The sequence below is a fragment of the Erpetoichthys calabaricus genome, chromosome 11, assembly GCF_900747795.2.
Source record: "Erpetoichthys calabaricus chromosome 11, fErpCal1.3, whole genome shotgun sequence".
Classification (NCBI taxonomy): Eukaryota; Metazoa; Chordata; class Cladistia; order Polypteriformes; family Polypteridae; genus Erpetoichthys; species Erpetoichthys calabaricus.
In genome coordinates, this window is record NC_041404.2 from 148889158 (window position 1) to 149294157 (window position 405000).

General features: G+C 42.0%; 3 protein-coding genes, 1 long non-coding RNA gene and 1 other non-coding gene across 12 annotated transcripts in view; 3 read left to right on the forward strand and 2 right to left on the reverse strand.

Annotated features, from left to right (window-relative positions):
- Positions 1 to 43856, forward strand: part of fbxl16 (F-box and leucine-rich repeat protein 16) — a 104104-nt gene extending 60248 nt beyond the window's left edge. For both annotated transcript variants that reach the window (XM_051933435.1, XM_051933436.1), the window contains exons 3-6: positions 14345 to 14853; positions 30798 to 30882; positions 36376 to 36439; positions 42546 to 43856. In XM_051933435.1, coding sequence (XP_051789395.1) covers positions 14345 to 14853; positions 30798 to 30882; positions 36376 to 36439; positions 42546 to 42694 — 807 coding nt within the window. In that variant the 3' untranslated portion in view covers positions 42695 to 43856. The remainder of the gene's footprint in view (positions 1 to 14344; positions 14854 to 30797; positions 30883 to 36375; positions 36440 to 42545) is intronic.
- Positions 43857 to 50877: 7021 nt separating this feature from the next.
- Positions 50878 to 299590, reverse strand: septin12 (septin 12). 7 transcript variants are annotated; one of them, XM_028814309.2, is made up of 11 exons: positions 299057 to 299590; positions 218411 to 219697; positions 90246 to 90467; positions 71025 to 71153; positions 62113 to 62194; positions 61615 to 61752; positions 59809 to 59926; positions 59507 to 59602; positions 58762 to 58858; positions 57297 to 57348; positions 50878 to 52412 (listed from the first exon to the last, which is right to left on the reverse strand). In XM_028814309.2, exons 1-11 carry the CDS (start codon positions 299109 to 299111, stop codon positions 52259 to 52261), a joined length of 2430 nt encoding a protein of 809 aa, XP_028670142.1. In that variant the 5' UTR covers positions 299112 to 299590; the 3' UTR covers positions 50878 to 52258. The 7 variants fall into 7 exon arrangements, with proteins under 7 accessions (XP_028670142.1, XP_051789359.1, XP_028670145.1 ...); XM_051933399.1 differs by lacking the exons at positions 218411 to 219697; positions 299057 to 299590 and adding an exon at positions 216834 to 216854; XM_028814312.2 differs by lacking the exons at positions 218411 to 219697; positions 299057 to 299590 and adding an exon at positions 159510 to 161353.
- Positions 198015 to 198846, forward strand: LOC127529559 (uncharacterized). Its single transcript, XR_007936184.1, has 3 exons — positions 198015 to 198079; positions 198337 to 198371; positions 198741 to 198846. It is a non-coding gene; the product is annotated as an uncharacterized LOC127529559 (long non-coding RNA).
- Positions 299591 to 326347: 26757 nt separating the features above from the next.
- Positions 326348 to 326420, reverse strand: trnar-ccu (transfer RNA arginine (anticodon CCU)). The gene has a single exon. It is a non-coding gene; the product is annotated as a tRNA-Arg (tRNA).
- Positions 326421 to 392394: 65974 nt separating this feature from the next.
- The window catches only part of LOC114661149 (cytoplasmic phosphatidylinositol transfer protein 1-like), a 149108-nt gene continuing 136502 nt past the window's right edge, over positions 392395 to 405000 (forward strand). The window contains exons 1-2 of the mRNA XM_028814318.2: positions 392395 to 392901; positions 395883 to 396065. Coding sequence (XP_028670151.1) covers positions 396018 to 396065 — 48 coding nt within the window. The 5' untranslated portion in view covers positions 392395 to 392901; positions 395883 to 396017. The remainder of the gene's footprint in view (positions 392902 to 395882; positions 396066 to 405000) is intronic.

Sequence of the window (405000 nt, forward strand, 5' to 3'; positions counted from 1 at the left end):
ATAGTGTCCAGTAAAATAAAAATATAAATGAAAAGCACACGACAGATGTGTGAGAGTAATGTGTAGCCTAGGATAAGTATCACTGGTCGTATTTGCTTTTGGAGATGTATCTAATTAGTTTGCGTTGTTTGGTTAGTTCTGCTGTGGGTTTACTTAATCTTTTCTATGTTGATTCTTTTATTAACTCGTAATAATTTATATGTGCAGCGGGTGACATGTCAGCACCACACTGGAACATTGTGAGGTTTTTTAAGGTGGCTGGAGTGCCAGTCCTGCCACCAACACCTATGTTTTCCCTGTAAGTTGGAGGACCTGCTTGCATTGCTGGCTCTACCCTTAAATGAATAGTAGTGTTTTTTTTTTTTTTGTTTGTTTTTGTTTCTGTCACCAGAAAATGGGATGGGGAAAAATGAAATGAAGTAAAATCTGAGCTCAATTAAAAAACATCTATAGTTTGAGACATGAAAGCAAATTTACAAAAGTGGAAAACTTGAAATTGTCAATTATCAATTAAATAAGTTCTCTTCAATGACGTCACATTCTATGACCTGTAACGTATGTATCCAGCAGGGGGAGCTAGCTCCCTGGGAATGAGTTCTTTTGTAATTGCGGCATGTTACATAACCGAGTCTATATAGATATAATATAAAAAGGCGAAACCCCTCCCTTAGTGATACAGCGGTAAGAAATCACATAGGAGAAATAACTTCGCTTTCTTTAGTGACGGATTACAGTGCATAATAATAATTCTTTACATTTATATAGTGCTTTTCTTACTACGCATAACAGACGAAGGAAGCCATGGCAAGAACCCAGTTTGGCAGTGGGGGCCCGATGTGTAGAGTCTGCCATTTTCGTCACTACGTTGGAAGGATTTTCAGGATCGGATGACGTTATCTCCCATCTGTCTGTCGGCTTCAAAGGTGTGCCAGGCAATGTTCCAAGGCTTTATACTCTTTTTTTCATGTACAGGCCCCCACTTTGATCAATCATGCCATTCCAAACAAGGCAGAAGAGGATACTGTTTCATGCTGACTTTGACACACAAAAATAGTATACAATGGCCCTCAGTCTGACTGCCCGTTTCACAGTTGTCCCTAACTTGTCTTGTCTTATAATGCTTGCCTAGCAGTTCTTATATGGTGAACCCCTGTGCTAAATCTGGCTCTGTGTCAAGTTTGCATGTAAGTAGAAAAAGGCAGATTTATAAAATATACTTGCACAGAACACAGTGACATATTAAACTTATACACTTATTACAACATAAAAATAATAATAATAATAATAACACATTTTATTTATATAGCGCCTTTTCCATGCTCAAGGCGCTTAATTTTCGAGCTGTAACATAAGCGCAGCCAGGACTTCTCTGAAAATGTGTTCTTCCTCCAGAAACTTCCGTAACAAAATGTTAACAACCACTGAGGATAAAAAGAACGGTCAGCCTCACCATTATATTAAGTCTTTGTCATTTAGAAACAACAAGGCCTGTTGAAGACTTGGATGTTCCTTGCATCATAATCGGGTAACTCCTCGAGTTCACACTCATGCAGTCATTGTGGTTTGTTCACCAGAGTGTATTTTTTAGAAAACTGGGATCTCTTGTTTTATCTGCTGTATTCAAACCAGTTATATTTCACATACAAGTGCAAAAAATAAATGGCATGATATTTCAGCTTTGATAATTATTTGAAATTTTATCAAGTTCAGGTAGGTAATTCAGGTCCAGTGTCAGGGCTAATTCTTTGCAACCTGCAACTTCCGAGGCCCATGTCTGAGTCTGCAATGTTTCAGTAGCTGGTGAGGATCCATGATTATCTAGCGACTTAAGAATTTTTTTTGTTTATTTGTATTACAATTTCATTTTGAAATATTTTAGCTTTAAACATCGCTTCACCATAGTGTACAAACATCAGCCATACAAGTACCGAAGTTAAATTAAATCCAAACAATGAGGCGGCATTCTGTCTATTACTAACATTAGAAAGTGGCAGGGTATAAAGCTGTAAACTCAACTGGTTAACTCTAATGGCAGTATTGATTTTTTTTTAATCTATGGGCTCTCAAGATACCATCAACAGAAATGGGAATGTCTAATAATGTATACAGATAGAAAATAATCCTTCCTAATTGAGGTGAGTGTGGCTTCTGATTGGGTGAGTTAGCTTTGCTCCAGAGCAGCACTGTCGGTGGGAACACGCAACACAAGTCAACTGTGAAGGTGGAGAGGTATTAGCAATTAATTCCAGAATTTGATCAACTTTTGTATGTGGAGCCCAAAGGAAATAATATGTTTAGTACTCTTCCGCATATTTGTATCACAACAAGTGGAAAAAAAAACAAGAAAAGAAGAATAAAGAAGAAAACAACAACAACGACAACATAGATATTAGCTTAAAAGCAAACTAGATACTCTTCTGATTTTTAAACTCCCTAACTTAATTTGAAATTCAACCCAATACTCAATTCATTCAAATAATATTTAGACCTGAATATTTCCTCAGCTTATGAATTTGAAATTAATCACTTTGGGATTTTTCATTTAAGATCTCAAATGTTTTGTATTCCATATGCTAAAAGAAAGAGGACATGTCAAAAAACATTTTAACTTTTTAATTATTACATAAAACAAAAAGCATTACATTATAAAGGATTTTCTTTTGTAACTGCTAACTTAAATTTTCTCATATACAAAATATCACTTAAAAATTGAGACTCCCAGTTTGTGTTTAGGTTCCACCTGTGTGGCATATTATGGAATTTTTAAAGTAAAATCTGAAGATTAAAACTTTCTTCTTTTTAATATCCCACAGAGTAGTATAGAATTTGTTCAAAAGTGAAGAAAAATAAGACAAAAGACAATTCTTAACAGCAAAGAGATCTAACTCTAGAAACCACAAAACCATTTTAATCCGGTGTTACCACAAAATGGGTATTAATGGATGGGGATTTATGGATTCAGTGGCACTTCCTGATAGGTTGGGGAAAATTGTAGTCCATTTGGGCTTAAGCCAAGTGTTTTGCCAAAATGTGTGGCTTAGGGGAAGCAGGTTTTTAAAGATATCTCCGACAAGAAGAGTCTAGTCCAGGATGTGTTTTTGGCAAAAAAGTTAGCAATGTATATATTGTGTGCAATTAAAAATTGAAATAATTAGTCCAAATTGTTTGCAGACTGGAAGAATATATTCTGTCTATTCATGGTCTTAAACTCAAATTGTAAGTCATGACTCCCAATGTTTTAGATTATCTGGAAATATATTATTACACATATATTAGTATGTCCTGGGGACAAATAAAGATCTACCTTTCTGTCTCTCTTATCTATTCATTCTTGAAATGTTCCATTTAACAGTAATGTTACTGCAAAACTGAGACACTGCAATGGCTAAATAAAAGAGGCATATGTTGAGATAATTAGTTGAGGAGTCACCCATGGAGATACCAAAGTGTTAAACTCAAGTTATTTTTACTGGTTTTATGTACATTTGTAGTCCTTAACCCATTGACTGCTCGGCCAATTAATACTAGGACGCTGCAGTATTGGTATATGCGTATACAGTATGATAAATAATGAACTCTATCAAAATTTGTAAAGAAATGTATTAGAAAGCAACAGTTTTATTATCATTAATAATTCTGTTGAAAATGTAATGTTAATTACTTTATATTGACTAGAAACATGACTAAAAGTCTCCACTTGAATGAAAGTCCCAAAAGCATGGCACCTCACACAGCGCAGGCTTAGAAGCACATGTCCCATCAATATAACGCGTCTCTTTGTGCTGTCCATGTTGTTACACACGACACATTTGGTGGTCGGTGACGGTTTGGATTTGGTGTGCAGCAGAATCTCCATGTAGTGCTGTCCTTAGAGTCTGGACCAGTCGGGCACTTTGTGTTGAAGAAACGCTTTTAGGGCAGCGATCTGCATCAGTGCCAGAGCCTACAGATTCCTTATCATCCAATTGATTATGATTTCGATTACTGTCATTATTCTCCAAATATTTATCTTGGCAAAAATCGAGATGTTTCAAAACATCAGCAGCTTTATACCTTCCTCGCAATGACAGGGCCAGATTCAGACCTAAAGAGGCCCTAAACACTTAAAAGATTTTGGTGCACTCACTCTAAGTGGACAACTTGAACGGGACAGTCGACATGACCAAGGCAAGAATGATCACGATGAGCCTCGGTGGACTGGCAGTTACCACATTCTAATTGTGTTGTATTTGCAAGATTAATACAGAATATATCATTAACCTTTATTATTACTATATACTTATTATTTTTATTGTTGTGTGTGTATACAGTATGTGTATATACAGTGCATCCGGAAAGTATTCACAGCGCATCACTTTTCCCACATTTTGTTATGTTACAGCCTTATTCCAAAATGGATTAAATTCATTTTTTTCCTCAGAATTCTACACACAACACCCCATAATGACAACGTGAAAAAAGTTTACTTGAGATTTTTGCAAATTTATTAAAAATAAAAAAATTGAGAAAGCACATGTACATAAGTATTCACAGCCTTTGCCATGAAGCTCAAAATTGAGCTCAGGTGCATCCTGTTTCTCCTGATCATCCTTGAGATGTTTCTGCAGCTTCATTGGAGTCCACCTGTGGTAAATTCAGTTGGTTGGACAGGATTTGGAAAAGCACACACCTGTCTATATAAGGTCCCACAGTTGACAGTTCATGTCAGAGCACAAACCAAGCATGAAGTCAAAGGACTTGTCTGTAGACCTCCGAGACAGGATTGTCACGAGGCACAAATCTGGGGAAGGTTACAGAAAAATTTCTGCTGCTTTGAAGGTCCCAATGAGCACAGTGGCTTCCATCATCCGTAAATGGAAGAAGTTCGAAACCACCAGGACTCTTCCTAGAGCTGGCCAGCCATCTAAACTGAGCGATCGGGTTGAGAAGGGCCTTAGTCAGGGAGGTGACCAAGAACCCGATGGTCACTCTGTCAGAGCTCCAGAGGTCCTCTGTGGAGAGAGGAGAACCTTCCAGAAGGACAACCATCTCTGCAGCGATCCACCAATCAGGCCTGTATGGTAGAGTGGCCAGACGGAAGCCACTCCTTAGTAAAAGGCACATGGCAGCCCGCCTGGAGTTTGCCAAAAGGCACCTGAAGGACTCTCAGACCATGAGAAAGAAAATTCTCTGGTCTGATGAGACAAAGATTGAACTCTTTGGTGTGAATGCCAGGCGTCACGTTTGGAGGAAACCAGGCACCGCTCATCACCAGGCTAATACCATCCCTACAGTAAAGCATGGTGGTGGCAGCATCATGCTGTGGGGATGTTTTTCAGCGGCAGGGACTGGGAGACTAGTCAGGATAAAAGGAAAGATGACTGCAGCAATGTACAGAGACATCCTGGATGAAAACCTGCTCCAGAGCACTCTTGACCTCAGACTGGGGCGACGGTTCATCTTTCAGCAGGACAACGACCCTAAGCACACAGCCAAGATATCAAAGTAGTGGCTTCAGGACAACTCTGTGAATGTCCTTGAGTGGCCCAGCCAGAGCCCAGACTTGAATCTGATTGAACATCTCTGGAGAGATCTTAAAATGGCTGTGCACCGACGCTTCCCGTCCAACCTGATGGAGCTTGAGAGGTGCTGCAAAGAGGAATGGGCGAAATTGGCCAAGGATAGGTGTGGCAAGCTTGTGGCATCATATTCAACAAGACTTGAGGCTGGAATTGCTGCCAAAGGTACATCGACAAAGTATTGAGCAAAGGCTGTGAATACTTATGTACATGGGATTTCTCAGTTTTTTTATTTTTAATAAATTTGCAAAAACCTCAAGTAAACTTTTTTCACGTTGTCATTATGGGGTGTTGTGTGCAGAATTCTGAGGAAAAAAATGAATGTAATCCATTTTGGAATAAGGCTGTAACATAAGAAAATGTGGAAAAAGTGATGCGCTGTGAATACTTTCCGGATGAACTGTATATGTATATGTATATACATATTCATACAGTATATATACATATAACCACATATTATATTATTTATGTATATATATATTTATATATATATATATATATATATATATATATATATATATACTGTATATGTATATATATGTAAAAAAAGGCTGGTTCTGTCCTAGGCGTCAAATTAGAGGATCTGAAAGAGGTGTTCAAGAGGAGAATGCTGAAGAAGCTCCTCAGTATCATGGACAACCCCTCTCGCCCCATGCACATCTTCCTGATGAACCATCAGAGCACACACAGCAAAAGACTCATTGCCCCCAAATGCAGAACCGAACGTCACAGGAGATCTTTTGTACCTGTGGCAATAAGTCTCTATAACTCCTCTTCATTTTGTAGGTGATCTTTTTCTGCCTTTATGGCGATATGTTAGTCCTATCCTGTCATAACAAGCAGCTAGCTCATTTTACTCAGGCACAAGTACTAAGTCATTCATAACCTACACTAATAATCTGTATTTAATAATAATATGTTATATTTTTGTATATTTGCACAATTGTCATATGCTTGTCATATGCCGTCGTATTTTTGTACATTTGCACAACTGTCATATTTTTGTATATTTGCACAATTACTATTTTTCTGTTTTTAAATCTTCATTATACTACAGTATCTTTATTTTTCTTGTTGCACTGAACATTCCAATGACATAAGAATTTCCCTCAGGATGAATAAAGTTCTTATCTTATCTACTGTATATATATTTATTGTGAGATAAGCCCGAACACCACCAGACTGAGACCACATCTTTATAAAAATGCACATGTTTATTAATGTCCAAACACAGTCCCTCACAGTACCAATCACCCCTACCCCAGGCTTCTCTCTCACTGTCTGTGGGACGCCTTTCCTCTCTCCACGGGAGCCTCGTCCTGCTCCCACTCCCGACTCTAGCTCCCTGATTGTTATAGTGACCCGGATGGGTTCCAGGTGCTCCATCTGACAACACTTCCTGGTGTGGCGGAAGTCTCAGGAGAGCACCCAGAAGCACTCCGGGTATCCCTGGAAGGATCATCCTCCATGTTCCTGGGTCTGGCAGAAGTAATTGTTTCCCGCGCTTTCTGAGACTCAGGGTGCCCCCTGGCAGTGGCCACAGGCCCCAATGGGCTTGAGCCTCCTTGCTCCTCTCCCATGGTCCTCTCCGGATCCAGGGCGGTTCCCCCCTTGTGGCACGGAGGACGAATATGCCACCTCCCAGTCCTTCCAGGCATCCTGGCCTGGTATGTCCCCCAGCCGCTTGTAACAATATATATATATATGTGTGTATGTAATTTTGTAATTTTTATATTTAATGTGGGAGCCCCATTTTGTGCAACCAAGTTCATATGCACCATTTGCAGTATGGGGATTTTTTATGGTGCCCCCCCCCCCCACTTCCATTGATACCCTATGCACATGCTTATTTTGCTTAATGGTTAATCCAGCCCTGCTCAAAATAACTAGACTGTCTGTTTTTATAGCACTATTTTCTGCAAGCTGAAAAAAAAATTCTCTGGCTATCCACTAGATGGCTTCACAATAGTAAATAACTGAGATGCAGCAGCAAAGCTCAGAAGCAAGCTGGCTGTGTCTATGGTGGCTGTACAATGACATACGAGTTACATCATACGTCGCAGATTGACAGGCTCAATGAGATACAATTTAACTCGCACCTCAAAGTGTGAATGACTTTGTGTAGAGTGTATCAAGAAGACATAGTGCGGGATCATCTTTGCAAACACAGTCATGTAGCTGTGAGTTCATGTGATGAAAGAGAGGTCCGTGGCAGTGCAAGAGTTTAGAAAAACGGTGCGTTTAAACTTGGAGGAGGAGCTTATGGGTGCAGCAGCATGTGATGAAAACTGCACTGCACTTTAATTTTTGGCACGCTGTTAATTCAAACACTATTGTACTTGGCACCTTCCTCTTGTTTGTTATGTGTGTTTGTGGCCTGGCACATCTCAGACATGACTATGGATGTTTCTGCTGTTCAAGGGAGTGTGTGCAGCGGCAGCCAACCTGGATTATCTCTCCAAAGTCACAATGTATGAGATCTATTGAAGCTTAGGTTGAGCCATGCCTCCCTCCCTCCCTCATCTCTGGAGGAACAATTATGTTTTAGCTGGAGTCTTTTTGTAATTTATATAAATGAAGATTTAGCTGTGTCCAATTTTTATTTAACAATTGTTCTGGAAAATCTATCCCAAGTTTACTAAAATATCAATTGTTATGTCATTACTTCACCTGGCTATTGTTAAGTGAAAGTGAGAGCAGAAATTAACGTCTTGCTTGACATGTTCCAAGTTTTTATATTAATTTTAACTGCCTGCCAATAATACAGGAAAGTTTAATATGTCATGTTTTGAATACCTCAATTTCCATGTTTAATTTGGCAATGCTGCTCTCATTATAACATGGCTGAAACCTTTTTTTTTTTTTTTTTTAGTTAAGCAGTTAGGCAAACTATCTTCTGCTTCGTTTAGCCTAATATTTGAACTATTTAGTTTCTCAAGTACTGGTGTTTCCCTTGCTTCTTGACTTCTCATGTTAAGTTAGAATTCACCTTAGATATATGTTAATGCTTTTTTTTGTACCGTTGTCTGGTTTGTTTCTACAGCTGCATCTCTCCTGTAAACTACGATAAACTTAGTTAGCAATCTTTCTTACTCACTACACATACAGTAAATCTCTTCATCCATACAGATGCCTAAGACTAAACTGGCAGTATGTTGTGGGCATTATTTGTGAAGATCTTGTATGTTTGTTGATTGGCAATGTTTAGTCTTGCTGTAATCCAATGCTAGTGAATGAAGCTGCCCATCTCTACCAGCATGAGCCTCTTATGAATGTGCGTTTAAACATTTTTCAACAACCTTGTCTTAATTAACATCATTTAGTCAGGGTTGGCTCAGCTCTGCATCATTTTTAATTTTGGTCATTTTTCAGCTAACAATAGCTTTGTATAGGGCATCAATAGAGTGAGTAGTGACAAAGTGACATTGGAGCTAGTAGTCTTTAGGTGAGCAAACTGACGGTGAATCACACACTGTTAAATGTAACTTTCACACGTTCACATTTGGAAATAAAGAAACATGAGGTTTGCAAACTCACTGTTCACGGTTTTTGACCTAATTTAAAACGCATGACTGCTGTCGTTAGAGATTCAGCAGCATGAGGAGCTGAGTGAGGTGTTGTTATGTTTCTGCAGACAACGAGGGCTAGCGAGTGGGCAATCAGGAAGTGTCTAGCTGTTTCATAAATGTAAAGTTCAGACATTCTTACAGTATATGGTAAGGATGCAAAAAGAAAAAAAATAGCTTCATCATCTGTACCTCAAAAGTTTTTCTTTCTAAACTCAAGTGACTAGTATTTGGAAAGATTCATCATCTATCCGCTTCAACCAGACGGGCACCAGGTACAATGCTAGGCTGAGTTCTCTCCAATTGTTCTCTCAAGTCAAACTGCATTGTGAAGGCAGTGGAAACTTAAAGATCGCTTACATACCAGTGAGGGTCAGTGTGGCACAAAACCAGAAGAAGCCTCCTGGTGTTTTGGTTTTATGCTGAAAGATGTGGTGTCACTAATTTTGTGAACATGATAAATCATTTGATAACAAAAGAGACTCATTCTAAAAGATTTAAAAACTCTTTTTCCTTTTTTGCTGCTTAACTTGAAGCTTTCATTATGTGCAGTATGAATGTAACATATTTGTGATTACACATTTTAAACGTGAATTGCATATAGGGCAGAGTATTATGTTGAAATTACTATTAGTTATAATCAGCAAAAATATATAAAACATCAAAACAAAAGCCGGTTTGTCCTTTTCAGTCCAAGCATTTCTGCATCACTTCAGCTTAACTCTGTTTATTGTTGGGAGAGTTCTTGCACTTTGTCAAAAGGAAACACAGCATCTCCTAGGCATCACTATGATGGTTTAGTTTCAGACATTAACTTGATGCTTATTTAATATTTATCACATGTATGTCATCAGTTATCCCTAATAAATACTATCATTACCTGGCATCTCATCTGCGCTGGTTCTTGAGCTGTGCTGTACCATGCTGTGTTGTCAGCCTTGGTGCCAGACTTATTCAGCAGTAAACCCTTCTGTGTGTATATAGGGGAACACTAGTTTATATATTAATTAAATGCCTGGCAGGGTCTTAACTTTAATATCCGTTGTCTTCAGTGAACTTTATTAGACCTTCTGTTTTTATTTTGAAAATGCACTAGGAGTAATAGCAACACATGGTCAAAGGGGCTATTATCAGAAAAACTTGTGTATCTTGAGTTAAAAAGGAAAAGTATTTATACAAGGTAAGTGACTATATAGTTGTGAATGAAATACCAAATTAAAATTGTGCATGGATCCATACTGTAGTTAAAATCTAAGTCAGAGGTTTTCTTTCTTTTTAGTCATCTCTTATACAGTGCCTTTCATATTTAACTATCTATTATTTAGTGACATATCTACCCATCTCTGCAGTGCCTTTCAGATCTATCTTATCTGTTGTGGCCAGTAGGAGGCCCCACTGAGCCCCAAACCCCAGAGGTCAGTCCCAGGTCAACCAAAGGTTATTTTTATTTTCAAACAATACCTCTGACAGGCTTATTTTCCTCAGTAGTACACAATTCAATTCAATCTAATCCCATCCAATTCCTTTCTTTTCTCCTCCTCTCTAGGTGAGTGTTGTCCATGTCCTCTCCCGACTCTTTCTCCCTGGGCCAAGTGGAGGGATTTCTTTTAACACCTGACACGGGACTACTTCGTGGTCGCCTACAAGAAGTACTTCTGGACCAAGGCAGAACCACAGTGGTCCTTGTGCAGTCACGACCTGACAGCTCCCCCTGGTGGTCTTCACAAAAGCTTGACAGGGCACAACTCCAATGCTGCCCTGCGGGTATCCATACTGGGGCTTGCCAGATGGGGTGCTGCCACTCAGTGTACAGGGGGATGCTCTACTCACAACAGGCAGTCACCCACTGTCCTGTCCATCCCGCCTCCCAGGCCCAACCAGGGTGTCCCTACCAGACTGCTGGAACAGCAGCCCTGGGTTAACTGCTGCTACAGCATCCTTTTTCCTTGTTCACATCCTGGAGCGGGAGGGGAATATCTGTGACCTGTGACCCATTGTAATATGCTCCTGGCCAGATAAGGAAGCAGGGTCCATCCTGACTGGGATGCCGAGTGCCTTTCCTATCTATCTATCTATCTATCTATCTATCTATCTATCTATCTATCTATCTATCTATCTGTCTATCTGTCTGTCTGTCTGTCTGTCTGTCTGTCTGTCTGTCTGTCTGTCTGTCTGTCTGTCTGTCTGTCTGTCTGTCTGTCTGTCTGTCTGTCTACTGTAAATGCTGAGTCATTTTGAAAGACCTGTGACTATACATTTTGTTTGTTTGTTATCTCTTTTTGCAAATGAACAGTGACTGATTTGCATGTTTCACTGAGCCTGAACTTTCTGGTTCTTCTATGGGATGTTTTCATAATGTTCTTACCTTTAACAACACATGGGCCAAAACTGCTTGCTTCATTTGTATACGTAAAATGATTGCCTCACAATATTTGGAAATCTCAGGTAGTACTTTTTCCCCGTATTTATTGTTTGTCAAGAACATATGTTAAAATATTGCTGATCTAGGGCCCAACATTGAGTGTTATGTGTACATTTTAATAGAAGCAGTTTTGAAAAGAATAAAAAGGCAAGAAAAAAGGTTTGGGGTTCCACCCCGTATATTCTCAACTAGACATCCCCTGTGGCTCTGTCCACGTAGTAGTGAAACAGGTCAAACTTTAAAAATCAATAAACAAAGTGTGTCGCTAGCTAAGCGAAGGCAAGGTACACTTAAAACCCAGAGGTAGACCAACTCCCCACTCCTGACATCACTCTTCTCCCTCCCTTTGGCCCATGGCCTCTGTCTCGGATTAGTGCAAATATATTGCTTCTGCAAACGAACTGTGATTCTTAGAGCAATGAGAAAAGTTGCAAAATCAACTGGAATGTTCAAGCAAATTCTAGAAAAAAAAATCTAAATCCGTTAAGTAGTTCTCTCGTGAAAAGCAGGCGGACAGACAGACAGATGTTGGAATATATATTTTATATATATATATATATATATATATATATATATATATATATATATATATATATATATATACTAGCCATGTGCACCCAACTACGTTGGCCGTGTTAAAGTTGTCTGTGAAGGGCTCCCTGTTTAAATGCGGCAGCCAGTCGTGAACTGCACAGCATTATGATTTTTTATAAGGGAAACAAAATTACAAAACAAAACCCTTGGACATTGATTCGATAGGAACGGCCTACTCGGAATCACTGTCCGAATAGTAATTATGTGGTGGTGGAGGAGCATTTCTGCTTCTCTCCGTTCACAGTCCGTCTCGTTTTCATGACGCTGTCGTTTCCTCTCACGATCTCTTCTCAACCTTTCTCCAATCTCGCAGGTTGCTTTGTGGCAATCCAAAGAGTAAGGAAGAACCAATGCTTCTTTCTTGAACACCAAACGCCGACTGATGGAAAATCACAGAAGTGTGTCCGACTTATATACTCTGACTGCCGACTCCAAGAAGTGGGTGAACATTCGATTTGGACGAAGTACTGCCAACGACGGTCGATAGAAACACAAAAAAACACAGTCTCGACAACGAAGCAGGTGTCGACGCCAGATCTAAACACAAAGCACGGTGTCGACGCCAGATCTAAACACAAAGAGTGCTATCGACAGTGTTTGTAAACAAAAGTAACAACCAAGGTGTTGTGTATTCAGCCAGTACAAACAGCACGTAGTCTCCTTTAGTTCAATCCTCTTTAATCACCACACTCCAACCTCATCCAACGATCCTCCCCCTCACTTCCTCTCCTCCTCCATCACTACTGCCCTCTACTGAACACAGCAGGAACACCACACAAGGCAGTGAATTCGCGGACAAACAAAGATCAAGATCCAAATGAAGATTATATATAAAGATATATATATATATATATATATATATATACATACAGTAATCCCTCCTCCATCGCGGGGGTTGCGTTCCAGAGCCACCCGCGAAATGAAGAAAATCCGTGAAGTAGAAACCATATGTTTATATGGTTATTTTTATATTGTCATGCTTGGGTCACAGATTTGCGCAGAAACACAGGAGGTTGTAGAGAGACAGGAACGTTATTCAAACACTGCAAACAAACATTTGTCTCTTTTTCAAAAGTTTAAACTGTGCTCCATGACAAGACAGAGATGACAGTTCCGTCTCACAATTAAAAGAATGCAAACATATCTTCCTCTTCAAAGGAGCAAACAAATCAATAGTGCTGTTTGGCTTTTAAGTATGCGAAGCACCACGGCACAAAGCTGTTGAAGGCGGCAGCTCACACCCCCTCCGTCAGGAGCAGAGAGAGATAGAGAGAGACAGATAAAAAAATCAATACGTGCCCTTCGTGCTTTTAAGTATGCGAAGCACCGTTCAGCATGTCATTTCAGGAAGCAGCTGCAGCTGCACAAAAGATAGCAACGTGAAGATAATCTTTCAGCATTTTTAGACGAGCGTTCGTATCGTCTAGGTGTGCGAACAGCCCCCCTGCTCACACCCCCCTACGTCAGCGCAAGAGAGAGAGAGAGAGAGAGAAAGTAAGTTGGGTAGCTTCTCAGCCATCTGCCAATAGCGTCCCTTGTATGAAATCAACTGGGCAAACCAACTGAGGAAGCATGTACCAGAAATTAAAAGACCCATTGTCCGCAGAAACCCGCAAAGCAGCGAAAAATCCGCGATATATATTTAAATATGCTTACATATAAAATCCGCGATGGAGTGAAGCCGCGAAAGGCGAAGCGCGATATAGCGAGGGATTACTGTATATTATTATATATTATATATTAACTGGTAGGAGTAACTAACAGAGTAGTCTCAGAGCACTGAGTCCAAGACGGGACTGCCTGATAAAGGGTAAGTAGTCTGGCTTTATGGGTGCAGAGGAGGAAGAGGTGTGTCCAGCAGGTCATAGGTGGAAGTGACGTCAGGAGTAGGGTGGGGACTGGCACTGGAAGCCGAGTCTGTATTAGTGCTGGTTTTAGACAGTCTGCAGTTTTCCACATTTTCCTTTTCTTTTTGTGCTTTCCTCAGTGAAACAGATTTTCCTGTCCAATGTTTTAATTGACAATGTTGGCATTGATAATTTAAACTGTGATTCTGTGACCTTGTTTTGAGTTATGTGGGTCACAGAATAGCAAACCTACAAAGTAAGAAAGTATTGTGAGAAGCTAAAGATTGGGGGGCATTTCAGTTGAATCATGTATGGCAGCTTTCCCATTGATTCTAACCATGCAATTTTCCCTTTCAGGTTATGCTGGAACAAATGCAAGGCCTAATTCACTTGGAGCTGTCGGGGTGTAACGACTTCACAGAGGCAGGGCTATGGTCAAGCCTTAACGCACGACTCACCTCCCTCAGTGTCAGTGACTGCATCAATGTGGCTGACGATGCCATTGCTGCCATTTCTCAGCTGTTGCCCAATCTCTCTGAGCTTAGTCTACAGGCATACCATGTGACGGACACAGCTATGGCCTACTTCACTGCCAAGCAGGGCTATACCACCCACACCCTGCGCCTGAACTCCTGTTGGGAAATCACAAACCACGGTGTGGTGAACATGGTGCACAGTTTGCCAAACCTCACCTCCCTGAGCTTGTCAGGTTGTTCCAAGATCACAGATGACGGCGTGGAGCTGGTGGCTGAAAACTTGCGGAAGCTGCGCAGTCTAGACTTATCCTGGTGCCCTCGTATCACTGACATGGCGCTGGAATACATTGCCTGTGACCTGCACAAGCTGGAAGAGCTGGTCCTTGACAGGTACATACCAAAAGGAAAAATAAACAAATGTTATGTCATATCATGCATAATGACACTGGCAGCCATATGGTTATAGCTTGAGCTTTGTTAGCACTAGAATATTCTTTGTACTAGTATATACCGGGTCAGTCAAAATTATGTTAACAGTAGGGGGCTCTGCCCTCTGCTTGCTTCCCTCGCCAACTGCCGTGCGGGCACTACGCGCTAGTCACTTCGCATATGGGGAAGTGGATGTACAATTTAAACAGATTTGTTATTTTCATGGGAATTGTTACATATGCATAATACACCTAACTATTTTACATTACAGTGAGTAATGAACCATAGTAAAAAATAGGAAAACTTAATAAATTGAATGAAAATTATGTTTCATGTTGCGTTAGAGGTATTCGTTGCGTTATACATTTTCATTCTGTTTGGCTTTGAAATTAACACGCAAATACTTTTTAAACTTACACTTTTACTATAAAACTTCAGTAAAAACAATATTTGGAATTAACTTTTTGTCAATACTGCTTTGAATTTTGATTCCGTGTTTGGAGTTACATTGTGACAACGCAAAGTGTAACTGCCCGTGAGTGAATATCGTTTCTTTCTCTCTAATAAATAAACCGACTTTTTGGAATGTTTGTCCCTGTGATTTGTTAATTGTCATAGCAAAAGCTATTCTAACGGGAAACTGTAAACGTTTTAATACGAATGTCATATCAAGATCTCCTTTGGTGTCGGTTTTTCACAGAAGATGTACTACATTACCTTTCTTGTCCTCTGTTAAAATTTTACATGTCAGAATTGTTTGACCAATTTTGAATACAACTAATCTTGTCCTATTGCATAGCCTATCAATCATACATAAATTGCACAATAACATTACGATACATCCTTCTTTCAACAGTAATTCGACCGGCGGTAGACCGGACAGTGTTAACGGTTGTAGATATTCCATGGGATATTGTAAGTTGATGTCTCCATCTTCTGCACAATCACCACCAGCTGTTTCAGCATAGTCTATTGATACGCATTTAACCAATTTATGTAACTGATTGATAATTTTCACGTTAATTTGTTTGACTTCATCGTTAATTGGTGCTAGGATTGCCTGTGTACTCATTTCTTCTGTTGATAACCCTTCGGGATGAAAGTCTTCATTTGGACATAATACATCTTCTTTTATTGGGAACTTAAAGTGAGGAAAACGTAAAAATTTATAAGAGCTGAGAGCGCCGGAACTGTGTCTGACAAAAGCATTCACACGAATGAGAGGTGAGAGGACCGTAGGCGTGGACAATTAACCGTAAATGGTTGAGAGGAGGGCGGGAATTGAAAAAATCTCTTGGCAATAGTCTCGTCTTGTCTCAAGATTTTCTTTTATAATAGAGAGACTAATGGTACTGCTATGTACATACTTATATACAATTTATGTGCCACATAATGGTACATGTTGAACGTGATGGCGAACAGGTTGAGACATTCCTGTAAATCATCTTGCACATATGAAGTATGTTTTGTGAATAAATTGTTTCCGCCATTCAAATGTTAACATAATTTTGAATCACCCTGTATTAAAGTCTTTTAGATGCACTTTTAGACGTAAGCACTTCTTAGAGTATATTTACAGTAAGTATACAGTAACTAGCATGTCCTCAGCAGTGTAAAGCAGACTGCATCAGCCAAAATTATTCCCAAATCTGTGCTTTTCTTTGGAATGTAAATATTACTGATGAGTGACATTAGAGTTTAAGGAGCATGTAGAGCTGGTGAATGGGTATGGTAGTGGACATCAAGTAAGGGAGTAATAATAAAAACTAGTACTTCAGTCATCATCTGGGGGAAAATGGCACATGCCTAATGAAGGATATCATCCAGGTCACACTTTGGGACATATTATGTGAGCATATTGTATGAATATAAGCAAAAGAACATGACTTGTTTTCTAGGAACCGCTTATCCCCTTTATTTATGTGATTGATTCTGATATCTGTAGAGAAGATGTGTTTATAGCCTTGGAAGAATTTTGCCAAATGCAGAACATAATGATGTAATCTTGTTTTAGGTTATACAGTGGAACCTCGGTACATGAACTTGCTCAGTTCCAGAAGGCTGGTAGAGTTTCAAATCAAATTTCCCCATAAGAAATAATGTAAATAGGATCGATTCATTCCAGACCCCCAAATGATTACTTATTTATATCTATATACTGTATATACATAAGTAATGATAAAAATCATTTTTACAACTATTGAAATCAATGCACAGAAGAGATAAACACATAAAACAAACAGAAATGACAATTTAACTGCACCTTTAATTGCATCTTTATTTTTCAAAAATGTGCTTATTGTTGACTTGGCCATCCCATACTCTTCTGAACCACTTTCATGTTTTGTTATTATTTCCTTTTGTAACATGTAGAAGGTTCCTCTTAGGAGACTTGGTAATTACTTTCAACGGGGAAAAAAAAAGAACAAAAAAATCACACGTTCATAGAGAACACAGTTGCAGCACGTCTTTACAACAGGAGATCTGTGGCGATACTGAGGCTGAGTCATAGGCATATACAGCGTATGTAGGCCTGTTTGGCTTTCTCTTGGCTACTCACGGCCACATCTTGACCCGTACAAGTTTTAGCAGGATGTTCGTGTTCTGAGTTTTTACTTGAGGTTGTGGACCAAAAAAGAAAAAAAAAATTTGAACAACCCGTTCGTGTTCTGGATTGTCTGGAGACATTCATATTTGGAGGTTCAACTGTAATTTTTTTTACAAATGTGGTAAAAGACGAACAAAAAAACACTAGTGAGGCTCCCTGAAATGCTCTTGTATATTTACTGTATTTACTTTAGTACCGGGATCATCAATTAACAGCACATGGGCAAATTTTCTGTGGCCTACTGCTGTGCCCATTGCCATATGGGAGAATTAGGGATAAAGGGGGCATCACCTTTTTAACTGAACTGTGCCAGCCCCTAATTTTTTGATGAAAGTATTTCTGAACACTTTCACTTACTTGGTGTGTGTATTCAGTATAGAGCATGAGAACTTATCCAAATATGTCACCCTGACTCCTTTGCATATGTAATTGCTCCAGGAAGGAATAAAAACAGCAGATTTCTCAGTTTTGGAACAGTTGTATGCAGTAATTGTTCATTCTGTGTGTATCAGTGCTTACTGATGGCATTTTCTAATCCACTTAAACCAGACTGGGGTCACGTCATGAGGGCTGGAGGCTATCCCAGCTAGCACTGGGCACAAATCAGGGACAAGCGTTGGACAGGTTGCCAGTCAATCGCAAAGTGAACACACATAGCCACACACCAAACACAGACTAGGGCCAATTTAGCATCGTCAATGCACCTAACCTGCATGTTCTCTAGACTGTAGGAGGAAACCCATACAGATATGGGGAGAACATATAAACTCCATGCAAGGAGAACCCATTACGCAAACCCTGATCTCCCTACAGTGAGGCAGCACAATGCCACTGCACTACCCTAATTTCATAGTAGTTTTAGATAGTCCATGTATAATGCATCTATTTGGCATTGACATTTATAAATACTGTTCTGACTGTGAGATGTGAGGAAATATGCAGGTGAGAATCATCAGGATGTCAGTGGTATATACTGTATGGGCTGGAGAAACATAAAAGGAGCTGCACTCAACAGTATGCCGGACTAGAAAGGTGACAAGTTGGACAACACGGTGAGGAGAACTCATGAAGACAGCGATTACCCTGGAATAATGTAAGAACGTCAATGGGTGTCTCCCAAGATCGACATTGGGAATTAATCCTGATCCCCATCAGAAAAAAACTAATAAATGGTCTTTCCAAAGACCATTTACCGTTGATTATGTCTGTATCTTTGTCAGGTTATTCCAATACATTGAATCTGTTGAGGAAGGCAAATTTTGGTAAAAAAAAAAAAAAGGCACAATCAAGTTACATTTTGTTTGAGCAGAGGTTATTAATAGGATAATGAAATGTCATTTAACTGAGCAAAGATTTGGACTGATTTTATAATACCAATTTTGTGGAGAGGGTTTGTTCTTACTGCACTGTTTTTTGGGACTGAAAGTGAAAGTAATAGTTAAAATGGCCCTGTTTCAACTGAAATATCAATCTCGCTCTCAAAATTTCAGATATTCCTGCCACCAAACTCTGGCTGTTTTCCCCTGTTGCTTATCCTGCCACAAGCCATTAAATACATTTTCTCAAATATATTATGTATAATCTATTACCATTGGGTAGCTATGTTCGACTCATGTTGATATGGCATACAAAGTGCGGGAGAGAGAGAGAATTCGTATCAGAATTGAATCATTCGTAGCACTTTCGGCTGTTTTGACTTCAGACTCTGCGGCCTACAATTCACAATGAGATAATTAAATAATAAATAATTCACTCCATGTTTGCCTCAAACGCACAAATGACTTGTAAGTGTCACATAGAGCAAAATGGGCTGGTGCCGAGGCCTGCGCAAGTCCTCACTGTTCCTCACTGAATTCTCCACTGTCAAAATATTGCACATAAACTCATAATTACACCAATTTTCCCTTTAAGGCATTTAGATAGAGGCATATTTTTTGCTAGCTCATTTTCATAGCTAGGTTGCAATGTCTATTTTGAATGTTAACTCCTGACTAAATTTCACACAATTGTGTACCACCACTGTGGATTTTCATGAGACAAAAATGAATTTAAATGAATTGATCTTACTCAATTAGAATAGTAATAGACCCAGAAAGAATTCAAGTCATTATTTAATATCCTTGACGATTCCTTATCTCCATGAGATGTCAGTTTGACAGGTTTGAAATGATAATGTTAATGTGTGCCGTGAATGAGTAGATAATTGAATGAGAGGTTCCAGGAGTGAATGAGGGAACTGGGTCTGTTAAATTGTGTCAGGTGGTTGGGTGTCTTTTGGATTTTTTGAGGCTTGGTCCAGCAAGAAGAGTATTTGCTTTACAAGAATTTGGCCCCAGATAGTGTTGGATCAGTACTAAAATATTGACTTTGTTATCGATAACAGCTTTGGGACCTCAGTACTTGTAGCAAAACAATTCCAAAGCAAAGAACAGATAACTCCAAAACTCTCCGTCTTATTCCTGTGTCACTTAAATGCTGCAAAATGGCTCGTCCCGCCATTGGGTACCACGCCACACTACTTACCATTTCGACATTGAAGCCATTTAGTCCCAGTGGCACAGAGGCAATATCCCCTGTAAAGTCACGACCGTATAAGAGCAGTGAGGGTGGTCCTTTGTAAAGTCCTAAATGCATCAAAGCAAAAGGGGGGGTGTTGGTCAGTACCCACCATGCAGTCCCAATTGTGTCCATCAGCTAATTGTATCACCTACAATAGAGAGTGGCAAGAAGAGGGACAAAGGATTGAGAGGAAAGCTGACATTTATTTTCGGCGTTGTACCATTTTAATATTTTGGGCCTACCATGCAGCCCCAGGTCAAATCTATTTGATGGTCTAGTGGTGAACTTCTAATGATGTTCTGCTCATGTGTGTTAAGTCTGCCTCTATACAATTTGGTCATTGTAATTGAATTAGTTACATGGGTTTGTGTTTTTTTCTTTCAGCATTTTCAAGTCACCGTATCACCTTAAGGAAAAAGCTTTAGGTCAGTTAGCATCCCTGCTCGATTTCCATGGTAACAAAATAATGAGTGTTTCCATTCTTTTTGTATTTTGTTGAGCATACCCTAGAACAGTGTTTCTTAAACTGTGAGTTGCGACCGAAATGTCTATAATTGTGTCATGAATTACAATTGTGCTGAATGAGAGAGGGTCGTGAACAGTTTGTGGAAAGCCTTGCAAAGGGTTGCCGATTCCATGGCGTGAAATAAACCCCCCAGCCAATGATCAATGTCGATTCTACAAGGGGGACATAAGCCCCAGAACTGGTATGTTTAAGTGCGATTCTTCAAGGAAGAACAGGATGATTATTGGCTGCTGTTTAAGGGTGAGTATGGGTTGTGAAGACACACAATAGGTAAAATTGGGTCGTGAGAAAACAACGTTTCAGAACCACTACCGTAGAATATGAAACTTGTGTAGTTTTCCCACTGTCTCAGGTGATGAGGTTGGCACTCTCTAACCTGTGAGTTTTCTTAATTGTGTTATAATAGGCAAAATGTAGGTTTGGAAACAGTTAAGGAGATTCCTTGCTGCATGCTGACGTAACATCACAAGCACCTCAATGCAAAGACATGGCTGGGAGTGACGTGCAGTGCTTAAGCACATGCTGTACTTTGAGACTCTGTGCATTAATTACAGGAGGGAATAATGGTAAACTTTTTAGGCGATCCTGTAGCAATGATTTGTGATGCATTATAAATGTTAAAGCTTCATGAACTGTATTCATTACAGGTTCATATCCTCGTGAGTAACTGCAGCATTTTTAAAGATTCTGATCATTTTCAGAATACATTTTTTTTTCTTGCTCACAACAATAATAATTGTAATTTCTTCCCGTTACTCCTAAGTCAGTTTAGTTTCTTCTTTTTTTTTTATTTTATTGATTATGTTAAAATCAAATAAGATTCCATACAAATAAGTCAAGTTTTACAAGACTTTGTTTGAAACAAATCAGCCCCCCCCCCCCCCCCCCCATGAGAAAGAGAGCTAGGTTAGATAAAGATAAGAGATAAAGTAGTAAATTAATAAAAATAAACAGAGTAAATAAATAAATTGAGTTTCTTCTGAATATGTAGATATTTGGTGGTTGCTTTCTATTTCTTTTTCCACTTCCCTCAGCTATGGCTGCATGATGCCATCAGCTTTGGTTGAAAATGTGAAAGTGGAGAGTTCTGTCAGCTTGAAGATGTATTGATATTTTAGACATAAACCATGTTCAAGCCTGGACATCCCATAATCTGATGATGATCCAGATTTTGCACTGTATGTGTAAAATGTTTTGCAGTATTGATTAAAGTGGAAGACCCTATGTAAAAATAAAGGCTTGCTGTATTTTAGTAAAATCATTTGATATTTACAGTCGTCCTGCTGTTGTAAAAGACTCTTTTTGGACATAACTAATTTTATCAATATCAGATTTATTTATATAGCACATTTAAAAACAACAATAGCTGACCAAAGTGAAGTACAATAAAGAATAATACAGTACAAAAGACAATAAGCAATAAGACAATAAAACAGACAAACCCAGCTCTTAGAATTATAATGCATTAAAAGCCAAGGAATAGAAATGTGCCTTAAGAAGTGATTTAAAAATAGGCAAAGTAGGGGCCAGCCTAACATGAAGTGGTAAGCTGGGCAGAGGTGGTGGCTCTGAGGTTAGGGATCTGCACTGGCAATCGGAAGGTTGCCGGTTCAAATCCCGTAAATGCCAGTAGGGACTCTGTTCTGTTGGGCCCTTGAGCAAGGCCTTTAACCTGCAATTGCTGAGCGCTTTGAGTAGTGAGAAAAACACTATATAAATGCAAATTATTAAATTATTATTAAGCCGTTCAGGAGTTACAACTGTAATGGTACAATCTCCCCTACACTTTAGTTTTGATATAGGGACCACCTGAAGTAACTCATCAATAGACCTTAGTGATCTTCATGCAATATACTGTAGTCAGTCATTATCCAACCCGCTATATCCTAACACAGGGTCACAGGGGTCTGCTGGAGCCAATCCCAGCCAGCACAGGGCGCAAGGCAGGAACAAATCCCCAGGCAGGGCGCCAGCCTACTGCAGGGCACACACACCCACACAGCAGGGACAATTTAGGATCACCAGTGCACCTAACCTGCATGTCTTTGCACTGTGAGAGGAAACCCACACAGACACGGGGAGAACATGCAAACTCCACGCAGGGAGGACCCGGGAAGCGAACCCAGGTCTCCTTACTGTGAGGCAGCAGTGCTACCACTGTGCCACCGTGCCATTCCTCATGCAATTTAATCGTAGTAAAAGGTCAGAGAGCTAAGAGGGAGCTAGGCCATTTAGTACTTTATAAGCAAACTATAAAATCTTAAAATAATTCCTAAAATGAACTGGGAGCCAATACAAGGAGGCCAGCACAGGGAAAATGTGTTCTTATTTGCGTGTTTCTGTCAAAAGATGAGCTGCAGCATTTTGGACCAAATGTGAGTGTGAGATAGAAGCCTGGCAGACGCCAACATGAAGTGCATTACAGTAGTCAAGTTGGGAGGAAATAAATGTATGTATAACCCTTTACAAACCATGAAACAATAAGAAGGGCTTAACTTTAGGTAAAAGCCTCAGTTGAAAGAAATTACCTTTAATTATTTTTTCTGTTTATTTAATTTAAAATCACTGTCCATTATTACAAGCAGGTTTTTTACCATGGATCTTACATAAGGTTTCAGGGAGCTCAAGTCCATATGATACCACTTGAACCAAAGTTCAGGACCTGTTTTGTTCTCATATGAAATTTTAAAAGTTTAAGGCCATCTAAGCATTAACATCCTCAAGGCCGTCTGACAAAGGTTTATTGACAATTCATTTTAGAAAAACTAATATTAAATACAGTATATAAAACACACTAATGTATTTAAACCGACTCCTATAAAAAAGTGAAAATTGTAGCTGTGCATTTTTGTTTATATTAGATTAGATAAACTTTATAAATTCCATGGGGAAATTCAGATGCAAACAGCAGCAGAAACATAAAAACAAGGATACAGACTCACAGGACAGACAATCCAGCCAATCAATCAATTGATAAATAAACAAAAAATAAAAAAAATGAATATTATTTAGATATTTAAAAATGAACTCAAAAGAGTACATTGGGAGGAAGCATTGAATTACCTGACAGCAGTGGGCAGAAAAGACCCCCAGAGGTGCTTCTTAGCACAACCTAATGGAATGAGTCTGCAGCTAAAGGCGCTCCTATAGAGCGCCTCCTGGGGGCGATTTTTCATGGTGGCATCCAATTTTGCCACCATCCCCTTTTCCACAACAACTTCCAATAGGGAGAAACGTCAAATCTGGCATTTGCTGTTAATTACGCTTTTCTTTTTTAAGCTCAAAGCCCGTGGTTGAATGAATTTGAAGAATTGCAGCTTCCATCATCCTGCCACTCTGCTCTGTTCTTTTTTTTTTTTACTTCCTAGGTACCATTAGAGCCCATGAAAATGGCTGTGGTGCATTTCCTTGTGCCTTTGCTTCGCATTTTACAGGACTCATTAACCATTTCTCTTTATGTGGAAAAATATTATTTTGTCAGTTTGAGATGTTTGGCAGCAGCATAATCAAAGCTGAAAGCCTGTCAAGAGCCTTGCAGCAAAGAAGGAGTAATCAGCCTTGAATTTACAGAATACCCCGTCCTCCTATAGAATGTAAAGATTTACACAAAGTTATTGCATAAAAGCCTGTCATTTTTGAATTGGTTCCATTCTTTTAGTTTGTTCAAGCTTTGGCCTTCAGACCCTGAGGTTGTGGGTTCAAATCCCACTACTGACACCTGTGTGACCACAAGTGAGTCATTTGACCTGCCTGTGCTGTAATTGGAAAACCAAAAGAAATGTAATCAATTGTATCATAAATGTTGTAAGTCGCTTCGGATAAAGGCATCAGCCAAATACATCAATGTTAATGGAATGTACACCTACTCTGTTATAGAGGAGAAATTTATCTTTAAACTTTAAAGTCTTCAAGAAACTTTAAGACATGTAAAAATGATGACAGCTGCCAACTTAAGGTGTCTTCATGCCTGGACCAATTGTTTCAAACTCTGGTACAATTTCCCCTGAAAGTCCAGTTTGTTTATGTAGACTAGGAGGCTCTGCCCCCTGCTCACTTCACTCATCATCCCCCGGGCGGGCGTTACGTGCTAGCCACTTCATGGATATGCCGCTCGCGTATGGGGAAGAGGATGTACAATTTAAACAGATTGTTATTTTCATGGGAATTGTTACATCTGCATAATAGAACTATTTTACATTACGGCGAGTAATTAACCATAGTAAAAAAAAATAGTAAAACGAAATAAATTGAAAGAAAATGTATGTTTCATGTTGCGTTAGAGGTATTCGTTGCGTTATACATTTTTGTTCTGTTTGGCTTTGAAATTATCCATCCATCCATCCATTATCCAACCCGCTATATCCTATCTACAGGGTCACGGGGGTCTGCTGGAGCCAATCCCAGCCATCACAGGACGCAAGGCAGGAAACAAACCCCGGGCAGGGAGCCAGCCCACCACAGGACACACACACACACCAGGTACACACTAGGGACAATTTACAATCGCCAATCCACCTAACCTGCATGTCTTTGGACTGTGGGAGGAAACCGGAGTACCCGAAGGAAACCCACGCAGACATGGGGAGAACATGTAAACTCCACGCAGTAAGTGAACGCGGGTCTCCTAACTGCGAGGCAGCAGTGCTACCCACTGTGCCACCGTGCTGCCCCTGGCTTTGAAATTAACACGCAAATACTTTTTAAACTTAGTTTAACTGTAAAACTTCAGTAAAAACAATTTTTTGAATTACCTTTTTGTCAGTATTGCATTGAATTTTGATTCCGTGTTTGGACTTTCATCGTAACAATGTAACGTATAACTGCCCGTGAGTGAATATCATTTCTTTCTCGCTAATAAATGAACCGACTTTTTTGATTGTTTGTCCCTGGGATTTGTAAATTGTTATAGCAAAAGCTCTTCTAACGGGAAACTATAAACATTTTAATACGAATGGCATATCAAGATCTCCTTTGGTGTCTAATGTTATCCCCTGAAGATGGACTACATTACCTATCTTTCCGCCTGTTAAAATTTTACATGTCAGAATTGTTCGACAGCAGAGTCTATTGATATGCATTTAACCAATTTGCCGTGTAACCGATCAACAATTTTCGCGTTAATTTGTTTGACTTCATCGTTTCTCAGTCCTAGGATTGCCCGTGTACTCATTTCTTCCATTGATAACCCATCGGGCTGAAATTCTTCAATAAGATTTGGACATAATAAGTCTTCTTTTATTGGGAACTTAAAGTGAGGAAAACGTAAAAATTTATATAAGAGCTGAGAGCGCAGGAACTGCGTCTGACAAAAGCATTCACACAAATGAGAGGTGAGAGGACCGTTGGTGTGGTTGAAAATGGTTGAGAGGAGGGTGGGACTTGAAAAAATCTCTTGGCAATAGTCTCGTCTCAAGATTTTCTTTCATAATAGAGAGATGTAAACATACCACTCGCATTCTGGTGTGTATCAAGACAACTGTACTGAGACCCTTTAGAAAGGGAGGTGTCGATGCAAACCAAGTGAACCCTGGGGCAGTTCACATGAGGCCTGAATGTGATCTGGCACAGAACCGATTTAACTACGTGAAATGCTGTGCGTTATGTGTGACATTCTGCATGCTGTGGTTAGTCACTCTGAGCGTTGGTAAACTTTAAAGACTATCAAGAAACTTTAAGACATGTAAAAATGATGACAGCTGCCAACTTTAGGTGTCTTCATGCCTGGACCAATTGTTTCAAACTCTGGTACAATTTCCCCTGAAAGTCCAGTTTGTTTATGTAGACTGTTGGTAATTGTGGGAGTCTCATTCATAGCATAATAAGGATTGACATGGAGTATTAAAAACAATAAAAAGGTATGATACATAAATACGCATACAGGTACAAATATAACACAATTCACATAAAACAACTCACACAATCAGAGCAGCACCTGATTCAGCCTCAGAGCCTCTCACACACACGCAATCGGACAGCAGTTGACCGTGTTTTTTTTTTTCTTTATTCTTTAATTGGTGTAAATTTACTTGTGATTGGGTCAATCAGAACACACACACAGGTGGAAAAGACGAACAGCAGTGTACCTGTGAGACCGCTGATCAAACATCCTAATCTAACACCATGAATACACCAAGTGTGCAGATGGGGTGTCCTATCAAAGCACACACTAACATTGGCATGGCAGTCATTACAAACTAATGTACAAGAGTTAAGATAGTCAACATGTGTTTTGAGGTCAACTACGTCAAGTTATCGTGGCTACTGGAGAGTAAATACACAACATCATACGGTGAAATGAAAATGACATCTACTGTGATAAAACTGAAGCACATCAGCACAGGCAATCAGCAGAGTTTGTCTTCTGTTGTACACTCGGCTATTTGAAACGTGTCCATCAGCGATGAACTTAGCAGCACATCATTTTCAAGCGGTCTTCCAGTTAATAATTATGAAAACTGCAGCTGTGCTTCAATATCCACCATGATATTTTTTTCTGGGTTAATCATGTTTTAGCCCAATTAAAGAAGTCTATGATACACAAACGAGACGTTCACTGATATGTTTAGTTCGCTCGGAAGCTTACACAACCAAACTAACTGGGAATTGAAACAAAGTAACGAAACATGCCCTGAGTAGGAACACAGAAAAAATGCCTTTAGACTGGTGTATACTTAGAACCCCCTGTGTTGGGGTGTACAGTATGCGGTCAGGGAGATACTAAAAGATCAAAGGGAATATTACTGTGTTAATCCTATCTCCAATTTATTGGCCTCAATTTTTTCATCCATCCATCCATTGTCTCCCGCTTATCCGAGGTCGGGTCGCGGGGCAGCAGCTTGAGCAGAGATGCCCAGACTTCCCTCTCCCCAGCCACTTCTTCTAGCTCTTCCGGGAGAATCCCGAGGCGTTCCCAGGCCAGCCAGGAGACATAGTCCCTCCAGCGTGTCCTGGGTCTTCCCCGGGGCCTCCTCCCGGTTAGACATGCCCAGAACACCTCACCAGGGAGGCGTCCAGGAGGCATCCTGATCAGATGCCCGAGCCACCTCATCTGACTCCTCTCGATGCGGAGGAGCATTGGCTCTACTCTGAGCCCCTCCCGGATGACTGAGCTTCTCACCTTATCTTTAAGGGAGAGCCCAGACACCCTGCGGAGGAAACTCATTTCAGCCGCTTGTATTCGCGATCTCGTTCTTTCGGTCACTACCCATAGCTCATGACCATAGGTGAGGGTAGGAACATAGATCGACTGGTAAATTGAGAGCTTTGCCTTATGGCTCAGCTCCTTTTTCACCACGACAGATCGATGCAGAGCCCGCATCACTGAGGACGCCGCACCGATCCGCCTGTCGATCTCACGCTCCATTCTTCCCTCACTCGTGAACAAGACCCCGAGATACTTGAACTCCTCCACTTGAGGCAGGATCTCGCTCCCAACCCTGAGAGGGCACTCCACCCTTTTCCGGCTGAGGACCATGGTCTCGGATTTGGAGGTGCTGATTCCCATCCCAGCCGCTTCACACTCAGCTGCGAACCGATCCAGAGAGAGCTGAAGATCACGGCCTGATGAAGCAAACAGTTTTTTTTTTTCAATTTTTTTTTTTTTATAAAAAAGCATTTGTTGTATTCTGGTTATTTCTTTATCTTTGTTGTTCAGGTATTTGCTTTGTTTTCAATACTTCAGTGTATTTGTAAAACACAAACATCATTATCATCAGGCTCTAAAGTAGAAAACTAAAAAAACTTTTCTGTCTGACCTAATTGTAATAAAAAAGTGGTGGCTGATACCAAATATGTTATATTAGCTTTAGACAGGTGATAGCAAATATTTTTAAATGATTCTCTCTCTTGCACTACATGTACCTTCAGTCCCATTTGTGTGTGTGTGTGTGAACCTCTCTTCACCGGTGTTCCTGTAAAGTCTGATCTTAGACCGAGGCACCTTTCTCACCTCCTGTCTGCTTTTACACTTGCCGTCTTTGAAGATGACTCTCAGTGTTCCTTCTATGCATTTTCTCCTCTTCCTTTGTCAACCAATCCTACTTCCTCTTTACATGGCATCACCATAGCCAAATTGACCAATCATATTGCTTTGAGGGACAGGATACACACACACACACACACACACACACTTTAGGGTTTTAATATATACAGTATTAACCATGGTATCTGTCAAAGACAGGTAAGAGAATAAATAAAAACATATTTGCTCTTACCCAGCGTGTAACTTTAGCACCATTCCTCTGTATTTGCTTGTGTGTGGACATCTCTTCATCTGTGCTCCCTGTCTCGAGCACATTCCCCTAAAACCTGCTTCACAAAACCTGCCTTTACTCGTCCTTGTGCGTCTCACGCTCACACATCCTCTTTTGTCAGGTCACCAAAGCCAAACTGACCAATCAGATTGCTCTGTGGGGCTGGACACACACACACAGACACAGACCTTACTTTTTTTATTATATAATAGATAGCATTCTTCATAAAGATTACACACACATGGTGTTTAAAAAAATATATTTTCAAGAGTATATGAATATTAATACATATTCGCACAATTGAAGATGTGAGTTCCAAAATCTGCTAATTACACCTTTTGGTAAAATTTAGTGAACACGTGATGGTGACTTTTCATGCAGTTGGTCATGCGCCAAAAATATGTTTGAGCTTCAAACCCTGCTAATTGCAACAGTGTAGCGCTATAGTTTTAGGGATTTAGTTTCAAAATCTGCTTACGGACCTAGATTTTCCTATTTATCTCCAAAATTTATCTTTTGTACTTAATTGAAGAGCTCAGTTCCAAAATCAGCTATGAGCATCACATTTAAAAAGGATAGACAGTGAAGATTACAACAGATAGTACAATAAAAAATGTACATGGCATGGCCAAAAGGGCAAGTGTAAAATGGCAAAGATGAAATGTCTTTTATTTAGAGTAAAAGTAGGCTGATGTTAGAAGATTTATAGTGTGTCACATGTTTATACAAGATACGCAGATGAAGTTGGGGCCGTTGGAGGGTGGCACAGTGGCACAATGACTGCAATGATTTGTTCTGTTGCTGCAGCTGATGCTCCACAGCTCCAGGAGACATTTGATTTCAGTTTCAGCCCGGTCACAATCTGTGCAGGCTTTTATTGTAGCAGTTCCAGTAAGAGAGTTTTCAGTCTGGTTATCGTCATATTTTTTAAATTAGGCCTTCATGACTAGCGGCAGTCAGTGCTTTACTTTAAGAAGCTGTAAACAGAGTGGTAACATATCCATAGAGCGCCTTTGAAACCAACTCTTTCAGCAACACAAACACATGTGAAGAAGTGTACACCTACATGATAAGTGTGAATGGGATTGTATGCCTTATAATAATGATGGCTGAATGTATAGATGTTAAAGGTTATGTGTACAGATTTTAATATTTTATTAACTGTGGTCTGTAATGGGGATTGTGGAAGAGAGGTGAAAAAGAGAGTGCAGGCAGGGTGGAGAAGAGTGTCAGGAGTGATTTGTGACAGACGGATATCAGCAAGAGTGAAAGGGAAGGTCTACAGGACGGTAGTGAGACCAGCTATGTTATACAGTATGGGCTGGAGAAGGTGGCACTAAACAGAAAGCAGAAGACAGAGCTGGAGGTAGCAGAGTTAAAGATGTTAAGATTTGCATTGGGTGTGACAAGGATGGACAGGATTAGAAATGAGGACATTAGAGGGTCAACTGAAGTTGGATGGTTGGGAGACAAAGTCAGAGAGGCGAGATTGCGTTGGTTTGGACATGTGCAGAGGAGAGATGCAGAGTATACTGAGAGAAGGGTGCTAAGGATAGAGCTGCCAGGGAAGAGGAAAAGATGAAGGCCTAAGAGAAGGTTTATGGATGTGGTGAGAGAGGACATGCAGGTGATGGGTGTAACAGAACAAGATGGAGAGGACAGAAAGATATGGAAGAAGATGATCCGCTGTGGCAACCCCTAACGGGAGCAGCCGAAAGAAGAATTAACTGCAGTCTGTTATAATATTCTGGCAAATGGTCAAAAAAAAAAAATCTTGTGTTAACTTTTTCTTTATTAGTGGTTATGGTCTCCTTAGCAGCATAACTGTCTTGTCTGAGATTTCTTTGATATTTAATGTTGTGCACTGAACATTAGCACTCTGGGCCTACACTTGGTGAAGAGGACCATAAGCTGAACTCAACTAAATTGAATTGAATTACTTATTTGTTTCCTATTGCAGGTGTGTCCGCATTTCAGATACAGGACTTGGGTATCTCTCTACCATGTCATCCCTCCGCAACCTGTACTTGAGGTGGTGCTGTCAGGTATGTTTAACAGCCTCCAGAATGATGAGTAGTTAGTATTTCTTAAGAAGCATCTTAATAAACGCATGGTATAACAGAGCCTACATTGGCAGCATTTGGTGCCAAGCGGGCACAACCCTGAAGGGGTTGCTGGCTATTAAGAAAGTTATTAATGTTGGTTAGATTGAAGATTGAAACAATAGTCATTGTATATTTATTTGATCTAATGCAGGGTTTTCAAACTCGGTCCTGGGGACCCACTGTGGCTGCAGGATTTTGTTTTAACCAGCTCCTGTTTTTAATTGGATTCCTGGGCTAATTAAGTCAACTGTTATTTCCCAAATTCTTTGTTTTGGAAACAACATAGAAAGTAAAAAACAAAGTTTTGAAAAAAAAAAAAAATTATTAAAATGTACTAAGTAGTTACATGGGAATAATGTATTTTTATTCTTTTTAACAATATCCATCCATCCATCCATTTTCCAACCCGCTGAATCCAAACACAGGGTCACGGGGGTCTGCTGGAGCCAATCCCAGCCAACACAGGGCACAAGGCAGGAACCAATCCCAGGCAGGGTGCCAACCCACCGCAGGCTTTTTAACAATATCTTGATTTTCATTCTACTTTTCCAGATGTTCTAATTGATTAATTAATCCATTATTTACTAATTAGTGGGTCTGATGCTAAAGTGGTTGCAGCCTTTCATGATTCAGTGTTGTTTGTGTCTGCTCTGCTCATTTTTTAATTGTCATTATTAAGGTACAACAAAGGGAGCAAACTGGGCAGAGAAAGGGCACAATATAACCAAAACAACAAAAGAGAGTTAAATCTATAGCAAAAGCAGAAATATTTCTAAATGTCTTATAAATGTAAAAATCATGCTGCGGAGCTTTTCTGAATATAGAATAAGAGAAGAGGGAAAAAAAATCCCAGCTAATTAAAAGAGATGAGTGTTATCAATTGTTGGCATTGATTATGAATCTGGCTGTAGCCAAAACCTGCAGCCACAGGGGGTCCCCAGGACCGAGTTTGAAAACCCCTGATCTAATGTAATGCTTCCATACATTTTTTTTTGGCTTCTCCTACATTCTCTTTGGTATTTCTCATGTACACTCCAACAGTGTGGCAGTATATCCGCTGTTACTGTGTACACTCTGTGTACCTTATAGGAAGTATTCAATGTTATATTTATGAAGGAACTGTTAAAGCGTTAGAGTAACATGAGGCGTTATCTGAAGATTTATACGACTAACACAATCGTGGGTTTATGTGTGTTTGAACACAAGTAGGCACCTGACATTGCCAATGATGAACATCTACAAACAACATTACTGTACAATATGGCTGAAAATTGTATATTAAGATGGAACAAGTTCAGATGGGCCTCTCTGAAAAGTTGTATATATGATTTATTCATCTAGCAAACTGAAGTTGTTTTTAAATCTGTCTAAATCTAAATCTTACACCCATATTCTGCATTAATGCTGTGTAACAAGGCGCTATATAGGCGCCTGACCCGACACAGATAGACACGGGAGGCACGGCTAAAGTAAATAAACTTTTTTTTTCTTTGCCTGTGGGCGCACATCTTCCCCGTGTTTTGCAGGCACAACACAGTCCCAAAAATACCACCACACAACGTAAAGCACTCTCCTTCGGCAACCTCGTCCTCCTCCACCCGACTCTGGCCAATGAGTGGTGGTCGCTGGCTCCTTTTATAGTCCACCCGGAAGTGCTTCAGGTGCTTGATCGTCGAGTTCCGGCTGCACTTCTGGGTGTGACGAATACGCTGCCCATACGGGCTCAGGAGTCCTAGTTACAGCACCCCCTGGTGGTGCCTATGAGACCCAACAGGGCTGCACCCAACTCCAATTCCCCTGGAACCCTGCGGGAAACCGAGGCACCGCTCCAACCCAGGAGGGCGGCCATCTAGCGTCCAGGGGGAGGTATTGCACCCTCCCGGGCTTTTCCCCCTGAATATACAGTGAAGGGGCATCCCGACCGGACATGGACCCCAGCCGTCCGCCACAGTGCCCCTCTATCAGCTGAACCCCGTGGGACACAGCGGCTCGTCCCGCGAAGACTGGTCTTATCCAGGATGGGGAGTCTGTGTCCTCCGTTCTACAGCTCTGCCCTGTAGAAACACAAGTAGCAGGTCTGGGGGTGTTGCTCCGATGTCCCTGTACTTAGGACGCCCTCTCTGGACAACACCGCTGGCCGTGACTACAGCGGCCACAGTTATAGCAACGCCACTCCCCTCTGATTCAAATTCTGCGGGATCGGAAGCAGGACGGGAATTCCTGCCCCGATGTTCGACATGAGGCAGAGCTTAAGTGGCCGAGGGCAGACGTGATTAGGAATGAAGATATTAGAGGAACAACACAATCTGGTGACCAAGTGAGAGATGCTCGATGGAGATAGTCTGGGCATGTGCCAGGCAAGCAGAAAAGAGAAATGCCAAAGAGCAGGTTTAGGGATGTGGGAAGGGAGGACATGAAGGCAATCGGTTGTGGCAGAAGAAGATGTGAAAGACATGGATAGATAAAGACGAATGATCCACTGATGGGAGCAGCCGAAAGAAGAAGAAAGAATAAGTTCCTTATTTTTCAAGTCAAAGTTATTTCTTCATGAATATGATATATGCACATTTACCATGAGAAATTGTGTTTTAAAGTTAATTGTTTTCTATAAATGAAAAAATCTCATGCCCACACTAGCACTTTACAATGGAAGCTATGGGAGATGGAGGAAAAGCTTAAATCCCTACCAGATATGTCCATTTCTCAAGCCAAGGCAGCTGTGTTTTGTTCTGCGTCTTGCGAGTACACCAATATTATGAGATTCAGCAATTTAAAAGAAGACCAGCCGCGAGCCGTAGCTTAGCACTCAGTCTTCACACTGAATCACAGTAAACTGTTTGTGCCACGTGGCAGCTCTTGTTTTGATTTGCTTCCGAATTTACGTGAGAATTTGCTCACGTGAATAGAAAACGTATCCTTAACATGAAAAAAATAGAATCAGGAGTATGAGAGAAAATGAGTTTTACTCCATCCCTTTTATTGTCTCAAACAGCATCGGAAAACAGAAGCAGGCACCCGACATTATAAACGTCTACAAACAGAGCATTGCAATACGTTTGAAAGTTGTTTATTAGGGTGTAACAAGTAGGCACGGATCAATACTCGATAACTGTTTTGGCTTGAAAAATGGACATAATTGGTACATTTTTAAGCTTTTCCTCCTTGCCCTGTGCCATCTAATGTAAAGCACCACAGCCGACAAGGTATTTTTTTTTATATACAGTACTTTCTAGAAAGCACTTAACTATGGAACAGAATTCCGTGTGGCGAATTCATGTACACCATGTTTGTGTGGAAATGACTTCAAACTTGAAAAACGCCAAACTTATCCTTCAATAAACATAAATAGTGAACACATGAAACACTTGCTTCATTCATGATTAGTTGTCAATCTTATAAAAACAATTTTTAATATATACAAATGAAAATAATTTTTTTTTCATCTGAGAAATAACGCCAAACTGTTTGATCTCATGTTTTTTTTACATTTATATTGTTGCAATCTGTTATGCTTACTGTGATATTAATCAATATAAAGGAGAAGAAGCATTAATGCAGAGCATCAGTGTAACCCGATCTTCAAAACATTCCCAGGGTTTGAAAAGTGCTATAAATGTATTGATCTTGAAATAGATGGCACTAGGCTGCTCACTGTCGTACAGAAATGTTTAACTCTGTGGAAGTTACAGGCTTCATACACATACGATTATTTTATGTCTTCAAAATTTAAATTCTCTACTACTTTTTATTAGTGTATGATGGGTAATTAGAATCTCCGTAATGACTAACAAATGGAAAAGCTGCTGGATAAAATGTATTGTATCATGCTATGCTATTTTTGAGCCCACTTAATCCAGGCCAGGGTCACTTGCAAGGCTGTCTTAACTGCATCATAGGCCCCCAGGCAAAATTGTGCACTGGGGGCTCCTGTTTTGATAGCAAAACAGAAACATACATAGGCATCAAAAACATCTTTGGCCCCTATGATCTTGTGGCCCCCAGACGTTCAGAAAGCCCATTTTGGGGGGTTTGTGGGTGCTGGAGCCCATCTCAGCCAGCATAGGGCGTAAGGTAGGGACAGACCCTGCAGAGGGTGCCAGTCCATCACAGGTATTGAATCATCAGAATTTCCATTCAGTTTTTTAAAGACCATAACTCCCAGTTCAATGAAGCATTTGAGGTGAGCATAAATAAAGATCAGGGCTAAACTACAGGTGCAGTGGGAACAAGCTTGAGGAACTTGTGCGTTTCTTATGTGGGAAATAAAAAATGACATTTGCTAGTATGAATAAACAACATGAAACTGACAAATGGCTTTTATAGATTTTGTATTTTCATTTGATACATATGCTTGTTCTTAAGTATAAAATATTGATACAATGCTCACATGTCATTTTCAAATGCATCCTAAACAATGCTGTTTCTACTATGGGGCCCTTTATTTAAATGTATACAAAGCTGCTTAATCTTTTTATATAAATAAGCCACTTTCCTTATAATATTTGTGTTAGTGGGTTTTTATTGTGCATATCTCAATAAGGAGACCAAGGTTTGTGTCCCGGGTCCTCCCTGCTTGGAGTTTGCATGTTCTCCCCATGTCTGTGTGGGTTTCCTTTGGGTGTTCCTGTTTCCTCCCACAGTCTAAAGACATGCAGGTCAGTGGAACTGGTGATCCCTAGTGTGTGTCTGATATGTGTGTGTGTGTGTGTGTGTGTGTGTGTGTCTGTTGCCCTTCGATGCACTGGCATCATATCCAGGGTTTGTTCCTGCCTTGCACCTTGTGATCTGGATTAAGCAGGTTAGAAAATGATATGACATTCACCTTAATGAAAGGACAAGTGTCTGTGTATCTGTGTGTCCATTCAGCTGCAAAGTCTCTGTTAACCAACAAATGGCGCATCACAAACATTAGGACTGCTTTTGTGAATCCCATACCAAGTGGCATATAATAATAGATGTGCCATCTGATTTCATAACAAATTCAATCTATTTTATTACTAGAAATGTTTGTGATGTGCCATCTGTTGGAAAGGCAAATGCAATGCATTTTATTACCACAAATTTTTGTGATGTGCCATCTGTTGGAATGACAAATGCAATGCATTTTATTACCGATGCGTCATCTGTTAGGATGGCAAATGCAATGTATTTTTTTTACTTTTACTTTTTAAAATTTTTTTTTACTATATGCATTACAGACTACATTCCAGTAGATGGTGCACTGTGAGGTCTACATTGATTACTTAGGTGGGTGACACACAGTCTGTCCACTGATCTAGTTAGCTATGGACAGCTAGTCTCTCAAAACAGCCGAATCAGTGTCATGTGAAACATAATATATAATGCTAATGTCAAAAGGTAATATGAGTAGAAAATCAGAAAATGCCATTTTAATTATTGCTAAGTAACACCTATGCTTGTCTTTCTTTAAAGATACAAGACTTTGGTTTACAACATCTGTTTGGGATGAGAAGTCTGCACCTTTTGTCCTTGGCTGGTAATTTTTTTTTTTAATTTTATTTTATCTATTTTATTATTTTGGGGGTTGCAATACGATAAACTGAGAAATGTTTCATTAGGAGATGCATTTCTTGAGATTACTAATCCACGTGATCCTCAGTGTATTAGTTGGCAGCCAATAGGCATCCCAGTTCCTCCTTTCTATGACTTTTTATTATCCTGGTTAGCCGAAGACGGTGCCTGAGCCTTATTGCTCACTCATATTTCTGGAATTGCACTGCTGTGCCTTCCATTAAACGGCAGTGCCATTCTTTATAGGGTGCACATTTTAAGGTATTTTTGCCCTTGGATATCTTTTGGATATTTTAAAGGTATCTGCATACTTATACAAAGAGGAAAAATGTGTCGCTCGTCCAACCATTCTGAATGCGATATATGGGATGATCTTCCAGGTATCCGGGGATTAGTGGCCTCCTCGCTGGCAGTTCGTTTGTTCTTTTATTTCGCCTTATACAATTTCTTGTATTAGGAATTTGTTTATTTTCGCATATCCCTTGGGGTCAGAGCGCAGGGTCAGCCATTGTACAGTGCCCCTGGAGGAATTAAGGGTTAAGGGTCTTGCACAAGGACCCAGCAGAGTAGGATCTCTTATTGGCAGTGATGGGGATTCAAACCAGCAACCTTCTGGATACCAGCACAGATCCTTAGCCTCTGAGCCACCACTCCATCAGTGTTAACGTTCTGCAGCCAGATCATTTTCAAGGAGAGTGTTTAGGTACACACAGGCCTCCGCTTCACATAAACCTCAAAATTGGTTCATTTCACCACAGAGCCACTTGTTACGTTTCTATGCGTCTACTTGTATTTCCTGAATCTGCTAAGCATCATTGAGGTTCTCTGCCTACCACATCTGAAATATTGTATTCAAGATCGAGCGCACAATGTTCAAGCCCATTCCAGTTTGTTTGTTTGTTTATTTATTTATCAGTCACCTTTATCTAAGACAGCATACAAACCAAGTTAAATACATACAAGAATGAAGGTGGAGTTTTCGTGTACATGCCTGTCAATACATGCACCAAATTTAAAGCTGCCAATCATCCTACTAGGGCTGCACGATAACAGAAAAAATGATCATCACGATTATTTTGCTCAAAATTTTTATCACGATTAATAATGACGATTATTCCTAATCTGTGTCCAAAGCAGTGTAGCCTCGGCCAGTTATTCACAGATGCTGCCCTAATCATATTAACTGCGTTGTCCGTTGTGATGCACACAAGTCTTTCTTCCACCAAGCCCCAAGCGGACATCGCTTCTTTGAGGCCCACTGCAATAAACTCCGCTGTATGGTCTTGTGGGAAAAATGAAGTTTGCAAAAGCTTGATTTTCATCTCAAACTCGCTGTCAATAAAATGAACTGTCAAGCTCAATTACGGTTCCGCAGTTCTGCTTGACCATAAGTTGGTCGTGGCAGCAAAATATTCAAGGCTGAGCCTGAGAATTTCTCTTTCTATTTCTTTTCGGCATTTCGCATACAGCGAGGGCAGCGCAACATTGGAAAAATGGTTGCGTGAGGGAATGCTATATCTTTTATCAAGTGTTGCGATCATTTTGTTAAACCCCTCACTGCTCACGGTGGTTATTGGACACACATCCTTGGCTATATGGTACGCGATCGCCTCTGTTATTTCCCGGTGTCTTTGCGAGCTAGGCAGATATGGTATTGCATTGAACAATGTCCCAGATATTGTTGTCTGTGTTGTGGATGGCTGGTAATTTTTTGTTGTTGCTGTTTGTGCCTTCAGTCGTTGAAATTCTTGATAGAGTACTTTGTGGTTTGTGTTACCTTGGGATGTTTGGACGGAACAGAAGCAAAGTTTGCACAAGACTTGTACCTGATCAACATCACATTCCTTGAAATCGAAATAGTTCCAGACAACTGAGTATGACCCCTTTTTTGGAACTAACGATCGCACTTCTGCACGTTGCTCAGCCATCATATGTTTATTCTGACTGACTGTTATTGCTGCTATTGACTTCTACTGCTTCAGAAAGCGCTTGCAATCAAGACGCAGTAACGTCATAGTGACGCAGTCCAATCCGTAAACTCGGCCCATAAAAAACAGTTTGGTCTTTATACTGTAAAATCGCGACGATATTTATTAACTGATCGTGGGTCATAAATATCGTTATCATGAGAAAAAAAAGATGAATCGTGCAGCCCTACATCCTACTATGCAAAACTCACACAGGGTGCCACCTGACGCAGAAAGGCAGCACTCCCGACAACCGCGCTGCTGTCCAGCCCCCCCAGGTATAACTAAATTGGGGCCAGACGTGATTCTCTTTTACAGATCTGGGTGTCTACTCACTAAAAAAGATCCCAGTGAAATCTGATGCTGAAGAGGCTCCGCCCACAGGGTGCCTTCCTTAAAACCCGCCCCCAGTTTCCTCCTCCTCTCCGTGCCCTTTAAATGTTTGGGATTGCACTGTTCTGTTTCTCCCTCGTGTGTTAGAAGAAGACATAAAATAACTATGGAAGGATGGAGAGAAAAAAGAAATTGAACACAAGACTTGAAATGAGAGAAAATATAAAGGTAGGATTGCGGTTATCAATTCCAGAGCTCATTGAAACTTGTTGATTAATTTCTATGTTGCTTTGTATTCATTTCTACCACTGTAGCTACTTGGCCCCATGCATTTGAGAAGTGCCTCGGTCTGCTCCGATATCTTTCTGTCATTTTAACATTTCGATCACTCTATGGCACGGGTGTTGAACTCCGGTCCTGGAGGGTCATAGTGGTGGCAGATTTTCATTCTAACCATTGTGGGGAACAGCCCGGACACAGACAGACAGACAGACATCGTTTTGTCACCTAACACACGTTTATTTACACTATTTACAAAGTTTTTGGGCCACACAACCCACAGACTCCCCCAAAGTCCAGGCCAATACCACAACGCCTTTCCTTCAGACCGCCTCCTTCTCTCTCCTTCCAGACCTCATCCTCTTCCACCCGACTCCAGCCTCAAATGAAGGGAGGTGGCCCCTTTTATCCCTACCCGGATGTGCTCCAGGTATGCACCGGCAATCTTCCACCCGACACGCCCCAGTGTAGCGGAAGTGCCGGCTGTCTCCCCGGAAGCACTCCGGGTGTTCCCTCTCTTCTTCCCCCCAGCAATTCCTGGTGTGGCGGAAGTGCTGGGGTCCAGGGTCCATCAGGCACGGGGACGCCCCCTGGCGGTGACCACGGGCCCCTACAGGATTGAGCTTCTAAGCCCTGTACCCATGGCCCCCAAAGTAACCAGGGCAGTCGCCCCCTCGTGGTCTGGAGGAGGCACAAGCCCTCCTCCGGTCCTCCTGGGCATCCCGGCCGGGCATGAGCCCCGTCCGGGTGCCACACCATCTTCTTAATTAGTCACCAGTTTTGGCTGCCAATTAACTTCTTTTGCCTTAATTTTAATTAACTTGACACAGGCCCTTAGTTAGCCTTAACTAGCAGCCAAACAATTAATGAGACACGAAATGAGCCACCACATGCCCATCACACAATATCTGAAAATAAAGAAAGGTGAAGGTCAGTAAGGTTGATCTCTCAGGTCACCAAACATCTTGACATTGATGTTCTTAGAAAAAAACAGAAAAATCAACAGTTTTTGGAAATGTCTGCTGTGGCAGAATGAGAGCAGCAACAAGCCATGGAATTAAATAACGGAATTAATTAGCAGCAAGAATCGGCTTCTCATTAAGAGATTAGTTGGAGTGAAATTGGTTGGAGTTTGAAGACCCAATTTAGCTGGTCATCTGTTGGCTTGTTTCACGTCTCATTTCTGTTTGGCTTTCATTTAATGAAGAAAGGAATCAATTCAGAGCACTGAATCCTTAAAAACAGGGCTAATAAAATGACGGAAACAAAACTTAATTAGCAGTGAAAACTGGTCACTGATTAGGAAAAGGATCAGAATGAAAACCTGCAGCCACTGTGGCCCTCCAGGTCCGGAGTTCGACACCCCTGCTCTATGGCATAACAGCAGCAAGTCGAGTTTAGATACGCAAGAACTGTGGTCTCCGCATACACAACGTGTTAAAACGCTGCGGCTACATTCTGGCGAGGCGTGTTTCGAATGTCCGCTCAGACAGTGATGTTAACTTCCTTTAGTTATTCGTTTAGGTGTGCAGTCAGATGGTCGGCCCGATCTGTGGTTCCAGTGTCATTGGGCACATTTACTGCTTTGGGTGTTTTGAGCACTGAAATCTGCATCTCATGTGACTCTTTGTCCTTTTCACCTCCTTTCAGTGGGGTGTGACACACCGTTTGCTTCAAATGTATATTTTGCATTTCCCCCAACATAGCTGCCAATTCTTTCAACCGTACGTTGACTCCGACACTGTCATCGTAATTGCAGACAGCAGAGAGCACACACATCACCTGCCACAACGTATCATTCACTTTTGCCACATGTTTATTGATGTCTTTGAAAATAGGATTTGATGTCACACGTGCAATTGTGCTCTCTGCACACGTGACACACGTTTATGTTTAGGAGGGGTCTTTTTAGGAGCCTCTTCGCCTGTAGGTCGTTCATCATAATCAAAAGCTTGCTGTCTGTCGGATGACACCTTCTGTTCTTGGCAGTTCAAAGTCACCGCCCCTACTTTTAGCTCCACCTTCATGAAGCGTTTGATTGGCTTAGAAATGAGCGGTCTAATTGTTCCCTCCCACTTTTATGCAAAGTTCCCTCATGGTTGCATTTATTATCAAACGTCTGGCTCTGCGAGATTGAAATTGGTCCAGAGTGACCGAGTCCAGAGGTGGGCATGGGCACAGAAGATGTTACCGACATTTGGGGTTAGAATTTACACAGAAAACCATCGACACTTGGAATAAGTTAGCAAGTGCGAGGAGCGATCAAAAAGTTTCCACACTTAATTTATTAAGAATTTCAAAAACAAGTCGCGTCACTTGTCTACATTGTCACCTTCGTTTGCAATGCCATTTTCCCAGCGTCATACCAGCTTTTTAATGCCCAATTACTACTCCTCCCGCCTTCACCATTTCCAACGAAAATATAAAAGTGTGGAAACCTTTTGAACATCCCTCGGTAGTGTGGTGGACAGTAGGACTTTAGGGACTTTTAAAACTTGAGAGAAATAAGCCGAGTGGAAGTGCGGTAACGTGAGGTCTGCAGCTGATTGGCATCAACTAAATAAATAACTTTGTGTGGGGGAGCGTGGTAGCGTGGCGAGAGCGGTTTCTGTGCGTGATGTGGGAGCGGACGACTGTGGACTTAGTGCACAGGTGCAGGATCGCCCGCGACCCTGATTGGCACCGGGAGCTGCCGATTGCCACTGCAGTGCCACGTCCCTGTTCTAAAAAGGGAAGAGCAAGGGAGAGAATGAAAAGGGAAGTGGAAGGAGGCTAAAAGATGGAGGGAGAGATCAGGTGCAAGTGAGGGGATGAAAGGCAGGGTAGGCGGACGGCAACCCGGGGGGGCCGACGAGCGGCCTGGGAGGAGTGACAGCAATGAGAGAGAGGCGTTCTGCGGGTGGGTGCCATGGAGCAGAGGGTACACAAGCCTGGCAGTGGGAGTCGGAGGCTCGGTGGGGTGCCTTTTTGGGAGCCAGAGGCGGCTACAGGGGTCCAAGCCTAGGGGCAGCGATGAAGGGGTTTGAACTGCCATTCAGGACCCTCTCTGGGTTAAGCCAAGGAGACACCTATTTTGGTAGACTGTGCCAGGGCTTGTGCTTTTAAAGTTGGTTTCCTGCCCGAGTTTTAACCTCATTCTAATTTATTTGCATTTTATCCTCTACTCGCACTTTGCTTTTATGGATTTATTTATTTATTTATGGGACATTCTGAACACTGCACTTTGTGGACACCATTTTATTTGTTTGTTTTTTAATAAAAGCACTGAAGATTGTTTGACCATCCGCCTTGCTTGGTATGGTTTGCCCCAAACCCCCCCTGCTCAGCTCAGCTCATCCCAGTCACGGGTTCAAGCGGGAGCGTGGAGCCGACCCGCTCCGTTGGGTTGCGTGAGGCCCGTTTCTCCTCCCTGATTGTCCCAGCGTTCTAATGAAGAGTAAAGTTCTGTGATCGAAACGCGTAACCCTTCTCCCCTTTGTGTCTTTGCGCCAGGTTGTCCCCTGCTGACCACCACAGGCCTGTCGGGCCTCATTCAGCTGCAAGACCTCGAAGAGCTCGAATTGACCAACTGCCCCGGGGCCACCCCAGAACTTTTCAAGTACTTTTCGCAGCACCTTCCCATGTGCATGGTCATCGAGTAACAAGAGGAAGTTGTGGAGCAGTTGGCCACAAACAGCCAAACCTTCCTCCTCTTCTTTAAACCCGAGGGCTGAACAGTCATCTTCATTCAGAACTTGGAGAGATGGGGGATAATTTAAAAAAAAAAAAAAGGGAGAGAGCAAAGAGAGCACCTGCATTTAAAATTAGGACGGAGAGACGGTGGCAGAGTGGGATATCTACAAAAATCTAAACGTGTAATAATAATAATAATAATAATTAATAATGATAAGGATAATAATCGAACTCCAGAACTCCAGCTTTGATGTGACATCGTTCTGTGTTTTGACAAAGGGTGCGTGTACAGGTTTCTCCAGTCATCTTGCGTCCATTGTACCACAAAGTGTCTCGACGGGGAAGAGGAGTCAAGGTGGGACGAGGCGTAGCGAGGCCTCAGCCCCTGTGGTGGGAGCAGCACTTTGTAAATGCCATCCACCATCTGTCCATCCAGTGACTTGAAGCTTCCATACCATCCTGAGATTGGATTTTGGTGTCTCGTCTTAAAAAACGAAGAAAAACAAACAACACAGGAGGGTGAAAAAAAAAAAAAAAAAGACTACTGACTTGGTGGGAGCTGCACGCTTTCTTGCTTTTTTTTTTTTGTTTGTTTTTTAAATTTTATTACTATTATTTATTTATTTATTTAATTGCATAATTTTTTAAAATTCTGTTCTCAAATTTGAAATCTCGCGATGAGCATCGGAGCGTTTCCAGCTTCTCAAAAGAAACCGCGTATACATCCATGGAAGTGAGGCAGGAGTGGACATCCTCTGCTTTTTTTTTGGGGGGGGGGGGGGGTGTTATGGGTTCATCATCTCAACCGAAGTGTCAGACTAGGACTGGACCAAGGAGGACATTGAGCTTTAGTGTGCCCCCCCCCACCACCATGGGAGCCTTTTCAGTAGAGAGTTTATCCGGCATGGAGGGTTCAGTTAGGAGACCCTCTCACTTCTTTTTTTTTTTTTTTTTTTAGGGGGGGAGTGGAAAAGACTCTCTGACCTTGTTGACTTGGGCCTTTTTTGTTTTCTATTCCTCTCCATTTCTTTGAGCTTAGCCAGGTTGTGTTATTGTGGGTCTGGACTTGTCACAACACCAGTTGCTGTACTTCACTTTCATGACTGATAAAAAAAAAAAAACACTGCTGAACATGTCCTGAGTCCTTGTGGAGTGGCTCTTTTATAACAAAGAAACACAAAACAAAGAAAAACAAAACAAAGAAAAACAAAACAAACAAACCTCCTCCCACTCTTCCTGACCTGTCAATGGAGCTTTAAACCGATTGAAGAGTGCGTCCTGGTGGCACTGCTTATTGTTTTGTCCAAAGAGGTCAGAATTAATTGACGCTTCACGGTGCCATTTCTGCTTACGTTAGGTGGGCTACCTTAGTCGCTGCACTGCTCAAGCAATTCATGCTATTTATTTATTTATTTATTTATTTATTTGCGTATTTATTTTTCTTTCTATGATGGTGGGTTTGAGTCCGCTCAGGTGACAGTGTTCTGCTGATACTGTTAACAGTGTAGGACTTAGGGAGTACCAGTGTATTGGGGAGCCATTATTTACTGGTGTATTGGGGGGCCCGATATTTACCGGTGGTATTGGGGGGGGCCCGATATTTACCGGTGGTATTGGGGGGGGCCCCGATATTTACCAGTGTATTGGGGGGGCCAATATTTACTGGTGTTCGGGGCGGCCCAATATTTACTGGTGTATTGGGGGAGGGCCCGATATTTATCAGTGTGTTGGGTGGGGGGGGAGCCTGATATTAATTGGTGTGTTGAGGGGGGCCCAATATTTACCAGTGTGTTGAGGGGGGCCCCCAATATTTACCAGTGTATTGGGGGTCCCGATATTTACAAGTGAATTATGGGGGGGGGGCAATATTTACTGGTGTATTGGGGGAGGGCCCGATATTTATCAGTGTGTTGGATGGGGGGGGCCTGATATTAATTGGTGTGTTGAGGGGGGCCCAATATTTACCAGTGTGTTGAGGGGGGGGCCCCCAATATTTACCAGTGTGTTGAGGGGGGGCCCGATATTCACCAGTGAATTGGGGGGGGGCAATATTTACTGGTGTTCAGGGCGGCCCAATATTTACTGGTGTATTGGGGGGCCCGATATTTATCAGTGTGTTGAATGGGGGGGGGCCCAATATTTACTGGTGTGTTGAGGGGGGGGGCCCGATATTTACCAGTGTATTGGGGTCCTGATATTTACTGGTGAATTGGGGGGGCCAGTATTTACTGGTGTTCGGGGCTTTACCGATATTTACCAATGTGCTGGCAGGGGCGATATTTACCATTGTGTTCCGCCAAGTGCACAGTTGTGGCCCGTCTGTGGAGGCCATCTTCTGTTGTTTGCAGCCATGAGCCGATCTCAGCCGCCTGAAATGGCTTCACAGAACTTGTGAGGTGGGTGGGGTTTAAAAAAAAAAAAGAAAAAAAAATCATCCAATCATGCAGTAGATTTCTAACGAGCCAGACTGGGTCCTCTCGCCATGCTGTGTGCCTCAGCAAACGTGCCTGTGGATCTTCTGCTGCCAAAGTGGACCTTTGTGAACACGAGCTTCTCAGCCAATCACGACCAAGCATAGGAGTGAACTTCTTCACGCCGCCTTCAGTTCTCTTCTTCATTTCTCCTCTCAAAAAAAAAAAAATTGCGGCGGCCATCTTGGTGCTAAACACGAGGTGACGGCGGGTGCGTCTTCATTTTAAAAATGGGGGGCAGTACCCTCGACTATGGAGACTTTTGAAAAACGCCCTCCTGAGTCACCTACTTCTGAAAACGTAGCCTCGGTGCTGGGGTTGTTGTGAATTACGTAGTTTTAAATATTATATGTGAATTTTGAGGGTGTACTCTTACAGGCATTTGGGGGGTTTGAAGGTGACAAATCTTAATTCTGAAGGTAGTCCGTCGAATCACTGCTTATTGTTTTTTTGTCAGTCATTTGGTAACCTGCCTAGTCCTGAACAGGGGGGTCTGCTGGAGCCCATCCCAGCCAGCATAGGGCGTAAGGCAGGGTAAGACCCTGCAGAGGGTGCCAGTCAGCCACAGGTCTTTTGTCAGCAGAATTTCCATTCAGTTTTAAAAGAACAATCCCTGGACGGGGCACCAGTCCATCACAGGGCACTCACTCACTCACGGGCCAATTTAGGGTCACCAACCCACCTCACCTGCATGTCTTTAGACTGTGGGGGGGCTTCAGACATCCGGTGAGAACACGCAGACTCCACACAGGCAGGTCGGACCCGGGATGTGAACCTCTGAGCTGTGAAATACTTTGTACCGTTGCCACCGGCGTGAACATCAATTGATTTCTTGTATGGCCCAACCATCAAAGCAGGACTGCCTCAGGGGGCTTGAACAGGCCTCCCCCAGGGACGAGAAAGTAAAAAAAACAAATAGAAGATATCTTGGGGTGGGCAATTCAGAGAACAGACCCCCTTTCCAGGGAGGTTGGGCATGCAGATGGGTTTCAAAAAAATGGGGGTAAGCACAACACCGATGGCCAGAGACCCTCGTCACGGAGCTGCATGGCCACCAGTCCAGCAGTAACAAACCGCTGTGTCCTCACCCGCCGTCAGGACAAAATGGCACTCGCTAAATGATCATTCTTTACGTTTTTATAGCGCCTTTCTCTCTACTCAAAGCACTTCAACCACCCCGTAATGTGCAGCACCCACCTAGATGAGGTGACGGTAGCCGTTTTTGTGCCACACATGAGCTCTTTAGGTGGTGAAGTGAAGTGAGAGAGATGGCTAGTATGAGAGGCCGTGGTGGGCAGTTTAGCCAGGACATCAGGATACCCCCCTGCTCATTACGAAGGGGTGCCCTGGAATCTTTTGTGACCACCTAAAGTCAGGATGTCGGGTTTATGTCTCGTCTGACTCTGATGCCCCCTGCTGGCCTCACCAATGCCTCTTCTTTCAGCTTTTCCTAGGGGTCTCCCCATCCAAGTCCTGGCCGGCCCCCCACATGCCTAGTTTCAGGTAGGTGAGCTGTTCTTTAGCGCAGGTGGTGCGGCTGCTGGATATCTCAGGACTGGCAGCCAATGCCTTCTGACTTATGAGCCCTGTCAAGTCCTGGAAGTGCCAAGGCTAGCAGATTCACGTGATGGGTGCCAGCCGCAGTAGAGGATGTCTTGGCACTGGACTGCCCTATTGATTTGTGGCAATGGCAGATGGTGTCTTGTAACTGGTCACCTGCCTAGTGTCACATCACATGACTTTTCCAGTGAGTTGGCAGTCGCAGACCTCTTAGCGATTTGGGGGGGCACTCGCTGTGTGTTTCCATGATGTCCGTTCAGGTAGTGTGGCATAAATAGAGATGCCAGTGTTGAGAAATGTGACTGTTTCTTTACTCATTGATTACAAAAGTAACTTAAAATGTTACACAGTCGCTTATCATAAAAAGTAACGAATTATAAAGAGGGCGTCGCTAAGAACAACATCCGACTCTTGTTTATTTGACCAAATATGTCACAAATCTTCAACATGAGGTGCAGTACTGTGGTGGCATTCTGGAAAGAAAACTAAAACAAGACCCTAGAGAGGACATCAGCATGGCACAGGATTGGTCCTCCTGCCATCCTCTCTAATCATTCGTTGGGCAACACTGGAAGGCAACTAACGCTTGGAATCTGATAGGAAAATCAGCAACACGACAAATCAAACCATTTCTCAGCCTACTGACTCCATTAGGTGGTCACAGGGGGACCCCGTGTCTGTCACCAGCAGGAGCCAACCCTGGATGGGACTTCAGTTCACCGCGTGGCCATAGTTGGCTCTACTTTAGGAGGAAGGTGGAGGACCTGAAGAAAACCAATGCAGAGAGATGGTGATGGAGCCACCACTGGTCCATGCCATCTGTGAGGTGGCACTGCTGCCCACTATGTCGCCCACATCTGATGATATTCTAATGAGTCTGCTCCACAAATACAGGCGCCGTCATTGGGGGGGGGCTGTCTAAACCCGTGGCTCTCAAAATGCCTGGGACTGACGAGCGACACCAAGACATGGCGGGTCACCTAGAGCTAGTGGTCACCGTCAGCTCAGTGCTGTCATTTATCCAGTTGTTGTTTTTACTGTCTTAGTGAAAAACGCTGTGGTGACAACCGAAGGTGCCGAGAAGAGGAGATGGCAAATGGATTCAGGTAGTGGGAGTTAGGCGGCCTGTTCATCTCCATTAGGTGCCTGTGGTATTTCTGCTCATACATCTTTCGGGGGGTTGAGTGGTCTACAAAAGACCCCAGCACATCCACACAAACTGCACATTGTCAAACTCGTCCTGTTCCCCCCGGACTGCTGCTCTATGATTGGCCATGTTGGCTCTTTTCTGTTAGTTTTACCCACAGGTCTCCGAGGCTCCTCTGGTGTCTTCCGTCACATTTGGGTGGGACATGCTGTCCCTATTTGACCCAGCGGGTGTTCAGCCTACCTAAGGAGAGTCTGCATTACAAGTCTACCATTCAGACCTTGCTGGGTTTTACCTTTCAAAGTCCCAAAAGGTCCACGCTAGGGCACCGAGGATGGCATCAGAAGGATCGCGCACAAGCATCCACTTGGAATTATGGGTTTGCGGTTGATGGGTGGTCAGCTCTTAAGGTGGGCTTAAAAATAAAGGTTCCACACGGTGAAGGAGACGGCAAGTCTGAAGAAACGTTCGAAAAGAGAAGAAGCAACCGCTACAGCCATGCAGGATTGGAGGGGGAAAGAGTGGCATGGAAGTAAAAGAGGTTTCTGTCTGGGGTCTCAGGGTTCTTCTAAGACTGATGATGAGGTCCGCTCATAGACCACCAGGCGCATGCTTACAGCCCACTAGTGGTCTTGAAGATCAGCTCTGAACATGGCATGTGCTCACTTCCTGTACTGCATTTCCGATTCTGTCCTCTTTAAGCTGAGCCCAGTTGAGTGCTCTTGATGCCCACGCTTGGCATTTGCCTTGTGCAGCAGATTCCTTAGCATTTGGCTGCTGGGTACATGTGGGACCACTGGAGCTGAAGGGAGTGCAGCATCAAGTAAATCAATTTGAAAAAGTAACGGTATGACCTCGGACAAGCTCCCGTCTGTGCCAACTACCAACAGATTTGTTTGGGGGTAAGAAAACACGGGTAACAATGGAGTTGTCTGTGTTGTCTACTGTTTTGATTGGACTCCTTCATACATCTTAAACCCAGGAGTGAGACCACATCAAGTTTGGCCAATGAAGAGTCACAGCTCTCAGATGTTATGTTTTCACACACACACACACAAAACTGGGATGAGGTGGGTAACTGATGCCGCCATCGCCCACCGTGAATCCAACAAGCATGGAGCAGCTGGTGTCTCCCGAGCGGAGTATGAACAGAGCCTCCTTTTCTTTGTAGTATTTGTGGCCCCGCGTCCTTTCTCTGCCCACCGGTCTATTCAGTTAGCCATCTTGTGGTGTGAGGACAAGCAGATCTGAAGGGTCCTCCAATCTTCCCAACCTTTTAACAAAAAACGCCACATTTTAAGGCAACACCTGTCCAGTTTCTTGTCTCGAGACTAAGCTGTGCTCAGGTGGTAATCGGCTTAACAGTCCCATGCCCATGGCGTGTTCAATCAGGATGCAACAATGATGCCAGCAGGGTCCAGTGCTCTTTCGGATTAGATTTTACAGTAATTTTAGTGATAGTTCTTTTTTTCAGGATATTTTATTATTCTCAAACAAGCATTCCAGTCAAAATTGTGTAATTGTGTTTTATTACTCCGCTAGCCCACCCCTTTACTCCAAACGGCATGTGATGGCCTAAACTGTTAGTGGCAGGATGAGACTGGCCTGAGACGTTCACCACTGCTGTCTGACTCCTCTGTTAATACTGGTGACGATTAGCCGCTGGTTCTCAGGGTCAGTCCTCTGGGTCTCCTGTGGTTGCAGACGTCGGAAGCAAGTTCAATACGTGGCCGAAAAGATGGTCTAAAGAGAATTCGGCAATATTGCAAGAGCATCAAAAATGGCTTACACCAAGAAGAAATTGTGAAGCAGGTTTGCAAGTCTGTGGACCCGATGATGAAGCACATATTGATTTGTCAAAAGTCCATACGCAGGTCAGTCTTCCAGCAGACAGAGAAAATATTCCATGACAGGAAGACATCGAAACGGGATGTGATTCTTTTAGTTAAAAGGGTGGGGGGATTGGAGGACCCTAAAAATCAAGGAGGTACGTCTACCATTTATAATTCTGAAGTTGATCTTTTAACCAGTATGAACGACCCTGAAGTCTTCGTGCTGTGGCAGTCAGTCCTTGTTACTTTTAATGGATCTCCTTGTTTAATTAGATGAGCCCTTTTTTCTCCTTTTATTTTGCGATTACAATAGTGGCGTAATGTCAGATTTACACTTACAGGAACTTAAGACATATTTGTATGTTTTCTGAATCTTTAAATGCTTATCTTTTTTGGTTTGTTTTAATTCACTCTCAGGGTGGCGTTTGCTTTCTTAATTGTTTCTGAAAACCGACAACTGCTGTTGAGCAGAGCAGCCGGCAGCACAAATGGCTCTGAAAGGAGCGGCCACTTCAGTGTTACCCACTTGTGTGCTTATTAATAAATTTTAAATAAGCAGAGCATTAAAGAAAACGTAAGTAAAAAGAACAAATTCTTCCCCATCGGACACATATAAAGGTCTGCTTCTTTCAGTAAAAATGTAGCATAAGCAGTTTGTAATTTCCAGATGGTTGACAAAAACTGGGAAATAACGGCTTACTTAATTTGGTTTAAGAGGAGAAGTGAGTTGGGACAAAAACCTGCGGCCGCGGGGGGGGGGGCACTGAGGGCTGAACATTGAGAACCTAAACAAGGCTTTTACCTTTTGACCGTCCTACTGCTTGAGACAAAGGGTGCATTTGGTTCTGTAAACCGTCAGAAGCAATAAAAACAGAATTTACAATTAACATTAACATTTCAAATGAACATTCAGGAAATGCATTAACAACAATGTGGTCAGGCGCAGCTCTGTAAGTTGTGTTTGAAAACACAGCAAAAGACGAATAAACTAAATCCGTGTTTCGTTCCTTCTGGAGTTCAGCTGATGGACGGACGCGCACTTTTCGCTTTCTTTACCTTCCATGTGAACTCCAACGCTTGGTAACCTGCATTGCTGCGATTATTCAAATATGTGCCAAAGAAGTTAAACTAATAATACAATGTATAGAATGGTACTTTTAATCACACTTTCCATTTCATATGAATATTAAAAAACACAAACAAATAAGAAATAGTCACATTTAAGCTGTTAGTTCAGTACAAAAGAAACAAAGAGAAGAAAACATTCTGTACAATAATTAAAGACCTTGGGCTCTCCTGAAATCCACTGCCATCCAGTCAGCTTCAGAACGTTTAACGCGTTTTTGTCGCTCGGAGCTGAAAAGATGCCAAGTGATGTGGATGAACACTAACTAACCTAACAATGAGGCAGAGGAGTGACGTGCACACATGCAGGCCGGGCCAGTGGCAACTCCCATTACAGCCCTCACGTGCGGCCCAGTGGCCCTGGAGTCTCTCGCACCCTTCTCGTCACTGGCAGGAGTGCCTCCATATGTGCTCTGCAATCGAATGGGAATACGGCGTCAAGAAGGTACTGAGAGCAACGACAACAACTGACAACTGATACATTCAGTTAGCAATTAGCGATACTTGGAAAAACTGGCAGACAAAAAAAAAAAAAATCAAATGTGTTTTTTAATGTTCCCTCAGACCAGGGCATTTGGCAAATGGGTAGCATCTAAAATTATTGCTTTGTTACATCCTTATTGCTATGGCACATTTCTAAAATACTGTTTCAGTCCCTGGAGAAGAGTCGGCCCTGAGCATCGTTCAGTCAGAGGGGCCTTCCTTCCCCCTTCTTCCAGCCCCTCAGGCAGCCTCATCCACAGCTGACACCTTCTGCACCCTCGTAGAAAGCCTCCTAAAATCCTGTAATCCCCCCCCCCATTTAGAAAGTCGCTTATTTGCAGCTATTCTACTTGATCAGTGGTGAGGTCTCCCTAATTCTGTCATGGCTTTTAGTAGCGGGCAGAGTGTGGTTTTGTAAGGGCGGTCTTTACGCCACATATATACACAACACAAAGGAGAAGGGCTGGCAGGGCCTTACTTGACAACTGTGTTTAGCAGGCAGTCTGCTGTGAACCTTTACAAGCTGATGCTCAGCCATGCAGAAGCAAGCCCCCCCCCCCCCCCCCATTTTGTTTTATTTTTACCTCACCATCCCCCATCCATATAAGCCTCCAAATTGGGCCCAAAACAAAAAAAAAAAAAAAAGAGAATCCCTTTCAGTTTACTCATGGCAAAAAAAAAAGGGCTAGACGAAAACGCTTCAGATCACGCAAAGGAAAAAAGGAACAAGTAACGGCTGCGGACAATTCCTCAGAGGGTTCCTTTTGCTTAACATGTCCTTGTATTTTGTATATTTTCTTGTTATAAAGCCCCGCTGAGGTGTACAACAGACTATATGGCTGGGGAGTGGGGTAAGCTTTTCGAAGGCAGAATTGTTATCTGATGTCAAGACCACTGGTTGGCTTTTCTTCTCTTTTACAGGTTGCTTTCACTATCATTTTTACCCATCACACCATTCACAGATGAAAGTCCAGTTTGCAGGTTCATATTGCTTTCGTTTAACCTCCTCACCCTGTAACACTCATAATGAATGTTGTGTGTGACATCTTTTAAATCCTGTAGGTGAGACCTAGTGAAAAAGAGACGACAGAGGGTTAGGATATCTGGGGACCATAATGCCAAGTCATTCAGGCTAATGCCAAGTGCTGTTTAGTATTTGTTGTAGACATCCCTGTGTGAGTCTCCTGAATGATGACCCACTGAAAAGTACCTGAAAATTCACAGCAAGGTAAGAAGCAGTGGTGTAACATCAGACAATTTTCTAATACTTTAAATGTCCAAAGTTTAACATCAAAAACTCTTTTAGTAAAACAACCTAAAGTAACTTTTTTAGGGCTTAAAACTCCAGGACTCATTTTTTTCTCCTTTGCTTTCATGGTTGTAAATTAAACGTTGCTACATGCGGATACACCAGGATGCCAAACTCACACTCCGGAGCACTGCAGTCTTGCAGCTTTTCATTTCAACCACTTTTTAAAATTATTAACTGATTTCTGCTGGCAACAGATGACTAGAGACAGTAACTTGATCACACTTGTGCCTATGTGTCCATCATACATTTCAATGAAATATTTCAATAGAAAAAAGTGAGCGTCTGTGAATATTGATCTGCTCTGTTCTATCAAACATTTTGATACTACTCTCTATCAGAGAAAAAAAAACATGGAAATATCTAGTATAGCATAACGAAAGCAGAAAGATCCCATAGAATTAAATAAAACATTTCATTAAGAGTAAGAATTAGATTCTAATCAAGAAATTGTTTGGCGTGAAAAAAGTGGCCCTTCAGGAACCCAAGTTTGACGCCTGTCAGTTAACTTCTGCTGCCTCACAAAAAAAAGACAGAAAAACAAAGAAGTGTTCTGAATCTTAAAAATGAAGTCAATTAAAAGTAAGGTAAAATAGCAACTAATTAGGAAATTGCCGGAATGAAAACCTACAGCCACTGTGGCTCTTCAAGATCTGACTTTGATACCCCTATTGTACACTCAACAATAATACATAATAATTGACATGACAGATGACATGACATGACAGGCCAAAGAGAAATGGATGAGCAGCTCAGCATATTACAGGCTAGCAATACTGGAAGAAGGAATTAACTTCTGGAAAACTTTCCTATCATTTATGCTTCCTACAGCAACCTGAATTATTTTGTTCAAGCTGCCATGAAGATAGCAGTCCTGCTGCAGCCACACAAATAATACCATTCCTTTAAACTGAGGGTGCTTCATAAATATTCTTAATTGACTGATAACGTCCTCCTTGAATTCAATACAAAGTCAGAAGGTTTTGCTGCATGTGTAATCTTTCAAAATGCATCATCAGTCAGGTAATGTGGTGTGAAGGGTCCTGGGTATGAACTCGCTATCTGCCACAAGTCTTTTTAATGCAATGTTTTAACAAGTACCCCCAACTCCTAATCAGCCACATGTGAATTTTACAGTAAGAGCCGGCTCTTCATTTGTCTGTGTAGTGCCTACAGCCAATATCAAGAAATGAATTTTTAAAAGCTAGCACAGAACTCACTCCTATTTCCTACCAGCACATATATTCTCAGTATTAAACATCCATCCATCCATTATCCAACCCGCTATATCCTAACTACAGGGTCATGGGGGTCCGCTGGAGCCAATCCCAGCCAACACAGGGTGCAAGGCAGGAAACAAGCCCCAGGCAGGGCGCCAACCCACCGCAGCAGTATTAAACATTTTCTCACAAAACTTCACAAACTTAAGCAGCTAAAAGAGAAGAAGAACTCAAAGCCAAATGCAGAGAAAGGGTGTGATTTGGTCCTGTCTAACTAATTGACAGTTTGCCTGCATACCTTGCTCCCTCCCAATTCCCGAAATTGTCCCAAATAATCATCCAATTCCTCTGTACCTTAAGTATCTGTCCACCCACCAACCAACCCTACCTGCCTGCCTACCTGCCAGTGAGCCGAGAAGGGTCTTCTTCCTAACTCTGAGCTCAAACAGAACTATTTTAAAGAACACAGACTCCCTGCCCTTGTCTAAAGACTTTCCTCAAAAGCCTTGCCATGACATGCCATCTCCAAATCGTGCAACCCATTGTGAAGTGCATGTCCACCTAAAGAAGGGAACCAGCACACCCTGGTTGCAGCCATTCAGACCAGTTGACACAGCGTTGCCTTCCCTACCCTAATACTTTTCTTTTTTTCTCTCTCTCTCTCTGTCTCTCACTCCACTATTTAGGGATGTTTTTCTGTTCCCAACCAATACCCCCAACTGAGTCAACTTGATCACCAGTGGATGCTGTTGCTGAGTTCCAACAACATTTCACCTATCAGGCTTTTAATATCGAGGCCAATGGCCACTGACCACCCAGTTCACACATGGAAGTAAAACAGACAGCAGTACAAGTGGCACATCACAAAAACAGAATGTATCTTAGTGTGAGGATTCTGCTCCCTCCAACAGCCTGTGTCCTCTGCATCTCTCTAGGTAGTTTGTCTGTTCATGAAATGATACGTAAAGAACATCCATTCAGTCATCTTATGACATTAAAAAGCAAGCCAATCTGTGGCCATTTTCCAACAGAATAACACCTGACTGCATGCAGTTTCCCTCTCCTGTTAGTGCCAGGGTAACGTCATTAACTTCTCCTGACCAGCTATTTCTCCTTGGACCTGTCCTGGGGCACCAACTACAGTCCTCTGCATGGTTTTTGCAAACAACTGCTTCTTTAATGAATCAGTTGCACAGGATAGGCCACTGGACACTACATACCTGAGCCTGTATAACTCCATGCCAGAAAGCACTGCTGTGTGTATTTTCAGCCATGGTGGCTTCACCCAATGCTAATTAATGATTCCCCACATGTAAGAAAACTCTAGACTAATAAATGATTATTTTCTACATATATTGGAATGATTTCTTATTTACATGTCTTGTGATGTGCAAGACAGTTTTCATGCAGGCTGGACCACAGCTTCTCGGGTTTACCATATCACAAATTTTTTCTGGAAGGATATCTGAAAATGCTGTAACATGTTATATATCTTATTGTTAGTTAAGTCCCATCTGAATTTAAACATGTGATTTCTACAATTTCTACAATTTTCTAGTGTACAATGAATCCTTTCTTATCAATGATTTCTTTCATAAAACAAGTAATAGCGTACATTACTCTGAACGTTTACATGGGAAATGTACTACACAAAAATTAGCTTTCATGATTTAAACTACATCACTAAAGCCTTCATAGAGTGTGCTTTTTGACAATATGGTTTGTTATCCCAATAAAAAAACATGTACAGTGCATCCGGAAAGTATTCACAGCACATCACTTTCTCCACATTTTGTTATGTTACAGCCTTATTCCAAAATGGATTAAACTCATTTTTTTCCTCAGAATTCTACACACAACACCTCATAATGACAACGTGAAAAAAGTTTACATGAGGTTTTTGCAAATTTATTAAAAATAAAAAAATTGAGAAAGCACATGTACATAAGTATTCACAGCCTTTGCCATGAAGCTCAAAATTGAGCTCAGGTGAATCCTGTTTCCCCTGATCATCCTTGAGATGTTTCTGCAGCTTCATTGGAGTCCACCTGTGGTAAATTCAGTTGGTTGGACATGATTTGGAAAGTCACACACCTGTCTATATGAGGTCCCACAGTTGACAGTTCAGGTCAGAGCACAAACCAAGCATGAAGTCAAAGGAATTGTCTGTAGACCTCCGAGACAGGATTGTCTCAAGGCACAAATCTGGGGAAGGTTACAGAAAAATTTCTGCTGCTTTGAAGGTCCCAATGAGCACAGTGGCCTCCATCATCCGTAAGTGGAAGAAGTTCGAAACCACCAGGACTCTTCCTAGAGCTGGCCGGCCATCTAAACTGAGCGATCGGGGGAGAAGAGCCTTAGTCAGGGAGGTGACCAAGAACCCGATGGTCACTCTGTCAGAGCTCCAGAGGTCCTCTGTGGAGAGAGGAAAACCTTCCAGAAGGACAACCATCTCTGCAGCAATCCACCAATCAGGCCTGTATGGTAGAGTGGCCAGACGGAAGCCACTCCTTAGTAAAAGGCACATGGCAGCCCGCCTGGAGTTTGCCAAAAGGCACCTGAAGGACTCTCAGACCATGAGAAAGAAAATTCTCTGGTCTGATGAGACAAAGATTGAACTCTTTGGTGTGAATGCCAGGCGTCACGTTTGGAGGAAACCAGGCACCGCTCATCACCAGGCCAATACCATCCCTACAGTGAAGCATGGTGGTGGCAGCACCATGCTGTGGGGATGTTTTTCAGCAGCAGGGACTGGGAAACTAGTCAGGATAAAGTGAAAGATGACTGCAGCAATGTACAGAGCCATCCCGGATGAAAACCTGCTCCAGAGCGCTCTTGACCTCAGACTGGGGCGACGGTTCATCTTTCAGCAGGACAATGACCCTAAGCACACAGCCAAGATATCAAAGGAGTGGCTTCAGGACAACTCTGTGAATGTCCTTGAGTGGCCCAGCCAGAGCCCAGACTTGAATCTGATTGAACATCTCTGGAGAGATCTTAAAATGGCTGTGCACCGACGCTTCCCATCCAACCTGATGGAGCTTGAGAGGTGCTGCAAAGAGGAATGGGCGAAACTGGCCAAGGATAGGTGTGCCAAGCTTGTGGCATCATATTCAACAAGACTTGAGGCTGTAATTGCTGCCAAAGGTGCATCGACAAAGTATTGAGCAAAGGCTGTGAATACTTATGTACATGGGATTTCTCAGTTTTTTAATTTTTAATAAATCTGCAAAAGCCTCAAGTAAACTTTTTTCATGTTGTCATTATGGGGTGTTGTGTGTAGAATTCTGAGGAAAAAAATTAATTTAATCCATTTTGGAATAAGGCTGTGACATAACAAAATGTGGAAAAAGTGGTGCGCTGGGAATACTTTCCAGATGCACTGTAACTCTCAGTAACATTATGAAGCCAAATAAGTCCTTACCTTATCAGCAAATCCCGTAGGTTGGCAAATTCACAGTGGGCCACATTCTCAACTGAAAAATTAAAGAAATGACAGGGATAAGAGTAGTTCTGTTTAATGATTTAGAATAAAGTATATAAGGGATTCTATTAATAAAAATGACAACGGGGTTATATTGTAGCTTTGGCAGTCTCAGTAAGTTCTAACCATTCTTCTCACTGGTGTTCTTACATAGCAACATAATACTGTAGTGACATTACAAAACTCTAGATGGCAGTGTTGAATAGCCGTTCACTGTTCACAAGTGATCACCTTTTAAGAGAATACTGTATATAAAGCTGTAACCCGTTCATCCCAACAAGTTACTTTTTTCACATTTCTTAACTTTCCAAACTACTAACTCATAAATTAATTTCATTAATTAACTGCTCCATGGGTTCCATGACCCAAACTGAGATTATCTGCATGAGGTATGTCACCAATTTCTGGAATATTTAATATGCAAGAACTAAGTTAATAGGGTTTATCAAAGTTATCTTATGCTAGGCAACTTATACATTTATTTTCTAAATGCCACTGAACTTATATTTCATGCTTGGATATAGGAGAAAACGGTATAAGCCATCAAATAAGTATGTCAGTGACATTCAGAGTCTTTTTAAATTTTGGGTTTAGTTTGGTCCTACCTACTAAATTATGAGCATTTATGTTTTCTGGTCGACTTAATCCAGTTTTTAGCAAGGGGCTAGGCTGAAGCCTATCATAGCAGCACTAGGTAAAAGGCAGGAAATGGTCCTGGACAAGGTCAACTTACACAGGGCCAGTTTTGAATTGGTAATTAATCAAAAAATGTACATATTTTGTAATGTGGGAGGAAAACCCACAATGACAATAGTCAGATTCAAGACTTGAACTAGGGACACTGAATCCACAGGGCAGCAGCATCAACCACTGTACCAGCCCTGGACATTTTTTAAGAAAAGTGAATTCAATTAAATAAACTGAAACCAATCCATAAGTTAAGACAGTAATCACTTGAGCACATAAGAAGTAAAGAAATTGCTCTGGCACAATTGGCATTAGACGGCCACTACAGAATATAATTAATTTTCACGTGCATAATTAAGTATTTACTTACTTTCTTTAGCGAATCAGTAATGACACCTTTATACTGATACTAAAGTAATAGACACTCTGCTAAATAATAATGAAATATTTCAAGTCAGAAGTTCTAATAAGCTGATTTTATTACTCTCTTTTTGCAATAACTATATATTTTGGTGTTTAGTTATTAAGTTGTATTTCAACTACAAAATTGCCATTTCATTTGATAAGATTACACAATCCTTAAAACAAATAAAAGGGTATATCAGAATTTGAATACAGTACAATATGTTTTACTTTCGGCAAAGCTACAACAAACGTATTGCCCTATAGATAATGAAAAATACTGCAGTTAAATATCAATGTTGTCTTTAGCACTCACCTTCAATTATACCCCACTTTGTTTTTCTGCCAAGAACTTTATTTCCGTTCACTTGGTGCTCTCTGTCTGTTCCTACCACTGCAAATGGAATCTTTTCCTGTGGGGAAAACAAAAAGTCACTCCAACAGCAAAAACCTATGAACAATACCTCAAGTTGTTCACAATGCCATTTATGTGTAAGGTGAATAAATATGGGGGTATACACCAAGGATCTGTGCATGTGCATCATATTAGAGTTAAAATGTGATCTTGATTTTCAGTTATTCTGGCTGAGGATATACTGCAGGATTACCTGATGCAATAAAGACTTAGCCATCATTATCAAGGAATATTCGTAAAATGTTAACTTGCAGCTAGATGTGCGCCTACTGCATACATATACTGTGCACAGATTATATGGTTAATTGATGAAAAATGTAATAGTTTTCAAAATTTTCTTTTACCATATTGATAGTTCACTCAAATATACATTACTGATCTGTCAATTCAACTAAATTAAAATTCTGCAAGGGTGCTGTGACCAGACACAAACAGTTTTATTTGTTTCCAGTCTATGAAACACACAGTAGGTTCAGGATTACATTTTCATTATACAGTTTGGTTAGTAAACATAAGTATTGAACAGACTACAGTCTGAAGCAGATGACCTATAATGGAAGATATTTTGGGATCTAAAACTATGATATTAATGTTGGTAAATAAATTATGTATACAGAATAGCACACATTCAATGGTAGAGTAATACCCTGATTTTGTCATTCAATATTCTGTCTTCTGCATCTTCATCAAACTCTTTATGAGGGTATACTCTAATACCATGAGCCTGCAGATCTTGCCGAATCTGAGGGAAGAAAACAAGGGTCTTTAACAAAAAACTGATATGGCCTTTGGTAACATGTGCATACACCATACACAAATAAGTTTTGTCAAATACATTTTAAAAAGTTGCTTTTTTACACACTTTTTGTATTTTAGGGCTACAGTATATTTTCACCAAGCTCCAAAAAAAGCTGAGCAAAAGGGCATATTACTTTTCAAAATATTTACCTGATATTTGAACTCCTGCCTCTCCTCCAAGGTCAATGTGTCAGCTTTGGCTATCACTGGGACAATGCTTACAATCTTCCCCAATCTTTTCATGAATTCCACATCCAGGGGACGCAACCTAGCAAAACAGATTCAGTTAATCCAGTCATCTTTGGCCCCTTTCTTCCTACACACATGTAAAACTTTTAAAAAAATGTGCACATGATGAAGCCCCCAACTGTAATGTTCTGAAGTTTCACACGTGCAAAGCCTCCAGCACTTTGCTTCCCCTTGTTTCTTGCTGCTTGATTGAAATATAACAGCTCTTGGGTAAGACAGGGTGAGGGCCAAAAGCAATTCTACTAAATCTGTCATCTTACCGTAAAACAAATTGTTTCAGACAGTAAGTTTCCCTACATTCTTTTTCCAATCTTAAGTCTAACAGGAATGAACAGAATTTTAACATCCTGACAATGAAAGAGATTGGAATGTTGCATTGCTTCTTTTACTTTTCTTTCACAAAATTGTTTGCAGCGAGTCAGAATGTTGAATACCCTAAACTGTCACACTCCGGAGACTGCATCATCTGAAAGGCAGAAGGAATTTACAAGCTACTAAAAACTGAAACCGTATTACACATGATAACTTGTATCTGTTAAGCTATCTTTTCTAGTCCATGTAGCTTCATCAATTCATTAAAAAAACACGACGCTTTTTTGATGCTGAGTGGGTTTACAGTACCCATATCAAGCCACATGCATAAATTCTTCTCATTTGAGGTTCCCAGGAATATGCACAGGCATACAAAAAAAACAAATCCTCTTAATACATAGATCTTTTTTCCTTAAGAAAACTGCCTTGTGGGGATGACAAGTCCTCCCACTTCCCAGAGAGGTGAAACAGGTTGATATGTAACTCTAAATTGGTCCCATATGAGTACATGAGTGTAAGTGCGTCCTCTTCAGGTTTGGTTCCTGCTTTGTACCTCATCCTAACAGAAGTGATCTGGCTAGAACAATTCCAAACACTGGATTAAGCAGATTGGACAATAAATTGATGACTGAAGAAAAAAAACAATTACCAGGATATGGTAAACCCAGGAACTGTTTATTTGGCCATGCTTCTATAGTAAGCTATTCCAATACAATCTAAAAAAGACTGGCACAGCCCACATACAATTAACCCATAGAAAGCAAGCAATACATAAGGCAATGTGAAAAGCATGCACTTGGATATGCTAGGTGCTGCTAGGCTGTACAAACACAGTGGACCGGCAGGCCATATTAGAAGGTATATATTCTATGCCCCCCTAGCCTATGTGGAACCCACATTAAAAAGAGTAATTAAGTTGTGCTCAAATGTCATAAATGTTGAAACTATAATTACTTCATCAGGCATAAAAGGGGGACCCAGTCTGTATTATTTTAAACTCAAAAATATCAAAGGATCACACTATCCACAATTACTTGGGTCACATTGGGGAAAAACATGAGACTGTGAAGTAGTCATAATATGCAAAGTTCCATTTTTCTACATAGGGCAAACATTTTGCACAAAACCAGTCACCTGTAGAAAGGAATATCATTACATCTCCTTGTGGTGGTTGCCTTAGGAGACAAACAATAGCAAAACACATCTTTATCACTGTGATTTACTGAGGTATAATAAGAAACTAACCCCCTGAGCTTCCATTTATTAAATAACAAAGGTTACGAAAAACAAACTAGTAAATGTACTTTGAAAGACATAGTGATTAGAATATCTCAAAAACTAAAGCATCAAGCCAATCCTTCTGCTAATAAATCCAAAAGATTTATCAATACTTACCAATGACCTGTAGGGGGCACAAAATAAATGCAGCAATGGATTCTAGAGTCTGGAATTTTCTTTTTTCTGTTAATGTTGAGCTCCTCCTTCAGATACTTTTCATACTGTTCATTAATGTATTTAATGATTGGATCCCAGCTGAAACATATATCAAAATAAATATTTTTTCTGACAACAGATGATATGCCACATCCTGCGAAGTTCTGGAGCACAAGTAACCTTTAGACAACAGCTGTTTCTATAGCGACTACAAGGTTTTTTTTTTATGCAAAAGTATTTTGGTTTTCAGAATAAGCAAGTCTCTCTCTCTCTCTCTCTCTCTCTACCGCATGCTTTGGCCATTAGACTACATGGATAGCTGTTTAAAATGCCAGGCCTTCACTTATATATTAAAACAAATTAAACTCTCATATGATAGCAGCATGCTGCTCATCTGATTGGCATTGATAATGACTGGCTTAAGTTCCAATGAGACCACAGGTTGCCTCAGACTCTTACCAGTTTTCATTGTTGATCTGATCCCCAAATCCTGGAGTGTCAATGACCGTTAACTTCATTTTAACACCTTTCTCTTCAATTACTGTAAAGAAGAAAAATGTTGCAGAAATTGAGAACCAATAATCGTTAATTGGGATAATTACACTTAAATTACATCATAGCATTTAATGAAATGTTCATCATTACTTGTAGATTAAATGAAGCAACCTATAAAGCAATTTGTGAATTTTATTTTCATTCTGACAGTTTCTGTGATTGGTATGATTGTCCTTTGTGTAGTATTGCCTAAATTAACAAACAATCTATCATTAAGTGTAATTAATGCAGTGAAAGATAACTGTTTGCCAGAATTCGCTCAACAGCTTTAAACAAACTACACCAGGTTAGTCATCCTAGAAAAATTGAAGAACAGGATAATAAACTCATCAGAAGCAGGTAAGTCTACTCAGTGTTAAGAACAAAACAACATGGGCCAGTTGAGGCCCTTGTAGAACGTTTTCACTTGAAAGGATAAAGAACGTTTTTAGTTGTGTTCAGTATACATAGATATGCTTTCTAATTGGGTATTGCATTACATATGTGACTGCCACACAGGCTGTTTAAAGGATAACAGATAGAGATACTGAGCATTCGTTTGTGCACATTCTGTGGAGTTCTTACTTAGCTCTTTTCTTTAGTTTCCAGTTTTTAGGTAAGACTGCATGCTTTATATATAATAAACCACTAAACTGATCTTTTATTTAAGACAGGGCTCATTTATAATCTAGTTACTCATTCGGTTTTAGAAAAAGAATAAACAAGTCTAAGTAGAGAAAAATTTAAACCAGAAAATGGCCTGGAGGTAATACATTAGAAACCATGAGGGGGATTTTAACAGAAGCAGACTTGTAACTGCAGCCTCCAAGAGACTCAAAGTACTACCTTGCCTAGCCAGCATGAAAAACTGGCAATCGCATGTCATTGGTAAAAATAAGCTTTACCCAGCCTACATTTTCTCTTTCAGTGCACACCAAAGATTGGGTCTGAAGAAAGCATCCATAGCTGCCGAAGTACAACATATAAGGAACTCAAAGAAGACCTAAAACAACTAATTGCAAATGTACACTAAAGTCTGGAAGTGATATAATAAATAGACTACAACAGGGAAATCAAGAGGCAGTTTTCATTTAGGAAAACAATTTAAAAAGATTCAGGCCAAGTAATGCTTAGTAAATTACTCTGTTAATCTCAAAAAAGGATCTATAAAGAAATCAATAAAATGACACAGTTTCTGATTTCAAGAGTATTGTTGATGGATGCAGTTTGCTAATGATTTTGTTGGCATAACTCTTTAATTCAATCTGCTGAATGTTAGATGTTCTAGTTCTGGTTTTAGAACTCTTTTTTCTATGGAGTTAAAATACAAATATAAACTTAAATGAAATGGTCTTGATAAGGTTATATACAATCATATATATGCCTCTGGACAAGAAATTTAGAGTCATTCTTCTTCAGACCTGAGACACTACCTTCATGTCCATCAAGTAACTAATCTCAAAAGCTTTAGAAGTGTGTTACCATATCGCTCTCATCAACGAAAGTGGGTGCATTCTAAAGGGATATATTACTAAAAAACCCAACATAAAATCTTGAGGTGGAGGACTAATTTCACTGCTTTGAACAGTCGGAGTTAAGATGCAGGAAATTTAGGGGACTCAAATTCATTTTGGTTATTTTCAATATATACCAATACTAGCTGTGTTACCCAGCTTCACCCTGGAAATTTCCTAAGGCAACAGTGATACACCTATACTTGTACAGTACTTTAAAATCTGGCATGAAATTGCAATCCATTAATCTTTTTACACCAAATGGTTTCCTTTGAAAAACTATTATATTTTCTTATAGCACTACACTTTCAGTCTTCAAAAGGTTATAATTTGATTTTTCTAGTTTTGCAACATATTACAGGTAGTTGGAATAAATATGGACATTAACATTCATGGCCCCTATAAGAATTTCTTTATTAGATTCATAATCAATGTGTGAATTACAATTAAACCCATCACTGCAATTTTTCAGCCAAAGAAAATACAGTATCTTTTTTATTTGTATATTAAACAGAAAACAAAGTGTTTCTGTTCATATCAACATGTACATCACAGTACCTCATACTGTATATTTACATTACATTTATATGTTCACTTGGGGATTTTTATATGTATATTTAGTAACCGGAAGTCTGTTCACTTCTGGAATTTTTGTGTATGGGTAGCAACTGCTGGGCTATTCACTATTTTTTGTGTGTAAGTAGCAACCTCAACTCTTGCTCTCTGGATTTTTGTGCATATTTATCTGCAGACTATTTAAATTGATTCGGTGTGATATGTTCAGTATATCTAGTACTAGTTGTCCCCCGCAACTCTGCCCATATAGTAGTGAAACAGGACAAACTTTAACAATCAATTAAAAAAAATGTAATTCTGGCCAAGTGAATGGTAGGTTTGCTCCAACGTCAAACGCTGGCACTGTATCTGATAGTGTTCAGCTCTGACGGGAGAGCGTCCCCTGCATAAGGAGAAAAGCCGTGATATCTCTGCCAATGAGCAACTACCCTCTAAAACACATGTAGCTCTGATCTCTCTCTCTTAAAAACGTCAAATGTTACTCTTTAACAATTTCTAGATGATAATATCTGCTGAACAAACAGGTATCGCTAGCTAAGCAGAGGCAAGGTATGCTCCAACATGTGGCGAGAGGTAGAGCGACTCAAACAGAGGCTGGCTCACAAGTAAGGATGGCCCCGCCCGACTCCCTACTCCTGAGGTCCCACCTCCCCCTCCCCTCGGCCCACAGCCTGTCTCTTGGATTCACGTGAATAAATTGGTGCCACAATCGAACTATACGATGAGAGAAGTCGCAAAATCAACCGGAATGTTCAAGCAAATTGTAGAAAAAAACCCAATCTAAATCCTTTAAGTAGTTCTCTCGTGAAAAGCGGACAGACATACAGACGTTGGATTTTATATGTAGAGAGATGATATAGATGATATTTTCATTTTCCTGTTTTATTTGTATAACTTTGAAAAAATTTGGTCACACCTCTTCAGCAAGAGAATGTGCTTAAGAGGTTTTGAGGTAACCAGTTTTTAGCAAGACCAATAGTAGTAATAGGTTTGTACAGTTAGGTCCATAAATATTTGGACAGAGACGTTTTTCTAATTTTGGTTCTGTACATTACCACAATGAATTTTAAATGAAACAACTCAGATGCAGTTGAACTGCAGACTTTCAGCTTTAATTCAGTGGGATGAACAAAACGATTGCATAAAAATGTGAGACAACTAAAGCATTTTTTTAACACAATCCCTTCATTTCAGGGGCTCAAAAGTAACTGGACAAATTAAATAACTGGAAATAACATGTTCATTTCTAATACTTGGTTGAAAACCCTTTGCTGGCAATGACAGCCTGAAGTCTTGAACTCCTGGACATCACCAGATGCTGGGTTTCCTCCTTTTTAATGCTCTGCCAGGCCTTTACTGCAGTGGCTTTCAGTTGCTGTTTGTTTGTGGGCCTTTCTGTCTGAAGTTTAGTCTTCAACATCAAAATGACCATCGTATCTTTTAACTGGCTGACCATATACCGCAAATTTACCAAATAATACACCATTTCTATAAACTTCAAATACACTTGTAAAAATTTCTGAGGCCATTAACAATTTTGCAAGAGGTACCATAGGTTAAGGGATTTTGCATAACATCCTTACAGATTACAACATCACCCTTTGTGTTATATAAGGAAATTTTGTATTGTGCCCATTGTCTCACTACAATTTGGGCGTTTTGATGCTGAATTTACAAAAATGATACACATCCATACCGTATTTACACAATGATGGGCAATAAAATAAATAATTTCCATCTGTCTTTACACATACTGTATTATATGGTGTGGAATTGGTACTTTATTACTCAAAAGGGATTTCATTGCAATTCATCAAAATTAATATATAACCTGAAAACAGCACTGTTTATGGAAACTACAATTTTTTAGCAAAACTTTCCTTCTTCCTTTCACTTCACAGCTGCATCTGCATGGCACATGTCAATTCCAGCTTTTTCCTGTGTTAAGACATCTATCTCCCCTTCTTCACTTGTCAGTCCAGGTTATTGCTCAGTGGTGCTGTTCGTCTACAATGCTCACCTGCTTGAGACATTCATTTGCATACAATAGCAGGCCTCAAACAGGCTACAAAGCAGCTGCTACTCTTAATCTTCAGGTTTCTGTCAGAGCAGTGCAGCAAGTTAGTATAATGTACTTGGTACAGCATTTTATGGACAGATATGGACAAAAAGGTCAGTTAATTTTCTTTTTTCTATAAAATCACCAAACTTCAATCAAATCCATCAGAGCATTTTTAAGATTTATGGGTATTTAGTTTTTCTATTGTGAGGGGTCACCTCTAGATATAATTGAAATATCCTTTCTTAGCCGATATCTACTGGCATGGATGTACCATCCTGCCAAAGCTCACCTTTATAATTAAAGGGGAAATAGTGTTTAGGTTGATGAGTCACTGATTGAGTTGTGCATTATAAATAAATAAATATATATATATATATTATTTTGCATCTATCATTTATTAGTATTAGCCTAATAAACCACTAAGTGAATAAATAGAATTAACATTATTTCCTGAAAAAATAATACTGTGAAAGCAGTCATGAATGTGATGACCACAGTGCTATCAAAATTGCATCCTACTTTCTAATTGAATTTCCCATTGGGATTAATAAAGTATCTATCTATCTATCTATCTATCTATCTATCTATCTATCTATCTCTAATTCACTCTGTACTTGAAACCATTTGTTCATCCTAATAAATGTCCCTTTCTTTACCTTTCAGCTGCATCTGAATGCTTCTAGTTTGAGGCATTACTCATGTCTTAAATTAAAAGAACAAATAAAGATGCCCCTTGCAGAAACCAATAGTGGCTAATGACTTCAGCTAAGATACCACTGAAACTGTCTTTAATAAATAAACTGGTGAGAACAGGAAGGGACATGATCTAAATTATGTACTCTTATTTAATTGTCTATTCTGCACCCCAAGTCTACAATTAAGGACTTTTGTATGAACAAAACTACATAGTATTTCAAAGAAATATCTTGCTTTCTGTTTTGCATATTAGGCCATGTACTAAAACTCTTTAATCCAATTTAAGTTCTGGATAAGACAGAGTATAATCAAAACCATACAGAAGGCAGGACCAATCCTTGGATAAAGCACTAGCAATCAATCCATTCATCTGTTTCTTAAAGTTGCTTGTTTCAATTGACAACCACAATGAGCTGGACTCCAATGATCCATTAGAGAGCACTCTTGTATACATACCCTTACTCATGCACAATTGGTAAATTTACAGTTGCTAATTAGCCTAACACGCACATTTATGGAAGCAAAATGTATGCAGACACACACTCAAAACTGCTAACTCAATACTGCCAGTAACCTGGCCAGGATTCAAACCAGGACTCCTGTAGTCAAAAAGCAGCACTTATCCACCATGTCACCAAGTTATTTAATCTTTTTTAAAATATTTTTATACATATATCTTTATTTCTTCAGTTTACGTGAAGTGGATTTAAAGTGAACAAACATCTATTCTCAAAATGGCCAATACATATTTTGTTTTGGTAATGACGAGTGTTAAAATCAAAGAGTCTTTCAGGATATGTGCAGAATAATTAGCCGTTATTCTAATGTCTTTGACATTTCACCTTCTTCAGACCCTCATACGGTAGTCATCAATTCACAAAGTGACACTGCTGCCATCTTGTTCTCATGGGACAGAGGGAATTTTGGCATAGCTTTGTGATTTAATGCAACAAAAGAGCCTAAAGATTTATATGTGCTTCAAACCTGGCCAACCCTAAATATAGACTGTTGACACTTTTTATAATGGCGTTAAAATTGCAGCTGAAGAGTAAACAGCTAAAAAAGGTAATTTCAATGGTAAGCACAGAAGAGACAGTGAGATCTAGTACCTGCTTCATAGACTATTAGCTGAACATGGCATTCTTAGAAGGGCAACCAAGAGCTGGATCAATGAATATGTGTCAACACTAGTAGAATTTGTCTTCTCTTCTTTACGAAAATCAAACATTTAAGGAAAAAAAGAAATGATGCCTTAAGTAAAGTCTGATATCTGCTTCCAAATTCCCATCCTCCAAATCTATAAATCCACTCATTACACAAGTCCAAAGGGTTGGGGTGGGGGGGGGAGGTTGCCAAATAAGCTTAAACATTCTTACGTGAGACATCATTACACAGGGAACCTCCAATAGGAAGCTTGCCATAAAAACACTTGAGAAATATTTCCCTATCTAACAGTGCAACACCACAATTAAATAGAAAAAAGACAGATAATGAGGATAATTAGGTATAAAAATGATGAAAAAATAGCCAAAAGCCAAATAGCAAGTTTTTAAAGTGCTTATTTTACCATAAATTTCATCTACAATCCAAAAATTAAAGACTTTGTTGCAACATGTTCCCTCTTATATAAATGAATACTTCAGATTATAAAGAGGAACTGAAAATTGTATAATGTTTGCTCTTAATCCTCAAGAAGTACAGAGGCAATAAGGTGAGCTGCAAGTAAAAACGTGTGGAAAAAGAGCAGAGAAGCATAAGCCTGGAGATAGCATGTGGAGTGTTGGACACACCTTGTTAAGAACAAAATATAAAAATGTTCTGAGCCAGTTCCTCCAAACCCTTTAAGCCCACAACATACTTAGAAATGTCTTCAAAAAAAAGCAACTTTTTTTATTGTTAAGAAGAAACCAACAAAGTGGGTGGTAAGGTGTATGGAAGTACCTAAGACAAAGAAATATCTAAAATCAAAAGATGTTAAAACTTTTTCATAAATAAGGGGTATTAATAGATGGTGTGTGAAAAGAATTTCTTTAATGTTTATTTTTTAATGTTGTGAGCATAAAGAGATTAAATAAAACAAAAAAAAGATTTTTTTTCAGCATTTCACTGCACAACTATCAAAAAAAGTCTTGAATTCTAGTACTTGTGAAACTTCATTCAACACAACTCAACGCAGAAGTATATTTTCTATAAAGAGAATCTCACAAAAAATTGACTGCAACCCTCTCACCGCATCAACAAATATTCAGTTTGTTAGGTTTGCATGCACAAGTTAAAAAACGCAAGAGAATGTGACTAGCCCAAGCTAGGTTTCCTGATTGTTTTCAATGAAGTTCTACCATGTTCTAATAAGCCAACCTAACACCAACAAGTGCAAATGAGGTATTCAGAAAGTAACCTGACATCATAAACTCACAATATGTGCTCTGGAAAGTACAATGTCCTGCACAGCTGTGGTTTCAGTAAATATGTACAGTCAGAGGATGTCCTATAAGGGCATTTATATGGGGCAATCAAACACAGATAATAACTGAATGAATCCAAAACCACTTAAAACTGCACAGCAACAATTCAGGCTTATTTCTTCAATTGTATGACAAGATGGTGCACTATACAGGCCTTGTAGGCTATGATAGATACAATATTTTCTGCATGAAGATCTACAATAGATTGGATAAGTATGGCCTGGAGTGTACCGTTCAGTGTTGACACTTTCAACATGACTACATAAGAACTTTTAAAACAAAAAAGAGACATTAACATGTATATAAATCCTAATCAACTGACAATTCACCATAGGTTTCCTTTTAATGATCATTTTAGACAAGCAGTGTGGTATATGACTAAAGCAATGGACGTTAAACTACAACGCTGTGAACTCAAATCTCTGACTCACTGTGTGTCCCTGAGCAAGTCAATTACATTACCCTTGTTCCAGCTGTTATGAAAAAATACCAACAACTATAATGTGGATTGCTACATATTAGGCATTTTAAGCATGAGAAAGACTTTAAAATATATATATTTTACATCACTGAAGATACAAATATATGTAGCAAACCAGTATGAAGAATTTTATGGTTTCATATTACTACTCAAGGTTATAAGTTATCATTTTCCAGCTTTATAATTTTTTTATGCCAGCCCATTTCAAGGATACAGAAGATATCAGTTCAAAAAAAGCAAATAAAGCTGATGTATCAAATCTGGATACTGCAATTAGTCTTTAAAAAACTTTAATTCAAGTAACTCTGATGAAATGAAATTTTCACATCTACATGATTTGGAGTTTTTTTTTTAAACTTGTACTTATGTAAGCAAGAAATTGTTTATCACTTTAATAGGGAGAAATATATGTGCTACCAAAATTGGCATAATTTCCGTCTGAAAAGCTTCAGTGATGTCAGAATCAATGTTTTGCTTTCTTAACAGAAGAGGGCCAAGTTTGTGAAATTGAATTAACACTGGTAGTGCTCTCATCCCTTCTAAGTTTCAAGGTGAGGAGTGCTGGCTGACAGAAGGCTGACAAAGTTGCTCAGCCATGGGAATTTCTCAGGCCATGTACAGTCTATTCTTCCATTTTAAGAGATTTTTTTTCTTCAGCATTTGAAAAAGCTTTATATAGGTATTAATATATAAAACATAATAAAGAGGAGCAAAGATATATACACATACTGTATATATTTAGTCAACAGGTTTATTCCAAAAGATTTACGAATCATACTTGCTTATATATTTCTAGAACTGGAGCACCTGAATGACACTATTTGATCACTGTTACATGGTCAATCAGTGCTGTTGATATCCTTGTGAATAGTCAACTTTCTTAGTCATTATACTATAGCTTTCTGTGTAGATATAACATTTGTAAGACAACTGCAGCCTAGTGGTTATGAGTTTATAAAACAACATATTAAGGAACTATTTGTATCATGTACAGCATCCATTCATTGGCCTTTATATACATCCAGCCTCCCTGTATCACTTACTGTGACTGACAGACATAAGGTTGACCGTCTTTGAGATTTTTTCTTCATAGTTGGATTGGCAGGACTTGCGGCTTACTCTTGATTTAAATAATGTATTGACCAGTGTTGATTTTCCAAGACCACTCTGACCTGCATATAAAGGAATGAGAGAAGAGGATTTCAGAAACAGCTTTAACAAATTATAGCAATATGAAAAATTACTGTAACAAAATTCGGATTACACACTATTCACAAACACAGTGCTCTCTACCTCAGGAACTCGTACTTATAGGAGACTAACACATAAAAGGATCACTTAAATAACCCACTGGTTAATGTGTAGATCTAATGATAAAACAAAAAAAACTATAATAGGCATAATACATTTAAATCACTTTGGGTCCTCACACAAAACAACTGAAATATAGGAGGCTTTAAAATTTACATGTGGAGACAGATTTTCTGTGGGTGATTTATGCTGTACTTTGCACTCACTCTTTGAGGACTTTCTCAACAGCAACAATGGCAGGTTTAAAATAGCAAAACTCTTATTAGATCACTTGTACATTACCCATTAGGAACACATGTTGTGTTGCAAATTTAGATTTGCAAATCTATCCAAATGCGTTTTACAGTTGTTAAGAATTACCTGATATTTATTTTACACATCTTGTTCCACCTCACCTGCAAAATGTTTGATTACTGTAGAGTGAAATCTAGTGACTAAGGAGACGAAAACTCCAAGCAGAACTCATGGTCCTATTTGTATAACCATTCCACAATTTTTCTAATTGTGTGGAGTAGTGTAGATCAGGCCATATCAGACATTCTCAGGCACAGGCAATAAACATGCGACAGCAGTCATCAGAGATGTCCAAGGCCTGACATCTATTTTATTATTTTGAGGCAATTCATATAATAATTTTACTAAACAACTGATCGTGAGCAGAAAGACTGACAGTTAGGTTGATGCTATACCAGTACAGAAAAACCCAAATTTTAAAACAGTACAGTACCAGTATTTCAGGAATTTCAGTACCGGAAGTAAATGTCAGCTTTCTAGTCAATCCCTCCCCCACTTCCCTCAACACTCGCTATTGTAGTGGTGGAAAACCGGATATTCCATAGACTTCACAAAACAAAACTACATGCTTCGACATGATTGGAACTTTACTGGGGTAATTGTTTCAATGCCCTCTGGACTTTATGGGAGACTTATGGCTTTGATGTGATTGGGACTTCACAGCTGTCAAGAGGGAAGTGGTATATAGAGCCGCATGATGGCACAGCGCACAAGGGAGGCCAGAGTAAATCAGGGTTTTGGAGTTATCCATTTGCTTCACAACCATTTTGGTACTAGTACTGAGATACAAAAGTTGGTATCGATACTAAAGTCGATCTAACACTACTTTCAGTCCACCATCTCATATAACCACTCCCAACATACTTTATAAGTAAGCTGTAAATCTGCTAGATATCTATGAAATTCTCCCTTTTCCTAGTTTCCTCTTTCCCTGTTATTTAACATCATTATAGTTTTATTCTAAAAGCATCCAGCTTTTATGAACATTTTATTTACACAGCAATCATAGACCACCGTTTGCTATCATTACTAATTTTTACTTACTCTTTACTCAGGCTTCAAAATGTTGCTCTACTCAACCTCTGTCACAAAAAACATCCCCTACACACTAACACACCATAAGCAGCTGTCCTGATAAACAGCAAGATGTATCTATTGCTTCTTTGGCTTTACACCACAACTTGATCCTTTCATCAACATGAATTAGCAGGTTCAGGTATTCATTAGAGCAAGCCATGTTTTTAACTCCTCCTGAGTCCAGTGGCTGTGTTCCTTAGCTTACTACAGCTACAACTTTTTTTTTTTAGCTGACCAAGCTGAAAATCAGCAGTGTTGTCAAATGCTATTCCAAGGTATGACAAGTTGGTGTACACTCACAGGCGGTTGTAATGAGGTGATGGCTCACTAACTGTACTGTGTTGAATAAACACCTTGTCACATTACACGACTTCTCCAGCAATTTTCAGTCACAGACATCATTTACATAATTTTAGTGAGTCGAAGGCTGTCATGGCATACTTCTGTGAATAACAGTCATGTAGTTTGACATACCCAGTGACTCAGTCCAAGCAATATGCAACTCAACCACACAAAATTAAACAAATGTGAATTTACCTTAAGCTGAAGGGGCAAACTTGTGTTTGTGTAATGAGCGCTTCACATAAGTACAATACATATAATATAGCTAAGAGGAAGAAGGAATGTGGGTGTTTTGGACCTCATAAATGGAAGAGAGGCAAGTCTTTCTAAAAAAAGAAAAACAAAGGGCCAGACTACAGCTGAACTGATTGTACCTGTTAATCCTTTACACGGGCCTCAGCTCCTTCAGGCAGCACGTGTATTGCCTGTCAGAAAAATGGGTAAGTTTGGGATACTTTGGAAATTTAAAACTCTGCAGTTGTCTAATTTGATAGACCCTATGATTTCTAGTTGTGTAATAATAAGTACAATAATATTCACTTTTACATGTTTGCAATTATAATGCCGCAATTCATAAAACATTTTTTAAGAATATCAGTATGAAAATTATTAACAGAAATTATGTAAACAAAAGAGTAAGCCCGGGCACTTAATAAAAAAGCCTTGGCTTACAAAGCCACAAAAATCACAGATCATGTTTCATGTTTAACTATCCCCCAATAAAACTGTGATAACTGTAGTAACTCAAAAGTCTTAAAGGTTCCATTGAAATTAATATGTCCTAGACAGAAAGGGTTAATTTGCAAACTGTGTGCAACTCAGCCTCCTGAAGTGTTATCTTGGCAGCAGCAATGAACAGGAAGACTTACTCATGGCTACATATTGGGGGGATTGGGGCGGAAGAGACACTTGATAATTACACTTTAATACACTGCTGTTACAGTAATTTCCAAAAAGGCTTGCCGTGTTATCTGAAGGGGAGGCAGACCCCCCAGTGTGTGTATGCAGCCGTTTATGGGCCATTTATGTCGGTCTCCAGGCACTTCCTATCTGACCAATGACGGAGTTAACCACGTTGCTTTAGCCCACATGGTGGCCCCTGGACTTTCCTGTTGCTGGATGTGCCCCACCCCTTCTGTTCAACCTGGCAAAATAAATTGACTGCCTTCAGTTCCAACATTTTCCAGCAAATATAGTCTTATTTTGTAATTAATCTAATCAGGTTTCCTTTAAAGAACTGTACTATTTCCCACTTTTCTCAGGTATGTAATGGTTGTTTTTCTGGTTAGTGCCCTTTTTTAAAGAAGGATTTCAGCATTTGAGCAGTGTGGTATTGTTACTCCTTCAAGTTAAGATCTTAGATACTAAAAACTTCACTAAACTGGGCAGGGGAGATTTAAGTATTAAAGTGACCTACACCATATACCTCACTTGAAATGTTCCACTTCAGCTTATCTTTTTCGATCCTTGGCCATCTAACTATCTAATATAATAGCCAGTTGATGCTCTTCAGAACGCACCAATCATACTACTCACCATCATAAGAGTTACTACAGATTTACTACATGATCTGCTAGAGTTCAGAACTGATGTTAATATACACAACAGTTTATACCTGGCCAATGTTTTTAAAATGTAAGCTAAGGGCATGTTTTTATTAATTAACATAATTACTATATTAAGCAACAACAAGCCAATAACACCATGGTTACTGATTAAAATGCCTTTTTAAGTTAAGCTGGTTAAGAATTCAGCAGCTCTATCTCTAAACTTTGACACACCACATCACATTTCTTGAACATGCTGCTTAGGTTAAACTTGCTGAAAAGACAAACACTTTTACCAGTATCTCAGTAATCGGGAGACGCATTGTTTAGAAAAAAAGTATGACAAACAGTGATATTCCTTTGAACATGAGGGGCGACTTAACAGTCACAAGCACCACAAATGCATGCACTTTGAACCCACATCCATGTGAGGTATCCAAAGTAAACATCTTCTTACATGTTAGGATAATTTGTAGGGTAATTCAACAAATTAGATTTCTAAGTTACAAGCACAAATTGACACTAAGGGTTGAGGTAATTGGTTTGAAAAGCAACACAATTGCACTAACAGTATACAGAAGAAAAGTTACTTTAACCAAAGAGTACTAATGAACACACTGAAGGGGACAGAGGCTGAGCTGAGATTCCTGCTTTTAAAACAAAACCCATCATTTCCTGCTGCTCTTGTCTAAGGAAGCTTACAGCAGACATTCAAACCATAAACCTAATCACAATACCTCCCAAAAATGTACTGTATTTTGTTCTGCTTTACAAGATAACACCATCACCATTTTACCCTTATCCTATCATCACTGGACAACAGATAAGGAGTTTCCATTTAGAGTGAAGAAGCAGGAAATGTGACGTTTTCACTGACTTGTTTGACATAATACAGCAGCAGCAGCGCCCTGACCTGAATCCTGTTAAAACAAACAATGACTTCCAAATCACAATTTCATCAATAATAATAATATCAGTCAAAATACAACAGCAATGTTAATATATTTGCAAATAATTAGAAAATAAAGAGACAAACAACCATATAATCATTATCATAAGCCAAATTTGGGAGCCTGATTACTTTTTATTTGCTAAAATGTCATTTTGTTTAGTTAATTTCATAATTTTCAAGAGACTAAAACTTAGAGTAATGATGTGCAATAATCAGAGCCTGGACATTTTTACCAGTAATTCATTCCACTGCACAACAGAAAGTAAAGCTATTAATCAGTCAATCAGCCAAACAACCTGTGAAACACTTTAACAAAAAGGCCTCCACTCAGAGTTCTCAGTCCATCATGATTTTTGTGTAATCTGGTTTGAAGCCCTCTGGGCTGCAATAAGCAGCTTTTGAAAAAAGCGCATTCTAAACTTCATATGCAAGTTTCAAAGTACTTTTAAGTCTCAAGAAAAGAAATCGGTGGCCTCAAATTCCACAACATACACCATACATTAATTACTGGGATACCACACGTTAAATTTTATTACAAAATATAGTCACAGTAAAAAACTAAAAGTGACACTACCTAGAACAATTTCTATAAAACTAAGTATTTATGAAATTCCATTTTCAGTATTAGATGAGTTGTTATGCCTAATGTGAATAAAAGCAAAGCCATTTATAGGAAAGGTCCAACTTAACAGACACAGAACCTTTTCTCCCGAGTTCATTTACAAAAAAATCATGTTCTTCAACTGCATACTTAAAAAATATAGAGCATAACATTCTCAAACTACTAAATACAATTCAAAAATTCAGCAAGGCATTTGGCAGTACTGGCCACAAGGCAGAAAAAAGCTCTGGACAGGGGTGCCAGGCCAATGAAAGGTCCACTGAGAATTACACAGGGCTAATTAGGAATTACCAGTTAACCTAACCATGACATTTTTGAGAAAAAAAGATGGAGTATACATGAGAAAACCCACATAGATTTATTGAGAATGTTCAAATTCTCATGGACGGTGAAAAGGCTTTGGGACTTGAACCCAGGAGGCTGGATCTGTGCAGTTGCAGCACTCCACTGTGTCACCATGACACTTCATTATTCAAACTAGATGACTAACCTACAGTTAGTTACCATACAGAATTTTCTTTCCACTTTTAAAATGAAAGTTACTGATGCTTGCAGGGTAGAAGTGGCTGCATGACCTCCAAACAAAGTATAGTACAGGCATTGGAAAGTAGATGTAAAAATGGTCCTTATACAATGCTCATGCTCTATGACTAAACAAGGATTCAGCGCACTAATGCTGAAGAGTGATAAATTTCAGCTTTCCTCACCCTATTTTTATACTATACAAATTAAAAATAATTATATACAGCATATTAAGTTAACATAGTGTAAGACTTCCCCAAGCCAACCTTGCAGCTGTTATGAAACTTTTATTATAGCTTTCTCCCTTCTCTTTAAATATCCATGAAATAACAGAACTCATACCAAACAAAAATAATTTTGCTTGCTAAAACAAAATGTAATCTTCTTTGGTTCCATTCACTGCAAATTTATAAACTGGTATAACTTGTGCAGTGAAATGTTAGCAAGTACTGATCACAAAGCAAATCAATATTATGCACAGTGACATCCAATATAACACAAAGACTGTACTAGAAGTTTCATCTGTATATTCATTTACTACAGTAACTTCCAACCCTCACTTAGAAAAGACAAGATGGACAATGGTATGAACACCTGCCGAGATACTCATGAGTAAGTATTCTTTGGGGCAGACTACAAATTATGAAATACAAACATCAATGCACACTTCCATAATAGAACTTTGGATACACTGCAAGAGAAACAGTGTTAACTAACACCATACAGTGAGTACTCGCCAATTAACCCCAACCACATTTCAAAGACCAAAAAAACCATTTTACCATTAAACATCTGTTAGGACTTTTTTTACGCTGATAAAGAGTCTAGCACATTAAATACTCTAAATACAGCATTAAGAACATGCACCATTTCACTTCAATAAACTGCAAAACAGGACTGTATTTTAAAAGCATGTTTTTCTGTATTAATATTAACTCCTGCTGCTAATCCCAAAAAAAGCATTTGATGTGTCCAGTAAGGAATCCATTCCCGGGCTGGATTCCCGGACGTTTCCCATTCCCGGGAATGAAACTGCTGGAATTCCCGGCTGAACGGGAACGGCCAAGCTCGCATATATAGCGTGTAAAGGTGTAAAAATCGATCAAGAAATAACAGAGTTATAGTTGAAAATAATTAAGGTGGCGCCATTGCTGCAGCTTGCACTTCATCAGACAACAGTTTTGAACAGCAACTTGAAATTGCAATGCGTCAGTCTGTTGCATCTGCATTATCTGTGCCAAGAAACTTGCCATCACAGAATGATGACAAAAAACTGGATGCATCAGTAAAAGCTGAAATGGCGGAGTTTCAGAGCAATGGCAAATGCAGGCACTGTTTAGAAAAAGTGTATCAGTATCTGATGACTGTGCCGCCTACTTCATGGAGGCAGAGCGTGCTTTCTCAGCAGCTGGTGTACTCTGCACGAAGGTGCTCTCTCGCCTGGACGACCGCCCGCGCAACACGTTGTGCTTTCTACGCTCTTATTACCGCAACTAACTAGATACATGTACTTATATGACAGCATGAACTGCTTGTAGCTAAGGTTAGTCTTTTATTGGTGTCAACATATTGCAGTAGTTTTATTAAAAACAAGTGTCGCTCACTCTAAAACCGTTCACATGTGAGATGACTGTGCACTGTGTCATTCCCGGGAATGACATGCAGGATTCCCAAATTCCTGGGAATGGATTCCCTAGTGACCAGCATATGACATTCCCTAATGTGATTTTGGAGGTAAAATATTGCAAGTCTTTGGTTTTCTATGTGGAGATTTAAATAAATCTACTGGATTAATTTTGCTCAAAATCAACAGACTTCTAACATTTCATTTTACAATGCTAATAACTATGTCATGTTTCATATAGGTGAATTGATTAATTTTACATACACAGGAACAGACACAAACACATTACACCAAAAAGTAGTCAGACTGTGTTCAGGGATGACTAAATTGTGTAAATCAATTGGAAATTCAAAGAAATGTTTTTTCCTCCATCACATTATTTTCCTCATGTACAGAATACTGTATATGTGGAGGTACAGATGCCTCTTTTGTACTGCACAAAGTTCCAGCACTCTGTCACTATATTATAGGGTGAACCCTAGCATATATGGGAGCTTCTTGCCACATTTTGGCCTTGGAATAAACTATACACAACACTGAATTTTGTAAAAGTGGTCAAACTTTAAGCACATGGCAATTTATGAAAAATATTAACCCATGATACATAATTCATGGAACATTATTGAGTATTAGGAATATTACTTTTCAGAAACACACCCTTCCACTCTTGAAGGCACCTGTTTTTTCATCTAAGAGGAACTCAGCAGCAGTCAGTCTCAAGCGACAAAGAGGTGGTGAGGTTGATGGCTTGATGCTGTTCATTTACTTATTTATTTATTTATAAAAATACTCCATTAATGCACAGATTTTAAAAATAGAAAAAATGAATGCTGAATATAAAATTCCATGCTGACTGTTAAAAGATCAAATGAGTATGGCACAAATGTTACATGATGGGATAGATGTTGTATCAAGGTTGATAATAAAAAACGAAGGTTCATAAGTAACAAGCAATGAAGTTATTTGTGTTTAATTAAGCTGCCCAACCCTCATTTATATCTGCATGGAATTCTCTAGGGACACAGTGTACAGTACCTTAAATTTGAACAAAAGGAAATTTACATAACTAAGATTGATTCTTTTAAGAATACATTTCCTTCATACATATTTATAACTTTATACAATAAAACAGACTAACTAGAATTACAGATATTAACAATTTGCAACTTTTGTTTGTATATATAGTAGTGTATAAGTTATTTTAAAATACAATAAGAAAGCTTGGTGCTTTTAACAATTTCTGTAGCTTTTTTCCAGTGTTGACTGATGCTGCCACTAGAGAGCAATGCTGTGTCACTGCAGATTTTTAGGGGCATGTCAGAGTATTCTTGAATACTCACAACTAATATCACGTTTTATCATCTAGAAAATGAAGCTAATGCTCATTTTTGTAATACACAGCACTATTTTAATCTCAGGGTCATAACCTTTGCCCTTGGTGGACATACACTAAACAAGCCTAAAACTAATTCATTCTTCTTCTTACTTTTGCCCATTGGCCTTAGGATACAAATCATGATGCCACATGTTAAAGCTACTCTGGGGGTTCACCATCCCATGTCCATGGAATTCCATTGCCTTCCATGCCACTACCTCTAAACTTGGAGGTCAGGTTAATTTTGTGACCCTAGAGGATCTGCATAAGCCTCGCCTCCAGGCAGTAGCCTGCAACATCTCAAAATAGGCTCTGGCTAAGATATGATTATTTACAATACAAAAAAAATCTCCAGTTCCAAAGAACTTTCTCTCTTTGCAAAGTGCTTTTGGGCTTTGCTGCATAAAAAAGGCTACTTTAGTCCCCATTTTGTAAGATGGACAGCGGTCAGTGTTTAATTCCTGTAGAAACATCTACTGATGCAAGTGAGCTCCACAAAGTGTAGACAACCTTAACATGATACAAAAAATTGGGCTATTACATTTTTTCTTTAGATGTTAGAATTGCTTTGCACAACACAAATTATTATCAGACAATAATGTAAAAACAAAAAGGAAATAATAGCAATATACTGCATTCTGTTATCAGGATGTTCAATCAAAACATTAAAGCAGAAGTGACAAATCTGCAAATTACAAAAGAGGAAGTGTGTTAATAGTAAAAACTAAAAAAAATTGTGAAGTTTGCATTTCATACTATCTTCAAGCTCCATTTTGATACATGTATCATATTAAATAAATTGGAAAGTTAGTTTTAACTTCACAAACTGAGATCACCAAATAGCTCAAGAACATTTCCAATTTTAAGAGATATACTGTAGAATAGAGGTTATATTTTGTCTTCTATGAAATATTCCAAGTAACATGCTGTATAGCCTGGAATCCAGTGGAAATATAGGGAGCGTCCTACTACATGTACTGTATTTTATTTAGAAACATCAATACTTGTAGAGTTTAAACATGTTTGAAATCTTAAGGGGATGCACTGAAAGCTAAAATGAAGCCCCTTTGTATAAAGCTGCAGAGCATCTCAGTACCATTGGTGTGTTTCTTTTTTTATTTTAGAAAATTCATTTTACATGTCACAGTTAACTGCTCCCAACTGAAGTAAACAAAATTCTGCAAATAGATACAGAGGTACTCAAGTACTAGTAAAAAAACAGTTTTGTATTAAAAACATCTGATCTCCTTGTTGACGGGTAATAAATCAGTTCTTGCTTCCCTGTATTGGCTGTTGTCTAGTTGTGCCAGCCTCTTCAATGAATTCAGTATAAAAGGACAATTGTGAAAAACTGCTGCCAACAATTAATACTGATATGAAATTGTGTATGTCTGGAGTAATGCTTCCCAAAATGCACCTGTGAGAACTTCAGGGTATGTATTACTAATCTACCAGAGTTACTGGAAGGTATTCCTATTATTTTTACCTTGCTATACTATACCTAAGGAGGTCTGATTAGGCAAAGCCCCAACTTAATACCCTACACAGCTAAATCCTCAATATTAATTTATTATCCTCAGTATTATCTATTTGATATTTCATTAAAAAGAATATGAAAGTTAAAAGCAGAAAAAGATGTAAGCCACATTTTGTTAGTGAACACAGATGTTTTCCTTTGGAAAAATATTTTTCAGAATTTATTATGGAAACTGCAGCTTTGCTTACATTTTTTATTTCAAGTTTACTTAAAAGAAAAGAACAAAACCCACTCTGAATCTCTCAGGATGTGTTTTCCTCTGCTATGTTATTTTCAAAACTTTATTTATAGTGTGTGCATTGTATTTATGATATATATTCTCAATTTTAACAACATCGAGCCCCTTGATGGATTTAGTTTTTGCCTAGTGTTTTGTTTTTGGTTACATTAACCAAAACTTTGAAAAGACCAAATATGTAGGTTAGTCATCTACTGTAGTTCATTTGGTTAATCTATTTAAAGGTCTTGCATAGGTATGGAGTTTTGAACTTACTTACACTGAGAAAGTGTGGTGTCTATATTCTTGGTTTGGAAAGGTGTTGGGCTTTACAAGGGTATTCTGGTCTCCCTTTCTTGGCACAATTTGAATGGATAAAATTTGAAGTGCTACCACTTTACAGATCCAACATTGTGAGTTCAAATCCAGTACTGGAATGCTGTCTGTCTGGTGTCTGAATGTTGTTCCCCATGCCTATGTGGATGTTCTACTGTATTTCCTTCTCACATTCCCACAGAAGTGCAGGTTGGGATAACTGATAATTCCAAATTTGCCACTATGCGAGTTTGTGCATAAATGGACTCTGAGATGGATTCTCCAGGATTGTTTCATGCCTTGTGCCAATTGTAGCTAGTATAGGCTCCAGCACTTCCGTGACCGAGAAATTAATTAAATGGGTTTAAGAATGTTATATCAATAGGCATTCTCATTTTAAGATTATGTAGTTTCAGACTGTAAGGTTTGCATTTTTGCAATGTATGGATGATGTTGCTGTTCTGTTGAATCCAACTGTAATATTAGGAACACTGGAGCATTTTAAAGCCCTACTAGAACATAAAGCCAAATATCTTATCATTGAGAGTGATTGAGACAAAACTCTCACTACCAAATTAATCTGTATACACTGTGATTCAAGTCTTTTTTTAATGACAAAAATGAAAATGGCACTGGTGACCAAAATCACACTTCTTCTGCAGCATTGTGATGCTTACTCTAAAATATAGCAGTCTGGCTATCTTTGTGAACTTTAAAATGGAAGGAACCCTGAACAGCAATATTCCTCTTGGTACTTAAAAGAATTATAGTTTGGCTAATTTGCCAAGTATTACTTGGGCCCATTAAAGCATCTTGATCCACAAAAAGGGTCAGTGAGCAGCAACAAGTTTCTCCAGACGACAGGATGCTGCTCTGAGAAATGGGTGCCTGACTATGTAAAATCTTGTTGTCATTTTTGATTCCTCCCTCTCTTATTCCGCCCACATAAAATCACATTAAGAAACTTTCTTACTTTCACCTCCGTAACATATCCTGTGTTCGCTCCTTCCTCTCCTTCTCTAATGCTGAGAAACTTGTCCCTGCTTTTATCACATCCTGCATCGATTACTATAATTCCCTTCTGGCAGGTGCCCCTTCCAATCTTCTATCACAGCTCCAGCTTATTCAAAACTCAGCTGCAAGAGTCCTTACTCGAACCAGCAGCAGCGAGCACATCACACCCATCCTGTTCCATCTTCACTGGCTCCCTGTGTCTTACAGAATCAAATATAAAATCCTACTAATAACCTAAAAAGCCTTAAATAACCTCATGCGAAACTACATCAGTAACCTTCTCCATCACTATGTGCCTGCCCGCCCACTAAGGTCCTCTGATTCTGGCAATCTTGTTGTACCCCACACTAATCTACCCTCCATGGGTGACAGGGCCTTCAGCTGTATAGCGCCCAGACTATGGAATGACCTACCGAAATTAATCAGGTCAGCTGCCTCCATGAATTCTTTTAAAAAACAACTCAAAACTCATCTGTTCAGGAAGGCTTTTAGCTCTACTTGACTTTATTACCCTTCTCTCAGTTTACTTCTCTGTCAAGATGCTCATGTAACCTGTATGTGTGTGTGTGTGTTAGACCACCAATGATGATGTCTGTTTTTTTTCTGAATTCACTGTTGTAATCTTCTTTACTTATTTATCTGGTTTGTACAATGCTATATACTGCATACCCTGCCGTTGTTTATTATATTCTGTAAGTGCCTTGAGCATTGGAAAGGCGCTATATAAATAAAATGTTTTTTTTTATTATTATTATTATTATTATTATGTGTAGTTAGTCTCATGATATGGATACACTGGTTTAATTATACTAGGCACTCTGCACAGAATTAACCCAAGATAATTCTAAACACTCCCATCTTAAATGAACTTACACACTGGCTGTGATTTAATGCTTGTGTAGCACACATTTCGAGGTGACACATAACCTCTAGAAGGTACTAAAGCTATATATTATCTTAAATTGTTCATGCTTTAAACAACACATTCACCTTTTTATTATTCGTAAAAAGAAACAAACACAAACACATGATATAAAATACATATGTGCAGTCCTTTTGCCATCATGCATTTTTTTAAGCTGCAACAAAATAATGCACAATGAAATTTAGGCAATCAGAAACTCAAACTGTTAAGTCATTAAAGGCATGTATATTCCCCACTACATCTACCAGCAATACCTTCTATACTTAATTTTGACCAGCATCATAGTGTCTATCATGCAACTATTAGATGAAATTTTCACTAAGACATAGTAATGGTTTTCATGATTGAAAACAGACGTGAAGCTTTCCCGGGCAGCATCCTATAGAAGGTGATTTTACAGACAGATCAAAAAATTTTTATGGTGTCAGCCAAAGAGACCTTTTGCAGTCTGACTCCGTTATTAAAATAATAATTCCAGCTGGTATGATACTGTTCATCTATACCTTTAACACCAGGTAAACTTGTCTTAAATAATATGTAAATAAACAAAAACTGCACTAAGATACAACTTTATATATAATGAGAAACTCTCCACTTCATTTTCTGAATCTGATTTTTTCGCTTAAAGGCCAGCTGTTAAAGTCTATCCTGACAGTAATAAGACTAATGTGGGGTCAAGTCAGGACAGGACACCAGCATGTTTTGCAGGAGTGAACCCTGCAAAGGACATCCATAATGAATAATTTTTACTTTATTTACACTAATTTTATGTTGCTTTCCCTTTTGAATTGTAGCTTGCAATATACTACGTTCAACTGTAATACTATACAGTATTGTACTTTTATCTACCATGAATGAGATGGCATTATTTTGGGTTTTTAAATCGCAAGGTAATGAAGGGAAACTTTTTTGTCCTGTAATAATTGTCAATAGCATAGCCAGTCACACTAAAAATGCACAAACATTTCTGGAATTTAAAAGAAAGATAAGATACACATTTCCTATTATACAATATACAGGCTTTATTTGATCAGACAGAATAGTAACTGGAAAGGGTGTGGTCATCTTCAAACTTTTGTTCCAAAAACTAGTGTGGTACTGTGGTGGGTGGAAAATGCATGGGCAGCACTTTTCAAAACGCACTGAATACTAGCCAGCAAGTGAAAATGTAGCATGTTCAATTTTAACACTTGTACAATTAAGAATTTTTAATGAATGAATACCAATACATTTCAAAACTTTAATCACATATTGATAGGTCATAATTTTGGCATGTTTCAATTTTATCAAGATGATAAAGTACATTATTAGCAAGAATATGCATACAATATTGCAAGTAAGTCCATCCACCAGAAAAGTGTTGCCTGTTATCTCAAGTGAATATACAGAAATCTAACACTTGCATCATTATTATTAATAGATTGAAGAGGCATAATCTAACAAATAATAGTGAAATATAGCACTGTAATTATTTAACAACCATTCAAAGAAATGAACATTTCCAACAATAATAAAGTGCAACCCTGGTGTTAATGCCTCAAAATGTTTCCTATGGCAGAAAAAACATAATTTACATTTGTTGTTATTATTTATCTGTTGCTGCATCAAACGGAATGGAATTTTTAGTTCACTCCTCCATAGAGAACTGCTTTAGCATTGTAACATACATGGATATTTTTCATGTACAACCTACAGTATTATACTTCAACTCCAACAATTCATTTCAACGGGATTAAAATCTAGAATCTCAATAGGCCATTACAATACTAATTCTTGCTTATTTTTAAGCCATTCTGTTTTGGATTTGCTCAAGTGTTCTGGATCATTGTCAAAGCTCCCAATGTCTTCTTTTTGAGATGATACTGTTGAGAACAAGCTAAACTGTTTAGATCTTTCTTTTGTTTAGTTAAGATTAATCTTTTTATTGTTTAGCCTTTAACCCTGATCAAATGTTCTCCAGTACATTATGAAATTCACAGATTACTCAAAGAAACCAAGCTGCATAAGGCCTCAAAGCCCCACATTACAAATGCGTTTACGGCTAGAATGAGGTTCCTCTATTTGACCGTACTTTTAGTTTGCAACACAAATAAAGTCTGATATTAAGCTACTATAATTGTATAAGTCTTATGCTATACCAAGATCATCTGTAGCATATACTGTATGCTTTTATAGACAGAAGGATTATATCTTCTTGACCTCTGTGTATAATCTCTTTCAAGATGATGATGCACACTTTAAAGTTAACTGTTGTAAAACATTGCTTTAGTTCCATTCATGTTAACCTAGTGTTTTTATTTTCTGTGCAGCACTTTGGTTAGTGTGTGGGCTGACTTCAGTGACATAGCCCGATCTTAGTCAGTTGCCAGCGATCTTTTCTCCCTTTGCAGATAAATGACCGGACAGTGGAGTGATTTACTTTAAATTCCTTAGAAACTGGTTTTAATCCTATTTCAGACACATTTGCATTTACTGTACAAAGTTTATTCCTTCTGGAGGTTCTATTAACCATACCAAGAAGTATAATTCAGACTAGAACAAACCAAATTTCTCATCTTCGTATATAGTTAGGCTCATCAAGCTAATCTGATTTTTTGAAAATGTTAACTAAGTTTAAATTATACTGAATTTTGGTGATAATTTAAAAAGCTCCACACTAAATTATTAATACACAGAAAAATAGGATTTCTGCTAATTTTGCTCACTGTCAGTGTTAATTTCTCAAACTATATCATTTTAAATTATAAATCACAGTTAAATACATTATATTTCCATATATTCTTTTATGTAAAAAATATAACACCATTAGGTGTAGTTAGTTTCTCATTGTACTGTATGTTACCTTTTAGTACTTTCACTTCTATGTCACTTTAAATCTGACAGCAAAAGCACATCCCCATTTTATTTATTATTATTTTTTAACTATCACACAACAACTTAATATACAGTATTACAAACATGAAAATACAACAAACTAAATGTGTCTTAGTTAAGCTTCTTGGTTCACTCACTGCAGTGAGACTATCGTTTCCTCGTAGCATAAACACATTTTTGTCAGTTTATTGGACTTAGGTTTCAAGCTCTGTGTAAATGTTTCATTCTTTTCTTTTGAGAATACAAACGTGAACCAACAGAATGGACCATTGACATCCCTTATAAAACAGCCATTACTAAAAAATTAGATGACAAAGCTAAATAATCTGACTCGTAATCTGATTGGTAACACGCACTGGCCAAAGTGTTTCTTTAAAATTTCCACTAAAATTGTTTATAATATAGTAGTACTTTGTAAAGCATTAATTTATAATTTGATCTCAACATTTAACTAACATATAAAGTATATGTGATTTTTTTTGTCTACTGTTCCAGCTCAACATTAACACAATAACAGGGTTTCTCCTGTTCAGAATTTCTAGCTGCTAAACCTTTACAGCACTGCACATTTTACAAACCACTATCAATGACCCATCAGTATTTCCACATTATCTCTTTATATTTTTCAGGTTGCCAGGTCTTGCTACATTCTGCACCCTTATTCAAATAATCGCTAAATGTGTGAAATTCTGCATTAGAGCCCACACATTAGTGCCTTCCCTGACGTCTGCATGACAAGAGCAAAATAAATACAACAGAAGTCTCCCAAAGATGACACTCATATTGCTTGAATGCTAACGAGTGATTTTTGTTATAATATATTATATATATTATATATAGTGTAATATATTTGTCTGAACATACTTATAATTAATTTAGTCTAAATAAAATAAAGAAAGTTGTTCACTTAAACAGCAATGCATCTAGAGTGGAACTTTCTTTGTATACATTTTTTTTTTTTTTTTAGACCGGGGCTAGTATTATTAGTTCACCAGAGCTCCTTACTCTTGGATGGATGGATGGATGGATGGATGGATGGATGGATGGATGGATGGATAGATAGATAGATACTTTATTAATCCCAATGGGAATATGCTACAGTACATGACTAAAAAAATCCTGCTGTTGATTCATTCTTGCTTTTCCTAGTGATTGGCCTTGGCTTTTGTTAACAGTCATTGCAAAATACATTTTAAATGAAACTGTATTCTTTTGAACTGAAGCAGGTAATTAGCAATAATAACAGTAATTTTGAAAGTTTTATTATTAAATGTTCATGATTGTTTACATTGTTCACTCAAGCATTACTTTTCATATTTTTGTCAGTTGTATGTTTAAGCTTTAGGTAGTTGGGGTGCGTACTCACTTCAACCACTGGTTTTCTCGCCACAAATGTATTGTAGTGACATCTTTGTGGAAACAGAAGAGAAGACATAGGAGGCAGACATGTAAACAATGAATGGAAGAATGTTTTATGAAGGAGTGAGACTCAAAACAGGAGACAAGTAAGGACTATATAGTATAAAGAAATGAACCTAAGAAATACAGTATATGTACAGTTATCCATCACTCTACATTTTGGTTGTGCGGGGATGCCTTAACTGAGCTGCACTAGTATTTAAACTGACGCAGTCGCTACTTAATTGTGTTGGATGTGAGTAAACCAGTTCTCCTGTATTTCTGCTTCCCTTCCTGGTAACCAGACTTGAGTTTTATTGCTAGTCACATCTTACTTTCCTCTTTCCACTTCACAGCACAAGCCATATACGTATAATCCCATCCAATTGTTGAATGAAACACCAAATTACAGGAGGTACTGCTTGTTGTTGGCATCTTCATCCCCAATGGGATGCGTTATAAATTTTACATGACATTTTAGCCTAGTGGTGCACTCTGGAGATCAGAGCATGTTTACTTTAGGATATGATATCTAGGATTGTATATTATATCTAGGACAGAATACTTTGCCTTCTTCACTCCTTCCACCCTATTGCTAGTGCAGCTGTTTTGTTGGCAACCTTAATTTGTATACACAACAAGCCCCATAACTCTGTGTGATCACTTCTCTGCACTGTGCCAAGAAAAGGACATGGTGTATTTGAATAGCCCACTCACTAAAACATTGTTATTGACAAGTATTAAAAAAAAACATATGTTGAATAATTTTCCTACTTTTAAAACATCACGAAATTTCAATGAAATTCGTCGAGTCATTTTTGATGTTTTGGGGTATGTAGTATTTCTGTTGTGTGCAGTTACCCCTATTTCCAGCTTTTAATCTAAATATTAGTGTTTTTGTCGATGAATGAGTCAGTAAGTCAGTCAATTTTTCATTATATATATATATATATATATATATATATATATATATATATATATATATATATATATATATATATATATATATATATATATATAGAGAGAGAGAGAGAGAGAGAGAGAGAGAACTAGTATATTTCAGATGGTGATGCCAAAGCAGCAATGGAATCAAAGTTATCACTTGCCAGCTGGACTAACTGCACAAATGCTGCATCATTTCCAACAATTACTTCATAAAGAACAATCTATAATTCTTTATGAGTTTTCAAAAGACCTAAATTTATATTCTGTAATAATTAACATAGCTAATTTAAAATGAAAAGAACACTCATTAGTTGCACAAAGAATTTTGGAAAGGCTTTTTTTTTCCACTTTTAAAGAAAAATATATAAAATTCCCATTTGTCCCAAATGTTCATACACATTAGCGTCTCTGTAAAGTACAGTATTTTCGTAATACCAGCTTCTTACTAAAGTAATGTATGCAACCTTGCAAAAACATGTGAAAGAAGGGCAATGTAATTACCATGTGTGACAAAATTTAAAATAAGGAGTCATCATCACATCTACGCATTTACTTGGAAAAATATATACAGTAACGAGATCTTTCAGTTGCGTTCTCCTTGCTCCTCCCAATAAATATAAAACAAAACAGTTTCAAGCTGCTGATTTTCTTAATATTAACCTTTAAACAGGTCAATGAAACAGAACCAAAACCTAATTAGCTGATATAAGTAATTTCCAACAGACAATGTCAACACCTAGATAATTCTAAGGTACCGTTAAAGCAGTAACCACCACAAAAAAAAACATCTACATGATAATACCAATAATAACTGCTTACAACATACCATAAGATAAACAGAGTTGAGCTAGTTCAGACTTTCAACATGAAGCATGCAATACACACCTCACAGAAGTGAGAATTGAATAACCTGAAAAAGATCATATTATTCTTTTATGGAGGTTGTGTTCATTTGGATTCTAATATCATAACAACAAAACAATAAAATGGTAAGACACACAATTTGATCAAAGTCAGAGCAAATGTCTAATGAGCCAAACAAACAAGTTAAATCTGCTTTTTCCACTATCGCGATACAGAATATCTTTTATAGTGACACATTTTTTTTTTCATATGAACCAACACCACCTACAGCCACATCTTGTGGCCCACCTGTGGAACTTATCCCCTCTACCTTGATCTAGGTCTTCATCTAGTAATTCTCTGCCATTCGCTCCACATGCTCAAACCACATTAGTCTGTTTCTCCTCTGCACACCTGTTGCCTCAACACCAGCATTCATTCTCCTTTCACTTTGTGACACTTTAGACATCCACCTGATCATTTTCATATCTGTACTCAGAAGAAGGAAAAGAAAATTTGATATGACTTACCAACAACCATGATATTAAATTCAAAGCCCGTCTTCATTGCTTTGCGCCGCATCTGGTCCAGTACTGATTCAATACCAACATAGCCAAATGGCTCTTGGTTCCTCGAGATAAGGGTTTCTGGTGAGTTGTTAGACTCGGGTTTGGTTTCCATTTCTGGATATGGATCCGGCCTCTGTGTTTGGTGTGTCATGAGGTCTGTGGCCTCCAGAGCCAATGGCTTGTCTGCAACAGAAAAACACATCACTAGTAATCAACACTAAAAATCACTACAGATTTCTTAACCTACAAATAGTGTTTTCTGAATCTATATGACCATACATATTTCACTTAAATTATATTAGATATCATATTAAGGGAAATACGAATTAGAGAAACTTCTGGTCCTATTATAGGGTTTCCAATGCTAACTGATCATTTAGAGTTTGTTGTTAATCTGACTGTCTAGTCAGGTCTTGGCAGAAGAAAGCTAACTCACCAAAAGAAAAAATAATAGCAAGCTGATTTGCCAAAAATGAACATCCCATACTATATGGTAAGTACATACTATTGACAAATACATTAGATGCAGTCACAACTACAGAGATCATGAGGCTATAATGCTATTCACATCATTCCTTTCAAATTGCAGATAAGCATTGACAACGTTCATAAGGAGTTCAGGAGTTGTGTGTGTAGACACCGTACTTATAGAATGCCTCCAACTCAACCAAAATAATAATGCAAACTTTGGGAAGCTGGCTTCACCAAGGCAAGAGAGGTTAGCACCCCTACACTCTAACGATTCTCTTAAACCAATTTCAGTTTTTGATTACAGTGAAATTTTAGTGGAATTCGGCAGAAGTGCTAATAGCTTTCATGCTTGACAGCAACCTTGGTTGAGATGCCAGTAAAAAAATGCATTGCCTCTCACTCCTAGAGCAATATTATTTATTCAGTACACTGTTGGTGAAAGTGTTTAGTTCTCTTGAATACAAAGTGAAACCTCGTTGTCATTCTCATGAAGTTTTTATTTCAATACACCCATGTCTTTTATATCCTATTTTGTTCAGCTTTTGTCACTTTAAAGACAACTACAGCTTTATGCTGAAGACCGCTTTGTAACAGCATAATAAACCAGCAAATGTTGGAATGTTCTGATGCTTGCAATCTGTAGCTACAGAAAGACTGCAAAACCTACTAGAAGGAATCTTGACAAACATGTGTTTTATACAAAAATCTGTTCATTTAAGTACAAAGCTTTACTGACTGCAGCACAGTTTGCCAATGACCCTAAGGCTGAGCTTTGTGCCTGTTAGCTCTGTACTCGGACATCATCACGTGCGTAATCTGAAAGTCCGTGCCTGCTTAATCCTGTTCTTTCTGACACATTATCCAGTTCCACAACTAGAATAAAGCAAATTAACTGAGTCAGAGGGTACAAAGTATGAGTCACACTCTTAGGCCAAGGAATAACATGCTTCTGAGAGCCAGTAATTTTTGCCAAACTGAGAATGAATCATTCAAGTAACCAAGAAAATTAACTATGATGGTCCAATACAAATGACAGCACATACAAAGAGTTATATATGATGCTGAAGTAAAATACAATGGAAGAATAATTTAATGTTATCTATTATTTATAATTACTATTTAATATTCTAAAAATATGCTGCACAGTGGCTGTAAACACAGTTTTAGGTTTCCAATTGAAGACTTTACTTATAAAATATTTATGCTGCTTATCCTTATCAAATATAATACTAGGGTGTTATACCGTGTTAGCCATCATGGACGTGATGAGAAGTTAAGCAAAATGACACCTTTTATTGGCAAGCATTCAAGGCAGCTCAGGCCAATTGATCTTGCCTAAAGAAGGGGCCTGAGTTGCCTCAAAAGCTTGCCTACTGTAATCTTTCTAGGTAGCCAAGTTTATTGTCCCTTAAAATATACAGTGCTTGATTCATTTTAACTTAAAATGTGATATGGATTCATGGTATAATCAACCAAGATGTTAAATAAAGAGAAAAGCAGAAAATTGTAATAAATAAGAAGGATGTGAAAAGTCCTTGAGAAACATTCAACTAATTCAGAAAGAAACTGACAACAGCACAACTGGTCTTCTGAGCACTGCAGTTAAAAATGGGAAAAGTTACAAGACAAAATTCAACTATGTAGCCATGCCAACTTTATACACTTAACTACAAAAATATATCTGTACACCTGATGGGCCCACCTGAAACAACCTTAATTGCTTGTTTCGGCCTTTCAAAAACAAGATAAAGTACTGTATGAGTTAATTATCAATGCTTTATACTAGCTTAGCACAGTTAGACTCGTATTTACACATGTATCAAGTAGAGCCTTTAATTTAACACATGTGGCAATCCAATCTGTCAGAAAGTCCAAGTATCCAAGTAGGCCACTTCTAATATCCCAATCATGTACTGGCCTAAGGGAAGCAGTGTCAAATTAGGGTCTCTCTCTCCTTTCCCGGAATGCTCACACACATCTCCCATGAGTCCAGTGTTCCCACACCAGTGCTAGACAAGCAGCCCTTGGGATCTAAAGTTACTTAATACCATAACATATGGGATTAGTTACCCACACAAGATCATTAAAGGCAAAGGTTATAAAGATAAAATGGGGGATGGTGGGTCAGAAGCAGGAAGAGGAAGTTGAAGTAAACCACAAACAGCCACTCTCATTGTTTGAGGCATTCCGGGGAGTCCTTACAGTCATAGACATAATGTACTCCAAATGGTTTTATGCAAGCAATCAGTAAATAATAAAGGCCAGAAAGAAGAACTGCCTGTTTCATTCGCATGTCACACATATAAAGAATCGTTATGACATAGGCCATGAAATACAGTGTCACTGCCATGTTTGCTTTTGCAGCTATGTCAGTCTGAGGCGAAGTCAAGGTGAACATAATTACAATGTTCTATTAGGTCACTCTTACCCTCAACCTTGCTTTCCAACCTAAAGCCTTTCTAGTCATCCATCCATTTTCCTAACTCATTTATTCGGGGCATTCATTAGCCACATATCCATTTCAGTGTTTTGGAAACAAGTCCCAGCACAAAAATATGTAAGATATGAACCACCCCTGTATATGATGCTTGTTCACAAAAAGGACTGCGGACATGAAACAAATACATGAGAATATATCAACTCAAGCGCATTCAAATAGGGTGCAAATTATTGTGAGAAAGGAATACATTGTACCGAAGTATGCACATAAATGGTTGAAATGAAACATTTCAAACCAAAGACCAATTTACTCCATATTCTTACAAGTCAATTTATTAAGAATATGGAAGAATAATTTATCTGACTACATAACGTGGGCTATACAAATACTAAGAACTCTTGTAAATATACAGTCCTCAGGAAATTGCAGATTTATCTTTTCTTTCATTAAAAAATGAAGGGTCCAATAAGTAAAAAATCATATTGATCATTAAGAACTATGGATTTTACAACCCTTTTGGTCAATCTTTATGAAGGATGCCAATACATTTTCAATCTACAATATACATTCACTTTTCAGTTATCTATTTGTTACAATCCTTTCATAAATCCATGGCCAAAATGTTAATTAACAGGAATAATGAGCAGTTTATGCACTCCATCCAAACCAAGGCATGCTTAAGAGTTCTCCACAGATTAGTTTCATTTAAACCTGCTAAAATGGTTGAAGGAATAACACATAAGTTATTTATAACTTGTGTGTGTTGCTTGCCTACATGATATTAAAAAACTCTATCTAACCATCAAGGAATACTTCATAGAGTATTTTTATGTGTTGCTACTCTTTCTCAATCTTTTCCGAAAATATTTCCAAAAATGGAATGATATATTTGCTGTTCAAGGGGAAACCACTACATGATAAGGTTCCAAATTTGATAACTATCTAGGATTACAGTGGCTCACAAAATAACAGACAAAAGAATCTGCAACACATGCTGTATGTCACGCACTGTCATGGCAGGCCTAAACAAATATAATAATAAATAATAATACTGTGCACAAAAGGCATTAAAATGTACAATGTGCAAACAGCAATACTGCACATCAGAGTATATGTTAATGCCTGCATTTATTTTTTGATAGTTGTTTTACTTCATGAAAAATATAAAAAGTACCTTTACATAAAAATATCCTTACATTCTTAGTTAGGAACTTCATTTTAACTAGGGATGCACCGATACCGAAACGGGTATCTGGTATCGGCCTCGATACCACATTTTCTAAAGTACTCGTACTCGTTAAAAGTCCCCCGATACCCGGGACCGATACCACGGTTTGAGAAATGTCTATGTTTGAGCGGCGTGTAAGGGGTTAATCACAGGCGCCGAGTGCCCGCCCCCAGGCCCCGGCTGCAGCTCAGAGTGGGGAGAAGGCGAGGCGAGACATGTCAGCCGTGTGGAACTATTTCAAAGTGAATGAAGACGACAAAACAAAGGCGGACTGCAAATTGTGCTCGGCGAAATTGTCCAGAGGAGGCTCAAAAGGTAGCGCATTTAACACAAGTAATTTAATCAAGCACCTAAAATCCCAACACGACAACGAGTACAAAGAGTTTACCCACGCTTCTAAACCAACACAACCCACGCTGCAGCAAACTCTTGCAAGACGAGAGAAAATGTCCAGAGACAATCCACGTGCTGTGAAAATAACACAGGCAATTATCGAGTACATTGCATTGAGTGACCAGCCACTCTCGGAGGTAGAAAATGTGGGATTCCTGCGTCTCCTCCATGTTCTGGAGCCCAGATATGATGTCCCAAGCCGCCGCTACATGACTGACACGGAGCTGCCTAAACTACACGACTCCGTGAAAAAACATATCCACAGCCTACTGCAACCCTCCTCTGCGTTTAGTTTCACCACGGATATTTGGACAAGCAGTGTTAGCCCCGTGTCGCTAATTAGCCTAACCTCCCAGTGGATAGACGAGAGTTTCTTGTTTTTTTTGTAGTACTAGGGTGTTGTACCGTGTTAGCCATTATGAATGCAGAGAAAAGCCAAGCAAAATGACACCTTTTATTGGCTAACTAGACTAGTTAGCCAATAAAAGGTGTCATTTTGCTTGTTTTTTTTGTTAAATTATATGACTAAAGCTGTTACCTGTAAATTTAAATCATGTTTTTATTAAGTACTCGGTATCGGCAAGTACTCGGTATCGGCAAGTACTGAAATGCAAGTACTCGTACTCGTTTTCCAAAAAAGTGGTATCGGTGCATCCCTAATTTTAACATCTAATCAGGGATCATAGCTGATAACATTAATAATTAGTGTGTTAAATTGTTATTGGGAGCTTGGTTAGCACCTGTTTCTAGTAGTTGGAACATTTATCTAAATTATTCTAATTATTAATTTCCTCTGCAAGGAGATGCTTGACTTACTGTAACATAAACTGCACTTCATTTGTTATCAAAGATTACTTATTGCAGAACTAGCATAGCTACATGTACCATGTTAATGTAAGCCTTTCTGTATCAGCTAATGTTCCTCCAATTAGGGGTGTCCAGCAAGGTCAACATCTACAACCCAGTGCATAGGCTGTGGTTTAATCCAACTGTTAAAATCAAAATTTAATGCGGGAAGATTGATAATCTATTCATAATTAGTTCTGTGCGAATGAGGAACTACACCCTGTGACTGAATGCCACCCCAGCTCTGTTGAGTTCTTGTTCCAACAAGATGTGCTCTTTTCATTTTGAAAAGAGAAGTGAATGAGCATGTTTACTGAAATAAATTGAAGTACATAAAGTGTAAATGATGACGAGGTTTAAATACAGACTTTAAACACTCTGTAAAATGTACTGTCTTGGAGGAAGGCTTAAAAGTGTCAACAAGTGTTAGGAAGTACATGATGAGGAGTTAGGTCTACTAAAAGTAAAAAAAAACTGTGCATCACTGGAAGTGTACATACACCAGATTGACCAAAATTAATCATTTCAAATAGCATCTGTTTTAATAACCAGAAAAATGTAGGGGTTAATCTCTTGATTTTTTGCACTCTGCACATTTATAGAGAAAGCTTCATATCTAGTTTGTCTCAAATCATTGCATAAATTTTCACATTGCAACATAACACCATATTGTTTACTTAAAGACATGTTCAAATTGTTCACCACAAAGTGTCCGACACAACACTAGTAATAAAGATATATAATAAGAGCAAAGGTATAAAATAAAGAAGTGTCTTTGCCTCCCTGCATCATGTGCTGTCCCACCTACTGACGACTGCTTCAGAATGTACACAAGATCCATTTCTATTAAATATATCATAAATATAAAATAAAAATGAACAACTTTTTTAAAAAGCAGGTTGGTTTTGAGAAGCATTGTCTAATTTTGTGCTGAAGAGAAGCCAAAGCCCCTATCACCTATCAACGCTGCCCCAGAAAATTTGCCAGTGTGCTGCTCTGTCCAAGGCATGTGTGATTATAGCCAAGTCAAGAACTCACAAAGCTGACTTTCTCTAAGTGACGATGAGGTATCATTAGTAAGAACTAGTAAATTTAACATACAAGTATGTGTGAACAAAGTCAATTAAGTTCAAGGCAAAGCACACAGCATCACAGCATGTACTGACAATTGTACGAGTTCAGGAAATTTATGTTCTAAAGTTATGACTGTGTGAATGGTGACCTGAAATGGGACAAATTATGATATAATGGAACTCCTCTTCATCCAATCAAAGAAGTAAATTATTGAGCCCAGGGTTTTGTGTGTTTATTGGAAAATTAGGTCAGGAAATTTTTACAAAGATTAAAAATGCATAATGCACTTTTGAATGCTACTACTCTATGTTTGGCTGTCTGATTTTCTCATCCATCATATTTTTAAGTACTGTATAAAATGCTAAATAAATACATGGTATGAATGCATTACCTTAGAAAAAAGATATATATGTAATGGTAGTGCATAGGCCTTTTGTGCACTTTTCAGATATCCGATCCATGTATGAATGTTACCAACTTAGGTCACCCACATAAGTATACACAAGGGAATTCCAGATATTTCAATTGTCTTATGTAAAACAGAAGCTTAAATCTTCAACACTACAATCCATATTACTAACCGAGAATGGTAAACCGGATGGCATGGACGCAGGTTTACTAACTAAACCGGATGGCATGGACGCAGGTACACGGCGATGGGACCATGAGACGTACTGCGCAGGCGCGTACAGCGCACGTCTCATAAACCGCAATCGAAGTCGTATCCACCGCGAACAAAGGACTCACGGCCCAAAAACGAAACAGCTCAACGGACGTTAATGAGAAATGAAGCAACAAGGCGCCCATAGCTAACGACTACCGACACAGCCACGCCAAAAAGAGGATTCTGCGCTGCAGCCCGGATTCAAACGGAAGAGGCTACGGCGGCCCCACAGGTCCACAAAGATGGTACGAAAGGCGCAGGCGTCACCGCCATATTGTGCATGGCACTACTGCGGAGTGAAGTGAGGAGTAATGTGCTGCTTGGGATTGTACAAACCGCTGAACGCTTTACACCGAATTCAAACACAATACAGCTCAATGATACAAACACGAGCTCACCTGGATAAGATCAATGAACGCAGGCGCCTACAACGCACGTCTGAAACTGCGGAAGCACAGCAGACACGGGTTCAAAACGAACAAGCTCGACTGACGGATATACAAACACGAGCCCGGCTGGATAAAATCAATTTACGCAGGCGCCTACAACGCGCGTCTGAAATGCCACAAGCAAAGCGGGCACGGCTCCAAGATGAACGAGCTCATCCATCAAAAAAACACTCAGTCATGTGGTACACACAGATCATGTGCTCTCAGCACATATACAGCGTATAAGAACAATACGGAGAATAGAGACCCAAAGGCGTTGCAGAGAAAAAAAGGCAGATAAGATATTATGAAAGCAGTGGAATTCGAAAGGCTCCAACAAACGATGGTGCGATACACATGCAGAGAAAGGTACAGAATATGAAAGCAGTTAAATCCACAAGTATTGTAGCGTCCCAGCCAGGTTGAGGGCTTTTTGGTTTTAAGTGACTGTTAGGTCCGATTGAGGGAGGACGGAGTTCAGCACAGAAGACTGATAGCGGGGTATTGATTGATGCGGTAAGGGGGGGGGCGTTGGAGAGGGTGCTAGAAAGTTGTGTTTGGAGTTAGGAAATCGGCGATTGTTCAAGTAAAACTTTTGTGACATTTTATCATATCAGTCGCTGCAGTATCAAAGAACAGATAGAAAAGATCGCATTACCGCAAACAAAAGGTGATTAATCATCAGAGACAGGGGTAATTGAAAAAATAGCAGGACAAATCGAGGTCCGAAATAAAACGCAAAGAGTAAACAACAAAGTCTTTTCGCATTTGCATCATTCAAAGCACAAAACGTAGATTTACACAATAATGGACCATACGCTATGAGAATCTGTTGTCCCGGAACAGTTAAAACAACAAGTTAAATTTCAAAGAATACACAATTCGGTCAGGTGTATATTGATGACCACGGAGAAACGATGCAAATTTTACCCAACGCCGGGGGTAGGCGAGCAAAGCGAGCAGGGGGCAGAGCCCCCTTGTAAATAACTATTGTGGGAATTCCTTCCTTAATGAATGCATACTGTAAATATACAAAAATGGGTTACAGATAAGTACAAGTACTTCTTTTTGAGCAGATCTACTTTTCAATAAAACACTTTAATTGCACTGATATCCAATTTAAAGTGTTTAGAGTTTTTAATTTGACAATGACTTTGCCGACACATGATAATTAAGTATGAAAAGGAAGAAATACGAAGCTTTAAAAACAATGGGACTACAGATGCCAAAACTGTATACAGAGATAATGCTGGAGACATAATACAAAGTAATTCTTGTGGCAATTCTTGGTAAGTGATGTATGCTATTTTTGGGTGCTCCAGTGGGATTAAATCCATTCAACCCTGCCAAGTTTTCCCTTCTGCTTGATTAACACCTCTGAATCTGATCACTGTGATAACTTAGGACAGATTAAAAGAAAAAAGGAAATGTATGGTTAAATGGATAAGTAAGAATATATTTGGATTCAAAGAGGAATCATCCAATGTTACAACTAAACTGGAACAGAATCAAACAGAAACCTAACCTTTACCTTTGCATTAGAATAAAAGCAAATAATCATTTGAAGCGAAATAATCTTACTCTTAACTTTTACTTTCAAAACACTAATTGACATAAGAATACTTCATATGTTCTAATTCAAAGGAGGAATTGTAGTGTAGCATTTCATCATGATGGGATTAAAAGCTTGGCCTCACTAACAGCCTTGGCCCATCTCTTATTAAGAGTTGGTAAAGGATTTTTTTGTTTTGTTTTTAGCTCTTTTTCCTCCACTGAAAACTGGCCCCAGCTAAGCCACAGGGGGCAAAATGTAGGGCTTGCTGTCAGTAAATAGGAAGAGAATAAGCAGAAATCAGATGCAGCAGAAACCATCACGACAAAAAAATGATCTTAAAGTGGAATACACATTACTATTTTAACTCTATTGTTGTCTAAAAGGCAAGAAAAAAACGAGGAAAAATGAAAAGAAGAAATAATCAGAAAACAACTAAACAAAACAGTGCAGATCAATGCCAAAGTCACAGGACATTCGTTTACTCTGGTAGAAACACTACTTGTAAATAAGCTGGCACCCAATTGGTTTCACCTTATTAACTACTTACAATATTGAGTTACCTTCCGTTTGAGAAATTAACTACACTTAATAGCTGTTCATTATTTAAAGTTTGTTTACAGATTGACTGACTGAAATTAGAGTAAAGTGTTCAGACCATATTCTTTATCATGTCCAGAAATAACTCAAGTACTGTTTAATGAGAAACCAAAAAAGACGCTGATGCCAGCAACAATATCTTCAACATTTGTTACATATTTAAGTATGGTTGTTTTGCACACTGTAAAGATTATTATTGAATGATTCTGTAGAATAACTGTGCATCAATCATGTTAAAAATTAAAAAATTTAAAACTGTGAATTGAACACATGCAATACCTCAATCCAAAGGCTGAGAATTCTATATTTACTTTGTCAAATAACTTCATATGCATATTACAGAGCTTGATTCCTGTCATGTTTATTTTCAATGCACAGTTATTACCTACTAATGTCAGATTCTTTTGTTGCCTGTAAAGGGTTAGAACAGAAATGAAGCATGTGACTTATGAATGACAGAACAGTATATATTGATAGTTAAGAAACAAAATTTAGAATGTTCAATCTATTTCAGAAGAGAAGAGACTGGTGAAGTGCACGCTCTGTCAAAGCCTCTCTCAAATTTCTGCCTACAAACTACAACCATAGAACAATTCTTTGTTTTTTTCAATTTCTAACACAAAGCAGACTATATAGCTTGACAACTGTAAAGCAAAAAAATATACATCACTAACTAAGCAATTTCAGATGCATTTGTAAATGAAAATGAAATACTCTAAATAACTCAAAATAACCTGTATCACATAACAAATGGTGCCAATACATGCACTTAGTCATGTTGGGTTTCCCACATGTGTATGCAAGCCGAGAGGAATGCCTGATGAAACAATTTTAGTTAAGCATAATATATGTTCATAATAGCTAAAACAGCAATGGACTCTCCAATACAACATCACTTTAATTTACTGACCAGTGACCTGTACATCTTTAAGGTATAACAGTCCAAACAAATAATGCAGCAAGTGAAAAATGTAAAAAAAAAAAAAAAAAAGAAGGAAAAAAAATACAATTGTACTATAACACCTGAACGATGTTCTCTTGGAAGAAAATACAAAGAAGTCCCACAAACCCGCACAAGACTGACCATAAAAAGTCAGATTTTTTTCCCCAAGGATTGACACTTGCTAGAGAATCGCTGACACTGAGCTCAACCAGGCTAAACACTACAGAGCCACTACGCACTGCTAAAGAGAGAAACAAGAAATGTTTTTGAGGAAGATTTTGTCACATTTAAGATATAATAAATATTTATTATTATTGTTATTTTGAAAAACAAGTGCCTTTTCAGTTGGGATTGGCACTGGGAAAAGAAACAGTAAGATTTTACTTTTGTTTTAAATTATTTATTTATACAGTAAACTCAGCTAAGACAGATGCCCTGTACACATATTTTTTAAAGCTGAAGTTCCAATAGCTTAACAAAATAGGTAAACTGCTGAAAAAAGAAGTTATTTAAATCATTTGGATTTTTGTGGGATCATTTAGATTCTGTTTTTAGCATTACACTTAAGTCTCTTTACTATAATGCCTGATTTTAAACATGTTACATAGAACTTCGTAATTTGCAAAGACATAGATATGTTAATTCTACGGACTTCTTCTATCTAACTAGTAAAGCATATGCTCAAAGACACCAATGGAAAGTAGGGGAAAGAGCATCCAAGATGGAAACTAGGAAGTAACACCCACCATCCCTAAAATGCAAAGACACAGTCCACTGACCTACAACTTGAACAACCTCCAATGAAATGGAGTCCAAACCAAGGATGGCTCAAACCTTACATGACTCCATAAAAATGGAAGGATGACAAGACACCACATAATATATACATGACATTCAGGTAAGACGGAATATAAGCCACAAGGTTGCTGATTGATCCTGCACCTTCAATAATTTATCAGTGTTTCTATTGTAGAATTATGTAATTGTATCATGTGCCTTGTATTTTAAAGCTTTTTTGGATTAAATAATCATCTTAAATGCTCCATTTGTTTTAGTCTCCTTTATAGTCATCATTTTCTCTCGAAGATACTGGGATGGCCATACCCTCTGCTGAACAAATTTGCAGTTTCATGTTTGATGACTCAGGAGATGACAAAATCCCTTTTTTTTAGGCATCAGTGACATGTGGCGACCACTAACAACAGCTGTCCTGTGAATACACTGCTAAAAGAATTTTATCTGTATTGGTGGCTTTTTTTTCTGAAAAACACACTGTAAAAATATCATATTTCAGTACAGCTACAGTATGTGTGAATAATTAGACTTTCTCCGTCAATGAAGTATTTGTACATGCATCTAACACATTTAAAGAGAAATATGCAAAATGCAGACAAAGTAGACTAAAATATTCCAAGTGCTTTAAAATACAAAAGGTACCCACTAGTGCATGACGACTAGGAATGAGGAGCCTGTTGCTCTGTCACACAAAATTAATTTGATAGCCTCAGCCTATTAAGTTAAAATCCTAAACTAACATTATATATAGACACTGACTGATGATAAATTATTTTTGTATGATTTACAATTATTTTACTAGACCACAAAAATGTACACAATGGAGAATAAGTGACTTCAGTGCCACTGACCTGAAAAGGGGACCTTAATAGTATACACATGCTTGGCTATAAAATCTCATTTGTTCTGCTTTTAAGCTTGACCACTGAGACCATCTGGTTAATTCTGTGCAGAACATTTTGCTGAGAAGCACTGTTTCTTTACATTTTTTTTTTTTTTGATAATAATCTGAAACCACTGATTCACCTTTATAACACACGTTCGGCAGCAATAACCACTTGTTGTCACACTGACACCCATCGTGCTTTTACCCTACCTTCAAATTGTCTTTAACACTGATGCATTATTATCAGTTAATTTTACAGAAAAATGCTGGCACATAAAACTATCCAAAGTATGGAAAATCATAACAGGTGGATCAGGAGTAAGCAGCTCTACAGAAAAAAATATAGCCAGACTAGAGACACAGCATTAGTATAAAACAAAGGAAAGTACTGTTATGTCATAGCTTCTTGACTAGGGGGCTCAGCCCCCTGCTTGCTTCGCTCGCCAACCCCTGGTGTTGGGTAACCCAAAATACATTGATGTATGTATGAGATATATTGGAGTGTAAAGGTGTAGATGATGAACACAGGAAGTAAAGAACCCATAGCATGGCACTTTAGAAAGATTTACTGGAATATTTCTTTATACACAACATTTGTAGTAAAGATGGTGTGTTGTCCTTGAATGAGTTTTCCTTGGTATGGAGTATCTATAACTTTAACTTTAATGTCAGATGAACGCCGAACTCTTGAGAAGGCTACATAAAGTTGTCCATGTCCAAATACAGACTCAGAGAGGTATATGCCAACTCTGTCCATGGTTTGTCCTTGGGATTTGTTGATTGTCATGGCAAATGCAGGTTTAATGGGAAATTGGCGTCGTTTAAGTGTAAAAGGTAATTCCAGGTCAGAACTTGTAAGGTCAACTCTAGGAATCAAAACAGTATTGTTAGAATGTGATCCTGTAAGTACTTTTACTTCAATAACATTGTCTGTCATGGTGTTGATGACTAAACGTGTACCGTTGCATAAACCTTGTTTAGTATTAAGGTTTCTTAATAGCATGACTATTGTCCCGATTCTAAGGTTAAGATTGTGTTGTGGTAATCCGGCTGGGTTAATAGTGTTTAAATATTCTAAGGGGAAATTAAGATGCTCACTCTCGTCTTCAGAATCAACATTGTCAGAACTTAGAAAGAGGCGGCTTTCTCCAGGAAGTAACGCAATGACGTGGTTATTTATGCGATCAACGTCAATATTCTTTGGACATAATATAGCCCGTTGTGTTAATAGTGGTATCTGGTCTAATGTGATTGCTGTTCCAAACACCTCCGTCCGTTGCAGATAAAGGCTTGAGGGATCTGAATAATATCTGGGTGAAGTCCATATGTATTGGTAAGGTTTCCATCTCCTAGTTGCAATAACCAATTGGTATATTCTGGATCTGGACATCGCATGTTTTGTACCAAATGTATTGTCTCAAAGTAATGCCAATTGTCTGCGTATTTCAAACTGGACTGAACAATAGCTGAACGCATGGCATGTGGAACAATAGCTAAGCATTGTTGAAAATCTCCTCCTAATAACAGTACTTTTCCTCCAAATGGAATATTATTATTCATTAACGTTTGGAGAAGTTTATCAATGGTGTTGAGTAAATGACTGGATGCCATTGTACATTCGTCTAAAATCAACAGTTTTGCAAGACGGATTTCTTGTGCATTGTTACTGTTCATTTTCATAGTTGATACCGATGTTTCCGTGATTGGGACTGGAAGTTTGAATAAGGAGTGACATCCAGCAGAACCCCGTGACCCTGTGTTCGGATTCAGCAGGTTGGAAAATGGATGGATGGATGTGCAACCATTTATCAACAAATTAGCTGCTACTCCGGTTGTAGCTGATGCGATAATTAACTGTTTTGCTTCTGTGGTTTCAGACGCGCGTTGTAGGCGTCCACGTTTATTTTTTTTATCCATGCGGGCTCGTTTTTGTAGCTCCGTTAGTTGAGCTGGATCGTTTTGGAGCCGTGACCGTGACTCCATTAGTTATCTGTTGTCTACCGTTAGTAATATGGATAATTGCACTTACTGTTAATACGGAGCGTTTTCTGTGGTTGTACTGTTAATAATGCATCACTGTAATGTGATTCACATATGCTAATGGTTTGGACGTGTGAGGATGCCGTACTTTTAATATGGAGAGTTCGTTTATTCTTATTACCCGGACCATGCTGTGTAGTGTGGACGTTTAGTTCAGAAGCACGTTGTAGGCGCCTGCGCCTTTCGTACTATCTTTGTGGACCTTTGCGGACTCCGTAGTGTCTTCCATTTGACTCTGGGGTGCAGTGCAGAATCCTCTTTTCTGTGTGGCTGTGTCGTTAGTCGTTAGCTATGGGCGCGTTGTTGCTTCATGTCTTATTTACATTAGTTGAGCTCTTTCGTTTTTGAGTCGTGACTCCTTCGTTCGCGGTGGATCAGACTTCGCTTGCAGTTTATGAGATGCGCGCTGTAGGCGCCTGCGCGCTGTGTCTCCTGGGTCCATCGCCGTGTACCTGCGTCCATGCCTTCCGGTTTACCATTCTCGGTTAGTAATATGGATGAGCTTATTTCCTTGCTCTATGCCATGTGACTTCTAGCTTTTGATAGACACTAGTATAAAAGGAAGAACACTTGCACGAAGGGGCAGTGTTTTCAGAGAAACATATTCTGTGCAAATTTACACTTTCTAGTGCTCAGATTTCTCAGTTGTTTTTTTTATCAACTCAGTTTTTATTTAGTTCGTTTAAATAGACTAAAAATACACTGGCGGAGGGAATGGACAACAATACTGCCAATACACTTTGTAATTTCACATGGCTTCCAATATCATCATAAAGAATTCACAAACCTAAATAATATAATGGTTTGATGATCAGGTTACATGTGCAGCATCTGACTAAATTAAAATCTTTGTTGACTGAAGCCAAAAATATCAATACTGAGATAGGAAAGTTTCCACTTGCAAATTCAGCGTCAATCAGAGTCTGACTGACATTAAACTCAAAATCCCTTTAGCCATTTTCAGGGGACCTCAGAAGCATTTTTTCATGTCATCTATCATCATTTCCACCAATATCATTTTCACAGTACACCTAGTCACTTGGTTATTCCACAAGTTTCTCTTCACATGGCCAAACCAAAATCAGCCCTTTTCTCTTCACCTCACTGTATGCATTTTCACCACCTCACAAACACAGTATGTTCTCAGAGCTCTTTCTTTATCTCCCTGATAAAATTTCTGTACCACTGCATGATCATTCCAACACCATCTTTCTAACATTTCTTCTTTGTTTTGTCTCACTCCATACAAAACAAAACTACTTGCACATTATTCTCCTCCTGTTCTCTATCGTCTATAGGGTTTTCCAGCTAATACCTGGGTATTTAAAATACTACACTAATCCACAATACATTCTCCAGCCTCAGTGTCTACTGTCTAAACCACTGTTTCCTCTATCAGTTTTCATCACTGCCCATTCATCCTAGAAAACTTTCTGAACTTCCACCATCTTACCTCCAATAGTAACCTTTCAAATCTTCCCCAAATCTAAAAATATGATTGACACCACAGACAAAAATAAAATGAAACATCCTGGGCCAGACAGTGCATATGTGTAAAGCATATGCACAAAAAATATCAGAATATATTTAGCATCCATCAATCATATTAATGAAATTTTTGCACTCCACATGTTGCACTGTTAGGTGGTAACGGTTTTGCAAAGTATGGTACACTAGTTTATCATAAACCTGAAGTCCACTGCTAACCACATTTAATATTCAAGTTATCAAGTTCCACTTGAACCATTTCTGAACTTCGGATGTTGCTACCATCCTGAATGGACCACATGGGAGTGTAGGGGTTAGAATTTTTGCCTCAGATATGAAGTACAGTGATCCCTCGCTATATCGCACTTCGCCTTTCGCGGCTTCACTCCATCGCGGATTTTATATGTAAGCAAATATTAAATATATATCGCGGATTTTTTGCTGGTTCGCGGATTTCTGCGGACAATGGGTCTTTTAATTTCTGGTACATGCTTCCTCAGTTGGTTTGCCCAGTTGATTTCATACAAGGGACGCTATTGGCAGATGGCTGAGAAGCTAGATTGCTTACTTTTCTCTGTCTCTCTTGCGCTGACTTTCTCTGATCCTGACGTATGGGGATTGAGCAGGGGGGCTGTTCGCACACCTAGACGATACGGACGCTCGTCTAAAAATGCTGAAAGATTATCTTCACGTTGCTATCTTTTGTGCAGCTGCTTCCTGAAACGACATGCTGCACGGTGCTTCGCATACTTAAAAGCTCGAAGGGCACGTATTGATTTTTGACTGAAAAACAAACTCTGTCTCTCTCTATCTCTCTCTCTCTCTCCCCCTGCTCCTGACGGAGGGGGTGTGAGCTGCCGCCTTCAACAGCTTTGTGCCGCGTGCTTCGCATACTTAAAAGCCAAACAGCCCTATTGATTTGTTTGCTAGAGATTGTTTTCTCTATCTATGTGACATTCTGTGCTCCTGACACGCACTCCTTTGAAGAGGAAGATATGTTTGCATTCTTTTAATTGTGAGACAGAACTGTCATCTCTGTCTTGTCATGGAGCACAGTTTAAACTTTTGAAAAAGAGACAAATGTTTGTTTGCAGTGTTTGAATAACGTTCCTGTCTCTCTACAACCTCCTGTGTTTCTGCACAAATCTGTGACCCAAGCATGACAATATAAAAATAACCATATAAACATATGGTTTCTACTTCGCGGATTTTCTTATTTCGCGGGTGGCCCTGGAACGCAACCCCCACGATGGAGGAGGGATTACTGTATTCTAAGTTTAAATCCTACAAACAGTTGCTGTGAGTAGCTTGAACATTCACACCAAATCTGTGAGGGATTTTCCTTCTGTTCTCACCCCAAAGACATGAATTTAGGTTAATAACTGATTCTAAATTGGCCACTTTGATGTTTAGGCCCAGCAAAGAACTAATGCCCTGACTAGAATTTAATCCTTCCTTATGCTTGATGCTGTTGGGATTAGCTGTGACCCCTAAACACTTTGCTTTACAGTACTGGATTAAAAAGGCTTGAGAATGATATATTAGCGTTACTCTTCTCAATTCAAAGTTTGTCAAGGTATTTCTTGTGGCTTAAGGATTTTTGAAATTATATCTGCTTTTCCATCATTGTATTACCTCACTACAAATTATTTTTATTTTTGCTCCATGTATAGATGTTCAGCTGTATGAATAAGTTTGATTTTCTCCAGCTGTCTCCCTGCAATCAAAAGTCAAGCTATGAAATCATACTGCACTTGGCCTTTGTTGGCTGCCAACTTAACAATGTTTCACAGCTAGGAATGCACTTTAATTATCAATAAATCAGTGTCATCCACTTTGCCTTCAAAATACTATCTACCCATTCATACACTCTCAAGACAACTTAATCCAATTAGTGTGGCATGGTATGATTAAAAATAAACTGCAAAAAAATTTGCTACATACATACAGCATCTTTTTAAATGCACCACCTCTTTGCTCACTGTTATGCAGTTAGTGTCTTTTAAAAGGTGGCACCTTTTTGCTGTCAAGATGTTAACAGAAAATCCCCCATTTAAGTTAATGATTCATTGCATGTGGACTGCATACACAAATTGATTACAGTAGTGCTGTATATATCCCTAGCTCTATCTGTCATGCTGTGCCTCAGATATCCCTTGATCGGGCCTGAAAATCTAGAATTTGGCATGACTTTTTAAATTATGCAACCGATGAAACATAGTAGGATTTATACATTATAGTTTTGCTTATACTAATGGTATTACAAGAATATCTTAACAATCAATACAATAAATGTACTGCAACAGTGCTGAAAGTTGCATCAGCCAGTGATAAGTCACCCACAGTATGAGATGACTTTTCATCACCAGTGGCAGGGGCACCTATAAAAATGAAAAGCCTGCAATGTTACAAACAGAATTCCATCTAGTGTGAAAATGGTGAAATATCCTTTTATGGATAGAAAGCCACCTAAAAGAGACATGTAAAGAGCAAACATCCATTCTGGAACTTTGTTCTGACACTACACTGGTTTCTGAAGTGGGACTAAGGTAAGACCTACTGTCTTATTTAGCAAGTGGTAATGGACTTGCTTGGCTCTTCTGAGTAGCTGCTGGAGAATCTCGAGGCTGAGATCCAAGATCTGGAAAGCCATTCGCAACAGTACGGGGGGAAGACAGCTGAGAGACTGCTACCTCTATAGTTCCAACACTGCTTCTCCATTTACTAAGGTCCATTAATCTGAGTACGTCTAGCTTCAGCCTAATGGAGTTGGGTAAAAAGTACGGCAGATCGAGTTGCCACTGACTCCAGGTGTGCTTTTGTCACCAGCTGCATGTAGCTGAAATGAAGACCAGCCCACCATTTTGGAGAGTCAGATGTCATTTCAAGTTGAAAGTGGGACTGCAACTTTAAAGGGGACGCTATGAAACAGCAGTGACAAGCTGCTTCACCAAGGGATGAGTTAACCACAGTGTGAGTTAGCATTCCATTACCAGGGAGCCTTTAAAACTGGCAAGTCTGCAATGTCACAAACAGAATTCCATCTAGTGCAGCAACAGCAAGCAGTCCTTTTAAGAAAAGCGAACCATCTAAATGAGCCATGTAAAGAGCAAAGGATCCATTGTGGCACCCTGCGCCAACACTACAATACTGTGATATAACTCATTGTGAAATATGTACTTTTCTCAGAGTCAACAGATAGAATTTGAACTTCAGCCTAGGCATCTCAGCAGCAAGGTTACCTTTTAAAATGCACAATTGTTTCCCATTAACTGAACCTTGCTAAGAGTTTTTTCTCAGCTGCACAAAAGCCGAAATACTTACTATGGAACTGTTACTATACTACATCTATTAACTGTTACGTTAATATACTGGGTACCAGAGACACATAAAAGGTAGCAAAACCACATAATACAACTTGGAACCATAATATGATTCCTGTTTGGGGTGTCTTCATTATGTAATTTCAGTATAATCACTGTCAGTATGCAAAGTTTTCAATCTACAGATGACAGATATCTGGTTGGGTGTTTCCAAGTACTCATATTACAAAACATACTGGGCACCAGATTGATATAGACTGAAGCAAAGTCACAGTGCACAGCTTGAACCATGATTACATTCCTGCTTTGGTTGTCTTTCATGTATAGTTTAAATGTTCTTTCCAAGTGTGCATGGTTTTCTTTGCATAGCTGACAGATAAGTGGCTAGTTATTTTAAATATACGTATACCCAGTTGAGCAGCAGAGTGATTAAATGGATAACAAAACCACTATTCAGTTCCTGTTTAGAATGTTTCATAGATATAGTTTACATATTCTCTGCATGTTCGCATGGTTTTTCTTCCACAGTGATAAAACATGTGGTGACATCAACTGGTTAATCATAGGAGCCTTGCACCAAAGATAAGCTTTGCCAGCTGCACTTGCAGGCCATACCAGATATTTTCTATTATGTGTGTAGAATTCTTTAACATAAACATTAACTTATCTAAGTAATTATATCTGTCTCTCTTTTGCTAATGACTAGCAAAACATTCAGGTGTATGTACCTTTCATGACAAAAAGTCAATCAAACAATGGGATGCTGATGACTGGTATGTCTTGATTGGCATCAAATCATTGTGATACCTTCTGTCATTATCAGACAAAATACAGACATATTGATTTAAACTCTTAAGTAAACTGACAGCCTCACAACCACTTGCTGCTGAGGGAAATCTATTGACACCTTAAGTTTCTAGCTGAATATCTTTGAAGTGAAAAAGTACAAGCCACAGTAACATGAAAGGAACACCAAACTACATACACTGCACAACTCAAACTACACACTGAACTTTCGGTAGGAATACTAATTTACTGTGTAGCAAGGTGTCTGCTGGTCGGCAGGAAGCCAGAAAGGAAAGGGAAAAAAATGACTTTCTTTGAAACAGGCGCATCACAATACTAGTTTCTTTTCCACAAAGTGAGAGGAGCACATATTGGCTTCCTTGTTAGCTTTTTAAAATTGATCATAGTCTTCACCAGTGATGGGTGAAAATAAACATGCACTGTAATGTCTTACGAATGATGCATCGTTGATATTGATCTTGTTTCTTTTTTTAATTACTGTACCTTTAAGGGAGCAAATAGTACTGGACTTTTGGTACCAATTGTGCTGCATGTCCCCAACTAGGTAAAATCAAACTGGTAGTGTAAACATGTGCTTTAAAAAAAAAATGGGAAAGCCAACTTGTGACAAAAAAAAAATGCAATGGGCTGAGAGCAATTGTACTGAACTTTCGGTACCATTTTGCTGTTAGATAGATAGATAGATAGATACTTTATTAATCCCAATGGGAAATTCACATTCTCCAGCAGCAGCATACTGATACAATAAATAATATTAAATTAAAGAATGATAATAATGCAGGTGAAAAACAGACAATAACTTTGTATAATGTTAAATGTTAACGTTTACCCCCCCCCCCCCCCCCCCCCGGGGTGGAATTGAAGAGTCGCATAGTTTGGGGGAGGAACGATCTCCTCAGTCTGTCAGTGGAGCAGGACAGTGACAGCAGTCTGTCGCTGAAGCTGCTCTTCTGTCTGGAGATGACACTGTTTAGTGGATGCAGTGGATTCTCCATAATTGATAGGAGCCTGCTGAGCGCCCTTCGCTCTGCCATAGATATTAAACTGTCCAGCTCCATGCCAACAATAGAGCCTGCCTTCCTCACCAGTTTGTCCAGGCGTGAGGCGTCTTTCCTCTTAATGCTGCCTCCCCAGCACACCATCGCGTAGAAGAGGGCGCTCGCCACAACTGTCTGATAGAACATCTGCAGCATCTTAATGCAGATGTTGAAGGACGCCAGCCTTCTAAGGAAGTATAGCCAGCTCTGTCCTTTCTGTCCTTTGTTGTATGCTACACTGGGAAAATAACAAACTGGAAGTGCAAAAATGTGACTTAAGAAAATTCAACGGATAGTCCTCACAGATGATCTTCAAGCTCCATCCCTCACTTTAGAAGTTCACGTTGAACATGCCACCTACACTTAAGGGTATAGGGATCACTACAGGGACAATTGGTCCTCCCTCTCTGATGGAAACACGTTTGTAGCACCTGGCACAAAGACAATTTCACATACTACATTAAGCAATATTTTTCTCTATAATTACACTGGGCATGTGATAGAAACCTGGAAAAAAACACTTTAGAAGATGAAGCTGGGGAAATGTAATAAACATTTTAATATGTTAAATTACTGAGATAAGTTTATTACTCGTTTTGGACGGCATCTGGTAGGTCTGTGTCCCACTAGCCCTTAATGTAGAAACACCATTGGGCTTTGCCTTGCACTTCCTCTGTGCTGGGAAAAAAAAGTGTTGTTTATAAAAAAAAAAAATGGATGAATAAATACCCTGCATTCAAAAATACAATATATGTGAAGGCAGCATAAGCAGTGTCACAATTACGAGGAAAATGTATTCGTCACTGCTCAGACATGCAGCCATGCGACAATACATTTGAGGCTTTCACATCAATTGTGCAAACCTAAATGCTTAAAAAACCTGAAAAAAAGCAAAGGCCACAAATGCTGATAATTAATGCCCGAGGAAGTGAGGTTATTAAAATAGCTGTTTCCTTTAACTAGCAATTATCACAAGCCATACTAAAGGCAGACTACAGCCTGCTGAGTGAATTACGCAGAAATTCACCTCCTACTCTTTCATTCAGCTGGAAACTACAACATCCCAAATCTGTTCCGGGCCTAGATCTTTACAACTTCTAAGATGCCCGTAGAACTGTACCTTAACAGATTCTTTTAATAATCTGTTGAAAATGTTCCACTGTGCCCCTATAAAGTACACACTGTTGTTTTAAAAGCCACTTAATCAGTCGAACCACAGGCTTGCACGTGACATGAAACAACAGAGCAAAAAAGCAGATGGTTTGGTGGGGAGGTGGGGAGGGGGCTGTGTGACACAAGGGCTTTCAAGGCCCTCAATGAAGGACTGTATTGAAGAAAAAAAAAAAAGGAGGGAAGAAACTTCTTCCATTCAAGATTAACAAAGCTGCAACCCATACAGAGGATTCTGCACTGTCGCCTATCCGTAAATGATGATGACGTGCTGAGAATAACACAGATGGCAAGAGTGGGGCGAAAGCTAATGCACCAACTCGTACAAATATGCACCAATTTGGCACTGAATATTCCAGAATAAGTACAGTAAGAAGTAAAAAAAAAAAAATGGGGGATCAAACTTTAATCAGGGGTATTGGCAGCAATACCCAGGTAAGACATTTTAAGGCAGAAGTACCTTGTTTTTAGAAATGGTGTTTCTTAACAAATACTCTCACAGAGCCAAATTAATTGAATTTAATCCAGGGCTCAAAATCAGGGAAGTGGCACTCTAGTAAAAAAAAAAAAAAAAAAAAAAAAAAGGCATGGGTACCCCGGGGGTTAACGTAGTTTCTTCCTGACAAAGTGGGATTATGTGAGCAAAATTTTGTTAAGATTGCACCATGGGGGTGGAATTATATGAAGAACAAACACACACACACTGACATTGAGCTTTTTACATATTAGTTCATAAAATGTCATTCTGGTATACAAACACACACATACCAAATGCACATCTTGATAAATTATAATCAGAAAAGGAAATCTGGTACATTTAACACAAACACCTACACTGAACTTCTTCTTCTCCTCCTACACTTGACAAACTCTTTAAAAACCAACTCTTCGGATGTGGTGATGACTCGTCTTAAGTTATTCAAAGTGGCTGTTTTTTGCTCTTTTTATTGAACAGTGTTTAAATGTATGAATCTGCACTCGACTTTCCACGGGTATAATAAACCTCTTAAAAACAGTAAATAAATAAAAAGTGACATAAATGAAGCTCTCACCGCGATGTTGCGAGAAATGAGCACGTCCGGACACGCAAAACGGGACGCCCTTGTTCGGATAGTGAGGCTCTGCCGGCTCCACCCGTGCACGCCGAATTAAAAAGGCTGAAGTGTCAAGTCTGACATCCTACCCATCTATGTAACTGTAGCGCTCTTCATACTTTTGCGTTGTACATCCAGTGTTTTGTTTTTTTTTGTTCCCGTTTCCGATTGCTTTCTTGAAAGGACGTCTCCACGCGCAGACGAGAAGCTGTGGAACCTTCGCGATACCCGAAGGTTGCAATACTAACGGGCTGCAACCCAAGTTACCTTCAAAGACAGGAAGTAATTGCAAGAATACAAACGCACGTTCGCGCGTGACCGCGGCGTTACCGTCCCGCCTCGCGCTCGATAAACACGCGAACTTTGGCGCGCATTTATCAGAGCGGTGAAGCCACCCGCTTTAGCGTACCTTCTCTCATTCACGGGCCGCGCGTCTCGCCTCGCCTCTCTGCGGTCTCTTTTCTCTCACTCCTCTCTTCTGCTTAAACTTGAGGAGGCTGTGTAGTCGTAAAGTCCTATGGCTGCACTGGAGGAGTGAGCAAGTCAGCTCGCGTGTGTAAGTATATGTGAATGAGTGAGTGAGTGAATGCGTGAAACAACGGGGGGAGGTAGGAGTCATTCACATGCAGATCGACAAGCAGCTCACAGCGTCGGGAACCCAACCCCCTCATCTCCTGATCTCCTCACGCTGTCTCGACTCCACATGCATGGAAATACAATCAGCTCCGTTTAGCAGTTCTCGCTATATTTCTTTGTCATCTGACGAGTTTCCTTGCTGCCAAAAAAAATACCCCACGCAGAGCTTATAAAAGCGAGCTGAGAATCTGCGCTGGTGCGCATTGATTGATACTGGCCACAGTGCCGCGAGACAGTGAATGAATCTTGGCAGAGGAGATAACTCCTTTTCTTAAATTCATATCAGAACATCGATAAATATTACATAGTCGAATTATTTGCATTAATAACGTGATCAATCGTTATTGTTCGTTCATTCATTTTCGGCAGCCACTTATACCTGGGCAGTGCCATCGGGGTTGGAGGTGACTTGCCCACATTGACGCGAGACACTGAATGAATCTTGGCGGAGGAGACAACTCCTTTTCTTAAATGCATTTCAGAACATCGATAAATATTATACTTAGTCGAAGTCGAATTATTTGCGTTAATTACGTGATCAATCGTTACTGTTCGCACATTTATTTTCGGCAGCCACTTATGCCTAGGCAGTGCCGTCGGGGTTGGGGGAAACTTGCCTAACTTGTGCTCAGGACACTCTTGAACTGGGCAACAACAAGTCGCAGGACAACCTGACACAAACCAATGCCATGTGTCCTGAAGGAAGTCCACGTGCACACTGCCAGAAGCTGCACAATTAATAATGCACAGTAAGCCAGGACTGGGATCTGAGATGAAAAATTATGCTATATTGAAACCACTATGCCAAAATGCCCCCTCTTGGATTGATTAATCAAACTTGCTTATTTCGTTGTAATTTGTAATGCCATTACACTAATACATTACATTACATTATATACATTACACTGCATCCACTAAACAGTGTCACCTCCAGACAGATTCTTCAATTCCACCCCGGGGGGGTAAACGTTAACATTATTCAAAGTTATTGTCTGTTTTTACCTACATTTTTGTTACTCTTTAATTTAATATTGTTTTTTTTGTATCAGTCTGCTGCTGCTGGAGTATGTGAATTTCCCCTTGGGATTAATAAAGTATCTATCTATTAACAACATGAGCTTGATTGGTGGTGGTGACTACTGCTGCAGCCTTCACTGCTTCAGAATTCTGGGTTCAAATCTCAGAGCTTCAGTGTACTTTGCATGTCTCTGTGGATCTTTCACAGGGTACAGGGCAGATCTACCAACAGAGCCTTCTGGGTGCATTTGATGGCAAGGGGACTTTCTCCAAGACCCAAGGTCAAAGTGATGAAGTAGCATCAGCACACCAAAATGATCAAGGAGGAAAATAACCCCTTGATGAACCGATCTCAAGTGTTGCACCAAAGTCAAAAGTGAGAAAAACCACACTATATTAAATGACCTGGTGTCTGCATGCTGCTTTGTTGTTGTATGATAAACTCCCTTTTAAGGAACTAAGTCAGAAGGGTTCTTAATCTGGCCTTGCACAGAGTATTCTAGTTTTCCTCTCTCATCCCAAACATGTAAATTTAGGTTAATTGCAGAATCCATAATGTGGAATCTGTATATTGATGGGCCCTGTGATGGCCTGGCAACCGTTTCCAGTTTGGTACCTGTCCTTCTTCTTTTGGTTGCTCCCATTAGGGGTTGCCACAGCGGATCGTCTTCTTCCATATCATGCGGTCTTCTGCATCTTGCTCTGTTACACCCACCACCTGCATGTCCTCTCTCACCACATCCATAAACCTTCTCTTAGGCCTTCCTTTTTCATGGCAGCTCTATCCTAAGCATCCTTCTCCCAATATACCTAGCATCTCTCCTCTGCACATGTCCAAACCAACGCAATCTCACCTCTCTGACTTTGTCTCCCAGCCTTTCAACCTGATTGGATCCTAGCAATCATCAAGCCTTACTTCTTTACCATGAAAGATTATGGATGCTATAATCTATCCGCTGTATAATAAACGATATTGTCTGTCAGTGTGTGTGTCCTGTTCCTATGAAAAATCTGGTCAGTTTGGCTTTAGTGGATCAGTAGGGGGGATCATGACACGATGGGTTAGGGGTACACAGTTAAATTCCTGATTGAGACAGGTTTTTTTATTTACAGAAAATTAGTTAGGAATGGAGTATTTCAATGACAACAAAGCAAATAACGTACCAAGTGGCCTTGGGTCGCTAAATACTAACGGGTTGCAACCCAAGTTACCATCAAAGACAGAAAGTAATTGCAAGAATACAAACGATATTTTTTACAGTGGGTAATGATTGTAGTCAAAAATTAGACAGGAGAAGAGCAAGGCACCACAGAATGATAAGAGTGACAAGAAGGACGAATGACGAAGGTATGCATAAAGCAAGATATATCAAATATTTTAAAATTTATTCAGTAATTACCTGCCCATTTGTGATCATTTTCTTTGCTGTTCAGCTATCCCTGTGCACTTGTGGACACCTGGTGCATCTGTGGTCAAAGTGGTAACATCTCAAACATGATCATAAGTTTCTCTTTTTTAATTTCCTTGAAAAACAAGGCCGCTCCACTCTCCATTTTTATCAAAGGTTTCTTATATCAAAACTTTTTTGCTGACGGTTCAGGCCCATGACCCATGTCTTTCATTATAAAATACTGGGACAGGCTATGCATTGTTTTTATAATTTAAAGAAAATGCTAAACTTTAGCACATAATTTTTGCATGGCAAATGCATGTCTACCATATTTGTGAAGAAATAACTTTGACTTCAAAATACCAAACTTATCCTTTAAGGACACAAGTGAAACTTTAAGGGAAGTTTATTTAAGACTGAAATCAGGTTACTTTCACTTCTTTACACAAAGATTTGTGACAATTTATAATAGACTACCAAGTTATTTAGTTCAAGCAGAAATGTTGACAACATTTAAACATTTTTTGGATTAAATTGGGACAAGTTTGCTGTACAGTAGCTAACAAAAGGAGTTTGATGGACTTCATGGTCTCCTTTCATTTTTTAAACCTTTTATGTTCTTGAACCTGATGCTGTCCAATTAGGTTCCAGGCCCCCATGGTCCTGAACTGGATTAGGTGGTTTTAACAATGTTATGTTAAATTGACCCTGTAGAAGTGAAAACATGTGTGTGCTTAAATGTGCATTGTAATGGTCTGGTCCTTTGCATCTGATGCAGCCAAGATATGTTGCAGCACCACCAAGGCTCTAAATTGGATTAAAAAAACTTAATGATGGATGGATGGACTATCACAAGATTTCTCTGAAAAATACTGCAAAGGCTGTCATAAAGATAGGTACAGTAAAAAAGAACGGTATTTTAACTTTGAACTGGCATCCTATCCATGGTTTTTTCTCGTCTTGCACTTGAGGCTATTGAAATAGGCTATGGCCCTTGTGATCTAAACAGGCTTGATAGTGGAAGGATACAGTGAATATTTTTCACTTTTGCAATGTTGTCTTACTGTTGTGTTGAGGAAACACATACTAATAGATAGGATAGGTGGTATACCCTTCAAATTCTAACAACATGTAGCATCAGCTGGAGCCTGGCTGATCAAATATTGTTGGAATATTAAATGTTCAAGATGGAAAATAGGGAAATGTGACACACAAGTGATAGAGTGATGTGTTCAAGTAGTGCTTTCAGAGTTAGCAGTATTGTATGGCAGTGTCATTACTGTCTCATTGAAACGGAGAGACTGATGACATGGCAGTTAAAACGAGAAATATAGTAGATAGGTCTTCTTTCTAGAATTGAGCATCAAGACAGATAGGCTCACAAGAGAGTAGGAGCCACTAAGCTGAATGACTTAAGCTGCATTAACTCAAGCCGGGGTGGATATAGAAGGGCAGGGAACAGGCAGCCAAGCTTGGCACACATGCTAACTCTGTACACAAATTCAGCCCATGTGAAGGCGATTTAACCCTGTTAATATCTATAGAACAGGCTGCTATTGTTAGGCTGGTCTAATCATTTCACCTCACAATCCTGAACCAGCAGATAAAGTTAAAAATGATTCTATTGAACAAGAAGAATTTTTCCTGTAGGTTTTTAATATACTTTTGTTGTTTAACCCTTTAAACCCAGTCATATTGTTTTGGACCCGTTGGTGGGATAGAATAATAATCCAGAATTTTAAAAAACTGCATAAATCATTAATTTTCTCATTACTATAATTAAAATAGTGTTTTGCCATTAAAATGCCGTGTTGTATCCTCTAATAGTACATTGCAATTTTTTTCTTCCCTCAACGATGGTCCAATTGCTGTATCTTAGCAACAGCTAGCTTTCTTGAACATCTTGACTGAATTGTGCATAATTTGATGAACAGAATATTATGTACACTATAATATCTACTAAATGAGAGAGATATTTCAGCTTTCAAATGACACCACCTTAAACTTTATGTATTTAAGACTTTTTTTTTCCCCAACTGTTTGTGCAGTAATTTGGATACAGAGTATAATTTCTTTACTAACTATATACCTACTGCATGAAAACTGCACACAGGATGCACTGCAAAGCCCAAGCAAGGTGAGCGACCAAAACACATTTATATTTGTTGCAGCCCGTTCAGTGCATTGATATTCCCCTAATCAATAAGTGACAGTGTTAGTTTACTGTATAGCTAATAATGTCACAGCAGAGGATGTGAAACTCTGAAGATGGACGAATGATTGTGCCTGCTATACTGACTTTAAGAGGAAGAAAAAGAGAAGGTGGGGTTTCAGACCTATTGACCAAAAGTGGTAAAACGCCAAGTATAATATTCTCATGAGTAGGAGACCTACATGATTAGCAGGTGCATTTCAAATGTTTTTGCATGTCTTCTTTGCATTCTGATGACCTGTTGCATCATATTCAGCCCTTTGTTCATCATTCTGTCACCCACGTAGCTAGCCTCTCCTTTAAATTCTCCATTTTGAATACACATCCACTATGGTGCGAACTTAGAAAAAGTTCAGTGAGAGGTGTGCACTGAAAACATGTGCCTCCAAATCTACCATCATTTTCACCACACACCCCTCCCATCCAGCATGGTCACATCAAGTGTAGACAAGGCTTAAGATCTGCCCTTTAAAATGATACATGGGCCATGGGTCTTCAATAATTAATATGTATGTATGCTATGGAAATTGATTTGAAAACAGTAAAAGTGTTGAAAAAGAATTCTGTTTTTGTACGCTTCAAAATAATTAAACTACACATATTACCTTGTAGCTACATTTCATATCAATTTTTCTTTTTTCTAGGTGTTCCTGACACATTCACTAACAGTTTTATAGTGTTTGAAAGCGTATTCCAACACCTCTGGAAATAAGAATAACATATAAAGAGCATTTTTGGTAAATGTATTACTAAATTTTATAGCTTATTCTGCTGTAACATATTTCTACATGGATGGATGGAAAGATAGAAAGAGGAGAAGATTAAAAGGCAAACTATTCTAATGGTGTTTGCAGTAAGACTGACAGAAGCAACTGCCCAGACTACTTAAGATCATCATAAGTATCCTATCTGTCAAGTTTGCAGCCAGCCTGCAAGTGCTATGATGAAATTTAGTAAAAAATACAATGAGCTATATCGGACAGTATACAGAATTATTAAATCTTTCTTACAAGGTAAATATTTAAACATGGAGGAGCCTAGTGAATTCATATGCAGACCATTGCAAGTCTGCTTATAGTCAGTCGTCTTAAAGAGGAAGCATGAATCTGCAAGGCCAGTCAGGGCTGACATTTTACAGAGTGAATCCAAGTTCTCTTTAATGATTCATGTGGGCTCTTCCTCTGTCTAACAATGGTATCCTAATATTAAATATACAGAACTGTGATTTTATTCTTTACAGAACACATGGAATCTTTCTTTCCCTTCCTATGCAGTTTAATACTGTTAGATTATATGTGCCATCCCTTAATCATAGCCACGCTGATCTCTCTGTTTTTGTTCTTTCACAGGACTTCAAAGACACTTTTCAAAGAAAAAAGAAGCTTAGCTCATTGTCACTGTGGAATCACACATTTCTGCAGTGTTTATTTTTGACCAAGTACCTTTTTAATCTCTCTGTTCATGTTCTGTAATGGAAGCTCTTTTTCACCTCCTCCCACCTTTTCACCTTTTATCTGTCCTAGCTTTGTTCCCTCCTTCCTCTTCTATATACAGTATGTCACCTGCTTTTACCTTCCTGATGAAGGCTGTGCAGTCAAAACATAGTGTCTTTAACCTTCTTTCCTTTTCAGTGTAGAAATATTTTTTAACCTTTTCTTTTCCTAGAAATATCAATATGTCAAGTAAATTCCATGCTGGGTTCACTTCTTGACTCTAAACAAATCTTGTATTCTGTCTTGCACCTGAAATGTAAGAAAGCTGTCTTTGTAGATTCAAGCAAAATTAAAGCTTTAGAACAGTTTCCAGCATGAAAATTACTGCACACAAACAAAGATTAACTACTCCACCTAGTATTTTACTTTACTCTATTGCCAAAACAATTTCATGGAATATGATTTGGTGAATAATAAGATAAATAAAATTGTTTGAATTGTACAACACAGAAACAGCAGCGCTTAAAATAATTTTTTTATGTCAGGTCCTACAAAAAGAACGTTGTCCTCTATCAAATTGGGAAGACTTTCCTTCATCATACATTTGCTAGAATTGAAATCAGCACCTCCCGTTTTCAGTTGAACATAAATGGGAAAGCTTTATGACAATATTCCTCCTTAAACATAATGACACCCCGTCAGTTGCCTGATGATTCAGAGCTGATGAAAGCCTTCAAAATCTACTTTAAAAAAAGGATAAATGTTTGTGTGTCTGTGTATCCGTCTGGTTGATATGTCTGTCATTGCAAAAGATGGCACATCACAAACGTGCAGTAACAAAATGCATTGCATCTGTCATTATCGCTGCTTTTACAAGTCCCTTACCAAATGACACATACTGTAACATTTGTCATTCCAACAGGTGGCACATCACAAACATTTGTAGTAATGCATTTTATTAATGCACCATCTGTTGGAACGACAAATGTGTTACATTACAAAATACATTCCAGTAGGTGGTGCACAGCAAATGTTAACACTGTAGTCTGTAATGATTACTTAGATTTCAACCTGTCTTAGACTGGTAGCACAGCTAGTTTGTGATATAAAGCACTATCATTCTCAATATTGCCTCAGCACTATATTAAGTTTGTTACTTTGGAAGATGACAATTACTCCTCAACGTACATCCGCCCATCCATCCAAGCAAGTTCTAACCATCCATCCATTATCCAACCCACTACAGGGTCATGGGGGTCTGCTGGAGCCAATCCCAGCCAACACAGGGTGCAAGGTAGGAAACAAACCCCGGGCAGGGCGCCAGCCTACCACAGGGCGTGCACACACACACACCAAGCACACACTAGGGACAATTTAGAATCGCCAGTGCACCTAACCTGCATGTCTTTGGAACCTGGAAAAAACTTGCAAAGACATAGGGAAAATGTAGTGTCACACATGCATGAGTATGGAGTATCTTCAGGGCTTCTATAATAGTGGCAATTCCACCTCAAGTCACAGTTTGGCACTGCCATTTACACCTTTACCTCTTTCACTCTCAGAACCAAAGACTGAAGATTTGAAGAGTTGTGACATCAGTTCCACCCCTACTGGTCCCAGGTATGTAAGTGGGAGCTTCACTGGAATTGACAGACATACTAGAACTGTTATGTTCATAAGATGCTTCGGGACTAGTGTGCTGGCTGAAATCTTTTTTGTTTTTCTCATTTTCTTACTTTTGTGGCTTAACAATTAGTCAAATTAAATGAGGTTCACCAGGTGGTGCCCCAACCCTTTATCTTTATTTCTCATCTTTATTACAGTAGAAACTCCACACAGATAATAATTGCATTTATGATTTTTACCCTATTCTGTGGAACTATGAGGTAAGATTAAAGTTATGTTGTGAAATAATATTCATGTAACATAACATGAGATTTTCAAATTCATTTAATCCAGTTCCGACATGGTGCTGCAGTGTTAGTACTGCTGCCCCTCCGTAAAGAAACGAGGATTCACGTCCTGGTTCCTCCCTTCATGGAGCTTGCATGTTCTCCCCATGTTCATTTGGTTTCCTCTGGTTTTCCCCGAGAATCCAAAGACATGTCACTTAGGTGGAGTGACAATGCTAAATTGGCCCTTGATGTTTGTCTGATTATTGACCCTGTGATGAGCTGTCCAGGGGTTGTTCCAGTCTTTCGTCTGATACTTGTTAGGATAAATTCCAGTTCCCTCATAACCCTGCTCAGGATAAAGTGAGTTTAGAAAAAGGATGGATGGTTAAAAATATAATTCAGGATTTGAAGCAGAAATCATATGCTTAAAATGTAAAATGCATCTATTTTCTGCTTTATTCTATATAGGGCTTTGGAATCCCACAAACTATCCCAGAAGCACAGGGTGCATAGTAGGAAATAACCCAGGATTAGCTGTCAGTATTAAAGCAGAATTCTCCATCAATCTATCCTTTATTAGATCAGCTTTATACAGTCCAAGGTCTAGGGGGCAGTAGCCTGTCCTGGTAGCATTAGGCATAAGGAGTGAACCAACTCTGGACAACATGATACTACAAACAGAAAATCCTATACCTTTTTTTACTTTACTTAGGCAAGATGATACTACAAACACAAAATCCTGTACCTTTTTTTTACTTTACTTATCTTCTCATGGTAGAATTTAGTCTATTGTTTAGAATTCCTTGAAGCATCCATCTGTCAATAACCACTCTAAGCAGTTTGCCATAGTGGATAAGTAGCTGGCCTCTAAACCACAACACTGCCATTTCAGTTCCTGCCTCTGGCCTACTTTGTGACCCTGAGCAACTCACTTAACCTGTCTGCACTCCTTCTGTCAAATGTACATTAAAACGAAGGAACTGTAGAGCTGTACTTGTGGTTTGAAATGATACTCACTATCGAAAGGTGCCCCGTTTATTTGTCCCTCACAGCCATCCTGGGCTTTGATCGAATGTTATTACATACTAACATGCTCTCACACTCCACAGATATTAATGCACATTAAATATTACAAAACCTGGTACAAAAGTGTATTAGTAGATTTGTACGAGTGTTACCCACAACTCCCTCCAGTTATGGGCTTTATATGAAAGGTTATTTAAAACTGCAGAAAGGAAGAACATAGTTATTACTTTTTAAGGAGTTCCTTGCACACCCATCAAAGAAATTTCCCCTTTTTCACTCATTTGCAATACACGTCTTTCGTATTAAAGTTCAGTACCCCACGACAACCTTCAGAAATGACTTAACTATGTACCTTAATTTTTTTTTTACATGGTGCGTTAATTTTCCTGCCCACAGCTAATGTGCCTCATGCAGCCTTTCAGGGGAATGATGCTGAGCAAAAGCTGGAAGGAACACCCTGACATGCACAGGCACACACACGTTTGTATGCATGTAAGCCTGACTAGCGTGCCAGCAAAGATTTCCAAGGTTCACATTTACTGTTAATGCACCAGCCCCTCCAAATACAGAACCAGATGGAAATGCAACAAGAAAGGTAAAGGACACAAGGAAGGTTTACCTTGGAGTTGTGAAGTCAAGTTGAGGCGAGGGGTAGAATACGAGTTGCACCAGGGTGTCTGCCTGTGTGTTGATCTGATAGGCGTCTGAGGATGTTCACATACACACACCCCAGGGGTGTGTCTTTTAGAACCATGGAGATGAAGGGCAGGAGTGATGCATTTCCTGATTGTATACTTCTCGACTCGAGTCACAGTAGTTCCAAGTGCTGAAGCCTTTTGATTTCTGTGACCATCATGAGACCGCACAGATCAGTTCTGACAAGAATAGCAACAGTGCTATGAAACACAGAACTGCATGCTGTGCACTTCTCACTTCCTCAGACTTCCTCTTACTAACGAAAGTGCTGAAATGAGCCCACAGAGGTTTTGAAAAGTGCCATGTGTCATTTTTGTATCCCACCCACAGTTCTGTTTCAAACCCATGCAAACTACATATGAGGACGAAAATACGTCAGGATTTGAGTAAACTCTTCTGCTGGCAGTGAAGCTGGTTTGTAATATCCTTCCTGGGCTAAGCAAAAACAAATCTGAAATGTGAACTGCTAAGCCATTCTATTTACACCTACAGGGCATGGCTCATTTACCTGCGCTTATATGGGCATTGACTATCCAAAGACTGTCAAATGCCACCTTCTGGATTTGAGTTGCCTTACATTGCAGAAGGAAAGTGCTCCCTAAAGTTTGTGCCAACTAGACAACCATCCACAATACAAAGCATTGATATGCATATGTCTTGTCCAACACACCACAGAAATTTACTTATCATCCTTGTCATTTCCTCCTATTCTAAAATAAATTCTACTGGGTATGTTTTGAGGGATATACTTCGGAAGCTGGAAAAAAAATGAACAACTTCACTGTTTTCCAGCCAAATGTAATGTGCTGTATTACAAGAATCCCCTAATTAAAGATCCTGGCCTGCATAATTCTCTATGCAACTGGATTATGGATTGTCTAACAGGCAGACCACAGGTGGCAAAGAAAAACTCATGCAGTCTGCAATGTAATCACCACAACTTCTTCAGAGCAGTGGTCTCAACCCCAGATTGAACTCACTTTTCACTCATGACTATTCAGCCAAATACAGTAACAATCACATCTTTAAACTTGAGTAACTGAGCTGGTCAACAACAGCTATGAGTAGGCATATTAGAATGAAGTGACAGATCTGACAAAGTGGCATCACAGCAAGAACCTGGCCCTAAATGTCACAAAGACAAAATAACCCATTGTGTTCTTCAAGAGAAAAACAACACATGTGGCATTACCCAGGAATTTAGCAGTAGATGATATGGTTGAGGTCATTTGTGAATGGTCGATACTTCAGGAAGGTTGACTGGGGAAATTCCCATAGACAGGCTGAGTATAATGCACCACCATTGTGGTGGAGTGTAAAATGAGTCATGTCTAGCATATAAGTTGATAAATATTTTTATTTCTTTATTTGTAATGTTAAAAGTGCCAGGAAGCTATACCAATCAGTTTTCTACCCCCAGAGTTTCATTGATGAGGAAAGTACCAACATGGTCCCTTTTATGATTTAAATTATTTCCTTCCTTTCTTGTTTTTTACATCCACACTGTCGGGCTGTGCATGAGCTATTTCATTGGTGAATGGCCCAAGAAGGAGCAAGTAGACTTATTCCATTGGTCCAGTCAGGCTAAAAGGATTGGATTAATTAAGGGAGTTGCCCGCACCCATTGCTCCAGGATTTGTTATTAGAATGGTAAAAGTTGGTTAGTCCACCTTTCTCTCTCTTACATGTTGCCATGAGAAGAGGACTACCGTATATACTCATGTATAAGTTGGGTCTTGAAACCTGTAAAATCATTCATAAAATCAGACCCTAAGTTATACCCCTGTTCAAAAATGCGACACATAATTTGTTTTGTTTTTTTTACATCCTCTTACCTCCTCCAACCAGTTTCTCAGACACATCGAACTTTGTTGCAGCAATGTAGTTACCAATTTCTTTCGCCACTTCAGCAACGTTTAATTTAAAACCAGCTTCATATTTTCTTCTGATCGAACGCTTCATCGTAGATAAGGGATGCTCTTACGATAAAGGTGTATGAGGGTGTGAGATACAAAAAGCACAAATCAGTGCAAACGTTGTTTCATAGTTTAGGTATTACTGTGTGGTCACGTACGCATAATAGAGAGAGAGAGATGTTAGGGACACGCACTGATACAGCGCATTTTCACATAGAAAAAAAAAGCCACGTGCTCGGTGGTTACTCGCTCAGGTGGGCATTAGCATATCATAATCTCTTGTACCAATAGCGTGATGTTTCAGCTTTTGACTTATACAACCGACATTATAAAATACCAGAAATTATACAGTAAAATCAAGTCCCGACTTTTCCTCAAGTATATACGGTACCACTCTCCCTTGCCATTTCTCCATAATGAAAACAACTCTTAACTTGACATCCATATTAAGGCAGGCATGTTTCAATATTTAATTCAAAGGCCATTTGGTAGCAAGGACCAAACTGGACTGAATATAAACCGAGAGCCACCCATGGATGCAAGATACACTTCTTCTTAGACTATAATGATATTTTTGACACACTCATTTTCTTTTGCTTATAATTTGGGCATATTATCTGTAATGCAGAATTCATTTAAAGTGTAATTTGTTCTATTGCTCCATCTTGTTCCCTGAGGACACAGGTATAAAAATAGTATAAAATATGAAGGTTAAAAGTATTTAAGACATTTTGTTCAGGTCTACACAATAATGAGTATAAAGGAAAAAAAGGGGTACTATGGGACCCTTTATGACAAAACAGCTATTTATTGTGTACACTTATTTGTAAGCAAAGAGTCTGGTTGAGCATACAAAACACCATAACAGACAAAGTAATGTGTGCTAATGTTATTGTGAGTAGACTTAAAGCCTTGGGACATTAGATGACTTTTCCAGTGATTTCCAGGCGTAGCTTTCATTTATGAGGCAGACAGCATACTCCTGTGATATTCAGTCGTCTGGTCTGACATACCCAGCAACTCACTCATACTAGTCTGTGACTCATCCTGATAAAATCAAACAGATTTGATGTTGTCTTTAGTCACAGAGTGGTCTGTGTGTGAATGAGAGCTGACAAACAATTAGGGTTAGGTTAGGGTTACAGAGAGTCCAATGCATAGAATACAATCACAGGGTATAAGGAATATGGCTGTTTTGGACTTCACAAACAGAAGAGAAGCTTGTCTGTCTGAAGTCTCATCTTTTATGTACCACATTAGAATGGAAAAAAGGAACAAGATTTCGTCTGAACTTCCCATACCTGTTAACCCTTTATACAGCTCTGGCTGCATCAGGCAGCCCACTATTTTTGTCAAATAAAGGGGCAAGCATGACGTCTTTGGAAAGTCGGCACAAAGCCTCATAATTTGACATGTCCAGTGACTTCCTATCATTTAAAGTAATATGGTTCGGTGGCGATCAGCAAATGCAGTTGGCAAGTCTTAACAAACCATATAACTAGAATTTGCAATTGGTTTTAGAGGGTGATATCTAAGGCAAGTTGTCAAAGCCAACAGCAAAGTTTTTACATTTATTCATTTGTTCTGTAAGGTAGCCATTTTAAAAATGCAAGTTAAGCTAAAATAAGTGAGCTACTGTCTAATTGAGAAGCTCTAATTAATGTAGGTGGACCAACTGTGAGAGATTCACATGATGATGGTCTGTAGCTAGTTGATGCTATTTGTGAGTTGACAGAGTATGATAACTGCAGTTAGCTCGATCGTCTTCACAACCAAACTCAAAGATTTAACTTTGTTTATTCATTTTGTAATGTAGGTATTGAAAAAAGGTACCAGGAAATAGAAAGGACTCTAAATACTTTATTAAAAGTGCTGACACTAACAAAAGTGAAGATTCACAGGAGACTCAAAATAACTAAGTGCAAAAGTATAGGTTTGTTCATTTGTTAGGTAGGCTAAGATAGCATAACAAACATCCATCATCCATCTGACCCCCAAAGGTCGTGCGAAAAGATAATTTCCTTATGGGTATTAATAAACTATCAAATCAAATCAAAATCTTCCTAACCTGCTTATCAAGGGCATAATTGCAGGGCAGCTAGAGCCTGTCCTAGCAATCACAGGGTGCCAGGCAGGAACAAAACCTGGACAGGGTGCCAGCCTATCACAGGGTGAATGCTCACAGAAACCAGGAGCCAATTTAGCAACACCAATTCACCAAACCGCATGTCTTTGGACTGTGGAAGGAAACCATAGCCTCTAGATAGAATCTGCATGTACATGGAGAAAATATGCCAAGTCCACACAGGGAGCACGCAGAATGTGAACCTTCTTCCAACTGCATCATTGTGCCACCCCATTAAAGCTTTAACATTCCCAAACCTTCCTGATCCAGTTTAGAGGTATGTCAACCACAACCTATCCCAGGAACACTGGGTTAGTTGGTGTTTTGGGCACCAGTCTCCTGCAAGTCCCACTCACGCAAACACCCAAAGCCAACTGAAAACTGCCAGTTAACCAAACTTATACGTCTTTTAGAACATGGAAGGAAAATTGGAGTGCCAGGGTAAAACCAGACCATCACATGCTGGACTCGTGTCAATAGCATTGCACATTTTGCTGCCATGTTTTGTAAATTACCTATTTAAAAAAGTATCAAAATGGGAAGGACTCTGAAATAAGGTAGGAACTCTCCATCGACAGTGCTGACATTAATAAGCATGGAGTACACAGAAGGCTCATTCAGGGATGTCCATAGCTGGCTCAAGCAGTTTCACTGCCAAGAGAAAAGTTTTCAGTTTTGTTATTTAGTTTCTTAATGTCACAAATTTAAAACTGGAGGGCCTTTAAAATAAGAGAGCTACTCCCCACTCAAAGCAGTGCCATTCATACAAAGGGGGCCAATCAAAAGAGAATCAAGGAATGATACATGTGATGAGCTGCAGAGTTTTAGCAACCTAAACCAAAGTTTTATGTTTTGCATTTGTTTTGAAAGATAACGTTAAAAAAAAAAAGTATCAGAAAGGGACCTATTTTCTATTCAAAGTGCTGACATGAATGCAAACAATTAGATCATAAGAATCTTGACAATGATATCTGTGACTAGCCTGAGAGATTTCACAGCCAAGCATGAATTTTTAAGCTTGGTCTTATTTGTTTTGTAAGGTAGCTATTTATGTAAATAAGCAATGAAGGGAACTCTGAAGCTACGCTTCATTTAAGCTAAACAGTTAATCACATTGTTTTTCAGAATTGTAAAAAATTAGTAATTGACCATATTGAAAAGGACCTACATTCATGCTCCTGATGACTCAATGTAGAATAATCAGTTTTGGAAAATTTTTTGGAAACAAAAGGCCATTATTTACAACTTTCAGGAACCTCTTCTATTGTAGCTGTTTGATTCCGTTTTCAGTTTATTTTTGTACAGCACTCTTCACTTTGTACAGGCTCAGAGAACATATGCAAATTTACAGCTACCATGTATTTGTTTCTACCTGCCACTGTCATACCATATGTGAATTCTGTGGAACTAGTAAATGAATGGCTTATACTTAAACACATGAATGATCTAAGCCCATCTTTTCACTGCATGTTATATCGGAATCTATCTATCTATCTATCTATCTATCTATCTATCTATCTATCTATCTATCTATCTATCTATCTATCTATCTATCTATCTATCTATCTATATAGTGCCTTTTATCTGTCTATCTTTTATATAGTGCCTTTCACATCTATTTCTTTATCTGCCTGTCTATTTATCTATCATTACAGGGTGAGTCAAAATTATGTTAACACTAGACAAAGAGCCCGTTTCGACAACGTAAGATGAAACGGGCACGAGTGGAATAGTAATAAGTATAAGCACCACAAACCTGATATAGGTGTATTAAATGAATGCATAATTAGGCCTGGAGCTGTAATCGAAATCGCCTTTCAGGCCTCTAGAGCTTTAATCGAAGTCGCCTTTCTCTTTGAATTTTTGCGGCCATAAATCCGCCACCTGCCACGATGTTGGTCGAAGTCGCCTGTCTCTTTGAATTTTCGCTGCCGTAAATCCGCCACCTGCCGCGATGTTGGTCGAAGTCACCTTTCTCTTTGAATTTTTGCGGCCGTAAATCTGCCGCCTGCCGCGATGTTGGTCGAAGTCACCTTTCTCTTTGAATTTTCGCGGCCGTAAATCCGCCGCCTGCCACGATGTTGGTCTTGTAAGGTTTTTCAGGTAGTTGCGCAGAAGGCGACTGCGCATTCGGCTTCGGACGTGCGCAGAAGGCAACTGCGCATTCAGCTTCGGACAGACGTGAGTGAGTGAGTGAGTGAGTGAGTGAGTGAGTGAGTGAGTGAGTGAGTGAGTGAGTGAGTGAGTGAGTGAGGAGACTGGCAAATTATATATAAGTTTTGAATGGCGGAAACAATTTATTCACAAAACATACTTCATATGTGCAAGATGATTTACAGGAATGTCCCAACCTGTTCACCATCATGTTCAACATGTTCCATATGTGGCACATAAACTGTCCACAAAAATTGTATATAAGTATGTTCTGTACATAGCAGTACCATTACAGTGAAGTGTTAACATAATTTTGACTCACCCTGTATATAGTGCCTTCATGACTATCATTTATATAGAGCCTTTCCCATCTGTCTATCTATTGTCACACACGTACATTGGAAAGACAACCTCCTGGCTTATCGACCTGTAACACCACTCCATGCTGAGGGTTGGCGCTATCACCTAATGCTGAGGGTTGGCGCTATCACCTAATGCCTCTCCTCTCATTCTGCGTACCTGCAAATCCAGTGATCAGCGGTGGGCTGCTAAGTGACATCACTTCCAGCCCCCATGCACCTGGATCCACCTCTTCCACCTTGCATACGTTATAACTGGGGCTGCTGTCATCATTAAGTCTAGCTCGGGACTTGCATCTGGAAAGATGCTTTCGTGTTTTGCTGTCAATCATTTTGGTTTTTTTTTCCAGTTATATCTATCTATCTAACCTATAGTGACTTTCATGCCTATCCATTTTCCATCTAGCATCTGTTTATCTAGTATTTAGGGCCTTTTCTATCTATTTAGGTAGTATATAGTGCCTTTTCTATCTGTCTGTATATCAGTCTATCTTATATAGTGCCTTTCTTTATCTATCTATCTATTGTCATAAATGGATTGGCATCCTGGATGAGATTGACCCCATTCCCTTGGCTGGCCTAGAGGCTGATATAATACATGGTTGGGAAAAGAGGCACATCATTCCAGGTCTCAGCCAGGAGATTGGCATGGAATGCCAGCATGGTGGGAGAGACGGATGGACTGGTGTCCCGGCAGGGGTGAACAGATATGTCTTACCCAGCTGGGAGGCCAGAATATAGGAAGGACTGTTAAATGGGTGGTACAGATGGGCGGAACACATGGTTGATGTTGCTATTCCCTGTCGGGAAACCAAAAGAAGTGAACGGTAGTAGGAGACTGCCTACGATCTGCATATCATTCTTCAGTACACTGGTGGGCAGCATTAGCCTTATCCAGCCCTTATTTGGACACCCACAGGGCAGAATGAGAGTTATGGTTCCAGGAGACTATGATTCAGCACTGGAACTACTCCTCAGTCAGGTTTAAATGGGAGCCCTTCACATTACCTGTGGAGTCAGAGTCGAGTGTGAAGGAAACATAAAGTTTGCCAGGGAGGAGAAGAAATAAAGAAAGAATGTACAGAAGAAGCCTGCAACAAAACATATTTTCTGTTAAATAAAGGGGGTGATTTTCAAGTGGGACTTGTTGCCTTTGTTGTTATGTGAAAGAATTGGAGCCCAGCTATGCCCCCCCATTGGCCACTCTATCTATCTATCTATCTATCTATCTATCTATCTATCTATCTATCTATCTATCTATCTATCTATCTATCTATCTAGTGCCTTTCACATTTATCTATCTATCTATCTATCTATCTATCTATCTATCTATCTATCTATCTATCTATCTATCTATCTATCTATCTATCTGTGGCAGCAGGTTTGAAGCCTGGACTACTGAGATTTGAGATCCGGGTATACGAAGCTCATTTAGGGCATCAGTATACAGAAATAAGAATTACACCATGAATGAGACAAGGCAGCAGTCAGTCATTTGGGGTACACTTTACTTTGTACATTTGAACATTTTTGTACCACAAGCAATTCAGATTTGACTTTGCTAAATAGTTTTCACAGTCGGTACTAAAATTGTGTATAAAAACAAATTATAAAATATGGTTTTCCTATTGCTTCAGCACCTAATTAGAATTCAGAGTTGTGCGTGTTTCAGTGTCTTCCTGTGGGTTTTCTATTTCAGACCACAGACATGCTGTCAGCTTAACTGTCAGCATTAACATCTTGAAGTTGTATTTGTGTCTGTTACTTACAGCTTAGGACTGGACACCCCTTACACCTGATTGAATGAGCACTTTCTGCATCAATTCTATTCTTTAAAATTCTAATCGATCAAATGTACTTGGAATCCACTCACTTTTTAAACACACATCAAAATTAGCTTCCCAGAAAAGTTGAAAAATGAAAACATAACTTAATATTTTGCCATAATCCATCTCCCCTTTTCTCTGCCCATTTACCTAATTCAATGTCAGGTGCCCATTGTTAATGTGAAGAACAATAAGGTGAGATTAATTAATGGTAACTTTTTACAATGTGAAATGATTGGAAAGAATAATCAGACACTTGGAGCAAAGCATTTCGTGGAAAAGAGGTCTGTGTCTGTGTGTAAAGTTCATTCTCATAGAGTAAGACAGAGAAAGGGAAATATCCCTTAGGGTACCATTTGTCCAAATGCAGTTCAAGTCTTGATTTTTGGAATAAATCGCAGGAAACAGGAAAACCCATCAAGGCATCAGATCAAAAACTAATATGGAGAGCTGAAATTTTAAGAACCTTTACAGATGAGAGTATCAGTCTAATCTACAGTGACCGCTTCTGGTTAGACCTAAGAAAAAAATATTACATCTTGAAGGAGTTTATTGTTCATCCATTAAATTTCAAAGGCTTCTAAGGATAGGTCTACGAATGCCCCATGCCTCTTTCATAACCTTATCCATTTATTTTCTACTAGCTTGGCTACCTGTCTAATATGGGGTGAGATCTAAATAATCAATGTAGATCTCAATATTAATGTTTAGAGTGCACCATCTATTGGAGTATGTTTTATAATGCACATAGCAATAATGTGCATTGCAGTTTTCATTCCAACAAATGGCGCATCAGAAACGTTTGTAGCAATAAAATGCATTACTCTTTAATAGCTTCATGACATAATGTAATGTAACATCTTTATTCCTGCTTAATCCATTTCAGTGCCTTGGGACGAAAGTATGTTGCAGGGCAAACACACATGCATTTCCTAGGGGCAAATTGGCAGTGTTTATCCACCTAACCTGCATGTCTTTAGACTGTGAGGAAACCGGAGCACCCAGAAGAAACCTATGCGAACATGGGAGGAACATACACACTTCATGCAGGAGAAAACCTGGGACAAGAACCCTGGTATCCATACTGTGTGGCAGCAGTGCCACCACTGCACCACCGTGCCACCCAGAATATCATGGGAGAATGTTACATTTAATCACAAGAAGGGGGAAAGTCAGAAGGAGTGCACAAAGTGTTAAACGAACAGCCAAGCAAATCCCACTGCCCCACTGGTTGTTCCAACAAAGAAATCACAAAATTTACAAGCATTGAATTGGCATGGAGCTCTGCTGCACATCCCCCACTCCGCTTTACTCCCCTTTCCCCACTGACAGTCACTCAACATTCAAAACGCACATTAAGTCTGCATAAAGTTGATGTAGACCTTATAGCTTCCTGTCCACCCGCTTGCTCTCTATCTCCGGAACTGCACAACATCTCCAGGGAGCCTGAGCTGTGGGTGAGAAGTCTACATAATACACTGTCTGTGGGACTGAATTAACATGCTCACAACTTCTAACAAAGATAATTCAGTTTTTTGTCCATTATTTGTGATGGCCCTCTATGTATGTATCTACACAAATGCAAATATACACCAGCATGATTCTGTAGACCCCTCTTAGGTTTTTCATATCCTTATTCCATTGTCTAATGACCTCTGTACTGCATATGCTTCTTTCACTCTGCCTTTGCTTATTCTGGAAACTTGACTTATTCTGCATATAACAGAGGGATCTGGGGGTTCGATTAAAAGGTTCTTCATGACCATAGATAGATAGATAGATAGATAGATAGATAGATAGATAGATAGATAGATAGATTGCATCCAGAAAGTATTCACAGCGCATCACTTTTTCCACATTTTGTTATGTTACAGCCTTATTCCAAAATGGATTAAATTAATTTTTTTCCTCAGAATTCTACACACAACACCCCATAATGACAACGTGAAAAAAGTTTACTTGAGATTTTTGCAAATTTATTAAAAATAAAAAAATTTAGAAAGCACATGTACATAAGTATTCACAGCCTTTGCCATGAAGCTCAAAATTGAGCTGAGGTGCATCCTGTTTCCCCTGATCATCCTTGAGATGTTTATGCAGCTTCATTGGAGTCCACCTGTGGTAAATTCAGTTGACTGGACATGATTTGGAAAGGCACACACCTGTCTATATAAGGTCCCACAGTTGACAGTTCATGTCAGAGCACAAACCAAGCATGAAGTCAAAGGAATTGTCTGTAGACCTCTGAGACAGGATTGTCTCGAGGCACAAATCTGGGGAAGGTTACAGAAAAATTTCTGCTGCTTTGAAGGTCCCAATGAGCACAGTGGCCTCCATCATCCGTAAGTGGAAGAAGTTCAAAACCACCAGGACTCTTCCTAGAGCTGGCCAGCCATCTAAACTGAGCGATCGGGGAAGAAGGGCCTTAGTCAGGGACGTGACCAAGAACCCGATGGTCACTCTGTCAGAGCTCTAGAGGTCCCCTGTGGAGAGAGGAGAACCTTCCAGAAGGACAACCATCTCTGCAGCAATCCACCAATCAGGCCTGTATGGTAGAGTGGCCAGACGGAAGCCACTCCTTAGTAAAAGGCACATGGCAGCCCACCTGGAGTTTGCCAAAAGGCACCTGAAGGACTCTTAGACCATGAGAAAGAAAATTCTCTGGTCTGATGAGACAAAGATTGAACTCTTTGGTGTGAATGCCAGGTGTCACGTTTGGAGGAAACCAGGCACCGCTCATCACCAGGCCAATACCATCCCTACAGTGACGCATGGTGGTGGCAGCATCATGCTGTGAGGATGTTTTTCAGCGACAGGGACTGGGAAACTAGTCAGGGTAAAGGGAAAGATGACTGCAGCAATGTACAGAGACATCCTGGATGAAAACCTGCTCCAGAGCGCTCTTGACCTCAGACTGGGGCGACGGTTCATCTTTCAGCAGGACAACGACCCTAAGCACACAGCCAAGATATCAAAGGAGTGGCTTCAGGACAACTCCGAGAATGTCCTTGAGTGGCCCAGCCAGAGCCCAGACTTGAATCCGATTGAACATCTCTGGAGAGATCTTAAAATGGCTGTGCACCGATGCTTCCCATCCAACCTGATGGAGCTTGAGAGGTGCTGCAAAGAGGAATGGGCGAAACTGGCCAAGGATAGGTGTGCCAAGCTTGTGGCATCATATTCAAAAAGACTTGAGGCTGTAATTGCTGCCAAAGGTGCATCGACAAAGTACTGAGCAAAGGCTGTGAATACTTATGTACATGGGATTTCTCAGTTTTTTATTTTTAAGAAATTTGAAAAAAGTTATCTTTTTTCACGTTGTCATTATGGGGTGTTGTGTGTAGAATTCTGAGGAAAAAAATGAATTTAATCCATTTTGGAATAAGGCTGTAACATAACAAAATGTGGAAAAAGTGATGCGCTGTGAATACTTTCCGGCTGCACTGTAGATAGATAGATAGATAGATAGATAGATAGATAGATAGATAGATAGATAGATAGATAGATAGATAGATAGATAGATAGATAGATAGATAGATAGATAGATAGATAGATATGAAAGGCACTATATACTAGATAGACACGTTCAGTAGATGTATATAAAAAGATAGATAAATAAATTTGACAGATTAATGTTATATTGAAGCCTTCTGTTAAATCTTTTAAATTAATTTTTCCCCTCATCAAGCAACACCCAGGACCCCAGAATGATAAAGCAAAAACAGTTCTGTAGAAATCTTTACAAATTAAAAAAAAACATTGACACCAGTATTCAGACCCTTTGTTGTGACACTTGATATCCGATTCTCTTGATGATTGTTGCAATGTTTCTACATCTTGTTAGGGTTCCACCTGTGGTCGATTGAACGTGATTAGTAATAACACACACCTATCTATAGAATGTCTCACAGCTGAGTAAAAACCAAGCCCTGAACTCAAAGGAATTACCCACAGATAGATCTAGAAAATTCTACAAAAGAAATATCTGCAGCACTGAATGTTCCCAAGAGCATAGTGGCCTCCATAAGTTTTTACACAGAAGAAATCTAGAGCAGCCACAATGCTTCCTAGAGCTGGTCAATTGACCAAACTGAGTAATATTGGAATTAGGGTCTTGGTAAAAGACATAACCAAGAACCTTATGGTCACTCTGGCTGAGCTCCAGAGACTTTTTAGAAGGACAACCATCAATGCAACACTCCCACCAATATAGGCAAGAGCCTCTCTTCAGTAAAAGACACTTGAAAGCCTGTTTGGACTTTGCACAAAGACACCTAAAGGACTCTGAAACTGTGTGAAACAATATTTTCTGGTCTGATGAAACCAAGATTTAACTTTTTGGTCTCAATTCTAAGTGTCATGTCTGGAGGAATCCAGGTATTCTAAAAGTGAAGCATGGTGGTGACAGCATCATTCTGTAGGATGTTTTTCAGTGACAAGGACTGATAGACAAGTCAGGTTTTTAGGGAAAGCCGAGTTGAGCTGTGTATGGAGATATCCATCCATTATCCAACCCGCTACATCCTAACTACAGTGTCACAGGGATCTGCTCGAGCCAATCCCTGCCAACACAGGGCGCAAGGCAGGAAACAAACCCTGGGCAGGGCGCCAGCCCAATGCAGGGCACGCACACACACACACACACACACCCACACACCAAGCACACACCAGGGACAATTTAGGATCGCCAATGCGGAAAATACCTAAATCTAAATGTGCAAAGCTTGTTGTGTCCTCAAGAAGACAGCAGGCTATGATCGCTGCCAAATAGGCTTCAGTTAAACACTAAAGGTTCTGAATACTTGTGTCCATTTTGCTTTTAATAAATCTGCAAAAAAGTATGCCTTCACTTTGTAATTGTAAAACATTGAGTGATGCCTGATGTAGGGAAAAATGCATTTAAACAATTTTAGCATAAGAGTGCAACATAACAAAATGAGAGGAAAGTGAAGGGGTCTGAATACTTTCTGAAGACATTGTAGATTGTCCTTTACTTTCCACAAGGAGGATATCTAGCATTTTACAAAGGCTCAACAAGTAATGTAACAAATAATAAGAACCCTTCTCAAACATACACAATAATTACAAAGACAGAAGATGAAATTTCTGGTTTTGGTAAAGATAAGAGAGCAGTCCTAGTACGGCATTATTAAAGGTGTAATGCTGTAGGTATGAAGGAGCCCCAGTAGTCATTCTCGACACACTTCTACCTTATAATTTATAGGCTAAAAGTCCTCAGTGCTCCTTTGTGTAAGAGAACATGTTCATCATTGTTCATGATGGGGTTGGAATTTGAAACTTTGAACATCTTTACTCCACATCGATGGTTTAGATCAGGGGTCGCCAAGTCTGGTCCTGGAGGACCACCGTGGCTGCAGGTTTTTATTCTAACCCTTTTTGTAATGAGTGGCCTGTTTGTGCTGCTAATTAACTTCTTGAGAATTCATTTTAATTCAATTGCTTTTTTAAGATTTGTTCCCCTGAATTTCTTCATCGTTCCTCTGAATTGCTTCATTTCTTTCCTTAAATGGCACCCAAACAGAAATGAAATGTGAAGTGAGTGAGCCAACAGAAGACCAACTAAGTTAGGACCTCAAACTCCAACCAATTTCACTCCAACCAGCTGCTTAATGAGGTGTCGATTCTTGTCGTTCATTAAACCCGTTCTTTAATTTCATGGCTTGTTGCTGCTCTTGTGGTGCATTAGCAGACATTTCTGAAACTGTTGATTTTCTCATTCTAAGAGCTCTGGTCAAATGTTTTGGGGTCCTGAGCAGATCAGCATTCCTGAGACCTTCATCTTTCTTTATTTTCAGATATTGTATGATGGACGCCAGTTGTTTCGGCTCATTTTGTATCTCCTTATTGTTTGGCTGCTAATTAAGGAAAAAGAAACAATGAAGGAGTCTGAGTCTTCAAGAGCAAGTCCATTAAAATTAGTTCAAAAGAAGTTAATTAGCAGCAAAAACAGGTCACTCATTAAGAAAAGGGTTAGAATGAAAACCTGCAGCCATGGTGGTCCACCAAGACTGGAGTTGGAGACCCCTTGTTTAGATGGAGAATCTGGTGCCCTGCAAGTGTTCAATCACTCCTTTCGGTCATAGACCAGATAGGGTTAGAGCTGGTAGAAAAGGAAAGTGGCATTGGAAGCTGTGAAAGTAGTTAAACAAGACAAGCCATACTTGGAGGATGTCCAATAGGACACTATTCCCTTTACTTAAACTCTAATAAATATGTTGCCCATGCTTGGACCTTTAATTGTCATCCCAATTCCATGTCTGATCATCTCATCCACTATTGTTTGATATGGGCTTCTAGACCTACAAGTGTCTGGTGGCCACACTCATAGCAATGCAAAGTAAAAAAAAAAAAGAGAGATCTCCCTAATATCTTTTTGGCTTCTTCTAGACAATGAGATCAGAAAACAATAAAGTGGAAACATTTTCTTTTGTCCCATGTGGTTGTCTCTTGTGGTGCTCCATTTAGATCATACTCATTCTTGAAGAAAATTCAGGCAAGTGTGGCTTAGTGGTTAAGATGTCAAAACCTGAGGCTGTGGGTTAAAATCCCACTACTGACACCACTGGGTGACCCGACTGGGTTCCCATTTGAAAAACAAAAGAAATGTAAGCCAACAGTGTCTTAAATCTTGTAAGTCACCTTAGGTAAAAGTCCAATAATAAGTAAAAAATATAGAAATCTTGAAAGTGATCTCACAAAATATCACATGGTATTTCAAACCAAATTCTCAAATTTGTTTCCTTTGTATGACTTTAGATATGGTTTGCATTCTGATTTTGGAATACAGTTCTAGGCTTTCCCAGTTTTGCCAGATCCTTTTTTGCGAGTTCGTTTTGTAGTACAGAAGTCTAGAGTTTCCTACTCTAAGCTTCAGCTGAACTTCTAGCGTTTTTATTTTGTTTACTTCCAAGTTAACACTCCGGCAGAACGAGGACGACGACTGGCCTGAGATGCAGAATTAAATAACATTGTGATAGTGATGCCAAAAATCACAATTTCCAGGAAGCATCTTGGCAATAAAATCACAAAATAGCAATGCCCATTAAAACAAAACAAAAAAACATGGGTGTTGCAACAGAACAAAAATATAACCCAACTTAATAAATGGACAAGTGTGTCTCCATCTGGTTGCTATGTCTCACATTTCAAGAGATGGCACATCACAAACATCTGCAGTAATAAAATGTATTGCACATCATAAACATTAAAACTGCTTTTATGAATCCCATACCAAAACGGCATATAACAGAGACATATGCATTGCATGGTGCACTGCAAACATTAATGCTAAAAGGTCTATATTGATTATTTGTGGTTCAACCTGTCTTAGATGGGTAGCACAACCGTTAATAAAATGAAAGGATAAGTGTCTGTGTATCTGTATGTCTATTTGGTTACTATGTCTCTGTCATTCCAACAGATGGTGCATTACAAACATCAACACTGCTTTTATGAATCCCCTTTCAAATGGTATTTAACAGAGACATATGCATTGCATGGTGCACTGCAAATATTAACGCTGAGTTCAAAGCCTAAGGAAAAAAAACAAACACCAAGTCCCCAAGAGAATTTTGTTTAACAAAGGAGAAAAAAACAGCAAAGTTACCATAATGCACAGCAAATTTATGAGGTACCCAGAATGCCCCCTAGTGGCCCAAATGGACATCAGTATATGCCTCATTTCAAATACAGATGTTCCAGTTCTATCTCCTACCATAACATTTTCTAATGCCACTCCTATCCGTGGCACCTTTTTCTCAAACCAGCAACTCATCACAAAAAGGTGTCTCTTTGATCGCGGATTTAAACTTATATTAAGTATTTCAATATTGCAGACAGTGAATTTCCTAAAGGGTTTTAAGTGGTTCACGTCGTTGTTCCAGTTTTTCTTGTTAGACTGGGGTAACTGAAAAAAAATGGTTTCCAGGTGAAGCTAAGGCACTAACATAGGACACCAACTTGGGCCTTATGCAAAGAAGCCTAACCTTTCCACTCATACATTCATCACAATAGACAGCCTTTATGAAAATGGCACATGTGCCTGGGAGTTGAAACCGCCTTTTGCTGCCTAGGAGGTGTTTGCACAGAATTCCAGACTTTTCTTTCTCCCACGGTTCAGTGCAAACAAGACTGTGAGCCTGTGGGTGAAAAAGGGGGTTGGGAGATTCTCTTCAAATTTGCTCAAAATTAATTACTTTCCAAAATGCCTAAATGTATTACATTGCTAATAGTTTACCCAATGGTGGCACAATAGGGCATTACTCACCTTAAAAACTGGCACATTGTTCTAATGGAAAAAGTAAAAACAACTTCTATGCATAAAAGGTTTCTGACCTCGAAGTCAAGTAATCCAAGATGGTGCGATTTAGCCAAAAATGAACTTCCTGACAGATCAGATTGGTCAGTTGGGGTCGAACATTGCAACTCTGTTATAAAATGGATTTGCCTGGACAAGATGAAAGAGATCAGCCCATGCTATCCACACTCCAGTGCCACCACATTCCTTGGTGTGGACCTGGCAGCTGACCAATTAACACCACGTCCATATCCAAGAAGGTGCGGCAACATCTCCGTTTCCTTTGGCAGCTGAGGAAGACAAGCCTACCTTCCTCCATTCTCACCACATCCTACAGGGTATCATCGACAGCATTCCAGCCAGCTGCTTTGGGACCTGCAGTGTCCTCTGATCACAATGGCGATAACACACAGCAGAAATGATCATGGTGACTGCTCCGTCCTTCATTTAAGAAAGTATTATTAAGCGGTGCATTCGAAAAGCCTCCAGGATTGTGGACGATCACTCCCACCCTTCCTACCTGGCAGAAGGAACCATAAGATCTGAACCATTTCTGCCAGGTTCTGCAACAGCTTGTACCCCTTGGTTGTCCGGATTCTGATTTCTGTGCTTTCTGCGCTCCCTCAGATCTGTCCCTAGTAGTTTATTTATATGCAGTACATTTGTTACTACTGATGTTTTTATTATTAGTTGTTATTATTTATGTGTTTTATTACCTATCAATTTACATTTTGTACCTATTATTTATCTATTGTCTATGTTATAGTACCATATACGTATTTCTTTTCTTTGTTTTTATTAAATGTTACACTGCGGTCCAGAGGAACATTAATTTGTACCACTGTATGTTGCGCTACAGTGTTTGGATGGTATGAAGATGAAGCCACTTGGCTTGTCTTAACCGTATTCTTTGCTATCATCATGCATTTCATAGTCTCTAAAGTTTAAAAAGGAGGGATGCAACCTCGATATGGGTGACAAATCTTTGGAACTGAAATGTTGCTCTCACAGCAGATCCCCCACGGCAGCCTGTTTCTCAGTCCTTGTGGGGCGGCAGATTTCCACTTCTTCTTCTTCTTCTTCTTCCGAGCACAATGCCTGCCACTCATTTGAAGGCTCCCAGCGTGTGGTTTTAATTCTGTAGCCAGCCAAATAAGTTGCATATTTGAAGGATGTCCTGCTCTAAACTCGAAAAAGAAGTGACGCGCTGTGACTCAGGGCAGTCTCCCAGATTCTCATAAGAAAACAGCCGTTGTTTCCAAAGGCCAAATTTGCTCTTCAGCTGTTCTGGTAGGACTGCATATCACAATGAATCCATTATAAGTACAAAGCCTGAGGGAACAAAAATGTGTCTTCTAAATGTTGTTGATGTCTTCTGTTTTTGATATTGAAACATTTGAACACTGCAAAAACTTTTGATGAGAATGGGCCATTCTGCCCAAAAAAGCTCACCAATCCTATCCACCTAATTGTTTCAAAACAACATCATCTTGAGTTTTGAAGGTCTGTAGAGTCCTAGGGATGATCGAGCTGCACTGTGGGACGTTCTGAAACTTCGCGGGGTCCCCTGAAATTGATTAGTATCTTGGCCAGCCTGTATACTGGAACTATGGGTGCTGTGCAGAGTGGAGATAGAACCTCTGCATTCTTCCCAGTTGATTCAGAGGTGTGTTCTGCTTCTACTCTGCTCAATGCTTGCATGGACTGGGTGTTGCGTGGGGTCCAATAGGTGTGGGGCTTCTGTTGGTGAAGAGAGATTCACTGATCTTGACTTTGCCGACCATGCTGTGATCCATGAAGGCTCTGATCGGGGCTCTCGAGAGACTGATTGATGAGTCTGAGTGTCTGGGCTTGTGAGTGTCTTCATAAAAACCAAGGTCTTTAATGATCTCTTGGGCACAGCCATCAGCGGTGTGTCAGTCTGCGGAGAGAGTGTCGACCTCCTCAAGGGGTTTACTTACCTCAGGATTGGCATTCATGTCTCTGATGACTCCTCCTATGAAGTCAGTAGACGGATTGGGAGAGCATGGGGGGTCATGAGGTCGCCGATAAAGGGTTGCGTGGCGTTTCTGATATCTCTGCAAAAGGACAAAAGTCCAAGTCTTTAGAGTCCTGGTGCTTCCTGTTTTGCTTTGTTATATGGTTGAGAAACATGGACGCCATCCAGTGACCTGAGACTGGACTCCTTTGGTAATGTGTCTCTTCTGCGAATCCTTGGGTACCGCTGGTTTAACTTTGTGTCAAATGAGCGGTTGCTCACGGAGTCCCAAATGAGGCACATTGCCTGCATTGTGAGGGATTGTCAGTTACAGCACTACGGCCATGTGGCGCGATTCCCCAAGGACGGTCCAATTTGTAGGATCCTCATTGCTGAGCTCCCGAGAGGCTGGACCTGGCCAAGTGGACACCCACTTAATGCCTGCCTGTGCCAGATAGATGGTCATTTCTGGAGAGTGGGACTGGACCGCGTGTCTGCCTAGGGGGTTGCCAACCAGATCTCAAGTTGTTTCATCGTGTGGTGGGTGCAGCAACATGCTGCACCAGTGCATGCTCCCTGACCTGACCTGACCTGACCTAGAGTCCTACTGTCTACCACACTACTTGGTCACTTATTCCTAGTGTCTATGATTCTCTATGAAGAAAAACTTCCTGACGTTGTTTAATTTACCCCTAACAAGTTTCCAACTGTACCATTGTGTTCTGGTTGAACTCATTTTAAATTCAACAGGCTGGACCTACTGGACTCATTCTCTTCACAATTTTAAACACTTCAGTCACGTCACCTCTTCATCACCATTTGCTTAAACTGAAACGGTTCAAAGGTGATGTCTTTCCTCCTAACTCATTCCCTGTAGCCCTGAATCAGCCTCATCGCTCTTCTCTGGACTTTTTCTAGCATTGCCACGTCCTTTTTGTAGCCTGGAAATCAAAACTATACCCAGTACTCCAGTAGAGACCACACCAGTGTATTATAAAACTTGAGAAGAACCTCCCTGGACTTGGACTGCATACATCAGGGCCCTACATAAATCTGACATTCTGTTAGCCTTCTTAATGGCTTCTGAACACTGCCTGGCAGTTGATAGCGTTGAGTCCACTACGACTCCTAAATCCTTCTCATCAGGTGTATTTTCAAGTTTCAGACCTCCCATTGTGTATCAAACCTAATACTTCTATTTCCAATGTGTAATTCTTTTCATTTACTTATATTAAATTTCCTCTGTCACCAATCTGCCCAAGCCCGTACGCTGTCCAAGTCCCTCTGTGATGATTCAGTGGATTCGAGATTATCTGCCAATCCACCGAGCTTGGTATCATCTGCAAATGTAACCAGCTTGTTCTTTATATTCCTATCCAAATCATTTACAGTGGAACCTTGGATTGCAACTAACTTGGTCTGCGAGTGTTTTGCAAGATGAGCAAGAAATTTTAATATATTTTGACCTGATGAACGAGCGAGGTCTTGCAATATGAGTAGTACTGTGTGCATACGCTTTGTCTGCCGAGCCTCATGTGATCACAACTTCTCTCACTCACTCACTCACTGCGGGATTGTGGCTCACTTGTATAGTCAACATCCGTGCTAGCATATACTGTTAGTGTGTGTGTGAAAATGGCCACCATGAAGAAAAAGACTAAAAAGGCTCCGGTTTCCTCCCACAGTCCAAAGACATGCAGGTTAGGTGGATTGGTGATTCTAAATTGGCCCTAGTGTGTGCTTGGTGTGTTTGTGTGTGTCCTGCAGTGGGTTGGCACCCTGCCCAGGATTGGTTCCCTGCCTCGTGCCCTGTGTTGGCTGGGATTGGCTCCAGCAGACCCCCCGTGACCCTGTGTTCAGATTCAGTGGGTTGGAAAATGGATGGATGGATGGATGGAAGGTGGTAAGAAGAAGGAGATGATTACGGTGGAAGTTAAGGAAATCATTGAGAAGCACGAACAAGGTATGCGAGTGGCCGACATTGCAAGATTTTATAAGTCTACGTTTATTAAAGAAGAGAGAAGAAATAAGGGGGTTAGATGCAGCAAAAGGAGTCACAAAAGTATCAAAGCAACGGCCGCGTGTTCTGGAAATTGTAGAAAAGTTGCTTCTCATGTGATTCCGTGAGTTGTAGTGAAAGTCATTCTATACAATAATCCTCCTCCTCTCTTGTCTCCCTCACACCAGCCACTATTCTTTTCAAAGATAAAGTTCGGGTTATTTTGTTTTAGATAGATAGATAGATAGATAGTATTTTTACTTTAGATTTTTTATTAATTATTTTTATATAAATAATTGTGGGTTGTGAAACGAGTTATGTGAGTTTCCATTATTTCTTATGGGGAAATTCGCTTTGATATATATGAGTGCTTTAGGATTACAAGCACGTTTCCGGAATGAATTATACTTGCAATCCAAGGTTTCACTGGTATATTCCTTAAAACAGCAGCAGTCCTAATACTGACCCCTGCTGGACACTACTCTTAACGTCATCTGATTCTGATGGGGCTCCTCACACCGTAATCTTTTGCTTCCTTTGTCTGAGCCAATTCTGCACCCATCTACACACCACACCCTGAATTCCCACTTCTTTTAGTTTAATGCCCAACTTCTTGTGTGGCATCTTATCAAATGCTTTCTGAAAGTCGAGATATCGCATCTGATCAAATTCTTCTGTCACTTCCTTATAGTATTCCAACATGTTAGTTAAACACGACTTTCTCCATTTGAACCTATTCTTAATGTTCCCTAAAACTCATGTTCTTGCCAAGTGCGGCTCAATCTTCTCCTTAATAATTCCATCCATTAATTTTCCTGTAATGTATGTTAAGCTTACTGGCCTATAGTTGCAATCGATTCTTGTTACACCCGTGGGTGTTAGGTTCTTGAAAAATCCAGTGAAAACTGAGAATACTGAAGCATTGATCTTATAGGAAAAAACAGAATTAGGTTCTGGCAGGAAGTGAAACTTGCAAAACACGTAGGTTCCGACAGGAGGACGACTTTGAGGGAGGACCAGTGGGTCCATCCAACCCTGTCTCCACTTTTGCCCATCAAGCTTAGTAATGATCGTTACACAGGTTCACCTACACAAGCCTTGTTACGACTTTTCCTTCCTCTAAATAATCAAGGTCAATCAAATTCTTGGTGCTCTGCCAGGGGCTGCGATTGACCACAGCAGGGCCCATCCGAGGACTTCATTAACTCAGCAAATCAGCAATAACAATGGGAGGTGTGTAAAGAGCAGGGACTTAGTCATTGCAGTCTTACTGGGAATTCCTCACACATGCAGAACAATTGTCAGCCTTGGTCTCTATTACGAATGGGGTTCAATGGCCTACCAGTGTAGACACACATTGATCCATTCAGCGTAGCACGCATAGGGTTGCCAAATGTCCCATATTTGATCATTTTGTCCCCAATCCCGTACTGACCTTTCAGGGACACCCAAATGTCCCGTATTTAGTTCATTTTCAAATTTCATAATAAAAATATATTTTTACTACCTTCTTACAGTACTTAGTTATAACTTTATAAGTAATTACACTTTCTTTTCTCAGATTCTCTTGATGAAAATAACCCAAATGTAATGAGGAAACTCGTGTTTGCTGCCTGTTTGCAACTTGCTCAGTCACTATGGTTGGCTGAGGACAGCGACACTCTTACCGTTTTGCTCTCCCGGCCAGTTCTCTATCAGTATTGCAACATACAGGGTCAACAAAGTGTGTTGTTACTACTTGCCATAGACCACTTTTTTTGTAACTTAAAAACTAATCCATCCATCCATCCCAAGATGCCAAAGTATAAATTTTGTGATGAATATTCCAGCGAATGGACATTTATCAAACAAGGCAGAAGCTGTTTTGAAGCAAACTGTGGTGTAGGTAATTGCACTTTCAGTAAATAATTTTCAAATGATTTTACTTTTGTTTTCCTCATAACCCATTAAAATCCTTGCTTTATGTTTTTAACTTGTGTCTTTACTTTTATATAATATATTGATCTGGGTGTGTAGGGGGCATGTATACATTTATATATTTATAATGTAATATAGAGAGAGATTTTAAGAGTGTCCCATATTTCTAATTTTCTAATCTGGCAACCCTAAGCACACAATCTCACGTTTCACTGCTATGCGATAGACCTCCTAGAATTTTTCTCTGCTGTATACGGCCACAAATAGGCGCGAGAAAAGGGTGTTGCGGAATTAGTTGCACTTTTAAAATAGCGGATAAGCGAATCTGCAGAGAGCGAGGATTTACTGTACCTAGATCTGCTCAATCACCCTTTTTATATTTTCTGGTCTTTAGGAATTTGCCCATATTGCTCCCCAGGGTCTCAATATTGCTTGAAGATGGGTGGCAGGGTGGGCACTGCCTTTCTGAATGCATCAGAGAGGTCACATTTAAAGACTTATCATCTATTCCATGCTGCATAGCTGGCATCACAGGTGATAATTAAAAAGCTCAGGATCACACGGCAGGTATACAATTCTTCAGTGTTAACCACAAATGAGGTATCAGCTCATCTAAAGGAAACTGTGGCTCGTATGGCACGAGAGGAATCAAGGTCTGCTCCCCCCCCAGAATGAAAAGTCAATAATCAATCAATCACATCCATTCCCATTTCTACCACCTCCCAGCCAAACCAATGCGGCTGTAACAATAAGTGCTGTCAGGCAGGTCTTGGAATCCTTTCATTAAAACCAGAAAGCACGGATCATAAAGGGGGTGGGATAGACGGAACAGGGCAGCAGCACTTAAAGGGTTATTGACATTGCTAAAGCGGAGCACGAGGAGTCAGCTGACAGCCTGCTCCTCAACAGCCTCCCGAGTCCCTTTCATGGATTCCATTTATGTTGCCTCTAAGCAAATTTATTTGACTATCTGAGAGGCACATGGAAACAAAGTAGAGGGAGTTAAGGGGGGGGGGGGGGGGAGGGGGGGTTGGAGGGTTAGGTTGCCAGGAGTCAGTGACCAGGAAACATAGTGGAGAGGAACAGCTGTTACCAGCCATTTAATGAGGCCAGCTAAGTCTACCCAGAACAAGGGAAGTGAGGAGGGGGAGGTTTGGCCGGAGTGGGAGGGGGCCGTGGGTACTACCAGTTATTTTCCAAGAGTGATTTCTGCTTTCAGATAGATAGATAGATAGATAGATAGATAGATAGAGTGAAAGGCACTATATAATAGATAGATAGATAGAGTGAAAGGCACTATATAATAGATAGATAGATAGATAGATAGATAGATAGATAGATAGATAGATAGATAGATAGATAGATAGATAGATAGATAGATAGATAGATAGATAGATAGATAGATAGATACTTTATTAATCCCAGGGGGAAATTCACATATTCAGAAGCACTTTGAGATAATGCGTAATTATAAAGGTCCTCATTTGATGAAAACAATGTTTATTATGCAAGTCTATCAACCTCCCTCACCAGTAGCAACGATGCTAGCCGCCTCGGCGAGCGAAGTTCTTTATGACAGTCTGGCATCTTGACTGTCTGTCTAATCCAAGAGACTGAGGTTATGTCCACACTACTATGTTTTCATTTAAAAATGTATAAATTGGTTTTCGTCTTTTGTCTTTTGTCCACACTACCTTGGGATTTTTAGCCCCCCCCCCCCCCAAACTGAGACTTTTGAAAATGCTCTCCAGAGTCGCATACTTCTGAAAATGCCAACTCAGCACTGCAGTTGGGATGGGTGACAATTAAGAGTTTTAAAAAAAACAGTTTTGGTTTGTGCTTAATTATTTAGCCGTTTCCTGACTGGATCTGGCTCATTAGCAACATCTTACTCTCTGATTGGTCACCCTTCATGGAAGAAAACAATATTCTAAATCATATTATGTGATATCATCTACTGTTAAATTCTTGTAATATTTTTATTTTATACTGCATTGAAGATTACTTGTGTTCTGTTCTGTGTATTGTATTGTATTGACCCCCTTTTTTTTTTTGCACGCTAACCTACCTGGAAAGGAGTCTGTTTTTGAACTGCCTTTCCCAAGGTTGCTTCCATTTTTTTCCCTACAAGGGTTTTTTTGGGAGTTTTTCCTTGTCTTCTTAGAGAGTCAGGGCTGGGGGGCTGTCAACAGGCAGGGCCTGTTAAAGCCCATTGCGGCACTTCTTGTGTGATTTTGGGCTATGCAAAAAATAAATTGTATTGTATTGTATTCCAACAAAGTGGATATAGAGGAGCTGCTTTCCAGGTCACTGTTGTGTTGCTTACCTGTATGCATCTCAAGCTGATGTCACATTACGTGACATCTAATTGTGGGATTTGCCCGATTTGTCGACCGCTGTGGTTGATGACATCGCCATGTCCATGTGACCATGTCATTGTACTTCCATTGGTTGTCAGCTCTCATGCACACAGGGGCTGCCCAATGTGACAAAAAACAAAATCAAACCAGTCTGATTTTAATTGGAGCAGGTCGAAGGCTAATTTGACGGAGTCACCGGTTAGGTCAGACTATGTGATCGGCTTCATGAGAGCGCGCTGCTGAATCCCTCCATCTCACTAAGATTATGTGCAACTGTCCAATGTGACATGGCCTTAAATTATGTTTTGTCCAGTTTGAATGCCACATACATGTACGAAAAGCAAATAATCTAGCGTTCATTACAGTTTTGTGATAAATCCTGTAGTTGCTGGTGTTGCTTTCCCTTCAAGGACACAGAGCAACTACCCCATATGAGTTTTTGTTCGTTTTAATATGCGGTGGAGATACATTGTTAAAAATAAGCGTTCTAGCCTGGCACTATACTTGGTTGTGTGGTTCCTCATGGAACTATTGCTAAACAAATAACTACTTCTTTCTTTGCCAATGAAATAGTTTTTTGGGAATTGAAAAGGTTCCTACTATGGACAAAACAGAAATATTTAGGGTATGGTGGTCTACCTAACCAAATACTGGTAGATCAAGAAAACCTGAACTTGGCCTGTGTTATTGTAGGCAGTCCTTTTAAAAACATTATTATTTCACAAATCTGTTAACATCTGTTCATGGTTATTTATGGAACTGGTTATGGATCCAAATAAATAAAGGTTTCTTTCTTCAGCCTACCATGTGGATAGTTCTTTTTGGAAACCAAAAATGGTTGCCCTAAGGCTTTGCTATGAGAAATCACTTTGGCACCATTATTTTTAAGAGGGTACTTTTGTAAGCGGGGTGGCACGGTGGCGCAGTGCTAGCGCTGCTGCCTTGCAGTTAGGAGACCCGGGTTCTCTTCCCGGGGTCCTCCCTGCGTGGAGATTGCATGTTCTCCCCGTGTCTGCATGGGTTTTCTCCAGGTGCTCCGGTTTCTTCCCACAGTCCAAAGACATGCAGGTTAGGTGCATTGGCGATCCTAAATTGTCCCTAGTGTGTGCTTGGTGTGCGGGTGTGTGTGTTTGTGTGTGTGGTGGGCTGGCACCCTGCCCAGGATTTGTTCCTGCCTTGCGCCCTGTGTTGGCTGGGTTTTGGCTCCAGCGGACCCCCGTGACCCTGTGTTAGGATATAGCGGGTTGGATGATGGATGGATGGATGACTGACGGACTGACTTTTGTAAGCAATGTGAAAACACTAGTGTAGATGGAGATTGCTTTGTTTTAAATAATGCATTTTTAAAAATAAAAGTCTAGTAGTGTGGATGTAGCCAAAGAGCCACAGAAGGGTTTGAGTCAAAATGGAGCGAAAGACCAATCCAGTCTTGAGTTTACATGCATCAGAGAGTAGAAATGCTGAGGACAACATATTTAAGGACAAGCTAATGTAACATTTGATTGGCCATTCGAAAGAAGATTGTGTGTTTGAGTGAAGGCCAGATTTAGACCCCCACAGGCCCCTGGGTGACTTAGCTCCTTAAAATAGAGTTGACTTTTAACACCTGGTTATTTAATGCCGTGTGATTTTTCTCACTCTGGAGAGACTCGACCTCTTCATTGGGCATTTAGATAGAACTTTATTCATCTGTGGGGTGTAGGGGGATTTGGCTCATGGATACTTGATTGTTTTATTGAGTGGATCCTGCCCCTGATCTTTTAGATGTGTGGATACTCAATAGTTTCATCAAGGGCGGCACGATGGCGCAGTGGGTAGCGCTGCTGCCTTGCAGTTGGGTGACCTGGGGACCCGGGTTCGCTTCCCGGGTCCTCCCTGCGTGGAGTTTGCATGTTCTCCCCGTGTCTGCGTGGGTTTCCTCCGGGCGCTCCGGTTTCCTCCCACAGTCCAAAGACATGCAGGTTTGGTGGATTGGCGATTCTAAATTGGCCCTAGTGTGTGTTTGGTGTGTGGGTGTGTTTGTGTGTGTCCTGCGGTGGGTTGGCACCCTGCCCGGGATTGGTTCCTGCCTTGTGCCCTGTGTTGGCTGGGATTGGCTCCAGCAGACCCCCGTGACCCTGTGTTCGGATTCAGCGGGTTGGAAAATGGATGGATGGATGGATGAGTATGGTGGATAGGGGAGATTTCCATCACATGGCGCTAGTGGTAGATATGTGTTTGTGTGTGAGTGGTCTTTATAGCAAACTGATGCCCTTTATAGCAGTGCCAAGTATTCCTAAGACAGGCTGTGGTCCTATGAACTTGAAAAGGGTTGCGTGGGTCTGACGATGTTCTTCTGTTATGTAGTGTAACATTAATGGAGGTGTGAGTATCTTACAGAGAATCAATGCTGCTTCCAAAGCAAATAACAGAGATGCTAGCTGCCATGGCTATAGAAGTTATTTATTAACTCAGATGCTTACATCGGGATGAGTTCAGATCTTCCATGGAGCTACGGGTGTTAGACTCAGGATTCAATGTCAAAATTTGAGGACCCATAATGTAAGCTAAGGGTAAACCTGATCTGGCATCCATCGATGACAGAAGTGAGGATACCTATGGTTCAGAGCAGAATATTTAAACAGCACCCAATATAACAACTGATTGATGATTCCAAATAAAAAGTCCAAGAAGGTTACACTTCATAGCTTTAGAACATTCTGGTGAGGCCTCGTCTGTTGTACTATGTTCAGTTTCGGTTTCTAAGCTGTAAAATAGGCATAGCAGCCCTAGGGAAAGTCCAAAAAAGAGAGACAGAGCTGATTCAGGACTGAGAGGTATCAGTTATGAGGAGGGATTGAAGGCGTTGGACCTTTTCGTTGGGTATTTATGTACCGTATATACTCGCAGATAAGTTCTCCTGTGGATAAGTCGGGACTTGATTTTATTGTATAATTTCTGGTATTTTATAATGTTGGTCGTATAAGTCAAATATGGAAAACTCAAGCTATTGGTCCAAGAGATTATGAAATGCTAACGCCCGCCTGAGAGAGTAACCACCGAGCACACAGCCTTTTTCTTCTATGTGGGTGCGGCAGTGCGCTGTATCACCGTGAGCTCCTAACCTCTCGCTCTCTATTGTGCCTACGTGACCACACGGTGATACCCGAACTATTCCGAAGCGACGTTTGCACTGATTTGTGCTTTTTGTATCTCACACCCTCATACACCTTTATCGTAAGAGCACCCCTTATCTACAATCAGAAGAAAAGATGAAGCTGGTTTTAAATTAAACATCGTTGAAGTAAGGAAAGAAATTGGTAACTGCGCTGCTGCAACAAAATTCGATGCATCTGAGAAACTGATGTGAGATTGGAGAAGGTAAGAAGATTAAAAAAAATGAAGTGTCGCATTTTTGAACGGGCATACAAGTTGGGTCTGATTTTATGATCAATTTTTCAGGTTTCAAGACCCGACTTATGAGTATATACGGTATATATTTTTGGGTTTTTTAATAATTAGGAATTATTATGTGTCTTACGTACTCTCTCTTTACTTTTGTTTGTATTCCTCATGCTTTGTGGGTGGTACCCCAAGAGACAGGACAACCCTGATGTCACAGCTGCTGGGTCCTTCTGGTGATATATCAGAGCAGTGGCAGGATTTTCCAGGATCTTTGTGAGTATTTCTGCCTTTTTGATTATTATTGCTTTGTTGAAGGATTCTGATTTCTGGATTGCGTCTTTTTTGGGGACTTTGCTTATTTAGTATTGCTTTTTAGGCAGCTAATTTGCCTCTTTTTGCTATTTAGAGCCTGTCCGTGTATTTTTTCCATTTTCATTAATAAATTCTTCTTTTTATGAAGATTTTTGTTTACCGTTTGTTCACAAGCTGAGGTTAACAGTTATCCTCCTACTTTTTGGTACATTTTGGGACAATTAAATTCATTTTGAATTTGAAATCCCTTTTGGGCCTACAGAGCCTGAAGCAGGCCACTGGAGTTGGGATTTAGCCCCCATTGGGCTATTGGGCATGAGGCATTTCCCAGGAAGGTGAGGAGGTCTGGCCTGGCCATTTTTGGAGGCCCAACACTTCCTATTTGCCATGTTTGTGTCTCTATATCTCAGCACTTTCCAGTTTAGGCAAGCAGATATTACAGGGTGACATGACTGTTATTTTTGAAATTATTAAAGGAATTAGTAGAGTGAATTCCAGTTTTATTCTAAAATAAATCCTGGATCAAGAATATGGTGACCTGATTGGGGACTTGTTACAGGCAGATTTTACACAGATGTTCTCCTTCACACATAAACACCTAGAATATTTGACCAACTAGTTTGTTGGAGAGCAGAACAATCTAGGATGGACAAGCTTGTTGGGCTGAATGGCCTGTTCTTGTCACAGATTTTCTAATATTCTAACAAGCCTACTACAATATGGTATATTATATGTGGGAAATATGATCGAATAAATGAGTCCATGACTTCCCTGGCAGGATTCATAATATTCCCATGTCATGATGGCTTACAAAAGTGCTACCAGCTTACAGTTTAGGAGCCAGCAGGGCTGAACAGAGAATCTTCTCGTGTGATTATCTGGAAGCACCACTGGCATTAGAAAAGAAGAACCATCCAGAAGGATAAACACAGGAAATGCCATTTTACCTAAGTCTCAAAGGAAAAAAGCCTGTTCAGCTTAACTGTTATTGAATGAAAAGCTTAATCAATAAGAACCCCGGATCATTGTGTAATGGCAAAATTTGGCAGTTACAAAGGACACTTAAATTCACAAACAACTCTCTACCCAACAGACTGGCACGGCAGCATGATTACAGTCTCATAAACATAGTCTAAAAGTATGGAGTGAAGGAAAAAAAACAAAGGAAGAAAACAAGTCTTATTCAAAGCATGGGCTTGGCCCTTCCTCCTAAGTTTACAAAAACTATTTGTCTAAACTTGTTCGCTGCAAATTTGTGGTAGCATTCATCAAACAACAGCAACAGCACAGTAGGCAACCACGAAAATGCAGCCATCTTCATACTGGGTGACAGATTCTTGCCCGGGCCCCCAGCCCCACCCTATTAGTGCTTGCCCAGACAGAGACATGTCACCAAGGTATCACAAACTGAATCAGATAAAGCAATATTCTGTTTTTTTTAACATACATACACTGGCCATATTATTAGGAACACCTGTACACAGAGTTTGGTGTGAAAATGGAGTGAAAATTAAAAAAAAAATATTCAGAGAGTGAAATTCTGCAGACAGAAACATCATATTGAGATTGGGCAAAGGTGAATGGCCAGACTGGTCTAAGCTGACAGAAAGGTGTCAAAAACTCAGATGACCATTCTGTACAACTGTGGTGAGCAGAATAGCATCTCAGAATGCACAACACGTCAAACCTTGGGCCAGATAGGTGATGGCAGCAGGAGACCTTGTCAGGATCCACTCCTGTCACTGACACTTGAAAACTGGAAAAATGTAGCCTGGCCTTTTGAAACTGCTGAGGTACACAGATGGCAGGGTCAAAAGTTGTCACCAACAGCATGAATCCATGCAGCCAAGCAGGCTGATGGAGATGGTGTAATGGTGTGGGGAAGGTTTTCTTTGCACACTTTGGGCCCATTAATACCAATCAAGCATCACTTGAATGTCACAGCCTGTTGTTGCTGACATTTGTATCCCTTCATTACCACAATTTACCCATCTTTTAATGGCTTTTTCCAGCATGATAATAATACACCATGTCACACAGCAAAAGTCATCTCAAACTGGTTTCATGAACATTGAGTTCGATGTGCTTCAGTGGTCTTCCTACTCTCTAGTTGGGAGTCCAATAGATTACCTTTGGGATGTGGCAGAATGAATCTGCAGAAGATTCAATCACATCAACATGGACCAGATACAATTCACATCTCTCTATTATATAGAAAAATCCTGGGACGAGACAAGACTTTTGTCAAGAGATTTTTTCGAGTCCCATGAGACGATACTTTGGCCATGAGATTTTTTCAAGCCCCCGCCCTCCTCACAACCATATTCAGCCACGCACACGGTAATCTCACCTCTCATTCGTGTGAATGCTTTTGTCAGACACAGTTTCTGCGCTGTCAGCTCTTATAAATTTTAACGTTTTTCCTCACTTTAAGTTCCCAATTAAAGAAGACATATTATGTCCAAATCTTATTGAAGAATTTCATCACAAAGGGTTATCAACAGAAAAAAATGAGTATACGGGCAATCCTAGCACCAAAAAATGATGAAGTCAAACAAATTAACGCGAAAATTGTCGATCATTGACAAGGCAAATTGGTTAAATGCGTATCAATAGACTCTGCTGAAGCACCTGGTGGTGATGGTGTGGAAGATGAAAACATCAACTTACAATATTACGAGGAATAACTACAAACGTTAACACCGTCTGGTCTTCCACCACACGAATTACTGTAGAAAGAGGGATGTATCCAAAAAGGTAATGTAGTACACCTTCAGGGGATAACAGAAGAAATGAGTACACAGGCAATCTTAGCACCAAGAAACGATGAAGTCAAACGAATTAACACCAAAAATGTCGATCGGTTACAAATTGGTTAAATGTGTATCAATAGACTCTGCTGAAACAGTTAGTGGTGATGGTGCGGAAGATGAAAACATCAACTTACAATATCACGTAGAATATCTACAACCGTTAAAACCGTCCGGTCTTCCACCGGCTGAATTACTGTAGAAAGAAGGATGTATCCAAGAAAGGTAATGTAGTACACCTTCAGGGGATAACATTAGACACCAAAGGAGATCTTGATATGCCATTCTTATTAAAACGTTTACAGTTTCCTGTTAGAATAGCTTTTGCTATGACAATTAACAAATCACAGGGACAAACATTCCAAAAAGTCGGTTTATTTATTAGAAAGAAAGAAACGATATTCACTCACGGGCAGTTATACGTTGCGTTATCGCGATGTAAGTCCAAACACGGAATTAAAATTCAATGAGATTCACAAAAATGTTTTTCCTGAAGTTTTACAGTAAAAGTGTAAGTTTAAAAAGTATTTGCGTGTTAATTTCAGAGCCAAACAGAACAAAATCGTATTATGCAACTGATAACTCTAACACAACATGAAACGTAATTTTCTTTCAATTTATTAAGTTTCCCTATTTTTAATATGGTTAATTACTCACTGTAATGTAAAATACAGAGTTCCATCCATCCATCCATCCATCCATCCATTTTCCAACCCGCTGAATCCGAACACAGGGTCACGGGGGTCTGCTGGAGCCAATCCCAGCCAACACAGGGCACAAGGCAGGAACCAATCCTGGGCAGGGTGCCAACCCACCACAGGACACACACAAACACACACACCCACACACCAAGCACACACTAGGGCCAATTTAGAAATGCCAATCCACCTAACCTGCATGTCTTTGGACTGTGGGAGGAAACCCACACAGACACGGGGAGAACATGCAAACTCCACGCAGGGAGGACCCGGGAAGCAAACCCAGGTCTCCTAACTGCGAGGCAGCAGCGCTACCACTGTGCCACCATGCTGCCCATAGATAGTTCTATTATACATATATAACAATTCTGTTTAAATTGTATACACAAAGAGGTTAGCACGTAGCGCAGGCCTGGGGGTTGGCAAGCGAAATGAGCAGGGGGCAAAGCCCCCTCGTATCTCTAAATTAGCTTTGGCCTATAAGCAGATGCTATACGAGATGATCTAGGAGCTATGGCAGGAGAAGGGGGAGTTGAATTGCAGTCGAAGAGGCTATGTACTTCATGCTCACAACCTGACACACTCTGAGTGCTGAACACATTTAAAATCAGCCACCATTTTTCTGAATCTGTTTAATCCATCTGAAGGATCAAAGAGAGCCTAGCCTGTGCCTATCTCAGCAACATAGGGCACAAGACAGAGAACCTGCCCTGGGCAGTGCACTAATCTTTAACAGAGCCCACTCACATACACACCCAGACTTTGAAGAGTGGAGTATTTGGAGCAAATCCACATAGTTATAGAGAGATGTATAAAGTACATGCAGACAGTAACTTGGCCAAGACTGGAGTGCTAACCATGGACCCGCCATGCAAAATATGTAAAACAGCATTAGTGTTAAATATATACTAAAAACTAACAAAACACAAAGCTCTATACAAGGAGTGTATAGAAGCACGTATACACATACTGTATATGCAAATGTAATGAATGTTCATTTCTACCAGTACATAAATATGTAGGTGTTTGTGCACATCTTCTGATATAATAAATCAGAAGATGTGCACAATAATAGTAATATCTGTGTGTCCACTCTCTCTGAGCAGTCTGATTGGTCAGTTTGGTTTTGGTGGCCCTGGCTCACACTCCTACAAGTATTCGGAGGGTCCACATTCAGTGACAGGTTGGAGTGGCCTCAGAGCACATAAAAGAAAGAGCAGAGCAGGCTCTTCTTCCTTAGGAGACTGCATTCTTTTAATGTACGTAATGATATACCTTCACATCTTCCACAACTCTGCAATGGCCAGTGTGATTTTCTATGCTGTGTTGTTTTGGGCTGGTAACATCATTTTAAAAGATGCCCACCAAATCATTAACCTAATTAAAAGAGCAGGCTCAGTTATGGGACACACTGTGGACGACCTGGAGGTAGTAGAGGAGGACAGAATTAAAAAAAATAAAACAAAACTGAGTGCCATTATGAACAATGCTGCACATCCTCTCTGTGACACACAAACACTGAGGACTTTCAGCCAATGGATTATTCAGCAGACGTGTGCCCAAAACAACAATGAAGGCTCCTGCATACCAGTAGCAATGTACTTACATAATGCCTCACTGGGACTGGGACTGCCAAGTCAGCAGTTTTCTTTCATTGTACATTTTCTTTTAGTTATTCTAGTGTAGGGCGGCACGGTGGTGCAGTGGTAGCACTGCTGCCTCGCAGTAAGGAGACCTGGGTTCGCTTCCGTGGAGTTTGCATGTTCTCCCTGTGTCTGCGTGGGTTTCCTCCAGGTGCTCCCATTTCCTCCCACAGTCCAAAGACATGCAGGTTAGGTGCATTGGCGATCCTAAATTGTCCCTAGTGTGTGCTTGGTGTGTAGGTGTGTGTGGGTGTGCCCTGCGGTGGGCTGGTGCCCTGCCTGGGTTTGTTCCTGCCTTGCGCCCTGTGCTGGCTGGGATTGGCTCCAGCAGACCCCCATGACCCTGTGTTAGGATGTAGCAGGTTGGACAATGACTGACTGACTGATTCTAGTGTATGGTCAAGCCATAGTATGCGTGTATTTAAATCTTCTTAGCAGTCCTACCACCTGCACTTTAAAAAAGGTCATCCAACTGAAACTAAGCCTGTTCAGGCCTGGCCAGTACTTGCATGGAAGACCCACTAGGAAAAGCTTGGGTTGCTGCTGGAAGGGGTGTTGGTGAGGCCACCAGGGCTGTGAAAATGGAGCAAGTCCTTCAGATGAGATGTACTGTAAATGCAAGGTCCAGACTCTCTGTGGTCATAAATACAATTTATTTTTTATATAGCCCAAAATCACACAAGAAGTGCCGCAATGGGCTTTAACAGGTCCTGCCTTTTGACATGAGTGAATGATCCTTGAGCATCCTTCAAAAATAGTAGGGTGTACCCCAATGTCCATTCTGGCCCCCTAATCACCATATGTCCCTTGTTGGTTAGCTATATCTGTCATCCTTTCCACACCTAATAGCTAATGTGTGGTGAGCATACTGCTGTCATCAACAAAATACTATATACAGTAAGGGTCCAATCGTGTGATGCACTTGTTATATTAATCATATTGTTAGGACACCTAATTAGTGAAGACATTAGTTCTACAGTATGGCCAGAAATGAAAATTAAGCAGCAAATCAAACTCCTGAGGATCCCTGTCATACCAGGCCATGGCTCACAGACAGAGGGCACTTGCTCTCCCCTCCCTTCCCTAACCCTCACCAAGCACTAAATAACAAAATGTGTGCTATTAAATGACAACATTAATGCAAAAAATGTCCCAGGCTGAGACCTGTCCTAATATACAGATTGTAGTCCAGTATGGAACAGACGATGAGAGACAGAGGTAAACACAAGAGAAACTAATATGTTAGTAGTGAGGGCAATCACCTCGCCTTTGGGCGAGAGGGTGGATTGGGTACAAACCCAGAGAGCTGTATGTTCCTTTTCCCAAAGTTAAATAATCCTAACTCTAACCCTGGCTCTGTCATTCCAGCTCTACACAACTCTAAGTTGGATGACCACCTATCCCATTACAGACATTCTAATAACCTTAATTTAGCACATCAAGTTGGCAATTGTTCTGGAGTGCTGGTGTCATCCTGAAAGCACTTTGGAAGAGCTGCCAGCCACTAATGACCAAAAGGGAGAACTTGCCATTTGGGAAGCAGGGTGGCAAGGCCCCCAACACCCCCATTCCTTCATAACATAAATGATCAGTGGAAGCAACAAGACACCCCTTCTGAAGTTCTGTGACAATTGATGCCCATCAGAGGTGAGCATCTAGAGATTCATTCATTGAATATCACCCCAATATTTAATTAGTACAGCCATTAAAGAAGAAAAAAATAAAAGCAAACAGAGCAGCACAGAGCGGCAGCCTTTCTCAGATCACATCCCGAAACAGCGCAACTGGCACGTCTAAGATCTGAAGTCAAAAACAGGAACGCCAGCAGTACGCACTCCTCACCCATCTCACTCATCCGACAAGGCAGGCTTGTCTGTCGCCGCACCTCCACGCTTATTCCAAAATCCTGGGAATTCTGGTCTGTCAAACTGAGAAGAGCAGAAAGTCGTGCAAAGGTCCGTGAAGAGAGTTGCTCCTTAGATGTGCGCTCAGATCGGAAAGGCAGAGGGAGGGGGAGAGAGAGAGAGAGAGAGAAAGAAAGAGCATGAGAGGAAGGGAGGGAGGGAGGTGGCAGGAAGAGCACGGCCGCCTGCAATGCCGTTTGTCCTGGAGAGGAAGCCTGGGGGGCAGCGTAACGGACACAGCAGCAATACGCAGTCATTCACAAACTACATACACTCGGGGACAGAAGACGGCGCGTGTGCACAGAGAAATGCACAAAAGGCAACCAGTCCCACAGGGAGCAGAGCATGCAGAGGACACAGTGACGTAATATGGAAATGACAAAACAGTGACAAGGCTGTGGCCTCACAAGGTGGACTTAGTCTCACACCCGCAGGCGTCAGAGGAACGCTAAACCTCAGAGTCTTCGTAAGTGTGCACAAACACATACTGTATTTAGAGGTGCACACACTGGATCACACAAAATAAAAGTCACATCCAAAGGTGCCACACACACACACACACACACACAGAGTGATAGAGCTACACAAATGAAAGAGCAGAGACACACGTGCATAGGCACATGCAGACACACAGACACAATGCGTGACTCAAAGGAACTCACACACACACACAGAGTCCTGGGAGGGCTTCCTGGAATTAACATAAAGGCTTTTTTTTTCATCCAGTTGCTGGGCTTTCCTGGTTTTTAAATAAGAAAATCGAGAACAGAGCTCTTCTTGCACCACATGTGAATCCACGTGCCTCTGAAGTTACCCAACGTCTTTAGGTACCAATGGCAGAATGTGCAGCCATTTACAGCTGGCGGTGTGTGGGTGTGCATGTGTGTGTGTGTGTGTGTGTGTGTGTGTTTAGAACAGAAGTGAACTCCAGAGCTAAACAACACCCTTCCCTTGTGGGGGCCCTGAAACTTCATGTTTCATTGGCAAGTGACATGCAAGTCGGATCAGATGGATTTCTTGTGTAAACTTGTTGTTTATAGGAGACGTACTCGTTTTTTTTGTTTTTTTTTCTTTCTTTTCTAGTGCATTTTCCACATTTCTCTAACGGACTGATTTAGAACATTAGAAAATCTGTGACAAGAACAGGCCATTCAGCCCAACAATTTTAAAAGCTTTAGGGGCACAGCACAGGATGCAATGACTGTCGAGGTAGCTTAACCCCCCGCCAGCCCAAAAGTTCACCACCGACCTGATCCCCATCCAGCCACAGTGCAACCAAACCTTACCATACACTCACAACCGGGGCTGCTTCTCTTCATATCTTAGTAATGGGAGTAATGGTATTGTCATGTGTTCAGAGTACCAGGAAATTCTTAACTTGCATGTCCAACTAACATACAACACATTGCCATGATTGTTACGTTTTACCCAAGGTTCCCTGTGTCTGCATTCCTTTTTGGTGCATCTTTGTTCTCTGTTTATTCTGTAACTACTATCATTTACACCAACCAGCCACAACGTTCAAACCGCTGACAGGTGAAGTGCATCATATCGATGATCTCATTATGGCACCTGCCCAAGGGTGGGATATTTTAGACAGCAAGTGAACAGCCAGGTGATGTGTTGGAAGCAGGAAAACTGGGTAAGCGTTAAGGATCTGAGCGACTTTCACAAGGGCCAAATTGTGATGGCTAGACTATTGGGTCAGAACATCTCCAAAATGACAGGTCTTGTGGGGTATTCCTGGTATACGGTGGTTAGTACCTACCAAAAGTGGTCCAAGGACAGACAACCAGTGTCATGGGCACCCAAGGCTTGTAGATGTCCATGGGGAGAGAAGGCAAGCCCATCATGTGAACAACCGGGTGCAAGTGTGTAGTTAATGATCTCATTATGGCACCTGTCAAGAGGTGGGATATGTTAAGACAGCAAGTGAACAGTCAGTTCTTGAAGGTGATGTGTTGGAAAGAGGAAAACTTGGCAAGCGTTAAGGATCTGAGCGACTTTCACAAGGGCCAAATTGTGATGGCTAGACTATTGGGTCAGAACATCTACAAAATGACAGGTCTTGTGGGGTATTCCTGATATACGGTGGTTAGTACCTACCAAAAGTGGTCCAAGGACAGACAACCAGTGAACTCACAACAGGGTCATGGGCACCCAAGGCTTGTAGATGTCCATGGGGAGAGAAGGCAAGCCCATCATGTGAACAGCCGGGTGCATGTGTGTAGTTAATGATCTCACTATGGCACCTGTCACGAGGTGGGATATGTTAAGACAGCAAGTGAACAGTCAGTTTCTGAAGGTGATGTGTTGGAAAGAGGAAAACTGGGCAAGCGTTAAGGATCTGAGCGACTTTCACAAGGGCCAAATGGTGATGGCTAGACTATTGGGTCAGAGCATCTCCAAAATGGCAGGTCTTGTGGGGTATTCCTGGTATACGGTGGTTAGTACCTACCAAAAGTGGTCATAGGAAGGACAACTGGTGAACTTACAACAGGGTCATGGGCACCCAAGGCTTGTAGATGTCCATGGGGAGAGAAGGCAAGCCCATCATGTGAACAGCCGGGTGCGTGTGTGTAGTTAATGATCTCACTATGGAACCTGTCAAGAGGTGGCAGGTCTTGTGGGGCATTCCTGGTATGCAGTGGTTAGTGCCTACCAAAAGTGGTCCAAGGATGGACAACCGGTGAACCCACAACAGGGTCATGGGCACCCAAGGCTAGTAGATGTGCATGGGGAGAGAATGCTAGACCATATGGTCTGATACCAGAGAAGAGCTACTGTAGGATAAATTGCTGAAAATCTTAATGCTGGCCATGAGAGAAAGGTGTCAAAACACACAGAGGATCACAGCTTGCTGAGTTGCCACAGACTGGTGAGAGCGCCCATGCTGACCCCCTGTCCATCACCTGCAATGGGCACGTGAGTGTCAGAACTGGAAGAAGGTGACTTAGTCTGATGAATCAATTGTGTGTTCTTTTGGAGCATGGGGATGGCCAGATGCATGTGCGTCATTTAGCTGGGGAAATGATGCCAGTGGGATGTAGTATGGGAGGCAGTGTGATGTTGTGGGCAATGTTCTATTGGGGTACCTTGGGTCCTGGTCCTGGATGTTACTTTGGCATGTACCACCTACCTACAGATTATAGCAGACCATGGCATTGGTATTTTCTTGTTGCAGTGGCCTCTTTCAGCAGGATAAAGCACCCTGCCACCCAGCAAAAATTGTTCAGGAATGGTTTGAGGAACATAAGAAAGAGTTCAAGGTGTTGACTTGGCCTTCAGATTCCCCAGATCTCAGTTCGTTTGGGCATCTTAACAGCATCATAAGCCCCCTAGGCAAAGTAGGGCACTGGGGCCCTTGTTTTGATAGCAAAACAGAAACATATATAGGCATCAATAAAAAACGTGGGCCCCTATACTCGTGGAGCCGCTGGGTAACTGCCCAATGTGCCCATGCGTTAAGATGGCCCTGATCTGTGGGACATGCTAGAAAAACAAGTCCAACCCATGGAAGCCCCACCTCACAACTTATAGGACTTAAAGGGTCTGCTGGTAACATTCTGGTGTCAGACACCACAGGAGACCCTCAGAGGTCTTGTGGAGTCCATGCCTCAATGGCACAGAGTTGTTTTGGTGGCACAAGTGGGACCTACACAATATTAGGCAGGCGGTTTTAAACTTGTGGCTGACTGGTTTATATTAATTCATACATAAAATTCTAAGTGATGTCAGTGAATCACATAAAAACTCGGTCACCCCTGGCTTCTGAAGTTTGATTTTGGTCTCAGTCGACGGCTTATGCTGTCCATGATTTGCATTTCTGGCTCATGGTGGCCCCAAAATCTGCCTTTGATTCCTTCCCATGACCACTAATGACGTTGCCATGAGGAAATGAAAGGCTGCACACAAACAGAATGGAGGCTTGGGCTTGTGGTATTCCTGACGCGTTCTGTACCCCAGCGACATCGACAGGAAAGTCACATATATATACATCCGCAAACAAACTGACACACACTGTCACAGCTAACCTCACAGCAGGAGCTTCTTCACTGACGACGAAAAACAAATAATAAATGATATGGCAGCAACACAGTGCCACTCATACCAAAGCAAACGGTCAGCCTGAACTTGCACATGAAGAGCAAGAACAATTTAAAACACAAGTGGAGTATCCTTTACATCCAGGTGAGGATCTCCTGGTATTTATAGTTGATGATTCTCTCCATCCCACCTGACAGACGCATACGTCTTCAGATGAGTTGAGGACAAAACAAAAAGAAAAGCAAACATCACACAACCCCTGACAGCTTCAATAACTTCTCACACACCTAGCTGCTCAAATGAAATCAGTCAGTCAGTCAGTCGTTGTCCAACCCGCTATATCCTAACTACAGGGTCACGGGGGTCTGCTGGAGCCAATCCCAGCAAGCACAGGGGGCAAGGCAGGAAACAAACCCTGGGCAGGGCACCAGCCCACCACAGGGCACACACACACACACAAGGGACAATTTATGATCACCAATGCACCTAACCTGCATGTCTTTGGACTGTGGGAGGAAACCAACACAGACACGGGGAGAACATGCAAACTCCACGCTGAGAGGACCAGGGAAGCAAACCCAGGTCTCCTTACTACGAGGCAGCAGCACTACCACTGCGCCACTGTGCCGCCCCGCTCAAATGAAATGCTTAAGCAAATACTTTTAATACCCACAAATACAGATAAGACTTGTAAAACTACAGGATTTATTTAATACACACAGCCCTTACGCCCAACCACAGACTGTAAAACTGAGTTTGGGACATCCGGACCCGGCCCTGGCCCTGGCCCAGGCCTAGTTTTAGCCTGTACTGGCATGCCAGCGATACCAGTGAAAGATTACAGTTCGGCTTCACAAATACAATCTGTAAAACGATGCCGTTTCTCGACCAGTCAGATTCATGTAATTGATCCAGCACCAAACATATTTAATCCTTATAACCCCCAGATATTCATCTCTTCACCAACCTTGTGGCAATGCTGACATGAAGACTACAATTTCTATTGCACTCAACAGCGACTGGGGCAGAGTTGTGGCTCTGAGGCTAGGTATCTGCATTGGTAATTGGAAGGTTGCCGGTTCGAATCCCATAACAAACAAAAGTGACTCCACTTTGTTGGGCCCTTAACCTGCAATTGCTCCATCCTGCAATCTGTAGGCCCTCCTACCTGCAGGGAAAAACTTGGGAGCCACCTTAAAAAGCCTCACACTGTTCAACTCCATCTGAACTAGTGTGGTGCTGAGGTGTTACCTGTTGCATGGCTGGCACTCCGGTCCTAATCTGCAATTCTGATTTGTCATGTAGTGGGTGCGGCAATGTGCTGTAACCTCTCTCTCTGTAAGGAGGATGGCTTCATCTACATCAACACTGTTTCAACAGAACATCATGTCCTCAAAGATAGTAGCTCTTACGGTTTTTCTTTCCTCAGCCACTCTGTGATAACAATTTCAGTGCCTCACTGGATTACATTTTTTATCTTATACCAGCAATAACATGCAGTGAATACCCTTGACTTGAGCATTCCTAGTTCTCCTCCTCTTTCTCTGAACGTTTAACATTTGTTTGCTCCGAGGTTGATGCACTTGCTGCTTCCTGAGCAGCTCTTCATTTCTCCACCCTAGCTGCCCGCTTCTTCTCTTCTTCCATCGGCATCTTCTCGTGTTAAAACTGATTAAGTCGATGTTTGTGTTGCAATTACTTAGTACGTTTACTTTAATTTTTTCACTTCAGCTGGCACTTAAGTCTTCAATCTGCCTCAAGAATGATTTAAGATATGAAGAGGTAGGGGGAGTGACAGCGAAGGTGGTAAGGAGGAGAATGGCGCCCGGACACATGTGCCGCATGGCCGCCCTGCTGCCGAGAACTGATTCTACAATTCCTTGCAGTGATTGGCAGGTAGCCCCGCCTATTTAGGGACCCACCCACAAAACACATGGAGCATAGCACAGGCATAGAAAACAACGCAGACAGTCAACAAAAGTAACATGATCATGCCTCAATGATTCAAAATTGACATAAAACAAAGACTTGAACCCCAGCCAGGGAGGAACCCTGGGCTGACATATAACTGTTACATTTTTGAGGACTTGGGAGGAATAATCGGAATGCCACAAATGAAGACCAGCACAGACAACTATCAGGTGCAGGACTTGAACCAGGAGTGGTATGATACTGCAGCACTAATCACTACACCACAATGCAGCCTATGGGCACAAAATTATTTTCTTTGATAAAATGCAAAGAAAATGAAAAATCTGTGGGCTTTTAGGTCCAAAAACTATTTGTGTGTGTGTGTGTTTTTTTTTTTTAATCATTTGTGTAGGTGAAAACTTTGGCTGGTGATTTGACCTGCCAGGAATGCAGAGATGTTTTTGCAGCTCCCTTCTTAACACACAAATAGCAAATCCATTCTGTTTAGTTTACTCGTACACTTAAAGCACACAACATTCAGGCTGACTACATGAAGCTCACATTTTCTGTCACACCTCACATGGTTTGAGTTTCATAACTTCAGATAGTTAAACATGTGGCCATCTAAGACAATTACTGGGCTGTGCAGCTCTCAGAGTAGTCTGCCCTCTAGTGGGTCAAAGATGAACTGCTTCTTTTAAAAAGCAATATTTTTTATTCTAAGAGGTTGTTTGGGGTGCAAAGACACCGTACTCTCAAATGATAGTTTGAACTCATAGACAAGACTAGGAGATGGCACAACGTTTGACAGAGTGCTGACAAAAAAAAGAATAGAAGGAAGCCGAGACTGAAATTTCTCAAAAAAGGGAAAAATCAAAGAAATAATATTTAAGTATAAAAAATGCAGAATAGTAAAAAAAAAAAAAAAAAAGATGACATTTTTAAAAAAAGGATAACCACAGCAAGAGGTACGTTTCACTATTCTAAGAGTAGTTGTGGTGCTGGTGCACTGCTACAAGTTTGGGGGTCCTCATCAGTTACAAGCAGAGCTATAGAGGAAAGCACAACGCAGACTCTTTAAGTTAGAAGGCTGCAACCCTAATCTTGATGGGATAGGGTCCATCATCCCCCATGACCCTACTCAAGATAAAGCAGGTTTTGAAGATGGAAGGATGGATGGATAGATGGACAGATGGTGTTCTTTAATGTAGCAGTGACATCCTTTACATAAGAACTTAAGACATTTGACAAACAAGAGGAGTCCATTAAATCCATCAAGCCCTTTTGCTTAGTTCAGAGCTAAGCTGACCCAATATGATGCTCTTGTTAACTCTATGATAGCCAAAGTTGTGCTGGACCAGTAACTTCACTTCAAGTGAGGCCTGCCAAATCAACGAGCTGATTCAGAAGGCAGTTAGCAGCAGAGGAGAGACTTCACTTAGAATTAAATGTAGAACTTCCTGCTCCATTTGGTGCATTGGGCAGGAATCTTTTAGCAAAAAGTTCAATCGGTTTGCGATGATTGCCGCTTCATTCCATTTGATATCGATGGCTTTGAAATCTTCATGGCTGGTTGCTCACCAGGTTTTAAGTGGCCATCCAAGAGAATGAAGACAAAACTGATGGCCAATGCTGCACATCCTTCCCAATGACACACCAGCATTGAGGACTTTAAGCCAACAGATTTCTGGGTCATGTTGGGCGTTGACACCATGACTGTATACAGTATAAGATGACAGGTAATGTTAAGTCTCAACTGAGGGTGATAATTGAGAATGAGTCCCACGGAAACCTGTAACAAAGCAGGGGAACTGAGTGGAATGTACTAGGATAAAAGAAGAAGGAAACAGTGAATCCAAAACAAGAAAATCAGCATGGACAATAGAACATTAGAACAATCGAGATGAGAACAGGCCAATAGAGCTCACCTGTCCTGTCCGATTAATCGCTCTGTTATAAAAGGAAATCCCAAGACGAGAAATTTTCAAAGAGATAATTTCAAATCCCGCGAGATGAGACTTTGGCCATGAGATTTTTTTCAAGTCCTGCCCTCCTCTCAATCATATTCAACCACGCACACGGCCCTCTCACCTCTCATTTGTGTGAATGCTTTTGTCAGACACACTTCCTGCGCTCTCTGCTCTTATAAATTTTAACGTTTATCCTCACTTCAAGTTCCCAATTAAAGAAGTTGTATTATGTCCAAATCTTATTGAAGAATTTCATCACAAAGGGTTATCAACAGAAAAAATGAGTATACGGGCAATCCTAGCACCGAAAAACGATGAAGTCAAACAAATTAACGCGAAAACTGTCGATCATTGACACGACAAATTGGTTAAATGTGTATCAATAGACTCTGCTGAAGCAGTTGGTGGTGATGGTGTGGAAGATGAAAACATCAACTTACAATATCCCGAGGAATAACTACAACCGTTAACACCGTCCGGTCTTCCACCACACGAATTACTGTAGAAAGAAGGATGTATCCAAGAAAGGTAATGTAGTACATCTTCAGGGGATAACATTAGACAGAAAAGGAGATCTTGATATGCCATTCGTATTAAAACGTTTACAGTTTCCCGTTAGAATAGCTTTTGCTATGACAACAAATCACAGAGACAAACATTCGAAAAAGTCGGTTCATTTATTAGAGGGAAAGAAACGATATTCACTCACGGGCAGTTATATGTTGCGTTGTCACGATGTAACTCTAAACACAGAATCAAAATTTAATACGATACTGATGAAAATTTAATTCAAAAAATTGTTTTTAATGAAGTTTGACAGTAAGAGTGTAAGTTTAAAAAGTATTTGCGTGTTCATTTCAAATCCAAACAGAACGAAAACATATCTTGTTCTTCTTTTATTTCGCCTTATACAATTTTTCTTGTATTAGGAATTTGTTAGTTTTCGCATACCCCTTAGGGTCAGAGCACAGGGTCAGCCATTGAACAGCACCCCTGGAGCAATTAAAGGTTAAGGGTCTTGCTCAAGGGCCCAGCAGAGTAGGATCTCATTTGGATACCAGCACAGATCCTTAGCCTCAGAGCCACCACTCTGCCCCATAATGCAATGAATAACTCTAGCGCAACATGAAACATAATTTACTATCAAATTATTACATTTTACTCTTTTTTACTATAGTTAATTACTTACTGTAATGTAAAATAGTTCTATTATGCATATGTAACAATTCCCATGAAAATAAAAATCTGTTTAAATTGTACATCCACGTCCCCATACGCGAGTGGCAGAACTGCAAAGAGGTTAGCACGTAGTGCCGGCTCAAGGGCTGGCAGAGCCCCCTAGTTCTTCTAAAATAACATCAAGCTCCCTAAAGTCCTACTGACTACCACACTACTTGGTCACTCATTCCAGATGTCTGTGGTTCTCTGTGTGAAGAAAACCTCCTAATATTTGTGTGAAATTTACCCTTAACAAGTGTTCAACTGTGTCCCCATGCTCCACATCCCCATACGCGAGTGGCAGAGCTGCAAAGAGGTTAGCACGTAGTGCTGGCTCAGGGGCTGGCAGAGCACCCTAGTTCTTCTAAAATAACATTAAGCTCCCTAAAGTCCTACTGACTACCACACTACTTGGTCACTCATTCCAGATGTCTTTGGTTCTCTGTGTGAAGAAAACCTCCTAATATTTGTGTGAAATTTACCCTTAACAAGTGTTCAACTGTGTCCCCATGCTCTTGATGAACTCGTTTTAAAGTCGCAGTCTCGATCCACTGGACTCATTCCCTGTGCCCACTGGCAAGTCACACTATGAAACATCTGCACCATAGTCTTTTGAAAAGTGTGTGGCGGCTTTATGTGTACACCTTCTAACTATCTCTTATATACAGAAGTGCTTCTTCTTCTATCTGTCTGAAAATTATACATACATGTAACATATTTAACATACCAACGTGTCACATGCATATTTTTTCATTGATTAACAGACTTCAATGAGCAACCTAGATACAGTTAATCCCAAGCTCATGTCAGATTTAATCATTTTGACAACTTCACGCCCCACCAGACTGACCAAAGATGGTGAAACTAAAAGCAACGCTTTCCACCCACCATTAAAAACAAAGACGAGTCCAAGGCATAAACGGGCCCGCATGAACCATAAATGGATTCTTCTGTCCTTTCCATTTCCTGCTGAAGGAAGGGTGCCTTTGAGATGTTCACCAGGTTCACCGCAGGTTCACCGCAGTCGCCTGCCGTTGTTTTTTCAGCGCCCATATAAATTAATGGGTTTGTTCACACGGATGGTTGGCTTTTTGTGACAGGCGGTACACACATTTATTATCATGGGTGCAGGAAAACAATGATTTAGGAGGAGATGGCGAAAAAAAAAAACCAGGAAAGGAGTGGATGCAGTGAACCAGAGATAGAGAGTCAGCGCCTTTTGTTCCGACTCCAAGAGTTCACTCGTAACCCCTGGTGGAAGGCTGCTGGTGAGAAGGGGCACTCATGTCAGCGGCCGTGAGCCTTTACTTTTGAGAAAAGCCCACCCGGAAGGCTGAAAATCTGGAAAGGTTTTAATAAGAAGAACAACAATTCTTTACATTTACATAGCATTCTCATAATTCAAAGTGCTTTATTATAGAGAGTGGGGAGCCAACGCTGTCCACCAATGGCTTGAGAGGATCTGCTGAGAAGAAAGGCAAAAAAAAATCCCCAAATCCAGGTGTGTAAAGCTTGTCACGTCATATAATAATAATAATAATTCTTTACATTTATATGCAGCACATAGGAAGCAATAATCCCCATACCACTCTTTCCCCCATCCGCAACCATCCCGTGAAGTCATGATCACTTCGAAACGATAAGATGGGGGGATCTCCCGTGAACTCTCAAATGCCCATCCCAGCAGTTCTTGTTGTGCATGTTTCATGGTTTAGATGTGTCCAGTTGGGGAGGCTAGGGGTAAGTAACATCATTTATTTTTGGAGACGATGATGTCCTCTTTGCCTCATCTGACTGTGACCTTTGACACACACCCTCAAGTGATTTGCTGTCAAGGGATGAGGATCAGCACCTCCATGTCTAAGGTCATCAGAAAAAACTAGACCACCACTGCTCTCAGTGGAGGAGATGAAGTATCTCGAGATCTTGATGGAAAAAGGGAACGTGACTTCAAAAAGCATTATGCACTCATATTGCTGTTGGTACTGTGAGAACCAGCCTCAATGGGGACAGACACCAAGACAGCGTATGTCCAAAATACACGTTTTATTTCCTCTACAATTACAGTGCACCGATCACTCACAGTCCTTCCTTTTCTCTTCTTATTTTCTTGCCGCCTCCACTCCTCTCTCATAAGCTTCGTCTCACTCTCTCCCAACTCCGGCTCCTCGACTGGAGTGAGGTGGCACCTTTTATGCAGTACCCGGATGTGCTTCTTCACGGTCTTCCTGCAGAACTTCCGGGTGAGGCGGAAGTGCTGCCTGAGCACCCAGAAGCACACCGGGTGTATTTGCCTCCTGGCCTAGCAGCACTCCCTGTTGTGGCGGAAGTGCTGCCATCCATGACTCTGGGAACGTCTGGGCGGACCCTGGTGGTGACCACGTGCCTCAACCGGGTGGAGCTATCCAGCTCCGAACATGTGGCCCACCTGCGAACCAGGGCGGTTGCCCTCTCGTGTCCCAGGGGAGGTATTGGTCCTCTCCCGGTCCTTCCAGCTTCCAGGCATCCCAGCTGCGCAGACACCCCAGCCGTCTGTCACCCCAGGAGTCCCAGTAATGTTTCTTGACACACTTCTGCTGAATAATTCATGGGTTGAAAGTCCTCACCTAATATATCGTAGACAACAGAATTGTTCACAGCACTCTGGTGGCAGCTTATTTAGTGGGGACGCAGTGGTAAGGCGGGTGCCGCAGTCCAAAGACAGAACTTTTGATTTACATCCCTATCTTCACCATTGTGGTAAAACGCATTTAGGGTCTGTGGCAGTGTGCTAGTTAGTTTTTAGTTAAAAACAGTGTGCTCAGGCTGCGGGTGGATGTAGGTGAATGTGGTATCATGAACTAGCAGCTCTAGGGTGTTGATGGGTAGATTGGCTGGTTCTGCATTCACATGCAGACATGCGCAGTTCTTCGTTAGCCCACCGAGGTGTTTGATTTAGGCACCTGTGCCCACCAGAGGACAAAAAATAAGCCTGAGTACCTAGAAGGGGATCATGGTGAAAAACCGAGGAACGAGAAAGAGCAAAGGCAGAATTTTGGAGCGTGAGCCAACGAGGGCGACACGAGGGAGCGGGAGAAATGGCGCTCTGAGGTTGGATGGTCTCCTGCTGAATAGTCTGGAGGAGCTGGGGGTTTGGTTTCAAGGACTCCCAGGCATACTTTAGATGGCAAGGTGGACATAGTGGAAGACCGGCTTATGAATGGTGATCAGAAGGAGAACAACACGGCTGTCTGTTGGTATCTCCACCCAGCTGCAAAACCTCCAGCGTGAACTGAACGGGAAAGGAAGATGTGCCAGGCTAAATTTAAATGGATTTTATTTATTTATTTGATATTTTTGCCCCCGCACAAGTACATCGGTGTTACAGGCATAATGTTTAAGAAGTCTTATTCATTGGGTGACCTGGTTTCTTCTGCACTGTTGCACTTGAATGCTTTGTTTTTGACAATCTTCTGCACACACTTTTGAGCAGAATGTACCTGTTCCATCCCGGTCATGACTATTAGATATCCTGGAAGGGGTTGGTGCCAATTGGAGTGGGCACTGGAAATCAGACTCTCTTTAGCAAAAAAAAAAAAATGTACCTTACAAGTGTCATTACCCAGAGTGCACCACGTCCCCCATTTGGTTTCCCATACACTCTTCTCTGCCATTACGTCTGCTGGTGCTACTTTGCCCATCTCTTACTCTGTTAGAATGTGTTGGCTACAAAAAAGGCTGACAAAGCTGCAGCTACTTCAGAGCTCCTCATTGCTCTGATGGGTTATCTTGATGGCATCACATACCAAAGCTACAGACAAGATTGTAATTTGACAAACTGGAATTTGTGCACCTTCACTTAAGAAACATGCAGGACATGGTGAACATCAGCATCAAAATTTAGGATGATTTGCTAATAGTGGCTGACGCCAATACCAACAAGTCCAGAAGGTGAATGCTGGCACTTATTTTTTCCCCACCTCAAGCAGCGTTTAAGACCAATAATATTGTATTTAATGCTGATTTCTGACTATTATCCCACAAAGAGATGGCAACTTGAAAACAATCCACACCTTGGGTCCAACACACAAACTTTACAATCCCCCAGCATTTCCCTCTCGGCTCCGCACTCTCGCTCTGCCAAGCCCTTCGCTTCCCACTTTGTTTACTTAGAAGAGAGCACATCTGCTATCTGACCTGCATTTCCTCAGGGTCCCCAGCAACAACTGGAAAGGACCCAGCATATACATCATCTTTCCACTGGGTGTTTGTATGAGTGTGCACGTGTGTGGGGGAGGGCGGACAGGGGCGTGGGGGGGGGGTGGGCCGGGGGTTCTAACTGCTGTTTGGCCTGCGGGACAAATTTGCGAGAATGCCCTCCGCATTGATAGGAAAAATGGAGACAACGACACTGTGGGGACCCATGCATGTGGTAAAATACTTTAATGAGGAGACTTTGTTAGACATTTTTTAGAAAGAAAGAAAGAAAGAAAGAAAGAAAGAAAGAAAGAAAGAAAGAAAGCATTTGTTTCCCATGTGCCTTTGAGCAACAAACAAATCTAAAAGTTAATGAGAATGGCAAGACCTATGTGAGCAAGCGACTGCAGTACTTCTATTGTCACACATGCAGAGTACAGTAAAATTCTTACTTTCACATCTGACCAACATGCTACAAGTCACTACTCTCATGTTCCAGGATTACTAACAATGCATTTAAGTAGAATTTCATTTAATGTAACTGTATAAGAGTCTGCAGTTGAACATTGTGAATTTCCCCTAGGGATTAATAAAGTATCTATCTATCTATCTATCTATCTATCTATCTATCTATCTATCTATCTATCTATCTATCTATCTATCTATCTATCTATCATATAGTGCCTTTCACATCTATCTATCTATCTATCTATTATATAGTGCCTTTCATATCTATCTATCTATCATATAGAGCCTTTCACATCCATCTATCTATCTATCTATCTATCTATCTATCTATCTATCTATCTATCTATCGTGCCTTTCACATCTATCTATCTATCTATCTATCATATAGTGCCTTTCATATCTATCTATCTATCTATCTATCTATTATATAGTGCCTTTCATATCTATCTATCTATCTATCTATCTATCTATCTATCTATCATATAGTGCCTTTCATATCTATCTATCTATCTATCTATCTATCTATCTATCTATCTATCTATCGTGCCTTTCACATCTATCTATCTATCATATAGTGCCTTTCATATCTATCTATCTATCTATCTATCTATCTATCTATCATATAGTGCCTTTCATATCTATCTATCTATCATATAGTGCCTTTCACATCTATCTATCTATCTATCTATCTATCTATCTATCTATCTATCTATCTATCTATCTATCTATCTATCTATCATATAGTGCCTTTCATATCTATCTATCTATCTATCTATCTATCTATCTATCTATCTATCTATCGTGCCTTTCACATCTATCTATCTATCATATAGTGCCTTTCATATCTATCTATCTATCTATCGTGCCTTTCACATCTATCTATCTATCATATAGTGCCTTTCATATCTATCTATCTATCTATCGTGCCGTTCACATCTATCTATCTATCTATCGTGCCGTTCACATCTATCTATCTATCTATCTATCTATCTATCTATCTATCTATCTATCTATCTATCTATCTATCTGAGCTCCATCTTCCCCATGAATGATTTGTCACATATCACCACTTGGTGGAGACAAAGTCACCTTATGTCACTTGATGACTTCTCTGCTTGAGCTAAGGCACTCAGCTCCTTTACGACACTAAAGGCCCTCATGGTAGAATTATTCCTGTACCTTTGGGAGATGGTCTTATGCAAGGTGACTTACATGAATAGAATGGATACAGTATAAATATATATATACAGTATATACACCCTTCCCTTACTTGGATAGGAGGTCAGTATAATGGATGGTGACAAAGAGCAGCATGGCATTCCCTGCCTCTGCCCCTGATTTGGCTGTGGAAATACTTCTGGCTCGGATTTAAAAGGGAGCCCTGAACATAGCCCAGGGAGTCAAGGGAGGAGTGGAAGAGAAAGAGTACACATTGGTAAAGAAGGAGGACTGTTGAAAGGAAAGCCTGTACTACGGTATTCTCTGTCAGATAAAAGATGGGATTTTTTTACCCAGGACTTGTGCATTGTAGATGTGTCAAGAGTTTGGGGGCTCAGCTACGTCCCTTCAGGCCACAATATATACTGTAATAATCCAAAGGGAGAAGACAGATAGATAGATAGATAGATAGATAGATAGATAGATAGATAGATAGATAGATAGATAGATAGATAGATAGATAGTGCCTTTCACATCTATCTATCTATCTATCTATGTAATAGATAGATAGATAGATAGATAGATAGATAGATAGATAGATAGATAGATAGATAGATAGATAGATAGATAGATAGATAGATAGATAGATGTGAAAGGCACTATATAATAGATAGATAGATAGATAGATAGATAGATAGATAGATAGATAGATAGATAGATAGATAGATGTGAAAGGCACTAGATAGATAGATAGATAGATAGATAGATAGATAGATAGATAGATAGATAGATAGATAGATAGATAGATAGATAGATGTGAAAGGCACTAGATAGATAGATAGATAGATAGATAGATAGATAGATAGATAGATAGATAGATAGATAGATAGATAGATAGATAGATAGATAGATGTGAAAGGCACTAGATAGATAGATAGATAGATAGATAGATAGATAGATAGATAGATAGATAGATAGATAGATAGATAGATAGATAGATAGATAGATAGATAGATAGATAGATAGATAGATGTGAAAGGCACTAGATAGATAGATAGATAGATAGATAGATAGATAGATAGATAGATAGATAGATAGATAGATAGATAGATAGATAGATAGATAGATAGATAGATAGAAATGGTCCAAATGTAACCAGCCACAATCAATGGTTTTCATGTCATGTGGATTATGGTCCCAGATACATTCGCTCACATGTCGACGATGTCTGATATTTCAGTTATGGGCCAGTTATGGTCTACCTGTAAACAGTCACATTTAGGAGCGTTCATGCCATCTGCATACCGATTCTTCCAGGACCCTGGTCTCCACTAGCGTCCTAATAATTTATACATTAGATTGACTGTCAATCCTGAGCAGACCCCAAGTGTGTGTGTGAATGAGTGTGCTCTACAATGGATATGCGTCCCATGTGTGCTGGAATAGACTCAAGCTTAGAGTAACTGTTACAGTAAAGCTGGATCAGAAAATGGATGATTTGTAGTTATCAGCCAGTTATTTGGATGAATGGCGGGATGCCTAATGCACCCAGAGCCTGCTGGGTTGGGTGTGCAGAAAGCATGACAGCATGGTGGTGGCACAAATACCTGTGCATTCTCAAGGGGGACCAACACACCCAAATAAAGCCAAATACCAGCCCAATTAGCCAGGATTTTGCAGACCTCCTCCTGGCGTCTTATTACACCTTCTGCGTCTCCTCAACTTCACTCCAGGCGCTTGCTGCTATTTGTATACATTTTTCAGATTTATGTAGCAGATGCGTTAAATCAAAGCCGTTGATATAAACACACATGTTGTGCATTAGCACAGAGCTCTCCAAGATAAACACTAGATAGCCACACGGAGCTCTGCGGGCTGCGTTCTGACAGAGCCCTGCACGTCCTCCATCTACACCTGCTTATTCGGGGTATCTTGACAGCCTCAACTTGATTTTTGGACATTCTTCAGCTCTCTTCTGAAAAGAATTTTTTTTAGATTGACTTGCCAGGTTGTGGAGGCTTTAATCTTTGAGTGATGTATTATATGCAGAACTTTTTTGCGATGGTACACCCTAGACAGGCTATCTTTCTCATCTGAGAATATAAACTGACATGGTATGTGAATATGCACTGTAATGGACTGGCATACCTATATATATATACATATAGCTGCACGCAAGTGATAGGAAGCGTTTAAACAGCCCGACCAAGGTAAGAATACCAACAGCAGGTCTCCTGTCTTCCCCACAGAACAGAAGACGAGTCTAAGGATGGGCCAAAACGCCACTTCCAGTTCACTTCTACAGGATCCATCCCTTCTGCCCCAGGAGTTAGTTAAACAACCATAGCAGCCTGCAAGGTATCTTACTATTCTGATTCCCAATAATATTATTTCCAGTTCCATAATTAAACGGGGCACCCAGCCAGTCCCCAACCTTTTATGGTATTCCGTCTATTTTCTATTTTATGTTTACTAGCTGTGCTACCCGTGTAAGACAGGTTGAAGCCTAAATAATCAACGTAGACCTCAGTGTTAATGTTTGCAGTGCACTACGCCAATGCCTATGTCTCTGTTATATGCCATTTAGTATGGGTTTTGTAAAAGCAGTGTTAATGTGTGTGATGCGCCATCTGTTGGATATAGCAACCAGATGGACACACAGATACGTATCCTTTCATTAAGGAGGATATATTGTGAAGTGTGAGTGTCCCTGTCTTGCACCACAAAACACGTGGCTGAGTCTCAGTACGTTAGCAAAACCAGCTTTTATTCATCTTGAAACAGGAACAGCATGGTTATTTATTGTAGCGCGATCTACCACTCTCCTATACACAGACACAGCAATTAGGCAGGGCCATGGCCAAGGAATAGTGTTCCCTGCATTTATAATGTTCCTTGCATCACCCATCGATGACAGGCGCTCATAATGCGACCGCGGTTGGGTCAGATTTGCTTTCGTGGCGAGCCACTGCAGCGCTAGAAGCGTGTAGTTGCCCTGCAAACAGAGAAACAAAGAAGCTGTCTTCCACAGACACAGCAATCACTGTTCAGGACACACTTCGGTGTGTCGTCCGGTTGGGGGGAGTCCAAAAAGAGTTTAGAAACCTTCTCTCCTCTATGCCTCCCAGCAAGCCCTGTCCTCTACCTCCCAACTCCGGCTCGCTTGCTGGGTCTTCAGTAGTCCTTTATATAGTCCTTAACCCAGAAGTGCTTCCATTCTTCCATCCCCATGACTTGCCAGCACTTCCGGCTCAGATGGAGGACTTGAGGTTTTCTTCAGCCCGGAAGTACTTTGGGGCTTCCCACCCCATGACTTGGGAGTACTTCCGGGCTATATGGAAAATAAATATCCCCAGAACTTCCTGTAGCATCTCCTGGCGGCACCCACGATACCCAACAGGGCTGTGATGCTGAACTGCAGATCCAATGATGCCCTGCAGAAATCCGGGGCACTGCTATGCTGCAGGGAACCCGCCATCTGGCGTGTTGGGGGAGGCAGTGTCCCTCAGTAGCTGCCTTCTCCCACCCTTCTCTTCTTTGGGTGTCCCAGCCGGGTTGAGCAGCCGGCCATCCGCCACAATATATATATATATATATATATATATATATATATATATATATATAAGGTGGGAAAAAGTAGGTTTACAGTTGTGAACATACGAAACACATAATTTATTCTTGTATAAAACTATTTACTTTATTAATTATTGTATTGTACATTTATTAATTATTGTACTATTTGTCTTCTTATTTCTCCACTTCTTATTATTATTTTTATCATTTTGTATCCTTACTTGTGATTCCTCTTTTAGGTAATCTGAGCACTTATAAGATTGAACCTAAATGCACTTGCCATTGTGACAGTCTTTTGAGTTAATAAAGTTAATAAAGCTATTGAGCTAATAAAACTATTGTAATAATCATAACCTGCAGGTCTTTTCCCATACAAACAAATGTAAGCCTGCACTGCCCACACCTGTATATTTATGGTCATGCATGCGTATCAGAGATCCACCTTCCAGGCTCATTGAAGGCATGTGATATCACATCAAGGCAGGAGGGGGCGCTGTCACTAACAGCATCATCACTTTTGTCACTCATAGCACCGAGAAGGCACACAGTGAGAACAATTGACTCCACCCCTTCCAGATGGCACCCTGTCTAACCTGCACATCCACAAAATGAGGTGTCTCATTTGGACCCGACGTGATAAGGCTGGAGCTGCCAAAAAACAACCCGCTCTACCGAGCCATTGATTTACGGATGCCAAGAAGGCTGCATTCTTTAAATTCTGCTTTATTAGTTGAGCCCCTGGATTAAAAGAGATGACCTGATTGGTACCCCAACATTTCTTTGTACTCCTCTTGCACTCATCCAGAATAAATATATACTGTATATATATGATACAGCTCCTGCCAAATAATACAAGGAGTACATGACACGTGTTTCACCTTATTTGGGGCACATCATATATATATATATATATATATATTGTGGAGGACTGGTCCGAGGGAAGAGGCATAGACTGATCAGTACCTCCCCCGGGACACTAGATGGGTGGCAGTGGTGCCTCAGATTCCCGCAGGGCTCCATGGGAAATGGAGTTCTCTACGACCCTGTTGGGATCCGGGAGTGCCACCAGGGAGCGCTGCAGTGGTTCCTGAGCCCATGTGGGTGGTTCTTACACCACACCCGGAGGTGCAGCCAGAAATGGGTCATCAAACACCTGGAGCACTTCAGGGTGGGCTATAAAAGGAGTGTGCAGTCAGGAGGGAGGAAGACAAAACTTGCTGGAGAGGAGTGGAGGAGAAAAGAAGAAGAAAAAGTATTGTGGTGATTGTGTGTGGTGCTTATTGGGACTGTGGGAACGGGGAAGGTGTTGCCCACAGGCGAAGAAAAATAAAACATTTATTTGTTTTATAAGTGTGCCTCCCGTGTCTGTCTGTGTCAGATAAGGCAATGATATAGCGCCTTTGTCACTATATATAATTACCCTGATCTACATGCTGTCAAATGAACGAACCACACGCCGTGGCGCAACGTTAGGGGCTTTGCCTCTAGCGCTGACGTCCGAGGTTCGATTCCCGTGAGGGAGTGCAGTAAGTGTGTATGCCTGATGAGCCCAGAATTAGGGCAAAACACGTGTCGCGTACTCTTTGCATTATTTGACAGTAAAACTATTTTCAATATATATATAGATAGATAGATAGATAGATAGATAGATAGATAGATAGATAGATAGATAGATAGATAGATAGATAGATAGATAGATAGATAGTATAAGACCGTGCCAAAAAAGAACTTGGAGCTCAGCTCAGTACAATTCCCATGTAGGATGCTTGCACTGCGGAGTCTGCATATTCCTTCTGTGTCTGAAAGGGCTTGCTGCCCAACACTCAGACCTTTCATTACCTTGTCAAGAATTGGCTTGCCCTGCAATGGACTGGCATCCTGGCATCTACTGTACTGGGTCCCTGACAGGTTTGAACGTCGTGTGACCCTTTCCAGCAAGGAGTACACACCTAGAAGATAAATTTGAATACGTTTGATTTTTCTTGATGATTTATGTTTTATCTCCCCTCACCTGATCCCCGTGGGTGGCATTCTGCCAGGTTGTGCATATCTTTGCTGTAAAACTTAAAGGGATGTTCATCGCACCACATTAGTCATCCACTAACTGCCTTCACCCTGAGGGGCTTCTGCCATCAATCCGAAAAGACAAAGTAATAAACTACAGAAAACAGCGTTTAATCATAAAGCTCCAAGAACGTCTGGTCAGCCATTAAAACAGAACAAATAAAAGAAGGCTTGACAAAGGTGGGGTGCAGCCGGCTGGATGAGTCCTTTTGAAGTATCTTTTAGGAGCGGCGCCCTCTGATGCATCACAGCTATCTACACTTTTTCTTTACATAAATGACTCACTGTGCCACGGTGCCTGAATCAAAGGAAGGATGAATGCAGCCAAATGCAGAGAGGTCCTGGAAGAAAACCTACTCCAGAACAGGGCAGCGGTTTATGTCTCAGCACGATAATGACGTGAAGCAAACAGCCAAGACAACACCGGGCAAGTCTCTCAGTGTCCCTGAGTGGCCCAGACTTAAACCCCATCTGTGGAGAGGCCTAAAGATGGCAGTTTACAGGCGCTTTCTATCCATCTAACGAGGCTTGTGAGGATCTGCCATGAAGAACTCAATAAGCTGCCTACATTCAGGTGTGCTAAGCTTGTAAAGGCTTACCCAAGAAGATTCAAAGCTGGAAGTGCTGCCAACGGGGCTTCTACAAAGTTCTAAATTAAAAATCTGAATACTTCTACGAATGACAGATTTCAATTTTGGATTTTCAGTAAATTTGCAAACATTTCTGAAAATATGTTTTCTCTTTGTCATTATGGGTTATTGAGAGTAGATGGGTGGGCAAATCATCCTTTTAAAATTAAATCTACAACACTAGAAACTCAAAGGTGTGGTACAAAGCAGGGCATCAGTGAGCCCCAAACCTCAACACAAATGCACTAAGAGTCTCAGCTTCAAATAACAGTGCATTTATCGAACACTCCCCACGATAATCTCTTCTCCTTCCAACTCCTCTCTCACCACCGCACTGCCCTCCTTCCAGTTGAGTGTTGCCTTCCTTCCTCCCCGCTCCGACTCACCCTTATATTAAGGACCCGGAAGTACTTCCGGTGCCAGGGCCACTGCCCAATGGAAGTACTTCTGGGTCATACAAAAGTTTTATTTTAGGGGGCACCTCTGCCTGCAGCACCCCCTTGTGGCACCCAGGGGCTCCAGCAGAGCTGTATTGCTGGACTACATTTCCCACCATGTCCTACTGGTTCCATACTGGGCACCGCTATCCAGGGCCACTGTCATCTAACGTGCTTATGGGGCGGAAAGTCCCCAGTGACCTCTTCCAGTTCCGGTGGGCTGTTTGTCCATCCTATCTGGTCCTCTTTTCCGGGTCTGATTCCCTTCTCCTCCTCATATGCCTATCTGCCTGTTAGGAGCCTCCCGTCCAGGTAAGGAACCATCTCCTCTTCTGGCCGGGATGACCATCCAGCCCATGTGGCATCTACAAAGCGTTCTGAATATTTTCCGAATCCTTCGTATGCATGAAGTTGTCGAGATTCCAGACTATATGCTTTCTTTAAGGAACTTGCAAGTTCCCCACTGTACTCTTGAAGGTGTTTTCCCCTCCAGGCCCACTAATTTCCTCCCTCATCTCAAAGACTTGCGACCAGTGACTCTAAATTGTCCCTACATCTGGGATGTCTTAACAGACTGGCATGTGCCTTCTATTTGAAATTGCTGGAACAGACTAAGGCAGAGGTTCTGTAAGCAAAATGGACTGCGGTGCCCCTCTAGATTTCTTGTTGAATAAGGATTATCTAGCTTCCAGGTGAGGCTCCTTCAGAACAAGTAGCAAAGGAATGAGAAGATATTGACAACAACGACTTTTCTTCCATTAATTGTGAAATGCTCACCAGTCTCCAAACTGGGAAACGTATCAAGTATACACAGCACATCCGCAGCTATTCAAAATTTGATGCCTCATTGTGTGGAAGGACATCAGCATTCCACGAGGAACAACTGCTCATTAAACGGTATGTCTGCGCATACTTAGAACGTATGATGCAGTGTCTGATATAGCAGCAAAGCTGTCAGTATACAGAGTGCACCGATATCATCAGAGAACATGCGAGGTGGAGAGACCCACAACTAAACTCTGCTCACTTGCAATGTTTCACTGCTACGGCAGAAACGACAATGTATACAAATACAAGAATAACCGTCTTGTCTTCTTTCTGTCTGTGCAATGGAATCATGTATGAGATTCAATATCTGCGGTGGGTTGGCGTCCTGCCCGGGGTTTGTTTCCTGCCTTGTGCCCTGTGTTGGCTGGGATTGGCTCCAGCAGACCCTGTAGTTAGGATATAGCAGGTTGGATAATGGATGGATGGATAGATTCAATACATGCGATTTCACTCTATGCTGGCTGAATACTTTTTCCATCAAACAGTTTCCTGAATAGCACCCGAAGCAACGGTTTCACATGGAAATCAACATAAAAGGTCTCTTGCTGCACGACGTGGCTGTCAATTTACCAGGAATGTGCAGCAGGCTGACTGGCTGCCAGGATGTCTTTGCATGGCGGGAGCGGCGGTCGCAGTGCATCGCCAGCTGCTTTGTACCTCTGGTCAATGTAAGTGGAGGATCCACGGAGTATTTTGCTTCACGCATTCACTTCGATCTCTCGCCAGATGTCGATGCCATTTTTGACGTTGTCTGCTCCTCCTAACTCACGCAAGCGGAGGGAATCTCGGTCAAACCCATAAAGCTAACTTTCCTTCTAGCAAAGGGAGTTCAACTAAAATGTAAAGGCAGGTTTTGTCACTGCTTACAGTTGATTACCACCCTCCTGTTGACAAAAGTCGACATCCACCCTGAAAGAGGAATTCAATACATGTGTACGCATTTCAATGGAGCTGTACTCGCGTCGTGTTTTCTCTCCTACAAAGTGCCACATTTCCAGTCTCCTATCATGTTGTATCACTCCTTCCATTTTCACAAAGAAAGCCCTGCATTTGCATTCATCGCCGAGTCTACCATGTCTGTGAAAACTCTGTGAGTTAGCCACCGTTCACCACTGCACTCTTCACTCACAGCTCGATGGCTCCGTCCACTTTGTGCCACTTCGCATGTTCTCCTTCTCGCACATCAAGCTTATGCTGGCTGGCTGTGTACCTCTTATTGCACGGTGTATGAAAAACATTCTGATGCCATTTCTAGTGAGCTTCTTCTTATTGTTTACTTAACTGAAATAACTGGAATGCCCAGATTTTTCAGATTTTTCTTTTCTGTATCACTTCTTTGGTTTTTTTTTCTTTATTTATTACTAGGGGGCTTTGCCCCCTGCTCGCTTCACTCGCCAACCCCCGTGCGGGCGCTTTGTCTCTGCCGTTCGTGTATGTGGATTTCACTTTCACCAAACAACAAATCTTTTAATTCTCGTGAATATGCCTCTTCATTGAGAAGAAACACTACTTTTCCCTGATGCCAACACGAATTAGACGATCTACAAGTCTCAAACTTAAACTTTAAAGCCAAACAATATCTACATACTTCTGTCATATCACCTATGTCCATATATTCGATCTTTTTTCGCTGTTCCGTTATTTCACCGAGTAATAATTTCCATTTGTTAGCACTAATGCAATCTTTACTACCAGTTTTTTGAGACTTTGGAATGTTAGTACTTCCATTATCTCTAACCTGCTCTGCATGAGTATTGCGCCAACGTTTTTGAACCTCTTTATGACGTTCTACTTTGTCATCTACTCTTTGTCTTTTATTTCCGCCCCCGGCGTGGTTAAATCTCTTGGCACAAAGTCTCGTCTCGCAGGACATGAAAAAGTCACGTCTCGTCCCAGGCTGAAAAGTCTCGTCTCGTCCCAGGATTTTTCTATTATAATAAAGAGACATAATAATAATAATAATAATTATTTACATTTATATAGCGCTTTTTCTCACTACTCAAAGTACTTTACATAGTGAGTGGGGAGCCTCTTCAACCACCGCCAATGTGTAGCACCCACCTGGATGATGTGACGACAGCCATTTGTGTGCCACGAGACTCACCACACATTAGCTGTTAGGTGGTGAAGTGGTGAGAGACAGTTAGTCAGTTAGAGACAGGGGTGATTAAGGGGGGCAGAATGGATGAGGATGTGGTGGGCAAATTAGTCTGGACTTCAGTACTTGGACTTGCCGGCAACCATCCTCAAAGGTGAATGGCTTCCCTCCAACACTGGCCATTTACTGTAAGGATTAGTGTGACCAAGTCCTACAATGATGTTCCTCTCTTTAGGTAACCTCAGGCGATTTCCATCCATCCATTACCCAACCCGCTGAATCCGAACACAAGGTCACGGGGGTCTGCTGGAGCCAATCCCAGCCAACACAGGGCACAAGGCAGGAACCAATCCCAGGCAGGGTGCCAACCCACTGCAGGACACACACAAACACACCCACACACCAAGCACACACTAGGGCCAGTTTAGAATTGCCAATCCACCTAACCTGCATGTCTTTGGACTGTGGGAGGAAACCGGAGCGCCCGGAGGAAACCCACGCAGACACGGGGAGAACTTGCAAACTCCACGCAGGGCGGACCCGGGAAGCGAACCCAGGTCCCCAGGTCTCCCAACTGCGAGGCAGCAGCACTACCCACTGCGCCACCGTGCCGCCCCACCTCAGGCGATTTGGTTTCTTTAATATCAACATAATGATAATACCTCTTTACATTTATATAACGCTTTTTCTCACTACTGAAAGCACTTTTGATAGCAAATGGGGAGCCACTTCAACCATCACCGATGCGTAACATCCATGATGATGCAATGGCAGCCATTTTTGTGCCAATATAACTCAACACACATTAGCTGTTAGGTGGTGAAGTGGTGAGAGACAGTTAGCCAGTTAGAGACAGGGGATGATTAGGGGGCCAGAGTGACTAGGCTGAGGTGGGACATCGGGGTACACCCGGCTCTTTATTAAGGATGCCTAGGTATGACCACAGAGAGTCAGGACCTCAGCTTTACGACTCATCTGAAGGACGGCACCATTTTTACAGCACAGTGTCACTTTCACTGCACTACAGACCATTGGTTACCTCTTTACGACGCTCTACTTTGTCTTCTACTCTTTATCTTTTATTTTCCGACCCTGCTGGGAGCTGAGAGCACAGGAACCGGGTCTGACAATAGCATTCACACGAATGAGAAGTGAGTGGACTGTGGGCGTGGTTGTAAATGTTTGAGAGGAGGGCGGGACTTGTCAAAATCTCTTGGCAAAAAGTCTCATCTCGCGAGACTTGAAATGATCTCTGAGAAAGTCTTGTCCTAAGATTTCCTTTAATAATAGAGGGATGTAGTAAAACAATGTGAGTGATTTTAAGTGTGACATTTTTTTGTTGATTATTTTAAAGGTGCTGAGAACAGACAGCAATTCACATCTGGGAAAACAAAGTTACAGTAATAGCAGCAGTAAGATAGGATGTGTTGAGATGAAAACGATATCCAAATGCTGTTAAGTGTGAGCTGGGGGGACAGAAGCAGTCATTCACATTTGGGCACCAACTAAATAAAACCAAAATTTAAAAAATTTTCAGAATTTTAATAATAATAATAATAATACATTTTATTTATATAGCGCCTTTCCAATGATCAAGGTGCTTTTTTCAGTACCAGAAGTAAACATCAGCTATCCTTTCAATCCACCGGCCATTTTCCTGAACCCTTGCTATTGCAGTTGTAGAAAAGCATCCAAGTGGCGTTAGCTACTTCTCGGATCTGCCGCTCGCGTATGGGAAAGCGGATGTACAATTTAAACAGTTTGTTATTTTCATGGGAATTGTTACATATGCATAATAGAACTATTTTACATTACAGCGAGTAATTAACCATATTAAAAAATAGTAAAACGTAATAAATTGAAAGAAAATTACGTTTCATGTTGTGTTAGAGGTATTCGTTGCGTTATACGTTTTCGTTCTGTTTGGATTTGAAATTAATATTTTTTAAACTAACACTTTCACTGTAAAACCTCAGTAAAAACATTTTTCTAATTAACTTTTCATCAAGATCGCATTGAATTTTGAATTCATGTTTGAACTTATATCGTGACAACGTAACAATATAACTGCCCGTGAGTGAATATCGTTTCTTTCTCTCTCATAAATAAACCGACTTTTTCGAATGTTTGCCCCTGTGATTTGTTGTCATAGGAAAAGCTATTTGAACGGGAAACTGTAAACGTTTTAATATGAATGGCATATCAAGATCTCCTTATCTGTGGGACATATACCACATTACCTTTCTTGTCACCTGTTAAAATTTTACATGTCATTGCTATGTAACCAATCGACAATTTTCACATTTATTCGGTTGACTGTGTGTTTTCTCGGTACTAGGATTGCCCATGTACTAATTTCTTCTGTTGATAACCCTTTGGGATGAAATTTTTCTATAAGATTTGGACATAATAAGTCTTCTTTAATTGGGAACTTAAAGTGAGGAAAACGTAAAAATTTATAAGAGCTGAGAGCCCAGAAACTGTGTCTGTCAAAAGCATTCACACGAATGAGAGGTGAGAGGACCGTGGACGTGGTTCAATATGGCTGAGAGGAGGGCGGGACTTGACAAAATATCATGGCCAAAGTCTCATCTCGCAGGACTTGAAAAAATCTTCCAAAAAATCTCATCTTGTCAATTAGCCCTCAAAGAGTTGCTACTGAACATAAGACTGTTTATGCTGCTCCCTGATAAAAGAAAATGTTTCTGCTGGTATCTGTTCAGATGAAAAAGAAAACAGATTTTGAAATGTGAACTTGCTGTCGCTCGGAAGGTGCCTGTTATAATGTTGTGATCGTGACTCTGGACTCTGAGGGTAACTTGTTGTTCAATAACAAACTTGATATAAACATTAACACCCTGGCAGTGGCAAAAAAAACTTTGGTTTTATATTTAATTTGTTTACATTAATGTTTGAGTTGAGATTTACAAGAAAGGTTTTAACTGCTACTAGGTAAAGGGAATACTGCTGTTAAAAAGCACCTTATTTGTTTAAAGTGTTTGCAAACCAAATACACGCAGTACACTACTTTTGAGTTCGATAGTGAATTTTGAGCACAGCAATGTGATTGTTGTGATTGTCTGCGATTATTTGCAAACAATCATGTGATTAATTGCGATTAAAAACTTTAATTGTTGCCCAGCACCAATTTTTATTGATTTTAATTAGAAACAGATAATGTTCCATACAGTGAAGACAAATTTAACAATTCAAATTCGACCCCCCACCATAGAGAAAAAGAGAGAGCAGCCAACAACTGCAGGAGCAGTATTTAAAAAAAAAAAGTTTTGAACAGATCCTCTAAGTGAGTATTTAATTTTTTTCGAGACTTCCATTTTCTACACTTCATGAAATTAAACAACACACGGGCTTCTTCAACGTGATGGGACTTGACGAGGAACCCTGCCCCTTATTGCTTCAGTGCTACCAGAACTTCACAGGAACCCCTCCTTATTGGTTTGGCATGATTGGGACTTCATGGGTGACCACTCCCCCTCCCCCCTTCCCCCCACTTATTGCTTTGACACAATAGGAAGTTCACGTGACACCCCCCCCCCCACCCCACAATGAGGACTTGGCAGCTATGCATAGAGCAGTGGCGTGTACAGAGCACCAGATAGATAGATAGATAGATAGATAGATAGATAGATAGATAGATAGATAGATAGATAGATAGATAGATAGATAGATAGATAGATAGATAGATAATTAATTTTAGCATAGTAGGTAGGATAGATAGATAGATAGATAGATAGATAGATAGATAGATAGATAGATAGATAGATAGATAGATAGATAGATAATTAATTTTAGCATAGTAGGTAGGATAGATAGATAGATAGATAGATAGATAGATAGATAGATAGATAGATAGATAGATAGATAGATAGATAGATAGATAGATAGATAGATAGATAGATAGATAGATAATTAATTTTAGCATAGTAGGTAGGATAGATAGATAGATAGATAGATAGATAGATAGATAGATAGATAGATAGATAGATAGATAGATAGATAGATAGATAGATAGATAGATAATTAATTTTAGCATAGTAGGTAGGATAGATAGATAGATAGATAGATAGATAGATAGATAGATAATTAATTTTAGCATAGTAGGTAGGATAGATAGATAGATAGATAGATAGATAGATAGATAGATAGATAGATAGATAGATAGATAGATAGATAGATAGATAGATAGATAGATAGATAGATAGATAGATAGATAGATACTTTATTAATCCCAAGAGGAAATTCACATACTCCAGCAGCAGCAGCATACTGATAATAAACTATATTAAAGAGTAATAAAAATGCAGGTAAAAACAGACAATAACTTTGTATAATGTTAACGTTTACCCCCCCGGTGGAACTGAAGAGTCGCATAGTGTGGGGGAGGAACGATCTCCTCAGTCTGTCAGTGGAGCAGGACGGTGACAGCAGTCTGTCGCTGAAACTGCTCCTCTGTCTGGAGATGATACTGTTTAGTGGATGCAGTGGATTCTCCATGATTGACAGAAGTCTGCTCAGCGCCCGTCGCTCTGCCACGGATGTCAAACTGTCTAGCTCCGTGCCTACATTTGAGCCTGCCTTCCTCACCAGTTTGTCCAGGCGTGAAGCGTCCTTCTTCTTTATGCTGCCTCCTCAGCACACCACCGCGTAGAAGAGGGCGCTCGCCTCAACCGTCTGATAGAACATCTGCAGCATCTTATTGCAGATGTTGAAGGACGCCAGCCTTCTAAGGAAGTATAGTCGGCTCTGTCCTCTCTTGCACAGAGCATCAGTATTGGCAGTCCAGTCCAATTTATCATCCAACTGCACTCCCAGATATTTATAGGTCTGCACCCTCTGCACACAGTCACCTCTGATGATCACGGGGTCCATGAGGGGCCTGATCCTCCTAAAATCCACCACCAGCTCCTTGGTTTTGCTGGTGTTCAGGTGTAGGTGGTTTGAGTCGCACCATTTAACAAAGTCCTTGATGAGGTCCCTATACTCTTCCTCCTGTCTACTCCTGATGCAGCCCATGATAGCAGTGTTTTCAGCAAACTTTTGCACGTGGCAGGACTCCAAGTTGTATTGGAAGTCCGATGTATATAGACTGAACAGGACTGGAGAAAGTACAGTCCCCTGCGGCGCTCCTGTGTTGCTGACCACAATGTCAGACCTGCAGTTCCCGAGACGCACATACTGAGGTCTGTCTGTAAGATAGTCCATGATCCATGCCACCAAGTATGAGTCTACTCCCATCTCTGTCAGCTTGTCCCTAAGGAGCAGGAAGGTGAGCAACTTTGCTGCACATCAGGGAGGCTGCAGTAAGATGAGGTTTTGTCGTTATTTGCTTTGGAGCCGCCATGGTACATGGTCCAAAAGCTGACATCAGAACTGTAATCAAAATTTTAGCACTGATCCACCATGCTTTCTGAATAGAATTTCACAGTTGCAACAAAATTGGCAATTTGAACAATGATCAAATGATTAAAGATTTAAAGACATATGACACCAATTGGCATTGGCCGTGGCACTTCTAGTTTTAGTTATGTCGTTTTATGTCTCTCTCTCTGGTTCTCGGGGTGCCCGTTCCCATTCTGAGAGCTGCTGGGATCTCCTGGGACTGTTGACTTTAATCAATGGCTTCATAAAACTGACAGACGTGTTGTAACTTCATTCATTCCTAAAATGCAGGTCCATCCAAACTCTGTCCTGGCAGCTTTGGGTGCAAAGCAGGAAGCAATGGCTGATGGGAGGTTTCTTCCTCGTAGAACGCTCTCACTCGTCTTTATTCTAACATGCAGGTCTTAGAGATGTGAACACAGGGAGGGCAAGGGAGAACCAAATACACACACACACCCACATACGCACACCCACCCACACACACACACACACACACACACACACACACACACAATGAATGGGCAGCCATCTCTGAAGCTGTCAGATGGCAGTGCAGTGTCAACCAGGTCATCAGAAATTTGTTTCAGTGGTGTGAACACAAGCTGGCCAGGAAACCCTAACAAAAGGACAGAGGAAACAGCTTGTTTAACACGTCGTTTTTTTTTTTTTTCCCATTCCGAGTTTGTTTTCTACGCTTTGCTTTTCCATTCTGCAGTTTTAAAATGTCTGTTTGAATCCGATCATCCAAACATCAAGCTGTTACCAATAGACGCTTGCTGTCTTCAGAGAGCTGGACCTGGGCATGGATACACCCTGACCTTTCACCCTGGACGCCATGGCACGGCCTGACACTAATTCCAGCTCGGATCACAGAGGCCGGTCTTTGATGTGCGGAAGTGCAAGTGGCATCAGCGTGTGGAGAAGAAGCCGCATATTCACTGGGTTAAGAGTCTCTTAGCGCCCACCTCTATGCAACTGCACTTTAACTTGTCAATATTTGGGGGATTAAACGCTGAACGCTCCCCTGACCATAACAAACAGGAGATTAGTGCTGACAGAAATGTGCCGAGAAAGGTACGGCTCACTGCTCTGGAATGAGGGCCTAACAAATTTCGACTAACAACATGAGTGGGTGTGCGGGGAGTGAGGTATGAGAGACTTTGGGGGGGGGGGGGGGGGGGGGCAGTCTGCTTGTACCAGTGGGTTCCTCTTATGCACGTCTGGGGGATTCTTGTGTTAAATGTTGTGAAGACTTGGGCACGTATAGCCGCCCTATCTCTGACACAAACGGGCAGGACACGACTTTGCCACACAGCACACGGTTTATTTATTTAAACACAGTCCGGCACCAGCCCATGCCACAGTCCTTTTTGCTGCCAGTCCTTCCGTTTTTACTCCTCCTCCAGAGCCTAGTCTTCCTCATCCCGACTCAGGCCATTGAGTGGTGATGACTGGCTCCTTTTATTGGGCACCCGGAAGGACTCCAGGTTCCCAATGAGCTTCTTCCGGCAGCACTTCCACCACACCTGGATAGGACCCATGTAAAAGTCCAGGCACCCCCTGAGCTTCCATGCTCACAATCCGTGGCCCTGCTGCAAACCAAGGGGTGCTGTCCACTGTCTTGTAAATACTCTCTCCCCCCTCTTCCATACTCTGGGTGTCCCGGCCGAGTTAGGGCTCCGGCCGTCTGCCATAATATCCATTGAGATTTTCTTTGACGCCAATCTAAAGTAGTAATTCTGTGCTTTTGGTTGCATGACTGGCAAGAGATTACCAGGGACAAGGGCACAGAGCCAAGATAGGTCCAGCTGACAGCCTCCAAGGAAATTAGAGAGCAAGAGAAAATGCCAATGTGGGTATGCAGGGGCAAACTAAACTCAGTCTATGTGCCAAATACCCTTGAAAAGTAATAGGCAGGAGAAGTAGCCCAACCACCCTGGCATAAGGAAGACCTCTTTTCCTCAGGGCCATTTTAACAGCATTATATGCCCTGGGGCAAAATAGTATGCTGGCATACATAGACATCAGAAACATAATGGGCCCCTATGCTCCTGGGGCCACCGAGCCGCCCCCATTGTGCCCATATGTTAAGATGGCCCTGCTAAGTCTTCCTACTAATTTGACCCCTGGAAGCTGCCCGCTGGACCTAACTCTGCTCTGTACCAATCTACAGTGGCAATAAAAAGTATGTGAACCCCGTGGAAGGACCCGGCTTTCTACATTAATTGGTCAGATGTTCATCTTAAGTCTCAACTATGGACAAACACAATGGACTAACGCTAAGGTCACACCAACATTTATAATCTTTGATGTTTTTATTGAACAAACTGATGAACCATTCACAGTGTGCTGTGGAAAAAGTAAGAGAACCCTTGGGTGTAATATCTGGATAGACCACCTTTGGCAACAATGACCTCTAAGAAGAGCTTCTGGTAGCTGCAGATCAGACCTGCACAACATTCAGGTGGAATTCTGGGCCATCCTTCCTTACTGGACTACTTGAGCTCAGCCATTTTCTTAAGAGGCCTGGTGTGAACGGCTCTCTGAGGGTCAGTCTGCAGCATCTCCATTAGGTTAAGGTCTGGACTCTGACTGGGACCCTGAAAAGTAAGTGAACCCATGGATTTAAGATCTGATTGGACCACCTTTGGCAGCAATGACCTCTAAGAAGAGCTTCTGGTAGCTACAGATTAGACCTGCACAACATTCAGAAGACATTTTGGACCATTCTTCCTTAAGAGAATTGCTTCAGGTCAGCCATATTCTTAGGATGCCTGGTCTGAAAGGCTCGCTGGAGGTCCTTCCACAGCATCTCCATTGGTTTTAAGTCTGCGCTCTGACTGGGCCACTGCAAAGTGAGTGACCCCTTGGATTTAATATCTGGTTAGACCACCTTTGGCAGCAGTGACCGCTAAGAAGAGGTTCTGGTAGCTACAGATCAGACCTGCACAAAGTTCAGGAGGAATTTTGGACCATTCTTCCTCAGAGAACTGCTTGAGCTCAGCCATATTCTTAGAATGTCTGCTGTGAACGACTCTCTTAGGGTCATTCTGTAGCATCTCCATTGTTTTAAGGTTTGGACTCTGACTGGGCCACTGCAAAAGGTGGATATTCCCTGTAGTAGATTATTATTATCCAGTAGGATACCTCGATCAACTTGGAATGGCAAGCTACTCCCTCCACCATACTTCACCATTGGCATGATGTCTTCATGTTGGTATGTGGTGAACATTTTATGCCATATTCTTCCTGAACAATTCGATAGCCCACAAAACATTCCCAATTCCATTGTGGACTGTCATGGTCATCTGTCATCTTCAGACATGTGTTTTTTTTTTTTTTTGGTGAGCAGCAGCTTTATCCCTGGTGTTCTGCCATGGACACCACGCCTGTTCAACATTTTACGTATGGTAGACTGATGAACAGAGATGTTAACCTGCACCAGTGATTCCTTCAAGTCTCTAGCAGGTCCTCTGGGGTCATTTTTCACCTCATTGAGCATTCAGCATTGGTGCCCACTTCTAGGGGGAGCAGCCAGAGTACTAATGTATGCACAGTGTGTCTAATTGTGGACTAATGGACATCTAAACATGGCAATCATTTGTAAGCCTTTCGGACTTCTAGGAAGCCAACAATTCTTCTCTTCTGAGATCTCTTATTAGCGCTATTCGCTTCATATCAGCAGATGCTTCATTTAAACAGCAATTTTTTTTTATTATTGTAGAGAAGTGGCTTCCCCCTTGCTGTTCTACCATGGACACCTCATCTGTTTTGTGTATGGTGGACTCAATAACAGAGATGTCCCAGTGACTCCTTCAAGCTCTTTTAGCTGTTACTTTTTAATCTCACTGAGTATTCTGAGTTGTGCCTGTTGAGTCATTTTGACTTGGCACCCACTTCCATGGAGAGCACAGTTTGTCTAACGATGGACTGATGAATATCTAAAGCTCTTTGAAATGTCTTTGTAACCCAATCCAGCTTTAGGCAAATCAGTAATTCTTCCATCAGCAGATGTGCCTTGTGATAAGCAAACTCAAAATGTTTGATCTTTTTTTGATTGGTCAAAGAATCTCTAAGCCACACCTCCAGTTTCATTTCATTGGTTGGACTTCAAGTTTTGCCAACTCCCACCTCTGTTGTCAGCCTTGGGGTTCACAGACTTTTTCCAGCCTACACTGTGGATGCTTGGAAGATGTATCCATGCAAGAATAATACGACCATTTGTGCATTATTCGTTAAAACAAGATGGTGTTTGTTCACAATTATAAATGAGATGATGATCAGACCATACTTGAAGATAAAATGTACACATAAATGTGGTCATTTCCAAAGAGTTCACGTACTTTTCCTTGCCACCGTCACTGAACCTCTACCCTTGGTCACCTCTTTTGCTCGCCAGGGACCCCTCCACAAAAATGACTAAATCACAACAACCCTTCAGTTAGGGGGAGAGTGGTGGCTCTGAGGTAGGGATTTGCACTGGCAAGTGGAAGGCTGTCGGTTCGAATCCCATAAACATTGGGCTTTAACCTGCAATTGCTCCGTCCTGCAATCTGCATCCAGCTCGAAATAACCTGGGGGTTGGTGGCAGAATTGTCACTCCAGCCACCATTAAAGACCTCACACTGTTAAACTCCATCTGAACTAGTGTGGTGCTGAGGTGTCACCCGTTGTTTGGCTGGCACTCAGGTCCTAATCTGCGATCCTGAGTTGGTCTGTCATGTGGTGGGTGCAGCAATGCGCTGTATCAGTGTGTGCTCCTAACCTCTCTCTCCAGTTAGGACGCTGCGTTCATCAATCACTTCTTTTGTCCCAAAGTCACCATGCTAGCAGTTTTATAAAATTCTGTGCACGTCATCATTTAAATTTGATTTTTTTCTTTTTACCGGGCAGCGAAATTGGGGTGGGTGTCCATACATTTCTAAAAAGAATTTTTAAACCCCCAAAATCTGCTAAACAATTTTACTTTTCACTTGTGAGAAGTCAAGCAAAATGTTACCTGTTATTGGCTACCTAAAAAGATTACAATATGCAAGCTGTTGAGGCAACTCGGGCCCCTTCTTCAGACAAGATGTATTGCAAGATGATTTTGATATGAACGTGAACTGAAGCTCCTGACCTGTATCTGCATGATTTTATGCATTGAGCTGCTGCCATGTGATTGGCTGGTCAGATAACTATATGGATGTAGCTGTTCCTAATAATCTGCCCAGTGACTGTAAAGCAGAGACAGCGACCTTCTTCCACGATGCTCAACATCCATCCATCCATTACCCAGCCCGCCATATCCCAACTACAGAGTCATGGGGGTCTGCTGGAGCCAATCCCCGGGAAACAAACCCCAGGCAGGGCGCCAGCCCACCGCAGTGCTAAACATCTACCTGTATAATAACACGAGCTTCAAAAATCGACATCTGAGTGGTGACTCTCTGGCTGAAGGGTCTAGCCTCGTAACTCGAAGGTTGCTGGTTCAAATTCTGGCTACTCCACTGGGCTCTTGAGCAAGGCCTTTAACCTGTAATTGCTCTGGGGGTGCTGTACAAATAGCGGACCCTGCGCTCCGTCCCCCAAAACTCCCTGGAGAGTAAGTTAGGGTATGCAAAAAATGACAAAGTCCTAATGCAAGAAATTGTCAGTCAGTCATTCTCCAACCCACTATATCCTAACACTGGGTCACGGGGGTCTGCTGGAGCTAATCCCAGCCAGCACAGGGTGCAAGGCAGGAACAAACCCCAGGCAGGGCATCAGCCCACCACCGACAAGAAATTGCATTTGGCAAATAAAATTAAAACTCTATTGGAGCCCTGTATGCTACCCCCTGCTGGTGAGTGAGTAAACTGCAAACTCTGTGAAAACCCTCCAAAAGGGCGCTGCATAAAAGACACATTGGAGCTTCTCTCATATATGGCATCTCTCATTCTGCTGTGGGAAAAACAAGATTAAAACCGATCCACGTGTCCTTCCAATCACCCATCCTAGGAACAAATCCAGTGCCTTTAGCCAGTATGCTGCCATGGTAAAATGCACGATTCTGGCTATTGACGGCAGTCAAATAGGCTTTTTTGGAAGTGGCCGCTCCGGTTTCCTCCCACAGTCCAAAGACATGCAGGTTAGGTGGATTGGCGATTCTAAATTGGCCCTAGTGTGTGCTTGGTGTGTGGGTGTGTTTGTGTGTGTCCTGCGGTGGGTTGGCACCCTGCCCGGGATTGGTTCCTGCCTTGTGCCCTGTGTTGGCTGGGATTGGCTCCAGCAGACCCCCGTGACCCTGTGTTCGGATTCAGCGGGTTGGAAAATGGATGGATGGATGGATGCTCCAGTTTTAAAGCATCATTGGCTTCCAAGAAGTGCTGGTCTCCTGTCACGGCGGGGACTTTTCGTGGTGAGGCTTCTTGGCACTTTACCCTAAACCCTTCAGGATGGCACAAAGAGACACCTTTGACTTCAGATGTGCAAGAGGAATGGCAGGTCACGTCACACAAGTTCTTGGGATGTAAAATTGGGTCCCCCCCCCTTCCTTGGTAACACCAATTATTATGGCCAATCGAGCCAAAGGGAAACTGTTACCTCAAGCGTCTCATTGATTTTTAGGCCACAAGGGTGTGTCAGCAGCCCCCCCCACCTCATTCCACTGTAGTCAAAGTGCTCAACTGCAGCGCATATAAAGCAAAGAGAGACAACGACCCTCTGCCATGATGCCCAGCATTCAACTGTCTAATAAAAGTGAACTACTGAAGCCCAGTGTGCTGCCCCCTGCTGGTAAGTGAGTAAACTGTAACGGCAAAAATCCTCTGCATAAAAGCAATAGAGCCTAGCTGTGGACCTCCAGAGCTCCACTCCACTGTCACTTTATATTACACGTCAGTGATGACGCCTGGTTAGCATCTTGAGCATGGGAAAGGCGCTATATGAATAAAATGTATTATTATCATTATTACGAGGGTTATCTGACTCAAGTCAAGTACACCAAGTGACAAAAGCCTGCAATCCAATTGGCTGTCCAGCGGAGCAGAGGTTTGCAGCTGGACCCTTGTCCATTTAAAGACATACTGGAACTTAATAGCAACTCTCATTCTGCTGTGGGAAAACACAATTGAAAATGATCGGCGTGTCCACCCAGTCATTCAAACGGATAACAAACCCTTTAAGCAATACCCTGCCATGGCAAAGTTCAATTCTACGCTGTTGAATTTGGTCAAATAGGCTTTTGGAGGTGGATGTTCCAGCTAGTCATTGTGCTAATTTTTGAAGTTTGGGACTTTTCATATTGGAGTTTCATGTTGGGGGTGCTTGGCACTTCAGGACACCAGAAAAAGATATCTGTGATTGGGGTCTCGTCACACAAGTTAGCCCGCCAGGACTATGGGATGTGAACTCATTCTGTAGTCAATCAAGCCAAAGGAAAATTGTTACCTCAAACGTCTCGGTGTCAAACGCACACACACACACACACACAAGTCAGTAGGCTAATTGCACTGGAGGTCTGCTGCACTTTAGTCAAAGCAAAGAGAGACAAGGACCCTCTTCCATGATGCACAGCATCCACCTGTCTGATAAAAAGGCAACATCTCTATTGGAGCGCAGTGTGCTGCCCCCTGCTGGTAAGTCAGTAATCTGCAATGACCACAAAAATAAAAACCACTCTGAGCACACTGCATAAAAGACATTCTGGAACTTAACTGCATCTCTCATTCTGCTGAAAATGATCCATGTGTTCAACCAATTATTACAATGGATAACAAATCCAGTGCCTTTAAGCAATACACCACCCCATGGCAATGTTTACGTCTTCAATTCCGCCGTCAAATTTGGCTTTTGGAGGTGGATGTGGTCATTTTTGAAGCTTGTAATCTTAGACATGGCAGGGTTTTTTCCATACTGAGGCTCCTTGGTACTTCAGGACCCAACAAAAAGACAACTTTGACTTTAGATGTGCAACTGGGGTCTCGTCACACACGTCAGCCTCAATGGGGCTCTTGGGATGGGAACCTAAGGTTCCACCTTCTGAGCTTAGACAACTGATTTGGTCAATCAAAACAACTGTTTACATTTACTTATTTGGCTGATGCCTTTATCCAAGGCGAGTTTCTTTTGGTTTTCCAATTGGAGCTCAAGTGACCTGCTCAGGTATCGTTAGCGGGACCTGAACCCACAGCCTTTCAGGTTTTGAAGAACACCAAAGCCTTAGCCACTTAGCATGACGCATTATTATTACGTTTTGGCAGATGCCTTTATCCAAGGTGACTTACAACATGGTGGCACAGTGGGTAGCGCTGCTGCCTCGCAGTTAGGAGACCCGGGTTCGCTTCCCGGGTCTTCCCTGTGTGAAGTTTGTCTGTGTGGGTTTCCTCCAGTTTGGATAATGGATGGACTTACAACACCTGAGACATAACAGGTTGCCATTTCTTTTGTTCTTCCAAGCCTTAGACACCACACTGCATGGCCTATTATTATGACTTTTTAGCTGACGCCATTTCTTTTGTTTTTCCAATTGGACCAGAGGCAGATGAATTGACTTGCTCAGCGTCACACAGGTGTCAGTGGTGGGATGTGAACCCATAGCCTCAGGGTTTTGAAGGAGGCCAAAGTCTTAACCACTACACCCTACTGCCTAGTATTCCTTACAGTTCTTCATCCTCTTCTTCTTTATCTTTTACTTCTTATTATTTTTATTTGGCTGCCTCCTTTATCCAAGATGACGTATAACATTTGAGATACAATCGGGTTGCATTTCTTTACTGTTTCCAATTGGAGCACAGGCAGGTCAGGTGACTTGCTCAGGGTCACACAGGTGTCAGTAGTGGGATCTGAACCCACAGCCTCGGGGTTTTGAAGAAATCCACAGCCGTAACCACTACACTCCACTGCCTATTATTATTACTTTTTGGCTGACGCTTCTATCCAAGGTGACTTACAACATCTGAGAGACAATCGGTTTCCATTTCTTTTGTTTTTCCAATTGGACCAGCGGCAGATGAATGGTCTTGCTCAGGGTCACACAGGTGTCAGTGGTGGGATTTGAACCCAGAACCTCTGGGTTTTGAAGCAGTGCAAAGCCTTAGCCACTACACCGCACAGCCTATTATTATTATTTTTTAGCTGACGCCATTTCTTTTGTTTTTCCAATTGGCAGATGAATTGACTTGCTCAGCGTCACACAGGTGTCAGTGGTGGGATGTGAACTCATAGCCTCAGGGTTTTGAAGGAGGCCAAAGTCTTAACCACTACACCCTACTGCCTAGTATTCCTTACAGTTCTTCATCCTCTTCTTCTTTATCTTTTACTTCTTCTTATTTTTATTTGGCTGCCTCCTTTATCCAAGATGACATATAACATTTGAGATACAATCGGGTTGCATTTCTTTACTGTTTCCAGTTGGAGCACAGGCAGGTCAGGTGACTTGCTCAGGGTCACACAGTGGCATTAGTGGGACCTGAACCCACAGCCAAAGCCACAACACCACGCTACCTATTATTATTACTCTTTAGCTGACGCCATTTCTTTTGTTTTTCCAATTGGTAGATGAATGGTCTTGCTCAGGGTCACACAGGTGTCAGTGGTGGGATTTGAACCCACAGCCTCTGGGTTTTGAAGAAATCCACAGTCGTAACCACTACACTCCACTGCCTATTATTATTACTTTTTGGCTGACGCTTCTATCCAAGGTGACTTACAACATCTGAGAGACAATCGGTTTCCATTTCTTTTGTTTTTCCAATTGGACCAGCGGCAGATGAATGGTCTTGCTCAGGGTCACACAGGTGTCAGTCGTGGGATTTGAACCCAGAACCTCTGGGTTTTGAAGCAGTGCAAAGCCTTAGCCACTACACCGCACAGCCTATTATTATTATTTTTTAGCTGACGCCGTTTCTTTTGTTTTTCCAATTGGCAGATGAAGCGACTTGCTCAGGGTCACACAGGTGTCAGTAGTGGGATTTTTGAAGTCCAAAGCCTTAGCCACAACACCACATTGTTACCTCAAGTGTCTCATTGGGCTTTAGTGTGTGCACTTGGGTTCCCCCATAATTTCAATCCGCAATGATGGTTTGCTGCTCGAGCCATGCAAGACACAAGTCCGGCATTATCGTCGATTGAGAAATAAAGAGGGCGGTTGGATCACAGTCCACCCACACGAGCAAAGATATCAATCAGTGCGAAAACAGCACAGGCAGACTTTGAAGTGAAAAAGAAGGCCAACAAAGAAATGAAGCCTTCCCTGAAAGAATGCCTAATGGGGGAGTGGGTGGGTTTGTGTGTGTGATGGTGGGGGGGGGGGGGGGGGGGGGGGTTAAAAAAAACACATCTGCTGGTGAAGAATGTATTGCTTAAATCACTATAATTAAATCCAGAATAAATCGCGCTCTATAAAGGAGCGAGGGGACATCCTGCCAGTTCCCTGCAAGAGTCAACATGACATGGAGAGAAGGTTTCAGGGCTCGCTAGGCAAAACAAAAAAACACACACACACAATGGGATTTAAATCAGGAGGCAGCGAGCAAACAGGCTTTAAGATACCCCCCCCCCCCCCCCCAATGAGGTAAAAAGGGGGCTTTTGTTGCAAACGAAATGTGCGTTTTAATAGCAATCGGTTTCCAGCTCCTGACTTAGGAGCTTTAGATGTTTGTAAATACGGTGAGTAAATGAATGAGCAATTACATGCTGGTGGGATGGGACTTGGGTTAAGGGGGAGGTGGGGGGCGCTAAGGCATGGAAGGTCAACAATTCGTCTCCTCATATTACAAATGCAAAAGTTCATCGACTGCCTAGAACTTCCTCCCGTCTTTATGTCGCTGCTAGTGGGCTACCTGAGACCCTCGACGTGAATCCAGTGTGTCTGTCAGCTGGAAACCTCCAGCCTGGTGAGAAGGGCAGAGGAAGCTGCATGTGTATGTATGTAGGTGCATGGCTGCTGCCTCAAAGTTAAAAATGTGAGGCCGAGGAGTCACCGGGGTCTGCCTGCACTCAGACAGGAGTGACTTGTCTGCCCTTCATGGCATACGCCATCACTTCGGTAGTCATTGAGGGCCGTCGTAACGTATGGGCACACTGGGCACTGGCTGGGGGCCCCAGGAGTATAAGGGTCCACAAGGTTTCTGATGCCTATGTAAGTTTTTATTTTGCTATCAAAACAGGGGTCCCAGCGCACTACTATGATGCTGTTAAGATGGCCCTGAGATTTTCTACCAAAGCGCCCCCCCATGTTATTCATAACCACCTCGCATATCATCCATCCATCCATTTTCCAACCTGCTGAATCCGAACATAGGGTCACGGGGGTCTGCTGGAGCCAATCCCAGTCAACACAGGGCACAAGGCAGGAACCAATCCCGGGCAGGGTGCCAACCCACCGCAGGACACCCACACACCAAGCACACACTAGGGCCAATTTAGAATCGCCAATCCACCTAACCAGCATGTCTTTGGACTGTGGGAGGAAACCGGAGCGCCCGGAGGAAACCCACGCAGACACGGGGAGAACATGCAAACTCCACCCTCGCATATCAATTTTATAAAATACTAGCTGTCCCTCGTGGCTTCACCCATGTTGAAGTGAAACAGGACAGTGAGGAGGGCCCTGCCCGGCTCCCAACTCCTGACGTCACGCTTCCCCCTCCCCTGGCCCCGCAGCCTCTGCCTCGGGTGTTAGCAAGCGAACTATGATACTTAGTGTGATGAGAGAAGTTGCAAAATCAACCGGAATGTTCAAGCAAATTCTAGAAACAAAAAACGATCTAAATCCGTTGAGTAGTTCTCTCATTCGCTAGCTGAACGGATGTAAGATACGCCCCCAGGCTGGCGCGTGAGTGAGGATGGCCCCGCCCAGCTCCCTACTCCTGAGGCCCCGACCCCCTCCCCTCAGCCCACCCCCTCTCTCTCAGATCCTTGGAATAAATCGGAAACCGCAAGAAAACTCTGATACTTAGCACGATGAGAGAAGTCGCAAAATCAACCGGAATGTTCAAGCAAATTCTAGAAAAAAAAAAGATCTAAATCCGTTAAGTAGTTCTCTCGTGAAAAGCGGACAGACAGACAGACGCTGGATTTTATATCTAGCGTGATACTTTAGGCGTGTGCCCGTCACATGATGTGACTTTTTCTGTCTTTTGCATGATGTTAGCACGTCAGAGGGAGTGGTGGCACTGCCAGTCATTTCATCGGACTCACTCCACCCAGTCTGTGAGAGTCTTCCCCCAACAAGATCTGGATGTTAAGTCGTAAGGGTTAGGGCTCTGTGTGTGCGTGAGAGAGCTGACAACCAAGGAGCGCTCAGCCAGAAGTACCACGCATGTTGATGAAGCGACAAGGAACGAGGAACACGGGGCCTCCAAAAGAGAGGAGCGATTCATTTGCCCCAACGTCTCTAGTTTGACCTACCACAACAAGGCCGAGACGGCGGTTGAACTTGCCGTCTTTGCACAACTCTGCTCTGTCCAATCAAAGCGGGGGTTCTCACAATACTTTAGAAATGTGAAACTCATGTCATCTGACATACCCTGTGACTTCTAGGGGTGTCACCTGACATCTTCAGGCAGCAAGATCAGCACAGTCGTCCAGCTTGACATCCCCTCTGACTATGCGATGTCGGCTTCAGAGACTCTCATGTCCAGGGTTGGTGGTCCCTGCCTTCCATTCCAGTGCTATTAACTCGAATGAGCAGTTTTCCAAATTTGAATGACCGAAGAAATTTCCTAGGTATCAATATAGAAGACCTAACTGTTAGCTCTGAGGCTAGGGATCTGCACTGGCAATCGGAAGGTTGCCGGTTCGAATCCCGTAAATGCCAATAAGGACTCTGCTCTGTTGGGCCCTTGAGAAAGGCCCTTAACCTGCAATTGATGAGCGCTTTGAGTAGTGAGAAAAGCGCTATATAAATGCAAAGAATTATTATTAACTCCATGAACCCTGAATGAGGGGGATGGCAGTTGGTGGGATCACCAAAGAACCGAAACAGAACTAGCGATCGATGCCATATTGTGGATTTTAATGAGAGGGTGTGATTTAACCTCCATCCGGCCAAGCCGTGAAGCCTGCAATCACCCTGTGCTATTTAGGTGTAGGGGGAGCAGTTTCGGAGACATTTGCGGGTGGGAAATCCTGGCATGGAGGTTCTTCGTCGAGATAGCTGGCACTCGTATTTGAACGCAGCAAGCTTTCCAATGAGGTGACCAAACCACTAATGGCTCCCACGGACTTCCATGAGAAATGTTATATCTTAGCTGGCAAAGGGGAGAGATCAAATATTTATGGCACTGAACTGATCCAGTTCAACCAGATAAAAGCTCCTGGCAGCTTCTCTCCAGTTTGGTTTCTGCAGCTGGATAACACCGCTGCCAGCTCCTTAATAAGGACGAGAACAGATCTGCTTTACCACCAGGATCTCAAAAAGAACAATGTTAACGGTTTAGCAATGAAAATATCGGTAAAACGTTGCCACCTCCAGTTTCTAAGACCCTCAAAGAGTCATGGCATGGAATCGTGACTCACGCTTAGGTTCAATTCACGTTCTTGTCCCTTTCTGTGTGGAGCTTGCCCATACTTCCTGCATCTCTTTGGGTTTTCTCCATCCTCACCACATTCCTCTTGTATCCCAAAGGCTTGAGCGTTGGGTGAATTAGTTGATAACGCTAAGGTGGCCCCCATGTGTGAGTGTGTGACTGTGCCCTACATTGAACTTGCACCCCATTCATGCTGGGCTCTGATGCTACTGCAATTCCTACTGGTCCCGGAATAGATAAAATTAGTCATAAAATGAATAGATGGACAATTGTTATGATGTGGAGGTAGAAAATATAAATTGGTTATCACTGAGCCAGGACAGAAACAATCACTGTGCCACCCTGAGTGCTCCAAATATCAAAACAAATTTAGGGTGGCGCAGTGGTTAGCAGTGCTTGCCTCATATGTACTGTGATCCAGGCTCAATTTTCAACTGAGTCACACCTAGCAGCAAAAGCACATGGACTTTCTATGGCGACCAATTCTAAGGGTGTACCCCTACAGCAGAGAGAAGGGTCTAGCTGCAACCCCTCTGATTCAGGAGGTCCGCTGGCCTGCCAATCAGTTTGGATGTCTATGTCACATGATCTACTCAGCCCACAGTTCTACACAACACGCCCACTCGATATCCGTCATTGCTCCTGAGATAATTAACACTTCCACAACCCCAACCATAACCATCATGTAAGATTTGTTTATGAGAACAAGAAATGGGCGCAATGAGAAAGACGCAAATGACTTGGCATGTCTCATGAGATCACCGATTATTGAATGTGTCCAATTTGATTGGCTCATCAACGAAGCAGAGCTGTCACAATGCATTTTATTACTACATGCATTAAAAATACATTCCAACAGATGGTGCACCGCAAATATTAACACTAAGATCTACAGCAATGTCTTAGGCACCCACAAGAGCATCAAATTTAAAAAAGATACTTGCAGCGTTTGAATTCTAAAGTGTTAGAGGCTGTACTTGGCAGTGACGAAATGCCTTGTATCTTGTATGTTGTGTGCTTTCAATCAACATAGTAAATATTATTAGTTGAATTAAAATTAGAGGAGTCAGAGCTGGTGGTACCATAAACTGAGGAACAGAAGATTTGGAGTCGGAGTTGATGGTTCCATAAATTTAGGAATTAGAATCAGAGTCTGAGTCATTGGTACCATAAATTCAGGAACTGGAGTCAGAGTTAGTGGTATTATAAATTTAGAAGTTGTAGTTGGAGTAGTTGGTGCTATAAGTTTAGAAGTTGGAGTCGGTAGTATTACAAATTTAGGAGTTGGAATCAAAGTGGAGTTGTAAATTTAGAACTGGAGTCAGAGTTAGTGTTATTAGAAATGTAGAAGTTGTAGTCAGAGTTGTTGGTGCTATACTGTAAGTTTAGAAGATGGAGTCGAAGTCAGAGTCGATGGTATTATAAAGTTAGGAGTTGGAATCAAAGTTGGAGCTGTTGGTACCATAAATTTAGGAATTGGAGTTGGAGTCAATGGTATTACAAATTTAGGAGTTGGAGATGGAGTCAGAGTTCATGGTTCCATAAATTTAGGAATTGGAGTCGGAGTTAGTGGTATTATAAATTTACAAGTTGGAGTTGGTACTATAAGTTTAGGAGTTGGAGTTGTAGTCAGAGTCAGAGTCGGTGGTATTACAAATTTAGGAGTTGGAGTTGGAGTCAGAGTTCATGGTTCCATAAATTTAGGAATTGGAGTCGTTGGTACCATAAATTTAGGAACTGGAGTCGGAGTTAGTGGTATTATGAATTTAGAAGTTGGAGTTGGTACTATAAGTTTAGGAGTTGGAGTTGGAGTCAGAGTCAGAGTTGGTGGTATTACAAATTTAGGAATTGGAATCAAAGTTGGCACCGTTGCTACCATAAATTTGGGAATTGGAGTCGGAGTTGGTGGTACTAGAAGTTTAGGAGTTGGAAGTGGAATCGGAGTCAGCGTTACCATAAATTTAGGAATTGGAGTCAAGAGTTGATGGTATTACAAATTTAGGAATTGGAATCAAAGTTGGCGCTGTTGCTACTATAAATTTGGGAATTGGAGTCGGAGTTGGTGGTACTAGAAGTTTAGGAGTTGGAAGTGGAATCGGAGTCAGCGTTACCATAAATTTAGGAATTGGAGTCAGAGTTGATGGTAGTATAAGTTTAGGAGTTGGAGCCGGAGTCAGAGTCAGAGTTGGTGGTTCCATAAACTTAGGAACTGGAATCAGAGTTGGAGTTATTGGTATCATAAATTTAGGAATTGGAGTCAGAGTCGGTGGTAGTATAGGTTTAGGAATTGGAGTCGGAGTTGGTGGTACTAGAAGTTTAGGAGTTGGAATTGGAGTCAGTGTTACCATAAATTTAGGTATAAGTTTAGGAGTTGGAGTCGGAGTCAAAGTCAGAGTTGGTGGTTCCATAATCGTAGGAACTGGAATCAGAGTTGGAGTGGTTGGTATGATAAATTTAGTAATTGGAGTCAGAGTCGGTGGTAGTATAAGTTTAGGAGTTGGAGTTGAGGTCAGTGGTACCATAAAATGAGGAGCGGGAGTCAGAGTTAGTGGTATTACAAATTTAGGAATTGGAATCAAAGTTGGCGCTGTTGCTACTATAAATTTGGGAATTGGAGTCGGAGTTGGTGGTACTAGAAGTTTAGGAGTTGGAAGTGGAATCGGAGTCAGCGTTACCATAATTTAGGAATTGGAGTCAGAGTTGATGGTAGTATAAGTTTAGGAGTTGGAGCCGGAGTCAGAGTCAGAGTTGGTGGTTCCATAAACTTAGGAACTGGAATCAGAGTTGGAGTTATTGGTATCATAAATTTAGGAATTGGAATCAGAGTCGGTGGTAGTATAGGTTTAGGAATTGGAGTCGGAGTTGGTGGTACTAGAAGTTTAGGAGTTGGAATTGGAGTCAGTGTTACCATAAATTTAGGTATAAGTTTAGGAGTTGGAGTCGGAGTCAAAGTCAGAGTTGGTGGTTCCATAATCGTAGGAACTGAAATCAGAGTTGGAGTGGTTGGTATGATAAATTTAGTAATTGGAGTCAGAGTCGGTGGTAGTATAAGTTTAGGAGTTGGAGTTGAGGTCAGTGGTACCATAAAATGAGGAGCGGGAGTCAGAGTTAGTGATATTACAAATTTAGGAGTTGGAGTTGGAGTCAGAGTCAGAGTTGGTGGTTCCATAAACCTAGGACTTGGAACCAGAGTTGGAGTCATTGGTATCATAAATTTAGGAATTGGAGTCAGAGTCGGTGGTAGTATAAGTTTAGGAGTTGTAGCTGGAGTTAGTGATATCTTAAACTGAGGAGTCAAGGGTTGGAGTTGAAGGATTTGAGTACCAACTCCACATCCCTGACTATAACGACTGGTAGTTAATGTATTTGTAGTGGTACATAGTTCAGTCAGTTCAGACCACATTATTTATTACAACAACATATCCATTTGTACCTCAAAGGGGGACCCCACTCCTTTACCTTCACTACTATTAGGCATAAATTGTGTGTATCCTACAGATCTTTAGGGATACCCGACCCCACCCCTGTTATTCCAAATGAGAAGGTCACCATGACAGCACAAAGTATCAAAACGTGCCACTGCTTGGTGAGTCCAGTCTCATCCTTAATGGATGGACCACCCGCCACCACAGGACACACAGACCGGGTAAACTGAGGCACTTGACAGCAATAAAAACAAAAATAAAGCAAAGCATGACAAAGGAATAAATGGCTAAGTGGACATCAGCAGTACGAAACCAGGGTGTCCCCCCTCCCTCCCCAGGTCGTGACCCCGCCACAAGTCAGCTCGCCAGACACACACGGGCCCCAATCTGCAGAACGGCTGTTTTGATGTCAACAAGATGGCTTTGCGCTGCCACTTTCCAGCGTCTCCCAGAGGCTTAACCTTTGGCTGCATATTTTTTTTTTCCTGCAGAATTACAAAAGAGTGGACATTTTTAACCGAGGGGACGACATTAATCAGGGAATGCTGGGCATTTTGTAAAAAAAACAAAAAGAGAAACAGCAAAGGGCATTCTGCTTTGGGTTGAAGCTGGGCTGGCACTCCCAAGTATGTGCAGATTTTATTCCCCGGTGCACCTAAGGCTCCGGCATTCAGGTGCCCCCCAGGGGTTCTCTGTGGTGAAGAATTTCGGATTTGGCTTCTTTTTTTCTTTTTCTTTTTTTTTTTAAACAGGAAACTGCAGCTTCAAAGCAGATAAGGGATAAACACTCCTAATCCGAAGATTGAGTCTAATGCTATGTTTTGTCAGCTCTGGTTAATGGAGGTAGGGGACGCTGGGTGGGTTTTATGATACAAATGAAAGAGACATTTGGGGGTAAAGAGAGGGAAACACTCCACTAGCATGAAAAGAAAGTCAGCCAGGGCTTCAAACGCTAAACGAAAAGCCCAATCGGCCTGCAGACATTGCCAGAAAAGTTTAATCCCCCGAGTAGATGCAGGGGGCCAAGCGCCCCCCCCCCCCCCCCCCAAAGGGTGTTAAGGTGCCGGAGCCGTCGCTCCCCTTTTTAATCCGTGTCCACATGGCATTCCAAATGGCTGAAAAGCAAGCCGCTCGGGCTCAAGCTCTCAAACACAAAGAGCTCTTTTTCACCGGTGTGGAACGCCCCCCCACCCCCCCAATCCCGTCCCATTCTTACTGCAATTTCACTGATGGCCCGAAACACACTGGATGGCAAAAATCCGATTTCAGCAGCCATGGATGGTGACTGTAACTCGATTTAAAGAAAATTAAAAATGGTAAACAATGCCCAGCCAGACCAGGAACTTAAAAAGTGGTCCGAAACACATTGTTTTTAAACCCTCCATCTCCACCAAACCGACTCTGACGATCATGCTCACTTCACGTGCTTACTGTACATGAGAAAAAGTGGGTCACGGTGCCACAAAGGTCGAGATACACCATTTTAAACCCAATCATCCAGAGCAGGGCCATGGGGAGGCTGGAGCCCACCCAGTAAGCATCAGGTGGACAGCAGGATCAATGCCTGGGCACAGGGTGACATGACAGGGTGAGGTGAACGCACACACATTTAATGTCTATTCAGATTATGTGAGGAAGAAACTCCATGCAGGGGGGCACCCAGGACAGGAGGTCCAGTCTCCTTGTTACAAAGCAGCAGCACCACAACTATACCACCCCAGGTTTTAAAACCCTTTCTTAATTATGTACACAAGTGACAAGTCATGTCTTTGGAATTTGGGAGGAAACGCCACACGAACACGGGGAGAACATGCCAACTCCACGCAGTTAGCTCCCAGGACATGAACTCCAGTCTGCTTGATGCCACCACTGCACCAACCTAACTTTTGAAACCTCTTGCCGATTATGGACACAAGATTGGGTTTGCAGACTGCTCTGATGGGACATTTACTTCTTAAAATGGCGGGCACAGGGCAAATTCCAAAAATCAACGATGGCAGCTTCCATTAGTTTATTCAGCCATCCATCCGTCCATCCATTTTCCTAACTTGTGTATCCAGGGCAGGGTTTAGCTGGAGCTTTTCCCAGCAAACACTGGGGGGCAAAACTGGCACAGCACCTGGACAGGGTGCCAGTCCGTCACATGGTGAGGCCATTTTAACAGTGTCCATCCACCAAACCTTCATGTCTTTGACTGTGCAATTAAACCCACATGGACACCGGGAGAACGTGCAAACTCCTACCAAGAATACAGTGGGGCCATGGGGAGGCTGGAGCCCACCCAGTAAGCATCAGGTGTACGGCAGGATCAACATAAGCTGACAGATAAGTCTATAAGGTGGATACAGAAAATGGATGAATGGATGGGTGGGACATTTACTTCATCAAGTGGCCAGCACAGGACTAAAGCAAGATGTCATTGATGATAGCTTCCATTAACCTATCCATCCATCCATTCTTTTTCCTAACCAGCTTATCCAGGGCAGGGTCACGGGGCAGCTGGAGCCAAGATTCAGGCACAAGGCAGGAGCAACACCTGGGCAGGGCGCCAGTCCTTCACATGGTGAACTCACAAATGGGCCAATTAAACAGTGCCGATCCACCAAACCTTCATGTCTTTGCAATGTGGGGTTAAACCCACACGGAGATGGGAAGAACCTGCAAACTCCTCCTTCTGGCAGCTATGGGCACAAGGATATTGGAGTTTACAGATTAGGGGATAAGGTGGGTATAAGAAAATGAATGGATGGGTTGGGTGGGACATTTACTTCATAAAATGGCCCAAAGCAAAACGTCATCAATGATAGCTTCCATTAATTTATTCAGCCAGCCAGCCATGCATCCTTTTTAATATCCTGCTTCTCCAGTGCAGGGTCACTGAGCTCCTTTAGCCCATCCTAGCAAGATTCGGGCATAATGCAGGAACAACACCTGGACCGTGGTGGGCACACACAATGGGCCAGTTTAACAACGTCAATCCACCTGACCTTCACGTCTTTGCAATCTGGGGTTAAACCCACATGGGGAGAACATGCAAACTCCTCCTTTTGACAGCTGTGGGCCCAAGGATACTGGAGTTTACAGATTAGCCTGATGGGACATTTACTGTACTTCTTTAAATGGCCAGCACAGGGCAAAACTGAAAAGTCAATGATGGTAGTTTCCATGAGCTTACTCAGTCATCCATCCATCCATCCATCCACCCATTCTCCTAACCTGCTTATCCAGGGCAGGGTTTGGTAGTTGTCAGCTGAAGTCTACCCCAGCAAATGTCAGGCACAAGGCAGGCATATGGTGGCAGTCCTCACACAGATGGGCCAACCTAACAAGACCAATCCACCTAACCTTCATGTCTTTGCAATGTGGGATCAAACCCTCATGGACACTCAGAGGACCTGCCGACTCTTACTTCTGCCAGTTATGGACACAAGAATATTTGAGTTTACAGATTAGTCGATAAGGAGGGTAAAGAAAATGGATGGATGGATGGATGGGAGATTTACTTCATAAAATGGCCAGCGTAGAGCAAATGCAAGAAGTTATTGATGGCAGCTTCCATTAACTTATTCAGTCATTCATTTTCCTAACCTGCTTATCCAGGGCAGGGTCACAGGGCAGCTGGCAAGTATCAGGCATAAGGCAGGAACAACACCTGGGCAGGATGCCAGCCCACCACTAAAAAAGAGCACACAGGGGCCAATTTAACAACGTCAGTCCACTTAACCTTCATGTCTTTGCACTTTGGGAGGAAACTGTCATGGACACGGCGAGAACATACAAACTCCTCTTCTGTTATGGACACAAGAATATTGAAGTTTAGAGCTTAGTGGATAAGGCACGGAAAGAAAACGGATGGATGGATGGATGGATGGATGGATGGATGGATGGGACATTTACTTCATAAAATTGCCAGTAGAGGGCAGCACAAAAAGTCATTGATGGTAGCTTCCATTAATTATTCAGCCATTCATTTCCCTAACCTGCTTATCCAAGGTAGGTTATCCTAGCAAGATACTTGCACAAGGCAGGAACACCACCTGGACTGGATGCCTGACCACCACAGGATGAAAACACACACACACACACACACACATACACAGAGGCCAGTCGTGTCTTTGGACTTTAGGAGGAAACGCCACACGAACACGGGGAGAACAATGGTCTGATGGGACATTTGCTTCCTTAAATGGCCAGCAGAGGGTAAAAGCAGAAAGTCAGCGATGGTAGCTTCCATTAATGTGTTCATTCATATGTCACATTAGGCCATTGGCCTTATGGGGGCGGGCCACCAACTGCCTCTGTCTGGCTACGATTATGTAAATGAAGGCTACGACTGGATAAGTTGTCTAATGTGACGTACCCTTAAAATATGCAGACCCCAGATTCAAGTTCAAACCCCTAATTTGGAGGTAGCAGTCCTGATTGTTGTGCCCCTGTAAACTAGAATACGGTCACGCTAGAATGAGAGTGGCATGGTGGTGCAGTTGGTAGAACTGCTGTCTCACATCTGGGGCTCCAATCCTGTGCAGGGACTATCTGTGTGGGGTCTGCATGTTCTCCCAATGTGTCTGTGTGGGTTTTCTGACATTCCTTTACACATCTCAAAGATAGGTGTGGGTGCATTAGGTTAATTGGTGACTCAGATTTGACCAAGTGAGGACCTTGTGTTAGTTCCTGCCTTGTGGTTAAGCAGGTCCAAAAATGGATGGCTGGGATGGATAAAATAAATGAATACTAAGTATTAAGGTGCACATCGTTTACATGAGGGCCTCTTTCTAAAGCCCTCTGTGTGAACCTAAATTGCCAATTATAGAAGGCTCATAAAACTTTGTGAAGATATCCAAGAATGCATTCGGCCCAATAAAAAACTGCATGCTTTAGGATCCCAGTCGGAAAAGCCTTAGTGGTTATGGTTACAGTCTAAGTAAAGGGGACAGTTTTCTGTGTCCCCGACTCCCATGCTTGGTTCCCAAAAATGCTGCATTTGCAAGTTTGGTTTTCATTCCAAAAGCTTCTAGAAGAAAACGTGAAGACTCCCTCTGACACGTAAGCCTTCCGATTTCAGTTATAGCTCCCCCTGGTGTTCACCATTAAAAGCAAAGCTTGTGTATCCTCAGTAGTTTCTGCTCGGTGCCCCTTCTCATTCTGGCATCGGTCTACAGGGCAACTAGGTCATCTGAAGAAAGCATTCCATTTAAGCCGAAAAAAAATCAAACGATGGAGACAACCAGGGTTACCGGTGAGAATACCTGGAGCAAGAGCTCAGCTGTTGGCACGCAGAAAGGAATTTTAATGCAATCAATAAAAACTTCAGTCGGTGAGCTGGGATTTACTCAAGAAGCACTCAATTAATAAAGTGCAGGCGTCTCTCCCAAGGTGCACCTGCAGCGCCGGCGGTAAGGCAGGTACCCATAATGGAGCACACGGGACAGCGGGAGAGCACACTTAGCCGAGGCGCCCCTCATCTTCATTTTTAACAGCAGTCACCACACTCCTGGCAGCAGACATGACTCGGGTTCAACCTCCCCTGAGAGTGACAGCGACTGCCATTGGGAGATTTTAAAGTGTTCCAGAGAGCTGGAGGTGACCATCAGTCTGAACAGCACGGCCTGTCAGCCACCTTTTCTTTGCCTTCTCTCTCAAATTCAGACTCTGTCACTCTCTTCCCTTTCACATTTTACTTTGTCTTTGGCTCTGACTGACTTCTTGCTTGTCACCTTTGCTTTCACTTCTTCCTCAGTTTTTCTCCTCATCCTTCACTTCAGAAGCTCTTGAGTGGCACTCAAAGTAAAACAATTTATACAGAAAAACAGAATAGCAAATTCAGCCTTCAACTCTAAACTTTTAGAACCTGCTTTCTGCAGTGTGCAGTTGTGAAGAACGCTAGGGGGGGCGCTAGAGGGGAACTCATCCTGGGCAGGACATCAATCCAAAACAGCGAGGAGTATAAGATATGCAGTGCATATGTCTGTTGTATGTCATTTGGTATGGGATTTGTAAGGGCAGTGTTAGTGGTTGTGATGCACCATCTGTTGGAATGACTAACGCAATGCATATTTGATTGTTATATGCTATTTGGTATGGCATTCATAAAAGCACTGTTAATGTTCGTGATGCGCCATCTGTTGGACTGGAGACTGCAATGCATATTTTATTGTTATATGCCATTTGGTATGGAATTTGTAAGGGCAGGGTTAATGTCTGTGATGTGCCATCTGTTGGAATGACAATTTCAATGCACATGTCTGTTATATGCCATTTGGTATGGCATTCATAAAAGCACTGTTAATGTTTGTTATGCACCATCTGTTGGACTGGAAAATGCAATGCATATTTTATTGTTATATGCCATTTGGTATGGAATTTGTAATGTCTGTGATGTACCACCTGTTGGAATAGTAAATGCAATGCGTATGTCTCTCTTATATGCCATTTAGTATGGGATTTGCAAAAGCACTGTTAATGTTTGTGGTGCGCCATCTGTTGGACTGGAAAATGCAATGAATATGTCATTGTTCTGTGCCGTTTGGTATAGAGGTTTATAAGGGCAGTGTTAGTGTTTGTGATGCACCATCTGTTGGAATGACAATTGCAATGCCTATGTCTGTTATATGCCATTTGGTAGGGGATTCATAAAAGCAGTGTTAATGTTTGTGATGTGCCATCTGTTGGAATGGTAAATGATATGAATATGTCTCTGTTATATGTCATTTGGAATGGAATTTATAGAAGAAGTGTTAATGTTTGTGATACACCATCTGATGGATTGGAAAGTGCAATGCACATGTCATTGTTCTATGCCGTTTGGTATGGGATTCATAAAAGCAGTGTTAATATTTGTGATGCACCATCTGTTGGACTGGCAAGTGCCAGGCATATAAAGTGCAATTACGTTATTATATGTAATTTAGCCTGAGAATCGTAAAAGAAATTTTAATGTTTGCGTTGTGCCCTCTGGTTCACTACAAGAATGTCAGTAAAACAGACAATTAAAATATGAAAGCAGATACACCAAACAATTACCCAAAGTCCAAAATGTCCATCCTTATTACAGGATGCAGCAACACATGCATGGCCTGACTTACCCTGGGCAGGATATCATTCCAACATCATCAAAAAGTTCATAAGTGAGACCCAACCTTTCACAGGCTGGCAGATCAACAAGAGGAACAAATGCATGATATGCACCAACTTCACATGGGACACTTGGCCAACAATAGTAATAATGGAAATATAAGAACCAAAGTTGGAGGGGAATAGCAGTCTAACAAGAGCCAAAAGAGTGCAGTAGTTACAGTAGGTGCCATTCCAATAAAAGCGACTAGAAGAGGAATGATCCTCGTTAAAGTGGGTAAGAACCTTGGACAGGGACCAGTCAATGACTGCAGTAGGTGCCAGGCAAGAATGTGCCTTGAGGGGGTGCCATCCCATAGTACAGAAGTAAGTACAGTGTAGAATTCAACTTAGCATAGTATGATATGAACGAATCCTAGATGGCACGCCTGTCCAACAATAGCAACTGTGGAAATATAAGACCCAACTTCTGAGGGGATGCTTGTCCCACAATAAGTGAAAGGTAGGATCCGACTTAGTATGGGCTACCAGCACAAAACAGGAACCAAAACCTGGGTGGGATGCCAGCCCCACTGACAGCAACAGCTGCCAGATCGAATTGGCCATGGCCAGGATGCCAATTCCATAATAGCAAAAAATGGAAAATACAAACCAAGCCACCATCAGCTGTTAGATTTGGAATATAAGAACCAGCACTGGGTGGGATGCCAGTCCAACAGCAGTAACAAACATAAAATAAGAGCTAAAACTTGGGCAGGATATCAGAGCAGCAACAGCCAAAAGTGGAATTCAGGAACCCACCTTGGATAAGATACCAGTCTGGAGACAACGGCTGCTGAGACACAGGATCCAAGCACAGGTAAGGATGACAGCAAAATGAAGCAAACTAAATGGGATGCCATTCAATAATAGCAATAAAAAATATGCAAGACTACCACCAGCCCCTAGACGGGATGCCAGCATACCAACTGCAACACTACAATTAAAGCAACAAGTAGGAAACAGCTGTGAAGGGGGGGGGGTGGAACCAAAGGGTGCAGCAGTGGGTGTTAGGCATGTTTTGTCGTGGAAGGGTCCTAGGGTGACCATCTTAATACTCTTTATTACGCAGTCCTTAACAGGACACCCCAGATCCCATCCTAGTCACCAAGTGAATTGCCACGGACTCATACCAAGAAGCATCTCAGTTTGAAGAATCGCACTGTGGACGGGTGGAGTGTAGTGGAGACACCGTCCATCAGAGACCGTGATCAGGTGGGCTCAACAGGAAGCGCTCCTCTGCCTAAGGGAGTTCTCCTATTAGCTGATGCTGCAGGGAGATCACTTCTGAACCTGACATCGCGAGTTTCACCACAGCGCACGTCTTTAAAGTGAGAAACAGCGTGGTGTGAGTCCAAAAAAAAAAACCGCTTGGTGGTGAGGATGGGATGTGCATTGTGATGGGGTGGAGTGAACAGAAAAGGTGCCGGCTGACCCATGGAGAGATCAGCTGACGTCTCCACTCATAGAACATTAAAGCCTGACATCCCTACCCACTTAATTCTTCCAGAATAACATCAAGTCAAGTTTCAAAGGTCTCTAAAGTCCTAATGAAAGCAATCAGTCCGGCTGACTAAAGGAGTTCTCCTATTAGCTCAAACTGCAAGAAGACCACCGCTGAGCCAGACATGGCGGGGTCTGTGGCTGGTTACCATAGTGCAGAACGTAGTGAGTGCCCAGAAAATCACTTGGCGATGAGGATGGGATTCTCACAGTGAATAAGTGGAGCATAGATGTGACAGAAGAGGGGGAATCTGACACAAAAAGAGATCAGGGGATGTCACCAGCAAGTGACCTCTGCACGGCTGAATAAATTAGTCCTGCGTTTATCTCACGGTGCAAGGACATCACTTCTGAGCCAGACGTGGCAGGTCTGTGGCTGGGCACCGGCAGTTCACCACGGCTCCCATCTTTAAACTGAGATACTTTGTGGTGTGAGTTCACGGAATCCCAGTCCCAGAGCAACAGCGACATGGATACGGGATGAGATGACAGTCCAATGACAAGAAAAACTGCTGGACTGAACCCACCCTAGATGGGGTGCCAGACAATAATAACAAAAAAAAACAATGGAAACTGTGCAAGATAGAAACCAAACCAGAACAGGATGCTATGAGAGCAACAAGTGCACGATAGAAGCAACAATTCCACTAATCTATATATATATAAAATCCAACGTCTGTCTGCTTTTCACGAGAGAACTACTTAACAGAGTTAGATTGGGTTTTTTTCTAGAATTTACTTGAACATTCCGGTTGATTTTGCGACTTCTCTCATCACACTAAGTATCAGAGTTCGCTTGTGGTACCAATTTATAAGTGCAAATCCGAGAAAAACACTGTGGGCAGAGGGGAGGTGGGCGGTGCCCTCCACACTCATGCGCCAGCCTCGGGGCGTATCTTACATCTGCTTAGCTAGCGAACGAGAGAACTACTTAACGGATTTAGATCGGGCGTTTTTTTTCTATAATTTGCTTGAAGATTCCGGTTGATTTTGCGACTTCTCTAATTTCGCTAAGTATCAGAGTTCACTTGCAGCACCGATTTATTTGTGCGAATCCAAGAGACAGGGCGCAGGCCAAGGGGAGGTGGGCTGGGTCCTCACTCACTCACATGCCAGCCTCGGGGCATATTTTACATCTGCTTAGCTAGCGAACGAGAGAACTACTTAATGGATTTAGATTGGGCTTTTTTCTAGAATTTGCTAGAACATTCCGGTTGATTTTGCAACGTTTGCAGGAGCGATTTATTTGTGCTAATCTGAGACAGAGGATGCGGGCCGAGGGGAAGAGGAAGCGCAACGTCAGGAGTGGGGAGCCAGGCAGGGCCCTCCTTGCTTTCCTGTTTCACCTTTAGGCAGGTGAACCTGCGGGCAGGCGGCCAGTTAATAATATAATAATAATAATTTATAATATAATTTCATTAATGGCAGTCAAAGCTAACCCTAAGTAGGATGCCAGTTCAAAAGATGCCACAAGAACTAAAAATTAACCAATTATGATGCCATCAGGCCCACTCACACATGCACCCACCTTAAAGTCACCTATTGACCCCACAGTTTGCAAATCAGGTAGAAGACACAAACCCCACACCGTGGGCACCCCAGCTGGGATGTGCACTCTGATCCAAATGCCCAACAGCAGCAACTTCACCCACTGTGCCATCTGGTAGGCAGTGATATGGACTGAAATAGCAGGAGATTTAAAGTATAACAGCAAAATAAAACAAATTGAGAAGAACAAGATTTCCACTCACACATATGTCCTGTCTTTTCGTATTTGCTTCATTCAAGATCCAAATATCAAATTGTATAAAAAAAGCTGAGAAGCAGAAAACAAAAAAAAAAAAACAAAATAACGGCCCATAGGACCAATGAAGGGTCCTGATGCCACCACAATCAGAAACGCATCCCCCAAAAAATGAACATGACAACCCGTCAGCGGTGGAACACGGTCGAATGGAAGAGAATAGTGTTCGGTTACGGCTCTCCTGAACTGTGCACAGATGGTGTTTGTGTTTTCTGCACTGCCATGTTTGCCAATGCGTCATATCAGATAAGCGACATTCCACACAAATGATGTCTGGCCGTCCCACTGTGGCTCCAGCTTAAATCAAGAAAAACAAGCCAGGAGAACAATACGGCACTGTACGGCACCCAGTCACCTCCGCAAGGTAATCGACCAAAATGCCAGTGGGCTTATCGCCTCATTGAATTTCTTATGTCTACATGGCATCCCCAGATGTTCACCTGCTGCTCTTATGGGACAGTCAAAGATTCAGAGCTGGTCCGACTGAACTTCAGTGCCAGGTGGTGCAGGTCTTCTAACTGGCCAGCCTGGTACACCAGCTTTTCCTTTTAACCTGTACTACTAGGACTAGACAATAAAAATAATAATAATAATGATACTTTCTGTTTATATAGCGCCTTTTTCACTTATCAAAGCACTTAATGTAGTGAGTGGGGAGCCACTTGAACCACCACCTGGTAGCACCCACCTGGATGATGCGATGACAGCCATTTGTGCTCCAGTACACTCACCACACATTAACTGTTAAGTGTCAAGAAAGATAGCCAATTAGAGACAGGGAATGATTAGGGGAACCAGAATGACCAGGCTGAGGTGGGCGATTTAGTCAGGACATCATGGATACACCCTACTCTTTCCGAATGATGCCCATTAACCTTTAATGACCACAGAAAGTCAGGTCCTCGTTTTACGGTGCCATTTTTACAGCACGGTGTCCCATTCGTTGGGATCCACCCTCTGGCCACTGGGTAAGCACCCCCCGTTAGCTTTTGCCAACACCTCTTCCATCAGCAACCCAGGGTTTTCCTGGTTGGTCTGCCATCCAAGTAACTGGCTTCAGGAGGACGACCCGTTCTACAGTGCGAATGGGTAGGGCTGCTGGATGTCTTGTAACTGGTGTTGACATAAATGACTTCTCCACAATACAACCCCCGAATGAAACAACAGTCCTAGCAAACAACAGAAGGAGAGGGCAAAATCAAATGAAGATGAAACGTAATCGTGGTGTAAGAACCCCTATGAGGATGGACACATTAATGCCACCCAGCGTCTCCTAGAAATGCCGTCCAATTAATGCCACCCAGCATCTCCTTCCAGTTTCTCTCCATTCACTTGCTAATTTGAAAACTGCTCTTTTCTCCTAAAAGCTTTGCCCTCACTATATCACAAAAAACAAAAACAAACAATGAATAAAATCGAGAACATCCATCATCTCCATAATTCCCAAGTGTTTATTAAAAGTTCAACGTGAGCCAGATGTTGCTCGATCAGGGCTTATTCAGATATGAACCGTTTCATTCCTACCTTCTACTGGGTTGATTCTTGGCTCCTCCTTCTTCTGAATAGGCCCCGCCTCCTGTTCCCGCTTGTTTCCATGGTAACTGTTCTCCCTAGGCTTCAAGCTTCCGGTGCTATCGGCACGCGAGAAGGAAGCAATTCTCTGCAGTATGGAGCCAACGGTCTCCTTCTCCTGACTGGATTCCCATGTTGGCTGGCCGGTGACCGTAGCACTTCGAGTGATTCTGGCCTGAGTGACTGCAGGCTGGGCAACTGGGGCAAGCTGAACGACTTGAGGCTGCGTGACCAGCTTAAACTGGGGCGTCTGTGGAGGAGATAAGGGGACGGGGAAATCACTGATATTGGGAACCGGAAAATGCCCAGCAGGGGCCACGGCTTCCACATTGATGGAAGAACTCAAGGGGTCCGGTATGCTGTTGACTCTTGGCTGAGGCCTTGGCTGGGCCTTGGAGATACTTTCTACAGGAGGTTCCTCCAATTTGCCGACCAGGTTGTCGAGATCCAGAGGAAACTTTTTCAGTCGAACTGGCTCCTTCGGTTTCGGTGGTTGGACCGTGGAGGTGAAGGAGTTTTCCCGTCCGACAGGTCTCGAGTTCTGCTTTTGGGAGTTTGTGATCCAAGACGCTCTGGCGGTCTGCTGGCCTAAGTTTGACAACCTCATGTTTTCAGTTGCCCGGTTTTCACTGATGTGCAGATCTAGTGAGGGCATAGAAACATGGTTCATGCCGGAGGGGTCTGAGACCAAAACCAGCGTGGGTTCAACATCTGAATGGAACATATTGCCGTGAGAGGAGAATTTTTTGAGCGCGGGGCTACAGAGGCGCTGGCCTTTTAGGTCATTCATCCCCACAGGGCTTTGTGGTGGGCTGGTGTAGGAGCTCATCTTAGATGAAGCTTGGTACTCCAGGCTGGAGGTGGAGCTGTGGAGGCTGTCATTGTCGCTGCCAGGGCCGGACAAAGACGAGAATCCATTGGGGTTAAACTTGGTTTGGAAAGAAGAAACTCGAGTGATGCTGGTGCCTGTGTTGCCGTTAGTTTTGGCCAAAGAACCCCGGTTAAAGGACAGGCTGGACACCATCTTGTTCTTCATGACTGGGCTGGGCGAGGGGCTGGAATTGATAGTGATCCTGGACTGGTAGGTTGGGGGTATGTGGGATGGTGGACCTCGACCCTCATTACCTTTGGTCAAAATCAGACCGCCACTGGGTGGACTGAAAGGAGAGCTCAAGGGTGAGGTGGGAGAAAAGGTGGGGATTTCATCCACATCTTCAATGTCAAATGATCTTTTCAGGGCTGTAAAGAGAGAAAAGAAATTGGAAAAGAATTAATTTTTCAGCCATTTCTGATACATATACACTTCCATTCTAAACTCCCGTTTCCAATACTGGATCATGGAGACCCAGAACTTACCAAAGCAACATCAACTACAAGTCAGGAACCAAACCTAGGTGGGAAGTCAATCCGTCAAAAGACGGACTTGTCAAAAAATTTAGCTCTGCATGGAAAAAATTAAACAAGACTTGCATAGATGGTCTACCCCTGGCATGCCAAACTCACTACCATTGGTGGGCCGCTTCGACTGACATACATGCGTCAGCAGGCCGCACTGTAACAAATACTATTATACTATTATACAAAGTTATTGTAGCTTTCTTTCCATACTGAAAACTTTAAAAAATGTAACACTTACAGTTTAAAGAAAAGCAATTTATTTCCATACAATCTCCGTACAACAGCGGAAAAATTAGAGTCTTAGCCTTATATAGGAGTCTTACAGTCTGAGATCTATTTCTTTTGTCCCGACACTTGGCATCTCTTGTTAGTACCCAGTTTGTCAATATCAGGCTTGAAATCTTGTGTAGCTGCAACTTTTATGAGGGATGAAAGGCGCTTGACAGTAAGTCTTGAGCGACGTGGGATTTTGGTAGCTTTCATTAATGAAAACAATTGCTCACAAAGGTAAGTGTTCCAGAACATAGACAGTACTCTCGATGCCAACTTACAGATCTGCACATACGAGGATGGCAGGTAAGCATACAAGCCTGGCACACCAACTTCGTTGTATTTTGCCTTCAGAATAGAATCTGACTGAAGTTCAATCAATTCCATTTGGATAGTCTCAGGTGACGTAAATAGCAGTATGGTGACATAAACAGCGCAAAATCCTGTTCGTGTGAATTGAAATCACGAAAGCGCTCACTGAATTCATTGCTCAGGAATTCAAGTTGGAAAACAAATCCTCCAAAAATCAAATTGTACCCTTCATACTGCAATGCAAATATTTCATTTTAAATTAAAAGACAAAGACATAGGCCTATCAATTTACACATGTTTGGCATTGTGCAGCTCAAAATTTTACTTTACTAAGTTTACTTCAAAGTTTATATTGTAAAATAAGCCGATATGCAAAAAGCCCCCTGACCTACACTAATTTTACAAACTCAAGATCACACAAATCTTAATACATAATTCGCCTGCCTCCTCACTCACTCACTCACTCACTCACGTCTGTCCAAAGCTGAATGCGCAGTTGCCTTCTGTGCAGCTGCCCGAAAAACCTTACGAGACCGACATCCAACCCCAACATCGCGGCAGGCGGCGGATTTACGGCCGCAAAAATTCCAAGAGAAAGGCGACTTTGATTAAAGCTCTAGAGGCCTGAAAGGCGATTTCGACTAAACAGCTCCAGGCCTAATTACGCATTCTGATTCAATTACGCATTCATTCAATACACCTATATCAGGTTTGTGGTGCTTATACTTATTACTATTCCATATTGTACTGGAACATTCATCATTCAATATTATACTATAGGCCTGGAAAATTCATCAACTAACAGTACAAGCCTGTACAGTAACGAGTAAAGCAGACTACAATCATTACAAAACAACTTCTTCGTTACTTATCATTTGTTCTTCATACACTGCTGACACAAACTCATGGCCGTTTCATCTTACGTTGTCGAAACGGGCTCTTTGTCTAGTTTGTTAATAAACAACTCACCAACTTCTTGCGTCCACTTCAGATTTTCAGCTGTAGTCTGCACTAACTGTTAGTTACAATACTAGCACAAAATGACATAAAAGTAGAGCAAAAACACGTGAAAATATGCGAGCTATTACTACTTGTGATGGTCAGTTCTGCCCAGTGGCCAGTCTCAGCAGCCCAGCCAGTAGTGTAGCCTGCCAGGCTGCTGCAGCCTAGCACTTAAGTTGATTGACTTTGGTCAAGGTTTATGGGTCCGGGTGTTAGTGTCATGCCTAGGGTATCAAGGAGCTGACGCCAGGGCTGCAACTATACTAGCAGATGACGTTTCCGGTACCGTAATGCCATGGGAAAACGCGCTTTTGTCAGAAGGCGGAAATAAGAAAAGTCAATTACATAACGCTGAAGATGCAGAATGATTCAATCACAAACGATAGTAATCATCTTGTACAACTTTAGTGCTAACTAGGATCTGTCATGCAGGACGCACAGATTTTAGACATGCCTGGTCTACCCTTTATCGCACTTTAGCAGGAAGAATTAACATTGTTAAGATGAATATCCTTCCTAAACTTCTTTTCTTATTTCAAAACATTCCAATATATATCAATACATCATTTTTTAAGAAGTTAGGTTCAATCGTAACCTCATTCATTTGGAATTCAAAACATCCACGTATCCAAAGAGCGACCCTACAAAGACTTAAGGCAGAAGGTGGCATGGCTCTACCTAATTTTCAGTTTTATTACTGGGCAGCAAACATACAAACTCTAAAAACCTGGACGTGGACACAAATAGATGAATACACACAGGCCTGGTCCACAATAGAAATAAAATCCTGCAGTACTTCTTTATATTCCTTGCTTTGCACCCCAATAAGTACAAGTTATTGTCGATATACTAATAACCCTATTGTGCTTCGCTCACTCAGAATATGGAACCAATGTAGGAAGTATTTTAAGATGGAGAAGTTTTTATCAGTGGCACCTCTGCACGAGGACCACCTTTTTCCAGCCTCTCAAACGTATGCAGTTTTTAATGTCTGGAAAACATTCGGGACTAAATCACTTAGAGATCTGTACACAGGCAACGTCTTTGCATCCTACGAACAGTTACACTCCAAGTTTAACTTTCCAGCAACACATTTCTTCCACTACCTTCAAATTAGAAACTTTGTTAAACAGAACCTGCCCAATTTTCCTCACCTCCCACCTACCTCTATGCCGGAAAAAATATTGCTCAGTCTCGAGGACTCAGACAGCATTTCTGTAATATATTAAAACATTTTACAGTCCCTCCCTTTCAAAGATCCCAGAGTACAGTGGGAAAAGGATCTCTCACTCAACATCTCAGAAAAGGAGTGGAAGGTAGCAATGCACAGAATTCACTCGAGCTCCATATGCGCAAAGCATACAATCATTTAACTTAAAATTATATATCGCGCACATCTCCAAATCATTGTCCAAAATGTTTCCAGGGCGAGAGCCAACCTGCAAACGCTGCAATCGAGCTCCAGCCTCACTGGGCCACATGCACCAAATTAACATCATTCTGGACCCAAATCTTTAAATGCCTATCAGACAGACTTCATGTCACAATCCCTCCTAGCCCACTAACAGCTGTGTTTGGTGGACCCCCAGAGGGGCTTACACTGGAGAAGGACAAACAAACTGGAATGGCCTTTACTACACTATCGACATGTAGACTTATCTTGCTCATCTGGAAGAATCCTAACTGGGTCACTGATGTTATACCGTAAATACTCACGTATAAGTTGGGTCTTGAAACCCAAAAAATTGATCATAAAATCAGACCCCGACTTATACGCCCCTTCAAAAATGTGACACATTTTTTTTTTTACATTTTCTTGCCTCCTTCAATCTCTCATCAGTTTCTCAGACACTTTGAATTTTGTTGCAGCAGCGCTACCACTTTGCCACCATGTGTAATTATTAACAGTGTTCAATATTTAAATGAAGTTAACAATCTATCTGTAATATTCATAGTTTGATGCATTTCATCATGCAAGTGATATCAAGTATACTGTAAATCCAAGACAGCTGGGATATCATACATTTAATGTGTTCAGTGTGGCGATTGCTGCCGACTGTGCTGTCAGGTCAGTAGGAAGCCCCAGAAGCACATAGCGATTAACAACTGGCTCGGTCTCGAGCCAGATGTCACATGTCGATATTAAACAGAGACTCTGTTGTCACGTTTCGACTTTTTTTTTTTTTTTTTGCTGGCACTGCAACTCACTCACGTGTCACGTTCATTTCTGTGAATGTGCACGAAATGAACGTGTGGCAGCCATGATGCGTATGCGTCCTGAGCGTGAAGTATAACCCGGCCCTTAGTGTTCTTCTACTCTGCAAAGTCTAGCTGTGGAATCACTCTGAAATGATTCTCCCGAAACATTTGGAAAGAAAACTAACATGGAATTGAGTTGTTCTACTTGTACCCCTCTGGGATTCCAATGATACTTAATGCTTTGGAAGCTGGCTTGGGGTTTTCCAAGAGTTTTATACTGGGGAGTTAGGTGTGGACAAAGAGGTCCAATTTTGAGACAAAAGGTAGAAGCCATTTCTACTTGTCACTCACCCTGCCTTGTTTCAGATTCTCAAACTCAGTCTCCATTTTGTTCTTAACCATCCCACCATCATTTTTGGATGTCACAATCCCAACTCTCAGCTTTTGGGTAGATAAGCTACAGTACTTGTCTGAATTATAATTATTGTCTGAGATAAAGAAACTGGGGTTCAAGTCCCCGGTGAATAACAGACTAACTTAATAAATTTGGAGGCCTTCCTGAAAACACTCCTCTGCTTTGTCATGATGGAATATTGAGTATCTATTGCTGGGCCAAAAAATTCAAAAGTGTCCTTTAAAAATTAAATCTACAACACGGTAAAGTGTGCCGAAAGTGACAGGGCCTGAAGGCGTTCTGAATCCACTGTAAAAATATGACTGATTATCACCATGGAAACCCAACCATACCGTACGTTTTTGACGTGTGCCAGGGGAAAGATCAGCTGGACACTACAGAGTATGGATGCTTCACAATCTGAACCCGAGTCCCTGGAGCTGTGAAGACGCAGCACCGACCATTGCACCACCTTCCATTTAGACAGTACACGTGAAATATCTCAACCAGAAAGTTTGTCATCATGTCCAAGATTTCTACACAAGCAGACTTCCAGACAGCTGCCAGTTGGTGTTTTCTCCCTGCAGAAGCACCAATGACTCCAGCAGCTGTGCCACCTGCACCTCAGATGAGGTCACCCGCCTGACGCTAAGCATTTCAGGCCCGGCTGGTACTTATATGGGAGGCCATCTTGGAAAAGCTTGGGTTGCTGCTGGAAGAGGTGTTGGTGATGCCAGCAGGGGGCGCCAATGCCCCAGTGCAGTGACGGGTACACCATGCCTTAAAAATGGTGCTGTCCTTCAGATGAGAAATAAATACAAGGTTCTGACTCTCTGTGGTCATTAAAGATTTCTGGGCATCTTCTGTAAAGTGCAGGGGGTATCCCGATGTCCTGGCTAAATTGCCCACCACAGCTTAGCTATTCTGGCCCCCTAATCATCCCCTATTAATAACTGATATGTCATCCACCTGATGCTAAGCATGTTTTGGGCCTGCCAGTATTTGGATGGGAGATCAACCAGGTGAAGCTTGGGTTGTTGCTGGAAGTGGTGTCAGTAGGGACACTGTGCTGTGAAAATGGCACTAATGAGATGTAAAACGGAGGTCCTGACTCTCTGTGCTCATAAAAAAATCCCTGGGCATCCTTTGTAAAGAGTGGGGTGTATCCGGGTGTCCTGGCTAAATTGCCCACCATGGCCTAGTCATTCTGGCCCCCTAATCATCCCCTGTCTCTAAATGACTACCACCTTCACCACCTAACAGCTAATGTGTGGTGAGTGTGCTGGCACATAAATGGCTGCCGTCACCTCATCCAGGTGAGTGCTACCCATTAGTGGTGATTGAATTGGCTCCCCACTCACTAAAGCACTTTGAGTAGTGAGAAAAGGCGCTATATAAGTGTAAAGAATTATTATTATTCCTGTACAGTTGTAGGTTCTGGGCCACTTGTGGTCCCTTGGACATTTGCGTGTTGTGTTCTAACTGCACAACAGGAACTGCGATCTTTAGGCAAAATATGTGACATGCAAAGAAGAGGGATGTAGTGTGAAATGAGGGGGGGTTTGAGAGTTCACGGGGGATCCACCCATCTTATTGCTTTGAAGTGATCGTGACTTGAACGAGGGGGATTATTGGTTCAATGTGGTGCACTGGCCAGCTATTTCTTTGCCCATATGCACAACATCTGGGTGTGACTGAGAACGTATTTGACATTGAATTCTTTCTACACGGCCTTTAACTGAGATGTCCATGTTTAAGGCACTTAAAGCATAAGCCCTTAGAATTCAGAATGTCAATCCTATTTTCATTTTTTAGCCTCTGGGACTTACTACCAGAAGAAGTTGCATTGCGTCTTTGTGGACCTAGAGAAAGCATATGACAGGGTGACTGAGAGGAGCTGTGGTATTGTATGAGGAAGTCAGGAGTGGCAGAGAAGTACGTAAGAGTTGTACAGGATATGTACGAGGGAAGTGTGACTGTGGTGAGGTCTGCGATAGGAGTGACGGAGGTGGGATTACATCAGGGATCGGCACTGAGCCCTTTCTTATTTGCAATGGTGATGGACAGGATGGCAGACAAGATTAGACAGGAGTCGCCATGGACTATGATGTTTGCTGATGACATTGTGATCTGTAGCGAGAGTAGGGAGCAGGTTGAGGAGACCCTGGAGAGGTGGAGATCTGCTCTAGGGAGGAGAGGCATGAAGGTCAGTAGGAACAAGACAGAATACATGTGTGTGTAAATAAGAGGGAGGTCAGTGGAATGGTGAGGATGAGGGAGTAGAGTTGGAGAAGGTGGATGAGTTTAAATACTTGGGATCAACGGTACAGAGTAATGGGGATTGTGGAAGAGAAGTGAAGAAGAGAGTGCAGGCAGGGTGGAATGGGTGGAGAAGAGCATCAGGAGTGATTTGTGACAGACGGATATCAGCAAGAGTGAAAGGGAAGGTATACAGGACGGTAGTGAGACCAGCTATGTTATATGGGCTGGAGACAGTGGCACAGGAGACAAAGCTGGAGGTGGCAGAGTTAAAGATGCTAAGATTGGCATTGGGTGTGACGAGGATGGACAGGATTAGAAACGAGGACATTAGAAGGTCAGCTCAAGTTGGACGGTTGAGAGACAAAGTCAGAGAGACGAGATTGTGTTGGTTTGGACATGTGCAGAGGAGAGATGACGGGTATATTGGGAGAAGGGTGCTAAGGATGGAGCTGATAGGTAAGAGAAAAAGAGGAAGACCTAAGAGAAGGTTTATGGATGTAGTGAGAGAGGACATGTAGGTGATGGGTGTGACAGAGCAAGATGACAAGGACAGGATGATATGGAACAAGATGATCTGCTGTGGCAACCCCTAATGGGAGCAGCCGAAAGAAGAAGAAGAAGTTGAAGGGACTTACTGCATTCAACAAGAGCGTGACTTTTATTACAGACTAGACAGGGCGTACCCACAATGCACAAACAGCCATCTCGTGGTGCCTAGAGTCCCCTTGTCAGTGGCAACTATAAAGTTTGTAGAAAAACTGCACTTCTCAGGGGAGACTTCTCTTCGAAAGCGGGTGGTAGACGTCATGTAGTATATGTGTACCAAATCTCAAGTCAATAGGTCAAACGGTTTGTGAGCTACAGGTGATTTAAAATCCCAGACAGCCACGATAGCGTATTCTATAAGAAGATGGCCCAAGTTCCTCTTGTGTTACAAAAGTTCCTGAGTTTTTAAAAGGTCCCCAGTTCCTGAAAAGTGTTCCAGGAACCAATCAGGGAAGAGCCACATGATAAACGCAAACAAATCAGAGTTTCCATTTTCGGATAAATATCGTCTTTCGCCCGTCCACACCACAACGCCGAGGGTGGGTGTTCAGAAGGATAGTCTTTTGGGGGGGGGGGGCGTTTTCAGAGGGTTAATAATGTGGATGAAAGGCGAATATGGAGACTGATGTACGCGTTTTTAAACGATGGATGGGGCCTGCAACTCGAGCTGACCGTCAAGATTCCTAAAGTGTCTACTGTTAGTTATGACAACCTACTGAGCCTTTCTGTTACAACTTGAGAGGAAAACCTGGCGGAAGTTATTAAAAAGCGCAAATGGGAGAAACCAACAAAGAGATAAAAGTCTGTAAAACCTTAAAGACTAGAAGTCAGCAGAAGAACGAGACAGAGAGGGAGAGTGAGAGCGGGCCTCAGGTAAACAGACAAGACTTGTGAAGTCGGGCCACCTGTAGCCACAGTCTCCTACTTGAAGAGCATGTGAGCCTTTCCTTAGATTACAAAAGGGGGAGTATAGTTTGTGTTGGGGGCTCAGAGAGACACAGGACGTAAGCACAGTCCCCTCCTTTGGGATGTGCTCTGAAGTGAAGCAATAATTACATATCGGCTCTGCAGATCTCCGTTTGAAGTGTGAATGACATCACAGGGTTAAACGGGCTTCACGTCCATCCAGCAGCTTATTAGGACGCAAAGTCTACCCTGACCGGCCTTTCTCCCCTGCCACAGTAGGCTCGATTCCCACATCCACCTGTGCCTATCACACCCCCAGCAAAGGTGGCACTCATCCATACTACTTGTCAGGTGGTCACTTCCTCTAACTTTCCAGGTACAAGAAGCCACTGGCAGTTTCAGCAGCCTCCAGCATGAACCATCCCTATGCCAGTATGTCGCAAACCACCCAGTCTTACCAGAGTAATCAAACTAACAGACAAAAAGAGAGAAAACCATTTGCTTTACTGCCTTGCCATTCTGCATTGAAGGGCGAGTTAGCAGTACCCAGAGAAATGCCACAGGAGTATAAGGTGCATGTGCTGGCTTTGCACACACAATTACCAGACCACGAATCGAACCCAATTACAATACAATCCAATACAATTTATTTTTGTATCGCCCAAAATCAAGTGCCACAATGGGCTTTAACAGACCTTGCCTTTTGACAACCCCCCAGCCTCGACTCTCTAAGAAGACAAGGAAGAACTCCCAAAATAAAAATTGGAAGAACCCTTGGGCAAGGCAGTTCAAAGAGAGACCCCTTTTCAGGTAGGTTTGGGCGTGCAGTGGGTGTCAAGAACAAGGAGGGTAAATACAACATAAAACACAGAAGAGAACACAAGTAATCCTCAAACCCAAACCTGGAAGCCCCCCATACCCCCACAACCCATAGTTTAGCTTCTTCTGCTCCTCATCTCTACTTTACCAAAACCAAGATGGTGCTCCCCTACAATCCCTATAGTGGGTCCCAGGCAGTCGTGGTGAACATCACACCCATATCTACTTAAATAAAATCGTAGGCTGTTTGTATCTCTCTTTGTTTGTTCACCAATCACGTAAACCGATTTTTGTGATAATTTGCATGTGTGTTCCTATTGGTCCAACTTAACATAACAACTAAATGGCCTATCAGGGAGAGGTGTTGTAGTGCGGGGCCAAAACTTGGTGTCAATACTGGGACTACAATTCCCATCAGGCCGCAGGCATGCACTGGGGGCTGATGGGAGAAAACTGTTATCAGGGCAGCCCAAAGTGGGGTCTCATCTAAAATCTTTTCAGCTAATTTTGATAACAATTATCACCACTTATGTCAAAGAGTAAGTTGTTTTGACTTATTGTGGTTTGTGTTTAGCCTTGTTGAATTTAAAAGACTGTTAAAATAAAAGACTGTTTTTTCCCCATTTATCTATCCCCGTGCAGCGCCGGGTACTTCAGCTAGTTGGCGATAAAATTCATCCCACTCTCTCCTCAGACGTCTTTCAGGCCCGTGTGTGTGCACAAGTTCAAATCAAAATGCAAAAGCCAGCAGTGTTAGATGTCTTGCTTGGGAAGTGGGGCTTTCTGATGCCTCTTCAGCATGTATTCAATGGTGGGCACTGCGGTTTGGTCTGTTTGCACCCAGGACAAGCCCCCGTAGCTACAAGAGTGAAGTCCTCAGCAGTGCCTCACAGTGCAGAACTTTTCACAGGCAGTGCACCCCCTAGTGGTTAAGGCACTGCAATGGACACAGCAGGGTTCGTCTCACACTTTTCCTGTTGTTGCCCTGAGAGATCCAGCATCCCACATGCCAGCAGCCATGCCACCTGCACCTCAGAACAGGTCATCCACCTGAAGTGAAGCATGTCTGAGCCCAGCCAGCATTTGAATGGGAGACCAACGTGGGGAAGCTCGGGTTTCTGCTGGAAAAGGTGATGGTGAGGTCATCAACAGGGTGCATACCCCATGGTCTGTGTGTGGATCCTAATGTCCCAGTACAGTGACAGGGACCTTGTACTGAAAAAAATGTCCTTTGCATGAGACATAAAACTGAGGCCCTAACCCTCTGGGGTCATTAAAGATCCCTGGGCACACTTAGAAAAGAGAACTGTGTACCCCAATGTCCATGACATTTTCCAATTATGGCCCCTAAATCATATTCTGTCCCTTATTGGCTAACTAGCTCTCTCGCCACTTCACCACCTAATAACTAATGTGAGGTCAGCGTACTGGTGCAAAAATCCTGCTGTCCTGCTGTCCATGTGGCTGAAGAGGCTCCCCACTGTCCACATGAACAGCTCTGAGTATCTAGAAAAGTGCCATTTAAATCTTCCTGTCTATCTATTTATAGCGTCCTTCTATCTATCTAATCTATCTATCTATTATATAGTTCACTTCATGTCTTTCAGTCTGTCTGTCTATCTATTACATAGTCCTCTTAATGTCTATCTAATGTCTAATGTCTATTATATAGTCCCATTAATGACTGCCTAACTCTTGTGTAGTTCCCATAATGTCCGTCTGTTTATCTGTTATATAGTTCCCTTAATATCTGTCTATCTATTATGTAGTTCCTTTAATTTCTGTCTTTCCATCCATTATATAGTCCCCTTGATGTCTGTCTATCTGTTATATAGTCCTGTAAATGTCTGTCTGTCTGTCTTTTTATCGATCATATAGTCCATTAAGGGGATTAAGAGGACTGTCTGTCTATGAATCTGTTATATGGTCACCTTAACTTCTGTCTACCTATTACAGTATGTAGTTCCTTTAATGTCTGTCTGTCTGTCTGTTTATGTGTTATATGATTCCCTTAATGTCCGTCTGTCTTTCTGTTATATGGTCACTAAATGTCTGTCAGTCTGTCATATAGTCCCGTAAATGTCTGCCGGTCTTTCTGTCTATCGATCATTTAGTCCATTAAGGGGACTAAGAGGACTGTCTGTCTGTGTATCTGTTATATGGTCACCTTAATGTCCGTCTGTCTATCAGTTATATACTTCCCTTAACATCTGTCTACCTATTACAGTATGTAGTTCCTTTAATGTCTGTCTGTCCATCTATTATATGGTCCCCTTAATATCTGTCTACCTATTATGTAGTCCCCTTAATGTCCGTCTGTCTATTATATAGTCCCTTTAATGTCTGTCTATGTTATTTAGTTCCCTTAATGTTTGTCTGTCAATCTATTTGTTATATGGTTCCCTTAATATCTGTCTATCTGTTATATAGTTCCCTTAATGTCTGTCTATCTGTAATATATTTCCCTTTGTCTGTTATATAGCGCCCTTACTGCATATCTAAACACTACAGTGTTTCTTAAAGTACTGACGTCATGCTGAGTCATGAATCACAATATTACTGAATGGTCAAAGGGTCACAAACGGCTCTTGGATTGCCTTGCAAAGGGTCACCATGGGCAGGAGGAACTGACACACACCCCCGCCACATGATGACGATCGGCGGAGATTCTACAAAGGGGCGATTGTGGGCCATGAAGACACGCAAAATGCAACATCGGATTGCATGAAAAAAAGTTAAAGAGCCACTGATCTGTTATATTCAGTAGTTTCCTTACGATCTGCCTTTCTATCTGTCTGTCTCTGACATGTCCCCCTTAATGTCTGTCTGTCTGCCCATTTATCTATTACAGGGTTCTTAAATTAATCAATCCTGTGTGTTCCAAGAGCACAAACTACACATTAATAATTAAACTACAGCTCTGGTAATGAGAAGGACTACAGAAAGGCACCATAATCATACACAGCTTTCTGGTGTCTTTCTCTTGTTTGTAAATCTGTGTATCCTGTCCAGTGTCTGGCGCTATATAATCATTTGAATTTCTCTGTTCATTTGCTGGCAGCTTATTGATGCAGGAATGTTTTCCCTTCAGATGAATTCTTCCGTTCCTGTTGCATTCACCTTTGACCTGCATGGCCCTTTCTGGTTTAGCACTCTAAACGAAGGTCATTTTCTATTAGTCCCCACTTAAGGGCAATAAGCTGGCTGGTGGCCGTGTGGACGGCTGTTAATTTGGTATCCATTGAGTCCAACAGTCTGACTTTGAATTACTTTGCAGGATGATCTCGAGGTCGAGAGCCAGTGAAATGCAAGCCTCACGTACTCAAGGCAGAGAGTGAATAACCCAAATGGCCGCGTCCAGCTGTTTGCAAAGCTCAGAGCATTGAATGGGGGGTCTGCAGAAGGGCTGAGAGAGAGGAAAAGACAATCAGGGGATGACTGCCTGCCCAAGGCAATTAGAAAAGAGAGGAGGCCATTGTTACTAGTTAAGCAACTGCTGCAGAACAAAGTGGATGGGCGGGTGGAATGAAAAGACGCACAAATGTCAGAAAAATAAATAAATAAAATCCACAAATAATGAATCAGACTCACACACACAGGCCTTTCCTGTCCAAGTTTCGATCTGCCACCCTAAGGCCAGCGCAGACGTTTATGAGGACTTGATTTGGAAATGACGGACATGTCTACAATGTGACAGAACAACCAAATGTCAATAAAGGACAGGGGTAGATAGATAGATAGATAGATAGATAGATAGATAGATAGATAGATAGATAGATAGATAGATAGATAGATAGATAGATAGATAGATAGATAGATAGATAGAAAAGGCACTATATAATAGATAGATAGATAGATAGATAGATAGATAGATAGATAGATAGATAGATAGATAGATAGATAGATAGATAGATAGATAGATAGATAGATATGAAAGGCACTATATAATAGATAGATAGATAGATAGATAGATAGATAGATAGATAGATAGATAGATAGATAGATAGATAGATAGATAGATAGATAGATATGAAAGGCACTATATGATAGATAGATAGATAGATAGATAGATAGATAGATAGATAGATAGATAGATAGATAGATAGATAGATAGATAGATAGATAGATAGATAGATAGATAGATAGATAATGAAAGGCACTATATGACAGATAGATCACTTTGGTATCAAGATTAGTGTGAAAGTCGCCATGTTATCAAGAGAAGCCCGGTCATATTTTTGTCCAAGACTGGCATGAAGGTCACTTTGGTCATCTGTTGGTCAAGACTGGAATGAAAGCCACTTAGAACATTTTGTTATAAAGACTGGCATTGGTCATTTTGTGGCATGAGGTTCAATTTCGTCAAGGCTGGCATGGTTATTTTCCTCATTTTATTGTTAAAATAATTTAAAATTACATGACACACAGAAGATAAACAGCAGTTGTAGACGAACGTTGGGTTTTATGTTCATTCATTTGGAGAAGACTTAAGGCACTAGATAAAGGGCCTACTCTTGTGGGCTAGAAGAACTCCAAGACATGTCAGACGTCTTGATCAGCATGGCTGCCAGCCGCACCTTTGAACCAACATCCAATAAATGGATGTTCTTTCATTAAAAGGAGGACTCCATGAGGCTGCACCTTGGGCCACCTCATCTTCAAATGTGATCCATCACAGAGTGACACTCTAGACACCTCCCAAAGCCATTACGTGTCAGTCTTATCACACCTGGCCCTCAGAAAGGTGATGCGGACTTTGTCAAGCCCCCAAGCCAGAGGTTCACGTTATCTTCGTGCCATCTTTATAACAGGCAGGTGTCCTCTGACTGATGAATTACCTGTGAAGTCACACCACTTGATCACAGCACAGTCAACCCTCAGCGTTATCACCCTGCAGATCTGCTTGGATTGTCACTGTCCTTATGTACTCACTTTGACCAAATCTTAACATTTGGTCACTGTAGCTCTAGGGTGTTGTACTGTGTTAGCCATTATGAATGTAGTGAGACGTCAAGCAAAATGACATTTTTTATTGGCTAACTAAAAAAATGACATCTTGCCTGAAGAAGGGGCCTGAGTTGCCTCGAAAGCTTGCATATTGTAATCTTTTTAGTTAGCCAATAAAAAGTATCATTTTGCTTGACTTGTCACTTTAGCTAAAAACACAAATTCTACTCCAGTGGAGACCTTTCCATTTTTTGCCTGCATTTTTATTTATATTGCTTCCTACTGTAATTCTTATACACTTTTTTAAAAGTTCCCAGAAATGAATCCACCTTAATAAAGGATAAGCATCTGTGTGCTTGTGTATCTGTGTGATGGACGGAGCATCTCAAATACAGTATGTGTAGTAATGAAGTGCATTGCATTTGTCATTCCAACAGATTGTGTGTCACAAACATTAACACCGATTTTATAAAATCCATAGCAAATGGCATGCAACAGAGGCATATGCATTGCATTTGTCATTCCATCAGATGGAGCATCACAAATATTAACACTGCTTTTACAAAGCCCATAGCAAATGTCATATGGCAGGCGATGCATTGCATTTGTCATTCCAACAGATGGCGCGTCACAAACATCAATGCTGCTTTTACAAAGCCCATAGCAAATGGCGTGCAACAGAAACATATACATTGCATTTGTCATTACTACAAATGTTTATGATGTGTCATCTGATGGAATGAAAAATGCAATGCATTTTATTGCTACATGCATTACAAAATACATTTCAATAGATGGTGCATGAACACGTTAATGCTGAGGTGTATGTTGATTATGTAGATTTCAACGTGTCTTAGACAGGCAGCATAGCTGGTTAATCATAATTGTCCCATCACACTTTCGGTCAACCTGTGGCAAACATTTGACCTCGAGTGCAACCTAACTGGTGGCCAACCCCCTACACTGAATGGTGGGGCTCATCCATTGTCAACCTTGCCCCATGCTAACATGCTGTCACACTGCTGTTTGCAGAGCTGGCACTGATTAAGCACACAAATAAACCCCCTCCAACAGCCCCCAACACCACCCCAATCCCATGCACCGTAAACTGTACTGCAATAAAATTCAACTGAGAGGCTTTCATGTGTTACACAATCCATCATGGTTTCTGTTGCATTGTTTATGCCTGGAAGGATTTATATCACCGCCAGGACAAATGTCTGTGCTGGGGGTTTCCCTGGTGGTGGTCTTCCTGACTTGACATGGCACCAGGGTCTTCACAGCCGTCTGCCTATCGTCTTCATTAAATAGAGTAGCCTTGTCATTTCATGCAATATGAAGCCGGCAGAACACTCGACTACAATGGTGGGAGTGTCATTCCAATACTATCGAAGACAACCGGAAGTTCAGAGTATGGAGAAGAGATGGACTTTTTGTTCTAAATCTCGAGTGTCAAAAGGTGACTTCTGGGTGCCAAAAGTCAGGAAAGACCATCAATAGGCGACATGTTAACACAACTCCCAAAGCTTCAAATCCGGGACACAGGAAACCGACTGTGACAAGCAAAACATCTGGACTGAGGTACGATGACCGTTCAGGTACCCGCGGGACCCTGAAAGTGAGGGAGGTGTGGACTCTTAAGCACACGTTTCTCAAAAGATCAGGAAAACCTCAGCCAGGGTGGCTGTGCAGCTCTGGGCCAAGTGCTGCCCATGAAGGCAAGAAACCCATCCATTTGCTGAACCCACTAAGTGCCAGTCCGGGGTCAAAGAAAGATTCAGTTTGGCCCCAGCATCATTAGCAAGACTGGAAGAAACACAAGATGGGATGCCAGCTTATCACAGAGCATACTCACTCATGCAGCCATCCATCCACTGAATGAACCCGCTTAATCCACAGTATGTATAAGGGCACAGGGAGCTGGACATGCTTTACATAGAGCTTAAATAAAATTTATAACTATAAATGTTTGTGATGCACCATCTGTTGGATTAGAAATTGCAATGCATATGTCTCAGTTATATGCCATTTGGTATGGCATTCATAAAAACACTGTTAATGTTTGTGATGCACCATCTCTTAGAATGGCAAATGCAATGCATATATCTCTGTTATATGCCATATATTTGGGATTTGTGAAAGGAGTGTTGATGTTTGAGCTGTGCCATCAGTTGGAATGGAAATTGCAATGCATGTGTCTCAGTTATATGCCATTTGGTATAGCATTCATAAAAACACTGCTAATGTTTGTGATGCGCCATCTTTTAGAATGGCAAATGCAATGCATATATCTCTGTTATATGCCATATATTTGGGATTTGTGAAAGGAGTGTTGATGTTTGAGTTGTGCCATCAGTTGGAATGGAAATTGCAATGCATGTGTCTCAGTTATATGCCATTTGGTATGGCATTCGTAAAAACACTGTTAATGTTTGTGATGTGCCATCTCTTAGAATGGCAAATGCAATGCATATATCTCTGCTATATGTCATTTGGTTTGGGATTCATACAAGCAGTGTTCATGTCTGAGTTGCGCCACCTGTTGGAATGGAAAGTGCAATACATGTGTCTCTGTTATATGTAAATTGGCATGGGATTTGTAAAAGCAGTGTTGAAGTTTGTGCTGCACCATCTGTTGGAATGACAGAGACATAGAAACCAGACAGACACACAGACACTTGTCCTTTTATTAAGGTAGATGGAATAGCATATGCTATGAAATTTGCTACATTAAACCACAACTTTTAGGTTTACATTTACATTTTACTACAATGTAAAGTAATGTGAAACTTTGTACTGTTATTCCTACAGTATGTCTTTAAATATTTGTGAAGTGCTTTGAGCATGAGAAAGATGCTATGAAATTCAAATGTTTTATTATTATTATGAGGGGAGGGTGAAAGGGTCAGAAAGGTGAGCACCACTTAAGTTGCACAAATGGCGGCCCTCTGTATCTTTAGTGTGCTTTCAGTATGAATGGACTTTGAAGATCAGGGGAGGGGATTCCCCCTTGGTGTCCGTAGCGCACTGCTTGACGTACCAAAATGGCGCCCCTCTCTGTCTATGATGTGCTTTTGAGGACGCGAATGATCCCTCTCAGTGCGTCCTTAGCACGTGCCCCTTCACTTATCAAAAATGGCACCCCTCACTGTCCCAAGCAAGGACACCAGAAAAAGGTACACAGTGTGCGCCACCTCAATTATATAAATGGTATATTCTATTACCGGGCCTGTATCATTCTTGGTTCATCAACCATCTCCATCTGAAACAAATAAGTGCATAAGTGTGACCCCAAAAGAGTTCTTAAAATTCAACTCAATCTAAAACAATGGAGAGACACACAAAAATAAAGCGCAGTGGGGATCCCCCTTAACATCCAGCACAGCCTGCACCATTCACCGGTAGGGGGCTTGCACCCAGACCTTCCCACCCATGTAAGACTAAAGACAAGCCGGACCAGTATACCATTCACACCTCTCGGAATGCCCCGCATTACCTATCCTTTCTTTTATTTACCTCATTTTATTTGTTTCAGAGGTACCCATGCATGACCACTTGTCCCAGCATGCCTTGATCAATACAGGCAGCAAAAAAAAAAAAAGGCACAACTGGCCCTAAGCACTTGTCAGCAATCTTATTTGACTTCCCATCTTTCTCCATGGTGGAGCAAACATTATAAACGGCCTCTTTCATCCTTCTCTCTGCGGAAGTAGAGTTTCTATGCCCTGACACAAAGGGTTGATTCACAAATGGGGGGTGGCGGTGGCTAAGAGTCGAGTTACTTCACATCTCAAGTTAACCCTGAATTCCTGCAGGCAGCAATGACGCCATCTCGCAGTCAGGGGGACCACACGTCGCTGGACACGCCGCCGTCACATTCTCAGAAGCTTTTCTATCCTGCAAGCCAAAGTGAAGATCCAAGATTAGCCAGGCCAGGCCTGCTGCCCCTTAATCCGTCCCGAGTGCCCTGTGACTTCACATCCATTAATCATGGTGGGCAGTGGGTCTCCACCCTTCATGTATCATCATTAGAGTGTATCAGCAGATCATCCCTGTTGTATACTAATGTGCTGAGAACATGTCTGCTTTACATGGGTATAGCATCTTCTGCCCACTTTCACTTTTACTTCACTACATTTTCAAATTTTTGCCAGATATATTTATTACTGCAATAAAAAACTAGAAAATAAATGAGCTACACAAAAACACACAATGCTCTATGGGCTCCCTCCACTATTGGAAAATGGGCATATATGAAGCATCAGGTGACAGTTTTATAATATGTGCCACTGCTTCTAACACCCAGTTATCAACACAGTCATTCCAATCACACCTTGCTGCTACCCACAGAATGGGGCAGGGCTGGATGTTGGTGGCATGCAATCCCAGTCTTGGTCATTCTCCGAGTTGATGTGGACTTCAGACATTTCCTCACATCAGCCTGCAGAACAGGGCAGGGCTGGATGTTTGGGATGGGGCTTGACATTAAAGATGTGCAACCCCAGTCTCAGCCATTCTCAGAGCTGATGCTGATTTCGGACACACCTCATATCAGTCTGAAGAACAGGGTGGGGCTGGATGTCTGGGGTGGGACTAGTCATTGAAGACACACAACTCCCAGTCTCAGCCATTCGTAGAGCTGATGCTGACTTCAGACACCCCTCATATCAGTCTGCAGAACAGGGCGAGGCTGAATGTTTGGGGTGTGGCTTGACATTAAAGATGTGCAACTCCAGTCTCAGCCATTCTCAGAGCTGATGCTGATTTCGGACACACCTCATATCAGCCTGCAGAACAGGGTAGGACTGAATGTTCAGTCCAAGTCTCAGTCATTCTTAGAGCTGATGCTGACTTCAGGCATACCTCATATCAGTCTGCAGAGCAGGACAAGGCTCGATGTTTGGGGTGGGGCTAGACATTGAAGACATGCAACTCCCAGTCTCAGCCATTCTTAGACCTGATGCAGAGTTCAGACACACCACCGATCAGCCTGCAGAGCAGGGTGGGGCTGGATATTTGGGGTGGGGCTAGACATTGGAGATGAGCAACAACCAGTCTCAGTCATTCTTAGGCCTGATGCAGAGTTCAGACACACCTAAGATTAGCCTGCAGAGCAGGGAGGGACTGGATGTTTGGAGTGTGCTAGGCCTTTAAGATGTGCAACAACCAGTCTCAGCCATTCTCAAAGCTGATGCAGAGTTCAGACACACCTCCCATCAGCTTGCAGAGAGAATTGGGATGAATGTTCAATCCCAGTCTCAATCATTCTTACAGTTGATGCAGAGCAGGGCAGGGCTGGATATTTGGGGTGGGGCTAGACATTGGAGATGAGCAACAACCAGATTCAGTCATTCTTAGACCTGATGTGGAGTTCAGACAGGGTGGGGCTGGATGTTTGGGGTGGGGCTAGACATTGGAGATGAGCAACAACCAGTCTCAATCATTCTTAGACCTGATGCAGAGTTCAGACACACCACCGATCAGCCTGCAGAGCAGGGTGGGGCTGGATATTTGGGGTGGGGCTAGACATTGGAGATGAGCAACAACCAGTCTCAGTCATTCTTAGACCTGATGTGGAGTTCAGAGAGGGTGGGGCTGGATGTTTGGGTGGGGCTAGAAATTGGAGATGCGCAACACCAGTCTCGGTCATTCTTAGACCTGATGTGGAGATCAGACAGGGCAGGGCTGGATGTTTGGGTGGGGCTGGACATTGGAGATGAGCAACAACCAGTCTCAATCATTCTTAGACCTGATGCAGAGTTCAGACACACCACCGATCAGCCTGCAGAGCAGGGTGGGGCTGGATATTTGGGGTGGGGCTAGACATTGGAGATGAGCAACAACCAGTCTCAGTCATTCTTAGACCTGATGTGGAGTTCAGAGAGGGTGGGGCTGGATGTTTGGGTGGGGCTAGAAATTGGAGATGCGCAGCACCAGTCTCGGTCATTCTTAGACCTGATGTGGAGATCAGACAGGGCAGGGCTGGATGTTTGGGTGGGGCTGGACATTGGAGATGAGCAACAACCAGTCTCAATCATTCTTAGACCTGATGCAGAGTTCAGACACACCACCGATCAGCCTGCAGAGCAGGGTGGGGCTGGACATTGGAAATGTGCAACCCCGGTTTCAGTTATTTCCACAGCTGATGCTACACTGTATTCCTGTGGTGTGGCTCGATCCGCAGTGAGCTCCACTTCTGTATTGACGTGCTGCGATGCGCTCACCTTGACACACGTGTTGCTGACATGTCTCGTCACGTTATCCTGAGCACAGCTACCCCAAGACAGATTGTAAATTAGTTAGATAAGCCTTAAGAAAAACTGAAACAAGTAGTGATAGAGTCTCACTATTGAACTTTATTTAATAAAGAGTGATGTCTATTTGGTTTTTTTTTTTTTAATTGGTATTAGTACGAAACTAACTGTTGTAGTCGAGTGAGACATGACACAAGATCCAAAATAAATGTTGGGGTGCCAGCTATAATTAAGTCAGATGATTCACTCCAGTTACCGACACCTCGGACACCAACTGTTAACACCCCCTTGCCCCACCCTTTGATGCCTATTGGTCACTGGCAGGACTAATGTGTGGCCCCGAACTGAAATGCAATACGTTTGGAGGAGCCGCCAAGTGAAAGGCAACACGCTTGCTTTGCTTTCAGCTATGACACGCCAGCTAAGGACATGAATTGAAGTGTAATACGCTTTTGTATTGAATATGAACGCTGGCACGAAAATGGGGGGCCGCAAGTGAAAAGCAAACAATCCTTTGGTTGATTTGTTTTACATTATGACACAATAAAACTGTACCAGGAGTCTATGCATTGCATTGCAATTTAGTTGTCAGATTGGGTTGAATTTGATTTTGGCTCGGATAATCTTCCACACGCGCGTTTGCTGGTCACGATTCGTTTTTTACAGCACCTCGTCGTCTTTGCGCGATGCTTACAAAGCAATAAAAATATTTCACAGTAAAAAAATAATGCAAGGGTTAAAATAATAAAGTGCGACACATCAGTAACACACAATCGGGCCTCCTCAATGGCACCAGCGGCCCGAGTTCCTGTGTGTGTGCGTTGCATGAAACTTCAGCCTAATGAAACAGAGCCGAGTGCGACTTTGTCTTCTGAATTCTTCTACCTGGACACAAACACAGGGGGCCTTTCATTTTCCGATCCATAGATTTATTAATCCCCCTCATCTGCTATGCAGCTGCGAAAGCTTTGCAGCTTATAAAACTTCTGACAGCAGCCGTTTTATTCACGTCGGAGTCAGTCCGCGGCAGAAGGAAAAAAAAAAAATAAAAAAAATAATAACAATAAAAATCCGCACATGCTGATAGCATTCCGCTGAATAGCACAGGGCAGAGCTTCCCACAAAAATATCCCAAGCATCGGCCGTAAGAATGCAAAGAGGGTTTTAACTGCTCCGACCCTCAGCAGCGAGGCCAAGTCCACGGGTCTAAACGAAGCAACAAAGAGAAAAACACCTCGAGACTCCAGAATGGCCTTTGAAACTCTCAGCAGACCGTCAACGGTGGTCACTTCCATTTGTAACAGCAGCTGCGCTCGCCCGGCCCCAGCTGTGCCCCTCTCTTTAATGCTAGAAAAGGGGGGAGCCTGCCCTTCTGAATCCCACCGAAAGAAATACATTGAACAAATGTAAGGACAATTCAGTCATCCCGGCTCAAAGGGGTACATTGAGCCCCTCGGTTAGAAAGAGACTGCACGGCCTAAAAGGAGGAGGGGGAGTCCTTGCGATCGCGTATGAAATCGACAAGCGTGAGCCCACTTGGAGATTGGTGCCCTCCCGATAGTATATGAAGTGACTTGTTGGCATGTTGGGGGGAAGCCGGGGCCTACTCAGCCTAAGCAAAGACCCCAACTATGCCCACGACTTACTACATGAGCTCAAGTTACCAAAACATATTGTGAGAGACAGCCGACAGTTCATCCCGGCCAATACCCCCAGGCCACTAGATGGAGTCCTCCCTGCAACATGGAGGTGCCCCGAATTCCCGCCGGGCATCATGGACAATGGAGTTCGGCTTCACAGCCCTGCTTGATACCGTGGGGGCCGCCAGGGGATGCTGCAGGGAGGCATGAGTGTTTCTATTATAGCCCGTCACGAAGATGGAAGAAATGACGTACTTCCTGGCTGAAGAAAAAAAAGAGTTTTCATTTGACCCGGAAGTGCTATGGAATCACATGGACTGAGGGACAGAAGCACTTCCGGGTTGAGGAATATAAAAAGGACTGAGCCGGAGTTGGGAGGGAGTGTGACAGAGCTGCTGGGTGGAGAGGAGGATTGTATTGGTGTTTCTTGTGTTATTGATTATTGATTATTGTTTACGGTAGTGGAGGTGCTTTTGGGCGCTTTAAACACTTTATTGAAGAACATTAACATAATTCTGGCTGCTTTTAAACCAGTGTTTTTATCTGTCTATTGGGTTTCACGGGACAATAGCGCCACCAAGCGTCCACATATTTACAATATACACACAGGGCTATTCAAAATGAAAGAACAGATTTCAAAAATGTATTTCAGACAAACCGTATAAGACAGAAACACATTCCGCACATCACTGGATAGAGGAAAGTTCAAAGTTTGGTCCTATGGTCCTTGAGGTTGCATGCACTCAACATGAGCACCATGTGTGGCGCGACAAACATCAAAACGGTAGCCCATTTCTTGCCACACACGAGTCCACTGGTCCCTAGTTACTGAATTCACTTCCTCAATTCGATTAAGGGGGCATAGGTGGGAAAAACACTCTTTCTTTAATGGACCCCCGATAGATAACATGTATTCACTTTGCCATCAATGGGTTATTGAGGGTAGGCTGATGGGCAAAGATGGCAAGAGTTTCCATTTCAAAATCAAAAAATAAAGTGAAGGGGTCTGAATACTTTCTAAATCCGCTGTATACTGTGGCCATCTTGGTGGCCCAGGAGTTCAGGTTACTGCCTCATAGCTCCAAAGATAAGGTGGGGTGTGTGCACTGTGTGATGTCCCTGTAGCTCCGATTTAAAACTGTCTAATATGAGAATATCTCTCTATTATAATAAAAAAAATCTTGGGAGATGAGACTTTTTATCCTGCGACGAGATGTGATCTTTCTCAGAGAGACACTTTCACATCCCGCGAGATGAGACTTTGTGCCAAGAAATTTAACCACGGCTGAGGTCGGAAATAAAAGACAAAGAGTAGATGACAAAGTAGAACATCGTGAAGAATTCAAAAACGTTGGCATGATACACATGCAGAGCAGGTTAGAGATAATGGAAGTACGAAAATTCAAAAGTCTCAAGAAAATGATAGTAAAGATGGCATTAGCACAAACAAACAGAAATTATTACTCGGTGAAATAATAGAACAGCGAAAAGAGATCGAATATATTGTTTGGATTTAAAGTTTAAGTCGGAGACTTGTAGATCGTCTAATTCGTGTTGCCATCTGGGAAATGTAGTGTTTCTTCACAGTGAAGAGGCTTATCCACAAGAATTAAAAGATTGGTCGTTTGGTGAAAGTGAAATCCACATACGCGAGAGAAAATTTCAAGCCCAGCGAGACAAGACTTTATGCAAAGTGATTTGAAAAAGTGCTGCCCACATAAGCAGGCACACGGTTCAATCACTTTATCAGTTGGGTGAATGCTATTGTCAGACACAGTTCGTGTAGAGAGAAAGAAACGATATTCACTCACCGGCAGTTATACGTTGTGTTGTCAACATGTAATTCCAAACACGGAATCAAAATTCAATGCGATATTGACAAAAAGGTAAAAACGAAAAGAGATCGAATATATGGACATAATTGATATGACAGAAGTATATAGATATTGTTCGGCTTTAAACTTTAAGTTGGAGACTTACAGATCATCTAATTCGTGTTGCCATCCGGGAAAAGTAGTAGTAGTAGTAGTAGAGCTTTATTGTCATCCTAACAATATACTTACAGTACACAGTGGGACGAAATATCGTCCTCCAGAGTCAAAAGGTGCAGTACACAAGATATATATATATATATAAAACTAAAAAACATATACAGTATTAAGTAGTATTTTGTAATCCAGAGAGTGTGTGGAGTAAAGAGTCCAGTGTGGAGGAGGGCAGCATGGTGTTCAGGAGCCGGACTGCTTGGGGAAAGAAACTATTGCACAATCTCGCAGACCTGCTCCTGATGCTGCAGAGTCCTCTTCCAGATGGAAGAGGAGTAAACAGTTGGTGGGAGGGGTGGTGGGGGTCAGTCATGATGCTAGTGGCTTTATGAAGGCAGCGTGAGGTGTAGATGTCCTGCAGACTGGGTAGAGAGCTGCCAATGATGCACTCAGCAGTCCGCACAATCCTCTGAAGGGCTTTGCGGTCGGAGGCATGGCAGTTTCCATACCAGACTATAATACAGCTGATCAGGACGCTCTCTGTGGTGTCTCTGTAGAAGGTGATAAGTATGGGTTTAGGGAGGTGCACCTTCTTCAGTCGTCGCAGGAAGTAAAGACGCTGCTGGGCTCTTTTTGTAAGATAGTTGGTGTTTTTGGTCCAGGACAGGTCCTCTGTGATATGAACACCGAGGAACTTGGTGCTCTTCACTCTCTCTACTGTGACGCCATCAATGTTGAGTGGGAGATGGACAGCCTTTGTCTTCCTGAAGTCAACAATCAACTCTTTTGTCTTTTCAACATTAAGAGACAGATTATTGTCTTTACACCAAAGTGCCAACCGTTCCACCTCTTCTCTGTACGCCGCATCATCGTCGTTCTCAATGAGTCCCACTACTGTAGTGTCATCGGTGAACTTGATAATGTGGTTTGTGTCAGAGTTGGAAGTGCAATCATGGGTCAACAGCGTGAAGAGTAGCGGGCTCAGCACACAACCCTGGGGGGCACCTGTGCTCAGTGTGATGGTGTTAGATCTTATATTCCCAATCTGTACTATTTGAGGTCTTTCAGTGAGAAAGTCCAGAATCCAGTTGCAGGTGGAGGTGTTGAGTCCGAGCAGATCCAGCTTACTGATCAGCTGCCTGGGAATGATAGTATTGAATGCTGAGCTGAAATCAATGAACAGCATTCTTACATGTGCATTGCGGTGATCCAGATGTGACAGGATCAGGTGGAATACCATTGAAATTGCATCGTCAGTTGATCGATTTGATTGATATGCAAACTGTAGAGGGTCCAGTTTGGGGGGCAGCTGATTCTTTATGTGACTCAAAACTAACCACTCAAAGCACTTCATAATGATTGGAGTGAGTGCCACTGGGCGGTAGTCATTGAGTTCTGAGGCTGTAGCTGTCTTTGGGACAGGTCTGATGGTGGTGTTTTTAAAACATTGTGGCACAACAGCTTGGCTCAGGGAGATGTTGAAGATGTCCACTAGGACATCAGTCAGCTGGTCAGCACAAGCTCTGAGCACACGTCCAGGTATGTTATCTGGTCCAGCAGCTTTGTGTGGGTTGACCCTGGTGAGAGTCCTTCTCACACTAGCTGCAGACAGGGACAAAACTTGATTGTCTGACAAGGGGATGGTCTTCCATGCTGGTTTATTGTTCTGTGTCTCAAACCTGGCATAGAAGGTGTTAAGAGCGTCTGGAAGAGAGGTGTCGCTAACACACATATGCGGTGGGGCCTTATAATCCATGATGGTTTGGATGCCCTGCCACATTCGACGAGAATCTCTTGAGCAGGCGAAGTGATCACTAATTTTCTTTGAGTACTCCCGCTTTGCTAACTTAATGCCTCGGGACAGGTTGGTTCTAGCTGCTCTGAGTGCCACTTCGTCGTTGGCTTTGTAGGCAGCATCCCTTGTTTTCAGCAGCTCGTGAACTTCTGCTGTGAACCATGGCTTCTGGTTAGCGCGTGTTGAGACAGATTTGATGACGGTGACATCTCCAATGCATTTGTCAATATATCCTGTCACTGCTTCGGCATACTCATTTATGTCAATGTGATGATCAATGGTCGCCGCTTCTCTAAAGACACTCCATTCTGTGCTCTCAAAACAGTCCTGCAGGGCTTCAGTAGCTCCATCTGGCCATGTTCTGATCTGCTTTATTACCGGCTTTGTTCTCTTCAGCAATGGCATATATGCCGGAGTAAGCATTACTGTAATGTGATCAGACAGTCCAATGTGAGGGTGGGGAGTTGCTCTATATGCAGACTTGATGTTAGTATATACCAAGTCCAATATATTGTCTCCTCTTGTCGGAAATTTAACATGAGGCATATCTGCTAGAATTAAAAGTTTTGTTGTTTGCGAGTGGCATAGACACTAAAAAAGAATACTTTTTATTACTATTATTATTATTAACTTCACCTGTTTGTTGTCTGGTACAAATCTTGTAATCGATATATTTAACCCACTTCCTATTGTCCAAATGACTTGAAATTTTGCACACTTACTCACTTCCGATGACAATACATGAATCAATAATCAGTTTCACTAATTGATCAATTAATCCATGTTAATTAAGAAATTACATTTTCATATGAAGAATAGTTCAAGATTTCACCAATAGATGGCGTTAGTAACAGATAGAAATATTAAAGGAAGTGTAAAATATTCCATCCATCCATCCATCCATCCATCAACCAACCCGCTATATCCTAACTACAGGGTCACGGGGGTCTGCTGGAGCCAATCCCAGACAACACAGGGCGCAAGGCAGGAAACAAACCCCGGGCAGGGTGCCAGCCCACCGCAGTGTTAAAATATTGATTACAAAATTATACTAAAACAAACCCAAGACTAAACAGTTTAAAATAATATATATATATATAATATATATTATGTGACGGCAATCCCAAAAGTAAGGTCTCCTATTTTTTTAGAAATACAAGCAACCGTTTATTTTCTATAATGTTTACATCATTTTAAAGGTTAAAGACTTATTTGTTTTTCTACATAATCGTCATTTCGGTCGATGCATTTTTGTAGACGCTGTGGTAGTTTTAGAATGCCCATGTCATACCAGCTCGCCGCCACGTCCTTCAGGAAGCGTTGAACCTCATCTTTCACATCTTCGTCGGAGCAGAATCGCCTTCCGGACAAATGTTCTTTCAACTTAGGGAACAGGTGGTAGTCACTGGGTGCCAAGTCCGGACTATAGGGTGGGAGGGTGATGAAGTTCCAACCGCCGATCTTTACGCATGTTTTCCTCAACCTACGTGACTGTCTCGTCGGAAATTGACGGTCTCCTACGTGAACTTTGCACTTGGCGGTAGCGTTCAACGGGAGCTCCATTTTCAAGGGCTGCCAAGCCAAGACTGAACATTGCAGCGAAGCCGCACATGCTTGTTTGGGAGTGGAGGAAGCACCAATCACAACAGTGTGGCCAACAGCCGGACGAACAGTTTCTCTACTGTTGAGTTGAGTTTGCATGTTCTCCCTGTGTCTGCGTGGGTTTTCTCCCACAGTCCAAAGACATGCAGGTTAGGTGGATTGGTGATTCTAAATTGTCCCTGGTGTGTGTTTGTGTGTATCCTGCGGTGGGTTGGCACCCTGCCCAGGATTGGTTCCTGCCTTGTGCCCTGTGTTGGCTGGGATTGGCTCCAGCAGACCCCCCGTGACCCTGTGTTAAGATTCAGCGGGTTGGAAAATGGATGGATGGATGGATATATATAAAAATACTTTTTAAAAACCACACTTACATTAAGTTAAAAAGTGCACTAAAAAGTAAAAAATAAGTCTGTCATACATCACTCGTAAATTAAAAGGTGGGCGTTTTTGCTAAGATTTTAAGAAGTGTTTTTTGAATGTTAGCCCACGTTTTTATTTTACGAGTGATGTATGAGAGACTTATTTTTAACTTTTTAGTAAATTTTTTAACTTCATATAAGCGTGGTTTTTAAAAAGTAATTTTTTAGATATATATTAAGAACTAGCCCGTCCTCCAGTGTTGGATCTTGCCTTTTGCCTGATGGTGCTGGAAACCAGCAGGATTGAAAAAAAAACTCTGTGGATTATTTACGGTATGTACATATTGTGATACGTTGCCCGATTGGCAAGTATCTGCTTTGTTGGCAGGAGGATTAAAAGATGTGAGAAGTGCCTGCGTGTGCCAAAACAAAAAGGAAAGACAAACCAGAACACACCTGAAGGCCAAGGCTGGGCATGCAGGGGCGAAGAGAGTCAAATAAAAACCTCCATGAAGGATAAGTGGAAGAGGTCACGTGTGATGGGAATGGAGCTGTGCCACCACCCGTCCCTATACCCCCACCACCCCAGGTTAACAGAACACAGCCGAGAAAGCCCACTAAGCTTAGTCACCACAAGGGACGTCCAAGGACTGATAAACATTATAAGGGAGGTGCTAGAGAGGCTTAGAAATGAGGGCCACAGAAGTGACGGAGAGGACTAGCAGGTAGATGGCTGCATACCTCTAAACCAGAAGTTACCGGGAGGTCAGTCCTGCATGTAATATTGGGGTCCTGCTGCATAACGTATGGTCCCCTGCCCCTTGAATAAAAAAGTAAACCTAGCCTGATTGCATCATACTTCGCCACATGTGTGCTAGTAGTAATAAAATGGCGTAGTCGGCAGGATTTGGGAATTTTAATCAGCAACCACAAGAGACCAGATGATTAAAAACTGAAAAGATCCCCTGAAATTGTTCTTTATTTAATCTTTAAAACTTTTGGATTTATCAAATGTGTGCTTTCAGCCTACTTGATCCCATCCACACGCGTGAAGGTCATTCTTCATGACTCCGGGGCCTCTAGGGCCTTGGGTCAGGATCACGTCATTAATTGACTTTTGCTTTATGATTTGGAATAATATCATTTTGGGCTTTTTTTGTGCTTTTGTTTCTATTGGTTATTAATTTTTATTCTTTTTTTTTGGCTACATCATGACGTCACTGGTTTGTGTATGTGCTTTCTTATCATGTCGTGTGTGTGATTTGAGAAAATTCCATCACTGTGCTGCTTCATGGTGACTACGCACGTGATTGTTTGTCACGTGACCCGTGCTATCATGGTAGTCATAATATAAAAGATGATGGCATCTCACATCATGCAAACCTGAGTTTATATGCAGGAGAGACCCTTGCCAAGCAAATGCTGTCATTCAGCTTCTGAGCGGAGTTTTGTCCTAAGAAGTCTGGTGAAACATTTAACGACTTCCCTGTTTGAACCCCTTGCTAATAGCAACAACAATTTTCCTGTTCTGCCCTTTCAAGAAAGGCATCGTGTAAAATCTGTCACTGACCTAATGTTTGTCTGATAGGACACTCCATTGTTGTGCCTGGGATAAAAAAAATATGGATATGTCCTGAAAAGGACAACTGAAGAAAGGAGCAGAAGACAAAACGATCAAGTGAAAGACGAGTAAAAATCTGGTCCAGAAGTCAATGATCGTAGTCAGATTAAGCACCAAAACCACAGCACAGGAAAATATGTGCACCACAGCCATGACAGAAGACACAACTCGAGTCGAAAACAATGTTAGCAAGAGTTCAAAAATGAACAAAATCCAAAAGCTGAGAGCTGTGTGCGTGCCGCCATTTACAATAGCATGGCTGCCATAGCAACTGTCAACTATTTGGTGGCCTTGTTTGAAATCAAAATACTAAATAAAATAATTATTTCAATATGGGAGAAAAAATAACATAATACAACATATCTCAGAGAGTTATGAAATCCATCGACTCTACTGGTTGCAGCCCCTGGATCCACTGCAGTACCGATATCATTTTTATAATTTATAAGGAAAGCCAACTATTATAACATTTAACTGCTTGTAATGTGTTATATACACTGTAGCATGTCAACGTTCCTTTAGGGGGCTCATATGCTGCCAGACTCAGAATACCCAGGTTAGTACCCACTGGCTTGTAACACCTGCCCCGTCTCTGGACCTCCTGTCCCTTTGAGGCCCATATATCAGTAGCATCATCTGGAAAGACTCACCAGAAAGAACATTATGGGGATAGATAGATAGATAGATAGATAGATAGATAGATAGATAGATAGATAGATAGATAGATAGATAGATAGATAGATAGATAGATAGATAGATAGATAGATAGATAGATAGATAGATAGATAGATAAGCACTATATAGTAATAAATGTACATTAATTCATAATGGGCACTGTGAGAGGAACTTTAAAGTCACAGTGCTTATGGGCAACTTCAAAACACAGCAAGAGAGAAAAGAACGGGAAGTTAAACTCATGCTAAAATTTAATACTTTACAATATGGATTAAATAAAGACAAGAGTTTTATGGCCAGATATGAGGATTGTTTACATCTCTCAGAATGACAGACAACCTGACTACAGACCCACATTGTTTTGAAAAAACTCATTACAAACTTCAAAAAGACTTTGTTGGACAGTTATCTTATCCAGAGATCTTGACAATGCATTGTTCTTTTCTCTCTTTTTAAATTAACCCTAGCCTGAATGAATCTATTAATTTTTTACATTTAAAATTTCTCATTTAAACATTTACCAATATTGTTTGTTGTCCTAGAGTGTGTATATAAACATAGGAAACTCCAATCTCTGAATTACATCTTTGCCTGAAGAAGGGGCCTGAGTTGCCTCGAAAGCTTGCATAATGTAATCTTTTTAGTTAGCCAATAAAAGGGGTCATTTTGCTTGGCTTTTCTCTACATTAATTCATAAGAAATGCATGATAGATAGATAGATAGATAGATAGATAGATAGATAGATAGATAGATAGATAGATAGATAGATAGATAGATAGATAGATAGATAGCTAACCACATCTTATTAAAATTGTACTCCTGCTCACTCTCCGTGCCACATATCATGCCAGGTCTTTTTCCTTCTTCACTCACCCCTCCACCCTATTGGTTAGTGCCGCTCATTCTGTGCCCCACCTATCCCTTCTGCTGGCAGTTCTCATTTGCATAAACTGGAAACCTAAACAACTGAGTGGCACTTCACTGAACCGAAGAAAGGACGCAACTCACTAGTATAGCTTACTTGATACCGTATTATTATCGATAAAAAAAAAAAAAAAAAAGTCAGATAATTTTCTTCTTCCTATAACATCATAAAATTCAAATCAAAACAGTTTTAATATTTTTAGAGTTTGGGATATTTAGTTTTTATATTGTGAGGGGTGTTTCCCCTTTAACCTTGACGTATTAAAATGCCCCCTCTTATTGGATACCTACTGATTTAGATGTGCAGTCCTGCAAAATCTCAGCATTTTAATTAAACAGGAAACTGTGCTTATACTTGATGAGTGGACGATCAAGTGAATGGGTCATCCCGTCAACTTTGCATTTTATGGATAAAGGTATACATACTAGAAGTGCTACCTGTCTGAGGCAGATTGAAATCTAAGTAATCAACATAGACTTCCCGTTAATGTTTATAGTGAACCATATATTGGAATGTATTTTGCAAAGCCTGTAGTAATAAAGTGCATCGTATTTGTCACTCCAACAGATGGTGCATCACAAACATTTAAAATGCATTAGTACAAAGGCTACAATGCTAATCTTAACCATAGTATAACCAGACAGAGAGCTTGAGGTTTCAGCTACACTCTATTGGTGCCCATTGGTTCCACCTACTTGGAGCTCCAGGGTAAAGGTTCCAGGCTGCAGAGATATACACTCAATTTGGTCTGGGATTTATAAAAACAGTGTTAATGTTTGTGATACAACATCTGTTGAAATGACAGAAACATAGCAACCTGATTGACACACAGTGTAGACTTCAGGAGTAATCTTTACAGTGTTCCATGTAAAGCATGTAGAAATACAGTAAATACATTGCATTTGTCATTTCAACAGAAGGTGCATCATAAACATGTGTAGTAATAAAAGGCATTGCTATACATGTTTGTGATGCACCATCTGTTGGAATGAGAAATGCAATCATTATGTCTCTGTTACTTGTCATTTGGTATGGGGTATGTAAAGGCAGCGTTAATGTTTGTGATGTGCCATCTGTTGAAATGACAAAGGCAATGAATTTTGTTACTGCAAATGTTTGTGATTTGCCATCTATTGCAATGATAAATGCAATCATTATGTCTCTGTTACATGCCATTTGGTAAGGGGTATGTAAAGGCAATATTAATTTTTCTGATGTGCCATCTGTTGGAATGAAAAAAGCATTCCATATGTCTCTGTTATACTGCATTTGGTATAGGAGACATAGAAGCAGTGTTAATGTTTGTGATGTGCCATCTATTGCAATGATAAATGCAATCATTAGGTCTCTGTTACATGCCATTTGGTAAGGGGGAATGTAAAGGCAGTATTCATTTTTGCGATGTGCCATATGTTGGAATGACAAATGCCATACATTTTGCTGCTGGAAATGTTCCTGACGTGCCCTCTGTTGGAATGACAAAAGCACTCCATGTGTCTCTGTTATACTGCATTTGATATTGGAGACCTAGAAGCAGTGTTAACATTTGTGATGTGCCATCCGTTGGAATGACAAATGCAATCCAAATGTCTCTGTTACATGCCATTTGGTAAAGGTGAATATAAAGGCAGTGTTAATGTTTGTGATGTGGCATCTGTTGGAATGTCAAAGTCAATGCGTTTTATTACTGCAAATGTTTGTGATGTGCCATCTTTTGAAATGACGGAGACACAGAAGCCGGACGGACACACAGATGCACAGACATACAGACATTTCTCCTTTTAAGGTGAATCCACAGTACCAAATGTGCAGTTCTCTCCCAGCACTTTCAAGGAATTTCTGGCATTTTACCCAAAGAGCGAGCAATGGAATGGCAGAGGCCGTTAAAGGACAAACGCTTTCTGAAGGAAATACATGGCATTGTGCTGTTCTTCTTAGCTGTCTTGAAGAGCTCATCCTTTAAGGTGCAAAAGGACACTCACAAGGGGTCCATGAGAGGGAGTGCCAGCATGGTGGCCCTGGCAATAACATTCACCCGCAGAGGGGTGGCACCATACATCACCACAGCTCCCTCCAGCAGTGTCACGGTGGTAGTTAAGGGTGGGGTTAGTGACATAAGCTTGTAGTACAGACATGGGGTGACGTCACTTCTACTGTGAAACTGCTGGTGTAGACCTGTGGTGCGGCCCTGCAGTGCTTCTCATCCCAAACTGCATCTCCACCAACCCAGGACGAGATTGCAGGGCTTGACTGAAAAGTGGCTTTGTGGTCAGAGATTTGTTGATCCTGGGGTTGGCAGCAGAATATGTGGAGGAAGAGGAAGAAGAAGAAGAAGAGAGAGACAGAGCGGGAGGCAGTAAGGTGAGTGCTTTGTGAAGTACATTGAGGGTGGCAACCTACCAAGCAGACAGGAACTTATAGACTGGCATTAAGGTTTATAACGTCTGTTGTTCATCTCCTTCTTTGTTTTCTCCCTGTTCATGTGAAGAAGAGCGTTTCTGCGAGGAGACCCTCCTATCATTGCTGACCCGCTTCTTTGAATAATGTAACATTCTCAAACCTGCCTAACTCAGCTCAGGATCTCAGGGAGTCACAGCCTCTCCCCGAGTGCTCGGCCATCCAAAATCTTGGACAAAGCCCTAGTGCCTCATGTGCACCACCACAAGGGACCAATCTAGTAAGACCTATGAAAAACTCACAGTGCCAGCTTTGGGATGTCCTATGATGAGGACCCAGCACATTGGATTTGTGAATCAGTAGGGCTGACCAGTACACCACCATGCCACCCAGCTTTATCAACTGGTTTTGCTTCCTTTTAATATAGAATAATCCAAGCACCGTAGCATCCACTGGAAACATGGAGCTCTTCAGGTGGAGATCCGAGGAGTCGGGGCTTTGGAGCGGATGGCAGGGGAGGGGCGATGCATTCTTGTCGACAGGCAGGCAGGAACTTGCTGTGGCAGACCCGGGACCTGCCAGACTGCACATTCCTCTCCATTATTTACTGTGCCGGCCGCAGCAGGTGTGTGCTGTTTACCTGTGGAAACTTCCTACCTGCGCGCACATCTGGATGCAAAATTCCTTGCTGCTATTAGAGCCGTGTTGTAATCCTGAGAAGCAGCAAAACCCACCACCCATCGCAGGGCCCCACGAGGCCTGAATCTTAATTTAGAAGATCAGAGAGGAGATGAAGCACATGTCGGAAGGCAGACCAACTTTTATGTAAGCATGAGTGCAACACGCAAGGATGCCTCATGGATCCCAGTTTTATATCAAGCTGGAACAAAACAAAAAAACAAAAGTAGCAATGGAATTGTGGCACAAATAAAGAGATGGATTTGTTCAAAATTGGGGATTTTTGTACTGGTGGGCCAGGCTCCGTGTGTATAAAAAGTGGACGGCACAATTGAAGCCATCATCATTACTCATTAGTCAAAGGCATATCAATATCGGACCCCCAAACTCTCCTGTAATGAATATACTGCGACTGTGAAAAATTAAACAGGAATTGTGACCCCCCCCCATCTGCTAAGTGGGTGCTTGCAAACGAAGAGGGGGATTTCTCCAGTCCATTTTGAGCTCTTCTAACGAACAATAAGACAAGAACTGGTGACACAGATTGAAAATAATGAGAGCTGAACAATACTTTGGACTGTAGCCCCCTCCGCCCCACCTACATGGAACCTGAGAAGGACAGAAGGTCTCACACTGGCATCTATGAAGTGCTTCTCAAGGAAAAACAGATTACAAGCTGCAGGATCTCATAATGGCAGTAATGTACAGTAGGCATCAACCCCAACTCCATTAGGTCGGCACAGCCGGTTTCTGCTTCCTCCTCTAATTTGAAATGCAATACATCTCCATACCTACTGATCCGAGACCTCCAGTTCGTCCCCACAAGTCAGCTGCAGACAGCCATCTTGAATGTCCCTAATTCTGCACTGTCGAAGGTGTGAAAAAGGCAATAATTCCGAGCCGTCTGCTCGAGGTCTACCACACCTGTGTCACCCCCTAGAGGACAGCTGCTATTCATAACCTCGGCCGCTTGATGAGTCTGAATGTCTGCATAGCCATTGATGCAACAGCTGCAGCTTGTCAGTCAATGAGCTACAACTGCATAGCTATGGAAGCAAAGCCCGAAATGTGTTACCTTGTCACTACGAATGTGTTCCAGTGTCCACCAGAGCCGTGCTAAGTCGACACTGCCAGTGATGTGAAAGATGTCCTTTGTCATTCCAGTCTGTATGAGCTGCACAATGTCTGCAAGCAGCATCTGCTGATGCCAGAACAGCAGTTTCCCACCAGACAACTAGAGTTGCTATTTTTTTACCTGCCTACTTGAACTGTGCCAGGTCTGCCTAGCTGGTTATGTGTAAGCTGCAGTTTTATCACCCTAAGTGCAGCTTGTTATCCCATTCCTGTCTCCATGAAGTACTCTACAGTACAAAAAGTATTCACCCCTTTGAAGTTTTTATATATATATATATATATATATATATATATACACACTGTATATTGGTTGAAATCTAAGTAATCAACATTCCTCAGCATTAATGTTTACAGTGTGCCATCTATCTGAATGCATTTTGTAATGCATGTAGCAGTAAAATGCATTGCATTTGTCATTCCAACAGATGGTGCATCACAAACACTGGTAGTAATAAAATTCATTACTACATTTGCTTGTGATGCACCAATCAAAAGCATTACTACATTCATTTGTGATGTGCTATCTATTGGAATGTATTCTGTAATGTGCATAGTAATACCACGCACTGCATTTGTCATTCCAACAGATGGTGCATAATAAACATTGGTAGTCATAAACAGCATTACTAATTTTGTTTGTGATATGCCATCTATTGGAATGTATTCTGTAATGTACTGTATGTAGTAACACCATGCAGTGCATTTGTCATTCCAACAGATGGTGCATCACAAACATTGGTAGTAATAAAATGCATGACTGCATTTGTTTGTGATGTACCTTCTATTGGAATGTATTTTGCAATGCATGTAGTAATAAAATGCATTGCATTTGTCATTCCAGCAGATGGTGCATCACAAACATTGGTAGTAATAAAATGCATGACTACATTTGTTTGTGATGTGCCATCTATTACAATGTATTTTGTAATGCATGTAGCAGTAAAATGCATTGCATTTGTCATTCCAACAGATGGAGTGTCACAAAGGTTGCGGTAATCAAATGCATTACTACATTTCACTGTGATGTGCCATCTATTGGAATTTATTTTGCAAAGCATGAAGTAATAGTAATTACTTATTAATTAATTGGTAATTACTTATTTTGTAATCCATATGGTAATTGCATTTGACATTCCAACAGATGGTGCATCACAAACGTGTAATAATCAAAAGCATTACTATATTTGTTTGTGATGTGCCACCTTTAGAAATGTATTTTGTATTGCATGTAGTAGTAATAAAATGCATTGCATTTGTCATTCCAACAGATGGTGCATTATAACACGGGTTGTAAATGACATTCTGATATCCTCTGATGAAGGAAACTCAACTGTAATTATGTTGTTGGACTTAAGTGCAGCATTTGACACCATCGACCATTCTATTTTACTGCACAGGCTAGAAAATGATGTTGGGCTTACAGGCACCGTGCTCGCTTGGTTTAGTTCTTACTTATCAAATCGATTCCAATATGTACAGAAATGTGCTGACAGTACTCCATCATTATACACAGAAGTTCAATATGGTGTCCCGCAGGGCTCAGTACTGGGACCTTTACTGTTTTCACTGTACATGCTTCCACTGGGATCTATCATTAGGAAACATAATGTTAATTTTCACTCGTATGCAGATGACACCCAGTTATACCTTTCATTTAAATCAAATGAAGTTTCTCCAATGTTGTCTTTAATTAGTTGTGTTAGTGAATTAAAGGAGTGGATGAATAAGAACTACTTGTCTTTAAATACAGATAAAACAGAGATGTTAATTGTTGGAGGGAATGATGCTGATCACAATAATATTTTATCATCATTTACCTCAGTTGGAATCCCAGTCAATTTTATTGAATCAGCCCGCAATCTAGGAGTTATCTTTGACTCTAGCATGTCATTTAAAGCACATATTACAAAGTTGTCCAAAACATGTTTCTTCCATCTTAAAAATGTTAGGAAATTAAGGCGCTTTTTAAATAAACAGGATTCTGAGAAACTAATTCATGCATTTATCTCTAGTAGGATTGACTACTGCAATGCGGTGTTCACTGGATGTTCAAACTGTTCTTTATACAGCCTCCAGTTAATCCAAAATGCGGCTGCGAGAATTATTACAAGATCAAGAAAATACGAACACATAACTCCAGTTCTTAAATCCTTACACTGGCTCCCGGTTAAGTTTAGGGCAGATTTCAAAATCCTTCTTTTAACATATAAATCATTAAATGGTCGAGGTCCGGCTTACTTGTCTGAACTTATCATGACTTACAAACCAGAGCGCACATTAAGATCTCAAGATGCCGGTCTGCTTATGATTCCAAGGATTAATAAAATAACAGTGGGAGGTCGAGCTTTTAGTTACAGGGCCCCTAAACTGTGGAATGGTCTGCCTGCTACTATAAGAGATGCCCCTTCGGTCTCAGCTTTTAAATCCCGGCTGAAGACTCACTACTTCAGTTTAGCATATCCTGACTAGAGCTGCTGATTAACTGTACAGACTGTATCTCTGTTGTTAGTCATTAGCACTTAAACATAAGTAACATGACAGTTATAATTGTATACTAACCCTCACTTATTCTGTTTTTCTTCTCGGTACTCAAATGTGGCACTTGGTGCCATGGCCCACCTGCCAAGTTGTTTTGCCTGCCTAAGGAAAAGTCATCCCAGATGGAGGATCGCAGGAATCGTGGGAAAGAGGGGTCCTTTCATTGGATTGGCTGGCCCAGCACTGTTTCAGCCGTGGAATGGTGAAATGGGGGAGGCAGCTTGAAGGATGAGGTCTCCAGGACTCTACACAAATCCAAATCTTATTATGGGATATATCATCTACTGTTAAATTCTGCTCTGTACTTCTAAAATTTATATTTTTTATTTCTTACTATATTGAGAAATTGTTCTGTGTACTGTACTGTATTGTATTGTATTGACCCCCTTCTTTTGACACCCACTGCACGCCCAACCTACCTGGAAAGGGGTCTCTCTTTGAACTGCCTTTCCCAAGGTTTCTTCCATTTTTCCCTACTAGGTTTTTTTTGGGAGTTTTTCCTTGTCTTCTTAGAGAGTCAAGGCTGGGGGGCTGTCAAGAGGCAGGGCCTGTTAAAGCCCATTGCGGCACTTCCTGTGTGATTTTGGGCTATGCAAAAATAAACTGTATTGTATAGACATTGGTTGTAATAAAATACACTACTACATTTGTTTGTGATACGCCATCTAATGAAATTTATTTTGTAATGCATGATTAGTAATTACTTATTAATTAATTAGTAATTACTTATTTTGCAATCCATGAAGTAATTGTATTTGACATTCCAACAGGTGGTGCATCACAAATATTTGTAGTAACCAAAAGCATTACAGTACTATATTTGTTTGTGATGTGCCATCTATTGGAATGTATTTTGTAATGCATGTAGTAATAAAATGCATTGCATTTGTCATTCCAACAGATGGTGTATCACACACTTTGGTAGTAATACATTGTATTACTACTGAGGTTTAAATAAGAAGACGAGTTCAGACAAGACACTCACTAGTGATGTTCTGATCATTGGCATCTGATCTGGTGGACCTCATTCTAATTTTAGGAATTTGAGTTAATGCTAAATGGAGAAGTGGACTTACTTTTTCCACATGAGGAATTTGCATTTATGGCCATTTAAATTATACCCAGTCAATGTGACTGTGCATGGTGTTTGTTGTTTTATCACCTTTACCTAAATTTGCTGTTTCCATGAAGATCAAATCTTGAAATGGCCTCAGATGTTAAAGAATTAAAAATATTTCATAGGGTGTACTTACTTTTTCACATGACTGCACGTGGAAGGTCTAAATGAGAACCAGAGTCTTTCACACCAGTCTACTCGAGCTGCACTAGGTCTGCACAGCCTGCGATATGAGAGACTCCATTTTTTTCAAGATGTAGTTCATCTCAGGGAGACATGAAAGGCAGGTGTGGCTCTCGGATCACTAAACACGCTAACACAGCCCACGGAGATTAAGAACAAAGCCGATGGGCTGTTTTCAAAACACAGAGGGCAATTATGTTTGAGTATAGGTTGGCACACCAATATGTACCCTTCCTTCATTAGCCGAACGTATACAAGAAAACGAGTCCTAATGATCACCCAGCTTGTGAACATGAGTCAGGCTGGAGCTGAAAGACAAGCCTTCTGGCTCCAAAGATGCAGAAATAGATAAGATCAACTGTCAAGAAATGAAAAAACCATTTGCTTTTGTGCTCCGACAATAACATCAAACTGGAAGAATGGGCCCAACATACTGGACTACAGATTAGCGACTGTGACAAAAGGTTTCAAAAACCGCTGCATGACTCATTAAAGCTCATGACGAGCTGGACGAAGCGGAGCACAGCTGACCTTTGCTCAACTAAAGTAAAAATAAGTACTTGGCAAGCATGCTGAGCCGCTCTGAGCCAGAGATGAGCACAAAATCCTCTGCATTGAGGATGAGAGGGAAGCCAACATGTGAAGTCTGCCACTTACCAGTATAAGTCGGACTGCAATGTAAAACAAAAACCCCATCATGGGGCTTGTAATGTAAGGCTATTTTGAACATGGTGGAATAATCTAGACAGACAGAGATACTGTATGACTAATGGAGCCTGCCCTGGCACAGACAGAGACAAGGCTGGCACTGTATGACTGGCAGAGGCAGGCGACGATGGCAGCTGCTCTGCTGTGATGTGGCACGATTTGACTGACGCACACAAGCGGTCTTCATTCATTTCTGTCACTGGACCCTTGAGTGGTTCAAGGTTTTGTTTTCAGTCAGGCCTTCTTATCAACAATACACTCAGTAAGATTCCCATTGGTCCACAGCTTTCCTGTCCATTCAGACCAAAGTAAATATGTCCTTCATTCATTCTTAAACCTGCTTAATCCAGTTAGAGTCAAGTAGGACAGAAGCCAACCCCAGATACACACCAAGTCCATAACAAGGCACATTTAACACCAATACTTACGCTCACTCACACCATGCCAATATGGAGTCTCCGACTAATCAAAGACTTCCAACTTTGGGACTCGGGGGGCGGACCAGACAATCCCAGAAAAATTCTATACAGGCACATAAAGAATCACAAACACCACCCAGATGGAGGGCAGCCCTGATTTGAACTCCACAACTCTGAAGGTGTGGTTCAGAATGTGTAGGCCACTTCTAAATACTTCAGAGAGTTGTCATCTTGTTCCTCAGGTCCCTCGAGACCACTTCAGATTGACCACAAACTCTTCATTAACTTAAACCCTAATGAGCAGCATTAACTACAGAAACTGGGCATACAGAATTTATGAATATCAAAAACAGAAGAAAGTGAGAATATCCATAGGATCACAGGGTCCGTACTCTCACTATATTAACTAGTGGAATGAAAGGACAGGATAATTGTAGGCAATCGTAATCAGGAGAACAAATCAAGGTTGATACCAGAAGATCAAAGAAAAACGATTGTCAAAACAAAACGCTAACCGCGAGAGAGAAGCAGGAGTTAATAACAAAGTTGGAAAGTAATTTGCACGTAATCGATCGGATAGCAACCTTTATACCATTGCACAAGATCACATCACCTATTGCGTACTCCCAAAGGATAGTAGTGGAAAATTGGCATAGCGACAGAGCACACTAACCTCTCAAAACAGCAAGGTCCGATTATGTAACAAAATGTCGAAATGATGATACAAAATCATTCAACTTCAAATAAAGTAATAAATCACAAAACAAACAGAGGAATTAGATTCCTTGGGTTGAGAAACCTCCAAAATGTGATGGTTTTGATCTTTATCTGCAAATAAAAATCCAAAAAAGCAAAAACGAAAAAGAAATATTGTAAATCATAATAGTCATAAGTACAAAATACAATGAAAATTTTTATTGCACGTGCTAATCGACAAGCAACACACCACGTTGCAAGCCCCCCAACATTTTACGCAGGATCGACAGGCCACTACACTATACTACACTCATCTGCAGTGCAAATCCTGCCGACTACGCCAAGTGTTTTGTTGTGGAGTGGGTGACGCAAACTATGACTCATCCCAGTTCTTACCTTTCCAGTGTGGGTAACTCTTGGCTGCCAGGTGCCAAATCTGTGACTTTGCGATTAGAAAGGCCCTCAAAAGTGAATGTTTTGCACCATGAGCAATAGGAGAACTCTTACAATTGTACGCACAGTTACAGATAATAAATATGGAGAGTGGCGTCAAAGCACAGCCAACTCACCAACTGCTTAACTTCTAATACTTTGATGGCACCCTTTCAGTCTGGTTTCAGGGCCCAGCACACCTGTGAAACTGCTCTGCTACGGGTAACCAATGATTTGCTTATGGCAGCAGACTCTGGACAGACCAGCGTATTAATTCTGTTAGACATCAGTGCAGCATTTGGCACTCAGGTCAGACATGACATTCTACTGTCCAGAATGGAGAACATGCTGGGCATCTCTGGCACTGCCCTCCAGTGGTTCAAGTCCTATCTGACTGATAGGCAAGAGTTTGTTAGTCTTGGCAACAGCAGATCCAGCTCAGCGCCAGTCACACAAGGAGCTCCTCGGGGCTCTGTCCTCGGCCCTCTTCTCTTCTGTATTTATATGCTTCCCCTTGGCCATATTATTTGTAGCTTTGGACTGGGTTATCATTTTTATGCAGATGATACTCAGCTCTATTTCAATGTTAAAAGTGGAACTCCATCAGAGCTTTCTCAGCTCACAACCTGCCTCAGTGAAATTAATACCTGGATGGAGCAGAACTCTTTAAAATTAAATTGCAACAAAACTGAACTCCTGCAAATTGGGACCAAAGTGCAACGTAATAAAATGAGCTCTTTCCCAGTCCATCTTGGCGATGATCTCATCAGACCTGCCTCTACTGCAAAGAATCTTGGTGTCATTTTTGGTTCCTCCCTTTCTTATTCCACTCATATAAATCTCATTAAGAAACTTTCTTACTTTCAGCTCCGTCACATATCCTATGTTCGCTCCTTCCTCTCCTTTTCTAATGCTGAGAAACTTGTCCCTGCTTTTATCACATCCCGCATCGATTATTGTAATTCCCTACTGGCAGGTGCCCCTTCTAATCTTCTATCACACCTCCATCTTATTCAAAACTTGGCTGCAAGAGTCCTTACACGGACCAGCAGCAGTGAGCACATCACACCCATCCTGCTCCGCCTTCACTGGCTCCCCGTGTCTTACAGAATCGAATATAAAATCCTACTAATAACTTACAAAGCCTTAAATAACCTCGCGCCAAACTACATCAGTGACCTTCTCCATCACTATGTGCCTATCCGCCCACTAAGGTCCTCTGATTCTGGCAACCTTGTTGTACCCCACACTAATCTACACTCCTGTTGGTGACAGGGCCTTCAGCTCTATAGCGCCCAGACTCTGGAATTACCTACTGAAATTAATCAGGTCAGCTGACTCCATGAATTCTTTTTAAAAACAACTCAAAACTCATCTGTTCAGGAAGGCTTTTAGCTCTACTTGACTTTATTAGCCTTCTCTCAGTTTACCTCGATGTCAAGATGCTCATGTAACCTGTATGTGTGTGTGTGTGTGCCATCAATTATGTTGTCTGTTAGGCTTTTTCTCTGAATTTACTGTCTTAATCTTCTCTCTTTATTTATCTGGTTTAGGACAATGCTATATACTGTATAGCCTGCATGGGAAAGGCACTATATAAATAAAATGTATTATTATTATTATCCCCAATGCAAATCCTGCCGACTACGCCAAGTGTATTATCATGGAGTGGTTGACACAAACCATGATTCATCCCAGTCCTGATATTTCCAGCACGATGACTCTTGGCTGTCAGGTGCAAATCTGTGACTTTGGGATTACAAAGGACATCAAAAGTGGATTTTTTTACACCATGAGCAATAGGAGAACTCCTATGATTGCACACACAGTTACAGACAATAAACATGAAGAGTGGTGTCGAAGCACGGGCCACTACAGTCCACCCATCCACAATGCAAATCCTGCCGACTATGCCAAGTGTATTGTCGTGGAGTGGTTGACACAAACCATGATTCATCCCAGTCCTGATTTTTCCAGTGTGGTAACTCTTGGATGCCAGGAGCAAATCTGTGACTTTGGGATTACAAACGTCCTCAAAAGTGGATTTTTTGCACCATGAGCAAAAATGTGGTCCATCCACAGTGCAAATCCTGCCGACTACGCCAAGTGTTTTGTCACGGACAGTCAAACAGCCATTAAACACTGTGAGCAGAGAGCTTCCTTGGTGACATCAGTCGAGCTCTTTCACTCAATCCCCACCTTCTCACACCGCAGGACAGGCCACCATTAACAGGCAACTCCTAATTAGCCCATGTAAGTGTAGCTATGAGTGTGCCCTTCATTGAGCTGGTATACCGCCCAAGGTGGATAAAGTAGATCCAGCAGAATTCTTTCAACTGAATAGTGGATCACATACTCAAGGACAAGCAAATAAGAACTTCATCACTCAAAGATATGTGAGTTTGGAACAAACATGGAGTTAAAGTGGAAACCTTGACAACATTAAGAAGTGTCTGGATGAGATATTGGGCCCACCTTAGGTATTAGCTAAACTAAAAGGCCTGATGGACTGAATGATTTACTCTCATTTGTCAAATTTCTTAAGTTCTTATGTTCTAAGGTTGGTTCCCATCTTGCATACAGTGAAAGGACTGATTAACTAATGTGTGAAGTCACATTCAAGAGAGAAAAAAAATACAAGAAATTGCGTCATAAGTTAAAAAACAACTTAATAGCAAGGAACCAGATAAGGATTCACTTGAGGAGGTACCCTGAGATGGTCAGAGACTCTCCAATATGACAATTGCTTCAATTCCCACAGCATCACCATGGAGTTTGCATACGTTGTTGTCCATCCCACCTCCGTGATGGCCATGTTAGGTTACAAAAACAACTCGGAATTGAACAAGCTTGACCGAGTGTGGGTGTGTAGACAAGTGTGCTCCACAATGGACTGACGTCCTGTCTTGATGGTGTTCCTCCTCTGACCTTGATATGGCTGGGCCTTGTAGGAGGTCATCGAAAACGAAGGTTAAAACACGAAATGGACATTTGGAAGGACATTTGGATTTAAAACCCGACCTGGTCAAGGCCAGTGTGGAGCTGGCAGGATCTCGTCATAATTTTGTTAGCTTTCCCAGGGTACACAAGCTTCCACCCTCTTCCCTATTGGCCACTCTAACCTGGACGTGTGAATGAAATAGTCATCACACCCTAAAAGTGGCCACCCTAAGGCAGGCTGTTTTCTGCCATGATACCCAGTTTTACCAGCCATTCGCTATTGGGTGGTCTGGAACCATGTAAAGAAGAAACTGAATGAAAAAAACATGGATACAATGTGGTACAGGGGCTCCCAGCTATCCCTCAAATGCCTGAGCTAAATAATAGCGTAGTAGGCAAGAGGTCCCTCATGTGACCACTGCGCCCTGGGCACACAATGCTTGGCCCACATCACAGGAGCTATTTTGGGTCACGAGTCTGGTGCTCCTCGCTCCACATTCATGTGTTTAGAATTAGCAGCTCGGACCACCAGCTCTGCGTCACGTGTTCATCTTTAAGCTCCTCAGCTGCACATTTTTGCTCTCGGTGTATGCGGACTGCCCAGCTTCCCATGCTAAGCTAAGGGAGACAGGTGGCAAAGTGGACCGTATAACCGGACAACTCTTCATATCTGCTTGATCCCGGCTGCCCGCTACCCACTGGGGGGGACAGGAGACAAAAAAAAAAAAAAAGAATCAGGCCAAAGACTTTTTCAATAAATCAAACAGGGGTTTGGGGCAGAGCAGTTCACCTGGTTGCGATTTTTTTCTTTTTTTTTTAAACAAATACTTTCAAGTGTTTACTTAACCTTTGCCTGCCGAGAGGACTTTATAGGTGGAAAGACTAACACTTGTGATAAATTAGGGGTACTCAACCTGGAAAGCCAACAGAAACCCAGCACCTCCAGGACTCCAAATAAAGAGCCCATTATTCTGCTCTTATCCTTTCATCTAACATAAAGCCGTCAAGACACAAAATGACTTGTACAAATCCATTTTAAGTCTTACCTGCTTGAGGTGAAACACTGCTGTACCCTACAAGACCTAATCGTAATGCTGGGACTTTGTGTATTTAAAATTCTAAGAATGGGTCGTGGCAGGCTGGAGCCTAGCCCGGCAGCATTGGGGAAAAGGCAGGAACCCACCCTGCATTTGGCATTAGTCCATCACCCATGGGCACTCATACCCTTCAAATCAGGGAGGAATCATAAAGGGACAATAGGCGGATGCCACACACACCCCGTGTATGGGAACTGAAACGAGGTCCTGGGAGCTTCCATGAAGGGTCTCTAACCACTGAACCACCGTGCAGTTCTCGACAGGCCATCTGAAATGTAATTCTGCAGTTTAAAGAGCATCATGACATAACGGTGATCACCGCTGTGTAAACGCTCAAGAGTCACGGGTTCAAATCGCCCCCCTGGTCACTCACCCTGAGTACTCCCCCCATGTGTCTGTGAGGGGTTTTCTCTCAAAGACATGCATTTTCTGTTCATTGGTGACCAGTCAAAAGTTTGTCCCCACCTTACACTTAATGCTGCCAGGACAGGGTCTTTCTCTGAATTACGATGGGCTGGTAATGTTAATTGGGCGGCACGGTGGCACAGTGGGAGACCCGGGTTCGCTTCCCGGGTCCACTCTGCGTGGAGTTTGCATGTTCTCCCCGTGTCTGTGTGGGTTTCCTCTGGGTGCTCCGCTTTCCTCCCACAGTCCAAAGACATGCAGGTTAGGTGCAATGGCGATCTTAAATTGTGCTTGGTGTGTGTGTGTGTGCCCTGCAGTGGGCTGACGCCCTGCCCAGGTTTTGTTTCCTGCCTTGCACCCTGTGTTGGCTGGGATTGGCTCCAGCAGACCCTCGTGACCCTGTAGTTAGGATATAGCGGGTTGGATAATGGATGGATGGATGGTAATGTTAATTAAAAAAAAATATATCCTTGCAATTCCTTGTGGTCATGGATTTTAGGAAAATAAAGACAGAGGTCCACCAGTAAGGCGAATTAGGCATTCGAATAGAGCGCAGATCATAAGGGGATGGGGAGAAACGCAGCCACATGGGTTAGCTACCGGACAGGCGCACTAATAAGCTTGGCCAAGGGTGCAAAATCACCAGCAATGCAGGTATGGAAATATAAGGAGAACTAGAAGAACGAGTCACATCCTACAAATATTTATAACCCGTTTCCCGATTCAATGAAAGTGCTTTGGATACAACTAAAAAATTCCAGTGAAGGCAACTCCATTTCTTGTGTAAAGTGAACGCCTTTAGCGTGAACTGCCACATTCTCCTTCACTGTCACTTATCTCTTCTCCATTCTTTTGGTTTAATCCGCGTCTTTGACAACATGCGCGCCCAAGACAAAGTCAAACTCCAGCGCCCGATTAAAACAAAAAACTGCAAAACATCTCTGTGAGGACCCGCTTCTTAATAAGCACCATGAAACGGTTGTGACGAGTGCCCTCTTCTATGCAGTGGTGTGCTGGGGAGGCAGCACAAAGAAGAAGGACGCCTCACGCCTGGACAGACTGGTCAGGAAGGCAGGCTCTATTGTAGGTATAGAGCTGGACAGTTTGACATCCGTGGCAGAGCGACGGGCACTGAGCAGACTCCTGTCAATCATGGAGAATCCACTGCATCCACTAAACAAGATCGTCTCCAGACAGAGGAGCAGCTTCAGCGACAGACTGCTGTCACCGTCCTGCTCCACTGACAGACTGAGAAGATCGTTCCTCCCCCAAACTATGCGACTCTTCAATTCCACCCGGGGGGGTAAACGTTAACATTATTCAAAGTTATTGTCTGTTTTTACCTGCATTTTTATTACTCTTTAATTTAATATTGTTTTTTTGTATCAGTATGCTGCTGCTGGAGTATGTGAATTTCCCCTTGGGATTAATAAAGTATCTATCTATCTATCTATGAAATCCTCAGCGATCCCTCGCGCCCACCACGTTGTACACTTCATTGTAGCTCTGTGGCCGTAAACGGAACCTAACAATGCTGAATAAAATAGAACAGTGCTTCCCAAACTCAGTCCTGAGGACCCACTGTGCCTGGCAGGTTTTTATTCCAGTCAAATTCACAATTAGTGATAATAATTGATCTCATTTATTTAGATGGTCATTTTTTTTCCTTTCTCTTATTCTGCCTTCAGAAAAGCACAGCAGTATGACTTTTACATTTATAAGACATCAGGGGTGGACTGGCCATTAGGGCATTTGGGCAATGCCTGGTGGGCCGTGGACTCTGGTCTGGTCATGGGCTGGCCATTTCATGAAATAAATTTTATGTACTGGTTACTGTTTGACATTAAAATTAATTTTCTAAACTACTAAACTACTAAAAATTATCTGTCTGGTACTGCGATTTACAGTGCATCCGGAAAGTATTCACAGCACATCACTTTTTCCACATTTTGTTATGTTACAGCCTTATTCCAAAATGGATTAAATTCATTTTTTTCCTCAGAATTCTACACACAACACCCCATAATGACAACGTGAAAAAAGTTTACTTGAGGTTTTTGCAAATTTATTAAAAATAAAAAAATTGAGAAAGCACATGTACATAAGTATTCACAGCCTTTGCCATGAAGCTCAAAATTGAGCTGAGGTGCATCCTGTTTCTCCTGATCATCCTTGAGATGTTTCTGCAGCTTCATTGGAGTCCACCTGTGGTAAATTCAGTTGACTGGACATGATTTGGAAAGGCACACACCTGTCTATAGAAGGTCCCACGGTTGACAGTTCATGTCAGAGCACAAACCAAGCATGAAGTCAAAGGACTTGTCTGTAGACCTCCGAGACAGGATTGTCTTGAGGCACAAATCTGGGGAAGGTTACAGAAGAATTTCTGCTGCTTTGAAGGTCCCAATGAGCACAGTGGCCGCCATCATCCGTAAGTGGAAGAAGTTCGAAACCACCAGGACTCTTCCTAGAGCTGGTTGGCCATCTAAACTGAGCGATCGGGGGGAGAAGCGCCTTACTCAGGGAGGTGACCAAGAACCCAATGGTCACTCTGTCAGAGCTCCAGAGGTCCTCTGTGGAGAGAGGAGAACCTTCCAGAAGGACAACCATCTCTGCAGCAATCCACCAATCAGGCCTGTATGGTAGACTGGCCAGACGGAAGCCACTCCTTAGTAAAAGGCACATGGCAGCCCACCTGGAGTTTGCCAAAATGCACCTGAAGGACTCTCAGACCATGAGAAGGAAAATTCTCTGGTCTGATGAGACAAAGATTGAACTCTTTGGTGTAAATGCCAGGCGTCACGTTTGGAGGAAACCAGGCACCGCTCATCACCAGGCCAATACCATCCCTACAGTGAAGCATGGTGGTGGCAGCATCATGCTGTGAGGATGTTTTTCAGCGGCTGGGACTGGGAGACTAGTCAGGATAAAGGGAAAGATGACTGCAGCAATGTACAGAGACATCCTGGATGAAAACCTGCTCCAGAGCGCTCTTGACCTCAGACTGGGGCGACGGTTCATCTTTCAGCAGGACAACGACCCTAAGCACACAGCCAAGATATCAAAGGAGTGGCTTCAGGACAACTCTGTGAATGTCCTTGAGTGGCCCAGCCAGAGCCCAGACTTGAATCCGATTGAACATCTCTGGAGAGATCTTAAAATGGCTGTGCACCGACGCTTCCCATCCAACCTGATGGAGCTTGAGAGGTGCTGCAAAGAGGAATGGGCGAAACTGGCCAAGGATAGGTGTGCCAAGCTTGTGGCATCATATTCAACAAGACTTGAGGCTGGAATTGCTGCCAAAGGTGCATCGACAAAGTATTGAGCAAAGGCTGTGAATACTTATGGACATGGGATTTCTCAGTTTTTTTATTTTTAATAAATTTGCAAAAACCTCAAGGAAACTTTTTTCACGTTGTCATTATGGGGTGTTGTGTGTAGAATTCTGTGCAAAAAAATGAATTTAATTCATTTTGGAATAAGGCTGTAACATAACAAAAAGTGGAAAAAGTGATGCGCTGTGAATACTTTCTGGATGTACTGTATGTACTGTATGTATTGTGGCGAGCAGCTGGGGGTGGTACCCAGCCGGGACTCCTGGAAGGACTGGGAGAGGGACTACGCCTCCTCCAGACCACGAGAGGGAAGCCGACCTGGTTGGTATGGGGACCACGGGAACAGAGCATGGAAGCTCAACCCTATAGGAGTCCGTGGTCACCGCCAGGGGGCGCCCAGATGCCTCAAGAGCCCTGGCCGTCAGCACTTCCATCACACCCGGAAGTGCTGGTGGAAGGATTACCAGGGACACCCGGAGTGCTTCTGGGTGCTCAGCCGGCACTTCCGCCACACCAGGAAGTACCGGCGGAAGTTCATCGGGAAGCACCTGGAGCATGTCAGGGTGAACATAAAAGGGGCCGCCTCCCTCCATTTGATAGCTGGAGTCGGGTGGAAGAGGATAGAGCTCGGAGGAGAGGAGTGGAGGCGGTGAAGAGAGAGGCCTGGACTTGAGGGTGTGTGGTGCAGGGGCACACGGTTGTGTGTGGTGTTGTAAATAGGTGAATTATGTATAATGAATTATTATTATTATTTATTAATAAACGTGTGTGTGGTTTTAAACCATCGGTGTCTGCCTGCCTGTGTCCGGGCTGCTTTCCAGAGTATGTTGCTGTTCAGATATGTGGTTCACCAAACTGCATTTCTCCTTCCTTGTCTTTTAATATTTAAAGCCCATGTCTATGTAAGCTCATTGCTGATAATGAAAACCAAAGGATTTTCCCTGTATGGGATAATCAAGTGTAGATGCCACAGGGGCTGGACAGGCATCCCAGACAGAAAGGGGATGATTTCTCACCTGGAAGGGAAGCTCCTAACAAGCAAACAGGCATCCTAGCTGGGGAGGAGAAAGGAATCAGACCTGGAAGAGAGAACCAGATAGGATGGACGGACAGCCCACCGGACCTGGAAGATGTCGCTGGGGACTTTTTACTCCCCCAGCACAGACTGCTGCCCAGTAAAGCATGCTGGGAAGTGTCAGCATGCCATTGGGTGCCACAAGGGGGCACTGTAGGGAGATGCGCCCCCCCTAAAAGGAGAGTTCTGTATGACCCAGAAGTATTTCCATTGAGCAGTGGGCCCCGGCACCGGAAGTACTCCCGGGTCCTTAATAAAAGGGACCGCACACTCCCTTACCCAGGTGAGTCGGAGCTGGGAAGGCAACACTCAACCGGAGGAGGGCAGTGCGGTGCAGAGAGGATTTGGAAGGAGAAGAGATTATCGTGGGGAACAGAAAGAGAAACCTGTGCTGGTGCTACTCTGAAGTATTGAGAGAAGGAATTCTGGGTAATAAACGGTCCTTAATTTGAACCCAGGACTCTTGGTGTGTTCGTGTTGGGGTTTGGGGCTCATGATTGGCTCGGTTTCATTCACACAAGTTAAAGCGGAATTGAGTTTGGCGGAGGTAAAAGTAGCACAAATCAAACAAAAGTAAACTTTAAAAGTATATACGGTGGCAAGGAAATAACTACGTTACTGTACTTGTCTTCTTAGAGAGTCAAGGCTGGGGGGCTGTCAAAGGGCAGGATCTGCTAAAGCCCATTGCGGCACTCCTTGTGTGATTTTGGGCTGTACAAAAATAAATTGTATTATATTGTATTGTACTAGATGTGCTACCCGTCTAAGATGGGTTGATATTTGTGGCACCCGGACGGGGCTCACGCCCGGCCGGGACGCCCAGGAGGACAGGAGGAGGACTTATTCCTCCTCCAGAACGCAAGGGAGCGTCCGCCCTGGTTGTATTGGGGGCCACGGGTACAGAGCTTGGAAGCTCTACCCTGTAGGGGCCCGTGGCCACTGCCAGGGGGTGCCCTGATGCCTTGGGGACCCTGAACCCCAGCGCTTCCGCCACACCCGGAAGTGCTGGGGGGAAGAGAAGAAGGGACACCCGGAGTGCTTCCGGGTACACAGCCGACACTTCCGCCACACTGGGGAGTGTCGGTGGAAGATTGCCAGGAAGCACCTGGAGCACATCCGGGTGTGTATAAAAGGGTCCGCCTCCCTCCAGTCAGAGACAAGAGTCGGGAGGAAGGAAGATGATGTCGGGAGGACAGCAAGGAGGCGGCCTGAAGAGAGAGAAGGCATTGTGTTGTGGCCAGGACTTTGGGGTCTTTGGGGTTTGTGAGCACAGCAAGACTGTAAATATTAATGTAAATAAACGTGTGTTGGGTGACATGAGCGTGTCTGCCTGTCTGTGTCCGAGCCAGCTTCCACATATTACACCAGACATCTTAAGAATACGGTGGAACTGAAAGTGTTCAGTAATGAAGAACGTTGTGCAGGTCTGACCTGCAGCTACAGGAAGAGCTTGTTTGAGGTCTATGAAGAAGTTCGAGTGATTGGCTGGTTAGATCTTTGCACTACCAAGCAGTAGCAGTAGTGTACCTAATAAAGTGGCCGGTGAGTGTATGTCATTAAAGTTATGGCTCACATCGTACATCTGCCATGTGCTCAGAATATCTAGCAGACCTTCAGATCAGCCACGCTGCTTCTCTTAGGTGCCAACACTGATTTTAGTCTCTATAGTCAAGGTGTGGCACCATCAAGTAATAAATCTGCCCAACCCAACGCCATTCCGAGGTCAAAATCTCAAAAGGCAAACATTCCCCATTCCGTAGCGGTAAGAGTCATCAGTCAGCTGGTCAGGACAGGGCAGCTTTTAGAAAAAAATAAAGATGAAGGACCTCTGGCACAGGGCACAACGTTGTGTAAATCTAATCAGCGCTGAAATATGAGAAGAAGGAAAAAAAATAAATAAACGGAGGAAATGTTATTTAATGATCCATGCTTGCCTCCTTTAAATAAAGACCGCCGTCTTGACGGGTAACTTAAATTACAGCAATATAACGGAGGAGAATGTGCTCCACCAACCTGAAAGCAGCAAGACATTCACCATCACGCCTTTGTAACTGAAATCTAGAAGAAGGTGAACTACGAGCAGCTCTGCCAGTCTGAACCCAGAAACTACTTGATGTGATCGGATATTCAGTGGCTCAGCCCAAGAAATTCATCCAAAGACACTCACCCTGGAAAATGACCTCCTAGATCGGGGCTCATGAGAGACTGAGTGTCTGGGCTTGTGAGTGTCCTGATAAAAGCCAAAGAGCCAGGCCTTTAATGACCTCTTGGGCATGGCCATCAGCAGTGGGTCAGTGTCGACCTCCTCGAGAGGTTTGCTTACCTCGACGGTGACATTCATGTGTCTGGTGACTCTTCCTATGAAGTCAGTAGACGGACTGGGAGAGCATGGGGGGGTCATGAGGTCGCCAATGAAGGGGTGTGTGGCGCTCCTGATATCCCTGCATAAGGATGAAGGTCCAAGTCTTTAGAGTCCTGGTGCTTGCCGTCTTGCTACCGTATCTACTCACGTATAAGTCAGGTCTTGAAACCCACAAAATCAATCATAAAATCAGACCCCGACTTATACGCCCGTTTAAAAATACAACACATGAGGCAATGGCAGTTTGTATAAAGGCGTTTTTCTTAATACGTCTTCTTGCCTCCCCTAATCTCACATCAGTTTCTCAGACGCATCAACTTTTGTTGCAGCAGCGCAGTTACCAATTTCTTTCGCCACTTCAACGACTTTTAATTTAAATCCAGCTTCATATTTTCTTCTGATCGTAGATAAGGGATGCTCTTACGATAAAGGTGTATGAGGGTGTGAGATACAAAAAACACAAATCAGTGCAAACGTCGCTTCGGAATAGTTCGGGTATCACCGTGTGGTCACATAGGCACAATACATCTGTATTACTAAACGATGGTTGTATATATGCACGGACGCCGGATGCATCGAAGCGCATGTGCACTGCGACTCAGCGCCCCAGAGTCAAACCCAGTGGATTCCCAGACTTGGTAGGAAGCGCCCAACACAACACAACCTGTAAACTAAACTTCAGGTCACAATACAACCGCCGCCCGAACGCGCACACCACCGCATATAAAACCTTCGTTTAGTAATGTTTACAAAGGTTGTATATATGCACGGATACCAGACGCAACCCGTGCCAAAAGCGCACGCGCACTCGCACAGCGCCCAAGAGTCAAACCCAGTGGCTTCCCAAAGTCAGTAAGTGGCGCCCAAACAACACAACACAACCTGTAAACTAAACTTGAGGTAAAGCGTGCATGCCAACAAGTTGCCATGGTGACATATTTAAACATAGACATAGAATAACTAGACGCCTCATGACCAGCAGAATCGTATGTCAACGTCACCGCCATATTGTGAGTGGCACTGCTGTGGAGTGAAGTAATGAATAATGTGCTGCTTAGGATTGTACAAACCGCTGTACGCTCCAAACCAAATCCCGGGGGATTACACTTCATATTTCATGAACAATTGTTTGTTAGAAAATCTGTTTTATAATCTTAACTTTAGCTAAGCCAGGCTAAACTAGCAAAGCTATGCATTTATGTGCTCAAGTGAGCCTCCAAACAACGTTTTGGCTAAACGTATTTAGTCACTAAATATGTAGATTGTTGTTAGCTGTTAACATGTCTCAAACTTGATGATGTTTTTCTCAAGGAGCACATTGAGGAAACACAGTTTGAAATTGACAACCATCATTTTATGCTCATGTCTTTAGTTGTGTCTGTCTTCCACAAACTAAGGCTGCACCATATTGCCAGAATGAGAGGAGTGTAAGTCTGGAGGAGATCAGTGAGGTTGTGGAGAGCTTTAAATGTTAAGAGCGGTATTTAGTATTGTAATCGGTAGTTAACAGGGAGCCAGTGAAGTTGAAAGAGAATAGGTGTAATATGTTCAGTGGATTTACAACAGCAGGATATTATCCTGGCAGCAGAATTTTGAAGAAGTTGTAAGCGATGGATACGTTTTTGTGGGATGCCAGATAGAATATCATTACAGTAATCTATACGTGAGGTGACTCGGGCATTAACCAATACTTCAGTACTGTGTTGCGTAAGAACAGGACAAAGTCTGGAAATGCTTCGAAGATAGAAGAAGGCAGTCCCTGAAATGTTCCTTATATGGGAGGAATGATTAATAATAATAATAATTATTATTTAATAATTGCCATTATTAATGTATAAATGGATATAAATAATTGCATTTAAACGATTCGCCAAAATCTGTTGTGTGTAAACGATACTGTTTTAAATGTTATTGTTTTTTCATCAGAAAACCCGGTTTCCACGTCTACCTGTATTAGTTTAAATGGCACTTTTGCCACTCGCAATAAGGCTGACGCGCTGACGTATCGTGTCTACTGGGAAACACAGTGAATGCGCCGTCTATCTACTGTATATATGTCTATGTATTTAAACTTGAGGTAGTGGTGACTACTGACAGTGCCAGCAGTCAGCTACTCCACAGTGCCAGCGGTCAGTGTTCTCCACTCCACAGTACCAGCAGCTACTCCACTACACAGTGCCACCAGTCAGTGTGCTCTAATCCACTGTGCCAGCACTCAGTGTGGCAGCTGTCAGTGTGGCTTATTTGAATCACATTAAGGTAATTCATTGTTAAAAGTAAGTTCAATTATGATTCCTAACAGCAAACGACTTCTAGCTAACAACACACCCATAGAAAAACAAAAACGAGACTACATGGATAAAAACAATGAATGAAGGCGCCTACAACGCGCTTCTGAAACACCAGAACCAAACAAGTCACGGCTCCAAAAAGAAACAGCTTTACTACAAATATATTTATTTAATTAAATGACAACTTTTCCAGGACGCTCCCACCCTCCATGATTTTTCATCCCTACAAAGATTGGAGGGAACAGAAAGTAATTGCCATTCTTAGATTTGCTATTCTTTAAAGAATCAGGGGTTTACTGGTAGAAAAAGAAGGCAGCGTGCTTTGTGGTTACCCTCTCAGGTGGGCGTTGGCATATCATAATCTCTTGGACCAATAGCGTGAGTTTTCTGCATTCGACTTATACGAGCGACATTATAAAATACCGTAAATTATACTGTAAAATCAAGACCTGACTTATCTGCGGGAGAACTTACACGTGAGTATATACGGTATATGGTTGTAAGACATGGACGCTATCCAGTGACCTGAGATGAAGACTGGACTCCTTCGGTGCTGTGTCTCTCCTTGGGTATCATTGGTTTGACTTTGTATTGCTCACGGAGTCCTGAATGAAGCACATTACCTGCATTGTGAGGGAGCGTCAGTTACGGCACTACGGCCATGTGGCGTGATTACCCGAGGGTGATCCAGCTCACAGGACCCTCATTGTTGAGGACCCAAGTGGCTGGACCAGGCCAAAGAGACACACACTTAACACCTGGCTACAGCGGATAGATGGTCAATTCCTGAGGGTGGGACTGGACCTGCTGGGGTGTTGCCAACCAGGATCCCGAGCTGTATCTTCATGTGGTGGGTGCCACAACGCGCTGTACCAGTCAGTGCCCAACCTGAAATGAACCTGACCTGATGAGGGTTTTGGGGAGAAAATCAAGAAGGAGAAAACAGACTTCAAGTAAGCGCAGGAGCCATCTCGTCAGACCTCTTCCCCCATCGCTCTTTTACTTAGATGCCAGCATTCCACTCACCCATAAAAACCTCAGCCAGGGGGCACGGCCGGTAATTTTAAATAAATAGGGGCAACGTCAAAAACAATGGGAGTAGAGGGCGTCTTCCAGATTTCTTTTCACATTCTGTTGACTTTCTAGCCATCCAACTACTTAGACTTTTTACACGGTGGCACAAAAAAAAATAGTCGAGTCTGCATGAAAACCACTTTAGTGAAATCAGCATTCAGGTAACTAGAACTTGTACACTCACAAGGCTCACTATGGCATCTTGGAGACGCACATCAGGAAACATCTGAACTAGTGCATTCACCGCACCTGAAAGTGCAGCCACTACAGCAGACCCTGAATGTCAGAAACACACTGATCAGTGGTATGGGCAGATGAGTGACTGGGACACAACATCTATGTGCACTTGATGCTCCATGTTGCTGCTGTGGCATGTAAAGAATATCCATCTATTGTCATGGACACCAAGCATGGGCTGGCATTCTGGCCAGTATGGTACAAGACTTCTTACAGTGTAATGAAATGACAATGGAAGACCACCCGCATGGACTATCTACTACCCCGATACAATAGGTGGCAGTCTCCCTGGGGTACAGTGCCTGCATGTATACCCACAGGGCATGCTGGGAATTGCAGTCCCATGAGGTAGCACTGCTGGGTTCCATGGGAGCCACCAGGGGGAGCTGCAGGGACAGACCACCTCTACTTTAAGGAACTTCGGCCTGACCCGAACTGCTTTCAATGTGCAGTTCTGGCATACCGGAAGTACAAAGGACCTGGCATAAAAGGGCTCCCACACCTTACCTCATAAAATCAAAGTTTGAAGGTGGAAGATGAAGACCACCTGAAGGAGAAAGAAGAAGAAGTAATTGTGCTTGTGAGAGAGCTTAAAAATAACCTGCGTGAAGGTATTTGCTAAAATAAGTGTTATTTGAACCCATTTTGGTGTGTTTGAGGGCTTGGGGGCTCAGTGGTGCCCCCTACAGGTCACACAATCTATTAAATAATGCCTGTCATGTAACATATCTATCTGTAGTGCCAATCCTACACTGTATGGCCTAAAGTATGTGAGCACCTCACCATGACACCAATATGAGCTTGGTGGGCAACCAAATTAATATGGAGTTGGGCCCTTTCATTTGTGGCTCTAACAGCCCCCACTGTTCATTGCACATTGTTCTTGGCACATTGTATGTTGGTGTATGTTGTATCACGGTGATTCGTCTCGCTAGGTATGTGCACTCAGTTGCAGAATGACAACCAAGTCGGACTTGACTGTTCACCTCAGCTCAGTTTGGAGGGGTTGTCCAAAATTTCTGACCATATGAAAGAATGCCTTTTATATCTATCTGGTCCATCATGCATATCTAGAGATTTATGGATTATATAGTGCCTTTCATATCGAGCGCTAGTCATGATGCCAAGTGTTTTACATCAAGTGTTTTGATGGTAGGACAGCGCTGGTGGTGATCGGTGGAATGTCATCAAATCCATCAGGAAGAAACTGGGGGGCCCAGAGGACCATAAGAGGACCCTCCAATTGTGCAGTAGGCCAGATGGGTGCCTATTTTCTTACATTCCGTCATCTATCGACATATGATACCAACAAAACGCTAAAGGGGTGGGGGGGGGTGCGTTTCAATGTATTCAGATTGTGTCTGCGGTGGGATTGGGCCAAAGCTGCCTGGAGATCTGCATTAGGAGATCTTCACACAGGACCCTCCTTGGACCTTTGCTTTTCTGGATGGCGGTGCCTCATGACGCCATCTGGGACCTGAATGACTGCTCACCTCGATGGAGAGTCGCCATTAATGACCCTACCTGAATTACTACTTGGTCGTCTCTTACATGGGGGGGCACCCCTTCCGTCTATCAGTTTAACAATTTGGACTGGAGAAGGGAGAACGTTTTTGTTCACGTGAACTGTTAAGTGTGTTCGACAAAATGCAAAGTCAAACGACTGGAATTAGTCTGATGGGGCTTTCGTAATCCCGTCTACTGCTTACATTCATTTTTTCTCACATTTGCTTTTAGAAATTAAAAAAAAAAAAAAAAAGTTGCCTGAAAATAAAGGACATAACTTCCTTGCAAATAAAAATGGGAAATCCTCTGAACGAGTTCAAGGTCCTGTCCACTTCCAGTAATGTGAAACGTCAGAAGCTGGGATCAAAGCAAACCAAGAAGCACACAAGTGTCACCAGTGTCACCAAATACTCGTAACGCGCTGATGGCATCCTGCCCTTCAATTTTAAAGTGCAGAGCTTGCCTTCCTCCCTCCTAGTGACTTGCGTGTCCCTTGCCTGGTCAGCAAACCACAGGATTCCACCCCACCCCCCCAACACCAACCCCCCACAGTAACCTGAGAGCCCCCTAAGCATGGAGGGCAGTGGAATCCCACAAGGTGTAACCCGTTAAAGGCAGAGGAAGGACCCTTCTTCACAGATTGCCAATCCTATGGAACATGCCGCCAGAGGAGTAACGGATATTTGAGACGCGGCCAGAAGTAAAACACGGACTGGAGGAGTTCCAGTTTTCTGTTGCTGTTTTTAAAGAAATATATAAAGTGACGACACTTCTGGGTATCGGAGGAAATGGGTGGCCTGACATCTGGTGACAGCAGGTCATCAAACTGTTTTAATAAAAATTAAACAGTACATTTGTTCTATATAGCGCCTTTGCCATGCTCAAAGCTCTTCACAAATATTTAAAGGAATACTGTGGGAATAGGCGGCATGGTGGCGCAGTGGTAGTGCTGCTGCCTCGCAGTAAGGAGACCTGGGTATGAAGAATAGTTCATGCTTTACAAAATAAATTCCAATAGATGGCACATCACAGTGAAATGTAGTGATGGATTTGATTACCGCAACCTTTGTGACACTCCATCTGTTGGAATGACAAATGCAATGCATTTTACCTCTACATGCATTACAAAATACATTGTAATAGATGGCACATCACAAACAAATGTAGTCATGCATTTTATTACTACCAATGTTTGTGATGCACCATCTGTTGGAATGACAAATGCACTGCATGGTGTTACTACATACAGTACATTACAGAAGAATAGTTCAAGATTTCACCAATAGATGGCGCTAGTAACAGATAGAAATATTAAAGGAAGTGTTAAAATATTCCATCCATCCATCCATCATCCAACCCGCTATGTCCTAACTACAGGGTCACGGGGGTCTGCTGGAGCCAATCCCAGCCAACACAGGGCGCAAGGCAGGAAACAAACCCCGGGCAGGGTGCCAGCCCACCGCAGTGTTAAAATATTGATTACAAAATTATACTAAAACAAACCCAAGACTAAAAAGTTGAAAATAACATATATATATATATATATATAAATTGGGCGGCACGGTGGCACAGTGGTAGCGCTGCTGCCTCGCAGTTAGGAGACCCGGGTTCGCTTCCCTGGTCCTCCCTGTGTGGAGTTTGCTTGTTCTCCCCGTGTCTGCGTGGGTTTCCTCCCACAGTCCAAAGACATGCCAGTTAGGTGCATTGGCGATCCTAAATTGTCCCTAGTGTGTGCTTGGTGTGTGGGTGAGTGTGTGTGTCCTGTGGTGGGCTGGCGCCCTGCCCGGGGATTTGTTCCTGCCTTGCGCCCTGTGTTGGCTGGGACTGGCTCCAGTAGACCCCCGTGACGCTGTGTTAGGATATAGCAGGTTGGACAATGACTGACTGACTGTGGGAATAACGGTACAAAAATCACATTCCTTTACATGACATTACCGGAAGCTGTAAGGCACACAACTGCGGTACTCCATGTCTGACTTGATACTGAAGGAGCAAATCGTTAGCAGAGCTGTATAATGGGGTCAGTGACAAGCAGTGAGCCCCCTGATCACACTAACAAGAGGTGTAAAGAAGAATAGGTAGACCACCTGGGGACTTTAAAAAAAAATACCAAGGCAAGCCTGGACCACTAGGATCAGGTTTCAAGACCTCAAGTGACTTAACACTGGGGACTGAAAAGGCTGCATGTAAATTAACACATGCAAGTAAAAATGTCACCATAATAATAAAACATTTGATTTATGTAGTGCCTTTCCCATGCTCAAAGCACTTTAGAAATATCCAAAGGAATACTGTAAAAATAAAACTACAAAGATCAGATTACTTTACATCAGGGGTGTCCTACTCTGATCCTGGAGGGCCGCCGTGGCTGCAGCTTTTCATTTTAACCCTTTTCCTAATCAGTGAGCAGTTTTCACTGCTAATTAACTCCTTTTCTCTTCATTTTAATAGCCCTGTTTTTAAGGATTCCGTCCTCTGAGTTGATTCGTTTCTTCATTAAATGGCAGCCGAACAGAAATGAGATGTGAAACGAGCCGACAGATGAGCGAATCTAATTGGAACGTCAAACTCCAGCCAGTTTTACTCCAACCAGTTTCTTAATGAGAAGCTGATTCTTCTTGTTAATTAAAGCCATTATTGAATCTCATGACTTATGGCTGCTCTCATTCTGCCACAATAGACTGACGATTTTCTGTTTTTTCTAAGACCACCGTCAAGATGTTTTGGTGACCTGAGCAGACCAACATGAACGAGACCTTCACCTTTCTTAATTTTCAGGTTAGCTGGTCACGTGGTGGCTTGTTTTGTGTCTCATTATTGTTTGGCTGTTAACAACTAAGCGGGCCTGAGTCACGTCAATTAAAATGAAGGCAAAACAAGTTAATCAGCAGCAAAAACAGCTCACTAATGAAGAAGATGGTTAGAATGAAAACCTGCAGCCACTGCAGCCCACCAGGACTAGAGTTGGACACCCCTGCTTTACATCATAGAAAAATGACCCTATAAACCTATAAGCGGTGGTTTAATGTAGCACATTTTATAGCATCAACTATCCCATCTACTTTAATAAAAGGACAAAGGGTCCATCTGTCTGTCTGGTTTCTATGTCTCTGGCACTCCAACAGATGGCGCAACACAAACACCAACACTGCTTTCACAAATCACCACCCCAAACTGCATACAACAGAGACACATCCACTGTGCTTTCCACTCCAACAGATGGCACAACACAAATATGAACACTGCTTTACGAATCCCATACCAAATGGCACGTAGCAGAGACATATGCATTCCAGAAGATAGCACAGACATTAACAGTGTTTTTACAAATCCCATACCACAAGTGCTACAGCTGATTTATTGAAAATTTGTCATCTTAAATTGCCAAAAATTATTGCAAAAAAGCATGAAACTTAATTCAGGTTTAAATGGGGTTGGAGGAAAAAAATGGCAGCACAGGGTGAAAGGTACGAAAACCATCCTCGACAGTTAAGGGTGGCAAAATGAGGGGGCTTTTTTTTTTTCTTAATGGTACAAACACTGCCAAACACAACAGAGTTATCTGACTGCCATTAACCCTTTCATATTGTTTTATTGTTAATAGCAATGTTAGGTCTTAACATTCGGCAACCCGCACAAGCCCTTTACAGGTGGTCTTCCAAATCCCAGGATGCACCTCACTCAGCTTCACAAAGGCTCTCTTGTTTCTGAACATCCTTGTGTATGTTTTACTGTTTCCAGTTCATTAAGTTTGTTCCAGATCTGATTTTCATCCCTATTGGGTGAACAGATATTTTGAATACAGCTGTATATTGTTAGATTTACGTTAAGATTAGATTTGATCCGACATCTGCCCTAAACTGATAGCAGCCACTAGAAAAATCATATCTGTGGATTTTAAATATACATGTCATCTGCTGCTGCCGTCTCAAACTTCAGACTTGGCTTAGGTTCCTGATATTCATTGTCCTGGTTTCTGACCCTCGCTATGGTTTTTCGATTACATCCTTGCCTTCCAGTCGCCCACTGAATTCTCCTGCCTGCTGGACATAACAGCAAGTACTTCTAATGCAGAAACAATGGCTGTCAGACTATGTCCACCTTATTAGCCCAGGAAGATTGATTAATGGAGACATATGTTGATGCATGCAGCTCTCCAGCTGGACCTTTCCAGAAACCTATTTAATATCTACAAATGCTTGTGATGCACCATCTGTTGAAATGGCAACTGCAATGCGTTTTATTACTACATGCATCACAAGATACATTCTAATAGATGGCACATCACAAACATTTACAGTAATGCATTTTATTACTACACATGTCTGTGATGAACCATCTGTTGGAATGACATATGCAGTGTATTTTATTACTACGTGCATTATAAAATGCATTCCAATAGATGGTGCACTGCAAATGTTAAAGCTGAGGTTGACTTTGATCTTTTAGGTTAAAACCCACCTCAGGCGAGTAATACAGCTAGTAGTTCAGATTAAGATTATTGGAAGTTTATCTGAATTTTTATAGCTGCAGAGTGGAGGCTCCGAACTGCAGAGATACCACACTCAATATTTCCAGGTATTTTAACCCAAATTACAGTACATATCACTAGCAGTTTAATATTATAATCAATTAGTGCCAGAGCAATGCAGGAGCCCATCCTAGAGGGGGCACCTGTCCATTGCAGAATACACACATGCACATCATATAGGAGGAAATCACCTATGGAGAAAAGGCTTAGAAATGTCAGGTGGGCACACAGAGCCCAAACAAAATGGAGTCCAAAGCAGCAACCATAATTACATTATCTTTGTTTACCCTAACATATACAATTGATCTGCAAAGCAAAGAAAAAATAAATAAAGCACAAAGCAGCCTCAGGTTTTTATACAGACCCCCAGCGATTACAAATACACATTTCCATGAATATACAGTACGAAGTATGCAATGACTCACACCACCCCAGCTGGCAGAGACTCAGGAGAGATCATCTGCAAAGAGCAGTAAAAGATTCTATCAAGGGTGCGGTCACAAGAGCACAAAAATAATCAGAAGACAATTTGCTGCAGAGGCTTTCCTGCCAAAATGGATTCCTCCTTTAAACGCCCATAACTTCAATGGGTATACCCAGCAAAACTGACTGAATACCGAGGAACAGATAAGCTCCTGAACAACATACAAATTAAATTACACAAAAACTAAGCAGTAGAGAGGCTGCCCCCAACTTTGACTGTAATTATTATGAAATCTGGCAGGGAGGCATTACTGTATGTTTAAAAATATTTTATTTCAGAAAAGCGGGTGGCACTGTGGCATTGTGGGTAGTGCTGCTGCCTCATGGTTATGGCATTTTGGGTTTGAATCTTATGCCCCCAACTTTGGTTGTTAATTATTATAATATCTGGTAGAGAGACATTACTGTATGTTTAATAAAATTATATGTGTAAAAGTGGGTGGCACCATGGCATAGTGGGTAGTGCTACTGCCTCATGGTTACAGAATTCTGGGTTTGAAACTTGTGCCCCCAGCTTTGGTTGTTAAGTATTATAAAATCTGGTGCAGAGACTTTACTGCATGTTTAATAACATTATATTTAATAAAAGTGAGTGGCATAGTGGGTAGTGGGTGGTGCTGCTGCCTCTTTGCTGCATCATTCTAGGTTTTAATTTCATGCCCCCATCATTGGTTGTTAATTATTATGAAATCTGGTAGAGAGCTGTTACTGTACATTTACTAGTATTATATGTAATAGAAGTGGGTAGCACAGTGGCATAGTGGGTAATGCTGCTGCCTCATGGTTACGGCATTCTGGGTTTGAATCTTATGCCCCCAGCTTTGGCTGTTAATTATTTTGAAATCTGGCAGAGAACCATTACTGTACATTTACTAACATTATACACATATTTAATAAAGTGGGTGGTACAGTGGCATTGTGGGTAGTGCTGCTACCTCATGGCTACAGCATTCTGGATTTTGAGTCTCATGCCCCCAACTTTGGCTATAATTATTGTAAAATATGGCAGAGAGGTGTTACATTTAATAACATTTTATTATATGTAATAAACGTGGGTGGCACAGTGGCATTGTGGGTAGTGCTTCTTCTTCATGGCTACAGCATTCTGGGTTTGAGTCTCATGCCACCAGCTTTGGTTGTTAATTATTATAATACATGGCAGAGAGGCACTCAGTATCTGTGTGAAGTTTGCACATTTTCCTCAGGTTTTCCTCCCACATACCAGTAGACATGCCAGCTGGGTTTATTCTCCACCCTGTGATTGAGCAGGTGGGTGCCCGAGTTAGCCCTGTCCTCAGCTGGCACCCCATCCAAGGTTGGCTCCTGCTTTATGCTTAGTGTATGTTGACTGTGATGTGTCATCATCATCGTCATCGTCATTACACATGCTGGTTGGCCCATCATTGGGTGGTCACCAGTATAACTTGATACTTTGTAACCTCGTGAGAGTTGCTGTAATTGCACTAAGGTATGAAATGTCACGTTGTTGTACAGTATTCACGTAAATTACGTGCAGGTATATCCCAAACTGGATTATGAAGACTTCTACAGCCCTGGCACTGTCAGATACGTGTTGGCACGGCAAAGCTCGAATGTGAATTACGGTGCCCATCAAGCTTCTGATCACGACTGCATATCACTGGATCGGTTCAATCGGGGGGTCTTTGAGTTGATGCCCATTACTCCGTGCCTGGATCGTTGTATTTGCTTGTAACGCATCACTTTAAGATTCTTTTTCTTTTGCTTGTTGTTTATTCTGTATGCTGGATTGATTATATTTTACTGATCTTGGGTCAATTTATATTATGCTCAGTGTTGCCATGACAACCATGACCCTGAATTGGATCCATCTGGTCTGGTGACGCATTAAGATTAAACTCTTTATTTCATTTGTTTTGTAAAGTTTCTCCAGGGTGTTCTGGTTTCTTCCCAAAGTTCGGTTGATTGACCATGCGAAATGAGTACGGGGGTATCTGGCCCACCATTCTTGTAATTTCTTTTGACCTTTGAATGGACAACCCAGAGTTAGAAGGGTCCATACATTCATGCCTCCATTTTCTATTGGGGGGGCTGTCTTTTCAGGTTCTTTATTATGAACACCTAACACCATTGTCTTCTATTCATCAGGTATGTGTCTCATCTTCCAGACGACTTTGTTCTCTAAACACACGGAGGCATTGATTTCTTGTACCATTGACAGCTTGAAGGCTGTCACAACAGGAAGACCGGGTGCAGATCTAAACTTCTGAACTTTGCTATTTTCAATCTTTGTGGCTAATGTGAAGCCGTATCATTGCCTAATGTGTAATTACAGGATACAATGATTCACTTGTCATATTCCAAACACTCTTATGTCCCCTGCATGACTTCTCTGTGCCGCCTTTGGCTTTTCATTAGTCTTAAGTATCTATCATTCTCCAAGTGTGGGAATAGCGCGAATGGCTTTGTGAAAAAAAAAACAAAGGAAAAATGCAAACAACTTTCACAAAACTGCATGTGGGCTCATTTGGCATTGGGTTGAAAGCAAACCAGAAAGGGTCTGCATAATTTGTACAGTAGGAGGGGTACGAAGATAAGACGTCTAAATAACAGGACAGTCCCTTAATGGAGACCAGAGTCGGCCAAGGACAGGGCATCACTTCGGAATCGACCTCCAGAAAAGGTGCCAGCTACGAAGACACGAGAGAGCACAGGCAGTGACGGGCAGGCCTGCCTATCTATCAATCTATCTGTCTATCTGTTATATTAAAGAGCCTTACACATCTATCTGTCTATCATATAGCACCTTTCATCCATCTGTCAGTCTATCTATTATATAGTGTCCTTCCTATCTATGTATCTATCTATCTATTATATAGAGCCTTACATATCTGTCTATCATATAGTGTCTTTCATCCATCTATCTATCTACTGTATCTATCTATATGCAGTTCGCATACCAGGAGAAGGTGGGAGCGGATGATGCCATCATCTACATGCTACACCGATCCCTCTCCCACTTGGACAGAGGCAGTGGTGCAGTAAGAATTATGTTTCTGGACTTCTCTAGCGCCTTCAACACCATCCAACCTCTGCTCCTTAGGGACAAGCAGACAGAGATGGGAGTAGATTCATACCTGGTGTCATGGATCGTGGACTATCTTACAGACAGACCTCAGTATGTGCGTCTTGGGAACTGCAGGTCTGACATTGTGGTCAGCAACACAGGAGCGCCACAGGGGACTGTACTTTCTCCGGTCCTGTTCAGCCTATATACATCGGACTTCCAAAACAACTCGGAGTCCTGCCACGTGCAAAAGTTCGCTGACGACACTGCTATCGTGGGCTGCATCAGGAGTGGGCAGGAGGAGAAGTATAGGAACCTAATCAAGGACTTTGTAAAATGGTGCGACTCAAACCACCTACACTTGAACACCAGCAAAACCAAGGAGCTGGTAGTGGATTTTAGGAGGACCAGGCCCCTCGTGGACCCCATGATCATCAGAGGTGACTGTGTACAGATGGTGCAGACCTATAAATACCTGGGAGTGCAGCTGGATGATAAACTGGACTGGACTGCCAATACTGATGCTCTGTGTAAGAGAGGACAGAGCCGACTATACTTCCTTAGAAGGCTGGCATCTTTCAACATCTGCAATAAGATGCTGCAGATGTTCTATCAGACAGTTGTGGTCGAGCGCCCTCTTCTACGTGGTGGTGTGCTGGGGAGGCAGCATTAAGAAGAAGGACGCCTCACGCCTGGACAAACTGGTGAGGAAGGCAGGCTCTATTGTAGGCACAGTGCTGGACAGTTTGACATCTGTGGCAGAGAGACGGGCGCTGAGCAGACTCCTGTCATCTGTCTATCATATAGCACCTTTCATCCATCTGTCTATCTAATATAATGCCCTTCTAATCTATGTATCTATTATGTAGAGTCTTACACATCCATTTATCGATAATATAGAGCCCTTTCTATCTATCTATTATACAATGTCCTTCCTATCTATCAATCTATCATATAGTGCCTTTCATCCATCCATCTATCTACAATATAGTGCCTTTTATATCTATCTATCTATCTGACTATTATATAGTGTCCTTCCTATCCATGTATCTATCTACTGTACCTATCTATTATATAGAGCTTTACACATCTGTCTATCATAGCACCTTTCATCCATCTATCTATCTATCTATCATATAGTGCCTTTCATCTATCTATCCATCTATCTATTATATAGTACTCTTCCTATCTACCCACCCATCTATCTATCTATCTATAATATAGTGCCCTTTCTACCTATCTATGTATAATATAGTGCCTTTTATATTGATCTATTATACAGTACCCTTTCTATTTATCTATTATATAGCACCTTACACATCCAGCTATCTATCTGTCTATCATATAGTGTCTTTCATTCATCTATCTATCTATAATGTAGTGCCTTTCACGTCTCTCCATCTATTCATCCATCTTTCAGACCCCTTCATGTTTTTCACAGTTTTGTTATGTGGCAACCTTGCCATAAAATCATGTACAGTAAATGCCTTTCTTCACATCAAACAACACACACAATTCCACAGTGACAAAGCAAAAAGAGGACTTTTAGTAATTTTTGTTAAATTTGTAAAAACGGAAAACAGAAAGACCCCATTTGACATGAGTATCCCGACCTTTTGCTATGGCATTCGAAATTAGGGAATGGCATCCCATTCTGTTGATCTCCATCAGTGCCAGTGCTTTTTTTTTTATTTTGTGCCCTAATCCAAGTATATCAGTGTGTCAAATGACTGCTGGGTACCTAACCCATGCAGCTGGGCTCTGCGCTGCACCCCCCTTAAGATCTGCCCCCTTCTTAATGGTGGCGCTGGCCCCGATTACCACTGAGATGTTTCTGTCCATTAAAGGTCTCCATCGAACCTGACAGACACTGAGAGGATCTCAGTGAGCAGAAAAATCCCCATATCCGGCAGCGAGAAGCCCGTCATGTCAAACCAAGAAGACCCCCAAGGCTGCCAAAGGTGCTTCAGCTAAGTCCTGAGCGAAGGGGTCTGAGCACTTGAGGCCATGTGAGATTTTCACTTGTTTCATTTTTATTCAATGTGCCAAAATGTCTAAAAAAATCTGTTTTTATTTTGGCATTCTGGAGTAGGGAGTGTCGTGTGAGGAGGGAAAAAACTAATTTAAATGACTTTGGCAGAAGGCAGCAACATAAAAAATGTGTAAAAATGTGAAGGGGTCCGAATACGTTATGGAGGGCCAAACTATCTAATAGCACCTTTCGTGTCTGTCTATCCCCCCCATTTATATTGTAGTGAATTTCATATCTGTCTGTCTGTCTGTCTTATAATACCGTTTGTGTCTGAATCTCCACCTATTTATCTCATGGTGTGTTTAATAGCTATCATATAGCACCTTTCATATCTCTCTACCTACCTTATAGTACCTTTTAGGTCCATCTATCCCCCTGTTTCTCTTGTACTGCATCTTGTATCGACCTATCCAGCTATTTTACTCGGTCCATCTGTTATCAAGTAACTCAATCTGCCATCTTAAGGGACATTGGAGGAACACCAGACTGTCTAAAGGTGTGGAATTCAAATCCACGACTCAGCAGTGCTGACCACTGTGTTAGATAGATAGATAGATAGATAGATAGATAGATAGATAGATAGATAGATAGATAGATAGATAGATAGATAGATAGATAGATAGATAGATAGATAGATAGATACTGAAAGGCACTATATAATAGATAGATAGATAGATAGATAGATAGATAGATAGATAGATAGATAGATAGATAGATAGATAGATAGATAGATAGATAGATAGATAGATAGGCACTATATGATAGATAGATAGATAGATAGATAGATAGATAGATAGATAGATAGATAGATAGATAGATAGATAGATAGATAGATATGATAGGCACTATATAATAGATAGATAGATAGGCACTATATAATAGATAGATAGATAGATAGATAGATAGATAGATAGATAGATAGATAGATAGATAGATAGATAGATAGATACTGAAAGGCACTATATAATAGATAGATAGATAGATAGATAGATAGATAGATAGATAGATAGATAGATAGATAGATAGATAGATAGATAGATAGATAGATAGATAGATAGATAGGCACTATATGATAGATAGATAGATAGATAGATAGATAGATAGATAGATAGATAGATAGATAGATAGATAGATAGATAGATAGATAGATAGATAGATAGATAGATAGATACTTTATTAATGGGAAATTCACAACAATTGTTGCCTCGACTCCCTAGAACACGGGTGTCAAACTCCAGGCCTGGTGGGCCGCAGTGGCTGCAGGTTTTCATTCTGACCCGTTTCCTAATCAGTGTCCAGTTTTCACTGCTAATTAACTTCTTTTCCCTTCATTTTAATAGCCCTGTTTTTAAGTTTTTTAAGTCTTCTGAATTGATTCTTTTCTTCATTAAATGACAGCCAAACAAAAATGAGACATGAAACGAGCCAACAGATGAACAGCTAAACTGGGGCTTCAAACTCCAACCAGTTCCTTAATGAGAAGCTGATTCTTGCTGATAATTAAACCCCTTATTTAATTCCATGGCTTGTTGCTGCTCTCATTCTGCCACAGCAGACATTTCCAAAACTGTCGATATTCTGTTTTTTTTCATAGAACTCCGTCAAAATGTTTTGGTAACCTGAGAGATCAACCTTACTGAGACCTTCATCTTTATTTTCAGATTTTATTTGATGGGAACAGGTGAGCTGGTCATGTCCTGCTTGTTTTATGTCTCATTACTGTCTGGCTGGTAATTATGGAAAAAAACAACTAAGGGGCCTGAGTCAAGCTAAATAAAACTAAGGCTAAAGAAGTTAATTAACATCAAAAACTGGTCACTAATTAAGAAAATGGTCAGAATGAAAACCTGCAGCCACTGCGGCCCTCCAGGACTGGAGTTCGACACCCCTGCCCTAGAACAAGGGTGCAGTTTTTAAACTTCCTTTGCCAAGCACGATTGTCACAAATACACCAAAGTCAACTTCAGCACATTACAACACATCCACATAGACAACGACATGGAAAACAGGCCAGCAAACTGCGTACTGAATGAGCTGTGAACTGCTCGAGTCAGGAGGGGTCTGCGCACCTCGTCTCCCGATGCTGCCAGGCACGTCTTCAGGCTTCAGCCAGAGGCACATACTTCTTTGCCATTAAAAGGCTTTCAAGACAAGACATCTTCACAATTTTATAATGGCCTGCCTGTGAAAAAAGCAATTCCTTTAAACACAGCTGCTTTACATCAGGAGGATGCAAAAGATAAAAAGATTCATCTGCCCCATGGCAAAGAAAAAAGAAAAGAAAAGAAAAGAAAACTCTGAGGTGGTAAAGTAAATACAAATAGAAGACTTGATGATTTAGAGGAGGAATTTGGAGGCTACGGCGAGTGCGTTAAGAGACTCTCTTCTTTATGTCAGAATGACCCTGAGAGCGAGAGATGAAAGGCACTATATGACAGACAGACAGACAGACAGACAGACAGACAGACAGACAGACAGACAGACAGACAGACAGACAGACAGATAGATAGATAGATAGATAGATAGATAGATAGATAGATAGATAGATAGATAGATAGATAGATAGATAGATAGATAGATAGATACTTTTGTAAACGAGGTGTAAATTCTAGTGTAAGCATAAATCGCTTTTGTTTAAAAACACCATTTTTCATTGAAAACGTATCCATATGGACAATTGGATTCCAGATTTCCCCAAAATAAAGGCTCAAGTCTGTGAGCAATCAGTTGCAGTTATCATGAAATTCCACCCACAGTCTTAAACATGAAGGCACCAGAGCGGTTCTTCTGAGTGATGCCATTTTTGGTTCCCCTATAATTTAGATCCATGACAAGTTCCACAAAGAGCCATGAACAGATGATAACAAATCTCACACAAATAGGACTTGTGTGCATACAATAACACACACACAGTTCAGGTTTTCTTGCCCATCCAGCTTGCCTACCATGCAGTAAAGATTTCTGTTTTGTCCACACACATATATTTATTTTTGTCAAGCAATGGTTATACCAGGAACCAAACAACATAGTAAGGCGCCATTAAAGAACCAGGACTGATAAGACTGCAGTGACCCCTGAGCTGCTGCAAATATGTGCAAACTAATGTCACCCAAAGTGCTATGGAGCCAACACCTTTATGGCTGAAGGAATCCACCTTAATAAAAGTGTGTCTATGCATCTGTGTCTGTCCATTTTCCATTAACTCTGTCATTCCAACTGATGATGCATCATTAGCATTTGTAGCAACAAAACGCATTCAATTTGTCATTCCAACAGATGACTCAACACAAACATTTATAATAATCAATTGCATTACATTTGTCATTCCAACAGATGGCACATCAAACATTTATAGTAATAAAACCATTGCATTTATCATTAAAACAGATGGTGCATCACAAACGTTTCTAGAAATGCTAAAAAAACCCAACAGAGCTGCAGCATCATACATCACCACAGCTAGTGGCCAGCTGTTCACAACAGAAGTTAAGGATAAGGATCAGTGTTGTTAGTATGTAGTATAAACAGTTAAGATTAGGAGTAACTTAAGGTTAGGGATTAGTGTAGTGTGGTCACCTGCGGTGACATATGGTGCTGCAAATGCAGCTCTGCAGCTGGACCTTTCTCAGTAATCACTACAAACATTTGTGATGCACCATCTGTTAGAATGGAAACTGCAGTGCATTTTATCAATACATGCATTGCAAAATTCATTCCAATAGATGGCACATCACAAACAAATGTAGTAATACATTTTAGTACTACTCGTTTGTGATGCACCATCTGTTGGAATGACAAATGCAATGCATTTTATTAATGCATACATTACAAAAAGCATTCCAATAGATGGTGCCCTGCAAACTGTAAGGCTGAGGGCAACTATTTAGATTTCAACCTGTCTTAGAAGGGTCGCACTGCTAGTAAAGGAATTAAATAACAAAAAAAAGTAAATCAGACTCTCTGTGCGCTTATTTCAATCGCGACTAATCACCATTAGCGTAGCATACTTCGGAACGCTGCTAAAGTGATTCTATCATCCGTGTGTACATTCCCTAATCGTTTCCGTAACGAAGGCAGCAGCTGTATTGTATTTGTTAGAAAAATGGAAACATAAGACGGTCTGAGCTTTTTGCCTTTAAACGAGCGATTAAAACCACAGATAGCCCCAGAATGAGCGCGCTTCCGCTAATTCATTGTAATTGTAGTAAAGCAGATTAGAAAGGTCTTTCCGTAGCCGCGGGGGGCAGCTTTTCGGCAGCCGCTGAGCTCTTGGAGTTTTGCCACTTAATAAACGGTCTACGGGAACAAGAAGGTGGCCGTCGTAATACAGAACCGAGTTGAGTGAACACGCTTCATGGCTTGACGGCATCATCTCAGACCCAAACTAGCAGTTCTGTTAATGTCATTTGATTGTCCGGAGCCGACTTCGAAATTCTGCAGCATACGTTTGCAGCGAAACACAGAAGTTCTCTTTCATTCAAGCCCAAAGCGATCGTGACAAGAACCCGTAAAACCGGTTTAAGGTTTTGGCACGTCAGATGTTTGCAGTGCTGCTGACATCCCACCAGCCCACAGAAAACAAAAGACTGCAGAGAATGACCTGAGCGAAACAAGCGCCGTGTTGTGTACATTGAGGCTTCTTTATGACCTCGCTGCCTGAAGCTGTAAGGCACACAACTGCGGTACTCCATATCTGACTTGATACTGGAGGAGTACATCGTTAGCAGAGCTGTAAACTGGCGTAAGTGAAAGGCAGTGACCCCCCTGCTCACACTAACAAGAGGTGTAAAGAAGAATGGGGACCCCAAGATAGGTAGACAACCTAGGGACTAACAAATAAATAAATACCAAGGCAAGCCTGCACCATTAGTATCAGATTTATACACATAAGACCATATAGTGACTTAATACTGGGGACTGAAAGGGCTGCATGTAAATTAGAACATGCAAGTAAAAATCTCAGTATAATAATAATACATTTGATTTATATAGCGCCTTTCGCATGCTCAAAGCATTTCACAAATGTTCAGAGGAATACTGTAGGAATAACAGTACAAAGATCACATTGATTTACATCCTAGAAATATGACCCTATAAACCTATAAGCAGTGGTTTAATGTAGTATGTTTTATAGCATTAACTATTCTAACCGCCTTAATACAAATACGAGTCTGTGTGTCTGTCCGATTTCTACATCTCTGTCACTCCCACAGACGAAGCAGCACAAACACCAACACTGCTTTCAAGAATCCCACACCAAACTGCATACAACAGAGACACATCCACTGCATTTTCCATTCCAACAGATGGTGCAACATAAACGCTAAAACTGCTTTAAAAATCCCATACCAAATGGCATATAGCAGAGACATATGCATTCCATATGCCATTCCAGAAGATGGGATATTGTAGACATTAACAGTGTTTTTAAAAATCCCATACCACAAGCACCACAGCTGATTTATTGAAAATTAGCCATCTTAAATTACCTAAAATTATTACATTAAAAATTTAACCTAATTCAGGGTTTCAAGGGGTTGGAGAAGAAATTGGCAGCACAGGGTGAAAGGTAAGAAAACCAACCTGAACAGGCAACAGTCAGAAAATTTGAGGGGGGGGGGGGGGCAGGGTTTTTTTTTTAATGATACAGACTCTGCAGGACACAATATAGTCATCTGACTCCCATTAACCGTTTTATTTTGTATTATATTATTTTCAAGTAGTAACATTCCAATAGATGGAACAACACAAACATCAACACTGCTTTTACAATTCCCATACCAAATGGCATATAGCAGATATATACTCATTGTATTTTCCATTCCAACAGATGGCGCATCACAAACATCTGTAGTAATGCATTAGTCCAAATGTTTGTGATGCACCATCTGTTGGAATGGCAAATGCAATGTATTTTATTACTACATGCTTTACAAAATACATTCCAACAGATGGTGCACTGTAAACTTTAATGCTGAGGTCTACATTGATGATTTGGATTTCAACCCGTTTTAGACGGGTAGCACAGGTAGTGGCACTATAAAAGAAGGGTATTTATTGAATGACATCATTTCTCTATAACCTGAGCACAGGAGGCATCAAACCCTGAGGTTGGGGGTTTAAATCCCGCTACTGACACTGCACTCTAATTGTAAACACAAAAGAAATGCAACCTTTTGTATCCCAGATATTGTAAGTCACCTTGGATAAGGGCATCAGTCAAATAAGGAAAAATAATAGCCATAGGAGTAAATCAGTGCAACCTTGTCAGTGAACACCATGCAAAGGTAATGTACAGGAAGAGTAAAGGGACATGTAACCACCAGCAGGTTCACTGAGTCACACAAGTTCACAGAGCAAGTAAGTACAACCCTGAGGTTTATATAGCGCCTTTGAGAGTAAATTCATTGCACTGTGCTTTAAAAAATGGCTGCCATATTTTTATAAAATGAGCACCGGCAGGGGGGGTTACACGGAGAGACTGAGCAGCTTTGCTTTTTTTATATGAGTCCTTGCATAGTTAAAAAGTAAACATATTGAACAAATTCTTTGTTGTGTTTTGTAATCTCCGTACAGTGACCCACTGAGATGTAGTGAATCCCCAGAGGCACTTTTAGGTTAGCAGCAATGGACAATCAAAGTCCTATTTGCACAACCAATAAAAGCTACAGATAGCACCAGAATAACCCCAGGGTCACAAAATGAAGCCGTTTTCATATAGCGCCTTTCATAATGGACAGCACCCACAAACACTTTACAAGTGAAAACGCTAAGCAACTGTGTTGTTATTTCTACAAACTGAACGCTATTAGAGTATGTGCACTGCATAGGAATACATGGTGGGTGCAATCATTTCATTTTATATAGCGCCTTTCATAGAGACGCCACCCATAAGAGCTTTAAGGGGAAAAAAAACCTTTTTATTTCTACAAACTGGCTGCTGACAGGGTATGTGCATTGCACAGAAACACACCGCGGGTTCAACCTTTGGATTTTATATAGCACCTTTTCAAGTAAACATTATCGACACAGTTGATTTAGAGAATCAGTATGGAATGAGTTCATCCAAAGTTTTAGAACTAATGCAAAGGCACTTGTGGTGACACATTCATCATCACACAGTGAGCCACAAGTTGGAATTTTAGGAGTAGCCAGGTGCTTTACGGTTCTCAGGGCCTCAGCCACGTGTCTCATTATATCACGTAACGTTTCTTAATGCTTGCTACAATTAAAATTTGCTCATTTGGTTGTCGCCTTTATCCAAAGTGACTTACAACATTTGAGATACAATTGGTTACATGTCATGTCATTTTCTAACCCGCTTAATCCAGACCAGGGCGGTGGGGGGTGCCAGAGTCATTCCCAGCTAGCATAAGGCACAAGGCAGTAACAAACCCTGCACAGGGTGCCAAGTTCACTGCCGGGCAAACACAAAGACACAAACACACCCCAAACACGCACTGGGGCCAATTTAGTGTCATCAGTTCACCCAAACTGCAGATCTTTGGATGATGGGAGGAAACGGGACCACCCGGAGGAAACCCACACAGACATGGGTAGAACATGCAAACTCTACATGGGGAGGACCTGAAATGTGAATCCTGGTCTCCTTATTGCGCCACCGTGCTGCCCCCTAGTGTTTACATTTCTTTTGTTTTTCCAGTTGGAGCACAGGCAGGTGAAGTGACTCGCTCAGGGTCACACAGGATGTGAACCCACAACCTCAGCGTTCTGATGAAGTCCAAAGCCTTAACCACCACACAGCACTGCCTATTATTCCTTAGAGTTATTAATATTTTTTGGCAGACACCTTCATCCAAGGTGGCTTATAACACCTGAGCTACATTTGGTTACATTTCTTTTGTTTTTCCAGTTGGAGCACAGGCAGGTGAAGTGACTCGCTCAGGGTCACACAGCGTCAGTACTCATAGCAGGAAGTGAACCCACATCCTCAGGGTTTTGAAGAAGTCCAAAGCCTTAATCACTTAAACCACACTGCCTATTATTATTACTTTTAGGCTGATGCCTTTATCCAAGGTGACTGGCAACATTTGGTTACATTTCTATTGTTTTTCCATTTGAAGCACAGGCCGGTGAAGTGACCTGCTCGTGGTCACACAGCATCAGTAGATAGATAGATAGATAGATAGATAGATAGATAGATAGATAGATAGATAGATAGATAGATAGATAGATAGATAGTTTATTAATCCCAAGAGGAAATTCACAAAAATTATGATGTATATTATAATAAAAATTATGATGTGAACCCAAAACCTTTTTGAAGAAGTCCAAAGCCTTCCCCAATACACTGAACTGCCCCTTATTATTTGTGATACATTTACTTGCATTGCTTTTGTTTTTCTAATTGGAGCACAGGCCGGTGAAGTGACTTGCTCAGGGTCACACAGCAGCGTCAGCAGGATTTGAACCTCAGGGTTGGAAGTCCAAAGCGTTAACTACTCCATTGCATTGTGTGTCTAAACTACCCTAAACTTAAAAAAATGTATTTTATGCTTCAAATTCAAAATCAAAAAGGTGGAGTGGTGGCTCTGTGGTTAAGCAACACCACTGGTATCTGAAAAGTTAATGGTTCAAATCCCATTACAGTCAGAAAGGGGTCCTACTCTGCTGGGCCCTTCAGAAAGGCCCTGAGACCACCAAAGGTCATGCAAAAAGACAATTTACCTCGGGGACTAACCAAGTGTATGTATATGTCCATGCATTTATGACCTTCAATGGTTTATACTGTATTGACAAAGGACCAGAACTGCGCGTGGCGCCCTCTGCCGTACCTTTTTTATCCTAAAATATAATTTGAATATTTTCGAAATGAATTTTCAAAAGCTGTTGACTTCAAAAAGTTGTAATACACTCCTAACACCTAGCACTGTGCGATTTCAATGACAACTCCCACCACCCAGACCTCTGGCACCCCAAATGGGTGAGAATGTGCGCAAAACCCCATATCATATTTTGCGTACTTACCCGAAATGTTTCTGGGGGCGTTCCCGGTGTGTGCTGATCACACATACATTTGCCGTAAAACGCATTACGTGACTGAAATGACAACTGTAGCGGAGCTCTGTGGCCTGCGTACGAAGGCAGCTGCGGCAGCACCGCGCGGTGACTTTAATAAGCTCCGATTGTTCCCCACAATTATAGGAATGCGTGGCACTTGTGTGTGTGCGGTAGGGCAAACGCGCTAAATCGCGATGACCTGTGCAAACTTGTCTTCTTTTGTTTTAAATCCACCGCACGACAAAACTATTTTGTTTAGAATCTGCTGTCACCCGTTGTGGCAATTTAAACGGCCGAACTTAGAAAAGGGAAGACGTAATGTGAACGCCGATAGGAGTTAAACATAAGAAGACAGCAGCAGGAGCAGCTCAAGCAGTTTTGACTAGTGATTAAAAGGGGGCTAAGCCTGCGCACAAATGGACGACTTTTCAGAATGAGCAGAAGGGGAATCAGATATGGGGGTCGGGTAGGGCATGAGAAGGTAAAGAAAACAAAGCACCGCATGCGCACATATGTGCACGCCGTTTGAAACACAAACACCACTTCCTTCTGAATTCATTTAGCAATGCTGAAAACAAGAATAATATTCCAAAAAAATAGTTTATGTAGTAGAGTGTATGGCCCCGACGGTAATTTAGCAATTGGCTCGCTCTGGGCTTCAAAATCTAAAGCTTTGTTTGTCTGTTTATGTTATGCGTCGCGTAGCCTGAAATTTTTCCTCTTCTATTTACATTTCGGTGTAATCTTCACATCTCTTATCTATACGGCCCTTCTGCTTTTGGCTCGGTTTGGTCTTCTCTCTTTTCACGCTGGTTTGAATCGTAAGCTTGGTGAAGAGCGGAACGAGCGCAAGAAAAGTCGCACCTGCGGCAACGAACAGCAAAGCATTAAACAAAATAGTTCAACTTAGAGGTGAAGCAGACGGGATTCACCTGAAACCTCCGCATCTAAAAATGAGAAATCTGAGTGGGATTCAAACACTCGCCGCGTTAAGTAATAAGCGATGGAAATCTTACCTGCACAACTGCCTTGATTTAGAAAGACCAACGTAAGCATTTAAATTCTAAAAACGATCACTTTCACAGAGAATAGAAGTGTTGAGGCAGTTAAGGGCTCGACTGCGTCCTGCGGCGGACCGACTGGCGCCCAGCAGGGTTGGCTCCTGCCTTCCGTTTGACTGTGCGGGCTGCTGCGACCCCTCATCTGGACGAATGGGTGCATAAATTGATATACTGATGGAACTAATAGAGTTGTTGGATATAAGAAGTTCATTGTTAATATTACTGTCAACCAAAACTGTGCTGCTGTATTAATCAACGAGTTGAATTAGATTCCAAATATTTAAAAAGCTGCAAATAGGCAAAAGCACCCCAAATAGGACTCAAATTGTTGCTGACGTTAAACCACCGTAACTTGTAAGTACATTATCACAAAAAACAAACACTAAAATTATTTAGTGTGTTTAACGGAGCGCATTAAGGATGATAAAAGACGCTATTTAAATCAAATGTATAATTATGAATAATTTTGTATTTTTACAAATCTACTTGGTGTCTAACGTCCGATCTCGAGACTACGGCTCCCTGATTTGAATTTAAGCCAGTTTAGAAATGCCATGTCATGTTAGTAGTTATAAAGTCGGAAGCACTAGTAGCCTTATGGCTTAAGGCACTGGACTGCAGCATTAACCTCCAGTTCCGGAGCGCTCTTTGACCCCGGGCAAGTCATGTAACGTGCCAGCGTTCAGACACAAAATTACATATTATTATTATTCGTCTGACACCTTTATCCAAGGCGACTTACAGTATTTGACAGACATTGCTTTTTGTTAAGGCAAGTGAACTGACTTGCTCATGGTCCTGCAGTACTGGGATCTGAACCCACATCCGCAGGGTTTGAAGTGCAAAGACTTAACTACTACGCCATATACACACACACACAAATACATATATACATGATTATTATCGGTTAGGTCTTTCGACTTCAGTCGCACATTCACAAACATACATACATATACATGTAGACACATTTTTAGGCGTCATTTTCGACAAGTTAAGAGGCTAATGGTCTCGATCACACAGTGTAGCAGGATTTGAACTCGCATCCTACGTTTTTGAAGTCCAACCCCATAACCACTACAGCATAGATATACACACAAATACATATAGGCATTTTATTTAATTGTTTGTTTGGACTTTAAACGCACACACACAAACATACATAAGTACATTTACGCAGAGCCGGCCAATTCATTAGGCCACATAGGCAGCCGCCTAGGGCGCCGTTTACGAAAGTTAAGGGGCGCGCGCATCGGTAACCGAAGAGGACCCCCTCACGCACTCGGCTCATTAGGGGTTTCGATTGGCATTGCACATACAGGAAAATGTGTATTTGCATATACAAAAATATATATTATACAGTATATACTGTGTATAGACAGATATGGTATATTTATATATGTGCATATTGTATGTGTGGAGTAACTGTATAAAGTTTACATACACAAATGTGCTATTGATATGTAGGTGTAAAGCGCAATCGACTTGCTGTTGAATACACATGTAAAATTAACTTCGATTGTTCTTTAAAAGTCTGAACCTCCACGTCAGGCGTAATTAACAGCAACGTGTGAGGTGCATACAGAAAAGCGCCATCCATCCATCTATCCTTCCATCAGTCCGTCCCTACCTTTATTGGTCATCCTTACTCGTTTAATTCAATTCAGCCGAGGTCGCCGTCGCTTTATGACAAATGCAGAAGTGTATTAAACAGAGGGGTGCCGTTACTTGTGCTTTTATCTGTAACGTTAGTTACCGCTTTACACACACTATGTGAAAGTTTACAAATAAAAAAATGGATGAAGTGAAACACATCTGTTGCATTAAGTCTTCAAGTTCAAGCAATCGTTTAAAAGTCACGAAGAGTCGAACAAAGAAACGTGTGCCGCTCTTACCTTCAAAATCTGACAGGATTCCCTCCAGATGGTCGTTCACAGACAGATCCGACATCCCGACTTGAGTCCAGCTCACCTCTGCAGATTTCACCTTCTTCTTTCCCGAGTTTAATTCTTATGGCCGCGTTTTCTCCTCGGCGTTTCAGTTCTCAATTCGCTGGTTTCTTTGTTTCTTTATTTTCTTTTTTTTCTCCAAACACCATGAAAGATCAGCAGTCAGAAGCAACAAGTCCCCTCAGCGCGCTCAGCAACTAGTAGCACAGAAGCCCACGGACTGAGAGGAATGCGCTCCGCAAAGCGCTCGGCTGCGCCGTCTCCGCAAGACTGTGAGAGCAAATGGCACGGCGCGCAGACAGCCTCCTCCCCTCTCCAAAACTAGAGTGGGCAGAGTGGGGGGTGTCAAAAGTGGATAGAAAAAAAAAGGCCAGCCCGAAAGCAGATTGGCGGCAGGATCGCACTGCATGAAGTACCTACTCCGGACTTTGGAAACGTACCTAAGACAAGACTGACTCGCCTGCTGTTCAGCGCTTCCTCAGAATCTTCCTCGTCTATGAGGAATGTGCACGGCACTTAATGTGGTAATATTAGTGTGAAAATATCATACCCTTAGGGGGGATAGGCTGTAGCTCCAGCGCTGGGTTGGATCTAAACTGCAGGAAGCCCGTCCCAGGTATATGGCTATGAGTGGAATGCTTGGAAATCAACGCACAAATACAGAGCAACACATTTGGAGAGGAGAGGTTATTTAAAAAGACTGAATGAGGGGGAGGTTTCATATAAATACTGATAGAAATGATTTCAGACATAATCAGGTATAGCAATATTTATTAAATATTAGTATGTGACAGAAACAGGACTGCTTTTCGATTGTATACAGTATAATTAATCCATCTACTTATCTGTATATTCATTTAATTTAAATCAGGTTTGTGGTAGTCTCAGCACAGTTGCTCTGGGCATCGCAGGGCATACCTGGGCAAACAAACACACTGGGCCAATTTTAATTTGATAATTAAATGGACATACACATAAAACCTTATAATTTGTGAGGAAAGCCTTGGCATTCCACTAAAAACTTCTACACACACACAAAAAAAAAGCAAATTCCAAATAGGCAGTGACCAGGTCAGAGACCCCTGGAGCAGCACTCTTCACGGAATACTCCACCCAAAGATGGCATTTATTTATGTTACTTACCCTTTCTGATTTGTAGTGATGGTCGAGGAAACAATTTAATCTCATGTTGTTATAAAATGAATATAAGAAAAGTTTTAATAACATGTTTTGGGCCTGCTAGTACTTGGATGGGAGACCAACTAGGAAACGCTTGGGTTGATGCTGGGAAAGGTGTTGGTTAAACCAGCAGGGGGCGCCTACCCTCTGATCTGTGTGTTAATCCCAATGCCCCAGTGCGGTGACAGGGACACCATACTGTTAAAAGTGGCACTGACCTTCAGATGAGACACAAAAAAAAGAGGTCCTGAATCTCTGCGGTCATTAAAGACCCCTGGGCATCCTTCAAAAAGAATAAGGTGTACCTTAATGTCTTTGACCATTCTGGCCCCCTAAACATCCCCTGTCTCACAGTGGCAAACTGTCTCTCTGACCATTTCAGCACCTAATACCTAATGTGTGGTGAACATACTGGCACAATAATGGCTGCCATCACTTCCTCCAGGTGGAAACTACACCTCGGTGATGATTGATGTGCCTCCCCATTGTTCATGTAAAGCACTTTGATTGTGTGGGAAAGCACACTATCTATCTATCTATCTATCTATCTATCTATCTATCTATCTATCTATCTATCTATCTATCTATCTATCTATCTATTATAAAGTGCCTTTCACATCTATCTATCTATCTATCTATCTATCTATCTATCTATCTATCTATCTATCTATCTATCTATCTATCTATCTATTATAAAGTGCCTTTCACATCTATCTATCTATCTATCTATCTATCTATCTATCTATCTATCTATCTATCTATCTATCTATCTATCTATCTATCTAATTATAAAGTGCCTTTCACATCTATCTATCTATCTATCTATCTATCTATCTATCTATCTATCTATCTATCTATCTATCTATCTATTATAAAGTGCCTTTCACATCTATCTATCTATCTATCTATCTATCTATCTATCTATCTATCTATCTATCTATCTATCTATCTATCATATAGTGCCTTTCATATCTATCTATCTATCTATCTATCTATCTATCATATAGTGCCTTTCATATCTATCTATCTATCTATCTATCTATCTATCTATCTATCTATCTATCTATCTATCTATCTATCTATCTATCTATCATATAGTGCCTTCATATCTATCTATCTATCTATCTATTATAAAGTGCCTTTCACATCTATCTATCTATCTATCTATCTATCTATCTATCTATCTATCTATCATATAGTGCCTTTCATATCTATCTATCTATCTATCTATCTATCTATCTATCTATCTATCTATCTATCTATTATAAAGTGCCTTTCACATCTATCTATCTATCTATCTATCTATCTATCTATCTATCTATCTATCTATCTATCTATCTATCTATCTATCTATCTATCTATCTATCTATCATATAGTGCCTTTCACATCTATCTATCTATCTATCTATCTATCTATCTATCTATCTATCTATCTATCTATCTATTATATAGTGCCTTTCCTATCTATCTATCTATCTATCTATCTATCTATCTATCTATCTATCTATCTATCTATTATATAGTGCCTTTCCTATCTATCTATCTATCTATCTATCTATCATATAGTGCCTTTCACATCTATCTATCTATCTATCTATCTATCTATCTATCTATCTATCTATCTATCTATCTATCTATCTATCTATCCATTATATAGTGCCTTCTATCTTTCTATCTATCTATCTATCTATCTATCTATCTATCTATCTATCTATCTATCCATTATATAGTGCCTTCTATCTATCTATCTATCTATCTATCTATCTATCTATCTATCTATCTATCTATCTATCTGACAGAATGGTCATCTATGGTTGCCAATGCTGGAGCAAAGCAAACAATATAAAAAATGTCCATCACAATCTGTTATTACTCACATCTGATTATTCAGAAGTGTTTATTTAACAATATTTTAGCAAAACTTCCTTCATTTTGCCCAGTGTGAGCACACAACTGAATGACTAGACACGTGGATTGTGCAACACGAGTAATGTGAGATTTTTTTTATAGTGCTGTCTGTGGTCCGGCACAGACCACCATTAATGCCCATTACATGAGGAAGTTTCATTTCTCTGTTTCTCCATGAAAACATGAGATTTTTTTTTTTTGGCCCGTCACAGATGGTTTAAGTAACGTATTATCAAACGTATCATTTTTGGGAGGAGTATTTCTTTAAGAGTAAAGTTGCCATAGGGGAGTCATTTTTGGTTCTCTGCAGACCCATCCACATGCAGGTTCCAGAAAGCACTTTTAATTTATTCTGTGACTAGATGAGGAGAGAGTTAGGAGATACCAGTGGGCTCCTGGTTTTCAAGGCCTCCTGCCGCATACAATAACCCAGCTAAGTTCAGCCTTCTTGATCTGTTCGTATCCTGCTGGCTTCTCTTCTGGGATGATATTAAAGATTTCTGTTTTGTCCAGATTTTAAGAACCGTCTCAAATGGCAGAGAATCAACTTCATATGCAAAGGAGCCATCCCAGAATGAAAAGGCGGCCGTACTTGGAGAAGCCACACAACCCAGTTAAGTGCCATGTTTAAGAGTGTAGCCAGTGCCCCTCCATGCCCACTAGGACACCTTGGGGCTGTTAGATTGTGCCATGATGATAATGCAATGCCGTTTCATGCCTGTTAAGTAAATTCATTATTTTTATATATATATTTTTATGATAATGTAGCCACTTGTCACCCGATATCAGGCCATTGAGGGTGAAACTCCTGAACACGCTGCACCCACTTAGGCTGTGCCAGCACCGCTATGCTTTTGTTTAACAAACACAGACATTTGCCTCCATTTTCACTTCTTGTCCACTCTACCTCAATAAATAATAAAAAGTAAATTAATTGCATGCTTTCCCAAGAGGACCCCCCAGGCCTTCTGATTCTGGGCCTAAGGCTTATTTTTTTTAATCCACCCTCTCTGAGGAGTTCTGCTAGGCTAAGGTTTCATTTTAAACTATTTGCCTTTTAAACATAAATCAGTAGGATTTGTTATTATTATTATTTATTTTTGTTAGATCAAAAATGTTTTGGAGTTTTATCCTTGTAATTAAAGCTTTTTTTTTTTAGTTTTATTTTTGGGACCACCTTTTCCTAATAAGAGACAGTGAGATATGCGCCTGCCCTCTACGTCTCAGTCTATATCGGGGTCAGAGGGTCCGTGTTACACTCACAGACTGTACGCCATATTTATGTACTACTGAAAAGAAAAAAAAAATAGAAATAGCACCCCACCAGAAATAGGCGCGCCTTTCATCTTCACTGTCATCACCGAGTTCCAGTGGGGGTTTGAAATGCCAAATAGAAGCCCCCACAAAATGCTCTTTACTTGTTGAATATTAGTTAATTTTTAACGTTTTGTCTGTTTGCCAAAAACCCACAGCTAATCACTTAATTCGACCAATCAGGACTCTGAGCTGGAGACCCCAGTCTTTGAGATTATCAGCCCCTGGCATCTCCAGTATTGCCCTTCGGCCATTCTGAGGAGCGACTCCAGTGGGTTCCCAGCCCCACGTTCTGTTTTAGTATTAATGTGTAACGAGGGTTTGTTTGGAAGGAAAGGGCAACTGGCTGAAAGGAGCTTAGGTGATTTTATTGTTGTTTGCCTGAGTGTATTGTTGTGGGGGGCTTGTAAAGGAGTGGTGGCAAGCAAAAGGTGAGAATGAGACAATCCATATGGCCCTCGAAGGGTGACACCCCCCCCATCCCCCCCAACCCCAAGGCGTGAGTTAACTTGCATTAAAAGTCCCTCTAAGGTGCTTCATAAGAATGAAAAGAGGACAGTTGACCTCGGATCAGGGGTCTTGAGCCAAAAGAGCCGGGGGTCTTCGAGTTCTCTTTCAGTTTAGGCACTCAGTCCATCTAATTGACCTCATTACAGATGCAGTTGGACATGCTGAGCATTTTTGTGCCTTGTCTTGTGCAGCTGCTAATTCAAAGACAACATCAACCATTCATGATGTGACACGAAGTCAATTGCTGTCTTTTGGGATCAGCATCTTAAATTAAATGTGCCCAGGATGGCGAGCCTCTGGCTCAAGGAACTGGAGTAGCCTGACCTCACCGGGGGGCTTACTTGTGACCTCTCCTGAGATGGCGTGTTAAAGGGCTGCCGCCGATGGTAACGCAAGAGGAGCAGGTGACAGATTTGACTGTCAGCAAGGAAAGCTGGCACCTAGCTGGAGTCCACACTGCTGCTACACTTTAAAAATAAGAAGAATTAAAATATATAATAAATAGCTAATAATAATAATAAATAATAATAGGCGGCACGGTGACACAGTGGTAGTGCTGCTGCCTTGCAGTAAGGTCACCTGGGTTCGCTTCTTGGGTCCTCCCTGCGTGGAGTTTGCATGTTCTCCCTGTGTCTGCATGGGTTTCCTCCAACAGTGCAAAGACATGCAGGTTAGGGGCATTGGCTTGGTGTGTGTGTGTGTGTGTGTGTGCCCTGCGGTGGGCTGGCACACTGCCCGGGGTTTGTTCCTGCCTTGCTCCCTGTGTTGGCTGGGATTGGCTCCAGCAGACCCCCATGACCCTGTGTTAGGATATAGCGGGTTGGATAATGGATGGATGGATGGATGGATGGATAATAAATAATAATATATTAAAATATATAAGAAAATACAGTATAGCACTTTCAATTAAAATCACATTCACTGGTCTACACCTTCACCTTTCATCAACACAAACCCAGCAAAACGAGGACTTCTGAAAACCCAATGTCAGCGCTATCTATCTATCTATCTATCTATCTATCTATCTATCTATCTATCTATCTATCTATCTATCTATCTATCTATCTATTATATAGTGCCTTTCAGATCTATCTATCTATCTATTATATAGTGCCTTTCAGATCTATCTATCTATCTATCTATCTATCTATCTATCTATCTATCTATCTATCTATCATATAGTGCCTTTCAGATCTATCTATCTATCTATCTATCTATCTATCTATCTATCTATCTATCTATTATATAGTGCCTTTCAGATCTATCTATCTATTATATAGTGCCTTTCAGATCTATCTATCTATCTATCTATCTATCTATCTATCTATCTATCTACCTATCTATCTATCTATCTATCTATCTATCTATCTATCTATCTATCTATCTATCTATCTATTATATAGTGCCTTTCAGATCTATCTATCTATCTATCTATCTATCTATCTATCTATCTATTATATAGTGCCTTTCAGATCTATCTATCTATTATATAGTGCCTTTCAGATCTATCTATCTATTATATAGTGCCTTTCAGATCTATCTATCTATCTATCTATTATATAGTGCCTTTCAGATCTGTCTATCTATCTATTATGTAGTGCCTTTCAGATCTATCTATCTATCTATCTATCTATCATATAGTGCCTTTCAGATCTATCTATCTATCTATCTATCTATCTATCTATCTATCTATCTATCTATTATATTGTGCCTTTCAGATCTATCTATCTATCTATTATGTAGTGCCTTTCAGATCTATCTATCTATCTATCTATCTATCTATCTATCTATCTATCTATCTATCTATCATATAGTGCCTTTCAGATCTATCTATCTATCTATCTATCTATCTATCTATCTATCTATCTATCTATCTATCTATCTATCTATCTATTATATAGTGCCTTTCAGATCTATCTATCTATCTATCTATCTATCTATCTATCTATCTATCTATCTATCTATCTATCTATCTATTATATAGTGCCTTTCAGATCTATCTATCTATTATATAGTGCCTTTCAGATCTATCTATCTATTATCTATCTATCTATCTATCTATCTATCTATCTATCTATCTATTATATAGTGCCTTTCAGATCTATCTATCTATCTATTATGTAGTGCCTTTCAGATCTATCTATCTATCTATCTATCTATCTATCTATCATATAGTGCCTTTCAGATCTATCTATCTATCTATCTATCTATCTATCTATCTATCTATCTATCTATTATATAGTGCCTTTCAGATCTATCTATCTATCTATCTATCTATCTATCTATCTATCTATCTATCTATCTATCTATTATATAGTGCCTTTCAGATCTATCTATCTATTATATAGTGCCTTTCAGATCTATCTATCTATCTATCTATCTATCTATCTATCTATCTATCTATCTATCTATCTATCTATCTATCTATCATATAGTGCCTTTCAGATCTATCTATCTATCTATCTATCTATATTTGCATTCATTTGCATAAGGACCACCCCTTTTGGGGACAACCCACTGCGTGTTTTGATGGCTCCTCCCACCTTTTCACAGTTAAAGTCTTTTCTCAGGATTTTATTTTATTTTTTTGCTCAATGCCACAGGTCTTATGCGGCTGTGTTAACTCCTTGTATTCTCATTTTTTTTCATACAATGTCAAACTTGTCACCCATACCACATCATCGTTTTCTTCTTTTCCACGACAACCCAGCAATAATAATTCTTTGCATTTATATAGCGCTTTTCTCACTACTCAAAGCGTTCAGCAATTGTAGGTTAAGGGCCACTCTGCCTGACAAGTAACTCTAGGATTACATTATAAGTTAGCTGGAGAAAATGAAACATTTCTGTTTAACATGATGATGTGTACACCAATAAATAATAATGATCCTGCATTTTTTGTGCTGATTTAGTGTAAATGGGAATATAAACTGTCGCAATGGTAACTCCACCCAAGGTACCTGGACCAGCTTGAAAACAACTGCAGCCAATCACCATAGATTTGATGTTTTTTGGAATTGCTAAAGTCGTCTGCTGTATGTCATGTGTCACACATGCACATCGGAGGACCTCCTCAGAGGCTTGGACAAAGTATGTGTTAGCCCGCCATGGCAGGAGGGGGGCGCTGTCCCTGACTTTCTCTTCAGCTTTTCTCCCCACCCCACCCCTGAGGAACTCGCCAACATAAGCAGCCTGCCAGCTGGAGACAAGTCAGTAGTTGACCCCGAGAGGTTACCCCTGAGCGTTGTATTGTTTATGACTGAAGGCTACACAGAAGGAGTGTTAATGCTTCCAGAGCGGAGATTTACTTTGTTTATTGATTTTGGTCATTTCTGTTTGCTTTTTGCTTTTACCAAGCAGGACAACCCGGCTGGCATCCCAAATATTCCTGTGTTGTCCATCCTGCATTACCGCTCCTGGCCACACATGTCATTGTCTAACCTGCTTAATCCTGACATAGGGCTGGGGCTGCTGGAGCCTATCCCAGATAGTATGGGGCACAAGGCAGGAACAAACCCTGGATAGGACGCCAGTCTATCACAGCAGAAACACACCCACTCACATACCCACCAGGGCCAATTTAACGTCACCAATTCACCTAAAGCACATGTCCTTGGACAGTAGGAGGAAACCCACACAGACATGGAGAGAACATGCATAGTCCAGATCTCCACCGTGTCACACATCATCTAAGTGGGTATTCATTCGTCTCATCAAGTTAATGTTATGGTCGTGTGAGGTATGACAACTAGACTAGAGAAATGTTGGGGCACCAACCGGGTCACCCCGTTTAATAACAACTCCAGAAATAAATGAAAACGGTGCACGGTGGCATAATAACAGAAGTTAAATGGCAGATCAGGTCACAAGTCGGGGCCCAGAATGAGACGCCATCTCCTGTTCAGCGTCTCGCTTTTATATTACTCTGACCAGAAGGGGCGGAGTCAATTACCCTCATTGGGCGTCTTCTCCTGGCTGCTGGAAGAGAAAAAGACGAGCCGACTAGTAACAGCCCCCCAATCTAGTCCTAGGGTGGGACTGATTATCCAAGCTGAGTCAGGAGGGTGATGACAGATATAAATGCCTGACAATAAATGACAGATCAGGTCACAAGAATGAGACCCCACCTTCCTCTTCTCGCTCTTATATTCCTCTGTCCAGAAGGGGCGGAGTCATTTACCCTCACTGGACGTCTTCATGGGGCCTCTAATTTTAATATATATAAATGATTTAGATAGGAATTTAAAATACAAGCTGGTTAAGTTTGCAGATGATACCAAGATAGGTGGATTAGCAGATATTTTGGAATCCATTATATCATCACAGTAGGACTTGGATAGCAGACAGGCTTGGGCAGATTTGTGGCAGATGAAATTTAATGTCAGTAAATGTAAAGTATTACACATAGGAAGTAAAAATGTGAGGTTTGAATACACAATGGGCGGTCAGAAAATCGAGAGTCCACCTTATGAGAAGGATTTAGGAGTCGTAGGGGACTCGATACTATCAACTGCCAGACAGTGTTCAGAAGCCATTAAGAAGGTTAACAAATTGTCAGGTTATATAGCACCTTGATGTGTGCAGTACAAGTCACAGGAGGTTCTGCTCAGCTTTATAACACACTGGTGAGGCCTCATCTGGAGTACTGGGTGCAGTTTGGGTCTCCAGGCTACAAAAAGGACATAACAGCACTAGAGAAGGTCCAGAGAAGAGCGACGAGGCTGATTCAGGGCTACAGGGGATGAGTTAGGAGGAAAAATTAAAAGAGCTGAGCCTTTAGAGTTTAAGAAAAGAAGATGAAGAGGAGACCTGACTGAAAGGTTTAAAATGATGAAGGGAATCAGTCCAGTGGATCAAGACTGTTATTTTAAAATGAGTTCATCAAGAACACGGGGACACAATTGGAAACTTGAAAAGGACAATTTCGCACAAACATTGGGAAGTTTTCTTTACACAAAGAACGATAGACACTTGGAATAAGCTACCAAGTAGTGTGGTAGACAGGAGGACTTTAGGGACTTTCAAAACTCGACTTAAGTGGATAGGACTGGCGAGTTCTGTTGGGCTGAACGGCCCGTTCTCATCTAGCATGTTCTAATGTTCTAATATTTTCCTGGCTGCTGGACTAGAAAGAGACAAGCCCGCTAGTGAGAGCGTCCCCCTCTCGTCCTGGGGTGGGACTGCTTACCCAAGCTGATTCAGGAGGGTGATAACAGATATAAATACGTGACAATAAATGGCAAATCAGGCCCTGGCTTCTGTAGCTCCTACTCTCACAACTGGGGGCCCGGAATGAGACCCCACCTCCTGTTCAGCATCTCACTCTTATATTCCTCTGACTGGAAGGGGCGGAGTCATTTGACCCACACCGGGCGTCTTCTCCTGGCTGCTGGGAGAGAAAGAGACGAGCCCGATAGTTATGGTGCCCACTCTCGTCCTGGGATGGGACTGCTTACCCAAGCTGAGTCAGGAGAGCGATAACAGATACAAATGTATGACAATAAATGAAAGATCAAGTGCAGGTCCTGGAGCTCCTACTCTCACAAGTGGAGGCCCAGAATGAGACCCCACCTCCCGTTCATGCATCTCACTCTTATATTCCTCTGACTGGAAGGGGCGGAGTCAATTATCCTCACGGGGCGTCTTCTCCTGGCTGCTGGAAGAGAAAGAGACGAGTCCGATAGTTATGGTGCCCACTCTCGTCCTGGGCTGGGACTACTTACCCATGCTGAGTCAGGAGGGTGATAACAGATACAAATGTGTGACAGTAAATGGCAGATCAGGTCCTGGTTTTTGGAGCTCCTGCTCTCACAAGTGGAGGCCCAGAATGAGACCCCACCTCCCGTTCAGTGTCTCGCTTTTCTATTCATCTGACTGGAAGGGGCGGAGTCAATTACCCTCATGGGGCGTCTTCTCCTGGCTGCTGGAAAAGAAAGAGATGAGTCCGATAGTTATGGTGCCCACTCTCGTCCTGGGATGGGACTGCTTACCCAAATGAGTCAGGAGGGTGATGACAGATACAAATGCGTGACAGTAAATGGCAGATCAGGTCCTGGTTTTTGGAGCTCCTGCTCTCACAAGTGGGCGCCCAGAATGAGACCCCACCTCCCGTTTAGCGTCTCACTCTTATATTCCTCTGACTGGAAGGGGTGGAGTCATTTGACCCTCACAGGGCATCTTCTCCTGGCTGCTGGAAGAGAAAGAGACGAGTCCGATAGTTATGGTGCCTACTCTCAACCTGGGCTGGGACTGCTTACCCATATGAGTCAGGAGGTTGACAATATAAAATAAGTATATTTAGGGAAACAAAACACATTATTTTAAAGCAGCGACGGCCCCCTAAATATTTCACCTCATTTTGTACTGTATATCTAATTTGTATGTGACAAATAATATTTGATTTAATGTGAGGACGTACTTAATTCAGTTAGGCTGAAGAACCTGAGATAAAAGCGTAAATTAAATCCAAAGATTTTTTATGGATTTAATGGGCTGAGGATGCTAAACAGCTTTTCTTCATTGTGTTAACTTTTCTTATGTCATTGTTGTAAGACTTTTAAACTTGAGGCTCCCTATATTTCTAATTCATAAGATTTCTGGACACCCTGGAAGAATTGGCCATCTCCTTCTAAACGTGCTTAAGTGCTTGGCACGCCCTCAGGCCCTTTTTTTAAAACACTACTGACAGGTAAAGAGAAACAAAAATGAAAAATGAATATTTATATCGGAAATTTATAACGCGGCAGTAAAAGAGGAAAAAAAATAAAATCTGCTGGGCCACACATTTTCTAAATTGTTGATACGTTTGACGTGCTTTCTGTCTTGGAAGAGACAACCTGATGAAGTAATTGAGGCCAACGTTTATACTCATCTCAAGGAAAAGAGAAATTAAATAAACAGCGGCCAGGGCTGTTAGCCTTTGGGGATTTGCATTAGACCTTTGTTTGGGTATGGAACAATAAATATGGCACCGAAAAATAAAAATGAACAGGAAAGCCAAGACCCACTCTGAAGACACGAAAGGTCATTCAACAATTTAAGTATGAAGGACTTCAGCTGGCAACTCCCCAGCCTGCTAATCTAGCGCAGCATTTCACTCGCCGACTGCGCTTGTGAAGTCTGACGGCACACCGAGCTTGACTACGAGGCGTGTGCCCACCTGCCAGTCTGCGTACCCCAGACTCCCTACTCTTTGAGAAAGCTTCACAATGGAATGACCACCGCGAGCTTTGTGACAATGTTAAAACTTTCCAGATGTTCCTGGGTCTTCCCCTCAGGCTCCTTGTCTTCATCTTTGACTTAATTTCTCTAATCACTTTGGCTGACTCATTGATTGTGGTTTGGTTCCTTTGCACACAAACACGCCATCATTAAAGCCAGCTCATCTGGACACTGTTACAGCAAAGGCTTTTCATTCGATTGGTGCATTAGAAAAACCAAGCCAGCCTGTCATGCAACTCATTTGACCTTCTCTACAGTAACCAAAACCTGAAGAACCCAGGTTTGCAAGTCAGTGACCCTTTGCCACTGGCTCTGCCCGCCTGGACTGTGCTGAGGTGGTAGAAGTGTCCCTACTGTCCTTACTTTCAATCCATGAGCCTTCCAATCATTACTAAACACTGTGATCACCACTGAAAAATGTTGAAGCGCTAATCCGATCATCCCTGCTTAATTCCAACAAAAAATAGGAAAGTCAATGAAAATTAGGACCGCTATGCACACCAAAAAGAAAGAGCTGTCTCAAAACAAGACTGGCAGCAATGGCAGTAGAACAAGGAAGGAACTCAGCCCTGCGCTAACTTCAGTTGGAAGATGGCAACAGAAGAACTTAGAGGGCGGGGAACTGGGAAGGGGCGGAGCCAGTGGCCTTAATAGTGCTGCAGGGGGGAAAGAAAGAGAAGAAGGTCTGTGAGCGCCCCCTCTTGACCCAGAGCGGTAGGGCAGTGCAAACCTCAGATGAGTTATCCATAGACCCGTAACAACCTAAATAATGCCTTTCATATCGATCTATCTATCAATTATATAGTGCCTTTCATATCTATCTATCTATCTATCTATCTATCTATCTATCTATTATATAGTACCTTTCTATCTATCTATCTATCTATCTATCTATCTATCTATCTATCTTTTATATAGTGCCTTTCAGATCTATCTATCTATCTATCTATCTATCTATCTATCTATCTATATTTGCATTCATTTGCATAAGGACCACCCCTTTTGGTGACAACCCACTGTGTGTTTTGATGGATCCTCCCACCTTTCCACAGTTAAAGTCTATTATATAGTGCCTTTCATATCTATCTATCTATCAATTATATAGTGCCTTTCTATCTATCTATCTATCTATCTATCTATCTATCTATCTATCTATCTATCTATCTATCTATCTATCTATTATATAGTACTTTTCTATCTATCTATCTATCTATCTATCTATCTATCTATCTATCTATCTATCTATCTATTATATAGTGCCTTTCAGATCTATCTATCTATCTATCTATCTATCTATCTATCTATCTATCTATCTATCTATCTATTATATAGTGCCTTTCAGATCTATCTATCTATCTATCTATCTATCTATCTATCTATCTATCTATCTATCTATCTATCTATCTATCTATCTATCTATATTTGCATTCATTTGCATAAGGACCACCCCTTTTGGTGACAACCCACTGTGTGTTTTGATGGATCCTCCCACCTTTTCACAGTTAAAGTCTATTATATAGTGCCTTTCATATCTATCTATCTATCAATTATATAGTGCCTTTCTATCTATCTATCTATCTATCTATTATATAGTACTTTTCTATCTATCTATCTATCTATCTATCTATCTATCTATCTATCTATCTATCTATTATATAGTGCCTTTCAGATCTATCTATCTATCTATCTATCTATCTATCTATCTATCTATCTATCTATCTATCTATTATATAGTGCCTTTCAGATCTATCTATCTATCTATCTATCTATCTATCTATCTATCTATCTATCTATCTATCTATCTATATTTGCATTCATTTGCATAAGGACCACCCCTTTTGGTGACAACCCACTGTGTGTTTTGATGGATCCTCCCACCTTTTCACAGTTAAAGTCTATTATATAGTGCCTTTCATATCTATCTATCTATCAATTATATAGTGCCTTTCTATCTATCTATCTATCTATCTATCTATCTATCTATCTATCTATCTATCTATCTATCTATCTGTCTATCTATCTATCTATCTATTACACAGGTGTCGAACTCTGGTCCTGGAGGGCCGCAGTGGCTGCAGGTTTTCATTCTAACCATCTTCTTCATTAGTGACCAGTTTTTTGCTGCTAATTAACTTCTTTTGCTTTAATTTTAATTAACTTGACTCAACCCCTTTGTTGTTTCTTTTTGCTTAATTAGCAGCAAAACAATAATGAGACACAAAACGAGCTGCCCACATGACCAGCTATCCACAATATCTGAAAATAAAGATAGGTGAAGGTCTCAGTAAGACAGATCTCTCAGATCACCAAAACATTTTCACAGTGTTCTTAGAAAAAACAGAAAATCAACAATTTTGGAAATGTCTGCTGTGGCAGAATAAGGGAAGCAACAAGCCATGGAATTAAAGAGCAAGTTTAATTAACAGCAAGAATCAACTTCTCATTAAGAAAGTGATTGGAGTGAAATTGGTTGGAGTTTGAAGACCTAATTTAGCTGGTCATCTGTTGGCTCATTTCATATCTTATTTCTGTTTGGCTGTCATTTAATGAAGAAAAGAATCAAGTCAGAGCACTGAATCTGTAAAAACATGGCTATTAAAACAAAGGGCAAATGAGTTAATTAGCAGTGAACACTGGTCACTGATTAGGAAAAGGGTTAGAATGAAAACCTGCAGCCACTGCAGCCCTCCAGGCCCGGAGTTCGACACCCCTGATCTATTATATAGTACCCATCCATCCGTAGAATCCATCCATCTGTCCATCCATCCATCCATCCGTCCATCCATCCATCCATCCATCCATCCATCCATCCATCCATCCTCCCACCCATCTATTCCTCCATCCATCTGTCCGTCCATTCATCCATCCATCCACCCATCCATCCATCCGTCCATCCATCCACCCATCCATTCATTCACCCATCCATCCGTCCGTTCATCCGTCCATCTGTCCATCCATCCAACCATCCATCCACCCATCCATTCATCTGTCCATCCATCCATTTTCATCATCTAATTTTCCCACTATAGGGCAATAATAGACTTTGGGCAGTATCCCAGCCTGGACAAGACTCCTTTATTTGAGAGCATTCACACCTAATGGGCCACTTTAGCCTTGTGACAAGCCCAGGTGTCTTTCTATGCAAAAATGAAAAAAAAAAATCAGATTTTTAATTTGTGGCTAAAAAAATGTAGCACAGATCTAAAAATATCAAATGCAATTCATAGTCTTTGAGAAAGTGAAAGCTCTGTGCACATCTCTCTACATATAAAACCATAAAATGTCTGCCATCAGTGCCCCTGTGTAATGTCTCCTGGTGTCCACAAGAGGGCGACAGTGTTCGATGAACGGAGGAAAGAAGAAGCACAAAGGAAGACACATAGTAGGCTAGAATGTCAAGTCCAGCTTGGCCCACTTCTTCTGCCTAGTCAAGTCAAGTCAAGTTGGGGAGCATGCACTGGTACAGCTCGTTGCCGCACCCACCACACGACGAAACAGCTTGGGATTCCGGTTGGCAACCCCCCGGAGGTAGACACGCGGTCCAGTCTCACCCTCAGGAAATGACCCTCTATCTGCCGCAGCCAGGTGTTACGTGGGCGACCCCTTGGCCTGGTCCAGCTACTCGGGTCCCCAACAATGGGGATCTTAAGAGCTGGATCACCCTCAAGGAAATGCGCCACATGGCTGTAGTGCTGTAACTGACGCTCCCTCACAATGCAGGTAATGTGCATCATTCGGGATTCCGTGAGCAACGCAAAGTCATCCCAGCAGTACCTAAGGAGAGACACAGTACCAAAGGAGTCCAGTCTTTGTGTCAGGTCACTGGATGGCGTCCATGTCTCGCAACCATAAAGCAAGACAGGAAGCACCAGGACTCCAAAGACTTGGACTTCTTCTGCCTAGTGAGCTACTTAAACAACAGTGTTTCTGAAAGTTGCCATTCATATTTGAATCAGAGAAAGACGAGAAGGATCTCCGCAAAGGAAGGCGATTATTGGACCGACACCCTTATTTTCCACTTTCTAACATTTTAATCTCAATTAAACGGGGTACTGGCAAGTCCCCAACACTTTATGTCCTTCAACTGCAGTGCGGAAGTGCCAAGACAGCGAGTACAAAATAACAGATATGATTAATAATATTGTCCAAGAAAAAAGTCACGGTGAAGTTGCCCAAAAAGCCCCATAATAAAATTAACTGGATGAAGGTCCTGTCAGAAGTTAACAATTAAGCAAACTCACACGTCTAAGGGATACAAGAAGAAAATGGCATGCAAAGACAAAAACTCACAACCACCAGAGAACATGCAGACCATGCACAGAATCTGCACTCATGTATCTGTGTCGCAGGAATCGTCAGGTAGAGGGGTCCTTTCATCGGATTGGCTGGCCCAGCACTAGCCAATAGGGGGAGGCAGCTTGATGGCCGAGGTCTCCGGGACTCTGAACAAATCCAAATCCCATTATGTGATGTCATCTACTGTTGAATTCTGCTCCGTACTTGTAATATTTCTATTGCACTGTTGTATTGTATTGAGGATTACTTGTGTTCTGTTCTGTGTATTGTGTTGTATTGATCCCCTTTTTTTGACGCCCTGGAAAGGGGGCTCTCTTTGAATTGCCTTTACCAAAGTTTCTTCCATTTTTTTTTTTCTACAAGGAGTTTTTTCTTGTCTTCTTAGAGAGTCAAGGCTGGGGGGCTGTCAAACGGCAGGGTAGTGTTAAAACCCATTGCAGCACTCCTTGTGTGATTTTGGGCTACTATACAAAAATAAATGGTATTGTATTGTATTGACCTAGTCGTGCCCCCATGCCTCAGACCACCATTGAACAAAAGTGTCATGCAATTTAATTGATACTGAAAACTTGTTATGTGTAGTGTGCCCCCTGTTAAAACCAGGACTGCAGGGAAGAGCAAGGGGGTATGGGACAGGGACAGAACCAGGGCCATGTAAGGACCCATCAGTGCACAGGCCACAAATGGTGATGTACGTCAGCATGCCAATGGGACTAGACAAGCTCCAGCAGGGCCAATGTAGCATTTGTGTGTGTGTGTGTGTGTGTGTGTGTATAGGTGGGGTTGTCCCTTAACTCTCTGGGAGGGGACACCAGATGGGGTCAAGGAGGAAACACTAGAGGCGACTACACGTCAAAGAGAGCCAAGATTACATAATCCCACTACCAAGCACACAGGGGTCATGCTGCTCCTTTGGGGGAAGAGTGAGGATTTGGGCCAACTAGTGTATTTTTCTGCTATGGGGGGCACTCCAGCCTGATAGCATCAAAACAAATTTCGGACTGGCTCTGACCCCAAAAAGTGATTCTGGGACAGTCTGCACACACAAGACAATCCACAGTTAATGGTGGCTACAGCCAGAGCAGGCATTATCAGGGTCTTTCCTGCCGGCAGTCCATATCCCGGATAAGCCCCCCACTGCCCATATCAGACACATTTTGTCTTTTTGTTTTCTGCTTTTTACATAAATGTCGTGTTGGGCTGCCAGCGATGAGAGTGTTATCTGTGTTTATTGCACTGTAAAGCATTCTGTAGCACTTCAGTCGCATATCTCTCTCCATCCTAACCTTAAATTCATGGTTAGCCTAGCACTGACCAATAAATAGTTATTATCTCAAAGAAGTCATTTTCTGCGGCTTCTCCGCCTCTATACAATTGCCAAGTGGCTCATAAAAACGGAGACTGTAGTCTAGGGAGGATTTTTCCAAAGCCACCCATGACTTGGTTTCAGTTCACATAATAAATCAAACTGCCGAGATTGGAGGCGTCACGTGGCAGTCAGACCATCCGACTAACCCTAACCTCACCTACCAAAGGAAGACGTAAACTGTGGCTGAAGGGTTGCTGCTTCGGTCAGAAGATGGAAAGCGGTGAGGGCTGATTGGAAGGCTTGTCTGTCAATCAATGAAGCCACCTCCCGGGGCTGAGGATAGGAGAGCTGATATGTCCGCCAAAGAAAGGTCACGATGGTGGTTGCCTCTGGTAGAAACATGGTAAGCACTGACGGGAAGGCCATAGTGATGAATCCAATACTGAATAAGGAGCAGGGGTCTTGCCACAGAGCTGAGACTGGGGTCGGAGAATCATCTGAGTGTGTTCAGAATACGATCACCCGCCAGGTGATAGGACATTCGGTTTATAGAATGTTGTGTGTTATCAGCATACAACTTTAATGTTGGGTATAACTGCCTCATGTTTGCATCTTCATGTGTTCCCACTTCTGTGTGGGGTCGAGGTGCTTGATCAGCAGTCGGTCCTGCGCCTCCTCACCAGTCAGATCTTCTTTTATTTTACTCATCCACCTCTGCTTTGTCCTCCCTCACTTTCTCTTCGCCTGGACTTCCACTCCCATCACTCTTTTGCCCACATATTCCTTGTCTCTCCTCAACACATGTCCACCCCACTTCACCTTACTTTCCCATACTTACATAAATACACTATTGGGATGCCAGACCGTTACACCAACAGGGACTTTAATGACATTGCATTCAAATCTGTAGACTTTAATATGGAGTTGTCCCCCCTTTATGGCTATAACAGCTTGCACTCTTCTTTGGAGGGCTTTCCACAAGATTTTGGAGTGTTTCTGTGGGACTCTGTAGAGCATTGATGAGGTCAGGTACTGATTTTGGAGGAGAAGGTCTGGCTCGTGATCTCCGTTCCAGTTCATCCTCAAGGTGCTCGATGGGGTTGAGGTTAGGGCTCTGTGTGGGTCAATCAAGATCTTCCACACCAATTTCTTTATGAACCTTGCTTTGTGCACTGGGAACAGAAAAGGGTCTTCTCCAAACTGTCTCCACAAGGTTGGAAGCATAGCATTGTCCAAAATGTCTTGTTATGCTGAAGCATTAAGATTGCCCTTCACAGGAAGTAAGGGGCTGAGTGCAAACCCTGACAAACAGACCCCCAGCATTATCCCTCCTTCACCAAACTCCACAGTCAGGCAGGTGATGTTCTCCTGGCATCCACCAAACCCAGACTCGCCCATCTGACTGCCAGTCAGAGAAGTGTGATTCGTCACTCCATAGAACATGTTTCTGCTGCTCCACAGTCCAGTGGTGGTCTGCCTTCCATCACTCCATCTGACGCTTGCCATTAACTTGGTGATGTGAGGCTTGCATGTAGCTGCTTGGCAATGGAAACCCATTCCATGAAATGCCGTCACAGAGTTAATGCCAGTGGAAGTGGAAGTCCTCAGCTATGCCAACTTTTATGCACCACACACCTTAGCTGTCGTTGATCCCACTCTGTGACTTTACGTGGTCTTCTGCTTCGTGGCAGAGTTGCTGTTGTTCCTAAACGCTTCCACTTTCTAATAATCCCACTTACAGCTGACCGTGGAATATCCAGCAAGGATGAAATTTCACGAACCGTCTTACTGCAAAGGTGGCATACAGTAGCACACTTGAAGTCTTCACAACAGGTAATGCTGATCATTGTCTCTTCCACAAACTGCAGACACTAAATCTCACTGTCATTAATAGCACTTCACATCACGACACCCGGCTGGACGCTGAGTGTTTTGGGGGTGTACATGATGGGCGCTCACCCTGTAACGGCCGACCCCTTACCCAGACCGGCCACTACACTACCAAGACTTATTCCTTGGATTACCTGAGGCTTCTCGCTCTAATAACAAGGCGACTCCTTACAAGTTGTCCTTTTTTTTTCCCCACATGATGAAATAACTAGAAAACAACAGACAGGAATGTAAAATCAAAAACTAATATATTGTAAATGATAGATATACAGTGCATCCGGAAAGTATTCACAGCGCATCACTTTTTCCACATTTTGTTATGTTACAGCCTTATTCCAAAATGGATTAAATTCATTTTTTTCCTCAGAATTCTACGCACAACACCCCATAATGACAACGTGAAAAAAGTTTACTTGAGATTTTTGCAAATTTATTAAAAATGAAAAAATTCAGAAAGCACATGTACATAAGTATTCACAGCCTTTGCCATGAAGCTCAAAATTGAGCTCAGGTGCATCCTGTTTCCCCTGATCATCCTTGAGATGTTTCTGCAGCTTCATTGGAGTCCACCTGTGGTAAATTCAGTTGATTGGACATGATTTGGAAAGGCACACACCTGTCTATAGAAGGTCCCACAGGTGACAGTTCATGTCAGAGCACAAACCAAGCATGAAGTCAAAGGAATTGTCTGTAGACCTCCGAGACAGGATTGTCTCGAGGCACAAATCTGGGGAAGATTACAGAAAAATTTCTGCTGCTTTGAAGGTCCCAATGAGCACAGTGGCCTCCATCATTCGTAAGTGGAAGACGTTTGAAACCACCAGGACTCTTCCTAGAGCTGGCCGGCCATCTAAACTGAGCGATCGGGGGAGAAGGGCCTTAGTCAGGGAGGTGACCAAGAACCCGATGGTCACTCTGTCAGAGCTCCAGAGGTCCTCTGTGGAGAGAGGAGAACCTTCCAGAAGGACAACCATCTCTGCAGCAATCCACCAATCAGGCCTGTATGGTAGAGTGGCCAGACGGAAGCCACTCCTTAGTAAAAGGCACATGGCAGCCCACCTGGAGTTTGCCAAAAGACACCTGAAGGACTCTCAGATCATGAGAAAGAAAATTCTCTGGTCTGATGAGACAAAGATTGAACTCTTTGGTGTGAATGCCAGGCATCACGTTTGGAGGAAACCAGGCACCGCTCATCACCAGGCCAATACCATCCCTACAGTGAAGCATGGTGGTGGCAGCATCATGCTGTGGGGATGTTTTTCAGCGGCAGGGACTGGGAGACTAGTCAGGATAAAGGGAAAGATGACTGCAGCAATGTACAGAGACATCCTGGATGAAAACCTGCTCCAGAGCGCTCTTGACCTCAGACTGGGGCGACGGTTCATCTTTCAGCAGGACAACGACCCTAAGCACACAGCCAAGATATCAAAGGAGTGGCTTCAGGACAACTCTGTGAATGTCCTTGAGTGGCCCAGCCAGAGCCCAGACTTGAATCCGATTGAACATCTCTGGAGAGATCTTAAAATGGCTGTGCACCGACGCTTCCCATCCAACCTGATGGAGCTTGGGAGGTGCTGCAAAGAGGAATGGGCGAAACTGGCCAAGGATAGGTGTGCCAAGCTTGTGGCATCATATTCAAAAAGACTTGAGGCTGTGATTGCTGCCAAAGGGGCATCGACAAAGTATTGAGCAAAGGCTGTGAATACTTATGGACATGGGATTTCTCAGTTTTTTTATTTTTAATAAATTTGCAAACAGGCTGTAACATAACAAAATGTGGAAAAAGTGATGTGCTGTGAATACTTTCCGGATGCACTGTAAATATGCACTGTAAATATTCAATAATGTACATATGTGCGCGCAAAACACTACTATCCCAAAAACACCAGTGACTAGATAGATAGATAGATAGATAGATAGATAGATAGATAGATAGATAGATAGATAGATAGATAGATAGATAGATAGATAGATACTTTATTAATCCCAATGGGAAATTCACATTTTTGACTAACACCAGTGACTAATTACTATATAAAACACCATTACACAAATATTTACATTGACCCTCTCTTGCCCCTAAACAATAAATAAAAACAAGTAACACAAATACAAACACAGATTAGGTGAACACAGCGATTGAAATGTGATGAACAATGAGTCCAGAATAAAGTCCGGCGGTATTGACACTGACTCTAGTGTTATTGTGCTCCTTCCCGAAAACAAAACGACCTCACCGTCAAAAGTCCTGGCAATGGCTGGTATGAATCTGAACCCTGGGGTTACTCGGCTCTGGCTGTCATGATGTAGAATCGGATGTTGAATAAAGCAAGCAGTGATGAGTTTGTAAATGATCGGGTAAATTGTCTCCTTTCTCCTCTCAATTTCTCCTCGCCTCTTACATCCTCAATGCCCTGGATGTAAGTGGTGGATCCAACAGGTGATTTCCATCTTGGGGCTGCGGTCTCTCTCCATCATCCTTCCCCCCTTCACTTATGGGGACAACATTTACTGACGCACACATAACGGACAGTAAACGGGACGATGAAAACGAAACGCACTCAGCACAAACATAGAACATACTTTTATTATGTAGCCCTGATGCAACCAGGTCTCCATCAGTCTCATACATGACCTTCATTCTTTCCAAGGCAGGATCTGCTAACATCACTGAAGACATCACATTGCCATTCCTTCCTCCAAAGAGTCTGTTCAAGGTACCACTGTAGGCCTGCCTGGCACTCCTGGCAGATTGAAGAAGATAATTTCATGTGGACAGCTCTGGTGTGACATTGACATAATGGAGTTGCCTAAAAACGACAAGCACAATACAGTAGTCAAAAACAGAGCATGATGGTCAGAAACTCAAAATTAAGAAAGCACAGAAAAGGCATAACAACTCACCAAACTCCCAGAGCGCATTCACAATGAACCGCCGGGAACTATGGGAGATGCTCTGGATTTATGGGGAGGAGGGGAGTTCCTGGCAGTGATTGGCAGGTGGCTCCGCCTCTTGGAGGGTGCCACCCACAAAACATACGGAACATAACCCAAGCAGATAACACACATAGACCCAATCAAACACAGAGAATAATGCAAATACTCAACAAAAGTAACGTCCATTTAAAGAAATGGATGAAAAAATGTACAAAACAGACCTAAAACATGAATTTGAACCCCAGCCCTGTCCCTGGCTGAAACACAACAATCCAGAAGTACAATGCGTAGAATGCAGCGACGAGGAATAAGGAATGTGAGTGTTTTGGACCTCACAAATAGAATAGAAGCTTGTCTGTCTGATGTCTCCTGTTTTACGTACCAGAAACGTACAGAAATGGAAAAAAAGCAAAGAGAAAGAGATTGAGGACAAACTCGACGTACCCGCTGACCCTTCATACAGCACCGACACTGTCAGCCTGGCAAAAGGGGCGAGCACGACTATGTTGGAAAGTTGGCACACATTTGACAAGCCCACCGATCTTCAGTCATATAAATTGGCACGGTCCAGTGAGGAGATTAGCAAGTCTGACATACTCTTCAACTAAAAAGTCACGTAATGTGACATCAGCTTAAGTCAGAAGTGAAGACTGAACCCTACAGCCTTGGAGTTTAAAGTCTGATAGACTTCATGTCATCCACCTGAAGCTAAGCCTGTTAAGGCCCAGGCCAGAACTTGGATGGGAGGCCATTTAGGAAAAGCTTGGGTTGCTGCTGGAAGAGGTGTTGGTGATGCCAGCAGGGGGCGCATACCCTGTGGTCTGAATGTGGATCCCAATGCCCCGGTGCAGTGACGGGTACACAGTGCCTTAAAAATGGCACTGTTCTTCAGATGAGATGTAAATCTGGGGTCCTGACTCTCTGTGGTCATTAAAGATCCCTGGGCACCTTTTGTAAAGAGCAGGGTGTATCCCGGTGTCCTGGCTAAATTGCCCACCACAGCCTAGTCATTCAAGCCCCCTAATCATCCCCTGTCTATAACTGATATGTCATCCACCTGACACTAAGCAAGTTTTGTGCCCACCAGTACTTGGATGGGAGACCAACTAGGAAAAGCGTGGGTTGATGCTAGAAGAGATGTTGGTTAATCCAGAAGGGGGCACCTACCCTCTGGTCTGTGTGTTGATCTCAATGCCCCAGTGCGGTGACAGGAACTCCATGCTTTCAAAAGTGGCACTGACCTGTAGATGGGACATAAAAAAGAGGTCCTGAATCTCTGCGGTCATTATAGACCCCTGGGCATCCTTCAAAAAGAATAAGGTCTACCTTGATGCCCTCGGCTATTCTGTCCCCCTAAACATCCTCTGTCTATAACTGACATGTCACCCACCTGACACTAAGCATGTTTTGTGCCCAACAGTACTTGGATAGGAAACCAACTAGGAAAAGTTTGGATTGATACTGAAGGGGGTGTTGGTTAAGCCAGCAAGGGGGCACCTACCCTCTGGTCTGTGTGTTGATCTCAATGCCCCAGTGCAGTGACAGGGACACCGTGCTGTCAAAAGTGGCACTGACCCTTCAGAAGAGGCATAAAACAAGGTCCTGAATCTTTGCGGTCATTAAAGACCCCTGGGCATCCTTCAAAAAGAATAAGGTGTACCTTGATGTCTTTGATCATTCTGTCCCTAACTGACCCCTTCAGCACCTAACAGCTAGTGTGTGGTGAGCATACTGGCACAATAATGGCATCATCCGGGTGGGTGCTACACATCGGTGGTGGTTGAAGGGGCTCCCCTCTGTCTAAGCGCTTTGAGTAGCAAGCTATATAAATGTAATTATTATTATCATTACATTGGCAGAGCCTCCTAACCACTCAGTCATCCATTTCTGATTTGCTCTCCACCCTTCCGCCATTTCTCGTTTCTGCTCACCACTCGTTCCTGCATACGTCTTGATGCCTACCTGAGTGATGTTCTCCCCGGGCATTTTTTTATTTTCTCTCTTTTGACTTTCAGTCCCAATGTCCATTAGCCAAACTTTGTCACATCCGCTCACCGTCCAGTAAGGACAAGTCTTAGTATACACCACCAACCGAGAAGAAAATCTCATCCAGCTCGTCGTCTAAAACCTGCGTGCAGAAAGCTTTATAACCTTAAAAAACCTGGCACCTACAGCAATCAAAAAAAACAAAACAAAATACCGTCAGGGTCATTTTTTAGGGTCATTGCAATGCTGTTATGAATTTCTCATTAAGTTCTATGATTCATTTGACTGTAACACGTTTTTATAGGCCTGGCAACTTCACCAAGCGTATGCTGGAGTTGAGGAGTCTGTTTGCTTTCAACGGCAGCTCCATTTTGTTTGATTAATTTGGTGATGCCCAGCTGAGCACTTCACTTCACTTCACTTCACTTCACTCCACGGGGTTCTTCTACATCAACAGCACCGTATCCCTCTTGAGGAGCCGAGTGTGGATGTTGCTGCTTTGTGTCTAAACTACAGTTTATCGGATACCAACTTCTGGAATGTATCAAGAACACCCTTTTGGACCATCTTAATTTGGTTTGTGTAGTTTTATTGGAGAATGGGCACCCATGTTGTTGGCAGCACTGTTACCCAGGTAGAAAGCCCATATAAGGCACCAAATGTGTTCCGTGTAGGTAAGTGTGGCCTGCAGGGGGCGCTCCTGCCACCCAAACCCGACACAGACAGACGCAGGACACAAGGTCAGCACACTCGCTTTCATTATTTTCTTCTTTTTCCAGATACCTCATACCCCCCACCCCATTTCCCACCTGCACAGCACAGTTCAAGCACTAGAAGGCAGCACCAAAGCACACTTTTCTTCTTCCTGTTTCTTCCTCTTTGTTCTCCAGCAAGCATTGCCAACCATGCCCGACTCTGTCTCTCTAGAGTAATGGCGACTGGCTCCTTTTATACAAAATGTGCTCGATGACCTTCTTCCAGGTGTGGCAGAAGTGCAGCAACAAAGGCAGGCATGCGCAACCTTTCCGCTATTGACGGCCGCACTACAGACTTTTTACTTTAATAACGGCCGCACTACAGACTTTTTACTTTAATAACGGCCGCCAGTAAGTCCAAGTAAACTTAATAATGTTTTATGATTTAATGTAAAAATTTACAGATTACACATTAAAACAGAGTATGATATATCTGACAATATTCAATTTACTGGTCTACATATGTAAAAAAAAAGTCTACGAAACGTCATATAGGACAAAAAAACCTTTACAGCAATTGTTTCAGGAAGTTTGGAAAACATCGCCATTAATGGCTTCCTTGCTCTTGCATGTTTGCAGACAGACTTGCAAAGTCAGGGGACTCGCTGGAGACCATTAGCCGTATTCCAGACTCTAGATTGCTGTCTACCAATCGGGTTCGGTACTTGTTTTTCAGATATTTCATTCTGGAAAACGCTGCTTCGCACAAATAAGTGCTTCCGAAAAGAACGAGAATGTTCCTGGCCAGTTCTCGTAGTTGTGGGTATTCTACTGCTGATTTCCACGATGAATATATAAAGGGCAACATTTTGGTCAACATACCGACCCGGCTAAGGAAGGTTCTGCGGTGTTTGAGATTCTACACTTGCAGGAGTCTAGAGACCCCAGAGTCCAAATCGGCTTTCGGCGTCACCATACCGACCCGGCCGACAAAGATTCCGCGGCGTTGAGACCCCTTACTCGCTGGAGTCCAGAGACCCTACACCTGCACGGCCGCCATTACGTACACTTTAATATACACGTCCACGGCCGCCAAAGTCCTTGCCCACGGCCGCATGCGGCCGTACGGCCGCAGGTTGCGCACAGCTGAACAAAGGGCTCAGCACCCCCTGGCAGCACCCAAACACCAAACTCCAACTCCCATGGAGCCCTGTGGGAGTCCGAATCACCGCTGCAACCCAGGGGAGGCTACCACCTAGCAGTCCGGGGGAGGTAATGCCCTGAATAAGCTCCTTCCACTGTCGAGGCGTCCCGGCTGGGTATGGGCCCTGGCAGTCCACCACAGTAGGTGTGTTTGGTATCGTTATCATGGTCGTTGTCAGTTTTAAGCAGTAGAAACTGAATGGCACCTCCTCGTTTTCTTCGCCGTCATCTTTTCTCAGCATAATTAGCCCCCTAATTGACAGCATCAGCGAGTCTCCTCCATAATTAAATGAGTGACCTTTCAGGAAATCCATCATAATTAGCTTTAGATCCAAGCGATGATCTATGCTGTGGTTTCAGTGTAGTGTTGGATGAGGGTCTTATTATGCTCTCCGCCCCCAAAGCCATCCTTGATTCACTGATAGATGAGCAGCGGGCCTCATTGCGGCCTTCGCAGTGAAGACAGAAGGAGGAGGTTTACTTGATAGCCACCGGCTTCATTATCCGCTTAATGTCTCGGTTAAGCCGCTCCTCTCAATGCAGTTATCAGAGTTGAATGAAGCTGATTGGTTGGTAGTTCATTATCATACGCTCATCATTTGTACCCCTTTGTCTTTTCTCGCACCACTTTTCATTGTTGTCTGCTTCAAGCTCTTCCTGGTGGGGGTTGCTGATTAGTGTTAGATAGATAGATAGATAGATAGATAGATAGATAGATAGATAGATAGATAGATAGATAGATAGATACTTTATTAATCCCAAGGGGAAATTCACAAAATAAAACATACTCACCCCAGATGGGACTCGAACCCACAATCCCTGGCTTAGGAGGCCAATGCCTTATCCATTAGGCCACTGGGGTGGTTGCCATCATGGTTGCCATCCCAAAGATGTTCTTAGGAAGTTAATTGGTGACACCAGATTTTCCCAGTATGAGTCAGCGTACCCCGGCTCCCTATCCAAAGTTGGCTCCCGCCTTCTTGGAGTCAGCTTACTGTTTAAACGTGGATGTGTGAGTATTTGTGGCCTGTGATGAGTTGACATCCCATCCGGAATTGGTTGCATCCCGTGTTACAAGGTTCTCTGCATGGGAGTCACTCTCTACACATTCACGTGAGGATGACTCTGCCAGTGACAAGCTGAACGTCCATCCAGATTTGGTTCCTGCCTTCTCCCTGTTGCCGCTGGTCACTTTTTGACCATGACTTTGTTCAGGTTGATGTGGTACATAGGCTGGGTACTTGCATTGTGCTAGAAGTTGGCAGGTTCTCTGCAACCCACTCACTTTGTGACCATAGGTGTGTGGGTAGAATCCAACCCAACGGTTAGCTCCTGCATGTCCCAAGTGTCACCGGGCCCTCTGGAATAAAGTATCTGAGTATGGGTGTGTACTGTAATCATCCACAGGAGTGGACTGGTGGACTTTCTATCTGGTTTCCTGCGGCAAAGTCACTGTTTGAAACAAGTCTGTCTGAGGGAGTGTAGCTGATGGTGGTCTGGTGTTCAGTGTGGGGTTGGCTCTTGCCTTACATCCAATGCCACCGGGTTCGCTACAGCTCAGCCACTGTGTGTGTGAAGATACTCTGGGGCAGACTGGAGTCCTGTGCAGTGCTTAGTTACAGCTGGTAAGATCTTGAGACCTGATCATTGTCTGAGCTCAGGTTTGTGATCTTGCACTGTGACCGACTGATATTCCGTCCAGGCATCGTTCCTGCTTTGCACCCAGAATTGCTTTGAGTGTTGGTGTGTATGTGATTGGGTTCTGTCCAGGACTGGCTTCAGCCTTGTGTCCATTGCTCCTGGGATAGGCTACTCCCTTTGACCCAACTGTGTAGGAGATGCTTCAGAAAATGGATAGATGGATCGATGGACTTATCAATACCTGCATGATCAGCTGAATGAAGTTCTCATTAGGATCATCGCCTGTCAAGAAACATTTCTGGGCCACCTTGGGCTGGATGCTTTCCTTTAACGTGATTGTATTTCTTCTTGCTTTTTTTTACTTCATTAGTGCATTCAACATCAAACAGCCCAAAGTGCAGGAGGAGAAGCTCCAGTCCATGAGGGCTGATGCTACCACAGTGTCCTGGATAATGGACTACCTAGATAGTAGACCACAGTCTGTTCAGCTTAGGAATTGTGCATTGGACATGGTCATGAGTGGCACAAGGGGTTCACTGGGAGCTGTGCTGGCTCCATTCTTGTTTACCCCTTAACACCTTAGACTTTAGATACAACACTGAATCAGATCATCTGGAGAATTCTGTGATGACGTAGTCATCATTGGATTATCAGAAGAATGAATAGGGGACACTGGTGAAGGAGTTTGTTGAAAGGTGCCATTTGAACCATCTGCAGCGCAACATCAATAAGAGAAAGCAAATTATCAAAGACTTCAGGAGGGTCTAACACCAGCTTTCACTGATGGTGAAGCTGTGGAGGTGGTGAGAACATATAAGTACGCTGTGGTCTGTCTATCTATTTAGATATCTATGCATCCATCCATTATCCAACCCACTATATCCTAACTACAGGGTCATGGGGGTCTGCTGGAGCCAATCCCAGCCAACAGTTGGATTGCCAATGAAGGTCAGCACAAGGCAGGAAACAAACACACACACAATTTAGGATCGCCAATGCACCTAACCTGCAGACACGGGAAGAACATGCAAACTCCACACAGGGTGGACCCGGGAAGCGAACCCAGGTCTCCTAACTGCGAGGCAGCAGCGCTACCACTGCACCACCATACCGCCCCTCTATCTGTCTATCTATCTATCTATTATATAGTGCCTTTCATATCTATCTATCTATCTATCTATCTATCTATCTATCTATCTATCTATCTATCTATCTATCTATCTATCTATCTATCTATCTATCATGTATGGTGCCTTCTCTTATCTGTCTTTCTATCTATTATAAATTAAGCAAAGGACATACCATAATGGGTTGGGACACCAAGAAGAACCCCATATATTGAAGATGATTGAAAATCAACATGTAAATCAATAAACAAAAGGGAAGGCATCTTGTTCAGATGGTAGTCTTCTTCAGCCTACCCCAAGATGGCGTCAGCGCCAGTTTTCAAGGTGGAAACCCGAAAGTGTCAGGTTCAGGAGGGCAGAATCTTGATGTGATGTCTTTAGATGGAGTGACTGTCAATCATTCGTTCTGCAGAAGGAGGAAGAAAAAAGCATTAGGCTTAGGTGACAATGCCACCCTGTGCTTTGGAGTGTAATTGCCAGTAAATGCGCCCTGATGTGGTCTCCCAGACACGTGTGTGTGATATCACCTACCTATCATCTTTGTAGACATTTACAGAAAATTCACTATTGAGAGTCCTAATTTTTTATCCATCCGTCCATTATAATAATAATTCATTACATTTATATAGCACTTTTCTCAGAACTCAAAGCACTATCCACACAGGGAGGAACCGGGAAGCAAACACACAATCTTCCACAGTTTCCTAACTGCAAAGCAGCAGAACTACCACTGTGCCACCTGTGAGGACAATCCAACCTGCTATATCCTAACACAGGTTCACGAGAGTCTGCTGGAGCCAATCCCAGCCAGCACAGGGTGCAAGGCAGGAACAAACCCCAGGCAGGGCGCCAGCCCACCGCAGGGCACACACACTTGGAACAATTTAGGATCGCCAATGCCACCTAACCTGCATGTCTTTGGACTGTGGTAGGAAACCCACGCAGACACGGGGAGAACATGCAAACTCCACGCATGGAGGCCCCAGGAAGCGAACCCAGGTCTCCTAAATGCAAGGCAGCAGCGCTACCACTGTGCCACCGTGCTGCCCCTAATTTTTTATGAGACCTCCAAATAAATATAGGCCTTCACCCCCTAATGGTTCTTCATAAGCATGAAGCCTATCAATACTTCATTGGCCACCACAGGAAAGTTTACATCTCAGCTACATTTGGCTCAAGCTCTGTATCCATTGGACACACAAGAACGGCGCTGCTTGAAGTGGACCCCGTTGACTTGGAGTCGAAGCCCACGGCTTGCAGTAAACGTTGCGCTCACACGCCATGACTGGCTCACACTTTTAAAGAGCAGTTCATCCAAGGGCTGCTGAAAACAACAAAGGCTTCCATGAGCTCCCGAATACGCGGACGCCTCGCAGCACTCCCAGATTGTTATCTGTCCTTTCCTGAATTGACATTCTCCGCCCCCCCCCCCCCCCTTTTTTTCCTGTTACTCTATTAAGTTCCTGTTTTTCCCCCAAAATAGCTTTATATACATGGAAGAATGCTGTATTCAGAAAATATCACTTCCTCACAATGACGGATTAGCTGGCACATGGAGTCCTTGGCTATTTTGTGTTGCCTGGGTTTTTAGTACTGGCAGTGTGTGGTTTCAATGGCGCCTTGATTGATGCCATACAGGACGGTGGTTTCCACATTTTGTAAAATGGGAGCACTGGCAGGTAAAATGACTCGGGCCCTCACACAGAGACAGGGAGAACACCGAAGCTCCACACAGACAGACAGAGTGGCCAGACGTGCCGCCCCTTTCTGTTGTGACCGGAGGACAGATTGGCATGAGTCACTTGGAAATGTTGAGGCACCAACTGGGTGTCACCATTCTCTAAAGTAAAACCAAACAAAACTGGGGGCAATGCCCCCACCCCCAAAAAATCACTTTCTGGAAGCTATAACAACTGAACTGAACTTGCTCCAGGTCGGGTTTAGGGTCCAATAGCAGACACCATCCTTAGGGGAGCAGCTGGCATTATGGAGCCCTGAACAGAAGGGGTGGCATCAACTCTGGCTGGGTTTGGTGCCCTCACTCGATGGCTTCTAGGAATTGTAGGTGAGAAAAGGGAAGACAGTTGTCCCAGAGTGGCATTGCTTAGCTCGGCACAACCAGGAGGATGATTCCCCTTTCGCACATTCATGGCACAGCAGTTCCTGTTCTCCTCAGAGAGCTCCATCTTCAAACGTGCCGATGAAACCACCAGCATAAGACTCATCACCAGCGAGGGTGCGATGGCCTACAGAGATGAGGTCCACCTGCTGACTCAGTGGCAAAACCTAGGCAGCCCCATCAAACATTAAGAACGTTTGGAAAAATGTGACGAGAACAGGCGATTGAGCTCAGCCAGCTCGCCCATCCTGTTCGCCAAGGGTGTTCCAAAATAACAACATGCCAAGACTTGGAGGTCCCTACTTTTTCCTTTATTTCATGTCTCTATGCTTCTTTGGGTGAAGAAAAACCATCTAACATTTGTGCAAAATTCACCCTTCACAAGTTTCCAACTGTGTCCCCCGTGTTCTTGATGAACTCGTTTTAAATTCACCGTCTTGATCCACTGGACTCATTCCCGTCATAATTTTAAACATTTCCATCAGGTCCCCTCTTGATCTCCGTTTGCTCCTTCAGCCTCACGTCTCAGCTCACAGCTCACAGCTCTCAGTCCCGTTAGAACATTTGGAAAATTCTGAAGAGCAGAGTCCACCCGGCCCACTGATGACTCTGCGTTGTCTGGCTGGGGTTTGATGGAAGCCCCTCTTTCAGATCTCATCCATGAACTGCCAATAAGTCCGACAGTCCAGACAAGCTAGCTGACATCTCGTCTCCTCTCGGTCCCATGGTCTCGTATTTTTGAACCTCTTGAGGTGTAACTTCTGACCGCTTTGAGCTTTTCACTCAGGTGGTGCAGTGGGTGTGGATAAATGGGTTCAAATCCCACATCTGCCGTTTATCTGTCGATTTGCATGTTCTCTCATTTTGTGTGAGTGTGTGTGTGGGTGAGTGTATGTGTGTCTTTGTGGGTGCGTGAGCGTGTGTGTGTAATTCTGTGTGCACGTGTGTGCGTGCACACGTGTCTATGTGTGTACGTATCTGTCTGTGTATGTGTCTTTGTGTTTGTGTGTGTGTGTGTCTTTGTGACCATGTGTGTGTGCGAGTGTGTGTGTCTTTGTGTGTACGTGTGTGTGTGTGTGTGTATGCGCTTGTGTGTGCGTGCACACGTGTCTATGTTTGTACGTGTCTGTCTGTGTGTGTGTGTGTGTGAGCGTGTGTGCACGTGTGTGTGTCTTTGTGTGTGCGGGTGTATGTGTGTGTCTTTGTGAGTGTGTGCGTGTGTGATTCTGTGTGCATGTGTGTGCAAGCACACTTGTCTATGTGTGTATGTGTCTGTCTGTGTGTGTGCGTGTGTACAGGTGTGTGTGTCTTTGTGTGTGCGGGTGTGTGTGTGTGCTTGTGTGTGCATGTACACATGTCTATGTGTGTATGTGTCTGTCTGTGTGTGTGTGTGTGTGTCTGTGTGAGCGTGTGTGTGTGTGCGAGTGTGTGTCTTTGTGTGTGTGTGTGTCTGTGTGCTTGTGTGTGCATGTACACGTGTCTTTGTGTGTGTGTGTCTTTGTGAGTGTGTGCATGTGTCATTCTGTGTGCATGTGTGTGCAAGCACACTTGTCTATGAGTGTATGCGTCTGTCTGTGTATGTGCGTGTGTACGGGTGTGTGTGTCTTTGTGTGTGCTTGTTTGTGCGTGCACACGTTTCTATGTGTGTATGTGCCTGTCTGTGTGTGTGTGAGTGTGTTTCTGTGTGTGTGTGTCTTTGTGAGCATGTGTGTGTGCGAGTGTGTGTGTCTGTGTGAGTGTGTGTGTGTGTACCTGTGTGTGCGTGCACACATGTCTATGTATGTGTGTGTGTTTGCGCGTTTCCTCCGGAGACTCCACTTCTCCTACCACGTCCTCAAACACACGCCTGATAGGTCATTCAGCTCCGTGTGAATGTCAGTTTGGCTGTGTTGGTGAGTGGTCCCAGCTATGGTCCAGTGCTACACCAGTGCATACTCCTGCCCCCCCCCCCCCCCCCCAATCTGAACTGGACTAAAGGGACCTTGAGAAGGACATCACATGGCACTTCCGAGTCTGATCTTCTGGTTCTCTTTGTCAATGCTGATGTCGTCCTCTTGCTTGTGTGCCCAGCCTCCTGGCCCTCTGGCATCTCTAGCGTGGCCTGCTGGGAGTGTTGTTGTAGTCTTTGTGTGGCCTTCGATGAACTGGCGCCTCCTACAGGACAGGCTGTTTTTAGTCTGTAGGGGCTGAGACTGACCTGTGGAAAGGTAAGAATACAACCAGACACACTACTGAAGTCTTAACGTATATTTGTCTATTGAATTGACTCTTCATCCAAAGTCTCCTACAAAGCAGAAATCCACAATATAGGACATACAACCAGATCCGAACCCCCAGAGGAACCCCCTTAAACCAAACTCTCCACAAACTTCAGCACAGTGTCGTGAAATGAGAGAGTCCCTAAAGTATAAAGGCTCCACAAGCATTTGCAATATTGCCCTCTGCTGGTGGAGGTGTGGATATGGTCAAACTATGAGGAATTACCAGAAAGGGCCAGTAAAATGTTTATAAAAATAAAAGGATTTGTTTAAACCAAAGGAAGTGCAAACACAAAGTGCCGATGAACTCAAAAGAAGTAAATCACAGTAAGCAAAGACCCAATACAGAATCCAAAACTCTTAGCCAGAACAGAGAAGAGGTTCAAAAATCAATAAACCGATCAAAGACAGAACCCAAAGACCAGGGCACAGGGTCGACAATCCAGGAAATCACACGCAATCGCACAAGGCACATAAACACAAGAAACTCTCCACTCCAAGTGCAATCACAATGAACCGCCAGGAACCATGGGAGGCCCGCCCACTAATAGGGAGGAGGAGCGTTCCGAGCGGTGATTGACAGGTGGCCCCGCCCCGTACTTAATAAATAAAACAAACATTAATACAAATAAATGACATAAAATTAGACACAAAACATGACTTTGAACCCCAGTTTTGGGGGGACGCTGGCTGAAACATGACAGGTCTCCTCTCTTGAGCCAAATGAAGTCCTCTATGTGCCTGGGGAGGTCAGGGGGAGTGTAATTTGTGGCCAGCCCACCCGTCCATTCAGTTCTTAATTAAACTTTCCAGCAGCTCAAACTCTGTGACGGGACTCCCAGACTCAGACATCTGCTTCGACACACTGCGATAGCATGCCGCGCACTTGAATGGCGCCATTAAGCGCGTCGACTCGGCTCCTGCACGCATGTCACGACGGCTTTACTGCGGTGGTCATCTTGTGCATACAGGGCGAGATGGCGCTGCTGAAAACCCAAGTGCCCTTTTGTTGCTGGATAGACAATTGTGACAGGACCTCGGTGGGATTAGAGCACATTTCTCTGTTATTAAAATTTTATATTTATATAGTGTGGTAAGAAAAGGTTTGTTTGAATCTGAGCAGATAAACTTCATGTCTGCGTAGCAATCACATTAGGCTATGCCAGTCTGTCGTCAATATTTCAGGCCCTTGTAAAGCCAAGTGTTTCGAGGTGCCAAACACTAACTGGGTTATTGAAGACGCTTATGGCACCTGCCATCATGTTTGGGACAAAGACATATTTTTCCTTGATGCCCCCAACTCTGCTCCACAGCTTAAAATTACAAATCAAGCACTTCAAGTAGACATTGTCATTGTCTTCAGGGGATTTGCACAACATTGTGTTGAGCGGGGGGCTGCTCGTGGAGTCCCGAATGAGGCAGCACATTACCTGCATTGTGAGGGGGCATCAATTACGGCACTACGGCCATGTGGCACGAATACCCCAGGGTGATCTAGCTCACATGACCCTCATTGTTGAGGACCTGAGTGGCTGGACCAGGCCAAGGCCAAGGGGATGCCCACGTAATACCTGGCTGCAGCAGATAGAGGGTTATTTCTGGGTACTGGACCCCGTGTCTACCCTCACCAACCGGAATCCTGAGCTGTTTCGTTATGTGGTGGGTGTGGCAATGTGCTGTGCCAGTGCATGTCCCCCGACCTGAGTGGACTGGACCTGACTGAGTCACACAGCACTTTTTCTATACGGCCCCCCTCATTTCGGGGCACCATAATGTTTGGGACACGGCAATGGCAGGGGTATCATACTTAGGACTTTGTCGCATATCCCTCACGTGCAATGACTTCTTGAAGTCTGCGATTCACAAACATCAGCAGGTGCTGAGGGTCTTCTCTGGTGATGCTCTGCCAAGCCTCTAATGCAGCCATCTTCAGCTCCTTCTTGTTTCACATTGGGGGGCTGCATGTCCCCCCTTCAGTTTTCTATTCAGCATATGGAAGGCCTGATCAGTTGGATTGAATGGCTTGGCCACTCTAGAAGTTTCCATTTTTGAGCTTTGATAAACTCCTGTGTTGGCTCAGCAGTATGTCTGGGGTCTTTATCATGTTGTAGGATGAAGTGCCGTCCAGTGAGTTTGGGGGTCTTTACTCAACTTGAGCAGATCAGATGTTTCTACACACCTCAGAATTCATTGTGCCATCAGCAGCTCCATCATCAATGAAGAGAAGTGTGCCAGTCAGGACCTGTGGCAGCCATACATACCCAAGCCTAAACACCCCCAGAACCGCCATGTTGAACAGATGAGGTGGTCTGCTTTGGATCTCAGGCAGTTACCACACTTTGCCCTCCAGCTTCATCTTTGCCTCATCCATCCGCAAGACCTTTACCCAGAATTCTCCAGGCTCTTGTAAGTCGTTTTCCAAAAACTGTAATCTGGTCGTCTTGTTTTTGGGGCTCACTAGTGGTCTGCATCTTGTAGGCCTTGAAGGGTTTAGAGTTTCTAAGGATTTGCTCCTTGAGTGAAGTAAAAACATGAAGGACATCTAAATTCCACACAGATGGTGACCGGCAATATTTGAAGCTGGAGCCCCGACTCTGTGAAGCAGCAATACTAACAACTGGGCTCGTCCAGTGCCACCCATTATTGGCCTTTTTTTAATGTGTTAACTGCTCTGTTTAATCCAAATAAAGCAGCCCAGTCCACACCACCTTTTATTTGGCTGCCAGTGTTCGTTTCATGCTGACCCTTTAATGTTCACAAGTATTACTTGGAAAAATTCAGGGCACTTACTGAAAATTGCTGGATCATTTTTAAACTATTTTTGTCTTTTGAAGCTCACCCAAATCTGACACTTCTTGGACAAGAAACAGAAGGGCATGAGAACTAAAAACCCGTAGGACTTCAGGCCAAGTAAATTAGCAGAAAAAAGTGCTGACAGGACCAGGACCTGGACTTTGTCATACGCTCGGCACCTTTGTTTTCAGGGTGGGAAGCACATGCTGCCCTTTCTCTTGTCATCGTATGCAACAGGAGGCAGACACACCGCCAAGGCCCTGGGCAGTGACAACACTGGCACACCGCGACGCTCTGTGCATGTGCCAGACAGCTTGGACATCTGCTGCCGAGGGGTCCAGCTGTGTGACAATCAAGTGCTGACTTGAAGCCTTTTGTCATGTCCTGTCTGTCACTCAAAGAGAGATGGCCCAGGGCAGACTGGCAGAGGTTAGTCGACTTGCGAGGAAGGCTCTCACACTAAATGACAGGCTTAAAATATGAAATTAAATGTATTTAAATTAAATATTAACTGATAGATAGATAGATAGATAGATAGATAGATAGATAGATAGATAGATAGATAGATAGATAGATAGATAGATAGATATTAATTTTAGCATAGTAGGCAGGATAGATAGATAGATAGATAGATAGATAGATAGATAGATAGATAGATAGATAGATAGATAGATAGATAGATAGATAGATAGATATGAATTGCACTATGTAATAGATAGATAGATAGATAGATAGATAGATAGATAGATAGATAGATAGATAGATAGATAGATAGATAGATAGATAGATAGATAGATAGATAGATAGATAGATAGATAGATATGAATTGCACTATGTAATAGATAGATAGATAGATAGATAGATAGATAGATAGATAGATAGATAGATAGATAGATAGATAGATATGAATTGCACTATGTGATAGATAGATAGATAGATAGATAGATAGATAGATAGATAGATAGATAGATAGATAGATAGATAGATAGATAGATAGATATTAATTTTAGCATAGTAGGCAGGATAGATAGATAGATAGATAGATAGATAGATAGATAGATAGATAGATAGATAGATAGATAGATAGATAGATATTAATTTTAGCATAGTAGGCAGGATAGATAGATAGATAGATAGATAGATAGATAGATAGATAGATAGATAGATAGATAGATAGATAGATAGATAGATAGATAGATAGATAGATAGATAGATAGATAGATAGATAGATAGATAGATAGATAGATAGACTTCAGTGCCTCACCAGTGTTTGTAGTGCACCATCTACTAGAATGTATGTTTGTAATGCATGTAGCAATCAAATGCATTGTCTTTTTCATTCCAATAGACGGTGTATCTTGACAGATGTTTGTACGACTCTTACACAAATAGCATGTAACAGAGACATAGCAATTGGATTAGCAGACAAACACACACACATACCCACACACACATGCAGAGAGTTGTTCTTTTACTAAGGTGGACGATCAAATGCACTGCATTTTTCATTCCAACACATGGTGTATCACCAAAAATAGCACTGCTTTAACAAATCCCATACCAAACAGCATATAACAGAGAAACAGCAACTGAACAGACACACAGACACATTATTCTGCTCGGGATGCTGACACCAGAAGGGTCTTTGCCTTTGGCTTGCTGGACAAATGCAGTGGCTGAAAGTGACCAGTGGGAAGTGGAATGTCGCGTCCACAGCTTCCTGTGGAGTGTAGAATGGTCACCTGATTTTTCCATAGGGTCTTCATTTTCTGCTTCCATTGATTCGACTCGTGTGATTTACACAAGTCGGATTACGTCTAATGTGAAGAAGATGTCTTCAGACTGGACTTTCGGCATGCCTCTCTCCTCATTGTGGAGCTATGCGAGGCACGCTGTGGAGGTGTGTATTAAAACACACTCATCTGTCGTAACCCGAGGCAGCTGTGAAACAGCTTAAGAACCAGCAGACAAGGAGCCGCGGACACAGCATGTCAGCCTGCCAAAGATTGATGCCGCCCTAAAGGGTTTTATTTTCTACAGGGATCGTTTCTGCCTTATTCCGTTTATCACTGGCCTTCCTTGGAGATCTCCGTGTCAGAGCTGTTATCTTAAGGGGAGAAAAAAATAAAAATAAAAAGCGGGTAATTGTGCATCAAGGGACAGGCATGGGGATGAGATCCAAATTTTCTTTTCTTTTTTTTTGTAATGACGCCAGGTAGTGGGGTGACATGTTTCATTTCTAGAAGGATTCAGCACCCCTTTGTGACTAAAGTGTCACATTAGAGTCCCCTTTAACGTGACAGCGCACAAATTATCAATAGATGACAATGACTTTGCTTCCTGTCGAGCTCATAAGACTTGATATTGCAATCCCGATATCCGGCACTTCTTGATGTCTTGAATGGTGTGATAATGAGAAAAAGAGAAAAGAGATCTGAGATCTTTGGGGCACCATGAGGGCCAACCATCATATATTCAAAACCAACCGTGTGTTAAAGCAAAATGAAACAAAACGTCAAAACAATGCCAGTCTCCACCAGACTGACTCAAGATGGCATTGCTTCCTGAGATAACGGTCCTGGGCAGGCAGAAACCAGAAGTGATGTCAGGGGGGTCTTGATTGTCAATCTTATGGTCTGGAGAGAAGAGGAGGAGGAGGTTAGGACCAGGTGGTGATGCCACACGGTTGCGGCCACACCCACCACATGACAAACCACCTCAGGATCCCACCTTAGGACCTGAGTGCCAACCAAAGTGACACCTCAGCACCACACTAGTTCAGATGGAATGGAACAGTGGGAGTTTTTGTTTTTGTTTTATGTTGTTTTATGGTGGCTGGAGTGCCAATCCTGCCACAAAATCCCAACCCCCCCCCCCCCCACCCCCCAAGTTTTCCCTGCAGGGAGAGGAAAAGAAGAGGCAATAGTTGGTAGCGCCCGCTGGCTTTCTGGAGGAGTAGTACAATTATGCAAACCCTCAAACTGTTCCCTATTCGCACACGTGTGTGGCAACAGGCTTCATTGGGGCCATCAGGTGGGCACCCTGCTTTTCGTTGACACCTCCAAAGGGCTCAACAGCGCCACCAGGCATGCCAAGTGCACTCCCCTCCACTTTTCCCCCTTTGCTTGTCATTTTGCAGCCCAGTCCTATTCTCATCAGCTTCTGAAAGCGACTTGGCGGTCTGCCCTCGTACTCCCATCCCTTTCAGAAGCGTGGCTACAAACCCTCCACACCTGCCATGTCCCACCAGCCACGTTGTTCTGCCTCGGCTGCTATGTCCGCACACCTAAGAATTTTTGCATTCATGCGCCTCATCGACTGCTGCCACCCGTGGCACTGTTAACTCCACAATGAACGAGGACCCGTGAGAAGTAATAATTCTTTGCATTTATAAAGCGCTCAGCAATTGCAGGTTAAGGGCCTTTCTCAAGGGCCCAACAGAGCAGAGTCCCTATTAGCATTTACGGGATTCGAACCAGCAACCTTCCGATTGCCAGTGCAGATCCCTAGCCTCAGAGCCACCACTCCGCCTATAATTTAAATAACGAAATCTTTATTTTGAACTTGCGACTTGTGTCTGGGGTTTTGGGGTGCTGCCACACCCCCCTCTTGCTATTCACTCATATCAGGTGGAATATAGAGACTTGGATGGCTGTCCAACATGTCCCATGAAATGTAAAACACAGAAATAAAAGTGTGCCAGGTATTAGTAAACAGGCCCCTGGGCACACTTACCAGAGTGCCCCGACGGTGGAACTGCCCCGATACCTGGACAGGGTGCCAGCCCTCTGCAAGGTGGTAACACACACAAACACACACACAGTCCAGCCCACCTAACCTACATGTCGTCGGACTGTGGGAAGAAGCCGGAGGACCCTTTTTGATTGAGTTATTGTCCCAGCTGCCCTTATCACGCCATCGGGATCAGAAAGAGAAAAGACCCTGAAAAGACTGGAAACGCCAAGCTTGTCGGTTCAAACTTTCCATCAGACTCATTGTGCAGCCCTGCCTATTGGATCACGTTACCAATTGTCTATTTAGAGTTCTTTTATTCTTTATAGATCCTCTTTCCCATGCTGAGATTGCTTCACGGCGATCCGGAAGGACACAATAGACACTGAAGCGAAGACAAAGAAGCCCGGCAGTCACGCCAACCTGCACTTCACAAGAGGTCACCCACCTGAAACTCAGCAAGAGTTGGGTGGGAGGCCACCACGGAAAAGCTTGGAAGAGGTGTTGGGGAGGCCAGCAGGGGGCGCTTATCCTGTGGTCTGTGTGTGGATCCCAATGCAGTGCCGGGGACACCGTGCTGTAAAAAAGGTGAGATCTAAAACTGAGGTCCTGACTCTCTGTGGTCATAAAAGATCCCTGGACATCCTTGGTAAAGAGTGGGGTGTATCCTGATATCCTGGCTAAACTGCCCACCATGGCCTAGTCATTCTGGCCCCTAATCATCCCCTGTCTCTAATCTCTTTCACCACCTAACAGCTCATGTGTGGTGAGTATGCTGGCACAAAAATGGCTGCAGTCACCTCATCCAGATGGGTGCTACACATTACAGGTGGCTGAAGTGGCTCCCCACTCACTGTGTAAAGCGCTTTGAGTAGAGAGAGAGGCGCTATATAAATATTATTATTATTATTCCATTTAAAGTATCTATGAAATAAATGGCGTGGGTTTCCTCCGGGTGCTCTGGTTTCCTCCAACAGTCCAAAGACATGCAGGTTAGATGGATTGGCGATTCTAACTTGGCCCTACTGTGTCTGTGTGTGTGTGTGAGTGTGTGTATGCCCTGCGGTGGGTTGGTGCCCTGCACGGGATTGGTTCCTGCCTTGTGCCCTGTGTTGGATGGATGGATGAAATAAATGAGGGGTGGTACGGTGGCGCAGTGGGTAGCGCTGCTGCCTCGCAGATAGGAGACCCGGGTTCGCTTCCTGGGTCTTCCCTGCGTGGAGATTGCATGTTCTCCCTGTGTCTGCGTGGGTTTCCTCCCACAGTCCAAAGACATGCAGGTTAGGTGCATTGGTGATTCTAAATTGGCCCTAATGTGTGCTGTGGGTGTGTGTGTCTTGCGGTGGGTTGGCGCCTTGCCCGGGATTGGTTCCTACCTTGCGCCCTGTGCTAGCTGGGATTAGCTCTAACAGACCCCCGTGACCCTGTGTTCAGATTCAGCGGGTTGGAAAATGAATGGTTGGATGAAATAAATGAGATACCGGACAAATCTTTTTCAGAACCATAAAACATATGGATAACGTTCTCAGAAAAACATAAAATCTACAGTGTGACAAAGAATCATCTTGAAAGAATACACACAAGCCATAGAATTAAATATTGTAGTGTCAGTGCCAAGCACCTCAATGGATGCTCTTCACTTAACTCCTTGAGGTGGCTCGCTCTCCTTACAAGGGCTGCTTACCTTTCGCCACACTAGACTTTGCAGGCTTGTCATTTCTATAGGCGCCCCTGCCACTGGTGATGTCATGCCAGCTCATACTTGGATGACTCATCCCTGGCTGATGTAACTTGTCAGCGCCGTTACAATGTGAAGTTTCATTATCTGCTAGGTGATGGGTTGGAATGAAAACATGCCGCCATTGCAAACCTCCAGCACCAGAGATGAGTGCCCCTGCTTTAGCATCAAATGAAGCCTCCGTTAGATTCGCCCAGACGGCCACTGAGAAAGTCTGAGCGACGGTGCTGTCAAACTAATGTAACACTGCCACCTTGTGGTTGTCGGTCGTATTGAACGGCCATCCAGTTCAAGAAGAACTGAAGAGGGATAATAAAAATGTTTATAAAGAAAAGCTCCATATTCTCTAACCGCCTGTTAATAGAATTCCTAAACCTTATAATATTCTGCTACAGAAATCGGCCTTTTGGAGTGTGGATTCTACCTTTCATCCAAAGACTTGCTACTCTTTGAATTGGCACCTCTTTGTTCAAGTAGGGGTCCCAGCTGTTTTTTCTAGGGTCCGAAATATGGGTCCCATCCATCAAATTGTTCCCCCCCCCACCAAAGGATCATATGGGGCCCCTCAGGGTTAGCACACTGTTATTGATTACCTGGTGCCTGAAATGAGCAAAAGCGTGAATAGTGGGGTAGGGGGGTGTGTGTGTGGGTATCTGGCCAGGCGTGGTCTAAACAACATGTACCTAATTTATATTTATATGCGGTGACACCCTGATCCTTATAGCATTTGAGGCACAATATGTTATCTTTTGTTTTTGCAATTGGAACAAAGGCAGGTGAAGTGACTTGTTCAGGGTCACACAGTGGCAGTGTTACAGCAAACGGGTGGATGAAGAGGCTCTTGGTGTGACACGGTGGTGCAGTGTTTAGCACTGCCATCTCACAACTCAGGGCGAATGGGTTTAAATCTCAGCTGCCTGGGGAGTAATTGTTCTCCCTTTGTACATGTGGCTGTCTTGTAGTTCTCCTCCCTCAATTAAACCATGGATCAATGAGCATGCCCTGTGTGGCCCATCCAGGGTCTGACTTGTGCCTTGTGGGCTCCATCTCCCTGTGTCACATCCTTCCTTCAGGTCCTTGGCTATACCACCCAAGTTACTGAAACTAATTCAAGTAAAAAAACAGAATACACAGCCTGCCGTGCTGCAATGCAATAAATACACTGGAGAGATGCAGTTTCACAAATTCACCAAAAGAGGGCAATGTGTTACTTTGAGGTCCTGATCTGGTGGATTCAGAACACATTCAGACCCCTCCACTGTTCTGCACACTTTATTGTGTTATAGATTTAATTTTAATTGGATACACTTGCCATTTGTGCCCGTCACTTTCCTCTCAATAACCCCAAATGACAAAGCGCAAACATGTTATCAGAAAGGTTTGCAAATTTATTATAAGCCTAAACCTGAAATCTTTCATTCATTGTAAGTATTGACACCATTAAATTCAGTACTTTGTAGAAGTCCCTTTGGCAGTAGTTCTAGCTTTGAGGTTTCCTTGTAACTCTCTACAAGCTTAGCACACCTGCCTTAGGACAGTTGATCTCATTCTTCCTAGCAGATCCTCTCAAGCTCTTTTAGATTGGATGGGAAGCGTCTGTAAACTGCCATGTTCGGGTCTCTCCAGAGATGTCCCTTCCTTTTGTTTCTCTAATTGGAGCACAGGCAGGTGAAATGACTTGCTCAGGGACATGCAGTGGCAGTGGGGTTAAGTCTGGGTCTTTGGCTGGGCCACTCCAGGGCATTCAGAGACTTGTCCCAAAGCCACTCCAGTGTTCTTTTGAGAACTGTCACCCCAGTTTGAGGTGCTGTGCACCTTTTCTCCAAGGACTTCACTGTATTTGGCTGCCAGAGCAGCAAATCCAGTCAACAAGTCTGTCACCCCCAATAGATAGATAGATAGATAGATAGATAGATAGATAGATAGATAGATAGATAGATAGATAGATAGATAGATAGATAGATAGATAGATAGATAGATACTTTATTAATCCCAAGGGGAAATTCACAAATGGGAAGTTGTGTAATGTGACATTGGCTTAAGCCCAACCGTTTTGGTTGACAATACAGGCAAAGTTTTATCCATTAAAGTTGCCAGTCAGTGAGTTAAGGCCATTTGTTCACTGACCAAGTGCATCACGGAGACCCCTGTAGATGTCACTGTGATCAAAGGGGTGCATGGTGGTGTAAGTTTGGGATAAAAATGGTATGGCAGGGGCTTCATGGATTTGCTTCGTGAAAGATAGGGGGCATCACTGAGCCCTAAACCCTGAACACAGCCAACACATACACAGCCACGGGATCAAATATAATGAGTTATTCTTTCCAGTACCTTTACAGGCCCTTCTAGAATCTTCTGTATATCACAGCACAGCACACAATAAAGATTTTTTCATCTTTCTCCGTCCTACTCCTCTCCCCTCCAAGCAAGTGTTGTCCTCTGCCTCCCGACCACGACTCACTAGGACGATCTGCACTTTTGGTGGTGGGGTGTAGCCTGATGGAAGCACTTCTGGGTCAATCGGAAGTCCCTGAAAATAGTGTTGCTCCCCCCTGGCAGCCCCACACCAAACCCAGCAGGGTACCCCACGGGACTACAGGTCTACCACGCCCTGGTGTGGGAATCCTAACCCAGGGATGCTGCCATCTAGTGTATTGGAGGATAAACGTTCCAAATCTTATTGTCTCCCCACCACCCTCCCTGGTCCTTCTATTATATTGGCCTCCTGGCTGGTTAAGGGATCCTGTTTCATTCCCACTGGAAAGCTCATCTGTCCATTATGGCTTCCCGGCCTCTTGAGACGCCAGTTGATTCACCTTTGCACTCAGAGCTGTTTGTATTTCAAGTTGAGGTCACGGTGGGTTCCAGTTTTCTCATTAACTTTCCATGGGTCGTAAGTTTGGAGGTGTAAAGAAAGGAGAGCCTGAGCATGAGAGAGGAAAAGAGAAACACCGTGAAAGACAAAAAGGAAAAAGGAGACAGAAGCGGGGTGACTGAGGACAGGGTGAAGGTACAGAGGCAGGCGGTCAGTGACCCAGTGAGGAGGCGAGTGATCAGCCCTCCAGGGATGGTGATAAGTTCGGTGGTGGCGGGGATGATTGGGAAGTCCCTCCTAGGGATCCGATAGACGCCAAGAAATCATGGTCGAAGACGGTGGGCCGGTCAGTCGTTGATGGAAAATGGGACTGCAGCTGACGGCATCTCGGCCAGTTGAGAATGCCTGATGGAATGATCTGGGGAGATGGAGAGTGAAGGATGTGCTGGACTTGGGGAAGGAGAAACAGAGTGGAAAACAAAAGGAACGCGATATCTGCATGGCTTTTATCTCGTTTTTATACATCGAATTTATTTATTGCCTTTTAACTCTCATGGACAAGAATTTGTTTTTATGAAGTCAGCTCAGGTGGGATGGTTTGGAGACAAAGCCAGAGAGGCAAGATTGCGTTGATTTGGACATGTGCAGAGGAGACATGCTGGGTATAATGAGAGAAGGGTGCTAAGGATAGAGCTGACAGGCCAGAGGAGAAGAGAAAGGCCTAAGAGGAGGTTTATGGATGTGGTGAGAGAGGACATGAAGGTGGGTGGGTGTGACAGAGCAAGATGACAAGGACAGAAAAGTATGGAAGAAGATGAGGAGCAACCAAAAGAAGAAGAAGATCTTATATATCTCACGTATTACATTGATCACATATCACAATGAGGACATTACAGGGTCAGCTCAGGTTGGAGACAAAACCAGAGAGGTGAGATTGTGTTGATTTGGACATGTGCAGAGAAGACATGCTGGGTATAAAGAGAGAAGGGTGCTAAGGATAGAGCTGCCAGGGAAGAGGAAAAGAGGAAGGTCTAAGTGGACATTGATGGATGTGGTGAGAGAGGACATGAAGGTGATGGGTGTAACAGAACAGAAAGAGATGGAAACAGATGATGCGTTGTGGTGACGCCTAACGGGAGCAGCCGAAAGACGAAGAAGAAGAAGATCTTATATATCTCACGTATCACATTGATCACATATCACAATGAGGACATTACAGGGTCAGCTCAGGATGGAGACAAACCCATAGAGGTGAGATTGCGTTGATTTGGACATGTGCAGAGGAGAGATGCTGGGTATAATGAGAGAAGGGTACGAAGGATAGAGCTGATAGGCAAGAGGAGAAGAGGAAGTCCTAAGAGGAGGTTTATGGATGTGGTGAGAGAGGACATGAAGGTGGTGGGTGTGATAGAGCAAGATGATGAGGATATGGAAGAAGATGATCTGCTGTGGTGACCCCTAACAGAAGCAGCCAAAAGATGAAGAAGAAGAAGATCTTATATATCTCACGTATCACATTGATCGCATATCACAATGAGGACATTACAGGGTCAGCTCAGGTTGGAGACAAACCCAGAGAGGCGAGATTGCGTTGATTTGGACATGTGTAGAGGAGACATGCTGGGTATAAAGAGAGAAGGGTGCTAAGGATAGAGCTGCCAGGGAAGAGGAAAAGAGGAAGGTCTAAGTGGACATTGATGGATGTGGTGAGAGAGGACATGAAGGTGATGGCTGTAACAGAACAGAAAGAGATGGAAACAGATGATGCGTTGTGGTGACGCCTAACGGGAGCAGCCGAAAGACGAAGAAGAAGAAGATCTTATATATCTCACGTATCACATTGATCACATATCACAATGAGGACATTACAGGGTCAGCTCAGGATGGAGACAAACCCATAGAGGTGAGATTGCATTGATTTGGACATGTGCAGAGGAGAGATGCTGGGTATAATGAGAGAAGGGTACGAAGGATAGAGCTGATAGGCAAGAGGAGAAGAGGAAGTCCTAAGAGGAGGTTTATGGATGTGGTGAGAGAGGACATGAAGGTGGTGGGTGTGATAGAGCAAGATGATGAGGATATGGAAGAAGATGATCTGCTGTGGTGACCCCTAACAGAAGCAGCCAAAAGATGAAGAAGAAGAAGATCTTATATATCTCACGTATCACATTGATCGCATATCACAATGAGGATATTACAGGGTCAGCTCAGGTTGGAGACAAACCCAGAGAGGTGAGATTGCGTTGATTTGGACATGTGTAGACATGCTGGGTATAAAGAGAGAAGGGTGCTAAGGATAGAGCTGCCAGGGAAGAGGAAAAGAGGAAGGTCTAAGTGGACATTGATGGATGTGGTGAGAGAGGACATGAAGGTGATGGCTGTAACAGAACAGAAAGAGATGGAAACAGATGATGCGTTGTGGTGACGCCTAACGGGAGCAGCCGAAAGACGAAGAAGAAGAAGATCTTATATATCTCACGTATCACATTGATCGCATATCACAATGAGGACATTACAGGTTCAGCTCAGGTTGGAGACAAACCCAGAGAGGTGAGATTGCGTTGATTTGGACATGTGTAGAGGAGACATGCTGGGTATAATGAGAGAAGGGTACTAAGGATAGAGCTGACAGGCCACAGGAGAAGAGGAAGGCCTAAGAGGAGGTTTATGGATGTGATGAGAGAGGACATACAGGTGATGGGTGTAGCAGAACAAGATACAGAGGACAGAAAGAGATGGAAACAGATGATGTGTTGTGGTGACGCCTAACGGGAGCAGCTGAAAGAAGAATTGAAAAAAAGCAAGTAACATTCAATACAAACAAGTCAAACTTAACAAAGCTAAATTCAATTCAACACCCACCCCAGATAAAGCGAGGAAGGCCAACAGCCAGAGTAAAACTTTAAGAAGGGAGAAGAGGGAAGGGAATCCATCTCTCCAATATCAAAGCTTATTCTAAAATGTTATTGATTAGACCCTGCCAGGTTTTAAAAAAGGTTTTGTACAGATCCTCTCAGTGAGAATTTAATTTTTTCCAATTTCAAATAGTATATAACATCAGTAACCCACTGACGTGAAAGAGGTGGGCTAGGATTCTTCCAGTAGAGCAAGACAAGTCTACGTGTTGTCATAGACGGCCGGGGTCCTTGTCCAGCCGGGACGCCTCTTCATTGAGGGGACCAGGAGAGCAAGCGTGGACAGAACAGTACCTCCCCTGGTGCGCTAGATGGCAGCCCCCATGGGTGGCAGTTGTGCCTCGGCTTCATGGGAGATGGAGGTCTCTACAACCCTGTTGGGATCCGGGGGTGCTGCCAGGGGGTGCTGCAGTTGTTCCTGAGCCCATGTGGGTGGTTCTTCTGCCACACCCAGAAGTGCAGCTGGAAATAGGTCATCAAACACCTGGAGATCTTCAGGGTGGGCTATAAAAGGCCAGAGTTGGGAGGAGAGGGACTAAGCTTGCCAGAGAGGATTGGAGGAGAAAGAAGGTGAAAGTAAAGTATTGTTTAGAGGTGATTTGTGCTTTGGACTGTGTTGTGTGCTCGTGGGGATGGGGAAGACGTTCCACACGAGGAAAGAGAAATAAAAAGCATTTTTGTTTTTATTAATGTGCCTCCTGTGTCGGGTTAAGCGTTGGTATAGCGCCATCACTGTCACAGTGCTAATAGTGAAGTAAAGGCCATTCCAGTTTATTTGTCCTTCTCCAGTTTAAGCCCCTCTGGGGGTCCACCAAACACAGCTGTTCATGTATTAGGAGGGGTTGTGACACCAAGGCTGTCTGATAGGCATTTAAAGAGTTTGGTGCAGAATGATGTCAATTTGGTTTGCGCCCAAAACAAGATGGAGAATTTGATGCAGAGTACAGTGTGGATGGAACAACTGGAAGAACGTATGAGGAGTATTGTGTGATCAAAGAATTAAGGCGAAGGTTCAAAGTTTTTAAGACAGTGGTAAGACCAGCCATGTTGTATGGAGCTGAGACATGGGAAGTAAAGGGAGCGCAGGAGAAGACGAAGAAGCTGGACGTGGCAGAACATTGAGATGGATGTGTGGAGTTACCAAGACGGACAGAATAAGAAATGAGACCATCAGAGGAACAGCAAAAGTGGGAAAGAAATCTGAGAAAGTGTGGACCTGTGAGAAGGAAAGAAGGAATATGTGGGCAAAAGAATAATGGGAATGGAAGTCCAGTGGACGAGAAAGTGAGGAAAGCCAAAGAGGGGCCGGATGAATAAATGAAAGAAGATTTTAAGGAAGAGGGTCAAACTTTGGGGTGCAGGACCGCGCTGTACGGAGAAGGCTGATCAAGCACATTGACCCACATATGAAATGGAAAAGTAGAAGAAGAAGTATAAACGGTGCACACTTGAGTTCTGCATATAATTTATTTGCATCACACCTCCCGACAGATAGGACCATAAAAATAAAAGCTCTTCTTCACTTTATTCTTCATTTCACTGAATAATTCAAAGGGCCACTCTCCTGGTCTTCAAAAGAAAAAAAGAAACCTTTTTGCTCATTTAAAGCCCCACCACCACCACCACCCCCATTACAGGCCCTCTCCTCTGATGTTCGGTGGGCCGGTTCGCTCTTCAGCTCCCGCTCCAGCATTGTTTACTTCTCACTCGGTTACATAATCAACCGGCGATAATGACGGCGGCTAAATTTATCTCCAAATGTGTCGTATTTTACAGGCACATTAATAGCAACTCTCTTTTTGCCTTTCTCTAAAAAAAGGCAACCTCTAAAGCACTCCGTCTGCAGCAGACGGGGCAAAGCAAATAGTCAAGGTCAGCCCCGAAATAATTATTTCTAATTTCTGTGGATGGGAGCTGATGATGGGCACAATCCAGTTGCCAAGGATACGAGCGGCAAACTTAGAAATTCACGGGCAGAAAGCCCCGAGCTGCAGAGAGCCTGAGGGAAGGTGCTGCAAAGCTACCAGGTTACAAAAGCGGCTCGTGTAAGGGGATCCTCATCTCACCTTCAGCCCTGCATTGCTGTAATTGTGCGGCTAACACATTCAGGTGGGCCGCCGCGGCTGCAGGGAGAGTTTTACAATCGTACAAGAAAGTTTTAAAATGAAAAAGCACTTTCAGTGCGCGCCAGTTCTTTTTATCTGCCTTCACGTAATTAAGCATTGCATTGAGTGAGAGTGGCCAGCAAAGGGCAGCAGTGCTGAGAGTGGATGCACCCATCTGCAGATCAGATCACCTGCCTGATATCGTATGGGACCCCCTCTTGCCACCAGAACAGCTCTGACCTATCGAGGCACCTCTAAGGGTGTCCTGTGTGAGAACCAAGATGTTTGCAGCAGAGCCTTTGGGTCCTGTAAATTGCAACGTGGGTCCCCCACAGATCAGACTTTTTGTTCCAGCACATTCCAAAGATGCTGGATCAGATTGAGATGTGAGGAATTTGCAGTCCAGGTCAACACTTTGAACTTTCTATCGCGTTCCTCAAACCATTCCTGAAAAAATTTTAATAATACACCACTGCTGCACTCACGGTGGTGCAGTGGTAGCACTGCTGCCTCGCAGTAAGGAGCCTTGGGTTCGCTTCCCGGGTCCTCCCTGCATGTATTTGCCATGGAAGAAGGTTAAAGACTTGACATTTTCGGTGTACAGGTGGAAAGGAAAGAGCAGGTGACGCATACAGAAGGGAACAAATGAACAGATGAATGGCCTCAACTCTACATACAGGTGATCCTAGTTATCTAATATTATAAAAGTGTAAGGGCAGCATGGTGGCGCAATGGGTAGCGCTGCTGCCTCACAGTAAGGAGACCTGGGTTCGCTTCCTGGGTCCTCCCTGGATGGAGTTTGCATGTTCTCCCCGTGTCTGCGTGGGTTTCCTCCGGGTGCTCCAGTTTCCTCCCACAGTCCAAAGACATGCAGGTTAAGTGCATTGGCAATCTTAAATTGTCCCTAGTGTGTGCTTGGTGTGTGTGTGTGTGCCCAGCGGTGGGCTGATACCCTGCCTGGGATTTGTTCCTGCCTTGCGCCCTGTGTTGGCTGGAATTGGCTCCAGCGGATCCCCGTGCCCCATGTTAGGATATAGTGGGTTGGAAAATGGCTGAGTGATTGACCCTGCCACACTGCCAAGACCATAACAACATTGCCCTCCACTCATTGGCTACAAAGCTCAAAGATCTGGGATTGATATCCCCCTCTGTGATTGGGTGCTGGATTTTCTAACTGGCCTCGGGTGATGAGAGCAGAAGAGCAGCAGAAAATCCAGCACCCAATACCGCATGGCACATACACACACACACACTAGGGACAATTTGGAATCGCCAGTGCACCTAACCTGCATGTATGTCTATCTATCTATCTATCTATCTATCTATCTATCTATCTATCTATCTATCTATCTATCTATCTATCTATCTATCTATCTATCTATCTATCTATCTATCTATCTATCTATCTTAAATGGCACCCAAACAGAAATGAAATGTGAAGTGAGGGAGCCAACAGAAGACCAGCTAAGTCAGGGCCTCAAACTCCAGCCAGTTGCTTAATGAGGCGCCAAGTCTTGTTATTAATTAAACCTGTTCTTTAATTCCATGGCTTGTCGCTGCTCTCATTGTGCAATAGCAGACATGTCCGAAATTGTGGATTTTCTCTTTTCTAAGAGCAGATCAGCATTCCTGAGACCTTCACCTTTATTTATTTTCAGTTATTGTGTGATGAACGCAGTTTGCTGCTTATATTTTTGCTCATTTTCTATCTCAATATTGTTTGGCAGCTAATTAAGGAAAAAGAAACAATTAAGGCAGAGGTATCCAACTCTAGTCTTGGTGGGCCGCAGTGGCTGCAGGTTTTCATTTTAACCATCTTCTTAATTAGTGAGCCATTTGTTACAATAAGTTTGTTATAATATTAAGTTTAATGTCACTGTCTCTGTGCAGGCATTTTAAATCTGTTTTTCTTTTCTTTGTACATGCATAGCTGAGCCAGATTTAGTACATAGGCACTCAGCATTTAGAATTGCTGGGCCAAGCATAAGACAAAGACAGCTGGAGGAATGTATAGTCAGCCTAAAGACAGATGTATACTATTTTGTCCTCTGTTAAAAGTCAGCACAAAATCTTCTTCCCTTGTTTGGAACCAAAGTAAGGGCCTGCACGTGGAGAAACCAGTATAAAAGACTTGAACAGCAGCCAAACACTTTGAAGCCAACAGATGGATGGGTGATATTGTCATCCGTCCTGAAAACCCTTCCAGCGCAGCGACAAAAAATGGCAGACTGTATAGATCAAGATCCCACCTTGGTAATGTCTTGCTATGGCTTCCTGTCTGTAATGCTTCGTAAATCATCATTAAAGAAAGCTAAGTTATTTTCTCTTATGTGATTTCTTACCGCCATATCACTATGGGAGGGATAGCGCCTTTTAATATCATATCTATATAGTTTTCGGTTACTTAAAACGCCGCAATTACAAAAGAACTTATTCCAACTAGAGAGCTATCGCCCCCTACAGGAACACCATTATTGCTGCTGATTAACTTGTTTTGCCTTAGTTTTATTTGACGTGACTCAGACCCCTTAGTTGTTTCTTTTTCCTTAATTAGCAGACAAATAATAATGAGACACAAAACAAGCCACCACATGACCAGCTCACCTGAAAATAAAGAAAAGGGAAGGTCTTGGTCGTGTTGGTCTGCTCAGGTCACCAAAACATCTTGACAGTGGTCAAAAAACAGAAAATCGACAGTATGCTATGACAAAATGAGAGCAGCAACAAGTCATGATATTCAATAACGGCTTTAATTAACAGCAAGAGTCAGCTTCTCATTAAGAAACTGGTTGAACTGAAATTGGCAGGAGTTTGAAGACCCAGTTTAGCTGCTCATCTGTCGGCTCGTTTCAAGTCTCATTTCTGTTTGGCTGTCATTTAATAAAGAAACAAATCAATTCAGAGGATTGAATCCTTCAAAACAGGGCTATTAAAATGAAGGGAAAAAAACTGGTCGCTGATTAGGAAAAGGGTTAGAATGAAAATCTGCAGCCACTGCGGCCCTCCAGGACCAGAGTTGTACACCCCTGAATTAAGGGGTCTGAGTCTTCAAGAGCAAGTCAATTACAATTAATTCAAAATAAGTTAATCAGCAGCAAAAACAGATCACTAATTAAGAAAAGGGTTAGAATGAAAACCTGCAGCCACTGCAGCCCTCCAGGACTGGAGTTGGGGACGATGAGCTAGGGAATACCGTACACCATAAGCGTGGTGTACAGTACATGGTCTGCAACTTCAGGTGGGTGAGATGTGTCAAAGTGAGAAATGTGATTGTGTGTGAGCAGGACCTGAGATGGACTGGCACCCCTTCCAGCAGCCAGAGGTACCAGGATAGTGTCCATCTTTCCATGACTCTGAACTGAATAGAAGCAGGTTTGTAGTGACGGGAAAAATTAAGCTTCATGAAGCTTTGAGGTTTTCTTTCTATTTGTGCCGAAAAAAGATTTGAAGCTTTGAAGCCTCAGCCCCAGCATGAACAGCGACATCTGGTGGTTAACTGCGGTCAAGGCAAGCTCTCAAGCAGCACTCACTGTTTCAGTCTCAAGTCACCCTCCAGTTAAAATTCAGAAAAGTCTGTGTTCATTTTATTCTGCTAAGGTCCTTGTCCATTTATACTATTTAACGTTTGCACAGCATTTTCCGCCGTTAGTCGCAATCTGTCACCAAAGCTCTCCAAATCTCTCTCTCCTCACAACCCAACATTGTTGAATGAGAATGATGCATTTTATATAGGCTACCTGTTAATTTAGTGGCAAAACGGTCAAACCGACAAAACGCTGTCAAACCAATAAAGCGCTCTGTGAAGCACTGATGACGTTCAAAGCTTCACATGACAGTGGTGTTTTGACACAAGCTTCGACTCACTGCGCTTTAGATTGACTGACACAAGCTTTGACACTTCGGTATCTTTTTCCCCATCTCTACAGGTTTGATGATTTTACATTATGTATAAACCCCAAGGGACGATGACCCTGCAGCCGGCAAAGCCTAATTGTCTGCTCCCTTCCAGCCTTGCTGTTGGGCATACGAGGAAAAGGCTATCAGTAGAGGAAATAATGGGGCCTGGTTTATGTTAGGAGACATATTCCAGATCTGCTGGTGAAGCATTTTCAAATTTTGTTCATTTCAGTATGAAAGATCTTCATCTCGCTGAAACTTTAAACGTGTCAACAGCTCACACTATGAAGTATTGAATATCACTGGTTGCATTTCTCCTCCATGTTTGGCTAGCAATACTTGCTGATCACAGTGCTGGAGAGAGGCAAAGTTCTGCATATTGTTCAGACCGAGCTCATGTAGGGCTGCGTCGGCGTGTATTTGCCATGGAAAAAAGGGTTGAAGAAGGTTAAAGACTTGACATTTTGGGTGTACAGGTGGAAAGGAAAGAGCAGGTGACGCATACAGGAGGGAACAAATGAGCAGATGAACGGCCTCAACTCTACATACAGATGATCCTTGTTATCTTCTATTATAAAAGTGTAAGGGTGGCACAGTGGCGCAGTGGGTAGCGCTGCTGCCTCGCAATAAGGAGACCTGGGTTTGCTTCCCGGGTCCCCCTGCGTGGAGTTTGCATGTTCTCCCCGTGTCCAAAGTCAGTCCAAAGACATGCAGGATAAATTGTGCTTGGTGTGTGGGTGTGTGTGTGTCCTGTGGTGGGCTTGTGCCCTGCTCCTGCCTTGTGCCCTGTGTTGGCTGGGATTGGCTCCAGCAGACCCCCATGATCCTGTGTTAGGATATAGCGGGTTGGATAATGGATGAATGGATGGATAAAAGTGTAAGCCACTTCACGACTCCCGTGGTCTCATCCCGCCTATTTGAGGGAAATCAGCAACGCGTGAGATTGAGTGGTATCAGGTATGCCAGTGGCTCCCAACCTTTACTATGCCCCACATCCCTTTATGTTTGCACCCTGTACAAAAATTCATCTCACACTTGAAAATGACAAAGATACATTCTCATTTTCAAACCACAAATCCAGTCCTGTAGGTGAACAAATTGAACTCAAATAAAATAAACTTTAAACTTAGTTCTTAAAATTTAAATATAAATTAAGCAATTTACTTTCACAAATCTCAAAAATCTTGTAAATGTGTCCCCCGTGAAGTTAATACTCTGGATTAACAATCCAGGGGTTGGGGTATCCCACAAAGCATCAAGCACCATGAGGCAATGACATACGGTAAACCATTGAAAGACCCCCACCGCCCACCCCATGGAGCCATGGGTGCCGGCACATTACTAAGCAATGAAACCCATTGACTTTGACCCCCAATAATACCTGCACTGCAGATATGCCACACAGTTAAAATGGCTGCGCTACGGCCAGGACCACCAGCAGGAGAGATGTGGTTTGTTACATCCAATTCAGTTAGAATATTAGAACAATCCGGAAGAGAACAGGCCACTTAGCCCAACAAAGCTCACCAGTCCTCTTCACTTAATTCTTCTAAAAAAACATCAAGTCGAGTTTTGAGTCCCTAAAGTCCTACTGTCCACCACACTGCTTGGTCACTTATTCCAAGTGTCTATGGTTCTCTGTGTGAAGAAAAACTTCCTAATGTTGTTGCGAAATTTACCCATAAGAGGTGTTCCTGTGTTCTTAATGAAATCATTTTAAAATAATATATACAGAGAGAAAATGAGTCACATATCTAATTACTATATTATTTCTTAGCTTTCAAATATGCAAACTCTATCACAGACCTTTGCTTCCATATATAGAATAGATATATAGATATATATATACTGTATATATATACTGTGTATATGGTACTAGGGTGTTGTACCGTGTTAGCCATTATGAATGTAGTGAGACGTCAAGCAAAACGACACTTCATTTGGGCTAACTAGAAAGATTACAATATGCAAGCTTTCGTGCCTGAAGAAGAGGCCTGATTTGCATATTGTAATCTTTTTAGTAAGCCAATAAAAGATGTATATACCCCTCCTCGAACCGCCACCTTACCGTGGTGGTGGGGTTTGCGTGTCCCAATGATCCTAGGAGCTCTGTAGGGCCACCCAAGGCAAACTGGTCCTAGTTGAGGGATGAGACAAAGTGCGGTTCAATATAACCTCCTATGACGAATAAAAAATTTGGACGGCGTTTTCCCTCGCCCGGACGCGGATCACCGGGGCCCCCCTCTGTTGCCAGGCCTGAAGTTGGGGCTCGATGGCGAGCACCTGGTGGCCGGGCTTGCACCCATGGGGCTCGGCCGGGCACAGCCTGAAGAGGCAACGTGGGTCCCCCTTCCCATGGGCTCACCACCTATAAGAGGGGCCAAGGAGGTCGGGTGCAGTGTGAATTGGGTGGTGGCCGAAGGCGGGGCGATCCTCGGCTACAGAAGCTGGCTCTTGGGACATGGAATGTCACCTCTCTGAAGGGGAAGGAGCCTGAGCTAGTGCGCGAGGTTGAGAAGTTCCGGCTAGATATAGTCGGACTCACCTCGACGCACAGCTTGGACTCTGGAACCAATCTCCTTGAGAGGGGCTGGACTCTCTACCACTCTGGAGTTGCCCCTGGTGAGAGGCGCCGAGTGGGTGTGGGCATACTTATTGCCCCGCGACTTGGAGCCTGTACATTGGGGTTTACCCCGGTGGACAAGAGGGTAGCCTCCCTCCGCCTTCGGGCGGGGGGACGGGTCCTAACTGTTGTTTGTGCGTATGCACTGAACAGCAGTTCGGAGTACCCACCCTTTTTGGAGTCCCTGGAGGGGGTGCTAGAGGGCATACCATCTGGGGACTCCCTCGTACTGCTGGGAGACTTCAATGCTCACGTGGGCAATGACAGTGAGACCTGGAAGGGCGTGATTGGGAGGAATGGCCCCCCCGATCTGAACCCGAGCAGTGTTTTGTTATTGGACTTCTGTGCTCGTCACGGATTGTCCATAACGAACACCATGTTCAAGCATAGGGGTGTTCATATGTGCACTTGGCACCAGGACACCCTAGGCCTCAGTTCGATGATCGACTTTGTGGTCGTGTCGTCGGACTTGCGGCCACATGTCTTGGACACTCGGGTGAAGAGAGGGGCGGAGCTGTCAACTGATCACCACCTGGTGGTGAGTTGGCTCCGATGGTGGGGGAGGATGCCGGTCAGGCCTGGTAGGCCCAAACGTGTTGTGAGGGTCTGCTGGGAAAGTCTGGCAGAACCCCCTGTCAGAAGTAGCTTCAACTCCCACCTCCGGCAGAACTTCGACCATGTCCCGAGGGAGGTGGTGGACATTGAGTCCGAATGGACCATGTTCCGTGCCTCTATTGTTGAGGTGGCTGTGGCCGTAAGGTGGTCGGTGCCTGTCGTGGCGGCAATCCCCGAACCTGTTGGTGGACACCGGCGGTGAGAGATGCTGTCAAGCTGAAGAAGGAGTCCTACCGGTCCCTTTTGTCCTGTGGGACTCTGGAGGCAGCTAAAAGGTACCGGCAGGCCAAGCGAAATGCGGCTTCGGTGGTTGCTGAGGCAAAAACTCGGGCATGGGAGGAGTTTGGGGAGGCAATGGAGAACGACTTTCGGACGGATTCGAGGAGATTCTGGTCCACCGTCCGGCGTCTCAGGAGGGGGAAGCAGTGCAGTGTCAACACTGTATATGGTGGGGATGGTGCGCTGCTGACCTCGACTTGGGACGCTGTGGGTCGGTGGGGGGAGTACTTCGAAGACCTCCTCAATCCCACTAACATGCCATCCAATGAGGAAGCAGAGCCTGGGGACTCAGAGGTGGGCTCCCCCATCTCTGGGACTGAGGTCACCGAGGTGGTCAAAAAACTCCTTGGTGGCAGGGCCCCGGGGGTGGATGAGATACGCCCGGAGTTCCTCAAGGCTCTGGATGTTGTAGGACTGTCTTGGCTGACACGCCTCTGCAACATTGCATGGACATCAGGGACAGTGCCTCTGGATTGGCAGACCGGGGTGGTGGTCCCCCTCTTTAAGAAAGGGGACCGGAGGGTGTGTTCCAACTACAGAGGGATCACACTCCTCAGCCTCCCTGGAAAAGTCTATTCGGGGGTTCTGGAGAGGAGGGTCCGTCGGATAGTTGAACCTCGGATTCAGGAGGAACAGTGTGGTTTTCGTCCTGGTCGCGGAACAGTGGACCAGCTCTACACCCTTAGCAGAGTCCTGGAGGGTGCATGGGAGTTCGCCCAACCAGTCTAATGTGTTTTGTGGACTTGGAAAAGGCGTTCGACCGTGTCCCTTGGGGAATCCTGTGGGGGGTGCTCCAAGAGTATGGGGTACCGGAGCCCCTGATAAGGGCTGTTCGGTCCCTGTACAATCAGTGTCAGAGCTTGGTCCACATTGCCGGCAGTAAGTCGAACCCGTTTCCAGTGAGAGTTGGACTCCGCCAGGGCTGCCCTTTGTCACCGATTCTGTTCATAACTTTTATGGACCTCTGACCTCTAATACTTCAATTCAATTCTTTATTGTCATATCTATCATCCAACCCGCTATATCCTAACTACAGGGTCATGGGGGTCTGCTGGAGCCAATCCCAGTCAACACAGGGCACAAGGCAGAAAACAAACCACGGGCAGGGTGCACACACATTAGGGACAATTTAGGATCGCCAATGCACCTAACCTGCATGTCTTTGGACTGTGGGAGGAAACTGGAGCACCCGGGGAGAACATGCAAACTCCACGCAGGGAAGAGAACCCGGGTCTCCTAACTGTGAGGCGGCAGCACTATCCACTGCGCCACCGTTGCTTGCATGTGCCCCCATAGACAGTGCACATAGACAAAAAAACACTCAATAAATAAATGAATATAAATAAGTAAATAAATAAAACCAGAATCCTAGGAATAAATAGAGACAGTGGCAGAAGTATATGTGCAGGTAGCAGTGGAGGTGACACAAGATTACCGATTGTTCATGAGTCTGATTGCAGTTGAATAGAAACTATTCCTGAACCTGGAGGTGTGCGTCCGAATGGACTTTAGTCACTTCCCAGTTGGGAGGAGGGTGAAAAGTGACAGTGCAGGGTGGCTGGGGTCCCGCCTGATACGGTTCACTTTCCTGAGACAGCGTGTAGTGTGGATGTCATGGATCGCAGGGAGCTGTGTGCCCGTGATCTGCTGTGCTGTGTTCACTACATGCTGCAGAGCTCTGCAGTCCTGAACTGAGCAGTCGCTGTACCAGGATATCATGCATCCTGTCAGGATGGATTCCACAGTACACCTGTAGAATCTGCAAAGGGTTGTGGGGGACATCCGGGCCTTAGTCAGTCTCCTGAGGAAGTAGAGGCATTGTTGGGTTTTCTTGATTACTGCCGCAGTGTGACTTGCCCATTTAAGGTCATCAGTGAGGGTGACTCCGAGGAACCTAAAGCTGCTGACCTGCTCCACAGCCTCACCTCCGATGTAGATGGGGCTGTGCTCTGTTGCCTGTTTGCGGAAATCCACAATCATCTCCTTAGTTTTGCTAATGTTGAGGTTGTTGTCCTGACACCATTCTGCCAGGAGTCTGACCTCCTCTCTGTAGGCCGTCTCATCGTCCTCACTGATCAGACCTATTACAGTGGTATCGTCAGCAAACTTGAGGATGGTGTTAAAGCTGTACTTAGCTACACTGAGCTTCCATTACTTCCTAAAGGCACTTCTTTGTGAGACGTTCGCGTCACATCAATCCCACAGCTCCTGGCCGATTCAGATCCAATCTGGAGGCAAGCAGTGCTTCTGCTAAGATGTGAATAAACCTTCCTGCAGGCTACACGTTTAGTAAGGACAAAGAACAAAGTCAACGACCCACAGCAGAAGTTTCTCGAAATTCTTAAGAGCTTAGCTTGGCTATTTTTACGCATACGATGCACACCTCCACATTTCACTGGGGCTGTGGTGACAGGGAGCTTGGGGGAGTTGGGGGGGGGTGGGGCTGGAGATGACATCAGCGGTCCTCTGCTTTCTCTTCGCTCTCAGTGAGCTGTCATGATGGCTAATTACCGCTAATTGCAGCTTCTTTCTTAAAGGTTTCAGGGCATTCGGCAAAGCAGTAAAACAAGAGAGGAGATAAGAATAGAAGCCGCAGATCTGTATTTTGCTTCTCTAACACGGCGGAAATTATTTTTTTTTCACGTTTTAATCAATTAGGGCTCATTGATGGCGTGGTGGAGGGATTTAATTTCAGCAGGTAGGAGGTGGAAGCTCTGTTAGGGTGGAGAGGAAATAAAATGGGGAGAAGCACACTGCTGACATTTTGTCCAAAAATTGAGATTGCCAGGGAATGAGGGAGCAAACTGCATCTGAGTCTAACCACACCATACAGGAGAGCTGGGGCTGATGTATCGCTGAAGGGTGGGGTGGCATATACCCCAGAAATAACCTGAACTTTTAGCGTTCAACTCAGTTGATCGAGCTGTCCTGTAGGACATCCTGAGGATTCACAAGATCCCCTCGAGGTTGCTGGATATGATGGCCGGTCTGTACACTGGTACTGTGAGTGCTGTGGACAATGGAGGCAGAACCTCTGTGTTTTTCCCAGTTGATTCTGGGGTTCGTCAGGGGTGAGTTCTTACTCCTACTCTGTTCAATGTTTACATGGACTGGATGTTGGGCAGAGTCGTGGGGTCCAGCAGCTGTGGGGCATCTGTTGTTGTAGAGATATTCACAGATCTTGACTTTGCTGACGATGCTATGATCTTCACGGAGTCAATGGAGGCTCTGATCGGGTCGCTCGAGAGACTGAGCGAGGAGTCTGAGTGTCTGGGCTTGCGAGTGTCCTGGATAAAAAACAACATCCAGGCCTTTAATGACCTCTTGGGCATGACCATCAGCAGTGTGTCTGTCTGCAGACAGTGTCGACCTCCTTGAGAGGTTTACTTACCTCGGCAGTGACATTCATGTCTCTGGTGACTCTTCCTAAGAAGTCAGTAGATGGACTGGGAGAGCATGGGGGGGTCATGAGGTCGCTGGAAAGGAGTGTGTAGCGCTCCTGATATCTATGCAAAAGGATGAAGGTCCAACTCTTTATAGAGTCCTGGTGCTTCCAGTCTTGCTATATTGGTTGTGAGACATGGACGCTATCCAGTGACCTGAGATGAAGACTGGACTCCTTTGGTACTGTGTCTCTCCGGAAAATCCTTGGGTACTGCTAGTTTGACTTTGTGTTGCTCATGGAGTCCCGATTGAGGCATATGACCTGCATTGTGAGGGAGCATCAGTTATGGCACTATGGCCATGTGGCGCATTTCCCCGAGAGTGATCCAGCTTGTAAGATCCTCATTGCTGGGGACCAGAGTGGCTGGACCAGGCCAAGGGGTCGCCCGTGTAACACCTGGCTACAGCAGATAGAGGTTCATTTCCGGAGGGTGGGACTGGACCACGTGTCTGCCTGGGGGGTTGCCAACCGGGATCCCGAGTTGTTTTGTCATGTAGTGGGTGCAGCAACGAGCTGTACCAGTGCATGCTCCCCAACTTGACTTGACTTTAGCCTAGATAACTGGGTGGGGTGCCGTGAAATAAAAATTGAAAATGGAAACATGCATTGAAGAAGTGGGGTCTATACAATAGACATTCCGCACTCAGTCACAGTTAAGGTCACCAGTTATCTACGTCTTTTGAGATACTCGATGACAACAGAATTAGACCAGGTACAATTCACACAGACACATGGAGAAGGGGCAGATTCCAAAAGGCAATGCCTGGACTGATATTCAGATTTAGCATTTCGGAGCAATGAGGGTGTAGTGAGATTTCTGGGTGGGCTGCACCTCAGACTGTCCAGGAGCTCAGTGATGCCTTGGTCCAGATCTGGGAGGAGATCCCCCAGGACACCATCCGTTGTCTGATTAGGACGTTGTCAGGCATGCATACAAGCACGTGGTGGGGGGGGGACATACAAACTACTGAGTACGATTTGGAGTTGCTGCAATGAAATTTCAGCAAAATGGACTCGCCTGCCTGATGTATTATATGACCACTATATATATATATATATATATACTAGTGGGTTTTGCCCCCTACTCACTTTGCTTGCCCACAAACCCAATTTTCCGCCCCCCCACCCAGGGGGGCGCTTCATGCTTGCCACTTTATGCCTCTGCCGCTCACGTTGTGAAGTGGGGGCTGAACGCATGCTAAGGAGATGCAGACGGATCTGCTGCTGGTACCGAGCTACATGTTCTGCATATCGCGCTGCACGTTGATCATTTGAAAGCCTGTGCAGAAGCTGTCCTTTGGTCTAACTGTCTGATTTTTTTATATTATATATATATATATATATATATATCCATCCATCCATTTTCCAACCCGCTGAATCCGAACACAGGGTCACGGGGGTCTGCTGGAGCCAATCCCAGCCAACACAGGGCACAAGGCAGGGAACCAATCCTGGGCAGGGTGCCAACCCACCGCAGGACACACACAAACACACCCACACACCAAGCACACACTAGGGCCAAGTTAGAATCGCCAATCCACCTAACCTGCATGTCTTTGGACTGTGGGAGGAAACCGGAGTGCCCGGAGGAAACCCACGCAGACACGGGGAGAACATGCAAACTCCACGCAGGGAGGACCCGGGAATCGAACCCAGGTCCCCAGGTGTCCCAACTGCGAGGCAGCAGCGCTACCCACTGCGCCACCGTGCCGCCATATATATATATATATATATATATATATATATATATATATATATATATATATGTATGTATATATATATATATATATGTATGTATGTATATATATATTATGTATATATATATATATATATATATATATATATATATATATATATATATATATATATATATATAATAATAATAATAATAAATATATATATATATATATATATATATATATATATATATATATATATATATATATATATATATATATATATGTAATAATGAGACAAAAACAGATTAGAAATCTTTAGGGCACCACAAAGGCCAAACCTGTATATTCAAAGCAAAATGGGTGATAAAGTGCTATTAAAAAACGTCAGAGCGACGTGAGTCTCCATCAGACTGATTCATGATGGCATTGCTTTGGAAGATAAGGGCCCTGGGCAGGAAGAGGCGGTCCAGATGGGAGGAAACCGGAAGTGACATCAGAGATGTCATGGTTGTCAATCTTCCGGTCTGCAGAGAGGGGAAGAGAAAAGACATGAGTTTAACTTTACCTTAACTTTTTGATACCCCCTCCAAACTCTTTCTCTTAATCATTATTTCAGAAGCAAAACTCTTATGCAAATTAAGTAGATGTACTAATTGACTCCACACATGAATTGTGATGAATTGTGAATTTGTGACACATGAAACGTGGTAAGTGTAAAGTTGGGGAATTTTAAGTTTGAAGTTTTAAGCTGTGCGTGTAGGTAAATGTATGGCCTCAACTGTATGTCTCTTTTATTTTGTTGGCAGTTACCATGGCAGCCAAGTGATAATGCCCCCTCACAGAGTGGGGGTGAGCCAGGCTGAAAGACAGTCCCACTTCACCCCTGTCACTACCACATCGCTCTGTGGAGAAAGATTCAGGCAACAAAGGGAAAACTAGAAGTGCAAAGCTGGCAGCCCACCTTTATAGATTCAAAGAGAGGCACTTCAGAGGGTACGTGCAGTTCATTCCTGCCAAAAGTTACTCAGGCTACTTATTTAAGATGCAGGATTAAAATACAGCAGTGATTACAGCTTCTTCCTAGTGTGCACCCCGCATGCACAAATTTACAAGTCAATGCTCCGTCATCAGAGTCGGATTTGCTCCCACGAAACCCATTCAGTGATGAAAACTCTCATTAGTACTTGGCATCCCAAACTCACATCCAAGCTGGAATATCTCTGACTCCTTGATGTTTTTTTTGGTGAGTCAGCTCACAGCTTTGACTTTGTGCATCCTTGCACAGCAGAGGTGTGATGTGTGTTTTTAAAATTTGTTAGACAGCCTGTCCGTGAAACTGTCGGAGCTCTGGGCATTCATGAATCCTGCGACTTGACGTGTTTCGACTCGGATTCCTTTGAAGTAACCTTCATTCTAGCAGGCGCATATTGACAATTATTGAGGAAAAGGGCCAATTAGGATGCCGTTCAGGACTTAGCTTTGTGAGTCATCAGTGCTGATCAGGAGAAGCCATGTGGGGTGGATTTGGACAAGAAGGACCCTAATGCGGTGGATCAGTCAGGTGACACCAAGCCTGAAGTAAGTCCCCTAAACATGGCCATTTAGACACATTCATTATCGCAATAGATAGATAGATAGATAGATAGATAGATAGATAGATAGATAGATAGATAGATAGATAGATAGATAGATAGAAGAGCGGGTAGCGTTGCTGCCTCGCAGTTAGGAGACCTGGCTTCGCTTCCTAGGTCCTCCCTGCATGGAGTTTGCATGTTCTTCCTGTGTCTGTGTGGGTTTCCTCCGGGTGCTCCGGTTTCCTCCCACAGTCCAAAGACATGCAGGTTAGGTGCATTGGCGATTCTAAATTGTCCCTAGTGTGTGTGTGTGCGTGTGTGCCCTGCAGGGGCTGACGCCCTGCCCGCGGTTTGCTTCCTGCTTTGCACCCTGTGTTGGCTGGGATTGGCTCCAGCAGACCCCCATGGTTGGGGTTGGATAATAGATAGATAGATAGATAGATAGATAGATAGATAGATAGATAGATAGATAGATAGATAGATAGATAGATAGATCCATGAGCACAGGCCTTTCCTAAAAGAACTTTCTTGCTGGACATCAAGGGTTCGACCTCTTGACCTGATAAAACCCTCATTATTTTAGGCCATTTACGACCATATTTTGTGTAGGAAATTACAACTGTATGATAAAAAGTAAACCAGAGCTGGTCAATCCATTCCAGTCCAATCTAGGACACCATCGTCTGAAGGGTGCCATTTATGAGAGTTAAGGGGCACACACTCCAGGCACTGAGGAGATCCCCATCCCACCCAGTTTCATCAAACTCTGTTAACACTAAGTGGGTGCTGTTAACCACTGGGTGCGATTTCTGAAAGCAATCGTTCTGATGCTCCATACACCAAAGGGTGTACACTCCGGCTTAAAGTCTGTTTGCGCCATTAGAAGATGGGTAAATTGAGGCCATGAAGTGATGCACATGGTCAACAACAATACTAAGATAGGCTGTGGCATACAAAATGATTGATTGGTAATAATGCGACAGTTTGCCAAGAAAACATTGCCCACACCATTACGCCAACACCGCCAGCCTGGACTGTGTGCCTTGTAACAGAAACACAGGATAATGAAAATGCTTACAGCCAACCTCATCTGTTATAAAGTTGAAATAGGAAAAAAAAAATGCCTGTTAAATTTACAAAACACAAAACGAGTCTTCTTAGACTGAACTTCTATTCTGACTATCAAAGACTGCAGTTCTTCCAGTCATATGGCTGCCGGCAGGAAGAGGCGGGTCCAGGTGGGCGGATACCAGAAGTGACATCATTGGAGGAGAGACATTAATCTTCTGGTCTGCAATGAGGGGAAAAGAGAGAGCATTATCACACAGCGCCACCCCCTGGATTGGTGGGGAATTACCATCACCTGAGCCCTTAAACTGTCTCCTCTACACACGCAGGTGACCACATGAATTGTGCTGTTCTGACCCCACCATCCATGTGCATCAACAGAAATCGAGATTCATCAGACCAGGCTGTGGTCCACTTTTGGAGAGCCTGTGCCCACTGCACTCTTCCACAGGGTCGTCTTAACATATGGGTACAATGGGCACTGTCTGGGGGCCTTTGGAGCATAAGGGTCTATGATATTTCTGATGCCTATGTATGTTTATGTTTTGTTATTAAAACAGGGGTCCCAGCACACTGCTTTGCCCGGGGGCCTGTGATGCTGTTCAGACAGCTCTATTGTTGGCTGACAGGATCGGAGCTTGACGTGATCTTATGCTGCTCATGGTTTGACCATGTTGTGAATTCTGAGATGCTTTTCTGATCACTACAGTTGTACAGAGTGCTTTATAAGAGCTCCCATAGCCATTCTGCCTGCTCTGCTCAGACCAGTCTGGCTATTCTCCTTTGGCGTCTCTCAGTAACAAATTGTTTCAGTCTCCAGAACCGTCTCGCTCACTGGATATTTTTTGTTTTTGGCACCATTCTGAGTAAACTCTGGGAGACTGTAGTGTGTGAAAATTCCAGGAGATCAGCAGTTAGAAAATACTCAAACCAGCCCACCTGGCACCAGCAATCATGCCAGGGCCCAATTCACTGAAATCACATTTTTTCCCCTATTCTGGTGTTTGATGTGAACATGAACTGAAGCTTCTGACCTGTATCTGCATGATTTTATATCTTGCAATGCTCACACCTGATTGGCCGATTAGATCATTTCATGCATAAGCAGGTGTACAGATATTCCTATTAATTTACTCAGTGAGTTTATTATATACACACACATACACACACACACAATCGTGCTTTAAAAAGTGCTGAGGTAGCTCATTTAGATCTCGCGCATTTACATTTCCCAAGATGGCAGAGAACAAAGCAGCCATCTCTGATGAGCCGAACAGGTGCCTCGATTTGAACTTCTCACATCTGTTACCTGCAGCAGCTGATGAATTACTCATCAGGCCGTAACTATTTTGAACATTCGCCAGAGTCCATCCAAACCACCTGGGAACTTCGGATTCCACTTCTTTTTTCTTAACTGCAGTGGTATTGATTGTTCGCCAAGGGTTTTCTCTGTGACTGGAGGTGTCTCATTATTGATTTGTTCACTGAATTAATTTTAAAGCTATTTGGTAATGTTTCACTCAGCAATATTTAATTCCAAAAAGAGAAAGTTATATTGGTTATTCAGCTACAAGCAACCATTCAGGGTCACCTTCTTTAACAATGAGAGAAGTGTGCAGCCTGGTGTCACCTTTCCTATTGTGTGTAAGCACAGGCTCAAGGGGGTCACTTAGGGGCATCATGATCAACGTCTCTGCACTGGGACTTTTGCTTACTGTAGACGGTGTGGCATGCTGGGGCACCAAACTGGGCTTCCCCTTTAAATAAACTCATAAAAATAACAAAAAATGGTGCCCAGGGCACAAATATGGTGGGCTTCTTGCAGCTAAATCTCCAGCCAGGTAGCATCAATGGGGGTCTCCCCACTTTGGGGCTTCTGAGTCAAATGGACCCCTGTTCCAGGAGAAACCCGCTGGTATGACATATGGGTTGTGGCCAATTCAGGCCAATGTGGGCGGGGCTATGCTTCCTCGACTATCCATTAGCAACAGTGCCCCCTCTCATCCAAAATTGGAAGTGCTTTAACTCACCAGAGCCAGGAAGGTGGTCCCCAGGTGCACATTGGTAATCTCTCTTAAAACCCAACCTGCTTCAGGTTTTCCAGATTAATACTCATTTTACGTTCCCTTAAAATGTCCAAATTCTATATATTAATACTTTTTTGCTTCATGGTCAGTCACGTTAAATAGTCTCCTTGGCTCTTCTCGCCTTCTAAGACTATCAATACATTTATTGTGCCTTTTTATTATGAACGCAACCTTCATCGGTACACTGTGTGGAGTGAAATCAAGGGCAGCCAAGTATTTGTGGACATATTCGTCTCGTCATTTAGAAATGAGGCACTGAATTATAATATGTTGGCTTTATTCACAAGTTGAAAGAAAGTTTAAAAGACCATGAACAAGAATTATACAAAAAAGAAAGTACAACGTAGACCTAAACCTTTCAATATTTTGTAGGAACAAAGCCCATGTGTCACAGAACTGCTAAACCAAAGCAGGTTTATGGCTTAAGCAGGTTAGTAAATGATAAGACATTTTGGTTTTTGTACATCTTCGTTTTGGTACCTGGTTGCTAGGTGGTTGCCAGGGTCACATCCCCCCATACCCCGCATCAATTCCACAATGAGCCATATGTACAAAAAAAAAACCTTTGCAGAAAAAGCTCTCCTGTTTATTTTCTGGTTTTGACCCTGCTTTGTTTTGATTCTTTTTCCGAATTACGAGTTTGACTTTCCCTTTGGTTTAACATTGCAGTATTCATAAACTGTTACTAACCCTCCTCTGTTCTGTTTCTTTTCTTGGTATCTGGATGTGGCACTTGGTACTTGTCTTTCTCAAGGTTTCCTTCCATTTTTTCCCTCTACAAGGGTTTTTTCTGGGAATTTTTTCCTTGTCTTCTTAGAGAGTCAAGGCTGGGGGCTGTCAAGAGGCAAGGCCAGTTAAAGCCCATTGCGGCACTCCTTGTGTGATGTTGGGCTATACAAAAATAAATTGTACAGTATTGTATTTTATATATCTATTATATAGTGCCTTTCATGTCTATCTATCTTTTACACAGTGCCATTCATATCTATCTATCTTTTACATAGTGCCATTCATATCTACAGTATCTATCTATCTATCTATTATATAGTGCCTTTCATGTCTACCTATCTATCTTTTACATAGTGCCATTCGTATCTATCTATCTATCTATTATATAGTGCCATTCATATCTATTATATAGTGCCTTTCATGTCTATCTATCTTTTACATAGTGCCATTCATATCTATCTATCCATTATATAGTGCCATTCATATCTATCTATCTATCTATCTATCTATTATATAGTGTCATTCATATCTATCTATTATATAGTGCCTTTCATGTCTATCTATCTATTATATAGTGCCATTCATGTCTATCTATCTATTATATAATGCCATTAATATCTATCTATTATATAGTGCCATTCATATCTATCTATCCATCTATCTATTATATAGTGCCTTTCATGTCTATCTATCCATCTATCTATTATATAGTGCCTTTCATGTCTATCTATCTATCTATCTTTTACATAGTGCCATTCATATCTATCTATCCATTATATAGTGTCATTCATATCTATCTATCTATCTATTATATAGTGCCATCCATATCTATCTATTATATAGTGCCTTTCATGTCTATCTATCTATTATATAGTGCCATTCATGTCTGTCTATCTATCTATTATATAATGCCATTAATATCTATCTATTATATAGTGCCATTCATATCTATCTATCCATCTATCTATTATATAGTGCCTTTCATGTCTATCTATCCATCTATCTATTATATAGTGCCTTTCATGTCTATCTATCTATCTATCTTTTACATAGTGCCATTCATATCTATCTATCCATTATATAGTGTCATTCATATCTATCTATCTATCTATCTATTATATAGTGCCATCCATATCTATTATATAGTGCCTTTCATGTCTATCTATCCATCTATCTATTATATAATGCCATTCATATCTATCTATCTATCTATTATATAGTGTCATTCATATCTATCTATCTATTATATAGTGCCTTTCATGTCTATCTATCCATCTATCTATTATATAGTGCCATTCATATCTATCTATCTATCTATTATATAGTGCCATTCATATCTATCTATCTGTCTGGACAAATTGAAATCGTATTATGTAATATCATTTACTGTTGAATTTTGCTCTGTCCTTTTAATAGTTCTGTTGTACTATTGTATTGTATTGAGGATTACTTCTCTTCTGTTCTCTGTATTGTATTGTATTTACCCTTTTTTTGACACCCACTGCAGTCCCAACATACCTGGAAGGGGGTCTGGTCTCTCTTTGAACTGCCTTTCCCAAGGTTTCCTCCATTTTTTTTTCTTGTCTTCTTAGAGAGTCAAGGCTGGGGGGCTGTCAAAGGGCAGGGTCTGTTAAGCCCATTGCGGCACTCCTTATGTGATTTTGGACGATACAAAAATAAATTGTATTGTATTGTATTGTATTGTATAAATGTGAAACAAACTGATAACACTGTATTTTTATCTAAGCAATGTCTTATGCTTTTAAAAAGCCAGTGCCATTCTACATCTGGGCATTGAACATTTCAAGTCTGCAATACCAATCAACACTTGGCATTGCATACATGATAAGAAAAATACTCAGGAAATGGGGAAATGAAGTAAAATATGTGATTTAGTTGAGCCATGATGAAACAGGATGAAGTACATTTTTTATTTATCTATAATGTGTATCGAGTGAAGGTAGAAAGAGAGCGACTGAGGACGCCATGTTTGAGTGAGTAAAATTTGTGACTTTCACTGTTTGCTATTGGTAGACATTGTCACACACGTGCAATTGGGAGACAACTGAAAGGCCTTAAGAATAGTACTACCACGCCAGACCAGGGGTTTGGCAAGCTGCACTAAATCTCTTTCTCAATCTTCTGCAGACCATCCACGAGAAATCTCGCTAGGCCCTGGCGCCAGTAACGACATCACTTCTGTTTCTGGTTGTATGGATGACGTCACTTCCGGTATCAAAGACATCATTCCCAGCCCCGGGGTCCCGATGACGTCACGTCTGGTCCAGGGCTTTAAAGCCGCCATCTTTTCATAATACATTCAGTTTGATATTGGACTCAAACCTGTGAACATCACAACTAATTTCCACCGTTTTTGCAGCCTGTGGTCTGCTTTTGTGACATTACTTCAAATCTGTTTTATGATGAGACAGATCAAATTTTACAGTTTGACACCAAAGCGACATCAGCACTTGGAGCCATTTTATACCAAATATATTGACCTGCAGCAATCTCTGTGAGACCCCCCCCCCCCCCACTCCACATCAGGGGTCCATCCACTTTAAGTTTGAACTTGCAATGTGTAAGTGAAGACAACAATGCTGGGGCCATAAAAAATAAATTAAAGGCAGCCATACAAAGCCAAATGTGACTCGCGTTGAGAATGTTAGCGGAGGCAGGAATATCAAGTGCCAAGATGGCCTTCTATCAAACTGGCAGACAGTCAGTGACGCTCTTTCTAGGACGCGTCCCACCAGCACATTAACTTTCAAAATCTTGCAAGTGTTTGAATGAGGAGACCAGGGTTACGAAATACTCTCAATGTGCACCGAGCACTCAAGGCAGGGTGTATAAAGAGTCACTCTGAGCGGACTCATTTGTCTTTCTTTATACGCCAGCCCCCTTGTATAATTTATCACTGGTGTAATTTTAGCTTGTGTTTCGTTTTGGAAACAGCAATAAAATATGACATTGATAAACGCCGGGATCCGTTAAAAAAAGGGCACACGGTTGTGAGAGTTAAAAATAAAATGAAGGTCATTGGGGGATGGGAGGAGATTCATTGAGTCCCCTGTGAATCCCCCCGACTCCCACCCCACCTCCTCACTCTCATTCATTTACATTCAAAAGCAACAAAGGATGAACAATTGCACATTTCATTTCACTCCACTTTTGTGATGCTATTCCCAGTTAAAATCCTCTACAAAGTCACTAGTATCTATAATCGATTATGGGCTGCATGGATATACACTCACTGACCGCTGGGGGGGGTTGGGTTGGACCCACTTTTGCCTTCAGAACTGCCGTAATTTTTCATGGCATCGATTCAACAAGGTGCTGGAAACATTCCTCTAGGATTTTGGTCCATATTAACATGACAGCATCACGCAGTTGTTGCAGATTTGTCAGCTGCATATCCACAATGCAAATCTCCCGCTCCACTACATCCCAGAGGTGCTCTATGGGATTGGTGAATGTGGAGGCCATTTGAGTGCAGTGGACTCAATGTCATGTTCATGAAACCAGTTTGAGATGATCTGAGCTTTGTGACATGGTGTCTTATCCTGCTGGAAGTGGCCATCAGAAGATGGAGGTCATAAAGGGATGGACATGATCAGCAACAATACTCAGGTAGGCTGTGGCATTTAAACAATGCTCAGTTGGAAATAAGGTGCCCAAAGTGTGCCAAGAAAAAATGCCCCACACCATTACAGCACCAGTGTGAACTGCAGTCACACTCTTGTTGAAATAAATGGCCATCTATCTATCTATCTATCTATCTATCTATCTATCTATCTATCTATCTATCTATCTATCTGTCTGTCGTGGCGGATGGCTGGGACTCATACCCGGTCGGGACACCCCTTTGTCACTAGATCCGGGGGAGCAGCCATGGGAGCCACGCTACGTCTCTCGGAACCTTTGTTGGCAGCCCCCCCGGGTTGCGTCGGGGCCACTTTCATAGAACACCGGAGCTCATCTTGGTTGGGCTCCGTGGCCTCCGCCAGGGGGAGCTGCATAAAGCTGCATGGCTTAATGAGCCCGTCTGGGCAGAAGCGCAGCCACACTCGGAAGTGCAGCCAGAAGTAGGTCAGCGAGCACCTGTAGCACTTCTGAGTGGGCTATAAGAGTAGCCTGCAGCCACTATTCAGGGCGCCAGAGTCGGGACGAAGAAGAAGAAGAAGAGTGTAATTTGGGGTGATTTTTCTTTGTATTTTTGGACTGTGTTGTGCCTGTGGGGTTCACGGGAAAGACGTGCCCCACAGGTGAAGAAGAAAAATAAATCTTTGTTTCTTTTACACGTGCCTCCATCATCAATCGGTGTCGGGTCGGTGCCAACCAAACGCCAATATCACACTATCTACAGTGCCCTTCATCCTATCTATCTATCTATCTATCTATCTATCTATCTATCTATCTATCTATCTATCTATCTATCTATCTAATGTGAATGAATTAACACAAGTAAGTGATCAGTAACTACATGTTAAGCAGACAAAACCCAGATTAGCAAGAAATCACTTCATATATCGGAAGAGACTGACGTGACGTAATATCAAAGTCAACTTCATATTAAGTGGCAATGTGACTCAATGGCCAAATCAAATATTAGGAAATTCATAATTAGATACTTGCCAACTTGGCTTAATGACTATGAAGGAGGGGTATCTAAATTTGTATTTAGTCACAAACTCACTAGACTTAATGACTCTCTTCTACCTCTGGTTTTTGCCCCTGTCCTCTGTAAGATGAGGCACTCTGTTGATGTATGTGCTATAAACTTTTTGCCTATCCATAATTAAATATGTTTATTCCAATCTATTTCCACCACCACCACAACCTTAATGAAAAGACAATGGTAGCTGTTTGGGCTGTTTGCTAGCACCCTGTTTAGTCAGCAACAAAATTCGGCCTTACATGAGCACTTAAATGCAACAAAAGACGAGGCAAATGGTCTGTGCTTGCTTCTCAAAGGCAGAGTCCTCTGGTCATGTCCCCTTTTATACAGATCCCATGGCAGAAGGGGTGGTCCAGTATCACAGAGATGAAAGTAGCATCATTGTTTGTCCTGGTCTGAGGAAAGCAAAAGGGGTTCAGTTAAGGACAGTGTAACAGTCTTGCCCTTCCCTGTACCATTGAAATTTCAGAACCAGGTAGCTGCTCCTACAACTTGCAAGTGTGATGATGGTTAAAGCTTTTCACAGCTGCACTATTTCCAACAAGTGAAAAAAAAAAAATGACTGGACAGGGTTCCAGTCTTTTATAGGACACACTCAAGCACACACTCACTATTATAACCAACATTTCTATGAGATGTGGTGCAAAAATGAGAGCATCCAGAGGAAACCAAACATAGACACAAAGAGAATGAGCAAAAACCACACAGTTTCTAGACTTGTATTCCAATCTAAAAGTCTGAAGCTACAAGGAAGCAGTGATAAGCAGTACAACAATACAATGTCATCCCTTCGGTAAATCAATAGTGACAAATAAACAGTGTATATGAAAAATGGTACCATAAAATGCCAAGGAAATGTATTGTCTGGCAGCTGCAAATGAAAGCATTCTGGAGAAGTAGGTAGCAATAAAAGAATATGTATACAGCCAGCTGTTCTGTCTAGTACGTCTTGCATGTTTAGTCCTGATATTTATATTTTTAATCTGAAATTATTGTGAATTTATTGTTATTGCTTAGTGATCGTTGTCTTCTGTACTATGTGGCTATATAATGCCCTGTATTATTGCTGCATCTGTAAAGTTTATGGACCAGCAGGGACTGTAGCAAATACATTTAATTGTAGTGTAAAAAATAATAGTAATAAATTAAATTGAATTAAACCCCATAATTTATCCTCAGATGAGAATACCAGATGCAGAAGTACAGTATGTACAGAACCTAAAAGCGGAGAGAAAGTGCCACAACAGTTTTAAACAATTGGCTGACCATGGAGGAGACAGCAACGAAAGTGAATCTGAGAAACTCTCAGAGGGAAACGATTGCCAGTCATCCAAGGAAGAAGACTAAGGCTTTGCTGAAAATACGTATTGCTCATGAGTTTCCCAGAAGTGCCTTGAATTTAAAATGATGCTCTGATGAATATTAACTTGGAGTTACTTGGATTTGATTAGGGGTCAAGTGGAAACGGAATCAGCATTCTTTTGCCCATTCTCTGGCATAATTTTTACAAACTGAGTCATGCCCATTTAAGAATTCTCCTCACACCCCTGGAGTAGAAGCATCAGAAAATAAGGATTTCCCCAACTGTCCGGAAAACATGTTTTAAGTGATTAAAGGATAGATAGATAAATATGAAAGGCACTTCATAATAGATAGATAGATAGATAGATAGATAGATAGATAGATAGATAGATAGATAGATAGATAGATAGATAGATAGATAGATAGATAGATAGATAGATAGATAGATAGATAGATAGATAGATGGCCATTTATTTCAACAATAACAGCATTTATTTCTATAGCCTAGACAATAGATAGGTCTAAGTGCTTTACGAGACATTAAGTGAAAATTACAAAGGATTAACTAATTAAAGAAAATAAAATACCAAAAAAATTAAAAAATACAAACTAATAATGAAAATGGCAGAGTGTGTAAATTTGGATTTTACTGCTAAAGACATTTGTTAAGCCTAATGATTATAACAATAAGTCCAATGCTATGGCAAGAGATGACAGACAAATAAAAACTTCAGCTGCAGAGGTTCCAAGACCAAACAAAAAGAAAGCTCATGCTGCAGTGGTCAAAAGACTGATTTAAAGAATTTCGTTTTCTGGTAGGAAGTTGGAACCAAGAGCATGAATCCATACAGCCAACCTGCTTTGTGACAGCACTCCAGGCTGGCGGTGGTGCGACAGTGTGGGGAATGTTTTCTAGGCACACTTTGGGGCTGTTAATACCAATCAATCACCGTTTGAAAGCCATGGCCTATTTGAGTATTGCTGTTGACTCTTCCCTTCATGGTCACAATTTACCCATCTTTTTATGACTACTTTCCAGAATGATAATGCACCATGTCACCAAAGAAAATTTGTTTCAAACTGGTTTCATGAAAATAACAACGAATTCAGTGTTCTTCAGTGGCATTTTCAGTCATCACACCAATTAAATTCATCACTGCAAAAGTTTGTGATGTGCCATCTGTTGGAATAGCAAATGCAATGTATATGTCCCTGTAATATGCCATTTGGTATGGGATTTGAAAAAGTAGTACAGTAATACCTCACCCTATGTCAGTAATTGGTTCCAAAAGGCACGACTTAAGTTGATAAATGACTTAACACGAAAAACCCTAAAAAATGATTTAGACCCCCTAGACCAGTGTTTCTGAACCTCGGTCCTGGGGATCCCCTGCGGCTGCAGGTTTTTGTTCCAACCAGATTCCTAATCAGTGACAACACCTGACAGCACTGATCTCATTTAATTAGCTGGTATTATTTTTCTTTTATTCTACATTCAGAAAAGCACAGCTGCATGATTTTTACATTTATAAGACATTTAGAAATATTTCTGCTTTTGCTATAGATTTAAATGCTTAATTCTCTTTTGTTGATTTCATCATATTTTGCCCTTTCTCTGTGCAGTTTTTCCCCTTTGTTGTATCTTATTAATGAGAATTAAAAATGAGGAGAGCAGACACGCTGGCAAACAACACTGAATAAGCAAAGGCTGCAACTACTTTAGCGTCAGACCCACTAATTAGTAAATAATGGATTAATTAAACAATTAGAACACCTAGAAAAGTAGAATGAAAATCAAGAGGAAAATATTGTTAAAAAGAAAAAAATACATTACTGTGTTCCCATATAACTGCTTGGTACATTTTAATATATATACAGTATATATATTTTTTTCATTTTTACTAAACTTAGTTTTCTAATTTCTATACTGTTCCCAAAACACAGAACTTGGGAAATAACAGTTCACTTAATTAGCCCAGGAGTGCAATTAAAAACAGAAGCTGGTTGGAACAAAAACCTGCAGCCACAGTGGGTCCCCAGGACCGAGGTTGAGAAACACTGCCCTAGACACACTTAATAAGCATTTCCCTTAAATGTATAAACTTTATTAACTCTTTTGAGGAGGGTGTCAACTTACAACGACCTATATTAGTGTCTTCATGCTGCTGCGAGCTCCTACATGGGTTCAGTACCATGATCAGCTGGGAACCGATCAGCTGATGCTGGTACATCACTTTCGCTGAAAAAATATTCAGCCATTAAATTTTACCAAAAAAATTTTACATGAATGATATCAATGTTGCTCGATGATGTGGAAGTTGGAGGAGGAGGAAGTTATATATTTTTTAGCTAAAAACTGATGTAAAGTCAAAATTGAAGTAACACAAATCAGCGTATGACAACGTATTACTGTATTAATTTCTGTGATGTGCCATCTGTTGGAATGACAGAGACATAGAAACCAGATGGACACATAGACACTTGTACTTTTATTAGGTAGATGAGATACATAGGAACCTCATGCTACCCTGGATGTAGTCTGGAAGGGAGCTGTCAGGTTGTAGTAATGTAGCGCGCGCAATCTACAACACCAGCTCTGTGGAGGTGGTGAGACGATAGACAGCTAACAGACAATACAAACATTCAGAAGGCTGAGGAATACAAATTGACCTGTGGTGCAATAATAGGAGGTGGTTACATTAATAAAATATCTGCCTAGCTACTGATATAAACCTACTTCGCTTCTTCTTGGCTTCTTCCCTGAAGCTACCAAGTAGTGTAGTAGACAATAGGACTTTAGAGACCTTCAAAACTCGACTTGATGTTATTTGGGAAGAATTAAATGGACAGGACTGGCGAACTTTGTTGGGCTGAATGACCTGTTCTCATCTAGATTGTTCTAATGTACTCCAGAACAACAGGGATGAAATGAGCAAGAAAAAGAAATAGAATTTGTCTTGGAGTGTTTGTCGTACGTTTGTGTGTAGACTCTCCACAGTTCCATCCATCCATTACCCAACCTGCTATATCCGAACTACAGGGACATGGGGGTCTGCTGGAGCCAATCCCAGCCAACACAGGGCGCAAAGCAGGAAACAAACCCCGGGCAGGGCGCCAGCCCACCACAGAGCGCACACCCACACACCAAGCACACACTAGGGACAATTTAGGATCGCCAATGCACCTAACCTGCATTTCTTTGGACAGTGGAAGGAAACCGAAGCACCCGGAGAAACCCACACAGACACGGGGAGAACATGCAAACTCCACACAGGGAGGACCCGGAAAGCGAACCCCTGTCCTCAATTCATTCTTTGAAAGCGTGTTATTATAAAAATCAAAGAAATTTAACTTGGTCAAGTGTAGCGCAGCAGCCTCAAAGCATCTGACTCCTTGATCTGTCCTCTGCTTTTTGGTCCATATGCTCTGGCTTACTGCTGCATTTTGCAGATGTGTAGGCCTACTTGACAGGAGACTCTGAAGTCTCTGGTGTGTGCTCTGGTCCTGTGATTAGCCGAATTATAATAGTTCTTTATGCACTCTTGTGGATAATACAACACAACTAGAGTTTTGCAGGTTTAAATTAGGTTTCTAGAATTTGAACCCAGGACTTATGAGGCAGCAGCATTAACCACTATGTCTTCCCATTATATAAAATAAAATGATTAAAATGATGTAAAAATTGAAATTGATTCAATTGTTACATGTAATTTATGTATACACCTGTCACACATGTGCAAAAGCAGGAGTCAACTAAAGGGCTTGAATAATGGCAATTCCACATCCGACCAGGGGCCGGTGGGGTGCATTAATTGTCTCTCTCGATTCCTTGCAGACCATTTTTGGGAAATCCCACAGGGTTCTGGTGCCTCTGATGACGGCACCTTCGGCTCCCTTTGTAATTTTACTGGCTTGGATAAGTATATAGGGAGCGGAGCCTGCACCGGGTCTTTCTGAACTCCGGGACTAACCCCTGAGTCAGAAACTGAGTACTCTCCAACCTGGTTAAAGCTGGGCTTTCTTCATCCTGCTGACTATACCACTGTGACAAGAACGACACTTAGACATAATAAAGGTTTGGGGCAGCCACCCGTATAATGTCCTTTGGCTGCAAAAATATATTTTAAAGATTAGAGAGATGTTCACTCGACTGAGTCCAAAACAGAACTGTTGAAGAAAGACAAGATGGCAGCTTTAAAGGCCAGTGTAGGAAGTGACGTCGACAGAGGCAGGACCGGAAGTGACATCATCAAAGGCGCCGGAACCCTGTGGGATTTCCCGAGAATGGTCTGCATGGGATCGAAAGAGATAGATAGATAGATAGATACTTTATTAATCCCCAAGGAGAAATTCACATACTCCAGCAGCAGCATACTGATAAAAACAATATTAAATTAAAGAGTGATAAAAATGTAGGTATAACAGACAGTAACTTTGTGTAATGTTAACGTTTACCACCCCGAGTGGAACTGAAGAGTCGCATAGTGTGGGGGAGGAACGATCTTCTCAGTCTGTCAGTGGAGCAGGACGGTGACAGCAGTCTGTTGCTGAAGCTGCTTCTCTGTCTGGAGATGACACTGTTTAGTGGATGCAGTGGATTCCCCATGATTGACAGGAGCCTGCTCAGCGCCCGTCGCTCTGCCACGGATGTCAAACTGTCCAGCTCCGCTCCTACAATAGAGCCTGCCTTCCTCACCAGTTTGTCTCCTAACATGCAGGTTAGTGTGCACCCTAAATTGTCCCTGTTGTGTGCTTGGTGTGTGTGCCCTGTGGTGGGCTGGCGCCCTGCCTGGGGTTTGTTTCCTGCCTTGTGCCCTGTGTTGGCTGGGATTGGCTCCAGCAGACCCCCAGTTTGTCCAGGCGTGAGGCGTCCCTCTTCATTATTATCCCCAACACACCACCGCATAGAAGAGGGTGCTCGCCACAACCGTCTGATAGAACATCTGCAGCATCTTATTGCAGATGTTGAAAGATGCCAGAGACAGTTAGTGCACCCCGCCGCCCCCTTAGTCAGATGTGGGATTGCCATTATTCAAGCCCTGTTGTTGACTCGTACTCACTTGTGTGTGACACACTATAAGCCAAACACTAAAGTGTTCACTCAATAAAGAAAGTCATGGTGCCATTAAATGTAAACTATCTAATGGGATAATAACATACTGATAGGCATACTAATACAGTCACTTCATTGTGGCCACAAGGATTGCTAAGGAAACTAAGGAAACCTTGTCTTGGTGGGAACACCATTACTTTCCTGACTTGTTTTGAATGCTGCTCATAATATGTATCCCCTTTAACCAAAGAAGGCCTTGTAGTACACACAAGTGCTCCTTTAGGTCCTCCCCAACGTCACCTTCATGAAAAGTCACTTCAAAGCCCTGTTGTCGAATTTGTGCCTGCAGAGTTACAGACTCGTTTCACTGACTAATCTTTGCAACTTGTTTGCTCACCAGACCCAGGTTGTCACCACTTCCAAGTAATACTTTTAGCTGCCACATCAACAAAATACAAGAATAAACCTGCTATAGTAAATTGCAACACAAATATAGCCGCCAATTTCTGCTTCATCCATCAACAGCCCTCCGTCAAACATGAGAGATCAGCAATCAGACTTCAGAGTAAAAACATTACAAGTAATGATAACATGTTAAGTCTTAAAGGTTCTCTGCAGTGAAATCATTCAGGCGGAAGAAAAAGGGGTTAATAGATGTTCTATTTGTGGACAGCAGCATTCAGCTTGCTACAATCAGGGGGGTGGACGAGTGTACTGTGTGTTGACTAGCAAATTGCCCCCGGGGTGAAATTGTGCTTTAGAATTCTCTGGAATGTCACGGTTTACTTCAATAGCCCAAAGGACTTTACAGCTTTTCCTGTTATCTTTCCTTACTGGTTTGGTTCATGTTGGAGCGTCATTTCATTTTAATGAGTGCCAATCTTGGACTGTGACCTATTCAACTGAAGCTCCAGAAGCAAATTGATAGATAGAGCTAATGGGCACTGTTTCCAGAGTCTAAATTTGACATTTTGTTAATCTGAATCAAGTTTAAGGGCCCCTATAGCATTACGAAACAAGAGTTTTATTGTTATGTGTTTAAATGTGTGTTGAATGTGAGCAAAGGGTCTTCAGCTGAAGGTTTTAGACAATTTAGGAATGTGTGTGAGGCAGTAAAACTGCTAGGTTTAAATGTCTGTCGGGGTTTAGTTTGCTGCGTTTAGTTTAAACTACTTCCTTTACAAAAAATAAAATGTTTAAAACACAGCGGTATGCAAAACGAGGTTTACAATTGACCACATGGATAAAGATATCCAGCTTCTGAAGTTCATCATGTGGTTGGTGCAGCAACGCGCTGTATCAGTGCATGGCCCCAACCTCTCTCTCTCTCTATTACAATAGTTTTATTAACTCAAAAGAATGTCACAATGGCACAGTGCACTTAGGTACAATCTGCTAAGTGCTCAAATTGTTGGCCTTCATTATTTACACATTCTTGTACTCTGCTTGCTACACTCCAGGGGCCTCATGTATAAACGGTGCGTACGCACAGAAATGTTGCGTACGAACCTTTCCACGCTCAAATCGCGATGTATAAAACCTAAACTTGGCGTAAAGCCACGCACATTTCCACGGTAACTCATTCCTTGGCGTACACAATTTCTCCCCTCGGTTTTGCAGACTGGCGGCACCCAGCGTCAAAGCAGTGCTACTGTTCCTGTGTGATCACCTTTTCTTTCTTAGATCCACATTCCTGGCGCGGCTTTATAAATACACTGAAATTAACTGCATATTGTTTATTAGTGTAATGCATCTGATTGTAATTAACCTGCAGCAATATAATGGTCCAGGGAATAGCCATAGTATTCCAAATACCATAACTGCTTTAGCGTTGTAACTCTCACTGCATCTTCTTTTAGCTGCTCCCATTAAGGGTTGCCACAGCAGATCATCTTTTTCCATGTTACTCTCACTGCACCACTCGGAGTATTTATATCACTGTATCTGAGTGGGAAATCACAGCAGCAGCTGATTGGAAAGAGAATTATCAGTATACAGCATGAAGCAGATGCTGCCTGAGCCACAGCAAACGCTTTAGTCCCTGTACGGACTTCGCGGTTTAGAAACAGTTTCATCCCAAGAACTCTAAACACACTAAATCAGTCCATCAAGTGCTCCTTGTAGAAATATTTGGACTTATAAGTACAATTACCCCACTGTAAACTTGCACTACAGTTATAATATTGCACAACCTGCGCCACTTTATAAAGCGCATTTTTACACGTGATGACGGTATTCATTTCTAAGACGAAATGCAGCAAAACATGTTGATTAAATAAATAAATAATAAATAAATAATGTCATCTCCAGACAGAAGAGCAGCTTCAGCGACAGACTGCTGTCACTGTCCTGCTCCACAGACAGATTGAGGAGATCGTTCCTCCCCCAAACTATGCGACTCTTTAATTCCACCAGGGGGGGTAAACGTTAATATTTAACATTATACATAGTTATTGTCTGTTTTTTTCACCTGTATTATTATCATTCTTTAATTTAATATTATTTATTGTATCAGTATGCTGCTGCTGAAGAATGTGAATTTCCCATTGGGATTAATAAAGTATCTATCTATCTATCTATCTGATTATATTATACAGATAAAACTTTAACTTCATTTAAATAATCTGTATTGTTAATAATTAAACATGTGAGGACACGGTGCCACAGCGCTAGCTAGTTCAGTAATTGTTCCTGCCTTGCGCTGTATTCTTGCTGGTGCTGACGCGACACTGGAAAGATAGACGGATATAATAATTAAACACGTACTACTAAGATATTTCAATGTTCCTTAAAAGTTTTGAAGAATCGAAGTTCTAAGCTTACAGATGGCTTCACGTCTATTACATAGCTTATTGTGTGGCGATTGAGTTTTTGGAGAAAGAAAAGTAAGGACAGGAATTGGAGGTTAGTACGTTTGAAAGAGACAGTACTGCTGTGATAAATTATTTCATTGAAGGTTGCGCATGGCGCAGCAAGCCTCTTGCGTGAGACATGAACAAGCACTGCGCCACCGTGTTCCCATGTTTAATAACATGCTTTCATTCCTATCATCATGAAAAAGATATCACGTATACATCTCAGTATTTTAATTATTCAGAGAGCTGTAATATCACGAATGTAATGGATTATGTGTCCTGTCGGAGAAAGAGAAAGCCCGTTTAAAAAGCAGGTAGTGATTCATACACATAGAGCACATAGAAGATCAAATACAGAACAAAGCATTTAACATGCCACTTTAGTTACAATGGGATTTGAGAAACTAGTAAATTAAACGATTTTAAGATGAAGTTTATGATGTTCTACTTTAATGGCAAAATAAACTACGTGATTAAAGTGGAAATTTCGAGATTAAAGTTGACATTTCGTGCTTTTTTCCCCACTGTATGCCTCTTTTTTGTCTGTACCCTAATAAGCTTTCATATGACACTCAGACGGTGGGCTACGACTCGCTTTTTCACGGCGACTTTGATATGTGATTTCTTTTTTATTTCGGGCACTGTGCGACTTTGTGAAGTTGAGCCTTCGAGTTTCTCCAACACTCTGTCACTCGATCAGCTTCCTTTTGTTGATTATACCACTGTTTAAACCAACAAATAGTACGTTTTTCCTTTGCCTCCACTTGGTATTCGCTGAAATTCTTATATTTTCTCCCTTGCTTTTCCCATTGTCTTTTCACAGAAGGCTATTTATATTGATTTGCATATTCAAAGAGGCGTAATTCTGGGAGGAGTTGGGGCGGGACAGAAGGCGCGTGCATGTGCGTTACTTTTCACGCGGATCGGGATTTATGTAGTGGAAGAACGTGAAATTTTGCGTGCGCACAGATTCCTGCATCTGGATTTTTCTGTGCGTACGCAAAATCCTGCTTTTGTGCTTACGCCATGTTATAGTGTGAGTTCTACACACGGCGTTATACATGAGGCCCCAGGACATTTCGGCACAGACTACTTTATTGTCATCAATTTCTTGACATGCTTCTCTTATTTAGCGAATCTCATACACAATACATGGTTTTCGTGAAAAGACTTATCTTTGACAACACCCCAAACGAAGTAGTCCATTGGGGTGACATTTGGTGATAATGGTGGCCATTTCACCGGCCTTCGTTGACCTATCTACTTGTTTCATCAAGAAACTCATGCACTGTTACGGCATAGAGTGGAAAGAAGAAGTCATCATTATCATGCTGTCTCTGTAATTGCGGTAAAACTGTGTCCCTCAGCATGTTAAGAAACAAATAAATAATAATACAATAATTAATAAATAAATAATAATACGAGAATAAACTCTGTGTTTTGCATACTCATAACTGTAAACCTACTTTTGCCCACCCCTGTATATATTGCTGCCAACATGAATATGTTTTAAACTATCTCTACTGTATATATCTAAAGTGATAATATGACCAGCATCCATGCCCCTTCCCGGGTGTAATGTTGTCAAGTGCCCACGACAAGGTGGGAATGTTTGATGAACAAAGACAAGTGGCCAGTCTAAATTAGTAAACCGTGTGGCATGCGTCCACATCTTAAAACAAAAAGGCAATTAAAATGAAGAGAGAAGAGGTCAATTAACATCACGAATTGGTTACTGATGAAGAAAGTGGCAGGTAGAAAAACCAGCAGCCACCATTACCCTCCTGGATTGCAGTTGGACACCCCAGCTATTGACTGACTTTGGCCTCTAGTGAGCCAAATAGTGTTTTGGCTTCCAAAGTTTAAAATATTCTTGAAAAATCACAAAATAATAGTAAATATGCTTTACAAGAGGGAGAACCTTAAAACTCTGGCTTGCAGAAACAAGTCCCACAAAAAAAAAATCTTAACACCAAAAATGATTTATCCACATGAATATAGAAAAATAACAAAATATTCCAAAAGACCAAACAATGAGCTAAAAGTATTTGCCAGAAGAATACTGTATTCCTAAGATCAGAGCAGAACAAAATAAGTCTAAAGAAACAGACACCAAAACTAAAGCAAATAGAATACTCACAGAACCTCCAAAAACCACAAGAGTGCATTTGAATGAACCATGAGGGACTGCAATTCCCATAAGCCTTTATAGGGTTTAACAAAGATGGACAGATGGGCCTGCTTCTTGGGGAACCACCTACAAAATACACAGGACATATCAGTAAGACACACCTAGATGCTACATAAAATTGGTCCTGCACCACTGTCAGTAGTATAAAACATTGTTGTTGGAGTCTCAAAAGCCTATGTGCACTGGGTCCCCCTCCTGTACCAAGACATCATAAGCGTCATGCGATGCCATGCTGGAATCTCAGTGCCCTTCCTAATATGAGTCAGCATCCACCAAGGATCAGCCCTGTTGTCTCTCCTGTTTACCTTGAGTATGGACATGGTCACTGCCAATATCCAATCCTCATACCTGTAGATGCTCCTGTATGCCTCTGATATTTTCCTCTCAAAGGAGACACGCCAACATCTGAAGTGGCAAAGTGTAGCAGCAGAAAACACAGCTTGGCAAAAGTGGAATGCAGCTAAACATCAAGAAGATGGCCGGCACCATCACTATTGATGGCCAGGACCTGATCAAATCCATCCAGTTCAGGTATCTGGGATCCAGGCTGAGTGCTGATGGTGACACTTTCCCCGCTGCCCATCCCAGAGGCTTAAACGGCGTCAAGTGACAGGGTACTCTGCAATCACAAGATGCCCATACACCTCAAGTCTAACATCTACAGTGGCTCTCTATGGAGTCAAGTGCTGGCCGGCGACTGTGAAACACGAACAAACACTGCACGTCATGGAAATGCAAACACTCCGTTGGATACTCAGACTGATGCGTTGGGACCACGTCAAGAATGAAGACACACAGAAAATGATGGGAGTGACATTGATCATTGAGAAGACGTGAGAGGCACGCCTATGATGGTATGGCCCATGTGCTCAGATGCAATGAAAATTCAGTGGCTAAGACGGTCTTACGTCTCAGTTTGGATGGAAGACGACCAAGCGGCTGGCCAAAGAAGCGCTGGATAGACAGGTTAAGAGAAGACATACAGCATGTCAACATCGCCCCTGAGAACTTCTTTGATTGGGTCGAGTGGAGAAAGGCGAGCAAACATGCGAGCCCTGCACCTATGCAGGACAAACAAGAAGAAAAAAAGCAGCATTGTAAAATTCACACTGTACATAAATTAAAATCATGTTGTAACAGGCTGGTAAACTACAGAAATATGAAAAAGGAAACGAACAAAATGTTTGCTGATAGTCCTGTATCATTATGTAATTTGGCATACTCATTCATTCACAGGGCAGAGTGACTTCTGGATTTGTCTAAAGGACCTCTGTCACGAAAGCAGCAGGCCCGCCACCATAGCAGCAGCATCACAAATACGGCTCCTCTTCATAATGCTGACTCAGTCTGTAAACCGCACTGCCCTTACTGCATGGAGTATTGATTTTGAAAAATGTGTTAAACATCTGGCAGCTCTCTGAACTGCTTTGATGTTCACAATTAATGTTGCCGGCAGCATTCAGAAGGCACAAGCAAGCAGGACAGATATTAAAATGGGTTTGAAGGCAAACATCAAATTGTAAAAAAGTATAAACTATGCATTTATCTAAGTCAGAAAAGGCTATCAATTAGACAATCAATTAGTTAACAAATAAATATATTTAAAGAATGCAGAAAATTAAGAACCCACATGGTGCAAGGGCTGACACTGTTCCTGCACAACTCAGGAGACTTGTATTCAAATCTAAGCCAGAAATGTGAATATCAAGGTACCTGGTCTCTTTGATTCGACTACGTATATGCTTTGTGTGGGAGAAATCAACATATTAATTAAAGAAAGAAACGTTTTCTCTACCAGGACAAGTTTGATAAAACCTCTTTAAGTCAGTAATCAGGCAGGAGAAAGCTTGTCCATCTGCGTCATTTATTTACCCTTGCAGCACCAAGCTGAAGAGGGAGCATCCATCACAGCAGCCTGTTACGGTATGGTCTGAATGGTCAAAAAAATACAGCTAGAGGGATATATTTATAGACAATTGAATTTGCATAAAAGTGCTGAAATAATGCTTAATATCATACTCTGATTGGTTAAAAGACATGAGGCGCTTTAGCATAGAGTCTAAAAGTCTGTCACCATTATATTCTTGTTTTTCACTATTGCTTGAATTCAGCTCTTATTCTGTTATGAAAACTGTATATGTGTCAACTAGCAAGTCTTACTAGGTGCATGAAAGAATATTACATCAGCCAGTTTCTTGAATCACCTCCCTGGAACATCCTGTTGTTTACTTGACCATTTCAGCAGTTCTCCTCATGACATTTCTAAAACAAATGTTTACATATTACAATGTGAACTGCAAACCAATGTACTTAACTATTGTTACCTCTGTATTATTCTCTTGCAATGGACTTGCATCCCATCCAGGATGTGTTCCTCCCGTATTCCTCATGGTGAAGGCATTGATTCCAGATCACAACCCTGCAATGCAGTAAGAGCTTTCAGATAATGAGTAATAATAATATCTTCACACATTAAGTCTTTAAAGTGTAGGAAATTGAAGGATCACTGATTCTGCCCATCCAGGGACACCAAATAAATGTGGGAAAATTGTGCATGATGTGAGAAGAAGAATTGATTGATTGATGTTAATCACTGAGTGCTTTAATTGTCGGTTTTGATTTTGTCAGTGCCAATAATTAATTAAATATCTGATAAGGTTCCCACTTTATTTTCCTTACCTTTGTTTATAGGAGGGGTTTACAGCTGTTAGACGGGTGTCACTGTAGTTTAAGAAGCAAAATAATACAATTACTGTAATAGCATATAATAATTAATTAATAGCATTTATTTGGACATAGAAGACAGGACACAAGACAGACGGACATATCACCCAGAAGTAGTTGGCTGTTTACTGGGTATTTAGAGCTCCTATTTATCTTGGCACAGATTGACCATTTTACGATACCAAGCCTTTAAGTATGGTGTACAACACTCAGTGGAATTGTATGTTGTTTCTCCGTTTCAAGTGGAGGACTCTTCTTGCTTTGGAGTGCACTCTTGGTCTTTGCTTCATGGTCCTTTCTCAATGGTGTGGTGTGATATTTCCCTCCTTAGCTCGCTGTTAGGCTCTTCACTGCTTCCTCTGCAACTTCACAGGGAAACGTGTTACTCTTTCAGGCACAAGAATGTAGATGCTGAAGTTCCCTTCTTGAAGTAACGGCTGTTTTACAGCCAGCTGAGTCACTGGCACAGAATTTGGCTTGGCAGAGTGGATCTTAGAGCTAATTCGGGCCATTCAGCTCTAAGGCTCTATGGAGAGTAGCTTCCAGGACAAAGAAAGTTTGTGAGCTTTTCTTCTTCGCACCCTAAAGAGAGCAGACTGTCAGGTTTCGGCTCCCCCAAAGAGAGCAGCTCATCAGTTAGTTCTGAAGGAAGGTGTAACCTCTGGTGATTGGATCAAAGTCACTTTCAGTTCCAGACCCAGTGTTTGCTTATATGTGCCATATTTTGTTCATCACATTCAGCCATAGTTCAGTTTTCAGTTACTGTATATGCCAGAAAAGAATGTCAATTTCAGTGCCTTTTTCTCTGATGGAGTCTGTGAAGTGGTGTCAGCTAAACTCTGATGTGTATCTTTGTTATCAGATGAAGTACAGAGCTGACCAAAGTGTTGGTCAAGTGTTGACCACTTTAGTGCTCACTCAGGAATGTGGGGAGAAAGAGTGCCGCTCTGTATCCCTGTTAAATCTGCTGTCCAAATAGGTCTTGTGCGCCACTAACAGACTAGCATAGGCAATGCCCACTTTGTTCTACAATTGACAATTTTTATTTTACAACCATAAATGTATATGTGTACATAATAAACACATTTTAACCCATTTTATAATAATGCTAGCTGTGTTACCCAGCTTTGCATGGGAAATTTCATAAGACAAAGGGCCTCCATTATAGTGCTGTTGGTTAATTGAGTGTACCAGAAGTACTATGCAACTAAGTAAATACTTTTTTGTTCACAATATGTCTATTTTATTTTCAATCAGAGGCTCATATTATTGGCAAGCATAGTGCTTAAAGCATTAGGACTTTAAACCCAGAGGTTATGTGTTCAAATCCTGCTACTGACACTGTGTGGCCATAAGCAAGTCCCTTCACCGGCCTGAATTCCAATTGGAAAAACAAATGAAATGTAACAAATTGCATCTCAAATGATGAATGTTTCCCTGGATAAAGACGTCAGTCAAATAATAAGTAATTATCAGGTCACTGGAGCTGCTTACTCTGAACATGCTATACACAACTGTCCATGAGTAAAACATTCCTGCTTTAGATCAGGTCCTGCTTTTTTTGAGTGATTTGGCTTTGGTTGGTGGTCATTGCAAAAAGAATTTTTCCAGGAAAGTGCATTTTTTTAATCAAAACAGGTAATCAGGAATGAAGTGAAATGTGAGTGTATATTAGTATCATTACTAGATGTTTATGATTTTTATTTGCCAGTCACTCAAGTCCTGTGACCAAATATGCAAAGCGATGCTTGAAGTGCCAGTACCTTATGTGTTACACTGATGTAATAGCGTGAAGAGCGATGAGCGTGGAGAGGTAGCTTTGAGAATCACAACACAATCTCTGTGTCTTCACAATAGAAATTCAAACTGCATTATTTAAGTAAGGGCAGCACGGTGGCGCAGTGGGTAGCGCTGCTGCCTCGCAGTTGGGAGACCTGGGGATCTGTGTTCGCTTCCCGGGTCCTCCCTGTGTGGAGTCTGCATGTTCTCCCCATGTCTGCGTGGGTTTCCTCCCACAGTCCAAAGACATGCAGGTTAGGTGGATTGGTGATTCTAAATTGTCCCTAGTGTGTGCTTGGTTTGTGCGTGTCCTGTGGTGGGTTGACACCCTGCCCGGGATTGGTTCCTGCCTTGTGCCCTGTGTTGGCTGGGATTGGCTCCAGCAGACCCCCGTGACCCTGTGTTCGGATTCAGCGGGTTGGATAATGGATGGATGGATTATTTAAGAAAGACACCTGGGGTATTGCGTGATTTAAGCACCACAGTTGGTGGATTGGGGGTGCGTTTTGGTCAACCTTGTACTTTTCAGTGCTGTGACAGGAGGGTGGAAGTCAACGGAGCAGAAAGGATAACCAAGATGAGAGCTGGTATGCATCTAAGAGTGACAGTAATCAACAGCAAACAATAGAAGCTTGCAAACCATTGAGCTTTGCATTTTCCTTGAGCTTTGCTGAACTTTCTCCTTCAATTTCACAATATGACCACGTCCCCTTTTATTCTCCTCTCCAGGACACTGCCTCATCTTCAGTTGTCCATCCATCCTATTGGTTAGTGGTGCTATTTGTGTGGCCCCTCAATCACTTCTGCTGCATCTTCTATTTGCATAAAGTACAATATCAGTGCATAAGTTAGCATAATCTTAGTAAATATCAGAAATTTAGCGCCCAATAAAAAAACATGTGGCAGCTAATTTTCTTTTGCCTATAATATCACCAAATTTCAATCAAATTGTGAAAGCATTTTTGAGATTTTGCAGTATATAGTTTTTCTGTTGTGGCGGGATGGTTTACTTCTAAATACTGATATATCACAATGTCCTTTCTTAGCGGATGCCTACTGTCCTGGGTGTAGCTTCCTGCCAAATGTCAGCTTTTTAACTAAATGAGAAATAATATTTGTGTTGATGAGTGAGTGAGTGAGTCAGTCAGTCAGTCAGTCAACTTTACATTATACAGTAGATAGTAGTCAAAGGAGGAATCACAAGCCACAAACAATAAATGTTGGAGTGCCAACCCTGTTGTCCCCGTTTACTTCTTACCAAAAAAATAACATAAATACAAGTGCAGTCGGGGCTTCATATTTCTTTTTGCCTTTTTCTCTTTAAGTCAGTTGTGCAGGAGCTCCATCCCATGTCATGCTTTACTCACAGACTGATGCCTCCTTACACTGATGTCATGACTTATAGCCAGGAAACCGGGAGGGGTGGAGTCAGGTGCCCTCATTGGACATCTTCTCGGTGCTGTGGGAGGAGTATGAGACAGCATGATTAGCAATGGCACCTCTTCTCAACCCAGGTGGAATCACGGGTGAGGATGATCCACAGGCACATATGTGTGATAATATATATATGTTGTGGCAGACGACCAGGGATCCTGCCCCACTGGGATGCCTGGAAGAAGGACGGACCGGGAGAGGGGCACTATCTTTACCTGGGCGAAGGAGGGCAGCCCCCCTGGACTCCATCAGGGCCACAGAAATGGAGCAGGGAAGCTCAACCCTGTGGGGAGCCGTGGCCACCACCAGGGAGCGCCTGGAAAGTCCTAGAGCCTTGGAGGACAGCAATTCTGCCACACCAGGAAGTGCTGCCAAACCAGGAACTGTGTACTCTCAGAGTGCTTCCGGGTGCAAGGGCAGCACTTCTGCTACACTAGGAAGTGATGCCGGAAGACCATCACCAAGCACCTGGAGCACATCCGAGGCGTGATAAAAGGGGCCGCCTCACTCCATTCGAGAGCTTACAAGAGAGGAGTGGAGAAAGAGAAAGGACTGACTAGAGTGTGGTATTTTTCTGTAAATAAATGGTGCGTGTTTTGTACATTTGGAGTCTGTGTCTGTCTGTGCCAAGGCTGATCTTTCACAATGTATATATTGTTTTACAGAGTATACCTTTGTCTCAAGATTCTGTTTAGATTTCACTAGTGCTGAAAAAACTAGTATATAATGAACTGATATATTACGGTATAGCTCATACATCCTTCCATTTTTCAAACTTATTGTATTCAGGACATGCACCTTGGGGAAGGGAATATCAAATTAAAATAAATAAATGTTTGTTTCCTGAACTTAGTTTCTAACTTTTTTCTTCTTCAGTTTAGAGTTGCAGGAAGTCAATGTATTTAAGTGTTAGAAGCAAGACAAAGCCACCCCTAGACTGGACACTACGACATTCTCACAAGCATACACACAAACTCTCATGGGCCCAATTAAGAGTTTCTAGTCCATTTAACAGCATGTCCTAGCGCTGTGAAAAACAAAGACTTCACATTAAAGCCATCCCAGCTGAGATTCAATCTGGCATTAAAGCTCCATGAGGAGTCAACAGTTTTTACTGATAATGATTGGTGCCCCTTGCAGGTCTACCTCTACCTTTGCATTTAGTACTGCTGGGATAGGCTCTGGATTTATGTAATGCCGAAACAAAAGCATTAATTATCCTTATTTCAGATTTCTCCTTTTTGATTACAAGATTGTGGGGAGTTAGACTCTGTCTTGTCAGGACTGAGAACAATGGAAGGGCCAAATGTGGATGAGGTTCAGGCACAATACCCACACTCACATATATTGGTCTAATGTAGAGTCACCAAAAACCCAAAGCAAAGTTATTTCAGTTGTGAGGGGAAACTTTAAACTGCCCCCCCCCCCCCCCCCCCCCACCCCAAGAACAGGAGCTCCAATTAAGCAGTACTCAAGCTCAACCTTTAAGGAATTGATGTGGTGGCGGGTGCCAACCACTTTTGCCAACAGTGAGCTAGTCCTGCGTCTGATTGACCTCAATGATCTCCATGTTTAAATAGCTGGAATTTTTTTTTCTCTTATTATATATTCAGAAAAAACAGGCTATGTGTGTATAGATGTGCACAAATTTTTTTTTTGTTTGTGGCCTGATTTGTAGTAATTATAATCAATATAATCTATTTGAAATATCTTAAAATGCATTTGAGATATCTTGAAATAAATGAACTTTCAGATATCTATAATTCTTTTTGAGATATATATTTTCTTAATTTTATTTGAAGAAAATAACATTCCATATCATCAAGTTTAGCTCATACAGAGATATTAACATTACATACAATCAAGTTGAACTTGACAAACTTTTTGAGATATTTTAAATGCCTTTCCAGATATCTTAAAATGGATTTTGACATATCTCTAAATGTTAATTTGACTTGCCATATGTCTGAAAATATATCGCTTTTAAGATATCTCAAACAGATTTTCTGTTATCTTGAAATTAAACATTGTACATTTTGAGATATCTCAAATAAGAAGTGTAGCAAAATGACACCTTTTATTAGCATATGATGAACGAATTAACATTTAGAGATATCTATACTTCTTTCTGGCATATTTTAAATGCATCCCACATTTCTTAAAATGTATTTTGAGATATCTCTAAATATTAATTCAGCTTGACACACTTGGTGATGAAAAAGTAAAGTTAATTGGGCTTGCCACAAACACAGACAGGCACACACACACACACAAACAAATGGTTACTACATTCTAACAACAAAATTACAAATGCAATTTTTAATTTCTACATTAACACAGGAAAAGATGATCGGTAAATAACAGCTTGCTAAATTAAAAAATCAGGAGTGGTCTCCCCTCGACTTTCTCGTATACTCAGATATGGGGATGGATATTTAAGGAGTAAACCGGAAGACAATGATTATCTTTTTATACTATGAATATTAAAGAGGGGGCACGATGGCGCAGTGGGTAGCGCTGCTGCCTCGCAGTTAGGAGACCCGGGTTCCCTTCCCGGGTCCACCCTGTGTGGAGTTTGCATGTTTTCCCCGTGTCTGTGTGGGTTCCCTCTGGGTACTCTGGTTTCCTCCCACAGTCCGAAGACATGCAGGTAAGGTGCATTGGTGATCCTATATTGTCCCTAGTGTGTGCTTGGTGTGTGGATGTATGTGTGCGTGCCCTGTGGTGGGCTAGCGCCCTGCCCAGGGTTTGTTTTCTGCCTTGTGCCCTGTGTTGGCTGGGATTGGCTCCAGCAGACCCCCGTGACCCTGTAGTTAGGATATAGCGGGTTGGATAATGGATGGAATATTAAAGAACCATCAACATCAAATCAAATTAATAATACATTGAACAATTATTATAAAAGTAAAGTTGAATAAATCGGACTCTGCAGCTGCATGAATAAAAGGTAAAGTACCACTTCTGGTTAGTAGAAATAGCCCAAAAGTTGATAGAAATCTATGTTTTGTACATAATACTTGTAGGCAAAATTTAGTTGACCTACAGTAAGTGAAAGCAATTGTGTTTTCATACATACACACACACAGACAGACATAATTCCAAAAATACCAGTACGTCTAAAACGTCGAGATTCATCACAATATAGCAATGGAATTTTTGGAGGATTACAATACTTGTCCTATACTTCGTATACGAGGAAGACAGGGAGGTCTAAAACAGGAGATTTATCAAAATGTCGACATCGAATTTTTGGAAGATTACAATAGGTTTTCCCTATACTTCGTATACGAGAAGGTAAAAAGGAAAAGCACACATTGACTTATTCCACAAGGATGACCTTTAGAGAAAAAGCTGTAACCAATCAGCCAATCCCTATTTGTTAAAATTACAATTTGATTCCATATGGTAATAATAATAATACCTCTATGAAGCGTAGTGCCCTCAAGTGACCTCGCTGAGCTTTCCTCCAGCTTCTGTATCTAGAAAGACGCGCGCCAGCATCCTACCAAATTCCAACTTGTGTTCTCCCTTCTTTCCTGCAGAGGTCGCCGCGGAGCTCAAAAAAAAGCGGTGCTAGTGGGGGTGGTGGCATTCGATGCTGTCGCTGAGAGGAAAATGCTACGAAATCCGCAGGAGGGGCGCTTTAAAAATCCGAAGAGCCGGCTGCGAGGTGTGCGCGCCTGATGTGTATTTTTTTTTTGCTCTTCTGAATCTCTGCCGGTTTTCTAGCGAGGCTAGCACGGCTCCACGCGGGGAGCAGAAGCAAGTAAACAATTCTCAGCGAGTGGAGCTTCAGAGGGGCCAAGTTTGAGGCTTCACTTTTTCATTTCTCACTCCTACGCGGACGAAGAAACAGTTATTTATTAAGAGTAACTTAAGGCTGCTATGGAGACATCTTCGGCGTAACTGCCAGTGTGAAGAAAACGCCACTGCTTTCGGCTTTTCGGCTTCATATAAACTTTTTGTTCTGTTTCCATGATTCGTTTGTTTCGGACTTGCCGGTATATAGAGGGATGTGAAAGATAACGAAAGAAAGAAAAAAGAAAGAAAGATGAAGACGTGAAGAAGAAGACATCGAGATTAAATCGGTAAGTTTTTAAAGTATACACTTCTCGCTTGGAGTCTCCGTGTCACCGGCCGTACGTCGCCGTGCCAAGTTAAGTTGCCGGTCCTCACTTAGCGGCTCGTGAAAGGGTCGCGGCACCGCAGTAGCCACCGTTACACTGACCTCCAGTTCTGAAGGGCTCGGACCTGGAAATGCTGGCGTGGAGAGAAGGGCGTTTAACGCGCTGCCTTACCGGTGCGTGTCCTCGTGCTCGGGAAAGTCCTCGTACTGCAGGTAACTTAAAGCACCTGGGGAGCATACCGGCGACAAAAAGAATAATACGGGGATGGTGGCGGAAAAGCAGCCGCACGTAACCTTTTTACTTTCGGAGTTTATTTTTATGGCTAATAAAAGTGAGTGAACCGTGTACAGAATGAGAGAAGAGCAGCCAGCAGATGTGATCTGAGCCGCCCAGCGCTGTGCCGCTCCGCTCCGCATGCCGAGTCACAGACTACTCACCGTGCACACTCGTGCTTTTGACAAAATGGGAGGATACGTCCGATTGTTGGGGGCTTACGGACCTCAGAAGCGTAAAAAGTGACAAAAAAGCCGCTAACCTAAGAATAAAAACTGATTGCTTGGTGGTAAACAAAACAAAAAAAAAAAAAAGATGCCGACAACTCTTTTATTCCCAAGACTTCGTAAACGCATTTTAAATTCTGTTAATAGTAAGGGATGCTGCTGAATTAGGAATAATTATTATTACTGTGTAATGTGAAAGGTCGTTATTTTTCTTTCCCCAGTGTGTGTGTGTGTGGTTGTCAGATTGTGCCTTACCTTATTTTCTTGTATCAGGGTAACAGTGCCTTGTTTTCGACTTTCCTGCTGCAAACAAATTTCCCTCCCTATCCTTTCCTATCCAGCCGCAATAAATTAAAGTTTCGTTTCCCAGTCTATATATCATTTTTTTAAAGTTCCTTTAATTAAAAGAGTTAAAATAGACCAGGAGCCTAACTCAGTGGTCTCAAAGCCCCTGGCAGAAACCAACCAACCCAGTGCGGGACTTGAATCCATTGCAGAATACACACACACACACACACACACGCGAGGACAATTTAAAGTCACCGATTAATCTGACACACGCAATTTAGGGTATATGGATGGACAATGGAAATACACACACCATGAAAACGTGAATATTCCATTCATTGTCTGTCTGTCTGTATTATATAGTGCCTTTCATGTCTTTCTTTTATATAGAGCCTTCACTAACTGTCTATTTGATTGTCAGTCTGTCTGTCTTTCTAATCTAAATGTTAATGAGGAGCACAATTAACTCGGAATTTTGTGGTTTAAGAATTAGTTTCAAACCCAGTAAATGATTGTGTGAAGTCTGTATCTTCTCCTGGGTGGCACGGTGGCGCAGTGGTAGCGCTGCTGCCTCGCAGTTAGGAGACCCGGGTTTGCTTCCCAGGTCCTCCCTGCGTGGAGTTTGCATGTTCTCCCCGTGTCTGCGTGGGTTTCCTCCGGGCACTCCGGTTTCCTCCCACAGTCCAAAGACATGCAGGTTAGGTGGATTGGCGATCCTAAATTGGCCCTAGGGTGTGTTTGTGTGTGTGTGTCCTGCGGTGGGTTGGCACCCTGCCCGGGATTGGTTCCTGCCTTGTGCCCTGTGTTGGGTGGGATTGGCTCCAGCAGACCCCTGTGTTCGGATTCAGTGGGTTGGGAAATGGATGTATCTTCTCCCTATGAGTTTTATTCGTTCTACTCCCACAGCACAAATACACGTCTTAGATTAAGTGATATCCCTAAATTTACCCACTAATAATGAGTGGGCATTTGATTGGCTGGCATTTTTCCTGGAATGGTTGCTACCTTTTGCCTGATAGGCTGCAGTGATGGGTATCAGAGCAAGTTTAAAAAAAAAAAAAAAGACAAATTGTAATAAACAATATAAGAAATATTTATGAGCATCACAGACCTAGAGTCTTTGCAGGATTACCCATAGATGTAATGTATTACTAATGTGCATAGAAATTGAAGAACATATTTTTTAAATGTATATGCACTGATATCATATTCTGCGTGTATGTATGCTGTGCATATTTTACAACTGCCAAGACAACATATTAGAGTTTAAACTGCTAGTATTTTGGGTGGGTACAGTTATAATGGAGTTCACAATGGAAAAACTGCTGAAATGCTTCATTAGGATGCATTAAGATGTATTTATTTTGACATCCTCATACTTAGAGATGAGTAAAATTGTTCTGTATGTGTTTTAAATTATTATCTTGCATCTCTCCATTTTCAGTAAGAACATTGTGGCATTTAAAATGCTCACAAGTTAGACTATATCATTAAGTATTTAGTTCTTTTCATCCTGTGTTTAGGTAAAAAGTCCTTGAAAGCAGGAACATTACACATTTTTTAGATGTTTATTCTAAATTGTGTTTCCCTACGATACTTGGCTCCATTTGTTTATAGATCTTTAGCACACAAATGCACTGGTTTTGTTGAAAAGAAAATGCTTTTCATTTAATTCTTTTTTTAGTTATGTTTTTGGCTGATTGTTTTCATTTGCTTTTAATTGTAACTGTGTAATGCATGAATTTGACTTCATGTGATATGTTGTCTGCGGTGGGCTGGCGCCCAGCCTGAGGTTTGTTTCCTGCCTTGCGCCCTGTGTTGGCTGGGGTTGGCTCCAGCAGACCCCTGTGGCCCTGTAGTTAGGATATAGCGGGTTGGATAATGGATGGATGGATGATATGTTGTAATAATATGCCTTTCAGTATAATCTTGTTAGAGGAAAGTATACATTTTATTTCCGTTTGCTTTTTTATACTTTTTTGTCTGTTGTGTAACATCATACTGTTTGTTAGTTGAAACTTGGATATACAGTTCTTTTAAGATATCAGTTTAATTGACAAATCTTTTTATAAGCTCTTGTTTAAATCTGTTTCAATGACTAACCAGGGTTATTTGTTCTTTTCTGACCACCACCCTCATCCCTGTTTATTTCAGACACAATAGCTCACTTCTGCTGCATATTGATCTTCTTGCTCGGGACTCGTTTTTGCCAGTTGCCTTCATTTCACAAATACTTTGCCGACTTTTCTTTAAGCAATCAACTGAAAACTTCACAACTGTTTTAAAGTCATGTTGGTCAAGGAGTACAGGATCTGCATGCCTCTGACAGTAGAGGAGGTAAGACATTTTTATTGAATTTCACATCTTTGTATTGTTGTATGTTTAAAAAAATTGCTAGCATTGCATTGACATCATACAACCCAAATCACCACATGAGTGTAGAAATTGTGTTCTTTGGTGTGCTATATCTTAAAATAAAAGTATGTACGCTATCTCTTGATCAAATCTTAAAGCAGTGCTAAATCAAAAGCAACTGGAATGGCACGTCTCATCGTTTTAATGACACTAATCCTTCAAAACATATACTGATTCAGTACCCTTGTGTAATTGAGCCCATATTTTGCAACTTTCCATTTTATACTTTTAGCTGTGTGTGATGATGTCAGTCCCCGTTCACTTACTGAATGCTAAAATCTGCGTATATCTACAGTATGTAATGAGAGCAGTTTTGATTATGCAGTGTATCCACAGTGTCCCACGCTTTTCTGTGGCTGGGTGCTTTGTGGTCAGTCCCCCAATCTCCAATGCAGAACAAAATTTATAAGGAAATTCAGTATCAAACACATTTTTGTTTCCCCTGCTCTGATTCCTGACAGCTAAATTGTCAGGTAGCTGAACATGTTTGGCTAATGTAGCCAAGATCTCCAAAGTCATGTTATTTATGGAGGGTGATGGACAAGAAAATCACCCCTTTGACTCGGCCAGTGAGGAAGATGTGGTCTGTAGTTTGGAAAGACACGTCAAGTGTTATTTCACAAGGCTGTACCCTGCTGTTATGGAGTAAGTCGTCATAGAATGGAAGTCAGTTTTATTTTACTCTCTCACAAGCAGCAGGACCTTCATGATTCCTTGTTGTACTGCTCAGTAACCTTTCCAGAAACAATACTCCATCTGTCAAATTGGAAAGGCGTTGGCTCTGTGTTCCTATTTAATTGGGAAGTGGCTGTTTCTTTCCGCTCGCTTTGCTTCCTTGCCTTGGTGATCCTCAAGGGACAGGAACTTTGTCGAATAGAAGGCAGCTTGGCAGCCTATTAGTGATAAGAGTAAGAGATGAATCCCCTGACTGAGTCATTTCCTTTGGAACCTGTCCCACTGGCTGCTGCCAGAGCATACAGCAACTGCTGTTCGAGCTGCTAGCCATCTTTTTGAATGATGTACCATTGTGATGTGAATGGGAACAGATTAGAGTAGGAAGTCCACCCTTGAGAAAAACATCTTTTGTAGTGTACCGTCTGTACTGGCTACTAATGAACAGTGAAAATTCCATCAGGTAGAATTGTTTTTTTTTTTTGTAGTACTAGGGTGTTGTACCGTGTTAGCCATTATGAATGTAGAGAAAAGCCAAGCAAAATGACACCTTTTATTGGCTAACTAAAAAGATTACAATATGCAAGCTTTCGAGGCAACTCAGGCCCCTTTTCAGGCAAGATTTTTTTGGAAAATATATATATATATATATACTGTATATACTAAGGGGGCTTTGCACCCTGCCAGCGACCACGTTTCCAAAACCCCTCTTAAACGGTGATACAATGGGAAACAAATACATTTTTGTTTTTAACTTCTCTTTGCTCGAGCAGCTACTGGCATACTGCTGCTGCCCTCACACGTGATCTACAATTCACTCGCCTACCCCTTCCCCTAACACCCCCCCCCCCCTCGGCAGCAGTAGGCACCGTTGTGAAGAGGAGACGCGGCTGCTCCTCCGAAACTCCTCTTAAACGGTGATACGTTGGGAAACAAGTAACGGGTGTTTTTTTCACCTCCTCTTTGCTCGTGATTCTGTTGGCTTGCTGCTGCTGCGTGCCACGTGATCTGCATTTTGTGCAGAGCTTCGAACGTTTAAAAGCCTTTACAGCACCTGAATATTCAATCTCTTTTCGCTCTTGTGTTATTTCCCCCGAGTAATATTTTCAGTTTGCTTGCGCTAACATTTACTCTCATGTTTTGAGACTTTCGAATTTTCCTACTACCTGGTGGCATGGATCGTGGACTATCTTATAGACAGACCTCAGTATGTGTGTCTCAGGAACTGCAGGTCTGACATTGTGGTCAGCAGCACAGGAGCGCCGCAGGGGACTGTACTTTCTCCGGTCCTGTTCAGCCTATATACATCAGACTTCCAATACAACTCGGAGTCCTGCCACGTGCAAAAATTCACTGACAACACTGCTATCGTGGGCTGCATCAGGAGTGGGCAGGAGGAGGACTATAGGAACCTAATCAAGGACTATCTATCTATCTATCTATCTATCTATCTATCTATCTATCTATCTATCTATCTATCTATCTATCTATCTATCTATCTATCTATCTATCTATCTATCTATCTATCTATCTATCTACTTCCATTATCTCTAACCTGCTCTGCATGTGTATCACAGGACTGTCATCTGAAGGTTGTAAGTATGACGTGACTTGTCCATTTCGCGGGAAGTGAAAGTGTCTCTGTCTCTCTTTCTCTCTTTGAGAGATCATGTCTCGACCCTGGGAAAAAGTCTTGTCTTGTCGCAAATTTTTTTTTAATTACATATATGTATATAATTTGTGTGTGTGTGTATATATAATGTGTGTCTGTGTTTTTTTATATATATATATATATATATATATATATTTACTGTGTATATATAATATATATAAGTGATTTATACAGTGATCCCCCGCCTATCGTGGAAGTTATGTTCCAGACCCATCAGTGATAGGTGAAAATCTGTGATATAGAAAGACCATATAAAGAAACATTTTTTTATAGTTTAAGCCTTAAAATACCCCTCCCACATGCTTTAAACACATGTAAACTTGTAATGGCAAGCGATGTCCGCATAACTCTTTTTTCTTCCTGAAGCATATCCAGGATTTTTACCTTCTCCTCAATGGTCAAGGTCTCCCTCTGGGGCTTAGGCTCACTATTACCAGAATACTTAGAAGATGCAGGACGCTTGGGAACCATTGTAGGGCTTAAAACAAAATGAAAAGTTCACAAAAAGTTTGCTCACAACAATCGGACCACAAGCAAGGTTTGCGATACGCAGAGAACTGAGCTGCGTCGGGAACCAACGCTTGCTGTTCTTGCGAGATTACACCACGTTAGCAGCAGCCAAGAGAATGAAAATCCCGCTCTGATTGGTTGAGTCTCCTCTTTCAGCCAATAATGGGCCTTCTAAGAAATCATCACTGTAATGCAAAACTCTTTGTCTGCTGTAGTGTACAATGTACGTATATTTAATGATTTACTGTACTGTATTGCTTAAATGTTCATTATTTTATATACATACTGACTTTTTACTGCATTTTAGTCAATATTTACAGTTATGTTATAGTTATTATAAATTTTAATATATATTGTTCTAAGGAACTCTTGTCTAGCACGAGTAGTGACAAATGAAAAGTGTATGTACATTTCGTTATGAATTGTGACTCTGTCTATGTATTCCTGTACGTAACAGTATGTTTTATGATTTACTAGTGTATTGCTTAAATGTTTCGTATATGTTAGTTATTATAAATTATTGTTCTAATGAACTTTTGTCTAGCACACGTAGTGACTGCTGAAAATCGTATGCATTGTTATGAATTGGCTGCAAAGTACACTACAGGTAGGATGTACTTATTGAATTTTTACACGATATAGCGGGGGCGCGATAGCTGATCCGCGATATAGAGGGGGATCACTGTGTGTATATATATATATATATATATATATATATATATATATATATATGTGTATGTATGTATATACGTATATACCTTGGATGCCTCTTTACAGAGAGGACCGGGGGAGCAAGCATGGACAGAACAGTACTTCCCCCGGGGCATTAGATGGCAGCCCCCATGGGTTGCAGTTGTGCCTCAGATTCCTGCAGGGCTTCATGGGAGTTGGAGTTATCTACAGCCTTGTTGGGATCCGGGTTGTGTGGTCAGGGGGTGTGGCAGCAGCTGCTGAGCCCTCTTGGGCGGGTTTTCCGCCACACCCGGAAGTGCTGCCAGAAGTAGGTCAACGAGCACCTGGAGCACTTCTGGGGACATTATAAAAAGAGCCAGCAGTCACCACTCTGGGAGTCAGAGTCGGGAGGAGGGAGACAAAGCTTGCCGTGGGGGAGTAAGAATAAGAAACAAAGAGAAAGTATTGTGTTTAGTACTTGGACTGTGATGTGGGCTCGTGGGGAAGGGGAAGAAGTGTGTCTCCCGTGTCTGTCTGTGCTGGGTTAAGCGCTGGTATAGCGCCATCTACTGTCACAGTATAGATATATATATATACTGTATGTGTGTGTGTATAAAGCTGTAAGCTTTCATGATTTAATGTTTTTTTTATTCTTTTCTGTCATTATGTAGTGTATCAGTCACCTTCAAAAAAACAGCCATCTAATTGAAGAATTAATAGCTAATATTAAAAGAAAATGAAGCACATGAACACTATCAGGGTTCAAATATCTGCTTTAGTAAGCATATTGTTAGAAAAGCCATAAGACTCTGTTTGTATAATAACTGTGTGTTTTATGGTGGTAATGTCAAAGTTAAATGAAAATGGAGTGGGTTTCATCATTTACTAGTTGACATTTGGCCATTAACACAGCCTTCAATTGCTTGACCATCTCATCTTGATACTCCTTTCTTAGTATGACACAGAATTTAAGGACAGCTACTTTATTATGACACTTATGTTGCTAGTTTGCATACTACAGGAAATGGCTAGCTGATTATAATCTTTCTTTAATTCTAATTAGCCACTCCTTTTGCCATGTTCCTTGCTTCTAATAAATCTCATGTTTCTTTACTGCTGACCCCTTGCTTTTTGTACAGTGACGTCTCTATTCCTTCTGGTTATCTGTATCTCCAGTGTGGGACCTTCTGTGAAACTGGTGTGACCAGCTGAAAACAGACCAAGATATGCTAGAGAATTGTTGAGATACCAGTCGGGTTACCCCTTTAAATGCAGAAAAGAAAATACTGACCCTTAAGGCTTATAGAAAGAAAATAAAGGACCTTCAAACATCCATCCATTATCCAACCCGCTATATCCTAACTACAGGGTCACGGGGGTCTGCTGGAGCCAATCCCAGCCAATACAGGGCACAAGGCAGGAAACAAACCCTGGGCAGGGCACCAGCCCACCAACAGTGCGCACACACACACCAACGGGACAATTTAGAATCGCCAATGCACCTAACCTGCATGTCTTTGGACTGTGGGAGGAAACCGGAGTACCTAGAGGAAACCCACCACAGACACTGGGAGAACATGCAAACTCCACACTGGTAGGACTGGGGAAGCGAACCCAGGTCTCCTAACTGCAAGGCAACAGTGCCATCCACTGCGCAACCATGCCACTGGACCTTCAAACAGCCTTTCAGAATAGTTTAATCAAAATCACTGGAGCTCTTTCCTTGTCATTAGGCCTAAATGCAATACCTCCTTCTGAGACCAGCTCATTTTTATGGTGTCTGTGCCAGAAGGAGCAGTGCCTTATCTGGGCATTGTGGGTGGGTCTAAGCTTCCTCCTCGGTCGACCTGTTAGAGCTACAAGAGAAAAAGAAGCTACAGTTAGCACCAGCGCCCCCTCTTGCCCTGGGGCGGTACTGTTTACCTTGTCAGAGCTTGGAAAGTGGTCCTATGGTGCCTATGCGTGACACTAGTTAATGCCAGATTTTTTTTTCTCTGTGGAAGTAAATCAGTGTTGTGCTTGGCTGTCACTATACCATAAAGACGGAGTCATTCTATAGTAACCCAAATGAAACCTTTTGAAACCTTAGCACTATAAAAGATTGTCAGACTTTACTGGACTTAGGGCCCAAAGTATGTGATTTAGTACAGCAGCTTTTGTGGTTGATGGTAATTCCATTGTTTTCAACTGGAATGGAATAAACTACCCTCTCCATGTTTAGATTGCTTGTGTTGATTCATGGCTGTTTGTTTCTAATTGAAAGAGAATGCAACAAAGCCTGAAACTTACAAATTCAGAAGAATTATTTTGCTGACGAAAGAAATCTGTTTGTTCTTCCCAAAGAAATTTTGATTTTTGCAATTACAATTCATTTGACATCAAGACGGAAGTGGCTTGTTTCTCAGTAAAGTGTTTAATGAGCTAGATCCTCTTGAGTTCATAAAGTATTCTCCAACTGAAAACCTTATAATCAGACAATGCAGTCTGCAAATAAGCTTTGTTGTGAAACGTATTTTAAATAGTGTTTTCGTGAACAGAGATATGCTGGCCAGTAAGTTACATATGCAGAATGTTCGCTTTCTCTCAATGGATTTTCACAGTTTTGGTTATCAGTAGAATATCTAAAAACATTTCACCCTGTGGTGGCACGGTGGCACAGTGGGAGTGCTACTACCTTGCAGTAAAGAGACCAGGGTTTGCATCCCAGGTCCTCCCTATGTCTGTGGTGGGCTGGCACCCTGCCCGGGGTTTGTTTCCAGCCTTGCGCCCTGTGTTGGCTGGGATTGGCTCCAGCAGACCCCCGTGACCCTGTAGTTAGGATATAGCGGGTTGGATAATGGATGGATGGATGGGTCCTCCCTATGTGGAGTTTGTTCTCTTCATGTATGCGTGGGTTTCTTCCAGGTGGTCTGGTTTCCTCCCACAGTCCAAAGACATGCATGTTAGGTGGACTGGCAATACTAAATTGGTCCTTGTGTGTGCGTGTGTTTGTCCTGCGATGGACTGGTGCTCTGTCCAGATTTTGTTCGTGTCTTGCACCCAGTGCTAGCTGGGATAATCTCCATCACCCCCTGCAACCCTGTTCAGGATTAAGGGGGTTATAAAATGAAAATGAAATTTCACATAGTTATTTTGGAATTGTAAAGCAAATAAGATTGGCATGCTTTGTTGGGCAGAGTGGTCTGTTCTCATTAAAATTTTTCTAATATTTTGCTTTTTTACCTTAAGAAAGAGTAGCTGTCAATAACTATTCTTTATTCTGAACTTACAAGTCACCTTTGATAAAGGAATCCTCTAGAGTTGCAAATATTGTAAATAATAAATAGTAAGGGCTGGTTAGTCATACCTTAAGAAGGAGTAATGCGGTTTCATGCTAACCATAAGTTTTCTTCTATCGAGATAATCTTCACTTCGACTGATAAAGACTTCTTTCCATATAATTCACAATGTCTGCAATAATACCTAAGGCAGGGAAGGAAAAGTTTCTTTATTTTGGTACATTGCCTACAGAAACAGGAGCATGCTGTTTTTTCACCAGCTGCAAAATTGTGCATTTCACCGGAGTACACATAATTGGATATTGTTTCACAAATCCTATAGACTATGGCATGTCTTCTGTATAGTAAGCACACAAATAACGGAACTAACAAAATAAAACAACTATACAGTACATGTGCATTTCCCACCTATCTTTAGTTGGCTGTGTTTTCTGTTGCTTAAATCAGGGTTGGGTGCCATAAATTATTTAAGTCATTTAGCCTATTGGGATTGACTGTGTTCAGTTTAAAAATAAAAAACCATCCTCATAAAATTTGAATGTTAAAATACATTTCTAAGGAATGTGAAGTTATGTGTGCTAATACATGCTTGTCTATCAAGATGCTGGAAAGTGGCAGTGTGTGGCATGTTGATAAGATATGCAAGAAAGAATTTTACGATACCTTGTACATGTGACAGTATGACTACTAATACTAACTGTGTGCGGGGATACTTTTTTCATGTACGTCTCTGTAGTAATGCACATCGCTAGGCTGACAGCATTCTAGTAATGTCTTAATCCATCTAATAGTATTTACTGTATATACTCATGTATAAGTCGGGTCTTGAAACCTGAAAAATCGATCATAAAATCAGACCCGACTTATACGCCCATTCAAAAATGCGACACTTTTTTTTTTTTTACATCTTCTCGCCTCCTCCAATCTCTCGTACCAGTTTCTTAGACACATCGAATTTTGTGGCAGCAGCGCAGCTACCAGTTTCTTTCCCCACTTCAACGACTTTTAATTTAAATCTAGCTTCATATTTTCTTCTGATTGAACGCTCCATCGTAGATAAGGGATGCTCTTATGATAAAGATGTATGAGGGTAGGTGATATAAAAAACACAAAACAGTGCACACATCACTTCGGAATAGTTTGGGTATTACCGTGTGGTCACATAGGCACAAGACATAGAAAAAGAAGGCCGTGTGCTCTGTGGTTACTCTCTGAGGTGGGCGTTAGCATATCATAATCTCTTGGACCAATAGGGGGAGTTTTCCACATTTGACTTATTCAACCGACATTATAAAATATCGGAAATTATAAGGTAAAATCAAGCCCCATCTTATCCGTGGGAGAACTTAAAAGTGTGTATATATGGTAAGCTGAAATATTCTACTTCCAATAAGTCATTCGTTGAATGCTTTAGTTTGTTTTCACTGTATCACGGGTTTCTCCTGAGTCCTTTGATTTTGGCCTGTTTTTCTATGAACTTTATACACTGCTCAAAAAAGTGAAGGTAACACTTATTTACCACATGCTAACACCAAGGCAACCTAAGCTTCAGTCTAATCTTTAATCTAGTTAGGAAGCATAAGTGATAGTGAATTAATTTCACCTGCTTTGGGTGCAAATGAAAGTGACAATTGATACACTGGAGAGGCAATAGAAAGACAACCCCTCAAAAAGGGAATGGTTTTGCAGGTGGTGGCCACAAACAACTGCTCTCTCCTCCGTTCTGACTGATTTTTCTGTAGTTTTGCATTTTGCTAATGTCCTTTTGACTACTGGTAGCATGAGGTGGTACCTGCAGTCAATTCAGGTTGCACAGTAGTTGAGCTCTACCAGGATGGCACATCCATACATGCCGTCGCAAGAAGGTTTGCTGTGTCTCTCAGCACAGACTCAAGAGATGCCACGAGACAGGCCACTACATGAAGAGAGTTGGATAGGGCCGTAGAAGGGCATCAACCCAGCATCAGGACCAGCATCTGCTCCTTTGTGCAAGGAGGAAGAGGGGTAGCACTACCAGAGTCCTACAGAATGACCTCCAGTTTCTGACCAGACT

Coding starts and splice junctions, on each gene's coding strand:
- septin12 (XM_028814309.2), bottom strand. CDS start 299,111: ATGTCGGATCTGTCTGTGAACGACCATCTGGAGGGAATCCTGTCAGAT. Junction 62,195..71,024: donor CCTTATGTCTGTCAGTCACA/GTAAGTGATACA, acceptor TCTTCTTTACAG/TAATTGAAGAGAAAGGTGTT. Junction 59,603..59,808: donor GGCAGGAGTTCAAATATCAG/GTAAATATTTTG, acceptor TTCTTCCCTCAG/ATTCGGCAAGATCTGCAGGC.